This window comes from Electrophorus electricus, chromosome 9, assembly GCF_041902795.1.
Source record: "Electrophorus electricus isolate QZ-2024a chromosome 9, ASM4190279v1, whole genome shotgun sequence".
Classification (NCBI taxonomy): Eukaryota; Metazoa; Chordata; class Actinopteri; order Gymnotiformes; family Gymnotidae; genus Electrophorus; species Electrophorus electricus.
Window position 1 is genome coordinate 27,076,625 of NC_137505.1, and position 576,716 is coordinate 27,653,340.

Here is a 576,716-nt window from a genome sequence, read left to right on the forward strand (position 1 = left end):
AGCTCCTGCAGAAACAGCAGGAGGAGGAGGAGCATAACAGGTCCATCAAGAGTAAGTACTATGGAAATGCAATAATACTAACATAACTAATAATGAATGCTAGCCTTTAGGCTCCAATAAAAGTGATACTAATATATGTATAGTACTATATATATTATATTTTATATATTCAGTAGTAATTATGTAGTATATACAATCTATGTTATATCCAGCAGTAATGATACTTGCTCTGGCAGATATGAAAATGGCCTGTGAACAGGAGAAGAAATCTCTGGAGGAAGAACTTGAGAAGCTCAGACTGTCACTGCAGGTAGAGATCCCTTATAGTGTCAGTACACATCCACCAGTACCTCCACCTTTCACTTATAACGTCAGTACACATTCAGTACACATTCCCACCTTTCCATTGTACTGGCTGTAGTGATGATTCGTATGTGTGGGTTATACCAGCCCATAGAGGAGGACATTATGAGTCTGAAAGTGGCGCTGGAGATGAAGAACCAGGAGATCAAAGATCAGCACGATCTTTTGGTCAAACTATATACTCTGTATGTATACTATATACTCTGTATGTAGTACCTGGTTTAACACTATATCCTCTTTATATATACTATATACTGTTTATGTAGCTCCTGGTTTAACACTATACCCTCAGCTTACTCTAGTCTGCAGATGTGAAGAAATTAAACAGAATGTGTATCTGTGTATATGTGCGCACCTGTATGTGTCTGGTTGTAGTATTATTTAAAGGGTCAAACTCCGTAAAGTGTGCCCAGGCCCAGAGCTACTTTGATGGGCATGATTCTGTGACCTCTTGGGCCTTGAAATGTGGTGCTTTGAATGATTTAAAGAGTGAAACGGTCTGAAGTGTGCCCACGTTTAAAGCAACCTTGCTGGGCATGACTGTGTGACCTCTTGGGCCAGGAAGTCTGTTTCTAGTTTTATTTAAACGGTCAAACTGCGTGAAGTGTGCCCAGGCCCAGAGCTACTTTGCTGGGCATGACTGTGTGACCTCTTGGGCCTGGAAGTCTGGTTGTAGTATGATTTTAAAGGGTCAAATGGTCTCCATTGTGTGTCCAGGTTTAAGGCTACTTTGCTGGGCATGTGATTTGGACCCATCGGGTACGGAAGCCTTTCCGTCACGTGCTCGTTTTCCACGCCTTCAGCGCAGGTAGCCTGCGAATTTAAAACCGACGTGCATTTTATTCTTTTCCCCTTTTATCCTTTCATATCTCTCCGCTACCTTGGAGAAGAGAGACGCACGCGGGTAAATAAAATGTAAATGTCTCTAAATATCTGTATAATATGTAAATAAAAGGAAGATGTGGTTGTGTAGTGTAGTCGTTTCATTATAAATAATCTCATAATAATTTTATCCACAAATTCTTATACATTTATACATGTTTATCTCTCTCTTTGTGTGTGTGTGTGTGTGTGTGTGTGGTTCTGTGTCACTAGTGGGGCCTGTGGCCCGATTGGAGTGTTTGCGGTGTGAGAAGGAGGAGTTGGAGAACAGTTTGTTGGAGCAGCTGAAGGAGTTGAGGTTGCAGAAGCAGAAGGAGCTGCAGGTTCTTCAGGAGATGCTGAAACACAAGCAGCAGGAGGAGACAGAGCTCCTGCAGAAACAGCAGGAGGAGGAGGAGCATAACAGGTCCATCAAGAGTAAGTACTATGGAAATGCAATAATACTAACATAACTAATAATGAATGTTAGCCTTTAGGCTCCAATAAAAGTGACACTAATATATGTATAGTACTATATATATTATATTTTATATATTCAGCAGTAATTATGTAGTATATACAATCTGTGTTATATCCAGCAGTAATGATACTTGCTCTGGCAGATATGAAAATGGCCTGTGAACAGGAGAAGAAATCTCTGGAGGAAGAACTTGAGAAGCTCAGACTGTCACTGCAGGTAGAGATCCCTTATAGTGTCAGTACACATCCACATGTACCACCACCTCTCACTTATAACGTCAGTACACATTCAGTACACATTCCCACCTTTCCATTGTACTGGCTGTAGTGATGATTCGTGTCTGTGTTATACCAGCCCATAGAGGAGGACATTATGAGTCTGAAAGTGGCGCTGGAGATGAAGAACCAGGAGATCAAAGATCAGCACGATCTTTTGGTCAAACTATATACTCTGTATGTATACTATATCGAACCCACGGTTTTCACGCTACGATTTTTTTAAATGTGGTGAGCTGCGGAGAAAAGACGCGGTCCGGACGTATTTGTGGCTTAATATCTCTTGTCTCCTTGGGAGTAGGAAGTCTGTTCATGGCTCTTTGGAAAGGGCTGCATCTCCCCTCTAATCGACTTCGAGCTTCAAGCGGATTGGACCCACGGTTATCACGCTACGATTTTTTAAAGCCGCCAGGGACGGGCCGAAAGCGTGGCAGGTGGCGTTCGTTAGGGACAGTCATGGAGGTGATGCGCACCGAGTTGCACGCCATTTGGACTTGGCCAGACCTAGATGTGAGCGTTCAAAGTCAGCGCGTTTGTTTAAACTTTCTCCTCCAATTCGTTGCAACTGCTCAAGCGTTTCTCGCTCATCCGACTGGAGCGTAACGCTTTATATGTTAATATCTCTTGTCTCCTTGGGAGTAGGAAGTCTGTTCATGGCTCTTTGGAAAGGGATGCATCTCCCCTGTAATCGCCTTCGAGCGGCACGCGGATCGAACCCACGTTTTTCACGCTACGATTTTTTTTAAATGTGTTGCGCGGCGGAGAAAAGACGCGCGCCGGACGTAATTTCGGCTTAATATCTCTTGTCTCCTTGGGAGTAGAAAGTCTTTTCATGGCTCATTGGAAAGGGCTGCATCTCCGCTGTAATCGCCTTCGAGCGGCACGCGGATCGAACCCACGGTTTTCACGCTATGATTTATTTAAATGTGGTGCGCGGCGGAGAAAATGCGCGCGTCGGACGTCATTTCGGCTTAATATCTCTTGTCTCCTTGGGAGTAGAAAGTCTTTTCATGGCTCTTTGGAAAGGTTTGCATCTCCCCTGTAATCGCCTTTAAGAGGCACGCGGATCGGACCCACCGTTCTTACGCTACGATTTTTTAAATGTGGTGCGCGGCGTAGAAAAGACGCGCGTAGGACGTATTTGCGGCTTAATATCTTTGGGCTCCTTGGGAGTAGGAAGTCTGTTCATGGCTCTTTGGAATGGGCTGCATCTCCCCTGTAATCGCCTTCGAGCGGCACGCGGATCGAACCCACGGTTTTCACGCTATGATTTTTTTAAATGTGCTGCGCAGCGGAGAAAATGCGCGCGTCGGACGTCATTGCGGCTTAATATCTCTTGTCTCCTTGGGAATAGAAAGTCTGTTCATGGCTCTTAGGAAAGGGCTGCATCTCCACTGTAATCGCCTTCGAGCGGCACGCGGATCGGAACCATCGTTATCACGCTACGATTTTTTAATGCCTCTAGGGACGGGCCGAAAGCGTGGCAGGTGGCGTTCGTTAGGGACAGTCATGGAGGTGATGCGCACCGAGTTGCAGGCCATTTGGACCTGGCCCGGCCTAGATGTGAGCGTTCAAATTCAGCGCGTTTGTTTAAACTTTTTCCTCCAATTCGTTGCAATTGTACAAGCGTTTCTCGCTCATCCGACTGGAGCGTAACGCTTTATATGTTAATATTTCTGGTCTCCTTGGGAGTAGAAAGTCTGTTCATGGCTCTTTGGAAAGGGCTGCATCTCCCCTGTAATCGCCTTCGAGCGGCACGCGGATCGAACCCACGGTTTTCACGCTATGATTTTTTTAAATGTGGTGCGCGGCGGAGAAAATGCGCGCGTCGGACGTCATTGCGGCTTAATATCTCTTGTCTCATTGGGAGTAGAAAGTCTGTTCATGGCTCTTTGGAAAGGGCTGCATCTCCCCTGTAATCGCCTTCGAGCGGCACGCGGATGGAACCCACGGTTTTCACGCTATGATTTTTTTAAATGTGGTGCGCGGCGGACGAAAATGCGCGCGTCGGACGTCATTGCGGCTTAATATCTATTGTCTCCTTGGGAGTAGAAAGTCTTTTCATGGCTCTTTGGAAAGGGCTGCATCTCCCCTGTAATCGCCTTTAAGCGGCACGCGGATCGAACCCACGGTTTTCACGCTACGATTTTTTTTAAATGTATTGCGCGCGGAGAATAGACGCGCGCCGGACGTATTTGCGGCTTAATATCTCTTGTCTCATTGGGAGTAGAAAGTCTTTTCATGGCTCTTTGGAAAGGGCTGCATCTCCCCTGTAATCGCCTTTAAGCGGCACGCGGATCGGACCCACCATTCTCACGCTACGATTTTTTAAATGTGGTGCGCGGCGCAATAAATGCGCGCGTCGGACGTCATTGCGGCTTAATATCTCTTGTCTCGTTGGGAGTAGGAAGTCTGTTCATGGCTCTTTGGAAAGGGCTGCATCTCCCCTGTAATCGCCTTCGAGCGGCACGCGGATCGAACCCACGGTTTTCACGCTATGATTTTTTAAAATGTGTTGCGCGGCGGAGAAAATGCGCGCGTCGGACGTCATTTCGGCTTAATATCTCTTGTCTCCTTGGGAGTAGAAAGTCTTTTCATGGCTCTTTGGAAAGGGCTGCATTTCCCTTGTAATCGCCTTTAAGCGGCACGCGGATCGGACCCACCGTTCTCAAGCTAAGATTTTTTAAATGTGGTGCGCGGCGTAAAAAAGACGCGCGTAGGACGTATTTGCGGCTTAATATCTTTGGGCTCCTTGGGAGTAGAAAGTCTGTTCATGGCTCTTTGGAAAGGGCTGCATCTCCCCTGTAATCGCCTTCGCGCGGCACGCGGATCGGAACCATCGTTATCACGCTACGATTTTTTAATGCCGACAGGGACGGGCCGAAAGCTTGGCAGGTGGCGTTCGTTAGGAAAAGTCATGGACGTGATGCGAACCGAGTTGCAGGCCATTTGGACCTGGCCCGGCCTAGATGTGAGCCTTCAAAGTCAGCGCGTTTGTTTAAACTTTCTCCTCCAATTCGTTGCAATTGTACAAGCGTTTCTCGCTCATCCGACTGGAGCGTAACGCTTTATCTGTTAATATCTCTGTTCTCCTTGGGAGTAGAAAGTCTGTTCATGGCTCTTTGGAAAGGGATGCATCTCCCCTGTAATCGCCTTTAAGCGGCACGCGGATCGGACCCACCGTTCTCACGCTACGATTTTTTAAACGTGGTGCGCGTCGGAGAAAATGCGCGTAATATCTCTTGTCTCCTTGGGAGTAGAAAGTCTGTTCATGGCTCTTTGGAAAGGGCTGTATCTCCCCTGTAATCGCCTTCGAGCGGCACGCGCATCGGAACCATCGTTATCACGCTACGATTTTTTAATGCCGCCAGGGATAGGCCGAAAGCGTGGCAGGTGGCGTTCGTTAGGGACAGTCATGGAGGTGATGCGCACCGAGTTGCACGCCATTTGGAGTTGGCCCGGCCTAGATGTGAGCGTTCAAAGTCAGCGCGTTTGTTTAAACTTTCTCCTCCAATTCGTTGCAATTGTACAACCGTTTCTCGTTCATCCGACTGGAGCGTAACGCTTTATATGTTAATATTTCTGGTCTCCTTGGGAGTAGAAAGTCTGTTCATGGCTCTTTTGAAAGGGATGCATCTCCCCTGTAATCGCCTTCGAGCGGCACGCGGATCGAACCCACGTTTTTCACGCTACGATTTTTTTTAAATGTGTTGCGCGGCTGAGAAAAGACGCGCGCCGGACGTATTTGCGGCTTAATATCTCTTGTCTCATTGGGTGTAGAAAGTCTGTTCATGGCTCTTTGGAAAGGGCTGCATCTCCCCTGTAATCGCCTTCGAGCGGCACGCGGATCGAACCCACGGTTTTCACGCTATGATTTTTTTAAATGTGGTGCGCGGCGGAGGAAATGCGCGCGTCGGACGTCATTTCGGCTTAATATCTCTTGTCTCCTTGGGAGTAGAAAGTCTTTTCATGGCTCTTTGGAAAGGGCTGCATCTCCGCTGTAATCGACTTCGAGCGGCACGCGGATCGAACCCACGGTTTTCACGCTATGATTTTTTTAAATGTGGTGCGCGGCGGAGAAAATGCGCGCGTCGGACGTCATTTCGGCTTAATATCTATTGTCTCCTTGGGAGTAGAAAGTCTTTTCATGGCTCTTTGGAAAGGTTTGCATCTCCCTTGTAATCGCCTTTAAGCGGCACGCGGATTGGACCCACCATTATTCCGATACGATTTTTTAAATGTGGTGCGCGGCGTAGAAAAGACGCGCGTAGGACGTATTTGCGGCTTAATATCTTTGGGCTCCTTGGGAGTAGGAAGTCTGTTCATGCCTCTTTGGAAAGGGCTGCATCTCCCCTGTAATCGCCTTCGAGCGGCACGCGGATCGAACCCACGGTTTTCACGCTATGATTTTTTTAAATGTGGTGCGCGGCGGAGGAAATGCGCGCGTCGGACGTCATTTCGGCTTAATATCTCTTGTCTCCTTGGGAGTAGAAAGTCTTTTCATGGCTCTTTGGAAAGGGCTGCATCTCCCCTGTAATCGCCTTTAAGCGGCACGCGGATCGAACCCACGGTTTTCACGCTACGATTTTTTTTAAATGTGTTGCGCGGCGGAGAATAGACGCGCGCCGGACGTATTTGCGGCTTGATATCTCTTGTCTCATTGGGAGTAGAAAGTCTGTTCATGGCTCTTTGGAAAGGGCTGCATCTCCCCTGTAATCGCCTTCGAGCGGCACGCGGATCGCACCCACGGTTTTCACGCTATGATTTTTTTAAATGTGGTGCGTGGCGGAGAATAGACGCGCGCCGGACGTATTTGCGGCTTGATATCTCTTGTCTCATTGGGAGTAGAAAGTCTGTTCATGGCTCTTTGGAAAGGGCTGCATCTCCCCTGTAATCGCCTTTAAGCGGCACGCGGATCGGACCCACCGTTCTTACGCTACGATTTTTTAAATGTGGTGCGAGGCGTAGAAAAGACGCGCGTAGGACTTATTTGCGGCTTAATATCTTTGGGCTCCGTGGGAGTAGAAAGTCTGTTCATGGCTCTTTGGAAAGGGCTGCATCTCCCCTGTAATCGCCTTCGCGCGGCACGCGGATCGGAACCATCGTTATCACGCTACGATTTTTTAATGCCGACAGGGACGGGCCGAAAGCTTGGCAGGTGGCGTTCGTTAGGAAAAGTCATGGACGTGATGCGGACCGAGTTGTAGGCCATTTGGACCTGGCCCGGCCTAGATGTGAGCCTTCAAAGTCAGCGCGTTTGTTTAAACTTTCTCCTCCAATTCGTTGCAATTGTACAAGCGTTTCTCGCTCATCCGACTGGAGCGTAACGCTTTATCTGTTAATATCTCTGGTCTCCTTGGGAGTAGAAAGTCTGTTCATGGCTCTTTGGAAAGGGCTGCATCTCCCCTGTAATCGCCTTTAAGCGGCACGCGGATCGGACCCACCGTTCTCACGCTACGATTTTTTAAACGTGGTGCGTGTCGGAGAAAATGCGCGTAATATCTCTTGTCTCCTTGGGAGTAGAAAGTCTGTTCATAGCTCTTTGGAAAGGGCTGCATCTCTCCTGTAATCGCCTTCGAGCGGCACGCGGATCGAACCCACGGTTTTCACGCTATGATTTTTTTAAATGTGGTGCGCGGCGTAGGAAATGCGCGCGTCGGACGTCATTTCGGCTTAATATCTCTTGTCTCCTTGGGAGTAGAAAGTCTTTTCATGGCTCTTTGGAAAGGGCTGCATCTCCGCTGTAATCGCCTTCGAGCGGCACGCGGATCGAACCCACGGTTTTCACGCTATGTTTTTTTTAAATGTTGTGCGCGTCGGAGAAAAGGCGCGCGTCGGACGTCATTTCGGCTTAATATCTATTGTCTCCTTGGGAGTAGAAAGTCTTTTCATGGCTCTTTGGAAAGGTTTGCATCTTCCTTGTAATCGCCTTTAAGCGGCACGCGGATTGGACCCACCGTTCTTCCAATACGATTTTTTAAATGTGGTGCGCGGCGTAGAAAAGACGCGCGTAGGACGTATTTGCGGCTTAATATCTTTGGGCTCCTTTGGAGTAGGAAGTCTGTTCATGCCTCTTTGGAAAGGGCTGCATCTCCCCTGTAATCGCCTTCGAGCGGCACGTGGATCGAACCCACGGTTTTCACGCTATGATTATTTTAAATGTGCTGCGCGGCGTAGAAAATGCGCGCGTCGGACGTCATTGCGGCTTAATATCTCTTGTCTCCTTGGGAGTAGAAAGTCTTTTCATGGTTCTTTGGAAAGGGTTGCATCTCCCCTGTAATCGCCTTTAAGCGGCACGCGGATCGGACCCACCGTTCTTACGCTACGATTTTTTAAATGTGGTGCGAGGCGTAGAAAAGACGCGCGTAGGACTTATTTGTGGCTTAATATCTTTGGGCTCCTTGGGAGTAGAAAGTCTGTTCATGGCTCTTTGGAAAGGGCTGCATCTCCCCTGTAATCGCCTTCGCGCGGCACGCGGCTCGGAACCATCGTTATCACGCTACGATTTTTTAATGCCGACAGGGACGGGCCGAAAGCTTGGCAGGTGGCGTTCGTTAGGAAAAGTCATGGACGTGATGCGGACCGAGTTGCAGGCCATTTGGACCTGGCCCGGCCTAGATGTGAGCCTTCAAAGTCAGCGCGTTTGTTTAAACTTTCTCCTCCAATTCGTTGCAATTGTACAAGCGTTTCTCGCTCATCCGACTGGAGCGTAACGCTTTATCTGTTAATATCTCTGGTCTCCTTGGGAGTAGAAAGTCTGTTCATGGCTCTTTGGAAAGGGATGCATCTTCCCTGTAATCGACTTTAAGCGGCACGCGGATCGGACCCACCGTTCTCACGCTACGATTTTTTAAACGTGGTGCGCGTCGGAGAAAATGCGCGTAATATCTCTTGTCTCCTTGGGAGTAGAAAGTCTTTTCATGGCTCTTTGGAAAGGTTTGCATCTCCCTTGTAATCGCCTTTAAGCGGCACGCGGATTGGACCCACCGTTCTTCCGATACGATTTTTTAAATGTGGTGCGCGGCGTAGAAAAGACGCGCGTCGGACGTCATTTCGGCTTAATATCTCTTGTCTCCTTGGGAGTAGAAAGTCTTTTCATGGCTCTTTGGAAAGGGCTGCATCTCCCCTGTAATCGCCTTTAAGCGGCACGCGGATCGAACCCACGGTTTTCACGCTACGATTTTTTTTAAATGTGTTGCGCGCGGAGAATAGACGCGCGCCGGACATATTTGCGGCTTAATATCTCTTGTCTCATTGGGAGTAGAAAGTCTTTTCATGGCTCTTTGGAAAGGGCTGCATCTCCCCTGTAATCACCTTTAAGCGGCACGCGGATCGGACCCACCGTTCTCACGCTACGATTTTTTAAATGTGGTGCGCGGCGCAATAAATGCGCGCGTCGGACGTCATTGCGGCTTAATATCTCTTGTCTCGTTGGGAGTAGGAAGTCTGTTCATGGCTCTTTGGAAAGGGCTGCATCTTCCCTGTAATCGCCTTCGAGCGGCACGCGGATCGAACCCACGGTTTTCACGCTATGATTTTTTAAAATGTGTTGCGCGGCGGAGAAAATGCGCGCGTCGCACGTCATTTCGGCTTAATATCTCTTGTCTCCTTGGGAGTAGAAAGTCTTTTCATGGCTCTTTGGAAAGGGCTGCATTTCCCTTGTAATCGCCTTTAAGCGGCACGCGGATCGGACCCACCGTTCTCACGCTAAGATTTTTTAAATGTGGTGCGCGGCGTAGAAAAGACGCGCGTAGGACGTATTTGCGGCTTAATATCTTTGGGCTCCTTGGGAGTAGAAAGTCTGTTCATGGCTCTTTGGAAAGGGCTGCATCTCCCCTGTAATCGCCTTCGCGCGGCACGCGGATCGGAACCATCGTTATCACGCTACGATTTTTTAATGCCGACAGGGACGGGCCGAAAGCTTGGCAGGTGGCGTTCGTTAGGAAAAGTCATGGACGTGATGCGAACCGAGTTGCAGGCCATTTGGACCTGGCCCGGCCTAGATGTGAGCCTTCAAAGTCAGCGCGTTTGTTTAAACTTTCTCCTCCAATTCGTTGCAATTGTACAAGCGTTTCTCGCTCATCCGACTGGAGCGTAACGCTTTATCTGTTAATATCTCTGGTCTCCTTGGGAGTAGAAAGTCTGTTCATGGCTCTTTGGAAAGGGATGCATCTCCCCTGTAATCGCCTTTAAGCGGCACGCGGATCGGACCCACCGTTCTCACGCTACGATTTTTTAAACGTGGTGCGCGTCGGAGAAAATGCGCGTAATATCTCTTGTCTCCTTGGGAGTAGAAAGTCTGTTCATGGCTCTTTGGAAAGGGCTGTATCTCCCCTGTAATCGCCTTCGAGCGGCACGCGCATCGGAACCATCGTTATCACGCTACGATTTTTTAATGCCGCCAGGGATAGGCCGAAAGCGTGGCAGGTGGCGTTCGTTAGGGACAGTCATGGAGGTGATGCGCACCGAGTTGCACGCCATTTGGAGTTGGCCCGGCCTAGATGTGAGCGTTCAAAGTCAGCGCGTTTGTTTAAACTTTCTCCTCCAATTCGTTGCAATTGTACAAGCGTTTCTCGTTCATCCGACTGGAGCGTAACGCTTTATATGTTAATATTTCTGGTCTCCTTGGGAGTAGAAAGTCTGTTCATGGCTCTTTTGAAAGGGATGCATCTCCCCTGTAATCGCCTTCGAGCGGCACGCGGATCGAACCCACGTTTTTCACGCTACGATTTTTTTTAAATGTGTTGCGCGGCGGAGAAAAGACGCGCGCCGGACGTATTTGCGGCTTAATATCTCTTGTCTCATTGGGTGTAGAAAGTCTGTTCATGGCTCTTTGGAAAGGGCTGCATCTCCCCTGTAATCGCCTTCGAGCGGCACGCGGATCGGACCCACCGTTCTTACGCTACGATTTTTTAAATGTGGTGCGAGGCGTAGAAAAGACGCGCGTAGGACTTATTTGTGGCTTAATATCTTTGGGCTCCTTGGGAGTAGAAAGTCTGTTCATGGCTCTTTGGAAAGGGCTGCATCTCCCCTGTAATCGCCTTCGCGCGGCACGCGGCTCGGAACCATCGTTATCACGCTACGATTTTTTAATGCCGACAGGGACGGGCCGAAAGCTTGGCAGGTGGCGTTCGTTAGGAAAAGTCATGGACGTGATGCGGACCGAGTTGCAGGCCATTTGGACCTGGCCCGGCCTAGATGTGAGCCTTCAAAGTCAGCGCGTTTGTTTAAACTTTCTCCTCCAATTCGTTGCAATTGTACAAGCGTTTCTCGCTCATCCGACTGGAGCGTAACGCTTTATCTGTTAATATCTCTGGTCTCCTTGGGAGTAGAAAGTCTGTTCATGGCTCTTTGGAAAGGGATGCATCTCCCCTGTAATCGACTTTAAGCGGCACGCGGATCGGACCCACCGTTCTCACGCTACGATTTTTTAAACGTGGTGCGCGTCGGAGAAAATGCGCGTAATATCTCTTGTCTCCTTGGGAGTAGAAAGTCTTTTCATGGCTCTTTGGAAAGGTTTGCATCTCCCTTGTAATCGCCTTTAAGCGGCACGCGGATTGGACCCACCGTTCTTCCGATACGATTTTTTAAATGTGGTGCGCGGCGTAGAAAAGACGCGCGTCGGACGTCATTTCGGCTTAATATCTCTTGTCTCCTTGGGAGTAGAAAGTCTTTTCATGGCTCTTTGGAAAGGGCTGCATCTCCCCTGTAATCGCCTTTAAGCGGCACGCGGATCGAACCCACGGTTTTCACGCTACGATTTTTTTTAAATGTGTTGCGCGCGGAGAATAGACGCGCGCCGGACATATTTGCGGCTTAATATCTCTTGTCTCATTGGGAGTAGAAAGTCTTTTCATGGCTCTTTGGAAAGGGCTGCATCTCCCCTGTAATCACCTTTAAGCGGCACGCGGATCGGACCCACCGTTCTCACGCTACGATTTTTTAAATGTGGTGCGCGGCGCAATAAATGCGCGCGTCGGACGTCATTGCGGCTTAATATCTCTTGTCTCGTTGGGAGTAGGAAGTCTGTTCATGGCTCTTTGGAAAGGGCTGCATCTTCCCTGTAATCGCCTTCGAGCGGCACGCGGATCGAACCCACGGTTTTCACGCTATGATTTTTTAAAATGTGTTGCGCGGCGGAGAAAATGCGCGCGTCGGACGTCATTTCGGCTTAATATCTCTTGTCTCCTTGGGAGTAGAAAGTCTTTTCATGGCTCTTTGGAAAGGGCTGCATTTCCCTTGTAATCGCCTTTAAGCGGCACGCGGATCGGACCCACCGTTCTCACGCTAAGATTTTTTAAATGTGGTGCGCGGCGTAGAAAAGACGCGCGTAGGACGTATTTGCGGCTTAATATCTTTGGGCTCCTTGGGAGTAGAAAGTCTGTTCATGGCTCTTTGGAAAGGGCTGCATCTCCCCTGTAATCGCCTTCGCGCGGCACGCGGATCGGAACCATCGTTATCACGCTACGATTTTTTAATGCCGACAGGGACGGGCCGAAAGCTTGGCAGGTGGCGTTCGTTAGGAAAAGTCATGGACGTGATGCGAACCGAGTTGCAGGCCATTTGGACCTGGCCCGGCCTAGATGTGAGCCTTCAAAGTCAGCGCGTTTGTTTAAACTTTCTCCTCCAATTCGTTGCAATTGTACAAGCGTTTCTCGCTCATCCGACTGGAGCGTAACGCTTTATCTGTTAATATCTCTGGTCTCCTTGGGAGTAGAAAGTCTGTTCATGGCTCTTTGGAAAGGGATGCATCTCCCCTGTAATCGCCTTTAAGCGGCACGCGGATCGGACCCACCGTTCTCACGCTATGATTTTTTAAACGTGGTGCGCGTCGGAGAAAATGCGCGTAATATCTCTTGTCTCCTTGGGAGTAGAAAGTCTGTTCATGGCTCTTTGGAAAGGGCTGTATCTCCCCTGTAATCGCCTTCGAGCGGCACGCGCATCGGAACCATCGTTATCACGCTACGATTTTTTAATGCCGCCAGGGATAGGCCGAAAGCGTGGCAGGTGGCGTTCGTTAGGGACAGTCATGGAGGTGATGCGCACCGAGTTGCACGCCATTTGGAGTTGGCCCGGCCTAGATGTGAGCGTTCAAAGTCAGCGCGTTTGTTTAAACTTTCTCCTCCAATTCGTTGCAATTGTACAAGCGTTTCTCGTTCATCCGACTGGAGCGTAACGCTTTATATGTTAATATTTCTGGTCTCCTTGGGAGTAGAAAGTCTGTTCATGGCTCTTTTGAAAGGGATGCATCTCCCCTGTAATCGCCTTCGAGCGGCACGCGGATCGAACCCACGTTTTTCACGCTACGATTTTTTTTAAATGTGTTGCGCGACGGAGAAAAGACGCGCGCCGGACGTATTTGCGGCTTAATATCTCTTGTCTCATTGGGTGTAGAAAGTCTGTTCATGGCTCTTTGGAAAGGGCTGCATCTCCCCTGTAATCGCCTTCGAGCGGCACGCGGATCGAACCCACGGTTTTCACGCTATGATTTTTTTAAATGTGGTGCGCGGCGGAGGAAATGCGCGCGTCGGACGTCATTTCGGCTTAATATCTCTTGTCTCCTTGGGAGTAGAAAGTCTTTTCATGGCTCTTTGGAAAGGGCTGCATCTCCGCTGTAATCGCCTTCGAGCGGCACGCGGATCGAACCCACGGTTTTCACGCTATGATTTTTTTAAATGTGGTGCGCGGCGGAGAAAATGCGCGCGTCGGACGTCATTTCGGCTTAATATCTATTGTCTCCTTGGGAGTAGAAAGTCTTTTCATGGCTCTTTGGAAAGGTTTGCATCTCCCTTGTAATCGCCTTTAAGCGGCACGCGGATTGGACCCACCATTCTTCCGATACGATTTTTTAAATGTGGTGCCCGGCGTAGAAAAGACGCGCGTAGGACGTATTTGCGGCTTAATATCTTTGGGCTCCTTGGGAGTAGGAAGTCTGTTCATGCCTCTTTGGAAAGGGCTGCATCTCCCCTGTAATCGCCTTCGAGCGGCACGCGGATCGAACCCACGGTTTTCACGCTATGATTTTTTTAAATGTGGTGCGCGGCGGAGGAAATGCGCGCGTCGGACGTCATTTCGGCTTAATATCTCTTGTCTCCTTGGGAGTAGAAAGTCTTTTCATGGCTCTTTGGAAAGGGCTGCATCTCCCCTGTAATCGCCTTTAAGCGGCACGCGGATCGAACCCACGGTTTTCACGCTACGATTTTTTTTAAATGTATTGCGCGCGGAGAATAGACGCGCGCCGGACGTATTTGCGGCTTAATATCTCTTGTCTCATTGGGAGTAGAAAGTCTTTTCATGGCTCTTTGGAAAGGGCTGCATCTCCCCTGTAATCGCCTTTAAGCGGCACGCGGATCGGACCCACCGTTCTCACGCTACGATTTTTTAAATGTGGTGCGCGGCGCAATAAATGCGCGCGTCGGACGTCATTGCGGCTTAATATCTCTTGTCTCATTGGGAGTAGAAAGTCTTTTCATGGCTCTTTGGAAAGGTTTGCATCTCCCTTGTAATCGCCTTTAAGCGGCACGCGGATTGGACCCACCGTTCTTCCGATACGATTTTTTAAATGTGGTGCGCGGCGTAGAAAAGACGCGCGTCGGACGTCATTTCGGCTTAATATCTCTTGTCTCCTTGGGAGTAGAAAGTCTTTTCATGGCTCTTTGGAAAGGGCTGCATCTCCCCTGTAATCGCCTTTAAGCGGCACGCGGATCGAACCCACGGTTTTCACGCTACGATTTTTTTTAAATGTGTTGCGCGCGGAGAATAGACGCGCGCCGGACATATTTGCGGCTTAATATCTCTTGTCTCATTGGGAGTAGAAAGTCTTTTCATGGCTCTTTGGAAAGGGCTGCATCTCCCCTGTAATCACCTTTAAGCGGCACGCGGATCGGACCCACCGTTCTCACGCTACGATTTTTTAAATGTGGTGCGCGGCGCAATAAATGCGCGCGTCGGACGTCATTGCGGCTTAATATCTCTTGTCTCGTTGGGAGTAGGAAGTCTGTTCATGGCTCTTTGGAAAGGGCTGCATCTTCCCTGTAATCGCCTTCGAGCGGCACGCGGATCGAACCCACGGTTTTCACGCTATGATTTTTTAAAATGTGTTGCGCGGCGGAGAAAATGCGCGCGTCGGACGTCATTTCGGCTTAATATCTCTTGTCTCCTTGGGAGTAGAAAGTCTTTTCATGGCTCTTTGGAAAGGGCTGCATTTCCCTTGTAATCGCCTTTAAGCGGCACGCGGATCGGACCCACCGTTCTCACACTAAGATTTTTTAAATGTGGTGCGCGGCGTAGAAAAGACGCGCGTAGGACGTATTTGCGGCTTAATATCTTTGGGCTCCTTGGGAGTAGAAAGTCTGTTCATGGCTCTTTGGAAAGGGCTGCATCTCCCCTGTAATCGCCTTCGCGCGGCACGCGGATCGGAACCATCGTTATCACGCTACGATTTTTTAATGCCGACAGGGACGGGCCGAAAGCTTGGCAGGTGGCGTTCGTTAGGAAAAGTCATGGACGTGATGCGAACCGAGTTGCAGGCCATTTGGACCTGGCCCGGCCTAGATGTGAGCCTTCAAAGTCAGCGCGTTTGTTTAAACTTTCTCCTCCAATTCGTTGCAATTGTACAAGCGTTTCTCGCTCATCCGACTGGAGCGTAACGCTTTATCTGTTAATATCTCTGGTCTCCTTGGGAGTAGAAAGTCTGTTCATGGCTCTTTGGAAAGGGATGCATCTCCCCTGTAATCGCCTTTAAGCGGCACGCGGATCGGACCCACCGTTCTCACGCTACGATTTTTTAAACGTGGTGCGCGTCGGAGAAAATGCGCGTAATATCTCTTGTCTCCTTGGGAGTAGAAAGTCTGTTCATGGCTCTTTGGAAAGGGCTGTATCTCCCCTGTAATCGCCTTCGAGCGGCACGCGCATCGGAACCATCGTTATCACGCTACGATTTTTTAATGCCGCCAGGGATAGGCCGAAAGCGTGGCAGGTGGCGTTCGTTAGGGACAGTCATGGAGGTGATGCGCACCGAGTTGCACGCCATTTGGAGTTGGCCCGGCCTAGATGTGAGCGTTCAAAGTCAGCGCGTTTGTTTAAACTTTCTCCTCCAATTCGTTGCAATTGTACAAGCGTTTCTCGTTCATCCGACTGGAGCGTAACGCTTTATATGTTAATATTTCTGGTCTCCTTGGGAGTAGAAAGTCTGTTCATGGCTCTTTTGAAAGGGATGCATCTCCCCTGTAATCGCCTTCGAGCGGCACGCGGATCGAACCCACGTTTTTCACGCTACGATTTTTTTTAAATGTGTTGCGCGGCGGAGAAAAGACGCGCGCCGGACGTATTTGCGGCTTAATATCTCTTGTCTCATTGGGTGTAGAAAGTCTGTTCATGGCTCTTTGGAAAGGGCTGCATCTCCCCTGTAATCGCCTTCGAGCGGCACGCGGATCGAACCCACGGTTTTCACGCTATGATTTTTTTAAATGTGGTGCGCGGCGGAGGAAATGCGCGCGTCGGACGTCATTTCGGCTTAATATCTCTTGTCTCCTTGGAAGTAGAAAGTCTTTTCATGGCTCTTTGGAAAGGGCTGCATCTCCGCTGTAATCGCCTTCGAGCGGCACGCGGATCGAACCCACGGTTTTCACGCTATGATTTTTTTAAATGTGGTGCGCGGCGGAGAAAATGCGCGCGTCGGACGTCATTTCGGCTTAATATCTATTGTCTCCTTGGGAGTAGAAAGTTATTTCATGGCTCTTTGGAAAGGGCTGCATTTCCCTTGTAATCGCCTTTAAGCGGCACGCGGATCGGACCCACCGTTCTCACGCTAAGATTTTTTAAATGTGGTGCGCGGCGTAGAAAAGACGCGCGTAGGACGTATTTGCGGCTTAATATCTTTGGGCTCCTTGGGAGTAGAAAGTCTGTTCATGGCTCTTTGGAAAGGGCTGCATCTCCCCTGTAATCGCCTTCGCGCGGCACGCGGATCGGAACCATCGTTATCACGCTACGATTTTTTAATGCCGACAGGGACGGGCCGAAAGCTTGGCAGGTGGCGTTCGTTAGGAAAAGTCATGGACGTGATGCGGACCGAGTTGCAGGCCATTTGGACCTGGCCCGGCCTAGATGTGAGCCTTCAAAGTCAGCGCGTTTGTTTAAACTTTCTCCTCCAATTCGTTGCAATTGTACAAGCGTTTCTCGCTCATCCGACTGGAGCGTAACGCTTTATCTGTTAATATCTCTGGTCTCCTTGGGAGTAGAAAGTCTGTTCATGGCTCTTTGGAAAGGGATGCATCTCCCCTGTAATCGCCTTTAAGCGGCACGCGGATCGGACCCACCGTTCTCACGCTACGATTTTTTAAACGTGGTGCGCGTCGGAGAAAATGCGCATAATATCTCTTGTCTCCTTGGGAGTAGAAAGTCTGTTCATGGCTCTTTGGAAAGGGCTGTATCTCCCCTGTAATCGCCTTCGAGCGGCACGCGCATCGGAACCATCGTTATCACGCTACGATTTTTAATGCCGCCAGGGATAGGCCGAAAGCGTGGCAGGTGGCGTTCGTTAGGGACAGTCATGGAGGTGATGCGCACCGAGTTGCACGCCATTTGGAGTTGGCCCGGCCTAGATGTGAGCGTTCAAAGTCAGCGCGTTTGTTTAAACTTTCTCCTCCAATTCGTTGCAATTGTACAAGCGTTTCTCGTTCATCCGACTGGAGCGTAACGCTTTATATGTTAATATTTCTGGTCTCCTTGGGAGTAGAAAGTCTGTTCATGGCTCTTTTGAAAGGGATGCATCTCCCCTGTAATCGCCTTCGAGCGGCACGCGGATCGAACCCACGTTTTTCACGCTACGATTTTTTTTAAATGTGTTGCGCGACGGAGAAAAGACGCGCGCCGGACGTATTTGCGGCTTAATATCTCTTGTCTCATTGGGTGTAGAAAGTCTGTTCATGGCTCTTTGGAAAGGGATGCATCTCCCCTGTAATCGCCTTTAAGCGGCACGCGGATCGGACCCACCGTTCTCACGCTATGATTTTTTAAACGTGGTGCGCGTCGGAGAAAATGCGCGTAATATCTCTTGTCTCCTTGGGAGTAGAAAGTCTGTTCATGGCTCTTTGGAAAGGGCTGTATCTCCCCTGTAATCGCCTTCGAGCGGCACGCGCATCGGAACCATCGTTATCACGCTACGATTTTTTAATGCCGCCAGGGATAGGCCGAAAGCGTGGCAGGTGGCGTTCGTTAGGGACAGTCATGGAGGTGATGCGCACCGAGTTGCACGCCATTTGGAGTTGGCCCGGCCTAGATGTGAGCGTTCAAAGTCAGCGCGTTTGTTTAAACTTTCTCCTCCAATTCGTTGCAATTGTACAAGCGTTTCTCGTTCATCCGACTGGAGCGTAACGCTTTATATGTTAATATTTCTGGTCTCCTTGGGAGTAGAAAGTCTGTTCATGGCTCTTTTGAAAGGGATGCATCTCCCCTGTAATCGCCTTCGAGCGGCACGCGGATCGAACCCACGTTTTTCACGCTACGATTTTTTTTAAATGTGTTGCGCGGCGGAGAAAAGACGCGCGCCGGACGTATTTGCGGCTTAATATCTCTTGTCTCATTGGGTGTAGAAAGTCTGTTCATGGCTCTTTGGAAAGGGCTGCATCTCCCCTGTAATCGCCTTCGAGCGGCACGCGGATCGAACCCACGGTTTTCACGCTATGATTTTTTTAAATGTGGTGCGCGGCGGAGGAAATGCGCGCGTCGGACGTCATTTCGGCTTAATATCTCTTGTCTCCTTGGAAGTAGAAAGTCTTTTCATGGCTCTTTGGAAAGGGCTGCATCTCCCCTGTAATCGCCTTTAAGCGGCACGCGGATCGAACCCACGGTTTTCACGCTACGATTTTTTTTAAATGTGTTGCGCGCGGAGAATAGACGCGCGCCGGACGTATTTGCGGCTTAATATCTCTTGTCTCATTGGGAGTAGAAAGTCTTTTCATGGCTCTTTGGAAAGGGCTGCATCTCCCCTGTAATCGCCTTTAAGCGGCACGCGGATCGGACCCACCGTTCTCACGCTACGATTTTTTAAATGTGGTGCGCGGCGCAATAAATGCGCGCGTCGGACGTCATTGCGGCTTAATATCTCTTGTCTCGTTGGGAGTAGGAAGTCTGTTCATGGCTCTTTGGAAAGGGCTGCATCTCCCCTGTAATTGCCTTCGAGCGGCACGCGGATCGAACCCACGGTTTTCACGCTATGATTTTTTAAAATGTGTTGCGCGGCGGAGAAAATGCGCGTGTCGGACGTCATTTCGGCTTAATATCTCTTGTCTCCTTGGGAGTAGAAAGTTATTTCATGGCTCTTTGGAAAGGGCTGCATTTCCATTGTAATCGCCTTTAAGCGGCACGCGGATCGGACCCACCGTTCTCACGCTAAGATTTTTTAAATGTGGTGCGCGGCGTAGAAAAGACGCGCGTAGGACGTATTTGCGGCTTAATATCTTTGGGCTCCTTGGGAGTAGAAAGTCTGTTCATGGCTCTTTGGAAAGGGCTGCATCTCCCCTGTAATCGCCTTCGCGCGGCACGCGGATCGGAACCATCGTTATCACGGTACGATTTTTTAATGCCGACAGGGACGGGCCGAAAGCTTGGCAGGTGGCGTTCGTTAGAAAAAGTCATGGACGTGATGCGGACCGAGTTGCAGGCCATTTGGACCTGGCCCGGCCTAGATGTGAGCCTTCAAAGTCAGCGCGTTTGTTTAAACTTTCTCCTCCAATTCGTTGCAATTGTACAAGCGTTTCTCGCTCATCCGACTGGAGCGTAACGCTTTATCTGTTAATATCTCTGGTCTCCTTGGGAGTAGAAAGTCTGTTCATGGCTCTTTGGAAAGGGATGCATCTCCCCTGTAATCGCCTTTAAGCGGCACGCGGATCGGACCCACCGTTCTCACGCTACGATTTTTTAAACGTGGTGCGCGTCGGAGAAAATGCGCATAATATCTCTTGTCTCCTTGGGAGTAGAAAGTCTGTTCATGGCTCTTTGGAAAGGGCTGTATCTCCCCTGTAATCGCCTTCGAGCGGCACGCGCATCGGAACCATCGTTATCACGCTACGATTTTTAATGCCGCCAGGGATAGGCCGAAAGCGTGGCAGGTGGCGTTCGTTAGGGACAGTCATGGAGGTGATGCGCACCGAGTTGCACGCCATTTGGAGTTGGCCCGGCCTAGATGTGAGCGTTCAAAGTCAGCGCGTTTGTTTAAACTTTCTCCTCCAATTCGTTGCAATTGTACAAGCGTTTCTCGTTCATCCGACTGGAGCGTAACGCTTTATATGTTAATATTTCTGGTCTCCTTGGGAGTAGAAAGTCTGTTCATGGCTCTTTTGAAAGGGATGCATCTCCCCTGTAATCGCCTTCGAGCGGCACGCGGATCGAACCCACGTTTTTCACGCTACGATTTTTTTTAAATGTGTTGCGCGACGGAGAAAAGACGCGCGCCGGACGTATTTGCGGCTTAATATCTCTTGTCTCATTGGGTGTAGAAAGTCTGTTCATGGCTCTTTGGAAAGGGCTGCATCTCCCCTGTAATCGCCTTCGAGCGGCACGCGGATCGAACCCACGGTTTTCACGCTATGATTTTTTTAAATGTGGTGCGCGGCGGAGGAAATGCGCGCGTCGGACGTCATTTCGGCTTAATATCTCTTGTCTCCTTGGGAGTAGAAAGTCTTTTCATGGCTCTTTGGAAAGGGCTGCATCTCCGCTGTAATCGCCTTCGAGCGGCACGCGGATCGAACCCACGGTTTTCACGCTATGATTTTTTTAAATGTGGTGCGCGGCGGAGAAAATGCGCGCGTCGGACGTCATTTCGGCTTAATATCTATTGTCTCCTTGGGAGTAGAAAGTCTTTTCATGGCTCTTTGGAAAGGTTTGCATCTCCCTTGTAATCGCCTTTAAGCGGCACGCGGATTGGACCCACCATTCTTCCGATACGATTTTTTAAATGTGGTGCCCGGCGTAGAAAAGACGCGCGTAGGACGTATTTGCGGCTTAATATCTTTGGGCTCCTTGGGAGTAGGAAGTCTGTTCATGCCTCTTTGGAAAGGGCTGCATCTCCCCTGTAATCGCCTTCGAGCGGCACGCGGATCGAACCCACGGTTTTCACGCTATGATTTTTTTAAATGTGGTGCGCGGCGGAGGAAATGCGCGCGTCGGACGTCATTTCGGCTTAATATCTCTTGTCTCCTTGGGAGTAGAAAGTCTTTTCATGGCTCTTTGGAAAGGGCTGCATCTCCCCTGTAATCGCCTTTAAGCGGCTCGCGGATCGAACCCACGGTTTTCACGCTACGATTTTTTTTAAATGTATTGCGCGCGGAGAATAGACGCGCGCCGGACGTATTTGCGGCTTAATATCTCTTGTCTCATTGGGAGTAGAAAGTCTTTTCATGGCTCTTTGGAAAGGGCTGCATCTCCCCTGTAATCGCCTTTAAGCGGCACGCGGATCGGACCCACCGTTCTCACGCTACGATTTTTTAAATGTGGTGCGCGGCGCAATAAATGCGCGCGTCGGACGTCATTGCGGCTTAATATCTCTTGTCTCCTTGGGAGTAGAAAGTCTTTTCATGGCTCTTTGGAAAGGTTTGCATCTCCCTTGTAATCGCCTTTAAGCGGCACGCGGATTGGACCCACCGTTCTTCCGATACGATTTTTTAAATGTGGTGCGCGGCGTAGAAAAGACGCGCGTCGGACGTCATTTCGGCTTAATATCTCTTGTCTCCTTGGGAGTAGAAAGTCTTTTCATGGCTCTTTGGAAAGGGCTGCATCTCCCCTGTAATCGCCTTTAAGCGGCACGCGGATCGAACCCACGGTTTTCACGCTACGATTTTTTTTAAATGTGTTGCGCGCGGAGAATAGACGCGCGCCGGACATATTTGCGGCTTAATATCTCTTGTCTCATTGGGAGTAGAAAGTCTTTTCATGGCTCTTTGGAAAGGGCTGCATCTCCCCTGTAATCACCTTTAAGCGGCACGCGGATCGGACCCACCGTTCTCACGCTACGATTTTTTAAATGTGGTGCGCGGCGCAATAAATGCGCGCGTCGGACGTCATTGCGGCTTAATATCTCTTGTCTCGTTGGGAGTAGGAAGTCTGTTCATGGCTCTTTGGAAAGGGCTGCATCTTCCCTGTAATCGCCTTCGAGCGGCACGCGGATCGAACCCACGGTTTTCACGCTATGATTTTTTAAAATGTGTTGCGCGGCGGAGAAAATGCGCGCGTCGGACGTCATTTCGGCTTAATATCTCTTGTCTCCTTGGGAGTAGAAAGTCTTTTCATGGCTCTTTGGAAAGGGCTGCATTTCCCTTGTAATCGCCTTTAAGCGGCACGCGGATCGGACCCACCGTTCTCACACTAAGATTTTTTAAATGTGGTGCGCGGCGTAGAAAAGACGCGCGTAGGACGTATTTGCGGCTTAATATCTTTGGGCTCCTTGGGAGTAGAAAGTCTGTTCATGGCTCTTTGGAAAGGGCTGCATCTCCCCTGTAATCGCCTTCGCGCGGCACGCGGATCGGAACCATCGTTATCACGCTACGATTTTTTAATGCCGACAGGGACGGGCCGAAAGCTTGGCAGGTGGCGTTCGTTAGGAAAAGTCATGGACGTGATGCGAACCGAGTTGCAGGCCATTTGGACCTGGCCCGGCCTAGATGTGAGCCTTCAAAGTCAGCGCGTTTGTTTAAACTTTCTCCTCCAATTCGTTGCAATTGTACAAGCGTTTCTCGCTCATCCGACTGGAGCGTAACGCTTTATCTGTTAATATCTCTGGTCTCCTTGGGAGTAGAAAGTCTGTTCATGGCTCTTTGGAAAGGGATGCATCTCCCCTGTAATCGCCTTTAAGCGGCACGCGGATCGGACCCACCGTTCTCACGCTACGATTTTTTAAACGTGGTGCGCGTCGGAGAAAATGCGCGTAATATCTCTTGTCTCCTTGGGAGTAGAAAGTCTGTTCATGGCTCTTTGGAAAGGGCTGTATCTCCCCTGTAATCGCCTTCGAGCGGCACGCGCATCGGAACCATCGTTATCACGCTACGATTTTTTAATGCCGCCAGGGATAGGCCGAAAGCGTGGCAGGTGGCGTTCGTTAGGGACAGTCATGGAGGTGATGCGCACCGAGTTGCACGCCATTTGGAGTTGGCCCGGCCTAGATGTGAGCGTTCAAAGTCAGCGCGTTTGTTTAAACTTTCTCCTCCAATTCGTTGCAATTGTACAAGCGTTTCTCGTTCATCCGACTGGAGCGTAACGCTTTATATGTTAATATTTCTGGTCTCCTTGGGAGTAGAAAGTCTGTTCATGGCTCTTTTGAAAGGGATGCATCTCCCCTGTAATCGCCTTCGAGCGGCACGCGGATCGAACCCACGTTTTTCACGCTACGATTTTTTTTAAATGTGTTGCGCGGCGGAGAAAAGACGCGCGCCGGACGTATTTGCGGCTTAATATCTCTTGTCTCATTGGGTGTAGAAAGTCTGTTCATGGCTCTTTGGAAAGGGCTGCATCTCCCCTGTAATCGCCTTCGAGCGGCACGCGGATCGAACCCACGGTTTTCACGCTATGATTTTTTTAAATGTGGTGCGCGGCGGAGGAAATGCGCGCGTCGGACGTCATTTCGGCTTAATATCTCTTGTCTCCTTGGAAGTAGAAAGTCTTTTCATGGCTCTTTGGAAAGGGCTGCATCTCCGCTGTAATCGCCTTCGAGCGGCACGCGGATCGAACCCACGGTTTTCACGCTATGATTTTTTTAAATGTGGTGCGCGGCGGAGAAAATGCGCGCGTCGGACGTCATTTCGGCTTAATATCTATTGTCTCCTTGGGAGTAGAAAGTTATTTCATGGCTCTTTGGAAAGGGCTGCATTTCCCTTGTAATCGCCTTTAAGCGGCACGCGGATCGGACCCACCGTTCTCACGCTAAGATTTTTTAAATGTGGTGCGCGGCGTAGAAAAGACGCGCGTAGGACGTATTTGCGGCTTAATATCTTTGGGCTCCTTGGGAGTAGAAAGTCTGTTCATGGCTCTTTGGAAAGGGCTGCATCTCCCCTGTAATCGCCTTCGCGCGGCACGCGGATCGGAACCATCGTTATCACGCTACGATTTTTTAATGCCGACAGGGACGGGCCGAAAGCTTGGCAGGTGGCGTTCGTTAGGAAAAGTCATGGACGTGATGCGGACCGAGTTGCAGGCCATTTGGACCTGGCCCGGCCTAGATGTGAGCCTTCAAAGTCAGCGCGTTTGTTTAAACTTTCTCCTCCAATTCGTTGCAATTGTACAAGCGTTTCTCGCTCATCCGACTGGAGCGTAACGCTTTATCTGTTAATATCTCTGGTCTCCTTGGGAGTAGAAAGTCTGTTCATGGCTCTTTGGAAAGGGATGCATCTCCCCTGTAATCGCCTTTAAGCGGCACGCGGATCGGACCCACCGTTCTCACGCTACGATTTTTTAAACGTGGTGCGCGTCGGAGAAAATGCGCATAATATCTCTTGTCTCCTTGGGAGTAGAAAGTCTGTTCATGGCTCTTTGGAAAGGGCTGTATCTCCCCTGTAATCGCCTTCGAGCGGCACGCGCATCGGAACCATCGTTATCACGCTACGATTTTTAATGCCGCCAGGGATAGGCCGAAAGCGTGGCAGGTGGCGTTCGTTAGGGACAGTCATGGAGGTGATGCGCACCGAGTTGCACGCCATTTGGAGTTGGCCCGGCCTAGATGTGAGCGTTCAAAGTCAGCGCGTTTGTTTAAACTTTCTCCTCCAATTCGTTGCAATTGTACAAGCGTTTCTCGTTCATCCGACTGGAGCGTAACGCTTTATATGTTAATATTTCTGGTCTCCTTGGGAGTAGAAAGTCTGTTCATGGCTCTTTTGAAAGGGATGCATCTCCCCTGTAATCGCCTTCGAGCGGCACGCGGATCGAACCCACGTTTTTCACGCTACGATTTTTTTTAAATGTGTTGCGCGACGGAGAAAAGACGCGCGCCGGACGTATTTGCGGCTTAATATCTCTTGTCTCATTGGGTGTAGAAAGTCTGTTCATGGCTCTTTGGAAAGGGCTGCATCTCCCCTGTAATCGCCTTCGAGCGGCACGCGGATCGAACCCACGGTTTTCACGCTATGATTTTTTTAAATGTGGTGCGCGGCGGAGGAAATGCGCGCGTCGGACGTCATTTCGGCTTAATATCTCTTGTCTCCTTGGGAGTAGAAAGTCTTTTCATGGCTCTTTGGAAAGGGCTGCATCTCCGCTGTAATCGCCTTCGAGCGGCACGCGGATCGAACCCACGGTTTTCACGCTATGATTTTTTTAAATGTGGTGCGCGGCGGAGAAAATGCGCGCGTCGGACGTCATTTCGGCTTAATATCTATTGTCTCCTTGGGAGTAGAAAGTCTTTTCATGTCTCTTTGGAAAGGTTTGCATCTCCCTTGTAATCGCCTTTAAGCGGCACGCGGATTGGACCCACCATTCTTCCGATACGATTTTTTAAATGTGGTGCCCGGCGTAGAAAAGACGCGCGTAGGACGTATTTGCGGCTTAATATCTTTGGGCTCCTTGGGAGTAGGAAGTCTGTTCATGCCTCTTTGGAAAGGGCTGCATCTCCCCTGTAATCGCCTTCGAGCGGCACGCGGATCGAACCCACGGTTTTCACGCTATGATTTTTTTAAATGTGGTGCGCGGCGGAGGAAATGCGCGCGTCGGACGTCATTTCGGCTTAATATCTCTTGTCTCCTTGGGAGTAGAAAGTCTTTTCATGGCTCTTTGGAAAGGGCTGCATCTCCCCTGTAATCGCCTTTAAGCGGCACGCGGATCGAACCCACGGTTTTCACGCTACGATTTTTTTTAAATGTATTGCGCGCGGAGAATAGACGCGCGCCTGACGTATTTGCGGCTTAATATCTCTTGTCTCATTGGGAGTAGAAAGTCTTTTCATGGCTCTTTGGAAAGGGCTGCATCTCCCCTGTAATCGCCTTTAAGCGGCACGCGGATCGGACCCACCGTTCTCACGCTACGATTTTTTAAATGTGGTGCGCGGCGCAATAAATGCGCGCGTCGGACGTCATTGCGGCTTAATATCTCTTGTCTCGTTGGGAGTAGGAAGTCTGTTCATGGCTCTTTGGAAAGGGCTGCATCTCCCCTGTAATCGCCTTCGAGCGGCACGCGGATCGAACCCACGGTTTTCACGCTATGATTTTTTAAAATGTGTTGCGCGGCGGAGAAAATGCGCGCGTCGGACGTCATTTCGGCTTAATATCTCTTGTCTCCTTGGGAGTAGAAAGTCTTTTCATGGCTCTTTGGAAAGGGCTGCATTTCCCTTGTAATCGCCTTTAAGCGGCACGCGGATCGGACCCACCGTTCTCACGCTAAGATTTTTTAAATGTGGTGCGCGGCGTAAAAAAGACGCGCGTAGGACGTATTTGCGGCTTAATATCTTTGGGCTCCTTGGGAGTAGAAAGTCTGTTCATGGCTCTTTGGAAAGGGCTGCATCTCCCCTGTAATCGCCTTCGCGCGGCACGCGGATCGGAACCATCGTTATCACGCTACGATTTTTTTATGCCGACAGGGACGGGCCGAAAGCTTGGCAGGTGGCGTTCGTTAGGAAAAGTCATGGACGTGATGCGAACCGAGTTGCAGGCCATTTGGACCTGGCCCGGCCTAGATGTGAGCCTTCAAAGTCAGCGCGTTTGTTTAAACTTTCTCCTCCAATTCGTTGCAATTGTACAAGCGTTTCTCGCTCATCCGACTGGAGCGTAACGCTTTATCTGTTAATATCTCTGTTCTCCTTGGGAGTAGAAAGTCTGTTCATGGCTCTTTGGAAAGGGATGCATCTCCCCTGTAATCGGCTTTAAGCGGCACGCGGATCGGACCCACCGTTCTCACGCTACGATTTTTTAAACGTGGTGCGCGTCGGAGAAAATGCGCGTAATATCTCTTGTCTCCTTGGGAGTAGAAAGTCTGTTCATGGCTCTTTGGAAAGGGCTGCATCTCCCCTCTAATCGCCTTCGAGCGGCACGCGGATCGAACCCACGGTTTTCACGCTATGATTTTTTTAAATGTGCTGCGCGGCAGAGAAAATGCGCGCGTCGGACGTCATTGCGGCTTAATATCTCTTGTCTCCTTGGGAGTAGAAAGTCTTTTCATGGTTCTTTGGAAAGGGTTGCATCTCCCCTGTAATCGCCTTTAAGCGGCACGCGGATCGGACCCATCGTTCTCACGCTACGATTTTTTAAACGTGGTGCGCGTCGGAGAAAATGCGCGTAATATCTCTTGTCTCCTTGGGAGTAGAAAGTCTTTTCATGGCTCTTTGGAAAGGGCTGCATCTCCGCTGTAATCGCCTTCGAGCGGCACGCGGATCGAACCCACGGTTTTCACGCTATGATTTTTTTAAATGTGGTGCGCGTCGGAGAAAAAACGCGCGTCGGACGTCATTTCGGCTTAATATCTATTGTCTCCTTGGGAGTAGGAAGTCTGTTCATGCCTCTTTGGAAAGGGCTGCATCTCCCTTGTAATCGCCTTTAAGCGGCACGCGGATTGGACCCACCGTTCTTCCAATACGATTTTTTAAATGTGGTGCGCGGCGTAGAAAAGACGCGCGTAGGACGTATTTGCGGCTTAATATCTTTGGGCTCCTTTGGAGTAGGAAGTCTGTTCATGCCTCTTTGGAAAGGGCTGCATCTCCCCTGTAATCGCCTTCGAGCGGCACGTGGATCGAACCCACGGTTTTCACGCTATGATTTTTTTAAATGTGTTGCGCGGCGGAGAATAGACGCGCGCCGGACGTCATTGCGGCTTAATATCTCTTGTCTCCTTGGGAGTAGAAAGTCTTTTCATGGTTCTTTGGAAAGGGTTGCATCTCCCCTGTAATCGCCTTTAAGCGGCACGCGGATCGGACCCACCGTTCTTACGCTACGATTTTTTAAATGTGGTGCGAGGCGTAGAAAAGACGCGCGTAGGACTTATTTGTGGCTTAATATCTTTGGGCTCCTTGGGAGTAGAAAGTCTGTTCATGGCTCTTTGGAAAGGGCTGCATCTCCCCCGTAATCGCCTTCGCGCGGCACGCGGCTCGGAACCATCGTTATCACGCTACGATTTTTTAATGCCGACAGGGACGGGCCGAAAGCTTGGCAGGTGGCGTTCGTTAGGAAAAGTCATGGACGTGATGCGGACCGAGTTGCAGGACATTTGGACCTGGCCCGGCCTAGATGTGAGCCTTCAAAGTCAGTGCGTTTGTTTAAACTTTCTCCTCCAATTCGTTGCAATTGTACAAGCGTTTCTCGCTCATCCGACTGGAGCGTAACGCTTTATCTGTTAATATCTCTGGTCTCCTTGGGAGTAGAAAGTCTGTTCATGGCTCTTTGGAAAGGGATGCATCTCCCCTGTAATCGCCTTTAAGCGGCACGCGGATCGGACCCACCGTTCTCACGCTACGATTTTTTAAACGTGGTGCGCGTCGGAGAAAATGCGCGTAATATCTCTTGTCTCCTTGGGAGTAGAAAGTCTTTTCATGGCTCTTTGGAAAGGTTTGCATCTCCCTTGTAATCGCCTTTAAGCGGCACGCGGATTGGACCCACCGTTCTTCCGATACGATTTTTTAAATGTGGTGCGCGGCATAGAAAAGACGCGCGTAGGACGTATTTGCGGCTTAATATCTTTGGGCTCCTTGGGAGTAGGAAGTCTGTTCATGCCTCTTTGGAAAGGGCTGCATCTCCCCTGTAATCGCCTTCGAGCGGCACGCGGATCGAACCCACGGTTTTCACGCTATGATTTTTTTAAATGTGCTGCGCGGTGGAGAAAATGCGCGCGTCGGATGTCATTGCAGCTTAATATCTCGTTTCCTTGGGAGTAGAAAGTCTTTTCATGGTTCTTTGGAAAGGGTTGCATCTCCCCTGTAATCGCCTTTATGCGGCACGCGGATCGGACCCATCATTCTCACGCTACGATTTTTTAAAATCCGCCAAGGACGGAACGAACGCTTGGCAGGTGGCGTTCGTGACGGACAGTCAAGCAGTTAATGCTCACCGAGCTGCAGGCCATTTGGACCTGGCCCAGCCTAGATGTGAGTATTCAAAGTCAGCACGTTTGTTTCAAAGTTCTCCACCAATTCGTTGTAATTGCGTGTGTGCGCGTGAACACCAGGTTTGTGGAGGAGTTCGTCCTTGGACTGTACAAGGGGAGACAGTGTGTGGCCTGGCTGCGTGAGGTTGCAGTTTGCTGGGCATGAGAGATTGGCATGTGGTGCCCTGGAGGTGTGGTTGTTCCAGGACGGGCAAGGTGGGGTAGTGTGGCTGGGTGACGGTGCGCTTCACTGGGGATGTGGTTGTGAGTTGCAGGCCCATTCCTTTGAATGACAGAAAGGATCTGATTTGTTTCCAGGTTTAAACGTACTTTGCTGGGTATGACTGTGACCTCTTGGGCCAGGAAGTCTGTTTCTAGTTTTATTTAAACGGTCAAACTGCGTGAAGTGTGCCCAGGCCCAGAGCTACTTTGCTGGGCATGGCTGTGTGACCTCTTGGGCCTGGAAGTCTGGTTGTAGTATGATTTTAAAGGGTCAAATGCTCTCCATTGCGTGTCCAGGTTTAAGGCTACTTTGCTGGGCATGTGATTTGGACCCATCGGGTACGGAAGCCTTTCCGTCACGTGCTCGTTTTCCACGCCTTCAGCGCAGGTAGCCTGCGAATTTAAAACCGACGTGCATTTTATTCTTTTCCCCTTTTATCCTTTCATATCTCTCCGCTACCTTGGAGAAGAGAGACGCACGCGGGTAAATAAAATGTAAATATCTCTAAATATCTGTATAATATGTAAATAAAAGGAAGATCTGGTTGTGTAGTGTAGTCGTTTGATTATAAATAATCTCATAATAATTTTATCCACAAATTCTTATACATTTATACATGTTTATCTCTCTCTTTGTGTGTGTGTGTGTGTGTGTGTGTGGTTCTGTGTCACTAGTGGGGCCTGTGGCCCGATTGGAGTGTTTGCGGTGTGAGAAGGAGGAGTTGGAGAACAGTTTGTTGGAGCAGCTGAAGGAGTTGAGGTTGCAGAAGCAGAAGGAGCTGCAGGTTCTTCAGGAGATGCTGAAACACAAGCAGCAGGAGGAGACAGAGCTCCTGCAGAAACAGCAGGAGGAGGAGGAGCATAACAGGTCCATCAAGAGTAAGTACTATGGAAATGCAATAATACTAACATAACTAATAATGAATGCTAGCCTTTAGGCTCCAATAAAAGTGACACTAATATATGTATAGTACTATATATATTATATTTTATATATTCAGCAGTAATTATGTAGTATATACAATCTGTGTTATATCCAGCAGTAATGATACTTGCTCTGGCAGATATGAAAATGGCCTGTGAACAGGAGAAGAAATCTCTGGAGGAAGAACTTGAGAAGCTCAAACTGTCACTGCAGGTAGAGATCCATTATAGTGTCAGTACACATCCACCAGTACCACCACCTCTCACTTATAACGTCAGTACACATTCAGTACACATTCCCACCTTTCCATTGTACTGGCTGTAGTGATGATTCGTGTGTGTGTTATACCAGCCCATAGAGGAGGACATTATGAGTCTGAAAGTGGCGCTGGAGATGAAGAACCAGGAGATCAAAGATCAGCACGATCTTTTGGTCAAACTATATACTCTGTATGTATACTATATCGAACCCACGGTTTTCACGCTACGATTTTTTTAAATGTGGTGAGCTGCGGAGAAAAGACGCGGTCCGGACGTATTTGTGGCTTAATATCTCTTGTCTCCTTGGGAGTAGGAAGTCTGTTCATGGCTCTTTGGAAAGGGCTGCATCTCCCCTCTAATCGCCTTCGAGCGGCACGCGGATCGAACCCACGGTTTTCACGCTATGATTTTTTTAAATGTGCTGCGCGGCAGAGAAAATGCGCGCGTCGGACGTCATTGCGGCTTAATATCTCTTGTCTCCTTGGGAGTAGAAAGTCTTTTCATGGTTCTTTGGAAAGGGTTGCATCTCCCCTGTAATCGCCTTTAAGCGGCACGCGGATCGGACCCATCGTTCTCACGCTACGATTTTTTAAACGTGGTGCGCGTCGGAGAAAATGCGCGTAATATCTCTTGTCTCCTTGGGAGTAGAAAGTCTGTTCATGGCTCTTTGGAAAGGGCTGTATCTCCCCTGTAATCGCCTTCGAGCGGCACGCGCATCGGAACCATCGTTATCACGCTACGATTTTTTAATGCCGCCAGGGATAGGCCGAAAGCGTGGCAGGTGGCGTTCGTTAGGGACAGTCATGGAGGTGATGCACACCGAGTTGCACGCCATTTGGAGTTGGCCCGGCCTAGATGTGAGCGTTCAAAGTCAGCGCGTTTGTTTAAACTTTCTCCTCCAATTCGTTGCAATTGTACAAGCGTTTCTCGTTCATCCGACTGGAGCGTAACGCTTTATAAGTTAATATTTCTGGTCTCCTTGGGAGTAGAAAGTCTGTTCATGGCTCTTTGGAAAGGGCTGCATCTCCCCTGTAATCGCCTTCGAGCGGCAAGCGGATCGAACCCACGGTTTTCACGCTATGATTTTTTTTAAATGTGGTGCGCGGCGGAGGAAATGCGCGCGTCGGACGTCATTTCGGCTTAATATCTCTTGTCTCCTTGGGAGTAGAAAGTCTTTTCATGGCTCTTTGGAAAGGGCTGCATCTCCGCTGTAATCGCCTTCGAGCGGCACGCGGATCGAACCCACGGTTTTCACGCTATGATTTTTTTAAATGTGGTGCGCGTCGGAGAAAATGCGCGCGTCGGACGTCATTTCGGCTTAATATCTATTGTTTCCTTGGGAGTAGAAAGTCTTTTCATGGCTCTTTGGAAAGGTTTGCATCTCCCTTGTAATCGCCTTTAAGCGGCACGCGGATTGGACCCACCGTTCTTCCGATACGATTTTTTAAATGTGGTGCGCGGCGTAGAAAAGACGCGCGTAGGACGTATTTGCGGCTTAATATCTTTGGGCTCCTTGGGAGTAGGAAGTCTGTTCATGCCTCTTTGGAAAGGGCTGCATCTCCCCTGTAATCGCCTTCGAGCGGCACGCGGATCGAACCCACGGTTTTCACGCTATGATTTTTTTAAATGTGCTGCGCGGCGGAGAAAATGCGCGCGTCGGACGTCATTGCGGCTTAATATCTCGTTTCCTTGGGAGTAGAAAGTCTTTTCATGGTTCTTTGGAAAGGGATGCATCTCCCCTGTAATCGCCTTCGAGCGGCACGCGGATCGAACCCACGTTTTTCACGCTACGATTTTTTTTAAATGTGTTGCGCGGCGGAGAAAAGACGCGCGCCGGACGTATTTGCGGCTTAATATCTCTTGTCTCATTGGGTGTAGAAAGTCTGTTCATGGCTCTTTGGAAAGGGCTGCATCTCCCCTGTAATCGCCTTCGAGCGGCACGCGGATCGAACCCACGGTTTTCACGCTATGATTTTTTTAAATGTGTTGCGCGTCGGAGAAAATGCGCGCGTCGGACGTCATTGCGGCTTAATATCTCTTGTCTCCTTGGGAGTAGAAAGTCTTTTCATGGCTCTTTGGAAAGGTTTGCATCTCCCCTGTAATCGCCTTTAAGCGGCACGCGGATCGGACCCACCGTTCTTACGCTACGATTTTTTAAATGTGGTGCGCGGCGTAGAAAAGACGCGCGTAGGACGTATTTGCGGCTTAATATCTTTGGGCTCCTTGGGAGTAGGAAGTCTGTTCATGCCTCTTTGGAAAGGGCTCCATCTCCCCTGTAATCGCCTTCGAGCGGCACGCGGATCGAACCCACGGTTTTCACGCTATGATTTTTTTAAATGTGCTGCGCGGCGGAGAAAATGCGCGCGTCGGACGTCATTGCGGCTTAATATCTCTTGTCTCCTTGGGAGTAGGAAGTCTGTTCATGCCTCTTTGGAAAGGGTTGCATCTCCCCTGTAATCGCCTTTAAGCGGCACGCGGATCGGACCCACCGTTCTCACGCTACGATTTTTTAAACGTGGTGCGCGTCGGAGAAAATGCGCGTAATATCTCTTGTCTCCTTGGGAGTAGAAAGTCTGTTCATGGCTCTTTGGAAAGGGCTGTATCTCCCCTGTAATCGCCTTCGAGCGGCACGCGCATCGGAACCATCGTTATCACGCTACGATTTTTTAATGCCGCCAGGGATAGGCCGAAAGCGTGGCAGGTGGCGTTCGTTAGGGACAGTCATGGAGGTGATGCACACCGAGTTGCACGCCATTTGGAGTTGGCCCGGCCTAGATGTGAGCGTTCAAAGTCAGCGTGTTTGTTTAAACTTTCTCCTCCAATTCGTTGCAATTGTACAAGCGTTTCTCGTTCTTCCGACTGGAGCGTAACGCTTTATAAGTTAATATTTCTGGTCTCCTTGGGAGTAGAAAGTCTGTTCATGGCTCTTTGGAAAGGGCTGCATCTCCCCTGTAATCGCCTTCGAGCGGCACGCGGATCGAACCCACGGTTTTCACGCTATGATTTTTTTAAATGTGGTGCGCGGCGGAGGAAATGCGCGCGTCGGACGTCATTTCGGCTTAATATCTCTTGTCTCCTTGGGAGTAGAAAGTCTTTTCATGGCTCTTTGGAAAGGGCTGCATCTCCGCTGTAATCGCCTTCGAGCGGCACGCGGATCGAACCCACGGTTTTCACGCTATGATTTTTTTAAATGTGGTGCGCGTCGGAGAAAAAACGCGCGTCGGACGTCATTTCGGCTTAATATCTATTGTCTCCTTGGGAGTAGAAAGTTTTTTCATGGCTCTTTGGAAAGGTTTGCATCTCCCTTGTAATCGCCTTTAAGCGGCACGCGGATTGGACCCACCGTTCTTCCAATACGATTTTTTAAATGTGGTGCGCGGCGTAGAAAAGACGCGCGTAGGACGTATTTGCGGCTTAATATCTTTGGGCTCCTTTGGAGTAGGAAGTCTGTTCATGCCTCTTTGGAAAGGGCTGCATCTCCCCTGTAATCGCCTTCGAGCGGCACGTGGATCGAACCCACGGTTTTCACGCTATGATTTTTTTAAATGTGCTGCGCGGCGGAGAAAATGCGCGCGTCGGACGTCATTGCGGCTTAATATCTCTTGTCTCCTTGGGAGTAGAAAGTCTTTTCATGGTTCTTTGGAAAGGGTTGCATCTCCCCTGTAATCGCCTTTAAGCGGCACGCGGATCGGACCCACCGTTCTTACGCTACGATTTTTTAAATGTGGTGCGAGGCGTAGAAAAGACGCGCGTAGGACTTATTTGTGGCTTAATATCTTTGGGCTCCTTGGGAGTAGAAAGTCTGTTCATGGCTCTTTGGAAAGGGCTGCATCTCCCCCGTAATCGCCTTCGCGCGGCACGCGGCTCGGAACCATCGTTATCACGCTACGATTTTTTAATGCCGACAGGGACGGGCCGAAAGCTTGGCAGGTGGCGTTCGTTAGGAAAAGTCATGGACGTGATGCGGACCGAGTTGCAGGACATTTGGACCTGGCCCGGCCTAGATGTGAGCCTTCAAAGTCAGTGCGTTTGTTTAAACTTTCTCCTCCAATTCGTTGCAATTGTACAAGCGTTTCTCGCTCATCCGACTGGAGCGTAACGCTTTATCTGTTAATATCTCTGGTCTCCTTGGGAGTAGAAAGTCTGTTCATGGCTCTTTGGAAAGGGATGCATCTCCCCTGTAATCGCCTTTAAGCGGCACGCGGATCGGACCCACCGTTCTCACGCTACGATTTTTTAAACGTGGTGCGCGTCGGAGAAAATGCGCGTAATATCTCTTGTCTCCTTGGGAGTAGAAAGTCTTTTCATGGCTCTTTGGAAAGGTTTGCATCTCCCTTGTAATCGCCTTTAAGCGGCACGCGGATTGGACCCACCGTTCTTCCGATACGATTTTTTAAATGTGGTGCGCGGCGTAGAAAAGACGCGCGTAGGACGTATTTGCGGCTTAATATCTTTGGGCTCCTTGGGAGTAGGAAGTCTGTTCATGCCTCTTTGGAAAGGGCTGCATCTCCCCTGTAATCGCCTTCGAGCGGCACGCGGATCGAACCCACGGTTTTCACGCTATGATTTTTTTAAATGTGCTGCGCGGCGGAGAAAATGCGCGCGTCGGATGTCATTGCAGCTTAATATCTCGTTTCCTTGGGAGTAGAAAGTCTTTTCATGGTTCTTTGGAAAGGGTTGCATCTCCCCTGTAATCGCCTTTATGCGGCACGCGGATCGGACCCATCATTCTCACGCTACGATTTTTTAAAATCCGCCAAGGACGGAACGAACGCTTGGCAGGTGGCGTTCGTGACGGACAGTCAAGCAGTTAATGCTCACCGAGCTGCAGGCCATTTGGACCTGGCCCAGCCTAGATGTGAGTATTCAAAGTCAGCACGTTTGTTTCAAAGTTCTCCACCAATTCGTTGTAATTGCGTGTGTGCGCGTGAACACCAGGTTTGTGGAGGAGTTCGTCCTTGGACTGTACAAGGGGAGACAGTGTGTGGCCTGGCTGCGTGAGGTTGCAGTTTGCTGGGCATGAGAGATTGGCATGTGGTGCCCTGGAGGTGTGGTTGTTCCAGGACGGGCAAGGTGGGGTAGTGTGGCTGGGTGACGGTGCGCTTCACTGGGGATGTGGTTGTGAGTTGCAGGCCCATTCCTTTGAATGACAGAAAGGATCTGATTTGTTTCCAGGTTTAAACGTACTTTGCTGGGTATGACTGTGACCTCTTGGGCCAGGAAGTCTGTTTCTAGTTTTATTTAAACGGTCAAACTGCGTGAAGTGTGCCCAGGCCCAGAGCTACTTTGCTGGGCATGGCTGTGTGACCTCTTGGGCCTGGAAGTCTGGTTGTAGTATGATTTTAAAGGGTCAAATGCTCTCCATTGCGTGTCCAGGTTTAAGGCTACTTTGCTGGGCATGTGATTTGGACCCATCGGGTACGGAAGCCTTTCCGTCACGTGCTCGTTTTCCACGCCTTCAGCGCAGGTAGCCTGCGAATTTAAAACCGACGTGCATTTTATTCTTTTCCCCTTTTATCCTTTCATATCTCTCCGCTACCTTGGAGAAGAGAGACGCACGCGGGTAAATAAAATGTAAATATCTCTAAATATCTGTATAATATGTAAATAAAAGGAAGATGTGGTTGTGTAGTGTAGTCGTTTGATTATAAATAATCTCATAATAATTTTATCCACAAATTCTTATACATTTATACATGTTTATCTCTCTCTTTGTGTGTGTGTGTGTGTGTGTGTGTGTGGTTCTGTGTCACTAGTGGGGCCTGTGGCCCGATTGGAGTGTTTGCGGTGTGAGAAGGAGGAGTTGGAGAACAGTTTGTTGGAGCAGCTGAAGGAGTTGAGGTTGCAGAAGCAGAAGGAGCTGCAGGTTCTTCAGGAGATGCTGAAACACAAGCAGCAGGAGGAGACAGAGCTCCTGCAGAAACAGCAGGAGGAGGAGGAGCATAACAGGTCCATCAAGAGTAAGTACTATGGAAATGCAATAATACTAACATAACTAATAATGAATGCTAGCCTTTAGGCTCCAATAAAAGTGACACTAATATATGTATAGTACTATATATATTATATTTTATATATTCAGCAGTAATTATGTAGTATATACAATCTGTGTTATATCCAGCAGTAATGATACTTGCTCTGGCAGATATGAAAATGGCCTGTGAACAGGAGAAGAAATCTCTGGAGGAAGAACTTGAGAAGCTCAAACTGTCACTGCAGGTAGAGATCCATTATAGTGTCAGTACACATCCACCAGTACCACCACCTCTCACTTATAACGTCAGTACACATTCAGTACACATTCCCACCTTTCCATTGTACTGGCTGTAGTGATGATTCGTGTGTGTGTTATACCAGCCCATAGAGGAGGACATTATGAGTCTGAAAGTGGCGCTGGAGATGAAGAACCAGGAGATCAAAGATCAGCACGATCTTTTGGTCAAACTATATACTCTGTATGTATACTATATCGAACCCACGGTTTTCACGCTACGATTTTTTTAAATGTGGTGAGCTGCGGAGAAAAGACGCGGTCCGGACGTATTTGTGGCTTAATATCTCTTGTCTCCTTGGGAGTAGGAAGTCTGTTCATGGCTCTTTGGAAAGGGCTGCATCTCCCCTCTAATCGCCTTCGAGCGGCACGCGGATCGAACCCACGGTTTTCACGCTATGATTTTTTTAAATGTGCTGCGCGGCAGAGAAAATGCGCGCGTCGGACGTCATTGCGGCTTAATATCTCTTGTCTCCTTGGGAGTAGAAAGTCTTTTCATGGTTCTTTGGAAAGGGTTGCATCTCCCCTGTAATCGCCTTTAAGCGGCACGCGGATCGGACCCATCGTTCTCACGCTACGATTTTTTAAACGTGGTGCGCGTCGGAGAAAATGCGCGTAATATCTCTTGTCTCCTTGGGAGTAGAAAGTCTGTTCATGGCTCTTTGGAAAGGGCTGTATCTCCCCTGTAATCGCCTTCGAGCGGCACGCGCATCGGAACCATCGTTATCACGCTACGATTTTTTAATGCCGCCAGGGATAGGCCGAAAGCGTGGCAGGTGGCGTTCGTTAGGGACAGTCATGGAGGTGATGCTCACCGAGTTGCACGCCATTTGGAGTTGGCCCGGCCTAGATGTGAGCGTTCAAAGTCAGCGCGTTTGTTTAAACTTTCTCCTCCAATTCGTTGCAATTGTACAAGCGTTTCTCCTTCATCCGACTGGAGCGTAACGCTTTATAAGTTAATATTTCTGGTCTCCTTGGGAGTAGAAAGTCTGTTCATGGCTCTTTGGAAAGGGCTGCATCTCCCCTGTAATCGCCTTCGAGCGGCAAGCGGATCGAACCCACGGTTTTCACGCTATGATTTTTTTTAAATGTGGTGCGCGGCGGAGGAAATGCGCGCGTCGGACGTCATTTCGGCTTAATATCTCTTGTCTCCTTGGGAGTAGAAAGTCTTTTCATGGCTCTTTGGAAAGGGCTGCATCTCCGCTGTAATCGCCTTCGAGCGGCACGCGGATCGAACCCACGGTTTTCACGCTATGATTTTTTTAAATGTGGTGCGCGTCGGAGAAAATGCGCGCGTCGGACGTCATTTCGGCTTAATATCTATTGTTTCCTTGGGAGTAGAAAGTCTTTTCATGGCTCTTTGGAAAGGTTTGCATCTCCCTTGTAATCGCCTTTAAGCGGCACGCGGATTGGACCCACCGTTCTTCCGATACGATTTTTTAAATGTGGTGCGCGGCGTAGAAAAGACGCGCGTAGGACGTATTTGCGGCTTAATATCTTTGGGCTCCTTGGGAGTAGGAAGTCTGTTCATGCCTCTTTGGAAAGGGCTGCATCTCCCCTGTAATCGCCTTCGAGCGGCACGCGGATCGAACCCACGGTTTTCACGCTATGATTTTTTTAAATGTGCTGCGCGGCGGAGAAAATGCGCGCGTCGGACGTCATTGCGGCTTAATATCTCGTTTCCTTGGGAGTAGAAAGTCTTTTCATGGTTCTTTGGAAAGGGATGCGTCTCCCCTGTAATCGCCTTCGAGCGGCACGCGGATCGAACCCACGTTTTTCACGCTACGATTTTTTTTAAATGTGTTGCGCGGCGGAGAAAAGACGCGCGCCGGACGTATTTGCGGCTTAATATCTCTTGTCTCATTGGGTGTAGAAAGTCTGTTCATGGGTCTTTGGAAAGGGCTGCATCTCCCCTGTAATCGCCTTCGAGCGGCACGCGGATCGAACCCACGGTTTTCACGCTATGATTTTTTTAAATGTGTTGCGCGTCGGAGAAAATGCGCGCGTCGGACGTCATTGCGGCTTAATATCTCTTGTCTCCTTGGGAGTAGAAAGTCTTTTCATGGCTCTTTGGAAAGGTTTGCATCTCCCCTGTAATCGCCTTTAAGCGGCACGCGGATCGGACCCACCGTTCTTACGCTACGATTTTTTAAATGTGGTGCGCGGCGTAGAAAAGACGCGCGTAGGACGTATTTGCGGCTTAATATCTTTGGGCTCCTTGGGAGTAGGAAGTCTGTTCATGCCTCTTTGGAAAGGGCTCCATCTCCCCTGTAATCGCCTTCGAGCGGCACGCGGATCGAACCCACGGTTTTCACGCTATGATTTTTTTAAATGTGCTGCGCGGCGGAGAAAATGCGCGCGTCGGACGTCATTGCGGCTTAATATCTCTTGTCTCCTTGGGAGTAGGAAGTCTGTTCATGCCTCTTTGGAAAGGGTTGCATCTCCCCTGTAATCGCCTTTAAGCGGCACGCGGATCGGACCCACCGTTCTCACGCTACGATTTTTTAAACGTGGTGCGCGTCGGAGAAAATGCGCGTAATATCTCTTGTCTCCTTGGGAGTAGAAAGTCTGTTCATGGCTCTTTGGAAAGGGCTGTATCTCCCCTGTAATCGCCTTCGAGCGGCACGCGCATCGGAACCATCGTTATCACGCTACGATTTTTTAATGCCGCCAGGGATAGGCCGAAAGCGTGGCAGGTGGCGTTCGTTAGGGACAGTCATGGAGGTGATGCACACCGAGTTGCACGCCATTTGGAGTTGGCCCGGCCTAGATGTGAGCGTTCAAAGTCAGCGTGTTTGTTTAAACTTTCTCCTCCAATTCGTTGCAATTGTACAAGCGTTTCTCGTTCTTCCGACTGGAGCGTAACGCTTTATAAGTTAATATTTCTGGTCTCCTTGGGAGTAGAAAGTCTGTTCATGGCTCTTTGGAAAGGGCTGCATCTCCCCTGTAATCGCCTTCGAGCGGCACGCGGATCGAACCCACGGTTTTCACGCTATGATTTTTTTAAATGTGGTGCGCGGCGGAGGAAATGCGCGCGTCGGACGTCATTTCGGCTTAATATCTCTTGTCTCCTTGGGAGTAGAAAGTCTTTTCATGGCTCTTTGGAAAGGGCTGCATCTCCGCTGTAATCGCCTTCGAGCGGCACGCGGATCGAACCCACGGTTTTCACGCTATGATTTTTTTAAATGTGGTGCGCGTCGGAGAAAAAACGCGCGTCGGACGTCATTTCGGCTTAATATCTATTGTCTCCTTGGGAGTAGAAAGTTTTTTCATGGCTCTTTGGAAAGGTTTGCATCTCCCTTGTAATCGCCTTTAAGCGGCACGCGGATTGGACCCACCGTTCTTCCAATACGATTTTTTAAATGTGGTGCGCGGCGTAGAAAAGACGCGCGTAGGACGTATTTGCGGCTTAATATCTTTGGGCTCCTTTGGAGTAGGAAGTCTGTTCATGCCTCTTTGGAAAGGGCTGCATCTCCCCTGTAATCGCCTTCGAGCGGCACGTGGATCGAACCCACGGTTTTCACGCTATGATTTTTTTAAATGTGCTGCGCGGCGGAGAAAATGCGCGCGTCGGACGTCATTGCGGCTTAATATCTCTTGTCTCCTTGGGAGTAGAAAGTCTTTTCATGGTTCTTTGGAAAGGGTTGCATCTCCCCTGTAATCGCCTTTAAGCGGCACGCGGATCGGACCCACCGTTCTTACGCTACGATTTTTTAAATGTGGTGCGAGGCGTAGAAAAGACGCGCGTAGGACTTATTTGTGGCTTAATATCTTTGGGCTCCTTGGGAGTAGAAAGTCTGTTCATGGCTCTTTGGAAAGGGCTGCATCTCCCCTGTAATCGCCTTCGCGCGGCACGCGGCTCGGAACCATCGTTATCACGCTACGATTTTTTAATGCCGACAGGGACGGGCCGAAAGCTTGGCAGGTGGCGTTCGTTAGGAAAAGTCATGGACGTGATGCGGACCGAGTTGCAGGCCATTTGGACCTGGCCCGGCCTAGATGTGAGCCTTCAAAGTCAGCGCGTTTGTTTAAACTTTCTCCTCCAATTCGTTGCAATTGTACAAGCGTTTCTCGCTCATCCGACTGGAGCGTAACGCTTTATCTGTTAATATCTCTGGTCTCCTTGGGAGTAGAAAGTCTGTTCATGGCTCTTTGGAAAGGGATGCATCTCCCCTGTAATCGCCTTTAAGCGGCACGCGGATCGGACCCACCGTTCTCACGCTACGATTTTTTAAACGTGGTGCGCGTCGGAGAAAATGCGCGTAATATCTCTTGTCTCCTTGGGAGTAGAAAGTCTTTTCATGGCTCTTTGGAAAGGTTTGCATCTCCCTTGTAATCGCCTTTAAGCGGCACGCGGATTGGACCCACCGTTCTTCCGATACGATTTTTTAAATGTGGTGCGCGGCGTAGAAAAGACGCGCGTAGGACGTATTTGCGGCTTAATATCTTTGGGCTCCTTGGGAGTAGGAAGTCTGTTCATGCCTCTTTGGAAAGGGCTGCATCTCCCCTGTAATCGCCTTCGAGCGGCACGCGGATCGAACCCACGGTTTTCACGCTATGATTTTTTTAAATGTGCTGCGCGGCGGAGAAAATGCGCGCGTCGGATGTCATTGCAGCTTAATATCTCGTTTCCTTGGGAGTAGAAAGTCTTTTCATGGTTCTTTGGAAAGGGTTGCATCTCCCCTGTAATCGCCTTTATGCGGCACGCGGATCGGACCCATCATTCTCACGCTACGATTTTTTAAAATCCGCCAAGGACGGAACGAACGCTTGGCAGGTGGCGTTCATGACGGACAGTCAAGCAGTTAATGCTCACCGAGCTGCAGGCCATTTGGACCTGGCCCAGCCTAGATGTGAGTATTCAAAGTCAGCACGTTTGTTTCAAAGTTCTCCACCAATTCGTTGTAATTGCGTGTGTGCGCGTGAACACCAGGTTTGTGGAGGAGTTCGTCCTTGGACTGTACAAGGGGAGACAGTGTGTGGCCTGGCTGCGTGAGGTTGCAGTTTGCTGGGCATGAGAGATTGGCATGTGGTGCCCTGGAGGTGTGGTTGTTCCAGGACGGGCAAGGTGGGGTAGTGTGGCTGGGTGACGGTGCGCTTCACTGGGGATGTGGTTGTGAGTTGCAGGCCCATTCCTTTGAATGACAGAAAGGATCTGATTTGTTTCCAGGTTTAAACGTACTTTGCTGGGTATGACTGTGACCTCTTGGGCCAGGAAGTCTGTTTCTAGTTTTATTTAAACGGTCAAACTGCGTGAAGTGTGCCCAGGCCCAGAGCTACTTTGCTGGGCATGGCTGTGTGACCTCTTGGGCCTGGAAGTCTGGTTGTAGTATGATTTTAAAGGGTCAAATGCTCTCCATTGCGTGTCCAGGTTTAAGGCTACTTTGCTGGGCATGTGATTTGGACCCATCGGGTACGGAAGCCTTTCCGTCACGTGCTCGTTTTCCACGCCTTCAGCGCAGGTAGCCTGCGAATTTAAAACCGACGTGCATTTTATTCTTTTCCCCTTTTATCCTTTCATATCTCTCCGCTACCTTGGAGAAGAGAGACGCACGCGGGTAAATAAAATGTAAATATCTCTAAATATCTGTATAATATGTAAATAAAAGGAAGATGTGGTTGTGTAGTGTAGTCGTTTGATTATAAATAATCTCATAATAATTTTATCCACAAATTCTTATACATTTATACATGTTTATCTCTCTCTTTGTGTGTGTGTGTGTGTGTGTGTGTGTGGTTCTGTGTCACTAGTGGGGCCTGTGGCCCGATTGGAGTGTTTGCGGTGTGAGAAGGAGGAGTTGGAGAACAGTTTGTTGGAGCAGCTGAAGGAGTTGAGGTTGCAGAAGCAGAAGGAGCTGCAGGTTCTTCAGGAGATGCTGAAACACAAGCAGCAGGAGGAGACAGAGCTCCTGCAGAAACAGCAGGAGGAGGAGGAGCATAACAGGTCCATCAAGAGTAAGTACTATGGAAATGCAATAATACTAACATAACTAATAATGAATGCTAGCCTTTAGGCTCCAATAAAAGTGACACTAATATATGTATAGTACTATATATATTATATTTTATATATTCAGCAGTAATTATGTAGTATATACAATCTGTGTTATATCCAGCAGTAATGATACTTGCTCTGGCAGATATGAAAATGGCCTGTGAACAGGAGAAGAAATCTCTGGAGGAAGAACTTGAGAAGCTCAAACTGTCACTGCAGGTAGAGATCCATTATAGTGTCAGTACACATCCACCAGTACCACCACCTCTCACTTATAACGTCAGTACACATTCAGTACACATTCCCACCTTTCCATTGTACTGGCTGTAGTGATGATTCGTGTGTGTGTTATACCAGCCCATAGAGGAGGACATTATGAGTCTGAAAGTGGCGCTGGAGATGAAGAACCAGGAGATCAAAGATCAGCACGATCTTTTGGTCAAACTATATACTCTGTATGTATACTATATCGAACCCACGGTTTTCACGCTACGATTTTTTTAAATGTGGTGAGCTGCGGAGAAAAGACGCGGTCCGGACGTATTTGTGGCTTAATATCTCTTGTCTCCTTGGGAGTAGGAAGTCTGTTCATGGCTCTTTGGAAAGGGCTGCATCTCCCCTCTAATCGCCTTTGAGCGGCACGCGGATCGAACCCACGGTTTTCACGCTATGATTTTTTTAAATGTGCTGCGCGGCAGAGAAAATGCGCGCGTCGGACGTCATTGCGGCTTAATATCTCTTGTCTCCTTGGGAGTAGAAAGTCTTTTCATGGTTCTTTGGAAAGGGTTGCATCTCCCCTGTAATCGCCTTTAAGCGGCACGCGGATCGGACCCATCGTTCTCACGCTACGATTTTTTAAACGTGGTGCGCGTCGGAGAAAATGCGCGTAATATCTCTTGTCTCCTTGGGAGTAGAAAGTCTGTTCATGGCTCTTTGGAAAGGGCTGTATCTCCCCTGTAATCGCCTTCGAGCGGCACGCGCATCGGAACCATCGTTATCACGCTACGATTTTTTAATGCCGCCAGGGATAGGCCGAAAGCGTGGCAGGTGGCGTTCGTTAGGGACAGTCATGGAGGTGATGCACACCGAGTTGCACGCCATTTGGAGTTGGCCCGGCCTAGATGTGAGCGTTCAAAGTCAGCGCGTTTGTTTAAACTTTCTCCTCCAATTCGTTGCAATTGTACAAGCGTTTCTCGTTCATCCGACTGGAGCGTAACGCTTTATAAGTTAATATTTCTGGTCTCCTTGGGAGTAGAAAGTCTGTTCATGGCTCTTTGGAAAGGGCTGCATCTCCCCTGTAATCGCCTTCGAGCGGCAAGCGGATCGAACCCACGGTTTTCACGCTATGATTTTTTTTAAATGTGGTGCGCGGCGGAGGAAATGCGCGCGTCGGACGTCATTTCGGCTTAATATCTCTTGTCTCCTTGGGAGTAGAAAGTCTTTTCATGGCTCTTTGGAAAGGGCTGCATCTCCGCTGTAATCGCCTTCGAGCGGCACGCGGATCGAACCCACGGTTTTCACGCTATGATTTTTTTAAATGTGGTGCGCGTCGGAGAAAATGCGCGCGTCGGACGTCATTTCGGCTTAATATCTATTGTTTCCTTGGGAGTAGAAAGTCTTTTCATGGCTCTTTGGAAAGGTTTGCATCTCCCTTGTAATCGCCTTTAAGCGGCACGCGGATTGGACCCACCGTTCTTCCGATACGATTTTTTAAATGTGGTGCGCGGCGTAGAAAAGACGCGCGTAGGACGTATTTGCGGCTTAATATCTTTGGGCTCCTTGGGAGTAGGAAGTCTGTTCATGCCTCTTTGGAAAGGGCTGCATCTCCCCTGTAATCGCCTTCGAGCGGCACGCGGATCGAACCCACGGTTTTCACGCTATGATTTTTTTAAATGTGCTGCGCGGCGGAGAAAATGCGCGCGTCGGACGTCATTGCGGCTTAATATCTCGTTTCCTTGGGAGTAGAAAGTCTTTTCATGGTTCTTTGGAAAGGGATGCATCTCCCCTGTAATCGCCTTCGAGCGGCACGCGGATCGAACCCACGTTTTTCACGCTACGATTTTTTTTAAATGTGTTGCGCGGCGGAGAAAAGACGCGCGCCGGACGTATTTGCGGCTTAATATCTCTTGTCTCATTGGGTGTAGAAAGTCTGTTCATGGCTCTTTGGAAAGGGCTGCATCTCCCCTGTAATCGCCTTCGAGCGGCACGCGGATCGAACCCACGGTTTTCACGCTATGATTTTTTTAAATGTGTTGCGCGTCGGAGAAAATGCGCGCGTCGGACGTCATTGCGGCTTAATATCTCTTGTCTCCTTGGGAGTAGAAAGTCTTTTCATGGCTCTTTGGAAAGGTTTGCATCTCCCCTGTAATCGCCTTTAAGCGGCACGCGGATCGGACCCACCGTTCTTACGCTACGATTTTTTAAATGTGGTGCGCGGCGTAGAAAAGACGCGCGTAGGACGTATTTGCGGCTTAATATCTTTGGGCTCCTTGGGAGTAGGAAGTCTGTTCATGCCTCTTTGGAAAGGGCTCCATCTCCCCTGTAATCGCCTTCGAGCGGCACGCGGATCGAACCCACGGTTTTCACGCTGTGATTTTTTTAAATATGTTGCGCGGCGGAGAAAATGCGCGCGTCGGACGTCATTGCGGCTTAATATCTCTTGTCTCCTTGGGAGTAGAAAGTCTTTTCATGGTTCTTTGGAAAGGGTTGCATCTCCCCTGTAATCGCCTTTAAGCGGCACGCGGATCGGACCCACCGTTCTTACGCTACGATTTTTTATATGTGGTGCGAGGCGTAGAAAAGACGCGCGTAGGACTTATTTGCGGCTTAATATCTTTGGGCTCCTTGGGAGTAGAAAGTCTGTTCATGGCTCTTTGGAAAGGGCTGCATCTCCCCTGTAATCGCCTTCGCGCGGCACGCGGATCGGAACCATCGTTATCACGCTACGATTTTTTAATGCCGACAGGGACGGGCCGAAAGCTTGGCAGGTGGCGTTCGTTAGGAAAAGTCATGGACGTGTTCCGGACCGAGTTGCAGGCCATTTGGACATGGCCCGGCCTAGATGTGAGCCTTCAAAGTCAGCGCGTTTGTTTAAACTTTCTCCTCCAATTCGTTGCAATTGTACAAGCGTTTCTCGCTCATCCGACTGGAGCGTAACGCTTTATCTGTTAATATCTCTGGTCTCCTTGGGAGTAGAAAGTCTGTTCATGGCTCTTTGGAAAGGGATGCATCTCCCTTGTAATCGCCTTTAAGCGGCACGCGGATCGGACCCACCGTTCTCACGCTACGATTTTTTAAACGTGGTGCGCGTCGGAGAAAATGCGCGTAATATCTCTTGTCTCCTTGGGAGTAGAAAGTCTGTTCATGGCTCTTTGGAAAGGGCTGTATCTCCCCTGTAATCGCCTTCGAGCGGCACGCGCATCGGAACCATCGTTATCACGCTACGATTTTTTAATGCCGCCAGGGATAGGCCGAAAGCGTGGCAGGTGGCGTTCGTTAGGGACAGTCATGGAGGTGATGCGCACCGAGTTGCACGCCATTTGGAGTTGGCCCGGCCTAGATGTGAGCGTTCAAAGTCAGCGCGTTTGTTTAAACTTTCTCCTCCAATTCGTTGCAATTGTACAAGCGTTTCTCGTTCATCCGACTGGAGCGTAACGCTTTATATGTTAATATTTCTGGTCTCCTTGGGAGTAGAAAGTCTGTTCATGGCTCTTTTGAAAGGGATGCATCTCCCCTGTAATCGCCTTCGAGCGGCACGCGGATCGAACCCACGTTTTTCACGCTACGATTTTTTAAATGTGGTGCGCGGCGCAATAAATGCGCGCGTCGGACGTCATTGCGGCTTAATATCTCTTGTCTCCTTGGGAGTAGAAAGTCTTTTCATGGCTCTTTGGAAAGGTTTGCATCTCCCCTGTAATCGCCTTTAAGCGGCACGCGGATCGGACCCACCGTTCTTACGCTACGATTTTTTAAATGTGGTGCGCGGCGTAGAAAAGACGCGCGTAGGACGTATTTGCGGCTTAATATCTTTGGGCTCCTTGGGAGTAGGAAGTCTGTTCATGCCTCTTTGGAAAGGGCTCCATCTCCCCTGTAATCGCCTTCGAGCGGCACGCGGATCGAACCCACGGTTTTCACGCTATGATTTTTTTAAATGTGTTGCGCGGCGGAGAAAATGCGCGCGTCGGACGTCATTGCGGCTTAATATCTCTTGTCTCCTTGGGAGTAGAAAGTCTTTTCATGGCTCTTTGGAAAGGTTTGCATCTCCCCTGTAATCGCCTTTAAGCGGCACGCGGATCGGACCCACCGTTCTTACGCTACGATTTTTTAAATGTGGTGCGCGGCGTAGAAAAGACGCGCGTAGGACGTATTTGCGGCTTAATATCTTTGGGCTCCTTGGGAGTAGGAAGTCTGTTCATGCCTCTTTGGAAAGGGCTCCATCTCCCCTGTAATCGCCTTCGAGCGGCACGCGGATCGAACCCACGGTTTTCACGCTGTGATTTTTTTAAATATGTTGCGCGGCGGAGAAAATGCGCGCGTCGGACGTCATTGCGGCTTAATATCTCTTGTCTCCTTGGGAGTAGAAAGTCTTTTCATGGTTCTTTGGAAAGGGTTGCATCTCCCCTGTAATCGCCTTTAAGCGGCACGCGGATCGGACCCACCGTTCTTACGCTACGATTTTTTATATGTGGTGCGAGGCGTAGAAAAGACGCGCGTAGGACTTATTTGCGGCTTAATATCTTTGGGCTCCTTGGGAGTAGAAAGTCTGTTCATGGCTCTTTGGAAAGGGCTGCATCTCCCCTGTAATCGCCTTCGCGCGGCACGCGGATCGGAACCATCGTTATCACGCTACGATTTTTTAATGCCGACAGGGACGGGCCGAAAGCTTGGCAGGTGGCGTTCGTTAGGAAAAGTCATGGACGTGTTCCGGACCGAGTTGCAGGCCATTTGGACATGGCCCGGCCTAGATGTGAGCCTTCAAAGTCAGCGCGTTTGTTTAAACTTTCTCCTCCAATTCGTTGCAATTGTACAAGCGTTTCTCGCTCATCCGACTGGAGCGTAACGCTTTATCTGTTAATATCTCTGGTCTCCTTGGGAGTAGAAAGTCTGTTCATGGCTCTTTGGAAAGGGATGCATCTCCCTTGTAATCGCCTTTAAGCGGCACGCGGATCGGACCCACCGTTCTCACGCTACGATTTTTTAAACGTGGTGCGCGTCGGAGAAAATGCGCGTAATATCTCTTGTCTCCTTGGGAGTAGAAAGTCTGTTCATGGCTCTTTGGAAAGGGCTGTATCTCCCCTGTAATCGCCTTCGAGCGGCACGCGCATCGGAACCATCGTTATCACGCTACGATTTTTTAATGCCGCCAGGGATAGGCCGAAAGCGTGGCAGGTGGCGTTCGTTAGGGACAGTCATGGAGGTGATGCGCACCGAGTTGCACGCCATTTGGAGTTGGCCCGGCCTAGATGTGAGCGTTCAAAGTCAGCGCGTTTGTTTAAACTTTCTCCTCCAATTCGTTGCAATTGTACAAGCGTTTCTCGTTCATCCGACTGGAGCGTAACGCTTTATATGTTAATATTTCTGGTCTCCTTGGGAGTAGAAAGTCTGTTCATGGCTCTTTTGAAAGGGATGCATCTCCCCTGTAATCGCCTTCGAGCGGCACGCGGATCGAACCCACGTTTTTCACGCTACGATTTTTTAAATGTGGTGCGCGGCGCAATAAATGCGCGCGTCGGACGTCATTGCGGCTTAATATCTCTTGTCTCCTTGGGAGTAGAAAGTCTTTTCATGGCTCTTTGGAAAGGTTTGCATCTCCCCTGTAATCGCCTTTAAGCGGCACGCGGATCGGACCCACCCTTCTTACGCTACGATTTTTTAAATGTGGTGCGCGGCGTAGAAAAGACGCGCGTAGGACGTATTTGCGGCTTAATATCTTTGGGCTCCTTGGGAGTAGGAAGTCTGTTCATGCCTCTTTGGAAAGGGCTCCATCTCCCCTGTAATCGCCTTCGAGCGGCACGCGGATCGAACCCACGGTTTTCACGCTATGATTTTTTTAAATGTGTTGCGCGGCGGAGAAAATGCGCGCGTCGGACGTCATTGCGGCTTAATATCTCTTGTCTCCTTGGGAGTAGAAAGTCTTTTCATGGCTCTTTGGAAAGGTTTGCATCTCCCCTGTAATCGCCTTTAAGCGGCACGCGGATCGGACCCACCGTTCTTACGCTACGATTTTTTAAATGTGGTGCGCGGCGTAGAAAAGACGCGCGTAGGACGTATTTGCGGCTTAATATCTTTGGGCTCCTTGGGAGTAGGAAGTCTGTTCATGGCTCTTTGGAAAGGGCTGCATCTCCCCTGTAATCGCCTTTAAGCGGCACGCGGATCGGACCCACCGTTCTTACGCTACGATTTTTTAAATGTGGTGCGAGGCGTAGAAAAGACGCGCGTAGGACTTATTTGCGGCTTAATATCTTTGGGCTCCGTGGGAGTAGAAAGTCTGTTCATGGCTCTTTGGAAAGGGCTGCATCTCCCCTGTAATCGCCTTCGCGCGGCACGCGGATCGGAACCATCGTTATCACGCTACGATTTTTTAATGCCGACAGGGACGGGCCGAAAGCTTGGCAGGTGGCGTTCGTTAGGAAAAGTCATGGACGTGATGCGGACCGAGTTGTAGGCCATTTGGACCTGGCCCGGCCTAGATGTGAGCCTTCAAAGTCAGCGCGTTTGTTTAAACTTTCTCCTCCAATTCGTTGCAATTGTACAAGCGTTTCTCGCTCATCCGACTGGAGCGTAACGCTTTATCTGTTAATATCTCTGGTCTCCTTGGGAGTAGAAAGTCTGTTCATGGCTCTTTGGAAAGGGCTGCATCTCCCCTGTAATCGCCTTTAAGCGGCACGCGGATCGGACCCACCGTTCTCACGCTACGATTTTTTAAACGTGGTGCGTGTCGGAGAAAATGCGCGTAATATCTCTTGTCTCCTTGGGAGTAGAAAGTCTGTTCATAGCTCTTTGGAAAGGGCTGCATCTCTCCTGTAATCGCCTTCGAGCGGCACGCGGATCGAACCCACGGTTTTCACGCTATGATTTTTTTAAATGTGGTGCGCGGCGGAGGAAATGCGCGCGTCGGACGTCATTTCGGCTTAATATCTCTTGTCTCCTTGGGAGTAGAAAGTCTTTTCATGGCTCTTTGGAAAGGGCTGCATCTCCGCTGTAATCGCCTTCGAGCGGCACGCGGATCGAACCCACGGTTTTCACGCTATGATTTTTTTAAATGTTGTGCGCGTCGGAGAAAAGGCGCGCGTCGGACGTCATTTCGGCTTAATATCTATTGTCTCCTTGGGAGTAGAAAGTCTTTTCATGGCTCTTTGGAAAGGTTTGCATCTCCCTTGTAATCGCCTTTAAGCGGCACGCGGATTGGACCCACCGTTCTTCCAATACGATTTTTTAAATGTGGTGCGCGGCGTAGAAAAGACGCGAGTAGGACGTATTTGCGGCTTAATATCTTTGGGCTCCTTTGGAGTAGGAAGTCTGTTCATGCCTCTTTGGAAAGGGCTGCATCTCCCCTGTAATCGCCTTCGAGCGGCACGTGGACCGAACCCACGGTTTTCACGCTATGATTTTTTTAAATGTGCTGCGCGGCGGAGAAAATGCGCGCGTCGGACGTCATTGCGGCTTAATATCTCTTGTCTCCTTGGGAGTAGAAAGTCTTTTCATGGTTCTTTGGAAAGGGTTGCATCTCCCCTGTAATCGCCTTTAAGCGGCACGCGGATCGGACCCACCGTTCTTACGCTACGATTTTTTAAATGTGGTGCGAGGCGTAGAAAAGACGCGCGTAGGACTTATTTGTGGCTTAATATCTTTGGGCTCCTTGGGAGTAGAAAGTCTGTTCATGGCTCTTTGGAAAGGGCTGCATCTCCCCTGTAATCGCCTTCGCGCGGCACGCGGCTCGGAACCATCGTTATCACGCTACGATTTTTTAATGCCGACAGGGACGGGCCGAAAGCTTGGCAGGTGGCGTTCGTTAGGAAAAGTCATGGACGTGATGCGGACCGAGTTGCAGGCCATTTGGACCTGGCCCGGCCTAGATGTGAGCCTTCAAAGTCAGCGCGTTTGTTTAAACTTTCTCCTCCAATTCGTTGCAATTGTACAAGCGTTTCTCGCTCATCCGACTGGAGCGTAACGCTTTATCTGTTAATATCTCTGGTCTCCTTGGGAGTAGAAAGTCTGTTCATGGCTCTTTGGAAAGGGATGCATCTCCCCTGTAATCGACTTTAAGCGGCACGCGGATCGGACCCACCGTTCTCACGCTACGATTTTTTAAACGTGGTGCGCGTCGGAGAAAATGCGCGTAATATCTCTTGTCTCCTTGGGAGTAGAAAGTCTTTTCATGGCTCTTTGGAAAGGTTTGCATCTCCCTTGTAATCGCCTTTAAGCGGCACGCGGATTGGACCCACCGTTCTTCCGATACGATTTTTTAAATGTGGTGCGCGGCGTAGAAAAGACGCGCGTAGGACTTATTTGCGGCTTAATATCTTCGGGCTCCGTGGGAGTAGAAAGTCTGTTCATGGCTCTTTGGAAAGGGCTGCATCTCCCCTGTAATCGCCTTCGCGCGGCACGCGGATCGGAACCATCGTTATCACGCTACGATTTTTTAATGCCGACAGGGACGGGCCGAAAGCTTGGCAGGTGGCGTTCGTTAGGAAAAGTCATGGACGTGATGCGGACCGAGTTGTAGGCCATTTGGACCTGGCCCGGCCTAGATGTGAGCCTTCAAAGTCAGCGCGTTTGTTTAAACTTTCTCCTCCAATTCGTTGCAATTGTACAAGCGTTTCTCGCTCATCCGACTGGAGCGTAACGCTTTATCTGTTAATATCTCTGGTCTCCTTGGGAGTAGAAAGTCTGTTCATGGCTCTTTGGAAAGGGCTGCATCTCCCCTGTAATCGCCTTTAAGCGGCACTCGGATCGGACCCACCGTTCTCACGCTACGATTTTTTAAACGTGGTGCGTGTCGGAGAAAATGCGCGTAATATCTCTTGTCTCCTTGGGAGTAGAAAGTCTGTTCATAGCTCTTTGGAAAGGGCTGCATCTCTCCTGTAATCGCCTTCGAGCGGCACGCGGATCGAACCCACGGTTTTCACGCTATGATTTTTTTAAATGTGGTGCGCGGCGGAGGAAATGCGCGCGTCGGACGTCATTTCGGCTTAATATCTCTTGTCTCCTTGGGAGTAGAAAGTCTTTTCATGGCTCTTTGGAAAGGGCTGCATCTCCGCTGTAATCGCCTTCGAGCGGCACGCGGATCGAACCCACGGTTTTCACGCTATGATTTTTTTAAATGTTGTGCGCGTCGGAGAAAAGGCGCGCGTCGGACGTCATTTCGGCTTAATATCTATTGTCTCCTTGGGAGTAGAAAGTCTTTTCATGGCTCTTTGGAAAGGTTTGCATCTCCCTTGTAATCGCCTTCGAGCGGCACGCGCATCGGAACCATCGTTATCACGCTACGATTTTTTAATGCCGCCAGGGATAGGCCGAAAGCGTGGCAGGTGGCGTTCGTTAGGGACATTCATGGAGGTGATGCGCACCGAGTTGCACGCCATTTGGAGTTGGCCCGGCCTAGATGTGAGCGTTCAAAGTCAGCGCGTTTGTTTAAACTTTCTCCTCCAATTCATTGCAATTGTACATGCGTTTCTCGTTCATCCGACTGGAGCGTAACGCTTTATATGTTAATATTTCTGGTCTCCTTGGGAGTAGAAAGTCCGTTCATGGCTCTTTTGAAAGGGATGCATATCCCCTGTAATCGCCTTTAAGCGGCACGCGGATCGGACCCACCGTTCTCACGCTACGATTTTTTAAACGTGGTGCGCGTCGGAGAAAATGCGCGTAATATCTCTTGTCTCCTTGGGAGTAGAAAGTGTGTTCATGGCTCTTTGGAAAGGGCTGCATCTCCCCTGTAATCGCCTTTAAGCGGCACGCGGATCGGACCCACCGTTCTCACGCTACGATTTTTTTTATATGTGTTGCGCGGCGGAGAAAAGACGCTCGCCGGACGTATTTGCGGCTTAATATCTCTTGTCTCATTGGGTGTAGAAAGTCTGTTCATGGCTCTTTGGAAAGGGCTGCATCTCCCCTGTAATCGCCTTCGAGCGGCACGCGGATCGAACCCACGGTTTTCACGCTATGATTTTTTTAAATGTGGTGCGAGGCGGAGGAAATGCGCGCGTCGGACGTCATTTCGGCTTAATATCTCTTGTCTCCTTGGGAGTAGAAAGTCTTTTCATGGCTCTTTGGAAAGGGCTGCATCTCCCCTGTAATCGCCTTTAAGCGGCACGCGGATCGAACCCACGGTTTTCACGCTACGATTTTTTTTAAATGTGTTGCGCGGCGGAGAATAGACGCGCGCCGGACGTATTTGCGGCTTGATATCTCTTGTCTCATTGGGAGTAGAAAGTCTGTTCATGGCTCTTTGGAAAGGTTTGCATCTCCCCTGTAATCGCCTTTAAGCGGCACGCGGATCGGACCCACCGTTCTTACGCTACGATTTTTTAAATGTGGTGCGCGGCGTAGAAAAGACGCGCGTAGGACGTATTTGCGGCTTAATATCTTTGGGCTCTTTGGGAGTAGGAAGTCTGTTCATGCCTCTTTGGAAAGGGCTGCATCTCCCCTGTAATCGCCTTCGAGCGGCACGCGGATCGAACCCACGGTTTTCACGCTATGATTTTTTTAAATGTGCTGCGCGGCGGAGAAAATGCGCGCGTCGGACGTCATTGCGGCTTAATATCTCTTGTCTCCTTGGGAGTAGAAAGTCTTTTCATGGTTCTTTGGAAAGGGTTGCATCTCCCCTGTAATCGCCTTTAAGCGGCACGCGGATCGGACCCACCGTTCTTACGCTACGATTTTTTAAATGTGGTGCGAGGCGTAGAAAAGACGCGCGTAGGACTTATTTGCGGCTTAATATCTTTGGGCTCCTTGGGAGTAGAAAGTCTGTTCATGGCTCTTTGGAAAGGGCTGCATCTCCCCTGTAATCAACTTCGAGCGGCACGCGGATCGAACCCACGTTTTTCACGCTACGATTTTTTTTAAATGTGTTGCGCGGCGGAGAAAAGACGCGCGCCGGACGTATTTGCGGCTTAATATCTCTTGTCTCATTGGGTGTAGAAAGTCTGTTCATGGCTCTTTGGAAAGGGCTGCATCTCCCCTGTAATCGCCTTCGAGCGGCACGCGGATCGAACCCACGGTTTTCACGCTATGATTTTTTTAAATGTGTTGCGCGTCGGAGAAAATGCGCGCGTCGGACGTCATTGCGGCTTAATATCTCTTGTCTCCTTGGGAGTAGAAAGTCTTTTCATGGCTCTTTGGAAAGGTTTGCATCTCCCCTGTAATCGCCTTTAAGCGGCACGCGGATCGGACCCACCGTTCTTACGCTACGATTTTTTAAATGTGGTGCGCGGCGTAGAAAAGACGCGCGTAGGACGTATTTGCGGCTTAATATCTTTGGGCTCCTTGGGAGTAGGAAGTCTGTTCATGCCTCTTTGGAAAGGGCTCCATCTCCCCTGTAATCGCCTTCGAGCGGCACGCGGATCGAACCCACGGTTTTCACGCTATGATTTTTTTAAATGTGCTGCGCGGCGGAGAAAATGCGCGCGTCGGACGTCATTGCGGCTTAATATCTCTTGTCTCCTTGGGAGTAGGAAGTCTGTTCATGCCTCTTTGGAAAGGGTTGCATCTCCCCTGTAATCGCCTTTAAGCGGCACGCGGATCGGACCCACCGTTCTCACGCTACGATTTTTTAAACGTGGTGCGCGTCGGAGAAAATGCGCGTAATATCTCTTGTCTCCTTGGGAGTAGAAAGTCTGTTCATGGCTCTTTGGAAAGGGCTGTATCTCCCCTGTAATCGCCTTCGAGCGGCACGCGCATCGGAACCATCGTTATCACGCTACGATTTTTTGATGCCGCCAGGGATAGGCCGAAAGCGTGGCAGGTGGCGTTCGTTAGGGACAGTCATGGAGGTGATGCACACCGAGTTGCACGCCATTTGGAGTTGGCCCGGCCTAGATGTGAGCGTTCAAAGTCAGCGCGTTTGTTTAAACTTTCTCCTCCAATTCGTTGCAATTGTACAAGCGTTTCTCTTTCTTCCGACTGGAGCGTAACGCTTTATAAGTTAATATTTCTGGTCTCCTTGGGAGTAGAAAGTCTGTTCATGGCTCTTTGGAAAGGGCTGCATCTCCCCTGTAATCGCCTTCGAGCGGCACGCGGATCGAACCCACGGTTTTCACGCTATGATTTTTTTAAATGTGCTGCGCGGCGGAGAAAATGCGCGCGTCGGACGTCATTGCGGCTTAATATCTCTTGTCTCCTTGGGAGTAGGAAGTCTGTTCATGCCTCTTTGGAAAGGGCTGCATCTCCCCTGTAATCGCCTTTAAGCGGCACGCGGATCGAACCCACGGTTTTCACGCTACGATTTTTTTTAAATGTGTTGCGCGGCGGAGAATAGACGCGCGCCGGACGTATTTGCGGCTTGATATCTCTTGTCTCATTGGGAGTAGAAAGTCTGTTCATGGCTCTTTGGAAAGGTTTGCATCTCCCCTGTAATCGCCTTTAAGCGGCACGCGGATCGGACCCACCGTTCTTACGCTACGATTTTTTAAATGTGGTGCGCGGCGTAGAAAAGACGCGCGTAGGACGTATTTGCGGCTTAATATCTTTGGGCTCTTTGGGAGTAGGAAGTCTGTTCATGCCTCTTTGGAAAGGGCTGCATCTCCCCTGTAATCGCCTTCGAGCGGCACGCGGATCGAACCCACGGTTTTCACGCTATGATTTTTTTAAATGTGCTGCGCGGCGGAGAAAATGCGCGCGTCGGACGTCATTGCGGCTTAATATCTCTTGTCTCCTTGGGAGTAGAAAGTCTTTTCATGGTTCTTTGGAAAGGGTTGCATCTCCCCTGTAATCGCCTTTAAGCGGCACGCGGATCGGACCCACCGTTCTTACGCTACGATTTTTTAAATGTGGTGCGAGGCGTAGAAAAGACGCGCGTAGGACTTATTTGCGGCTTAATATCTTTGGGCTCCTTGGGAGTAGAAAGTCTGTTCATGGCTCTTTGGAAAGGGCTGCATCTCCCCTGTAATCACCTTCGAGCGGCACGCGGATCGAACCCACGTTTTTCACGCTACGATTTTTTTTAAATGTGTTGCACGGCGGAGAAAAGACGCGCGCCGGACGTATTTGCGGCTTAATATCTCTTGTCTCATTGGGTGTAGAAAGTCTGTTCATGGCTCTTTGGAAAGGGCTGCATCTCCCCTGTAATCGCCTTTAAGCGGCACGCGGATCGGACCCATCATTCTCACGCTACGATTTTTTAAAATCCGCCAAGGACGGAACGAACGCTTGGCAGGTGGCGTTCGTGACGGACAGTCAAGCAGTTAATGCGCACCGAGCTGCAGGCCATTTGGACCTGGCCCAGCCTAGATGTGAGTATTCAAAGTCAGCACGTTTGTTTCAAAGTTCTCCACCAATTCGTTGTAATTGCGTGTGTGCGCGTGAACACCAGGTTTGTGGAGGAGTTCGTCCTTGGACTGTACAAGGGGAGACAGTGTGTGGCCTGGCTGCGTGAGGTTGCAGTTTGCTGGGCATGAGAGATTGGCATGTGGTGCCCTGGAGGTGTGGTTGTTCCAGGACGGGCAAGGTGGGGTAGTGTGGCTGGGTGACGGTGCGCTTCACTGGGGATGTGGTTGTGAGTTGCAGGCCCATTCCTTTGAATGACAGAAAGGATCTGATTTGTTTCCAGGTTTAAACGTACTTTGCTGGGTATGACTGTGACCTCTTGGGCCAGGAAGTCTGTTTCTAGTTTTATTTAAACGGTCAAACTGCGTGAAGTGTGCCCAGGCCCAGAGCTACTTTGCTGGGCATGGCTGTGTGACCTCTTGGGCCTGGAAGTCTGGTTGTAGTATGATTTTAAAGGGTCAAATGCTCTCCATTGCGTGTCCAGGTTTAAGGCTACTTTGCTGGGCATGTGATTTGGACCCATCGGGTACGGAAGCCTTTCCGTCACGTGCTCGTTTTCCACGCCTTCAGCGCAGGTAGCCTGCGAATTTAAAACCGACGTGCATTTTATTCTTTTCCCCTTTTATCCTTTCATATCTCTCCGCTACCTTGGAGAAGAGAGACGCACGCGGGTAAATAAAATGTAAATATCTCTAAATATCTGTATAATATGTAAATAAAAGGAAGATGTGGTTGTGTAGTGTAGTCGTTTGATTATAAAAAATCTCATAATAATTTTATCCACAAATTCTTATACATTTATACATGTTTATCTCTCTCTTTGTGTGTGTGTGTGTGTGTGTGTGTGGTTCTGTGTCACTAGTGGGGCCTGTGGCCCGATTGGAGTGTTTGCGGTGTGAGAAGGAGGAGTTGGAGAACAGTTTGTTGGAGCAGCTGAAGGAGTTGAGGTTGCAGAAGCAGAAGGAGCTGCAGGTTCTTCAGGAGATGCTGAAACACAAGCAGCAGGAGGAGACAGAGCTCCTGCAGAAACAGCAGGAGGAGGAGGAGCATAACAGGTCCATCAAGAGTAAGTACTATGGAACTGCAATAATACTAACATAACTAATAATGAATGCTAGCCTTTAGGCTCCAATAAAAGTGACACTAATATATGTATAGTACTATATATATTATATTTTATATATTCAGCAGTAATTATGTAGTATATACAATCTGTGTTATATCCAGCAGTAATGATACTTGCTCTGGCAGATATGAAAATGGCCTGTGAACAGGAGAAGAAATCTCTGGAGGAAGAACTTGAGAAGCTCAAACTGTCACTGCAGGTAGAGATCCCTTATAGTGTCAGTACACATCCACCAGTACCACCACCTCTCACTTATAACGTCAGTACACATTCAGTACACATTCCCACCTTTCCATTGTACTGGCTGTAGTGATGATTCGTGTGTGTGTTATACCAGCCCATAGAGGAGGACATTATGAGTCTGAAAGTGGCGCTGGAGATGAAGAACCAGGAGATCAAAGATCAGCACGATCTTTTGGTCAAACTATATACTCTGTATGTATACTATATCGAACCCACGGTTTTCACGCTACGATTTTTTTAAATGTGGTGAGCTGCGGAGAAAAGACGCGGTCCGGACGTATTTGTGGCTTAATATCTCTTGTCTCCTTGGGAGTAGGAAGTCTGTTCATGGCTCTTTGGAAAGGGCTGCATCTCCCCTCTAATCGCCTTCGAGCTTCAAGCGGATTGGACCCACGGTTATCACGCTACGATTTTTTAAAGCCGCCAGGGACGGGCCGAAAGCGTGGCAGGTGGCGTTCGTTAGGGACAGTCATGGAGGTGATGCGCACCGAGTTGCACGCCATTTGGACTTGGCCAGACCTAGATGTGAGCGTTCAAAGTCAGCGCGTTTGTTTAAACTTTCTCCTCCAATTCGTTGCAACTGCTCAAGCGTTTCTCGCTCATCCGACTGGAGCGTAACGCTTTATATGTTAATATCTCTTTTCTCCTTGGGAGTAGGAAGTCTGTTCATGGATCTTTGGAAAGGGCTGCATCTCCCCTGTAATCGCCTTCGAGCGGCACGCGGATCGAACCCACGGTTTTCACGCTATGATTTTTTTAAATGTGTTGCGCGTCGGAGAAAATGCGCGCGTCGGACGTCATTGCGGCTTAATATCTCTTGTCTCCTTGGGAGTAGAAAGTCTTTTCATGGCTCTTTGGAAAGGTTTGCATCTCCCCTGTAATCGCCTTTAAGCGGCACGCGGATCGGACCCACCGTTCTTACGCTACGATTTTTTAAATGTGGTGCGCGGCGTAGAAAAGACGCGCGTAGGACGTATTTGCGGCTTAATATCTCTTGTCTCATTGGGAGTAGAAAGTCTGTTCATGGCTCTTTGGAAAGGTTTGCATCTCCCCTGTAATCGCCTTTAAGCGGCACGCGGATCGGACCCACCGTTCTTACGCTACGATTTTTTAAATGTGGTGCGCGGCGTAGAAAAGACGCGCGTAGGACTTATTTGCGGCTTAATATCTTTGGGCTCCTTGGGAGTAGAAAGTTTGTTCATGGCTCTTTGGAAAGGGCTGCATCTCCCCTGTAATCGCCTTTAAGCGGCACGCGGATCGAACCCACGGTTTTCACGCTACGATTTTTTTAAATGTGTTGCGCGGCGGAGAATAGACGCGCGCCGGACGTATTTGCGGCTTGATATCTCTTGTCTCATTGGGAGTAGAAAGTCTGTTCATGGCTCTTTGGAAAGGGCTGCATCTCCCCTGTAATCGCCTTCGAGCGGCACGCGGATCGAACCCACGGTTTTCACGCTATGATTTTTTTAAATGTGTTGCGCGTCGGAGAAAATGCGCGCGTCGGACGTCACTGCGGCTTAATATCTCTTGTCTCCTTGGGAGTAGAAAGTCTTTTCATCGCTCTTTGGAAAGGTTTGCATCTCCCCTGTAATCGCCTTTAAGCGGCACGCGGATCGGACCCACCGTTCTTACGCTACGATTTTTTAAATGTGGTGCGCGGCGTAGAAAAGACGCGCGTAGGACGTATTTGCGGCTTAATATCTTTGGGCTCCTTGGGAGTAGGAAGTCTGTTCATGCCTCTTTGGAAAGGGCTCCATCTCCCCTGTAATCGCCTTCGAGCGGCACGCGGATCGAACCCACGGTTTTCACGCTATGATTTTTTTAAATGTGCTGCGCGGCGGAGAAAATGCGCGCGTCGGACGTCATTGCGGCTTAATATCTCTTGTCTCCTTGGGAGTAGAAAGTCTTTTCATGGTTCTTTGGAAAGGGTTGCATCTCCCCTGTAATCGCCTTTAAGCGGCACGCGGATCGGACCCATCGTTCTCACGCTACGATTTTTTAAACGTGGTGCGCGTCGGAGAAAATGCGCGTAATATCTCTTGTCTCCTTGGGAGTAGAAAGTCTGTTCATGGCTCTTTGGAAAGGGCTGTATCTCCCCTGTAATCGCCTTCGAGCGGCACGCGCATCGGAACCATCGTTATCACGCTACGATTTTTTAATGCCGCCAGGGATAGGCCGAAAGCGTGGCAGGTGGCGTTCGTTAGGGACAGTCATGGAGGTGATGCACACCGAGTTGCACGCCATTTGGAGTTGGCCCGGCCTAGATGTGAGCGTTCAAAGTCAGCGCGTTTGTTTAAAGTTTCTCCTCCAATTCGTTGCAATTGTACAAGCGTTTCTCGTTCATCCGACTGGAGCGTAACGCTTTATATGTTAATATTTCTGGTCTCCTTGGGAGTAGAAAGTCTGTTCATGGCTCTTTTGAAAGGGATGCATCTCCCCTGTAATCGCCTTCGAGCGGCACGCGGATCGAACCCACGTTTTTCACGCTACGATTTTTTTTAAATGTGTTGCGCGGCGGAGAAAAGACGCGCGCCGGACGTATTTGCGGCTTAATATCTCTTGTCTCATTGGGTGTAGAAAGTCTGTTCATGGCTCTTTGGAAAGGGCTGCATCTCCCCTGTAATCGCCTTTGAGCGGCACGCGGATCGAACCCACGGTTTTCACGCTATGATTTTTTTAAATGTGGTGCGCGGCGGAGGAAATGCGCGCGTCGGACGTCATTTCGGCTTAATATCTATTGTCTCCTTGGGAGTAGAAAGTCTTTTCATGGCTCTTTGGAAAGGTTTGCATCTCCCTTGTAATCGCCTTTAAGCGGCACGCGGATTGGACCCACCGTTCTTCCGATACGATTTTTTAAATGTGGTGCGCGGCGTAGAAAAGACGCGCGTAGGACGTATTTGCGGCTTAATATCTTTGGGCTCTTTGGGAGTAGGAAGTCTGTTCATGCCTCTTTGGAAAGGGCTGCATCTCCCCTGTAATCGCCTTCGAGCGGCACGCGGATCGAACCCACGGTTTTCACGCTATGATTTTTTTAAATGTGCTGCGCGGCGGAGAAAATGCGCGCGTCGGACGTCATTGCGGCTTAATATCTCTTGTCTCCTTGGGAGTAGAAAGTCTTTTCATGGTTCTTTGGAAAGGGTTGCATCTCCCCTGTAATCGCCTTTAAGCGGCACGCGGATCGGACCCACCGTTCTCACGCTACGATTTTTTAAACGTGGTGCGCGTCGGAGAAAATGCGCGTAATATCTCTTGTCTCCTTGGGAGTAGAAAGTCTGTTCATGGCTCTTTGGAAAGGGCTGTATCTCCCCTGTAATCGCCTTCGAGCGGCACGCGCATCGGAACCATCGTTATCACGCTACGATTTTTTGATGCCGCCAGGGATAGGCCGAAAGCGTGGCAGGTGGCGTTCGTTAGGGACAGTCATGGAGGTGATGCACACCGAGTTGCACGCCATTTGGAGTTGGCCCGGCCTAGATGTGAGCGTTCAAAGTCAGCGCGTTTGTTTAAACTTTCTCCTCCAATTCGTTGCAATTGTACAAGCGTTTCTCTTTCTTCCGACTGGAGCGTAACGCTTTATAAGTTAATATTTCTGGTCTCCTTGGGAGTAGAAAGTCTGTTCATGGCTCTTTGGAAAGGGCTGCATCTCCCCTGTAATCGCCTTCGAGCGGCACGCGGATCGAACCCACGGTTTTCACGCTATGATTTTTTTAAATGTGCTGCGCGGCGGAGAAAATGCGCGCGTCGGACGTCATTGCGGCTTAATATCTCTTGTCTCCTTGGGAGTAGGAAGTCTGTTCATGCCTCTTTGGAAAGGGCTGCATCTCCCCTGTAATCGCCTTTAAGCGGCACGCGGATCGAACCCACGGTTTTCACGCTACGATTTTTTTTAAATGTGTTGCGCGGCGGAGAATAGACGCGCGCCGGACGTATTTGCGGCTTGATATCTCTTGTCTCATTGGGAGTAGAAAGTCTGTTCATGGCTCTTTGGAAAGGTTTGCATCTCCCCTGTAATCGCCTTTAAGCGGCACGCGGATCGGACCCACCGTTCTTACGCTACGATTTTTTAAATGTGGTGCGCGGCGTAGAAAAGACGCGCGTAGGACGTATTTGCGGCTTAATATCTTTGGGCTCTTTGGGAGTAGGAAGTCTGTTCATGCCTCTTTGGAAAGGGCTGCATCTCCCCTGTAATCGCCTTCGAGCGGCACGCGGATCGAACCCACGGTTTTCACGCTATGATTTTTTTAAATGTGCTGCGCGGCGGAGAAAATGCGCGCGTCGGACGTCATTGCGGCTTAATATCTCTTGTCTCCTTGGGAGTAGAAAGTCTTTTCATGGTTCTTTGGAAAGGGTTGCATCTCCCCTGTAATCGCCTTTAAGCGGCACGCGGATCGGACCCACCGTTCTTACGCTACGATTTTTTAAATGTGGTGCGAGGCGTAGAAAAGACGCGCGTAGGACTTATTTGCGGCTTAATATCTTTGGGCTCCTTGGGAGTAGAAAGTCTGTTCATGGCTCTTTGGAAAGGGCTGCATCTCCCCTGTAATCACCTTCGAGCGGCACGCGGATCGAACCCACGTTTTTCACGCTACGATTTTTTTTAAATGTGTTGCACGGCGGAGAAAAGACGCGCGCCGGACGTATTTGCGGCTTAATATCTCTTGTCTCATTGGGTGTAGAAAGTCTGTTCATGGCTCTTTGGAAAGGGCTGCATCTCCCCTGTAATCGCCTTTAAGCGGCACGCGGATCGGACCCATCATTCTCACGCTACGATTTTTTAAAATCCGCCAAGGACGGAACGAACGCTTGGCAGGTGGCGTTCGTGACGGACAGTCAAGCAGTTAATGCGCACCGAGCTGCAGGCCATTTGGACCTGGCCCAGCCTAGATGTGAGTATTCAAAGTCAGCACGTTTGTTTCAAAGTTCTCCACCAATTCGTTGTAATTGCGTGTGTGCGCGTGAACACCAGGTTTGTGGAGGAGTTCGTCCTTGGACTGTACAAGGGGAGACAGTGTGTGGCCTGGCTGCGTGAGGTTGCAGTTTGCTGGGCATGAGAGATTGGCATGTGGTGCCCTGGAGGTGTGGTTGTTCCAGGACGGGCAAGGTGGGGTAGTGTGGCTGGGTGACGGTGCGCTTCACTGGGGATGTGGTTGTGAGTTGCAGGCCCATTCCTTTGAATGACAGAAAGGATCTGATTTGTTTCCAGGTTTAAACGTACTTTGCTGGGTATGACTGTGACCTCTTGGGCCAGGAAGTCTGTTTCTAGTTTTATTTAAACGGTCAAACTGCGTGAAGTGTGCCCAGGCCCAGAGCTACTTTGCTGGGCATGGCTGTGTGACCTCTTGGGCCTGGAAGTCTGGTTGTAGTATGATTTTAAAGGGTCAAATGCTCTCCATTGCGTGTCCAGGTTTAAGGCTACTTTGCTGGGCATGTGATTTGGACCCATCGGGTACGGAAGCCTTTCCGTCACGTGCTCGTTTTCCACGCCTTCAGCGCAGGTAGCCTGCGAATTTAAAACCGACGTGCATTTTATTCTTTTCCCCTTTTATCCTTTCATATCTCTCCGCTACCTTGGAGAAGAGAGACGCACGCGGGTAAATAAAATGTAAATATCTCTAAATATCTGTATAATATGTAAATAAAAGGAAGATGTGGTTGTGTAGTGTAGTCGTTTGATTATAAAAAATCTCATAATAATTTTATCCACAAATTCTTATACATTTATACATGTTTATCTCTCTCTTTGTGTGTGTGTGTGTGTGTGTGTGTGTGGTTCTGTGTCACTAGTGGGGCCTGTGGCCCGATTGGAGTGTTTGCGGTGTGAGAAGGAGGAGTTGGAGAACAGTTTGTTGGAGCAGCTGAAGGAGTTGAGGTTGCAGAAGCAGAAGGAGCTGCAGGTTCTTCAGGAGATGCTGAAACACAAGCAGCAGGAGGAGACAGAGCTCCTGCAGAAACAGCAGGAGGAGGAGGAGCATAACAGGTCCATCAAGAGTAAGTACTATGGAACTGCAATAATACTAACATAACTAATAATGAATGCTAGCCTTTAGGCTCCAATAAAAGTGACACTAATATATGTATAGTACTATATATATTATATTTTATATATTCAGCAGTAATTATGTAGTATATACAATCTGTGTTATATCCAGCAGTAATGATACTTGCTCTGGCAGATATGAAAATGGCCTGTGAACAGGAGAAGAAATCTCTGGAGGAAGAACTTGAGAAGCTCAAACTGTCACTGCAGGTAGAGATCCCTTATAGTGTCAGTACACATCCACCAGTACCACCACCTCTCACTTATAACGTCAGTACACATTCAGTACACATTCCCACCTTTCCATTGTACTGGCTGTAGTGATGATTCGTGTGTGTGTTATACCAGCCCATAGAGGAGGACATTATGAGTCTGAAAGTGGCGCTGGAGATGAAGAACCAGGAGATCAAAGATCAGCACGATCTTTTGGTCAAACTATATACTCTGTATGTATACTATATCGAACCCACGGTTTTCACGCTACGATTTTTTTAAATGTGGTGAGCTGCGGAGAAAAGACGCGGTCCGGACGTATTTGTGGCTTAATATCTCTTGTCTCCTTGGGAGTAGGAAGTCTGTTCATGGCTCTTTGGAAAGGGCTGCATCTCCCCTCTAATCGCCTTCGAGCTTCAAGCGGATTGGACCCACGGTTATCACGCTACGATTTTTTAAAGCCGCCAGGGACGGGCCGAAAGCGTGGCAGGTGGCGTTCGTTAGGGACAGTCATGGAGGTGATGCGCACCGAGTTGCAAGCCATTTGGACTTGGCCAGACCTAGATGTGAGCGTTCAAAGTCAGCGCGTTTGTTTAAACTTTCTCCTCCAATTCGTTGCAACTGCTCAAGCGTTTCTCGCTCATCCGACTGGAGCGTAACGCTTTATATGTTAATATCTCTTTACTCCTTGGGAGTAGGAAGTCTGTTCATGGATCTTTGGAAAGGGCTGCATCTCCCCTGTAATCGCCTTCGAGCGGCACGCGGATCGAACCCACGGTTTTCACGCTATGATTTTTTTAAATGTGTTGCGCGTCGGAGAAAATGCGCGCGTCGGACGTCATTGCGGCTTAATATCTCTTGTCTCCTTGGGAGTAGAAAGTCTTTTCATGGCTCTTTGGAAAGGTTTGCATCTCCCCTGTAATCGCCTTTAAGCGGCACGCGGATCGGACCCACCGTTCTTACGCTACGATTTTTTAAATGTGGTGCGCGGCGTAGAAAAGACGCGCGTAGGACGTATTTGCGGCTTAATATCTCTTGTCTCATTGGGAGTAGAAAGTCTGTTCATGGCTCTTTGGAAAGGTTTGCATCTCCCCTGTAATCGCCTTTAAGCGGCACGCGGATCGGACCCACCGTTCTTACGCTACGATTTTTTAAATGTGGTGCGCGGCGTAGAAAAGACGCGCGTAGGACGTATTTGCGGCTTAATATCTTTGGGCTCCTTGGGAGTAGGAAGTCTGTTCATGCCTCTTTGGAAAGGGCTCCATCTCCCCTGTAATCGCCTTCGAGCGGCACGCGGATCGAACCCACGGTTTTCACGCTATGATTTTTTTAAATGTGCTGCGCGGCGGAGAAAATGCGCGCGTCGGACGTCATTGCGGCTTAATATCTCTTGTCTCCTTGGGAGTAGGAAGTCTGTTCATGCCTCTTTGGAAAGGGTTGCATCTCCCCTGTAATCGCCTTTAAGCGGCACGCGGATCGGACCCACCGTTCTCACGCTACGATTTTTTAAACGTGGTGCGCGTCGGAGAAAATGCGCGTAATATCTCTTGTCTCCTTGGGAGTAGAAAGTCTGTTCATGGCTCTTTGGAAAGGGCTGTATCTCCCCTGTAATCGCCTTCGAGCGGCACGCGCATCGGAACCATCGTTATCACGCTACGATTTTTTGATGCCGCCAGGGATAGGCCGAAAGCGTGGCAGGTGGCGTTCGTTAGGGACAGTCATGGAGGTGATGCACACCGAGTTGCACGCCATTTGGAGTTGGCCCGGCCTAGATGTGAGCGTTCAAAGTCAGCGCGTTTGTTTAAACTTTCTCCTCCAATTCGTTGCAATTGTACAAGCGTTTCTCTTTCTTCCGACTGGAGCGTAACGCTTTATAAGTTAATATTTCTGGTCTCCTTGGGAGTAGAAAGTCTGTTCATGGCTCTTTGGAAAGGGCTGCATCTCCCCTGTAATCGCCTTCGAGCGGCACGCGGATCGAACCCACGGTTTTCACGCTATGATTTTTTTAAATGTGCTGCGCGGCGGAGAAAATGCGCGCGTCGGACGTCATTGCGGCTTAATATCTCTTGTCTCCTTGGGAGTAGGAAGTCTGTTCATGCCTCTTTGGAAAGGGCTGCATCTCCCCTGTAATCGCCTTTAAGCGGCACGCGGATCGAACCCACGGTTTTCACGCTACGATTTTTTTTAAATGTGTTGCGCGGCGGAGAATAGACGCGCGCCGGACGTATTTGCGGCTTGATATCTCTTGTCTCATTGGGAGTAGAAAGTCTGTTCATGGCTCTTTGGAAAGGTTTGCATCTCCCCTGTAATCGCCTTTAAGCGGCACGCGGATCGGACCCACCGTTCTTACGCTACGATTTTTTAAATGTGGTGCGCGGCGTAGAAAAGACGCGCGTAGGACGTATTTGCGGCTTAATATCTTTGGGCTCTTTGGGAGTAGGAAGTCTGTTCATGCCTCTTTGGAAAGGGCTGCATCTCCCCTGTAATCGCCTTCGAGCGGCACGCGGATCGAACCCACGGTTTTCACGCTATGATTTTTTTAAATGTGCTGCGCGGCGGAGAAAATGCGCGCGTCGGACGTCATTGCGGCTTAATATCTCTTGTCTCCTTGGGAGTAGAAAGTCTTTTCATGGTTCTTTGGAAAGGGTTGCATCTCCCCTGTAATCGCCTTTAAGCGGCACGCGGATCGGACCCACCGTTCTTACGCTACGATTTTTTAAATGTGGTGCGAGGCGTAGAAAAGACGCGCGTAGGACTTATTTGCGGCTTAATATCTTTGGGCTCCTTGGGAGTAGAAAGTCTGTTCATGGCTCTTTGGAAAGGGCTGCATCTCCCCTGTAATCACCTTCGAGCGGCACGCGGATCGAACCCACGTTTTTCACGCTACGATTTTTTTTAAATGTGTTGCACGGCGGAGAAAAGACGCGCGCCGGACGTATTTGCGGCTTAATATCTCTTGTCTCATTGGGTGTAGAAAGTCTGTTCATGGCTCTTTGGAAAGGGCTGCATCTCCCCTGTAATCGCCTTTAAGCGGCACGCGGATCGGACCCATCATTCTCACGCTACGATTTTTTAAAATCCGCCAAGGACGGAACGAACGCTTGGCAGGTGGCGTTCGTGACGGACAGTCAAGCAGTTAATGCGCACCGAGCTGCAGGCCATTTGGACCTGGCCCAGCCTAGATGTGAGTATTCAAAGTCAGCACGTTTGTTTCAAAGTTCTCCACCAATTCGTTGTAATTGCGTGTGTGCGCGTGAACACCAGGTTTGTGGAGGAGTTCGTCCTTGGACTGTACAAGGGGAGACAGTGTGTGGCCTGGCTGCGTGAGGTTGCAGTTTGCTGGGCATGAGAGATTGGCATGTGGTGCCCTGGAGGTGTGGTTGTTCCAGGACGGGCAAGGTGGGGTAGTGTGGCTGGGTGACGGTGCGCTTCACTGGGGATGTGGTTGTGAGTTGCAGGCCCATTCCTTTGAATGACAGAAAGGATCTGATTTGTTTCCAGGTTTAAACGTACTTTGCTGGGTATGACTGTGACCTCTTGGGCCAGGAAGTCTGTTTCTAGTTTTATTTAAACGGTCAAACTGCGTGAAGTGTGCCCAGGCCCAGAGCTACTTTGCTGGGCATGGCTGTGTGACCTCTTGGGCCTGGAAGTCTGGTTGTAGTATGATTTTAAAGGGTCAAATGCTCTCCATTGCGTGTCCAGGTTTAAGGCTACTTTGCTGGGCATGTGATTTGGACCCATCGGGTACGGAAGCCTTTCCGTCACGTGCTCGTTTTCCACGCCTTCAGCGCAGGTAGCCTGCGAATTTAAAACCGACGTGCATTTTATTCTTTTCCCCTTTTATCCTTTCATATCTCTCCGCTACCTTGGAGAAGAGAGACGCACGCGGGTAAATAAAATGTAAATATCTCTAAATATCTGTATAATATGTAAATAAAAGGAAGATGTGGTTGTGTAGTGTAGTCGTTTGATTATAAAAAATCTCATAATAATTTTATCCACAAATTCTTATACATTTATACATGTTTATCTCTCTCTTTGTGTGTGTGTGTGTGTGTGTGTGTGTGGTTCTGTGTCACTAGTGGGGCCTGTGGCCCGATTGGAGTGTTTGCGGTGTGAGAAGGAGGAGTTGGAGAACAGTTTGTTGGAGCAGCTGAAGGAGTTGAGGTTGCAGAAGCAGAAGGAGCTGCAGGTTCTTCAGGAGATGCTGAAACACAAGCAGCAGGAGGAGACAGAGCTCCTGCAGAAACAGCAGGAGGAGGAGGAGCATAACAGGTCCATCAAGAGTAAGTACTATGGAACTGCAATAATACTAACATAACTAATAATGAATGCTAGCCTTTAGGCTCCAATAAAAGTGACACTAATATATGTATAGTACTATATATATTATATTTTATATATTCAGCAGTAATTATGTAGTATATACAATCTGTGTTATATCCAGCAGTAATGATACTTGCTCTGGCAGATATGAAAATGGCCTGTGAACAGGAGAAGAAATCTCTGGAGGAAGAACTTGAGAAGCTCAAACTGTCACTGCAGGTAGAGATCCCTTATAGTGTCAGTACACATCCACCAGTACCACCACCTCTCACTTATAACGTCAGTACACATTCAGTACACATTCCCACCTTTCCATTGTACTGGCTGTAGTGATGATTCGTGTGTGTGTTATACCAGCCCATAGAGGAGGACATTATGAGTCTGAAAGTGGCGCTGGAGATGAAGAACCAGGAGATCAAAGATCAGCACGATCTTTTGGTCAAACTATATACTCTGTATGTATACTATATCGAACCCACGGTTTTCACGCTACGATTTTTTTAAATGTGGTGAGCTGCGGAGAAAAGACGCGGTCCGGACGTATTTGTGGCTTAATATCTCTTGTCTCCTTGGGAGTAGGAAGTCTGTTCATGGCTCTTTGGAAAGGGCTGCATCTCCCCTCTAATCGCCTTCGAGCTTCAAGCGGATTGGACCCACGGTTATCACGCTACGATTTTTTAAAGCCGCCAGGGACGGGCCGAAAGCGTGGCAGGTGGCGTTCGTTAGGGACAGTCATGGAGGTGATGCGCACCGAGTTGCAAGCCATTTGGACTTGGCCAGACCTAGATGTGAGCGTTCAAAGTCAGCGCGTTTGTTTAAACTTTCTCCTCCAATTCGTTGCAACTGCTCAAGCGTTTCTCGCTCATCCGACTGGAGCGTAACGCTTTATATGTTAATATCTCTTTACTCCTTGGGAGTAGGAAGTCTGTTCATGGATCTTTGGAAAGGGCTGCATCTCCCCTGTAATCGCCTTCGAGCGGCACGCGGATCGAACCCACGGTTTTCACGCTATGATTTTTTTAAATGTGTTGCGCGTCGGAGAAAATGCGCGCGTCGGACGTCATTGCGGCTTAATATCTCTTGTCTCCTTGGGAGTAGAAAGTCTTTTCATGGCTCTTTGGAAAGGTTTGCATCTCCCCTGTAATCGCCTTTAAGCGGCACGCGGATCGGACCCACCGTTCTTACGCTACGATTTTTTAAATGTGGTGCGCGGCGTAGAAAAGACGCGCGTAGGACGTATTTGCGGCTTAATATCTCTTGTCTCATTGGGAGTAGAAAGTCTGTTCATGGCTCTTTGGAAAGGTTTGCATCTCCCCTGTAATCGCCTTTAAGCGGCACGCGGATCGGACCCACCGTTCTTACGCTACGATTTTTTAAATGTGGTGCGCGGCGTAGAAAAGACGCGCGTAGGACGTATTTGCGGCTTAATATCTTTGGGCTCCTTGGGAGTAGGAAGTCTGTTCATGCCTCTTTGGAAAGGGCTCCATCTCCCCTGTAATCGCCTTCGAGCGGCACGCGGATCGAACCCACGGTTTTCACGCTATGATTTTTTTAAATGTGCTGCGCGGCGGAGAAAATGCGCGCGTCGGACGTCATTGCGGCTTAATATCTCTTGTCTCCTTGGGAGTAGGAAGTCTGTTCATGCCTCTTTGGAAAGGGTTGCATCTCCCCTGTAATCGCCTTTAAGCGGCACGCGGATCGGACCCACCGTTCTCACGCTACGATTTTTTAAACGTGGTGCGCGTCGGAGAAAATGCGCGTAATATCTCTTGTCTCCTTGGGAGTAGAAAGTCTGTTCATGGCTCTTTGGAAAGGGCTGTATCTCCCCTGTAATCGCCTTCGAGCGGCACGCGCATCGGAACCATCGTTATCACGCTACGATTTTTTGATGCCGCCAGGGATAGGCCGAAAGCGTGGCAGGTGGCGTTCGTTAGGGACAGTCATGGAGGTGATGCACACCGAGTTGCACGCCATTTGGAGTTGGCCCGGCCTAGATGTGAGCGTTCAAAGTCAGCGCGTTTGTTTAAACTTTCTCCTCCAATTCGTTGCAATTGTACAAGCGTTTCTCTTTCTTCCGACTGGAGCGTAACGCTTTATAAGTTAATATTTCTGGTCTCCTTGGGAGTAGAAAGTCTGTTCATGGCTCTTTGGAAAGGGCTGCATCTCCCCTGTAATCGCCTTCGAGCGGCACGCGGATCGAACCCACGGTTTTCACGCTATGATTTTTTTAAATGTGCTGCGCGGCGGAGAAAATGCGCGCGTCGGACGTCATTGCGGCTTAATATCTCTTGTCTCCTTGGGAGTAGGAAGTCTGTTCATGCCTCTTTGGAAAGGGCTGCATCTCCCCTGTAATCGCCTTTAAGCGGCACGCGGATCGAACCCACGGTTTTCACGCTACGATTTTTTTTAAATGTGTTGCGCGGCGGAGAATAGACGCGCGCCGGACGTATTTGCGGCTTGATATCTCTTGTCTCATTGGGAGTAGAAAGTCTGTTCATGGCTCTTTGGAAAGGTTTGCATCTCCCCTGTAATCGCCTTTAAGCGGCACGCGGATCGGACCCACCGTTCTTACGCTACGATTTTTTAAATGTGGTGCGCGGCGTAGAAAAGACGCGCGTAGGACGTATTTGCGGCTTAATATCTTTGGGCTCTTTGGGAGTAGGAAGTCTGTTCATGCCTCTTTGGAAAGGGCTGCATCTCCCCTGTAATCGCCTTCGAGCGGCACGCGGATCGAACCCACGGTTTTCACGCTATGATTTTTTTAAATGTGCTGCGCGGCGGAGAAAATGCGCGCGTCGGACGTCATTGCGGCTTAATATCTCTTGTCTCCTTGGGAGTAGAAAGTCTTTTCATGGTTCTTTGGAAAGGGTTGCATCTCCCCTGTAATCGCCTTTAAGCGGCACGCGGATCGGACCCACCGTTCTTACGCTACGATTTTTTAAATGTGGTGCGAGGCGTAGAAAAGACGCGCGTAGGACTTATTTGCGGCTTAATATCTTTGGGCTCCTTGGGAGTAGAAAGTCTGTTCATGGCTCTTTGGAAAGGGCTGCATCTCCCCTGTAATCACCTTCGAGCGGCACGCGGATCGAACCCACGTTTTTCACGCTACGATTTTTTTTAAATGTGTTGCACGGCGGAGAAAAGACGCGCGCCGGACGTATTTGCGGCTTAATATCTCTTGTCTCATTGGGTGTAGAAAGTCTGTTCATGGCTCTTTGGAAAGGGCTGCATCTCCCCTGTAATCGCCTTTAAGCGGCACGCGGATCGGACCCATCATTCTCACGCTACGATTTTTTAAAATCCGCCAAGGACGGAACGAACGCTTGGCAGGTGGCGTTCGTGACGGACAGTCAAGCAGTTAATGCGCACCGAGCTGCAGGCCATTTGGACCTGGCCCAGCCTAGATGTGAGTATTCAAAGTCAGCACGTTTGTTTCAAAGTTCTCCACCAATTCGTTGTAATTGCGTGTGTGCGCGTGAACACCAGGTTTGTGGAGGAGTTCGTCCTTGGACTGTACAAGGGGAGACAGTGTGTGGCCTGGCTGCGTGAGGTTGCAGTTTGCTGGGCATGAGAGATTGGCATGTGGTGCCCTGGAGGTGTGGTTGTTCCAGGACGGGCAAGGTGGGGTAGTGTGGCTGGGTGACGGTGCGCTTCACTGGGGATGTGGTTGTGAGTTGCAGGCCCATTCCTTTGAATGACAGAAAGGATCTGATTTGTTTCCAGGTTTAAACGTACTTTGCTGGGTATGACTGTGACCTCTTGGGCCAGGAAGTCTGTTTCTAGTTTTATTTAAACGGTCAAACTGCGTGAAGTGTGCCCAGGCCCAGAGCTACTTTGCTGGGCATGGCTGTGTGACCTCTTGGGCCTGGAAGTCTGGTTGTAGTATGATTTTAAAGGGTCAAATGCTCTCCATTGCGTGTCCAGGTTTAAGGCTACTTTGCTGGGCATGTGATTTGGACCCATCGGGTACGGAAGCCTTTCCGTCACGTGCTCGTTTTCCACGCCTTCAGCGCAGGTAGCCTGCGAATTTAAAACCGACGTGCATTTTATTCTTTTCCCCTTTTATCCTTTCATATCTCTCCGCTACCTTGGAGAAGAGAGACGCACGCGGGTAAATAAAATGTAAATATCTCTAAATATCTGTATAATATGTAAATAAAAGGAAGATGTGGTTGTGTAGTGTAGTCGTTTGATTATAAAAAATCTCATAATAATTTTATCCACAAATTCTTATACATTTATACATGTTTATCTCTCTCTTTGTGTGTGTGTGTGTGTGTGTGTGTGTGGTTCTGTGTCACTAGTGGGGCCTGTGGCCCGATTGGAGTGTTTGCGGTGTGAGAAGGAGGAGTTGGAGAACAGTTTGTTGGAGCAGCTGAAGGAGTTGAGGTTGCAGAAGCAGAAGGAGCTGCAGGTTCTTCAGGAGATGCTGAAACACAAGCAGCAGGAGGAGACAGAGCTCCTGCAGAAACAGCAGGAGGAGGAGGAGCATAACAGGTCCATCAAGAGTAAGTACTATGGAACTGCAATAATACTAACATAACTAATAATGAATGCTAGCCTTTAGGCTCCAATAAAAGTGACACTAATATATGTATAGTACTATATATATTATATTTTATATATTCAGCAGTAATTATGTAGTATATACAATCTGTGTTATATCCAGCAGTAATGATACTTGCTCTGGCAGATATGAAAATGGCCTGTGAACAGGAGAAGAAATCTCTGGAGGAAGAACTTGAGAAGCTCAAACTGTCACTGCAGGTAGAGATCCCTTATAGTGTCAGTACACATCCACCAGTACCACCACCTCTCACTTATAACGTCAGTACACATTCAGTACACATTCCCACCTTTCCATTGTACTGGCTGTAGTGATGATTCGTGTGTGTGTTATACCAGCCCATAGAGGAGGACATTATGAGTCTGAAAGTGGCGCTGGAGATGAAGAACCAGGAGATCAAAGATCAGCACGATCTTTTGGTCAAACTATATACTCTGTATGTATACTATATCGAACCCACGGTTTTCACGCTACGATTTTTTTAAATGTGGTGAGCTGCGGAGAAAAGACGCGGTCCGGACGTATTTGTGGCTTAATATCTCTTGTCTCCTTGGGAGTAGGAAGTCTGTTCATGGCTCTTTGGAAAGGGCTGCATCTCCCCTCTAATCGCCTTCGAGCTTCAAGCGGATTGGACCCACGGTTATCACGCTACGATTTTTTAAAGCCGCCAGGGACGGGCCGAAAGCGTGGCAGGTGGCGTTCGTTAGGGACAGTCATGGAGGTGATGCGCACCGAGTTGCACGCCATTTGGACTTGGCCAGACCTAGATGTGAGCGTTCAAAGTCAGCGCGTTTGTTTAAACTTTCTCCTCCAATTCGTTGCAACTGCTCAAGCGTTTCTCGCTCATCCGACTGGAGCGTAACGCTTTATATGTTAATATCTCTTTTCTCCTTGGGAGTAGGAAGTCTGTTCATGGATCTTTGGAAAGGGCTGCATCTCCCCTGTAATCGCCTTCGAGCGGCACGCGGATCGAACCCACGGTTTTCACGCTATGATTTTTTTAAATGTGTTGCGCGTCGGAGAAAATGCGCGCGTCGGACGTCATTGCGGCTTAATATCTCTTGTCTCCTTGGGAGTAGAAAGTCTTTTCATGGCTCTTTGGAAAGGTTTGCATCTCCCCTGTAATCGCCTTTAAGCGGCACGCGGATCGGACCCACCGTTCTTACGCTACGATTTTTTAAATGTGGTGCGCGGCGTAGAAAAGACGCGCGTAGGACGTATTTGCGGCTTAATATCTCTTGTCTCATTGGGAGTAGAAAGTCTGTTCATGGCTCTTTGGAAAGGTTTGCATCTCCCCTGTAATCGCCTTTAAGCGGCACGCGGATCGGACCCACCGTTCTTACGCTACGATTTTTTAAATGTGGTGCGCGGCGTAGAAAAGACGCGCGTAGGACTTATTTGCGGCTTAATATCTTTGGGCTCCTTGGGAGTAGAAAGTTTGTTCATGGCTCTTTGGAAAGGGCTGCATCTCCCCTGTAATCGCCTTTAAGCGGCACGCGGATCGAACCCACGGTTTTCACGCTACGATTTTTTTAAATGTGTTGCGCGGCGGAGAATAGACGCGCGCCGGACGTATTTGCGGCTTGATATCTCTTGTCTCATTGGGAGTAGAAAGTCTGTTCATGGCTCTTTGGAAAGGGCTGCATCTCCCCTGTAATCGCCTTCGAGCGGCACGCGGATCGAACCCACGGTTTTCACGCTATGATTTTTTTAAATGTGTTGCGCGTCGGAGAAAATGCGCGCGTCGGACGTCATTGCGGCTTAATATCTCTTGTCTCCTTGGGAGTAGAAAGTCTTTTCATCGCTCTTTGGAAAGGTTTGCATCTCCCCTGTAATCGCCTTTAAGCGGCACGCGGATCGGACCCACCGTTCTTACGCTACGATTTTTTAAATGTGGTGCGCGGCGTAGAAAAGACGCGCGTAGGACGTATTTGCGGCTTAATATCTTTGGGCTCCTTGGGAGTAGGAAGTCTGTTCATGCCTCTTTGGAAAGGGCTCCATCTCCCCTGTAATCGCCTTCGAGCGGCACGCGGATCGAACCCACGGTTTTCACGCTATGATTTTTTTAAATGTGCTGCGCGGCGGAGAAAATGCGCGCGTCGGACGTCATTGCGGCTTAATATCTCTTGTCTCCTTGGGAGTAGAAAGTCTTTTCATGGTTCTTTGGAAAGGGTTGCATCTCCCCTGTAATCGCCTTTAAGCGGCACGCGGATCGGACCCATCGTTCTCACGCTACGATTTTTTAAACGTGGTGCGCGTCGGAGAAAATGCGCGTAATATCTCTTGTCTCCTTGGGAGTAGAAAGTCTGTTCATGGCTCTTTGGAAAGGGCTGTATCTCCCCTGTAATCGCCTTCGAGCGGCACGCGCATCGGAACCATCGTTATCACGCTACGATTTTTTAATGCCGCCAGGGATAGGCCGAAAGCGTGGCAGGTGGCGTTCGTTAGGGACAGTCATGGAGGTGATGCACACCGAGTTGCACGCCATTTGGAGTTGGCCCGGCCTAGATGTGAGCGTTCAAAGTCAGCGCGTTTGTTTAAAGTTTCTCCTCCAATTCGTTGCAATTGTACAAGCGTTTCTCGTTCATCCGACTGGAGCGTAACGCTTTATATGTTAATATTTCTGGTCTCCTTGGGAGTAGAAAGTCTGTTCATGGCTCTTTTGAAAGGGATGCATCTCCCCTGTAATCGCCTTCGAGCGGCACGCGGATCGAACCCACGTTTTTCACGCTACGATTTTTTTTAAATGTGTTGCGCGGCGGAGAAAAGACGCGCGCCGGACGTATTTGCGGCTTAATATCTCTTGTCTCATTGGGTGTAGAAAGTCTGTTCATGGCTCTTTGGAAAGGGCTGCATCTCCCCTGTAATCGCCTTTGAGCGGCACGCGGATCGAACCCACGGTTTTCACGCTATGATTTTTTTAAATGTGGTGCGCGGCGGAGGAAATGCGCGCGTCGGACGTCATTTCGGCTTAATATCTATTGTCTCCTTGGGAGTAGAAAGTCTTTTCATGGCTCTTTGGAAAGGTTTGCATCTCCCTTGTAATCGCCTTTAAGCGGCACGCGGATTGGACCCACCGTTCTTCCGATACGATTTTTTAAATGTGGTGCGCGGCGTAGAAAAGACGCGCGTAGGACGTATTTGCAGCTTAATATCTTTGGGCTCTTTGGGAGTAGGAAGTCTGTTCATGCCTCTTTGGAAAGGGCTGCATCTCCCCTGTAATCGCCTTCGAGCGGCACGCGGATCGAACCCACGGTTTTCACGCTATGATTTTTTTAAATGTGCTGCGCGGCGGAGAAAATGCGCGCGTCGGACGTCATTGCGGCTTAATATCTCTTGTCTCCTTGGGAGTAGAAAGTCTTTTCATGGTTCTTTGGAAAGGGTTGCATCTCCCCTGTAATCGCCTTTAAGCGGCACGCGGATCGGACCCACCGTTCTTACGCTACGATTTTTTAAATGTGGTGCGAGGCGTAGAAAAGACGCGCGTAGGACTTATTTGCGGCTTAATATCTTTGGGCTCCTTGGGAGTAGAAAGTCTGTTCATGGCTCTTTGGAAAGGGCTGCATCTCCCCTGTAATCAACTTCGAGCGGCACGCGGATCGAACCCACGTTTTTCACGCTACGATTTTTTTTAAATGTGTTGCGCGGCGGAGAAAAGACGCGCGCCGGACGTATTTGCGGCTTAATATCTCTTGTCTCATTGGGTGTAGAAAGTCTGTTCATGGCTCTTTGGAAAGGGCTGCATCTCCCCTGTAATCGCCTTCGAGCGGCACGCGGATCGAACCCACGGTTTTCACGCTATGATTTTTTTAAATGTGTTGCGCGTCGGAGAAAATGCGCGCGTCGGACGTCATTGCGGCTTAATATCTCTTGTCTCCTTGGGAGTAGAAAGTCTTTTCATGGCTCTTTGGAAAGGTTTGCATCTCCCCTGTAATCGCCTTTAAGCGGCACGCGGATCGGACCCACCGTTCTTACGCTACGATTTTTTAAATGTGGTGCGCGGCGTAGAAAAGACGCGCGTAGGACGTATTTGCGGCTTAATATCTTTGGGCTCCTTGGGAGTAGGAAGTCTGTTCATGCCTCTTTGGAAAGGGCTCCATCTCCCCTGTAATCGCCTTCGAGCGGCACGCGGATCGAACCCACGGTTTTCACGCTATGATTTTTTTAAATGTGCTGCGCGGCGGAGAAAATGCGCGCGTCGGACGTCATTGCGGCTTAATATCTCTTGTCTCCTTGGGAGTAGGAAGTCTGTTCATGCCTCTTTGGAAAGGGTTGCATCTCCCCTGTAATCGCCTTTAAGCGGCACGCGGATCGGACCCACCGTTCTCACGCTACGATTTTTTAAACGTGGTGCGCGTCGGAGAAAATGCGCGTAATATCTCTTGTCTCCTTGGGAGTAGAAAGTCTGTTCATGGCTCTTTGGAAAGGGCTGTATCTCCCCTGTAATCGCCTTCGAGCGGCACGCGCATCGGAACCATCGTTATCACGCTACGATTTTTTGATGCCGCCAGGGATAGGCCGAAAGCGTGGCAGGTGGCGTTCGTTAGGGACAGTCATGGAGGTGATGCACACCGAGTTGCACGCCATTTGGAGTTGGCCCGGCCTAGATGTGAGCGTTCAAAGTCAGCGCGTTTGTTTAAACTTTCTCCTCCAATTCGTTGCAATTGTACAAGCGTTTCTCTTTCTTCCGACTGGAGCGTAACGCTTTATAAGTTAATATTTCTGGTCTCCTTGGGAGTAGAAAGTCTGTTCATGGCTCTTTGGAAAGGGCTGCATCTCCCCTGTAATCGCCTTCGAGCGGCACGCGGATCGAACCCACGGTTTTCACGCTATGATTTTTTTAAATGTGCTGCGCGGCGGAGAAAATGCGCGCGTCGGACGTCATTGCGGCTTAATATCTCTTGTCTCCTTGGGAGTAGGAAGTCTGTTCATGCCTCTTTGGAAAGGGCTGCATCTCCCCTGTAATCGCCTTTAAGCGGCACGCGGATCGAACCCACGGTTTTCACGCTACGATTTTTTTTAAATGTGTTGCGCGGCGGAGAATAGACGCGCGCCGGACGTATTTGCGGCTTGATATCTCTTGTCTCATTGGGAGTAGAAAGTCTGTTCATGGCTCTTTGGAAAGGTTTGCATCTCCCCTGTAATCGCCTTTAAGCGGCACGCGGATCGGACCCACCGTTCTTACGCTACGATTTTTTAAATGTGGTGCGCGGCGTAGAAAAGACGCGCGTAGGACGTATTTGCGGCTTAATATCTTTGGGCTCTTTGGGAGTAGGAAGTCTGTTCATGCCTCTTTGGAAAGGGCTGCATCTCCCCTGTAATCGCCTTCGAGCGGCACGCGGATCGAACCCACGGTTTTCACGCTATGATTTTTTTAAATGTGCTGCGCGGCGGAGAAAATGCGCGCGTCGGACGTCATTGCGGCTTAATATCTCTTGTCTCCTTGGGAGTAGAAAGTCTTTTCATGGTTCTTTGGAAAGGGTTGCATCTCCCCTGTAATCGCCTTTAAGCGGCACGCGGATCGGACCCACCGTTCTTACGCTACGATTTTTTAAATGTGGTGCGAGGCGTAGAAAAGACGCGCGTAGGACTTATTTGCGGCTTAATATCTTTGGGCTCCTTGGGAGTAGAAAGTCTGTTCATGGCTCTTTGGAAAGGGCTGCATCTCCCCTGTAATCACCTTCGAGCGGCACGCGGATCGAACCCACGTTTTTCACGCTACGATTTTTTTTAAATGTGTTGCACGGCGGAGAAAAGACGCGCGCCGGACGTATTTGCGGCTTAATATCTCTTGTCTCATTGGGTGTAGAAAGTCTGTTCATGGCTCTTTGGAAAGGGCTGCATCTCCCCTGTAATCGCCTTTAAGCGGCACGCGGATCGGACCCATCATTCTCACGCTACGATTTTTTAAAATCCGCCAAGGACGGAACGAACGCTTGGCAGGTGGCGTTCGTGACGGACAGTCAAGCAGTTAATGCGCACCGAGCTGCAGGCCATTTGGACCTGGCCCAGCCTAGATGTGAGTATTCAAAGTCAGCACGTTTGTTTCAAAGTTCTCCACCAATTCGTTGTAATTGCGTGTGTGCGCGTGAACACCAGGTTTGTGGAGGAGTTCGTCCTTGGACTGTACAAGGGGAGACAGTGTGTGGCCTGGCTGCGTGAGGTTGCAGTTTGCTGGGCATGAGAGATTGGCATGTGGTGCCCTGGAGGTGTGGTTGTTCCAGGACGGGCAAGGTGGGGTAGTGTGGCTGGGTGACGGTGCGCTTCACTGGGGATGTGGTTGTGAGTTGCAGGCCCATTCCTTTGAATGACAGAAAGGATCTGATTTGTTTCCAGGTTTAAACGTACTTTGCTGGGTATGACTGTGACCTCTTGGGCCAGGAAGTCTGTCTCTAGTTTTATTTAAACGGTCAAACTGCGTGAAGTGTGCCCAGGCCCAGAGCTACTTTGCTGGGCATGGCTGTGTGACCTCTTGGGCCTGGAAGTCTGGTTGTAGTATGATTTTAAAGGGTCAAATGCTCTCCATTGCGTGTCCAGGTTTAAGGCTACTTTGCTGGGCATGTGATTTGGACCCATCGGGTACGGAAGCCTTTCCGTCACGTGCTCGTTTTCCACGCCTTCAGCGCAGGTAGCCTGCGAATTTAAAACCGACGTGCATTTTATTCTTTTCCCCTTTTATCCTTTCATATCTCTCCGCTACCTTGGAGAAGAGAGACGCACGCGGGTAAATAAAATGTAAATATCTCTAAATATCTGTATAATATGTAAATAAAAGGAAGATGTGGTTGTGTAGTGTAGTCGTTTGATTATAAAAAATCTCATAATAATTTTATCCACAAATTCTTATACATTTATACATGTTTATCTCTCTCTTTGTGTGTGTGTGTGTGTGTGTGTGTGGTTCTGTGTCACTAGTGGGGCCTGTGGCCCGATTGGAGTGTTTGCGGTGTGAGAAGGAGGAGTTGGAGAACAGTTTGTTGGAGCAGCTGAAGGAGTTGAGGTTGCAGAAGCAGAAGGAGCTGCAGGTTCTTCAGGAGATGCTGAAACACAAGCAGCAGGAGGAGACAGAGCTCCTGCAGAAACAGCAGGAGGAGGAGGAGCATAACAGGTCCATCAAGAGTAAGTACTATGGAACTGCAATAATACTAACATAACTAATAATGAATGCTAGCCTTTAGGCTCCAATAAAAGTGACACTAATATATGTATAGTACTATATATATTATATTTTATATATTCAGCAGTAATTATGTAGTATATACAATCTGTGTTATATCCAGCAGTAATGATACTTGCTCTGGCAGATATGAAAATGGCCTGTGAACAGGAGAAGAAATCTCTGGAGGAAGAACTTGAGAAGCTCAAACTGTCACTGCAGGTAGAGATCCCTTATAGTGTCAGTACACATCCACCAGTACCACCACCTCTCACTTATAACGTCAGTACACATTCAGTACACATTCCCACCTTTCCATTGTACTGGCTGTAGTGATGATTCGTGTGTGTGTTATACCAGCCCATAGAGGAGGACATTATGAGTCTGAAAGTGGCGCTGGAGATGAAGAACCAGGAGATCAAAGATCAGCACGATCTTTTGGTCAAACTATATACTCTGTATGTATACTATATCGAACCCACGGTTTTCACGCTACGATTTTTTTAAATGTGGTGAGCTGCGGAGAAAAGACGCGGTCCGGACGTATTTGTGGCTTAATATCTCTTGTCTCCTTGGGAGTAGGAAGTCTGTTCATGGCTCTTTGGAAAGGGCTGCATCTCCCCTCTAATCGCCTTCGAGCTTCAAGCGGATTGGACCCACGGTTATCACGCTACGATTTTTTAAAGCCGCCAGGGACGGGCCGAAAGCGTGGCAGGTGGCGTTCGTTAGGGACAGTCATGGAGGTGATGCGCACCGAGTTGCACGCCATTTGGACTTGGCCAGACCTAGATGTGAGCGTTCAAAGTCAGCGCGTTTGTTTAAACTTTCTCCTCCAATTCGTTGCAACTGCTCAAGCGTTTCTCGCTCATCCGACTGGAGCGTAACGCTTTATATGTTAATATCTCTTTTCTCCTTGGGAGTAGGAAGTCTGTTCATGGATCTTTGGAAAGGGCTGCATCTCCCCTGTAATCGCCTTCGAGCGGCACGCGGATCGAACCCACGGTTTTCACGCTATGATTTTTTTAAATGTGTTGCGCGTCGGAGAAAATGCGCGCGTCGGACGTCATTGCGGCTTAATATCTCTTGTCTCCTTGGGAGTAGAAAGTCTTTTCATGGCTCTTTGGAAAGGTTTGCATCTCCCCTGTAATCGCCTTTAAGCGGCACGCGGATCGGACCCACCGTTCTTACGCTACGATTTTTTAAATGTGGTGCGCGGCGTAGAAAAGACGCGCGTAGGACGTATTTGCGGCTTAATATCTCTTGTCTCATTGGGAGTAGAAAGTCTGTTCATGGCTCTTTGGAAAGGTTTGCATCTCCCCTGTAATCGCCTTTAAGCGGCACGCGGATCGGACCCACCGTTCTTACGCTACGATTTTTTAAATGTGGTGCGCGGCGTAGAAAAGACGCGCGTAGGACTTATTTGCGGCTTAATATCTTTGGGCTCCTTGGGAGTAGAAAGTTTGTTCATGGCTCTTTGGAAAGGGCTGCATCTCCCCTGTAATCGCCTTTAAGCGGCACGCGGATCGAACCCACGGTTTTCACGCTACGATTTTTTTAAATGTGTTGCGCGGCGGAGAATAGACGCGCGCCGGACGTATTTGCGGCTTGATATCTCTTGTCTCATTGGGAGTAGAAAGTCTGTTCATGGCTCTTTGGAAAGGGCTGCATCTCCCCTGTAATCGCCTTCGAGCGGCACGCGGATCGAACCCACGGTTTTCACGCTATGATTTTTTTAAATGTGTTGCGCGTCGGAGAAAATGCGCGCGTCGGACGTCATTGCGGCTTAATATCTCTTGTCTCCTTGGGAGTAGAAAGTCTTTTCATCGCTCTTTGGAAAGGTTTGCATCTCCCCTGTAATCGCCTTTAAGCGGCACGCGGATCGGACCCACCGTTCTTACGCTACGATTTTTTAAATGTGGTGCGCGGCGTAGAAAAGACGCGCGTAGGACGTATTTGCGGCTTAATATCTTTGGGCTCCTTGGGAGTAGGAAGTCTGTTCATGCCTCTTTGGAAAGGGCTCCATCTCCCCTGTAATCGCCTTCGAGCGGCACGCGGATCGAACCCACGGTTTTCACGCTATGATTTTTTTAAATGTGCTGCGCGGCGGAGAAAATGCGCGCGTCGGACGTCATTGCGGCTTAATATCTCTTGTCTCCTTGGGAGTAGAAAGTCTTTTCATGGTTCTTTGGAAAGGGTTGCATCTCCCCTGTAATCGCCTTTAAGCGGCACGCGGATCGGACCCATCGTTCTCACGCTACGATTTTTTAAACGTGGTGCGCGTCGGAGAAAATGCGCGTAATATCTCTTGTCTCCTTGGGAGTAGAAAGTCTGTTCATGGCTCTTTGGAAAGGGCTGCATCTCCCCTGTAATCGCCTTCGAGCGGCACGCGCATCGGAACCATCGTTATCACGCTACGATTTTTTAATGCCGCCAGGGATAGGCCGAAAGCGTGGCAGGTGGCGTTCGTTAGGGACAGTCATGGAGGTGATGCACACCGAGTTGCACGCCATTTGGAGTTGGCCCGGCCTAGATGTGAGCGTTCAAAGTCAGCGCGTTTGTTTAAAGTTTCTCCTCCAATTCGTTGCAATTGTACAAGCGTTTCTCGTTCATCCGACTGGAGCGTAACGCTTTATATGTTAATATTTCTGGTCTCCTTGGGAGTAGAAAGTCTGTTCATGGCTCTTTTGAAAGGGATGCATCTCCCCTGTAATCGCCTTCGAGCGGCACGCGGATCGAACCCACGTTTTTCACGCTACGATTTTTTTTAAATGTGTTGCGCGGCGGAGAAAAGACGCGCGCCGGACGTATTTGCGGCTTAATATCTCTTGTCTCATTGGGTGTAGAAAGTCTGTTCATGGCTCTTTGGAAAGGGCTGCATCTCCCCTGTAATCGCCTTTGAGCGGCACGCGGATCGAACCCACGGTTTTCACGCTATGATTTTTTTAAATGTGGTGCGCGGCGGAGGAAATGCGCGCGTCGGACGTCATTTCGGCTTAATATCTATTGTCTCCTTGGGAGTAGAAAGTCTTTTCATGGCTCTTTGGAAAGGTTTGCATCTCCCTTGTAATCGCCTTTAAGCGGCACGCGGATTGGACCCACCGTTCTTCCGATACGATTTTTTAAATGTGGTGCGCGGCGTAGAAAAGACGCGCGTAGGACGTATTTGCGGCTTAATATCTTTGGGCTCCTTGGGAGTAGGAAGTCTGTTCATGCCTCTTTGGAAAGGGCTGCATCTCCCCTGTAATCGCCTTCGAGCGACACGCGGATCGAACCCACGGTTTTCACGCTATGATTTTTTTAAATGTGGTGCGCGGCGGAGGAAATGCGCGCGTCGGACGTCATTTCGGCTTAATATCTCTTGTCTCCTTGGGAGTAGAAAGTCTTTTCATGGCTCTTTGGAAAGGGCTGCATCTCCCCTGTAATCGCCTTTAAGCGGCACGCGGATCGAACCCACGGTTTTCACGCTACGATTTTTTTAAATGTGTTGCGCGGCGGAGAATAGACGCGCGCCGGACGTATTTGCGGCTTGATATCTCTTGTCTCATTGGGAGTAGAAAGTCTGTTCATGGCTCTTTGGAAAGGGCTGCATCTCCCCTGTAATCGCCTTCGAGCGGCACGCGGATCGAACCCACGGTTTTCACGCTATGATTTTTTTAAATGTGTTGCGCGTCGGAGAAAATGCGCGCGTCGGACGTCATTGCGGCTTAATATCTCTTGTCTCCTTGGGAGTAGAAAGTCTTTTCATGGCTCTTTGGAAAGGTTTGCATCTCCCCTGTAATCGCCTTTAAGCGGCACGCGGATCGGACCCACCGTTCTTACGCTACGATTTTTTAAATGTGGTGCGCGGCGTAGAAAAGACGCGCGTAGGACGTATTTGCGGCTTAATATCTTTGGGCTCCTTGGGAGTAGGAAGTCTGTTCATGGCTCTTTGGAAAGGGCTGCATCTCCCCTGTAATCGCCTTCGCGCGGCACGCGGATCGGAACCATCGTTATCACGCTACGATTTTTTAATGCCGACAGGGACGGGCCGAAAGCTTGGCAGGTGGCGTTCGTTAGGAAAAGTCATGGACGTGTTCCGGACCGAGTTGCAGGCCATTTGGACATGGCCCGGCCTAGATGTGAGCCTTCAAAGTCAGCGCGTTTGTTTAAACTTTCTCCTCCAATTCGTTGCAATTGTACAAGCGTTTCTCGTTCATCCGACTGGAGCGTAACGCTTTATATGTTAATATTTCTGGTCTCCTTGGGAGTAGAAAGTCTGTTCATGGCTCTTTTGAAAGGGATGCATCTCCCCTGTAATCGCCTTCGAGCGGCACGCGGATCGAACCCACGTTTTTCACGCTACGATTTTTTAAATGTGGTGCGCGGCGCAATAAATGCGCGCGTCGGACGTCATTGCGGCTTAATATCTCTTGTCTCCTTGGGAGTAGAAAGTCTTTTCATGGCTCTTTGGAAAGGTTTGCATCTCCCCTGTAATCGCCTTTAAGCGGCACGCGGATCGGACCCACCGTTCTTACGCTACGATTTTTTAAATGTGGTGCGCGGCGTAGAAAAGACGCGCGTAGGACGTATTTGCGGCTTAATATCTTTGGGCTCCTTGGGAGTAGGAAGTCTGTTCATGCCTCTTTGGAAAGGGCTCCATCTCCCCTGTAATCGCCTTCGAGCGGCACGCGGATCGAACCCACGGTTTTCACGCTATGATTTTTTTAAATGTGTTGCGCGGCGGAGAAAATGCGCGCGTCGGACGTCATTTCGGCTTAATATCTCTTGTCTCCTTGGGAGTAGAAAGTCTTTTCATGGCTCTTTGGAAAGGGCTGCATCTCCGCTGTAATCGCCTTCGAGCGGCACGCGGATCGAACCCACGGTTTTCACGCTATGATTTTTTTAAATGTGGTGCGCGTCGGAGAAAATGCGCGCGTCGGACGTCATTTCGGCTTAATATCTATTGTCTCCTTGGGAGTAGAAAGTCTTTTCATGGCTCTTTGGAAAGGTTTGCATCTCCCTTGTAATCGCCTTTAAGCGGCACGCGGATTGGACCCACCGTTCTTCCGATACGATTTTTTAAATGTGGTGCGCGGCGTAGAAAAGACGCACGTAGGACGTATTTGCGGCTTAATATCTTTGGGCTCCTTGGGAGTAGGAAGTCTGTTCATGCCTCTTTGGAAAGGGCTGCATCTCCCCTGTAATCGCCTTCGAGCGGCACGCGGATCGAACCCACGGTTTTCACGCTATGATTTTTTTAAATGTGGTGCGCGGCGGAGGAAATGCGCGCGTCGGACGTCATTTCGGCTTAATATCTCTTGTCTCCTTGGGAGTAGAAAGTCTTTTCATGGCTCTTTGGAAAGGGCTGCATCTCCCCTGTAATCGCCTTTAAGCGGCACGCGGATCGAACCCACGGTTTTCACGCTACGATTTTTTTAAATGTGTTGCGCGGCGGAGAATAGACGCGCGCCGGACGTATTTGCGGCTTGATATCTCTTGTCTCATTGGGAGTAGAAAGTCTGTTCATGGCTCTTTGGAAAGGGCTGCATCTCCCCTGTAATCGCCTTTGAGCGGCACGCGGATCGAACCCACGGTTTTCACGCTATGAGTTTTTTAAATGTGGTGCGCGGCGGAGGAAATGCGCGCGTCGGACGTCATTTCGGCTTAATATCTCTTGTCTCCTTGGGAGTAGAAAGTCTTTTCATGGCTCTTTGGAAAGGGCTGCATCTCCGCTGTAATCGCCTTCGAGCGGCACGCGGATCGAACCCACGGTTTTCACGCTATGATTTTTTTAAATGTGGTGCGCGGCGGAGAAAATGCGCGCGTCGGACGTCATTTCGGCTTAATATCTATTGTCTCCTTGGGAGTAGAAAGTCTTTTCATGGCTCTTTGGAAAGGTTTGCATCTCCCTTGTAATCGCCTTTAAGCGGCACGCGGATTGGACCCACCGTTCTTCCGATACGATTTTTTAAATGTGGTGCGCGGCGTAGAAAAGACGCGCGTAGGACGTATTTGCGGCTTAATATCTTTGGGCTCCTTGGGAGTAGGAAGTCTGTTCATGCCTCTTTGGAAAGGGCTGCATCTCCCCTGTAATCGCCTTCGAGCGGCACGCGGATCGAACCCACGGTTTTCACGCTACGATTTTTTTAAATGTGTTTCGCGGCGGAGAATAGACGCGCGCCGGACGTATTTGCGGCTTGATATCTCTTGTCTCATTGGGAGTAGAAAGTCTGTTCATGGCTCTTTGGAAAGGGCTGCATCTCCCCTGTAATCGCCTTCGAGCGGCACGCGGATCGAACCCACGGTTTTCACGCTATGATTTTTTTAAATGTGTTGCGCGTCGGAGAAAATGCGCGCGTCGGACGTCATTGCGGCTTAATATCTCTTGTCTCCTTGGGAGTAGAAAGTCTTTTCATGGCTCTTTGGAAAGGTTTGCATGTCCCCTGTAATCGCCTTTAAGCGGCACGCGGATCGGACCCACCGTTCTTACGCTACGATTTTTTAAATGTGGTGCGCGGCGTAGAAAAGACGCGCGTAGGACGTATTTGCGGCTTAATATCTTTGGGCTCCTTGGGAGTAGGAAGTCTGTTCATGCCTCTTTGGAAAGGGCTCCATCTCCCCTGTAATCGGCTTCGAGCGGCACGCGGATCGAACCCACGGTTTTCACGCTATGATTTTTTTAAATGTGCTGCGCGGCGGAGAAAATGCGCGCGTCGGACGTCATTGCGGCTTAATATCTCTTGTCTCCTTGGGAGTAGGAAGTCTGTTCATGCCTCTTTGGAAAGGGTTGCATTTCCCCTGTAATCGCCTTTAAGCGGCACGCGGATCGGACCCACCGTTCTCACGCTACGATTTTTTAAACGTGGTGCGCGTCGGAGAAAATGCGCGTAATATCTCTTGTCTCCTTGGGAGTAGAAAGTCTGTTCATGGCTCTTTGGAAAGGGCTGTATCTCCCCTGTAATCGCCTTCGAGCGGCACGCGCATCGGAACCATCGTTATCACGCTACGATTTTTTAATGCCGCCAGGGATAGGCCGAAAGCGTGGCAGGTGGCGTTCGTTAGGGACAGTCATGGAGGTGATGCACACCGAGTTGCACGCCATTTGGAGTTGGCCCGGCCTAGATGTGAGCGTTCAAAGTCAGCGCGTTTGTTTAAACTTTCTCCTCCAATTCGTTGCAATTGTACAAGCGTTTCTCGTTCATCCGACTGGAGCGTAACGCTTTATAAGTTAATATTTCTGGTCTCCTTGGGAGTAGAAAGTCTGTTCATGGCTCTTTGGAAAGGGCTGCATCTCCCCTGTAATCGGCTTCGAGCGGCACGCGGATCGAACCCACGGTTTTCACGCTATGATTTTTTTAAATGTGGTGCGCGGCGGAGGAAATGCGCGCGTCGGACGTCATTTCGGCTTAATATCTCTTGTCTCCTTGGGAGTAGAAAGTCTTTTCATGGCTCTTTGGAAAGGGCTGCATCTCCGCTGTAATCGCCTTCGAGCGGCACGCGGATCGAACCCACGGTTTTCACGCTATGATTTTTTTAAATGTGGTGCGCGTCGGAGAAAATGCGCGCGTCGGACGTCATTTCGGCTTAATATCTATTGTCTCCTTGGGAGTAGAAAGTCTTTTCATGGCTCTTTGGAAAGGTTTGCATCTCCCTTGTAATCGCCTTTAAGCGGCACGCGGATTGGACCCACCGTTCTTCCGATACGATTTTTTAAATGTGGTGCGCGGCGTAGAAAAGACGCACGTAGGACGTATTTGCGGCTTAATATCTTTGGGCTCCTTGGGAGTAGGAAGTCTGTTCATGCCTCTTTGGAAAGGGCTGCATCTCCCCTGTAATCGCCTTCGAGCGGCACGCGGATCGAACCCACGGTTTTCACGCTATGATTTTTTTAAATGTGGTGCGCGGCGGAGGAAATGCGCGCGTCGGACGTCATTTCGGCTTAATATCTCTTGTCTCCTTGGGAGTAGAAAGTCTTTTCATGGCTCTTTGGAAAGGGCTGCATCTCCCCTGTAATCGCCTTTAAGCGGCACGCGGATCGAACCCACGGTTTTCACGCTACGATTTTTTTAAATGTGTTGCGCGGCGGAGAATAGACGCGCGCCGGACGTATTTGCGGCTTGATATCTCTTGTCTCATTGGGAGTAGAAAGTCTGTTCATGGCTCTTTGGAAAGGGCTGCATCTCCCCTGTAATCGCCTTTGAGCGGCACGCGGATCGAACCCACGGTTTTCACGCTATGAGTTTTTTAAATGTGGTGCGCGGCGGAGGAAATGCGCGCGTCGGACGTCATTGCGGCTTAATATCTCTTGTCTCCTTGGGAGTAGAAAGTCTTTTCATGGTTCTTTGGAAAGGGTTGCATCTCCCCTGTAATCGCCTTTAAGCGGCACGCGGATCGGACCCATCGTTCTCACGCTACGATTTTTTAAACGTGGTGCGCGTCGGAGAAAATGCGCGTAATATCTCTTGTCTCCTTGGGAGTAGAAAGTCTGTTCATGGCTCTTTGGAAAGGGCTGTATCTCCCCTGTAATCGCCTTCGAGCGGCACGCGCATCGGAACCATCGTTATCACGCTACGATTTTTTAATGCCGCCAGGGATAGGCCGAAAGCGTGGCAGGTGGCGTTCGTTAGGGACAGTCATGGAGGTGATGCACACCGAGTTGCACGCCATTTGGAGTTGGCCCGGCCTAGATGTGAGCGTTCAAAGTCAGCGCGTTTGTTTAAAGTTTCTCCTCCAATTCGTTGCAATTGTACAAGCGTTTCTCGTTCATCCGACTGGAGCGTAACGCTTTATATGTTAATATTTCTGGTCTCCTTGGGAGTAGAAAGTCTGTTCATGGCTCTTTTGAAAGGGATGCATCTCCCCTGTAATCGCCTTCGAGCGGCACGCGGATCGAACCCACGTTTTTCACGCTACGATTTTTTTTAAATGTGTTGCGCGGCGGAGAAAAGACGCGCGCCGGACGTATTTGCGGCTTAATATCTCTTGTCTCATTGGGTGTAGAAAGTCTGTTCATGGCTCTTTGGAAAGGGCTGCATCTCCCCTGTAATCGCCTTTGAGCGGCACGCGGATCGAACCCACGGTTTTCACGCTATGATTTTTTTAAATGTGGTGCGCGGCGGAGGAAATGCGCGCGTCGGACGTCATTTCGGCTTAATATCTATTGTCTCCTTGGGAGTAGAAAGTCTTTTCATGGCTCTTTGGAAAGGTTTGCATCTCCCTTGTAATCGCCTTTAAGCGGCACGCGGATTGGACCCACCGTTCTTCCGATACGATTTTTTAAATGTGGTGCGCGGCGTAGAAAAGACGCGCGTAGGACGTATTTGCGGCTTAATATCTTTGGGCTCTTTGGGAGTAGGAAGTCTGTTCATGCCTCTTTGGAAAGGGCTGCATCTCCCCTGTAATCGCCTTCGAGCGGCACGCGGATCGAACCCACGGTTTTCACGCTATGATTTTTTTAAATGTGCTGCGCGGCGGAGAAAATGCGCGCGTCGGACGTCATTGCGGCTTAATATCTCTTGTCTCCTTGGGAGTAGAAAGTCTTTTCATGGTTCTTTGGAAAGGGTTGCATCTCCCCTGTAATCGCCTTTAAGCGGCACGCGGATCGGACCCACCGTTCTTACGCTACGATTTTTTAAATGTGGTGCGAGGCGTAGAAAAGACGCGCGTAGGACTTATTTGCGGCTTAATATCTTTGGGCTCCTTGGGAGTAGAAAGTCTGTTCATGGCTCTTTGGAAAGGGCTGCATCTCCCCTGTAATCAACTTCGAGCGGCACGCGGATCGAACCCACGTTTTTCACGCTACGATTTTTTTTAAATGTGTTGCGCGGCGGAGAAAAGACGCGCGCCGGACGTATTTGCGGCTTAATATCTCTTGTCTCATTGGGTGTAGAAAGTCTGTTCATGGCTCTTTGGAAAGGGCTGCATCTCCCCTGTAATCGCCTTCGAGCGGCACGCGGATCGAACCCACGGTTTTCACGCTATGATTTTTTTAAATGTGTTGCGCGTCGGAGAAAATGCGCGCGTCGGACGTCATTGCGGCTTAATATCTCTTGTCTCCTTGGGAGTAGAAAGTCTTTTCATGGCTCTTTGGAAAGGTTTGCATCTCCCCTGTAATCGCCTTTAAGCGGCACGCGGATCGGACCCACCGTTCTCACGCTACGATTTTTTAAACGTGGTGCGCGTCGGAGAAAATGCGCGTAATATCTCTTGTCTCCTTGGGAGTAGAAAGTCTGTTCATGGCTCTTTGGAAAGGGCTGTATCTCCCCTGTAATCGCCTTCGAGCGGCACGCGCATCGGAACCATCGTTATCACGCTACGATTTTTTGATGCCGCCAGGGATAGGCCGAAAGCGTGGCAGGTGGCGTTCGTTAGGGACAGTCATGGAGGTGATGCACACCGAGTTGCACGCCATTTGGAGTTGGCCCGGCCTAGATGTGAGCGTTCAAAGTCAGCGCGTTTGTTTAAACTTTCTCCTCCAATTCGTTGCAATTGTACAAGCGTTTCTCTTTCTTCCGACTGGAGCGTAACGCTTTATAAGTTAATATTTCTGGTCTCCTTGGGAGTAGAAAGTCTGTTCATGGCTCTTTGGAAAGGGCTGCATCTCCCCTGTAATCGCCTTCGAGCGGCACGCGGATCGAACCCACGGTTTTCACGCTATGATTTTTTTAAATGTGCTGCGCGGCGGAGAAAATGCGCGCGTCGGACGTCATTGCGGCTTAATATCTCTTGTCTCCTTGGGAGTAGGAAGTCTGTTCATGCCTCTTTGGAAAGGGCTGCATCTCCCCTGTAATCGCCTTTAAGCGGCACGCGGATCGAACCCACGGTTTTCACGCTACGATTTTTTTTAAATGTGTTGCGCGGCGGAGAATAGACGCGCGCCGGACGTATTTGCGGCTTGATATCTCTTGTCTCATTGGGAGTAGAAAGTCTGTTCATGGCTCTTTGGAAAGGTTTGCATCTCCCCTGTAATCGCCTTTAAGCGGCACGCGGATCGGACCCACCGTTCTTACGCTACGATTTTTTAAATGTGGTGCGCGGCGTAGAAAAGACGCGCGTAGGACGTATTTGCGGCTTAATATCTTTGGGCTCTTTGGGAGTAGGAAGTCTGTTCATGCCTCTTTGGAAAGGGCTGCATCTCCCCTGTAATCGCCTTCGAGCGGCACGCGGATCGAACCCACGGTTTTCACGCTATGATTTTTTTAAATTTGCTGCGCGGCGGAGAAAATGCGCGCGTCGGACGTCATTGCGGCTTAATATCTCTTGTCTCCTTGGGAGTAGAAAGTCTTTTCATGGTTCTTTGGAAAGGGTTGCATCTCCCCTGTAATCGCCTTTAAGCGGCACGCGGATCGGACCCACCGTTCTTACGCTACGATTTTTTAAATGTGGTGCGAGGCGTAGAAAAGACGCGCGTAGGACTTATTTGCGGCTTAATATCTTTGGGCTCCTTGGGAGTAGAAAGTCTGTTCATGGCTCTTTGGAAAGGGCTGCATCTCCCCTGTAATCACCTTCGAGCGGCACGCGGATCGAACCCACGTTTTTCACGCTACGATTTTTTTTAAATGTGTTGCACGGCGGAGAAAAGACGCGCGCCGGACGTATTTGCGGCTTAATATCTCTTGTCTCATTGGGTGTAGAAAGTCTGTTCATGGCTCTTTGGAAAGGGCTGCATCTCCCCTCTAATCGCCTTCGAGCTTCAAGCGGATTGGACCCACGGTTATCACGCTACGATTTTTTAAAGCCGCCAGGGACGGGCCGAAAGCGTGGCAGGTGGCGTTCGTTAGGGACAGTCATGGAGGTGATGCGCACCGAGTTGCACGCCATTTGGACTTGGCCAGACCTAGATGTGAGCGTTCAAAGTCAGCGCGTTTGTTTAAACTTTCTCCTCCAATTCGTTGCAACTGCTCAAGCGTTTCTCGCTCATCCGACTGGAGCGTAACGCTTTATATGTTAATATCTCTTTTCTCCTTGGGAGTAGGAAGTCTGTTCATGGATCTTTGGAAAGGGCTGCATCTCCCCTGTAATCGCCTTCGAGCGGCACGCGGATCGAACCCACGGTTTTCACGCTATGATTTTTTTAAATGTGTTGCGCGTCGGAGAAAATGCGCGCGTCGGACGTCATTGCGGCTTAATATCTCTTGTCTCCTTGGGAGTAGAAAGTCTTTTCATGGCTCTTTGGAAAGGTTTGCATCTCCCCTGTAATCGCCTTTAAGCGGCACGCGGATCGGACCCACCGTTCTTACGCTACGATTTTTTAAATGTGGTGCGCGGCGTAGAAAAGACGCGCGTAGGACGTATTTGCGGCTTAATATCTCTTGTCTCATTGGGAGTAGAAAGTCTGTTCATGGCTCTTTGGAAAGGTTTGCATCTCCCCTGTAATCGCCTTTAAGCGGCACGCGGATCGGACCCACCGTTCTTACGCTACGATTTTTTAAATGTGGTGCGCGGCGTAGAAAAGACGCGCGTAGGACTTATTTGCGGCTTAATATCTTTGGGCTCCTTGGGAGTAGAAAGTTTGTTCATGGCTCTTTGGAAAGGGCTGCATCTCCCCTGTAATCGCCTTTAAGCGGCACGCGGATTGAACCCACGGTTTTCACGCTACGATTTTTTTAAATGTGTTGCGCGGCGGAGAATAGACGCGCGCCGGACGTATTTGCGGCTTGATATCTCTTGTCTCATTGGGAGTAGAAAGTCTGTTCATGGCTCTTTGGAAAGGGCTGCATCTCCCCTGTAATCGCCTTCGAGCGGCACGCGGATCGAACCCACGGTTTTCACGCTATGATTTTTTTAAATGTGTTGCGCGTCGGAGAAAATGCGCGCGTCGGACGTCATTGCGGCTTAATATCTCTTGTCTCCTTGGGAGTAGAAAGTCTTTTCATCGCTCTTTGGAAAGGTTTGCATCTCCCCTGTAATCGCCTTTAAGCGGCACGCGGATCGGACCCACCGTTCTTACGCTACGATTTTTTAAATGTGGTGCGCGGCGTAGAAAAGACGCGCGTAGGACGTATTTGCGGCTTAATATCTTTGGGCTCCTTGGGAGTAGGAAGTCTGTTCATGCCTCTTTGGAAAGGGCTCCATCTCCCCTGTAATCGCCTTCGAGCGGCACGCGGATCGAACCCACGGTTTTCACGCTATGATTTTTTTAAATGTGCTGCGCGGCGGAGAAAATGCGCGCGTCGGACGTCATTGCGGCTTAATATCTCTTGTCTCCTTGGGAGTAGAAAGTCTTTTCATGGTTCTTTGGAAAGGGTTGCATCTCCCCTGTAATCGCCTTTAAGCGGCACGCGGATCGGACCCATCGTTCTCACGCTACGATTTTTTAAACGTGGTGCGCGTCGGAGAAAATGCGCGTAATATCTCTTGTCTCCTTGGGAGTAGAAAGTCTGTTCATGGCTCTTTGGAAAGGGCTGTATCTCCCCTGTAATCGCCTTCGAGCGGCACGCGCATCGGAACCATCGTTATCACGCTACGATTTTTTAATGCCGCCAGGGATAGGCCGAAAGCGTGGCAGGTGGCGTTCGTTAGGGACAGTCATGGAGGTGATGCACACCGAGTTGCACGCCATTTGGAGTTGGCCCGGCCTAGATGTGAGCGTTCAAAGTCAGCGCGTTTGTTTAAAGTTTCTCCTCCAATTCGTTGCAATTGTACAAGCGTTTCTCGTTCATCCGACTGGAGCGTAACGCTTTATATGTTAATATTTCTGGTCTCCTTGGGAGTAGAAAGTCTGTTCATGGCTCTTTTGAAAGGGATGCATCTCCCCTGTAATCGCCTTCGAGCGGCACGCGGATCGAACCCACGTTTTTCACGCTACGATTTTTTTTAAATGTGTTGCGCGGCGGAGAAAAGACGCGCGCCGGACGTATTTGCGGCTTAATATCTCTTGTCTCATTGGGTGTAGAAAGTCTGTTCATGGCTCTTTGGAAAGGGCTGCATCTCCCCTGTAATCGCCTTTGAGCGGCACGCGGATCGAACCCACGGTTTTCACGCTATGATTTTTTTAAATGTGGTGCGCGGCGGAGGAAATGCGCGCGTCGGACGTCATTTCGGCTTAATATCTATTGTCTCCTTGGGAGTAGAAAGTCTTTTCATGGCTCTTTGGAAAGGTTTGCATCTCCCTTGTAATCGCCTTTAAGCGGCACGCGGATTGGACCCACCGTTCTTCCGATACGATTTTTTAAATGTGGTGCGCGGCGTAGAAAAGACGCGCGTAGGACGTATTTGCGGCTTAATATCTTTGGGCTCCTTGGGAGTAGGAAGTCTGTTCATGCCTCTTTGGAAAGGGCTGCATCTCCCCTGTAATCGCCTTCGAGCGGCACGCGGATCGAACCCACGGTTTTCACGCTATGATTTTTTTAAATGTGGTGCGCGGCGGAGGAAATGCGCGCGTCGGACGTCATTTCGGCTTAATATCTCTTGTCTCCTTGGGAGTAGAAAGTCTTTTCATGGCTCTTTGGAAAGGGCTGCATCTCCCCTGTAATCGCCTTTAAGCGGCACGCGGATCGAACCCACGGTTTTCACGCTACGATTTTTTTAAATGTGTTGCGCGGCGGAGAATAGACGCGCGCCGGACGTATTTGCGGCTTGATATCTCTTGTCTCATTGGGAGTAGAAAGTCTGTTCATGGCTCTTTGGAAAGGGCTGCATCTCCCCTGTAATCGCCTTCGAGCGGCACGCGGATCGAACCCACGGTTTTCACGCTATGATTTTTTTAAATGTGTTGCGCGTCGGAGAAAATGCGCGCGTCGGACGTCATTGCGGCTTAATATCTCTTGTCTCCTTGGGAGTAGAAAGTCTTTTCATGGCTCTTTGGAAAGGTTTGCATCTCCCCTGTAATCGCCTTTAAGCGGCACGCGGATCGGACCCACCGTTCTTACGCTACGATTTTTTAAATGTGGTGCGCGGCGTAGAAAAGACGCGCGTAGGACGTATTTGCGGCTTAATATCTTTGGGCTCCTTGGGAGTAGGAAGTCTGTTCATGGCTCTTTGGAAAGGGCTGCATCTCCCCTGTAATCGCCTTCGCGCGGCACGCGGATCGGAACCATCGTTATCACGCTACGATTTTTTAATGCCGACAGGGACGGGCCGAAAGCTTGGCAGGTGGCGTTCGTTAGGAAAAGTCATGGACGTGTTCCGGACCGAGTTGCAGGCCATTTGGACATGGCCCGGCCTAGATGTGAGCCTTCAAAGTCAGCGCGTTTGTTTAAACTTTCTCCTCCAATTCGTTGCAATTGTACAAGCGTTTCTCGTTCATCCGACTGGAGCGTAACGCTTTATATGTTAATATTTCTGGTCTCCTTGGGAGTAGAAAGTCTGTTCATGGCTCTTTTGAAAGGGATGCATCTCCCCTGTAATCGCCTTCGAGCGGCACGCGGATCGAACCCACGTTTTTCACGCTACGATTTTTTAAATGTGGTGCGCGGCGCAATAAATGCGCGCGTCGGACGTCATTGCGGCTTAATATCTCTTGTCTCCTTGGGAGTAGAAAGTCTTTTCATGGCTCTTTGGAAAGGTTTGCATCTCCCCTGTAATCGCCTTTAAGCGGCACGCGGATCGGACCCACCGTTCTTACGCTACGATTTTTTAAATGTGGTGCGCGGCGTAGAAAAGACGCGCGTAGGACGTATTTGCGGCTTAATATCTTTGGGCTCCTTGGGAGTAGGAAGTCTGTTCATGCCTCTTTGGAAAGGGCTCCATCTCCCCTGTAATCGCCTTCGAGCGGCACGCGGATCGAACCCACGGTTTTCACGCTATGATTTTTTTAAATGTGTTGCGCGGCGGAGAAAATGCGCGCGTCGGACGTCATTTCGGCTTAATATCTCTTGTCTCCTTGGGAGTAGAAAGTCTTTTCATGGCTCTTTGGAAAGGGCTGCATCTCCGCTGTAATCGCCTTCGAGCGGCACGCGGATCGAACCCACGGTTTTCACGCTATGATTTTTTTAAATGTGGTGCGCGTCGGAGAAAATGCGCGCGTCGGACGTCATTTCGGCTTAATATCTATTGTCTCCTTGGGAGTAGAAAGTCTTTTCATGGCTCTTTGGAAAGGTTTGCATCTCCCTTGTAATCGCCTTTAAGCGGCACGCGGATTGGACCCACCGTTCTTCCGATACGATTTTTTAAATGTGGTGCGCGGCGTAGAAAAGACGCACGTAGGACGTATTTGCGGCTTAATATCTTTGGGCTCCTTGGGAGTAGGAAGTCTGTTCATGCCTCTTTGGAAAGGGCTGCATCTCCCCTGTAATCGCCTTCGAGCGGCACGCGGATCGAACCCACGGTTTTCACGCTATGATTTTTTTAAATGTGGTGCGCGGCGGAGGAAATGCGCGCGTCGGACGTCATTTCGGCTTAATATCTCTTGTCTCCTTGGGAGTAGAAAGTCTTTTCATGGCTCTTTGGAAAGGGCTGCATCTCCCCTGTGATCGCCTTTAAGCGGCACGCGGATCGAACCCACGGTTTTCACGCTACGATTTTTTTAAATGTGTTGCGCGGCGGAGAATAGACGCGCGCCGGACGTATTTGCGGCTTGATATCTCTTGTCTCATTGGGAGTAGAAAGTCTGTTCATGGCTCTTTGGAAAGGGCTGCATCTCCCCTGTAATCGCCTTTGAGCGGCACGCGGATCGAACCCACGGTTTTCACGCTATGAGTTTTTTAAATGTGGTGCGCGGCGGAGGAAATGCGCGCGTCGGACGTCATTTCGGCTTAATATCTCTTGTCTCCTTGGGAGTAGAAAGTCTTTTCATGGCTCTTTGGAAAGGGCTGCATCTCCGCTGTAATCGCCTTCGAGCGGCACGCGGATCGAACCCACGGTTTTCACGCTATGATTTTTTTAAATGTGGTGCGCGGCGGAGAAAATGCGCGCGTCGGACGTCATTTCGGCTTAATATCTATTGTCTCCTTGGGAGTAGAAAGTCTTTTCATGGCTCTTTGGAAAGGTTTGCATCTCCCTTGTAATCGCCTTTAAGCGGCACGCGGATTGGACCCACCGTTCTTCCGATACGATTTTTTAAATGTGGTGCGCGGCGTAGAAAAGACGCGCGTAGGACGTATTTGCGGCTTAATATCTTTGGGCTCCTTGGGAGTAGGAAGTCTGTTCATGCCTCTTTGGAAAGGGCTGCATCTCCCCTGTAATCGCCTTCGAGCGGCACGCGGATCGAACCCACGGTTTTCACGCTACGATTTTTTTAAATGTGTTTCGCGGCGGAGAATAGACGCGCGCCGGACGTATTTGCGGCTTGATATCTCTTGTCTCATTGGGAGTAGAAAGTCTGTTCATGCCTCTTTGGAAAGGGCTCCATCTCCCCTGTAATCGGCTTCGAGCGGCACGCGGATCGAACCCACGGTTTTCACGCTATGATTTTTTTAAATGTGCTGCGCGGCGGAGAAAATGCGCGCGTCGGACGTCATTGCGGCTTAATAGCTCTTGTCTCCTTGGGAGTAGGAAGTCTGTTCATGCCTCTTTGGAAAGGGTTGCATTTCCCCTGTAATCGCCTTTAAGCGGCACGCGGATCGGACCCACCGTTCTCACGCTACGATTTTTTAAACGTGGTGCGCGTCGGAGAAAATGCGCGTAATATCTCTTGTCTCCTTGGGAGTAGAAAGTCTGTTCATGGCTCTTTGGAAAGGGCTGTATCTCCCCTGTAATCGCCTTCGAGCGGCACGCGCATCGGAACCATCGTTATCACGCTACGATTTTTTAATGCCGCCAGGGATAGGCCGAAAGCGTGGCAGGTGGCGTTCGTTAGGGACAGTCATGGAGGTGATGCACACCGAGTTGCACGCCATTTGGAGTTGGCCCGGCCTAGATGTGAGCGTTCAAAGTCAGCGCGTTTGTTTAAACTTTCTCCTCCAATTCGTTGCAATTGTACAAGCGTTTCTCGTTCATCCGACTGGAGCGTAACGCTTTATAAGTTAATATTTCTGGTCTCCTTGGGAGTAGAAAGTCTGTTCATGGCTCTTTGGAAAGGGCTGCATCTCCCCTGTAATCGCCTTCGAGCGGCACGCGGATCGAACCCACGGTTTTCACGCTATGATTTTTTTAAATGTGGTGCGCGGCGGAGGAAATGCGCGCGTCGGACGTCATTTCGGCTTAATATCTCTTGTCTCCTTGGGAGTAGAAAGTCTTTTCATGGCTCTTTGGAAAGGGCTGCATCTCCGCTGTAATCGCCTTCGAGCGGCACGCGGATCGAACCCACGGTTTTCACGCTATGATTTTTTTAAATGTGGTGCGCGTCGGAGAAAATGCGCGCGTCGGACGTCATTTCGGCTTAATATCTATTGTCTCCTTGGGAGTAGAAAGTCTTTTCATGGCTCTTTGGAAAGGTTTGCATCTCCCTTGTAATCGCCTTTAAGCGGCACGCGGATTGGACCCACCGTTCTTCCGATACGATTTTTTAAATGTGGTGCGCGGCGTAGAAAAGACGCACGTAGGACGTATTTGCGGCTTAATATCTTTGGGCTCCTTGGGAGTAGGAAGTCTGTTCATGCCTCTTTGGAAAGGGCTGCATCTCCCCTGTAATCGCCTTCGAGCGGCACGCGGATCGAACCCACGGTTTTCACGCTATGATTTTTTTAAATGTGGTGCGCGGCGGAGGAAATGCGCGCGTCGGACGTCATTTCGGCTTAATATCTCTTGTCTCCTTGGGAGTAGAAAGTCTTTTCATGGCTCTTTGGAAAGGGCTGCATCTCCCCTGTAATCGCCTTTAAGCGGCACGCGGATCGAACCCACGGTTTTCACGCTACGATTTTTTTAAATGTGTTGCGCGGCGGAGAATAGACGCGCGCCGGACGTATTTGCGGCTTGATATCTCTTGTCTCATTGGGAGTAGAAAGTCTGTTCATGGCTCTTTGGAAAGGGCTGCATCTCCCCTGTAATCGCCTTTGAGCGGCACGCGGATCGAACCCACGGTTTTCACGCTATGAGTTTTTTAAATGTGGTGCGCGGCGGAGGAAATGCGCGCGTCGGACGTCATTTCGGCTTAATATCTCTTGTCTCCTTGGGAGTAGAAAGTCTTTTCATGGCTCTTTGGAAAGGGCTGCATCTCCGCTGTAATCGCCTTCGAGCGGCACGCGGATCGAACCCACGGTTTTCACGCTATGATTTTTTTAAATGTGGTGCGCGGCGGAGAAAATGCGCGCGTCGGACGTCATTTCGGCTTAATATCTATTGTCTCCTTGGGAGTAGAAAGTCTTTTCATGGCTCTTTGGAAAGGTTTGCATCTCCCTTGTAATCGCCTTTAAGCGGCACGCGGATTGGACCCACCGTTCTTCCGATACGATTTTTTAAATGTGGTGCGCGGTGTAGAAAAGACGCGCGTAGGACGTATTTGCGGCTTAATATCTTTGGGCTCCTTGGGAGTAGGAAGTCTGTTCATGCCTCTTTGGAAAGGGCTGCATCTCCCCTGTAATCGCCTTCGAGCGGCACGCGGATCGAACCCACGGTTTTCACGCTATGATTTTTTTAAATGTGGTGCGCGGCGGAGGAAATGCGCGCGTCGGACGTCATTTCGGCTTAATATCTCTTGTCTCCTTGGGAGTAGAAAGTCTTTTCATGGCTCTTTGGAAAGGGCTGCATCTCCCCTGTAATCGCCTTTAAGCGGCACGCGGATCGAACCCACGGTTTTCACGCTACGATTTTTTTAAATGTGTTTCGCGGCGGAGAATAGACGCGCGCCGGACGTATTTGCGGCTTGATATCTCTTGTCTCATTGGGAGTAGAAAGTCTGTTCATGGCTCTTTGGAAAGGGCTGCATCTCCCCTGTAATCGCCTTCGAGCGGCACGCGGATCGAACCCACGGTTTTCACGCTATGATTTTTTTAAATGTGTTGCGCGTCGGAGAAAATGCGCGCGTCGGACGTCATTGCGGCTTAATATCTCTTGTCTCCTTGGGAGTAGAAAGTCTTTTCATGGCTCTTTGGAAAGGTTTGCATGTCCCCTGTAATCGCCTTTAAGCGGCACGCGGATCGGACCCACCGTTCTTACGCTACGATTTTTTAAATGTGGTGCGCGGCGTAGAAAAGACGCGCGTAGGACGTATTTGCGGCTTAATATCTTTGGGCTCCTTGGGAGTAGGAAGTCTGTTCATGGCTCTTTGGAAAGGGCTGTATCTCCCCTGTAATCGCCTTCGAGCGGCACGCGCATCGGAACCATCGTTATCACGCTACGATTTTTTAATGCCGCCAGGGATAGGCCGAAAGCGTGGCAGGTGGCGTTCGTTAGGGACAGTCATGGAGGTGATGCACACCGAGTTGCACGCCATTTGGAGTTGGCCCGGCCTAGATGTGAGCGTTCAAAGTCAGCGCGTTTGTTTAAACTTTCTCCTCCAATTCTTTGCAATTGTACAAGCGTTTCTCGTTCATCCGACTGGAGCGTAACGCTTTATAAGTTAATATTTCTGGTCTCCTTGGGAGTAGAAAGTCTGTTCATGGCTCTTTGGAAAGGGCTGCATCTCCCCTGTAATCGCCTTCGAGCGGCACGCGGATCGAACCCACGGTTTTCACGCTATGATTTTTTTAAATGTGGTGCGCGGCGGAGGAAATGCGCGCGTCGGACGTCATTTCGGCTTAATATCTCTTGTCTCCTTGGGAGTAGAAAGTCTTTTCATGGCTCTTTGGAAAGGGCTGCATCTCCGCTGTAATCGCCTTCGAGCGGCACGCGGATCGAACCCACGGTTTTCACGCTATGATTTTTTTAAATGTGGTGCGCGTCGGAGAAAATGCGCGCGTCGGACGTCATTTCGGCTTAATATCTATTGTCTCCTTGGGAGTAGAAAGTCTGTTCATGGCTCTTTGGAAAGGGCTGCATCTCCCCTGTAATCGCCTTCGAGCGGCACGCGGATCGAACCCACGGTTTTCACGCTATGATTTTTTTAAATGTGGTGCGCGGCGGAGGAAATGCGCGCGTCGGACGTCATTTCGGCTTAATATCTCTTGTCTCCTTGGGAGTAGAAAGTCTTTTCATGGCTCTTTGGAAAGGGCTGCATCTCCGCTGTAATCGCCTTCGAGCGGCACGCGGATCGAACCCACGGTTTTCACGCTATGATTTTTTTAAATGTGGTGCGCGTCGGAGAAAATGCGCGCGTCGGACGTCATTTCGGCTTAATATCTATTGTCTCCTTGGGAGTAGAAAGTCTTTTCATGGCTCTTTGGAAAGGTTTGCATCTCCCTTGTAATCGCCTTTAAGCGGCACGCGGATTGGACCCACCGTTCTTCCGATACGATTTTTTAAATGTGGTGCGCGGCGTAGAAAAGACGCACGTAGGACGTATTTGCGGCTTAATATCTTTGGGCTCCTTGGGAGTAGGAAGTCTGTTCATGCCTCTTTGGAAAGGGCTGCATCTCCCCTGTAATCGCCTTCGAGCGGCACGCGGATCGAACCCACGGTTTTCACGCTATGATTTTTTTAAATGTGGTGCGCGGCCGAGGAAATGCGCGCGTCGGACGTCATTTCGGCTTAATATCTCTTGTCTCCTTGGGAGTAGAAAGTCTTTTCATGGCTCTTTGGAAAGGGCTGCATCTCCCCTGTAATCGCCTTTAAGCGGCACGCGGATCGAACCCACGGTTTTCACGCTACGATTTTTTTAAATGTGTTGCGCGGCGGAGAATAGACGCGCGCCGGACGTATTTGCGGCTTGATATCTCTTGTCTCATTGGGAGTAGAAAGTCTGTTCATGGCTCTTTGGAAAGGGCTGCATCTCCCCTGTAATCGCCTTTGAGCGGCACGCGGATCGAACCCACGGTTTTCACGCTATGAGTTTTTTAAATGTGGTGCGCGGCGGAGGAAATGCGCGCGTCGGACGTCATTTCGGCTTAATATCTCTTGTCTCCTTGGGAGTAGAAAGTCTTTTCATGGCTCTTTGGAAAGGGCTGCATCTCCGCTGTAATCGCCTTCGAGCGGCACGCGGATCGAACCCACGGTTTTCACGCTATGATTTTTTTAAATGTGGTGCGCGGCGGAGAAAATGCGCGCGTCGGACGTCATTTCGGCTTAATATCTATTGTCTCCTTGGGAGTAGAAAGTCTTTTCATGGCTCTTTGGAAAGGTTTGCATCTCCCTTGTAATCGCCTTTAAGCGGCACGCGGATTGGACCCACCGTTCTTCCGATACGATTTTTTAAATGTGGTGCGCGGCGTAGAAAAGACGCGCGTAGGACGTATTTGCGGCTTAATATCTTTGGGCTCCTTGGGAGTAGGAAGTCTGTTCATGCCTCTTTGGAAAGGGCTGCATCTCCCCTGTAATCGCCTTCGAGCGGCACGCGGATCGAACCCACGGTTTTCACGCTATGATTTTTTTAAATGTGGTGCGCGGCGGAGGAAATGCGCGCGTCGGACGTCATTTCGGCTTAATATCTCTTGTCTCCTTGGGAGTAGAAAGTCTTTTCATGGCTCTTTGGAAAGGGCTGCATCTCCCCTGTAATCGCCTTTAAGCGGCACGCGTATCGAACCCACGGTTTTCACGCTACGATTTTTTTAAATGTGTTTCGCGGCGGAGAATAGACGCGCGCCGGACGTATTTGCGGCTTGATATCTCTTGTCTCATTGGGAGTAGAAAGTCTGTTCATGGCTCTTTGGAAAGGGCTGCATCTCCCCTGTAATCGCCTTCGAGCGGCACGCGGATCGAACCCACGGTTTTCACGCTATGATTTTTTTAAATGTGGTGCGCGGCGGAGAAAATGCGCGCGTCGGACGTCATTTCGGCTTAATATCTATTGTCTCCTTGGGAGTAGAAAGTCTTTTCATGGCTCTTTGGAAAGGTTTGCATCTCCCTTGTAATCGCCTTTAAGCGGCACGCGGATTGGACCCACCGTTCTTCCGATACGATTTTTTAAATGTGGTGCGCGGCGTAGAAAAGACGCGCGTAGGACGTATTTGCGGCTTAATATCTTTGGGCTCCTTGGGAGTAGGAAGTCTGTTCATGCCTCTTTGGAAAGGGCTGCATCTCCCCTGTAATCGCCTTCGAGCGGCACGCGGATCGAACCCACGGTTTTCACGCTATGATTTTTTTAAATGTGGTGCGCGGCGGAGGAAATGCGCGCGTCGGACGTCATTTCGGCTTAATATCTCTTGTCTCCTTGGGAGTAGAAAGTCTTTTCATGGCTCTTTGGAAAGGGCTGCATCTCCCCTGTAATCGCCTTTAAGCGGCACGCGTATCGAACCCACGGTTTTCACGCTACGATTTTTTTAAATGTGTTTCGCGGCGGAGAATAGACGCGCGCCGGACGTATTTGCGGCTTGATATCTCTTGTCTCATTGGGAGTAGAAAGTCTGTTCATGGCTCTTTGGAAAGGGCTGCATCTCCCCTGTAATCGCCTTCGAGCGGCACGCGGATCGAACCCACGGTTTTCACGCTATGATTTTTTTAAATGTGTTGCGCGTCGGAGAAAATGCGCGCGTCGGACGTCATTGCGGCTTAATATCTCTTGTCTCCTTGGGAGTAGAAAGTCTTTTCATGGCTCTTTGGAAAGGTTTGCATGTCCCCTGTAATCGCCTTTAAGCGGCACGCGGATCGGACCCACCGTTCTTACGCTACGATTTTTTAAATGTGGTGCGCGGCGTAGAAAAGACGCGCGTAGGACGTATTTGCGGCTTAATATCTTTGGGCTCCTTGGGAGTAGGAAGTCTGTTCATGCCTCTTTGGAAAGGGCTCCATCTCCCCTGTAATCGCCTTCGAGCGGCACGCGGATCGAACCCACGGTTTTCACGCTATGATTTTTTTAAATGTGCTGCGCGGCGGAGAAAATGCGCGCGTCGGACGTCATTGCGGCTTAATATCTCTTGTCTCCTTGGGAGTAGGAAGTCTGTTCATGCCTCTTTGGAAAGGGTTGCATCTCCCCTGTAATCGCCTTTAAGCGGCACGCGGATCGGACCCACCGTTCTCACGCTACGATTTCTTAAACGTGGTGCGCGTCGGAGAAAATGCGCGTAATATCTCTTGTCTCCTTGGGAGTAGAAAGTCTGTTCATGGCTCTTTGGAAAGGGCTGTATCTCCCCTGTAATCGCCTTCGAGCGGCACGCGCATCGGAACCATCGTTATCACGCTACGATTTTTTAATGCCGCCAGGGATAGGCCGAAAGCGTGGCAGGTGGCGTTCGTTAGGGACAGTCATGGAGGTGATGCACACCGAGTTGCACGCCATTTGGAGTTGGCCCGGCCTAGATGTGAGCGTTCAAAGTCAGCGCGTTTGTTTAAACTTTCTCCTCCAATTCGTTGCAATTGTACAAGCGTTTCTCGTTCATCCGACTGGAGCGTAACGCTTTATAAGTTAATATTTCTGGTCTCCTTGGGAGTAGAAAGTCTGTTCATGGCTCTTTGGAAAGGGCTGCATCTCCCCTCTAATCGCCTTCGAGCGGCACGCGGATCGAACCCACGGTTTTCACGCTATGATTTTTTTAAATGTGGTGCGCGGCGGAGTAAATGCGCGCGTCGGACGTCATTTCGGCTTAATATCTCTTGTCTCCTTGGGAGTAGAAAGTCTTTTCATGGCTCTTTGGAAAGGGCTGCATCTCCGCTGTAATCGCCTTCGAGCGGCACGCGGATCGAACCCACGGTTTTCACGCTATGATTTTTTTAAATGTGGTGCGCGGCGGAGAAAATGCGCGCGTCGGACGTCATTTCGGCTTAATATCTATTGTCTCCTTGGGAGTAGAAAGTCTTTTCATGGCTCTTTGGAAAGGTTTGCATCTCCCTTGTAATCGCCTTTAAGCGGCACGCGGATTGGACCCACCGTTCTTCCGATACGATTTTTTAAATGTGGTGCGCGGCGTAGAAAAGACGCGCGTAGGACGTATTTGCGGCTTAATATCTTTGGGCTCCTTGGGAGTAGGAAGTCTGTTCATGCCTCTTTGGAAAGGGCTGCATCTCCCCTGTAATCGCCTTCGAGCGGCACGCGGATCGAACCCACGGTTTTCACGCTATGATTTTTTTAAATGTGGTGCGCGGCGGAGGAAATGCGCGCGTCGGACGTCATTTCGGCTTAATATCTCTTGTCTCCTTGGGAGTAGAAAGTCTTTTCATGGCTCTTTGGAAAGGGCTGCATCTCCCCTGTAATCGCCTTTAAGCGGCACGCGTATCGAACCCACGGTTTTCACGCTACGATTTTTTTAAATGTGTTTCGCGGCGGAGAATAGACGCGCGCCGGACGTATTTGCGGCTTGATATCTCTTGTCTCATTGGGAGTAGAAAGTCTGTTCATGGCTCTTTGGAAAGGGCTGCATCTCCCCTGTAATCGCCTTCGAGCGGCACGCGGATCGAACCCACGGTTTTCACGCTATGATTTTTTTAAATGTGGTGCGCGGCGGAGAAAATGCGCGCGTCGGACGTCATTTCGGCTTAATATCTATTGTCTCCTTGGGAGTAGAAAGTCTTTTCATGGCTCTTTGGAAAGGTTTGCATCTCCCTTGTAATCGCCTTTAAGCGGCACGCGGATTGGACCCACCGTTCTTCCGATACGATTTTTTAAATGTGGTGCGCGGCGTAGAAAAGACGCGCGTAGGACGTATTTGCGGCTTAATATCTTTGGGCTCCTTGGGAGTAGGAAGTCTGTTCATGCCTCTGTGGAAAGGGCTGCATCTCCCCTGTAATCGCCTTCGAGCGGCACGCGGATCGAACCCACGGTTTTCACGCTATGATTTTTTTAAATGTGGTGCGCGGCGGAGGAAATGCGCGCGTCGGACGTCATTTCGGCTTAATATCTCTTGTCTCCTTGGGAGTAGAAAGTCTTTTCATGGCTCTTTGGAAAGGGCTGCATCTCCCCTGTAATCGCCTTTAAGCGGCACGCGTATCGAACCCACGGTTTTCACGCTACGATTTTTTTAAATGTGTTTCGCGGCGGAGAATAGACGCGCGCCGGACGTATTTGCGGCTTGATATCTCTTGTCTCATTGGGAGTAGAAAGTCTGTTCATGGCTCTTTGGAAAGGGCTGCATCTCCCCTGTAATCGCCTTCGAGCGGCACGCGGATCGAACCCACGGTTTTCACGCTATGATTTTTTTAAATGTGTTGCGCGTCGGAGAAAATGCGCGCGTCGGACGTCATTGCGGCTTAATATCTCTTGTCTCCTTGGGAGTAGAAAGTCTTTTCATGGCTCTTTGGAAAGGTTTGCATGTCCCCTGTAATCGCCTTTAAGCGGCACGCGGATCGGACCCACCGTTCTTACGCTACGATTTTTTAAATGTGGTGCGCGGCGTAGAAAAGACGCGCGTAGGACGTATTTGCGGCTTAATATCTTTGGGCTCCTTGGGAGTAGGAAGTCTGTTCATGCCTCTTTGGAAAGGGCTCCATCTCCCCTGTAATCGCCTTCGAGCGGCACGCGGATCGAACCCACGGTTTTCACGCTATGATTTTTTTAAATGTGCTGCGCGGCGGAGAAAATGCGCGCGTCGGACGTCATTGCGGCTTAATATCTCTTGTCTCCTTGGGAGTAGGAAGTCTGTTCATGCCTCTTTGGAAAGGGTTGCATCTCCCCTGTAATCGCCTTTAAGCGGCACGCGGATCGGACCCACCGTTCTCACGCTACGATTTCTTAAACGTGGTGCGCGTCGGAGAAAATGCGCGTAATATCTCTTGTCTCCTTGGGAGTAGAAAGTCTGTTCATGGCTCTTTGGAAAGGGCTGTATCTCCCCTGTAATCGCCTTCGAGCGGCACGCGCATCGGAACCATCGTTATCACGCTACGATTTTTTAATGCCGCCAGGGATAGGCCGAAAGCGTGGCAGGTGGCGTTCGTTAGGGACAGTCATGGAGGTGATGCACACCGAGTTGCACGCCATTTGGAGTTGGCCCGGCCTAGATGTGAGCGTTCAAAGTCAGCGCGTTTGTTTAAACTTTCTCCTCCAATTCGTTGCAATTGTACAAGCGTTTCTCGTTCATCCGACTGGAGCGTAACGCTTTATAAGTTAATATTTCTGGTCTCCTTGGGAGTAGAAAGTCTGTTCATGGCTCTTTGGAAAGGGCTGCATCTCCCCTCTAATCGCCTTCGAGCGGCACGCGGATCGAACCCACGGTTTTCACGCTATGATTTTTTTAAATGTGGTGCGCGGCGGAGTAAATGCGCGCGTCGGACGTCATTTCGGCTTAATATCTCTTGTCTCCTTGGGAGTAGAAAGTCTTTTCATGGCTCTTTGGAAAGGGCTGCATCTCCGCTGTAATCGCCTTCGAGCGGCACGCGGATCGAACCCACGGTTTTCACGCTATGATTTTTTTAAATGTGGTGCGCGTCGGAGAAAATGCGCGCGTCGGACGTCATTTCGGCTTAATATCTATTGTCTCCTTGGGAGTAGAAAGTCTTTTCATGGCTCTTTGGAAAGGTTTGCATCTCCCTTGTAATCGCCTTTAAGCGGCACGCGGATTGGACCCACCGTTCTTCCGATACGATTTTTTAAATGTGGTGCGCGGCGTAGAAAAGACGCGCGTAGGACGTATTTGCGGCTTAATATCTTTGGGCTCCTTGGGAGTAGGAAGTCTGTTCATGCCTCTTTGGAAAGGGCTGCATCTCCCCTGTAATCGCCTTCGAGCGGCACGCGGATCGAACCCACGGTTTTCACGCTATGATTTTTTTAAATGTGGTGCGCGGCGGAGGAAATGCGCGCGTCGGACGTCATTTCGGCTTAATATCTCTTGTCTCCTTGGGAGTAGAAAGTCTTTTCATGGCTCTTTGGAAAGGGCTGCATCTCCCCTGTAATCGGCTTTAAGCGGCACGCGGATCGAACCCACGGTTTTCACGCTACGATTTTTTTAAATGTGTTGCGCGGCGGAGAATAGACGCGCGCCGGACGTATTTGCGGCTTGATATCTCTTGTCTCATTGGGAGTAGAAAGTCTGTTCATGGCTCTTTGGAAAGGGCTGCATCTCCCCTGTAATCGCCTTCGAGCGGCACGCGGATCGAACCCACGGTTTTCACGCTATGATTTTTTTTAAATGTGTTGCGCGTCGGAGAAAATGCGCGCGTCGGACGTCATTGCGGCTTAATATCTCTTGTCTCCTTGGGAGTAGAAAGTCTTTTCATGGCTCTTTGGAAAGGTTTGCATCTCCCCTGTAATCGCCTTTAAGCGGCACGCGGATCGGACCCACCGTTCTTACGCTACGATTTTTTAAATGTGTTGCGCGGCGTAGAAAAGACGCGCGTAGGATGTATTTGCGGCTTAATATCTTTGGGCTCCTTGGGAGTAGGAAGTCTGTTCATGCCTCTTTGGAAAGGGCTGCATCTCCCCTCTAATCGCCTTCGAGCGGCACGCGGATCGAACCCACGGTTTTCACGCTATGATTTTTTTAAATGTGCTGCGCGGCAGAGAAAATGCGCGCGTCGGACGTCATTGCGGCTTAATATCTCTTGTCTCCTTGGGAGTAGAAAGTCTTTTCATGGTTCTTTGGAAAGGGTTGCATCTCCCCTGTAATCGCCTTTAAGCGGCACGCGGATCGGACCCATCGTTCTCACGCTACGATTTTTTAAACGTGGTGCGCGTCGGAGAAAATGCGCGTAATATCTCTTGTCTCCTTGGGAGTAGAAAGTCTGTTCATGGCTCTTTGGAAAGGGCTGTATCTCCCCTGTAATCGCCTTCGAGCGGCACGCGCATCGGAACCATCGTTATCACGCTACGATTTTTTAATGCCGCCAGGGATAGGCCGAAAGCGTGGCAGGTGGCGTTCGTTAGGGACAGTCATGGAGGTCATGCACACCGAGTTGCACGCCATTTGGAGTTGGCCCGGCCTAGATGTGAGCGTTCAAAGTCAGCGCGTTTGTTTAAACTTTCTCCTCCAATTCGTTGCAATTGTACAAGCGTTTCTCGTTCATCCGACTGGAGCGTAACGCTTTATATGTTAATATTTCTGGTCTCCTTGGGAGTAGAAAGTCTGTTCATGGCTCTTTTGAAAGGGATGCATCTCCCCTGTAATCGCCTTCGAGCGGCACGTGGATCGAACCCACGTTTTTCACGCTACGATTTTTTTTAAATGTGTTGCGCGGCGGAGAAAAGACGCGCGCCGGACGTATTTGCGGCTTAATATCTCTTGTCTCATTGGGTGTAGAAAGTCTGTTCATGGCTCTTTGGAAAGGGCTGCATCTCCCCTGTAATCGCCTTTGAGCGGCACGCGGATCGAACCCACGGTTTTCACGCTATGATTTTTTTAAATGTGGTGCGCGGCGGAGGAAATGCGCGCGTCGGACGTCATTTCGGCTTAATATCTCTTGTCTCCTTGGGAGTAGAAAGTCTTTTCATGGCTCTTTGGAAAGGGCTGCATCTCCGCTGTAATCGCCTTCGAGCGGCACGCGGATCGAACCCACGGTTTTCACGCTATGATTTTTTTAAATGTGGTGCGCGTCGGAGAAAATGCGCGCGTCGGACGTCATTTCGGCTTAATATCTATTGTCTCCTTGGGAGTAGAAAGTCTTTTCATGGCTCTTTGGAAAGGTTTGCATCTCCCTTGTAATCGCCTTTAAGCGGCACGCGGATTGGACCCACCGTTCTTCCGATACGATTTTTTAAATGTGGTGCGCGGCGTAGAAAAGACGCGCGTAGGACGTATTTGCGGCTTAATATCTTTGGGCTCCTTGGGAGTAGGAAGTCTGTTCATGCCTCTTTGGAAAGGGCTGCATCTCCCCTGTAATCGCCTTCGAGCGGCACGCGGATCGAACCCACGGTTTTCACGCTATGATTTTTTTAAATGTGGTGCGCGGCGGAGGAAATGCTCGCGTCGGACGTCATTTCGGCTTAATATCTCTTGTCTCCTTGGGAGTAGAAAGTCTTTTCATGGCTCTTTGGAAAGGGCTGCATCTCCCCTGTAATCGCCTTTAAGCGGCACGCGGATCGAACCCACGGTTTTCACGCTACGATTTTTTTAAATGTGTTGCGCGGCGGAGAATAGACGCGCGCCGGACGTATTTGCGGCTTGATATCTCTTGTCTCATTGGGAGTAGAAAGTCTGTTCATGGCTCTTTGGAAAGGGCTGCATCTCCCCTGTAATCGCCTTCGAGCGGCACGCGGATCGAACCCACGGTTTTCACGCTATGATTTTTTTAAATGTGTTGCGCGGCGGAGGAAATGCGCGCGTCGGACGTCATTTCGGCTTAATATCTCTTGTCTCCTTGGGAGTAGAAAGTCTTTTCATGGCTCTTTGGAAAGGGCTGCATCTCCCCTGTAATCGCCTTTAAGCGGCACGCGGATCGAACCCACGGTTTTCACGCTATGATTTTTTTAAATGTGGTGCGCGGCGGAGGAAATGCGCGCGTCGGACGTCATTTCGGCTTAATATCTCTTGTCTCCTTGGGAGTAGAAAGTCTTTTCATGGCTCTTTGGAAAGGGCTGCATCTCCGCTGTAATCGCCTTCGAGCGGCACGCGGATCGAACCCACGGTTTTCACGCTATGATTTTTTTAAATGTGGTGCGCGTCGGAGAAAATGCGCGCGTCGGACGTCATTTCGGCTTAATATCTATTGTCTCCTTGGGAGTAGAAAGTCTGTTCATGGCTCTTTGGAAAGGGATGCATCTCCCCTGTAATCGCCTTTAAGCGGCACGCGGATCGGACCCACCGTTCTCACGCTACGATTTTTTAAACGTGGTGCGCGTCGGAGAAAATGCGCGTAATATCTCTTGTCTCCTTGGGAGTAGAAAGTCTGTTCATGGCTCTTTGGAAAGGGCTGTATCTCCCCTGTAATCGCCTTCGAGCGGCACGCGCATCGGAACCATCGTTATCACGCTACGATTTTTTAATGCCGCCAGGGATAGGCCGAAAGCGTGGCAGGTGGCGTTCGTTAGGGACAGTCATGGAGGTGATGCGCACCGAGTTGCACGCCATTTGGAGTTGGCCCGGCCTAGATGTGAGCGTTCAAAGTCAGCGCGTTTGTTTAAACTTTCTCCTCCAATTCGTTGCAATTGTACAAGCGTTTCTCGTTCATCCGACTGGAGCGTAACGCTTTATATGTTAATATTTCTGGTCTTCTTGGGAATAGAAAGTCTGTTCATGGCTCTTTTGAAAGGGATGCATCTCCCCTGTAATCGCCTTCGAGCGGCACGCGGATGGAACCCACGTTTTTCACGCTACGATTTTTTAAATGTGGTGCGCGGCGCAATAAATGCGCGCGTCGGACGTCATTGCGGCTTAATATCTCTTGTCTCCTTGGGAGTAGAAAGTCTTTTCATGGCTCTTTGGAAAGGTTTGCATCTCCCCTGTAATCGCCTTTAAGCGGCACGCGGATCGGACCCACCGTTCTTACGCTACGATTTTTTAAATGTGGTGCGCGGCGTAGAAAAGACGCGCGTAGGACGTATTTGCGGCTTAATATCTTTGGGCTCCTTGGGAGTAGGAAGTCTGTTCATGCCTCTTTGGAAAGGGCTCCATCTCCCCTGTAATCGCCTTCGAGCGGCACGCGGATCGAACCCACGGTTTTCACGCTATGATTTTTTTAAATGTGTTGCGCGGCGGAGAAAATGCGCGCGTCGGACGTCATTGCGGCTTAATATCTCTTGTCTCCTTGGGAGTAGAAAGTCTTTTCATGGCTCTTTGGAAAGGTTTGCATCTCCCCTGTAATCGCCTTTAAGCGGCACGCGGATCGGACCCACCGTTCTTACGCTACGATTTTTTAAATGTGGTGCGCGGCGTAGAAAAGACGCGCGTAGGACGTATTTGCGGCTTAATATCTTTGGGCTCCTTGGGAGTAGGAAGTCTGTTCATGCCTCTTTGGAAAGGGCTCCATCTCCCCTGTAATCGCCTTCGAGCGGCACGCGGATCGAACCCACGGTTTTCACGCTGTGATTTTTTTAAATATGTTGCGCGGCGGAGAAAATGCGCGCGTCGGACGTCATTGCGGCTTAATATCTCTTGTCTCCTTGGGAGTAGAAAGTCTTTTCATGGTTCTTTGGAAAGGGTTGCATCTCCCCTGTAATCGCCTTTAAGCGGCACGCGGATCAGACCCACCGTTCTTACGCTACGATTTTTTATATGTGGTGCGAGGCGTAGAAAAGACGCGCGTAGGACTTATTTGCGGCTTAATATCTTTGGGCTCCGTGGGAGTAGAAAGTCTGTTCATGGCTCTTTGGAAAGGGCTGCATTTCCCCTGTAATCGCCTTCGCGCGGGACGCGGATCGGAACCATCGTTATCACGCTACGATTTTTTAATGCCGACAGGGACGGGCCGAAAGCTTGGCAGGTGGCGTTCGTTAGGAAAAGTCATGGACGTGATGCGGACCGAGTTGCAGGCCATTTGGACCTGGCCCGGCCTAGATGTGAGCCTTCAAAGTCAGCGCGTTTGTTTAAACTTTCTCCTCCAATTCGTTGCAATTGTACAAGCGTTTCTCGCTCATCCGATTGGAGCGTAACGCTTTATCTGTTAATATCTCTGGTCTCTTTGGGAGTAGAAAGTCTGTTCATGGCTCTTTGGAAAGGGATGCATCTCCCCTGTAATCGCCTTTAAGCGGCACGCGGATCGGACCCACCGTTCTCACGCTACGATTTTTTAAACGTGGTGCGCGTCGGAGAAAATGCGCGTAATATCTCTTGTCTCCTTGGGAGTAGAAAGTCTGTTCATGGCTCTTTGGAAAGGGCTGTATCTCCCCTGTAATCGCCTTCGAGCGGCACGCGCATCGGAACCATCGTTATCACGCTACGATTTTTTAATGCCGCCAGGGATAGGCCGAAAGCGTGGCAGGTGGCGTTCGTTAGGGACAGTCATGGAGGTAATGCGCACCGAGTTGCACGCCATTTGGAGTTGGCCCGGCCTAGATGTGAGCGTTCAAAGTCAGCGCGTATGTTTAAACTTTCTCCTCCAATTCGTTGCAATTGTACAAGCGTTTCTCGTTCATCCGACTGGAGCGTAACGCTTTATATGTTAATATTTCTGGTCTCCTTGGGAGTAGAAAGTCTGTTCATGGCTCTTTTGAAAGGGATGCATCTCCCCTGTAATCGCCTTCGAGCGGCACGCGGATCGAACCCACGTTTTTCACGCTACGATTTTTTTTAAATGTGTTGCGCGGCGGAGAAAAGACGCGCGCCGGATGTATTTGCGGCTTAATATCTCTTGTCTCATTGGGTGTAGAAAGTCTGTTCATGGCTCTTTGGAAAGGGCTGCATCTCCCCTGTAATCGCCTTCGAGCGGCACGCGGATCGAACCCACGGTTTTCACGCTATGATTTTTTTAAATGTGGTGCGCGGCGGAGGAAATGCGCGCGTCGGACGTCATTTCGGCTTAATATCTCTTGTCTCCTTGGGAGTAGAAAGTCTTTTCATGGCTCTTTGGAAAGGTTTGCATCTCCCCTGTAATCGCCTTTAAGCGGCACGCGGATCGGACCCACCGTTCTTACGCTACGATTTTTTAAATGTGGTGCGCGGCGTAGAAAAGACGCGCGTAGGACGTATTTGCGGCTTAATATCTTTGGGCTCCTTGGGAGTAGGAAGTCTGTTCATGCCTCTTTGGAAAGGGCTCCATCTCCCCTGTAATCGCCTTCGAGCGGCACGCGGATCGAACCCACGGTTTTCACGCTGTGATTTTTTTAAATATGTTGCGCGGCGGAGAAAATGCGCGCGTCGGACGTCATTGCGGCTTAATATCTCTTGTCTCCTTGGGAGTAGAAAGTCTTTTCATGGTTCTTTGGAAAGGGTTGCATCTCCCCTGTAATCGCCTTTAAGCGGCACGCGGATCAGACCCACCGTTCTTACGCTACGATTTTTTATATGTGGTGCGAGGCGTAGAAAAGACGCGCGTAGGACTTATTTGCGGCTTAATATCTTTGGGCTCCGTGGGAGTAGAAAGTCTGTTCATGGCTCTTTGGAAAGGGCTGCATTTCCCCTGTAATCGCCTTCGCGCGGGACGCGGATCGGAACCATCGTTATCACGCTACGATTTTTTAATGCCGACAGGGACGGGCCGAAAGCTTGGCAGGTGGCGTTCGTTAGGAAAAGTCATGGACGTGATGCGGACCGAGTTGCAGGCCATTTGGACCTGGCCCGGCCTAGATGTGAGCCTTCAAAGTCAGCGCGTTTGTTTAAACTTTCTCCTCCAATTCGTTGCAATTGTACAAGCGTTTCTCGCTCATCCGATTGGAGCGTAACGCTTTATCTGTTAATATCTCTGGTCTCTTTGGGAGTAGAAAGTCTGTTCATGGCTCTTTGGAAAGGGATGCATCTCCCCTGTAATCGCCTTTAAGCGGCACGCGGATCGGACCCACCGTTCTCACGCTACGATTTTTTAAACGTGGTGCGCGTCGGAGAAAATGCGCGTAATATCTCTTGTCTCCTTGGGAGTAGAAAGTCTGTTCATGGCTCTTTGGAAAGGGCTGTATCTCCCCTGTAATCGCCTTCGAGCGGCACGCGCATCGGAACCATCGTTATCACGCTACGATTTTTTAATGCCGCCAGGGATAGGCCGAAAGCGTGGCAGGTGGCGTTCGTTAGGGACAGTCATGGAGGTAATGCGCACCGAGTTGCACGCCATTTGGAGTTGGCCCGGCCTAGATGTGAGCGTTCAAAGTCAGCGCGTATGTTTAAACTTTCTCCTCCAATTCGTTGCAATTGTACAAGCGTTTCTCGTTCATCCGACTGGAGCGTAACGCTTTATATGTTAATATTTCTGGTCTCCTTGGGAGTAGAAAGTCTGTTCATGGCTCTTTTGAAAGGGATGCATCTCCCCTGTAATCGCCTTCGAGCGGCACGCGGATCGAACCCACGTTTTTCACGCTACGATTTTTTTTAAATGTGTTGCGCGGCGGAGAAAAGACGCGCGCCGGATGTATTTGCGGCTTAATATCTCTTGTCTCATTGGGTGTAGAAAGTCTGTTCATGGCTCTTTGGAAAGGGCTGCATCTCCCCTGTAATCGCCTTCGAGCGGCACGCGGATCGAACCCACGGTTTTCACGCTATGATTTTTTTAAATGTGGTGCGCGGCGGAGGAAATGCGCGCGTCGGACGTCATTTCGGCTTAATATCTCTTGTCTCCTTGGGAGTAGAAAGTCTTTTCATGGCTCTTTGGAAAGGGCTGCATCTCCCCTGTAATCGCCTTTAAGCGGCACGCGGATCGAACCCACGGTTTTCACGCTACGATTTTTTTTAAATGTGTTGCGCGCGTAGAATAGACGCGCGCCGGACGTATTTGCGGCTTGATATCTCTTGTCTCATTGGGAGTAGAAAGTCTGTTCATGGCTCTTTGGAAAGGGCTGCATCTCCCCTGTAATCGCCTTCGAGCGGCACGCGGATCGAACCCACGGTTTTCACGCTATGATTTTTTTAAATGTGGTGCGCGGCGGAGAAAATGCGCGCGTCGGACGTCATTGCGGCTTAATATCTCTTGTCTCATTGGGAGTAGAAAGTCTGTTCATGGCTCTTTGGAAAGGGCTGCATCTCCCCTGTAATCGCCTTCGAGCGGCACGCGGATGGAACCCACGGTTTTCACGCTATGATTTTTTTAAATGTGGTGCGCGGCGGAGAAAATGCGCGCGTCGGACGTCATTGCGGCTTAATATCTCTTGTCTCCTTGGGAGTAGAAAGTCTGTTCATGGCTCTTTGGAAAGGGCTGCATCTCCCCTGTAATCGCCTTTAAGCGGCACGCGGATCGGACCTACCGTTCTCACGCTACGATTTTTTAAATGTGGGGCTCGGCGCAATAAATGCGCGCGTCGGACGTCATTGCGGCTTAATATCTCTTGTCTCGTTGGGAGTAGGAAGTCTGTTCATGGCTCTTTGGAAAGGGCTGCATCTCCCCTGTAATCGCCTTCGAGCGGCACGCGGATCGAACCCACGGTTTTCACGCTATGATTTTTTAAAATGTGTTGCGCGGCGGAGAAAATGCGCGCGTCGGACGTCATTTCGGATTAATATCTCTTGTCTCCTTGGGAGTAGAAAGTCTTTTCATGGCTCTTTGGAAAGGGCTGCATTTCCCTTGTAATCGCCTTTAAGCGGCACGCGGATCGGACCCACCGTTCTCACGCTAAGATTTTTTAAATGTGGTGCGCGGCGTAGAAAAGACGCGCGTAGGACGTATTTGCGGCTTAATATCTTTGGGCTCCTTGGGAGTAGAAAGTCTGTTCATGGCTCTTTGGAAAGGGCTGCATCTCCCCTGTAATCGCCTTCGCGCGGCACGCGGATCGGAACCATCGTTATCACGCTACGATTTTTTAATGCCGACAGGGACGGGCCGAAAGCTTGGCAGGTGGCGTTCGTTAGGAAAAGTCATGGACGTGTTCCGGACCGAGTTGCAGGCCATTTGGACATGGCCCGGCCTAGATGTGAGCCTTCAAAGTCAGCGCGTTTGTTTAAACTTTCTCCTCCAATTCGTTGCAATTGTACAAGCGTTTCTCGCTCATCCGACTGGAGCGTAACGCTTTATCTGTTAATATCTCTGGTCTCCTTGGGAGTAGAAAGTCTGTTCATGGCTCTTTGCAAAGGGATGCATCTCCCCTGTAATCGCCTTTAAGCGGCACGCGGATCGGACCCACCGTTCTCACGCTACGATTTTTTAAACGTGGTGCGCGTCGGAGAAAATGCGCGTAATATCTCTTGTCTCCTTGGGAGTAGAAAGTCTGTTCATGGCTCTTTGGAAAGGGCTGTATCTCCCCTGTAATCGCCTTCGAGCGGCACGCGCATCGGAACCATCGTTATCACGCTACGATTTTTTAATGCCGCCAGGGATAGGCCGAAAGCGTGGCAGGTGGCGTTCGTTAGGGACAGTCATGGAGGTGATGCGCACCGAGTTGCACGCCATTTGGAGTTGGCCCGGCCTAGATGTGAGCGTTCAAAGTCAGCGCGTTTGTTTAAACTTTCTCCTCCAATTCGTTGCAATTGTACAAGCGTTTCTCGTTCATCCGACTGGAGCGTAACGCTTTATATGTTAATATTTCTGGTCTCCTTGGGAGTAGAAAGTCTGTTCATGGCTCTTTGGAAAGGGCTGCATCTCCGCTGTAATCGCCTTCGAGCGGCACGCGGATCGAACCCACGGTTTTCACGCTATGATTTTTTTAAATGTGGTGCGCGGCGGAGGAAATGCGCATCGGACGTCATTTCGGCTCAATATCTCTTGTCTCCTTGGGAGTAGAAAGTCTTTTCATGGCTCTTTGGAAAGGGCTGCATCTCCGCTGTAATCGCCTTCGAGCGGCACGCGGATCGAACCCACGGTTTTCACGCTATGATTTTTTTAAATGTGGTGCGCGGCGGAGGAAATGCGCATCGGACGTCATTTCGGCTCAATATCTCTTGTCTCCTTGGGAGTAGAAAGTCTTTTCATGGCTCTTTGGAAAGGGCTGCATCTCCGCTGTAATCGCCTTCGAGCGGCACGCGGATCGAACACACGGTTTTCACGCTATGATTTTTTTAAATGTGGTGCGCGTCGGAGAAAATGCGCGCGTCGGACGTCATTTCGGCTTAATATCTATTGTCTCCTTGGGAGTAGAAAGTCTTTTCATGGCTCTTTGGAAAGGTTTGCATCTCCCTTGTAATCGCCTTTAAGCGGCACGCGGATTGGACCCACCGTTCTTCCGATACGATTTTTTAAATGTGGTGCGCGGCGTAGAAAAGACGCACGTAGGACGTATTTGCGGCTTAATATCTTTGGGCTCCTTGGGAGTAGGAAGTCTGTTCATGCCTCTTTGGAAAGGGCTGCATCTCCCCTGTAATCGCCTTCGAGCGGCACGCGGATCGAACCCACGGTTTTCACGCTATGATTTTTTTAAATGTGGTGCGCGGCGGAGGAAATGCGCGCGTCGGACGTCATTTCGGCTTAATATCTCTTGTCTCCTTGGGAGTAGAAAGTCTTTTCATGGCTCTTTGGAAAGGGCTGCATCTCCCCTGTAATCGCCTTTAAGCGGCACGCGGATCGAACCCACGGTTTTCACGCTACGATTTTTTTAAATGTGTTGCGCGGCGGAGAATAGACGCGCGCCGGACGTATTTGCGGCTTGATATCTCTTGTCTCATTGGGAGTAGAAAGTCTGTTCATGGCTCTTTGGAAAGGGCTGCATCTCCCCTGTAATCGCCTTCGAGCGGCACGCGGATCGAACCCACGGTTTTCACGCTATGATTTTTTTAAATGTGGTGCGCGGCGGAGAAAATGCGCGCGTCGGACGTCATTGCGGCTTAATATCTCTTGTCTCATTGGGAGTAGAAAGTCTGTTCATGGCTCTTTGGAAAGGGCTGCATCTCCCCTGTAATCGCCTTCGAGCGGCACGCGGATGGAACCCACGGTTTTCACGCTATGATTTTTTTAAATGTGGTGCGCGGCGGAGAAAATGCGCGCGTCGGACGTCATTGCGGCTTAATATCTCTTGTCTCCTTGGGAGTAGAAAGTCTGTTCATGGCTCTTTGGAAAGGGCTGCATCTCCCCTGTAATCGCCTTTAAGCGGCACGCGGATCGGACCCACCGTTCTCACGCTACGATTTTTTAAATGTGGGGCGCGGCGCAATAAATGCGCGCGTCGGACGTCATTGCGGCTTAATATCTCTTGTCTCGTTGGGAGTAGGAAGTCTGTTCATGGCTCTTTGGAAAGGGCTGCATTTCCCCTGTAATCGCCTTCGCGCGGGACGCGGATCGGAACCATCGTTATCACGCTACGATTTTTTAATGCCGACAGGGACTGGCCGAAAGCTTGGCAGGTGGCGTTCGTTAGGAAAAGTCATGGACGTGATGCGGACCGAGTTGCAGGCCATTTGGACCTGGCCCGGCCTAGATGTGAGCCTTCAAAGTCAGCGCGTTTGTTTAAACTTTCTCCTCCAATTCGTTGCAATTGTACAAGCGTTTCTCGCTCATCCGACTGGAGCGTAACGCTTTATCTGTTAATATCTCTGGTCTCCTTGGGAGTAGAAAGTCTGTTCATGGCTCTTTGGAAAGGGATGCATCTCCCCTGTAATCGCCTTTAAGCGGCACGCGGATCGGACCCACGGTTTTCACGCTATGATTTTTTTAAATGTGTTGCGCGTCGGAGAAAATGCGCGCGTCGGACGTCATTGCGGCTTAATATCTCTTGTCTCCTTGGGAGTAGAAAGTCTTTTCATGGCTCTTTGGAAAGGTTTGCATCTCCCCTGTAATCGCCTTTAAGCGGCACGCGGATCGGACCCACCGTTCTCACGCTACGATTTTTTAAACGTGGTGCGCGTCGGAGAAAATGCGCGTAATATCTCTTGTCTCCTTGGGAGTAGAAAGTCTGTTCATGGCTCTTTGGAAAGGGCTGTATCTCCCCTGTAATCGCCTTCGAGCGGCACGCGCATCGGAACCATCGTTATCACGCTACGATTTTTTAATGCCGCCAGGGATAGGCCGAAAGCGTGGCAGGTGGCGTTCGTTAGGGACAGTCATGGAGGTGATGCACACCGAGTTGCACGCCATTTGGAGTTGGCCCGGCCTAGATGTGAGCGTTCAAAGTCAGCGCGTTTGTTTAAACTTTCTCCTCCAATTCGTTGCAATTGTACAAGCGTTTCTCGTTCATCCGACTGGAGCGTAACGCTTTATAAGTTAATATTTCTGGTCTCCTTGGGAGTAGAAAGTCTGTTCATGGCTCTTTGGAAAGGGCTGCATCTCCCCTGTAATCCCCTTCGAGCGGCACGCGGATCGAACCCACGGTTTTCACGCTATGATTTTTTTAAATGTGGTGCGCGGCGGAGGAAATGCGCGCGTCGGACGTCATTTCGGCTTAATATCTCTTGTCTCCTTGGGAGTAGAAAGTCTTTTCATGGCTCTTTGGAAAGGGCTGCATCTCCGCTGTAATCGCCTTCGAGCGGCACGCGGATCGAACCCACGGTTTTCACGCTATGATTTTTTTAAATGTGGTGCGCGTCGGAGAAAATGCGCGCGTCGGACGTCATTTCGGCTTAATATCTATTGTCTCCTTGGGAGTAGAAAGTCTGTTCATGGCTCTTTGGAAAGGGCTGCATCTCCCCTGTAATCGCCTTCGAGCGGCACGCGGATCGAACCCACGGTTTTCACGCTATGATTTTTTTAAATGTGGTGCGCGGCGGAGGAAATGCGCGCGTCGGACGTCATTTCGGCTTAATATCTCTTGTCTCCTTGGGAGTAGAAAGTCTTTTCATGGCTCTTTGGAAAGGGCTGCATCTCCGCTGTAATCGCCTTCGAGCGGCACGCGGATCGAACCCACGGTTTTCACGCTATGATTTTTTTAAATGTGGTGCGCGTCGGAGAAAATGCGCGCGTCGGACGTCATTTCGGCTTAATATCTATTGTCTCCTTGGGAGTAGAAAGTCTTTTCATGGCTCTTTGGAAAGGTTTGCATCTCCCTTGTAATCGCCTTTAAGCGGCACGCGGATTGGACCCACCGTTCTTCCGATACGATTTTTTAAATGTGGTGCGCGGCGTAGAAAAGACGCACGTAGGACGTATTTGCGGCTTAATATCTTTGGGCTCCTTGGGAGTAGGAAGTCTGTTCATGCCTCTTTGGAAAGGGCTGCATCTCCCCTGTAATCGCCTTCGAGCGGCACGCGGATCGAACCCACGGTTTTCACGCTATGATTTTTTTAAATGTGGTGCGCGGCGGAGGAAATGCGCGCGTCGGACGTCATTTCGGCTTAATATCTCTTGTCTCCTTGGGAGTAGAAAGTCTTTTCATGGCTCTTTGGAAAGGGCTGCATCTCCCCTGTAATCGCCTTTAAGCGGCACGCGGATCGAACCCACGGTTTTCACGCTACGATTTTTTTAAATGTGTTGCGCGGCGGAGAATAGACGCGCGCCGGACGTATTTGCGGCTTAATATCTCTTGTCTCCTTGGGAGTAGAAAGTCTGTTCATGGCTCTTTGGAAAGGGCTGCATCTCCCCTGTAATCGCCTTTGAGCGGCACGCGGATCGAACCCACGGTTTTCACGCTATGAGTTTTTTAAATGTGGTGCGCGGCGGAGGAAATGCGCGCGTCGGACGTCATTTCGGCTTAATATCTCTTGTCTCCTTGGGAGTAGAAAGTCTTTTCATGGCTCTTTGGAAAGGGCTGCATCTCCGCTGTAATCGCCTTCGAGCGGCACGCGGATCGAACCCACGGTTTTCACGCTATGATTTTTTTAAATGTGGTGCGCGGCGGAGAAAATGCGCGCGTCGGACGTCATTTCGGCTTAATATCTATTGTCTCCTTGGGAGTAGAAAGTCTTTTCATGGCTCTTTGGAAAGGTTTGCATCTCCCTTGTAATCGCCTTTAAGCGGCACGCGGATTGGACCCACCGTTCTTCCGATACGATTTTTTAAATGTGGTGCGCGGCGTAGAAAAGACGCGCGTAGGACGTATTTGCGGCTTAATATCTTTGGGCTCCTTGGGAGTAGGAAGTCTGTTCATGCCTCTTTGGAAAGGGCTGCATCTCCCCTGTAATCGCCTTCGAGCGGCACGCGGATCGAACCCACGGTTTTCACGCTATGATTTTTTTAAATGTGGTGCGCGGCGGAGGAAATGCGCGCGTCGGACGTCATTTCGGCTTAATATCTCTTGTCTCCTTGGGAGTAGAAAGTCTTTTCATGGCTCTTTGGAAAGGGCTGCATCTCCCCTGTAATCGCCTTTAAGCGGCACGCGGATCGAACCCACGGTTTTCACGCTATGATTTTTTTAAATGTGTTGCGCGTCGGAGAAAATGCGCGCCTCGGACGTCATTGCGGCTTAATATCTCTTGTCTCCTTGGGAGTAGAAAGTCTTTTCATGGCTCTTTGGAAAGGTTTGCATGTCCCCTGTAATCGTCTTTAAGCGGCACGCGGATCGGACCCACCGTTCTTACGCTACGATTTTTTAAATGTGGTGCGCGGCGTAGAAAAGACGCGCGTAGGACGTATTTGCGGCTTAATATCTTTGGGCTCCTTGGGAGTAGGAAGTCTGTTCATGCCTCTTTGGAAAGGGCTCCATCTCCCCTGTAATCGCCTTCGAGCGGCACGCGGATCGAACCCACGGTTTTCACGCTATGATTTTTTTAAATGTGGTGCGCGGCGGAGAAAATGCGCGCGTCGGACGTCATTTCGGCTTAATATCTCTTGTCTCCTTGGGAGTAGAAAGTCTTTTCATGGCTCTTTGGAAAGGGCTGCATTTCCCTTGTAATCGCCTTTAAGCGGCACGCGGATCGGACCCACCGTTCTCACGCTAAGATTTTTTAAATGTGGTGCGCGGCGTAGAAAAGACGCGCGTAGGACGTATTTGCGGCTTAATATCTTTGGGCTCCTTGGGAGTAGAAAGTCTGTTCATGGCTCTTTGGAAAGGGCTGCATCTCCCCTGTAATCGCCTTCGCGCGGCACGCGGATCGGAACCATCGTTATCACGCTACGATTTTTTAATGCCGACAGGGACGGGCCGAAAGCTTGGCAGGTGGCGTTCGTTAGGAAAAGTCATGGACGTGTTCCGGACCGAGTTGCAGGCCATTTGGACATGGCCCGGCCTAGATGTGAGCCTTCAAAGTCAGCGCGTTTGTTTAAACTTTCTCCTCCAATTCGTTGCAATTGTACAAGCGTTTCTCGCTCATCCGACTGGAGCGTAACGCTTTATCTGTTAATATCTCTGGTCTCCTTGGGAGTAGAAAGTCTGTTCATGGCTCTTTGGAAAGGGATGCATCTCCCCTGTAATCGCCTTTAAGCGGCACGCGGATCGGACCCACCGTTCTCACGCTACGATTTTTTAAACGTGGTGCGCGTCGGAGAAAATGCGCGTAATATCTCTTGTCTCCTTGGGAGTAGAAAGTCTGTTCATGGCTCTTTGGAAAGGGCTGTATCTCCCCTGTAATCGCCTTCGAGCGGCACGCGCATCGGAACCATCGTTATCACGCTACGATTTTTTAATGCCGCCAGGGATAGGCCGAAAGCGTGGCAGGTGGCGTTCGTTAGGGACAGTCATGGAGGTGATGCACACCGAGTTGCACGCCATTTGGAGTTGGCCCGGCCTAGATGTGAGCGTTCAAAGTCAGCGCGTTTGTTTAAACTTTCTCCTCCAATTCGTTGCAATTGTACAAGCGTTTCTCGTTCATCCGACTGGAGCGTAACGCTTTATAAGTTAATATTTCTGGTCTCCTTGGGAGTAGAAAGTCTGTTCATGGCTCTTTGGAAAGGGCTGCATCTCCCCTGTAATCGCCTTCGAGCGGCACGCGGATCGACCCCACGGTTTTCACGCTATGATTTTTTTAAATGTGGTGCGCGGCGGAGGAAATGCGCGCGTCGGACGTCATTTCGGCTTAATATCTCTTGTCTCCTTGGGAGTAGAAAGTCTTTTCATGGCTCTTTGGAAAGGGCTGCATCTCCGCTGTAATAGCCTTCGAGCGGCACGCGGATCGAACCCACGGTTTTCACGCTATGATTTTTTTAAATGTGGTGCGCGTCGGAGAAAATGCGCGCGTCGGACGTCATTTCGGCTTAATATCTATTGTCTCCTTGGGAGTAGAAAGTCTGTTCATGGCTCTTTGGAAAGGGCTGCATCTCCCCTGTAATCGCCTTCGAGCGGCACGCGGATCGAACCCACGGTTTTCACGCTATGATTTTTTTAAATGTGGTGCGCGGCGGAGGAAATGCGCATCGGACGTCATTTCGGCTTAATATCTCTTGTCTCCTTGGGAGTAGAAAGTCTTTTCATGGCTCTTTGGAAAGGGCTGCATCTCCGCTGTAATCGCCTTCGAGCGGCACGCGGATCGAACCCACGGTTTTCACGCTATGATTTTTTTAAATGTGGTGCGCGTCGGAGAAAATGCGCGCGTCGGACGTCATTTCGGCTTAATATCTATTGTCTCCTTGGGAGTAGAAAGTCTTTTCATGGCTCTTTGGAAAGGTTTGCATCTCCCTTGTAATCGCCTTTAAGCGGCACGCGGATTGGACCCACCGTTCTTCCGATACGATTTTTTAAATGTGGTGCGCGGCGTAGAAAAGACGCACGTAGGACGTATTTGCGGCTTAATATCTTTGGGCTCCTTGGGAGTAGGAAGTCTGTTCATGCCTGTTTGGAAAGGGCTGCATCTCCCCTGTAATCGCCTTCGAGCGGCACGCGGATCGAACCCACGGTTTTCACGCTATGATTTTTTTAAATGTGGTGCGCGGCGGAGGAAATGCGCGCGTCGGACGTCATTTCGGCTTAATATCTCTTGTCTCCTTGGGAGTAGAAAGTCTTTTCATGGCTCTTTGGAAAGGGCTGCATCTCCCCTGTAATCGCCTTTAAGCGGCACGCGGATCGAACCCACGGTTTTCACGCTACGATTTTTTTAAATGTGTTGCGCGGCGGAGAATAGACGCGCGCCGGACGTATTTGCGGCTTGATATCTCTTGTCTCATTGGGAGTAGAAAGTCTGTTCATGGCTCTTTGGAAAGGGCTGCATCTCCCCTGTAATCGCCTTTGAGCGGCACGCGGATCGAACCCACGGTTTTCACGCTATGAGTTTTTTAAATGTGGTGCGCGGCGGAGGAAATGCGCGCGTCGGACGTCATTTCGGCTTAATATCTCTTGTCTCCTTAGGAGTAGAAAGTCTTTTCATGGCTCTTTGGAAAGGGCTGCATCTCCGCTGTAATCGCCTTCGAGCGGCACGCGGATCGAACCCACGGTTTTCACGCTATGATTTTTTTAAATGTGGTGCGCGGCGGAGAAAATGCGCGCGTCGGACGTCATTTCGGCTTAATATCTATTGTCTCCTTGGGAGTAGAAAGTCTTTTCATGGCTCTTTGGAAAGGTTTGCATCTCCCTTGTAATCGCCTTTAAGCGGCACGCGGATTGGACCCACCGTTCTTCCGATACGATTTTTTAAATGTGGTGCGCGGTGTAGAAAAGACGCGCGTAGGACGTGTTTGCGGCTTAATATCTTTGGGCTCCTTGGGAGTAGGAAGTCTGTTCATGCCTCTTTGGAAAGGGCTGCATCTCCCCTGTAATCGCCTTCGAGCGGCACGCGGATCGAACCCACAGTTTTCACGCTATGATTTTTTTAAATGTGGTGCGCGGCGGAGGAAATGCGCGCGTCGGACGTCATTTCGGCTTAATATCTCTTGTCTCCTACGATTTTTTTAAATGTGTTTCGCGGCGGAGAATAGACGCGCGCCGGACGTATTTGCGGCTTGATATTTCTTGTCTCATTGGGAGTAGAAAGTCTGTTCATGGCTCTTTGGAAAGGGCTGCATCTCCCCTGTAATCGCCTTCGAGCGATTCGTTGCAATTGTACAAGCGTTTCTCGTTCATCCGACTGGAGCGTAACGCTTTATAAGTTAATATTTCTGGTCTCCTTGGGAGTAGAAAGTCTGTTCATGGCTCTTTGGAAAGGGCTGCATCTCCCCTGTAATCGCCTTCGAGCGGCACGCGGATCGAACCCACGGTTTTCACGCTATGATTTTTTTAAATGTGGTGCGCGGCGGAGGAAATGCGCGCGTCGGACGTCATTTCGGCTTAATATCTCTTGTCTCCTTGGGAGTAGAAAGTCTTTTCATGGCTCTTTGGAAAGGGCTGCATCTCCGCTGTAATCGCCTTCGAGCGGCACGCGGATCGAACCCACGGTTTTCACGCTATGATTTTTTTAAATGTGGTGCGCGTCGGAGAAAATGCGCGCGTCGGACGTCATTTCGGCTTAATATCTATTGTCTCCTTGGGAGTAGAAAGTCTGTTCATGGCTCTTTGGAAAGGGCTGCATCTCCCCTGTAATCGCCTTCGAGCGGCACGCGGATCGAACCCACGGTTTTCACGCTATGATTTTTTTAAATGTGGTGCGCGGCGGAGGAAATGCGCATCGGACGTCATTTCGGCTTAATATCTCTTGTCTCCTTGGGAGTAGAAAGTCTTTTCATGGCTCTTTGGAAAGGGCTGCATCTCCGCTGTAATCGCCTTCGAGCGGCACGCGGATCGAACCCACGGTTTTCACGCTATGATTTTTTTAAATGTGGTGCGCGTCGGAGAAAATGCGCGCGTCGGACGTCATTTCGGCTTAATATCTATTGTCTCCTTGGGAGTAGAAAGTCTTTTCATGGCTCTTTGGAAAGGTTTGCATCTCCCTTGTAATCGCCTTTAAGCGGCACGCGGATTGGACCCACCGTTCTTCCGATACGATTTTTTAAATGTGGTGCGCGGCGTAGAAAAGACGCACGTAGGACGTATTTGCGGCTTAATATCTTTGGGCTCCTTGGGAGTAGGAAGTCTGTTCATGCCTCTTTGGAAAGGGCTGCATCTCCCCTGTAATCGCCTTCGAGCGGCACGCGGATCGAACCCACGGTTTTCACGCTATGATTTTTTTAAATGTGGTGCGCGGCGGAGGAAATGCGCGCGTCGGACGTCATTTCGGCTTAATATCTCTTGTCTCCTTGGGAGTAGAAAGTCTTTTCATGGCTCTTTGGAAAGGGCTGCATCTCCCCTGTAATCGCCTTTAAGCGGCACGCGGATCGAACCCACGGTTTTCACGCTACGATTTTTTTAAATGTGTTGCGCGGCGGAGAATAGACGCGCGCCGGACGTATTTGCGGCTTGATATCTCTTGTCTCATTGGGAGTAGAAAGTCTGTTCATGGCTCTTTGGAAAGGGCTGCATCTCCCCTGTAATCGCCTTTGAGCGGCACGCGGATCGAACCCACGGTTTTCACGCTATGAGTTTTTTAAATGTGGTGCGCGGCGGAGGAAATGCGCGCGTCGGACGTCATTTCGGCTTAATATCTCTTGTCTCCTTAGGAGTAGAAAGTCTTTTCATGGCTCTTTGGAAAGGGCTGCATCTCCGCTGTAATCGCCTTCGAGCGGCACGCGGATCGAACCCACGGTTTTCACGCTATGATTTTTTTAAATGTGGTGCGCGGCGGAGAAAATGCGCGCGTCGGACGTCATTTCGGCTTAATATCTATTGTCTCCTTGGGAGTAGAAAGTCTTTTCATGGCTCTTTGGAAAGGTTTGCATCTCCCTTGTAATCGCCTTTAAGCGGCACGCGGATTGGACCCACCGTTCTTCCGATACGATTTTTTAAATGTGGTGCGCGGTGTAGAAAAGACGCGCGTAGGACGTATTTGCGGCTTAATATCTTTGGGCTCCTTGGGAGTAGGAAGTCTGTTCATGCCTCTTTGGAAAGGGCTGCATCTCCCCTGTAATCGCCTTCGAGCGGCACGCGGATCGAACCCACAGTTTTCACGCTATGATTTTTTTAAATGTGGTGCGCGGCGGAGGAAATGCGCGCGTCGGACGTCATTTCGGCTTAATATCTCTTGTCTCCTTGGGAGTAGAAAGTCTTTTCATGGCTCTTTGGAAAGGGCTGCATCTCCCCTGTAATCGCCTTTAAGCGGCACGCGGATCGAACCCACGGTTTTCACGCTACGATTTTTTTAAATGTGTTTCGCGGCGGAGAATAGACGCGCGCCGGACGTATTTGCGGCTTGATATCTCTTGTCTCATTGGGAGTAGAAAGTCTGTTCATGGCTCTTTGGAAAGGGCTGCATCTCCCCTGTAATCGCCTTCGAGCGGCACGCGGATCGAACCCACGGTTTTCACGCTATGATTTTTTTAAATGTGTTGCGCGTCGGAGAAAATGCGCGCGTCGGACGTCATTGCGGCTTAATATCTCTTGTCTCCTTGGGAGTAGAAAGTCTTTTCATGGCTCTTTGGAAAGGTTTGCATGTCCCCTGTAATCGCCTTTAAGCGGCACGCGGATCGGACCCACCGTTCTTACGCTACGATTTTTTAAATGTGGTGCGCGGCGTAGAAAAGACGCGCGTAGGACGTATTTGCGGCTTAATATCTTTGGGCTCCTTGGGAGTAGGAAGTCTGTTCATGCCTCTTTGGAAAGGGCTCCATCTCCCCTGTAATGGCCTTTAAGCGGCACGCGGATCGGACCCACCGTTCTCACGCTACGATTTTTTAAACGTGGTGCGCGTCGGAGAAAATGCGCGTAATATCTCTTGTCTCCTTGGGAGTAGAAAGTCTGTTCATGGCTCTTTGGAAAGGGCTGTATCTCCCCTGTAATCGCCTTCGAGCGGCACGCGCATCGGAACCATCGTTATCACGCTACGATTTTTTAATGCCGCCAGGGATAGGCCGAAAGCGTGGCAGGTGGCGTTCGTTAGGGACAGTCATGGAGGTGATGCACACCGAGTTGCACGCCATTTGGAGTTGGCCCGGCCTAGATGTGAGCGTTCAAAGTCAGCGCGTTTGTTTAAACTTTCTCCTCCAATTCGTTGCAATTGTACAAGCGTTTCTCGTTCATCCGACTGGAGCGTAACGCTTTATAAGTTAATATTTCTGGTCTCCTTGGGAGTAGAAAGTCTGTTCATGGCTCTTTGGAAAGGGCTGCATCTCCCCTGTAATCGCCTTCGAGCGGCACGCGGATCGAACCCACGGTTTTCACGCTATGATTTTTTTAAATGTGGTGCGCGGCGGAGGAAATGCGCGCGTCGGACGTCATTTCGGCTTAATATCTCTTGTCTCCTTGGGAGTAGAAAGTCTTTTCATGGCTCTTTGGAAAGGGCTGCATCTCCGCTGTAATCGCCTTCGAGCGGCACGCGGATCGAACCCACGGTTTTCACGCTATGATTTTTTTAAATGTGGTGCGCGTCGGAGAAAATGCGCGCGTCGGACGTCATTTCGGCTTAATATCTATTGTCTCCTTGGGAGTAGAAAGTCTGTTCATGGCTCTTTGGAAAGGGCTGCATCTCCCCTGTAATCGCCTTCGAGCGGCACGCGGATCGAACCCACGGTTTTCACGCTATGATTTTTTTAAATGTGGTGCGCGGCGGAGGAAATGCGCATCGGACGTCATTTCGGCTTAATATCTCTTGTCTCCTTGGGAGTAGAAAGTCTTTTCATGGCTCTTTGGAAAGGGCTGCATCTCCGCTGTAATCGCCTTCGAGCGGCACGCGGATCGAACCCACGGTTTTCACGCTATGATTTTTTTAAATGTGGTGCGCGGCGGAGAAAATGCGCGCGTCGGACGTCATTTCGGCTTAATATCTATTGTCTCCTTGGGAGTAGAAAGTCTTTTCATGGCTCTTTGGAAAGGTTTGCATCTCCCTTGTAATCGCCTTTAAGCGGCACGCGGATTGGACCCACCGTTCTTCCGATACGATTTTTTAAATGTGGTGCGCGGCGTAGAAAAGACGCACGTAGGACGTATTTGCGGCTTAATATCTTTGGGCTCCTTGGGAGTAGGAAGTCTGTTCATGCCTCTTTGGAAAGGGCTGCATCTCCCCTGTAATCGCCTTCGAGCGGCACGCGGATCGAACCCACGGTTTTCACGCTATGATTTTTTTAAATGTGGTGCGCGGCGGAGGAAATGCGCGCGTCGGACGTCATTTCGGCTTAATATCTCTTGTCTCCTTGGGAGTAGAAAGTCTTTTCATGGCTCTTTGGAAAGGGCTGCATCTCCCCTGTAATCGCCTTTAAGCGGCACGCGGATCGAACCCACGGTTTTCACGCTACGATTTTTTTAAATGTGTTGCGCGGCGGAGAATAGACGCGCGCCGGACGTATTTGCGGCTTGATATCTCTTGTCTCATTGGGAGTAGAAAGTCTGTTCATGGCTCTTTGGAAAGGGCTGCATCTCCCCTGTAATCGCCTTTGAGCGGCACGCGGATCGAACCCACGGTTTTCACGCTATGAGTTTTTTAAATGTGGTGCGCGGCGGAGGAAATGCGCGCGTCGGACGTCATTTCGGCTTAATATCTCTTGTCTCCTTAGGAGTAGAAAGTCTTTTCATGGCTCTTTGGAAAGGGCTGCATCTCCGCTGTAATCGCCTTCGAGCGGCACGCGGATCGAACCCACGGTTTTCACGCTATGATTTTTTTAAATGTGGTGCGCGGCGGAGAAAATGCGCGCGTCGGACGTCATTTCGGCTTAATATCTATTGTCTCCTTGGGAGTAGAAAGTCTTTTCATGGCTCTTTGGAAAGGTTTGCATCTCCCTTGTAATCGCCTTTAAGCGGCACGCGGATTGGACCCACCGTTCTTCCGATACGATTTTTTAAATGTGGTGCGCGGTGTAGAAAAGACGCGCGTAGGACGTATTTGCGGCTTAATATCTTTGGGCTCCTTGGGAGTAGGAAGTCTGTTCATGCCTCTTTGGAAAGGGCTGCATCTCCCCTGTAATCGCCTTCGAGCGGCACGCGGATCGAACCCACAGTTTTCACGCTATGATTTTTTTAAATGTGGTGCGCGGCGGAGGAAATGCGCGCGTCGGACGTCATTTCGGCTTAATATCTCTTGTCTCCTTGGGAGTAGAAAGTCTTTTCATGGCTCTTTGGAAAGGGCTGCATCTCCCCTGTAATCGCCTTTAAGCGGCACGCGGATCGAACCCACGGTTTTCACGCTACGATTTTTTTAAATGTGTTTCGCGGCGGAGAATAGACGCGCGCCGGACGTATTTGCGGCTTGATATCTCTTGTCTCATTGGGAGTAGAAAGTCTGTTCATGGCTCTTTGGAAAGGGCTGCATCTCCCCTGTAATCGCCTTCGAGCGGCACGCGGATCGAACCCACGGTTTTCACGCTATGATTTTTTTAAATGTGTTGCGCGTCGGAGAAAATGCGCGCGTCGGACGTCATTGCGGCTTAATATCTCTTGTCTCCTTGGGAGTAGAAAGTCTTTTCATGGCTCTTTGGAAAGGTTTGCATGTCCCCTGTAATCGCCTTTAAGCGGCACGCGGATCGGACCCACCGTTCTTACGCTACGATTTTTTAAATGTGGTGCGCGGCGTAGAAAAGACGCGCGTAGGACGTATTTGCGGCTTAATATCTTTGGGCTCCTTGGGAGTAGGAAGTCTGTTCATGCCTCTTTGGAAAGGGCTCCATCTCCCCTGTAATGGCCTTTAAGCGGCACGCGGATCGGACCCACCGTTCTCACGCTACGATTTTTTAAACGTGGTGCGCGTCGGAGAAAATGCGCGTAATATCTCTTGTCTCCTTGGGAGTAGAAAGTCTGTTCATGGCTCTTTGGAAAGGGCTGTATCTCCCCTGTAATCGCCTTCGAGCGGCACGCGCATCGGAACCATCGTTATCACGCTACGATTTTTTAATGCCGCCAGGGATAGGCCGAAAGCGTGGCAGGTGGCGTTCGTTAGGGACAGTCATGGAGGTGATGCACACCGAGTTGCACGCCATTTGGAGTTGGCCCGGCCTAGATGTGAGCGTTCAAAGTCAGCGCGTTTGTTTAAACTTTCTCCTCCAATTCGTTGCAATTGTACAAGCGTTTCTCGTTCATCCGACTGGAGCGTAACGCTTTATAAGTTAATATTTCTGGTCTCCTTGGGAGTAGAAAGTCTGTTCATGGCTCTTTGGAAAGGGCTGCATCTCCCCTGTAATCGCCTTCGAGCGGCACGCGGATCGAACCCACGGTTTTCACGCTATGATTTTTTTAAATGTGGTGCGCGGCGGAGGAAATGCGCGCGTCGGACGTCATTTCGGCTTAATATCTCTTGTCTCCTTGGGAGTAGAAAGTCTTTTCATGGCTCTTTGGAAAGGGCTGCATCTCCGCTGTAATCGCCTTCGAGCGGCACGCGGATCGAACCCACGGTTTTCACGCTATGATTTTTTTAAATGTGGTGCGCGTCGGAGAAAATGCGCGCGTCGGACGTCATTTCGGCTTAATATCTATTGTCTCCTTGGGAGTAGAAAGTCTGTTCATGGCTCTTTGGAAAGGGCTGCATCTCCCCTGTAATCGCCTTCGAGCGGCACGCGGATCGAACCCACGGTTTTCACGCTATGATTTTTTTAAATGTGGTGCGCGGCGGAGGAAATGCGCGCGTCGGACGTCATTTCGGCTTAATATCTCTTGTCTCCTTGGGAGTAGAAAGTCTTTTCATGGCTCTTTGGAAAGGGCTGCATCTTCGCTGTAATCGCCTTCGAGCGGCACGCGGATCGAACCCACGGTTTTCACGCTATGATTTTTTTAAATGTGGTGCGCGTCGGAGAAAATGCGCGCGTCGGACGTCATTTCGGCTTAATATCTATTGTCTCCTTGGGAGTAGAAAGTCTTTTCATGGCTCTTTGGAAAGGTTTGCATCTCCCTTGTAATCGCCTTTAAGCGGCACGCGGATTGGACCCACCGTTCTTCCGATACGATTTTTTAAATGTGGTGCGCGGCGTAGAAAAGACGCACGTAGGACGTATTTGCGGCTTAATATCTTTGGGCTCCTTGGGAGTAGGAAGTCTGTTCATGCCTCTTTGGAAAGGGCTGCATCTCCCCTGTAATCGCCTTCGAGCGGCACGCGGATCGAACCCACGGTTTTCACGCTATGATTTTTTTAAATGTGGTGCGCGGCGGAGGAAATGCGCGCGTCGGACGTAATTTCGGCTTAATATCTCTTGTCTCCTTGGGAGTAGAAAGTCTTTTCATGGCTCTTTGGAAAGGGCTGCATCTCCCCTGTAATCGCCTTTAAGCGGCACGCGGATCGAACCCACGGTTTTCACGCTACGATTTTTTTAAATGTGTTGCGCGGCGGAGAATAGACGCGCGCCGGACGTATTTGCGGCTTGATATCTCTTGTCTCATTGGGAGTAGAAAGTCTGTTCATGGCTCTTTGGAAAGGGCTGCATCTCCCCTGTAATCGCCTTTGAGCGGCACGCGGATCGAACCCACGGTTTTCACGCTATGAGTTTTTTAAATGTGGTGCGCGGCGGAGGAAATGCGCGCGTCGGACGTCATTTCGGCTTAATATCTCTTGTCTCCTTGGGAGTAGAAAGTCTTTTCATGGCTCTTTGGAAAGGGCTGCATCTCCGCTGTAATCGCCTTCGAGCGGCACGCGGATCGAACCCACGGTTTTCACGCTATGATTTTTTTAAATGTGGTGCGCGGCGGAGAAAATGCGCGCGTCGGACGTCATTTCGGCTTAATATCTATTGTCTCCTTGGGAGTAGAAAGTCTTTTCATGGCTCTTTGGAAAGGTTTGCATCTCCCTTGTAATCGCCTTTAAGCGGCACGCGGATTGGACCCACCGTTCTTCCGATACGATTTTTTAAATGTGGTGCGCGGCGTAGAAAAGACGCGCGTAGGACGTATTTGCGGCTTAATATCTTTGGGCTCCTTGGGAGTAGGAAGTCTGTTCATGCCTCTTTGGAAAGGGCTGCATCTCCCCTGTAATCGCCTTCGAGCGGCACGCGGATCGAACCCACGGTTTTCACGCTATGATTTTTTTAAATGTGGTGCGCGGCGGAGGAAATGCGCGCGTCGGACGTCATTTCGGCTTAATATCTCTTGTCTCCTTGGGAGTAGAAAGTCTTTTCATGGCTCTTTGGAAAGGGCTGCATCTCCCCTGTAATCGACTTTAAGCGGCACGCGGATCGAACCCACGGTTTTCACGCTACGATTTTTTTAAATGTGTTTCGCGGCGGAGAATAGACGCGCGCCGGACGTATTTGCGGCTTGATATCTCTTGTCTCATTGGGAGTAGAAAGTCTGTTCATGGCTCTTTGGAAAGGGCTGCATCTCCCCTGTAATCGCCTTCGAGCGGCACGCGGATCGAACCCACGGTTTTCACGCTATGATTTTTTTAAATGTGTTGCGCGTCGGAGAAAATGCGCGCCTCGGACGTCATTGCGGCTTAATATCTCTTGTCTCCTTGGGAGTAGAAAGTCTTTTCATGGCTCTTTGGAAAGGTTTGCATGTCCCCTGTAATCGCCTTTAAGCGGCACGCGGATCGGACCCACCGTTCTTACGCTACGATTTTTTAAATGTGGTGCGCGGCGTAGAAAAGACGCGCGTAGGACGTATTTGCGGCTTAATATCTTTGGGCTCCTTGGGAGTAGGAAGTCTGTTCATGCCTCTTTGGAAAGGGCTCCATCTCCCCTGTAATCGACTTCGAGCGGCACGCGGATCGAACCCACGGTTTTCACGCTATGATTTTTTTAAATGTGGTGCGCGGCGGAGAAAATGCGCGCGTCGGACGTCATTTCGGCTTAATATCTCTTGTCTCCTTGGGAGTAGAAAGTCTTTTCATGGCTCTTTGGAAAGGGCTGCATTTCCCTTGTAATCGCCTTTAAGCGGCACGCGGATCGGACCCACCGTTCTCACGCTAAGATTTTTTAAATGTGGTGCGCGGCGTAGAAAAGACGCGCGTAGGACGTATTTGCGGCTTAATATCTTTGGGCTCCTTGGGAGTAGAAAGTCTGTTCATGGCTCTTTGGAAAGGGCTGCATCTCCCCTGTAATCGCCTTCGCGCGGCACGCGGATCGGAACCATCGTTATCACGCTACGATTTTTTAATGCCGACAGGGACGGGCCGAAAGCTTGGCAGGTGGCGTTCGTTAGGAAAAGTCATGGACGTGTTCCGGACCGAGTTGCAGGCCATTTGGACATGGCCCGGCCTAGATGTGAGCCTTCAAAGTCAGCGCGTTTGTTTAAACTTTCTCCTCCAATTCGTTGCAATTGTACAAGCGTTTCTCGCTCATCCGACTGGAGCGTAACGCTTTATCTGTTAATATCTCTGGTCTCCTTGGGAGTAGAAAGTCTGTTCATGGCTCTTTGGAAAGGGATGCATCTCCCCTGTAATCGCCTTTAAGCGGCACGCGGATCGGACCCACCGTTCTCACGCTACGATTTTTTAAACGTGGTGCGCGTCGGAGAAAATGCGCGTAATATCTCTTGTCTCCTTGGGAGTAGAAAGTCTGTTCATGGCTCTTTGGAAAGGGCTGTATCTCCCCTGTAATCGCCTTCGAGCGGCACGCGCATCGGAACCATCGTTATCACGCTACGATTTTTTAATGCCGCCAGGGATAGGCCGAAAGCGTGGCAGGTGGCGTTCGTTAGGGACAGTCATGGAGGTGATGCGCACCGAGTTGCACGCCATTTGGAGTTGGCCCGGCCTAGATGTGAGCGTTCAAAGTCAGCGCGTTTGTTTAAACTTTCTCCTCCAATTCGTTGCAATTGTACAAGCGTTTCTCGTTCATCCGACTGGAGCGTAACGCTTTATATGTTAATATTTCTGGTCTCCTTGGGAGTAGAAAGTCTGTTCATGGCTCTTTGGAAAGGTTTGCATCTCCCCTGTAATCGCCTTTAAGCGGCACGCGGATCGGACCCACCGTTCTTACGCTACGATTTTTTAAATGTGGTGCGCGGCGTAGAAAAGACGCGCGTAGGACGTATTTGCGGCTTAATATCTTTGGGCTCCTTGGGAGTAGGAAGTCTGTTCATGCCTCTTTGGAAAGGGCTCCATCTCCCCTGTAATCGCCTTCGAGCGGCACGCGGATCGAACCCACGGTTTTCACGCTATGATTTTTTTAAATGTGTTGCGCGGCGGAGAAAATGCGCGCGTCGGACGTCATTGCGGCTTAATATCTCTTGTCTCCTTGGGAGTAGAAAGTCTTTTCATGGCTCTTTGGAAAGGTTTGCATCTCCCCTGTAATCGCCTTTAAGCGGCACGCGGATCGGACCCACCGTTCTTACGCTACGATTTTTTAAATGTGATGCGCGGCGTAGAAAAGACGCGCGTAGGACGTATTTGCGGCTTAATATCTTTGGGCTCCTTGGGAGTAGGAAGTCTGTTCATGCCTCTTTGGAAAGGGCTCCATCTCCCCTGTAATCGCCTTCGAGCGGCACGCGGATCGAACCCACGGTTTTCACGCTGTGATTTTTTTAAATGTGTTGCGCGGCGGAGAAAATGCGCGCGTCGGACGTCATTGCGGCTTAATATCTCTTGTCTCCTTGGGAGTAGAAAGTCTTTTCATGGTTCTTTGGAAAGGGTTGCATCTCCCCTGTAATCGCCTTTAAGCGGCACGCGGATCGGACCCACCGTTCTTACGCTACGATTTTTTATATGTGGTGCGAGGCGTAGAAAAGACGCGCGTAGGACTTATTTGCGGCTTAATATCTTTGGGCTCCTTGGGAGTAGAAAGTCTGTTCATGGCTCTTTGGAAAGGGCTGCATTTCCCCTGTAATCGCCTTCGCGCGGGACGCGGATCGGAACCATCGTTATCACGCTACGATTTTTTAATGCCGACAGGGACGGGCCGAAAGCTTGGCAGGTGGCGTTCGTTAGGAAAAGTCATGGACGTGATGCGGACCGAGTTGCAGGCCATTTGGACCTGGCCCGGCCTAGATGTGAGCCTTCAAAGTCAGCGCGTTTGTTTAAACTTTCTCCTCCAATTCGTTGCAATTGTACAAGCGTTTCTCGCTCATCCGACTGGAGCGTAACGCTTTATCTGTTAATATCTCTGGTCTCTTTGGGAGTAGAAAGTCTGTTCATGGCTCTTTGGAAAGGGATGCATCTCCCCTGTAATCGCCTTTAAGCGGCACGCGGATCGAACCCACGGTTTTCACGCTATGATTTTTTTAAATGTGTTGCGCGTCGGAGAAAATGCGCGCGTCGGACGTCATTGCGGCTTAATATCTCTTGTCTCCTTGGGAGTAGAAAGTCTTTTCATGGCTCTTTGGAAAGGTTTGCATCTCCCCTGTAATCGCCTTTAAGCGGCACGCGGATCGGACCCACCGTTCTCACGCTACGATTTTTTAAACGTGGTGCGCGTCGGAGAAAATGCGCGTAATATCTCTTGTCTCCTTGGGAGTAGAAAGTCTGTTCATGGCTCTTTGGAAAGGGCTGTATCTCCCCTGTAATCGCCTTCGAGCGGCACGCGCATCGGAACCATCGTTATCACGCTACGATTTTTTAATGCCGCCAGGGATAGGCCGAAAGCGTGGCAGGTGGCGTTCGTTAGGGACAGTCATGGAGGTGATGCACACCGAGTTGCACGCCATTTGGAGTTGGCCCGGCCTAGATGTGAGCGTTCAAAGTCAGCGCGTTTGTTTAAACTTTCTCCTCCAATTCGTTGCAATTGTACAAGCGTTTCTCGTTCATCCGACTGGAGCGTAACGCTTTATAAGTTAATATTTCTGGTCTCCTTGGGAGTAGAAAGTCTGTTCATGGCTCTTTGGAAAGGGCTGCATCTCCCCTGTAATCGCCTTCGAGCGGCACGCGGATCGAACCCACGGTTTTCACGCTATGATTTTTTTAAATGTGGTGCGCGGCGGAGGAAATGCGCGCGTCGGACGTCATTTCGGCTTAATATCTCTTGTCTCCTTGGGAGTAGAAAGTCTTTTCATGGCTCTTTGGAAAGGGCTGCATCTCCGCTGTAATCGCCTTCGAGCGGCACGCGGATCGAACCCACGGTTTTCACGCTATGATTTTTTTAAATGTGGTGCGCGTCGGAGAAAATGCGCGCGTCGGACGTCATTTCGGCTTAATATCTATTGTCTCCTTGGGAGTAGAAAGTCTGTTCATGGCTCTTTGGAAAGGGCTGCATCTCCCCTGTAATCGCCTTCGAGCGGCACGCGGATCGAACCCACGGTTTTCACGCTATGATTTTTTTAAATGTGGTGCGCGGCGGAGGAAATGCGCATCGGACGTCATTTCGGCTTAATATCTCTTGTCTCCTTGGGAGTAGAAAGTCTTTTCATGGCTCTTTGGAAAGGGCTGCATCTCCGCTGTAATCGCCTTCGAGCGGCACGCGGATCGAACCCACGGTTTTCACGCTATGATTTTTTTAAATGTGGTGCGCGTCGGAGAAAATGCGCGCGTCGGACGTCATTTCGGCTTAATATCTATTGTCTCCTTGGGAGTAGAAAGTCTTTTCATGGCTCTTTGGAAAGGTTTGCATCTCCCTTGTAATCGCCTTTAAGCGGCACGCGGATTGGACCCACCGTTCTTCCGATACGATTTTTTAAATGTGGTGCGCGGCGTAGAAAAGACGCACGTAGGACGTATTTGCGGCTTAATATCTTTGGGCTCCTTGGGAGTAGGAAGTCTGTTCATGCCTCTTTGGAAAGGGCTGCATCTCCCCTGTAATCGCCTTCGAGCGGCACGCGGATCGAACCCACGGTTTTCACGCTATGATTTTTTTAAATGTGGTGCGCGGCGGAGGAAATGTGCGCGTCGGACGTCATTTCGGCTTAATATCTCTTGTCTCCTTGGGAGTAGAAAGTCTTTTCATGGCTCTTTGGAAAGGGCTGCATCTCCCCTGTAATCGCCTTTAAGCGGCACGCGGATCGAACCCACGGTTTTCACGCTACGATTTTTTTAAATGTGTTGCGCGGCGGAGAATAGACGCGCGCCGGACGTATTTGCGGCTTGATATCTCTTGTCTCATTGGGAGTAGAAAGTCTGTTCATGGCTCTTTGGAAAGGGCTGCATCTCCCCTGTAATCGCCTTTGAGCGGCACGCGGATCGAACCCACGGTTTTCACGCTATGAGTTTTTTAAATGTGGTGCGCGGCGGAGGAAATGCGCGCGTCGGACGTCATTTCGGCTTAATATCTCTTGTCTCCTTGGGAGTAGAAAGTCTTTTCATGGCTCTTTGGAAAGGGCTGCATCTCCGCTGTAATCGCCTTCGAGCGGCACGCGGATCGAACCCACGGTTTTCACGCTATGATTTTTTTAAATGTGGTGCGCGGCGGAGAAAATGCGCGCGTCGGACGTCATTTCGGCTTAATATCTATTGTCTCCTTGGGAGTAGAAAGTCTTTTCATGGCTCTTTGGAAAGGTTTGCATCTCCCTTGTAATCGCCTTTAAGCGGCACGCGGATTGGACCCACCGTTCTTCCGATACGATTTTTTAAATGTGGTGCGCGGTGTAGAAAAGACGCGCGTAGGACGTATTTGCGGCTTAATATCTTTGGGCTCCTTGGGAGTAGGAAGTCTGTTCATGCCTCTTTGGAAAGGGCTGCATCTCCCCTGTAATCGCCTTCGAGCGGCACGCGGATCGAACCCACGGTTTTCACGCTATGATTTTTTTAAATGTGGTGCGCGGCGGAGGAAATGCGCGCGTCGGACGTCATTTCGGCTTAATATCTCTTGTCTCCTTGGGAGTAGAAAGTCTTTTCATGGCTCTTTGGAAAGGGCTGCATCTCCCCTGTAATCGCCTTTAAGCGGCACGCGGATCGAACCCACGGTTTTCACGCTACGATTTTTTTAAATGTGTTTCGCGGCGGAGAATAGACGCGCGCCGGACGTATTTGCGGCTTGATATCTCTTGTCTCATTGGGAGTAGAAAGTCTGTTCATGGCTCTTTGGAAAGGGCTGCATCTCCCCTGTAATCGCCTTCGAGCGGCACGCGGATCGAACCCACGGTTTTCACGCTATGATTTTTTTAAATGTGTTGCGCGTCGGAGAAAATGCGCGCGTCGGACATCATTGCGGCTTAATATCTCTTGTCTCCTTGGGAGTAGAAAGTCTTTTCATGGCTCTTTGGAAAGGTTTGCATGTCCCCTGTAATCGCCTTTAAGCGGCACGCGGATCGGACCCACCGTTCTTACGCTACGATTTTTTAAATGTGGTGCGCGGCGTAGAAAAGACGCGCGTAGGACGTATTTGCGGCTTAATATCTTTGGGCTCCTTGGGAGTAGGAAGTCTGTTCATGCCTCTTTGGAAAGGGCTCCATCTCCCCTGTAATCGCCTTCGAGCGGCACGCGGATCGAACCCACGGTTTTCACGCTATGATTTTTTTAAATGTGCTGCGCGGCGGAGAAAATGCGCGCGTCGGACGTCATTGCGGCTTAATATCTCTTGTCTCCTTGGGAGTAGGAAGTCTGTTCATGCCTCTTTGGAAAGGGTTGCATCTCCCCTGTAATCGCCTTTAAGCGGCACGCGGATCGGACCCACCGTTCTCACGCTACGATTTTTTAAACGTGGTGCGCGTCGGAGAAAATGCGCGTAATATCTCTTGTCTCCTTGGGAGTAGAAAGTCTGTTCATGGCTCTTTGGAAAGGGCTGTATCTCCCCTGTAATCGCCTTCGAGCGGCACGCGCATCGGAACCATCGTTATCACGCTACGATTTTTTAATGCCGCCAGGGATAGGCCGAAAGCGTGGCAGGTGGCGTTCGTTAGGGACAGTCATGGAGGTGATGCACACCGAGTTGCACGCCATTTGGAGTTGGCCCGGCCTAGATGTGAGCGTTCAAAGTCAGCGCGTTTGTTTAAACTTTCTCCTCCAATTCGTTGCAATTGTACAAGCGTTTCTCGTTCATCCGACTGGAGCGTAACGCTTTATAAGTTAATATTTCTGGTCTCCTTGGGAGTAGAAAGTCTGTTCATGGCTCTTTGGAAAGGGCTGCATCTCCCCTGTTATCGCCTTCGAGCGGCACGCGGATCGAACCCACGGTTTTCACGCTATGATTTTTTTAAATGTGGTGCGCGGCGGAGGAAATGCGCGCGTCGGACGTCATTTCGGCTTAATATCTCTTGTCTCCTTGGGAGTAGAAAGTCTTTTCATGGCTCTTTGGAAAGGGCTGCATCTCCGCTGTAATCGCCTTCGAGCGGCACGCGGATCGAACCCACGGTTTTCACGCTATGATTTTTTTAAATGTGGTGCGCGTCGGAGAAAATGCGCGCGTCGGACGTCATTTCGGCTTAATATCTATTGTCTCCTTGGGAGTAGAAAGTCTTTTCATGGCTCTTTGGAAAGGTTTGCATCTCCCTTGTAATCGCCTTTAAGCGGCACGCGGATTGGACCCACCGTTCTTCCGATACGATTTTTTAAATGTGGTGCGCGGCGTAGAAAAGACGCACGTAGGACGTATTTGCGGCTTAATATCTTTGGGCTCCTTGGGAGTAGGAAGTCTGTTCATGCCTCTTTGGAAAGGGCTGCATCTCCCCTGTAATCGCCTTCGAGCGGCACGCGGATCGAACCCACGGTTTTCACGCTATGATTTTTTTAAATGTGGTGCGCGGCGGAGGAAATGCGCGCGTCGGACGTCATTTCGGCTTAATATCTCTTGTCTCCTTGGGAGTAGAAAGTCTTTTCATGGCTCTTTGGAAAGGGCTGCATCTCCCCTGTAATCGCCTTTAAGCGGCACGCGGATCGAACCCACGGTTTTCACGCTACGATTTTTTTAAATGTGTTGCGCGGCGGAGAATAGACGCGCGCCGGACGTATTTGCGGCTTGATATCTCTTGTCTCATTGGGAGTAGAAAGTCTGTTCATGGCTCTTTGGAAAGGGCTGCATCTCCCCTGTAATCGCCTTCGAGCGGCACGCGGATCGAACCCACGGTTTTCACGCTATGATTTTTTTAAATGTGTTGCGCGTCGGAGAAAATGCGCGCCTCGGACGTCATTGCGGCTTAATATCTCTTGTCTCCTTGGGAGTAGAAAGTCTTTTCATGGCTCTTTGGAAAGGTTTGCATGTCCCCTGTAATCGCCTTTAAGCGGCACGCGGATCGGACCCACCGTTCTTACGCTACGATTTTTTAAATGTGGTGCGCGGCGTAGAAAAGACGCGCGTAGGACGTATTTGCGGCTTAATATCTTTGGGCTCCTTGGGAGTAGAAAGTCTGTTCATGCCTCTTTGGAAAGGGCTCCATCTCCCCTGTAATCGCCTTCGAGCGGCACGCGGATCGAACCCACGGTTTTCACGCTATGATTTTTTTAAATGTGCTGCGCGGCGGAGAAAATGCGCGCGTCGGACGTCATTGCGGCTTAATATCTCTTGTCTCCTTGGGAGTAGGAAGTCTGTTCATGCCTCTTTGGAAAGGGTTGCATCTCCCCTGTAATCGCCTTTAAGCGGCACGCGGATCGGACCCACCGTTCTCACGCTACGATTTTTTAAACGTGGTGCGCGTCGGAGAAAATGCGCGTAATATCTCTTGTCTCCTTGGGAGTAGAAAGTCTGTTCATGGCTCTTTGGAAAGGGCTGTATCTCCCCTGTAATCGCCTTCGAGCGGCACGCGCATCGGAACCATCGTTATCACGCTACGATTTTTTAATGCCGCCAGGGATAGGCCGAAAGCGTGGCAGGTGGCGTTCGTTAGGGACAGTCATGGAGGTGATGCACACCGAGTTGCACGCCATTTGGAGTTGGCCCGGCCTAGATGTGAGCGTTCAAAGTCAGCGCGTTTGTTTAAACTTTCTCCTCCAATTCGTTGCAATTGTACAAGCGTTTCTCGTTCATCCGACTGGAGCGTAACGCTTTATAAGTTAATATTTCTGGTCTCCTTGGGAGTAGAAAGTCTGTTCATGGCTCTTTGGAAAGGGCTGCATCTCCCCTGTAATCGCCTTCGAGCGGCACGCGGATCGAACCCACGGTTTTCACGCTATGATTTTTTTAAATGTGGTGCGCGGCGGAGGAAATGCGCGCGTCGGACGTCATTTCGGCTTAATATCTCTTGTCTCCTTGGGAGTAGAAAGTCTTTTCATGCCTCTTTGGAAAGGGCTCCATCTCCCCTGTAATCGCCTTTAAGCGGCACGCGGATCGAACCCACGGTTTTCACGCTACGATTTTTTTAAATGTGTTTCGCGGCGGAGAATAGACGCGCGCCGGACGTATTTGCGGCTTGATATCTCTTGTCTCATTGGGAGTAGAAAGTCTGTTCATGGCTCTTTGGAAAGGGCTGCATCTCCCCTGTAATCGCCTTCGAGCGGCACGCGGATCGAACCCACGGTTTTCACGCTATGATTTTTTTAAATGTGTTGCGCGTCGGAGAAAATGCGCGCCTCGGACGTCATTGCGGCTTAATATCTCTTGTCTCCTTGGGAGTAGAAAGTCTTTTCATGGCTCTTTGGAAAGGTTTGCATGTCCCCTGTAATCGCCTTTAAGCGGCACGCGGATCGGACCCACCGTTCTTACGCTACGATTTTTTAAATGTGGTGCGCGGCGTAGAAAAGACGCGCGTAGGACGTATTTGCGGCTTAATATCTTTGGGCTCCTTGGGAGTAGGAAGTCTGTTCATGCCTCTTTGGAAAGGGCTCCATCTCCCCTGTAATCGACTTCGAGCGGCACGCGGATCGAACCCACGGTTTTCACGCTATGATTTTTTTAAATGTGGTGCGGGGCGGAGAAAATGCGCGCGTCGGACGTCATTTCGGCTTAATATCTCTTGTCTCCTTGGGAGTAGAAAGTCTTTTCATGGCTCTTTGGAAAGGGCTGCATTTCCCTTGTAATCGCCTTTAAGCGGCACGCGGATCGGACCCACCGTTCTCACGCTAAGATTTTTTAAATGTGGTGCGCGGCGTAGAAAAGACGCGCGTAGGACGTATTTGCGGCTTAATATCTTTGGGCTCCTTGGGAGTAGAAAGTCTGTTCATGGCTCTTTGGAAAGGGCTGCATCTCCCCTGTAATCGCCTTCGCGCGGCACGCGGATCGGAACCATCGTTATCACGCTACGATTTTTTAATGCCGACAGGGACGGGCCGAAAGCTTGGCAGGTGGCGTTCGTTAGGAAAAGTCATGGACGTGTTCCGGACCGAGTTGCAGGCCATTTGGACATGGCCCGGCCTAGATGTGAGCCTTCAAAGTCAGCGCGTTTGTTTAAACTTTCTCCTCCAATTCGTTGCAATTGTACAAGCGTTTCTCGCTCATCCGACTGGAGCGTAACGCTTTATCTGTTAATATCTCTGGTCTCCTTGGGAGTAGAAAGTCTGTTCATGGCTCTTTGGAAAGGGATGCATCTCCCCTGTAATCGCCTTTAAGCGGCACGCGGATCGGACCCACCGTTCTCACGCTACGATTTTTTAAACGTGGTGCGCGTCGGAGAAAATGCGCGTAATATCTCTTGTCTCCTTGGGAGTAGAAAGTCTGTTCATGGCTCTTTGGAAAGGGCTGTATCTCCCCTGTAATCGCCTTCGAGCGGCACGCGCATCGGAACCATCGTTATCACGCTACGATTTTTTAATGCCGCCAGGGATAGGCCGAAAGCGTGGCAGGTGGCGTTCGTTAGGGACAGTCATGGAGGTGATGCGCACCGAGTTGCACGCCATTTGGAGTTGGCCCGGCCTAGATGTGAGCGTTCAAAGTCAGCGCGTTTGTTTAAACTTTCTCCTCCAATTCGTTGCAATTGTACAAGCGTTTCTCGTTCATCCGACTGGAGCGTAACGCTTTATATGTTAATATTTCTGGTCTCCTTGGGAGTAGAAAGTCTGTTCATGGCTCTTTGGAAAGGTTTGCATCTCCCCTGTAATCGCCTTTAAGCGGCACGCGGATCGGACCCACCGTTCTTACGCTACGATTTTTTAAATGTGGTGCGCGGCGTAGAAAAGACGCGCGTAGGACGTATTTGCGGCTTAATATCTTTGGGCTCCTTGGGAGTAGGAAGTCTGTTCATGCCTCTTTGGAAAGGGCTCCATCTCCCCTGTAATCGCCTTCGAGCGGCACGCGGATCGAACCCACGGTTTTCACGCTATGATTTTTTTAAATGTGTTGCGCGGCGGAGAAAATGCGCGCGTCGGACGTCATTGCGGCTTAATATCTCTTGTCTCCTTGGGAGTAGAAAGTCTTTTCATGGCTCTTTGGAAAGGTTTGCATCTCCCCTGTAATCGCCTTTAAGCGGCACGCGGATCGGACCCACCGTTCTTACGCTACGATTTTTTAAATGTGATGCGCGGCGTAGAAAAGACGCGCGTAGGACGTATTTGCGGCTTAATATCTTTGGGCTCCTTGGGAGTAGGAAGTCTGTTCATGCCTCTTTGGAAAGGGCTCCATCTCCCCTGTAATCGCCTTCGAGCGGCACGCGGATCGAACCCACGGTTTTCACGCTGTGATTTTTTTAAATGTGTTGCGCGGCGGAGAAAATGCGCGCGTCGGACGTCATTGCGGCTTAATATCTCTTGTCTCCTTGGGAGTAGAAAGTCTTTTCATGGTTCTTTGGAAAGGGTTGCATCTCCCCTGTAATCGCCTTTAAGCGGCACGCGGATCGGACCCACCGTTCTTACGCTACGATTTTTTATATGTGGTGCGAGGCGTAGAAAAGACGCGCGTAGGACTTATTTGCGGCTTAATATCTTTGGGCTCCTTGGGAGTAGAAAGTCTGTTCATGGCTCTTTGGAAAGGGCTGCATTTCCCCTGTAATCGCCTTCGCGCGGGACGCGGATCGGAACCATCGTTATCACGCTACGATTTTTTAATGCCGACAGGGACGGGCCGAAAGCTTGGCAGGTGGCGTTCGTTAGGAAAAGTCATGGACGTGATGCGGACCGAGTTGCAGGCCATTTGGACCTGGCCCGGCCTAGATGTGAGCCTTCAAAGTCAGCGCGTTTGTTTAAACTTTCTCCTCCAATTCGTTGCAATTGTACAAGCGTTTCTCGCTCATCCGACTGGAGCGTAACGCTTTATCTGTTAATATCTCTGGTCTCTTTGGGAGTAGAAAGTCTGTTCATGGCTCTTTGGAAAGGGATGCATCTCCCCTGTAATCGCCTTTAAGCGGCACGCGGATCGAACCCACGGTTTTCACGCTATGATTTTTTTAAATGTGTTGCGCGTCGGAGAAAATGCGCGCGTCGGACGTCATTGCGGCTTAATATCTCTTGTCTCCTTGGGAGTAGAAAGTCTTTTCATGGCTCTTTGGAAAGGTTTGCATCTCCCCTGTAATCGCCTTTAAGCGGCACGCGGATCGGACCCACCGTTCTCACGCTACGATTTTTTAAACGTGGTGCGCGTCGGAGAAAATGCGCGTAATATCTCTTGTCTCCTTGGGAGTAGAAAGTCTGTTCATGGCTCTTTGGAAAGGGCTGTATCTCCCCTGTAATCGCCTTCGAGCGGCACGCGCATCGGAACCATCGTTATCACGCTACGATTTTTTAATGCCGCCAGGGATAGGCCGAAAGCGTGGCAGGTGGCGTTCGTTAGGGACAGTCATGGAGGTGATGCACACCGAGTTGCACGCCATTTGGAGTTGGCCCGGCCTAGATGTGAGCGTTCAAAGTCAGCGCGTTTGTTTAAACTTTCTCCTCCAATTCGTTGCAATTGTACAAGCGTTTCTCGTTCATCCGACTGGAGCGTAACGCTTTATAAGTTAATATTTCTGGTCTCCTTGGGAGTAGAAAGTCTGTTCATGGCTCTTTGGAAAGGGCTGCATCTCCCCTGTAATCGCCTTCGAGCGGCACGCGGATCGAACCCACGGTTTTCACGCTATGATTTTTTTAAATGTGGTGCGCGGCGGAGGAAATGCGCGCGTCGGACGTCATTTCGGCTTAATATCTCTTGTCTCCTTGGGAGTAGAAAGTCTTTTCATGGCTCTTTGGAAAGGGCTGCATCTCCGCTGTAATCGCCTTCGAGCGGCACGCGGATCAAACCCACGGTTTTCACGCTATGATTTTTTTAAATGTGGTGCGCGTCGGAGAAAATGCGCGCGTCGGACGTCATTTCGGCTTAATATCTATTGTCTCCTTGGGAGTAGAAAGTCTGTTCATGGCTCTTTGGAAAGGGCTGCATCTCCCCTGTAATCGCCTTCGAGCGGCACGCGGATCGAACCCACGGTTTTCACGCTATGATTTTTTTAAATGTGGTGCGCGGCGGAGGAAATGCGCATCGGACGTCATTTCGGCTTAATATCTCTTGTCTCCTTGGGAGTAGAAAGTCTTTTCATGGCTCTTTGGAAAGGGCTGCATCTCCGCTGTAATCGCCTTCGAGCGGCACGCGGATCGAACCCACGGTTTTCACGCTATGATTTTTTTAAATGTGGTGCGCGTCGGAGAAAATGCGCGCGTCGGACGTCATTTCGGCTTAATATCTATTGTCTCCTTGGGAGTAGAAAGTCTTTTCATGGCTCTTTGGAAAGGTTTGCATCTCCCTTGTAATCGCCTTTAAGCGGCACGCGGATTGGACCCACCGTTCTTCCGATACGATTTTTTAAATGTGGTGCGCGGCGTAGAAAAGACGCACGTAGGACGTATTTGCGGCTTAATATCTTTGGGCTCCTTGGGAGTAGGAAGTCTGTTCATGCCTCTTTGGAAAGGGCTGCATCTCCCCTGTAATCGCCTTCGAGCGGCACGCGGATCGAACCCACGGTTTTCACGCTATGATTTTTTTAAATGTGGTGCGCGGCGGAGGAAATGCGCGCGTCGGACGTCATTTCGGCTTAATATCTCTTGTCTCCTTGGGAGTAGAAAGTCTTTTCATGGCTCTTTGGAAAGGGCTGCATCTCCCCTGTAATCGCCTTTAAGCGGCACGCGGATCGAACCCACGGTTTTCACGCTACGATTTTTTTAAATGTGTTGCGCGGCGGAGAATAGACGCGCGCCGGACGTATTTGCGGCTTGATATCTCTTGTCTCATTGGGAGTAGAAAGTCTGTTCATGGCTCTTTGGAAAGGGCTGCATCTCCCCTGTAATCGCCTTTGAGCGGCACGCGGATCGAACCCACGGTTTTCACGCTATGAGTTTTTTAAATGTGGTGCGCGGCGGAGGAAATGCGCGCGTCGGACGTCATTTCGGCTTAATATCTCTTGTCTCCTTGGGAGTAGAAAGTCTTTTCATGGCTCTTTGGAAAGGGCTGCATCTCCGCTGTAATCGCCTTCGAGCGGCACGCGGATCGAACCCACGGTTTTCACGCTATGATTTTTTTAAATGTGGTGCGCGGCGGAGAAAATGCGCGCGTCGGACGTCATTTCGGCTTAATATCTATTGTCTCCTTGGGAGTAGAAAGTCTTTTCATGGCTCTTTGGAAAGGTTTGCATCTCCCTTGTAATCGCCTTTAAGCGGCACGCGGATTGGACCCACCGTTCTTCCGATACGATTTTTTAAATGTGGTGCGCGGTGTAGAAAAGACGCGCGTAGGACGTATTTGCGGCTTAATATCTTTGGGCTCCTTGGGAGTAGGAAGTCTGTTCATGCCTCTTTGGAAAGGGCTGCATCTCCCCTGTAATCGCCTTCGAGCGGCACGCGGATCGAACCCACGGTTTTCACGCTATGATTTTTTTAAATGTGGTGCGCGGCGGAGGAAATGCGCGCGTCGGACGTCATTTCGGCTTAATATCTCTTGTCTCCTTGGGAGTAGAAAGTCTTTTCATGGCTCTTTGGAAAGGGCTGCATCTCCCCTGTAATCGCCTTTAAGCGGCACGCGGATCGAACCCACGGTTTTCACGCTACGATTTTTTTAAATGTGTTTCGCGGCGGAGAATAGACGCGCGCCGGACGTATTTGCGGCTTGATATCTCTTGTCTCATTGGGAGTAGAAAGTCTGTTCATGGCTCTTTGGAAAGGGCTGCATCTCCCCTGTAATCGCCTTCGAGCGGCACGCGGATCGAACCCACGGTTTTCACGCTATGATTTTTTTAAATGTGTTGCGCGTCGGAGAAAATGCGCGCGTCGGACATCATTGCGGCTTAATATCTCTTGTCTCCTTGGGAGTAGAAAGTCTTTTCATGGCTCTTTGGAAAGGTTTGCATGTCCCCTGTAATCGCCTTTAAGCGGCACGCGGATCGGACCCACCGTTCTTACGCTACGATTTTTTAAATGTGGTGCGCGGCGTAGAAAAGACGCGCGTAGGACGTATTTGCGGCTTAATATCTTTGGGCTCCTTGGGAGTAGGAAGTCTGTTCATGCCTCTTTGGAAAGGGCTCCATCTCCCCTGTAATCGCCTTCGAGCGGCACGCGGATCGAACCCACGGTTTTCACGCTATGATTTTTTTAAATGTGCTGCGCGGCGGAGAAAATGCGCGCGTCGGACGTCATTGCGGCTTAATATCTCTTGTCTCCTTGGGAGTAGGAAGTCTGTTCATGCCTCTTTGGAAAGGGTTGCATCTCCCCTGTAATCGCCTTTAAGCGGCACGCGGATCGGACCCACCGTTCTCACGCTACGATTTTTTAAACGTGGTGCGCGTCGGAGAAAATGCGCGTAATATCTCTTGTCTCCTTGGGAGTAGAAAGTCTGTTCATGGCTCTTTGGAAAGGGCTGTATCTCCCCTGTAATCGCCTTCGAGCGGCACGCGCATCGGAACCATCGTTATCACGCTACGATTTTTTAATGCCGCCAGGGATAGGCCGAAAGCGTGGCAGGTGGCGTTCGTTAGGGACAGTCATGGAGGTGATGCACACCGAGTTGCACGCCATTTGGAGTTGGCCCGGCCTAGATGTGAGCGTTCAAAGTCAGCGCGTTTGTTTAAACTTTCTCCTCCAATTCGTTGCAATTGTACAAGCGTTTCTCGTTCATCCGACTGGAGCGTAACGCTTTATAAGTTAATATTTCTGGTCTCCTTGGGAGTAGAAAGTCTGTTCATGGCTCTTTGGAAAGGGCTGCATCTCCCCTGTAATCGCCTTCGAGCGGCACGCGGATCGAACCCACGGTTTTCACGCTATGATTTTTTTAAATTTGGTGCGCGGCGGAGGAAATGCGCGCGTCGGACGTCATTTCGGCTTAATATCTCTTGTCTCCTTGGGAGTAGAAAGTCTTTTCATGGCTCTTTGGAAAGGGCTGCATCTCCGCTGTAATCGCCTTCGAGCGGCACGCGGATCGAACCCACGGTTTTCACGCTATGATTTTTTTAAATGTGGTGCGCTTCGGAGAAAATGCGCGCGTCGGACGTCATTTCGGCTTAATATCTATTGTCTCCTTGGGAGTAGAAAGTCTTTTCATGGCTCTTTGGAAAGGTTTGCATCTCCCTTGTAATCGCCTTTAAGCGGCACGCGGATTGGACCCACCGTTCTTCCGATACGATTTTTTAAATGTGGTGCGCGGCGTAGAAAAGACGCACGTAGGACGTATTTGCGGCTTAATATCTTTGGGCTCCTTGGGAGTAGGAAGTCTGTTCATGCCTCTTTGGAAAGGGCTGCATCTCCCCTGTAATCGCCTTCGAGCGGCACGCGGATCGAACCCACGGTTTTCACGCTATGATTTTTTTAAATGTGGTGCGCGGCGGAGGAAATGCGCGCGTCGGACGTCATTTCGGCTTAATATCTCTTGTCTCCTTGGGAGTAGAAAGTCTTTTCATGGCTCTTTGGAAAGGGCTGCATCTCCCCTGTAATCGCCTTTAAGCGGCACGCGGATCGAACCCACGGTTTTCACGCTACGATTTTTTTAAATGTGTTGCGCGGCGGAGAATAGACGCGCGCCGGACGTATTTGCGGCTTGATATCTCTTGTCTCATTGGGAGTAGAAAGTCTGTTCATGGCTCTTTGGAAAGGGCTGCATCTCCCCTGTAATCGCCTTCGAGCGGCACGCGGATCGAACCCACGGTTTTCACGCTATGATTTTTTTAAATGTGTTGCGCGTCGGAGAAAATGCGCGCCTCGGACGTCATTGCGGCTTAATATCTCTTGTCTCCTTGGGAGTAGAAAGTCTTTTCATGGCTCTTTGGAAAGGTTTGCATGTCCCCTGTAATCGCCTTTAAGCGGCACGCGGATCGGACCCACCGTTCTTACGCTACGATTTTTTAAATGTGGTGCGCGGCGTAGAAAAGACGCGCGTAGGACGTATTTGCGGCTTAATATCTTTGGGCTCCTTGGGAGTAGGAAGTCTGTTCATGCCTCTTTGGAAAGGGCTCCATCTCCCCTGTAATCGCCTTCGAGCGGCACGCGGATCGAACCCACGGTTTTCACGCTATGATTTTTTTAAATGTGCTGCGCGGCGGAGAAAATGCGCGCGTCGGACGTCATTGCGGCTTAATATCTCTTGTCTCCTTGGGAGTAGGAAGTCTGTTCATGCCTCTTTGGAAAGGGTTGCATCTCCCCTGTAATCGCCTTTAAGCGGCACGCGGATCGGACCCACCGTTCTCACGCTACGATTTTTTAAACGTGGTGCGCGTCGGAGAAAATGCGCGTAATATCTCTTGTCTCCTTGGGAGTAGAAAGTCTGTTCATGGCTCTTTGGAAAGGGCTGTATCTCCCCTGTAATCGCCTTCGAGCGGCACGCGCATCGGAACCATCGTTATCACGCTACGATTTTTTAATGCCGCCAGGGATAGGCCGAAAGCGTGGCAGGTGGCGTTCGTTAGGGACAGTCATGGAGGTGATGCACACCGAGTTGCACGCCATTTGGAGTTGGCCCGGCCTAGATGTGAGCGTTCAAAGTCAGCGCGTTTGTTTAAACTTTCTCCTCCAATTCGTTGCAATTGTACAAGCGTTTCTCGTTCATCCGACTGGAGCGTAACGCTTTATAAGTTAATATTTCTGGTCTCCTTGGGAGTAGAAAGTCTGTTCATGGCTCTTTGGAAAGGGCTGCATCTCCCCTGTAATCGCCTTCGAGCGGCACGCGGATCGAACCCACGGTTTTCACGCTATGATTTTTTTAAATGTGGTGCGCGGCGGAGGAAATGCGCGCGTCGGACGTCATTTCGGCTTAATATCTCTTGTCTCCTTGGGAGTAGAAAGTCTTTTCATGGCTCTTTGGAAAGGGCTGCATCTCCGCTGTAATCGCCTTCGAGCGGCACGCGGATCGAACCCACGGTTTTCACGCTATGATTTTTTTAAATGTGGTGCGCGTCGGAGAAAATGCGCGCGTCGGACGTCATTTCGGCTTAATATCTATTGTCTCCTTGGGAGTAGAAAGTCTTTTCATGGCTCTTTGGAAAGGTTTGCATCTCCCTTGTAATCGCCTTTAAGCGGCACGCGGATTGGACCCACCGTTCTTCCGATACGATTTTTTAAATGTGGTGCGCGGCGTAGAAAAGACGCACGTAGGACGTATTTGCGGCTTAATATCTTTGGGCTACTTGGGAGTAGGAAGTCTGTTCATGCCTCTTTGGAAAGGGCTGCATCTCCCCTGTAATCGCCTTTGAGCGGCACGTGGATCGAACCCACGGTTTTCACGCTACGATTTTTTTAAATGTGTTGCGCGGCGGAGAATAGACGCGCGCCGGACGTATTTGCGGCTTGATATCTCTTGTCTCATTGGGAGTAGAAAGTCTTTTCATGGCTCTTTGGAAAGGTTTGCATCTCCCCTGTAATCGCCTTTGAGCGGCACGCGGATCGAACCCACGGTTTTCACGCTATGAGTTTTTTAAATGTGGTGCGCGGCGGAGGAAATGCGCGCGTCGGACGTCATTTCGGCTTAATATCTCTTGTCTCCTTGGGAGTAGAAAGTCTTTTCATGGCTCTTTGGAAAGGGCTGCATCTCCGCTATAATCGCCTTCGAGCGGCACGCGGATCGAACCCACGGTTTTCACGCTATGATTTTTTTAAATGTGGTGCGCGGCGGAGAAAATGCGCGCGTCGGACGTCATTTCGGCTTAATATCTATTGTCTCCTTGGGAGTAGAAAGTCTTTTCATGGCTCTTTGGAAAGGTTTGCATCTCCCTTGTAATCGCCTTTAAGCGGCACGCGGATTGGACCCACCGTTCTTCCGATACGATTTTTTAAATGTGGTGCGCGGCGTAGAAAAGACGCGCGTAGGACGTATTTGCGGCTTAATATCTTTGGGCTCCTTGGGAGTAGGAAGTCTGTTCATGCCTCTTTGGAAAGAGCTGCATCTCCCCTGTAATCGCCTTCGAGCGGCACGCGGATCGAACCCACGGTTTTCACGCTATGATTTTTTTAAATGTGGTGCGCGGCGGAGGAAATGCGCGCGTCGGACGTCATTTCGGCTTAATATCTCTTGTCTCCTTGGGAGTAGAAAGTCTTTTCATGGCTCTTTGGAAAGGGCTGCATCTCCCCTGTAATCGCCTTTAAGCGGCACGCGGATCGAACCCACGGTTTTCACGCTACGATTTTTTTAAATGTGTTTCGCGGCGGAGAATAGACGCGCGCCGGACGTATTTGCGGCTTGATATCTCTTGTCTCATTGGGAGTAGAAAGTCTGTTCATGGCTCTTTGGAAAGGGCTGCATCTCCCCTGTAATCGCCTTCAAGCGGCACGCGGATCGAACCCACGGTTTTTACGCTATGATTTTTTTAAATGTGTTGCGCGTCGGAGAAAATGCGCGCGTCGGACGTCATTGCGGCTTAATATCTCTTGTCTCCTTGGGAGTAGAAAGTCTTTTCATGGCTCTTTGGAAAGGGTTGCATGTCCCCTGTAATCGCCTTTAAGCGGCACGCGGATCGGACCCACCGTTCTTACGCTACGATTTTTTAAATGTGGTGCGCGGCGTAGAAAAGACGCGCGTAGGACGTATTTGCGGCTTAATATCTTTGGGCTCCTTGGGAGTAGGAAGTCTGTTCATGCCTCTTTGGAAAGGGCTCCATCTCCCCTGTAATCGCCTTCGAGCGGCACGCGGATCGAACCCACGGTTTTCACGCTATGATTTTTTTAAATGTGCTGCGCGGCGGAGAAAATGCGCGCGTCGGACGTCATTGCGGCTTAATATCTCTTGTCTCCTTGGGAGTAGGAAGTCTGTTCATGCCTCTTTGGAAAGGGTTGCATCTCCCCTGTAATCGCCTTTAAGCGGCACGCGGATCGGACCCACCGTTCTCACGCTACGATTTTTTAAACGTGGTGCGCGTCGGAGAAAATGCGCGTAATATCTCTTGTCTCCTTGGGAGTAGAAAGTCTGTTCATGGCTCTTTGGAAAGGGCTGTATCTCCCCTGTAATCGCCTTCGAGCGGCACGCGCATCGGAACCATCGTTATCACGCTACGATTTTTTAATGCCGCCAGGGATAGGCCGAAAGCGTGGCAGGTGGCGTTCGTTAGGGACAGTCATGGAGGTGATGCACACCGAGTTGCACGCCATTTGGAGTTGGCCCGGCCTAGATGTGAGCGTTCAAAGTCAGCGCGTTTGTTTAAACTTTCTCCTCCAATTCGTTGCAATTGTACAAGCGTTTCTCGTTCATCCGACTGGAGCGTAACGCTTTATAAGTTAATATTTCTGGTCTCCTTGGGAGTAGAAAGTCTGTTCATGGCTCTTTGGAAAGGGCTGCATCTCCCCTGTAATCGCCTTCGAGCGGCACGCGGATCGAACCCACGGTTTTCACGCTATGATTTTTTTAAATGTGGTGCGCGGCGGAGGAAATGCGCGCGTCGGACGTCATTTCGGCTTAATATCTCTTGTCTCCTTGGGAGTAGAAAGTCTTTTCATGGCTCTTTGGAAAGGGCTGCATCTCCGCTGTAATCGCCTTCGAGCGGCACGCGGATCGAACCCACGGTTTTCACGCTATGATTTTTTTAAATGTGGTGCGCGTCGGAGAAAATGCGCGCGTCGGACGTCATTTCGGCTTAATATCTATTGTCTCCTTGGGAGTAGAAAGTCTTTTCATGGCTCTTTGGAAAGGTTTGCATCTCCCTTGTAATCGCCTTTAAGCGGCACGCGGATTGGACCCACCGTTCTTCCGATACGATTTTTTAAATGTGGTGCGCGGCGTAGAAAAGACGCACGTAGGACGTATTTGCGGCTTAATATCTTTGGGCTACTTGGGAGTAGGAAGTCTGTTCATGCCTCTTTGGAAAGGGCTGCATCTCCCCTGTAATCGCCTTTGAGCGGCACGCGGATCGAACCCACGGTTTTCACGCTACGATTTTTTTAAATGTGTTGCGCGGCGGAGAATAGACGCGCGCCGGACGTATTTGCGGCTTGATATCTCTTGTCTCATTGGGAGTAGAAAGTCTTTTCATGGCTCTTTGGAAAGGTTTGCATCTCCCCTGTAATCGCCTTTGAGCGGCACGCGGATCGAACCCACGGTTTTCACGCTATGAGTTTTTTAAATGTGGTGCGCGGCGGAGGAAATGCGCGCGTCGGACGTCATTTCGGCTTAATATCTCTTGTCTCCTTGGGAGTAGAAAGTCTTTTCATGGCTCTTTGGAAAGGGCTGCATCTCCGCTATAATCGCCTTCGAGCGGCACGCGGATCGAACCCACGGTTTTCACGCTATGATTTTTTTAAATGTGGTGCGCGGCGGAGAAAATGCGCGCGTCGGACGTCATTTCGGCTTAATATCTATTGTCTCCTTGGGAGTAGAAAGTCTTTTCATGGCTCTTTGGAAAGGTTTGCATCTCCCTTGTAATCGCCTTTAAGCGGCACGCGGATTGGACCCACCGTTCTTCCGATACGATTTTTTAAATGTGGTGCGCGGCGTAGAAAAGACGCGCGTAGGACGTATTTGCGGCTTAATATCTTTGGGCTCCTTGGGAGTAGGAAGTCTGTTCATGCCTCTTTGGAAAGAGCTGCATCTCCCCTGTAATCGCCTTCGAGCGGCACGCGGATCGAACCCACGGTTTTCACGCTATGATTTTTTTAAATGTGGTGCGCGGCGGAGGAAATGCGCGCGTCGGACGTCATTTCGGCTTAATATCTCTTGTCTCCTTGGGAGTAGAAAGTCTTTTCATGGCTCTTTGGAAAGGGCTGCATCTCCCCTGTAATCGCCTTTAAGCGGCACGCGGATCGAACCCACGGTTTTCACGCTACGATTTTTTTAAATGTGTTTCGCGGCGGAGAATAGACGCGCGCCGGACGTATTTGCGGCTTGATATCTCTTGTCTCATTGGGAGTAGAAAGTCTGTTCATGGCTCTTTGGAAAGGGCTGCATCTCCCCTGTAATCGCCTTCGAGCGGCACGCGGATCGAACCCACGGTTTTTACGCTATGATTTTTTTAAATGTGTTGCGCATCGGAGAAAATGCGCGCGTCGGACGTCATTGCGGCTTAATATCTCTTGTCTCCTTGGGAGTAGAAAGTCTTTTCATGGCTCTTTGGAAAGGTTTGCATGTCCCCTGTAATCGCCTTTAAGCGGCACGCGGATCGGACCCACCGTTCTTACGCTACGATTTTTTAAATGTGGTGCGCGGCGTAGAAAAGACGCGCGTAGGACGTATTTGCGGCTTAATATCTTTGGGCTCCTTGGGAGTAGGAAGTCTGTTCATGCCTCTTTGGAAAGGGCTCCATCTCCCCTGTAATCGCCTTCGAGCGGCACGCGGATCGAACCCACGGTTTTCACGCTATGATTTTTTTAAATGTGCTGCGCGGCGGAGAAAATGCGCGCGTCGGACGTCATTGCGGCTTAATATCTCTTGTCTCCTTGGGAGTAGGAAGTCTGTTCATGCCTCTTTGGAAAGGGTTGCATCTCCCCTGTAATCGCCTTTAAGCGGCACGCGGATCGGACCCACCGTTCTCACGCTACGATTTTTTAAACGTGGTGCGCGTCGGAGAAAATGCGCGTAATATCTCTTGTCTCCTTGGGAGTAGAAAGTCTGTTCATGGCTATTTGGAAAGGGCTGTATCTCCCCTGTAATCGCCTTCGAGCGGCACGCGCATCGGAACCATCGTTATCACGCTACGATTTTTTAATGCCGCCAGGGATAGGCCGAAAGCGTGGCAGGTGGCGTTCGTTAGGGACAGTCATGGAGGTGATGCACACCGAGTTGCACGCCATTTGGAGTTGGCCCGGCCTAGATGTGAGCGTTCAAAGTCAGCACGTTTGTTTAAACTTTCTCCTCCAATTCGTTGCAATTGTACAAGCGTTTCTCGTTCATCCGACTGGAGCGTAACGCTTTATAAGTTAATATTTCTGGTCTCCTTGGGAGTAGAAAGTCTTTTCATGGCTCTTTGGAAAGGGCTGCATCTCCCCTGTAATCGCCTTCGAGCGGCACGCGGATCGAACCCACGGTTTTCACGCTATGATTTTTTTAAATGTGGTGCGCGGCGGAGGAAATGCGCGCGTCGGACGTCATTTCGGCTTAATATCTCTTGTCTCCTTGGGAGTAGAAAGTCTTTTCATGGCTCTTTGGAAAGGGCTGCATCTCCGCTGTAATCGCCTTCAAGCGGCACGCGGATCGAACCCACGGTTTTCACGCTATGATTTTTTTAAATGTGGTGCGCGTCGGAGAAAATGCGCGCGTCGGACGTCATTTCGGCTTAATATCTATTGTCTCCTTGGGAGTAGAAAGTCTTTTCATGGCTCTTTGGAAAGGTTTGCATCTCCCTTGTAATCGCCTTTAAGCGGCACGCGGATTGGACCCACCGTTCTTCCGATACGATTTTTTAAATGTGGTGCGCGGCGTAGAAAAGACGCACGTAGGACGTATTTGCGGCTTAATATCTTTGGGCTACTTGGGAGTAGGAAGTCTGTTCATGCCTCTTTGGAAAGGGCTGCATCTCCCCTGTAATCGCCTTTGAGCGGCACGCGGATCGAACCCACGGTTTTCACGCTACGATTTTTTTAAATGTGTTGCGCGGCGTAGAATAGACGCGCGCCGGACGTATTTGCGGCTTGATATCTCTTGTCTCATTGGGAGTAGAAAGTCTGTTCATGGCTCTTTGGAAAGGGCTGCATCTCCCCTGTAATCGCCTTTAAGCGGCACGCGGATCGAACCCACGGTTTTCACGCTATGAGTTTTTTAAATGTGGTGCGCGGCGGAGGAAATGCGCGCGTCGGACGTCATTTCGGCTTAATATCTCTTGTCTCCTTGGGAGTAGAAAGTCTTTTCATGGCTCTTTGGAAAGGGCTGCATCTCCGCTATAATCGCCTTCGAGCGGCACGCGGATCGAACCCACGGTTTTCACGCTATGATTTTTTTAAATGTGGTGCGCGGCGGAGAAAATGCGCGCGTCGGACGTCATTTCGGCTTAATATCTATTGTCTCCTTGGGAGTAGAAAGTCTTTTCATGGCTCTTTGGAAAGGTTTGCATCTCCCTTGTAATCGCCTTTAAGCGGCACGCGGATTGGACCCACCGTTCTTCCGATACGATTTTTTAAATGTGGTGCGCGGCGTAGAAAAGACGCGCGTAGGACGTATTTGCGGCTTAATATCTTTGGGCTCCTTGGGAGTAGGAAGTCTGTTCATGCCTCTTTGGAAAGAGCTGCATCTCCCCTGTAATCGCCTTCGAGCGGCACGCGGATCGAACCCACGGTTTTCACGCTATGATTTTTTTAAATGTGGTGCGCGGCGGAGGAAATGCGCGCGTCGGACGTCATTTCGGCTTAATATCTCTTGTCTCCTTGGGAGTAGAAAGTCTTTTCATGGCTCTTTGGAAAGGGCTGCATCTCCCCTGTAATCGCCTTTAAGCGGCACGCGGATCGAACCCACGGTTTTCACGCTACGATTTTTTTAAATGTGTTTCGCGGCGGAGAATAGACGCGCGCCGGACGTATTTGCGGCTTAATATCTTTGGGCTCCTTGGGAGTAGGAAGTCTGTTCATGCCTCTTTGGAAAGGGCTCCATCTCCCCTGTAATCGCCTTCGAGCGGCACGCGGATCGAACCCACGGTTTTCACGCTATGATTTTTTTAAATGTGCTGCGCGGCGGAGAAAATGCGCGCGTCGGACGTCATTGCGGCTTAATATCTCTTGTCTCCTTGGGAGTAGGAAGTCTGTTCATGCCTCTTTGGAAAGGGTTGCATCTCCCCTGTAATCGCCTTTAAGCGGCACGCGGATCGGACCCACCGTTCTCACGCTACGATTTTTTAAACGTGGTGCGCGTCGGAGAAAATGCGCGTAATATCTCTTGTCTCCTTGGGAGTAGAAAGTCTGTTCATGGCTATTTGGAAAGGGCTGTATCTCCCCTGTAATCGCCTTCGAGCGGCACGCGCATCGGAACCATCGTTATCACGCTACGATTTTTTAATGCCGCCAGGGATAGGCCGAAAGCGTGGCAGGTGGCGTTCGTTAGGGACAGTCATGGAGGTGATGCACACCGAGTTGCACGCCATTTGGAGTTGGCCCGGCCTAGATGTGAGCGTTCAAAGTCAGCACGTTTGTTTAAACTTTCTCCTCCAATTCGTTGCAATTGTACAAGCGTTTCTCGTTCATCCGACTGGAGCGTAACGCTTTATAAGTTAATATTTCTGGTCTCCTTGGGAGTAGAAAGTCTTTTCATGGCTCTTTGGAAAGGGCTGCATCTCCCCTGTAATCGCCTTCGAGCGGCACGCGGATCGAACCCACGGTTTTCACGCTATGATTTTTTTAAATGTGGTGCGCGGCGGAGGAAATGCGCGCGTCGGACGTCATTTCGGCTTAATATCTCTTGTCTCCTTGGGAGTAGAAAGTCTTTTCATGGCTCTTTGGAAAGGGCTGCATCTCCGCTGTAATCGCCTTCGAGCGGCACGCGGATCGAACCCACGGTTTTCACGCTATGATTTTTTTAAATGTGGTGCGCGTCGGAGAAAATGCGCGCGTCGGACGTCATTTCGGCTTAATATCTATTGTCTCCTTGGGAGTAGAAAGTCTTTTCATGGCTCTTTGGAAAGGTTTGCATCTCCCTTGTAATCGCCTTTAAGCGGCACGCGGATTGGACCCACCGTTCTTCCGATACGATTTTTTAAATGTGGTGCGCGGCGTAGAAAAGACGCACGTAGGACGTATTTGCGGCTTAATATCTTTGGGCTACTTGGGAGTAGGAAGTCTGTTCATGCCTCTTTGGAAAGGGCTGCATCTCCCCTGTAATCGCCTTTGAGCGGCACGCGGATCGAACCCACGGTTTTCACGCTACGATTTTTTTAAATGTGTTGCGCGGCGTAGAATAGACGCGCGCCGGACGTATTTGCGGCTTGATATCTCTTGTCTCATTGGGAGTAGAAAGTCTGTTCATGGCTCTTTGGAAAGGGCTGCATCTCCCCTGTAATCGCCTTTAAGCGGCACGCGGATCGAACCCACGGTTTTCACGCTATGAGTTTTTTAAATGTGGTGCGCGGCGGAGGAAATGCGCGCGTCGGACGTCATTTCGGCTTAATATCTCTTGTCTCCTTGGGAGTAGAAAGTCTTTTCATGGCTCTTTGGAAAGGGCTGCATCTCCGCTATAATCGCCTTCGAGCGGCACGCGGATCGAACCCACGGTTTTCACGCTATGATTTTTTTAAATGTGGTGCGCGGCGGAGAAAATGCGCGCGTCGGACGTCATTTCGGCTTAATATCTATTGTCTCCTTGGGAGTAGAAAGTCTTTTCATGGCTCTTTGGAAAGGTTTGCATCTCCCTTGTAATCGCCTTTAAGCGGCACGCGGATTGGACCCACCGTTCTTCCGATACGATTTTTTAAATGTGGTGCGCGGCGTAGAAAAGACGCGCGTAGGACGTATTTGCGGCTTAATATCTTTGGGCTCCTTGGGAGTAGGAAGTCTGTTCATGCCTCTTTGGAAAGAGCTGCATCTCCCCTGTAATCGCCTTCGAGCGGCACGCGGATCGAACCCACGGTTTTCACGCTATGATTTTTTTAAATGTGGTGCGCGGCGGAGGAAATGCGCGCGTCGGACGTCATTTCGGCTTAATATCTCTTGTCTCCTTGGGAGTAGAAAGTCTTTTCATGGCTCTTTGGAAAGGGCTGCATCTCCCCTGTAATCGCCTTTAAGCGGCACGCGGATCGAACCCACGGTTTTCACGCTACGATTTTTTTAAATGTGTTTCGCGGCGGAGAATAGACGCGCGCCGGACGTATTTGCGGCTTGATATCTCTTGTCTCATTGGGAGTAGAAAGTCTGTTCATGGCTCTTTGGAAAGGGCTGCATCTCCCCTGTAATCGCCTTCAAGCGGCACGCGGATCGAACCCACGGTTTTCACGCTATGATTTTTTTAAATGTGTTGCGCGTCGGAGAAAATGCGCGCGTCGGACGTCATTGCGGCTTAATATCTCTTGTCTCCTTGGGAGTAGAAAGTCTTTTCATGGCTCTTTGGAAAGGTTTGCATGTCCCCTGTAATCGCCTTTAAGCGGCACGCGGATCGGATCCACCGTTCTTACGCTACGATTTTTTAAATGTGGTGCGCGGCGTAGAAAAGACGCGCGTAGGACGTATTTGCGGCTTAATATCTTTGGGCTCCTTGGGAGTAGGAAGTCTGTTCATGCCTCTTTGGAAAGGGCTCCATCTCCCCTGTAATCGCCTTCGAGCGGCACGCGGATCGAACCCACGGTTTTCACGCTGATTTTTTTAAATGTGCTGCGCGGCGGAGAAAATGCGCGCGTCGGACGTCATTGCGGCTTAATATCTCTTGTCTCCTTGGGAGTAGGAAGTCTGTTCATGCCTCTTTGGAAAGGGTTGCATCTCCCCTGTAATCGCCTTTAAGCGGCACGCGGATCGGACCCACCGTTCTCACGCTACGATTTTTTAAACGTGGTGCGCGTCGGAGAAAATGCGCGTAATATCTCTTGTCTCCTTGGGAGTAGAAAGTCTGTTCATGGCTCTTTGGAAAGGGCTGTATCTCCCCTGTAATCGCCTTCGAGCGGCACGCGCATCGGAACCATCGTTATCACGCTACGATTTTTTAATGCCGCCAGGGATAGGCCGAAAGCGTGGCAGGTGGCGTTCGTTAGGGACAGTCATGGAGGTGATGCACACCGAGTTGCACGCCATTTGGAGTTGGCCCGGCCTAGATGTGAGCGTTCAAAGTCAGCGCGTTTGTTTAAACTTTCTCCTCCAATTCGTTGCAATTGTACAAGCGTTTCTCGTTCATCCGACTGGAGCGTAACGCTTTATAAGTTAATATTTCTGGTCTCCTTGGGAGTAGAAAGTCTGTTCATGGCTCTTTGGAAAGGGCTGCATCTCCGCTGTAATCGCCTTCGAGCGGCACGCGGATCGAACCCACGGTTTTCACGCTATGATTTTTTTAAATGTGGTGCGCGGCGGAGGAAATGCGCGCGTCGGACGTCATTTCGGCTTAATATCTCTTGTCTCCTTGGGAGTAGAAAGTCTTTTCATGGCTCTTTGGAAAGGGCTGCATCTCCGCTGTAATCGCCTTCGAGCGGCACGCGGATCGAACCCACGGTTTTCACGCTATGATTTTTTTAAATGTGGTGCGCGTCGGAGAAAATGCGCGCGTCGGACGTCATTTCGGCTTAATATCTATTGTCTCCTTGGGAGTAGAAAGTCTTTTCATGGCTCTTTGGAAAGGTTTGCATCTCCCTTGTAATCGCCTTTAAGCGGCACGTGGATTGGACCCACCGTTCTTCCGATACGATTTTTTAAATGTGGTGCGCGGCGTAGAAAAGACGCACGTAGGACGTATTTGCGGCTTAATATCTTTGGGCTCCTTGGGAGTAGGAAGTCTGTTCATGCCTCTTTGGAAAGGGCTGCATCTCCCCTGTAATCGCCTTTGAGCGGCACGCGGATCGAACCCACGGTTTTCACGCTATGATTTTTTTAAATGTGTTGCGCGGCGGAGAATAGACGCGCGCCGGACGTATTTGCGGCTTGATATCTCTTGTCTCATTGGGAGTAGAAAGTCTGTTCATGGCTCTTTGGAAAGGGCTGCATCTCCCCTGTAATCGCCTTTGAGCGGCACGCGGATCGAACCCACGGTTTTCACGCTATGAGTTTTTTAAATGTGGTGCGCGGCGGAGGAAATGCGCGCGTCGGACGTCATTTCGGCTTAATATCTCTTGTCTCCTTGGGAGTAGAAAGTCTTTTCATGGCTCTTTGGAAAGGGCTGTATCTCCCCTGTAATCGCCTTCGAGCGGCACGCGCATCGGAACCATCGTTATCACGCTACGATTTTTTAATGCCACCAGGGATAGGCCGAAAGCGTGGCAGGTGGCGTTCGTTAGGGACAGTCATGGAGGTGATGCACACCGAGTTGCACGCCATTTGGAGTTGGCCCGGCCTAGATGTGAGCGTTCAAAGTCAGCGCGTTTGTTTAAACTTTCTCCTCCAATTCGTTGCAATTGTACAAGCGTTTCTCGTTCATCCGACTGGAGCGTAACGCTTTATAAGTTAATATTTCTGGTCTCCTTGGGAGTAGAAAGTCTGTTCATGGCTCTTTGGAAAGGGCTGCATCTCCCCTGTAATCGCCTTCGAGCGGCACGCGGATCGAACCCACGTTTTTCACGCTACGATTTTTTTAAATGTGTTGCGCGGCGGAGAAAAGACGCGCGCCGGACGTATTTGCGGCTTAATATCTCTTGTCTCATTGGGTGTAGAAAGTCTGTTCATGGCTCTTTGGAAAGGGCTGCATCTCCCCTGTAATCGCCTTTGAGCGGCACGCGGATCGAACCCACGGTTTTCACGCTATGATTTTTTTAAATGTGGTGTGCGGCGGAGGAAATGCGCGCGTCGGACGTCATTTCGGCTTAATATCTCTTGTCTCCTTGGGAGTAGAAAGTCTGTTCATGGCTCTTTGGAAAGGGCTGCATCTCCCCTGTAATCGCCTTCGAGCGGCACGCGGATCGAACCCACGGTTTTCACGCTATGATTTTTTTAAATGTGCTGCGCGGCAGAGAAAATGCGCGCATCGGACGTCATTGCGGCTTAATATCTCTTGTCTCCTTGGGACTAGAAAGTCTTTTCATGGTTCTTTGGAAAGGGTTGCATCTCCCCTGTAATCACCTTTAAGCGGCACGCGGATCGGACCCATCGTTCTCACGCTACGATTTTTTAAACGTGGTGCGCGTCGGAGAAAATGCGCGTAATATCTCTTGTCTCCTTGGGAGTAGAAAGTCTGTTCATGGCTCTTTGGAAAGGGCTGTATCTCCCCTGTAATCGCCTTCGAGCGGCACGCGCATCGGAACCATCGTTATCACGCTACGATTTTTTAATGCCGCCAGGGATAGGCCGAAAGCGTGGCAGGTGGCGTTCGTTAGGGACAGTCATGGAGGTGATGCACACCGAGTTGCACGCCATTTGGAGTTGGCCCGGCCTAGATGTGAGCGTTCAAAGTCAGCGCGTTTGTTTAAACTTTCTCCTCCAATTCGTTGCAATTGTACAAGCGTTTCTCGTTCATCCGACTGGAGCGTAACGCTTTATAAGTTAATATTTCTGGTCTCCTTGGGAGTAGAAAGTCTGTTCATGGCTCTTTGGAAAGGGCTGCATCTCCGCTGTAATCGCCTTCGAGCGGCACGCGGATCGAACCCACGGTTTTCACGCTATGATTTTTTTAAATGTGGTGCGCGGCGGAGGAAATGCGCGCGTCGGACGTCATTTCGGCTTAATATCTCTTGTCTCCTTGGGAGTAGAAAGTCTTTTCATGGCTCTTTGGAAAGGGCTGCATCTCCGCTGTAATCGCCTTCGAGCGGCACGCGGATCGAACCCACGGTTTTCACGCTATGATTTTTTTAAATGTGGTGCGCGTCGGAGAAAATGCGCGCGTCGGACGTCATTTCGGCTTAATATCTATTGTCTCCTTGGGAGTAGAAAGTCTTTTCATGGCTCTTTGGAAAGGTTTGCATCTCCCTTGTAATCGCCTTTAAGCGGCACGTGGATTGGACCCACCGTTCTTCCGATACGATTTTTTAAATGTGGTGCGCGGCGTAGAAAAGACGCACGTAGGACGTATTTGCGGCTTAATATCTTTGGGCTCCTTGGGAGTAGGAAGTCTGTTCATGCCTCTTTGGAAAGGGCTGCATCTCCCCTGTAATCGCCTTTGAGCGGCACGCGGATCGAACCCACGGTTTTCACGCTACGATTTTTTTAAATGTGTTGCGCGGCGGAGAATAGACGCGCGCCGGACGTATTTGCGGCTTGATATCTCTTGTCTCATTGGGAGTAGAAAGTCTGTTCATGGCTCTTTGGAAAGGGCTGCATCTCCCCTGTAATCGCCTTTGAGCGGCACGCGGATCGAACCCACGGTTTTCACGCTATGAGTTTTTTAAATGTGGTGCGCGGCGGAGGAAATGCGCGCGTCGGACGTCATTTCGGCTTAATATCTCTTGTCTCCTTGGGAGTAGAAAGTCTTTTCATGGCTCTTTGGAAAGGGCTGCATCTCCGCTGTAATCGCCTTCGAGCGGCACGCGGATCGAACCCACGGTTTTCACGCTATGATTTTTTTAAATGTGGTGCGCGGCGGAGAAAATGCGCGCGTCGGACGTCATTTCGGCTTAATATCTATTGTCTCCTTGGGAGTAGAAAGTCTTTTCATGGCTCTTTGGAAAGGTTTGCATCTCCCTTGTAATCGCCTTTAAGCGGCATGCGGATTGGACCCACCGTTCTTCCGATACGATTTTTTAAATGTGGTGCGCGGCGTAGAAAAGACGCGCGTAGGACGTATTTGCGGCTTAATATCTTTGGGCTCCTTGGGAGTAGGAAGTCTGTTCATGCCTCTTTGGAAAGAGCTGCATCTCCCCTGTAATCGCCTTCGAGCGGCACGCGGATCGAACCCACGGTTTTCACGCTATGATTTTTTTAAATGTGGTGCGCGGCGGAGGAAATGCGCGCGTCGGACGTCATTTCGGCTTAATATCTCTTGTCTCCTTGGGAGTAGAAAGTCTTTTCATGGCTCTTTGGAAAGGGCTGCATCTCCCCTGTAATCGCCTTTAAGCGGCACGCGGATCGAACCCACGGTTTTCACGCTACGATTTTTTTAAATGTGTTTCGCGGCGGAGAATAGACGCGCGCCGGACGTATTTGCGGCTTGATATCTCTTGTCTCATTGGGAGTAGAAAGTCTGTTCATGGCTCTTTGGAAAGGGCTGCATCTCCCCTGTAATCGCCTTCAAGCGGCACGCGGATCGAACCCACGGTTTTCACGCTATGATTTTTTTAAATGTGTTGCGCGTCAGAGAAAATGCGCGCGTCGGACGTCATTGCGGCTTAATATCTCTTGTCTCCTTGGGAGTAGAAAGTCTTTTCATGGCTCTTTGGAAAGGTTTGCATGTCCCCTGTAATCGCCTTTAAGCGGCACGCGGATCGGACCCACCGTTCTTACGCTACGATTTTTTAAATGTGGTGCGCGGCGTAGAAAAGACGCGCGTAGGACGTATTTGCGGCTTAATATCTTTGGGCTCCTTGGGAGTAGGAAGTCTGTTCATGCCTCTTTGGAAAGGGCTCCATCTCCCCTGTAATCGCCTTCGAGCGGCACGCGGATCGAACCCACGGTTTTCACGCTATGATTTTTTTAAATGTGCTGCGCGGCGGAGAAAATGCGCGCGTCGGACGTCATTGCGGCTTAATATCTCTTGTCTCCTTGGGAGTAGGAAGTCTGTTCATGCCTCTTTGGAAAGGGTTGCATCTCCCCTGTAATCGCCTTTAAGCGGCACGCGGATCGGACCCACCGTTCTCACGCTACGATTTTTTAAACGTGGTGCGCGTCGGAGAAAATGCGCGTAATATCTCTTGTCTCCTTGGGAGTAGAAAGTCTGTTCATGGCTCTTTGGAAAGGGCTGTATCTCCCCTGTAATCGCCTTCGAGCGGCACGCGCATCGGAACCATCGTTATCACGCTACGATTTTTTAATGCCGCCAGGGATAGGCCGAAAGCGTGGCAGGTGGCGTTCGTTAGGGACAGTCATGGAGGTGATGCACACCGAGTTGCACGCCATTTGGAGTTGGCCCGGCCTAGATGTGAGCGTTCAAAGTCAGCGCGTTTGTTTAAACTTTCTCCTCCAATTCGTTGCAATTGTACAAGCGTTTCTCGTTCATCCGACTGGAGCGTAACGCTTTATAAGTTAATATTTCTGGTCTCCTTGGGAGTAGAAAGTCTGTTCATGGCTCTTTGGAAAGGGCTGCATCTCCCCTGTAATCGCCTTCGAGCGGCACGCGGATCGAACCCACGTTTTTCACGCTACGATTTTTTTAAATGTGTTGCGCGGCGGAGAAAAGACGCGCGCCGGACGTATTTGCGGCTTAATATCTCTTGTCTCATTGGGTGTAGAAAGTCTGTTCATGGCTCTTTGGAAAGGGCTGCATCTCCCCTGTAATCGCCTTTGAGCGGCACGCGGATCGAACCCACGGTTTTCACGCTATGATTTTTTTAAATGTGGTGTGCGGCGGAGGAAATGCGCGCGTCGGACGTCATTTCGGCTTAATATCTCTTGTCTCCTTGGGAGTAGAAAGTCTGTTCATGGCTCTTTGGAAAGGGCTGCATCTCCCCTGTAATCGCCTTCGAGCGGCACGCGGATCGAACCCACGGTTTTCACGCTATGATTTTTTTAAATGTGCTGCGCGGCAGAGAAAATGCGCGCGTCGGACGTCATTGCGGCTTAATATCTCTTGTCTCCTTGGGACTAGAAAGTCTTTTCATGGTTCTTTGGAAAGGGTTGCATCTCCCCTGTAATCACCTTTAAGCGGCACGCGGATCGGACCCATCGTTCTCACGCTACGATTTTTTAAACGTGGTGCGCGTCGGAGAAAATGCGCGTAATATCTCTTGTCTCCTTGGGAGTAGAAAGTCTGTTCATGGCTCTTTGGAAAGGGCTGTATCTCCCCTGTAATCGCCTTCGAGCGGCACGCGCATCGGAACCATTGTTATCACGCTACGATTTTTTAATGCCGCCAGGGATAGGCCGAAAGCGTGGCAGGTGGCGTTCGTTAGGGACAGTCATGGAGGTGATGCACACCGAGTTGCACGCCATTTGGAGTTGGCCCGGCCTAGATGTGAGCGTTCAAAGTCAGCGCGTTTGTTTAAAGTTTCTCCTCCAATTCGTTGCAATTGTACAAGCGTTTCTCGTTCATCCGACTGGAGCGTAACGCTTTATATGTTAATATTTCTGGTCTCCTTGGGAGTAGAAAGTCTGTTCATGGCTCTTTTGAAAGGGATGCATCTCCCCTGTAATCGCCTTCAAGCGGCACGCGGATCGAACCCACGTTTTTCACGCTACGATTTTTTTTAAATGTGTTGCGCGGCGGAGAAAAGACGCGCGCCGGACGTATTTGCGGCTTAATATCTCTTGTCTCATTGGGTGTAGAAAGTCTGTTCATGGCTCTTTGGAAAGGGCTGCATCTCCCCTGTAATCGCCTTTGAGCGGCACGCGGATCGAACCCACGGTTTTCACGCTATGATTTTTTTAAATGTGGTGCGCGGCGGAGGAAATGCGCGCGTCGGACGTCATTTCGGCTTAATATCTCTTGTCTCCTTGGGAGTAGAAAGTCTTTTCATGGCTCTTTGGAAAGGGCTGCATCTCCGCTGTAATCGCCTTCGAGCGGCACGCGGATCGAACCCACGGTTTTCACGCTATGATTTTTTTAAATGTGGTGCGCGTCGGAGAAAATGCGCGCGTCGGACGTCATTTCGGCTTAATATCTATTGTCTCCTTGGGAGTAGAAAGTCTTTTCATGGCTCTTTGGAAAGGTTTGCATCTCCCTTGTAATCGCCTTTAAGCGGCACGCGGATTGGACCCACCGTTCTTCCGATACGATTTTTTAAATGTGGTGCGCGGCGTAGAAAAGACGCGCGTAGGACGTATTTGCGGCTTAATATCTTTGGGCTCCTTGGGAGTAGGAAGTCTGTTCATGCCTCTTTGGAAAGGGCTGCATCTCCCCTGTAATCGCCTTCGAGCGGCACGCGGATCGAACCCACGGTTTTCACGCTATGATTTTTTTAAATGTGGTGCGCGGCGGAGGAAATGCGCGCGTCGGACGTCATTTCGGCTTAATATCTCTTGTCTCCTTGGGAGTAGAAAGTCTTTTCATGGCTCTTTGGAAAGGGCTGCATCTCTGCTGTAATCGCCTTCGAGCGGCACGCGGATCGAACCCACGGTTTTCACGCTATGATTTTTTTAAATGTGGTGCGCGTTGGAGAAAATGAGCGCGTCGGACGTCATTTCGGCTTAATATCTATTGTCTCCTTGGGAGTAGAAAGTCTTTTCATGGCTCTTTGGAAAGGTTTGCATCTCCCTTGTAATCGCCTTTAAGCGGCACGCGGATCGAACCCACGGTTTTCACGCTATGATTTTTTTAAATGTGGTGCGCGGCGGAGGAAATGCGCGCGTCGGACGTCATTTCGGCTTAATATCTCTTGTCTCCTTGGGAGTAGAAAGTCTTTTCATGGCTCTTTGGAAAGGGCTGCATCTCCCCTGTAATCGCCTTTAAGCGGCACGCGGATCGAACCCACGGTTTTCACGCTACGATTTTTTTTAAATGTGTTGCGCGCGGAGAATAGACGCGCGCCGGACGTATTTGCGGCTTGATATCTCTTGTCTCATTGGGAGTAGAAAGTCTGTTCATGGCTCTTTGGAAAGGGCTGCATCTCCCCTGTAATCGCCTTCGAGCGGCACGCGGATCGAACCCACGGTTTTCACGCTATGATTTTTTTAAATGTGGTGCGCGGCGGAGAAAATGCGCGCGTCGGACGTCATTGCGGCTTAATATCTCTTGTCTCATTGGGAGTAGAAAGTCTGTTCATGGCTCTTTGGAAAGGGCTGCATCTCCCCTGTAATCGCCTTCGAGCGGCACGCGGATCGAACCCACGGTTTTCACGCTATGATTTTTTTAAATGTGGTGCGCGGCGGAGAAAATGCGCGCGTCGGACGTCATTGCGGCTTAATATCTCTTGTCTCCTTGGGAGTAGAAAGTCTGTTCATGGCTCTTTGGAAAGGGCTGCATCTCCCCTGTAATCGCCTTTAAGCGGCACGCGGATCGGACCCACCGTTCTCACGCTACGATTTTTTAAATGTGGTGCGCGGCGCAATAAATGCGCGCGTCGGACGTCATTGCGGCTTAATATCTCTTGTCTCGTTGGGAGTAGGAAGTCTGTTCATGGCTCTTTGGAAAGGGCTGCATCTCCCCTGTAATCGTCTTCGAGCGGCACGCGGATCGAACCCACGGTTTTCACGCTATGATTTTTTAAAATGTGTTGCGCGGCGGAGAAAATGCGCGCGTCGGACGTCATTTCGGCTTAATATCTCTTGTCTCCTTGGGAGTAGAAAGTCTTTTCATGGCTCTTTGGAAAGGGCTGCATCTCCCCTGTAATCGCCTTTAAGCGGCACGCGGATCGAACCCACGGTTTTCACGCTACGATTTTTTTAAATGTGTTTCGCGGCGGAGAATAGACGCGCGCCGGACGTATTTGCGGCTTGATATCTCTTGTCTCATTGGGAGTAGAAAGTCTGTTCATGGCTCTTTGGAAAGGGCTGCATCTCCCCTGTAATCGCCTTCAAGCGGCACGCGGATCGAACCCACGGTTTTCACGCTATGATTTTTTTAAATGTGTTGCGCGTCAGAGAAAATGCGCGCGTCGGACGTCATTGCGGCTTAATATCTCTTGTCTCCTTGGGAGTAGAAAGTCTTTTCATGGCTCTTTGGAAAGGTTTGCATGTCCCCTGTAATCGCCTTTAAGCGGCACGCGGATCGGACCCACCGTTCTTACGCTACGATTTTTTAAATGTGGTGCGCGGCGTAGAAAAGACGCGCGTAGGACGTATTTGCGGCTTAATATCTTTGGGCTCCTTGGGAGTAGGAAGTCTGTTCATGCCTCTTTGGAAAGGGCTCCATCTCCCCTGTAATCGCCTTCGAGCGGCACGCGGATCGAACCCACGGTTTTCACGCTATGATTTTTTTAAATGTGCTGCGCGGCGGAGAAAATGCGCGCGTCGGACGTCATTGCGGCTTAATATCTCTTGTCTCCTTGGGAGTAGGAAGTCTGTTCATGCCTCTTTGGAAAGGGTTGCATCTCCCCTGTAATCGCCTTTAAGCGGCACGCGGATCGGACCCATCGTTCTCACGCTACGATTTTTTAAACGTGGTGCGCGTCGGAGAAAATGCGCGTAATATCTCTTGTCTCCTTGGGAGTAGAAAGTCTGTTCATGGCTCTTTGGAAAGGGCTGTATCTCCCCTGTAATCGCCTTCGAGCGGCACGCGCATCGGAACCATTGTTATCACGCTACGATTTTTTAATGCCGCCAGGGATAGGCCGAAAGCGTGGCAGGTGGCGTTCGTTAGGGACAGTCATGGAGGTGATGCACACCGAGTTGCACGCCATTTGGAGTTGGCCCGGCCTAGATGTGAGCGTTCAAAGTCAGCGCGTTTGTTTAAAGTTTCTCCTCCAATTCGTTGCAATTGTACAAGCGTTTCTCGTTCATCCGACTGGAGCGTAACGCTTTATATGTTAATATTTCTGGTCTCCTTGGGAGTAGAAAGTCTGTTCATGGCTCTTTTGAAAGGGATGCATCTCCCCTGTAATCGCCTTCGAGCGGCACGCGGATCGAACCCACGTTTTTCACGCTACGATTTTTTTTAAATGTGTTGCGCGGCGGAGAAAAGACGCGCGCCGGACGTATTTGCGGCTTAATATCTCTTGTCTCATTGGGTGTAGAAAATCTGTTCATGGCTCTTTGGAAAGGGCTGCATCTCCGCTGTAATCGCCTTCGAGCGGCACGCGGATCGAACCCACGGTTTTCACGCTATGATTTTTTTAAATGTGGTGCGCGTCGGAGAAAATGCGCGCGTCGGACGTCATTTCGGCTTAATATCTATTGTCTCCTTGGGAGTAGAAAGTCTTTTCATGGCTCTTTGGAAAGGTTTGCATCTCCCTTGTAATCGCCTTTAAGCGGCACGTGGATTGGACCCACCGTTCTTCCGATACGATTTTTTAAATGTGGTGCGCGGCGTAGAAAAGACGCGCGTAGGACGTATTTGCGGCTTAATATCTTTGGGCTCCTTGGGAGTAGGAAGTCTGTTCATGCCTCTTTGGAAAGGGCTGCATCTCCCCTGTAATCGCCTTCGAGCGGCACGCGGATCGAACCCACGGTTTTCACGCTATGATTTTTTTAAATGTGGTGCGCGGCGGAGGAAATGCGCGCGTCGGACGTCATTTCGGCTTAATATCTCTTGTCTCCTTGGGAGTAGAAAGTCTTTTCATGGCTCTTTGGAAAGGGCTGCATCTCTGCTGTAATCGCCTTCGAGCGGCACGCGGATCGAACCCACGGTTTTCACGCTATGATTTTTTTAAATGTGGTGCGCGTTGGAGAAAATGAGCGCGTCGGACGTCATTTCGGCTTAATATCTATTGTCTCCTTGGGAGTAGAAAGTCTTTTCATGGCTCTTTGGAAAGGTTTGCATCTCCCTTGTAATCGCCTTTAAGCGGCACGCGGATCGAACCCACGGTTTTCACGCTATGATTTTTTTAAATGTGGTGCGCGGCGGAGGAAATGCGCGCGTCGGACGTCATTTCGGCTTAATATCTCTTGTCTCCTTTGGAGTAGAAAGTCTTTTCATGGCTCTTTGGAAAGGGCTGCATCTCCCCTGTAATCGCCTTTAAGCGGCACGCGGATCGAACCCACGGTTTTCACGCTACGATTTTTTTTAAATGTGTTGCGCGCGGAGAATAGACGCGCGCCGGACGTATTTGCGGCTTGATATCTCTTGTCTCATTGGGAGTAGAAAGTCTGTTCATGGCTCTTTGGAAAGGGCTGCATCTCCCCTGTAATCGCCTTCGAGCGGCACGCGGATCGAACCCACGGTTTTCACGCTATGATTTTTTTAAATGTGGTGCGCGGCGGAGAAAATGCGCGCGTCGGACGTCATTGCGGCTTAATATCTCTTGTCTCATTGGGAGTAGAAAGTCTGTTCATGGCTCTTTGGAAAGGGCTGCATCTCCCCTGTAATCGCCTTCGAGCGGCACGCGGATCGAACCCACGGTTTTCACGCTATGATTTTTTTAAATGTGGTGCGCGGCGGAGAAAATGCGCGCGTCGGACGTCATTGCGGCTTAATATCTCTTGTCTCCTTGGGAGTAGAAAGTCTGTTCATGGCTCTTTGGAAAGGGCTGCATCTCCCCTGTAATCGCCTTTAAGCGGCACGCGGATCGGACCCACCGTTCTCACGCTACGATTTTTTAAATGTGGTGCGCAGCGCAATAAATGCGCGCGTCGGACGTCATTGCGGCTTAATATCTCTTGTCTCGTTGGGAGTAGGAAGTCTGTTCATGGCTCTTTGGAAAGGGCTGCATCTCCCCTGTAATCGTCTTCGAGCGGCACGCGGATCGAACCCACGGTTTTCACGCTATGATTTTTTAAAATGTGTTGCGCGGCGGAGAAAATGCGCGCGTCGGACGTCATTTCGGCTTAATATCTCTTGTCTCCTTGGGAGTAGAAAGTCTTTTCATGGCTCTTTGGAAAGGGCTGCATTTCCCTTGTAATCGCCTTTAAGCGGCACGCGGATCGGACCCACCGTTCTCACGCTAAGATTTTTTAAATGTGGTGCGCGGCGTAGAAAAGACGCGCGTAGGACGTATTTGCGGCTTAATATCTTTGGGCTCCTTGGGAGTAGAAAGTCTGTTCATGGCTCTTTGGAAAGGGCTGCATCTCCCCTGTAATCGCCTTCGCGCGGCACGCGGATCGGAACCATCGTTATCACGCTACGATTTTTTAATGCCGACAGGGACGGGCCGAAAGCTTGGCAGGTGGCGTTCGTTAGGAAAAGTCATGGACGTGTTCCGGACCGAGTTGCAGGCCATTTGGACATGGCCCGGCCTAGATGTGAGCCTTCAAAGTCAGCGCGTTTGTTTAAACTTTCTCCTCCAATTCGTTGCAATTGTACAAGCGTTTCTCGCTCATCCGACTGGAGCGTAACGCTTTATCTGTTAATATCTCTGGTCTCCTTGGGAGTAGAAAGTCTGTTCATGGCTCTTTGGAAAGGGATGCATCTCCCCTGTAATCGCCTTTAAGCGGCACGCGGATCGGACCCACCGTTCTCACGCTACGATTTTTTAAACGTGGTGCGCGTCGGAGAAAATGCGCGTAATATCTCTTGTCTCCTTGGGAGTAGAAAGTCTGTTCATGGCTCTTTGGAAAGGGCTGTATCTCCCCTGTAATCGCCTTCGAGCGGCACGCGCATCGGAACCATCGTTATCACGCTACGATTTTTTAATGCCGCCAGGGATAGGCCGAAAGCGTGGCAGGTGGCGTTCGTTAGGGACAGTCATGGAGGTGATGCGCACCGAGTTGCACGCCATTTGGAGTTGGCCCGGCCTAGATGTGAGCGTTCAAAGTCAGCGCGTTTGTTTAAACTTTCTCCTCCAATTCGTTGCAATTGTACAAGCGTTTCTCGTTCATCCGACTGGAGCGTAACGCTTTATATGTTAATATTTCTGGTCTCCTTGGGAGTAGAAAGTCTGTTCATGGCTCTTTGGAAAGGTTTGCATCTCCCCTGTAATCGCCTTTAAGCGGCACGCGGATCGGACCCACCGTTCTTACGCTACGATTTTTTAAATGTGGTGCGCGGCGTAGAAAAGACGCGCGTAGGACGTATTTGCGGCTTAATATCTTTGGGCTCCTTGGGAGTAGGAAGTCTGTTCATGCCTCTTTGGAAAGGGCTCCATCTCCCCTGTAATCGCCTTCGAGCGGCACGCGGATCGAACCCACGGTTTTCACGCTATGATTTTTTTAAATGTGTTGCGCGTCAGAGAAAATGCGCGCGTCGGACGTCATTGCGGCTTAATATCTCTTGTCTCCTTGGGAGTAGAAAGTCTTTTCATGGCTCTTTGGAAAGGTTTGCATGTCCCCTGTAATCGCCTTTAAGCGGCACGCGGATCGGACCCACCGTTCTTACGCTACGATTTTTTAAATGTGGTGCGCGGCGTAGAAAAGACGCGCGTAGGACGTATTTGCGGCTTAATATCTTTGGGCTCCTTGGGAGTAGGAAGTCTGTTCATGCCTCTTTGGAAAGGGCTCCATCTCCCCTGTAATCGCCTTCGAGCGGCACGCGGATCGAACCCACGGTTTTCACGCTATGATTTTTTTAAATGTGCTGCGCGGCGGAGAAAATGCGCGCGTCGGACGTCATTGCGGCTTAATATCTCTTGTCTCCTTGGGAGTAGGAAGTCTGTTCATGCCTCTTTGGAAAGGGTTGCATCTCCCCTGTAATCGCCTTTAAGCGGCACGCGGATCGGACCCATCGTTCTCACGCTACGATTTTTTAAACGTGGTGCGCGTCGGAGAAAATGCGCGTAATATCTCTTGTCTCCTTGGGAGTAGAAAGTCTGTTCATGGCTCTTTGGAAAGGGCTGTATCTCCCCTGTAATCGCCTTCGAGCGGCACGCGCATCGGAACCATTGTTATCACGCTACGATTTTTTAATGCCGCCAGGGATAGGCCGAAAGCGTGGCAGGTGGCGTTCGTTAGGGACAGTCATGGAGGTGATGCACACCGAGTTGCACGCCATTTGGAGTTGGCCCGGCCTAGATGTGAGCGTTCAAAGTCAGCGCGTTTGTTTAAAGTTTCTCCTCCAATTCGTTGCAATTGTACAAGCGTTTCTCGTTCATCCGACTGGAGCGTAACGCTTTATATGTTAATATTTCTGGTCTCCTTGGGAGTAGAAAGTCTGTTCATGGCTCTTTTGAAAGGGATGCATCTCCCCTGTAATCGCCTTCGAGCGGCACGCGGATCGAACCCACGTTTTTCACGCTACGATTTTTTTTAAATGTGTTGCGCGGCGGAGAAAAGACGCGCGCCGGACGTATTTGCGGCTTAATATCTCTTGTCTCATTGGGTGTAGAAAGTCTGTTCATGGCTCTTTGGAAAGGGCTGCATCTCCCCTGTAATCGCCTTTGAGCGGCACGCGGATCGAACCCACGGTTTTCACGCTATGATTTTTTTAAATGTGGTGCGCGGCGGAGGAAATGCGCGCGTCGGACGTCATTTCGGCTTAATATCTCTTGTCTCCTTGGGAGTAGAAAGTCTTTTCATGGCTCTTTGGAAAGGGCTGCATCTCCGCTGTAATCGCCTTCGAGCGGCACGCGGATCGAACCCACGGTTTTCACGCTATGATTTTTTTAAATGTGGTGCGCGTCGGAGAAAATGCGCGCGTCGGACGTCATTTCGGCTTAATATCTATTGTCTCCTTGGGAGTAGAAAGTCTTTTCATGGCTCTTTGGAAAGGTTTGCATCTCCCTTGTAATCGCCTTTAAGCGGCACGCGGATTGGACCCACCGTTCTTCCGATACGATTTTTTAAATGTGGTGCGCGGCGTAGAAAAGACGCGCGTAGGACGTATTTGCGGCTTAATATCTTTGGGCTCCTTGGGAGTAGGAAGTCTGTTCATGCCTCTTTGGAAAGGGCTGCATCTCCCCTGTAATCGCCTTCGAGCGGCACGCGGATCGAACCCACGGTTTTCACGCTATGATTTTTTTAAATGTGGTGCGCGGCGGAGGAAATGCGCGCGTCGGACGTCATTTCGGCTTAATATCTCTTGTCTCCTTGGGAGTAGAAAGTCTTTTCATGGCTCTTTGGAAAGGGCTGCATCTCTGCTGTAATCGCCTTCGAGCGGCACGCGGATCGAACCCACGGTTTTCACGCTATGATTTTTTTAAATGTGGTGCGCGTTGGAGAAAATGAGCGCGTCGGACGTCATTTCGGCTTAATATCTATTGTCTCCTTGGGAGTAGAAAGTCTTTTCATGGCTCTTTGGAAAGGTTTGCATCTCCCTTGTAATCGCCTTTAAGCGGCACGCGGATCGAACCCACGGTTTTCACGCTATGATTTTTTTAAATGTGGTGCGCGGCGGAGGAAATGCGCGCGTCGGACGTCATTTCGGCTTAATATCTCTTGTCTCCTTTGGAGTAGAAAGTCTTTTCATGGCTCTTTGGAAAGGGCTGCATCTCCCCTGTAATCGCCTTTAAGCGGCACGCGGATCGAACCCACGGTTTTCACGCTACGATTTTTTTTAAATGTGTTGCGCGCGGAGAATAGACGCGCGCCGGACGTATTTGCGGCTTGATATCTCTTGTCTCATTGGGAGTAGAAAGTCTGTTCATGGCTCTTTGGAAAGGGCTGCATCTCCCCTGTAATCGCCTTCGAGCGGCACGCGGATCGAACCCACGGTTTTCACGCTATGATTTTTTTAAATGTGGTGCGCGGCGGAGAAAATGCGCGCGTCGGACGTCATTGCGGCTTAATATCTCTTGTCTCATTGGGAGTAGAAAGTCTGTTCATGGCTCTTTGGAAAGGGCTGCATCTCCCCTGTAATCGCCTTCGAGCGGCACGCGGATCGAACCCACGGTTTTCACGCTATGATTTTTTTAAATGTGGTGCGCGGCGGAGAAAATGCGCGCGTCGGACGTCATTGCGGCTTAATATCTCTTGTCTCCTTGGGAGTAGAAAGTCTGTTCATGGCTCTTTGGAAAGGGCTGCATCTCCCCTGTAATCGCCTTTAAGCGGCACGCGGATCGGACCCACCGTTCTCACGCTACGATTTTTTAAATGTGGTGCGCAGCGCAATAAATGCGCGCGTCGGACGTCATTGCGGCTTAATATCTCTTGTCTCGTTGGGAGTAGGAAGTCTGTTCATGGCTCTTTGGAAAGGGCTGCATCTCCCCTGTAATCGTCTTCGAGCGGCACGCGGATCGAACCCACGGTTTTCACGCTATGATTTTTTAAAATGTGTTGCGCGGCGGAGAAAATGCGCGCGTCGGACGTCATTTCGGCTTAATATCTCTTGTCTCCTTGGGAGTAGAAAGTCTTTTCATGGCTCTTTGGAAAGGGCTGCATTTCCCTTGTAATCGCCTTTAAGCGGCACGCGGATCGGACCCACCGTTCTCACGCTAAGATTTTTTAAATGTGGTGCGCGGCGTAGAAAAGACGCGCGTAGGACGTATTTGCGGCTTAATATCTTTGGGCTCCTTGGGAGTAGAAAGTCTGTTCATGGCTCTTTGGAAAGGGCTGCATCTCCCCTGTAATCGCCTTCGCGCGGCACGCGGATCGGAACCATCGTTATCACGCTACGATTTTTTAATGCCGACAGGGACGGGCCGAAAGCTTGGCAGGTGGCGTTCGTTAGGAAAAGTCATGGACGTGTTCCGGACCGAGTTGCAGGCCATTTGGACATGGCCCGGCCTAGATGTGAGCCTTCAAAGTCAGCGCGTTTGTTTAAACTTTCTCCTCCAATTCGTTGCAATTGTACAAGCGTTTCTCGCTCATCCGACTGGAGCGTAACGCTTTATCTGTTAATATCTCTGGTCTCCTTGGGAGTAGAAAGTCTGTTCATGGCTCTTTGGAAAGGGATGCATCTCCCCTGTAATCGCCTTTAAGCGGCACGCGGATCGGACCCACCGTTCTCACGCTACGATTTTTTAAACGTGGTGCGCGTCGGAGAAAATGCGCGTAATATCTCTTGTCTCCTTGGGAGTAGAAAGTCTGTTCATGGCTCTTTGGAAAGGGCTGTATCTCCCCTGTAATCGCCTTCGAGCGGCACGCGCATCGGAACCATCGTTATCACGCTACGATTTTTTAATGCCGCCAGGGATAGGCCGAAAGCGTGGCAGGTGGCGTTCGTTAGGGACAGTCATGGAGGTGATGCGCACCGAGTTGCACGCCATTTGGAGTTGGCCCGGCCTAGATGTGAGCGTTCAAAGTCAGCGCGTTTGTTTAAACTTTCTCCTCCAATTCGTTGCAATTGTACAAGCGTTTCTCGTTCATCCGACTGGAGCGTAACGCTTTATATGTTAATATTTCTGGTCTCCTTGGGAGTAGAAAGTCTGTTCATGGCTCTTTGGAAAGGTTTGCATCTCCCCTGTAATCGCCTTTAAGCGGCACGCGGATCGGACCCACCGTTCTTACGCTACGATTTTTTAAATGTGGTGCGCGGCGTAGAAAAGACGCGCGTAGGACGTATTTGCGGCTTAATATCTTTGGGCTCCTTGGGAGTAGGAAGTCTGTTCATGCCTCTTTGGAAAGGGCTCCATCTCCCCTGTAATCGCCTTCGAGCGGCACGCGGATCGAACCCACGGTTTTCACGCTGTGATTTTTTTAAATATGTTGCGCGGCGGAGAAAATGCGCGCGTCGGACGTCATTGCGGCTTAATATCTATTGTCTCCTTGGGAGTAGAAAGTCTTTTCATGGCTCTTTGGAAAGGTTTGCATCTCCCTTGTAATCGCCTTTAAGCGGCACGCGGATTGGACCCACCGTTCTTCCGATACGATTTTTTAAATGTGGTGCGCGGCGTAGAAAAGACGCACGTAGGACGTATTTGCGGCTTAATATCTTTGGGCTCCTTGGGAGTAGGAAGTCTGTTCATGCCTCTTTGGAAAGGGCTGCATCTCCCCTGTAATCGCCTTCGAGCGGCACGCGGATCGAACCCACGGTTTTCACGCTATGATTTTTTTAAATGTGGTGCGCGGCGGAGGAAATGCGCACGTCGGACGTCATTTCGGCTTAATATCTCTTGTCTCCTTGGGAGTAGAAAGTCTTTTCATGGCTCTTTGGAAAGGGCTGCATCTCCCCTGTAATCGCCTTTAAGCGGCACGCGGATCGAACCCACGGTTTTCACGCTACGATTTTTTTAAATGTGTTGCGCGGCGGAGAATAGACGCGCGCCGGACGTATTTGCGGCTTGATATCTCTTGTCTCATTGGGAGTAGAAAGTCTGTTCATGGCTCTTTGGAAAGGTTTGCATCTCCCTTGTAATCGCCTTTAAGCGGCACGCGGATTGGACCCACCGTTCTTCCGATACGATTTTTTAAATGTGGTGCGCGGCATAGAAAAGACGCGCGTAGGACGTATTTGCGGCTTAATATCTTTGGGCTCCTTGGGAGTAGGAAGTCTGTTCATGCCTCTTTGGAAAGGGCTGCATCTCCCCTGTAATCGCCTTCGAGCGGCACGCGGATCGAACCCACGGTTTTCACGCTGTGATTTTTTTAAATATGTTGCGCGGCGGAGAAAATGCGCGCGTCGGACGTCATTGCGGCTTAATATCTCTTGTCTCCTTGGGAGTAGAAAGTCTTTTCATGGTTCTTTGGAAAGGGTTGCATCTCCCCTGTAATCGCCTTTAAGCGGCACGCGGATCGGACCCACCGTTCTTACGCTACGATTTTTTATATGTGGTGCGAGGCGTAGAAAAGACGCGCGTAGGACTTATTTGCGGCTTAATATCTTTGGGCTCCTTGGGAGTAGAAAGTCTGTTCATGGCTCTTTGGAAAGGGCTGCATTTCCCCTGTAATCGCCTTCGCGCGGGACGCGCATCGGAACCATCGTTATCACGCTACGATTTTTTAATGCCGACAGGGACGGGCCGAAAGCTTGGCAGGTGGCGTTCGTTAGGAAAAGTCATGGACGTGATGCGGACCGAGTTGCAGGCCATTTGGACCTGGCCCGGCCTAGATGTGAGCCTTCAAAGTCAGCGCGTTTGTTTAAACTTTCTCCTCCAATTCGTTGCAATTGTACAAGCGTTTCTCGTTCATCCGACTGGAGCGTAACGCTTTATATGTTAATATTTCTGGTCTCCTTGGGAGTAGAAAGTCTGTTCATGGCTCTTTTGAAAGGGATGCATCTCCCCTGTAATCGCCTTCGAGCGGCACGCGGATCGAACCCACGTTTTTCACGCGACGATTTTTTTTAAATGTGGTGCGCGGCGGAGAAAAGACGCGCGCCGGATGTATTTGTGGCTTAATATCTCTTGTCTCATTGGGTGTAGAAAGTCTGTTCATGGCTCTTTGGAAAGGGCTGCATCTCCCCTGTAATCGCCTTCGAGCGGCACGCGGATCGAACCCACGGTTTTCACGCTATGATTTTTTTAAATGTGGTGCGCGGCGGAGGAAATGCGCGCGTCGGACGTCATTTCGGCTTAATATCTCTTGTCTCCTTGGGAGTAGAAAGTCTTTTCATGGCTCTTTGGAAAGGGCTGCATCTCCCCTGTAATCGCCTTTAAGCGGCACGCGGATCGAACCCACGGTTTTCACGCTATGATTTTTTTAAATGTGTTGCGCGGCGGAGAATAGACGCGCGCCGGACGTATTTGCGGCTTGATATCTCTTGTCTCATTGGGAGTAGAAAGTCTGTTCATGGCTCTTTGGAAAGGGCTGCATCTCCCCTGTAATCGCCTTTGAGCGGCACGCGGATCGAACCCACGGTTTTCACGCTATGATTTTTTTAAATGTGGTGCGCGGCGGAGGAAATGCGCGCGTCGGACGTCATTTCGGCTTAATATCTCTTGTCTCCTTAGGAGTAGAAAGTCTTTTCATGGCTCTTTGGAAAGGGCTGCATCTCCGCTGTAATCGCCTTCGAGCGGCACGCGGATCGAACCCACGGTTTTCACGCTATGATTTTTTTAAATGTGGTGCGCGGCGGAGGAAATGCGCGCGTCGGACGTCATTTCGGCTTAATATCTCTTGTCTCCTTGGGAGTAGAAAGTCTTTTCATGGCTCTTTGGAAAGGGCTGCATCTCCGCTGTAATCGCCTTCGAGCGGCACGCGGATCGAACCCACGGTTTTCACGCTATGATTTTTTTAAATGTGGTGCGCGTTGGAGAAAATGCGCGCGTCGGACGTCATTTCGGCTTAATATCTATTGTCTCCTTGGGAGTAGAAAGTCTTTTCATGGCTCTTTGGAAAGGTTTGCATCTCCCTTGTAATCGCCTTTAAGCGGCACGCGGATCGAACCCACGGTTTTCACGCTATGATTTTTTTAAATGTGGTGCGCGGCGGAGGAAATGCGCGCGTCGGACGTCATTTCGGCTTAATATCTCTTGTCTCCTTTGGAGTAGAAAGTCTTTTCATGGCTCTTTGGAAAGGGCTGCATCTCCCCTGTAATCGCCTTTAAGCGGCACGCGGATCGAACCCACGGTTTTCACGCTACGATTTTTTTTAAATGTGTTGCGCGCGGAGAATAGACGCGCGCCGGACGTATTTGCGGCTTGATATCTCTTGTCTCATTGGGAGTAGAAAGTCTGTTCATGGCTCTTTGGAAAGGGCTGCATCTCCCCTGTAATCGCCTTCGAGCGGCACGCGGATCGAACCCACGGTTTTCACGCTATGATTTTTTTAAATGTGGTGCGCGGCGGAGAAAATGCGCGCGTCGGACGTCATTGCGGCTTAATATCTCTTGTCTCATTGGGAGTAGAAAGTCTGTTCATGGCTCTTTGGAAAGGGCTGCATCTCCCCTGTAATCGCCTTCGAGCGGCACGCGGATGGAACCCACGGTTTTCACGCTATGATTTTTTTAAATGTGGTGCGCGGCGGAGAAAATGCGCGCGTCGGACGTCATTGCGGCTTAATATCTCTTGTCTCCTTGGGAGTAGAAAGTCTGTTCATGGCTCTTTAGAAAGGGCTGCATCTCCCCTGTAATCGCCTTTAAGCGGCACGCGGATCGGACCCACCGTTCTCACGCTACGATTTTTTAAATGTGGTGCGCGGCGCAATAAATGCGCGCGTCGGACGTCATTGCGGCTTAATATCTCTTGTCTCGTTGGGAGTAGGAAGTCTGTTCATGGCTCTTTGGAAAGGGCTGCATCTCCCCTGTAATCGCCTTCGAGCGGCACGCGGATCGAACCCACGGTTTTCACGCTATGATTTTTTAAAATGTGTTGCGCGGCGGAGAAAATGCGCGCGTCGGACGTCATTTCGGCTTAATATCTCTTGTCTCCTTGGGAGTAGAAAGTCTTTTCATGGCTCTTTGGAAAGGGCTGCATTTCCCTTGTAATCGCCTTTAAGCGGCACGCGGATCGGACCCACCGTTCTCACGCTAAGATTTTTTAAATGTGGTGCGCGGCGTAGAAAAGACGCGCGTAGGACGTATTTGCGGCTTAATATCTTTGGGCTCCTTGGGAGTAGAAAGTCTGTTCATGGCTCTTTGGAAAGGGCTGCATCTCCCCTGTAATCGCCTTCGCGCGGCACGCGGATCGGAACCATCGTTATCACGCTACGATTTTTTAATGCCGACAGGGACGGGCCGAAAGCTTGGCAGGTGGCGTTCGTTAGGAAAAGTCATGGACGTGTTCCGGACCGAGTTGCAGGCCATTTGGACATGGCCCGGCCTAGATGTGAGCCTTCAAAGTCAGCGCGTTTGTTTAAACTTTCTCCTCCAATTCGTTGCAATTGTACAAGCGTTTCTCGCTCATCCGACTGGAGCGTAACGCTTTATCTGTTAATATCTCTGGTCTCCTTGGGAGTAGAAAGTCTGTTCATGGCTCTTTGGAAAGGGATGCATCTCCCCTGTAATCGCCTTTAAGCGGCACGCGGATCGGACCCACCGTTCTCACGCTACGATTTTTTAAACGTGGTGCGCGTCGGAGAAAATGCGCGTAATATCTCTTGTCTCCTTGGGAGTAGAAAGTCTGTTCATGGCTCTTTGGAAAGGGCTGTATCTCCCCTGTAATCGCCTTCGAGCGGCACGCGCATCGGAACCATCGTTATCACGCTACGATTTTTTAATGCCGCCAGGGATAGGCCGAAAGCGTGGCAGGTGGCGTTCGTTAGGGACAGTCATGGAGGTGATGCGCACCGAGTTGCACGCCATTTGGAGTTGGCCCGGCCTAGATGTGAGCGTTCAAAGTCAGCGCGTTTGTTTAAACTTTCTCCTCCAATTCGTTGCAATTGTACAAGCGTTTCTCGTTCATCCGACTGGAGCGTAACGCTTTATATGTTAATATTTCTGGTCTCCTTGGGAGTAGAAAGTCTGTTCATGGCTCTTTGGAAAGGTTTGCATCTCCCCTGTAATCGCCTTTAAGCGGCACGCGGATCGGACCCACCGTTCTTACGCTACGATTTTTTAAATGTGGTGCGCGGCGTAGAAAAGACGCGCGTAGGACGTATTTGCGGCTTAATATCTTTGGGCTCCTTGGGAGTAGGAAGTCTGTTCATGCCTCTTTGGAAAGGGCTCCATCTCCCCTGTAATCGCCTTCGAGCGGCACGCGGATCGAACCCACGGTTTTCACGCTGTGATTTTTTTAAATATGTTGCGCGGCGGAGAAAATGCGCGCGTCGGACGTCATTGCGGCTTAATATCTATTGTCTCCTTGGGAGTAGAAAGTCTTTTCATGGCTCTTTGGAAAGGTTTGCATCTCCCTTGTAATCGCCTTTAAGCGGCACGCGGATTGGACCCACCGTTCTTCCGATACGATTTTTTAAATGTGGTGCGCGGCGTAGAAAAGACGCACGTAGGACGTATTTGCGGCTTAATATCTTTGGGCTCCTTGGGAGTAGGAAGTCTGTTCATGCCTCTTTGGAAAGGGCTGCATCTCCCCTGTAATCGCCTTCGAGCGGCACGCGGATCGAACCCACGGTTTTCACGCTATGATTTTTTTAAATGTGGTGCGCGGCGGAGGAAATGCGCACGTCGGACGTCATTTCGGCTTAATATCTCTTGTCTCCTTGGGAGTAGAAAGTCTTTTCATGGCTCTTTGGAAAGGGCTGCATCTCCCCTGTAATCGCCTTTAAGCGGCACGCGGATCGAACCCACGGTTTTCACGCTACGATTTTTTTAAATGTGTTGCGCGGCGGAGAATAGACGCGCGCCGGACGTATTTGCGGCTTGATATCTCTTGTCTCATTGGGAGTAGAAAGTCTGTTCATGGCTCTTTGGAAAGGTTTGCATCTCCCTTGTAATCGCCTTTAAGCGGCACGCGGATTGGACCCACCGTTCTTCCGATACGATTTTTTAAATGTGGTGCGCGGCATAGAAAAGACGCGCGTAGGACGTATTTGCGGCTTAATATCTTTGGGCTCCTTGGGAGTAGGAAGTCTGTTCATGCCTCTTTGGAAAGGGCTGCATCTCCCCTGTAATCGCCTTCGAGCGGCACGCGGATCGAACCCACGGTTTTCACGCTGTGATTTTTTTAAATATGTTGCGCGGCGGAGAAAATGCGCGCGTCGGACGTCATTGCGGCTTAATATCTCTTGTCTCCTTGGGAGTAGAAAGTCTTTTCATGGTTCTTTGGAAAGGGTTGCATCTCCCCTGTAATCGCCTTTAAGCGGCACGCGGATCGGACCCACCGTTCTTACGCTACGATTTTTTATATGTGGTGCGAGGCGTAGAAAAGACGCGCGTAGGACTTATTTGCGGCTTAATATCTTTGGGCTCCTTGGGAGTAGAAAGTCTGTTCATGGCTCTTTGGAAAGGGCTGCATTTCCCCTGTAATCGCCTTCGCGCGGGACGCGCATCGGAACCATCGTTATCACGCTACGATTTTTTAATGCCGACAGGGACGGGCCGAAAGCTTGGCAGGTGGCGTTCGTTAGGAAAAGTCATGGACGTGATGCGGACCGAGTTGCAGGCCATTTGGACCTGGCCCGGCCTAGATGTGAGCCTTCAAAGTCAGCGCGTTTGTTTAAACTTTCTCCTCCAATTCGTTGCAATTGTACAAGCGTTTCTCGTTCATCCGACTGGAGCGTAACGCTTTATATGTTAATATTTCTGGTCTCCTTGGGAGTAGAAAGTCTGTTCATGGCTCTTTTGAAAGGGATGCATCTCCCCTGTAATCGCCTTCGAGCGGCACGCGGATCGAACCCACGTTTTTCACGCGACGATTTTTTTTAAATGTGGTGCGCGGCGGAGAAAAGACGCGCGCCGGATGTATTTGTGGCTTAATATCTCTTGTCTCATTGGGTGTAGAAAGTCTGTTCATGGCTCTTTGGAAAGGGCTGCATCTCCCCTGTAATCGCCTTCGAGCGGCACGCGGATCGAACCCACGGTTTTCACGCTATGATTTTTTTAAATGTGGTGCGCGGCGGAGGAAATGCGCGCGTCGGACGTCATTTCGGCTTAATATCTCTTGTCTCCTTGGGAGTAGAAAGTCTTTTCATGGCTCTTTGGAAAGGGCTGCATCTCCCCTGTAATCGCCTTTAAGCGGCACGCGGATCGAACCCACGGTTTTCACGCTATGATTTTTTTAAATGTGTTGCGCGGCGGAGAATAGACGCGCGCCGGACGTATTTGCGGCTTGATATCTCTTGTCTCATTGGGAGTAGAAAGTCTGTTCATGGCTCTTTGGAAAGGGCTGCATCTCCCCTGTAATCGCCTTTGAGCGGCACGCGGATCGAACCCACGGTTTTCACGCTATGATTTTTTTAAATGTGGTGCGCGGCGGAGGAAATGCGCGCGTCGGACGTCATTTCGGCTTAATATCTCTTGTCTCCTTAGGAGTAGAAAGTCTTTTCATGGCTCTTTGGAAAGGGCTGCATCTCCGCTGTAATCGCCTTCGAGCGGCACGCGGATCGAACCCACGGTTTTCACGCTATGATTTTTTTAAATGTGGTGCGCGGCGGAGGAAATGCGCGCGTCGGACGTCATTTCGGCTTAATATCTCTTGTCTCCTTGGGAGTAGAAAGTCTTTTCATGGCTCTTTGGAAAGGGCTGCATCTCCGCTGTAATCGCCTTCGAGCGGCACGCGGATCGAACCCACGGTTTTCACGCTATGATTTTTTTAAATGTGGTGCGCGTTGGAGAAAATGCGCGCGTCGGACGTCATTTCGGCTTAATATCTATTGTCTCCTTGGGAGTAGAAAGTCTTTTCATGGCTCTTTGGAAAGGTTTGCATCTCCCTTGTAATCGCCTTTAAGCGGCACGCGGATCGAACCCACGGTTTTCACGCTATGATTTTTTTAAATGTGGTGCGCGGCGGAGGAAATGCGCGCGTCGGACGTCATTTCGGCTTAATATCTCTTGTCTCCTTTGGAGTAGAAAGTCTTTTCATGGCTCTTTGGAAAGGGCTGCATCTCCCCTGTAATCGCCTTTAAGCGGCACGCGGATCGAACCCACGGTTTTCACGCTACGATTTTTTTTAAATGTGTTGCGCGCGGAGAATAGACGCGCGCCGGACGTATTTGCGGCTTGATATCTCTTGTCTCATTGGGAGTAGAAAGTCTGTTCATGGCTCTTTGGAAAGGGCTGCATCTCCCCTGTAATCGCCTTCGAGCGGCACGCGGATCGAACCCACGGTTTTCACGCTATGATTTTTTTAAATGTGGTGCGCGGCGGAGAAAATGCGCGCGTCGGACGTCATTGCGGCTTAATATCTCTTGTCTCATTGGGAGTAGAAAGTCTGTTCATGGCTCTTTGGAAAGGGCTGCATCTCCCCTGTAATCGCCTTCGAGCGGCACGCGGATGGAACCCACGGTTTTCACGCTATGATTTTTTTAAATGTGGTGCGCGGCGGAGAAAATGCGCGCGTCGGACGTCATTGCGGCTTAATATCTCTTGTCTCCTTGGGAGTAGAAAGTCTGTTCATGGCTCTTTAGAAAGGGCTGCATCTCCCCTGTAATCGCCTTTAAGCGGCACGCGGATCGGACCCACCGTTCTCACGCTACGATTTTTTAAATGTGGTGCGCGGCGCAATAAATGCGCGCGTCGGACGTCATTGCGGCTTAATATCTCTTGTCTCGTTGGGAGTAGGAAGTCTGTTCATGGCTCTTTGGAAAGGGCTGCATCTCCCCTGTAATCGCCTTCGAGCGGCACGCGGATCGAACCCACGGTTTTCACGCTATGATTTTTTAAAATGTGTTGCGCGGCGGAGAAAATGCGCGCGTCGGACGTCATTTCGGCTTAATATCTCTTGTCTCCTTGGGAGTAGAAAGTCTTTTCATGGCTCTTTGGAAAGGGCTGCATTTCCCTTGTAATCGCCTTTAAGCGGCACGCGGATCGGACCCACCGTTCTCACGCTAAGATTTTTTAAATGTGGTGCGCGGCGTAGAAAAGACGCGCGTAGGACGTATTTGCGGCTTAATATCTTTGGGCTCCTTGGGAGTAGAAAGTCTGTTCATGGCTCTTTGGAAAGGGCTGCATCTCCCCTGTAATCGCCTTCGCGCGGCACGCGGATCGGAACCATCGTTATCACGCTACGATTTTTTAATGCCGACAGGGACGGGCCGAAAGCTTGGCAGGTGGCGTTCGTTAGGAAAAGTCATGGACGTGTTCCGGACCGAGTTGCAGGCCATTTGGACATGGCCCGGCCTAGATGTGAGCCTTCAAAGTCAGCGCGTTTGTTTAAACTTTCTCCTCCAATTCGTTGCAATTGTACAAGCGTTTCTCGCTCATCCGACTGGAGCGTAACGCTTTATCTGTTAATATCTCTGGTCTCCTTGGGAGTAGAAAGTCTGTTCATGGCTCTTTGGAAAGGGATGCATCTCCCCTGTAATCGCCTTTAAGCGGCACGCGGATCGGACCCACCGTTCTCACGCTACGATTTTTTAAACGTGGTGCGCGTCGGAGAAAATGCGCGTAATATCTCTTGTCTCCTTGGGAGTAGAAAGTCTGTTCATGGCTCTTTGGAAAGGGCTGTATCTCCCCTGTAATCGCCTTCGAGCGGCACGCGCATCGGAACCATCGTTATCACGCTACGATTTTTTAATGCCGCCAGGGATAGGCCGAAAGCGTGGCAGGTGGCGTTCGTTAGGGACAGTCATGGAGGTGATGCGCACCGAGTTGCACGCCATTTGGAGTTGGCCCGGCCTAGATGTGAGCGTTCAAAGTCAGCGCGTTTGTTTAAACTTTCTCCTCCAATTCGTTGCAATTGTACAAGCGTTTCTCGTTCATCCGACTGGAGCGTAACGCTTTATATGTTAATATTTCTGGTCTCCTTGGGAGTAGAAAGTCTGTTCATGGCTCTTTTGAAAGGGATGCATCTCCCCTGTAATCGCCTTCGAGCGGCACGCGGATCGAACCCACGTTTTTCACGCTACGATTTTTTAAATGTGGTGCGCGGCGCAATAAATGCGCGCGTCGGACGTCATTGCGGCTTAATATCTCTTGTCTCCTTGGGAGTAGAAAGTCTTTTCATGGCTCTTTGGAAAGGTTTGCATCTCCCCTGTAATCGCCTTTAAGCGGCACGCGGATCGGACCCACCGTTCTTACGCTACGATTTTTTAAATGTGGTGCGCGGCGTAGAAAAGACGCGCGTAGGACGTATTTGCGGCTTAATATCTTTGGGCTCCTTGGGAGTAGGAAGTCTGTTCATGCCTCTTTGGAAAGGGCTCCATCTCCCCTGTAATCGCCTTCGAGCGGCACGCGGATCGAACCCACGGTTTTCACGCTATGATTTTTTTAAATGTGTTGCGCGGCGGAGAAAATGCGCGCGTCGGACGTCATTGCGGCTTAATATCTCTTGTCTCCTTGGGAGTAGAAAGTCTTTTCATGGCTCTTTGGAAAGGTTTGCATCTCCCCTGTAATCGCCTTTAAGCGGCACGCGGATCGGACCCACCGTTCTTACGCTACGATTTTTTAAATGTGGTGCGCGGCGTAGAAAAGACGCGCGTAGGACGTATTTGCGGCTTAATATCTTTGGGCTCCGTGGGAGTAGGAAGTCTGTTCATGCCTCTTTGGAAAGGGCTCCATCTCCCCTGTAATCGCCTTCGAGCGGCACGCGGATCGAACCCACGGTTTTCACGCTGTGATTTTTTTAAATATGTTGCGCGGCGGAGAAAATGAGCGCGTCGGACGTCATTTCGGCTTAATATCTATTGTCTCCTTGGGAGTAGAAAGTCTTTTCATGGCTCTTTGGAAAGGTTTGCATCTCCCTTGTAATCGCCTTTAAGCGGCACGCGGATCGAACCCACGGTTTTCACGCTATGATTTTTTTAAATGTGGTGCGCGTTGGAGAAAATGAGCGCGTCGGACGTCATTTCGGCTTAATATCTATTGTCTCCTTGGGAGTAGAAAGTCTTTTCATGGCTCTTTGGAAAGGTTTGCATCTCCCTTGTAATCGCCTTTAAGCGGCACGCGGATCGAACCCACGGTTTTCACGCTATGATTTTTTTAAATGTGGTGCGCGGCGGAGGAAATGCGCGCGTCGGACGTCATTTCGGCTTAATATCTCTTGTCTCCTTTGGAGTAGAAAGTCTTTTCATGGCTCTTTGGAAAGGGCTGCATCTCCCCTGTAATCGCCTTTAAGCGGCACGCGGATCGAACCCACGGTTTTCACGCTACGATTTTTTTTAAATGTGTTGCGCGCGGAGAATAGACGCGCGCCGGACGTATTTGCGGCTTGATATCTCTTGTCTCATTGGGAGTAGAAAGTCTGTTCATGGCTCTTTGGAAAGGGCTGCATCTCCCCTGTAATCGCCTTCGAGCGGCACGCGGATCGAACCCACGGTTTTCACGCTATGATTTTTTTAAATGTGGTGCGCGGCGGAGAAAATGCGCGCGTCGGACGTCATTGCGGCTTAATATCTCTTGTCTCATTGGGAGTAGAAAGTCTGTTCATGGCTCTTTGGAAAGGGCTGCATCTCCCCTGTAATCGCCTTCGAGCGGCACGCGGATCGAACCCACGGTTTTCACGCTATGATTTTTTTAAATGTGGTGCGCGGCGGAGAAAATGCGCGCGTCGGACGTCATTGCGGCTTAATATCTCTTGTCTCCTTGGGAGTAGAAAGTCTGTTCATGGCTCTTTGGAAAGGGCTGCATCTCCCCTGTAATCGCCTTTAAGCGGCACGCGGATCGGACCCACCGTTCTCACGCTACGATTTTTTAAATGTGGTGCGCAGCGCAATAAATGCGCGCGTCGGACGTCATTGCGGCTTAATATCTCTTGTCTCGTTGGGAGTAGGAAGTCTGTTCATGGCTCTTTGGAAAGGGCTGCATCTCCCCTGTAATCGTCTTCGAGCGGCACGCGGATCGAACCCACGGTTTTCACGCTATGATTTTTTAAAATGTGTTGCGCGGCGGAGAAAATGCGCGCGTCGGACGTCATTTCGGCTTAATATCTCTTGTCTCCTTGGGAGTAGAAAGTCTTTTCATGGCTCTTTGGAAAGGGCTGCATTTCCCTTGTAATCGCCTTTAAGCGGCACGCGGATCGGACCCACCGTTCTCACGCTAAGATTTTTTAAATGTGGTGCGCGGCGTAGAAAAGACGCGCGTAGGACGTATTTGCGGCTTAATATCTTTGGGCTCCTTGGGAGTAGAAAGTCTGTTCATGGCTCTTTGGAAAGGGCTGCATCTCCCCTGTAATCGCCTTCGCGCGGCACGCGGATCGGAACCATCGTTATCACGCTACGATTTTTTAATGCCGACAGGGACGGGCCGAAAGCTTGGCAGGTGGCGTTCGTTAGGAAAAGTCATGGACGTGTTCCGGACCGAGTTGCAGGCCATTTGGACATGGCCCGGCCTAGATGTGAGCCTTCAAAGTCAGCGCGTTTGTTTAAACTTTCTCCTCCAATTCGTTGCAATTGTACAAGCGTTTCTCGCTCATCCGACTGGAGCGTAACGCTTTATCTGTTAATATCTCTGGTCTCCTTGGGAGTAGAAAGTCTGTTCATGGCTCTTTGGAAAGGGATGCATCTCCCCTGTAATCGCCTTTAAGCGGCACGCGGATCGGACCCACCGTTCTCACGCTACGATTTTTTAAACGTGGTGCGCGTCGGAGAAAATGCGCGTAATATCTCTTGTCTCCTTGGGAGTAGAAAGTCTGTTCATGGCTCTTTGGAAAGGGCTGTATCTCCCCTGTAATCGCCTTCGAGCGGCACGCGCATCGGAACCATCGTTATCACGCTACGATTTTTTAATGCCGCCAGGGATAGGCCGAAAGCGTGGCAGGTGGCGTTCGTTAGGGACAGTCATGGAGGTGATGCGCAACGAGTTGCACGCCATTTGGAGTTGGCCCGGCCTAGATGTGAGCGTTCAAAGTCAGCGCGTTTGTTTAAACTTTCTCCTCCAATTCGTTGCAATTGTACAAGCGTTTCTCGTTCATCCGACTGGAGCGTAACGCTTTATATGTTAATATTTCTGGTCTCCTTGGGAGTAGAAAGTCTGTTCATGGCTCTTTGGAAAGGTTTGCATCTCCCCTGTAATCGCCTTTAAGCGGCACGCGGATCGGACCCACCGTTCTTACGCTACGATTTTTTAAATGTGGTGCGCGGCGTAGAAAAGACGCGCGTAGGACGTATTTGCGGCTTAATATCTTTGGGCTCCTTGGGAGTAGGAAGTCTGTTCATGCCTCTTTGGAAAGGGCTCCATCTCCCCTGTAATCGCCTTCGAGCGGCACGCGGATCGAACCCACGGTTTTCACGCTGTGATTTTTTTAAATATGTTGCGCGGCGGAGAAAATGCGCGCGTCGGACGTCATTGCGGCTTAATATCTATTGTCTCCTTGGGAGTAGAAAGTCTTTTCATGGCTCTTTGGAAAGGTTTGCATCTCCCTTGTAATCGCCTTTAAGCGGCACGCGGATTGGACCCACCGTTCTTCCGATACGATTTTTTAAATGTGGTGCGCGGCGTAGAAAAGACGCACGTAGGACGTATTTGCGGCTTAATATCTTTGGGCTCCTTGGGAGTAGGAAGTCTGTTCATGCCTCTTTGGAAAGGGCTGCATCTCCCCTGTAATCGCCTTCGAGCGGCACGCGGATCGAACCCACGGTTTTCACGCTATGATTTTTTTAAATGTGGTGCGCGGCGGAGGAAATGCGCACGTCGGACGTCATTTCGGCTTAATATCTCTTGTCTCCTTGGGAGTAGAAAGTCTTTTCATGGCTCTTTGGAAAGGGCTGCATCTCCCCTGTAATCGCCTTTAAGCGGCACGCGGATCGAACCCACGGTTTTCACGCTACGATTTTTTTAAATGTGTTGCGCGGCGGAGAATAGACGCGCGCCGGACGTATTTGCGGCTTGATATCTCTTGTCTCATTGGGAGTAGAAAGTCTGTTCATGGCTCTTTGGAAAGGTTTGCATCTCCCTTGTAATCGCCTTTAAGCGGCACGCGGATTGGACCCACCGTTCTTCCGATACGATTTTTTAAATGTGGTGCGCGGCATAGAAAAGACGCGCGTAGGACGTATTTGCGGCTTAATATCTTTGGGCTCCTTGGGAGTAGGAAGTCTGTTCATGCCTCTTTGGAAAGGGCTGCATCTCCCCTGTAATCGCCTTCGAGCGGCACGCGGATCGAACCCACGGTTTTCACGCTGTGATTTTTTTAAATATGTTGCGCGGCGGAGAAAATGCGCGCGTCGGACGTCATTGCGGCTTAATATCTCTTGTCTCCTTGGGAGTAGAAAGTCTTTTCATGGTTCTTTGGAAAGGGTTGCATCTCCCCTGTAATCGCCTTTAAGCGGCACGCGGATCGGACCCACCGTTCTTACGCTACGATTTTTTATATGTGGTGCGAGGCGTAGAAAAGACGCGCGTAGGACTTATTTGCGGCTTAATATCTTTGGGCTCCTTGGGAGTAGAAAGTCTGTTCATGGCTCTTTGGAAAGGGCTGCATTTCCCCTGTAATCGCCTTCGCGCGGGACGCGCATCGGAACCATCGTTATCACGCTACGATTTTTTAATGCCGACAGGGACGGGCCGAAAGCTTGGCAGGTGGCGTTCGTTAGGAAAAGTCATGGACGTGATGCGGACCGAGTTGCAGGCCATTTGGACCTGGCCCGGCCTAGATGTGAGCCTTCAAAGTCAGCGCGTTTGTTTAAACTTTCTCCTCCAATTCGTTGCAATTGTACAAGCGTTTCTCGTTCATCCGACTGGAGCGTAACGCTTTATATGTTAATATTTCTGGTCTCCTTGGGAGTAGAAAGTCTGTTCATGGCTCTTTTGAAAGGGATGCATCTCCCCTGTAATCGCCTTCGAGCGGCACGCGGATCGAACCCACGTTTTTCACGCGACGATTTTTTTTAAATGTGGTGCGCGGCGGAGAAAAGACGCGCGCCGGATGTATTTGTGGCTTAATATCTCTTGTCTCATTGGGTGTAGAAAGTCTGTTCATGGCTCTTTGGAAAGGGCTGCATCTCCCCTGTAATCGCCTTCGAGCGGCACGCGGATCGAACCCACGGTTTTCACGCTATGATTTTTTTAAATGTGGTGCGCGGCGGAGGAAATGCGCGCGTCGGACGTCATTTCGGCTTAATATCTCTTGTCTCCTTGGGAGTAGAAAGTCTTTTCATGGCTCTTTGGAAAGGGCTGCATCTCCCCTGTAATCGCCTTTAAGCGGCACGCGGATCGAACCCACGGTTTTCACGCTATGATTTTTTTAAATGTGTTGCGCGGCGGAGAATAGACGCGCGCCGGACGTATTTGCGGCTTGATATCTCTTGTCTCATTGGGAGTAGAAAGTCTGTTCATGGCTCTTTGGAAAGGGCTGCATCTCCCCTGTAATCGCCTTTGAGCGGCACGCGGATCGAACCCACGGTTTTCACGCTATGATTTTTTTAAATGTGGTGCGCGGCGGAGGAAATGCGCGCGTCGGACGTCATTTCGGCTTAATATCTCTTGTCTCCTTAGGAGTAGAAAGTCTTTTCATGGCTCTTTGGAAAGGGCTGCATCTCCGCTGTAATCGCCTTCGAGCGGCACGCGGATCGAACCCACGGTTTTCACGCTATGATTTTTTTAAATGTGGTGCGCGGCGGAGGAAATGCGCGCGTCGGACGTCATTTCGGCTTAATATCTCTTGTCTCCTTGGGAGTAGAAAGTCTTTTCATGGCTCTTTGGAAAGGGCTGCATCTCCGCTGTAATCGCCTTCGAGCGGCACGCGGATCGAACCCACGGTTTTCACGCTATGATTTTTTTAAATGTGGTGCGCGTTGGAGAAAATGCGCGCGTCGGACGTCATTTCGGCTTAATATCTATTGTCTCCTTGGGAGTAGAAAGTCTTTTCATGGCTCTTTGGAAAGGTTTGCATCTCCCTTGTAATCGCCTTTAAGCGGCACGCGGATCGAACCCACGGTTTTCACGCTATGATTTTTTTAAATGTGGTGCGCGGCGGAGGAAATGCGCGCGTCGGACGTCATTTCGGCTTAATATCTCTTGTCTCCTTGGGAGTAGAAAGTCTTTTCATGGCTCTTTGGAAAGGGCTGCATCTCCCCTGTAATCGCCTTTAAGCGGCACGCGGATCGAACCCACGGTTTTCACGCTACGATTTTTTTTAAATGTGTTGCGCGCGGAGAATAGACGCGCGCCGGACGTATTTGCGGCTTGATATCTCTTGTCTCATTGGGAGTAGAAAGTCTGTTCATGGCTCTTTGGAAAGGGCTGCATCTCCCCTGTAATCGCCTTCGAGCGGCACGCGGATCGAACCCACGGTTTTCACGCTATGATTTTTTTAAATGTGGTGCGCGGCGGAGAAAATGCGCGCGTCGGACGTCATTGCGGCTTAATATCTCTTGTCTCATTGGGAGTAGAAAGTCTGTTCATGGCTCTTTGGAAAGGGCTGCATCTCCCCTGTAATCGCCTTCGAGCGGCACGCGGATGGAACCCACGGTTTTCACGCTATGATTTTTTTAAATGTGGTGCGCGGCGGAGAAAATGCGCGCGTCGGACGTCATTGCGGCTTAATATCTCTTGTCTCCTTGGGAGTAGAAAGTCTGTTCATGGCTCTTTAGAAAGGGCTGCATCTCCCCTGTAATCGCCTTTAAGCGGCACGCGGATCGGACCCACCGTTCTCACGCTACGATTTTTTAAATGTGGTGCGCGGCGCAATAAATGCGCGCGTCGGACGTCATTGCGGCTTAATATCTCTTGTCTCGTTGGGAGTAGGAAGTCTGTTCATGGCTCTTTGGAAAGGGCTGCATCTCCCCTGTAATCGCCTTCGAGCGGCACGCGGATCGAACCCACGGTTTTCACGCTATGATTTTTTAAAATGTGTTGCGCGGCGGAGAAAATGCGCGCGTCGGACGTCATTTCGGCTTAATATCTCTTGTCTCCTTGGGAGTAGAAAGTCTTTTCATGGCTCTTTGGAAAGGGCTGCATTTCCCTTGTAATCGCCTTTAAGCGGCACGCGGATCGGACCCACCGTTCTCACGCTAAGATTTTTTAAATGTGGTGCGCGGCGTAGAAAAGACGCGCGTAGGACGTATTTGCGGCTTAATATCTTTGGGCTCCTTGGGAGTAGAAAGTCTGTTCATGGCTCTTTGGAAAGGGCTGCATCTCCCCTGTAATCGCCTTCGCGCGGCACGCGGATCGGAACCATCGTTATCACGCTACGATTTTTTAATGCCGACAGGGACGGGCCGAAAGCTTGGCAGGTGGCGTTCGTTAGGAAAAGTCATGGACGTGTTCCGGACCGAGTTGCAGGCCATTTGGACATGGCCCGGCCTAGATGTGAGCCTTCAAAGTCAGCGCGTTTGTTTAAACTTTCTCCTCCAATTCGTTGCAATTGTACAAGCGTTTCTCGCTCATCCGACTGGAGCGTAACGCTTTATCTGTTAATATCTCTGGTCTCCTTGGGAGTAGAAAGTCTGTTCATGGCTCTTTGGAAAGGGATGCATCTCCCCTGTAATCGCCTTTAAGCGGCACGCGGATCGGACCCACCGTTCTCACGCTACGATTTTTTAAACGTGGTGCGCGTCGGAGAAAATGCGCGTAATATCTCTTGTCTCCTTGGGAGTAGAAAGTCTGTTCATGGCTCTTTGGAAAGGGCTGTATCTCCCCTGTAATCGCCTTCGAGCGGCACGCGCATCGGAACCATCGTTATCACGCTACGATTTTTTAATGCCGCCAGGGATAGGCCGAAAGCGTGGCAGGTGGCGTTCGTTAGGGACAGTCATGGAGGTGATGCGCACCGAGTTGCACGCCATTTGGAGTTGGCCCGGCCTAGATGTGAGCGTTCAAAGTCAGCGCGTTTGTTTAAACTTTCTCCTCCAATTCGTTGCAATTGTACAAGCGTTTCTCGTTCATCCGACTGGAGCGTAACGCTTTATATGTTAATATTTCTGGTCTCCTTGGGAGTAGAAAGTCTGTTCATGGCTCTTTTGAAAGGGATGCATCTCCCCTGTAATCGCCTTCGAGCGGCACGCGGATCGAACCCACGTTTTTCACGCTACGATTTTTTAAATGTGGTGCGCGGCGCAATAAATGCGCGCGTCGGACGTCATTGCGGCTTAATATCTCTTGTCTCCTTGGGAGTAGAAAGTCTTTTCATGGCTCTTTGGAAAGGTTTGCATCTCCCCTGTAATCGCCTTTAAGCGGCACGCGGATCGGACCCACCGTTCTTACGCTACGATTTTTTAAATGTGGTGCGCGGCGTAGAAAAGACGCGCGTAGGACGTATTTGCGGCTTAATATCTTTGGGCTCCTTGGGAGTAGGAAGTCTGTTCATGCCTCTTTGGAAAGGGCTCCATCTCCCCTGTAATCGCCTTCGAGCGGCACGCGGATCGAACCCACGGTTTTCACGCTATGATTTTTTTAAATGTGTTGCGCGGCGGAGAAAATGCGCGCGTCGGACGTCATTGCGGCTTAATATCTCTTGTCTCCTTGGGAGTAGAAAGTCTTTTCATGGCTCTTTGGAAAGGTTTGCATCTCCCCTGTAATCGCCTTTAAGCGGCACGCGGATCGGACCCACCGTTCTTACGCTACGATTTTTTAAATGTGGTGCGCGGCGTAGAAAAGACGCGCGTAGGACGTATTTGCGGCTTAATATCTTTGGGCTCCGTGGGAGTAGGAAGTCTGTTCATGCCTCTTTGGAAAGGGCTCCATCTCCCCTGTAATCGCCTTCGAGCGGCACGCGGATCGAACCCACGGTTTTCACGCTGTGATTTTTTTAAATATGTTGCGCGGCGGAGAAAATGTGCGCGTCGGACGTCATTGCGGCTTAATATCTATTGTCTCCTTGGGAGTAGAAAGTCTTTTCATGGCTCTTTGGAAAGGTTTGCATCTCCCTTGTAATCGCCTTTAAGCGGCACGCGGATTGGACCCACCGTTCTTCCGATACGATTTTTTAAATGTGGTGCGCGGCGTAGAAAAGACGCACGTAGGACGTATTTGCGGCTTAATATCTTTGGGCTCCTTGGGAGTAGGAAGTCTGTTCATGCCTCTTTGGAAAGGGCTGCATCTCCCCTGTAATCGCCTTCGAGCGGCACGCGGATCGAACCCACGGTTTTCACGCTATGATTTTTTTAAATGTGGTGCGCGGCGGAGGAAATGCGCGCGTCGGACGTCATTTCGGCTTAATATCTCTTGTCTCCTTGGGAGTAGAAAGTCTTTTCATGGTTCTTTGGAAAGGGCTGCATCTCCCCTGTAATCGCCTTTAAGCGGCACGCGGATCGAACCCACGGTTTTCACGCTACGATTTTTTTAAATGTGTTGCGCGGCGGAGAATAGACGCGCGCCGGACGTATTTGCGGCTTGATATCTCTTGTCTCATTGGGAGTAGAAAGTCTGTTCATGGCTCTTTGGAAAGGGCTGCATCTCCCCTGTAATCGCCTTTGAGCGGCACGCGGATCGAACCCACGGTTTTCACGCTATGATTTTTTTAAATGTGGTGCGCGGCGGAGGAAATGCGCGCGTCGGACGTCATTTCGGCTTAATATCTCTTGTCTCCTTGGGAGTAGAAAGTCTTTTCATGGCTCTTTGGAAAGGGCTGCATCTCCGCTGTAATCGCCTTCGAGCGGCACGCGGATCGAACCCACGGTTTTCACGCTATGATTTTTTTAAATGTGGTGCGCGGCAGAGAAAATGCGCGCGTCGGACGTCATTTCGGCTTAATATCTATTGTCTCCTTGGGAGTAGAAAGTCTTTTCATGGCTCTTTGGAAAGGTTTGCATCTCCCTTGTAATCGCCTTTAAGCGGCACGCGGATTGGACCCACCGTTCTTCCGATACGATTTTTTAAATGTGGTGCGCGTCGTAGAAAAGACGCGCGTAGGACGTATTTGCGGCTTAATATCTTTGGGCTCCTTGGGAGTAGGAAGTCTGTTCATGCCTCTTTGGAAAGGGATGCATCTCCCCTGTAATCGCCTTCGAGCGGCACGCGGATCGAACCCACGGTTTTCACGCTGTGATTTTTTTAAATATGTTGCGCGGCGGAGAAAATGCGCGCGTCGGACGTCATTGCGGCTTAATATCTCTTGTCTCCTTGGGAGTAGAAAGTCTTTTCATGGTTCTTTGGAAAGGGTTGCATCTCCCCTGTAATCGCCTTTAAGCGGCACGCGGATTGGACCCACCGTTCTTCCGATACGATTTTTTAAATGTGGTGCGCGGCGTAGAAAAGACGCGCGTAGGACGTATTTGCGGCTTAATATCTTTGGGCTCCTTGGGAGTAGGAAGTCTGTTCATGGCTCTTTGGAAAGGGATGCATCTCCCCTGTAATCGCCTTTAAGCGGCACGCGGATCGGACCCACCGTTCTCACGCTACGATTTTTTAAACGTGGTGCGCGTCGGAGAAAATGCGCGTAATATCTCTTGTCTCCTTGGGAGTAGAAAGTCTGTTCATGGCTCTTTGGAAAGGGCTGTATCTCCCCTGTAATCGCCTTCGAGCGGCACGCGCATCGGAACCATCGTTATCACGCTACGATTTTTTAATGCCGCCAGGGATAGGCCGAAAGCGTGGCAGGTGGCGTTCGTTAGGGACAGTCATGGAGGTGATTCGCACCGAGTTGCACGCCATTTGGAGTTGGCCCGGCCTAGATGTGAGCGTTCAAAGTCAGCGCGTTTGTTTAAACTTTCTCCTCCAATTCGTTGCAATTGTACAAGCGTTTCTCGTTCATCCGACTGGAGCGTAACGCTTTATATGTTAATATTTCTGGTCTCCTTGGGAGTAGAAAGTCTGTTCATGGCTCTTTTGAAAGGGATGCATCTCCCCTGTAATCGCCTTCGAGCGGCACGCGGATCGAACCCACGTTTTTCACGCTACGATTTTTTAAATGTGGTGCGCGGCGCAATAAATGCGCGCGTCGGACGTCATTGCGGCTTAATATCTCTTGTCTCCTTGGGAGTAGAAAGTCTTTTCATGGCTCTTTGGAAAGGTTTGCATCTCCCCTGTAATCGCCTTTAAGCGGCACGCGGATCGGACCCACCGTTCTTACGCTACGATTTTTTAAATGTGGTGCGCGGCGTAGAAAAGACGCGCGTAGGACGTATTTGCGGCTTAATATATTTGGGCTCCTTGGGAGTAGGAAGTCTGTTCATGCCTCTTTGGAAAGGGCTCCATCTCCCCTGTAATCGCCTTCGAGCGGCACGCGGATCGAACCCACGGTTTTCACGCTATGATTTTTTTAAATGTGTTGCGCGGCGGAGAAAATGCGCGCGTCGGAGGTCATTGCGGCTTAATATCTCTTGTCTCCTTGGGAGTAGAAAGTCTTTTCATGGCTCTTTGGAAAGGTTTGCATCTCCCCTGTAATCGCCTTTAAGCGGCACGCGGATCGGACCCACCGTTCTTACGCTACGATTTTTTAAATGTGGTGCGCGGCGTAGAAAAGACGCGCGTAGGACGTATTTGCGGCTTAATATCTTTGGGCTCCGTGGGAGTAGGAAGTCTGTTCATGCCTCTTTGGAAAGGGCTCCATCTCCCCTGTAATCGCCTTCGAGCGGCACGCGGATCGAACCCACGGTTTTCACGCTGTGATTTTTTTAAATATGTTGCGCGGCGGAGAAAATGTGCGCGTCGGACGTCATTGCGGCTTAATATCTATTGTCTCCTTGGGAGTAGAAAGTCTTTTCATGGCTCTTTGGAAAGGTTTGCATCTCCCTTGTAATCGCCTTTAAGCGGCACGCGGATTGGACCCACCGTTCTTCCGATACGATTTTTTAAATGTGGTGCGCGGCGTAGAAAAGACGCACGTAGGACGTATTTGCGGCTTAATATCTTTGGGCTCCTTGGGAGTAGGAAGTCTGTTCATGCCTCTTTGGAAAGGGCTGCATCTCCCCTGTAATCGCTTTCGAGCGGCACGCGGATCGAACCCACGGTTTTCACGCTATGATTTTTTTAAATGTGGTGCGCGGCGGAGGAAATGCGCGCGTCGGACGTCATTTCGGCTTAATATCTCTTGTCTCCTTGGGAGTAGAAAGTCTTTTCATGGTTCTTTGGAAAGGGCTGCATCTCCCCTGTAATCGCCTTTAAGCGGCACGCGGATCGAACCCACGGTTTTCACGCTACGATTTTTTTAAATGTGTTGCGCGGCGGAGAATAGACGCGCGCCGGACGTATTTGCGGCTTGATATCTCTTGTCTCATTGGGAGTAGAAAGTCTGTTCATGGCTCTTTGGAAAGGGCTGCATCTCCCCTGTAATCGCCTTTGAGCGGCACGCGGATCGAACCCACGGTTTTCACGCTATGATTTTTTTAAATGTGGTGCGCGGCGGAGGAAATGCGCGCGTCGGACGTCATTTCGGCTTAATATCTCTTGTCTCCTTGGGAGTAGAAAGTCTTTTCATGGCTCTTTGGAAAGGGCTGCATCTCCGCTGTAATCGCCTTCGAGCGGCACGCGGATCGAACCCACGGTTTTCACGCTATGATTTTTTTAAATGTGGTGCGCGGCAGAGAAAATGCGCGCGTCGGACGTCATTTCGGCTTAATATCTATTGTCTCCTTGGGAGTAGAAAGTCTTTTCATGGCTCTTTGGAAAGGTTTGCATCTCCCTTGTAATCGCCTTTAAGCGGCACGCGGATTGGACCCACCGTTCTTCCGATACGATTTTTTAAATGTGGTGCGCGTCGTAGAAAAGACGCGCGTAGGACGTATTTGCGGCTTAATATCTTTGGGCTCCTTGGGAGTAGGAAGTCTGTTCATGCCTCTTTGGAAAGGGATGCATCTCCCCTGTAATCGCCTTCGAGCGGCACGCGGATCGAACCCACGGTTTTCACGCTGTGATTTTTTTAAATATGTTGCGCGGCGGAGAAAATGCGCGCGTCGGACGTCATTGCGGCTTAATATCTCTTGTCTCCTTGGGAGTAGAAAGTCTTTTCATGGTTCTTTGGAAAGGGTTGCATCTCCCCTGTAATCGCCTTTAAGCGGCACGCGGATTGGACCCACCGTTCTTCCGATACGATTTTTTAAATGTGGTGCGCGGCGTAGAAAAGACGCGCGTAGGACGTATTTGCGGCTTAATATCTTTGGGCTCCTTGGGAGTAGGAAGTCTGTTCATGCCTCTTTGGAAAGGGCTGCATCTCCCCTGTAATCGCCTTCGAGCGGCACGCGGATCGGAACCATCGTTATCACGCTACGATTTTTTAATGCCGACAGGGACGGGCCGAAAGCTTGGCAGGTGGCGTTCGTTAGGAAAAGTCATGGACGTGATGCGGACCGAGTTGCAGGCCATTTGGACCTGGCCCGGCCTAGATGTGAGCCTTCAAAGTCAGCGCGTTTGTTTAAACTTTCTCCTCCAATTCGTTGCAATTGTACAAGCGTTTCTCGTTCATCCGACTGGAGCGTAACGCTTTATATGTTAATATTTCTGGTCTCCTTGGGAGTAGAAAGTCTGTTCATGGCTCTTTTGAAAGGGATGCATCTCCCCTGTAATCGCCTTCGAGCGGCACGCGGATCGAACCCACGTTTTTCACGCTACGATTTTTTTTAAATGTGGTGCGCGGCGGAGAAAAGACGCGCGCCGGATGTATTTGCGGCTTAATATCTCTTGTCTCATTGGGTGTAGAAAGTCTGTTCATGGCTCTTTGGAAAGGGCTGCATCTCCCCTGTAATCGCCTTCGAGCGGCACGCGGATCGAACCCACGGTTTTCACGCTATGATTTTTTTAAATGTGGTGCGCGGCGGAGGAAATGCGCGCGTCGGACGTCATTTCGGCTTAATATCTCTTGTCTCCTTGGGAGTAGAAAGTCTTTTCATGGCTCTTTGGAAAGGGCTGCATCTCCCCTGTAATCGCCTTTAAGCGGCACGCGGATCGAACCCACGGTTTTCACGCTACGATTTTTTTAATGTGTTGCGCGGCGGAGAATAGACGCGCGCCGGACGTATTTGCGGCTTGATATCTCTTGTCTCATTGGGAGTAGAAAGTCTGTTCATGGCTCTTTGGAAAGGGCTGCATCTCCCCTGTAATCGCCTTTGAGCGGCACGCGGATCGAACCCACGGTTTTCACGCTATGATTTTTTTAAATGTGGTGCGCGGCGGAGGAAATGCGCGCGTCGGACGTCATTTCGGCTTAATATCTCTTGTCTCCTTGGGAGTAGAAAGTCTTTTCATGGCTCTTTGGAAAGGGCTGCATCTCCGCTGTAATCGCCTTCGAGCGGCACGCGGATCGAACCCACGGTTTTCACGCTATGATTTTTTTAAATGTGGTGCGCGGCGGAGAAAATGCGCGCGTCGGACGTCATTTCGGCTTAATATCTATTGTCTCCTTGGGAGTAGAAAGTCTTTTCATGGCTCTTTGGAAAGGTTTGCATCTCCCTTGTAATCGCCTTTAAGCGGCACGCGGATTGGACCCACCGTTCTTCCGATACGATTTTTTAAATGTGGTGCGCGGCGTAGAAAAGACGCGCGTAGGACGTCATTTCGGCTTAATATCTCTTGTCTCCTTGGGAGTAGAAAGTCTTTTCATGGCTCTTTGGAAAGGGCTGCATCTCCCCTGTAATCGCCTTCGAGCGGCACGCGGATCGAACCCACGGTTTTCACGCTATGATTTTTTTAAATGTGTTGCGCGTCGGAGAAAATGCGTGCGTCGGACGTCATTGCGGCTTAATATCTCTTGTCTCCTTGGGAGTAGAAAGTCTTTTCATGGCTCTTTGGAAAGGTTTGCATCTCCCCTGTAATCGCCTTTAAGCGGCACGCGGATCGGACCCACCGTTCTTACGCTACGATTTTTTAAATGTGGTGCGCGGCGTAGAAAAGACGCGCGTAGGACGTATTTGCGGCTTAATATCTTTGGGCTCCTTGGGAGTAGGAAGTCTGTTCATGGCTCTTTGGAAAGGGCTCCATCTCCCCTGTAATCGCCTTCGAGCGGCACGCGGATCGAACCCACGGTTTTCATGCTATGATTTTTTTAAATGTGCTGCGCGGCGGAGAAAATGCGCGCGTCGGACGTCATTGCGGCTTAATATCTCTTGTCTCCTTGGGAGTAGAAAGTCTTTTCATGGTTCTTTGGAAAGGGTTGCATCTCCCCTGTAATCGCCTTTAAGCGGCACGCGGATCGGACCCACCGTTCTCACGCTACGATTTTTTAAACGTGGTGCGCGTCGGAGAAAATGCGCGTAATATCTCTTGTCTCCTTGGGAGTAGAAAGTCTGTTCATGGCTCTTTGGAAAGGGCTGTATCTCCCCTGTAATCGCCTTCGAGCGGCACGCGCATCGGAACCATCGTTATCACGCTACGATTTTTTAATGCCGCCAGGGATAGGCCGAAAGCGTGGCAGGTGGCGTTCGTTAGGGACAGTCATGGAGGTGATGCACACCGAGTTGCACGCCATTTGGAGTTGGCCCGGCCTAGATGTGAGCGTTCAAAGTCAGCGCGTTTGTTTAAACTTTCTCCTCCAATTCGTTGCAATTGTACAAGCGTTTCTCCTTCATCCGACTGGAGCGTAACGCTTTATAAGTTAATATTTCTGGTCTCCTTGGGAGTAGAAAGTCTGTTCATGGCTCTTTGGAAAGGGCTGCATCTCCCCTGTAATCGCCTTCGAGCGGCACGCGGATCGAACCCACGGTTTTCACGCTATGATTTTTTTAAATGTGGTGCGAGGCGGAGGAAATGCGCGCGTCGGACGTCATTTCGGCTTAATATCTCTTATCTCCTTGGGAGTAGAAAGTCTGTTCATGGCTCTTTTGAAAGGGATGCATCTCCCCTGTAATCGCCTTCGAGCGGCACGCGGATCGAACCCACGTTTTTCACGCTTCGATTTTTTTTAAATGTGTTGCGCGGCGGAGAAAAGACGCGCGCCGGACGTATTTGCGGCTTAATATCTCTTGTCTCCTTGGGAGTAGAAAGTCTTTTCATGGCTCTTTGGAAAGGGCTGCATCTCCGCTGTAATCGCCTTCGAGCGGCACGCAGATGGAACCCACGGTTTTCACGCTATGATTTTTTTAAATGTGGTGCGCGTCGGAGAAAATGCGCGCGTCGGACGTCATTTCGGCTTAATATCTATTGTCTCCTTGGGAGTAGAAAGTCTTTTCATGGCTCTTTGGAAAGGTTTGCATCTCCCTTGTAATCGCCTTTAAGCGGCACGCGGATCGGACCCACCGTTCTCACGCTACGATTTTTTAAACGTGGTGCGCGTCGGAGAAAATGCGCGTAATATCTCTTGTCTCCTTGGGAGTAGAAAGTCTTTTCATGGCTCTTTGGAAAGGTTTGCATCTCCCTTGTAATCGCCTTTAAGCGGCACGCGGATTGGACCCACCGTTCTTCCGATACGATTTTTTAAATGTGGTGCGCGGCGTAGAAAAGACGCGCGTAGGACGTATTTGCGGCTTATTATCTTTGGGCTCCTTGGGAGTAGGAAGTCTGTTCATGCCTCTTTGGAAAGGGCTCCATCTCCCCTGTAATCGCCTTCGAGCGGCACGCGGATCGAACCCACTGTTTTCACGCTACGATTTTTTATATGTGGTGCGCGGCGGAGAAAATGCGCGCGTCGGACGTCATTGCGGCTTAATATCTCTTGTGTCCTTGGGAGTAGAAAGTATGTTCATGGCTCTTTGGAGAGGGTTGCATCTCCCCTGTAATCGCCTTCGAGCGGCACGCGGATCGGAACCATCGTTATCACGCTACGATTTTTTAATGCCGCCAGGGACGGGCCGAAAGCGTGGCAGGTGGCGTTCGTTAGGGACAGTCATGGAGGTGATGGGCACCGAGCTGCAGGCCGTTTGGACCTGGCCCAGCCTAGATGTGAGTATTCAAAGTCAGCACGTTTGTTTCAAAGTTCTCCACCAATTCGTTGTAATTGCGTGTGTGTGCGTGAACACCAGGTTTGTGGAGGAGTTCGTCCCTGGACGGTACAAGGGGAGACAGTGTGTGGCCTGGCTGCGTGAGGTTGCAGTTTGCTGGGCATGAGAGATTGGCATGTGGTGCCCTGGAGGTGTGGTTGTTCCAGGACGGGCAAGGTGGCGTAGTGTGGCTGGGTGACGGTGCGCTTCACTGGGGATGTGATTGTGAGTTGCAGGCCCATTCCTTTGAATGACAGAAAGGATCTGATTTGTTTCCAGGTTTAAACGTACTTTGCTGGGTATGACTGTGACCTCTTGGGCCAGGAAGTCTGTTTCTAGTTTTATTTAAACGGTCAAACTGCGTGAAGTGTGCCCAGGCCCAGAGCTACTTTGCTGGGCATGACTGTGTGACCTCTTGGGCCTGGAAGTCTGGTTGTAGTATGATTTTAAAGGGTCAAATGGTCTCCATTGTGTGTCCAGGTTTAAGGCTACTTTGCTGGGCATGTGATTTGGACCCATCGGGTACGGAAGCCTTTCCGTCACGTGCTCATTTTCCACGCCTTCAGCGCAGGTAGCCTGCGAATTTAAAACCGACGTGCATTTTATTCTTTTCCCCTTTTATCCTTTCATATCTCTCCGCTACCTTGGAGAAGAGAGACGCACGCGGGTAAATAAAATGTAAATATCTGTACATATCTGTATAATATCTAAATAAAAGGAAGAAGTGGTTGTATAGTGTAGTCGTTTGATTATAAATAATCTCATAATAATTTTATCCTCAAATTCTTATACATTTATACATGTTTATCTCTCTCTGTGTGTGTGTGTGTGTGTGTGTGTGTGTGTGTGTGTGTGTGTGTGTGTGGTTCTGTGTCACTAGTGGGGCCTGTGGCCCGATTGGAGTGTTTGCGGTGTGAGAAGGAGGAGTTGGAGAACAGTTTGTTGGAGCAGCTGAAGGAGTTGAGGTTGCAGAAGCAGAAGGAGCTGCAGGTTCTTCAGGAGATGCTGAAACACAAGCAGCAGGAGGAGACAGAGCTCCTGCAGAAACAGCAGGAGGAGGAGGAGCATAACAGGTCCATCAAGAGTAAGTACTATGGAAATGCAATAATACTAACATAACTAATAATGAATGTTAGCCTTTAGGCTCCAATAAAAGTGACACTAATATATGTATAGTACTATATATATTATATTTTATATATTCAGTAGTAATTATTTAGTATATACAATCTGTGTTATATCCAGCAGTAATGATACTTGCTCTGGCAGATATGAAAATGGCCTGTGAACAGGAGAAGAAATCTCTGGAGGAAGAACTTGAGAAGCTCAGACTGTCACTGCAGGTAGAGATCCCTTATAGTGTCAGTACACATCCACCAGTACCTCCACCTTTCACTTATAACGTCAGTACACATTCAGTACACATTCCCACCTTTCCATTGTACTGGCTGTAGTGATGATTCGTGTGTGTGTTATACCAGCCCATAGAGGAGGACATTATGAGTCTGAAAGTGGCGCTGGAGATGAAGATCCAGGAGATCAAAGATCAGCACGATCTTTTGGTCAAACTATATACTCTGTATGTAGTACCTGGTTTAACATTATATCCTCTGTATATATACTATATACTGTTTATGTAGTACCTGGTTTAACACTATACCCTCAGCTTACTCTAGTCTGCAGATGTGAAGAAATTAAACAGAATGTGTATCTGTGTATATGTGCGCACCTGTATGCGTCTGGTTGTAGTATTATTTAAAGGGTCAAACTGCGTGAAGTGTGCCCAGGCCCAGAGCTACTTTGATGGGCATGATTCTGTGACCTCTTGGGCCTTGAAATGTGCTGCTTTGAATGATTTAAAGAGTGAAACGGTCTGAAGTGTGCCCACGTTTAAAGTAACCTTGCTGGGCATGACTGTGTGACCTCTTGTGCCTGGAAGTCTGGTTGTAGTATTATTTAAACGGTCAAACTGCGGGAAGTGTGCCCAGGCCCAGAGCTACTTTGCTGGGCATGACTGTGTGACCTCTTGGGCCTGGAAGTCTGGTTGTAGTATGATTTTAAAGGGTCAAATGGTCTCCATTGTGTGTCCAGGTTTAAGGCTACTTTGCTGGGCATGTGATTTGGACCCATCGGGTACGGAAGCCTTTCCGTCACGTGCTCGTTTTCCACGCCTTCAGCGCAGGTAGCCTGCGAATTTAAAACCGACGTGCATTTTATTCTTTTCCCCTTTTATCCCTTCATATCTCTCCGCTACCTTGGAGAAGAGAGACGCACGCGGGTAAATAAAATGTAAATATCTGTATAATATGTATATAAAAGGAAGAAGTGGTTGTGTAGTGTAGTCGTTTGATTATAAATAGTCTCATAATAATTTTATCCACAAATTCTTATACATTTATACATGTTTATCTTTCTCTGTGTGTGTGTGTGTGTGTGTGTGTGTGTGTGTGTGTGTGTGTGTGTGTGTGTGTGTGGTTCTGTGTCACTAGTGGGGCCTGTGGTCCGATTGGAGTGTTTGCGGTGTGAGAAGGAGGAGTTGGAGAACAGTTTGTTGGAGCAGCTGAAGGAGTTGAGGTTGCAGAAGCAGAAGGAGCTGCAGGTTCTTCAGGAGATGCTGAAACACAAGCAGCAGGAGGAGATAGAGCTCCTGCAGAAACAGCAGGAGGAGGAGGAGCATAACAGGTCCATCAAGAGTAAGTACTATGGAAATGCAATAATACTAACATAACTAATAATGAATGTTAGCCTTTAGGCTCCAATAAAAGTGATACTAATATATGTATAGTACTATATATATTATATTTTATATATTCAGTAGTAATTATGTAGTATATACAATCTGTGTTATATCCAGCAGTAATGATACTTGCTCTGGCAGATATGAAAATGGCCTGTGAACAGGAGAAGAAATCTCTGGAGGAAGAACTTGAGAAGCTCAGACTGTCACTGCAGGTAGAGATCCCTTATAGTGTCAGTACACATCCACCAGTACCTCCACCTTTCACTTATAACGTCAGTACACATGCAGTACACATTCCCACCTTTCCATTGTACTGGCTGTAGTGATGATTCGTGTGTGTGTTATACCAGCCCATAGAGGAGGACATTATGAGTCTGAAAGTGGCGCTGGAGATGAAGAACCAGGAGATCAAAGATCAGCACGATCTTTTGGTCAAACTATATACTCTGTATGTATACTATATACTCTGTATGTAGTACCTGGTTTAACACTATATCCTCTGTATATATACTATATACTGTTTATGTAGTACCTGGTTTAACACTATACCCTCAGCTTACTCTAGTCTGCAGATGTGAAGAAATTAAACAGAATGTGTATCTGTGTATATGTGCGCACCTGTATGCGTCTGGTTGTAGTATTATTTAAAGGGTCAAACTGCGTGAAGTGTGCCCAGGCCCAGAGCTACTTTGATGGGCATGATTCTGTGACCTCTTGGGCCTTGAAATGTGGTGCTTTGAATGATTTAAAGAGTGAAACGGTCTGAAGTGTGCCCACGTTTAAAGTAACCTTGCTGGGCATGACTGTGTGACCTCTTGTGCCTGGAAGTCTGGTTGTAGTATTATTTAAACGGTCAAACTGCGTGAAGTGTGCCCAGGCCCAGAGCTACTTTGCTGGGCATGACTGTGTGACCTCTTGGGCCTGGAAGTCTGGTTGTAGAATGATTTTAAAGGGTCAAATGGTCTCCATTGTGTGTCCAGGTTTAAGGCTACTTTGCTGGGCATGTGATTTGGACCCATCGGGTACGGAAGCCTTTCCGTCATGTGCTCGTTTTCCACGCCTTCAGCGCAGGTAGCCTGCGAATTTAAAACCGACGTGCATTTTATTCTTTTCCCCTTTTATCCCTTCATATCTCTCCGCTACCTTGGAGAAGAGAGACGCACGCGGGTAAATAAAATGTAAATATCTGTATAATATGTAAATAAAAGGAAGAAGTGGTTGTGTAGTGTAGTCGTTTGATTATAAATAATCTCATAATAATTTTATCCACAAATACTTATACATTTATACAAGTTTATCTCTCTGTGTGTGTGTGTGTGTGTGTGTGTGTGTGTGTGTGTGTGTGTGTGTGGTTCTGTGTCACTAGTGGGGCCTGTGGCCCGATTGGATTGTTTGCGGTGTGAGAAGGAGGAGTTGGAGAACAATTTGTTGGAGCAGCTGAAGGAGTTGAGGTTGCAGAAGCAGAAGGAGCTGCAGGTTCTTCAGGAGATGCTGAAACACAAGCAGCAGGAGGAGACAGAGCTCCTGCAGAAACAGCAGGAGGAGGAGGAGCATAACAGGTCCATCAAGAGTAAGTACTATGGAAATGCAATAATACTAACATAATAATGAATGTTAGCCTTTAGGCTCCAATAAAAGTGATACTAATATATGTATAGTACTCTATTTATATTATATTTTATATATTCAGTAGTAATTATGTAGTATATACAATCTGTGTTATATCCAGCAGTAATGATACTTGTTCTGGCAGATATGAAAATGGCCTGTGAACAGGAGAAGAAATCTCTGGAGGAAGAACTTGAGAAGCTCAGACTGTCACTGCAGGTAGAGATCCCTTATAGTGTCAGTACACATCCACCAGTACCTCCACCTTTCACTTATAACGTCAGTACACATTCAGTACACATTCCCACCTTTCCATTGTACTGGCTGTAGTGATGATTCGTGTGCGTGGGTTATACCAGCCCATAGAGGAGGACATTATGAGTCTGAAAGTGGCGCTGGAGATGAAGAACCAGGAGATCAAAGATCAGCACGATCTTTTGGTCAAACTATATACTCTGTATGTATACTATATACTCTGTATGTAGTACCTGGTTTAACACTATATCCTCTGTATATATACTATATACTGTTTATGTAGTACCTGGTTTAACACTATACCCTCAGCTTACTCTAGTCTGCAGATGTGAAGAAATTAAACAGAATGTGTATCTGTGTATATGTGCGCACCTGTATGTGTCTGGTTGTAGTATTATTTAAAGGGTCAAACTGCGTGAAGTGTGCCCAGGCCCAGAGCTACTTTGATGGGCATGATTCTGTGACCTCTTGGGCCTTGAAATGTGGTGCTTTGAATGATTTAAAGAGTGAAACGGTCTGAAGTGTGCCCACGTTTAAAGCAACCTTGCTGGGCATGACTGTGTGACCTCTTGGGCCAGGAAGTCTGTTTCTAGTTTTATTTAAACGGTCAAACTGCGTAAAGTGTGCCCAGGCCCAGAGCTACTTTGCTGGGCATGGCTGTGTGACCTCTTGGGCCTGGAAGTCTGCTTGTAGTATGATTTTAAAGGGTCAAATGGTCTCCATTGTGTATCCAGGTTTAAGTCTACTTTGCTGGGCATGTGATTTGGACCCATCGGGTACGGAAGCCTTTCCGTCACGTGCTCGTTTTCCACGCCTTCAGCGCAGGTAGCCTGCGAATTTAAAACCGACGTGCATTTTATTCTTTTCCCCTTTTATCCTTTCATATCTCTCCGCTACCTTGGAGAAGAGAGACGCACGCGGGTAAATAAAATGTAAATATCTCTAAATATCTGTATAATATGTAAATAAAAGGAAGATGTGGTTGTGTAGTGTAGTCGTTTGATTATAAATAATCTCATAATAATTTTATCCACAAATTCTTATACATTTATACATGTTTATCTCTCTCTGTGTGTGTGTGTGTGTGTGTGTGTGTGTGTGTGTGTCTGTGTCTGTGTGTGTGTGTGGTTCTGTGTCACTAGTGGGGCCTGTGGCCCGATTGGAGTGTTTGCGGTGTGAGAAGGAGGAGTTGGAGAACAGTTTGTTGGAGCAGCTGAAGGAGTTGAGGTTGCAGAAGCAGAAGGAGCTGCAGGTTCTTCAGGAGATGCTGAAACACAAGCAGCAGGAGGAGACAGAGCTCCTGCAGAAACAGCAGGAGGAGGAGGAGCATAACAGGTCCATCAAGAGTAAGTACTATGGAAATGCAATAATACTAACATAACTAATAATGAATGCTAGCCTTTAGGCTCCAATAAAAGTGAAACTAATATATGTATAGTACTATATATATTATATTTTATATATTCAGTAGTAATTATGTAGTATATACAATCTATGTTATATCCAGCAGTAATGATACTTGCTCTGGCAGATATGAAAATGGCCTGTGAACAGGAGAAGAAATCTCTGGAGGAAGAACTTGAGAAGCTCAGACTGTCACTGCAGGTAGAGATCCCTTATAGTGTCAGTACACATCCACCAGTACCTCCACCTTTCACTTATAACGTCAGTACACATTCAGTACACATTCCCACCTTTCCATTGTACTGGCTGTAGTGATGATTCGTGTGTGTGGGTTATACCAGCCCATAGAGGAGGACATTATGAGTCTGAAAGTGGCGCTGGAGATGAAGAACCAGGAGATCAAAGATCAGCACGATCTTTTGGTCAAACTATATACTCTGTATGTATACTATATCGAACCCACGGTTTTCACGCTACGATTTTTTTAAATGTGGTGAGCTGCGGAGAAAAGACGCGGTCCGGACGTATTTGTGGCTTAATATCTCTTGTCTCCTTGGGAGTAGGAAGTCTGTTCATGGCTCTTTGGAAAGGGCTGCATCTCCCCTCTAATCGCCTTCGAGCTTCAAGCGGATTGGACCCACGGTTATCACGCTACGATTTTTTAAAGCCGCCAGGGACGGGCCGAAAGCGTGGCAGGTGGCGTTCGTTAGGGACAGTCATGGAGGTGATGCGCACCGAGTTGCACGCCATTTGGACTTGGCCAGACCTAGATGTGAGCGTTCAAAGTCAGCGCGTTTGTTTAAACTTTCTCCTCCAATTCGTTGCAACTGCTCAAGCGTTTCTCGCTCATCCGACTGGAGCGTAACGCTTTATATGTTAATATCTCTTGTCTCCTTGGGAGTAGGAAGTCTGTTCATGCCTCTTTGGAAAGGGCTCCATCTCCCCTGTAATCGCCTTCGAGCGGCACGCGGATCGAACCCACGGTTTTCACGCTATGATTTTTTTAAATGTGCTGCGCGGCGGAGAAAATGCGCGCGTCGGACGTCATTGCGGCTTAATATCTCTTGTCTCCTTGGGAGTAGGAAGTCTGTTCATGCCTCTTTGGAAAGGGTTGCATCTCCCCTGTAATCGCCTTTAAGCGGCACGCGGATCGGACCCACTGTTCTCACGCTACGATTTTTTAAACGTGGTGCGCGTCGGAGAAAATGCGCGTAATATCTCTTGTCTCCTTGGGAGTAGAAAGTCTGTTCATGGCTCTTTGGAAAGGGCTGTATCTCCCCTGTAATCGCCTTCGAGCGGCACGCGCATCGGAACCATCGTTATCACGCTACGATTTTTTAATGCCGCCAGGGATAGGCCGAAAGCGTGGCAGGTGGCGTTCGTTAGGGACAGTCATGGAGGTGATGCACACCGAGTTGCACGCCATTTGGAGTTGGCCCGGCCTAGATGTGAGCGTTCAAAGTCAGCGCGTTTGTTTAAACTTTCTCCTCCAATTCGTTGCAATTGTACAAGCGTTTCTCGTTCATCCGACTGGAGCGTAACGCTTTATATGTTAATATTTCTGGTCTCCTTGGGAGTAGAAAGTCTGTTCATGGCTCTTTTGAAAGGGATGCATCTCCCCTGTAATCGCCTTCGAGCGGCACGCGGATCGAACCCACGTTTTTCACGCTACGATTTTTTAAATGTGGTGCGCGGCGCAATAAATGCGCGCGTCGGACGTCATTGCGGCTTAATATCTCTTGTCTCCTTGGGAGTAGAAAGTCTTTTCATGGCTCTTTGGAAAGGTTTGCATCTCCCCTGTAATCGCCTTTAAGCGGCACGCGGATCGGACCCACCGTTCTTACGCTACGATTTTTTAAATGTGGTGCGCGGCGTAGAAAAGACGCGCGTAGGACGTATTTGCGGCTTAATATCTTTGGGCTCCTTGGGAGTAGGAAGTCTGTTCATGCCTCTTTGGAAAGGGCTCCATCTCCCCTGTAATCGCCTTCGAGCGGCACGCGGATCGAACCCACGGTTTTCACGCTATGATTTTTTTAAATGTGTTGCGCGGCGGAGAAAATGCGCGCGTCGGACGTCATTGCGGCTTAATATCTCTTGTCTCCTTGGGAGTAGAAAGTCTTTTCATGGCTCTTTGGAAAGGTTTGCATCTCCCCTGTAATCGCCTTTAAGCGGCACGCGGATCGGACCCACCGTTCTTACGCTACGATTTTTTAAATGTGGTGCGCGGCGTAGAAAAGACGCGCGTAGGACGTATTTGCGGCTTAATATCTTTGGGCTCCGTGGGAGTAGGAAGTCTGTTCATGCCTCTTTGGAAAGGGCTCCATCTCCCCTGTAATCGCCTTCGAGCGGCACGCGGATCGAACCCACGGTTTTCACGCTGTGATTTTTTTAAATATGTTGCGCGGCGGAGAAAATGTGCGCGTCGGACGTCATTGCGGCTTAATATCTATTGTCTCCTTGGGAGTAGAAAGTCTTTTCATGGCTCTTTGGAAAGGTTTGCATCTCCCTTGTAATCGCCTTTAAGCGGCACGCGGATTGGACCCACCGTTCTTCCGATACGATTTTTTAAATGTGGTGCGCGGCGTAGAAAAGACGCACGTAGGACGTATTTGCGGCTTAATATCTTTGGGCTCCTTGGGAGTAGGAAGTCTGTTCATGCCTCTTTGGAAAGGGCTGCATCTCCCCTGTAATCGCCTTCGAGCGGCACGCGGATCGAACCCACGGTTTTCACGCTATGATTTTTTTAAATGTGGTGCGCGGCGGAGGAAATGCGCGCGTCGGACGTCATTTCGGCTTAATATCTCTTGTCTCCTTGGGAGTAGAAAGTCTTTTCATGGTTCTTTGGAAAGGGCTGCATCTCCCCTGTAATCGCCTTTAAGCGGCACGCGGATCGAACCCACGGTTTTCACGCTACGATTTTTTTAAATGTGTTGCGCGGCGGAGAATAGACGCGCGCCGGACGTATTTGCGGCTTGATATCTCTTGTCTCATTGGGAGTAGAAAGTCTGTTCATGGCTCTTTGGAAAGGGCTGCATCTCCCCTGTAATCGCCTTTGAGCGGCACGCGGATCGAACCCACGGTTTTCACGCTATGATTTTTTTAAATGTGGTGCGCGGCGGAGGAAATGCGCGCGTCGGACGTCATTTCGGCTTAATATCTCTTGTCTCCTTGGGAGTAGAAAGTCTTTTCATGGCTCTTTGGAAAGGGCTGCATCTCCGCTGTAATCGCCTTCGAGCGGCACGCGGATCGAACCCACGGTTTTCACGCTATGATTTTTTTAAATGTGGTGCGCGGCGGAGAAAATGCGCGCGTCGGACGTCATTTCGGCTTAATATCTATTGTCTCCTTGGGAGTAGAAAGTCTTTTCATGGCTCTTTGGAAAGGTTTGCATCTCCCTTGTAATCGCCTTTAAGCGGCACGCGGATTGGACCCACCGTTCTTCCGATACGATTTTTTAAATGTGGTGCGCGTCGTAGAAAAGACGCGCGTAGGACGTATTTGCGGCTTAATATCTTTGGGCTCCTTGGGAGTAGGAAGTCTGTTCATGCCTCTTTGGAAAGGGATGCATCTCCCCTGTAATCGCCTTCGAGCGGCACGCGGATCGAACCCACGGTTTTCACGCTGTGATTTTTTTAAATATGTTGCGCGGCGGAGAAAATGCGCGCGTCGGACGTCATTGCGGCTTAATATCTCTTGTCTCCTTGGGAGTAGAAAGTCTTTTCATGGTTCTTTGGAAAGGGTTGCATCTCCCCTGTAATCGCCTTTAAGCGGCACGCGGATTGGACCCACCGTTCTTCCGATACGATTTTTTAAATGTGGTGCGCGGCGTAGAAAAGACGCGCGTAGGACGTATTTGCGGCTTAATATCTTTGGGCTCCTTGGGAGTAGGAAGTCTGTTCATGCCTCTTTGGAAAGGGCTGCATCTCCCCTGTAATCGCCTTCGAGCGGCACGCGGATCGGAACCATCGTTATCACGCTACGATTTTTTAATGCCGACAGGGACGGGCCGAAAGCTTGGCAGGTGGCGTTCGTTAGGAAAAGTCATGGACGTGATGCGGACCGAGTTGCAGGCCATTTGGACCTGGCCCGGCCTAGATGTGAGCCTTCAAAGTCAGCGCGTTTGTTTAAACTTTCTCCTCCAATTCGTTGCAATTGTACAAGCGTTTCTCGTTCATCCGACTGGAGCGTAACGCTTTATATGTTAATATTTCTGGTCTCCTTGGGAGTAGAAAGTCTGTTCATGGCTCTTTTGAAAGGGATGCATCTCCCCTGTAATCGCCTTCGAGCGGCACGCGGATCGAACCCACGTTTTTCACGCTACGATTTTTTTTAAATGTGGTGCGCGGCGGAGAAAAGACGCGCGCCGGATGTATTTGCGGCTTAATATCTCTTGTCTCATTGGGTGTAGAAAGTCTGTTCATGGCTCTTTGGAAAGGGCTGCATCTCCCCTGTAATCGCCTTCGAGCTGCACGCGGATCGAACCCACGGTTTTCACGCTATGATTTTTTTAAATGTGGTGCGCGGCGGAGGAAATGCGCGCGTCGGACGTCATTTCGGCTTAATATCTCTTGTCTCCTTGGGAGTAGAAAGTCTTTTCATGGCTCTTTGGAAAGGGCTGCATCTCCCCTGTAATCGCCTTTAAGCGGCACGCGGATCGAACCCACGGTTTTCACGCTACGATTTTTTTAAATGTGTTGCGCGGCGGAGAATAGACGCGCGCCGGACGTATTTGCGGCTTGATATCTCTTGTCTCATTGGGAGTAGAAAGTCTGTTCATGGCTCTTTGGAAAGGGCTGCATCTCCCCTGTAATCGCCTTTGAGCGGCACGCGGATCGAACCCAAGGTTTTCACGCTATGATTTTTTTAAATGTGGTGCGCGGCGGAGAAAATGCGCGCGTCGGACGTCATTTCGGCTTAATATCTATTGTCTCCTTGGGAGTAGAAAGTCTTTTCATGGCTCTTTGGAAAGGTTTGCATCTCCCTTGTAATCGCCTTTAAGCGGCACGCGGATTGGACCCACCGTTCTTCCGATACGATTTTTTAAATGTGGTGCGCGTCGTAGGCTTAATATCTTTGGGCTCCTTGGGAGTAGGAAGTCTGTTCATGCCTCTTTGGAAAGGGATGCATCTCCCCTGTAATCGCCTTCGAGCGGCACGCGGATCGAACCCACGGTTTTCACGCTGTGATTTTTTTAAATATGTTGCGCGGCGGAGAAAATGCGCGCGTCGGACGTCATTGCGGCTTAATATCTCTTGTCTCCTTGGGAGTAGAAAGTCTTTTCATGGTTCTTTGGAAAGGGTTGCATCTCCCCTGTAATCGCCTTTAAGCGGCACGCGGATTGGACCCACCGTTCTTCCGATACGATTTTTTAAATGTGGTGCGCGGCGTAGAAAAGACGCGCGTAGGACGTATTTGCGGCTTAATATCTTTGGGCTCCTTGGGAGTAGGAAGTCTGTTCATGCCTCTTTGGAAAGGGCTGCATCTCCCCTGTAATCGCCTTCGAGCGGCACGCGGATCGGAACCATCGTTATCACGCTACGATTTTTTAATGCCGACAGGGACGGGCCGAAAGCTTGGCAGGTGGCGTTCGTTAGGAAAAGTCATGGACGTGATGCGGACCGAGTTGCAGGCCATTTGGACCTGGCCCGGCCTAGATGTGAGCCTTCAAAGTCAGCGCGTTTGTTTAAACTTTCTCCTCCAATTCGTTGCAATTGTACAAGCGTTTCTCGTTCATCCGACTGGAGCGTAACGCTTTATATGTTAATATTTCTGGTCTCCTTGGGAGTAGAAAGTCTGTTCATGGCTCTTTTGAAAGGGATGCATCTCCCCTGTAATCGCCTTCGAGCGGCACGCGGATCGAACCCACGTTTTTCACGCTACGATTTTTTTTAAATGTGGTGCGCGGCGGAGAAAAGACGCGCGCCGGATGTATTTGCGGCTTAATATCTCTTGTCTCATTGGGTGTAGAAAGTCTGTTCATGGCTCTTTGGAAAGGGCTGCATCTCCCCTGTAATCGCCTTTAAGCGGCACGCGGATCGAACCCACGGTTTTCACGCTACGATTTTTTTAAATGTGTTGCGCGGCGGAGAATAGACGCGCGCCGGACGTATTTGCGGCTTGATATCTCTTGTCTCATTGGGAGTAGAAAGTCTGTTCATGGCTCTTTGGAAAGGGCTGCATCTCCCCTGTAATCGCCTTTGAGCGGCACGCGGATCGAACCCACGGTTTTCACGCTATGATTTTTTTAAATGTGGTGCGCGGCGGAGGAAATGCGCGCGTCGGACGTCATTTCGGCTTAATATCTCTTGTCTCCTTGGGAGTAGAAAGTCTTTTCATGGCTCTTTGGAAAGGGCTGCATCTCCGCTGTAATCGCCTTCGAGCGGCACGCGGATCGAACCCACGGTTTTCACGCTATGATTTTTTTAAATGTGGTGCGCGGCGGAGAAAATGCGCGCGTCGGACGTCATTTCGGCTTAATATCTATTGTCTCCTTGGGAGTAGAAAGTCTTTTCATGGCTCTTTGGAAAGGTTTGCATCTCCCTTGTAATCGCCTTTAAGCGGCACGCGGATTGGACCCACCGTTCTTCCGATACGATTTTTTAAATGTGGTGCGCGGCGTAGAAAAGACGCGCGTAGGACGTATTTGCGGCTTAATATCTTTGGGCTCCTTGGGAGTAGGAAGTCTGTTCATGCCTCTTTGGAAAGGGCTGCATCTCCCCTGTAATCGCCTTCGAGCGGCACGCGGATCGAACCCACGGTTTTCACGCTATGATTTTTTTAAATGTGGTGCGCGGCGGAGGAAATGCGCGCGTCGGACGTCATTTCGGCTTAATATCTCTTGTCTCCTTGGGAGTAGAAAGTCTTTTCATGGCTCTTTGGAAAGGGCTGCATCTCCCCTGTAATCGCCTTTAAGCGGCACGCGGATCGAACCCACGGTTTTCACGCTACGATTTTTTTAAATGTGTTTCGCGGCGGAGAATAGACGCACGCCGGACGTATTTGCGGCTTGATATCTCTTGTCTCATTGGGAGTAGAAAGTCTGTTCATGGCTCTTTGGAAAGGGCTGCATCTCCCCTGTAATCGCCTTTAAGCGGCACGCGGATCGGACCCACCGTTCTCACGCTACGATTTTTTAAATGTGGTGCGCGGCGCAATAAATGCGCGCGTCGGACGTCATTGCGGCTTAATATCTCTTGTCTCGTTGGGAGTAGGAAGTCTGTTCATGGCTCTTTGGAAAGGGCTGCATCTCCCCTGTAATCGCCTTCGAGCGGCACGCGGATCGAACCCACGGTTTTCACGCTATGATTTTTTAAAATGTGTTGCGCGGCGGAGAAAATGCGCGCGTCGGACGTCATTTCGGCTTAATATCTCTTGTCTCCTTGGGAGTAGAAAGTCTTTTCATGGCTCTTTGGAAAGGGCTGCATTTCCCTTGTAATCGCCTTTAAGCGGCACGCGGATCGGACCCACCGTTCTCACGCTAAGATTTTTTAAATGTGGTGCGCGGCGTAGAAAAGACGCGCGTAGGACGTATTTGCGGCTTAATATCTTTGGGCTCCTTGGGAGTAGAAAGTCTGTTCATGGCTCTTTGGAAAGGGCTGCATCTCCCCTGTAATCACCTTCGCGCGGCACGCGTATCGGAACCATCGTTATCACGCTACGATTTTTTAATGCCGACAGGGACGGGCCGAAAGCTTGGCAGGTGGCGTTCGTTAGGAAAAGTCATGGACGTGATGCGGACCGAGTTGCAGGCCATTTGGACCTGGCCCGGCCTAGATGTGAGCCTTCAAAGTCAGCGCGTTTGTTTAAACTTTCTCCTCCAATTCGTTGCAATTGTACAAGCGTTTCTCGCTCATCCGACTGGAGCGTAACGCTTTATCTGTTAATATCTCTGGTCTCCTTGGGAGTAGAAAGTCTTTTCATGGCTCTTTGGAAAGGTTTGCATCTCCCTTGTAATCGCCTTTAAGCGGCACGCGGATTGGACCCACCGTTCTTCCGATACGATTTTTTAAATGTGGTGCGCGGCGTAGAAAAGACGCGCGTAGGACGTATTTGCGGCTTATTATCTTTGGGCTCCTTGGGAGTAGGAAGTCTGTTCATGCCTCTTTGGAAAGGGCTCCATCTCCCCTGTAATCGCCTTCGAGCGGCACGCGGATCGAACCCACTGTTTTCACGCTACGATTTTTTATATGTGGTGCGCGGCGGAGAAAATGCGCGCGTCGGACGTCATTGCGGCTTAATATCTCTTGTGTCCTTGGGAGTAGAAAGTATGTTCATGGCTCTTTGGAGAGGGTTGCATCTCCCCTGTAATCGCCTTCGAGCGGCACGCGGATCGGAACCATCGTTATCACGCTACGATTTTTTAATGCCGCCAGGGACGGGCCGAAAGCGTGGCAGGTGGCGTTCGTTAGGGACAGTCATGGAGGTGATGGGCACCGAGCTGCAGGCCGTTTGGACCTGGCCCAGCCTAGATGTGAGTATTCAAAGTCAGCACGTTTGTTTCAAAGTTCTCCACCAATTCGTTGTAATTGCGTGTGTGTGCGTGAACACCAGGTTTGTGGAGGAGTTCGTCCCTGGACGGTACAAGGGGAGACAGTGTGTGGCCTGGCTGCGTGAGGTTGCAGTTTGCTGGGCATGAGAGATTGGCATGTGGTGCCCTGGAGGTGTGGTTGTTCCAGGACGGGCAAGGTGGCGTAGTGTGGCTGGGTGACGGTGCGCTTCACTGGGGATGTGGTTGTGAGTTGCAGGCCCATTCCTTTGAATGACAGAAAGGATCTGATTTGTTTCCAGGTTTAAACGTACTTTGCTGGGTATGACTGTGACCTCTTGGGCCAGGAAGTCTGTTTCTAGTTTTATTTAAACGGTCAAACTGCGTGAAGTGTGCCCAGGCCCAGAGCTACTTTGCTGGGCATGACTGTGTGACCTCTTGGGCCTGGAAGTCTGGTTGTAGTATGATTTTAAAGGGTCAAATGGTCTCCATTGTGTGTCCAGGTTTAAGGCTACTTTGCTGGGCATGTGATTTGGACCCATCGGGTACGGAAGCCTTTCCGTCACGTGCTCATTTTCCACGCCTTCAGCGCAGGTAGCCTGCGAATTTAAAACCGACGTGCATTTTATTCTTTTCCCCTTTTATCCTTTCATATCTCTCCGCTACCTTGGAGAAGAGAGACGCACGCGGGTAAATAAAATGTAAATATCTGTACATATCTGTATAATATCTAAATAAAAGGAAGAAGTGGTTGTATAGTGTAGTCGTTTGATTATAAATAATCTCATAATAATTTTATCCTCAAATTCTTATACATTTATACATGTTTATCTCTCTCTGTGTGTGTGTGTGTGTGTGTGTGTGTGTGTGTGTGTGTGTGTGTGTGTGTGGTTCTGTGTCACTAGTGGGGCCTGTGGCCCGATTGGAGTGTTTGCGGTGTGAGAAGGAGGAGTTGGAGAACAGTTTGTTGGAGCAGCTGAAGGAGTTGAGGTTGCAGAAGCAGAAGGAGCTGCAGGTTCTTCAGGAGATGCTGAAACACAAGCAGCAGGAGGAGACAGAGCTCCTGCAGAAACAGCAGGAGGAGGAGGAGCATAACAGGTCCATCAAGAGTAAGTACTATGGAAATGCAATAATACTAACATAACTAATAATGAATGTTAGCCTTTAGGCTCCAATAAAAGTGACACTAATATATGTATAGTACTATATATATTATATTTTATATATTCAGTAGTAATTATTTAGTATATACAATCTGTGTTATATCCAGCAGTAATGATACTTGCTCTGGCAGATATGAAAATGGCCTGTGAACAGGAGAAGAAATCTCTGGAGGAAGAACTTGAGAAGCTCAGACTGTCACTGCAGGTAGAGATCCCTTATAGTGTCAGTACACATCCACCAGTACCTCCACCTTTCACTTATAACGTCAGTACACATTCAGTACACATTCCCACCTTTCCATTGTACTGGCTGTAGTGATGATTCGTGTGTGTGTTATACCAGCCCATAGAGGAGGACATTATGAGTCTGAAAGTGGTGCTGGAGATGAAGATCCAGGAGATCAAAGATCAGCACGATCTTTTGGTCAAACTATATACTCTGTATGTAGTACCTGGTTTAACATTATATCCTCTGTATATATACTATATACTGTTTATGTAGTACCTGGTTTAACACTATACCCTCAGCTTACTCTAGTCTGCAGATGTGAAGAAATTAAACAGAATGTGTATCTGTGTATATGTGCGCACCTGTATGCGTCTGGTTGTAGTATTATTTAAAGGGTCAAACTGCGTGAAGTGTGCCCAGGCCCAGAGCTACTTTGATGGGCATGATTCTGTGACCTCTTGGGCCTTGAAATGTGCTGCTTTGAATGATTTAAAGAGTGAAACGGTCTGAAGTGTGCCCACGTTTAAAGTAACCTTGCTGGGCATGACTGTGTGACCTCTTGTGCCTGGAAGTCTGGTTGTAGTATTATTTAAACGGTCAAACTGCGGGAAGTGTGCCCAGGCCCAGAGCTACTTTGCTGGGCATGACTGTGTGACCTCTTGGGCCTGGAAGTCTGGTTGTAGTATGATTTTAAAGGGTCAAATGGTCTCCATTGTGTGTCCAGGTTTAAGGCTACTTTGCTGGGCATGTGATTTGGACCCATCGGGTACGGAAGCCTTTCCGTCACGTGCTCGTTTTCCACGCCTTCAGCGCAGGTAGCCTGCGAATTTAAAACCGACGTGCATTTTATTCTTTTCCCCTTTTATCCCTTCATATCTCTCCGCTACCTTGGAGAAGAGAGACGCACGCGGGTAAATAAAATGTAAATATCTGTATAATATGTATATAAAAGGAAGAAGTGGTTGTGTAGTGTAGTCGTTTGATTATAAATAGTCTCATAATAATTTTATCCACAAATTCTTATACATTTATACATGTTTATCTTTCTCTGTGTGTGTGTGTGTGTGTGTGTGTGTGTGTGTGTGTGTGTGTGTGTGTGTGTGTGTGTGTGTGGTTCTGTGTCACTAGTGGGGCCTGTGGTCCGATTGGAGTGTTTGCGGTGTGAGAAGGAGGAGTTGGAGAACAGTTTGTTGGAGCAGCTGAAGGAGTTGAGGTTGCAGAAGCAGAAGGAGCTGCAGGTTCTTCAGGAGATGCTGAAACACAAGCAGCAGGAGGAGATAGAGCTCCTGCAGAAACAGCAGGAGGAGGAGGAGCATAACAGGTCCATCAAGAGTAAGTACTATGGAAATGCAATAATACTAACATAACTAATAATGAATGTTAGCCTTTAGGCTCCAATAAAAGTGATACTAATATATGTATAGTACTATATATATTATATTTTATATATTCAGTAGTAATTATGTAGTATATACAATCTGTGTTATATCCAGCAGTAATGATACTTGCTCTGGCAGATATGAAAATGGCCTGTGAACAGGAGAAGAAATCTCTGGAGGAAGAACTTGAGAAGCTCAGACTGTCACTGCAGGTAGAGATCCCTTATAGTGTCAGTACACATCCACCAGTACCTCCACCTTTCACTTATAACGTCAGTACACATGCAGTACACATTCCCACCTTTCCATTGTACTGGCTGTAGTGATGATTCGTGTGTGTGTTATACCAGCCCATAGAGGAGGACATTATGAGTCTGAAAGTGGCGCTGGAGATGAAGAACCAGGAGATCAAAGATCAGCACGATCTTTTGGTCAAACTATATACTCTGTATGTATACTATATACTCTGTATGTAGTACCTGGTTTAACACTATATCCTCTGTATATATACTATATACTGTTTATGTAGTACCTGGTTTAACACTATACCCTCAGCTTACTCTAGTCTGCAGATGTGAAGAAATTAAACAGAATGTGTATCTGTGTATATGTGCGCACCTGTATGCGTCTGGTTGTAGTATTATTTAAAGGGTCAAACTGCGTGAAGTGTGCCCAGGCCCAGAGCTACTTTGATGGGCATGATTCTGTGACCTCTTGGGCCTTGAAATGTGGTGCTTTGAATGATTTAAAGAGTGAAACGGTCTGAAGTGTGCCCACGTTTAAAGTAACCTTGCTGGGCATGACTGTGTGACCTCTTGTGCCTGGAAGTCTGGTTGTAGTATTATTTAAACGGTCAAACTGCGTGAAGTGTGCCCAGGCCCAGAGCTACTTTGCTGGGCATGACTGTGTGACCTCTTGGGCCTGGAAGTCTGGTTGTAGAATGATTTTAAAGGGTCAAATGGTCTCCATTGTGTGTCCAGGTTTAAGGCTACTTTGCTGGGCATGTGATTTGGACCCATCGGGTACGGAAGCCTTTCCGTCATGTGCTCGTTTTCCACGCCTTCAGCGCAGGTAGCCTGCGAATTTAAAACCGACGTGCATTTTATTCTTTTCCCCTTTTATCCCTTCATATCTCTCCGCTACCTTGGAGAAGAGAGACGCACGCGGGTAAATAAAATGTAAATATCTGTATAATATGTAAATAAAAGGAAGAAGTGGTTGTGTAGTGTAGTCGTTTGATTATAAATAATCTCATAATAATTTTATCCACAAATACTTATACATTTATACAAGTTTATCTCTCTGTGTGTGTGTGTGTGTGTGTGTGTGTGTGTGTGTGTGTGTGTGTGTGTGTGTGTGGTTCTGTGTCACTAGTGGGGCCTGTGGCCCGATTGGATTGTTTGCGGTGTGAGAAGGAGGAGTTGGAGAACAATTTGTTGGAGCAGCTGAAGGAGTTGAGGTTGCAGAAGCAGAAGGAGCTGCAGGTTCTTCAGGAGATGCTGAAACACAAGCAGCAGGAGGAGACAGAGCTCCTGCAGAAACAGCAGGAGGAGGAGGAGCATAACAGGTCCATCAAGAGTAAGTACTATGGAAATGCAATAATACTAACATAATAATGAATGTTAGCCTTTAGGCTCCAATAAAAGTGATACTAATATATGTATAGTACTCTATTTATATTATATTTTATATATTCAGTAGTAATTATGTAGTATATACAATCTGTGTTATATCCAGCAGTAATGATACTTGTTCTGGCAGATATGAAAATGGCCTGTGAACAGGAGAAGAAATCTCTGGAGGAAGAACTTGAGAAGCTCAGACTGTCACTGCAGGTAGAGATCCCTTATAGTGTCAGTACACATCCACCAGTACCTCCACCTTTCACTTATAACGTCAGTACACATTCAGTACACATTCCCACCTTTCCATTGTACTGGCTGTAGTGATGATTCGTGTGCGTGGGTTATACCAGCCCATAGAGGAGGACATTATGAGTCTGAAAGTGGCGCTGGAGATGAAGAACCAGGAGATCAAAGATCAGCACGATCTTTTGGTCAAACTATATACTCTGTATGTATACTATATACTCTGTATGTAGTACCTGGTTTAACACTATATCCTCTGTATATATACTATATACTGTTTATGTAGTACCTGGTTTAACACTATACCCTCAGCTTACTCTAGTCTGCAGATGTGAAGAAATTAAACAGAATGTGTATCTGTGTATATGTGCGCACCTGTATGTGTCTGGTTGTAGTATTATTTAAAGGGTCAAACTGCGTGAAGTGTGCCCAGGCCCAGAGCTACTTTGATGGGCATGATTCTGTGACCTCTTGGGCCTTGAAATGTGGTGCTTTGAGTGATTTAAAGAGTGAAACGGTCTGAAGTGTGCCCACGTTTAAAGCAACCTTGCTGGGCATGACTGTGTGACCTCTTGGGCCAGGAAGTCTGTTTCTAGTTTTATTTAAACGGTCAAACTGCGTAAAGTGTGCCCAGGCCCAGAGCTACTTTGCTGGGCATGGCTGTGTGACCTCTTGGGCCTGGAAGTCTGCTTGTAGTATGATTTTAAAGGGTCAAATGGTCTCCATTGTGTATCCAGGTTTAAGTCTACTTTGCTGGGCATGTGATTTGGACCCATCGGGTACGGAAGCCTTTCCGTCACGTGCTCGTTTTCCACGCCTTCAGCGCAGGTAGCCTGCGAATTTAAAACCGACGTGCATTTTATTCTTTTCCCCTTTTATCCTTTCATATCTCTCCGCTACCTTGGAGAAGAGAGACGCACGCGGGTAAATAAAATGTAAATATCTCTAAATATCTGTATAATATGTAAATAAAAGGAAGATGTGGTTGTGTAGTGTAGTCGTTTGATTATAAATAATCTCATAATAATTTTATCCACAAATTCTTATACATTTATACATGTTTATCTCTCTCTGTGTGTGTGTGTGTGTGTGTGTGTGTGTGTGTGTGTCTGTGTCTGTGTGTGTGTGTGGTTCTGTGTCACTAGTGGGGCCTGTGGCCCGATTGGAGTGTTTGCGGTGTGAGAAGGAGGAGTTGGAGAACAGTTTGTTGGAGCAGCTGAAGGAGTTGAGGTTGCAGAAGCAGAAGGAGCTGCAGGTTCTTCAGGAGATGCTGAAACACAAGCAGCAGGAGGAGACAGAGCTCCTGCAGAAACAGCAGGAGGAGGAGGAGCATAACAGGTCCATCAAGAGTAAGTACTATGGAAATGCAATAATACTAACATAACTAATAATGAATGCTAGCCTTTAGGCTCCAATAAAAGTGAAACTAATATATGTATAGTACTATATATATTATATTTTATATATTCAGTAGTAATTATGTAGTATATACAATCTATGTTATATCCAGCAGTAATGATACTTGCTCTGGCAGATATGAAAATGGCCTGTGAACAGGAGAAGAAATCTCTGGAGGAAGAACTTGAGAAGCTCAGACTGTCACTGCAGGTAGAGATCCCTTATAGTGTCAGTACACATCCACCAGTACCTCCACCTTTCACTTATAACGTCAGTACACATTCAGTACACATTCCCACCTTTCCATTGTACTGGCTGTAGTGATGATTCGTGTGTGTGGGTTATACCAGCCCATAGAGGAGGACATTATGAGTCTGAAAGTGGCACTGGAGATGAAGAACCAGGAGATCAAAGATCAGCACGATCTTTTGGTCAAACTATATACTCTGTATGTATACTATATCGAACCCACGGTTTTCACGCTACGATTTTTTTAAATGTGGTGAGCTGCGGAGAAAAGACGCGGTCCGGACGTATTTGTGGCTTAATATCTCTTGTCTCCTTGGGAGTAGGAAGTCTGTTCATGGCTCTTTGGAAAGGGCTGCATCTCCCCTCTAATCGCCTTCGAGCTTCAAGCGGATTGGACCCACGGTTATCACGCTACGATTTTTTAAAGCCGCCAGGGACGGGCCGAAAGCGTGGCAGGTGGCGTTCGTTAGGGACAGTCATGGAGGTGATGCGCACCGAGTTGCACGCCATTTGGACTTGGCCAGACCTAGATGTGAGCGTTCAAAGTCAGCGCGTTTGTTTAAACTTTCTCCTCCAATTCGTTGCAACTGCTCAAGCGTTTCTCGCTCATCCGACTGGAGCGTAACGCTTTATATGTTAATATCTCTTGTCTCCTTGGGAGTAGGAAGTCTGTTCATGCCTCTTTGGAAAGGGCTCCATCTCCCCTGTAATCGCCTTCGAGCGGCACGCGGATCGAACCCACGGTTTTCACGCTATGATTTTTTTAAATGTGGTGCGCGGCGGAGGAAATGCGCGCGTCGGACGTCATTTCGGCTTAATATCTCTTGTCTCCTTGGGAGTAGAAAGTCTTTTCATGGCTCTTTGGAAAGGGCTGCATCTCCGCTGTAATCGCCTTCGAGCGGCACGCGGATCGAACCCACGGTTTTCACGCTATGATTTTTTTAAATGTGGTGCGCGTCGGAGAAAATGCGCGCGTCGGACGTCATTTCGGCTTAATATCTATTGTCTCCTTGGGAGTAGAAAGTCTGTTCATGGCTCTTTGGAAAGGGCTGCATCTCCCCTGTAATCGCCTTCGAGCGGCACGCGGATCGAACCCACGGTTCTCACGCTATGATTTTTTTAAATGTGGTGCGCGGCGGAGGAAATGCGCATCGGACGTCATTTCGGCTTAATATCTCTTGTCTCCTTGGGAGTAGAAAGTCTTTTCATGGCTCTTTGGAAAGGGCTGCATCTCCGCTGTAATCGCCTTCGAGCGGCACGCGGATCGAACCCACGGTTTTCACGCTATGATTTTTTTAAATGTGGTGCGCGTCGGAGAAAATGCGCGCGTCGGACGTCATTTCGGCTTAATATCTATTGTCTCCTTGGGAGTAGAAAGTCTTTTCATGGCTCTTTGGAAAGGTTTGCATCTCCCTTGTAATCGCCTTTAAGCGGCACGCGGATTGGACCCACCGTTCTTCCGATACGATTTTTTAAATGTGGTGCGCGGCGTAGAAAAGACGCACGTAGGACGTATTTGCGGCTTAATATCTTTGGGCTCCTTGGGAGTAGGAAGTCTGTTCATGCCTCTTTGGAAAGGGCTGCATCTCCCCTGTAATCGCCTTCGAGCGGCACGCGGATCGAACCCACGGTTTTCACGCTATGATTTTTTTAAATGTGGTGCGCGGCAGAGGAAATGCGCGCGTCGGACGTCATTTCGGCTTAATATCTCTTGTCTCCTTGGGAGTAGAAAGTCTTTTCATGGCTCTTTGGAAAGGGCTGCATCTCCCCTGTAATCGCCTTTAAGCGGCACGCGGATCGAACCCACGGTTTTCACGCTACGATTTTTTTAAATGTGTTGCGCGGCGGAGAATAGACGCGCGCCGGACGTATTTGCGGCTTGATATCTCTTGTCTCATTGGGAGTAGAAAGTCTGTTCATGGCTCTTTGGAAAGGGCTGCATCTCCCCTGTAATCGCCTTCGAGCGGCACGCGGATCGAACCCACGGTTTTCACGCTATGATTTTTTTAAATGTGGTGCGCGGCGGAGAAAATGCGCGCGTCGGACGTCATTGCGGCTTAATATCTCTTGTCTCATTGGGAGTAGAAAGTCTGTTCATGGCTCTTTGGAAAGGGCTGCATCTCCCCTGTAATCGCCTTCGAGCGGCACGCGGATGGAACCCACGGTTTTCACGCTATGATTTTTTTAAATGTGGTGCGCGGCGGAGAAAATGCGCGCGTCGGACGTCATTGCGGCTTAATATCTCTTGTCTCCTTGGGAGTAGAAAGTCTGTTCATGGCTCTTTGGAAAGGGCTGCATCTCCCCTGTAATCGCCTTTAAGCGGCACGCGGATCGGACCCACCGTTCTCACGCTACGATTTTTTAAATGTGGGGCGCGGCGCAATAAATGCGCGCGTCGGACGTCATTGCGGCTTAATATCTCTTGTCTCGTTGGGAGTAGGAAGTCTGTTCATGGCTCTTTGGAAAGGGCTGCATCTCCCCTGTAATCGCCTTCGAGCGGCACGCGGATCGAACCCACGGTTTTCACGCTATGATTTTTTAAAATGTGTTGCGCGGCGGAGAAAATGCGCGCGTCGGACGTCATTTCGGCTTAATATCTCTTGTCTCCTTGGGAGTAGAAAGTCTTTTCATGGCTCTTTGGAAAGGGCTGCATTTCCCTTGTAATCGCCTTTAAGCGGTACGCGGATCGGACCCACCGTTCTCACGCTAAGACTTTTTAAATGTGGTGCGCGGCGTAGAAAAGACGCGCGTAGGACGTATTTGCGGCTTAATATCTTTGGGCTCCTTGGGAGTAGAAAGTCTGTTCATGGCTCTTTGGAAAGGGCTGCATCTCCCCTGTAATCGCCTTCGCGCGGCACGCGGATCGGAACCATCGTTATCCCGCTACGATTTTTTAATGCCGACAGGGACGGGCCGAAAGCTTGGCAGGTGGCGTTCGTTAGGAAAAGTCATGGACGTGTTCCGGACCGAGTTGCAGGCCATTTGGACATGGCCCGGCCTAGATGTGAGCCTTCAAAGTCAGCGCGTTTGTTTAAACTTTCTCCTCCAATTCGTTGCAATTGTACAAGCGTTTCTCGCTCATCCGACTGGAGCGTAACGCTTTATCTGTTAATATCTCTGGTCTCCTTGGGAGTAGAAAGTCTGTTCATGGCTCTTTGGAAAGGGATGCATCTCCCCTGTAATCGCCTTTAAGCGGCACGCGGATCGGACCCACCGTTCTCACGCTACGATTTTTTAAACGTGGTGCGCGTCGGAGAAAATGCGCGTAATATCTCTTGTCTCCTTGGGAGTAGAAAGTCTGTTCATGGCTCTTTGGAAAGGGCTGTATCTCCCCTGTAATCGCCTTCGAGCGGCACGCGCATCGGAACCATCGTTATCACGCTACGATTTTTTAATGCCGCCAGGGATAGGCCGAAAGCGTGGCAGGTGGCGTTCGTTAGGGACAGTCATGGAGGTGATGCGCACCGAGTTGCACGCCATTTGGAGTTGGCCCGGCCTAGATGTGAGCGTTCAAAGTCAGCGCGTTTGTTTAAACTTTCTCCTCCAATTCGTTGCAATTGTACAAGCGTTTCTCGTTCATCCGACTGGAGCGTAACGCTTTATATGTTAATATTTCTGGTCTCCTTGGGAGTAGAAAGTCTGTTCATGGCTCTTTGGAAAGGTTTGCATCTCCCCTGTAATCGCCTTTAAGCGGCACGCGGATCGGACCCACCGTTCTTACGCTACGATTTTTTAAATGTGGTGCGCGGCGTAGAAAAGACGCGCGTAGGACGTATTTGCGGCTTAATATCTTTGGGCTCCTTGGGAGTAGGAAGTCTGTTCATGCCTCTTTGGAAAGGGCTCCATCTCCCCTGTAATCGCCTTCGAGCGGCACGCGGATCGAACCCACGGTTTTCACGCTATGATTTTTTTAAATGTGTTGCGCGGCGGATAAAATGCGCGCGTCGGACGTCATTGCGGCTTAATATCTCTTGTCTCCTTGGGAGTAGAAAGTCTTTTCATGGTTCTTTGGAAAGGGTTGCATCTCCCCTGTAATCGCCTTTAAGCGGCACGCGGATCGGACCCACCGTTCTTACGCTACGATTTTTTATATGTGGTGCGAGGCGTAGAAAAGACGCGCGTAGGACTTATTTGCGGCTTAATATCTTTGGGCTCCTTGGGAGTAGAAAGTCTGTTCATGGCTCTTTGGAAAGGGCTGCATTTCCCCTGTAATCGCCTTCGCGCGGGACGCGGATCGGAACCATCGTTATCACGCTACGATTTTTTAATGCCGACAGGGACGGGCCGAAAGCTTGGCAGGTGGCGTTCGTTAGGAAAAGTCATGGACGTGATGCGGACCGAGTTGCAGGCCATTTGGACCTGGCCCGGCCTAGATGTGAGCCTTCAAAGTCAGCGCGTTTGTTTAAACTTTCTCCTCCAATTCGTTGCAATTGTACAAGCGTTTCTCGCTCATCCGACTGGAGCGTAACGCTTTATCTGTTAATATCTCTGGTCTCTTTGGGAGTAGAAAGTCTGTTCATGGCTCTTTGGAAAGGGATGCATCTCCCCTGTAATCGCCTTTAAGCGGCACGCGGATCGAACCCACGGTTTTCACGCTATGATTTTTTTAAATGTGTTGCGCGTCGGAGAAAATGCGCGCGTCGGACGTCATTGCGGCTTAATATCTCTTGTCTCCTTGGGAGTAGAAAGTCTTTTCATGGCTCTTTGGAAAGGTTTGCATCTCCCCTGTAATCGCCTTTAAGCGGCACGCGGATCGGACCCACCGTTCTCACGCTACGATTTTTTAAACGTGGTGCGCGTCGGAGAAAATGCGCGTAATATCTCTTGTCTCCTTGGGAGTAGAAAGTCTGTTCATGGCTCTTTGGAAAGGGCTGTATCTCCCCTGTAATCGCCTTCGAGCGGCACGCGCATCGGAACCATCGTTATCACGCTACGATTTTTTAATGCCGCCAGGGATAGGCCGAAAGCGTGGCAGGTGGCGTTCGTTAGGGACAGTCATGGAGGTGATGCACACCGAGTTGCACGCCATTTGGAGTTGGCCCGGCCTAGATGTGAGCGTTCAAAGTCAGCGCGTTTGTTTAAACTTTCTCCTCCAATTCGTTGCAATTGTACAAGCGTTTCTCGTTCATCCGACTGGAGCGTAACGCTTTATAAGTTAATATTTCTGGTCTCCTTGGGAGTAGAAAGTCTGTTCATGGCTCTTTGGAAAGGGCTCCATCTCCCCTGTAATCGCCTTCGAGCGGCACGCGGATCGAACCCACGGTTTTCACGCTATGATTTTTTTAAATGTGGTGCGCGGCGGAGGAAATGCGCGCGTCGGACGTCATTTCGGCTTAATATCTCTTGTCTCCTTGGGAGTAGAAAGTCTTTTCATGGCTCTTTGGAAAGGGCTGCATCTCCGCTGTAATCGCCTTCGAGCGGCACGCGGATCGAACCCACGGTTTTCACGCTATGATTTTTTTAAATGTGGTGCGCGGCGGAGAAAATGCGCGCGTCGGACGTCATTGCGGCTTAATATCTCTTGTCTCCTTGGGAGTAGAAAGTCTGTTCATGGCTCTTTGGAAAGGGCTGCATCTCCCCTGTAATCGCCTTTAAGCGGCACGCGGATCGGACCCACCGTTCTCACGCTACGATTTTTTAAATGTGGGGCGCGGCGCAATAAATGCGCGCGTCGGACGTCATTGCGGCTTAATATCTCTTGTCTCGTTGGGAGTAGGAAGTCTGTTCATGGCTCTTTGGAAAGGGCTGCATCTCCCCTGTAATCGCCTTCGAGCGGCACGCGGATCGAACCCACGGTTTTCACGCTATGATTTTTTAAAATGTGTTGCGCGGCGGAGAAAATGCGCGCGTCGGACGTCATTTCGGCTTAATATCTCTTGTCTCCTTGGGAGTAGAAAGTCTTTTCATGGCTCTTTGGAAAGGGCTGCATTTCCCTTGTAATCGCCTTTAAGCGGTACGCGGATCGGACCCACCGTTCTCACGCTAAGACTTTTTAAATGTGGTGCGCGGCGTAGAAAAGACGCGCGTAGGACGTATTTGCGGCTTAATATCTTTGGGCTCCTTGGGAGTAGAAAGTCTGTTCATGGCTCTTTGGAAAGGGCTGCATCTCCCCTGTAATCGCCTTCGCGCGGCACGCGGATCGGAACCATCGTTATCCCGCTACGATTTTTTAATGCCGACAGGGACGGGCCGAAAGCTTGGCAGGTGGCGTTCGTTAGGAAAAGTCATGGACGTGTTCCGGACCGAGTTGCAGGCCATTTGGACATGGCCCGGCCTAGATGTGAGCCTTCAAAGTCAGCGCGTTTGTTTAAACTTTCTCCTCCAATTCGTTGCAATTGTACAAGCGTTTCTCGCTCATCCGACTGGAGCGTAACGCTTTATCTGTTAATATCTCTGGTCTCCTTGGGAGTAGAAAGTCTGTTCATGGCTCTTTGGAAAGGGATGCATCTCCCCTGTAATCGCCTTTAAGCGGCACGCGGATCGGACCCACCGTTCTCACGCTACGATTTTTTAAACGTGGTGCGCGTCGGAGAAAATGCGCGTAATATCTCTTGTCTCCTTGGGAGTAGAAAGTCTGTTCATGGCTCTTTGGAAAGGGCTGTATCTCCCCTGTAATCGCCTTCGAGCGGCACGCGCATCGGAACCATCGTTATCACGCTACGATTTTTTAATGCCGCCAGGGATAGGCCGAAAGCGTGGCAGGTGGCGTTCGTTAGGGACAGTCATGGAGGTGATGCGCACCGAGTTGCACGCCATTTGGAGTTGGCCCGGCCTAGATGTGAGCGTTCAAAGTCAGCGCGTTTGTTTAAACTTTCTCCTCCAATTCGTTGCAATTGTACAAGCGTTTCTCGTTCATCCGACTGGAGCGTAACGCTTTATATGTTAATATTTCTGGTCTCCTTGGGAGTAGAAAGTCTGTTCATGGCTCTTTGGAAAGGTTTGCATCTCCCCTGTAATCGCCTTTAAGCGGCACGCGGATCGGACCCACCGTTCTTACGCTACGATTTTTTAAATGTGGTGCGCGGCGTAGAAAAGACGCGCGTAGGACGTATTTGCGGCTTAATATCTTTGGGCTCCTTGGGAGTAGGAAGTCTGTTCATGCCTCTTTGGAAAGGGCTCCATCTCCCCTGTAATCGCCTTCGAGCGGCACGCGGATCGAACCCACGGTTTTCACGCTATGATTTTTTTAAATGTGTTGCGCGGCGGATAAAATGCGCGCGTCGGACGTCATTGCGGCTTAATATCTCTTGTCTCCTTGGGAGTAGAAAGTCTTTTCATGGTTCTTTGGAAAGGGTTGCATCTCCCCTGTAATCGCCTTTAAGCGGCACGCGGATCGGACCCACCGTTCTTACGCTACGATTTTTTATATGTGGTGCGAGGCGTAGAAAAGACGCGCGTAGGACTTATTTGCGGCTTAATATCTTTGGGCTCCTTGGGAGTAGAAAGTCTGTTCATGGCTCTTTGGAAAGGGCTGCATTTCCCCTGTAATCGCCTTCGCGCGGGACGCGGATCGGAACCATCGTTATCACGCTACGATTTTTTAATGCCGACAGGGACGGGCCGAAAGCTTGGCAGGTGGCGTTCGTTAGGAAAAGTCATGGACGTGATGCGGACCGAGTTGCAGGCCATTTGGACCTGGCCCGGCCTAGATGTGAGCCTTCAAAGTCAGCGCGTTTGTTTAAACTTTCTCCTCCAATTCGTTGCAATTGTACAAGCGTTTCTCGCTCATCCGACTGGAGCGTAACGCTTTATCTGTTAATATCTCTGGTCTCTTTGGGAGTAGAAAGTCTGTTCATGGCTCTTTGGAAAGGGATGCATCTCCCCTGTAATCGCCTTTAAGCGGCACGCGGATCGAACCCACGGTTTTCACGCTATGATTTTTTTAAATGTGTTGCGCGTCGGAGAAAATGCGCGCGTCGGACGTCATTGCGGCTTAATATCTCTTGTCTCCTTGGGAGTAGAAAGTCTTTTCATGGCTCTTTGGAAAGGTTTGCATCTCCCCTGTAATCGCCTTTAAGCGGCACGCGGATCGGACCCACCGTTCTCACGCTACGATTTTTTAAACGTGGTGCGCGTCGGAGAAAATGCGCGTAATATCTCTTGTCTCCTTGGGAGTAGAAAGTCTGTTCATGGCTCTTTGGAAAGGGCTGTATCTCCCCTGTAATCGCCTTCGAGCGGCACGCGCATCGGAACCATCGTTATCACGCTACGATTTTTTAATGCCGCCAGGGATAGGCCGAAAGCGTGGCAGGTGGCGTTCGTTAGGGACAGTCATGGAGGTGATGCACACCGAGTTGCACGCCATTTGGAGTTGGCCCGGCCTAGATGTGAGCGTTCAAAGTCAGCGCGTTTGTTTAAACTTTCTCCTCCAATTCGTTGCAATTGTACAAGCGTTTCTCGTTCATCCGACTGGAGCGTAACGCTTTATAAGTTAATATTTCTGGTCTCCTTGGGAGTAGAAAGTCTGTTCATGGCTCTTTGGAAAGGGCTGCATCTCCCCTGTAATCGCCTTCGAGCGGCACGCGGATCGAACCCACGGTTTTCACGCTATGATTTTTTTAAATGTGGTGCGCGGCGGAGGAAATGCGCGCGTCGGACGTCATTTCGGCTTAATATCTCTTGTCTCCTTGGGAGTAGAAAGTCTTTTCATGGCTCTTTGGAAAGGGCTGCATCTCCGCTGTAATCGCCTTCGAGCGGCACGCGGATCGAACCCACGGTTTTCACGCTATGATTTTTTTAAATGTGGTGCGCGTCGGAGAAAATGCGCGCGTCGGACGTCATTTCGGCTTAATATCTATTGTCTCCTTGGGAGTAGAAAGTCTGTTCATGGCTCTTTGGAAAGGGCTGCATCTCCCCTGTAATCGCCTTCGAGCGGCACGCGGATCGAACCCACGGTTTTCACGCTATGATTTTTTTAAATGTGGTGCGCGGCGGAGGAAATGCGCATCGGACGTCATTTCGGCTTAATATCTCTTGTCTCCTTGGGAGTAGAAAGTCTTTTCATGGCTCTTTGGAAAGGGCTGCATCTCCGCTGTAATCGCCTTCGAGCGGCACGCGGATCGAACCCACGGTTTTCACGCTATGATTTTTTTAAATGTGGTGCGCGTCGGAGAAAATGCGCGCGTCGGACGTCATTTCGGCTTAATATCTATTGTCTCCTTGGGAGTAGAAAGTCTTTTCATGGCTCTTTGGAAAGGTTTGCATCTCCCTTGTAATCGCCTTTAAGCGGCACGCGGATTGGACCCACCGTTCTTCCGATACGATTTTTTAAATGTGGTGCGCGGCGGAGGAAATGCGCGCGTCGGACGTCATTTCGGCTTAATATCTCTTGTCTCCTTGGGAGTAGAAAGTCTTTTCATGGCTCTTTGGAAAGGGCTGCATCTCCCCTGTAATCGCCTTCGAGCGGCACGCGGATCGAACCCACGGTTTTCACGCTATGATTTTTTTAAATGTGCTGCGCGGCAGAGAAAATGCGCGCGTCGGACGTCATTGCGGCTTAATATCTCTTGTCTCCTTGGGACTAGAAAGTCTTTTCATGGTTCTTTGGAAAGGGTTGCATCTCCCCTGTAATCGCCTTTAAGCGGCACGCGGATCGGACCCATCGTTCTCACGCTATGATTTTTTTAAATGTGGTGCGCGGCGTAGAAAAGACGCGCGTAGGACTTATTTGCGGCTTAATATCTTTGGGCTCCTTGAGAGTAGAAAGTATGTTCATGGCTCTTTGGAAAGGGCTGTATCTCCCCTGTAATCGCCTTCGAGCGGCACGCGCATCGGAACCATCGTTATCACGCTACGATTTTTTAATGCCGCCAGGGATAGGCCGAAAGCGTGGCAGGTGGCGTTCGTTAGGGACAGTCATGGAGGTGATGCACACCGAGTTGCACGCCATTTGGAGTTGGCCCGGCCTAGATGTGAGCGTTCAAAGTCAGCGCGTTTGTTTAAAGTTTCTCCTCCAATTCGTTGCAATTGTACAAGCGTTTCTCGTTCATCCGACTGGAGCGTAACGCTTTATATGTTAATATTTCTGGTCTCCTTGGGAGTAGAAAGTCTGTTCATGGCTCTTTTGAAAGGGATGCATCTCCCCTGTAATCGCCTTCGAGCGGCACGCGGATCGAACCCACGTTTTTCACGCTACGATTTTTTTTAAATGTGTTGCGCGGCGGAGAAAAGACGCGCGCAGGACGTATTTGCGGCTTAATATCTCTTGTCTCATTGGGTGTAGAAAGTCTGTTCATGGCTCTTTGGAAAGGGCTGCATCTCCCCTGTAATCGCCTTTGAGCGGCACGCGGATCGAACCCACGGTTTTCACGCTATGATTTTTTTAAATGTGGTGCGCGGCGGAGGAAATGCGCGCGTCGGACGTCATTTCGGCTTAATATCTCTTGTCTCCTTGGGAGTAGAAAGTCTTTTCATGGCTCTTTGGAAAGGGCTGCATCTCCGCTGTAATCGCCTTCGAGCGGCACGCGGATCGAACCCACGGTTTTCACGCTATGATTTTTTTAAATGTGGTGCGCGTCGGAGAAAATGCGCGCGTCGGACGTCATTTCGGCTTAATATCTATTGTCTCCTTGGGAGTAGAAAGTCTTTTCATGGCTCTTTGGAAAGGTTTGCATCTCCCTTGTAATCGCCTTTAAGCGGCACGCGGATTGGACCCACCGTTCTTCCGATACGATTTTTTAAATGTGGTGCGCGGCGTAGAAAAGACGCGCGTAGGACGTATTTGCGGCTTAATATCTTTGGGCTCCTTGGGAGTAGGAAGTCTGTTCATGCCTCTTTGGAAAGGGCTGCATCTCCCCTGTAATCGCCTTCGAGCGGCACGCGGATCGAACCCACGGTTTTCACGCTATGATTTTTTTAAATGTGGTGCGCGGCGGAGGAAATGCGCGCGTCGGACGTCATTTCGGCTTAATATCTCTTGTCTCCTTGGGAGTAGAAAGTCTTTTCATGGCTCTTTGGAAAGGGCTGCATCTCCCCTGTAATCGCCTTTAAGCGGCACGCGGATCGAACCCACGGTTTTCACGCTACGATTTTTTTAAATGTGTTTCGCGGCGGAGAATAGACGCGCGCCGGACGTATTTGCGGCTTGATATCTCTTGTCTCATTGGGAGTAGAAAGTCTGTTCATGGCTCTTTGGAAAGGGCTGCATCTCCCCTGTAATCGCCTTCGAGCGGCACGCGGATCGAACCCACGGTTTTCACGCTATGATTTTTTTAAATGTGCTGCGCGGCAGAGAAAATGCGCGCGTCGGACGTCATTGCGGCTTAATATCTCTTGTCTCCTTGGGACTAGAAAGTCTTTTCATGGTTCTTTGGAAAGGGTTGCATCTCCCCTGTAATCGCCTTTAAGCGGCACGCGGATCGGACTCATCGTTCTCACGCTACGATTTTTTAAACGTGGTGCGCGTCGGAGAAAATGCGCGTAATATCTCTTGTCTCCTTGGGAGTAGAAAGTCTGTTCATGGCTCTTTGGAAAGGGCTGTATCTCCCCTGTAATCGCCTTCGAGCGGCACGCGCATCGGAACCATCGTTATCACGCTACGATTTTTTAATGCCGCCAGGGATAGGCCGAAAGCGTGGCAGGTGGCGTTCGTTAGGGACAGTCATGGAGGTGATGCACACCGAGTTGCACGCCATTTGGAGTTGGCCCGGCCTAGATGTGAGCGTTCAAAGTCAGCGCGTTTGTTTAAAGTTTCTCCTCCAATTCGTTGCAATTGTACAAGCGTTTCTCGTTCATCCGACTGGAGCGTAACGCTTTATATGTTAATATTTCTGGTCTCCTTGGGAGTAGAAAGTCTGTTCATGGCTCTTTTGAAAGGGATGCATCTCCCCTGTAATCGCCTTCGAGCGGCACGCGGATCGAACCCACGTTTTTCACGCTACGATTTTTTTTAAATGTGTTGCGCGGCGGAGAAAAGACGCGCGCCGGACGTATTTGCGGCTTAATATCTCTTGTCTCATTGGGTGTAGAAAGTCTGTTCATGGCTCTTTGGAAAGGGCTGCATCTCCCCTGTAATCGCCTTTGAGCGGCACGCGGATCGAACCCACGGTTTTCACGCTATGATTTTTTTAAATGTGGTGCGCGGCGGAGGAAATGCGCGCGTCGGACGTCATTTCGGCTTAATATCTCTTGTCTCCTTGGGAGTAGAAAGTCTTTTCATGGCTCTTTGGAAAGGGCTGCATCTCCGCTGTAATCGCCTTCGAGCGGCACGCGGATCGAACCCACGGTTTTCACGCTATGATTTTTTTAAATGTGGTGCGCGTCGGAGAAAATGCGCGCGTCGGACGTCATTTCGGCTTAATATCTATTGTCTCCTTGGGAGTAGAAAGTCTTTTCATGGCTCTTTGGAAAGGTTTGCATCTCCCTTGTAATCGCCTTTAAGCGGCACGCGGATTGGACCCACCGTTCTTCCGATACGATTTTTTAAATGTGGTGCGCGGCGTAGAAAAGACGCGCGTAGGACGTATTTGCGGCTTAATATCTTTGGGCTCCTTGGGAGTAGGAAGTCTGTTCATGCCTCTTTGGAAAGGGCTGCATCTCCCCTGTAATCGCCTTTAAGCGGCACGCGGATCGAACCCACGGTTTTCACGCTACGATTTTTTTAAATGTGTTGCGCGGCGGAGAATAGACGCGCGCCGGACGTATTTGCGGCTTGATATCTCTTGTCTCATTGGGAGTAGAAAGTCTGTTCATGGCTCTTTGGAAAGGGCTGCATCTCCCCTGTAATCGCCTTCGAGCGGCACGCGGATCGAACCCACGGTTTTCACGCTATGATTTTTTTAAATGTGTTGCGCGTCGGAGAAAAGACGCGCGTAGGACGTATTTGCGGCTTAATATCTTTGGGCTCCTTGGGAGTAGGAAGTCTGTTCATGCCTCTTTGGAAAGGGTTGCATCTCCCCTGTAATCGCCTTTAAGCGGCACGCGGATCGGACCCACCGTTCTCACGCTACGATTTTTTAAACGTGGTGCGCGTCGGAGAAAATGCGCGTAATATCTCTTGTCTCCTTGGGAGTAGAAAGTCTGTTCATGGCTCTTTGGAAAGGGCTGTATCTCCCCTGTAATCGCCTTCGAGCGGCACGCGCATCGGAACCATCGTTATCACGCTACGATTTTTTAATGCCGCCAGGGATAGGCCGAAAGCGTGGCAGGTGGCGTTCGTTAGGGACAGTCATGGAGGTGATGCACACCGAGTTGCACGCCATTTGGAGTTGGCCCGGCCTAGATGTGAGCGTTCAAAGTCAGCGCGTTTGTTTAAACTTTCTCCTCCAATTCGTTGCAATTGTACAAGCGTTTCTCGTTCATCCGACTGGAGCGTAACGCTTTATAAGTTAATATTTCTGGTCTCCTTGGGAGTAGAAAGTCTGTTCATGGCTCTTTGGAAAGGGCTGCATCTCCCCTGTAATCGCCTTCGAGCGGCACGCGGATCGAACCCACGTTTTTCACGCTACGATTTTTTTAAATGTGTTGCGCGGCGGAGAAAAGACGCGCGCCGGACGTATTTGCGGCTTAATATCTCTTGTCTCATTGGGTGTAGAAAGTCTGTTCATGGCTCTTTGGAAAGGGCTGCATCTCCCCTGTAATCGCCTTTGAGCGGCACGCGGATCGAACCCACGGTTTTCACGCTATGATTTTTTTAAATGTGGTGTGCGGCGGAGGAAATGCGCGCGTCGGACGTCATTTCGGCTTAATATCTCTTGTCTCCTTGGGAGTAGAAAGTCTGTTCATGGCTCTTTGGAAAGGGCTGCATCTCCCCTGTAATCGCCTTCGAGCGGCACGCGGATCGAACCCACGGTTTTCACGCTATGATTTTTTTAAATGTGCTGCGCGGCAGAGAAAATGCGCGCGTCGGACGTCATTGCGGCTTAATATCTCTTGTCTCCTTGGGACTAGAAAGTCTTTTCATGGTTCTTTGGAAAGGGTTGCATCTCCCCTGTAATCGCCTTTAAGCGGCACGCGGATCGGACCCATCGTTCTCACGCTATGATTTTTTTAAATGTGGTGCGCGGCGTAGAAAAGAGGCGCGTAGGACTTATTTGCGGCTTAATATCTTTGGGCTCCTTGAGAGTAGAAAGTATGTTCATGGCTCTTTGGAAAGGGCTGTATCTCCCCTGTAATCGCCTTCGAGCGGCACGCGCATCGGAACCATCGTTATCACGCTACGATTTTTTAATGCCGCCAGGGATAGGCCGAAAGCGTGGCAGGTGGCGTTCGTTAGGGACAGTCATGGAGGTGATGCACACCGAGTTGCACGCCATTTGGAGTTGGCCCGGCCTAGATGTGAGCGTTCAAAGTCAGCGCGTTTGTTTAAAGTTTCTCCTCCAATTCGTTGCAATTGTACAAGCGTTTCTCGTTCATCCGACTGGAGCGTAACGCTTTATATGTTAATATTTCTGGTCTCCTTGGGAGTAGAAAGTCTGTTCATGGCTCTTTTGAAAGGGATGCATCTCCCCTGTAATCGCCTTCGAGCGGCACGCGGATCGAACCCACGTTTTTCACGCTACGATTTTTTTTAAATGTGTTGCGCGGCGGAGAAAAGACGCGCGCAGGACGTATTTGCGGCTTAATATCTCTTGTCTCATTGGGTGTAGAAAGTCTGTTCATGGCTCTTTGGAAAGGGCTGCATCTCCCCTGTAATCGCCTTTGAGCGGCACGCGGATCGAACCCACGGTTTTCACGCTATGATTTTTTTAAATGTGGTGCGCGGCGGAGGAAATGCGCGCGTCGGACGTCATTTCGGCTTAATATCTCTTGTCTCCTTGGGAGTAGAAAGTCTTTTCATGGCTCTTTGGAAAGGGCTGCATCTCCGCTGTAATCGCCTTCGAGCGGCACGCGGATCGAACCCACGGTTTTCACGCTATGATTTTTTTAAATGTGGTGCGCGTCGGAGAAAATGCGCGCGTCGGACGTCATTTCGGCTTAATATCTATTGTCTCCTTGGGAGTAGAAAGTCTTTTCATGGCTCTTTGGAAAGGTTTGCATCTCCCTTGTAATCGCCTTTAAGCGGCACGCGGATTGGACCCACCGTTCTTCCGATACGATTTTTTAAATGTGGTGCGCGGCGTAGAAAAGACGCGCGTAGGACGTATTTGCGGCTTAATATCTTTGGGCTCCTTGGGAGTAGGAAGTCTGTTCATGCCTCTTTGGAAAGGGCTGCATCTCCCCTGTAATCGCCTTCGAGCGGCACGCGGATCGAACCCACGGTTTTCACGCTATGATTTTTTTAAATGTGGTGCGCGGCGGAGGAAATGCGCGCGTCGGACGTCATTTCGGCTTAATATCTCTTGTCTCCTTGGGAGTAGAAAGTCTTTTCATGGCTCTTTGGAAAGGGCTGCATCTCCCCTGTAATCGCCTTTAAGCGGCACGCGGATCGAACCCACGGTTTTCACGCTACGATTTTTTTAAATGTGTTGCGCGGCGGAGAATAGACGCGCGCCGGACGTATTTGCGGCTTGATATCTCTTGTCTCATTGGGAGTAGAAAGTCTGTTCATGGCTCTTTGGAAAGGGCTGCATCTCCCCTGTAATCGCCTTCGAGCGGCACGCGGATCGAACCCACGGTTTTCACGCTATGATTTTTTTAAATGTGTTGCGCGTCGTAGAAAAGACGCGCGTAGGACGTATTTGCGGCTTAATATCTTTGGGCTCCTTGGGAGTAGGAAGTCTGTTCATGCCTCTTTGGAAAGGGCTGCATCTCCCCTGTAATCGCCTTTAAGCGGCACGCGGATCGGACCCACCGTTCTCACGCTACGATTTTTTAAACGTGGTGCGCGTCGGAGAAAATGCGCGTAATATCTCTTGTCTCCTTGGGAGTAGAAAGTCTGTTCATGGCTCTTTGGAAAGGGCTGTATCTCCCCTGTAATCGCCTTCGAGCGGCACGCGCATCGGAACCATCGTTATCACGCTACGATTTTTTAATGCCGCCAGGGATAGGCCGAAAGCGTGGCAGGTGGCGTTCGTTAGGGACAGTCATGGAGGTGATGCACACCGAGTTGCACGCCATTTGGAGTTGGCCCGGCCTAGATGTGAGCGTTCAAAGTCAGCGCGTTTGTTTAAACTTTCTCCTCCAATTCGTTGCAATTGTACAAGCGTTTCTCGTTCATCCGACTGGAGCGTAACGCTTTATAAGTTAATATTTCTGGTCTCCTTGGGAGTAGAAAGTCTGTTCATGGCTCTTTGGAAAGGGCTGCATCTCCCCTGTAATCGCCTTCGAGCGGCACGCGGATCGAACCCACGGTTTTCACGCTATGATTTTTTTAAATGTGGTGCGCGGCGGAGGAAATGCGCGCGTCGGACGTCATTTCGGCTTAATATCTCTTGTCTCCTTGGGAGTAGAAAGTCTTTTCATGGCTCTTTGGAAAGGGCTGCATCTCTGCTGTAATCGCCTTCGAGCGGCACGCGGATCGAACCCACGGTTTTCACGCTATGATTTTTTTAAATGTGGTGCGCGTTGGAGAAAATGCGCGCGTCGGACGTCATTTCGGCTTAATATCTATTGTCTCCTTGGGAGTAGAAAGTCTTTTCATGGCTCTTTGGAAAGGTTTGCATCTCCCTTGTAATCGCCTTTAAGCGGCACGCGGATCGAACCCACGGTTTTCACGCTATGATTTTTTTAAATGTGGTGCGCGGCGGAGGAAATGCGCGCGTCGGACGTCATTTCGGCGTAATATCTCTTGTCTCCTTTGGAGTAGAAAGTCTTTTCATGGCTCTTTGGAAAGGGCTGCATCTCCCCTGTAATCGCCTTTAAGCGGCACGCGGATCGAACCCACGGTTTTCACGCTACGATTTTTTTTAAATGTGTTGCGCGCGGAGAATAGACGCGCGCCGGACGTATTTGCGGCTTGATATCTCTTGTCTCATTGGGAGTAGAAAGTCTGTTCATGGCTCTTTGGAAAGGGCTGCATCTCCCCTGTAATCGCCTTCGAGCGGCACGCGGATCGAACCCACGGTTTTCACGCTATGATTTTTTTAAATGTGGTGCGCGGCGGAGAAAATGCGCGCGTCGGACGTCATTGCGGCTTAATATCTCTTGTCTCATTGGGAGTAGAAAGTCTGTTCATGGCTCTTTGGAAAGGGCTGCATCTCCCCTGTAATCGCCTTCGAGCGGCACGCGGATGGAACCCACGGTTTTCACGCTATGATTTTTTTAAATGTGGTGCGCGGCGGAGAAAATGCGCGCGTCGGACGTCATTGCGGCTTAATATCTCTTGTCTCCTTGGGAGTAGAAAGTCTGTTCATGGCTCTTTGGAAAGGGCTGCATCTCCCCTGTAATCGCCTTTAAGCGGCACGCGGATCGGACCCACCGTTCTCACGCTACGATTTTTTAAATGTGGTGCGCGGCGCAATAAATGCGCGCGTCGGACGTCATTGCGGCTTAATATCTCTTGTCTCGTTGGGAGTAGGAAGTCTGTTCATGGCTCTTTGGAAAGGGCTGCATCTCCCCTGTAATCGCCTTCGAGCGGCACGCGGATCGAACCCACGGTTTTCACGCTATGATTTTTTAAAATGTGTTGCGCGGCGGAGAAAATGCGCGCGTCGGACGTCATTTCGGCTTAATATCTCTTGTCTCCTTGGGAGTAGAAAGTCTTTTCATGGCTCTTTGGAAAGGGCTGCATTTCCCTTGTAATCGCCTTTAAGCGGCACGCGGATCGGACCCACCGTTCTCACGCTAAGATTTTTTAAATGTGGTGCGCGGCGTAGAAAAGACGTGCGTAGGACGTATTTGCGGCTTAATATCTTTGGGCTCCTTGGGAGTAGAAAGTCTGTTCATGGCTCTTTGGAAAGGGCTGCATCTCCCCTGTAATCGCCTTCGCGCGGCACGCGGATCGGAACCATCGTTATCACGCTACGATTTTTTAATGCCGACAGGGACGGGCCGAAAGCTTGGCAGGTGGCGTTCGTTAGGAAAAGTCATGGACGTGTTCCGGACCGAGTTGCAGGCCATTTGGACATGGCCCGGCCTAGATGTGAGCCTTCAAAGTCAGCGCGTTTGTTTAAACTTTCTCCTCCAATTCGTTGCAATTGTACAAGCGTTTCTCGCTCATCCGACTGGAGCGTAACGCTTTATCTGTTAATATCTCTGGTCTCCTTGGGAGTAGAAAGTCTGTTCATGGCTCTTTGGAAAGGGATGCATCTCCCCTGTAATCGCCTTTAAGCGGCACGCGGATCGGACCCACCGTTCTCACGCTACGATTTTTTAAACGTGGTGCGCGTCGGAGAAAATGCGCGTAATATCTCTTGTCTCCTTGGGAGTAGAAAGTCTGTTCATGGCTGTTTGGAAAGGGCTGTATCTCCCCTCTAATCGCCTTCGAGCGGCACGCGCATCGGAACCATCGTTATCACGCTACGATTTTTTAATGCCGCCAGGGATAGGCCGAAAGCGTGGCAGGTGGCGTTCGTTAGGGACAGTCATGGAGGTGATGCGCACCGAGTTGCACGCCATTTGGAGTTGGCCCGGCCAAGATGTGAGCGTTCAAAGTCAGCGCGTTTGTTTAAACTTTCTCCTCCAATTCGTTGCAATTGTACAAGCGTTTCTCGTTCATCCGACTGGAGCGTAACGCTTTATATGTTAATATTTCTGGTCTCCTTGGGAGTAGAAAGTCTGTTCATGGCTCTTTGGAAAGGTTTGCATCTCCCCTGTAATCGCCTTTAAGCGGCACGCGGATCGGACCCACCGTTCTTACGCTACGATTTTTTAAATGTGGTGCGCGGCGTAGAAAAGACGCGCGTAGGACGTATTTGCGGCTTAATATCTTTGGGCTCCTTGGGAGTAGGAAGTCTGTTCATGCCTCTTTGGAAAGGGCTCCATCTCCCCTGTAATCGCCTTCGAGCGGCACGCGGATCGAACCCACGGTTTTCACGCTGTGATTTTTTTAAATATGTTGCGCGGCGGAGAAAATGCGCGCGTCGGACGTCATTGCGGCTTAATATCTATTGTCTCCTTGGGAGTAGAAAGTCTTTTCATGGCTCTTTGGAAAGGTTTGCATCTCCCTTGTAATCGCCTTTAAGCGGCACGCGGATTGGACCCACCGTTCTTCCGATACGATTTTTTAAATGTGGTGCGCGGCGTAGAAAAGACGCACGTAGGACGTATTTGCGGCTTAATATCTTTGGGCTCCTTGGGAGTAGGAAGTCTGTTCATGCCTCTTTGGAAAGGGCTGCATCTCCCCTGTAATCGCCTTCGAGCGGCACGCGGATCGAACCCACGGTTTTCACGCTATGATTTTTTTAAATGTGGTGCGCGGCGGAGGAAATGCGCACGTCGGACGTCATTTCGGCTTAATATCTCTTGTCTCCTTGGGAGTAGAAAGTCTTTTCATGGCTCTTTGGAAAGGGCTGCATCTCCCCTGTAATCGCCTTTAAGCGGCACGCGGATCGAACCCACGGTTTTCACGCTACGATTTTTTTAAATGTGTTGCGCGGCGGAGAATAGACGCGCGCCGGACGTATTTGCGGCTTGATATCTCTTGTCTCATTGGGAGTAGAAAGTCTGTTCATGGCTCTTTGGAAAGGTTTGCATCTCCCTTGTAATCGCCTTTAAGCGGCACGCGGATTGGACCCACCGTTCTTCCGATACGATTTTTTAAATGTGGTGCGCGGCATAGAAAAGACGCGCGTAGGACGTATTTGCGGCTTAATATCTTTGGGCTCCTTGGGAGTAGGAAGTCTGTTCATGCCTCTTTGGAAAGGGCTGCATCTCCCCTGTAATCGCCTTCGAGCGGCACGCGGATCGAACCCACGGTTTTCACGCTGTGATTTTTTTAAATATGTTGCGCGGCGGAGAAAATGCGCGCGTCGGACGTCATTGCGGCTTAATATCTCTTGTCTCCTTGGGAGTAGAAAGTCTTTTCATGGTTCTTTGGAAAGGGTTGCATCTCCCCTGTAATCGCCTTTAAGCGGCACGCGGATCGGACCCACCGTTCTTACGCTACGATTTTTTATATGTGGTGCGAGGCGTAGAAAAGACGCGCGTAGGACTTATTTGCGGCTTAATATCTTTGGGCTCCTTGGGAGTAGAAAGTCTGTTCATGGCTCTTTGGAAAGGGCTGCATTTCCCCTGTAATCGCCTTCGCGCGGGACGCGGATCGGAACCATCGTTATCACGCTACGATTTTTTAATGCCGACAGGGACGGGCCGAAAGCTTGGCAGGTGGCGTTCGTTAGGAAAAGTCATGGACGTGATGCGGACCGAGTTGCAGGCCATTTGGACCTGGCCCGGCCTAGATGTGAGCCTTCAAAGTCAGCGCGTTTGTTTAAACTTTCTCCTCCAATTCGTTGCAATTGTACAAGCGTTTCTCGTTCATCCGACTGGAGCGTAACGCTTTATATGTTAATATTTCTGGTCTCCTTGGGAGTAGAAAGTCTGTTCATGGCTCTTTTGAAAGGGATGCATCTCCCCTGTAATCGCCTTCGAGCGGCACGCGGATCGAACCCACGTTTTTCACGCGACGATTTTTTTTAAATGTGGTGCGCGGCGGAGAAAAGACGCGCGCCGGATGTATTTGCGGCTTAATATCTCTTGTCTCATTGGGTGTAGAAAGTCTGTTCATGGCTCTTTGGAAAGGGCTGCATCTCCCCTGTAATCGCCTTCGAGCGGCACGCGGATCGAACCCACGGTTTTCACGCTATGATTTTTTTAAATGTGGTGCGCGGCGGAGGAAATGCGCGCGTCGGACGTCATTTCGGCTTAATATCTCTTGTCTCCTTGGGAGTAGAAAGTCTTTTCATGGCTCTTTGGAAAGGGCTGCATCTCCCCTGTAATCGCCTTTAAGCGGCACGCGGATCGAACCCACGGTTTTCACGCTACGATTTTTTTAAATGTGTTGCGCGGCGGAGAATAGACGCGCGCCGGACGTATTTGCGGCTTGATATCTCTTGTCTCATTGGGAGTAGAAAGTCTGTTCATGGCTCTTTGGAAAGGGCTGCATCTCCCCTGTAATCGCCTTTGAGCGGCACGCGGATCGAACCCACGGTTTTCACGCTATGATTTTTTTAAATGTGGTGCGCGGCGGAGGAAATGCGCGCGTCGGACGTCATTTCGGCTTAATATCTCTTGTCTCCTTAGGAGTAGAAAGTCTTTTCATGGCTCTTTGGAAAGGGCTGCATCTCCGCTGTAATCGCCTTCGAGCGGCACGCGGATCGAACCCACGGTTTTCACGCTATGATTTTTTTAAATGTGGTGCGCGGCGGAGGAAATGCGCGCGTCGGACGTCATTTCGGCTTAATATCTCTTGTCTCCTTGGGAGTAGAAAGTCTTTTCATGGCTCTTTGGAAAGGGCTGCATCTCCGCTGTAATCGCCTTCGAGCGGCACGCGGATCGAACCCACGGTTTTCACGCTATGATTTTTTTAAATGTGGTGCGCGTTGGAGAAAATGCGCGCGTCGGACGTCATTTCGGCTTAATATCTATTGTCTCCTTGGGAGTAGAAAGTCTTTTCATGGCTCTTTGGAAAGGTTTGCATCTCCCTTGTAATCGCCTTTAAGCGGCACGCGGATCGAACCCACGGTTTTCACGCTATGATTTTTTTAAATGTGGTGCGCGGCGGAGAAAATGCGCGCGTCGGACGTCATTGCGGCTTAATATCTCTTGTCTCATTGGGAGTAGAAAGTCTGTTCATGGCTCTTTGGAAAGGGCTGCATCTCCCCTGTAATCGCCTTCGAGCGGCACGCGGATGGAACCCACGGTTTTCACGCTATGATTTTTTTAAATGTGGTGCGCGGCGGAGAAAATGCGCGCGTCGGACGTCATTGCGGCTTAATATCTCTTGTCTCCTTGGGAGTAGAAAGTCTGTTCATGGCTCTTTGGAAAGGGCTGCATCTCCCCTGTAATCGCCTTTAAGCGGCACGCGGATCGGTCCCACCGTTCTCACGCTACGATTTTTTAAATGTGGTGCGCGGCGCAATAAATGCGCGCGTCGGACGTCATTGCGGCTTAATATCTCTTGTCTCGTTGGGAGTAGGAAGTCTGTTCATGGCTCTTTGGAAAGGGCTGCATCTCCCCTGTAATCGCCTTCGAGCGGCACGCGGATCGAACCCACGGTTTTCACGCTATGATTTTTTAAAATGTGTTGCGCGGCGGAGAAAATGCGCGCGTCGGACGTCATTTCGGCTTAATATCTCTTGTCTCCTTGGGAGTAGAAAGTCTTTTCATGGCTCTTTGGAAAGGGCTGCATTTCCCTTGTAATCGCCTTTAAGCGGCACGCGGATCGGACCCACCGTTCTCACGCTAAGATTTTTTAAATGTGGTGCGCGGCGTAGAAAAGACGCGCGTAGGACGTATTTGCGGCTTAATATCTTTGGGCTCCTTGGGAGTAGAAAGTCTGTTCATGGCTCTTTGGAAAGGGCTGCATCTCCCCTGTAATCGCCTTCGCGCGGCACGCGGATCGGAACCATCGTTATCACGCTACGATTTTTTAATGCCGACAGGGACGGGCCGAAAGCTTGGCAGGTGGCGTTCGTTAGGAAAAGTCATGGACGTGTTCCGGACCGAGTTGCAGGCCATTTGGACATGGCCCGGCCTAGATGTGAGCCTTCAAAGTCAGCGCGTTTGTTTAAACTTTCTCCTCCAATTCGTTGCAATTGTACAAGCGTTTCTCGCTCATCCGACTGGAGCGTAACGCTTTATCTGTTAATATCTCTGGTCTCCTTGGGAGTAGAAAGTCTGTTCATGCCTCTTTGGAAAGAGCTGCATCTCCCCTGTAATCGCCTTCGAGCGGCACGCGGATCGAACCCACGGTTTTCACGCTATGATTTTTTTAAATGTGGTGCGCGGCGGAGGAAATGCGCGCGTCGGACGTCATTTCGGCTTAATATCTCTTGTCTCCTTGGGAGTAGAAAGTCTTTTCATGGCTCTTTGGAAAGGGCTGCATTTCCCCTGTAATCGCCTTTAAGCGGCACGCGGATCGAACCCACGGTTTTCACGCTACGATTTTTTTAAATGTGTTTCGCGGCGGAGAATAGACGCGCGCCGGACGTATTTGCGGCTTGATATCTCTTGTCTCATTGGGAGTAGAAAGTCTGTTCATGGCTCTTTGGAAAGGGCTGCATCTCCCCTGTAATCGCCTTCAAGCGGCACGCGGATCGAACCCACGGTTTTCACGCTATGATTTTTTTAAATGTGTTGCGCGTCGGAGAAAATGCGCTCGTCGGACGTCATTGCGGCTTAATATCTCTTGTCTCCTTGGGAGTAGAAAGTCTTTTCATGGCTCTTTGGAAAGGTTTGCATGTCCCCTGTAATCGCCTTTAAGCGGCACGCGGATCGGACCCACCGTTCTTACGCTACGATTTTTTAAATGTGGTGCGCGGCGTAGAAAAGACGCGCGTAGGACGTATTTGCGGCTTAATATCTTTGGGCTCCTTGGGAGTAGGAAGTCTGTTCATGCCTCTTTGGAAAGGGCTCCATCTCCCCTGTAATCGCCTTCGAGCGGCACGCGGATCGAACCCACGGTTTTCACGCTATGATTTTTTTAAATGTGCTGCGCGGCGGAGAAAATGCGCGCGTCGGACGTCATTGCGGCTTAATATCTCTTGTCTCCTTGGGAGTAGAAAGTCTTTTCATGGCTCTTTGGAAAGGGTTGCATCTCCCCTGTAATCGCCTTTAAGCGGCACGCGGATCGGACCCACCGTTCTCACGCTACGATTTTTTAAACGTGGTGCGCGTCGGAGAAAATGCGCGTAATATCTCTTGTCTCCTTGGGAGTAGAAAGTCTGTTCATGGCTCTTTGGAAAGGGCTGTATCTCCCCTGTAATCGCCTTCGAGCGGCACGCGCATCGGAACCATCGTTATCACGCTACGATTTTTTAATGCCGCCAGGGATAGGCCGAAAGCGTGGCAGGTGGCGTTCGTTAGGGACAGTCATGGAGGTGATGCACACCGAGTTGCACGCCATTTGGAGTTGGCCCGGCCTAGATGTGAGCGTTCAAAGTCAGCGCGTTTGTTTAAACTTTCTCCTCCAATTCGTTGCAATTGTACAAGCGTTTCTCGTTCATCCGACTGGAGCGTAACGCTTTATAAGTTAATATTTCTGGTCTCCTTGGGAGTAGAAAGTCTGTTCATGGCTCTTTGGAAAGGGCTGCATCTCCCCTGTAATCGCCTTCGAGCGGCACGCGGATCGAACCCACGTTTTTCACGCTACGATTTTTTTAAATGTGTTGCGCGGCGGAGAAAAGACGCGCGCCGGACGTATTTGCGGCTTAATATCTCTTGTCTCATTGGGTGTAGAAAGTCTGTTCATGGCTCTTTGGAAAGGGCTGCATCTCCCCTGTAATCGCCTTTGAGCGGCACGCGGATCGAACCCACGGTTTTCACGCTATGATTTTTTTAAATGTGGTGTGCGGCGGAGGAAATGCGCGCGTCGGACGTCATTTCGGCTTAATATCTCTTGTCTCCTTGGGAGTAGAAAGTCTGTTCATGGCTCTTTGGAAAGGGCTGCATCTCCCCTGTAATCGCCTTCGAGCGGCACGCGGATCGAACCCACGGTTTTCACGCTATGATTTTTTTAAATGTGCTGCGCGGCAGAGAAAATGCGCGCGTCGGACGTCATTGCGGCTTAATATCTCTTGTCTCCTTGGGACTAGAAAGTCTTTTCATGGTTCTTTGGAAAGGGTTGCATCTCCCCTGTAATCGCCTTTAAGCGGCACGCGGATCGGACCCATCGTTCTCACGCTACGATTTTTTAAACGTGGTGCGCGTCGGAGAAAATGCGCGTAATATCTCTTGTCTCCTTGGGAGTAGAAAGTCTGTTCATGGCTCTTTGGAAAGGGCTGTATCTCCCCTGTAATCGCCTTCGAGCGGCACGCGCATCGGAGCCATCGTTATCACGCTACGATTTTTTAATGCCGCCAGGGATAGGCCGAAAGCGTGGCAGGTGGCGTTCGTTAGGGACAGTCATGGAGGTGATGCACACCGAGTTGCACGCCATTTGGAGTTGGCCCGGCCTAGATGTGAGCGTTCAAAGTCAGCGCGTTTGTTTAAAGTTTCTCCTCCAATTCGTTGCAATTGTACAACCGTTTCTCGTTCATCCGACTGGAGCGTAACGCTTTATATGTTAATATTTCTGGTCTCCTTGGGAGTAGAAAGTCTGTTCATGGCTCTTTTGAAAGGGATGCATCTCCCCTGTAATCGCCTTCGAGCGGCACGCGGATCGAACCCACGTTTTTCACGCTACGATTTTTTTTAAATGTGTTGCGCGGCGGAGAAAAGACGCGCGCCGGACGTATTTGCGGCTTAATATCTCTTGTCTCATTGGGTGTAGAAAGTCTGTTCATGGCTCTTTGGAAAGGGCTGCATCTCCCCTGTAATCGCCTTTGAGCGGCACGCGGATCGAACCCACGGTTTTCACGCTATGATTTTTTTAAATGTGGTGCGCGGCGGAGGAAATGCGCGCGTCGGACGTAATTTCGGCTTAATATCTCTTGTCTCCTTGGGAGTAGAAAGTCTTTTCATGGCTCTTTGGAAAGGGCTGCATCTCCGCTGTAATCGCCTTCGAGCGGCACGCGGATCGAACCCACGGTTTTCACGCTATGATTTTTTTAAATGTGGTGCGCGTCGGAGAAAATGCGCGCGTCGGACGTCATTTCGGCTTAATATCTATTGTCTCCTTGGGAGTAGAAAGTCTTTTCATGGCTCTTTGGAAAGGTTTGCATCTCCCTTGTAATCGCCTTTAAGCGGCACGCGGATTGGACCCACCGTTCTTCCGATACGATTTTTTAAATGTGGTGCGCGGCGTAGAAAAGACGCGCGTAGGACGTATTTGCGGCTTAATATCTTTGGGCTCCTTGGGATTAGGAAGTCTGTTCATGCCTCTTTGGAAAGGGCTGCATCTCCCCTGTAATCGCCTTCGAGCGGCACGCGGATCGAACCCACGGTTTTCACGCTATGATTTTTTTAAATGTGGTGCGCGGCGGAGGAAATGCGCGCGTCGGACGTCATTTCGGCTTAATATCTCTTGTCTCCTTTGGAGTAGAAAGTCTTTTCATGGCTCTTTGGAAAGGGCTGCATCTCCCCTGTAATCGCCTTTAAGCGGCACGCGGATCGAACCCACGGTTTTCACGCTACGATTTTTTTTAAATGTGTTGCGCGCGGAGAATAGACGCGCGCCGGACGTATTTGCGGCTTGATATCTCTTGTCTCATTGGGAGTAGAAAGTCTGTTCATGGCTCTTTGGAAAGGGCTGCATCTCCCCTGTAATCGCCTTCGAGCGGCACGCGGATCGAACCCACGGTTTTCACGCTATGATTTTTTTAAATGTGGTGCGCGGCGGAGAAAATGCGCGCGTCGGACGTCATTGCGGATTAATATCTCTTGTCTCATTGGGAGTAGAAAGTCTGTTCATGGCTCTTTGGAAAGGGCTGCATCTCCCCTGTAATCGCCTTCGAGCGGCACGCGGATGGAACCCACGGTTTTCACGCTATGATTTTTTTAAATGTGGTGCGCGGCGGAGAAAATGCGCGCGTCGGACGTCATTGCGGCTTAATATCTCTTGTCTCCTTGGGAGTAGAAAGTCTGTTCATGGCTCTTTGGAAAGGGCTGCATCTCCCCTGTAATCGCCTTTAAGCGGCACGCGGATCGGACCCACCGTTCTCACGCTACGATTTTTTAAATGTGGTGCGCGGCGCAATAAATGCGCGCGTCGGACGTCATTGCGGCTTAATATCTCTTGTCTCGTTGGGAGTAGGAAGTCTGTTCATGGCTCTTTGGAAAGGGCTGCATCTCCCCTGTAATCGCCTTCGAGCGGCACGCGGATCGAACCCACGGTTTTCACGCTATGATTTTTTAAAATGTGTTGCGGGGCGGAGAAAATGCGCGCGTCGGACGTCATTTCGGCTTAATATCTCTTGTCTCCTTGGGAGTAGAAAGTCTTTTCATGGCTCTTTGGAAAGGGCTGCATTTCCCTTGTAATCGCCTTTAAGCGGCACGCGGATCGGAACCATCGTTATCACGCTACGATTTTTTAATGCCGACAGGGACGGGCCGAAAGCTTGGCAGGTGGCGTTCGTTAGGAAAAAACATGGACGTGTTCCGGACCGAGTTGCAGGCCATTTGGACATGGCCCGGCCTAGATGTGAGCCTTCAAAGTCAGCGCGTTTGTTTAAACTTTCTCCTCCAATTCGTTGCAATTGTACAAGCGTTTCTCGCTCATCCGACTGGAGCGTAACGCTTTATCTGTTAATATCTCTGGTCTCCTTGGGAGTAGAAAGTCTGTTCATGGCTCTTTGGAAAGGGATGCATCTCCCCTGTAATCGCCTTTAAGCGGCACGCGGATCGGACCCACCGTTCTCACGCTACGATTTTTTAAACGTGGTGCGCGTCGGAGAAAATGCGCGTAATATCTCTTGTCTCCTTGGGAGTAGAAAGTCTGTTCATGGCTCTTTGGAAAGGGCTGTATCTCCCCTGTAATCGCCTTCGAGCGGCACGCGCATCGGAACCATCGTTATCACGCTACGATTTTTTAATGCCGCCAGGGATAGGCCGAAAGCGTGGCAGGTGGCGTTCGTTAGGGACAGTCATGGAGGTGATGCGCACCGAGTTGCACGCCATTTGGAGTTGGCCCGGCCTAGATGTGAGCGTTCAAAGTCAGCGCGTTTGTTTAAACTTTCTCCTCCAATTCGTTGCAATTGTACAAGCGTTTCTCGTTCATCCGACTGGAGCGTAACGCTTTATATGTTAATATTTCTGGTCTCCTTGGGAGTAGAAAGTCTGTTCATGGCTCTTTGGAAAGGTTTGCATCTCCCCTGTAATCGCCTTTAAGCGGCACGCGGATCGGACCCACCGTTCTTACGCTACGATTTTTTAAATGTGGTGCGCGGCGTAGAAAAGACGCGCGTAGGACGTATTTGCGGCTTAATATCTTTGGGCTCCTTGGGAGTAGGAAGTCTGTTCATGCCTCTTTGGAAAGGGCTCCATCTCCCCTGTAATCGCCTTCGAGCGGCACGCGGATCGAACCCACGGTTTTCACGCTGTGATTTTTTTAAATATGTTGCGCGGCGGAGAAAATGCGCGCGTCGGACGTCATTGCGGCTTAATATCTATTGTCTCCTTGGGAGTAGAAAGTCTTTTCATGGCTCTTTGGAAAGGTTTGCATCTCCCTTGTAATCGCCTTTAAGCGGCACGCGGATTGGACCCACCGTTCTTCCGATACGATTTTTTAAATGTGGTGCGCGGCGTAGAAAAGACGCACGTAGGACGTATTTGCGGCTTAATATCTTTGGGCTCCTTGGGAGTAGGAAGTCTGTTCATGCCTCTTTGGAAAGGGCTGCATCTCCCCTGTAATCGCCTTCGAGCGGCACGCGGATCGAACCCACGGTTTTCACGCTATGATTTTTTTAAATGTGGTGCGCGGCGGAGGAAATGCGCACGTCGGACGTCATTTCGGCTTAATATCTCTTGTCTCCTTGGGAGTAGAAAGTCTTTTCATGGCTCTTTGGAAAGGGCTGCATCTCCCCTGTAATCGCCTTTAAGCGGCACGCGGATCGAACCCACGGTTTTCACGCTACGATTTTTTTAAATGTGTTGCGCGGCGGAGAATAGACGCGCGCCGGACGTATTTGCGGCTTGATATCTCTTGTCTCATTGGGAGTAGAAAGTCTGTTCATGGCTCTTTGGAAAGGTTTGCATCTCCCTTGTAATCGCCTTTAAGCGGCACGCGGATTGGACCCACCGTTCTTCCGATACGATTTTTTAAATGTGGTGCGCGGCATAGAAAAGACGCGCGTAGGACGTATTTGCGGCTTAATATCTTTGGGCTCCTTGGGAGTAGGAAGTCTGTTCATGCCTCTTTGGAAAGGGCTGCATCTCCCCTGTAATCGCCTTCGAGCGGCACGCGGATCGAACCCACGGTTTTCACGCTGTGATTTTTTTAAATATGTTGCGCGGCGGAGAAAATGCGCGCGTCGGACGTCATTGCGGCTTAATATCTCTTGTCTCCTTGGGAGTAGAAAGTCTTTTCATGGTTCTTTGGAAAGGGTTGCATCTCCCCTGTAATCGCCTTTAAGCGGCACGCGGATCGGACCCACCGTTCTTACGCTACGATTTTTTATATGTGGTGCGAGGCGTAGAAAAGACGCGCGTAGGACTTATTTGCGGCTTAATATCTTTGGGCTCCTTGGGAGTAGAAAGTCTGTTCATGGCTCTTTGGAAAGGGCTGCATTTCCCCTGTAATCGCCTTCGCGCGGGACGCGGATCGGAACCATCGTTATCACGCTACGATTTTTTAATGCCGACAGGGACGGGCCGAAAGCTTGGCAGGTGGCGTTCGTTAGGAAAAGTCATGGACGTGATGCGGACCGAGTTGCAGGCCATTTGGACCTGGCCCGGCCTAGATGTGAGCCTTCAAAGTCAGCGCGTTTGTTTAAACTTTCTCCTCCAATTCGGTGCAATTGTACAAGCGTTTCTCGTTCATCCGACTGGAGCGTAACGCTTTATATGTTAATATTTCTGGTCTCCTTGGGAGTAGAAAGTCTGTTCATGGCTCTTTTGAAAGGGATGCATCTCCCCTGTAATCGCCTTCGAGCGGCACGCGGATCGAACCCACGTTTTTCACGCGACGATTTTTTTTAAATGTGGTGCGCGGCGGAGAAAAGACGCGCGCCGGATGTATTTGCGGCTTAATATCTCTTGTCTCATTGGGTGTAGAAAGTCTGTTCATGGCTCTTTGGAAAGGGCTGCATCTCCCCTGTAATCGCCTTCGAGCGGCACGCGGATCGAACCCACGGTTTTCACGCTATGATTTTTTTAAATGTGGTGCGCGGCGGAGGAAATGCGCGCGTCGGACGTCATTTCGGCTTAATATCTCTTGTCTCCTTGGGAGTAGAAAGTCTTTTCATGGCTCTTTGGAAAGGGCTGCATCTCCCCTGTAATCGCCTTTAAGCGGCACGCGGATCGAACCCACGGTTTTCACGCTACGATTTTTTTAAATGTGTTGCGCGGCGGAGAATAGACGCGCGCCGGACGTATTTGCGGCTTGATATCTCTTGTCTCATTGGGAGTAGAAAGTCTGTTCATGGCTCTTTGGAAAGGGCTGCATCTCCCCTGTAATCGCCTTTGAGCGGCACGCGGATCGAACCCACGGTTTTCACGCTATGATTTTTTTAAATGTGGTGCGCGGCGGAGGAAATGCGCGCGTCGGACGTCATTTCGGCTTAATATCTCTTGTCTCCTTAGGAGTAGAAAGTCTTTTCATGGCTCTTTGGAAAGGGCTGCATCTCCGCTGTAATCGCCTTCGAGCGGCACGCGGATCGAACCCACGGTTTTCACGCTATGATTTTTTTAAATGTGGTGCGCGGCGGAGGAAATGCGCGCGTCGGACGTCATTTCGGCTTAATATCTCTTGTCTCCTTGGGAGTAGAAAGTCTTTTCATGGCTCTTTGGAAAGGGCTGCATCTCCGCTGTAATCGCCTTCGAGCGGCACGCGGATCGAACCCACGGTTTTCACGCTATGATTTTTTTAAATGTGGTGCGCGTTGGAGAAAATGCGCGCGTCGGACGTCATTTCGGCTTAATATCTATTGTCTCCTTGGGAGTAGAAAGTCTTTTCATGGCTCTTTGGAAAGGTTTGCATCTCCCTTGTAATCGCCTTTAAGCGGCACGCGGATCGAACCCACGGTTTTCACGCTATGATTTTTTTAAATATGGTGCGCGGTGGAGGAAATGCGCGCGTCGGACGTCATTTCGGCTTAATATCTCTTGTCTCCTTTGGAGTAGAAAGTCTTTTCATGGCTCTTTGGAAAGGGCTGCATCTCCCCTGTAATCGCCTTTAAGCGGCACGCGGATCGAACCCACGGTTTTCACGCTACGATTTTTTTTAAATGTGTTGCGCGCGGAGAATAGACGCGCGCCGGACGTATTTGCGGCTTGATATCTCTTGTCTCATTGGGAGTAGAAAGTCTGTTCATGGCTCTTTGGAAAGGGCTGCATCTCCCCTGTAATCGCCTTCGAGCGGCACGCGGATCGAACCCACGGTTTTCACGCTATGATTTTTTTAAATGTGGTGCGCGGCGGAGAAAATGCGCGCGTCGGACGTCATTGCGGCTTAATATCTCTTGTCTCCTTGGGAGTAGAAAGTCTGTTCATGGCTCTTTGGAAAGGGCTGCATCTCCCCTGTAATCGCCTTTAAGCGGCACGCGGATCGGACCCACCGTTCTCACGCTACGATTTTTTAAATGTGGTGCGCGGCGCAATAAATGCGCGCGTCGGACGTCATTGCGGCTTAATATCTCTTGTCTCGTTGGGAGTAGGAAGTCTGTTCATGGCTCTTTGGAAAGGGCTGCATCTCCCCTGTAATCGCCTTCGTGCGGCACGCGGATCGGAACCATCGTTATCACGCTACGATTTTTTAATGCCGACAGGGACGGGCCGAAAGCTTGGCAGGTGGCGTTCGTTAGGAAAAGTCATGGACGTGTTCCGGACCGAGTTGCAGGCCATTTGGACATGGCCCGGCCTAGATGTGAGCCTTCAAAGTCAGCGCGTTTGTTTAAACTTTCTCCTCCAATTCGTTGCAATTGTACAAGCGTTTCTCGCTCATCCGACTGGAGCGTAACGCTTTATCTGTTAATATCTCTGGTCTCCTTGGGAGTAGAAAGTCTGTTCATGGCTCTTTGGAAAGGGATGCATCTCCCCTGTAATCGCCTTTAAGCGGCACGCGGATCGGACCCACCGTTCTCACGCTACGATTTTTTAAACGTGGTGCGCGTCGGAGAAAATGCGCGTAATATCTCTTGTCTCCTTGGGAGTAGAAAGTCTGTTCATGGCTCTTTGGAAAGGGCTGTATCTCCCCTGTAATCGCCTTCGAGCGGCACGCGCATCGGAACCATCGTTATCACGCTACGATTTTTTAATGCCGCCAGGGATAGGCCGAAAGCGTGGCAGGTGGCGTTCGTTAGGGACAGTCATGGAGGTGATGCGCACCGAGTTGCACGCCATTTGGAGTTGGCCCGGCCTAGATGTGAGCGTTCAAAGTCAGCGCGTTTGTTTAAACTTTCTCCTCCAATTCGTTGCAATTGTACAAGCGTTTCTCGTTCATCCGACTGGAGCGTAACGCTTTATATGTTAATATTTCTGGTCTCCTTGGGAGTAGAAAGTCTGTTCATGGCTCTTTTGAAAGGGATGCATCTCCCCTGTAATCGCCTTCGAGCGGCACGCGGATCGAACCCACGTTTTTCACGCTACGATTTTTTAAATGTGGTGCGCGGCGCAATAAATGCGCGCGTCGGACGTCATTGCGGCTTAATATCTCTTGTCTCCTTGGGAGTAGAAAGTCTTTTCATGGCTCTTTGGAAAGGTTTGCATCTCCCCTGTAATCGCCTTTAAGCGGCACGCGGATCGGACCCACCGTTCTTACGCTACGATTTTTTAAATGTGGTGCGCGGCGTAGAAAAGACGCGCGTAGGACGTATTTGCGGCTTAATATCTTTGGGCTCCTTGGGAGTAGGAAGTCTGTTCATGCCTCTTTGGAAAGGGCTCCATCTCCCCTGTAATCGCCTTCGAGCGGCACGCGGATCGAACCCACGGTTTTCACGCTATGATTTTTTTAAATGTGTTGCGCGGCGGAGAAAATGCGCGCGTCGGACGTCATTGCGGCTTAATATCTCTTGTCTCCTTGGGAGTAGAAAGTCTTTTCATGGCTCTTTGGAAAGGTTTGCATCTCCCCTGTAATCGCCTTTAAGCGGCACGCGGATCGGACCCACCGTTCTTACGCTACGATTTTTTAAATGTGGTGCGCGGCGTAGAAAAGACGCGCGTAGGACGTATTTGCGGCTTAATATCTTTGGGCTCTTTGGGAGTAGGAAGTCTGTTCATGCCTCTTTGGAAAGGGCTGCATCTCCCCTGTAATCGCCTTCGAGCGGCACGCGGATCGAACCCACGGTTTTCACGCTATGATTTTTTTAAATGTGCTGCGCGGCGGAGAAAATGCGCGCGTCGGACGTCATTGCGGCTTAATATCTCTTGTCTCCTTGGGAGTAGAAAGTCTTTTCATGGTTCTTTGGAAAGGGTTGCATCTCCCCTGTAATCGCCTTTAAGCGGCACGCGGATCGGACCCACCGTTCTTACGCTACGATTTTTTAAATGTGGTGCGAGGCGTAGAAAAGACGCGCGTAGGACTTATTTGCGGCTTAATATCTTTGGGCTCCTTGGGAGTAGAAAGTCTGTTCATGGCTCTTTGGAAAGGGCTGCATCTCCCCTGTAATCACCTTCGAGCGGCACGCGGATCGAACCCACGTTTTTCACGCTACGATTTTTTTTAAATGTGTTGCGCGGCGGAGAAAAGACGCGCGCCGGACGTATTTGCGGCTTAATATCTCTTGTCTCATTGGGTGTAGAAAGTCTGTTCATGGCTCGTTGGAAAGGGCTGCATCTCCCCTGTAATCGCCTTCGAGCGGCACGCGGATCGAACCCACGGTTTTCACGCTATGATTTTTTTAAATGTGGTGCGCGGCGGAGGAAATGCGCGCGTCGGACGTCATTTCGGCTTAATATCTCTTGTCTCCTTGGGAGTAGAAAGTCTTTTCATGGCTCTTTGGAAAGGGCTGCATCTCCGCTGTAATCGCCTTCGAGCGGCACGCGGATCGAACCCACGGTTTTCACGCTATGATTTTTTTAAATGTGCTGCGCGGCGGAGAAAATGCGCGCGTAGGACTTATTTGCGGCTTAATATCTTTGGGCTCCTTGGGAGTAGAAAGTCTGTTCATGGCTCTTTGGAAAGGGCTGCATCTCCCCTGTAATCGCCTTCACGCGGCACGCGGATCGGAACCATCGTTATCACGCTACGATTTTTTAATGCCGACAGGGACGGGCCGAAAGCTTGGCAGGTGGCGTTCGTTAGGAAAAGTCATGGACGTGATGCGGACCGAGTTGCAGGCCATTTGGACCTGGCCCGGCCTAGATGTGAGCCTTCAAAGTCAGCGCGTTTGTTTAAACTTTCTCCTCCAATTCGTTGCAATTGTACAAGCGTTTCTCGCTCATCCGACTGGAGCGTAACGCTTTATCTGTTAATATCTCTGGTCTCCTTGGGAGTAGAAAGTCTGTTCATGGCTCTTTGGAAAGGGATGCATCTCCCCTGTAATCGCCTTTAAGCGGCACGCGGATCGGACCCACCGTTCTCACGCTACGATTTTTTAAACGTGGTGCGCGTCGGAGAAAATGCGCGTAATATCTCTTGTCTCCTTGGGAGTAGAAAGTCTTTTCATGGCTCTTTGGAAAGGTTTGCATCTCCCTTGTAATCGCCTTTAAGCGGCACGCGGATTGGACCCACCGTTCTTCCGATACGATTTTTTAAATGTGGTGCGCGGCGTAGAAAAGACGCGCGTAGGACATATTTGCGGCTTAATATCTTTGGGCTCCTTGGGAGTAGGAAGTCTGTTCATGCCTCTTTGGAAAGGGCTGCATCTCCCCTGTAATCGCCTTCGAGCGGCACGCGGATCGAACCCACGGTTTTCACGCTATGATTTTTTTAAATGTGCTGCGCGGCGAAGAAAATGCGCGCGTCGGATGTCATTGCAGCTTAATATCTCGTTTCCTTGGGAGTAGAAAGTCTTTTCATGGTTCTTTGGAAAGGGTTGCATCTCCCCTGTAATCGCCTTTAAGCGGCACGCGGATCGGACCCATCGTTCTCACGCTACGATTTTTTAAAATCCGCCAGGGACGGAACGAACGCTTGGCAGGTGGCGTTCGTGACGGACAGTCAAGCAGTTAATGCGCACCGAGCTGCAGGCCATTTGGACCTGGCCCAGCCTAGATGTGAGTATTCAAAGTCAGCACGTTTGTTTCAAAGTTCTCCACCAATTCGTTGTAATTGCGTGTGTGCGCGTGAACACCAGGTTTGTGGAGGAGTTCGTCCTTGGACTGTACAAGGGGAGACAGTGTGTGGCCTGGCTGCGTGAGGTTGCAGTTTGCTGGGCATGAGAGATTGGCATGTGGTGCCCTGGAGGTGTGGTTGTTCCAGGACGGGCAAGGTGGGGTAGTGTGGCTGGGTGACGGTGCGCTTCACTGGGGATGTGGTTGTGAGTTGCAGGCCCATTCCTTTGAATGACAGAAAGGATCTGATTTGTTTCCAGGTTTAAACGTACTTTGCTGGGTATGACTGTGACCTCTTGGGCCAGGAAGTCTGTTTCTAGTTTTATTTAAACGGTCAAACTGCGTGAAGTGTGCCCAGGCCCAGAGCTACTTTGCTGGGCATGGCTGTGTGACCTCTTGGGCCTGGAAGTCTGGTTGTAGTATGATTTTAAAGGGTCAAATGCTCTCCATTGCGTGTCCAGGTTTAAGGCTACTTTGCTGGGCATGTGATTTGGACCCATCGGGTACGGAAGCCTTTCCGTCACGTGCTCGTTTTCCACGCCTTCAGCGCAGGTAGCCTGCGAATTTAAAACCCACGTGCATTTTATTCTTTTCCCCTTTTATCCTTTCATATCTCTCCGCTACCTTGGAGAAGAGAGACGCACGCGGGTAAATAAAATGTAAATATCTCTAAATATCTGTATAATATGTAAATAAAAGGAAGATGTGGTTGTGTAGTGTAGTCGTTTGATTATAAATAATCTCATAATAATTTTATCCACAAATTCTTATACATTTATACATGTTTATCTCTCTCTTTGTGTGTGTGTGTGTGTGTGTGGTTCTGTGTCACTAGTGGGGCCTGTGGCCCGATTGGAGTGTTTGCGGTGTGAGAAGGAGGAGTTGGAGAACAGTTTGTTGGAGCAGCTGAAGGAGTTGAGGTTGCAGAAGCAGAAGGAGCTACAGGTTCTTCAGGAGATGCTGAAACACAAGCAGCAGGAGGAGACAGAGCTCCTGCAGAAACAGCAGGAGGAGGAGGAGCATAACAGGTCCATCAAGAGTAAGTACTATGGAAATGCAATAATACTAACATAACTAATAATGAATGCTAGCCTTTAGGCTCCAATAAAAGTGACACTAATATATGTATAGTACTATATATATTATATTTTATATATTCAGCAGTAATTATGTAGTGTCTCCCTTGTAATCGCCTTTAAGCGGCACGCGGATCGAACCCACGGTTTTCACGCTATGATTTTTTTAAATATGGTGCGCGGCGGAGGAAATGCGCGCGTCGGACGTCATTTCGGCTTAATATCTCTTGTCTCCTTTGGAGTAGAAAGTCTTTTCATGGCTCTTTGGAAAGGGCTGCATCTCCCCTGTTATCGCCTTTAAGCGGCACGCGGATCGAACCCACGGTTTTCACGCTACGATTTTTTTTAAATGTGTTGCGCGCGGAGAATAGACGCGCGCCGGACGTATTTGCGGCTTGATATCTCTTGTCTCATTGGGAGTAGAAAGTCTGTTCATGGCTCTTTGGAAAGGGCTGCATCTCCCCTGTAATCGCCTTCGAGCGGCACGCGGATCGAACCCACGGTTTTCACGCTATGATTTTTTTAAATGTGGTGCGCGGCGGAGAAAATGCGCGCGTCGGACGTCATTGCGGCTTAATATCTCTTGTCTCCTTGGGAGTAGAAAGTCTGTTCATGGCTCTTTGGAAAGGGCTGCATCTCCCCTGTAATCGCCTTTAAGCGGCACGCGGATCGGACCCACCGTTCTCACGCTACGATTTTTTAAATGTGGTGCGCGGCGCAATAAATGCGCGCGTCGGACGTCATTGCGGCTTAATATCTCTTGTCTCGTTGGGAGTAGGAAGTCTGTTCATGGCTCTTTGGAAAGGGCTGCATCTCCCCTGTAATCGCCTTCGCGCGGCACGCGGATCGGAACCATCGTTATCACGCTACGATTTTTTAATGCCGACAGGGACGGGCCGAAAGCTTGGCAGGTGGCGTTCGTTAGGAAAAGTCATGGACGTGTTCCGGACCGAGTTGCAGGCCATTTGGACATGGCCCGGCCTAGATGTGAGCCTTCAAAGTCAGCGCGTTTGTTTAAACTTTCTCCTCCAATTCGTTGCAATTGTACAAGCGTTTCTCGCTCATCCGACTGGAGCGTAACGCTTTATCTGTTAATATCTCTGGTCTCCTTGGGAGTAGAAAGTCTGTTCATGGCTCTTTGGAAAGGGATGCATCTCCCCTGTAATCGCCTTTAAGCGGCACGCGGATCGGACCCACCGTTCTCACGCTACGATTTTTTAAACGTGGTGCGCGTCGGAGAAAATGCGCGTAATATCTCTTGTCTCCTTGGGAGTAGAAAGTCTGTTCATGGCTCTTTGGAAAGGGCTGTATCTCCCCTGTAATCGCCTTCGAGCGGCACGCGCATCGGAACCATCGTTATCACGCTACGATTTTTTAATGCCGCCAGGGATAGGCCGAAAGCGTGGCAGGTGGCGTTCGTTAGGGACAGTCATGGAGGTGATGCGCACCGAGTTGCACGCCATTTGGAGTTGGCCCGGCCTAGATGTGAGCGTTCAAAGTCAGCGCGTTTGTTTAAACTTTCTCCTCCAATTCGTTGCAATTGTACAAGCGTTTCTCGTTCATCCGACTGGAGCGTAACGCTTTATATGTTAATATTTCTGGTCTCCTTGGGAGTAGAAAGTCTGTTCATGGCTCTTTTGAAAGGGATGCATCTCCCCTGTAATCGCCTTCGAGCGGCACGCGGATCGAACCCACGTTTTTCACGCTACGATTTTTTAAATGTGGTGCGCGGCGCAATAAATGCGCGCGTCGGACGTCATTGCGGCTTAATATCTCTTGTCTCCTTGGGAGTAGAAAGTCTTTTCATGGCTCTTTGGAAAGGTTTGCATCTCCCCTGTAATCGCCTTTAAGCGGCACGCGGATCGGACCCACCGTTCTTACGCTACGATTTTTTAAATGTGGTGCGCGGCGTAGAAAAGACGCGCGTAGGACGTATTTGCGGCTTAATATCTTTGGGCTCCTTGGGAGTAGGAAGTCTGTTCATGCCTCTTTGGAAAGGGCTCCATCTCCCCTGTAATCGCCTTCGAGCGGCACGCGGATCGAACCCACGGTTTTCACGCTATGATTTTTTTAAATGTGTTGCGCGGCGGAGAAAATGCGCGCGTCGGACGTCATTGCGGCTTAATATCTCTTGTCTCCTTGGGAGTAGAAAGTCTTTTCATGGCTCTTTGGAAAGGTTTGCATCTCCCCTGTAATCGCCTTTAAGCGGCACGCGGATCGGACCCACCGTTCTTACGCTACGATTTTTTAAATGTGGTGCGCGGCGTAGAAAAGACGCGCGTAGGACGTATTTGCGGCTTAATATCTTTGGGCTCTTTGGGAGTAGGAAGTCTGTTCATGCCTCTTTGGAAAGGGCTGCATCTCCCCTGTAATCGCCTTCGAGCGGCACGCGGATCGAACCCACGGTTTTCACGCTATGATTTTTTTAAATGTGCTGCGCGGCGGAGAAAATGCGCGCGTAGGACTTATTTGCGGCTTAATATCTTTGGGCTCCTTGGGAGTAGAAAGTCTGTTCATGGCTCTTTGGAAAGGGCTGCATCTCCCCTGTAATCGCCTTCACGCGGCACGCGGATCGGAACCATCGTTATCACGCTACGATTTTTTAATGCCGACAGGGACGGGCCGAAAGCTTGGCAGGTGGCGTTCGTTAGGAAAAGTCATGGACGTGATGCGGACCGAGTTGCAGGCCATTTGGACCTGGCCCGGCCTAGATGTGAGCCTTCAAAGTCAGCGCGTTTGTTTAAACTTTCTCCTCCAATTCGTTGCAATTGTACAAGCGTTTCTCGCTCATCCGACTGGAGCGTAACGCTTTATCTGTTAATATCTCTGGTCTCCTTGGGAGTAGAAAGTCTGTTCATGGCTCTTTGGAAAGGGATGCATCTCCCCTGTAATCGCCTTTAAGCGGCACGCGGATCGGACCCACCGTTCTCACGCTACGATTTTTTAAACGTGGTGCGCGTCGGAGAAAATGCGCGTAATATCTCTTGTCTCCTTGGGAGTAGAAAGTCTTTTCATGGCTCTTTGCAAAGGTTTGCATCTCCCTTGTAATCGCCTTTAAGCGGCACGCGGATTGGACCCACCGTTCTTCCGATACGATTTTTTAAATGTGGTGCGCGGCGTAGAAAAGACGCGCGTAGGACATATTTGCGGCTTAATATCTTTGGGCTCCTTGGGAGTAGGAAGTCTGTTCATGCCTCTTTGGAAAGGGCTGCATCTCCCCTGTAATCGCCTTCGAGCGGCACGCGGATCGAACCCACGGTTTTCACGCTATGATTTTTTTAAATGTGCTGCGCGGCGAAGAAAATGCGCGCGTCGGATGTCATTGCAGCTTAATATCTCGTTTCCTTGGGAGTAGAAAGTCTTTTCATGGTTCTTTGGAAAGGGTTGCATCTCCCCTGTAATCGCCTTTAAGCGGCACGCGGATCGGACCCATCGTTCTCACGCTACGATTTTTTAAAATCCGCCAGGGACGGAACGAACGCTTGGCAGGTGGCGTTCGTGACGGACAGTCAAGCAGTTAATGCGCACCGAGCTGCAGGCCATTTGGACCTGGCCCAGCCTAGATGTGAGTATTCAAAGTCAGCACGTTTGTTTCAAAGTTCTCCACCAATTCGTTGTAATTGCGTGTGTGCGCGTGAACACCAGGTTTGTGGAGGAGTTCGTCCTTGGACTGTACAAGGGGAGACAGTGTGTGGCCTGGCTGCGTGAGGTTGCAGTTTGCTGGGCATGAGAGATTGGCATGTGGTGCCCTGGAGGTGTGGTTGTTCCAGGACGGGCAAGGTGGGGTAGTGTGGCTGGGTGACGGTGCGCTTCACTGGGGATGTGGTTGTGAGTTGCAGGCCCATTCCTTTGAATGACAGAAAGGATCTGATTTGTTTCCAGGTTTAAACGTACTTTGCTGGGTATGACTGTGACCTCTTGGGCCAGGAAGTCTGTTTCTAGTTTTATTTAAACGGTCAAACTGCGTGAAGTGTGCCCAGGCCCAGAGCTACTTTGCTGGGCATGGCTGTGTGACCTCTTGGGCCTGGAAGTCTGGTTGTAGTATGATTTTAAAGGGTCAAATGCTCTCCATTGCGTGTCCAGGTTTAAGGCTACTTTGCTGGGCATGTGATTTGGACCCATCGGGTACGGAAGCCTTTCCGTCACGTGCTCGTTTTCCACGCCTTCAGCGCAGGTAGCCTGCGAATTTAAAACCCACGTGCATTTTATTCTTTTCCCCTTTTATCCTTTCATATCTCTCCGCTACCTTGGAGAAGAGAGACGCACGCGGGTAAATAAAATGTAAATATCTCTAAATATCTGTATAATATGTAAATAAAAGGAAGATGTGGTTGTGTAGTGTAGTCGTTTGATTATAAATAATCTCATAATAATTTTATCCACAAATTCTTATACATTTATACATGTTTATCTCTCTCTTTGTGTGTGTGTGTGTGTGTGTGGTTCTGTGTCACTAGTGGGGCCTGTGGCCCGATTGGAGTGTTTGCGGTGTGAGAAGGAGGAGTTGGAGAACAGTTTGTTGGAGCAGCTGAAGGAGTTGAGGTTGCAGAAGCAGAAGGAGCTACAGGTTCTTCAGGAGATGCTGAAACACAAGCAGCAGGAGGAGACAGAGCTCCTGCAGAAACAGCAGGAGGAGGAGGAGCATAACAGGTCCATCAAGAGTAAGTACTATGGAAATGCAATAATACTAACATAACTAATAATGAATGCTAGCCTTTAGGCTCCAATAAAAGTGACACTAATATATGTATAGTACTATATATATTATATTTTATATATTCAGCAGTAATTATGTAGTGTCTCCCTTGTAATCGCCTTTAAGCGGCACGCGGATCGAACCCACGGTTTTCACGCTATGATTTTTTTAAATATGGTGCGCGGCGGAGGAAATGCGCGCGTCGGACGTCATTTCGGCTTAATATCTCTTGTCTCCTTTGGAGTAGAAAGTCTTTTCATGGCTCTTTGGAAAGGGCTGCATCTCCCCTGTAATCGCCTTTAAGCGGCACGCGGATCGAACCCACGGTTTTCACGCTACGATTTTTTTTAAATGTGTTGCGCGCGGAGAATAGACGCGCGCCGGACGTATTTGCGGCTTGATATCTCTTGTCTCATTGGGAGTAGAAAGTCTGTTCATGGCTCTTTGGAAAGGGCTGCATCTCCCCTGTAATCGCCTTCGAGCGGCACGCGGATCGAACCCACGGTTTTCACGCTATGATTTTTTTAAATGTGGTGCGCGGCGGAGAAAATGCGCGCGTCGGACGTCATTGCGGCTTAATATCTCTTGTCTCCTTGGGAGTAGAAAGTCTGTTCATGGCTCTTTGGAAAGGGCTGCATCTCCCCTGTAATCGCCTTTAAGCGGCACGCGGATCGGACCCACCGTTCTCACGCTACGATTTTTTAAATGTGGTGCGCGGCGCAATAAATGCGCGCGTCGGACGTCATTGCGGCTTAATATCTCTTGTCTCGTTGGGAGTAGGAAGTCTGTTCATGGCTCTTTGGAAAGGGCTGCATCTCCCCTGTAATCGCCTTCGCGCGGCACGCGGATCGGAACCATCGTTATCACGCTACGATTTTTTAATGCCGACAGGGACGGGCCGAAAGCTTGGCAGGTGGCGTTCGTTAGGAAAAGTCATGGACGTGTTCCGGACCGAGTTGCAGGCCATTTGGACATGGCCCGGCCTAGATGTGAGCCTTCAAAGTCAGCGCGTTTGTTTAAACTTTCTCCTCCAATTCGTTGCAATTGTACAAGCGTTTCTCGCTCATCCGACTGGAGCGTAACGCTTTATCTGTTAATATCTCTGGTCTCCTTGGGAGTAGAAAGTCTGTTCATGGCTCTTTGGAAAGGGATGCATCTCCCCTGTAATCGCCTTTAAGCGGCACGCGGATCGGACCCACCGTTCTCACGCTACGATTTTTTAAACGTGGTGCGCGTCGGAGAAAATGCGCGTAATATCTCTTGTCTCCTTGGGAGTAGAAAGTCTGTTCATGGCTCTTTGGAAAGGGCTGTATCTCCCCTGTAATCGCCTTCGAGCGGCACGCGCATCGGAACCATCGTTATCACGCTACGATTTTTTAATGCCGCCAGGGATAGGCCGAAAGCGTGGCAGGTGGCGTTCGTTAGGGACAGTCATGGAGGTGATGCGCACCGAGTTGCACGCCATTTGGAGTTGGCCCGGCCTAGATGTGAGCGTTCAAAGTCAGCGCGTTTGTTTAAACTTTCTCCTCCAATTCGTTGCAATTGTACAAGCGTTTCTCGTTCATCCGACTGGAGCGTAACGCTTTATATGTTAATATTTCTGGTCTCCTTGGGAGTAGAAAGTCTGTTCATGGCTCTTTTGAAAGGGATGCATCTCCCCTGTAATCGCCTTCGAGCGGCACGCGGATCGAACCCACGTTTTTCACGCTACGATTTTTTAAATGTGGTGCGCGGCGCAATAAATGCGCGCGTCGGACGTCATTGCGGCTTAATATCTCTTGTCTCCTTGGGAGTAGAAAGTCTTTTCATGGCTCTTTGGAAAGGTTTGCATCTCCCCTGTAATCGCCTTTAAGCGGCACGCGGATCGGACCCACCGTTCTTACGCTACGATTTTTTAAATGTGGTGCGCGGCGTAGAAAAGACGCGCGTAGGACGTATTTGCGGCTTAATATCTTTGGGCTCCTTGGGAGTAGGAAGTCTGTTCATGCCTCTTTGGAAAGGGCTCCATCTCCCCTGTAATCGCCTTCGAGCGGCACGCGGATCGAACCCACGGTTTTCACGCTATGATTTTTTTAAATGTGTTGCGCGGCGGAGAAAATGCGCGCGTCGGACGTCATTGCGGCTTAATATCTCTTGTCTCCTTGGGAGTAGAAAGTCTTTTCATGGCTCTTTGGAAAGGTTTGCATCTCCCCTGTAATCGCCTTTAAGCGGCACGCGGATCGGACCCACCGTTCTTACGCTACGATTTTTTAAATGTGGTGCGCGGCGTAGAAAAGACGCGCGTAGGACGTATTTGCGGCTTAATATCTTTGGGCTCTTTGGGAGTAGGAAGTCTGTTCATGCCTCTTTGGAAAGGGCTGCATCTCCCCTGTAATCGCCTTCGAGCGGCACGCGGATCGAACCCACGGTTTTCACGCTATGATTTTTTTAAATGTGCTGCGCGGCGGAGAAAATGCGCGCGTAGGACTTATTTGCGGCTTAATATCTTTGGGCTCCTTGGGAGTAGAAAGTCTGTTCATGGCTCTTTGGAAAGGGCTGCATCTCCCCTGTAATCGCCTTCACGCGGCACGCGGATCGGAACCATCGTTATCACGCTACGATTTTTTAATGCCGACAGGGACGGGCCGAAAGCTTGGCAGGTGGCGTTCGTTAGGAAAAGTCATGGACGTGATGCGGACCGAGTTGCAGGCCATTTGGACCTGGCCCGGCCTAGATGTGAGCCTTCAAAGTCAGCGCGTTTGTTTAAACTTTCTCCTCCAATTCGTTGCAATTGTACAAGCGTTTCTCGCTCATCCGACTGGAGCGTAACGCTTTATCTGTTAATATCTCTGGTCTCCTTGGGAGTAGAAAGTCTGTTCATGGCTCTTTGGAAAGGGATGCATCTCCCCTGTAATCGCCTTTAAGCGGCACGCGGATCGGACCCACCGTTCTCACGCTACGATTTTTTAAACGTGGTGCGCGTCGGAGAAAATGCGCGTAATATCTCTTGTCTCCTTGGGAGTAGAAAGTCTTTTCATGGCTCTTTGCAAAGGTTTGCATCTCCCTTGTAATCGCCTTTAAGCGGCACGCGGATTGGACCCACCGTTCTTCCGATACGATTTTTTAAATGTGGTGCGCGGCGTAGAAAAGACGCGCGTAGGACATATTTGCGGCTTAATATCTTTGGGCTCCTTGGGAGTAGGAAGTCTGTTCATGCCTCTTTGGAAAGGGCTGCATCTCCCCTGTAATCGCCTTCGAGCGGCACGCGGATCGAACCCACGGTTTTCACGCTATGATTTTTTTAAATGTGCTGCGCGGCGAAGAAAATGCGCGCGTCGGATGTCATTGCAGCTTAATATCTCGTTTCCTTGGGAGTAGAAAGTCTTTTCATGGTTCTTTGGAAAGGGTTGCATCTCCCCTGTAATCGCCTTTAAGCGGCACGCGGATCGGACCCATCGTTCTCACGCTACGATTTTTTAAAATCCGCCAGGGACGGAACGAACGCTTGGCAGGTGGCGTTCGTGACGGACAGTCAAGCAGTTAATGCGCACCGAGCTGCAGGCCATTTGGACCTGGCCCAGCCTAGATGTGAGTATTCAAAGTCAGCACGTTTGTTTCAAAGTTCTCCACCAATTCGTTGTAATTGCGTGTGTGCGCGTGAACACCAGGTTTGTGGAGGAGTTCGTCCTTGGACTGTACAAGGGGAGACAGTGTGTGGCCTGGCTGCGTGAGGTTGCAGTTTGCTGGGCATGAGAGATTGGCATGTGGTGCCCTGGAGGTGTGGTTGTTCCAGGACGGGCAAGGTGGGGTAGTGTGGCTGGGTGACGGTGCGCTTCACTGGGGATGTGGTTGTGAGTTGCAGGCCCATTCCTTTGAATGACAGAAAGGATCTGATTTGTTTCCAGGTTTAAACGTACTTTGCTGGGTATGACTGTGACCTCTTGGGCCAGGAAGTCTGTTTCTAGTTTTATTTAAACGGTCAAACTGCGTGAAGTGTGCCCAGGCCCAGAGCTACTTTGCTGGGCATGGCTGTGTGACCTCTTGGGCCTGGAAGTCTGGTTGTAGTATGATTTTAAAGGGTCAAATGCTCTCCATTGCGTGTCCAGGTTTAAGGCTACTTTGCTGGGCATGTGATTTGGACCCATCGGGTACGGAAGCCTTTCCGTCACGTGCTCGTTTTCCACGCCTTCAGCGCAGGTAGCCTGCGAATTTAAAACCCACGTGCATTTTATTCTTTTCCCCTTTTATCCTTTCATATCTCTCCGCTACCTTGGAGAAGAGAGACGCACGCGGGTAAATAAAATGTAAATATCTCTAAATATCTGTATAATATGTAAATAAAAGGAAGATGTGGTTGTGTAGTGTAGTCGTTTGATTATAAATAATCTCATAATAATTTTATCCACAAATTCTTATACATTTATACATGTTTATCTCTCTCTTTGTGTGTGTGTGTGTGTGTGTGGTTCTGTGTCACTAGTGGGGCCTGTGGCCCGATTGGAGTGTTTGCGGTGTGAGAAGGAGGAGTTGGAGAACAGTTTGTTGGAGCAGCTGAAGGAGTTGAGGTTGCAGAAGCAGAAGGAGCTACAGGTTCTTCAGGAGATGCTGAAACACAAGCAGCAGGAGGAGACAGAGCTCCTGCAGAAACAGCAGGAGGAGGAGGAGCATAACAGGTCCATCAAGAGTAAGTACTATGGAAATGCAATAATACTAACATAACTAATAATGAATGCTAGCCTTTAGGCTCCAATAAAAGTGACACTAATATATGTATAGTACTATATATATTATATTTTATATATTCAGCAGTAATTATGTAGTATATACAATCTGTGTTATATCCAGCAGTAATGATACTTGCTCTGGCAGATATGAAAATGGCCTGTGAACAGGAGAAGAAATCTCTGGAGGAAGAACTTGAGAAGCTCAAACTGTCACTGCAGGTAGAGATCCCTTATAGTGTCAGTACACATCCACCAGTACCACCACCTCTCACTTATAACGTCAGTACACATTCAGTACACATTCCCACCTTTCCATTGTACTGGCTGTAGTGATGATTCGTGTCTGTGTTATACCAGCCCATAGAGGAGGACATTATGAGTCTGAAAGTGGCGCTGGAGATGAAGAACCAGGAGATCAAAGATCAGCACGATCTTTTGGTCAAACTATATACTCTGTATGTATACTATATCGAACCCACGGTTTTCACGCTACGATTTTTTTAAATGTGTTGCGCGGCGGAGAAAAGACGCGGTCCGGACGTATTTGTGGCTTAATATCTCTTGTCTCCTTGGGAGTAGGAAGTCTGTTCATGGCTCTTTGGAAAGGGCTGCATCTCCCCTGTAATCGCCTTCGAGCGGCACGCGGATCGAACCCACGGTTTTCACGCTATGATTTTTTTAAATGTGTTGCGCGTCGGAGAAAATGCGCGCGTCGGACGTCATTGCGGCTTAATATCTCTTGTCTCCTTGGGAGTAGAAAGTCTTTTCATGGCTCTTTGGAAAGGTTTGCATCTCCCCTGTAATCGCCTTTAAGCGGCACGCGGATCGGACCCACCGTTCTTACGCTACGATTTTTTAAATGTGGTGCGCGGCGTAGAAAAGACGCGCGTAGGACGTATTTGCGGCTTAATATCTTTGGGCTCCTTGGGAGTAGGAAGTCTGTTCATGCCTCTTTGGAAAGGGCTCCATCTCCCCTGTAATCGCCTTCGAGCGGCACGCGGATCGAACCCACGGTTTTCACGCTATGATTTTTTTAAATGTGCTGCGCGGCGGAGAAAATGCGCGCGTCGGACGTCATTGCGGCTTAATATCTCTTGTCTCCTTGGGAGTAGGAAGTCTGTTCATGCCTCTTTGGAAAGGGTTGCATCTCCCCTGTAATCGCCTTTAAGCGGCACGCGGATCGGACCCACCGTTCTCACGCTACGATTTTTTAAACGTGGTGCGCGTCGGAGAAAATGCGCGTAATATCTCTTGTCTCCTTGGGAGTAGAAAGTCTGTTCATGGCTCTTTGGAAAGGGCTGTATCTCCCCTGTAATCGCCTTCGAGCGGCACGCGCATCGGAACCATCGTTATCACGCTACGATTTTTTAATGCCGCCAGGGATAGGCCGAAAGCGTGGCAGGTGGCGTTCGTTAGGGACAGTCATGGAGGTGATGCACACCGAGTTGCACGCCATTTGGAGTTGGCCCGGCCTAGATGTGAGCGTTCAAAGTCAGCGCGTTTGTTTAAACTTTCTCCTCCAATTCGTTGCAATTGTACAAGCGTTTCTCGTTCATCCGACTGGAGCGTAACGCTTTATAAGTTAATATTTCTGGTCTCCTTGGGAGTAGAAAGTCTGTTCATGGCTCTTTGGAAAGGGCTGCATCTCCCCTGTAATCGCCTTCGAGCGGCACGCGGATCGAACCCACGGTTTTCACGCTATGATTTTTTTAAATGTGGTGCGCGGCGGAGGAAATGCGCGCGTCGGACGTCATTTCGGCTTAATATCTCTTGTCTCCTTGGGAGTAGAAAGTCTTTTCATGGCTCTTTGGAAAGGGCTGCATCTCCGCTGTAATCGCCTTCGAGCGGCACGCGGATCGAACCCACGGTTTTCACGCTATGATTTTTTTAAATGTGGTGCGCGTCGGAGAAAATGCGCGCGTCGGACGTCATTTCGGCTTAATATCTATTGTCTCCTTGGGAGTAGAAAGTCTTTTCATGGCTCTTTGGAAAGGTTTGCATCTCCCTTGTAATCGCCTTTAAGCGGCACGCGGATTGGACCCACCGTTCTTCCGATACGATTTTTTAAATGTGGTGCGCGGCGTAGAAAAGACGCGCGTAGGACGTATTTGCGGCTTAATATCTTTGGGCTCCTTGGGAGTAGGAAGTCTGTTCATGCCTCTTTGGAAAGGGCTGCATCTCCCCTGTAATCGCCTTCGAGCGGCACGCGGATCGAACCCACGGTTTTCACGCTATGATTTTTTTAAATGTGGTGCGCGGCGGAGGAAATGCGCGCGTCGGACGTCATTTCGGCTTAATATCTCTTGTCTCCTTGGGAGTAGAAAGTCTTTTCATGGCTCTTTGGAAAGGGCTGCATCTCCCCTGTAATCGCCTTTAAGCGGCACGCGGATCGAACCCACGGTTTTCACGCTACGATTTTTTTAAATGTGTTGCGCGGCGGAGAATAGACGCGCGCCGGACGTATTTGCGGCTTGATATCTCTTGTCTCATTGGGAGTAGAAAGTCTGTTCATGGCTCTTTGGAAAGGGCTGCATCTCCCCTGTAATCGCCTTCGAGCGGCACGCGGATCGAACCCACGGTTTTCACGCTATGATTTTTTTAAATGTGTTGCGCGTCGGAGAAAATGCGCGCGTCGGACGTCATTGCGGCTTAATATCTCTTGTCTCCTTGGGAGTAGAAAGTCTTTTCATGGCTCTTTGGAAAGGTTTGCATCTCCCCTGTAATCGCCTTTAAGCGGCACGCGGATCGGACCCACCGTTCTTACGCTACGATTTTTTAAATGTGGTGCGCGGCGGAGAAAAGACGCGCGTAGGACGTATTTGCGGCTTAATATCTTTGGGCTCCTTGGGAGTAGGAAGTCTGTTCATGCCTCTTTGGAAAGGGCTCCATCTCCCCTGTAATCGCCTTCGAGCGGCACGCGGATCGAACCCACGGTTTTCACGCTATGATTTTTTTAAATGTGCTGCGCGGCGGAGAAAATGCGCGCGTCGGACGTCATTGCGGCTTAATATCTCTTGTCTCCTTGGGAGTAGGAAGTCTGTTCATGCCTCTTTGGAAAGGGTTGCATCTCCCCTGTAATCGCCTTTAAGCGGCACGCGGATCGGACCCACCGTTCTCACGCTACGATTTTTTAAACGTGGTGCGCGTCGGAGAAAATGCGCGTAATATCTCTTGTCTCCTTGGGAGTAGAAAGTCTGTTCATGGCTCTTTGGAAAGGGCTGTATCTCCCCTGTAATCGCCTTCGAGCGGCACGCGCATCGGAACCATCGTTATCACGCTACGATTTTTTAATGCCGCCAGGGACGGGCCGAAAGCGTGGCAGGTGGCGTTCGTTAGGGACAGTCATGGAGGTGATGCACACCGAGTTGCACGCCATTTGGAGTTGGCCCGGCCTAGATGTGAGCGTTCAAAGTCAGCGCGTTTGTTTAAACTTTCTCCTCCAATTCGTTGCAATTGTACAAGCGTTTCTCGTTCATCCGATTGGAGCGTAACGCTTTATAAGTTAATATTTCTGGTCTCCTTGGGAGTAGAAAGTCTGTTCATGGCTCTTTGGAAAGGGCTGCATCTCCCCTGTAATCGCCTTCGAGCGGCACGCGGATCGAACCCACGGTTTTCACGCTATGATTTTTTCAAATGTGGTGCGCGGCGGAGGAAATGCGCGCGTCGGACGTCATTTCGGCTTAATATCTCTTGTCTCCTTGGGAGTAGAAAGTCTTTTCATGGCTCTTTGGAAAGGGCTGCATCTCCGCTGTAATCGCCTTCGAGCGGCACGCGGATCGAACCCACGGTTTTCACGCTATGATTTTTTTAAATGTGGTGCGCGTCGGAGAAAATGCGCGCGTCGGACGTCATTTCGGCTTAATATCTATTGTCTCCTTGGGAATAGGAAGTCTGTTCATGCATCTTTGGAAAGGGCTGCATCTCCCCTGTAATCGCCTTCGAGCGGCACGCGGATCGAACCCACGGTTTTCACGCTATGATTTTTTTAAATGTGCTGCGCGGCGGAGAAAATGCGCGCGTCGGATGTCATTGCGGCTTAATATCTCGTTTCCTTGGGAGTAGAAAGTCTTTTCATGGTTCTTTGGAAAGGGTTGCATCTCCCCTGTAATCGCCTTTAAGCGGCACGCGGATCGGACCCATCGTTCTCACGCTACGATTTTTTAAAATCCGCCAGGGACGGAACGAACGCTTGGCAGGTGGCGTTCGTGACGGACAGTCAAGCAGTTAATGCGCACCGAGCTGCAGGCCATTTGGACCTGGCCCAGCCTAGATGTGAGTATTCAACGTCAGCACGTTTGTTTCAAAGTTCTCCACCAATTCGTTGTAATTGCGTGTGTGCGCCTGAACACCAGGTTTGTGGAGGAGTTCGTCCTTGGACTGTACAAGGGGAGACAGTGTGTGGCCTGGCTGCGTGAGGTTGCAGTTTGCTGGGCATGAGAGATTGGCATGTGGTGCCCTGGAGGTGTGGTTGTTCCAGGACGGGCAAGGTGGGGTAGTGTGGCTGGGTGACGGTGCGCTTCACTGGGGATGTGGTTGTGAGTTGCAGGCCCATTCCTTTGAATGACAGAAAGGATCTGATTTGTTTCCAGGTTTAAACGTACTTTGCTGGGTATGACTGTGACCTCTTGGGCCAGGAAGTCTGTTTCTAGTTTTATTTAAACGGTCAAACTGCGTGAAGTGTGCCCAGGCCCAGAGCTACTTTGCTGGGCATGGCTGTGTGACCTCTTGGGCCTGGAAGTCTGGTTGTAGTATGATTTTAAAGGGTCAAATGCTCTCCATTGCGTGTCCAGGTTTAAGGCTACTTTGCTGGGCATGTGATTTGGACCCATCGGGTACGGAAGCCTTTCCGTCACGTGCTCGTTTTCCACGCCTTCAGCGCAGGTAGCCTGCGAATTTAAAACCCACGTGCATTTTATTCTTTTCCCCTTTTATCCTTTCATATCTCTCCGCTACCTTGGAGAAGAGAGACGCACGCGGGTAAATAAAATGTAAATATCTCTAAATATCTGTATAATATGTAAATAAAAGGAAGATGTGGTTGTGTAGTGTAGTCGTTTGATTATAAATAATCTCATAATAATTTTATCCACAAATTCTTATACATTTATACATGTTTATCTCTCTCTTTGTGTGTGTGTGTGTGTGTGTGGTTCTGTGTCACTAGTGGGGCCTGTGGCCCGATTGGAGTGTTTGCGGTGTGAGAAGGAGGAGTTGGAGAACAGTTTGTTGGAGCAGCTGAAGGAGTTGAGGTTGCAGAAGCAGAAGGAGCTACAGGTTCTTCAGGAGATGCTGAAACACAAGCAGCAGGAGGAGACAGAGCTCCTGCAGAAACAGCAGGAGGAGGAGGAGCATAACAGGTCCATCAAGAGTAAGTACTATGGAAATGCAATAATACTAACATAACTAATAATGAATGCTAGCCTTTAGGCTCCAATAAAAGTGACACTAATATATGTATAGTACTATATATATTATATTTTATATATTCAGCAGTAATTATGTAGTATATACAATCTGTGTTATATCCAGCAGTAATGATACTTGCTCTGGCAGATATGAAAATGGCCTGTGAACAGGAGAAGAAATCTCTGGAGGAAGAACTTGAGAAGCTCAAACTGTCACTGCAGGTAGAGATCCCTTATAGTGTCAGTACACATCCACCAGTACCACCACCTCTCACTTATAACGTCAGTACACATTCAGTACACATTCCCACCTTTCCATTGTACTGGCTGTAGTGATGATTCGTGTCTGTGTTATACCAGCCCATAGAGGAGGACATTATGAGTCTGAAAGTGGCGCTGGAGATGAAGAACCAGGAGATCAAAGATCAGCACGATCTTTTGGTCAAACTATATACTCTGTATGTATACTATATCGAACCCACGGTTTTCACGCTACGATTTTTTTTAAATGTGTTGCGCGGCGGAGAAAAGACGCGGTCCGGACGTATTTGTGGCTTAATATCTCTTGTCTCCTTGGGAGTAGGAAGTCTGTTCATGGCTCTTTGGAAAGGGCTGCATCTCCCCTGTAATCGCCTTCGAGCGGCACGCGGATCGAACCCACGGTTTTCACGCTATGATTTTTTTAAATGTGTTGCGCGTCGGAGAAAATGCGCGCGTCGGACGTCATTGCGGCTTAATATCTCTTGTCTCCTTGGGAGTAGAAAGTCTTTTCATGGCTCTTTGGAAAGGTTTGCATCTCCCCTGTAATCGCCTTTAAGCGGCACGCGGATCGGACCCACTGTTCTTACGCTACGATTTTTTAAATGTGGTGCGCGGCGTAGAAAAGACGCGCGTAGGACGTATTTGCGGCTTAATATCTTTGGGCTCCTTGGGAGTAGGAAGTCTGTTCATGCCTCTTTGGAAAGGGCTCCATCTCCCCTGTAATCGCCTTCGAGCGGCACGCGGATCGAACCCACGGTTTTCACGCTATGATTTTTTTAAATGTGCTGCGCGGCGGAGAAACTGCGCGCGTCGGACGTCATTGCGGCTTAATATCTCTTGTCTCCTTGGGAGTAGGAAGTCTGTTCATGCCTCTTTGGAAAGGGTTGCATCTCCCCTGTAATCGCCTTTAAGCGGCACGCGGATCGGACCCACCGTTCTCACGCTACGATTTTTTAAACGTGGTGCGCGTCGGAGAAAATGCGCGTAATATCTCTTGTCTCCTTGGGAGTAGAAAGTCTGTTCATGGCTCTTTGGAAAGGGCTGTATCTCCCCTGTAATCGCCTTCGAGCGGCACGCGCATCGGAACCATCGTTATCACGCTACGATTTTTTAATGCCGCCAGGGATAGGCCGAAAGCGTGGCAGGTGGCGTTCGTTAGGGACAGTCATGGAGGTGATGCACACCGAGTTGCACGCCATTTGGAGTTGGCCCGGCCTAGATGTGAGCGTTCAAAGTCAGCGCGTTTGTTTAAACTTTCTCCTCCAATTCGTTGCAATTGTACAAGCGTTTCTCGTTCATCCGACTGGAGCGTAACGCTTTATAAGTTAATATTTCTGGTCTCCTTGGGAGTAGAAAGTCTGTTCATGGCTCTTTGGAAAGGGCTGCATCTCCCCTGTAATCGCCTTCGAGCGGCACGCGGATCGAACCCACGGTTTTCACGCTATGATTTTTTTAAATGTGGTGCGCGGCGGAGGAAATGCGCGCGTCGGACGTCATTTCGGCTTAATATCTCTTGTCTCCTTGGGAGTAGAAAGTCTTTTCATGGCTCTTTGGAAAGGGCTGCATCTCCGCTGTAATCGCCTTCGAGCGGCACGCGGATCGAACCCACGGTTTTCACGCTATGATTTTTTTAAATGTGGTGCGCGTCGGAGAAAATGCGCGCGTCGGACGTCATTTCGGCTTAATATCTATTGTCTCCTTGGGAGTAGAAAGTCTTTTCATGGCTCTTTGGAAAGGTTTGCATCTCCCTTGTAATCGCCTTTAAGCGGCACGCGGATTGGACCCACCGTTCTTCCGATACGATTTTTTAAATGTGGTGCGCGGCGTAGAAAAGACGCGCGTAGGACGTATTTGCGGCTTAATATCTTTGGGCTCCTTGGGAGTAGGAAGTCTGTTCATGCCTCTTTGGAAAGGGCTGCATCTCCCCTGTAATCGCCTTCGAGCGGCACGCGGATCGAACCCACGGTTTTCACGCTATGATTTTTTTAAATGTGGTGCGCGGCGGAGGAAATGCGCGCGTCGGACGTCATTTCGGCTTAATATCGCTTGTCTCCTTGGGAGTAGAAAGTCTTTTCATGGCTCTTTGGAAAGGGCTGCATCTCCCCTGTAATCGCCTTTAAGCGGCACGCGGATCGAACCCACGGTTTTCACGCTACGATTTTTTTAAATGTGTTGCGCGGCGGAGAATAGACGCGCGCCGGACGTATTTGCGGCTTGATATCTCTTGTCTCATTGGGAGTAGAAAGTCTGTTCATGGCTCTTTGGAAAGGGCTGCATCTCCCCTGTAATCGCCTTCGAGCGGCACGCGGATCGAACCCACGGTTTTCACGCTATGATTTTTTTAAATGTGTTGCGCGTCGGAGAAAATGCGCGCGTCGGACGTCATTGCGGCTTAATATCTCTTGTCTCCTTGGGAGTAGAAAGTCTTTTCATGGCTCTTTGGAAAGGTTTGCATCTCCCCTGTAATCGCCTTTAAGCGGCACGCGGATCGGACCCACCGTTCTTACGCTACGATTTTTTAAATGTGGTGCGCGGCGTAGAAAAGACGCGCGTAGGACGTATTTGCGGCTTAATATCTTTGGGCTCCTTGGGAGTAGGAAGTCTGTTCATGCCTCTTTGGAAAGGGCTCCATCTCCCCTGTAATCGCCTTCGAGCGGCACGCGGATCGAACCCACGGTTTTCACGCTATGATTTTTTTAAATGTGCTGCGCGGCAGAGAAAATGCGCGCGTCGGACGTCATTGCGGCTTAATATCTCTTGTCTCCTTGGGAGTAGAAAGTCTTTTCATGGTTCTTTGGAAAGGGTTGCATCTCCCCTGTAATCGCCTTTAAGCGGCACGCGGATCGGACCCATCGTTCTCACGCTACGATTTTTTAAACGTGGTGCGCGTCGGAGAAAATGCGCGTAATATCTCTTGTCTCCTTGGGAGTAGAAAGTCTGTTCATGGCTCTTTGGAAAGGGCTGTATCTCCCCTGTAATCGCCTTCGAGCGGCACGCGCATCGGAACCATCGTTATCACGCTACGATTTTTTAATGCCGCCAGGGATAGGCCGAAAGCGTGGCAGGTGGCGTTCGTTAGGGACAGTCATGGAGGTGATGCACACCGAGTTGCACGCCATTTGGAGTTGGCCCGGCCTAGATGTGAGCGTTCAAAGTCAGCGCGTTTGTTTAAAGTTTCTCCTCCAATTCGTTGCAATTGTACAAGCGTTTCTCGTTCATCCGACTGGAGCGTAACGCTTTATATGTTAATATTTCTGGTCTCCTTGGGAGTAGAAAGTCTGTTCATGGCTCTTTTGAAAGGGATGCATCTCCCCTGTAATCGCCTTCGAGCGGCACGCGGATCGAACCCACGTTTTTCACGCTACGATTTTTTTTAAATGTGTTGCGCGGCGGAGAAAAGACGCGCGCCGGACGTATTTGCGGCTTAATATCTCTTGTCTCATTGGGTGTAGAAAGTCTGTTCATGGCTCTTTGGAAAGGGCTGCATCTCCCCTGTAATCGCCTTTGAGCGGCACGCGGATCGAACCCACGGTTTTCACGCTATGATTTTTTTAAATGTGGTGCGCGGCGGAGGAAATGCGCGCGTCGGACGTCATTTCGGCTTAATATCTCTTGTCTCCTTGGGAGTAGAAAGTCTTTTCATGGCTCTTTGGAAAGGGCTGCATCTCCGCTGTAATCGCCTTCGAGCGGCACGCGGATCGAACCCACGGTTTTCACGCTATGATTTTTTTAAATGTGGTGCGCGGCGGAGAAAATGCGCGCGTCGGACGTCATTTCGGCTTAATATCTATTGTCTCCTTGGGAGTAGAAAGTCTTTTCATGGCTCTTTGGAAAGGTTTGCATCTCCCTTGTAATCGCCTTTAAGCGGCACGCGGATTGGAGCCACCGTTCTTCCGATACGATTTTTTAAATGTGGTGCGCGGCGTAGAAAAGACGCGCGTAGGACGTATTTGCGGCTTAATATCTTTGGGCTCCTTGGGAGTAGGAAGTCTGTTCATGCCTCTTTGGAAAGGGCTGCATCTCCCCTGTAATCGCCTTCGAGCGGCACGTGGATCGAACCCACGGTTTTCACGCTATGATTTTTTTAAATGTGCTGCGCGGCGGAGAAAATGCGCGCGTCGGACGTCATTGCGGCTTAATATCTCTTGTCTCCTTGGGAGTAGAAAGTCTTTTCATGGTTCTTTGGAAAGGGTTGCATCTCCCCTGTAATCGCCTTTAAGCGGCACGCGGATCGGACCCACTGTTCTTACGCTACGATTTTTTAAATGTGGTGCGAGGCGTAGAAAAGACGCGCGTAGGACTTATTTGCTGCTTAATATCTTTGGGCTCCTTGGGAGTAGAAAGTCTGTTCATGGCTCTTTGGAAAGGGATGCATCTCCCCTGTAATCGCCTTTAAGCGGCACGCGGATCGGACCCACCGTTCTCACGCTACGATTTTTTAAACGTGGTGCGCGTCGGAGAAAATGCGCGTAATATCTCTTGTCTCCTTGGGAGTAAAAAGTCTGTTCATGGCTCTTTGGAAAGGGCTGTATCTACCCTGTAATCGCCTTCGAGCGGCACGCGCATCGGAACCATCGTTATCACGCTACGATTTTTTAATGCCGCCAGGGACGAGCCGAAAGCGTGGCAGGTGGCGTTCGTTAGGGACAGTCATGGAGGTGATGCGCACCGAGTTGCACGCCATTTGGAGTTGGCCCGGCCTAGATGTGAGCGTTCAAAGTCAGCGCGTTTGTTTAAACTTTCTCCTCCAATTCGTTGCAATTGTACAAGCGTTTCTCGTTCATCCGACTGGAGCGTAACGCTTTATATGTTAATATTTCTGGTCTCCTTGGGAGTAGAAAGTCTGTTCATGGCTCTTTTGAAAGGGCTGCATCTCCCCTGTAATCGCTTTCGAGCGGCACGCGGATCGAACCCACGGTTTTCACGCTATGATTTTTTTAAATGTGGTGCGCGGCGGAGGAAATGCGCGCGTCGGACGTCATTTCGGCTTAATATCTCCTGTCTCCTTGGGAGTAGAAAGTCTTTTCATGGCTCTTTGGAAAGGGCTGCATCTCCGCTGTAATCGCCTTCGAGCGGCACGCGGATCGAACCCACGGTTTTCACGCTATGATTTTTTTAAATGTGGTGCGCGTCGGAGAAAATGCGCGCGTCGGATGTCATTTCGGCTTAATATCTATTGTCTCCTTGGGAGTAGAAAGTCTTTTCATGGCTCTTTGGAAAGGTTTGCATCTCCCTTGTAATCGCCTTTAAGCGGCACGCGGATTGGACCCACCGTTCTTCCGATACGATTTTTTAAATGTGGTGCGCGGCGTAGAAAAGACGCGCGTAGGACGTATTTGCGGCTTAATATCTTTGGGCTCCTTGGGAGTAGGAAGTCTGTTCATGGCTCTTTGGAAAGGGCTGCATCTCCCCTGTAATCACCTTCGAGCGGCACGCGGATCGAACCCACGTTTTTCACGCTACGATTTTTTTTAAATGTGTTGCGCGGCGGAGAAAAGACGCGCGCCGGACGTATTTGCGGCTTAATATCTCTTGTCTCATTGGGTGTAGAAAGTCTGTTCATGGCTCTTTGGAAAGGGCTGCATCTCCCCTGTAATCGCCTTCGAGCGGCACGCGGATCGAACCCACGGTTTTCACGCTATGATTTTTTTAAATGAGGTGCGCGGCGGAGGAAATGCGCGCGTCGGACGTCATTTCGGCTTAATATCTCTTGTCTCCTTGGGAGTAGAAAGTCTTTTCATGGCTCTTTGGAAAGGGCTGCATCTCCGCTGTAATCGCCTTCGAGCGGCACGCGGATCGAACCCACGGTTTTCACGCTATGATTTTTTTAAATGTGGTGCGCGGCGGAGAAAATGCGCGCGTCGGACGTCATTTCGGCTTAATATCTATTGTCTCCTTGGGAGTAGAAAGTCTTTTCATGGCTCTTTGGAAAGGTTTGCATCTCCCTTGTAATCGCCTTTAAGCGACACGCGGATTGGACCCACCGTTCTTCCGATACGATTTTTTAAATGTGGTGCGCGGAGTAGAAAAGACGCGCGTAGGACGTATTTGCGGCTTAATATCTTTGGGCTCCTTGGGAGTAGGAAGTCTGTTCATGCCTCTTTGGAAAGGGCTGCATCTCCCCTGTAATCGCCTTCGAGCGGCACGCGGATCGAACCCACGGTTTTCACGCTATGATTTTTTTAAATGTGGTGCGCGGCGGAGGAAATGCGCGCGTCGGACGTCATTTCGGCTTAATATCTCCTGTCTCCTTGGGAGTAGAAAGTCTTTTCATGTCTCTTTGGAAAGGGCTGCATCTCCCCTGTAATCGCCTTCGAGCGGCACGCGGATCGAACCCACGGTTTTCACGCTATGATTTTTTTAAATGTGGTGCGCGGCGGAGGAAATGCGCGCGTCGGATGTCATTGCGGCTTAATATCTCGTTTCCTTGGGAGTAGAAAGTCTTTTCATGGTTCTTTGGAAAGGGTTGCATTTCCCCTGTAATCGCCTTGAGCGGCACGCGGATCGGACCCATCGTTCTCACGCTACGATTTTTTAAAATCCGCCAGGGACGGAACGAACGCTTGGCAGGTGGCGTTCGTGACGGACAGTCAAGCAGTTAATGCGCACCGAGCTGCAGGCCATTTGGACCTGGCCCAGCCTAGATGTGAGTATTCAAAGTCAGCACGTTTGTTTCAAAGTTCTCCACCAATTCGTTGTAATTGCGTGTGTGCGCGTGAACACCAGGTTTGTGGAGGAGTTCGTCCTTGGACTGTACAAGGGGAGACAGTGTGTGGCCTGGCTGCGTGAGGTTGCAGTTTGCTGGGCATGAGAGATTGGCATGTGGTGCCCTGGAGGTGTGGTTGTTCCAGGACGGGCAAGGTGGGGTAGTGTGGCTGGGTGACGGTGCGCTTCACTGGGGATGTGGTTGTGAGTTGCAGGCCCATTCCTTTGAATGACAGAAAGGATCTGATTTGTTTCCAGGTTTAAACGTACTTTGCTGGGTATGACTGTGACCTCTTGGGCCAGGAAGTCTGTTTCTAGTTTTATTTAAACGGTCAAACTGCATGAAGTGTGCCCAGGCCCAGAGCTACTTTGCTGGGCATGGCTGTGTGACCTCTTGGGCCTGGAAGTCTGGTTGTAGTATGATTTTAAAGGGTCAAATGCTCTCCATTGTGTGTCCAGGTTTAAGGCTACTTTGCTGGGCATGTGATTTGGACCCATCGGGTACGGAAGCCTTTCCGTCACGTGCTCCTTTTCCACGCCTTCAGCGCAGGTAGCCTGCGAATTTAAAACCGACGTGCATTTTATTCTTTTCCCCTTTTATCCTTTCATATCTCTCCGCTACCTTGGAGAAGAGAGACGCACGCGGGTAAATAAAATGTAAATATCTCTAAATATCTGTATAATATGTAAATAAAAGGAAGATGTGGTTGTGTAGTGTAGTCGTTTGATTATAAATAATCTCATAATAATTTTATCCACAAATTCTTATACATTTATACATGTTTATCTCTCTCTTTGTGTGTGTGTGTGTGTGTGTGTGTGTGTGTGTGTGTGTGGTTCTGTGTCACTAGTGGGGCCTGTGGCCCGATTGGAGTGTTTGCGGTGTGAGAATGAGGAATGAGGAGTTGGAGAACAGTTTGTTGGAGCAGCTGAAGGAGTTGAGGTTGCAGAAGCAGAAGGAGCTACAGGTTCTTCAGGAGATGCTGAAACACAAGCAGCAGGAGGAGACAGAGCTCCTGCAGAAACAGCAGGAGGAGGAGGAGCATAACAGGTCCATCAAGAGTAAGTACTATGGAAATGCAATAATACTAACATAACTAATAATGAATGCTAGCCTTTAGGCTCCAATAAAAGTGACACTAATATATGTATAGTACTATATATATTATATTTTATATATTCAGCAGTAATTATGTAGTATATACAATCTGTGTTATATCCAGCAGTAATGATACTTGCTCTGGCAGATATGAAAATGGCCTGTGAACAGGAGAAGAAATCTCTGGAGGAAGAACTTGAGAAGCTCAAACTGTCACTGCAGGTAGAGATCCCTTATAGTGTCAGTACACATCCACCAGTACCACCACCTCTCACTTATAACGTCAGTACACATTCAGTACACATTCCCACCTTTCCATTGTACTGGCTGTAGTGATGATTCGTGTCTGTGTTATACCAGCCCATAGAGGAGGACATTATGAGTCTGAAAGTGGCGCTGGAGATGAAGAACCAGGAGATCAAAGATCAGCACGATCTTTTGGTCAAACTATATACTCTGTATGTATACTATATACTCTGTATGTAGTACCTGGTTTAACACTATATCCTCTGTATATATACTATATACTGTTTATGTAGTACCTGGTTTAACACTATACCCTCAGCTTACTCTAGTCTGTAGATGTGAAGAAATTAAACAGAATGTGTATCTGTGTATATGTGCGCACCTGTATGTGTCTGGTTGTAGTATTATTTAAAGGGTCAAACTGCGTGAAGTGTGCCCAGGCCCAGAGCTACTTTGATGGGCATGATTCTGTGACCTCTTGGGCCTTGAAATGTGGTGCTTTGAATGATTTAAAGAGTGAAACGGTCTGAAGTGTGCCCACGTTTAAAGCAACCTTGCTGGGCATGACTGTGTGACCTCTTGGGCCAGGAAGTCTGTTTCTAGTTTTATTTAAACGGTCAAACTGCGTAAAGTGTGCCCAGGCCCAGAGCTACTTTGCTGGGCATGGCTGTGTGACCTCTTGGGCCTGGAAGTCTGCTTGTAGTATGATTTTAAAGGGTCAAATCGTCTCCATTGTGTATCCAGGTTTAAGTCTACTTTGCTGGGCATGTGATTTGGACCCATCGGGTACGGAAGCCTTTCCGTCACGTGCTCGTTTTCCACGCCTTCAGCGCAGGTAGCCTGCGAATTTAAAACCGACGTGCATTTTATTCTTTTCCCCTTTTATCCTTTCATATCTCTCCGCTACCTTGGAGAAGAGAGACGCACGCGGGTAAATAAAATGTAAATATCTCTAAATATCTGTATAATATGTAAATAAAAGGAAGATGTGGTTGTGTAGTGTAGTCGTTTGATTATAAATAATCTCATAATAATTTTATCCACAAATTCTTATACATTTATACATGTTTATCTCTCTCTGTGTGTGTGTGTGTGTGTGTGTGTGTGTGTGTGTCTGTGTCTGTGTGTGTGTGTGGTTCTGTGTCACTAGTGGGGCCTGTGGCCCGATTGGAGTGTTTGCGGTGTGAGAAGGAGGAGTTGGAGAACAGTTTGTTGGAGCAGCTGAAGGAGTTGAGGTTGCAGAAGCAGAAGGAGCTGCAGGTTCTTCAGGAGATGCTGAAACACAAGCAGCAGGAGGAGACAGAGCTCCTGCAGAAACAGCAGGAGGAGGAGGAGCATAACAGGTCCATCAAGAGTAAGTACTATGGAAATGCAATAATTCTAACATAACTAATAATGAATGCTAGCCTTTAGGCTCCAATAAAAGTGAAACTAATATATGTATAGTACTATATATATTATATTTTATATATTCAGTAGTAATTATGTAGTATATACAATCTATGTTATATCCAGCAGTAATGATACTTGCTCTGGCAGATATGAAAATGGCCTGTGAACAGGAGAAGAAATCTCTGGAGGAAGAACTTGAGAAGCTCAGACTGTCACTGCAGGTAGAGATCCCTTATAGTGTCAGTACACATCCACCAGTACCTCCACCTTTCACTTATAACGTCAGTACACATTCAGTACACATTCCCACCTTTCCATTGTACTGGCTGTAGTGATGATTCGTGTGTGTGGGTTATACCAGCCCATAGAGGAGGACATTATGAGTCTGAAAGTGGCGCTGGAGATGAAGAACCAGGAGATCAAAGATCAGCACGATCTTTTGGTCAAACTATATACTCTGTATGTATACTATATCGAACCCACGGTTTTCACGCTACGATTTTTTTAAATGTGGTGAGCTGCGGAGAAAAGACGCGGTCCGGACGTATTTGTGGCTTAATATCTCTTGTCTCCTTGGGAGTAGGAAGTCTGTTCATGGCTCTTTGGAAAGGGCTGCATCTCCCCTCTAATCGCCTTCGAGCTTCAAGCGGATTGGACCCACGGTTATCACGCTACGATTTTTTAAAGCCGCCAGGGACGGGCCGAAAGCGTGGCAGGTGGCGTTCGTTAGGGACAGTCATGGAGGTGATGCGCACCGAGTTGCACGCCATTTGGACTTGGCCAGACCTAGATGTGAGCGTTCAAAGTCAGCGCGTTTGTTTAAACTTTCTCCTCCAATTCGTTGCAACTGCTCAAGCGTTTCTCGCTCATCCGACTGGAGCGTAACGCTTTATATGTTAATATCTCTTGTCTCCTTGGGAGTAGGAAGTCTGTTCATGGATCTTTGGAAAGGGTTGCATCTCCCCTGTAATCGCCTTCGAGCGGCACGCGGATCGAACCCACGGTTTTCATGCTATGATTTTTTTAAATGTGTTGCGCGTCGGAGAAAATGCGCGCGTCGGACGTCATTTCGGCTTAAATCTCTTGTCTCCTTGGGAGTAGAAAGTCTTTTCATGGCTCTTTGGAAAGGGTTGCATCTCCCCTGTAATCTCCTTTAAGCGGCACGCGGATCGGACCCACCGTTCTTACGCTACGATTTTTTAAATGTGGTGCGCGGCGTAGAAAAGACGCGCGTAGGACTTATTTGCGGCTTAATATCTTTGGGCTCCTTGGGAGTAGAAAGTCTGTTCATGGCTCTTGGGAAAGGGCTGCATCTCCCCTGTAATCGCCTTCGCGCGGCACGCGGATCGGAACCATCGTTATCACGCTACGATTTTTTAATGCCGACAGGGACGGGCCGAAAGCTTGGCAGGTGGCGTTCGTTAGGAAAAGTCATGGACGTGATGCGGACCGAGTTGCAGGCCATTTGGACCTGGCCCGGCCTAGATGTGAGCCTTCAAAGTCAGCGCGTTTGTTTAAACTTTCTCCTCCAATTCGTTGGAATTGTACAAGCGTTTCTCGCTCATCCGACTGGAGCGTAACGCTTTATCTGTTAATATCTCTGGTGTCCTTGGGAGTAGAAAGTCTGTTCATGGCTCTTTGGAAAGGGATGCATCTCCCCTGTAATCGCCTTTAAGCGGCACGCGGATCGGACCCACCGTTCTCACGCTACGATTTTTTAAACGTGGTGCGCGGCGTAGAAAAGACGCGCGTAGGACGTATTTGCGGCTTAATATCTTTGGGCTCCTTGGGAGTAGGAAGTCTGTTCATGCCTCTTTGGAAAGGGCTCCATCTCCCCTGTAATCGCCTTCGAGCGGCACGCGGATCGAACCCACGGTTTTCACGCTATGATTTTTTTAAATGTGCTGCGCGGCGGAGAAAATGCGCGCGTCGGACGTCATTGCGGCTTAATATCTCTTGTCTCCTTGGGAGTAGGAAGTCTGTTCATGCCTCTTTGGAAAGGGTTGCATCTCCCCTGTAATCGCCTTTAAGCGGCACGCGGATCGGACCCACCGTTCTCACGCTACGATTTTTTAAACGTGGTGCGCGTCGGAGAAAATGCGCGTAATATCTCTTGTCTCCTTGGGAGTAGAAAGTCTGTTCATGGCTCTTTGGAAAGGGCTGTATCTCCCCTGTAATCGCCTTCGCGCGGCACGCGGATCGGAACCATCGTTATCACGCTACGATTTTTTAATGCCGACAGGGACGGGCCGAAAGCTTGGCAGGTGGCGTTCGTTAGGAAAAGTCATGGACGTGATGCGGACCGAGTTGCAGGCCATTTGGACCTGGCCCGGCCTAGATGTGAGCCTTCAAAGTCAGCGCGTTTGTTTAAACTTTCTCCTCCAATTCGTTGCAATTGTACAAGCGTTTCTCGCTCATCCGACTGGAGCGTAACGCTTTATCTGTTAATATCTCTGGTCTCCTTGGGAGTAGAAAGTCTGTTCATGGCTCTTTGGAAAGGGATGCATCTCCCCTGTAATCGCCTTTAAGCGGCACGCGGATCGGACCCACCGTTCTCACGCTACGATTTTTTAAACGTGGTGCGCGTCGGAGAAAATGCGCGTAATATCTCTTGTTTCCTTGGGAGTAGAAAGTCTTTTCATGGCTCTTTGGAAAGGTTTGCATCTCCCTTGTAATCGCCTTTAAGCGGCACGCGGATTGGACCCACCGTTCTTCCGATACGATTTTTTAAATGTGGTGCGCGGCGTAGAAAAGACGCGCGTAGGACGTATTTGCGGCTTAATATCTTTGGGCTCCTTGGGAGTAGGAAGTCTGTTCATGCCTCTTTGGAAAGGGCTGCATCTCCCCTGTAATCGCCTTCGAGCGGCACGCGGATCGAACCCACGGTTTTCACGCTATGATTTTTTTAAATGTGCTGCGCGGCGGAGAAAATGCGCGCGTCGGATGTCATTGTAGCTTAATATCTCGTTTCCTTGGGAGTAGAAAGTCTTTTCATGGTTCTTTGGAAAGGGTTGCATCTCCCCTGTAATCGCCTTTAAGCGGCACGCGGATCGGACCCATCGTTCTCACGCTACGATTTTTTAAAATCCGCCAGGGACGGAACGAACGCTTGGCAGGTGGCGTTCGTGACGGACACTCAAGCAGTTAATGCGCACCGAGCTGCAGGCCATTTGGACCTGGCCCAGCCTAGATGTGAGTATTCAAAGTCAGCACGTTTGTTTCAAAGTTCTCCACCAATTCGTTGTAATTGCGTGTGTGCGCGTGAACACCAGGTTTGTGGAGGAGTTCGTCCTTGGACTGTACAAGGGGAGACAGTGTGTGGCCTGGCTGCGTGAGGTTGCAGTTTGCTGGGCATGAGAGATTGGCATGTGGTGCCCTGGAGGTGTGGTTGTTCCAGGACGGGCAAGGTGGGGTAGTGTGGCTGGGTGACGGTGCGCTTCACTGGGGATGTGGTTGTGAGTTGCAGGCCCATTCCTTTGAATGACAGAAAGGATCTGATTTGTTTCCAGGTTTAAACGTACTTTGCTGGGTATGACTGTGACCTCTTGGGCCAGGAAGTCTGTTTCTAGTTTTATTTAAACGGTCAAACTGCGTGAAGTGTGCCCAGGCCCAGAGCTACTTTGCTGGGCATGGCTGTGTGACCTCTTGGGCCTGGAAGTCTGGTTGTAGTATGATTTTAAAGGGTCAAATGCTCTCCATTGCGTGTCCAGGTTTAAGGCTACTTTGCTGGGCATGTGATTTGGACCCATCGGGTACGGAAGCCTTTCCGTCACGTGCTCGTTTTCCACGCCTTCAGCGCAGGTAGCCTGCGAATTTAAAACCGACGTGCATTTTATTCTTTTCCCCTTTTATCCTTTCATATCTCTCCGCTACCTTGGAGAAGAGAGACGCACGCGGGTAAATAAAATGTAAATATCTCTAAATATCTGTATAATATGTAAATAAAAGGAAGATGTGGTTGTGTAGTGTAGTCGTTTGATTATAAATAATCTCATAATAATTTTATCCACAAATTCTTATACATTTATACATGTTTATCTCTCTCTTTGTGTGTGTGTGTGTGTGTGTGGTTCTGTGTCACTAGTGGGGCCTGTGGCCCGATTGGAGTGTTTGCGGTGTGAGAAGGAGGAGTTGGAGAACAGTTTGTTGGAGCAGCTGAAGGTTGCAGAAGCAGAAGGAGCTACAGGTTCTTCAGGAGATGCTGAAACACAAGCAGCAGGAGGAGACAGAGCTCCTGCAGAAACAGCAGGAGGAGGAGGAGCATAACAGGTCCATCAAGAGTAAGTACTATGGAAATGCAATAATACTAACATAACTAATAATGAATGCTAGCCTTTAGGCTCCAATAAAAGTGACACTAATATATGTATAGTACTATATATATTATATTTTATATATTCAGCAGTAATTATGTAGTATATACAATCTGTGTTATATCCAGCAGTAATGATACTTGCTCTGGCAGATATGAAAATGGCCTGTGAACAGGAGAAGAAATCTCTGGAGGAAGAACTTGAGAAGCTCAAACTGTCACTGCAGGTAGAGATCCCTTATAGTGTCAGTACACATCCACCAGTACCACCACCTCTCACTTATAACGTCAGTACACATTCAGTACACATTCCCACCTTTCCATTGTACTGGCTGTAGTGATGATTCGTGTCTGTGTTATACCAGCCCATAGAGGAGGACATTATGAGTCTGAAAGTGGCGCTGGAGATGAAGAACCAGGAGATCAAAGATCAGCACGATCTTTTGGTCAAACTATATACTCTGTATGTATACTATATCGAACCCACGGTTTTCACGCTACGATTTTTTTAAATGTGTTGCGCGGCGGAGAAAAGACGCGGTCCGGACGTATTTGTGGCTTAATATCTCTTGTCTCCTTGGGAGTAGGAAGTCTGTTCATGGCTCTTTGGAAAGGGCTGCATCTCCCCTGTAATCGCCTTCGAGCGGCACGCGGATCGAACCCACGGTTTTCACGCTATGATTTTTTTAAATGTGTTGCGCGTCGGAGAAAATGCGCGCGTCGGACGTCATTGCGGCTTAATATCTCTTGTCTCCTTGGGAGTAGAAAGTCTTTTCATGGCTCTTTGGAAAGGTTTGCATCTCCCCTGTAATCGCCTTTAAGCGGCACGCGGATCGGACCAACTGTTCTTACGCTACGATTTTTTAAATGTGGTGCGCGGCGTAGAAAAGACGCGCGTAGGACGTATTTGCGGCTTAATATCTTTGGGCTCCTTGGGAGTAGGAAGTCTGTTCATGCCTCTTTGGAAAGGGCTCCATCTCCCCTGTAATCGCCTTCGAGCGGCACGCGGATCGAACCCACGGTTTTCACGCTATGATTTTTTTAAATGTGCTGCGCGGCGGAGAAAATGCGCGCGTCGGACGTCATTGCGGCTTAATATCTCTTGTCTCCTTGGGAGTAGGAAGTCTGTTCATGCCTCTTTGGAAAGGGTTGCATCTCCCCTGTAATCGCCTTTAAGCGGCACGCGGATCGGACCCACCGTTCTCACGCTACGATTTTTTAAACGTGGTGCGCGTCGGAGAAAATGCGCGTAATATCTCTTGTCTCCTTGGGAGTAGAAAGTCTGTTCATGGCTCTTTGGAAAGGGCTGTATCTCCCCTGTAATCGCCTTCGAGCGGCACGCGCATCGGAACCATCGTTATCACGCTACGATTTTTTAATGCCGCCAGGGATAGGCCGAAAGCGTGGCAGGTGGCGTTCGTTAGGGACAGTCATGGAGGTGATGCACACCGAGTTGCACGCCATTTGGAGTTGGCCCGGCCTAGATGTGAGCGTTCAAAGTCAGCGCGTTTGTTTAAACTTTCTCCTCCAATTCGTTGCAATTGTACAAGCGTTTCTCGTTCATCCGACTGGAGCGTAACGCTTTATAAGTTAATATTTCTGGTCTCCTTGGGAGTAGAAAGTCTGTTCATGGCTCTTTGGAAAGGGCTGCATCTCCCCTGTAATCGCCTTCGAGCGGCACGCGGATCGAACCCACGGTTTTCACGCTATGATTTTTTTAAATGTGGTGCGCGGCGGAGGAAATGCGCGCGTCGGACGTCATTTCGGCTTAATATCTCTTGTCTCCTTGGGAGTAGAAAGTCTTTTCATGGCTCTTTGGAAAGGGCTGCATCTCCGCTGTAATCGCCTTCGAGCGGCACGCGGATCGAACCCACGGTTTTCACGCTATGATTTTTTTAAATGTGGTGCGCGTCGGAGAAAATGCGCGCGTCGGACGTCATTTCGGCTTAATATCTATTGTCTCCTTGGGAGTAGAAAGTCTTTTCATGGCTCTTTGGAAAGGTTTGCATCTCCCTTGTAATCGCCTTTAAGCGGCACGCGGATTGGACCCACCGTTCTTCCGATACGATTTTTTAAATGTGGTGCGCGGCGTAGAAAAGACGCGCGTAGGACGTATTTGCGGCTTAATATCTTTGGGCTCCTTGGGAGTAGGAAGTCTGTTCATGCCTCTTTGGAAAGGGCTGCATCTCCCCTGTAATCGCCTTCGAGCGGCACGCGGATCGAACCCACGGTTTTCACGCTATGATTTTTTTAAATGTGGTGCGCGGCGGAGGAAATGCGCGCGTCGGACGTCATTTCGGCTTAATATCTCTTGTCTCCTTGGGAGTAGAAAGTCTTTTCATGGCTCTTTGGAAAGGGCTGCATCTCCCCTGTAATCGCCTTTAAGCGGCACGCGGATCGAACCCACGGTTTTCACGCTACGATTTTTTTAAATGTGTTGCGCGGCGGAGAATAGACGCGCGCCGGACGTATTTGCGGCTTGATATCTCTTGTCTCATTGGGAGTAGAAAGTCTGTTCATGGCTCTTTGGAAAGGGCTGCATCTCCCCTGTAATCGCCTTCGAGCGGCACGCGGATCGAACCCACGGTTTTCACGCTATGATTTTTTTAAATGTGTTGCGCGTCGGAGAAAATGCGCGCGTCGGACGTCATTGCGGCTTAATATCTCTTGTCTCCTTGGGAGTAGAAAGTCTTTTCATGGCTCTTTGGAAAGGTTTGCATCTCCCCTGTAATCGCCTTTAAGCGGCACGCGGATCGGACCCACCGTTCTTACGCTACGATTTTTTAAATGTGGTGCGCGGCGTAGAAAAGACGCGCGTAGGACGTATTTGCGGCTTAATATCTTTGGGCTCCTTGGGAGTAGGAAGTCTGTTCATGCCTCTTTGGAAAGGGCTCCATCTCCCCTGTAATCGCCTTCGAGCGGCACGCGGATCGAACCCACGGTTTTCACGCTATGATTTTTTTAAATGTGGTGCGCGGCGGAGGAAATGCGCGCGTCGGACGTCATTTCGGCTTAATATCTCTTGTCTCCTTGGGAGTAGAAAGTCTTTTCATGGCTCTTTGGAAAGGGCTGCATCTCCGCTGTAATCGCCTTCGAGCGGCACGCGGATCGAACCCACGGTTTTCACGCTATGATTTTTTTAAATGTGGTGCGCGTCGGAGAAAATGCGCGCGTCGGACGTCATTTCGGCTTAATATCTATTGTCTCCTTGGGAGTAGAAAGTCTTTTCATGGCTCTTTGGAAAGGTTTGCATCTCCCTTGTAATCGCCTTTAAGCGGCACGCGGATTGGACCCACCGTTCTTCCGATACGATTTTTTAAATGTGGTGCGCGGCGTAGAAAAGACGCGCGTAGGACGTATTTGCGGCTTAATATCTTTGGGCTCCTTGGGAGTAGGAAGTCTGTTCATGCCTCTTTGGAAAGGGCTGCATCTCCCCTGTAATCGCCTTCGAGCGGCACGCGGATCGAACCCACGGTTTTCACGCTATGATTTTTTTAAATGTGGTGCGCGGCGGAGGAAATGCGCGCGTCGGACGTCATTTCGGCTTAATATCTCTTGTCTCCTTGGGAGTAGAAAGTCTTTTCATGGCTCTTTGGAAAGGGCTGCATCTCCCCTGTAATCGCCTTTAAGCGGCACGCGGATCGAACCCACGGTTTTCACGCTACGATTTTTTTAAATGTGTTGCGCGGCGGAGAATAGACGCGCGCCGGACGTATTTGCGGCTTGATATCTCTTGTCTCATTGGGAGTAGAAAGTCTGTTCATGGCTCTTTGGAAAGGGCTGCATCTCCCCTGTAATCGCCTTCGAGCGGCACGCGGATCGAACCCACGGTTTTCACGCTATGATTTTTTTAAATGTGTTGCGCGTCGGAGAAAATGCGCGCGTCGGACGTCATTGCGGCTTAATATCTCTTGTCTCCTTGGGAGTAGAAAGTCTTTTCATGGCTCTTTGGAAAGGTTTGCATCTCCCCTGTAATCGCCTTTAAGCGGCACGCGGATCGGACCCACCGTTCTTACGCTACGATTTTTTAAATGTGGTGCGCGGCGTAGAAAAGACGCGCGTAGGACGTATTTGCGGCTTAATATCTTTGGGCTCCTTGGGAGTAGGAAGTCTGTTCATGCCTCTTTGGAAAGGGCTCCATCTCCCCTGTAATCGCCTTCGAGCGGCACGCGGATCGAACCCACGGTTTTCACGCTATGATTTTTTTAAATGTGCTGCGCGGCAGAGAAAATGCGCGCGTCGGACGTCATTGCGGCTTAATATCTCTTGTCTCCTTGGGAGTAGAAAGTCTTTTCATGGTTCTTTGGAAAGGGTTGCATCTCCCCTGTAATCGCCTTTAAGCGGCACGCGGATCGGACCCATCGTTCTCACGCTACGATTTTTTAAACGTGGTGCGCGTCGGAGAAAATGCGCGTAATATCTCTTGTCTCCTTGGGAGTAGAAAGTCTGTTCATGGCTCTTTGGAAAGGGCTGTATCTCCCCTGTAATCGCCTTCGAGCGGCACGCGCATCGGAACCATCGTTATCACGCTACGATTTTTTAATGCCGCCAGGGATAGGCCGAAAGCGTGGCAGGTGGCGTTCGTTAGGGACAGTCATGGAGGTGATGCACACCGAGTTGCACGCCATTTGGAGTTGGCCCGGCCTAGATGTGAGCGTTCAAAGTCAGCGCGTTTGTTTAAAGTTTCTCCTCCAATTCGTTGCAATTGTACAAGCGTTTCTCGTTCATCCGACTGGAGCGTAACGCTTTATATGTTAATATTTCTGGTCTCCTTGGGAGTAGAAAGTCTGTTCATGGCTCTTTGGAAAGGGCTGCATCTCCCCTGTAATCGCCTTCGAGCGGCACGCGGATCGAACGCACGGTTTTCACGCTACGATTTTTTTTAAATGTGTTGCGCGGCGGAGAAAAGACGCGCACCGGACGTATTTGCGGCTTAATATCTCTTGTCTCATTGGGTGTAGAAAGTCTGTTCATGGCTCTTTGGAAAGGGCTGCATCTCCCCTGTAATCGCCTTCGAGCGGCACGCGGATCGAACCCACGGTTTTCACGCTATGATTTTTTTAAATGTGGTGCGCGGCGGAGGAAATGCGCGCGTCGGACGTCATTTCGGCTTAATATCTCCTGTCTCCTTGGGAGTAGAAAGTCTTTTCATGTCTCTTTGGAAAGGGCTGCATCTCCCCTGTAATCGCCTTCGAGCGGCACGCGGATCGAACCCACGGTTTTCACGCTATGATTTTTTTAAATGTGGTGCGCGGCGGAGGAAATGCGCGCGTCGGATGTCATTGCGGCTTAATATCTCGTTTCCTTGGGAGTAGAAAGTCTTTTCATGGTTCTTTGGAAAGGGTTGCATCTCCCCTGTAATCGCCTTTAAGCGGCACGCGGATCGGACCCATCGTTCTCACGCTACGATTTTTTAAAATCCGCCAGGGACGGAACGAACGCTTGGCAGGTGGCGTTCGTGACGGACAGTCAAGCAGTTAATGCGCACCGAGCTGCAGGCCATTTGGACCTGGCCCAGCCTAGATGTGAGTATTCAAAGTCAGCACGTTTGTTTCAAAGTTCTCCACCAATTCGTTGTAATTGCGTGTGTGCGCGTGAACACCAGGTTTGTGGAGGAGTTCGTCCTTGGACTGTACAAGGGGAGACAGTGTGTGGCCTGGCTGCGTGAGGTTGCAGTTTGCTGGGCATGAGAGATTGGCATGTGGTGCCCTGGAGGTGTGGTTGTTCCAGGACGGGCAAGGTGGGGTAGTGTGGCTGGGTGACGGTGCGCTTCACTGGGGATGTGGTTGTGAGTTGCAGGCCCATTCCTTTGAATGACAGAAAGGATCTGATTTGTTTCCAGGTTTAAACGTACTTTGCTGGGTATGACTGTGACCTCTTGGGCCAGGAAGTCTGTTTCTAGTTTTATTTAAACGGTCAAACTGCGTGAAGTGTGCCCAGGCCCAGAGCTACTTTGCTGGGCATGGCTGTGTGACCTCTTGGGCCTGGAAGTCTGGTTGTAGTATGATTTTAAAGGGTCAAATGCTCTCCATTGTGTGTCCAGGTTTAAGGCTACTTTGCTGGGCATGTGATTTGGACCCATCGGGTACGGAAGCCTTTCCGTCACGTGCTCGTTTTCCACGCCTTCAGCGCAGGTAGCCTGCGAATTTAAAACCGACGTGCATTTTATTCTTTTCCCCTTTTATCCTTTCATATCTCTCCGCTACCTTGGAGAAGAGAGACGCACGCGGGTAAATAAAATGTAAATATCTCTAAATATCTGTATAATATGTAAATAAAAGGAAGATGTGGTTGTGTAGTGTAGTCGTTTGATTATAAATAATCTCATAATAATTTTATCCACAAATTCTTATACATTTATACATGTTTATCTCTCTCTTTGTGTGTGTGTGTGTGTGTGTGTGTGTGTGTGTGGTTCTGTGTCACTAGTGGGGCCTGTGGCCCGATTGGAGTGTTTGCGGTGTGAGAATGAGGAATGAGGAGTTGGAGAACAGTTTGTTGGAGCAGCTGAAGGAGTTGAGGTTGCAGAAGCAGAAGGAGCTACAGGTTCTTCAGGAGATGCTGAAACACAAGCAGCAGGAGGAGACAGAGCTCCTGCAGAAACAGCAGGAGGAGGAGGAGCATAACAGGTCCATCAAGAGTAAGTACTATGGAAATGCAATAATACTAACATAACTAATAATGAATGCTAGCCTTTAGGCTCCAATAAAAGTGACACTAATATATGTATAGTACTATATATATTATATTTTATATATTCAGCAGTAATTATGTAGTATATACAATCTGTGTTATATCCAGCAGTAATGATACTTGCTCTGGCAGATATGAAAATGGCCTGTGAACAGGAGAAGAAATCTCTGGAGGAAGAACTTGAGAAGCTCAAACTGTCACTGCAGGTAGAGATCCCTTATAGTGTCAGTACACATCCACCAGTACCACCACCTCTCACTTATAACGTCAGTACACATTCCCACCTTTCCATTGTACTGGCTGTAGTGATGATTCGTGTCTGTGTTATACCAGCCCATAGAGGAGGACATTATGAGTCTGAAAGTGGCGCTGGAGATGAAGAACCAGGAGATCAAAGATCAGCACGATCTTTTGGTCAAACTATATACTCTGTATGTATACTATATCGAACCCACGGTTTTCACGCTACGATTTTTTTAAATGTGTTGCGCGGCGGAGAAAAGACGCGGTCCGGACGTATTTGTGGCTTAATATCTCTTGTCTCCTTGGGAGTAGGAAGTCTGTTCATGGCTCTTTGGAAAGGGCTGCATCTCCCCTGTAATCGCCTTCGAGCGGCACGCGGATCGAACCCACGGTTTTCACGCTATGATTTTTTTAAATGTGTTGCGCGTCGGAGAAAATGCGCGCGTCGGACGTCATTGCGGCTTAATATCTCTTGTCTCCTTGGGAGTAGAAAGTCTTTTCATGGCTCTTTGGAAAGGTTTGCATCTCCCCTGTAATCGCCTTTAAGCGGCACGCGGATCGGACCCACTGTTCTTACGCTACGATTTTTTAAATGTGGTGCGCGGCGTAGAAAAGACGCGCGTAGGACGTATTTGCGGCTTAATATCTTTGGGCTCCTTGGGAGTAGGAAGTCTGTTCATGCCTCTTTGGAAAGGGCTCCATCTCCCCTGTAATCGCCTTCGAGCGGCACGCGGATCGAACCCACGGTTTTCACGCTATGATTTTTTTAAATGTGCTGCGCGGCGGAGAAAATGCGCGCGTCGGACGTCATTGCGGCTTAATATCTCTTGTCTCCTTGGGAGTAGGAAGTCTGTTCATGCCTCTTTGGAAAGGGTTGCATCTCCCCTGTAATCGCCTTTAAGCGGCACGCGGATCGGACCCACCGTTCTCACGCTACGATTTTTTAAACGTGGTGCGCGTCGGAGAAAATGCGCGTAATATCTCTTGTCTCCTTGGGAGTAGAAAGTCTGTTCATGGCTCTTTGGAAAGGGCTGTATCTCCCCTGTAATCGCCTTCGAGCGGCACGCGCATCGGAACCATCGTTATCACGCTACGATTTTTTAATGCCGCCAGGGATAGGCCGAAAGCGTGGCAGGTGGCGTTCGTTAGGGACAGTCATGGAGGTGATGCACACCGAGTTGCACGCCATTTGGAGTTGGCCCGGCCTAGATGTGAGCGTTCAAAGTCAGCGCGTTTGTTTAAACTTTCTCCTCCAATTCGTTGCAATTGTACAAGCGTTTCTCGTTCATCCGACTGGAGCGTAACGCTTTATAAGTTAATATTTCTGGTCTCCTTGGGAGTAGAAAGTCTGTTCATGGCTCTTTGGAAAGGGCTGCATCTCCCCTGTAATCGCCTTCGAGCGGCACGCGGATCGAACCCACGGTTTTCACGCTATGATTTTTTTAAATGTGGTGCGCGGCGGAGGAAATGCGCGCGTCGGACGTCATTTCGGCTTAATATCTCTTGTCTCCTTGGGAGTAGAAAGTCTTTTCATGGCTCTTTGGAAAGGGCTGCATCTCCGCTGTAATCGCCTTCGAGCGGCACGCGGATCGAACCCACGGTTTTCACGCTATGATTTTTTTAAATGTGGTGCGCGTCGGAGAAAATGCGCGCGTCGGACGTCATTTCGGCTTAATATCTATTGTCTCCTTGGGAGTAGAAAGTCTTTTCATGGCTCTTTGGAAAGGTTTGCATCTCCCTTGTAATCGCCTTTAAGCGGCACGCGGATTGGACCCACCGTTCTTCCGATACGATTTTTTAAATGTGGTGCGCGGCGTAGAAAAGACGCGCGTAGGACGTATTTGCGGCTTAATATCTTTGGGCTCCTTGGGAGTAGGAAGTCTGTTCATGCCTCTTTGGAAAGGGCTGCATCTCCCCTGTAATCGCCTTCGAGCGGCACGCGGATCGAACCCACGGTTTTCACGCTATGATTTTTTTAAATGTGGTGCGCGGCGGAGGAAATGCGCGCGTCGGACGTCATTTCGGCTTAATATCTCTTGTCTCCTTGGGAGTAGAAAGTCTTTTCATGGCTCTTTGGAAAGGGCTGCATCTCCGCTGTAATCGCCTTCGAGCGGCACGCGGATCGAACCCACGGTTTTCACGCTATGATTTTTTTAAATGTGGTGCGCGTCGGAGAAAATGCGCGCGTCGGACGTCATTTCGGCTTAATATCTATTGTCTCCTTGGGAGTAGAAAGTCTTTTCATGGCTCTTTGGAAAGGTTTGCATCTCCCTTGTAATCGCCTTTAAGCGGCACGCGGATTGGACCCACCGTTCTTCCGATACGATTTTTTAAATGTGGTGCGCGGCGTAGAAAAGACGCGCGTAGGACGTATTTGCGGCTTAATATCTTTGGGCTCCTTGGGAGTAGGAAGTCTGTTCATGCCTCTTTGGAAAGGGCTGCATCTCCCCTGTAATCGCCTTCGAGCGGCACGCGGATCGAACCCACGGTTTTCACGCTATGATTTTTTTAAATGTGGTGCGCGGCGGAGGAAATGCGCGCGTCGGACGTCATTTCGGCTTAATATCTCTTGTCTCCTTGGGAGTAGAAAGTCTTTTCATGGCTCTTTGGAAAGGGCTGCATCTCCCCTGTAATCGCCTTTAAGCGGCACGCGGATCGAACCCACGGTTTTCACGCTACGATTTTTTTAAATGTGTTGCGCGGCGGAGAATAGACGCGCGCCGGACGTATTTGCGGCTTGATATCTCTTGTCTCATTGGGAGTAGAAAGTCTGTTCATGGCTCTTTGGAAAGGGCTGCATCTCCCCTGTAATCGCCTTCGAGCGGCACGCGGATCGAACCCACGGTTTTCACGCTATGATTTTTTTAAATGTGTTGCGCGTCGGAGAAAATGCGCGCGTCGGACGTCATTGCGGCTTAATATCTCTTGTCTCCTTGGGAGTAGAAAGTCTTTTCATGGCTCTTTGGAAAGGTTTGCATCTCCCCTGTAATCGCCTTTAAGCGGCACGCGGATCGGACCCACCGTTCTTACGCTACGATTTTTTAAATGTGGTGCGCGGCGTAGAAAAGACGCGCGTAGGACGTATTTGCGGCTTAATATCTTTGGGCTCCTTTGGAGTAGGAAGTCTGTTCATGCCTCTTTGGAAAGGGCTCCATCTCCCCTGTAATCGCCTTCGAGCGGCACGCGGATCGAACCCACGGTTTTCACGCTATGATTTTTTTAAATGTGCTGCGCGGCAGAGAAAATGCGCGCGTCGGACGTCATTGCGGCTTAATATCTCTTGTCTCCTTGGGAGTAGAAAGTCTTTTCATGGTTCTTTGGAAAGGGTTGCATCTCCCCTGTAATCGCCTTTAAGCGGCACGCGGATCGGACCCATCGTTCTCACGCTACGATTTTTTAAACGTGGTGCGCGTCGGAGAAAATGCGCGTAATATCTCTTGTCTCCTTGGGAGTAGAAAGTCTGTTCATGGCTCTTTGGAAAGGGCTGTATCTCCCCTGTAATCGCCTTCGAGCGGCACGCGCATCGGAACCATCGTTATCACGCTACGATTTTTTAATGCCGCCAGGGATATGCCGAAAGCGTGGCAGGTGGCGTTCGTTAGGGACAGTCATGGAGGTGATGCACACCGAGTTGCACGCCATTTGGAGTTGGCCCGGCCTAGATGTGAGCGTTCAAAGTCAGCGCGTTTGTTTAAAGTTTCTCCTCCAATTCGTTGCAATTGTACAAGCGTTTCTCGTTCATCCGACTGGAGCGTAACGCTTTATATGTTAATATTTCTGGTCTCCTTGGGAGTAGAAAGTCTGTTCATGGCTCTTTTGAAAGGGATGCATCTCCCCTGTAATCGCCTTCGAGCGGCACGCGGATCGAACCCACGTTTTTCACGCTACGATTTTTTTTAAATGTGTTGCGCGGCGGAGAAAAGACGCGCGCCGGACGTATTTGCGGCTTAATATCTCTTGTCTCATTGGGTGTAGAAAGTCTGTTCATGGCTCTTTGGAAAGGGCTGCATCTCCCCTGTAATCGCCTTCGAGCGGCACGCGGATCGAACCCACGGTTTTCACGCTATGATTTTTTTAAATGTGGTGCGCGGCGGAGGAAATGCGCGCGTCGGACGTCATTTCGGCTTAATATCTCCTGTCTCCTTGGGAGTAGAAAGTCTTTTCATGGCTCTTTGGAAAGGTTTGCATCTCCCTTGTAATCGCCTTTAAGCGGCACGCGGATTGGACCCACCGTTCTTCCGATACGATTTTTTAAATGTGGTGCGCGGCGTAGAAAAGACGCGCGTAGGACGTATTTGCGGCTTAATATCTTTGGGCTCCTTGGGAGTAGGAAGTCTGTTCATGCCTCTTTGGAAAGGGCTGCATCTCCCCTGTAATCGCCTTCGAGCGGCACGCGGATCGAACCCACGGTTTTGACGCTATGATTTTTTTAAATGTGCTGCGCGGCGGAGAAAATGCGCGCGTCGGACGTCATTGCGGCTTAATATCTTTGGGCTCCTTGGGAGTAGAAAGTCTGTTCATGGCTCTTTGGAAAGGGCTGCATCTCCCCTGTAATCACCTTCGAGCGGCACGCGGATCGAACCCACGTTTTTCACGCTACGATTTTTTTTAAATGTGTTGCGCGGCGGAGAAAAGACGCGCGCCGGACGTATTTGCGGCTTAATATCTCTTGTCTCATTGGGTGTAGAAAGTCTGTTCATGGCTCTTTGGAAAGGGCTGCATCTCCCCTGTAATCGCCTTCGAGCGGCACGCGGATCGAACCCACGGTTTTCACGCTATGATTTTTTTAAATGTGGTGCGCGGCGGAGGAAATGCGCGCGTCGGACGTCATTTCGGCTTAATATCTCTTGTCTCCTTGGGAGTAGAAAGTCTTTTCATGGCTCTTTGGAAAGGGCTGCATCTCCGCTGTAATCGCCTTCGAGCGGCACGCGGATCGAACCCACGGTTTTCACGCTATGATTTTTTTAAATGTGGTGCGCGGCGGAGAAAATGCGCGCGTCGGACGTCATTTCGGCTTAATATCTATTGTCTCCTTGGGAGTAGAAAGTCTTTTCATGGCTCTTTGGAAAGGTTTGCATCTCCCTTGTAATCGCCTTTAAGCGGCACGCGGATTGGACCCACCGTTCTTCCGATACGATTTTTTAAATGTGGTTCGCGGCGTAGAAAAGACGCGCGTAGGACGTATTTGCGGCTTAATATCTTTGGGCTCCTTGGGAGTAGGAAGTCTGTTCATGCCTCTTTGGAAAGGGCTGCATCTCCCCTGTAATCGCCTTCGAGCGGCACGCGGATCGAACCCACGGTTTTCACGCTATGATTTTTTTAAATGTGGTGCGCGGCGGAGGAAATGCGCGCGTCGGACGTCATTTCGGCTTAATATCTCCTGTCTCCTTGGGAGTAGAAAGTCTTTTCATGTCTCTTTGGAAAGGGCTGCATCTCCCCTGTAATCGCCTTCGAGCGGCACGCGGATCGAACCCACGGTTTTCACGCTATGATTTTTTTAAATGTGGTGCGCGGCGGAGGAAATGCGCGCGTCGGATGTCATTGCGGCTTAATATCTCGTTTCCTTGGGAGTAGAAAGTCTTTTCATGGTTCTTTGGAAAGGGTTGCATCTCCCCTGTAATCGCCTTTAAGCGGCACGCGGATCGGACCCATCGTTCTCACGCTACGATTTTTTAAAATCCGCCAGGGACGGAACGAACGCTTGGCAGGTGGCGTTCGTGACGGACAGTCAAGCAGTTAATGCGCACCGAGCTGCAGGCCATTTGGACCTGGCCCAGCCTAGATGTGAGTATTCAAAGTCAGCACGTTTGTTTCAAAGTTCTCCACCAATTCGTTGTAATTGCGTGTGTGCGCGTGAACACCAGGTTTGTGGAGGAGTTCGTCCTTGGACTGTACAAGGGGAGACAGTGTGTGGCCTGGCTGCGTGAGGTTGCAGTTTGCTGGGCATGAGAGATTGGCATGTGGTGCCCTGGAGGTGTGGTTGTTCCAGGACGGGCAAGGTGGGGTAGTGTGGCTGGGTGACGGTGCGCTTCACTGGGGATGTGGTTGTGAGTTGCAGGCCCATTCCTTTGAATGACAGAAAGGATCTGATTTGTTTCCAGGTTTAAACGTACTTTGCTGGGTATGACTGTGACCTCTTGGGCCAGGAAGTCTGTTTCTAGTTTTATTTAAACGGTCAAACTGCGTGAAGTGTGCCCAGGCCCAGAGCTACTTTGCTGGGCATGGCTGTGTGACCTCTTGGGCCTGGAAGTCTGGTTGTAGTATGATTTTAAAGGGTCAAATGCTCTCCATTGTGTGTCCAGGTTTAAGGCTACTTTGCTGGGCATGTGATTTGGACCCATCGGGTACGGAAGCCTTTCCGTCACGTGCTCGTTTTCCACGCCTTCAGCGCAGGTAGCCTGCGAATTTAAAATCGACGTGCATTTTATTCTTTTCCCCTTTTATCCTTTCATATCTCTCCGCTACCTTGGAGAAGAGAGACGCACGCGGGTAAATAAAATGTAAATATCTCTAAATATCTGTATAATATGTAAATAAAAGGAAGATGTGGTTGTGTAGTGTAGTCGTTTGATTATAAATAATCTCATAATAATTTTATCCACAAATTCTTATACATTTATACATGTTTATCTCTCTCTTTGTGTGTGTGTGTGTGTGTGTGTGTGTGTGTGTGTGTGTGTGGTTCTGTGTCACTAGTGGGGCCTGTGGCCCGATTGGAGTGTTTGCGGTGTGAGAATGAGGAATGAGGAGTTGGAGAACAGTTTGTTGGAGCAGCTGAAGGAGTTGAGGTTGCAGAAGCAGAAGGAGCTGCAGGTTCTTCAGGAGATGCTGAAACACAAGCAGCAGGAGGAGACAGAGCTCCTGCAGAAACAGCAGGAGGAGGAGGAGCATAACAGGTCCATCAAGAGTAAGTACTATGGAAATGCAATAATACTAACATAACTAATAATGAATGTTAGCCTTTAGGCTCCAATAAAAGTGATACTAATATATGTATAGTACTATATATATTATATTTTATATATTCAGTAGTAATTATGTAGTATATACAATCTGTGTTATATCCAGCAGTAATGATACTTGCTCTGGCAGATATGAAAATGGCCTGTGAACAGGAGAAGAAATCTCTGGAGGAAGAACTTGAGAAGCTCAGACTGTCACTGCAGGTAGAGATCCCTTATAGTGTCAGTACACATCCACCAGTACCTCCACCTCTCACTTATAACGTCAGTACACATTCAGTACACATTCCCACCTTTCCATTGTACTGGCTGTAGTGATGATTCGTGTGTGTGTTATACCAGCCCATAGAGGAGGACTTTATGAGTCTGAAAGTGGCGCTGGAGATGAAGAACCAGGAGATCAAAGATCAGCACGATCTTTTGGTCAAACTATATACTCTGTATGTATACTATATACTCTGTATGTAGTACTTGGTTTAACACTATATCCTCTGTATATATACTATATACTGTTTATGTAGTACCTGGTTTAACACTATACCCTCAGCTTACTCTAGTCTTCAGATGTGAAGAAATTTAAACAGAATGTGTATCTGTGTATATGTGCGCACCTGTATGTGTCTGGTTGTAGTATTATTTAAAGGGTCAAACTGCGTGAAGTGTGCCCAGGCCCAGAGCTACATTGATGGGCATGATTCTGTGACCTCTTGGGCCTTGAAATGTGGTGCTTTGAATGATTTAAAGAGTGAAACGGTCTGAAGTGTGCCCACGTTTAAAGCAACCTTGCTGGGCATGACTGTGTGACCTCTTGGGCCAGGAAGTCTGTTTCTAGTTTTATTTAAACGGTCAAACTGCGTGAAGTGTGCCCAGGCCCAGAGGTACTTTGCTGGGCATGACTGTGTGACCTCTTGGGCCTGGAAGTCTGCTTGTAGTATGATTTTAAAGGGTCAAATGGTCTCCATTGTGTGTCCAGGTTTAAGGCTACTTTGCTGGGCATGTGATTTGGACCCATCGGGTACGGAAGCCTTTCCGTCACGTGCTCGTTTTCCACGCCTTCAGCGCAGGTAGCCTGCGAATTTAAAACCGACGTGCATTTTATTCTTTTCCCCTTTTATCCCTTCATATCTCTCCGCTACCTTGGAGAAGAGAGACGCACGCGGGTAAATAAAATGTAAATATCTGTATAATATGTAAATAAAAGGAAGAAGTGGTTGTGTAGTGTAGTCGTTTGATTATAAATAATCTCATAATAATTTTATCCACAAATTCTTATACATTTATACATGTTTATCTCTCTCTTTGTGTGTGTGTGTGTGTGTGTGTGTGTGTGTGTGTGTTTGTGTGTGTGTGTGTGTGTGGTTCTGTGTCACTAGTGGGGCCTGTGGCCCGATTGGAGTGTTTGCGGTGTGAGAAGGAGGAGTTGGAGAACAGTTTGTTGGAGCAGCTGAAGGAGTTGAGGTTGCAGAAGCAGAAGGAGCTGCAGGTTCTTCAGGAGATGCTGAAACACAAGTAGCAGGAGGAGACAGAGCTCCTGCAGAAACAGCAGGAGGAGGAGGAGCATAACAGGTCCATCAAGAGTAAGTACTATGGAAATGCAATAATACTAACATAACTAATAATGAATGCTAGCCTTTAGGCTCCAATAAAAGTGATACTAATATATGTATAGTACTATATATATTATATTTTATATATTCAGTAGTAATTATGTAGTATATACAATCTATGTTATATCCAGCAGTAATGATACTTGCTCTGGCAGATATGAAAATGGCCTGTGAACAGGAGAAGAAATCTCTGGAGGAAGAACTTGAGAAGCTCAGACTGTCACTGCAGGTAGACATCCCTTATAGTGTCAGTACACATCCACCAGTACCTCCACCTTTCACTTATAACGTCAGTACACATTCAGTACACATTCCCACCTTTCCATTGTACTGGCTGTAGTGATGATTCGTGTGTGTGGGTTATACCAGCCCATAGAGGAGGACATTATGAGTCTGAAAGTGGCGCTGGAGATGAAGAACCAGGAGATCAAAGATCAGCACGAGCTTTTGGTCAAACTATATACTCTGTATGTATACTATATACTCTGTATGTAGTACCTGGTTTAACACTATATCCTCTGTATATATACTATATACTGTTTATGTAGTTCCTGGTTTAACACTATACCCTCAGCTTACTCTAGTCTGCAGATGTGAAGAAATTTAAACAGAATGTGTATCTGTGTATATGTGCGCACCTGTATGTGTCTGGTTGTAGTATTATTTAAAGGGTCAAATGGTCTCCTTTGTGTGTCCAGGTTTAAGGCTACTTTGCTGGGCATGTGATTTGGACCCATCGGGTACGGAAGCCTTTCCGTCACGTGCTCGTTTTCCACGCCTTCAGCGCAGGTAGCCTGCGAATTTAAAACCGACGTGCATTTTATTCTTTTCCCCTTTTATCCTTTCATATCTCTCCGCTACCTTGGAGAAGAGAGACGCACGCTGGGAAATAAAATGTAAATATCTGTAAATATCTGTATAATATGTAAATAAAAGGAAGAAGTGGTTGTGTAGTGTAGTCGTTTCATTATAAATAATCTCATAATAATTTTATCCACAAATTCTTATACATTTATACATGTTTATCTCTCTCTTTGTGTGTGTGTGTGTGTGTGTGTGTGTCTGTGTGTGCGTGTGTGTGGTTCTGTGTCACTAGTGGGGCCTGTGGCCCGATTGGAGTGTTTGCGGTGTGAGAAGGAGGAGTTGGAGAACAGTTTGTTGGAGCAGCTGAAGGAGTTGAGGTTGCAGAAGCAGAAGGAGCTGCAGGTTCTTCAGGAGATGCTGAAACACAAGCAGCAGGAGGAGACAGAGCTCCTGCAGAAACAGCAGGAGGAGGAGGAGCATAACAGGTCCCTCAAGGGTAAGTACTATGGAAATGCAATAATACTAACATAACTAATAATGAATGTTAGCCTTTAGGCTCCAATAAAAGTGATACTAATATATGTATAGTACTATATATATTATATTTTATATATTCAGTAGTAATTATGTAGTATATACAATCTGTGTTATATCCAGCAGTAATGATACTTGCTCTGGCAGATATGAAAATGGCCTGTGAACAGGAGAAGAAATCTCTGGAGGAAGAACTTGAGAAGCTCAGACTGTCACGGCAGGTAGAGATCCCTTATAGTGTCAGTACACATCCACCAGTAGCTCCACCTTTCACTTATAACGTCAGTACACATTCAGTACACATTCCCACCTTTCCATTGTACTGGCTGTAGTGATGATTCGAGTGTGTGTTATACCAGCCCATAGAGGAGGACATTATGAGTCTGAAAGTGGCGCTGGAGATGAAGAACCAGGAGATCAAAGATCAGCACGATCTTTTGGTCAAACTATATAGTCTGTATGTAGTACCTGGTTTAACATTATATCCTCTGTATATATACTATATACTGTTTATGTAGTACCTGGTTTAACACTATACCCTCAGCTTACTCTAGTCTGCAGATGTGAAGAAATTAAACAGAATGTGTATCTGTGTATATGTGCGCACCTGTATGTGTCTGGTTGTAGTATTATTTAAAGGGTCAAACTGCATGAAGTGTGCCCAGGCCCAGAGCTACTTTGATGGGCATGATTCTGTGACCTCTTGGGCCTTGAAATGTGGTGCTTTGAATGATTTAAAGAGTGAAACGGTCTGAAGTGTGCCCACGTTTAAAGCATCCTTGCTGGGCATGACTGTGTGACCTCTTGGGCCAGGAAGTCTGTTTCTACTTTTATTTAAACGGTCAAACTGCGTGAAGTGTGCCCATGCCCAGAGCTACTTTGCTGGGCATGACTGTGTGACCTCTTGGGCCTGGAAGTCTGGTTGTAGTATGATTTTAAAGGGTCAAATGGTCTCCATTGTGTGTCCAGGTTTAAGGCTACTTTGCTGGGCATGACTGTGTGACCTCTTGGGCCAGGAAGTCTGTTTCTAGTTTTATTTAAACGGTCAAACTGCGTGAAGTGTGTATAGGCCCAGAGTTACTTTTCTGGGCATGACTGTGTGACCTCTTGGGCCTGGAGGTCTGGTGTTTCCATTATATAAAAGGTGAAATGGCCTGAAGTGTACACAGGCCCAGAGCTACTTTGATGGGCATGATTCTGTGACCTCCTGGGCTTTGAGTTCTGTTTCTAGTTTTGGTTAAAGGGTCAAATTGCATGGTCTGCCCAGGCCCATAGCGACTTTGCTGGGCATGACTCTGTGACCTCTTTGGCTTGGAAGTCTGGTTGTAGTATTATTTAAAGGCACAAAGTACATGAAGTGTGCCCTGGCCCAGCACTACTTTGCTGTGCATGACTGTGTGACCTCTTGTGCCTGGAAGTCTGGTTGTAGTATTATTTAAAGGGTCAAACTGCATGAAGTGTGCCCATGCCCAGAGCTACTTTGCTGGGCATGACTGTGTGACCTCTTGTGCCTGGAAGTCTGGTTGTAGTATTATTTAAAGGGTCAAACTGCATGAAGTGTGCCCAGGCCCAGAGCTACTTTGCTGGGCATGATTCTGTGACCTCTTGGGCCTTGAAATCTGGTGCTTTGAACGATTTAAAGAGTGAAACGGTCTGAAGTGTGCCCACGTTTAAAGCAACCTTGCTGGGCATGACTGTGTGACCTCTTGTGCCTGGAAGTCTGGTTGTAGTATTATTTAAAGGGTCAAACTGTGCCCTGTAAACCGCACTGTGCCCTTCTGCGAAGAGCAAAGATGGTAAGGAAATCTCACAATTAATATCGTGATATGTCATCAGCTTGGCAAACGTCACATCCGGGTCAACCCAACACCATCTCAGCCTGCAGATGGCGTAAGTTTACACGACGGATTCTTTTATTCTCTTCAACGACAAAACTCAGGTCTATACACCAAAAATATGGCTGATTAAAATGCACATAAATTAAATTTTGAGTCAATAAAATGCATATGAATTGACGTTTTGACTGATAAGTAGTTTTATTTGACTCAAGTTTAATCAACTTATCTTTCAACTTTATCCATTTTTATTACTTGCCTTATTTATCGTTTATTTGAAGTTTGCGGGCGCAACGTTCTGATTGACATTTTTGCCTCGAGAGGCGGAAGTAACGAAAATTGCTTGGGTTAAACCATGGATTGATTAATTAATGAATGTTATTGGATAAACAAGGCAACTAAAACAGTTACTAATGTTAAGTGATAAAAGAGTCCGGTAACACAAACGGCTTGAGTTAAACGTTAAATGACGTGACACAAAGTTATTCCAATTATTTAATTATATACCACTGTAGTATTTAGTTCACATGCATTTGTTGTTTACACCCTCATAGAAACTCCCTTGGTCATGAATGATCAAACTTGATATTTGATTTTTAAAAATATATCAAATCAAGACTGTTTTAATCCTATCACTTACATTTTCAATTCACAAGCATTTTTTCATGACCAGTTTATATTTTCATGGATTTTTATCAGCTTCGATTTCATCATTTAGAATTTGCTAGTTCCTCCACTCATGTGCCTGAAATGTTACTAAATTAGTAGATTCATTCCTGTTTGAGGAATTCTGGCTTGTGTTTATTGTCTGTGGGCAGAAAGGCTTTCCTAGATGCCAACTGGCAAAATGTTCCAAGATTTCTAAGAAATTATTAAACTTCCCTGAAAAAAACACACACACAAAAAAACCAAATAAGTAAGCTGAGAGAACTAAAACGAAAGCTATAAATACAACTTGACAGTTTTCAGCAGCAGGCGAATTTGTACGGTTACTGAGCTGCTAGCTAGCTAGCGAGCTACCGGCTGCAAGGTTAACAGTGCAAAGTCAGTAGCTAGCTAGCTAGCTACAGTAGCTACTACTAGCTAGCTACTGACTTTGCACTGTTAAAAGTGCTTCCGGTAGCTAGCTAGCTACAGTAGCTACTACTAGCTAGCTACTGACTTTGCACTGTTAAAAGTGCTTCCGGTAGCTAGCTAGCTAGCTAGGTAGCTTGGTAATGGCTTTGCACTGTTAACCGTGCAGCCGGTAACTAGCGGTATCTAGTGGTTTAAATGCTTGCGGTTTAAATGCTTGGTGGACATTTGATTGTATGGTTTACTGAGCTGATAGCTAGCTAGCTAGCTACGGTTACTGAGCTGAAAGCTAGCTAGCTACTTTACTGGGTATGATTCTGTGAGCTCCTGGGCTTGCAGGTCTGTTTCTAGTTTTGGTTAAAGGGTCAAACTGCGTGAAGTGTGCCCAGTCCCAGAGCTACTTTGCTGGGCATGACTGTGTGACCTCTTGGGCCTGGAAGTCTGGTTGTAGTATGATTTTAAAGGGTCAAATGGTCTCCATTGTGTGTCCAGGTTTAAGGCTACTTTGCTGGGCATGTGATTTGGACCCATCGGGTACGGAAGCCTGTCCGTTACGTGCTCGTTTTCCACGCCTTCAGCGCAGGTAGCCTGCGAATTTAAAACCGACGTGCATTTTATTCTTTTCCCCTTTTATCCTTTCATATCTCTCCGCTACCTTGGAGAAGAGAGACGCACACGGGTAAATATCTGTAAATATCTGTATAATATGTAAATAAAAGGAAGAAGTGGTTGTGTAGTGTAGTCGTTTGATTATAAATAATCTCATAATAATTTTATCCACAAATTCTTATACATTTATACATGTTTATCTCTCTGTGTGTGTGTGTGGGGTTCTGTGTCACTAGTGGGGCCTGTGGCCCGATTGGAGTGTTTGCGGTGTGAGAAGGAGGAGTTGGAGAACAATTTGTTGGAGCAGCTGAAGGAGTTGAGGTTGCAGAAGCAGAAGGAGCTGCAGGTTCTTCAGGAGATGCTGAAACACAAGCAGCAGGAGGAGATTGAGCTCCTGCAGAAACAGCAGGAGGAGGAGGAGCATAACAGGTCCATCAAGAGTAAGTACTATGGAAATGCAATAATACTAACATAACTAATAATGAATGTTAGCCTTTAGGCTCCAATAAAAGTGATACTAATATATGTATAGTACTATATATATTATATTTTGTATATTCAGTAGTAATTATGTAGTATATACAATCTGTGTTATATCCAGCAGTAATGATACTTGCTCTGGCAGATATGAAAATGGCCTGTGAACAGGAGAAGAAATCTCTGGAGGAAGAACTTGAGAAGCTCAGACTGTCACTGCAGGTAGAGATCCCTTATAGTGTCAGTACACATCCACCAGTAGCTCCACCTTTCACTTATAACGTCAGTACACATTCAGTACACATTCCCACCTTTCCATTGTACTGGCTGTAGTGATGATTTTTGTGTGTGTTATACCAGCCCATAGAGGAGGACATTGAGTCTGAAAGTGGCGCTGGAGATGAAGAACCAGGAGATCAAAGATCAGCACGATCTTTTGGTCAAACTATATACTCTGTATGTATACTATATACTCTGTATGTAGTACCTGGTTTAACACTATATCCTCTGTATATATACTATATACTGTTTATGTAGTACCTGGTTTAACACTATACCCTCAGCTTACTCTAGTCTGCAGATGTGAAGAAATTAAACAGAATGTGTATCTGTGTATATGTGCCCACCTGTATGTGTCTGGTTGTAGTATTATTTAAAGGGTCAAACTGCGTGAAGTGTGCCCAGGCCCAGAGCTACTTTGCTGGGAATGACTATGTGACCTCTTGGGCCTGGAAGTCTGGTTGTAGTATGATTTTAAAGGGTCAAATGGTCTCCATTGTGTGTCCAGGTTTAAGGCTACTTTGCTGGGCATGTGATTTGGACCCATCGGGTACGGAAGCCTTTCCGTCACGTGCTGGTTTTCCACGCCTTCAGCGCAGGTAGCCTGCGAATTTAAAACCGACGTGCATTTTATTCTTTTCCCCTTTTATCCTTTCATATCTCTCTGCTACCTTGGAGAAGAGAGACGCACGCGGGTAAATAAAATGTAAATATCTCTAAATGTCTGTATAATATGTAAATAAAAGGAAGATGTGGTTGTATAGTGTAGTCGTTTGATTATAAATAATCTCATAGTAATTTTATCCACAAATTCTTATACATTTATACATGTTTATCTCTCTCTCTGTGTGTGTGTGTGTGTCTGTGTGTGTGTGTGTGTGGTTCTGTGTCACTAGTGGGGCCTGTGGCCCGATTGGAGTGTTTGCAGTGTGAGAAGGAGGAGTTGGAGAACAATTTGTTGGAGCAGCTGAAGGAGTTGAGGTTGCAGAAGCAGAAAGAGCTGCAGGTTCTTCAGGAGATGCTGAAACACAAGCAGCAAGAGGAGACAGAGCTCCTGCAGAAACAGCAGGAGGAGGAGGAGCATAACAGGTCCATCAAGAGTAAGTACTATGGAAATGCAATAATACTAACATAACTAATAATGAATGTTAGCCTTTAGGCTCCAATAAAAGTGATACTAATATATGTATAGTACTATATATATTATATTTTATATATTCAGTAGTAATTATGTAGTATATACAATCTGTGTTATATCCAGCAGTAATGATACTTGCTCTGGCAGATATGAAAATGGCCTGTGAACAGGAGAAGAAATCTCTGGAGGAAGAACTTGAGAAGCTCAGACTGTCACTGCAGGTAGAGATCCCTTATAGTGTCAGTACACATCCACCAGTACCTCCACCTTTCACTTATAACGTCAGTACACATTCAGTACACATTCCCACCTTTCCATTGTACTGGCTGTAGTGATGATTCGTGTGTGTGTTATACCAGCCCATAGAGGAGGACATTATGAGTCTGAAAGTAGCGCTGGAGATGAAGAACCAGGAGATCAAAGATCAGCACGATCTTTTGGTCAAACTATATACTCTGTATGTATACTATATACTCTGTATGTAGTACCTGGTTTAACACTATATCCTCTGTATATATACTATATACTGTTTATGTAGTACCTGGTTTAACACTATACCCTCAGCTTACTCTAGTCTGCAGATGTGAAGAAATTAAACAGAATGTGTATCTGTGTATATGTGCGCACCTGTATGTGTCTGGTTTAGTTTTATTTAAACGGTCAAACTGCGTCATGTGTGCCCAGGCCCAGAGCTACTTTGCTGGGCATGACTGTGTGACCTCTTGGGCCTGGAAGTCTGGTTGTAGTATGATTTTAAAGGGTCAAATGGTCTCCATTGTGTGTCCAGGTTTAAGGCTACTTTGCTGGGCATGTGATTTGGACCCATCGGGTACGGAAGCCTTTCCGTCACGTGCTCGTTTTCCACGCCTTCAGCGCAGGTAGCCTGCGAATTTAAAACCGACGTGCATTTTATTCTTTTCCCCTTTTATCCTTTCATATCTCTCCGCTACCTTGGAGAAGAGAGACGCACGCGGGTAAATAAAATGTAAATATCTGTACATATCTGTATAATATCTAAATAAAAGGAAGAAGTGGTTGTATAGTGTAGTCGTTTGATTATAAATAATCTCATAATAATTTTATCCTCAAATTCTTATACATTTATACATGTTTATCTCTCTCTGTGTGTGTGCGTGTGTGTCTGTGTGTGTGTGTGTGTGGTTCTGTGTCACTAGTGGGGCCTGTGGCCCGATTGGAGTGTTTGCAGTGTGAGAAGGAGGAGTTGGAGAACAATTTGTTGGAGCAGCTGAAGGAGTTGAGGTTGCAGAAGCAGAAAGAGCTGCAGGTTCTTCAGGAGATGCTGAAACACAAGCAGCAAGAGGAGACAGAGCTCCTGCAGAAACAGCAGGAGGAGGAGGAGCATAACAGGTCCATCAAGAGTAAGTACTATGGAAATGCAATAATACTAACATAACTAATAATGAATGTTAGCCTTTAGGCTCCAATAAAAGTGATACTAATATATGTATAGTACTATATATATTATATTTTATATATTCAGTAGTAATTATGTAGTATATACAATCTGTGTTATATCCAGCAGTAATGATACTTGCTCTGGCAGATATGAAAATGGCCTGTGAACAGGAGAAGAAATCTCTGGAGGAAGAACTTGAGAAGCTCAGACTGTCACTGCAGGTAGAGATCCCTTATAGTGTCAGTACACATCCACCAGTACCTCCACCTTTCACTTATAACGTCAGTACACATTCAGTACACATTCCCACCTTTCCATTGTACTGGCTGTAGTGATGATTCGTGTGTGTGTTATACCAGCCCATAGAGGAGGACATTATGAGTCTGAAAGTAGCGCTGGAGATGAAGAACCAGGAGATCAAAGATCAGCACGATCTTTTGGTCAAACTATATACTCTGTATGTATACTATATACTCTGTATGTAGTACCTGGTTTAACACTATATCCTCTGTATATATACTATATACTGTTTATGTAGTACCTGGTTTAACACTATACCCTCAGCTTACTCTAGTCTGCAGATGTGAAGAAATTAAACAGAATGTGTATCTGTGTATATGTGCGCACCTGTATGTGTCTGGTTTAGTTTTATTTAAACGGTCAAACTGCGTCATGTGTGCCCAGGCCCAGAGCTACTTTGCTGTGCATGACTGTGTGACCTCTAGGCCCTGGAAGTCTGGTGGTAGTAGTAGTATGATTTAAAGGCACAAAGTGATTGAAGTGTGCCCAGGCCCAGAGCTACTTTGCTGGGCATGATTCTGTGACCTCTTGGGCCTTGAAATGTGGTGCTTTGAATGATTTAAAGAGTGAAACGGTCTGAAGTGTGCCCACGTTTAAAGCAACCTTGCTGGGCATGACTGTGTGACCTCTTGGGCCAGGAAGTCTGTTTCTAGTTTTATTTAAACGGTCAAACTGCGTGAAGTGTGCCCAGGCCCAGAGCTACTTTGCTGGGCATGACTGTGTGACCTCTTGGGCCTGGAAGTCTGGTTGTAGTATGATTTTAAAGGGTCAAATGGTCTCCATTGTGTGTCCAGGTTTAAGGCTACTTTGCTGGGCATGTGATTTGGACCCATCGGGTACGGAAGCCTTTCCGTCACGTGCTCGTTTTCCACGCCTTCAGCGCAGGTAGCCTGCGAATTTAAAACCGACGTGCATTTTATTCTTTTCCCCTTTTATCCTTTCATATCTCTCCGCTACCTTGGAGAAGAGAGACGCACGCGGGTAAATAAAATGTAAATATCTGTAAATATCTGTATAATATGTAAATAAAAGGAAGATGTGGTTGTGTAGTGTAGTCGTTTGATTATAAATAATCTCATAATAATTTTATCCACAAATTCTTATACATTTATACATGTTTATCTCTCTCTTTGTGTGTGTGTGTGTGTGTGTGTGTGTGTGTGTGTGTGTGTGTGTGTGGTTCTGTGTCACTAGTGGGGCCTGTGGCCCGATTGGAGTGTTTGCGGTGTGAGAATGAGGAATGAGGAGTTGGAGAACAGTTTGTTGGAGCAGCTGAAGGAGTTGAGGTTGCAGAAGCAGAAGGAGCTGCAGGTTCTTCAGGAGATGCTGAAACACAAGCAGCAGGAGGAGACAGAGCTCCTGCAGAAACAGCAGGAGGAGGAGGAGCATAACAGGTCCATCAAGAGTAAGTACTATGGAAATGCAATAATACTAACATAACTAATAATGAATGTTAGCCTTTAGGCTCCAATAAAAGTGATACTAATATATGTATAGTACTATATATATTATATTTTATATATTCAGTAGTAATTATGTAGTATATACAATCTGTGTTATATCCAGCAGTAATGATACTTGCTCTGGCAGATATGAAAATGGCCTGTGAACAGGAGAAGAAATCTCTGAATGAAGAACTTGAGAAGCTCAGACTGTCACTGCAGGTAGAGATCCCTTATAGTGTCAGTACACATCCACCAGTACCTCCACCTTTCACTTATAACGTCAGTACACATTCAGTACACATTCCCACCTTTCCATTGTACTGGCTGTAGTGATGATTCGTGTGTGTGTTATACCAGCCCATAGAGGAGGACATTATGAGTCTGAAAGTGGCGCTGGAGATGAAGAACCAGGAGATCAAAGATCAGCACGATCTTTTGGTCAAACTATATACTCTGTATGTATACTATATACTCTGTATGTAGTACCTGGTTTAACACTATATCCTCTGTATATATACTATATACTGTTTATGTAGTACCTGGTTTAACACTATACCCTCAGCTTACTCTAGTCTGCAGATGTGAAGAAATTAAACAGAATGTGTATCTGTGTATATGTGCGCACCTGTATGCGTCTGGTTGTAGTATTATTTAAAGGGTCAAACTGCGTGAAGTGTGCCCAGGCCCAGAGCTACTTTGATGGGCATGATTCTGTGACCTCTTGGGCCTTGAAATGTGGTGCTTTGAATGATTTAAAGAGTGAAACGGTCTGAAGTGTGCCCACGTTTAAAGTAACCTTGCTGGGCATGACTGTGTGACCTCTTGTGCCTGGAAGTCTGGTTGTAGTATTATTTAAACGGTCAAACTGCGTGAAGTGTGCCCAGGCCCAGAGCTACTTTGCTGGGCATGACTGTGTGACCTCTTGGGCCTGGAAGTCTGGTTGTAGAATGATTTTAAAGGGTCAAATGGTCTCCATTGTGTGTCCAGGTTTAAGGCTACTTTGCTGGGCATGTGATTTGGACCCATCGGGTACGGAAGCCTTTCCGTCACGTGCTCGTTTTCCACGCCTTCAGCGCAGGTAGCCTGCGAATTTAAAACCGACGTGCATTTTATTCTTTTCCCCTTTTATCCCTTCATATCTCTCCGCTACCTTGGAGAAGAGAGACGCACGCGGGTAAATAAAATGTAAATATCTGTATAATATGTAAATAAAAGGAAGAAGTGGTTGTGTAGTGTAGTCGTTTGATTATAAATAATCTCATAATAATTTTATCCACAAATTCTTATACATTTATACATGTTTATCTCTCTCTTTGTGTGTGTGTGTGTGTGTGTGTGTGGTTCTGTGTCACTAGTGGGGCCTGTGGCCCGATTGGAGTGTTTGCGGTGTGAGAAGGAGGAGTTGGAGAACAGTTTGTTTGAGCAGCTGAAGGAGTTGAGGTTGCAGAAGCAGAAGGAGCTGCAGGTTCTTCAGGAGATGCTGAAACACAAGCAGCAGGAGGAGACAGAGCTCCTGCAGAAACAGCAGGAGGAGGAGGAGCATAACAGGTCCATCAAGAGTAAGTACTATGGAAATGCAATAATACTAACATAACTAATAATGAATGTTAGCCTTTAGGCTCCAATAAAAGTGACACTAATATATGTATAGTACTATATATATTATATTTTATATATTCAGCAGTAATTATGTAGTATATACAATCTGTGTTATATCCAGCAGTAATGATACTTGCTCTGGCAGATATGAAAATGGCCTGTGAACAGGAGAAGAAATCTCTGGAGGAAGAACTTGAGAAGCTCAAACTGTCACTGCAGGTAGAGATCCCTTATAGTGTCAGTACACATCCACCAGTACCACCACCTCTCACTTATAACGTCAGTACACATTCAGTACACATTCCCACCTTTCCATTGTACTGGCTGTAGTGATGATTCGTGTCTGTGTTATACCAGCCCATAGAGGAGGACATTATGAGTCTGAAAGTGGCGCTGGAGATGAAGAACCAGGAGATCAAAGATCAGCACGATCTTTTGGTCAAACTATATACTCTGTATGTATACTATATCGAACCCACGGTTTTCACGCTACGATTTTTTTAAATGTGGTGAGCTGCGGAGAAAAGACGCGGTCCGGACGTATTTGTGGCTTAATATCTCTTGTCTCCTTGGGAGTAGGAAGTCTGTTCATGGCTCTTTGGAAAGGGCTGCATCTCCCCTCTAATCGCCTTCGAGCTTCAAGCGGATTGGACCCACGGTTATCACGCTACGATTTTTTAAAGCCGCCAGGGACGGGCCGAAAGCTTGGCAGGTGGCGTTCGTTAGGGACAGTCATGGAGGTGATGCGCACCGAGTTGCACGCCATTTGGACATGGCCAGACCTAGATGTGAGCGTTCAAAGTCAGCGCGTTTGTTTAAACTTTCTCCTCCAATTCGTTGCAACTGCTCAAGCGTTTCTCGCTCATCCGACTGGAGCGTAACGCTTTATATGTTAATATCTCTTGTCTCCTTGGGAGTAGGAAGTCTGTTCATGGCTCTTTGGAAAGGGCTGCATCTCCCCTGTAATCGCCTTCGAGCGGCACGCGGATCGAACCCACGGTTTTCACGCTATGATTTTTTTAAATGTGCTGCGCGGCGGAGAAAATGCGCGCGTCGGACGTCATTTCGGCTTAATATCTATTGTCTCCTTGGGAGTAGAAAGTCTTTTCATGGCTCTTTGGAAAGGGCTGCATCTCCCCTGTAATCGCCTTTAAGCGGCACGCGGATCGAACCCACGGTTTTCACGCTACGATTTTTTTTAAATGTGTTGCGCGGCGGAGAATAGACGCGCGCCGGACGTATTTGCGGCTTGATATCTCTTGTCTCATTGGGAGTAGAAAGTCTGTTCATGGCTCTTTGGAAAGGTTTGCATCTTCCCTGTAATCGCCTTTAAGCGGCACGCGGATCGGACCCACCGTTCTTACGCTACGATTTTTTAAATGTGGTGCGCGGCGGAGGAAATGCGCGCGTCGGACGTCATTTCGGCTTAATATCTCTTGTCTCCTTGGGAGTAGAAAGTCTTTTCATGGCTCTTTGGAAAGGGCTGCATCTCCCCTGTAATCGCCTTCGCGCGGCATGCGGATTGGAACCATCGTTATCACGCTACGATTTTTTAATGCCGACAGGGACGGGCCGAAAGCTTGGCAGGTGGCGTTCGTTAGGAAAAGTCATGGACGTGATGCAGACCGAGTTGCAGGCCATTTGGACCTGGCCCAGCCTAGATGTGAGTATTCAAAGTCAGCACGTTTGTTTCAAAGTTCTCCACCAATTCGTTGTAATTGCGTGTGTGCGCGTGAACACCAGGTTTGTGGAGGAGTTCGTCCTTGGACTGTACAAGGGGAGACAGTGTGTGGCCTGGCTGCGTGAGGTTGCAGTTTGCTGGGCATGAGAGATTGGCATGTGGTGCCCTGGAGGTGTGGTTGTTCCAGGACGGGCAAGGTGGGGTAGTGTGGCTGGGTGACGGTGCGCTTCACTGGGGATGTGGTTGTGAGTTGCAGGCCCATTCCTTTGAATGACAGAAAGGATCTGATTTGTTTCCAGGTTTAAACGTACTTTGCTGGGTATGACTGTTACCTCTTGGGCCAGGAAGTCTGTTTCTAGTTTTATTTAAACGGTCAAACTGCGTGAAGTGTGCCCAGGCCCAGAGCTACTTTGCTGGGCATGGCTGTGTGACCTCTTGGGCCTGGAAGTCTGGTTGTAGTATGATTTTAAAGGGTCAAATGCTCTCCATTGTGTGTCCAGGTTTAAGGCTACTTTGCTGGGCATGTGATTTGGACCCATCGGGTACGGAAGCCTTTCCGTCACGTGCTCGTTTTCCACGCCTTCAGCGCAGGTAGCCTGCGAATTTAAAACCGACGTGCATTTTATTCTTTTCCCCTTTTATCCCTTCATATCTCTCCGCTACCTTGGAGAAGAGAGACGCACGCGGGTAAATAAAATGTAAATATCTCTAAATATCTGTATAATATGTAAATAAAAGGAAGATGTGGTTGTGTAGTGTAGTCGTTTGATTATAAATAATCTCATAATAATTTTATCCACAAATTCTTATACATTTATACATGTTTATCTCTCTCTGTGTGTGTGTGTGTGTGTGTGTTTGTCTGTGTGTGTGTGTGTGTGGTTCTGTGTCACTAGTGGGGCCTGTGGCCCGATTGGAGTGTTTGCGGTGTGAGAAGGAGGAGTTGGAGAACAGTTTGTTTGAGCAGCTGAAGGAGTTGAGGTTGCAGAAGCAGAAGGAGCTGCAGGTTCTTCAGGAGATGCTGAAACACAAGCAGCAGGAGGAGACAGAGCTCCTGCAGAAACAGCAGGAGGAGGAGGAGCATAACAGGTCCATCAAGAGTAAGTACTATGGAAATGCAATAATACTAACATAACTAATAATGAATGTTAGCCTTTAGGCTCCAATAAAAGTGACACTAATATATGTATAGTACTATATATATTATATTTTATATATTCAGCAGTAATTATGTAGTATATACAATCTGTGTTATATCCAGCAGTAATGATACTTGCTCTGGCAGATATGAAAATGGCCTGTGAACAGGAGAAGAAATCTCTGGAGGAAGAACTTGAGAAGCTCAAACTGTCACTGCAGGTAGAGATCCCTTATAGTGTCAGTACACATCCACCAGTACCACCACCTCTCACTTATAACGTCAGTACACATTCAGTACACATTCCCACCTTTCCATTGTACTGGCTGTAGTGATGATTCGTGTCTGTGTTATACCAGCCCATAGAGGAGGACATTATGAGTCTGAAAGTGGCGCTGGAGATGAAGAACCAGGAGATCAAAGATCAGCACGATCTTTTGGTCAAACTATATACTCTGTATGTATACTATATCGAACCCACGGTTTTCACGCTACGATTTTTTTAAATGTGGTGAGCTGCGGAGAAAAGACGCGGTCCGGACGTATTTGTGGCTTAATATCTCTTGTCTCCTTGGGAGTAGGAAGTCTGTTCATGGCTCTTTGGAAAGGGCTGCATCTCCCCTCTAATCGCCTTCGAGCTTCAAGCGGATTGGACCCACGGTTATCACGCTACGATTTTTTAAAGCCGCCAGGGACGGGCCGAAAGCTTGGCAGGTGGCGTTCGTTAGGGACAGTCATGGAGGTGATGCGCACCGAGTTGCACGCCATTTGGACATGGCCAGACCTAGATGTGAGCGTTCAAAGTCAGCGCGTTTGTTTAAACTTTCTCCTCCAATTCGTTGCAACTGCTCAAGCGTTTCTCGCTCATCCGACTGGAGCGTAACGCTTTATATGTTAATATCTCTTGTCTCCTTGGGAGTAGGAAGTCTGTTCATGGCTCTTTGGAAAGGGCTGCATCTCCCCTGTAATCGCCTTCGAGCGGCACGCGGATCGAACCCACGGTTTTCACGCTATGATTTTTTTAAATGTGCTGCGCGGCGGAGAAAATGCGCGCGTCGGACGTCATTTCGGCTTAATATCTATTGTCTCCTTGGGAGTAGAAAGTCTTTTCATGGCTCTTTGGAAAGGGCTGCATCTCCCCTGTAATCGCCTTTAAGCGGCACGCGGATCGAACCCACGGTTTTCACGCTACGATTTTTTTTAAATGTGTTGCGCGGCGGAGAATAGACGCGCGCCGGACGTATTTGCGGCTTGATATCTCTTGTCTCATTGGGAGTAGAAAGTCTGTTCATGGCTCTTTGGAAAGGTTTGCATCTCCCCTGTAATCGCCTTTAAGCGGCACGCGGATCGGACCCACCGTTCTTACGCTACGATTTTTTAAATGTGGTGCGCGGCGGAGGAAATGCGCGCGTCGGACGTCATTTCGGCTTAATATCTCTTGTCTCCTTGGGAGTAGAAAGTCTTTTCATGGCTCTTTGGAAAGGGCTGCATCTCCCCTGTAATCGCCTTCGCGCGGCATGCGGATTGGAACCATCGTTATCACGCTACGATTTTTTAATGCCGACAGGGACGGGCCGAAAGCTTGGCAGGTGGCGTTCGTTAGGAAAAGTCATGGACGTGATGCAGACCGAGTTGCAGGCCATTTGGACCTGGCCCAGCCTAGATGTGAGTATTCAAAGTCAGCACGTTTGTTTCAAAGTTCTCCACCAATTCGTTGTAATTGCGTGTGTGCGCGTGAACACCAGGTTTGTGGAGGAGTTCGTCCTTGGACTGTACAAGGGGAGACAGTGTGTGGCCTGGCTGCGTGAGGTTGCAGTTTGCTGGGCATGAGAGATTGGCATGTGGTGCCCTGGAGGTGTGGTTGTTCCAGGACGGGCAAGGTGGGGTAGTGTGGCTGGGTGACGGTGCGCTTCACTGGGGATGTGGTTGTGAGTTGCAGGCCCATTCCTTTGAATGACAGAAAGGATCTGATTTGTTTCCAGGTTTAAACGTACTTTGCTGGGTATGACTGTTACCTCTTGGGCCAGGAAGTCTGTTTCTAGTTTTATTTAAACGGTCAAACTGCGTGAAGTGTGCCCAGGCCCAGAGCTACTTTGCTGGGCATGGCTGTGTGACCTCTTGGGCCTGGAAGTCTGGTTGTAGTATGATTTTAAAGGGTCAAATGCTCTCCATTGTGTGTCCAGGTTTAAGGCTACTTTGCTGGGCATGTGATTTGGACCCATCGGGTACGGAAGCCTTTCCGTCACGTGCTCGTTTTCCACGCCTTCAGCGCAGGTAGCCTGCGAATTTAAAACCGACGTGCATTTTATTCTTTTCCCCTTTTATCCTTTCATATCTCTCCGCTACCTTGGAGAAGAGAGACGCACGCGGGTAAATAAAATGTAAATATCTCTAAATATCTGTATAATATGTAAATAAAAGGAAGATGTGGTTGTGTAGTGTAGTCGTTTGATTATAAATAATCTCATAATAATTTTATCCACAAATTATTATACATTTATACATGTTTATCTCTCTCTTTGTGTGTGTGTGTGTGTGTGTGTGGTTCTGTGTCACTAGTGGGGCCTGTGGCCCGATTGGAGTGTTTGCGGTGTGAGAAGGAGGAGTTGGAGAACAGTTTGTTGGAGCAGCTGAAGGAGTTGAGGTTGCAGAAGCAGAAGGAGCTGCAGGTTCTTCAGGAGATGCTGAAACACAAGCAGCAGGAGGAGACAGAGCTCCTGCAGAAACAGCAGGAGGAGGAGGAGCATAACAGGACCATCAAGAGTAAGTACTATGGAAATGCAATAATACTAACATAACTAATAATGAATGTTAGCCTTTAGGCTCCAATAAAAGTGATACTAATATATGTATAGTACTATATATATTATATTTTATATATTCAGTAGTAATTATGTAGTATATACAATCTATGTTATATCCAGCAGTAATGATACTTGCTCTGGCAGATATGAAAATGGCCTGTGAACAGGAGAAGAAATCTCTGGAGGAAGAACTTGAGAAGCTCAGACTGTCACTGCAGGTAGAGATCCCTTATAGTGTCAGTACACATCCACCAGTAGCTCCACCTTTCACTTATAACGTCAGTACACATTCAGTACACATTCCCACCTTTCCATTGTACTGGCTGTAGTGATGATTCGTGTGTGTGTTATACCAGCCCATAGAGGAGGACATTATGAGTCTGAAAGTGGCGCTGGAGATGAAGATCCAGGAGATCAAAGATCAGCACGATCTTTTGGTCAAACTATATACTCTGTATGTATACTATATACTCTGTATGTAGTACCTGGTTTAACACTATATCCTCTGTATCTATACTATATACTGTTTATGTAGTACCTGGTTTAACACTATACCCTCAGCTTACTCTAGTCTGCAGATGTGAAGAAATTAAACAGAATGTGTATCTGTGTATATGTGCGCACCTGTATGTGTCTGGTTGTAGTATTATTTAAAGGGTCAAACTGCGTGAAGTGTGCCCAGGCCCAGAGCTACTTTGATGGGCATGATTCTGTGACCTCTTGGGCCTTGAAATGTGGTGCTTTGAATGATTTAAAGAGTGAAACGGTCTGAAGTGTGCCCACATTTAAAGCAACCTTGCTGGGCATGACTGTGTGACCTCTTGGGCCAGGAAGTCTGTTTCTAGTTTTATTTAAACGGTCAAACTGCGTGAAGTGTGCCCAGGCCCAGAGCTACTTTGCTGGGCATGACTGTGTGACCTCTTGGGCCTGGAAGTCTGGTTGTAGTATGATTTTAAAGGGTCAAATGGTCTCCATTGTGTGTCCAGGTTTAAGGCTACTTTGCTGGGCATGTGATTTGGACCCATCGGGTACGGAAGCCTTTCCGTCACGTGCTCGTTTTCCACGCCTTCAGCGCAGGTAGCCTGCGAATTTAAAACCGACGTGCATTTTATTCTTTTCCCCTTTTATCCCTTCATATCTCTCCGCTACCTTGGAGAAGAGAGACGCACGCGGGTAAATAAAATGTAAATATCTCTAAATATCTGTATAATATGTAAATAAAAGGAAGATGTGGTTGTGTAGTGTAGTCGTTTGATTATAAATAATCTCATAATAATTTTATCCACAAATTCTTATACATTTATACATGTTTATCTCTCTCTGTGTGTGTGTGTGTGTGTGTTTGTCTGTGTGTGTGTGTGTGTGGTTCTGTGTCACTAGTGGGGCCTGTGGCCCGATTGGAGTGTTTGCGGTGTGAGAAGGAGGAGTTGGAGAACAGTTTGTTTGAGCAGCTGAAGGAGTTGAGGTTGCAGAAGCAGAAGGAGCTGCAGGTTCTTCAGGAGATGCTGAAACACAAGCAGCAGGAGGAGACAGAGCTCCTGCAGAAACAGCAGGAGGAGGAGGAGCATAACAGGTCCATCAAGAGTAAGTACTATGGAAATGCAATAATACTAACATAACTAATAATGAATGTTATCCTTTAGGCTCCAATAAAAGTGACACTAATATATGTATAGTACTATATATATTATATTTTATATATTCAGCAGTAATTATGTAGTATATACAATCTGTGTTATATCCAGCAGTAATGATACTTGCTCTGGCAGATATGAAAATGGCCTGTGAACAGGAGAAGAAATCTCTGGAGGAAGAACTTGAGAAGCTCAGACTGTCACTGCAGGTAGAGATCCCTTATAGTGTCAGTACACATCCACCAGTACCACCACCTCTCACTTATAACGTCAGTACACATTCAGTACACATTCCCACCTTTCCATTGTACTGGCTGTAGTGATGATTCGTGTCTGTGTTATACCAGCCCATAGAGGAGGACATTATGAGTCTGAAAGTGGTGCTGGAGATGAAGAACCAGGAGATCAAAGATCAGCACGATCTTTTGGTCAAACTATATACTCTGTATGTATACTATATCGAACCCACGGTTTTCACGCTACGATTTTTTTAAATGTGGTGAGCTGCGGAGAAAAGACGCGGTCCGGACGTATTTGTGGCTTAATATCTCTTGTCTCCTTGGGAGTAGGAAGTCTGTTCATGGCTCTTTGGAAAGGGCTGCATCTCCCCTCTAATCGCCTTCGAGCTTCAAGCGGATCGGACCCACGGTTATCACGCTACGATTTTTTAAACGTGGTGCGCGTCGGAGAAAATGCGCGTAATATCTCTTGTCTCCTTGGGAGTAGAAAGTCTTTTCATGGCTCTTTGGAAAGGGCTGTATCTCCCCTGTAATCGCCTTCGAGCGGCACGCGCATCGGAACCATCGTTATCACGCTACGATTTTTTAATGCCGCCAGGGATAGGCCGAAAGCGTGGCAGGTGGCGTTCGTTAGGGACAGTCATGGAGGTGATGCTCACCGAGTTGCACGCCATTTGGAGTTGGCCCGGCCTAGATGTGAGCGTTCAAAGTCAGCGCGTTTGTTTAAACTTTCTCCTCCAATTCGTTGCAATTGTACAAGCGTTTCTCGTTCATCCGACTGGAGCGTAACGCTTTATATGTTAATATTTCTGGTCTCCTTGGGAGTAGAAAGTCTGTTCATGGCTCTTTTGAAAGGGATGCATCTCTCCTGTAATCGCCTTCGAGCGGCACGCGGATCGAACCCACGTTTTTCACGCTACGATTTTTTTTAAATGTGTTGCGCGGCGTAGAAAAGACGCGCGTAGGATTTATTTGCGGCTTAATATCTTTGGGCTCCTTGGGAGTAGAAAGTCTGTTCATGGCTCTTTGGAAAGGGCTGCATCTCCCCTGTAATCGCCTTCGCGCGGCACGCGGATCGGAACCATCGTTATCACGCTACGATTTTTTAATGCCGACAGGGACGGGCCGAAAGCTTGGCAGGTGGCGTTCGTTAGGAAAAGTCATGGACGTGATGCGGACCGAGTTGCAGGCCATTTGGACCTGGCCCGGCCTAGATGTGAGCCTTCAAAGTCAGCGCGTTTGTTTAAACTTTCTCCTCCAATTCGTTGCAATTGTACAAGCGTTTCTCGCTCATCCGACTGGAGCGTAACGCTTTATCTGTTAATATCTCTGGTCTCCTTGGGAGTAGAAAGTCTGTTCATGGCTCTTTGGAAAGGGATGCATCTCCCCTGTAATCGCCTTTAAGCGGCACGCGGATCGGACCCACCGTTCTCACGCTACGATTTTTTAAACGTGGTGCGCGTCGGAGAAAATGCGCGTAATATCTCTTGTCTCCTTGGGAGTAGAAAGTCTGTTCATGGCTCTTTGGAAAGGGATGCATCTCCCCTGTAATCGCCTTCGAGCGGCACGCGGATCGAACCCACGTTTTTCACGCTACGATTTTTTTTAAATGTGTTGCGCGGCGGAGAAAAGACGCGCGCCGGACGTATTTGCGGCTTAATATCTCTTGTCTCATTGGGTGTAGAAAGTCTGTTCATGGCTCTTTGGAAAGGGCTGCATCTCCCCTGTAATCGTCTTCGAGCGGCACGCGGATCGAACCCACGGTTTTCAAGCTATGATTTTTTTAAATGTGGTGCGCGGCGGAGGAAATGCGCGCGTCGGACGTCATTTCGGCTTAATATCTCTTGTCTCCTTGGGAGTAGAAAGTCTTTTCATGGCTCTTTGGAAAGGTTTGCATCTCCCTTGTAATCGCCTTTAAGCGGCACGCGGATTGGACCCACCGTTCTTCCGATACGATTTTTTAAATGTGGTGCGCGGCGTAGAAAAGACGCGCGTAGGACGTATTTGCGGCTTAATATCTTTGGGCTCCTTGGGAGTAGGAAGTCTGTTCATGCCTCTTTGGAAAGGGCTGCATCTCCCCTGTAATCGCCTTCGAGCGGCACGCGGATCGAACCCACGGTTTTCACGCTATGATTTTTTTAAATGTGGTGCGCGGCGGAGGAAATGCGCGCGTCGGACGTCATTTCGGCTTAATATCTCTTGTCTCCTTGGGAGTAGAAAGTCTTTTCATGGCTCTTTGGAAAGGGCTGCATCTCCCCTGTAATCGCCTTTAAGCGGCACGCGGATCGAACCCACGGTTTTCACGCTACGATTTTTTTTTAAATGTGTTGCGCGGCGGAGAATAGACGCGCGCCGGACGTATTTGCGGCTTGATATCTCTTGTCTCATTGGGAGTAGAAAGTCTGTTCATGGCTCTTTGGAAAGGGCTGCATCTCCCCTGTAATCGCCTTCGAGCGGCACGCGGATCGAACGCACGGTTTTCACGCTACGATTTTTTTTAAATGTGTTGCGCGGCGGAGAAAAGACGCGCACCGGACGTATTTGCGGCTTAATATCTCTTGTCTCATTGGGTGTAGAAAGTCTGTTCATGGCTCTTTGGAAAGGGCTGCATCTCCCCTGTAATCGCCTTCGAGCGGCACGCGGATCGAACCCACGGTTTTCACGCTATGATTTTTTTAAATGTGGTGCGCGGCGGAGGAAATGCGCGCGTCGGACGTCATTTCGGCTTAATATCTCTTGTCTCCTTGGGAGTAGAAAGTCTTTTCATGGCTCTTAGGAAAGGGCTGCATCTCCGCTGTAATCGCCTTCGAGCGGCACGCGGATCGAACCCACGGTTTTCACGCTATGATTTTTTTAAATGTGGTGCGCGGCGGAGAAAATGCGCGCGTCGGACGTCATTTCGGCTTAATATCTCTTGTCTCCTTGGGAGTAGAAAGTCTTTTCATGGTTCTTTGGAAAGGGCTGCATCTCCCCTGTAATCGCCTTCGCGCGGCACGCGGATCGGAACCATCGTTATCACGCTACGATTTTTTAATGCCGACAGGGACGGGCCGAAAGCTTGGCAGGTGGCGTTCGTTAGGAAAAGTCATGGACGTGATGTGGACCGAGTTGCAGGCCATTTGGACCTGGCCCGGCCTAGATGTGAGCCTTCAAAGTCAGCGCGTTTGTTTAAACTTTCTCCTCCAATTCGTTGCAATTGTACAAGCGTTTCTCGCTCATCCGACTGGAGCGTAACGCTTTATCTGTTAATATCTCTGGTCTCCTTGGGAGTAGAAAGTCTGTTCATGGCTCTTTTGAAAGGGATGCATCTCCCCTGTAATCGCCTTCGAGCGGCACGCGGATCGAACCCACGGTTTTCACGCTATGATTTTTTTAAATGTGGTGCGCGGCGGAGGAAATGCGCGCGTCGGACGTCATTTCGGCTTAATATCTCTTGTCTCCTTGGGAGTAGAAAGTCTTTTCATGGCTCTTTGGAAAGGGCTGCATCTCCCCTGTAATCGCCTTTAAGCGGCACGCGGATCGGACCCACCGTTCTCACGCTAAGATTTTTTAAATGTGGTGCGCGGCGGAGAAAATGCGCGTGTCGGACATCATTGCTGCTTAATATCTATTGTCTCCTTGGGAGTAGAAAGTCTTTTCATGGCTCTTTGGAAAGGTTTGCATCTCCCTTGTAATCGCCTTTAAGCGGCACGCGGATTGGACCCACCGTTCTTCCGATACGATTTTTTAAATGTGGTGCGCGGCGTAGAAAAGACGCGCGTAGGACGTATTTGCGGCTTAATATCTTTGGGCTCCTTGGGAGTAGGAAGTCTGTTCATGCCTCTTTGGAAAGGGCTGCATCTCCCCTGTAATCGCCTTTAAGCGGTACGTGGATCGAACCCACGGTTTTCACGCTATGATTTTTTTAAATGTGCTGCGCGGCGGAGAAAATGCGCGCGTCGGACGTCATTGCGGCTTAATATCTCTTGTCTCCTTGGGAGTAGAAAGTCTTTTCATGGTTCTTTGGAAAGGGTTGCATCTCCCCTGTAATCGCCTTTAAGCGGCACGCGGATCGGACCCACCGTTCTCACGCTACGATTTTTTAAACGTGGTGCGCGTCGGAGAAAATGCGCGTAATATCTCTTGTCTCCTTGGGAGTAGAAAGTCTGTTCATGGCTCTTTGGAAAGGGCTGTATCTCCCCTGTAATCGCCTTCGAGCGGCACGCGCATCGGAACCATCGTTATCACGCTACGATTTTTTAAAGCCGCCAGGGACGGGCCGAAAGCGTGGCAGGTGGCGTTCGTTAGGGACAGTCATGGAGGTGATGCGCACCGAGTTGCACGCCATTTGGAGTTGGCCCGGCCTAGATGTGAGCGTTCAAAGTCAGCGCGTTTGTTTAAACTTTCTCCTCCAATTCGTTGCAATTGTACAAGCGTTTCTCGTTCATCCGACTGGAGCGTAACGCTTTATATGTTAATATTTCTGGTCTCCTTGCGAGTAGAAAGTCTGTTCATGGCTCTTTTGAAAGGGATGCATCTCCCCTGTAATCGCCTTCGAGCGGCACGCGGATCGAACCCACGTTTTTCACGCTACGATTTTTTTTAAATGTGTTGCGCGGCGGAGAAAAGACGCGCGCCGGACGTATTTGCGGCTTAATATCTCTTGTCTCATTGGGTGTAGAAAGTCTGTTCATGGCTCTTTGGAAAGGGCTGCATCTCCCCTGTAATCGCCTTCGAGCGGCACGCGGATCGAACCCACGGTTTTCAAGCTATGATTTTTTTAAATGTGGTGCGCGGCGGAGGAAATGCGCGCGTCGGACGTCATTTCGGCTTAATATCTCTTGTCTCCTTGGGAGTAGAAAGTCTTTTCATGGCTCTTTGGAAAGGGCTGCATCTCCGCTGTAATCGCCTTCGAGCGGCACGCGGATCGAACCCACGGTTTTCACGCTATGATTTTTTTAAATGTGGTGCGCGGCGGAGAAAATGCGCGCGTCGGACGTCATTTCGGCTTAATATCTATTGTCTCCTTGGGAGTAGAAAGTCTTTTCATGGCTCTTTGGAAAGGTTTGCATCTCCCTTGTAATCGCCTTTAAGCGGCACGCGGATTGGACCCACCGTTCTTCCGATACGATTTTTTAAATGTGGTGCGCGGCGTAGAAAAGACGCGCGTCGGACGTCATTTCGGCTTAATATCTCTTGTCTCCTTGGGAGTAGAAAGTCTTTTCATGGCTCTTTGGAAAGGGCTGCATCTCCCCTGTAATCGCCTTTAAGCGGCACGCGGATCGAACCCACGGTTTTCACGCTACGATTTTTTTTAAATGTGTTGCGCGGCGGAGAATAGACGCGCGCCGGACGTATTTGCGGCTTGATATCTCTTGTCTCCTTGGGAGTAGAAAGTCTTTTCATGGCTCTTTGGAAAGGTTTGCATCTCCCTTGTAATCGCCTTTAAGCGGCACGCGGATTGGACCCACCGTTCTTCCGATACGATTTTTTAAATGTGGTGCGCGGCGTAGAAAAGACGCGCGTAGGACGTATTTGCGGCTTAATATCTTTGGGCTCCTTGGGAGTAGGAAGTCTGTTCATGCCTCTTTGGAAAGGGCTGCATCTCCCCTGTAATCGCCTTTAAGCGGCACGTGGATCGAACCCACGGTTTTCACGCTATGATTTTTTTAAATGTGCTGCGCGGCGGAGAAAATGCGCGCGTCGGACGTCATTGCGGCTTAATATCGCTTGTCTCCTTGGGAGTAGAAAGTCTTTTCATGGTTCTTTGGAAAGGGCTGCATCTCCCCTGTAATCGCCTTCGCGCGGCACGCGGATCGGAACCATCCTTATCACGCTACGATTTTTTAATGCCGACAGGGACGGGCCGAAAGCTTGGCAGGTGGCGTTCGTTAGGAAAAGTCATGGACGTGATGCGGACCGAGTTGCAGTCCATTTGGACCTGGCCCGGCCTAGATGTGAGCCTTCAAAGTCAGCGCGTTTGTTTAAACTTTCTCCTCCAATTCGTTGCAATTGTACAAGCGTTTCTCGCTCATCCGACTGGAGCGTAACGCTTTATCTGTTAATATCTCTGGTCTACTTGGGAGTAGAAAGTCTGTTCATGGCTCTTTGGAAAGGGATGCATCTCCCCTGTAATCGCCTTTAAGCGGCACGCGGATCGGACCCACCGTTCTCACGCTACGATTTTTTAAACGTGGTGCGCGTCGGAGAAAATGCGCGTAATATCTCTTGTCTCCTTGGGAGTAGAAAGTCTGTTCATGGCTCTTTGGAAAGGGCTGTATCTCCCCTGTAATCGCCTTCGAGCGGCACGCGCATCGGAACCATCGTTATCACGCTACGATTTTTTAATGCCGCCAGGGACGGGCCGAAAGCGTGGCAGGTGGCGTTCGTTAGGGACAGTCATGGAGGTGATGCGCACCGAGTTGCACGCCATTTGGAGTTGGCCCGGCCTAGATGTGAGCGTTCAAAGTCAGCGCGTTTGTTTAAATTTTCTCCTCCAATTCGTTGCAATTGTACAAGCGTTTCTCGTTCATCCGACTGGAGCGTAACGCTTTATATGTTAATATTTCTGGTCTCCTTGGGAGTAGAAAGTCTGTTCATGGCTCTTTTGAAAGGGATGCATCTCCCCTGTAATCGCCTTCGAGCGGCACGCGGATCGAACCCACGGTTTTCACGCTATGATTTTTTTAAATGTGGTGCGCGGCGGAGGAAATGCGCGCGTCGGACGTCATTTCGGCTTAATATCTCTTGTCTCCTTGGGAGTAGAAAGTCTTTTCATGGCTCTTTGGAAAGGGCTGCATCTCCCCTGTAATCGCCTTTAAGCGGCACGCGGATCGGACCCACCGTTCTCACGCTAAGATTTTTTAAATGTGGTGCGCGGCGGAGAAAATGCGCGTGTCGGACATCATTGCTGCTTAATATCTATTGTCTCCTTGGGAGTAGAAAGTCTTTTCATGGCTCTTTGGAAAGGTTTGCATCTCCCTTGTAATCGCCTTTAAGCGGCACGCGGATTGGACCCACCGTTCTTCCGATACGATTTTTTAAATGTGGTGCGCGGCGTAGAAAAGACGCGCGTAGGACGTATTTGCGGCTTAATATCTTTGGGCTCCTTGGGAGTAGGAAGTCTGTTCATGCCTCTTTGGAAAGGGCTCCATCTCCCCTGTAATCGCCTTCGAGCGGCACGCGGATCGAACCCACGGTTTTCACGCTATGATTTTTTTAAATGTGCTGCGCGGCGGAGAAAATGCGCGCGTCGGACGTCATTGCGGCTTAATATCTCTTGTCTCCTTGGGAGTAGAAAGTCTTTTCATGGTTCTTTGGAAAGGGCTGCATCTCCCCTGTAATCGCCTTCGAGCGGCACGCGGATCGAACCCACGGTTTTCACGCTATGATTTTTTTAAATGTGGTGCGCGGCGGAGGAAATGCGCGCGTCGGACGTCATTTCGGCTTAATATCTCTTGTCTCCTTGGGAGTAGAAAGTCTTTTCATGGCTCTTTGGAAAGGGCTGCATCTCCGCTGTAATCGCCTTCGAGCGGCACGCGGATCGAACCCACGGTTTTCACGCTATGATTTTTTTAAATGTGGTGCGCGGCGGAGAAAATGCGCGCGTCGGACGTCATTTCGGCTTAATATCTATTGTCTCCTTGGGAGTAGAAAGTCTTTTCATGGTTCTTTGGAAAGGGTTGCATCTCCGCTGTAATCGCCTTTAAGCGGCACGCGGATCGGAGCCACCGTTCTTACGCTACGATTTTTTAAATGTGGTGCGAGGCGTAGAAAAGACGCGCGTAGGACTTATTTGCGGCTTAATATCTTTGGGCTCCTTGGGAGTAGAAAGTCTGTTCATGGCTCTTTGGAAAGGGCTGCATCTCCCCTGTAATCACCTTCGAGCGGCACGCGGATCGAACCCACGGTTTTCAAGCTATGATTTTTTTAAATGTGGTGCGCGGCGGAGGAAATGCGCGCGTCGGACGTCATTTCGGCTTAATATCTCTTGTCTCCTTGGGAGTAGAAAGTCTTTTCATGGCTCTTTGGAAAGGGCTGCATCTCCGCTGTAATCGCCTTCGAGCGGCACGCGGATCGAACCCACGGTTTTCACGCTATGATTTTTTTAAATGTGGTGCGCGGCGGAGAAAATGCGCGCGTCGGACGTCATTTCGGCTTAATATCTATTGTCTCCTTGGGAGTAGAAAGTCTTTTCATGGCTCTTTGGAAAGGTTTGCATCTCCCTTGTAATCGCCTTTAAGCGGCACGCGGATTGGACCCACCGTTCTTCCGATACGATTTTTTAAATGTGGTGCGCGGCGTAGAAAAGACGCGCGTAGGACGTATTTGCGGCTTAATATCTTTGGGCTCCTTGGGAGTAGGAAGTCTGTTCATGCCTCTTTGGAAAGGGCTGCATCTCCCCTGTAATCGCCTTCGAGCGACACGTGGATCGAACCCATGGTTTTCACGCTATGATTTTTTTAAATGTGCTGCGCAGCGGAGAAAATACGCGCGTCGGACGTCATTGCGGCTTAATATCTCTTGTCTCCTTGGGAGTAGAAAGTCTTTTCATGGTTCTTTGGAAAGGGCTGCATCTCCCCTGTAATCGCCTTCGCGCGGCACGCGGATCGGAACCATCGTTATCACGCTACGATTTTTTAATGCCGACAGGGACGGGCCGAAAGCTTGGCAGGTGGCGTTCGTTAGGAAAAGTCATGGACGTGATGCGGACCGAGTTGCAGGCCATTTGGACCTGGCCCGGCCTAGATGTGAGCCTTCAAAGTCAGCGCGTTTGTTTAAACTTTCTCCTCCAATTCGTTGCAATTGTACAAGCGTTTCTCGCTCATCCGACTGGAGCGTAACGCTTTATCTGTTAATATCTCTGGTCTCCTTGGGAGTAGAAAGTCTGTTCATGGCTCTTTGGAAAGGGCTGTATCTCCCCTGTAATCGCCTTCGAGCGGCACGCGCATCGGAACCATCGTTATCACGCTACGATTTTTTAATGCCGCCAGGGACGGGCCGAAAGCGTGGCAGGTGGCGTTCGTTAGGGACAGTCATGGAGGTGATGCGCACCGAGTTGCACGCCATTTGGAGTTGGCCCGGCCTAGATGTGAGCGTTCAAAGTCAGCGCGTTTGTTTAAATTTTCTCCTCCAATTCGTTGCAATTGTACAAGCGTTTCTCGTTCATCCGACTGGAGCGTAACGCTTTATATGTTAATATTTCTGGTCTCCTTGGGAGTAGAAAGTCTGTTCATGGCTCTTTTGAAAGGGATGCATCTCCCCTGTAATCGCCTTCGAGCGGCACGCGGATCGAACCCACGGTTTTCACGCTATGATTTTTTTAAATGTGGTGCGCGGCGGAGGAAATGCGCGCGTCGGACGTCATTTCGGCTTAATATCTCTTGTCTCCTTGGGAGTAGAAAGTCTTTTCATGGCTCTTTGGAAAGGGCTGCATCTCCCCTGTAATCGCCTTTAAGCGGCACGCGGATCGGACCCACCGTTCTCACGCTAAGATTTTTTAAATGTGGTGCGCGGCGGAGAAAATGCGCGTGTCGGACATCATTGCTGCTTAATATCTATTGTCTCCTTGGGAGTAGAAAGTCTTTTCATGGCTCTTTGGAAAGGTTTGCATCTCCCTTGTAATCGCCTTTAAGCGGCACGCGGATTGGACCCACCGTTCTTCCGATACGATTTTTTAAATGTGGTGCGCGGCGTAGAAAAGACGCGCGTAGGACGTATTTGCGGCTTAATATCTTTGGGCTCCTTGGGAGTAGGAAGTCTGTTCATGCCTCTTTGGAAAGGGCTCCATCTCCCCTGTAATCGCCTTCGAGCGGCACGCGGATCGAACCCACGGTTTTCACGCTATGATTTTTTTAAATGTGCTGCGCGGCGGAGAAAATGCGCGCGTCGGACGTCATTGCGGCTTAATATCTCTTGTCTCCTTGGGAGTAGAAAGTCTTTTCATGGTTCTTTGGAAAGGGTTGCATCTCCCCTGTAATCGCCTTTAAGCGGCACGCGGATCGGACCCACCGTTCTCACGCTACGATTTTTTAAACGTGGTGCGCGTCGGAGAAAATGCGCGTAATATCTCTTGTCTCCTTGGGAGTAGAAAGTCTGTTCATGGCTCTTTGGAAAGGGCTGTATCTCCCCTGTAATCGCCTTCGAGCGGCACGCGCATCGGAACCATCGTTATCACGCTACGATTTTTTAAAGCCGCCAGGGACGGGCCGAAAGCGTGGCAGGTGGCGTTCGTTAGGGACAGTCATGGAGGTGATGCGCACCGAGTTGCACGCCATTTGGAGTTGGCCCGGCCTAGATGTGAGCGTTCAAAGTCAGCGCGTTTGTTTAAACTTTCTCCTCCAATTCGTTGCAATTGTACAAGCGTTTCTCGTTCATCCTACTGGAGCGTAACGCTTTATATGTTAATATTTCTGGTCTCCTTGCGAGTAGAAAGTCTGTTCATGGCTCTTTTGAAAGGGATGCATCTCCCCTGTAATCGCCTTCGAGCGGCACGCGGATCGAACCCACGTTTTTCACGCTACGATTTTTTTTAAATGTGTTGCGCGGCGGAGAAAAGACGCGCGCCGGACGTATTTGCGGCTTAATATCTCTTGTCTCATTGGGTGTAGAAAGTCTGTTCATGGCTCTTTGGAAAGGGCTGCATCTCCCCTGTAATCGCCTTCGAGCGGCACGCGGATCGAACCCACGGTTTTCAAGCTATGATTTTTTTAAATGTGGTGCGCGGCGGAGGAAATGCGCGCGTCGGACGTCATTTCGGCTTAATATCTCTTGTCTCCTTGGGAGTAGAAAGTCTTTTCATGGCTCTTTGGAAAGGGCTGCATCTCCGCTGTAATCGCCTTCGAGCGGCACGCGGATCGAACCCACGGTTTTCACGCTATGATTTTTTTAAATGTGGTGCGCGGCGGAGAAAATGCGCGCGTCGGACGTCATTTCGGCTTAATATCTATTGTCTCCTTGGGAGTAGAAAGTCTTTTCATGGTTCTTTGGAAAGGGTTGCATCTCCCCTGTAATCGCCTTTAAGCGGCACGCGGATCGGAGCCACCGTTCTTACGCTACGATTTTTTAAATGTGGTGCGAGGCGTAGAAAAGACGCGCGTAGGACTTATTTGCGGCTTAATATCTTTGGGCTCCTTGGGAGTAGAAAGTCTGTTCATGGCTCTTTGGAAAGGGCTGCATCTCCCCTGTAATCACCTTCGAGCGGCACGCGGATCGAACCCACGGTTTTCAAGCTATGATTTTTTTAAATGTGGTGCGCGGCGGAGGAAATGCGCGCGTCGGACGTCATTTCGGCTTAATATCTCTTGTCTCCTTGGGAGTAGAAAGTCTTTTCATGGCTCTTTGGAAAGGGCTGCATCTCCGCTGTAATCGCCTTCGAGCGGCACGCGGATCGAACCCACGGTTTTCACGCTATGATTTTTTTAAATGTGGTGCGCGGCGGAGAAAATGCGCGCGTCGGACGTCATTTCGGCTTAATATCTATTGTCTCCTTGGGAGTAGAAAGTCTTTTCATGGCTCTTTGGAAAGGTTTGCATCTCCCTTGTAATCGCCTTTAAGCGGCACGCGGATTGGACCCACCGTTCTTCCGATACGATTTTTTAAATGTGGTGCGCGGCGTAGAAAAGACGCGCGTCGGACGTCATTTCGGCTTAATATCTCTTGTCTCCTTGGGAGTAGAAAGTCTTTTCATGGCTCTTTGGAAAGGGCTGCATCTCCCCTGTAATCGCCTTTAAGCGGCACGCGGATCGAACCCACGGTTTTCACGCTACGATTTTTTTTAAATGTGTTGCGCGGCGGAGAATAGACGCGCGCCGGACGTATTTGCGGCTTGATATCTCTTGTCTCCTTGGGAGTAGAAAGTCTTTTCATGGCTCTTTGGAAAGGTTTGCATCTCCCTTGTAATCGCCTTTAAGCGGCACGCGGATTGGACCCACCGTTCTTCCGATACGATTTTTTAAATGTGGTGCGCGGCGTAGAAAAGACGCGCGTAGGACGTATTTGCGGCTTAATATCTTTGGGCTCCTTGGGAGTAGGAAGTCTGTTCATGCCTCTTTGGAAAGGGCTGCATCTCCCCTGTAATCGCCTTCGCGCGGCACGCGCATCGGAACCATCGTTATCACGCTACGATTTTTTAATGCCGCCAGGGATAGGCCGAAAGCGTGGCAGGTGGCGTTCGTTAGGGACAGTCATGGAGGTGATGCGCACCGAGTTGCACGCCATTTGGAGTTGGCCCGGCCTAGATGTGAGCGTTCAAAGTCAGCGCGTTTGTTTAAACTTTCTCCTCCAATTCGTTGCAATTGTACAAGCGTTTCTCGTTCATCCGACTGGAGCGTAACGCTTTATATGTTAATATTTCTGGTCTCCTTGGGAGTAGAAAGTCTGTTCATGGCTCTTTTGAAAGGGATGCATCTCCCCTGTAATCGCCTTCGAGCGGCACGCGGATCGAACCCACGTTTTTCACGCTACGATTTTTTTTAAATGTGTTGCGCGGCGGAGAAAAGACGCGCGCCGGACGTATTTGCGGCTTAATATCTCTTGTCTCATTGGGTGTAGAAAGTCTGTTCATGGCTCTTTGGAAAGGGCTGCATCTCCCCTGTAATCGCCTTCGAGCGGCACGCGGATCGAACCCACGGTTTTCAAGCTATGATTTTTTTAAATGTGGTGCGCGGCGGAGGAAATGCGCGCGTCGGACGTCATTTCGGCTTAATATCTCTTGTCTCCTTGGGAGTAGAAAGTCTTTCCATGGCTCTTTGGAAAGGGCTGCATCTCCGCTGTAATCGCCTTTAAGCGGCATGCGGATCGAACCCACGGTTTTCACGCTATGATTTTTTTAAATGTGCTTCGCGGCGGAGAAAATGCGCGCGTCGGATGTCATTGCGGCTTAATATCTCGTTTCCTTGGGAGTAGAAAGTCTTTTCATGGTTCTTTGGAAAGGGTTGCATCTCCCCTGTAATCGCCTTTAAGCGGCACGCGGATCGGACCCATCGTTCTCACGCTACGATTTTTTAAAATCCGCCAGGGACGGAACGAACGCTTGGCAGGTGGCGTTCGTGACGGACAGTCAAGCAGTTAATGCGCACCGAGCTGCAGGCCATTTGGACCTGGCCCAGCCTAGATGTGAGTATTCAAAGTCAGCACGTTTGTTTCAAAGTTCTCCACCAATTCGTTGTAATTGCGTGTGTGCGCGTGAACACCAGGTTTGTGGAGGAGTTCGTCCTTGGACTGTACAAGGGGAGACAGTGTGTGGCCTGGCTGCGTGAGGTTGCAGTTTGCTGGGCATGAGAGATTGGCATGTGGTGCCCTGGAGGTGTGGTTGTTCCAGGACGGGCAAGGTGGGGTAGTGTGGCTGGGTGACGGTGCGCTTCACTGGGGATGTGGTTGTGAGTTGCAGGCCCATTCCTTTGAATGACAGAAAGGATCTGATTTGTTTCCAGGTTTAAACGTACTTTGCTGGGTATGACTGTGACCTCTTGGGCCAGGAAGTCTGTTTCTAGTTTTATTTAAACGGTCAAACTGCGTGAAGTGTGCCCAGGCCCAGAGCTACTTTGCTGGGCATGGCTGTGTGACCTCTTGGGCCTGGAAGTCTGGTTGTAGTATGATTTTAAAGGGTCAAATGGTCTCCATTGTGTGTCCAGGTTTAAGGCTACTTTGCTGGGCATGTGATTTGGACCCATCGGGTACGGAAGCCTTTCCGTCACGTGCTCGTTTTCCACGCCTTCAGCGCAGGTAGCCTGCGAATTTAAAACCGACGTGCATTTTATTCTTTTCCCCTTTTATCCTTTCATATCTCTCCGCTACCTTGGAGAAGAGAGACGCACGCGGGTAAATAAAATGTAAATATCTCTAAATGTCTGTATAATATGTAAATAAAAGGAAGATGTGGTTGTATAGTGTAGTCGTTTGATTATAAATAATCTCATAGTAATTTTATCCACAAATTCTTATACATTTATACATGTTTATCTCTCTCTCTGTGTGTGTGTGTGTCTGTGTGTGTGTGTGTGTGTGGTTCTGTGTCACTAGTGGGGCCTGTGGCCCGATTGGAGTGTTTGCGGTGTGAGAAGGAGGAGTTGGAGAACAGTTTGTTGGAGCAGCTGAAGGAGTTGAGGTTGCAGAAGCAGAAGGAGCTGCAGGTTCTTCAGGAGATGCTGAAACACAAGCAGCAGGAGGAGACAGAGCTCCTGCAGAAACAGCAGGAGGAGGAGGAGCATAACAGGTCCATCAAGAGTAAGTACTATGGAAATGCAATAATACTAACATAACTAATAATGAATGTTAGCCTTTAGGCTCCAATAAAAGTGACACTAATATATGTATAGTACTATATATATTATATTTTATATATTCAGTAGTAATTATTTAGTGTATACAATCTGTGTTATATCCAGCAGTAATGATACTTGCTCTGGCAGATATGAAAATGGCCTGTGAACAGGAGAAGAAATCTCTGGAGGAAGAACTTGAGAAGCTCAGACTGTCACTGCAGGTAGAGATCCCTTATAGTGTCAGTACACATCCACCAGTACCTCCACCTTTCACTTATAACGTCAGTACACATTCAGTACACATTCCCACCTTTCCATTGTACTGGCTGTAGTGATGATTCGTGTGTGTGGGTTATACCAGCCCATAGAGGAGGACATTATGAGTCTGAAAGTGGCGCTGGAGATGAAGAACCAGGAGATCAAAGATCAGCACGATCTTTTGGTCAAACTATATACTCTGTATGTAGTACCTGGTTTAAGACTATATCCTCTGTATATATACTATATACTGTTTATGTAGTTCCTGGTTTAACACTATACCCTCAGCTTACTCTAGTCTGCAGATGTGAAGAAATTTAAACAGAATGTGTATCTGTGTATATGTGCGCACCTGTATGTGTCTGGTTGTAGTATTATTTAAAGGGTCAAATGGTCTCCATTGTGTGTCCAGGTTTAAGGCTACTTTGCTGGGCATGTGATTTGGACCCATCGGGTACGGAAGCCTTTCCGTCACGTGCTCGTTTTCCACGCCTTCAGCGCAGGTAGCCTGCGAATTTAAAACCGACGTGCATTTTATTCTTTTCCCCTTTTATCCTTTCATATCTCTCCGCTACCTTGGAGAAGAGAGACGCACCCGGGTAAATAAAATGTAAATATCTCTAAATATCTGTATAATATGTAAATAAAAGGAAGATGTGGTTGTGTAGTGTAGTCGTTTGATTATAAATAATCTCATAATAATTTTATCCACAAATTCTTATACATTTATACATGTTTATCTCTCTCTTTGTGTTTGTGTGTGTGTGTGTGTGTGTGTGGTTCTGTGTCACTAGTGGGGCCTGTGGCCCGATTGGAGTGTTTGCGGTGTGAGAAGGAGGAGTTGGAGAACAGTTTGTTGGAGCAGCTGAAGGAGTTGAGGTTGCAGAAGCAGAAGGAGCTGCAGGTTCTTCAGGAGATGCTGAAACACAAGCAGCAGGAGGAGACAGAGCTCCTGCAGAAACAGCAGGAGGAGGAGGAGCATAACAGGTCCATCAAGAGTAAGTACTATGGAAATGCAATAATACTAACATAACTAATAATGAATGTTAGCCTTTTGGCTCCAATAAAAGTGATACTAATATATTTATAGTACTATATATATTATATTTTATATATTCAGTAGTAATTATGTAGTATATACAATCTGTGTTATATCCAGCAGTAATGATACTTGCTCTGGCAGATATGAAAATGGCCTGTGAACAGGAGAAGAAATCTCTGGAGGAAGAACTTGAGAAGCTCAGACTGTCACTGCAGGTAGAGATCCCTTATAGTGTCAGTACACATCCACCAGTACCTCCACCTCTCACTTATAACGTCAGTACACATTCAGTACACATTCCCACCTTTCCATTGTACTGGCTGTAGTGATGATTCGTGTGTGTGTTATACCAGCCCATAGAGGAGGACTTTATGAGTCTGAAAGTGGCGCTGGAGATGAAGAACCAGGAGATCAAAGATCAGCACGATCTTTTGGTCAAACTATATACTCTGTATGTATACTATATACTCTGTATGTAGTACCTGGTTTAACACTATATCCTCTGTATATATACTATATACTGTTTATGTAGTACCTGGTTTAACACTATACCCTCAGCTTACTCTAGTCTTCAGATGTGAAGAAATTTAAACAGAATGTGTATCTGTGTATATGTGCGCACCTGTATGTGTCTGGTTGTAGTATTATTTAAAGGGTCAAACTGCGTGAAGTGTGCCCAGGCCCAGAGCTACTTTGATGGGCATAATTCTGTGACCTCTTGGGCCTTGAAATGTGGTGCTTTGAATGATTTAAAGAGTGAAACGGTCTGAAGTGTGCCCACGTTTAAAGCAACCTTGCTGGGCATGACTGTGTGACCTCTTGGGCCAGGAAGTCTGTTTCTAGTTTTATTTAAACGGTCAAACTGCGTGAAGTGTGCCCAGGCCCAGAGGTACTTTGCTGGGCATGACTGTGTGACCTCTTGGGCCTGGAAGTCTGGTTGTAGTATGATTTTAAAGGGTCAAATGGTCTCCATTGTGTGTCCAGGTTTAAGGCTACTTTGCTGGGCATGTGATTTGGACCCATCGGGTACGGAAGCCTTTCCGTCACGTGCTCGTTTTCCACGCCTTCAGCGCAGGTAGCCTGCGAATTTAAAACCGACGTGCATTTTATTCTTTTCCCCTTTTATCCTTTCATATCTCTCCGCTACCTTGGAGAAGAGAGACGCACGCGGGTAAATAAAATGTAAATATCTGTAAATATCTGTATAATATGTAAATAAAAGGAAGAAGTGGTTGTGTAGTGTAGTCGTTTGATTATAAATAATCTCATAATAATTTTATCCACAAATTATTATACATTTATACATGTTTATCTCTCTGTGTGTGTGTGTGTGTGTGTGTGTGTGTATGTGTCTGTGTCTGTGTCTGTGTCTGTGTCTGTGTCTGTGTGTGTGTGTGGTTCTGTGTCACTAGTGGGGCCTGTGGCCCGATTGGAGTGTTTGCAGTGTGAGAAGGAGGAGTTGGATAACAGTTTCTTGGAGCAGCTGAAGGAGTTGAGGTTGCAGAAGCAGAAGGAGCTGCAGGTTCTTCAGGAGATGCTGAAACACAAGCAGCAGGAGGAGACAGAGCTCCTGCAGAAACAGCAGGAGGAGGAGGAGCATAACAGGTCCATCAAGAGTAAGTACTATGGAAATGCAATAATACTAACATAACTAATAATGAATGTTAGCCTTTAGGCTCCAATAAAAGTGATACTAATATATGTATAGTACTATATATATTATATTTTATATATTCAGTAGTAATTATGTAGTATATACAATCTGTGTTATATCCAGCAGTAATGATACATGCTCTGGCAGATATGAAAATGGCCTGTGAACAGGAGAAGAAATCTCTGGAGGAAGAACTTGAGAAGCTCAGACTGTCACTGCAGGTAGAGATCCCTTATAGTGTCAGTACACATCCACCAGTAGCTCCACCTTTCACTTATAACGTCAGTACACATTCAGTACACATTCCCACCTTTCCATTGTACTGGCTGTAGTGATGATTCGTGTGTGTGTTATAGCAGCCCATAGAGGAGGACATTATGAGTCTGAAAGTGGCGCTGGAGATGAAGAACCAGGAGATCAAAGATCAGCACGATCTTTTGGTCAAACTATATACTCTGTATGTAGTACCTGGTTTAACATTATATCCTCTGTATATATACTATATACTGTTTATGTAGTACCTGGTTTAACACTATACCCTCAGCTTACTCTAGTCTGCAGATGTGAAGAAATTAAACAGAATGTGTATCTGTGTATATGTGCGCACCTGTATGTGTCTGGTTGTAGTATTATTTAAAGGGTCAAACTGCGTGAAGTGTGCCCAGGCCCAGAGCTACTTTGATGGGCATGACTGTGTGACCTCTTGGGCCAGGAAGTCTGTTTCTAGTTTTATTTAAACGGTCAAACTGCGTGAAGTGTGCCCAGGCCCAGAGCTACTTTGCTGGGCATGACTGTGTGACCTCTTGGGCCTGGAAGTCTGGTTGTAGTATGATTTTAAAGGGTCAAATGGTCTCCATTGTGTGTCCAGGTTTAAGGCTACTTTGCTGGGCATGACTGTGTGACCTCTTGGGCCAGGAAGTCTGTTTCTAGTTTTATTTAAACGGTCAAACTGCGTGAAGTGTGTATAGGCCCAGAGTTACTTTTCTGGGCATGACTGTGTGACCTCTTGGGCCTGGAGGTCTGGTGTTTCCATTATATAAAAGGTGAAATGGCCTGAAGTGTACACAGGCCCAGAGCTACTTTGATGGGCATGATTCTGTGACCTCCTGGGCTTTGAGTTCTGTTTCTAGTTTTGGTTAAAGGGTCAAATTGCATGGTCTGCCCAGGCCCATAGCGACTTTGCTGGGCATGACTCTGTGACCTCTTCGGCTTGGAAGTCTGGTTGTAGTATTATTTAAAGGCACAAAGTACATGAAGTGTGCCCTGGCCCAGCACTACTTTGCTGTGCATGACTGTGTGACCTCTTGTGCCTGGAAGTCTGGTTGTAGTATTATTTAAAGGGTCAAACTGCATGAAGTGTGCCCAGGCCCAGAGCTACTTTGCTGGGCATGACTGTGTGACCTCTTGTGCCTGGAAGTCTGGTTGTAGTATTATTTAAAGGGTCAAACTGCATGAAGTGTGCCCAGGCCCAGAGCTACTTTGCTGGGCATGATTCTGTGACCTCTTGGGCCTTGAAATCTGGTGCTTTGAACGATTTAAAGAGTGAAACGGTCTGAAGTGTGCCCACGTTTAAAGCAACCTTGCTGGGCATGACTGTGTGACCTCTTGTGCCTGGAAGTCTGGTTGTAGTATTATTTAAAGGGTCAAACTGTGCCCTGTAAACCGCACTGTGCCCTTCTGCAAAGAGCAAAGATGGTAAGGAAATCTCACAATTAATATCGTGATATGTCATCAGCTTGGCAAACGTCACATCCGGGTCAACCCAACACCATCTCAGCCTGCAGATGGCGTAAGTTTACACGACGGATTCTTTTATTCTCTTCAACGACAAAACTCAGGTCTATACACCAAAAATATGGCTGATTAAAATGCACGTAAATTAAATTTTGAGTCAATAAAATGCATATGAATTGACGTTTTGACTGATAAGTAGTTTTATTTGACTCAAGTTTAATCAACTTATCTTTCAACTTTATCCATTTTTATTACTTGCCTTATTTATCGTTTATTTGAAGTTTGCGGGCGCAACGTTCTGATTGACATTTTTGCCTCGAGAGGCGGAAGTAACGAAAATTGCTTGGGTTAAACCATGGATTGATTAATTAATGAATGTTATTGGATAAACAAGGCAACTAAAACAGTTACTAATGTTAAGTGATAAAAGAGTCCGGTAACACAAACGGCTTGAGTTAAACGTTAAATGACGTGACACAAAGTTATTCCAATTATTTAATTATATACCACTGTAGTATTTAGTTCACATGCATTTGTTGTTTACACCCTCATAGAAACTCCCTTGGTCATGAATGATCAAACTTGATATTTGATTTTTAAAAATATATCAAATCAAGACTGTTTTAATCCTATCACTTACATTTTCAATTCACAAGCATTTTTTCATGACCAGTTTATATTTTCATGGATTTTTATCAGCTTCGATTTCATCATTTAGAATTTGCTAGTTCCTCCACTCATGTGCCTGAAATGTTACTAAATTAGTAGATTCATTCCTGTTTGAGGAATTCTGGCTTGTGTTTATTGTCTGTGGGCAGAAAGGCTTTCCTAGATGCCAACTGGCAAAATGTTCCAAGATTTCTAAGAAATTATTAAACTTCCCTGAAAAAAACACACACACAAAAAAACCAAATAAGTAAGCTGAGAGAACTAAAACGAAAGCTATAAATACAACTTGACAGTTTTCAGCAGCAGGCGAATTTGTACGGTTACTGAGCTGCTAGCTAGCTAGCGAGCTACCGGCTGCAAGGTTAACAGTGCAAAGTCAGTAGCTAGCTAGCTAGCTAGCTACAGTAGCTACTACTAGCTAGCTAATGACTTTGCACTGTTAAAAGTGCTTCCGGTAGCTAGCTAGCTACAGTAGCTACTACTAGCTAGCTACTGACTTTGCACTGTTAAAAGTGCTCACGGTAGCTAGCTAGCTAGCTAGGTAGCTTGGTAATGGCTTTGCACTGTTAACCGTGCAGCCGGTAACTAGCGGTATCTAGTGGTTTAAATGCTTGCGGTTTAAATGCTTGGTGGACATTTGATTGTATGGTTTACTGAGCTGATAGCTAGCTAGCTAGCTACGGTTACTGAGCTGAAAGCTAGCTAGCTACTTTACTGGGTATGATTCTGTGAGCTCCTGGGCTTGCACGTCTGTTTCTAGTTTTGGTTAAAGGGTCAAACTGCGTGAAGTGTGCCCAGGCCCAGAGCTACTTTGCTGGGCACGACTGTGTGACCTCTTGGGCCTGGAAGTCTGGTTGTAGTATGATTTTAAAGGGTCAAATGCTCTCCATTGTGTGTCCAGGTTTAAGGCTACTTTGCTGGGCATGTGATTTGGACCCATCGGGTACGGAAGCCTTTCCGTCACGTGCTCGTTTTCCACGCCTTCAGCGCAGGTAGCCTGCGAATTTAAAACCGACGTGCATTTTATTCTTTTCCCCTTTTATCCTTTCATATCTCTCCGCTACCTTGGAGAAGAGAGACGCACGCGGGTAAATAAAATGTAAATATCTCTAAATGTCTGTATAATATGTAAATAAAAGGAAGATGTGGTTGTATAGTGTAGTCGTTTGATTATAAATAATCTCATAGTAATTTTATCCACAAATTCTTATACATTTATACATGTTTATCTCTCTCTCTGTGTGTGTGTGTGTGTCTGTGTGTGTGTGTGTGTGTGTGGTTCTGTGTCACTAGTGGGGCCTGTGGCCCGATTGGAGTGTTTGCGGTGTGAGAAGGAGGAGTTGGAGAACAGTTTGTTGGAGCAGCTGAAGGAGTTGAGGTTGCAGAAGCAGAAGGAGCTGCAGGTTCTTCAGGAGATGCTGAAACACAAGCAGCAGGAGGAGACAGAGCTCCTGCAGAAACAGCAGGAGGAGGAGGAGCATAACAGGTCCATCAAGAGTAAGTACTATGGAAATGCAATAATACTAACATAACTAATAATGAATGTTAGCCTTTAGGCTCCAATAAAAGTGATACTAATATATGTATAGTACTATATATATTATATTTTATATATTCAGTAGTAATTATGTAGTATATACAATCTGTGTTATATCCAGCAGTAATGATACTTGCTCTGGCAGATATGAAAATGGCCTGTGAACAGGAGAAGAAATCTCTGGAGGAAGAACTTGAGAAGCTCAGACTGTCACTGCAGGTAGAGATCCCTTATAGTGTCAGTACACATCCACCAGTACCTCCACCTCTCACTTATAACGTCAGTACACATTCAGTACACATTCCCACCTTTCCATTGTACTGGCTGTAGTGATGATTCGTGTGTGTGTTATACCAGCCCATAGAGGAGGACTTTATGAGTCTGAAAGTGGCGCTGGAGATGAAGAACCAGGAGATCAAAGATCAGCACGATCTTTTGGTCAAACTATATACTCTGTATGTATACTATATACTCTGTATGTAGTACCTGGTTTAACACTATATCCTCTGTATATATACTATATACTGTTTATGTAGTACCTGGTTTAACACTATACCCTCAGCTTACTCTAGTCTGCAGATGTGAAGAAATTAAACAGAATGTGTATCTGTGTATATGTGCGCACCTGTATGTGTCTGGTTTAGTTTTATTTAAATGGTCAAACTGCGTGAAGTGTGCCCAGGCCCAGAGCTACTTTGCTGGGCATGACTGTGTGACCTCTTGGGCCTGGAAGTCTGGTTGTAGTATGATTTTAAAGGGTCAAATGGTCTCCATTGTGTGTCCAGGTTTAAGGCTACTTTGCTGGGCATGTGATTTGGACCCATCGGGTACGGAAGCCTTTCCGTCACGTGCTCGTTTTCCACGCCTTCAGCGCAGGTAGCCTGCGAATTTAAAACCGACGTGCATTTTATTCTTTTCCCCTTTTATCCTTTCATATCTCTCCGCTACCTTGGAGAAGAGAGACGCACGCGGGTAAATAAAATGTAAATATCTGTACATATCTGTATAATATCTAAATAAAAGGAAGAAGTGGTTGTATAGTGTAGTCGTTTGATTATAAATAATCTCATAATAATTTTATCCTCAAATTCTTATACATTTATACATGTTTATCTCTCTCTCTGTGTGTGTGTGTGTGTGTGTGTGTGTGTGTGTGTGTGTGTGTGGTTCTGTGTCACTAGTGGGGCCTGTGGCCCGATTGGAGTGTTTGCGGTGTGAGAAGGAGGAGTTGGAGAACAGTTTGTTGGAGCAGCTGAAGGAGTTGAGGTTGCAGAAGCAGAAGGAGCTGCAGGTTCTTCAGGAGATGCTGAAACACAAGCAGCAGGAGGAGACAGAGCTCCTGCAGAAACAGCAGGAGGAGGAGGAGCATAACAGGTCCATCAAGAGTAAGTACTATGGAAATGCAATAATACTAACATAACTAATAATGAATGTTAGCCTTTAGGCTCCAATAAAAGTGACACTAATATATGTATAGTACTATATATATTATATTTTATATATTCAGTAGTAATTATGTAGTATATACAATCTGTGTTATATCCAGCAGTAATGATACTTGCTCTGGCAGATATGAAAATGGCCTGTGAACAGGAGAAGAAATCTCTGGAGGAAGAACTTGAGAAGCTCAGACTGTCACTGCAGGTAGAGATCCCTTATAGTGTCAGTACACATCCACCAGTACCTCCACCTCTCACTTATAACGTCAGTACACATTCAGTACACATTCCCACCTTTCCATTGTACTGGCTGTAGTGATGATTCGTGTGTGTGTTATACCAGCCCATAGAGGAGGACTTTATGAGTCTGAAAGTGGCGCTGGAGATGAAGAACCAGGAGATCAAAGATCAGCACGATCTTTTGGTCAAACTATATACTCTGTATGTATACTATATACTCTGTATGTAGTACCTGGTTTAACACTATATCCTCTGTATATATACTATATACTGTTTATGTAGTACCTGGTTTAACACTATACCCTCAGCTTACTCTAGTCTGCAGATGTGAAGAAATTAAACAGAATGTGTATCTGTGTATATGTGCGCACCTGTATGTGTCTGGTTTAGTTTTATTTAAACGGTCAAACTGCGTGAAGTGTGCCCAGGCCCAGAGCTACTTTGCTGGGCATGACTGTGTGACCTCTTGGGCCTGGAAGTCTGGTTGTAGTATGATTTTAAAGGGTCAAATGGTCTCCATTGTGTGTCCAGGTTTAAGGCTACTTTGCTGGGCATGTGATTTGGACCCATCGGGTACGGAAGCCTTTCCGTCACGTGCTCGGTTTCCACGCCTTCAGCGCAGGTAGCCTGCGAATTTAAAACCGACGTGCATTTTATTCTTTTCCCCTTTTATCCTTTCATATCTCTCCGCTACCTTGGAGAAGAGAGACGCACGCGGGTAAATAAAATGTAAATATCTGTACATATCTGTATAATATCCAAATAAAAGGAAGAAGTGGTTGTATAGTGTAGTCGTTTGATTATAAATAATCTCATAATAATTTTATCCTCAAATTCTTATACATTTATACATGTTTATCTCTCTCTCTGTGTGTGTGTGTGTGTGTGTGTGTGTGTGGTTCTGTGTCACTAGTGGGGCCTGTGGCCCGATTGGAGTGTTTGCGGTGTGAGAAGGAGGAGTTGGAGAACAGTTTGTTGGAGCAGCTGAAGGAGTTGAGGTTGCAGAAGCAGAAGGAGCTGCAGGTTCTTCAGGAGATGCTGAAACACAAGCAGCAGGAGGAGACAGAGCTCCTGCAGAAACAGCAGGAGGAGGAGGAGCATAACAGGTCCATCAAGAGTAAGTACTATGGAAATGCAATAATACTAACATAACTAATAATGAATGTTAGCCTTTAGGCTCCAATAAAAGTGACACTAATATATGTATAGTACTATATATATTATATTTTATATATTCAGTAGTAATTATGTAGTATATACAATCTGTGTTATATCCAGCAGTAATGATACTTGCTCTGGCAGATATGAAAATGGCCTGTGAACAGGAGAAGAAATCTCTGGAGGAAGAACTTGAGAAGCTCAGACTGTCACTGCAGGTAGAGATCCCTTATAGTGTCAGTACACATCCACCAGTAGCTCCACCTTTCACTTATAACGTCAGTACACATTCAGTACACATTCCCACCTTTCCATTGTATTGGCTGTAGTGATGATTCGTGTGTGTTTTATACCAGCCCATAGAGGAGGACATTATGAGTCTGAAAGTAGCGCTGGAGATGAAGAACCAGGAGATCAAAGATCAGCACGATCTTTTGGTCAAACTTTATACTCTGTATGTATACTATATCGAACCCACGGTTTTCACGCTTCGATTTTTTTAAATGTGGTGAGCTGCGGAGAAATGACGCGCGTCGGACGTCATTGCGGCTTAATATCTCTTGTCTCCTTGGGAGTAGGAAGTCTGTTCATGGCTCTTTGGAAAGGGCTGCATCTCCCCTGTAATCGCCTTCGAGCGGCACGCGGATCGGAACCATCGTTATCACGCTACGATTTTTTAATGCCGCCAGGGACGGGCCGAAAGCGTGGCAGGTGGCGTTCGTTAGGGACAGTCATGGAGGTGATGGGCACCGAGCTGCAGGCCGTTTGGACCTGGCCCAGCCTAGATGTGAGTATTCAAAGTCAGCACGTTTGTTTCAAAGTTCTCCACCAATTCGTTGTAATTGCGTGTGTGTGCGTGAACACCAGGTTTGTGGAGGAGTTCGTCCCTGGACGGTACAAGGGGAGACAGTGTGTGGCCTGGCTGCGTGAGGTTGCAGTTTGCTGGGCATGAGAGATTGGCATGTGGTGCCCTGGAGGTGTGGTTGTTCCAGGACGGGCAAGGTGGCGTAGTGTGGCTGGGTGACGGTGCGCTTCACTGGGGATGTGGTTGTGAGTTGCAGGCCCATTCCTTTGAATGACAGAAAGGATCTGATTTGTTTCCAGGTTTAAACGTACTTTGCTGGGTATGACTGTGACCTCTTGGGCCAGGAAGTCTGTTTCTAGTTTTATTTAAACGGTCAAACTGCGTGAAGTGTGCCCAGGCCCAGAGCTACTTTGCTGGGCATGACTGTGTGACCTCTTGGGCCTGGAAGTCTGGTTGTAGTATGATTTTAAAGGGTCAAATGGTCTCCATTGTGTGTCCAGGTTTAAGGCTACTTTGCTGGGCATGTGATTTGGACCCATCGGGTACGGAAGCCTTTCCGTCACGTGCTCGTTTTCCACGCCTTCAGCGCAGGTAGCCTGCGAATTTAAAACCGACGTGCATTTTATTCTTTTCCCCTTTTATCCTTTCATATCTCTCCGCTACCTTGGAGAAGAGAGACGCACGCGGGTAAATAAAATGTAAATATCTGTACATATCTGTATAATATCTAAATAAAAGGAAGAAGTGGTTGTATAGTGTAGTCGTTTGATTATAAATAATCTCATAATAATTTTATCCACAAATTCTTATACATTTATACATGTTTATCTCTCTCTTTGTGTGTGTGTGTGTGTGTGTGTGGTTCTGTGTCACTAGTGGGGCCTGTGGCCCGATTGGAGTGTTTGCGGTGTGAGAAGGAGGAGTTGGAGAACAGTTTGTTGGAGCAGCTGAAGGAGTTGAGGTTGCAGAAGCAGAAGGAGCTGCAGGTTCTTCAGGAGATGATGAAACACAAGCAGCAGGAGGAGACAGAGCTCCTGCAGAAACAGCAGGAGGAGGAGGAGCATAACAGGTCCCTCAAGGGTAAGTACTATGGAAATGCAATAATACTAACATAACTAATAATGAATGTTAATCTTTAGGCTCCAATAAAAGTGACACTAATATATGTATAGTACTATATATATTATATTTTATATATTCAGTAGTAATTATGTAGTATATACAATCTGTGTTATATCCAGCAGTAATGATACTTGCTCTGGCAGATATGAAAATGGCCTGTGAACAGGAGAAGAAATCTCTGGAGGAAGAACTTGAGAAGCTCAGACTGTCACTGCAGGTAGAGATCCCTTATAGTGTCAGTACACATCCACCAGTAGCTCCACCTTTCACTTATAACATCAGTACACATTCAGTACACATTCCCACCTTTCCATTGTACTGGCTGTAGTGATGATTCGTGTGTGTGTTATACCAGCCCATAGAGGAGGACATTATGAGTCTGAAAGTGGCGCTGGAGATGAAGAACCAGGAGATCAAAGATCAGCACGATCTTTTGTTCAAACTATATACTCTGTATGTATACTATATACTCTGTATGTAGTACCTGGTTTAACACTATATCCTCTGTATATATACTATATACTGTTTATGTAGCACCTGGTTTAACACTATACCCTCAGCTTACTCTAGTCTGCAGATGTGAAGAAATTAAACAGAATGTGTATCTGTGTATATGTGCGCACCTGTATGTGTCTGGTTGTAGTATTATTTAAAGGGTCAAACTCCGTAAAGTGTGCCCAGGCCCAGAGCTACTTTGATGGGCATGATTCTGTGACCTCTTGGGCCTTGAAATGTGGTGCATTGAATGATTTAAAGAGTGAAACGGTCTGAAGTGTGCCCACGTTTAAAGCAACCTTGCTGGGCATGACTGTGTGACCTCTTGGGCCAGGAAGTCTGTTTCTAGTTTTATTTAAACGGTCAAACTGCGTGAAGTGTGCCCAGGCCCAGAGCTACTTTGCTGGGCATGACTGTGTGACCTCTTGGGCCTGGAAGTCTGGTTGTAGTATGATTTTAAAGGGTCAAATGGTCTCCATTGTGTGTCCAGGTTTAAGGCTACTTTGCTGGGCATGTGATTTGGACCCATCGGGTACGGAAGCCTTTACGTCACGTGCTCGTTTTCCACGCCTTCAGCGCAGGTAGCCTGCGAATTTAAAACCGACGTGCATTTTATTCTTTTCCCCTTTTATCCTTTCATATCTCTCCGCTACCTTGGAGAAGAGAGACGCACGCGGGTAAATAAAATGTAAATATCTGTACATATCTGTATAATATCTAAATAAAAGGAAGAAGTGGTTGTATAGTGTAGTCGTTTGATTATAAATAATCTCATAATAATTTTATCCTCAAATTCTTATACATTTATACATGTTTATCTCTGTCTCTGTGTGTGTGTGTGTGTGTGTGTGTGTGTGTGTGTGTGTGTGTGTGTGTGTGTGTGTGTGTGTGTGTGTGTGTGTGTGTGGTTCTGTGTCACTAGTGGGGCCTGTGGCCCGATTGGAGTGTTTGCGGTGTGAGAAGGAGGAGTTGGAGAACAGTTTGTTGGAGCAGCTGAAGGAGTTGAGGTTGCAGAAGCAGAAGGAGCTGCAGGTTCTTCAGGAGATGCTGAAACACAAGCAGCAGGAGGAGACAGAGCTCCTGCAGAAACAGCAGGAGGAGGAGGAGCATAACAGGTCCATCAAGAGTAAGTACTATGGAAATGCAATAATACTAACATAACTAATAATGAATGTTAGCCTTTAGGCTCCAATAAAAGTGACACTAATATATGTATAGTACTATATATATTATATTTTATATATTCAGCAGTAATTATGTAGTATATACAATCTGTGTTATATCCAGCAGTAATGATACTTGCTCTGGCAGATATGAAAATGGCCTGTGAACAGGAGAAGAAATCTCTGGAGGAAGAACTTGAGAAGCTCAAACTGTCACTGCAGGTAGAGATCCCTTATAGTGTCAGTACACATCCACCAGTACCACCACCTCTCACTTATAACGTCAGTACACATTCAGTACACATTCCCACCTTTCCATTGTACTGGCTGTAGTGATGATTCGTGTCTGTGTTATACCAGCCCATAGAGGAGGACATTATGAGTCTGAAAGTGGCGCTGGAGATGAAGAACCAGGAGATCAAAGATCAGCACGATCTTTTGGTCAAACTATATACTCTGTATGTATACTATATCGAACCCACGGTTTTCACGCTACGATTTTTTTAAATGTGGTGAGCTGCGGAGAAAAGACGCGGTCCAGACGTATTTGTGGCTTAATATCTCTTGTCTCCTTGGGAGTAGGAAGTCTGTTCATGGCTCTTTGGAAAGGGCTGCATCTCCCCTCTAATCGCCTTCGAGCTTCAAGCGGATTGGACCCACAGTTATCACGCTACGATTTTTTAAAGCCGCCAGGGACGGGCCGAAAGAGTGGCAGGTGGCGTTCGTTAGGGACAGTCATGGAGGTGATGCGCACCGAGTTGCACGCCATTTGGACTTGGCCAGACCTAGATGTGAGCGTTCAAAGTCAGCGCGTTTGTTTAAACTTTCTCCTCCAATTCGTTGCAACTCCTCAAGCGTTTCTCGCTCATCCGACTGGAGCGTAACGCTTTATATGTTAATATCTCTTGTCTCCTTGGGAGTAGAAAATCTTTTCATGGCTCTTTGGAAAGGGTTGCATCTCCCCTGTAATCGCCTATAAGCGGCACGCGGATCGGACCCACCGTTCTTACGCTACGATTTTTTAAATGTGGTGCGCGGCGTAGAAAAGACGCGCGTAGGACATATTTGCGGCTTAATATCTTTGGGCTCCTTGGGAGTAGAAAGTCTGTTCATGGCTCTTTGGAAAGGGCTGCATCTCCCCTGTAATCGCCTTCGAGCGGCACGCGGATCGGAACCATCGTTATCACGCTTCGATTTTTTAATGCCGCCAGGGACGGGCCGAAAGCGTGGCAGGTGGCGTTCGTTAGGGACAGTCATGGAGGTGATGCGCGCAGAGTTGCAGGCCATTTAGACCTGGCCCGGCCTAGATGTGAGCGTTCAAAGTCAGCGCGTTTGTTTAAACTTTCTCCTCCAATTCGTTGCAATTGTACAAGCGTTTCTCGCTCATCCGCCTGGAGCGTAACGCTTTATCTGTTAATATCTCTGGTCTCCTTGGGAGTAGAAAGTCTGTTCATGGCTCTTTGGAAAGGGATGCATCTCCCCTGTAATCGGCACGCGGATCGGACCCACCGTTCTCACTCTACGATTTTTTAAACGTGGTGCGTGTCGGAGAAAATGCGCGCGTCGGACGTCATTGTGGCTTAATATCTCTTGTCTCCTTGGGAGTAGAAAGTCTGTTCATGGCTCCTTTGAAAGGGATGCATCTCCCCTGTAATCGCCTTCGAGCGGCACGCGGATCGAACCCACGGTTTTCACGCTACGATTTTTTTTAAATGTGTTGCGCGGCGGAGAAAAGACGCGCGCCGGACGTATTTGCGGCTTAATATCTCTTGTCTCATTGGGAGTAGAAAGTCTGTTCATGGCTCTTTGGAAAGGGCTGCATCTCCCCTGTAATCGCCTTCGAGCGGCACGCGGATCGAACCCACGGTTTTCACGCTATGATTTTTTTAAATGTGGTGCGCGGCGGAGAAAATGCGCGCGTCGGACGTCATTGCGGCTTAATATCTCTTGTCTCCTTGGGAGTAGAAAGTCTGTTCATGGCTCTTTGGAAAGGGCTGCATCTCCCCTGTAATCGCCTTTAAGCGGCACGCGGATCGGACCCACCGTTCTCACGCTACGATTTTTTAAACGTGGTGCGTGTCGGAGAAAATGCGCGCGTCGGACGTCATTGTGGCTTAATATCTCTTGTCTCCTTGGGAGTAGAAAGTCTTTTCATGGCTCTTTGGAAAGGGCTGCATCTCCCCTGTAATCGCCTTCGAGCGGCACGCGGATCGAACCCACGGTTTTCACGCTATGATTTTTTTAAATGTGGTGCGCGGCGTAGAAAAGACGCGCGTAGGACTTATTTGCGGCTTAATATCTTTGGGCTCCTTGAGAGTAGAAAGTATGTTCATGGCTCTTTGGAAAGGGCTGCATCTCCCCTGTAATCGCCTTCGCGCGGCACGCGGATCGGAACCATCGTTATCACGCTACGATTTTTTAATGCCGACAGGGACGGGCCGAAAGCGTGGCAGGTGGCGTTCGTTAGGGACAGTCATGGAGGTGATGCGCACCGAGGTGCAGGCCATTTGGAGTTGGCCCGGCCTAGATGTGAGCGTTCAAAGTCAGTGCGTTTGTTTAAACTTTCTCCTCCAATTCGTTGCAATTGTACAAGCGTTTCTCGTTCATCCGACTGGAGCGTAACGCTTTATATGTTAATATTTCTGGTCTCCTTGGGAGTAGAAAGTCTGTTCATGGCTCTTTTGAAAGGGATGCATCTCCCCTGTAATCGCCTTCGAGCGGCACGAGGATCGAACCCACGTTTTTCACGCTACGATTTTTTTTAAATGTGTTGCGCGGCGGAGAAAAGACGCGCGCCGGACGTATTTGCGGCTTAATATCTCTTGTCTCATTGGGTGTAGAAAGTCTGTTCATGGCTCTTTGGAAAGGGCTGCATCTCCCCTGTAATCGCCTTCGAGCGGCACGCGGATCGAACCCACGGTTTTCACGCTATGATTTTTTTAAATGTGGTGCGCGGCGGAGGAAATGCGCGCGTCGGACGTCATTTCGGCTTAATATCTATTGTCTCCTTGGGAGTAGAAAGTCTGTTCATGGCTCTTTGGAAAGGGCTGCATCTCCCCTGTAATCGCCTTTAAGCGGCACGCGGATCGGACCCACCGTTCTCACGCTACGATTTTTTAAATGTGGTGCGCGGCGCAATAAATGCGCGCGTCGGACGTCATTGCGGCTTAATATCTCTTGTCTCGTTGGGAGTAGGAAGTCTGTTCATGGCTCTTTGGAAAGGGCTGCATCTCCCCTGTAATCGCCTTCGAGCGGCACGCGGATCGAACCCACGGTTTTCACGCTATGATTTTTTAAAATGTGGTGCGCGGCGGAGAAAATGCGCGCGTCGGACGTCATTTCGGCTTAATATCTCTTGTCTCCTTGGGAGTAGAAAGTCTTTTCATGGCTCTTTGGAAAGGGCTGCATCTCCCCTGTAATCGCCTTTAAGCGGCACGCGGATTGGACCCACCGTTCTTCCGATACGATTTTTTAAATGTGGTGCGCGGCGTAGAAAAGACGCGCGTAGGACGTATTTGCGGCTTAATATCTTTGGGCTCCTTGGGAGTAGGAAGTCTGTTCATGCCTCTTTGGAAAGGGCTGCATCTCCCCTGTAATCGCCTTCGAGCGGCACGCGGATCGAACCCACGGTTTTCACGCTATGATTTTTTTAAATGTGGTGCGCGGCGGAGAAAATGCGCGCGTCGGACGTCATTGCGGCTTAATATCTCGTTTCCTTGGGAGTAGAAAGTCTTTTCATGGTTCTTTGGAAAGGGTTGCATCTCCCCTGTAATCGCCTTTAAGCGGCACGCGGATCGGACCCATCGTTCTCACGCTACGATTTTTTTTAAATCCGCCAGGGACGGAACGAACGCTTGGCAGGTGGCGTTCGTGACGGACAGTCAAGCAGTTAATGCGCACCGAGCTGCAGGCCATTTGGACCTGGCCCAGCCTAGATGTGAGTATTCAAAGTCAGCAAGTTTGTTTCAAAGTTCTCCAACAATTCGTTGTAATTGCGTGTGTGCGCGTGAACACCAGGTTTGTGGAGGAGTTCGTCCTTGGACGGTACAAGGGGAGACAGTGTGTGGCCTGGCTGCGTGAGGTTGCAGTTTGCTGGGCATGAGAGATTGGCATGTGGTGCCCTGGAGGTGTGGTTGTTCCAGGACGGGCAAGGTGGGGTAGTGTGGCTGGGTGACGGTGCGCTTCACTGGGGATGTGGTTGTGAGTTGCAGGCCCATTCCTTTGAATGACAGAAAGGATCTGATTTGTTTCCAGGTTTAAACGTACTTTGCTGGGTATGACTGTGACCTCTTGGGCCAGGAAGTCTGTTTCTAGTTTTATTTAAACGGTCAAACTGCGTGAAGTGTGCCCAGGCCCAGAGCTACTTTGCTGGGCATGGCTGTGTGACCTCTTGGGCCTGGAAGTCTGGTTGTAGTATGATTTTAAAGGGTCAAATGCTCTCCATTGTGTGTCCAGGTTTAAGGCTACTTTGCTGGGCATGTGATTTGGACCCATCGGGTACGGAAGCCTTTCCGTCACGTGCTCGTTTTCCACGCCTTCAGCGCAGGTAGCCTGCGAATTTAAAACCGACGTGCATTTTATTCTTTTCCCCTTTTATCCTTTCATATCTCTCCGCTACCTTGGAGAAGAGAGACGCACGCGGGTAAATAAAATGTAAATATCTGTACATATCTGTATAATATCTAAATAAAAGGAAGAAGTGGTTGTATAGTGTAGTCGTTTGATTATAAATAATCTCATAATAATTTTATCCACAAATTCTTATACATTTATACATGTTTATCTCTCTCTTTGTGTGTGTGTGTGTGTGTGTGTGTGGTTCTGTGTCACTAGTGGGGCCTGTGGCCCGATTGGAGTGTTTGCGGTGTGAGAAGGAGGAGTTGGAGAACAGTTTGTTGGAGCAGCTGAAGGAGTTGAGGTTGCAGAAGCAGAAGGAGCTGCAGGTTCTTCAGGAGATGCTGAAACACAAGCAGCAGGAGGAGACAGAGCTCCTGCAGAAACAGCAGGAGGAGGAGGAGCATAACAGGTCCCTCAAGGGTAAGTACTATGGAAATGCAATAATACTAACATAACTAATAATGAATGTTAGCCTTTAGGCTCCAATAAAAGTGATACTAATATATGTATAGTACTATATATATTATATTTTATATATTCAGTAGTAATTATGTAGTATATACAATCTGTGTTATATCCAGCAGTAATGATACTTGCTCTGGCAGATATGAAAATGGCCTGTGAACAGGAGACGAAATCTCTGGTGGAAGAACTTGAGAAGCTCAGACTGTCACTGCAGGTAGAGATCCCTTATAGTGTCAGTACACATCCACCAGTAGCTCCACCTTTCACTTATAACGTCAGTACACATTCAGTACACATTCCCACCTTTCCATTGTACTGGCTGTAGTGATGATTCGTGTGTGTGTTATACCAGCCCATAGAGGTGGACATTATGAGTCTGAAAGTGGCGCTGGAGATGAAGAACCAGGAGATCAAAGATCAGCACGATCTTTTGGTCAAACTATATACTCTGTATGTATACTATATACTCTGTATGTAGTACCTGGTTTAACACTATATCCTCTGTATATATACTATATACTGTTTATGTAGTACCTGGTTTAACACTATACCCTCAGCTTACTCTAGTCTGCAGATGTGAAGAAATTTAAACAGAATGTGTATCTGTGTATATGTGCGCACCTGTATGTGTCTGGTTGTAGTATTATTTAAAGGGTCAAACTGCGTGAAGTGTGCCCAGGCCCAGAGCTACTTTGATGGGCATGATTCTGTGACCTCTTGGGCCTTGAAATGTGGTGCTTTGAATGATTTAAAGAGTGAAACGGTCTGAAGTGTGCCCACGTTTAAAGCATCCTTGCTGGGCATGACTGTGTGACCTCTTGGGCCAGGAAGTCTGTTTCTACTTTTATTTAAACGGTCAAACTGCGTGAAGTGTGCCCATGCCCAGAGCTACTTTGCTGGGCATGACTGTGTGACCTCTTGGGCCTGGAAGTCTGGTTGTAGTATGATTTTAAAGGGTCAAATGGTCTCCATTGTGTGTCCAGGTTTAAGGCTACTTTGCTTGGCATGTGATTTGGACCCATCGGGTACGGAAGCCTTTCCGTCACGTGCTCGTTTTCCACGCCTTCAGCGCAGGTAGCCTGCGAATTTAAAACCGACGTGCATTTTATTCTTTTCCCCTTTTATCCTTTCATATCTCTCCGCTACCTTGGAGAAGAGAGACGCACGCGGGTAAATAAAATGTAAATATCTCTAAATATCTGTATAATATGTAAATAAAAGGAAGAAGTGGTTGTGTAGTGTAGTCGTTTCATTATAAATAATCTCATAATAATTTTATCCACAAATTCTTATACATTTATACATGTTTATCTCTCTCTTTGTCTGTGTGTGTGTGTGTGTGTGTGTGTGTGTGTGTGGTTCTGTGTCACTAGTGGGGCCTGTGGCCCGATTGGAGTGTTTGCGGTGTGAGAAGGAGGAGTTGGAGAACAGTTTGTTGGAGCAGCTGAAGGAGTTGAGGTTGCAGAAGCAGAAGGAGCTGCAGGTTCTTCAGGAGATGCTGAAACACAAGCAGCAGGAGGAGACAGAGCTCCTGCAGAAACAGCAGGAGGAGGAGGAGCATAACAGGTCCCTCAAGGGTAAGTACTATGGAAATGCAATAATACTAACATAACTAATAATGAATGTTAGCCTTTAGGCTCCAATAAAAGTGATACTAATATATGTATAGTACTATATATATTATATTTTATATATTCAGTAGTAATTATGTAGTATATACAATCTGTGTTATATCCAGCAGTAATGATACTTGCTCTGGCAGATATGAAAATGGCCTGTGAACAGGAGAAGAAATCTCTGGAGGAAGAACTTGAGAAGCTCAGACTGTCACTGCAGGTAGAGATCCCTTATAATGTCAGTACACATCCACCAGTAGCTCCACCTTTCACTTATAACGTCAGTACACATTCAGTACACATTCCCACCTTTCCATTGTACTGGCTGTAGTGATGATTCGTGTGTGTGTTATACCAGCCCATAGAGGAGGACATTATGAGTCTGAAAGTGGCGCTGGAGATGAAGAACCAGGAGATCAAAGATCAGCACGATCTTTTGGTCAAACTATATACTCTGTATGTATACTATATACTCTGTATGTAGTACCTGGTTTAACACTATATCCTCTGTATATATACTATATACTGTTTATGTAGTTCCTGGTTTAACACTATACCCTCAGCTTACTCTAGTCTGCAGATGTGAAGAAATTTAAACAGAATGTGTATCTGTGTATATGTGCGCACCTGTATGTGTCTGGTTGTAGTATTATTTAATGGGTCAAATGGTCTCCATTGTGTGTCCAGGTTTAAGGCTACTTTGCTGGGCATGTGATTTGGACCCATCGGGTACGGAAGCCTTTCCGTCACGTGCTCGTTTTCCACGCCTTCAGCGCAGGTAGCCTGCGAATTTAAAACCGACGTGCATTTTATTCTTTTCCCCTTTTATCCTTTCATATCTTTCCGCTACCTTGGAGAAGAGAGACGCACGCGGGTAAATAAAATGTAAATATCTGTAAATATCTGTATAATATGTAAATAAAAGGAAGAAGTGGTTGTGTAGTGTAGTCGTTTCATTATAAATAATCTCATAATAATTTTATCCACAAATTCTTATACATTTATACATGTTTATCTCTCTCTTTGTGTGTGTGTGTGTGTGTGTGTGTGTGTGTGTGTCTGTGTGTGTGTGTGTGTGGTTCTGTGTCACTAGTGGGGCCTGTGGCCCGATTGGAGTGTTTGCGGTGTGAGAAGGAGGAGTTGGATAACAGTTTGTTAGAGCAGCTGAAGGAGTTGAGGTTGCAGAAGCAGAAGGAGCTGCAGGTTCTTCAGGAGATGCTGAAACACAAGCAGCAGGAGGAGACAGAGCTCCTGCAGAAACAGCAGGAGGAGGAGGAGCATAACAGGTCCCTCAAGGGTAAGTACTATGGAAATGCAATAATACTAACATAACTAATAATGAATGTTAGCCTTTAGGCTCCAATAAAAGTGATACTAATATATGTATAGTACTATATATATTATATTTTATATATTCAGTAGTAATTATGTAGTATATACAATCTGTGTTATATCCAGCAGTAATGATACTTGCTCTGGCAGATATGAAAATGGCCTGTGAACAGGAGAAGAAATCTCTGGAGGAAGGACTTGAGAAGCTCAGACTGTCACTGCAGGTAGAGATCCCTTATAGTGTCAGTACACATCCACCAGTAGCTCCACCTTTCACTTATAACGTCAGTACACATTCAGTACACATTCCCACCTTTCCATTGTACTGGCTGTAGTGATGATTCGTGTGTGTGTTATACCAGCCCATAGAGGAGGACATTATGAGTCTGAAAGTGGCGCTGGAGATGAAGAACCAGGAGATCAAAGATCAGCACGATCTTTTGGTCAAACTATATACTCTGTATGTAGTACCTGGTTTAACATTATATCCTCTGTATATATACTATATACTGTTTATGTAGTACCTGGTTTAACACTATACCCTCAGCTTACTCTAGTCTGCAGATGTGAAGAAATTTAAACAGAATGTGTATCTGTGTATATGTGCGCACCTGTATGTGTCTGGTTGTAGTATTATTTAAAGGGTCAAACTGCATGAAGTGTGCCCAGGCCCAGAGCTACTTTGATGGGCATGATTCTGTGACCTCTTGGGCCTTGAAATGTGGTGCTTTGAATGATTTAAAGAGTGAAACGGTCTGAAGTGTGCCCACGTTTAAAGCATCCTTGCTGGGCATGACTGTGTGACCTCTTGGGCCAGGAAGTCTGTTTCTACTTTTATTTAAACGGTCAAACTGTGTGAAGTGTGCCCATGCCCAGAGCTACTTTGCTGGGCATGACTGTGTGACCTCTTGGGCCTGGAAGTCTGGTTGTAGTATGATTTTAAAGGGTCAAATGGTCTCCATTGTGTGTCCAGGTTTAAGGCTACTTTGCTTGGCATGTGATTTGGACCCATCGGGTACGGAAGCCTTTCCGTCACGTGCTCGTTTTCCACGCCTTCAGCGCAGGTAGCCTGCGAATTTAAAACCGACGTGCATTTTATTCTTTTCCCCTTTTATCCTTTCATATCTCTCCGCTACCTTGGAGAAGAGAGACGCACGCGGGTAAATAAAATGTAAATATCTCTAAATGTCTGTATAATATGTAAATAAAAGGAAGATGTGGTTGTATAGTTTAGTCGTTTGATTATAAATAATCTCATAGTAATTTTATCCACAAATTCTTATACATTTATACATGTTTATCTCTCTCTCTGTGTGTGTGTGTGTGTGTCTGTGTGTGTGTGTGTGTGGTTCTGTGTCACTAGTGGGGCCTGTGGCCCGATTGGAGTGTTTGCGGTGTGAGAAGGAGGAGTTGGAGAACAATTTGTTGGAGCAGCTGAAGGAGTTGAGGTTGCAGAAGCAGAAAGAGCTGCAGGTTCTTCAGGAGATGCTGAAACACAAGCAGCAAGAGGAGACAGAGCTCCTGCAGAAACAGCAGGAGGAGGAGGAGCATAACAGGTCCATCAAGAGTAAGTACTATGGAAATGCAATAATACTAACATAACTAATAATGAATGTTAGCCTTTAGGCTCCAATAAAAGTGATACTAATATATGTATAGTACTATATATATTATATTTTATATATTCAGTAGTAATTATGTAGTATATACAATCTGTGTTATATCCAGCAGTAATGATACTTGCTCTGGTAGATATGAAAATGGCCTGTGAACAGGAGAAGAAATCTCTGGAGGAAGAACTTGAGAAGCTCAGACTGTCACTGCAGGTAGAGATCCCTTATAGTGTCAGTACACATCCACCAGTAGCTCCACCTTTCACTTATAACGTCAGTACACATTCAGTACACATTCCCACCTTTCCATTGTACTGGCTGTAGTGATGATTCGTGTGTGTGTTATACCAGCCCATAGAGGAGGACATTATGAGTCTGAAAGTGGCGCTGGAGATGAAGAACCAGGAGATCAAAGATCAGCACGATCTTTTGGTCAAACTATATACTCTGTATGTATACTATATCGAACCCACGGTTTTCACGCTACGATTTTTTTAAATGTGGTGAGCTGCGGAGAAAAGACGCGGTCCGGACGTATTTGTGGCGTAATATCTCTTGTCTCCTTGGGAGTAGGAAGTCTGTTCATGGCTCTTTGGAAAGGGCTGCATCTCCCCTCTAATCGCCTTCGAGCTTCAAGCGGATTGGACCCACGGTTATCACGCTACGATTTTTTAAAGCCGCCAGGGACGGGCCGAAAGCGTGGCAGGTGGCGTTCGTTAGGGACAGTCATGGAGGTGATGCACGCGTCGGACGTCATTTCGGCTTAATATCTATTGTCTCCTTGGGAGTAGAAAGTCTTTTCATGGCTCTTTGGAAAGGTTTGCATCTCCCTTGTAATCGCCTTTAAGCGGCACGCGGATTGGACCCACCGTTCTTCCGATACGATTTTTTAAATGTGGTGCGCGGCGTAGAAAAGACGCGCGTAGGACGTATTTGCGGCTTAATATCTTTGGGCTCCTTGGGAGTAGGAAGTCTGTTCATGCCTCTTTGGAAAGGGCTGCATCTCCCCTGTAATCGCCTTCGAGCGGCACGCGGATCGAACCCACGGTTTTCACGCTATGATTTTTTTAAATGTGGTGCGCGGCGGAGGAAATGCGCGCGTCGGACGTCATTTCGGCTTAATATCTCTTGTCTCCTTGGGAGTAGAAAGTCTTTTCATGGCTCTTTGGAAAGGGCGGCATCTCCCCTGTAATCGCCTTTAAGCGGCACGCGGATCGAACCCACGGTTTTCACGTTACGATTTTTTTTAAATGTGTTGCGCGTCGGAGAATAGACGCGCGCCGGACGTATTTGCGGCTTGATATCTCTTGTCTCATTGGGAGTAGAAAGTCTGTTCATGGCTCTTTGGAAAGGGCTGCATCTCCCCTGTAATCGCCTTCGAGCGGCACGCGGATCGAACCCACGGTTTTCACGCTATGATTTTTTTAAATTTGTTGCGCGGCGGAGAAAATGCGCTCGTCGGACGTCATTGCGGCTTAATATCTCTTGTCTCCTTGGGAGTAGAAAGTCTTTTCATGGCTCTTTGGAAAGGTTTGCATCTCCCCTGTAATCGCCTTTAAGCGGCACGCGGATCGGACCCACCGTTCTTACGCTACGATTTTTTAAATGTGGTGCGCGGCGTAGAAAAGACGCGCGTAGGACGTATTTGCGGCTTAATATCTTTGGGCTCCTTGGGAGTAGGAAGTCTGTTCATGCCTCTTTGGAAAGGGCTGCATCGCCCCTGTAATCGCCTTCGAGTGGCACGCGGATCGAACCCACGGTTTTCACGCTATGATTTTTTTAAATGTGGTGCGCGGCGGAGGAAATGCGCGCGTCGGACGTCATTTCGGCTTAATATCTCTTGTCTCCTTGGGAGTAGAAAGTCTTTTCATGGCTCTTTGGAAAGGGCTGCATCTCCCCTGTAATCGCCTTTAAGCGGCACGCGGATCGAACCCACGGTTTTCACGCTACGATTTTTTTTAAATGTGTTGCGCGGCGGAGAATAGACGCGCGCCGGACGTATTTGCGGCTTGATATCTCTTGTCTCATTGGGAGTAGAAAGTCTGTTCATGGCTCTTTGGAAAGGGCTGCATCTCCCCTGTAATCGCCTTCGAGCGGCACGCGGATCGAACCCACGGTTTTCACGCTACGATTTTTTTTAAATGTGTTGCGCGGCGGAGAAAAGACGCGCGCCGGACGTATTTGCGGCTTAATATCTCTTGTCTCATTGGGTGTAGAAAGTCTGTTCATGGCTCTTTGGAAAGGGCTGCATCTCCCCTGTAATCGCCTTCGAGCGGCACGCGGATCGAACCCACGGTTTTCACGCTATGATTTTTTTAAATGTGGTGCGCGGCGGAGGAAATGCGCGCGTCGGACGTCATTTCGGCTTAATATCTCTTGTCTCCTTGGGAGTAGAAAGTCTTTTCATGGCTCTTTGGAAAGGGCTGCATCTCCCCTGTAATCGCCTTTAAGCGGCACGCGGATCGAACCCACGGTTTTCACGTTACGATTTTTTTTAAATGTGTTGCGCGGCGGAGAATAGACGCGCGCCGGACGTATTTGCGGCTTGATATCTCTTGTCTCATTGGGAGTAGAAAGTCTGTTCATGGCTCTTTGGAAAGGGCTGCATCTCCCCTGTAATCGCCTTCGAGCGGCACGCGGATCGAACCCACGGTTTTCACGCTATGATTTTTTTAAATGTGTTGCGCGTCGGAGAAAATGCGCGCGTCGGACGTCATTGCGGCTTAATATCTCTTGTCTCCTTGGGAGTAGAAAGTCTTTTCATGGCTCTTTGGAAAGGTTTGCATCTCCCCTGTAATCGCCTTTAAGCGGCACGCGGATCGGACCCACCGTTCTTACGCTACGATTTTTTAAATGTGGTGCGCGGCGTAGAAAAGACGCGCGTAGGACGTATTTGCGGCTTAATATCTTTGGGCTCCTTGGGAGTAGGAAGTCTGTTCATGCCTCTTTGGAAAGGGATGCATCTCCCCTGTAATCGCCTTCGAGCGGCACGCGGATCGGACCCACCGTTCTCACGCTACGATTTTTTAAACGTGGTGCGCGTCGGAGAAAATGCGCGTAATATCTCTTGTCTCCTTGGGAGTAGAAAGTGTGTTCATGGCTCTTTGGAAAGGGCTGTATCTCCCCTGTAATCGCCTTCGAGCGGCACGCGGATCGAACCCACGTTTTTCACGCTACGATTTTTTTTAAATGTGTTGCGCGGCGGAGAAAAGACGCGCGCCGGACGTATTTGCGGCTTAATATCTCTTGTCTCATTGGGTGTAGAAAGTCTGTTCATGGCTCTTTGGAAAGGTTTGCATCTCCGTTGTAATCGCCTTTAAGCGGCACGCGGATTGGACCCACCGTTCTTCCGATACGATTTTTTAAATGTGGTGCGCGGCGTAGAAAAGACGCGCGTAGGACGTCATTTCGGCTTAATATCTCTTGTCTCCTTGGGAGTAGAAAGTCTTTTCATGGCTCTTTGGAAAGGGCTGCATCTCCCCTGTAATCGCCTTTAAGCGGCACGCGGATCAAACCCACGGTTTTCACGTTACGATTTTTTTTAAATGTGTTGCGCGGCGGAGAATAGACGCGCGCCGGACGTATTTGCGGCTTGATATCTCTTGTCTCATTGGGAGTAGAAAGTCTGTTCATGGCTCTTTGGAAAGGGCTGCATCTCCCCTGTAATCGCCTTCGAGCGGCACGCGGATCGAACCCACGGTTTTCACGCTATGATTTTTTTAAATGTGTTGCGCGTCGGAGAAAATGCGCGCGTCGGACGTCATTGCGGCTTAATATCTCTTGTCTCCTTGGGAGTAGAAAGTCTTTTCATGGCTCTTTGGAAAGGTTTGCATCTCCCCTGTAATCGCCTTTAAGCGGCACGCGGATCGGACCCACCGTTCTTACGCTACGATTTTTTAAATGTGGTGCGCGGCGTAGAAAAGATGCGCGTAGGACGTATTTACGGCTTAATATCTTTGGGCTCCTTGGGAGTAGGAAGTCTGTTCATGCCTCTTTGGAAAGGGATGCATCTCCCCTGTAATCGCCTTCGAGCGGCACGCGGATCGGACCCACCGTTCTCACGCTACGATTTTTTAAACGTGGTGCGCGTCGGAGAAAATGCGCGTAATATCTCTTGTCTCCTTGGGAGTAGAAAGTCTGTTCATGGCTCTTTGGAAAGGGCTGTATCTCCCCTGTAATCGCCTTCGAGCGGCACGCGGATCGGACCCACCGTTCTCACGCTACGATTTTTTAAACGTGGTGCGCGTCGGAGAAAATGCGCGTAATATCTCTTGTCTCCTTGGGAGTAGAAAGTGTGTTCATGGCTCTTTGGAAAGGGCTGTATCTCCCCTGTAATCGCCTTCGAGCGGCACGCGGATCGAACCCACGTTTTTCACGCTACGATTTTTTTTAAATGTGTTGCGCGGCGGAGAAAAGACGCGCGCCGGACGTATTTGCGGCTTAATATCTCTTGTCTCATTGGGTGTAGAAAGTCTGTTCATGGCTCTTTGGAAAGGTTTGCATCTCCGTTGTAATCGCCTTTAAGCGGCACGCGGATTGGACCCACCGTTCTTCCGATACGATTTTTTAAATGTGGTGCGCGGCGTAGAAAAGACGCGCGTAGGACGTCATTTCGGCTTAATATCTCTTGTCTCCTTGGGAGTAGAAAGTCTTTTCATGGCTCTTTGGAAAGGGCTGCATCTCCCCTGTAATCGCCTTTAAGCGGCACGCGGATCGAACCCACGGTTTTCACGTTACGATTTTTTTTAAATGTGTTGCGCGGCGGAGAATAGACGCGCGCCGGACGTATTTGCGGCTTGATATCTCTTGTCTCATTGGGAGTAGAAAGTCTGTTCATGGCTCTTTGGAAAGGGCTGCATCTCCCCTGTAATCGCCTTCGAGCGGCACGCGGATCGAACCCACGGTTTTCACGCTATGATTTTTTTAAATGTGTTGCGCGTCGGAGAAAATGCGCGCGTCGGACGTCATTGCGGCTTAATATCTCTTGTCTCCTTGGGAGTAGAAAGTCTTTTCATGGCTCTTTGGAAAGGTTTGCATCTCCCCTGTAATCGCCTTTAAGCGGCACGCGGATCGGACCCACCGTTCTTACGCTACGATTTTTTAAATGTGGTGCGCGGCGTAGAAAAGATGTGCGTAGGACGTATTTACGGCTTAATATCTTTGGGCTCCTTGGGAGTAGGAAGTCTGTTCATGCCTCTTTGGAAAGGGCTCCATCTCCCCTGTAATCGCCTTCGAGCGGCACGCGGATCGAACCCACGGTTTTCACGCTATGATTTTTTTAAATGTGCTGCGCGGCGGAGAAAATGCGCGCGTCGGACGTCATTGCGGCTTAATATCTCTTGTCTCCTTGGGAGTAGAAAGTCTTTTCATGGTTCTTTGGAAAGGGATGCATCTCCCCTGTAATCGCCTTTAAGCGGCACGCGGATCGGACCCACCGTTCTCACGCTACGATTTTTTAAACGTGGTGCGCGTCGGAGAAAATGCGCGTAATATCTCTTGTCTCCTTGGGAGTAGAAAGTCTGTTCATGGCTCTTTGGAAAGGGCTGTATCTCCCCTGTAATCGCCTTCGAGCGGCACGCGCATCGGAACCATCGTTATCACGCTACGATTTTTTAATGCCGCCAGGGACGGGCCGAAAGCGTGGCAGGTGGCGTTCGTTAGGGACAGTCATGGAGGTGATGCGCACCGAGTTGCACGCCATTTGGAGTTGGCCCGGCCTAGATGTGAGCGTTCAAAGTCAGCGCGTTTGTTTAAACTTTCTCCTCCAATTCGTTGCAATTGTACAAGCGTTTCTCGTTCATCCGACTGGAGCGTAACGCTTTATATGTTAATATTTCTGGTCTCCTTGGGAGTAGAAAGTCTGTTCATGGCTCTTTTGAAAGGGATGCATCTCCCCTGTAATCGCCTTCGAGCGGCACGCGGATCGAACCCACGTTTTTCACGCTACGATTTTTTTTAAATGTGTTGCGCGGCGGAGAAAAGACGCGTGCCGGACGTATTTGCGGCTTAATATCTCTTGTCTCATTGGGTGTAGAAAGTCTGTTCATGGCTCTTTGGAAAGGGCTGCATCTCCCCTGTAATCGCCTTCGAGCGGCACGCGGATCGAACCCACGGTTTTCACGCTATGATTTTTTTAAATGTGGTGCGCGGCGGAGGAAATGCGCGCGTCGGACGTCATTTCGGCTTAATATCTCTTGTCTCCTTGGGAGTAGAAAGTCTTTTCATGGCTCTTTGGAAAGGGCTGCATCTCCCCTGTAATCGCCTTTAAGCGGCACGCGGATCGAACCCACGGTTTTCACGTTACGATTTTTTTTAAATGTGTTGCGCGGCCGAGAATAGACGCGCGCCGGACGTATTTGCGGCTTGATATCTCTTGTCTCATTGGGAGTAGAAAGTCTGTTCATGGCTCTTTGGAAAGGGCTGCATCTCCCCTGTAATCGCCTTCGAGCGGCACGCGGATCGAACCCACGGTTTTCACGCTATGATTTTTTTAAATGTGTTGCGCGTCGGAGAAAATGCGCGCGTCGGACGTCATTGCGGCTTAATATCTCTTGTCTCCTTGGGAGTAGAAAGTCTTTTCATGGCTCTTTGGAAAGGTTTGCATCTCCCCTGTAATCGCCTTTAAGCGGCACGCGGATCGGACCCACCGTTCTTACGCTACGATTTTTTAAATGTGGTGCGCGGCGTAGAAAAGACGCGCGTAGGACGTATTTGCGGCTTAATATCTTTGGGCTCCTTGGGAGTAGGAAGTCTGTTCATGCCTCTTTGGAAAGGGATGCATCTCCCCTGTAATCGCCTTCGAGCGGCACGCGGATCGGACCCACCGTTCTCACGCTACGATTTTTTAAACGTGGTGCGCGTCGGAGAAAATGCGCGTAATATCTCTTGTCTCCTTGGGAGTAGAAAGTGTGTTCATGGCTCTTTGGAAAGGGCTGTATCTCCCCTGTAATCGCCTTCGAGCGGCACGCGGATCGAACCCACGTTTTTCACGCTACGATTTTTTTTAAATGTGTTGCGCTGCGGAGAAAAGACGCGCGCCGGACGTATTTGCGGCTTAATATCTCTTGTCTCATTGGGTGTAGAAAGTCTGTTCATGGCTCTTTGGAAAGGTTTGCATCTCCGTTGTAATCGCCTTTAAGCGGCACGCGGATTGGACCCACCGTTCTTCCGATACGATTTTTTAAATGTGGTGCGCGGCGTAGAAAAGACGCGCGTAGGACGTCATTTCGGCTTAATATCTCTTGTCTCCTTGGGAGTAGAAAGTCTTTTCATGGCTCTTTGGAAAGGGCTGCATCTCCCCTGTAATCGCCTTTAAGCGGCACGCGGATCGAACCCACGGTTTTCACGTTACGATTTTTTTTAAATGTGTTGCGCGGCGGAGAATAGACGCGCGCCGGACGTATTTGCGGCTTGATATCTCTTGTCTCATTGGGAGTAGAAAGTCTGTTCATGGCTCTTTGGAAAGGGCTGCATCTCCCCTGTAATCGCCTTCGAGCGGCACGCGGATCGAACCCACGGTTTTCACGCTATGATTTTTTTAAATGTGTTGCGCGTCGGAGAAAATGCGCGCGTCGGACGTCATTGCGGCTTAATATCTCTTGTCTCCTTGGGAGTAGAAAGTCTTTTCATGGCTCTTTGGAAAGGTTTGCATCTCCCCTGTAATCGCCTTTAAGCGGCACGCGGATCGGACCCACCGTTCTTACGCTACGATTTTTTAAATGTGGTGCGCGGCGTAGAAAAGACGCCCGTAGGACGTATTTGCGGCTTAATATCTTTGGGCTCCTTGGGAGTAGGAAGTCTGTTCATGCCTCTTTGGAAAGGGCTCCATCTCCCCTGTAATCGCCTTCGAGCGGCACGCGGATCGAACCCACGGTTTTCACGCTATGATTTTTTTAAATGTGCTGCGCGGCGGAGAAAATGCGCGCGTCGGACGTCATTGCGGCTTAATATCTCTTGTCTCCTTGGGAGTAGAAAGTCTTTTCATGGTTCTTTGGAAAGGGATGCATCTCCCCTGTAATCGCCTTTAAGCGGCACGCGGATCGGACCCACCGTTCTCACGCTACGATTTTTTAAACGTGGTGCGCGTCGGAGAAAATGCGCGTAATATCTCTTGTCTCCTTGGGAGTAGAAAGTCTGTTCATGGCTCTTTGGAAAGGGCTGTATCTCCCCTGTAATCGCCTTCGAGCGGCACGCGCATCGGAACCGTCGTTATCACGCTACGATTTTTTAATGCCGCCAGGGACGGGCCGAAAGCGTGGCAGGTGGCGTTCGTTAGGGACAGTCATGGAGGTGATGCGCACCGAGTTGCACGCCATTTGGAGTTGGCCCGGCCTAGATGTGAGCGTTCAAAGTCAGCGCGTTTGTTTAAACTTTCTCCTCCAATTCGTTGCAATTGTACAAGCGTTTCTCGTTCATCCGACTGGAGCGTAACGCTTTATATGTTAATATTTCTGGTCTCCTTGGGAGTAGAAAGTCTGTTCATGGCTCTTTTGAAAGGGATGCATCTCCCCTGTAATCGCCTTCGAGCGGCACGCGGATCGAACCCACGTTTTTCACGCTACGATTTTTTTGAAATGTGTTGCGCGGCGGAGAAAAGACGCGCGCCGGACGTATTTGCGGCTTAATATCTCTTGTCTCATTGGGTGTAGAAAGTCTGTTCATGGCTCTTTGGAAAGGGCTGCATCTCCCCTGTAATCGCCTTCGAGCGGCACGCGGATCGAACCCACGGTTTTCACGCTATGATTTTTTTAAATGTGGTGCGCGGCGGAGGAAATGCGCGCGTCGGACGTCATTTCGGCTTAATATCTCTTGTCTCCTTGGGAGTAGAAAGTCTTTTCATGGCTCTTTGGAAAGGGCTGCATCTCCCCTGTAATCGCCTTTAAGCGGCACGCGGATCGAACCCACGGTTTTCACGTTACGATTTTTTTTAAATGTGTTGCGCGGCGGAGAATAGACGCGCGCCGGACGTATTTGCGGCTTGATATCTCTTGTCTCATTGGGAGTAGAAAGTCTGTTCATGGCTCTTTGGAAAGGTTTGCATCTCCCCTGTAATCGCCTTTAAGCGGCACGCGGATCGGACCCACCGTTCTTACGCTACGATTTTTTAAATGTGGTGCGCGGCGTAGAAAAGACGCGCGTAGGACGTATTTGCGGCTTAATATCTTTGGGCTCCTTGGGAGTAGGAAGTCTGTTCATGCCTCTTTGGAAAGGGCTGCATCTCCCCTGTAATCGCCTTCGAGCGGCACGCGGATCGAACCCACGGTTTTCACGCTATGATTTTTTTAAATGTGGTGCGCGGCGGAGGAAATGCGCGCGTCGGACGTCATTGCGGCTTAATATCTCTTGTCTCCTTGGGAGTAGAAAGTCTTTTCATGGCTCTTTGGAAAGGTTTGCATCTCCCCTGTAATCGCCTTTAAGCGGCACGCGGATTGGACCCACCGTTCTTCCGATACGATTTTTTAAATGTGGTGCGCGGCGTAGAAAAGACGCGCGTAGGACGTCATTTCGGCTTAATATCTCTTGTCTCCTTGGGAGTAGAAAGTCTTTTCATGGCTCTTTGGAAAGGGCTGCATCTCCCCTGTAATCGCCTTTAAGAGGCACGCGGATCGAACCCACGGTTTTCACGTTACGATTTTTTTTAAATGTGTTGCGCGGCGGAGAATAGACGCGCGCCAGACGTATTTGCGGCTTGATATCTCTTGTCTCATTGGGAGTAGAAAGTCTGTTCATGGCTCTTTGGAAAGGGCTGCATCTCCCCTGTAATCGCCTTCGAGCGGCACGCGGATCGAACCCACGGTTTTCACGCTATGATTTTTTTAAATGTGTTGCGCGTCGGAGAAAATGCGCGCGTCGGACGTCATTTCGGCTTAATATCTCTTGTCTCCTTGGGAGTAGAAAGTCTTTTCATGGCTCTTTGGAAAGGTTTGCATCTCCCCTGTAATCGCCTTTAAGCGGCACGCGGATCGAACCCACGGTTTTCACGCTATGATTTTTTTAAATGTGGTGCGCGGCGGAGAAAATGCGCGCGTCGGACGTCATTTCGGCTTAATATCTATTGTCTCCTTGGGAGTAGAAAGTCTTTTCATGGCTCTTTGGAAAGGTTTGCATCTCCCTTGTAATCGCCTTTAAGCGGCACGCGGATTGGACCCACCGTTCTTCCGATACGATTTTTTAAATGTGGTGCGCGGCATAGAAAAGACGCGCGTAGGACGTATTTGCGGCTTAATATCTTTGGGCTCCTTGGGAGTAGGAAGTCTGTTCATGCCTCTTTGGAAAGGGCTGCATCTCCCCTGTAATCGCCTTCGAGCGGCACGCGGATCGAACCCACGGTTTTCACGCTATGATTTTTTTAAATGTGGTGCGCGGCGGAGGAAATGCGCGCGTCGGACGTCATTGCGGCTTAATATCTCTTGTCTCCTTGGGAGTAGAAAGTCTTTTCATGGCTCTTTGGAAAGGTTTGCATCTCCCCTGTAATCGCCTTTAAGCGGCACGCGGATTGGACCCACCGTTCTTCCGATACGATTTTTTAAATGTGGTGCGCGGCGTAGAAAAGACGCGCGTAGGACGTCATTTCGGCTTAATATCTCTTGTCTCCTTGGGAGTAGAAAGTCTTTTCATGGCTCTTTGGAAAGGGCTGCATCTCCCCTGTAATCGCCTTTAAGAGGCACGCGGATCGAACCCACGGTTTTCACGTTACGATTTTTTTTAAATGTGTTGCGCGGCGGAGAATAGACGCGCGCCAGACGTATTTGCGGCTTGATATCTCTTGTCTCATTGGGAGTAGAAAGTCTGTTCATGGCTCTTTGGAAAGGGCTGCATCTCCCCTGTAATCGCCTTCGAGCGGCACGCGGATCGAACCCACGGTTTTCACGCTATGATTTTTTTAAATGTGTTGCGCGTCGGAGAAAATGCGCGCGTCGGACGTCATTTCGGCTTAATATCTCTTGTCTCCTTGGGAGTAGAAAGTCTTTTCATGGCTCTTTGGAAAGGGCTGCATCTCCGCTGTAATCGCCTTCGAGCGGCACGCGGATCGAACCCACGGTTTTCACGCTATGATTTTTTTAAATGTGGTGCGCGGCGGAGAAAATGCGCGCGTCGGACGTCATTTCGGCTTAATATCTATTGTCTCCTTGGGAGTAGAAAGTCTTTTCATGGCTCTTTGGAAAGGTTTGCATCTCCCTTGTAATCGCCTTTAAGCGGCACGCGGATTGGACCCACCGTTCTTCCGATACGATTTTTTAAATGTGGTGCGCGGCATAGAAAAGACGCGCGTAGGACGTATTTGCGGCTTAATATCTTTGGGCTCCTTGGGAGTAGGAAGTCTGTTCATGCCTCTTTGGAAAGGGCTGCATCTCCCCTGTAATCGCCTTCGAGCGGCACGCGGATCGAACCCACGGTTTTCACGCTATGATTTTTTTAAATGTGGTGCGCGGCGGAGGAAATGCGCGCGTCGGACGTCATTTCGGCTTAATATCTCTTGTCTCCTTGGGAGTAGAAAGTCTTTTCATGGCTCTTTGGAAAGGGCGGCATCTCCCCTGTAATCGCCTTTAAGCGGCACGCGGATCGAACCCACGGTTTTCACGTTACGATTTTTTTTAAATGTGTTGCGCGGCGGAGAATAGACGCGCGCCGGACGTATTTGCGGCTTGATATCTCTTGTCTCATTGGGAGTAGAAAGTCTGTTCATGGCTCTTTGGAAAGGGCTGCATCTCCCCTGTAATCGCCTTCGAGCGGCACGCGGATCGAACCCACGGTTTTCACGCTATGATTTTTTTAAATGTGTTGCGCGTCGGAGAAAATGCGCGCGTCGGACGTCATTGCGGCTTAATATCTCTTGTCTCCTTGGGAGTAGAAAGTCTTTTCATGGCTCTTTGGAAAGGTTTGCATCTCCCCTGTAATCGCCTTTAAGCGGCACGCGGATCGGACCCACCGTTCTTACGCTACGATTTTTTAAATGTGGTGCGCGGCGTAGAAAAGACGCGCGTAGGACGTATTTGCGGCTTAATATCTTTGGGCTCCTTGGGAGTAGGAAGTCTGTTCATGCCTCTTTGGAAAGGGCTGCATCTCCCCTGTAATCGCCTTCGAGCGGCACGCGGATCGAACCCACGGTTTTCACGCTATGATTTTTTTAAATGTGGTGCGCGGCGGAGGAAATGCGCGCGTCGGACGTCATTTCGGCTTAATATCTCTTGTCTCCTTGGGAGTAGAAAGTCTTTTCATGGCTCTTTGGAAAGGGCTGCATCTCCCCTGTAATCGCCTTTAAGCGGCACGCGGATCGAACCCACGGTTTTCACGCTACGATTTTTTTTAAATGTGTTGCGCGGCGGAGAATAGACGCGCGCCGGACGTATTTGCGGCTTGATATCTCTTGTCTCATTGGGAGTAGAAAGTCTGTTCATGGCTCTTTGGAAAGGGCTGCATCTCCCCTGTAATCGCCTTCGAGCGGCACGCGGATCGAACCCACGGTTTTCACGCTACGATTTTTTTTAAATGTGTTGCGCGGCGGAGAAAAGACGCGCGCCGGACGTATTTGCGGCTTAATATCTCTTGTCTCATTGGGTGTAGAAAGTCTGTTCATGGCTCTTTGGAAAGGGCTGCATCTCCCCTGTAATCGCCTTCGAGCGGCACGCGGATCGAACCCACGGTTTTCACGCTATGATTTTTTTAAATGTGGTGCGCGGCGGAGGAAATGCGCGCGTCGGACGTCATTTCGGCTTAATATCTCTTGTCTCCTTGGGAGTAGAAAGTCTTTTCATGGCTCTTTGGAAAGGGCTGCATCTCCCCTGTAATCGCCTTTAAGAGGCACGCGGATCGAACCCACGGTTTTCACGTTACGATTTTTTTTAAATGTGTTGCGCGGCGGAGAATAGACGCGCGCCAGACGTATTTGCGGCTTGATATCTCTTGTCTCATTGGGAGTAGAAAGTCTGTTCATGGCTCTTTGGAAAGGGCTGCATCTCCCCTGTAATCTCCTTCGAGCGGCACGCGGATCGAACCCACGGTTTTCACGCTATGATTTTTTTAAATGTGTTGCGCGTCGGAGAAAATGCGCGCGTCGGACGTCATTTCGGCTTAATATCTCTTGTCTCCTTGGGAGTAGAAAGTCTTTTCATGGCTCTTTGGAAAGGTTTGCATCTCCCCTGTAATCGCCTTTAAGCGGCACGCGGATCGGACCCACCGTTCTTACGCTACGATTTTTTAAATGTGGTGCGCGGCGTAGAAAAGACGCGCGTAGGACGTATTTGCGGCTTAATATCTTTGGGCTCCTTGGGAGTAGGAAGTCTGTTCATGCCTCTTTGGAAAGGGCTGCATCTCCCCTGTAATCGCCTTCGAGCGGCACGCGGATCGAACCCACGGTTTTCACGCTATGATTTTTTTAAATGTGGTGCGCGGCGGAGGAAATGCGCGCGTCGGACGTCATTGCGGCTTAATATCTCTTGTCTCCTTGGGAGTAGAAAGTCTTTTCATGGCTCTTTGGAAAGGTTTGCATCTCCCCTGTAATCGCCTTTAAGCGGCACGCGGATTGGACCCACCGTTCTTCCGATACGATTTTTTAAATGTGGTGCGCGGCGTAGAAAAGACGCGCGTAGGACGTCATTTCGGCTTAATATCTCTTGTCTCCTTGGGAGTAGAAAGTCTTTTCATGGCTCTTTGGAAAGGGCTGCATCTCCCCTGTAATCGCCTTCGAGCGGCACGCGGATCGAACCCACGGTTTTCACGCTACGATTTTTTTTAAATGTGTTGCGCGGCGGAGAAAAGACGCGCGCCGGACGTATTTGCGGCTTAATATCTCTTGTCTCATTGGGTGTAGAAAGTCTGTTCATGGCTCTTTGGAAAGGGCTGCATCTCCCCTGTAATCGCCTTCGAGCGGCACGCGGATCGAACCCACGGTTTTCACGCTATGATTTTTTTAAATGTGGTGCGCGGCGGAGGAAATGCGCGCGTCGGACGTCATTTCGGCTTAATATCTCTTGTCTCCTTGGGAGTAGAAAGTCTTTTCATGGCTCTTTGGAAAGGGCTGCATCTCCGCTGTAATCGCCTTCGAGCGGCACGCGGATCGAACCCACGGTTTTCACGCTATGATTTTTTTAAATGTGGTGCGCGGCGGAGAAAATGCGCGCGTCGGACGTCATTTCCGCTTAATATCTATCGTCTCCTTGGGAGTAGAAAGTCTTTTCATGGCTCTTTGGAAAGGTTTGCATCTCCCTTGTAATCGCCTTTAAGCGGCACGCGGATTGGACCCACCGTTCTTCCGATACGATTTTTTAAATGTGGTGCGCGGCGTAGAAAAGACGCGCGTAGGACGTATTTGCGGCTTAATATCTTTGGGCTCCTTGGGAGTAGGAAGTCTGTTCATGCCTCTTTGGAAAGGGCTGCATCTCCCCTGTAATCGCCTTCGAGCGGCACGCGGATCGAACCCACGGTTTTCACGCTATGATTTTTTTAAATGTGGTGCGCGGCGGAGGAAATGCGCGCGTCGGACGTCATTTCGGCTTAATATCTCTTGTCTCCTTGGGAGTAGAAAGTATTTTAATGGCTCTTTGGAAAGGGCTGCATCTCCCCTGTAATCGCCTTTAAGCGGCACGCGGATCGAACCCACGGTTTTCACGTTACGATTTTTTTTAAATGTGTTGCGCGGCGGAGAATAGACGCGCGCCGGACGTATTTGCGGCTTGATATCTCTTGTCTCATTGGGAGTAGAAAGTCTGTTCATGGCTCTTTGGAAAGGGCTGCATCTCCCCTGTAATCGCCTTCGAGCGGCACGCGGATCGAACCCACGGTTTTCACGCTATGATTTTTTTAAATGTGTTGCGCGTCGGAGAAAATGCGCGCGTCGGACGTCATTGCGGCTTAATATCTCTTGTCTCCTTGGGAGTAGAAAGTCTTTTCATGGCTCTTTGGAAAGGTTTGCATCTCCCCTGTAATCGCCTTCGAGCGGCACGCGGATCGAACCCACGGTTTTCACGCTATGATTTTTTTAAATGTGGTGCGCGGCGGAGGAAATGCGCGCGTCGGACGTCATTTCGGCTTAATATCTCTTGTCTCCTTGGGAGTAGAAAGTCTTTTCATGGCTCTTTGGAAAGGGCTGCATCTCCGCTGTAATCGCCTTCGAGCGGCACGCGGATCGAACCCACGGTTTTCACGCTATGATTTTTTTAAATGTGGTGCGCGTCGGAGAAAATGCGCGCGTCGGACGTCATTGCGGCTTAATATCTCTTGTCTCCTTGGGAGTAGAAAGTCTTTTCATGGCTCTTTGGAAAGGTTTGCATCTCCCCTGTAATCGCCTTCGAGCGGCACGCGGATCGAACCCACGGTTTTCACGCTATGATTTTTTTAAATGTGGTGCGCGGCGGAGGAAATGCGCGCGTCGGACGTCATTTCGGCTTAATATCTCTTGTCTCCTTGGGAGTAGAAAGTCTTTTCATGGCTCTTTGGAAAGGGCTGCATCTCCGCTGTAATCGCCTTCGAGCGGCACGCGGATCGAACCCACGGTTTTCACGCTATGATTTTTTTAAATGTGGTGCGCGGCGGAGAAAATGCGCGCGTCGGACGTCATTTCCGCTTAATATCTATCGTCTCCTTGGGAGTAGAAAGTCTTTTCATGGCTCTTTGGAAAGGTTTGCATCTCCCTTGTAATCGCCTTTAAGCGGCACGCGGATTGGACCCACCGTTCTTCCGATACGATTTTTTAAATGTGGTGCGCGGCGTAGAAAAGACGCGCGTAGGACGTATTTGCGGCTTAATATCTTTGGGCTCCTTGGGAGTAGGAAGTCTGTTCATGCCTCTTTGGAAAGGGCTGCATCTCCCCTGTAATCGCCTTCGAGCGGCACGCGGATCGAACCCACGGTTTTCACGCTATGATTTTTTTAAATGTGGTGCGCGGCGGAGGAAATGCGCGCGTCGGACGTCATTTCGGCTTAATATCTCTTGTCTCCTTGGGAGTAGAAAGTATTTTAATGGCTCTTTGGAAAGGGCTGCATCTCCCCTGTAATCGCCTTTAAGCGGCACGCGGATCGAACCCACGGTTTTCACGTTACGATTTTTTTTAAATGTGTTGCGCTGCGGAGAATAGACGCGCGCCGGACGTATTTGCGGCTTGATATCTCTTGTCTCATTGGGAGCAGAAAGTCTGTTCATGGCTCTTTGGAAAGGGCTGCATCTCCCCTGTAATCACCTTCGAGCGGCACGCGGATCGAACCCACGGTTTTCACGCTATGATTTTTTTAAATGTGTTGCGCGTCGGAGAAAATGCGCGCGTCGGACGTCATTGCGGCTTAATATCTCTTGTCTCCTTGGGAGTAGAAAGTCTTTTCATGGCTCTTTGGAAAGGTTTGCATCTCCCCTGTAATCGCCTTTAAGCGGCACGCGGATCGGACCCACCGTTCTTACGCTACGATTTTTTAAATGTGGTGCGCGGCGTAGAAAAGACGCGCGTAGGACGTATTTGCGGCTTAATATCTTTGGGCTCCTTGGGAGTAGGAAGTCTGTTCATGCTTCTTTGGAAAGGGCTGCATCTCCCCTGTAATCGCCTTCGAGCGGCACGCGGATCGAACCCACGGTTTTCACGCTATGATTTTTTTAAATGTGGTGCGCGGCGGAGGAAATGCGCGCGTCGGACGTCATTTCGGCTTAATATCTCTTGTCTCCTTGGGTGTAGAAAGTCTTTTCATGGCTCTTTGGAAAGGGCTGCATCTCCCCTGTAATCGCCTTTAAGCGGCACGCGGATCGAACCCACGGTTTTCACGCTACGATTTTTTTTAAATGTGTTGCGCGGCGGAGAATAGACGCGCGCCGGACGTATTTGCGGCTTGATATCTCTTGTCTCATTGGGAGTAGAAAGTCTTTTCATGGTTCTTTGGAAAGGGTTGCATCTCCCCTGTAATCGCCTTTAAGCGGCACGCGGATCGGACCCACCGTTCTCACGCTACGATTTTTTAAACGTGGTGCGCGTCGGAGAAAATGCGCGTAATATCTCTTGTCTCCTTGGGAGTAGAAAGTCTGTTCATGGCTCTTTGGAAAGGGCTGTATCTCCCCTGTAATCGCCTTCGAGCGGCACGCGCATCGGAACCATCGTTATCACGCTACGATTTTTTAATGCCGCCAGGGATAGGCCGAAAGCGTGGCAGGTGGCGTTCGTTAGGGACAGTCATGGAGGTGATGCACACCGAGTTGCACGCCATTTGGAGTTGGCCCGGCCTAGATGTGAGCGTTCAAAGTCAGCGCGTTTGTTTAAACTTTCTCCTCCAATTCGTTGCAATTGTACAAGCGTTTCTCGTTCATCCGACTGGAGCGTAACGCTTTATATGTTAATATTTCTGGTCTCCTTGGGAGTAGAAAGTCTGTTCATGGCTCTTTTGAAAGGGATGCATCTCCCCTGTAATCGCCTTCGAGCGGCACGCGGATCGAACCCACGTTTTTCACGCTACGATTTTTTTTAAATGTGTTGCGCGGCGGAGGAAATGCGCGCGTCGGACGTCATTTCGGCTTAATATCTCTTGTCTCCTTGGGAGTAGAAAGTCTTTTCATGGCTCTTTGGAAAGGGCTGCATCTCCGCTGTAATCGCCTTCGAGCGGCACGCGGATCGAACCCACGGTTTTCACGCTATGATTTTTTTAAATGTGGTGCGCGGCGGAGAAAATGCGCGCGTCGGACGTCATTTCGGCTTAATATCTATTGTCTCCTTGGGAGTAGAAAGTCTTTTCATGGCTCTTTGGAAAGGTTTGCATCTCCCTTGTAATCGCCTTTAAGCGGCACGCGGATTGGACCCACCGTTCTTCCGATACGATTTTTTAAATGTGGTGCGCGGCGTAGAAAAGACGCGCGTAGGACGTATTTGCGGCTTAATATCTTTGGGCTCCTTGGGAGTAGGAAGTCTGTTCATGCCTCTTTGGAAAGGGCTGCATCTCCCCTGTAATCGCCTTCGAGCGGCACGCGGATCGAACCCACGGTTTTCACGCTATGATTTTTTTAAATGTGCTGCGCGGCGGAGAAAATGCGCTCGTCGGATGTCATTGCGGCTTAATATCTCGTTTCCTTGGGAGTAGAAAGTCTTTTCATGGTTCTTTGGAAAGGGTTGCATCTCCCCTGTAATCGCCTTTAAGCGGCACGCGGATCGGACCCATCGTTCTCACGCTACGATTTTTTAAAATCCGCCAGGGACGGAACGGACGCTTGGCAGGTGGCGTTCGTGACGTACAGTCAAGCAGTTAATGCGCACCGAGCTGCAGGCCATTTGGACCTGGCCCAGCCTAGATGTGAGTATTCAAAGTCAGCACGTTTGTTTCAAAGTTCTCCACCAATTCGTTGTAATTGCGTGTGTGCGCGTGAACACCAGGTTTGTGGAGGAGTTCGTCCTTGGACTGTACAAGGGGAGACAGTGTGTGGCCTGGCTGCGTGAGGTTGCAGTTTGCTGGGCATGAGAGATTGGCATGTGGTGCCCTGGAGGTGTGGTTGTTCCAGGACGGGCAAGGTGGGGTAGTGTGGCTGGGTGACGGTGCGCTTCACTGGGGATGTGGTTGTGAGTTGCAGGCCCATTCCTTTGAATGACAGAAAGGATCTGATTTGTTTCCAGGTTTAAACGTACTTTGCTGGGTATGACTGTGACCTCTTGGGCCAGGAAGTCTGTTTCTAGTTTTATTTAAACGGTCAAACTGCGTGAAGTGTGCCCAGGCCCAGAGCTACTTTGCTGGGCATGGCTGTGTGACCTCTTGGGCCTGGAAGTCTGGTTGTAGTATGATTTTAAAGGGTCAAATGCTCTCCATTGTGTGTCCAGGTTTAAGGCTACTTTGCTGGGCATGTGATTTGGACCCATCGGGTACGGAAGCCTTTCCGTCACGTGCTCGTTTTCCACGCCTTCAGCGCAGGTAGCCTGCGAATTTAAAACCGACGTGCATTTTATTCTTTTCCCCTTTTATCCTTTCATATCTCTCCGCTACCTTGGAGAAGAGAGACGCACGCGGGTAAATAAAATGTAAATATCTCTAAATATCTGTATAATATGTAAATAAAAGGAAGATGTGGTTGTGTAGTGTAGTCGTTTGATTATAAATAATCTCATAATAATTTTATCCACAAATTCTTATACATTTATACATGTTTATCTCTCTCTTTGTGTGTGTGTGTGTGTGTGTGTGGTTCTGTGTCACTAGTGGGGCCTGTGGCCCGATTGGAGTGTTTGCGGTGTGAGAAGGAGGAGTTGGAGAACAGTTTGTTGGAGCAGCTGAAGGAGTTGAGGTTGCAGAAGAAGAAGGAGCTGCAGGTTCCTCAGGAGATGCTGAAACACAAGCAGCAGGAGGAGACAGAGCTCCTGCAGAAACAGCAGGAGGAGGAGGAGCATAACAGGTCCATCAAGAGTAAGTACTATGGAAATGCAATAATACTAACATAACTAATAATGAATGTTAGCCTTTAGGCTCCAATAAAAGTGATACTAATATATGTATAGTACTATATATATTATATTTTATATATTCAGTAGTAATTATGTAGTATATACAATCTATGTTATATCCAGCAGTAATGATACTTGCTCTGGCAGATATGAAAATGGCCTGTGAACAGGAGAAGAAATCTCTGGAGGAAGAACTTGAGAAGCTCAGACTGTCACTGCAGGTAGAGATCCCTTATAGTGTCAGTACACATCCACCAGTAGCTCCACCTTTCACTTATAACGTCAGTACACATTCAGTACACATTCCCACCTTTCCATTGTACTGGCTGTAGTGATGATTCGTGTGTGTGTTATACCAGCCCATAGAGGAGGACATTATGAGTCTGAAAGTGGCGCTGGAGATGAAGAACCAGGAGATCAAAGATCAGCACGATCTTTTGGTCAAACTATATACTCTGTATGTATACTATATACTCTGTATGTAGTACCTGGTTTAACACTATATCCTCTGTATATATACTATATACTGTTTATGTAGTACCTGGTTTAACACTATACCCTCAGCTTACTCTAGTCTGCAGATGTGAAGAAATTAAACAGAATGTGTATCTGTGTATATGTGCGCACCTGTATGTGTCTGGTTGTAGTATTATTTAAAGGGTCAAACTGCGTGAAGTGTGCCCAGGCCCAGAGCTACTTTGATGGGCATGATTCTGTGACATCTTGGGCCTTGAAATGTGGTGCTTTGAATGTTTTAAAGAGTGAAACGGTCTGAAGTGTGCCCACGTTTAAAGCAACCTTGCTGGGCATGACTGTGTGACCTCTTGGGCCAGGAAGTCTGTTTCTAGTTTTATTTAAACGGTCAAACTGCGTGAAGTGTGCCCAGGCCCAGAGCTACTTTGCTGGGCATGACTGTGTGACCTCTTGGGCCTGGAAGTCTGGTTGTAGTATGATTTTAAAGGGTCAAATGGTCTCCATTGTGTGTCCAGGTTTAAGGCTACTTTTCTGGGCATGTGATTTGGACCCATCGTGTACGGAAGCCTTTCCGTCACGTGCTCGTTTTCCACGCCTTCAGCGCAGGTAGCCTGCGAATTTAAAACCGACGTGCATTTTATTCTTTTCCCCTTTTATCCCTTCATATCTCTCCGCTACCTTGGAGAAGAGAGACGCACGCGGGTAAATAAAATGTAAATATCTCTAAATATCTGTATAATATGTAAATAAAAGGAAGAAGTGGTTGTGTAGTGTAGTCGTTTCATTATAAATAATCTCATAATAATTTTATCCACAAATTCTTATACATTTATACAAGTTTATCTCTCTCTGTGTGTGTGTGTGTGTGTGGTTCTGTGTCACTAGTGGGGCCTGTGGCCCGATTGGAGTGTTTGCGGTGTGAGAAGGAGGAGTTGGAGAACAGTTTGTTGGAGCAGCTGAAGGAGTTGAGGTTGCAGAAGCAGAAGGAGCTGCAGGTTCTTCAGGAGATGCTGAAACACAAGCAGCAGGAGGAGACAGAGCTCCTGCAGAAACAGCAGGAGGAGGAGGAGCATAACAGGTCCATCAAGAGTAAGTACTATGGAAATGCAATAATACTAACATAACTAATAATGAATGTTAGCCTTTAGGCTCCAATAAAAGTGACACTAATATATGTATAGTACTATATATATTATATTTTATATATTCAGCAGTAATTATGTAGTATATACAATCTGTGTTATATCCAGCAGTAATGATACTTGCTCTGGCAGATATGAAAATGGCCTGTGAACAGGAGAAGAAATCTCTGGAGGAAGAACTTGAGAAGCTCAAACTGTCACTGCAGGTAGAGATCCCTTATAGTGTCAGTACACATCCACCAGTACCACCACCTCTCACTTATAACGTCAGTACACATTCAGTACACATTCCCACCTTTCCATTGTACTGGCTGTAGTGATGATTCGTGTCTGTGTTATACCAGCCCATAGAGGAGGACATTATGAGTCTGAAAGTGGCGCTGGAGATGAAGAACCAGGAGATCAAAGATCAGCACGATCTTTTGGTCAAACTATATACTCTGTATGTATACTATATCGAACCCACGGTTTTCACGCTACGATTTTTTTAAATGTGGTGAGCTGCGGAGAAAAGACGCGGTCCGGACGTATTTGTGGCTTAATATCTCTTGTCTCCTTGGGAGTAGGAAGTCTGTTCATGGCTCTTTGGAAAGGGCTGCATCTCCCCTCTAATCGCCTTCGAGCTTCAAGCGGATTGGACCCACGGTTATCACGCTACGATTTTTTAAAGCCGCCAGGGACGGGCCGAAAGCGTGGCAGGTGGCGTTCGTTAGGGACAGTCATGGAGGTGATGCGCACCGAGTTGCACGCCATTTGGACTTGGCCAGACCTAGATGTGAGCGTTCAAATTCAGCGCGTTTGTTTAAACTTTCTCCTCCAATTCGTTGCAACTGCTCAAGCGTTTCTCGCTCATCCGACTGGAGCGTAACGCTTTATATGTTAATATCTCTTGTCTCCTTGGGAGTAGGAAGTCTGTTCATGGATCTTTGGAAAGGGCTGCATCTCCCCTGTAATCGCCTTCGAGCGGCACGCGGATCGAACCCACGGTTTTCACGCTATGATTTTTTTAAATGTGGTGCGCGGCGGAGAAAATGCGCGCGTCGGACGTCATTTCGGCTTAATATCTCTTGTCTCCTTGGGAGTAGAAAGTCTTTTCATGGCTCTTTGGAAAGGGCTGCATCTCCCCTGTAATCGCCTTTAAGCGGCACGCGGATCGGACCCACCGTTCTCACGCTAAGATTTTTTAAATGTGGTGCGCGGCGGAGAAAATGCGCGTGTCGGACATCATTGCTGCTTAATATCTCTTGTCTCCTTGGGAGTAGGAAGTCTGTTCATGGCTCTTTGGAAAGGGCTGCATCTCCCCTGTAATCGCCTTCGCGCGGCACGCGCATCGGAACCATCGTTATCACGCTACGATTTTTTAATGCCGCCAGGGACGGGCCGAAATCGTGGCAGGTGGCGTTCGTTAGGGACCGTCATGGAGGTGATGCGCACCAAGTTGCAGGCCATTTGGACCTGGCCCGGCCTAGATGTGAGCGTTCAAAGTCAGCGCGTTTGTTTAAACTTTCTCCTCCAATTCGTTGCAATTGTACAAGCGTTTCTCGCTCATCCGACTGGAGCGTAACGCTTTATCTGTTAATATCTCTGGTCTCCTTGGGAGTAGAAAGTCTGTTCATGGCTCTTTGGAAAGGGCTGCATCTCGCCTTCGAGCGGCACGCGGATCGAACCCACGGTTTTCACGCTATGATTTTTTTAAATGTGTTGCGCGTCGGAGAAAAGACGCGCGCCGGACGTATTTGCGGCTTAATATCTCTTGTCTCATTGGGTGTAGAAAGTCTGTTCATGGCTCTTTGGAAAGGGCTGCATCTCCTCTGTAATCTCCTTCGAGCGGTACGCGGATCGAACCCACGGTTTTCACGCTATGATTTTTTTAAATGTGGTGCGCGGCGGAGGAAATGCGCACGTCGGACGTCATTTCGGCTTAATATCTCTTGTCTCCTTGGGAGTAGAAAGTCTTTTCATGGCTCTTTGGAAAGGGCTGCATCTCCGCTGTAATCGCCTTCGAGCGGCACGCGGATCGAACCCACGGTTTTCACGCTATGATTTTTTTAAATGTGGTGCGCGTCGGAGAAAATGCGCGCGTCGGACTTCATTTCGGCTTAATATCTATTGTCTCCTTGGGAGTAGAAAGTCTTTTCATGGCTCTTTTGAAAGGTTTGCATCTCCCTTGTAATCGCCTTTAAGCGGCACGCGGATTGGACCCACCGTTCTTCCGATACGATTTTTTAAATGTGTTGCGCGGCGTGGAAAAGACGCGCGTAGGACGTATTTGCGGCTTAATATCTTTGGGCTCCTTGGGAGTAGGAAGTCTGTTCATGGCTCTTTGGAAAGGGCTGCATCTCCCCTGTAATCGCCTTCGAGCGGCACGTGGATCGAACCCACGGTTTTCACACTATGATTTTTTTAAATGTGCTGCGCGGCGGAGAAAATGCGCGCGTCGGACGTCATTGCGGCTTAATATCTCTTGTCTCCTTGGGAGTAGAAAGTCTTTTCATGGTTCTTTGGAAAGGGCTGCATCTCCCCTGTAATCGCCTTCGCGCGGCACGCGGATCGGAACCATCGTTATCACGCTACGATTTTTTAATGCCGACAGGGACGGGCCGAAAGCTTGGCAGGTGGCGTTCGTTAGGAAAAGTCATGGACGTGATGCGGACCGAGTTGCAGGCCATTTGGACCTGGCCCGGCCTAGATGTGAGCCTTCAAAGTCAGCGCGTTTGTTTAAACTTTCTCCTCCAATTCGTTGCAATTGTACAAGCGTTTCTCGCTCATCCGACTGGAGCGTAACGCTTTATCTGTTAATATCTCTGGTCTCCTTGGGAGTAGAAAGTCTGTTCATGGCTCTTTTGAAAGGGATGCATCTCCCCTGTAATCGCCTTTAAGCGGCACGCGGATCGGACCCACCGTTCTCACGCTACGATTTTTTAAACGTGGTGCGCGTCGGAGAAAATGCGCGTAATATCTCTTGTCTCCTTGGGAGTAGAAAGTCTGTTCATGGCTCTTTGGAAAGGGCTGCATCTCCCCTGTAATCGCCTTCGAGCGGCACGCGGATCGAACCCACGGTTTTCACGCTATGATTTTTTTAAATGTGGTGCGCGGCGGAGGAAATGCGCGCGTCGGACATCATTTCGGCTTAATATCTCTTGTCTCCTTGGGAGTAGAAAGTCTTTTCATGGCTCTTTGGAAAGGGCTGCATCTCCCCTGTAATCGCCTTTAAGCGGCACGCGGATCGAACCCACGGTTTTCACGCTACGATTTTTTTTAAATGTGTTGCGCGGCGGAGAATAGACGCGCGCCGGACGTATTTGCGGCTTGATATCTCTTGTCTCATTGGGAGTAGAAAGTCTGTTCATGGCTCTTTGGAAAGGGCTGCATCTCCCCTGTAATCGCCTTCGAGCGGCACGCGGATCGAACCCACGGTTTTCACGCTACGATTTTTTTTAAATGTGTTGCGCGGCGGAGAAAAGACGCGCGCCGGACGTATTTGCGGCTTAATATCTCTTGTCTCATTGGGTGTAGAAAGTCTGTTCATGGCTCTTTGGAAAGGGCTGCATCTCCCCTGTAATCGCCTTCGAGCGGCACGCGGATCGAACCCACGGTTTTCACGCTATGATTTTTTTAAATGTGGTGCGCGGCGGAGGAAATGCGCGCGTCGGACGTCATTTCGGCTTAATATCTCTTGTCTCCTTGGGAGTAGAAAGTCTTTTCATGGCTCTTTGGAAAGGGCTGCATCTCCCCTGTAATCGCCTTTAAGCGGCACGCGGATCGAACCCACGGTTTTCACGTTACGATTTTTTTTAAATGTGTTGCGCGGCGGAGAATAGACGCGCGCCGGACGTATTTGCGGCTTGATATCTCTTGTCTCATTGGGAGTAGAAAGTCTGTTCATGGCTCTTTGGAAAGGGCTGCATCTCCCCTGTAATCGCCTTCGAGCGGCACGCGGATCGAACCCACGGTTTTCACGCTATGATTTTTTTAAATGTGTTGCGCGTCGGAGAAAATGCGCGCGTCGGACGTCATTGCGGCTTAATATCTCTTGTCTCCTTGGGAGTAGAAAGTCTTTTCATGGCTCTTTGGAAAGGTTTGCATCTCCCCTGTAATCGCCTTTAAGCGGCACGCGGATCGGACCCACCGTTCTTACGCTACGATTTTTTAAATGTGGTGCGCGGCGTAGAAAAGACGCGCGTAGGACGTATTTGCGGCTTAATATCTTTGGGCTCCTTGGGAGTAGGAAGTCTGTTCATGCGTCTTTGGAAAGGGATGCATCTCCCCTGTAATCGCCTTCGAGCGGCACGCGGATCGGACCCACCGTTCTCACGCTACGATTTTTTAAACGTGGTGCGCGTCGGAGAAAATGCGCGTAATATCTCTTGTCTCCTTGGGAGTAGAAAGTCTTTTCATGGTTCTTTGGAAAGGGATGCATCTCCCCTGTAATCGCCTTTAAGCGGCACGCGGATCGGACCCACCGTTCTCACGCTACGATTTTTTAAACGTGGTGCGCGTCGGAGAAAATGCGCGTAATATCTCTTGTCTCCTTGGGAGTAGAAAGTCTGTTCATGGCTCTTTGGAAAGGGCTGTATCTCCCCTGTAATCGCCTTCGAGCGGCACGCGCATCGGAACCATCACGCTACGATTTTTTAAACGTGGTGCGCGTCGGAGAAAATGCGCGTAATATCTCTTGTCTCCTTGGGAGTAGAAAGTCTGTTCATGGCTCTTTGGAAAGGGCTGTATCTCCCCTGTAATCGCCTTCGAGCGGCACGCGCATCGGAACCATCACGCTACGATTTTTTAATGCCGCCAGGGATAGGCCGAAAGCGTGGCAGGTGGCGTTCGTTAGGGACAGTCATGGAGGTGATGCACACCGAGTTGCACGCCATTTGGAGTTGGCCCGGCCTAGATGTGAGCGTTCAAAGTCAGCGCGTTTGTTTAAACTTTCTCCTCCAATTCGTTGCAATTGTACAAGCGTTTCTCGTTCATCCGACTGGAGCGTAACGCTTTATATGTTAATATTTCTGGTCTCCTTGGGAGTAGAAAGTCTGTTCATGGCTCTTTTGAAAGGGATGCATCTCCCCTGTAATCGCCTTCGAGCGGCACGCGGATCGAACCCACGTTTTTCACGCTACGATTTTTTTTAAATGTGTTGCGCGGCGGAGGAAATGCGCGCGTCGGACGTCATTTCGGCTTAATATCTCTTGTCTCCTTGGGAGTAGAAAGTCTTTTCATGGCTCTTTGGAAAGGGCTGCATCTCCGCTGTAATCGCCTTCGAGCGGCACGCGGATCGAACCCACGGTTTTCACGCTATGATTTTTTTAAATGTGGTGCGCGGCGGAGAAAATGCGCGCGTCGGACGTCATTTCGGCTTAATATCTATTGTCTCCTTGGGAGTAGAAAGTCTTTTCATGGCTCTTTGGAAAGGTTTGCATCTCCCTTGTAATCGCCTTTAAGCGGCACGCGGATTGGACCCACCGTTCTTCCGATACGATTTTTTAAATGTGGTGCGCGGCGTAGAAAAGACGCGCGTAGGACGTATTTGCGGCTTAATATCTTTGGGCTCCTTGGGAGTAGGAAGTCTGTTCATGCCTCTTTGGAAAGGGCTGCATCTCCCCTGTAATCGCCTTCGAGCGGCACGCGGATCGAACCCACGGTTTTCACGCTATGATTTTTTTAAATGTGCTGCGCGGCGGAGAAAATGCGCTCGTCGGATGTCATTGCGGCTTAATATCTCGTTTCCTTGGGAGTAGAAAGTCTTTTCATGGTTCTTTGGAAAGGGTTGCATCTCCCCTGTAATCGCCTTTAAGCGGCACGCGGATCGGACCCATCGTTCTCACGCTACGATTTTTTAAAATCCGCCAGGGACGGAACGAACGCTTGGCAGGTGGCGTTCGTGACGTACAGTCAAGCAGTTAATGCGCACCGAGCTGCAGGCCATTTGGACCTGGCCCAGCCTAGATGTGAGTATTCAAAGTCAGCACGTTTGTTTCAAAGTTCTCCACCAATTCGTTGTAATTGCGTGTGTGCGCGTGAACACCAGGTTTGTGGAGGAGTTCGTCCTTGGACTGTACAAGGGGAGACAGTGTGTGGCCTGGCTGCGTGAGGTTGCAGTTTGCTGGGCATGAGAGATTGGCATGTGGTGCCCTGGAGGTGTGGTTGTTCCAGGACGGGCAAGGTGGGGTAGTGTGGCTGGGTGACGGTGCGCTTCACTGGGGATGTGGTTGTGAGTTGCAGGCCCATTCCTTTGAATGACAGAAAGGATCTGATTTGTTTCCAGGTTTAAACGTACTTTGCTGGGTATGACTGTGACCTCTTGGGCCAGGAAGTCTGTTTCTAGTTTTATTTAAACGGTCAAACTGCGTGAAGTGTGCCCAGGCCCAGAGCTACTTTGCTGGGCATGGCTGTGTGACCTCTTGGGCCTGGAAGTCTGGTTGTAGTATGATTTTAAAGGGTCAAATGCTCTCCATTGTGTGTCCAGGTTTAAGGCTACTTTGCTGGGCATGTGATTTGGACCCATCGGGTACGGAAGCCTTTCCGTCACGTGCTCGTTTTCCACGCCTTCAGCGCAGGTAGCCTGCGAATTTAAAACCGACGTGCATTTTATTCTTTTCCCCTTTTATCCTTTCATATCTCTCCGCTACCTTGGAGAAGAGAGACGCACGCGGGTAAATAAAATGTAAATATCTCTAAATATCTGTATAATATGTAAATAAAAGGAAGATGTGGTTGTGTAGTGTAGTCGTTTGATTATAAATAATCTCATAATAATTTTATCCACAAATTCTTATACATTTATACATGTTTATCTCTCTCTTTGTGTGTGTGTGTGTGTGTGTGTGGTTCTGTGTCACTAGTGGGGCCTGTGGCCCGATTGGAGTGTTTGCGGTGTGAGAAGGAGGAGTTGGAGAACAGTTTGTTGGAGCAGCTGAAGGAGTTGAGGTTGCAGAAGAAGAAGGAGCTGCAGGTTCCTCAGGAGATGCTGAAACACAAGCAGCAGGAGGAGACAGAGCTCCTGCAGAAACAGCAGGAGGAGGAGGAGCATAACAGGTCCATCAAGAGTAAGTACTATGGAAATGCAATAATACTAACATAACTAATAATGAATGTTAGCCTTTAGGCTCCAATAAAAGTGATACTAATATATGTATAGTACTATATATATTATATTTTATATATTCAGTAGTAATTATGTAGTATATACAATCTATGTTATATCCAGCAGTAATGATACTTGCTCTGGCAGATATGAAAATGGCCTGTGAACAGGAGAAGAAATCTCTGGAGGAAGAACTTGAGAAGCTCAGACTGTCACTGCAGGTAGAGATCCCTTATAGTGTCAGTACACATCCACCAGTAGCTCCACCTTTCACTTATAACGTCAGTACACATTCAGTACACATTCCCACCTTTCCATTGTACTGGCTGTAGTGATGATTCGTGTGTGTGTTATACCAGCCCATAGAGGAGGACATTATGAGTCTGAAAGTGGCGCTGGAGATGAAGAACCAGGAGATCAAAGATCAGCACGATCTTTTGGTCAAACTATATACTCTGTATGTATACTATATACTCTGTATGTAGTACCTGGTTTAACACTATATCCTCTGTATATATACTATATACTGTTTATGTAGTACCTGGTTTAACACTATACCCTCAGCTTACTCTAGTCTGCAGATGTGAAGAAATTAAACAGAATGTGTATCTGTGTATATGTGCGCACCTGTATGTGTCTGGTTGTAGTATTATTTAAAGGGTCAAACTGCGTGAAGTGTGCCCAGGCCCAGAGCTACTTTGATGGGCATGATTCTGTGACATCTTGGGCCTTGAAATGTGGTGCTTTGAATGTTTTAAAGAGTGAAACGGTCTGAAGTGTGCCCACGTTTAAAGCAACCTTGCTGGGCATGACTGTGTGACCTCTTGGGCCAGGAAGTCTGTTTCTAGTTTTATTTAAACGGTCAAACTGCGTGAAGTGTGCCCAGGCCCAGAGCTACTTTGCTGGGCATGACTGTGTGACCTCTTGGGCCTGGAAGTCTGGTTGTAGTATGATTTTAAAGGGTCAAATGGTCTCCATTGTGTGTCCAGGTTTAAGGCTACTTTTCTGGGCATGTGATTTGGACCCATCGTGTACGGAAGCCTTTCCGTCACGTGCTCGTTTTCCACGCCTTCAGCGCAGGTAGCCTGCGAATTTAAAACCGACGTGCATTTTATTCTTTTCCCCTTTTATCCCTTCATATCTCTCCGCTACCTTGGAGAAGAGAGACGCACGCGGGTAAATAAAATGTAAATATCTCTAAATATCTGTATAATATGTAAATAAAAGGAAGAAGTGGTTGTGTAGTGTAGTCGTTTCATTATAAATAATCTCATAATAATTTTATCCACAAATTCTTATACATTTATACATGTTTATCTCTCTCTGTGTGTGTGTGTGTGTGTGGTTCTGTGTCACTAGTGGGGCCTGTGGCCCGATTGGAGTGTTTGCGGTGTGAGAAGGAGGAGTTGGAGAACAGTTTGTTGGAGCAGCTGAAGGAGTTGAGGTTGCAGAAGCAGAAGGAGCTGCAGGTTCTTCAGGAGATGCTGAAACACAAGCAGCAGGAGGAGACAGAGCTCCTGCAGAAACAGCAGGAGGAGGAGGAGCATAACAGGTCCATCAAGAGTAAGTACTATGGAAATGCAATAATACTAACATAACTAATAATGAATGTTAGCCTTTAGGCTCCAATAAAAGTGACACTAATATATGTATAGTACTATATATATTATATTTTATATATTCAGCAGTAATTATGTAGTATATACAATCTGTGTTATATCCAGCAGTAATGATACTTGCTCTGGCAGATATGAAAATGGCCTGTGAACAGGAGAAGAAATCTCTGGAGGAAGAACTTGAGAAGCTCAAACTGTCACTGCAGGTAGAGATCCCTTATAGTGTCAGTACACATCCACCAGTACCACCACCTCTCACTTATAACGTCAGTACACATTCAGTACACATTCCCACCTTTCCATTGTACTGGCTGTAGTGATGATTCGTGTCTGTGTTATACCAGCCCATAGAGGAGGACATTATGAGTCTGAAAGTGGCGCTGGAGATGAAGAACCAGGAGATCAAAGATCAGCACGATCTTTTGGTCAAACTATATACTCTGTATGTATACTATATCGAACCCACGGTTTTCACGCTACGATTTTTTTAAATGTGGTGAGCTGCGGAGAAAAGACGCGGTCCGGACGTATTTGTGGCTTAATATCTCTTGTCTCCTTGGGAGTAGGAAGTCTGTTCATGGCTCTTTGGAAAGGGCTGCATCTCCCCTCTAATCGCCTTCGAGCTTCAAGCGGATTGGACCCACGGTTATCACGCTACGATTTTTTAAAGCCGCCAGGGACGGGCCGAAAGCGTGGCAGGTGGCGTTCGTTAGGGACAGTCATGGAGGTGATGCGCACCGAGTTGCACGCCATTTGGACTTGGCCAGACCTAGATGTGAGCGTTCAAATTCAGCGCGTTTGTTTAAACTTTCTCCTCCAATTCGTTGCAACTGCTCAAGCGTTTCTCGCTCATCCGACTGGAGCGTAACGCTTTATATGTTAATATCTCTTGTCTCCTTGGGAGTAGGAAGTCTGTTCATGGATCTTTGGAAAGGGCTGCATCTCCCCTGTAATCGCCTTCGAGCGGCACGCGGATCGAACCCACGGTTTTCACGCTATGATTTTTTTAAATGTGGTGCGCGGCGGAGAAAATGCGCGCGTCGGACGTCATTTCGGCTTAATATCTCTTGTCTCCTTGGGAGTAGAAAGTCTTTTCATGGCTCTTTGGAAAGGGCTGCATCTCCCCTGTAATCGCCTTTAAGCGGCACGCGGATCGGACCCACCGTTCTCACGCTAAGATTTTTTAAATGTGGTGCGCGGCGGAGAAAATGCGCGTGTCGGACATCATTGCTGCTTAATATCTCTTGTCTCCTTGGGAGTAGGAAGTCTGTTCATGGCTCTTTGGAAAGGGCTGCATCTCCCCTGTAATCGCCTTCGCGCGGCACGCGCATCGGAACCATCGTTATCACGCTACGATTTTTTAATGCCGCCAGGGACGGGCCGAAATCGTGGCAGGTGGCGTTCGTTAGGGACCGTCATGGAGGTGATGCGCACCAAGTTGCAGGCCATTTGGACCTGGCCCGGCCTAGATGTGAGCGTTCAAAGTCAGCGCGTTTGTTTAAACTTTCTCCTCCAATTCGTTGCAATTGTACAAGCGTTTCTCGCTCATCCGACTGGAGCGTAACGCTTTATCTGTTAATATCTCTGGTCTCCTTGGGAGTAGAAAGTCTGTTCATGGCTCTTTGGAAAGGGCTGCATCTCGCCTTCGAGCGGCACGCGGATCGAACCCACGGTTTTCACGCTATGATTTTTTTAAATGTGTTGCGCGTCGGAGAAAAGACGCGCGCCGGACGTATTTGCGGCTTAATATCTCTTGTCTCATTGGGTGTAGAAAGTCTGTTCATGGCTCTTTGGAAAGGGCTGCATCTCCTCTGTAATCTCCTTCGAGCGGCACGCGGATCGAACCCACGGTTTTCACGCTATGATTTTTTTAAATGTGGTGCGCGGCGGAGGAAATGCGCACGTCGGACGTCATTTCGGCTTAATATCTCTTGTCTCCTTGGGAGTAGAAAGTCTTTTCATGGCTCTTTGGAAAGGGCTGCATCTCCGCTGTAATCGCCTTCGAGCGGCACGCGGATCGAACCCACGGTTTTCACGCTATGATTTTTTTAAATGTGGTGCGCGTCGGAGAAAATGCGCGCGTCGGACTTCATTTCGGCTTAATATCTATTGTCTCCTTGGGAGTAGAAAGTCTTTTCATGGCTCTTTGGAAAGGTTTGCATCTCCCTTGTAATCGCCTTTAAGCGGCACGCGGATTGGACCCACCGTTCTTCCGATACGATTTTTTAAATGTGGTGCGCGGCGTGGAAAAGACGCGCGTAGGACGTATTTGCGGCTTAATATCTTTGGGCTCCTTGGGAGTAGGAAGTCTGTTCATGGCTCTTTGGAAAGGGCTGCATCTCCCCTGTAATCGCCTTCGAGCGGCACGTGGATCGAACCCACGGTTTTCACACTATGATTTTTTTAAATGTGCTGCGCGGCGGAGAAAATGCGCGCGTCGGACGTCATTGCGGCTTAATATCTCTTGTCTCCTTGGGAGTAGAAAGTCTTTTCATGGTTCTTTGGAAAGGGCTGCATCTCCCCTGTAATCGCCTTCGCGCGGCACGCGGATCGGAACCATCGTTATCACGCTACGATTTTTTAATGCCGACAGGGACGGGCCGAAAGCTTGGCAGGTGGCGTTCGTTAGGAAAAGTCATGGACGTGATGCGGACCGAGTTGCAGGCCATTTGGACCTGGCCCGGCCTAGATGTGAGCCTTCAAAGTCAGCGCGTTTGTTTAAACTTTCTCCTCCAATTCGTTGCAATTGTACAAGCGTTTCTCGCTCATCCGACTGGAGCGTAACGCTTTATCTGTTAATATCTCTGGTCTCCTTGGGAGTAGAAAGTCTGTTCATGGCTCTTTGGAAAGGGATGCATCTCCCCTGTAATCGCCTTTAAGCGGCACGCGGATCGGACCCACCGTTCTCACGCTACGATTTTTTAAACGTGGTGCGCGTCGGAGAAAATGCGCGTAATATCTCTTGTCTCCTTGGGAGTAGAAAGTCTTTTCATGGTTCTTTGGAAAGGGATGCATCTCCCCTGTAATCGCCTTTAAGCGGCACGCGGATCGGACCCACCGTTCTCACGCTACGATTTTTTAAACGTGGTGCGCGTCGGAGAAAATGCGCGTAATATCTCTTGTCTCCTTGGGAGTAGAAAGTCTGTTCATGGCTCTTTGGAAAGGGCTGTATCTCCCCTGTAATCGCCTTCGAGCGGCACGCGCATCGGAACCATCGTTATCACGCTACGATTTTTTAATGCCACCAGGGATGGGCCGAAAGCGTGGCAGGTGGCGTTCGTTAGGGACAGTCATGGAGGTGATGCGCACCGAGTTGCACGCCATTTGGAGTTGGCCCGGCCTAGATGTGAGCGTTCAAAGTCAGCGCGTTTGTTTAAACTTTCTCCTCCAATTCGTTGCAATTGTACAAGCGTTTCTCGTTCATCCGACTGGAGCGTAACGCTTTATATGTTAATATTTCTGGTCTCCTTGGGAGTAGAAAGTCTGTTCATGGCTCTTTTGAAAGGGATGCATCTCCCCTGTAATCGCCTTCGAGCGGCACGCGGATCGAACCCACGTTTTTCACGCTACGATTTTTTTTAAATGTGTTGCGCGGCGGAGAAAAGACGCGCGCCGGACGTATTTGCGGCTTAATATCTCTTGTCTCATTGGGTGTAGAAAGTCTGTTCATGGCTCTTTGGAAAGGTTTGCATCTCCGTTGTAATCGCCTTTAAGCGGCACGTGGATTGGACCCACCGTTCTTCCGATACGATTTTTTAAATGTGGTGCGCGGCGTAGAAAAGACGCGCGTAGGACGTCATTTCGGCTTAATATCTCTTGTCTCCTTGGGAGTAGAAAGTCTTTTCATGGCTCTTTGGAAAGGGCTGCATCTCCCCTGTAATCGCCTTTAAGCGGCACGCGGATCGAACCCACGGTTTTCACGTTACGATTTTTTTTAAATGTGTTGCGCGGCGGAGAATAGACGCGCGCCGGACGTATTTGCGGCTTGATATCTCTTGTCTCATTGGGAGTAGAAAGTCTGTTCATGGCTCTTTGGAAAGGGCTGCATCTCCCCTGTAATCGCCTTCGAGCGGCACGCGGATCGAACCCACGGTTTTCACGCTATGATTTTTTTAAATGTGTTGCGCGTCGGAGAAAATGCGCGCGTCGGACGTCATTGCGGCTTAATATCTCTTGTCTCCTTGGGAGTAGAAAGTCTTTTCATGGCTCTTTGGAAAGGTTTGCATCTCCCCTGTAATCGCCTTTAAGCGGCACGCGGATCGGACCCACTGTTCTTACGCTACGATTTTTTAAATGTGGTGCGCGGCGTAGAAAAGACGCGCGTAGGACGTATTTGCGGCTTAATATCTTTGGGCTCCTTGGGAGTAGGAAGTCTGTTCATGCCTCTTTGGAAAGGGCTCCATCTCCCCTGTAATCGCCTTCGAGCGGCACGCGGATCGAACCCACGGTTTTCACGCTATGATTTTTTTAAATGTGCTGCGCGGCGGAGAAAATGCGCGCGTCGGACGTCATTGCGGCTTAATATCTCTTGTCTCCTTGGGAGTAGAAAGTCTTTTCATGGTTCTTTGGAAAGGGCTGTATCTCCCCTGTAATCGCCTTCGAGCGGCACGCGCATCGGAACCATCACGCTACGATTTTTTAAACGTGGTGCGCGTCGGAGAAAATGCGCGTAATATCTCTTGTCTCCTTGGGAGTAGAAAGTCTGTTCATGGCTCTTTGGAAAGGGCTGTATCTCCCCTGTAATCGCCTTCGAGCGGCACGCGCATCGGAACCATCACGCTACGATTTTTTAATGCCGCCAGGGATAGGCCGAAAGCGTGGCAGGTGGCGTTCGTTAGGGACAGTCATGGAGGTGATGCACACCGAGTTGCACGCCATTTGGAGTTGGCCCGGCCTAGATGTGAGCGTTCAAAGTCAGCGCGTTTGTTTAAACTTTCTCCTCCAATTCGTTGCAGTTGTACAAGCGTTTCTCGTTCATCCGACTGGAGCGTAACGCTTTATATGTTAATATTTCTGGTCTCCTTGGGAGTAGAAAGTCTGTTCATGGCTCTTTTGAAAGGGATGCATCTCACCTGTAATCGCCTTCGAGCGGCACGCGGATCGAACCCACGTTTTTCACGCTACGATTTTTTTTAAATGTGTTGCGCGGCGGAGAAAAGACGCGCGCCGGACGTATTTGCGGCTTAATATCTCTTGTCTCATTGGGTGTAGAAAGTCTGTTCATGGCTCTTTGGAAAGGGCTGCATCTCCCCTGTAATCGCCTTCGAGCGGCACGCGGATCGAACCCACGGTTTTCACGCTATGATTTTTTAAAATGTGGTGCGCGGCGGAGGAAATGCGCACGTCGGACGTCATTTCGGCTTAATATCTCTTGTCTCCTTGGGAGTAGAAAGTCTTTTCATGGCTCTTTGGAAAGGGCTGCATCTCCGCTGTAATCGCCTTCGAGCGGCACGCGGATCGAACCCACGGTTTTCACGCTATGATTTTTTTAAATGTGGTGCGCGACGGAGAAAATGCGCGCGTCGGAATTCATTTCGGCTTAATATCTATTGTCTCCTTGGGAGTAGAAAGTCTTTTCATGGCTCTTTGGAAAGGTTTGCATCTCCCTTGTAATCGCCTTTAAGCGGCACGCGGATTGGACCCACCGTTCTTCCGATACGATTTTTTAAATGTGGTGCGCGGCGTGGAAAAGACGCGCGTAGGACGTATTTGCGGCTTAATATCTTTGGGCTCCTTGGGAGTAGGAAGTCTGTTCATGGCTCTTTGGAAAGGGCTGCATCTCCCCTGTAATCGCCTTCGAGCGGCACGTGGATCGAACCCACGGTTTTCACACTATGATTTTTTTAAATGTGCTGCGCGGCGGAGAAAATGCGCGCGTCGGACGTCATTGCGGCTTGATATCTCTTGTCTCCTTGGGAGTAGAAAGTCTTTTCATGGTTCTTTGGAAAGGGCTGCATCTCCCCTGTAATCGCCTTCGCGCGGCACGCGGATCGGAACCATCGTTATCACGCTACGATTTTTTAATGCCGACAGGGACGGGCCGAAAGCTTGGCAGGTGGCGTTCGTTAGGAAAAGTCATGGACGTGATGCGGACCGAGTTGCAGGCCATTTGGACCTGGCCCGGCCTAGATGTGAGCCTTCAAAGTCAGCGCGTTTGTTTAAACTTTCTCCTCCAATTCGTTGCAATTGTACAAGCGTTTCTCGCTCATCCGACTGGAGCGTAACGCTTTATCTGTTAATATCTCTGGTCTCCTTGGGAGTAGAAAGTCTGTTCATGGCTCTTTGGAAAGGGATGCATCTCCCCTGTAATCGCCTTTAAGCGGCACGCGGATCGGACCCACCGTTCTCACGCTACGATTTTTTAAACGTGGTGCGCGTCGGAGAAAATGCGCGTAATATCTCTTGTCTCCTTGGGAGTAGAAAGTCTGTTCATGGCTCTTTGGAAAGGGCTGTATCTCCCCTGTAATCGCCTTCGAGCGGCACGCGCATCGGAACCATCGTTATCACGCTACGATTTTTTAATGCCGCCAGGGACGGGCCGAAAGCGTGGCAGGTGGCGTTCGTTAGGGACAGTCATGGAGGTGATGCGCACCGAGTTGCACGCCATTTGGAGTTGGCCCGGCCTAGATGTGAGCGTTCAAAGTCAGCGCGTTTGTTTAAACTTTCTCCTCCAATTCGTTGCAATTGTACAAGCGTTTCTCGTTCATCCGACTGGAGCGTAACGCTTTATATGTTAATATTTCTGGTCTCCTTGGGAGTAGAAAGTCTGTTCATGGCTCTTTTGAAAGGGATGCATCTCCCCTGTAATCGCCTTCGAGCGGCACGCGGATCGAACCCACGTTTTTCACGCTACGATTTTTTTTAAATGTGTTGCGCGGCGGAGAAAAGACGCGCGCCGGACGTATTTGCGGCTTAATATCTCTTGTCTCATTGGGTGTAGAAAGTCTGTTCATGGCTCTTTTGAAAGGGCTGCATCTCCCCTGTAATCGCCTTCGAGCGGCACGCGGATCGAACCCACGGTTTTCACGCGATGATTTTTTTAAATGTGGTGCGCGGCGGAGGAAATGCGCGCGTCGGACGTCATTTCGGCTTAATATCTCTTGTCTCCTTGGGAGTAGAAAGTCTTTTCATGGCTCTTTGGAAAGGGCTGCATCTCCGCTGTAATCGCCTTCGAGCGGCACGCGGATCGAACCCACGGTTTTCACGCTATGATTTTTTTAAATGTGGTGCGCGGCGGAGAAAATGCGCGCGTCGGACGTCATTTCGGCTTAATATCTATTGTCTCCTTGGGAGTAGAAAGTCTTTTCATGGCTCTTTGGAAAGGTTTGCATCTCCCTTGTAATCGCCTTTAAGCGGCACGCGGATTGGACCCACCGTTCTTCCGATACGATTTTTTAAATGTGGTGCGCGGCGTAGAAAAGACGCGCGTAGGACGTATTTGCGGCTTAATATCTTTGGGCTCCTTGGGAGTAGGAAGTCTGTTCATGCCTCTTTGGAAAGGGCTGCATCTCCCCTGTAATCGCCTTCGAGCGGCACGCGGATCGAACCCACGGTTTTCACGCTATGATTTTTTTAAATGTGGTGCGCGGCGGAGGAAATGCGCGCGTCGGACGTCCTTTCGGCTTAATATCTCTTGTCTCCTTGGGAGTAGAAAGTCTTTTCATGGTTCTTTGGAAAGGGCTGTATCTCCCCTGTAATCGCCTTCGAGCGGCACGCGCATCGGAACCATCACGCTACGATTTTTTAAACGTGGTGCGCGTCGGAGAAAATGCGCGTAATATCTCTTGTCTCCTTGGAAGTAGAAAGTCTGTTCATGGCTCTTTGGAAAGGGCTGTATCTCCCCTGTAATCGCCTTCGAGCGGCACGCGCATCGGAACCATCACGCTACGATTTTTTAATGCCGCCAGGGATAGGCCGAAAGCGTGGCAGGTGGCGTTCGTTAGGGACAGTCATGGAGGTGATGCACACCGAGTTGCACGCCATTTGGAGTTGGCCCGGCCTAGATGTGAGCGTTCAAAGTCAGCGCGTTTGTTTAAACTTTCTCCTCCAATTCGTTGCAGTTGTACAAGCGTTTCTCGTTCATCCGACTGGAGCGTAACGCTTTATATGTTAATATTTCTGGTCTCCTTGGGAGTAGAAAGTCTGTTCATGGCTCTTTTGAAAGGGATGCATCTCCCCTGTAATCGCCTTCGAGCGGCACGCGGATCGAACCCACGTTTTTCACGCTACGATTTTTTTTAAATGTGTTGCGCGGCGGAGAAAAGACGCGCGCCGGACGTATTTGCGGCTTAATATCTCTTGTCTCATTGGGTGTAGAAAGTCTGTTCATGGCTCTTTGGAAAGGGCTGCATCTCCCCTGTAATCGCCTTCGAGCGGCACGCGGATCGAACCCACGGTTTTCACGCTATGATTTTTTAAAATGTGGTGCGCGGCGGAGGAAATGCGCACGTCGGACGTCATTTCGGCTTAATATCTCTTGTCTCCTTGGGAGTAGAAAGTCTTTTCATGGCTCTTTGGAAAGGGCTGCATCTCCGCTGTAATCGCCTTCGAGCGGCACGCGGATCGAACCCACGGTTTTCACGCTATGATTTTTTTAAATGTGGTGCGCGACGGAGAAAATGCGCGCGTCGGAATTCATTTCGGCTTAATATCTATTGTCTCCTTGGGAGTAGAAAGTCTTTTCATGGCTCTTTGGAAAGGTTTGCATCTCCCTTGTAATCGCCTTTAAGCGGCACGCGGATTGGACCCACCGTTCTTCCGATACGATTTTTTAAATGTGGTGCGCGGCGTGGAAAAGACGCGCGTAGGACGTATTTGCGGCTTAATATCTTTGGGCTCCTTGGGAGTAGGAAGTCTGTTCATGGCTCTTTGGAAAGGGCTGCATCTCCCCTGTAATCGCCTTCGAGCGGCACGTGGATCGAACCCACGGTTTTCACACTATGATTTTTTTAAATGTGGTGCGCGGCGGAGGAAATGCGCACGTCGGACGTCATTTCGGCTTAATATCTCTTGTCTCCTTGGGAGTAGAAAGTCTTTTCATGGCTCTTTGGAAAGGGCTGCATCTCCGCTGTAATCGCCTTCGAGCGGCACGCGGATCGAACCCACGGTTTTCACGCTATGATTTTTTTAAATGTGGTGCGCGACGGAGAAAATGCGCGCGTCGGAATTCATTTCGGCTTAATATCTATTGTCTCCTTGGGAGTAGAAAGTCTTTTCATGGCTCTTTGGAAAGGTTTGCATCTCCCTTGTAATCGCCTTTAAGCGGCACGCGGATTGGACCCACCGTTCTTCCGATACGATTTTTTAAATGTGGTGCGCGGCGTGGAAAAGACGCGCGTAGGACGTATTTGCGGCTTAATATCTTTGGGCTCCTTGGGAGTAGGAAGTCTGTTCATGGCTCTTTGGAAAGGGCTGCATCTCCCCTGTAATCGCCTTCGAGCGGCACGTGGATCGAACCCACGGTTTTCACACTATGATTTTTTTAAATGTGCTGCGCGGCGGAGAAAATGCGCGCGTCGGACGTCATTGCGGCTTGATATCTCTTGTCTCCTTGGGAGTAGAAAGTCTTTTCATGGTTCTTTGGAAAGGGCTGCATCTCCCCTGTAATCGCCTTCGCGCGGCACGCGGATCGGAACCATCGTTATCACGCTACGATTTTTTAATGCCGACAGGGACGGGCCGAAAGCTTGGCAGGTGGCGTTCGTTAGGAAAAGTCATGGACGTGATGCGGACCGAGTTGCAGGCCATTTGGACCTGGCCCGGCCTAGATGTGAGCCTTCAAAGTCAGCGCGTTTGTTTAAACTTTCTCCTCCAATTCGTTGCAATTGTACAAGCGTTTCTCGCTCATCCGACTGGAGCGTAACGCTTTATCTGTTAATATCTCTGGTCTCCTTGGGAGTAGAAAGTCTGTTCATGGCTCTTTGGAAAGGGATGCATCTCCCCTGTAATCGCCTTTAAGCGGCACGCGGATCGGACCCACCGTTCTCACGCTACGATTTTTTAAACGTGGTGCGCGTCGGAGAAAATGCGCGTAATATCTCTTGTCTCCTTGGGAGTAGAAAGTCTGTTCATGGCTCTTTGGAAAGGGCTGTATCTCCCCTGTAATCGCCTTCGAGCGGCACGCGCATCGGAACCATCGTTATCACGCTACGATTTTTTAATGCCGCCAGGGACGGGCCGAAAGCGTGGCAGGTGGCGTTCGTTAGGGACAGTCATGGAGGTGATGCGCACCGAGTTGCACGCCATTTGGAGTTGGCCCGGCCTAGATGTGAGCGTTCAAAGTCAGCGCGTTTGTTTAAACTTTCTCCTCCAATTCGTTGCAATTGTACAAGCGTTTCTCGTTCATCCGACTGGAGCGTAACGCTTTATATGTTAATATTTCTGGTCTCCTTGGGAGTAGAAAGTCTGTTCATGGCTCTTTTGAAAGGGATGCATCTCCCCTGTAATCGCCTTCGAGCGGCACGCGGATCGAACCCACGTTTTTCACGCTACGATTTTTTTTAAATGTGTTGCGCGGCGGAGAAAAGACGCGCGCCGGACGTATTTGCGGCTTAATATCTCTTGTCTCATTGGGTGTAGAAAGTCTGTTCATGGCTCTTTTGAAAGGGCTGCATCTCCCCTGTAATCGGCTTCGAGCGGCACGCGGATCGAACCCACGGTTTTCACGCGATGATTTTTTTAAATGTGGTGCGCGGCGGAGGAAATGCGCGCGTCGGACGTCATTTCGGCTTAATATCTCTTGTCTCCTTGGGAGTAGAAAGTCTTTTCATGGCTCTTTGGAAAGGGCTGCATCTCCGCTGTAATCGCCTTCGAGCGGAACGCGGATCGAACCCACGGTTTTCACGCTATGATTTTTTTAAATGTGGTGCGCGGCGGAGGAAATGCGCGCGTCGGACGTCCTTTCGGCTTAATATCTCTTGTCTCCTTGGGAGTAGAAAGTCTTTTCATGGCTCTTTGGAAAGGGCTGCATCTCCCCTGTAATCGCCTTTAAGCGGCACGCGGATGGAACCCACGGTTTTCACGCTACGATTTTTTTTAAATGTGTTGCGCGGCGGAGAATAGACGCGCGCCGGACGTATTTGCGGCTTGATATCTCTTGTCTCATTGGGAGTAGAAAGTCTGTTCATGGCTCTTTGGAAAGGGCTGCATCTCCCCTGTAATCGTCTTCGAGCGGCACGCGGATCGAACCCACGGTTTTCACGCTACGATTTTTTTTAAATGTGTTGCGCGGCGGAGAAAAGACGCGCGCCGGACGTATTTGCGGCTTAATATCTCTTGTCTCATTGGGTGTAGAAAGTCTGTTCATGGCTCTTTGGAAAGGGCTGCATCTCCCCTGTAATGGCCTTCGAGCGGCACGCGGATCGAACCCACGGTTTTCACGCTATGATTTTTTTAAATGTGGTGCGCGGCGGAGGAAATGCGCGCGTCGGACGTCATTTCGGCTTAATATCTCTTGTCTCCTTGGGAGTAGAAAGTCTTTTCATGGCTCTTTGGAAAGGGCTGCATCTCCGCTGTAATCGCCTTCGAGCGGCACGCGGATCGAACCCACGGTTTTCACGCTATGATTTTTTTAAATGTGGTGCGCGGCGGAGAAAATGCGCGCGTCGGACGTCATTTCGGCTTAATATCTATTGTCTCCTTGGGAGTAGAAAGTCTTTTCATGGCTCTTTGGAAAGGTTTGCATCTCCCTTGTAATCGCCTTTAAGCGGCACGCGGATCGGACCCACCGTTCTTCCGATACGATTTTTTAAATGTGGTGCGCGGCGTAGAAAAGACGCGCGTAGGACGTATTTGCGGCTTAATATCTTTGGGCTCCTTGGGAGTAGGAAGTCTGTTCATGCCTCTTTGGAAAGGGCTGCATCTCCCCTGTAATCGCCTTCGAGCGGCACGCGGATCGAACCCACGGTTTTCACGCTATGATTTTTTTAAATGTGGTGCGCGGCGGAGGAAATGCGCGCGTCGGACGTCATTTCGGCTTAATATCTCTTGTCTCCTTGGGAGTAGAAAGTCTTTTCATGGCTCTTTGGAAAGGGCTGCATCTCCCCTGTAATCGCCTTTAAGCGGCACGCGGATCGAACCCACGGTTTTCACGCTACGATTTTTTTTAAATGTGTTGCGCGGCGGAGAATAGACGCGCGCCGGACGTATTTGCGGCTTGATATCTCTTGTCTCATTGGGAGTAGAAAGTCTGTTCATGGCTCTTTGGAAAGGGCTGCATCTCCCCTGTAATCGCCTTCGAGCGGCACGCGGATCGAACCCACGGTTTTCACGCTACGACTTTTTTTAAATGTGTTGTGCGGCGGAGAAAAGACGCGCGCCGGACGTATTTGCGGCTTAATATCTCTTGTCTCATTGGGTGTAGAAAGTCTGTTCGTGGCTCTTTGGAAAGGGCTGCATCTCCCCTGTAATCGCCTTCGAGCGGCACGCGGATCGAACCCACGGTTTTCACGCTATGATTTTTTTAAATGTGGTGCGCGGCGGAGGAAATGCGCGCGTCGGACGTCATTTCGGCTTAATATCTCTTGTCTCCTTGGGAGTAGAAAGTCTTTTCATGGCTCTTTGGAAAGGGCTGCATCTCCGCTGTAATCGCCTTCGAGCGGCACGCGGATCGAACCCACGGTTTTCACGCTATGATTTTTTTAAATGTGGTGCGCGGCGGAGAAAATGCGCGCGTCGGACGTCATTTCCGCTTAATATCTATCGTCTCCTTGGGAGTAGAAAGTCTTTTCATGGCTCTTTGGAAAGGTTTGCATCTCCCTTGTAATCGGCTTTAAGCGGCACGCGGATTGGACCCACCGTTCTTCCGATACGATTTTTTAAATGTGGTGCGCGGCGTAGAAAAGACGCGCGTAGGACGTATTTGCGGCTTAATATCTTTGGGCTCCTTGGGAGTAGGAAGTCTGTTCATGCCTCTTTGGAAAGGGCTGCATCTCCCCTGTAATCGCCTTCGAGCGGCACGCGGATCGAACCCACGGTTTTCACGCTATGATTTTTTTAAATGTGGTGCGCGGCGGAGGAAATGCGCGCGTCGGACGTCATTTCGGCTTAATATCTCTTGTCTCCTTGGGAGTAGAAAGTATTTTAATGGCTCTTTGGAAAGGGCTGCATCTCCCCTGTAATCGCCTTTAAGCGGCACGCGGATCGAACCCACGGTTTTCACGTTACGATTTTTTTTAAATGTGTTGCGCGGCGGAGAATATACGCGCGCCGGACGTATTTGCGGCTTGATATCTCTTGTCTCATTGGGAGTAGAAAGTCTGTTCATGGCTCTTTGGAAAGGGCTGCATCTCCCCTGTAATCGCCTTCGAGCGGCACGCGGATCGAACCTACGGTTTTCACGCTATGATTTTTTTAAATGTGTTGCGCGTCGGACAAAATGCGCGCGTCGGACGTCATTGCGGCTTAATATCTCTTGTCTCCTTGGGAGTAGAAAGTCTTTTCATGGCTCTTTGGAAAGGTTTGCATCTCCCCTGTAATCGCCTTTAAGCGGCACGCGGATCGGACCCACCGTTCTTACGCTACGATTTTTTAAATGTGGTGCGCGGCGTAGAAAAGACGCGCGTAGGACGTATTTGCGGCTTAATATCTTTGGGCTCCTTGGGAGTAGGAAGTCTGTTCATGCCTCTTTGGAAAGGGCTCCATCTCCCCTGTAATCGCCTTCGAGCGGCACGCGGATCGAACCCACGGTTTTCACGCTATGATTTTTTTAAATGTGCTGCGCGGCGGAGAAAATGCGCGCGTCGGACGTCATTGCGGCTTAATATCTCTTGTCTCCTTGGGAGTAGAAAGTCTTTTCATGGTTCTTTGGAAAGGGTTGCATCTCCCCTGTAATCGCCTTTAAGCGGCACGCGGATCGGACCCACCGTTCTCACGCTACGATTTTTTAAACGTGGTGCGCGTCGGAGAAAATGCGCGTAATATCTCTTGTCTCCTTGGGAGTAGAAAGTCTTTTCATGGCTCTTTGGAAAGGGCTGCATCTCCGCTGTAATCGCCTTTGAGCGGCACGCGCATCGGAACCATCGTTATCACGCTACGATTTTTTAATGCCGCCAGGGATAGGCCGAAAGCGTGGCAGGTGGCGTTCGTTAGGGACAGTCATGGAGGTGATGCACACCGAGTTGCACGCCATGTGGAGTTGGCCCGGCCTAGATGTGAGCGTTCAAAGTCAGCGCGTTTGTTTAAACTTTCTCCTCCAATTCGTTGCAATTGTACAAGCGTTTCTCGTTCATCCGACTGGAGCGTAACGCTTTATAAGTTAATATTTCTGGTCTCCTTGGGAGTAGAAAGTCTGTTCATGGCTCTTTGGAAAGGGCTGCATCTCCCCTGTAATCGCCTTCGAGCGGCACGCGGATCGAACCCACGGTTTTCACGCTATGATTTTTTTAAATGTGGTGCGCGGCGGAGGAAATGCGCGCGTCGGACGTCATTTCGGCTTAATATCTCTTGTCTCCTTGGGAGTAGAAAGTCTTTTCATGGCTCTTTGGAAAGGGCTGCATCTCCCCTGTAATCGCCTTTAAGCGGCACGCGGATCGAACCCACGGTTTTCACGCTACGATTTTTTTTAAATGTGTTGCGCGGCGGAGAATAGACGCGCGCCGGACGTATTTGCGGCTTGATATCTCTTGTCTCATTGGGAGTAGAAAGTCTGTTCATGGCTCTTTGGAAAGGGCTGCAGCTCCCCTGTAATCGCCTTCGAGCGGCACGCGGATCGAACCCACGGTTTTCACGCTACGATTTTTTTTAAATGTGTTGCGCGGCGGAGAAAAGACGCGCGCCGGACGTATTTGCGGCTTAATATCTCTTGTCTCATTGGGTGTAGAAAGTCTGTTCATGGCTCTTTTGAAAGGGCTGTATCTCCCCTGTAATCGCCTTCGAGCGGCACGCGGATCTAACCCACGTTTTTCACGCTACGACTTTTTTTAAATGTGTTGCGCGGCGGAGAAAAGACGCGCGCCGGACGTATTTGCGGCTTAATATCTCTTGTCTCATTGGGTGTAGAAAGTCTGTTCATGGCTCTTTGGAAAGGTTTGCATCTCCGTTGTAATCGCCTTTAAGCGGCACGCGGATTGGACCCACCGTTCTTCCGATACGATTTTTTAAATGTGGTGCGCGGCGTAGAAAAGACGCGCGTAGGACGTCATTTCGGCTTAATATCTCTTGTCTCCTTGGGAGTAGAAAGTCTTTTCATGGCTCTTTGGAAAGGGCTGCATCTCCCCTGTAATCGCCTTTAAGCGGCACGCGGATCGAACCCACGGTTTTCACGTTACGATTTTTTTTAAATGTGTTGCGCGGCGGAGAATAGACGCGCGCCGGACGTATTTGCGGCTTGATATCTCTTGTCTCATTGGGAGTAGAAAGTCTGTTCATGGCTCTTTGGAAAGGGCTGCATCTCCCCTGTAATCGCCTTCGAGCGGCACGCGGATCGAACCCACGGTTTTCACGCTATGATTTTTTTAAATGTGTTGCGCGTCGGAGAAAATGCGCGCGTCGGACGTCATTGCGGCTTAATATCTCTTGTCTCCTTGGGAGTAGAAAGTCTTTTCATGGCTCTTTGGAAAGGTTTGCATCTCCCCTGTAATCGCCTTTAAGCGGCACGCGGATCGGACCCACCGTTCTTACGCTACGATTTTTTAAATGTGGTGCGCGGCGTAGAAAAGACGCGCGTAGGACGTATTTGCGGCTTAATATCTTTGGGCTCCTTGGGAGTAGGAAGTCTGTTCATGCCTCTTTGGAAAGGGCTCCATCTCCCCTGTAATCGCCTTCGAGCGGCACGCGGATCGAACCCACGGTTTTCACGCTATGATTTTTTTAAATGTGCTGCGCGGCGGAGAAAATGCGCGCGTCGGACGTCATTGCGGCTTAATATCTCTTGTCTCCTTGGGAGTAGAAAGTCTTTTCATGGTTCTTTGGAAAGGGATGCATCTCCCCTGTAATCGCCTTTAAGCGGCACGCGGATCGGACCCACCGTTCTCACGCTACGATTTTTTAAACGTGGTGCGCGTCGGAGAAAATGCGCGTAATATCTCTTGTCTCCTTGGGAGTAGAAAGTCTGTTCATGGCTCTTTGGAAAGGGCTGTATCTCCCCTGTAATCGCCTTCGAGCGGCACGCGCATCGGAACCATCGTTATCACGCTACGATTTTTTAATGCCGCCAGGGACGGGCCGAAAGCGTGGCAGGTGGCGTTCGTTAGGGACAGTCATGGAGGTGATGCGCACCGAGTTGCACGCCATTTGGAGTTGGCCCGGCCTAGATGTGAGCGTTCAAAGTCAGCGCGTTTGTTTAAACTTTCTCCTCCAATTCGTTGCAGTTGTACAAGCGTTTCTCGTTCATCCGACTGGAGCGTAACGCTTTATATGTTAATATTTCTGGTCTCCTTGGGAGTAGAAAGTCTGTTCATGGCTCTTTTGAAAGGGATGCATCTCCCCTGTAATCGCCTTCGAGCGGCACGCGGATCGAACCCACGTTTTTCACGCTACGATTTTTTTTAAATGTGTTGCGCGGCGGAGAAAAGACGCGCGCCGGACGTATTTGCGGCTTAATATCTCTTGTCTCATTGGGTGTAGAAAGTCTGTTCATGGCTCTTTGGAAAGGGCTGCATCTCCCCTGTAATCGCCTTCGAGCGGCACGCGGATCGAACCCACGGTTTTCACGCTATGATTTTTTAAAATGTGGTGCGCGGCGGAGGAAATGCGCACGTCGGACGTCATTTCGGCTTAATATCTCTTGTCTCCTTGGGAGTAGAAAGTCTTTTCATGGCTCTTTGGAAAGGGCTGCATCTCCGCTGTAATCGCCTTCGAGCGGCACGCGGATCGAACCCACGGTTTTCACGCTATGATTTTTTTAAATGTGGTGCGCGACGGAGAAAATGCGCGCGTCGGAATTCATTTCGGCTTAATATCTATTGTCTCCTTGGGAGTAGAAAGTCTTTTCATGGCTCTTTGGAAAGGTTTGCATCTCCCTTGTAATCGCCTTTAAGCGGCACGCGGATTGGACCCACCGTTCTTCCGATACGATTTTTTAAATGTGGTGCGCGGCGTGGAAAAGACGCGCGTAGGACGTATTTGCGGCTTAATATCTTTGGGCTCCTTGGGAGTAGGAAGTCTGTTCATGGCTCTTTGGAAAGGGCAGCATCTCCCCTGTAATCGCCTTCGAGCGGCACGTGGATCGAACCCACGGTTTTCACACTATGATTTTTTTAAATGTGCTGCGCGGCGGAGAAAATGCGCGCGTCGGACGTCATTGCGGCTTGATATCTCTTGTCTCCTTGGGAGTAGAAAGTCTTTTCATGGTTCTTTGGAAAGGGCTGCATCTCCCCTGTAATCGCCTTCGCGCGGCACGCGGATCGGAACCATCGTTATCACGCTACGATTTTTTAATGCCGACAGGGACGGGCCGAAAGCTTGGCAGGTGGCGTTCGTTAGGAAAAGTCATGGACGTGATGCGGACCGAGTTGCAGGCCATTTGGACCTGGCCCGGCCTAGATGTGAGCCTTCAAAGTCAGCGCGTTTGTTTAAACTTTCTCCTCCAATTCGTTGCAATTGTACAAGCGTTTCTCGCTCATCCGACTGGAGCGTAACGCTTTATCTGTTAATATCTCTGGTCTCCTTGGGAGTAGAAAGTCTGTTCATGGCTCTTTGGAAAGGGATGCATCTCCCCTGTAATCGCCTTTAAGCGGCACGCGGATCGGACCCACCGTTCTCACGCTACGATTTTTTAAACGTGGTGCGCGTCGGAGAAAATGCGCGTAATATCTCTTGTCTCCTTGGGAGTAGAAAGTCTGTTCATGGCTCTTTGGAAAGGGCTGTATCTCCCCTGTAATCGCCTTCGAGCGGCACGCGCATCGGAACCATCGTTATCACGCTACGATTTTTTAATGCCGCCAGGGACGGGCCGAAAGCGTGGCAGGTGGCGTTCGTTAGGGACAGTCATGGAGGTGATGCGCACCGAGTTGCACGCCATTTGGAGTTGGCCCGGCCTAGATGTGAGCGTTCAAAGTCAGCGCGTTTGTTTAAACTTTCTCCTCCAATTCGTTGCAATTGTACAAGCGTTTCTCGTTCATCCGACTGGAGCGTAACGCTTTATATGTTAATATTTCTGGTCTCCTTGGGAGTAGAAAGTCTGTTCATGGCTCTTTTGAAAGGGATGCATCTCCCCTGTAATCGCCTTCGAGCGGCACGCGGATCGAACCCACGTTTTTCACGCTACGATTTTTTTTAAATGTGTTGCGCGGCGGAGAAAAGACGCGCGCCGGACGTATTTGCGGCTTAATATCTCTTGTCTCATTGGGTGTAGAAAGTCTGTTCATGGCTCTTTTGAAAGGGCTGCATCTCCCCTGTAATCGCCTTCGAGCGGCACGCGGATCGAACCCACGGTTTTCACGCGATGATTTTTTTAAATGTGGTGCGCGGCGGAGGAAATGCGCGCGTCGGACGTCATTTCGGCTTAATATCTCTTGTCTCCTTGGGAGTAGAAAGTCTTTTCATGGCTCTTTGGAAAGGGCTGCATCTCCGCTGTAATCGCCTTCGAGCGGCACGCGGATCGAACCCACGGTTTTCACGCTATGATTTTTTTAAATGTGGTGCGCGGCGGAGAAAATGCGCGCGTCGGACGTCATTTCGGCTTAATATCTATTGTCTCCTTGGGAGTAGAAAGTCTTTTCATGGCTCTTTGGAAAGGTTTGCATCTCCCTTGTAATCGCCTTTAAGCGGCACGCGGATTGGACCCACCGTTCTTCCGATACGATTTTTTAAATGTGGTGCGCGGCGTAGAAAAGACGCGCGTAGGACGTATTTGCGGCTTAATATCTTTGGGCTCCTTGGGAGTAGGAAGTCTGTTCATGCCTCTTTGGAAAGGGCTGCATCTCCCCTGTAATCGCCTTCGAGCGGCACGCGGATCGAACCCACGGTTTTCACGCTATGATTTTTTTAAATGTGGTGCGCGGCGGAGGAAATGCGCGCGTCGGACGTCCTTTCGGCTTAATATCTCTTGTCTCCTTGGGAGTAGAAAGTCTTTTCATGGCTCTTTGGAAAGGGCTGCATCTCCCCTGTAATCGCCTTTAAGCGGCACGCGGATGGAACCCACGGTTTTCACGCTACGATTTTTTTTAAATGTGTTGCGCGGCGGAGAATAGACGCGCGCCGGACGTATTTGCGGCTTGATATCTCTTGTCTCATTGGGAGTAGAAAGTCTGTTCATGGCTCTTTGGAAAGGGCTGCATCTCCCCTGTAATCGTCTTCGAGCGGCACGCGGATCGAACCCACGGTTTTCACGCTACGATTTTTTTTAAATGTGTTGCGCGGCGGAGAAAAGACGCGCGCCGGACGTATTTGCGGCTTAATATCTCTTGTCTCATTGGGTGTAGAAAGTCTGTTCATGGCTCTTTGGAAAGGGCTGCATCTCCCCTGTAATCGCCTTCGAGCGGCACGCGGATCGAACCCACGGTTTTCACGCTATGATTTTTTTAAATGTGGTGCGCGGCGGAGGAAATGCGCGCGTCGGACGTCATTTCGGCTTAATATCTCTTGTCTCCTTGGGAGTAGAAAGTCTTTTCATGGCTCTTTGGAAAGGGCTGCATCTCCCCTGTAATCGCCTTCGAGCGGCACGCGGATCGAACCCACGGTTTTCACGCTATGATTTTTTTAAATGTGGTGCGCGGCGGAGGAAATGCGCGCGTCGGACGTCATTTCGGCTTAATATCTCTTGTCTCCTTGGGAGTAGAAAGTCTTTTCATGGCTCTTTGGAAAGGGCTGCATCTCCGCTGTAATCGCCTTCGAGCGGCACGCGGATCGAACCCACGGTTTTCACGCTATGATTTTTTTAAATGTGGTGCGCGGCGGAGAAAATGCGCGCGTCGGACGTCATTTCGGCTTAATATCTATTGTCTCCTTGGGAGTAGAAAGTCTTTTCATGGCTCTTTGGAAAGGTTTGCATCTCCCTTGTAATCGCCTTTAAGCGGCACGCGGATCGGACCCACCGTTCTTCCGATACGATTTTTTAAATGTGGTGCGCGGCGTAGAAAAGACGCGCGTAGGACGTATTTGCGGCTTAATATCTTTGGGCTCCTTGGGAGTAGGAAGTCTGTTCATGCCTCTTTGGAAAGGGCTGCATCTCCCCTGTAATCGCCTTCGAGCGGCACGCGGATCGAACCCACGGTTTTCACGCTATGATTTTTTTAAATGTGGTGCGCGGCGGAGGAAATGCGCGCGTCGGACGTCATTTCGGCTTAATATCTCTTGTCTCCTTGGGAGTAGAAAGTCTTTTCATGGCTCTTTGGAAAGGGCTGCATCTCCCCTGTAATCGCCTTTAAGCGGCACGCGGATCGAACCCACGGTTTTCACGCTACGATTTTTTTTAAATGTGTTGCGCGGCGGAGAATAGACGCGCGCCGGACGTATTTGCGGCTTGATATCTCTTGTCTCATTGGGAGTAGAAAGTCTGTTCATGGCTCTTTGGAAAGGGCTGCATCTCCCCTGTAATCGCCTTCGAGCGGCACGCGGATCGAACCCACGGTTTTCACGCTACGACTTTTTTTAAATGTGTTGCGCGGCGGAGAAAAGACGCGCGCCGGACGTATTTGCGGCTTAATATCTCTTGTCTCATTGGGTGTAGAAAGTCTGTTCATGGCTCTTTGGAAAGGGCTGCATCTCCCCTGTAATCGCCTTCGAGCGGCACGCGGATCGAACCCACGGTTTTCACGCTATGATTTTTTTAAATGTGGTGCGCGGCGGAGGAAATGCGCGCGTCGGACGTCATTTCGGCTTAATATCTCTTGTCTCCTTGGGAGTAGAAAGTCTTTTCATGGCTCTTTGGAAAGGGCTGCATCTCCGCTGTAATCGCCTTCGAGCGGCACGCGGATCGAACCCACGGTTTTCACGCTATGATTTTTTTAAATGTGGTGCGCGGCGGAGAAAATGCGCGCGTCGGACGTCATTTCCGCTTAATATCTATCGTCTCCTTGGGAGTAGAAAGTCTTTTCATGGCTCTTTGGAAAGGTTTGCATCTCCCTTGTAATCGGCTTTAAGCGGCACGCGGATTGGACCCACCGTTCTTCCGATACGATTTTTTAAATGTGGTGCGCGGCGTAGAAAAGACGCGCGTAGGACGTATTTGCGGCTTAATATCTTTGGGCTCCTTGGGAGTAGGAAGTCTGTTCATGCCTCTTTGGAAAGGGCTGCATCTCCCCTGTAATCGCCTTTGAGCGGCACGCGGATCGAACCCACGGTTTTCACGCTATGATTTTTTTAAATGTGGTGCGCGGCGGAGGAAATGCGCGCGTCGGACGTCATTTCGGCTTAATATCTCTTGTCTCCTTGGGAGTAGAAAGTATTTTAATGGCTCTTTGGAAAGGGCTGCATCTCCCCTGTAATCGCCTTTAAGCGGCACGCGGATCGAACCCACGGTTTTCACGTTACGATTTTTTTTAAATGTGTTGCGCGGCGGAGAATAGACGCGCGCCGGACGTATTTGCGGCTTGATATCTCTTGTCTCATTGGGAGTAGAAAGTCTGTTCATGGCTCTTTGGAAAGGGCTGCATCTCCCCTGTAATCGCCTTCGAGCGGCACGCGGATCGAACCCACGGTTTTCACGCTATGATTTTTTTAAATGTGTTGCGCGTCGGACAAAATGCGCGCGTCGGACGTCATTGCGGCTTAATATCTCTTGTCTCCTTGGGAGTAGAAAGTCTTTTCATGGTTCTTTGGAAAGGGTTGCATCTCCCCTGTAATCGCCTTTAAGCGGCACGCGGATCGGACCCACCGTTCTCACGCTACGATTTTTTAAACGTGGTGCGCGTCGGAGAAAATGCGCGTAATATCTCTTGTCTCCTTGGGAGTAGAAAGTCTTTTCATGGCTCTTTGGAAAGGGCTGCATCTCCGCTGTAATCGCCTTCGAGCGGCACGCGCATCGGAACCATCTTTATCACGCTACGATTTTTTAATGCCGCCAGGGATAGGCCGAAAGCGTGGCAGGTGGCGTTCGTTAGGGACAGTCATGGAGGTGATGCACACCGAGTTGCACGCCATTTGGAGTTGGCCCGGCCTAGATGTGAGCGTTCAAAGTCAGCGCGTTTGTTTAAACTTTCTCCTCCAATTCGTTGCAATTGTACAAGCGTTTCTCGTTCATCCGACTGGAGCGTAACGCTTTATAAGTTAATATTTCTGGTCTCCTTGGGAGTAGAAAGTCTGTTCATGGCTCTTTGGAAAGGGCTGCATCTCCCCTGTAATCGCCTTCGAGCGGCACGCGGATCGAACCCACGGTTTTCACGCTATGATTTTTTTAAATGTGGTGCGCGGCGGAGGAAATGCGCGCGTCGGACGTCATTTCGGCTTAATATCTCTTGTCTCCTTGGGAGTAGAAAGTCTTTTCATGGCTCTTTGGAAAGGGCTGCATCTCCCCTGTAATCGCCTTTAAGCGGCACGCGGATCGAACCCACGGTTTTCACGCTACGATTTTTTTTAAATGTGTTGCGCGGCGGAGAATAGACGCGCGCCGGACGTATTTGCGGCTTGATATCTCTTGTCTCATTGGGAGTAGAAAGTCTGTTCATGGCTCTTTGGAAAGGGCTGCATCTCCCCTGTAATCGCCTTCGAGCGGCACGCGGATCGAACCCACGGTTTTCACGCTACGATTTTTTTTAAATGTGTTGCGCGGCGGAGAAAAGACGCGCGCCGGACGTATTTGCGGCTTAATATCTCTTGTCTCATTGGGTGTAGAAAGTCTGTTCATGGCTCTTTGGAAAGGGCTGCATCTCCCCTGTAATCGCCTTCGAGCGGCACGCGGATCGAACCCACGGTTTTCACGCTATGATTTTTTTAAATGTGGTGCGCGGCGGAGGAAATGCGCGTGTCGGACGTCATTTCGGCTTAATATCTCTTGTCTCCTTGGGAGTAGAAAGTCTTTTCATGGCTCTTTGGAAAGGGCTGCATCTCCCCTGTAATCGCCTTTAAGCGGCACGCGGATCGGACCCACCGTTCTTACGCTACGATTTTTTAAATGTGGTGCGCGGCGTAGAAAAGACGCACGTAGGACGTATTTGCGGCTTAATATCTTTGGGCTCCTTGGGAGTAGGAAGTCTGTTCATGCCTCTTTGGAAAGGGATGCATCTCCCCTGTAATCGCCTTCGAGCGGCACGCGGATCGGACCCACCGTTCTCACGCTACGATTTTTTAAACGTGGTGCGCGTCGGAGAAAATGCGCGTAATATCTCTTGTCTCCTTGGGAGTAGAAAGTGTGTTCATGGCTCTTTGGAAAGGGCTGTATCTCCCCTGTAATCGCCTTCGAGCGGCACGCGGATCGAACCCACGTTTTTCACGCTACGATTTTTTTTAAATGTGTTGCGCGGCGGAGAAAAGACGCGCGCCGGACGTATTTGCGGCTTAATATCTCTTGTCTCATTGGGTGTAGAAAGTCTGTTCATGGCTCTTTGGAAAGGTTTGCATCTCCGTTGTAATCGCCTTTAAGCGGCACGCGGATTGGACCCACCGTTCTTCCGATACGATTTTTTAAATGTGGTGCGCGGCGTAGAAAAGACGCGCGTAGGACGTCATTTCGGCTTAATATCTCTTGTCTCCTTGGGAGTAGAAAGTCTTTTCATGGCTCTTTGGAAAGGGCTGCATCTCCCCTGTAATCGCCTTTAAGCGGCACGCGGATCGAACCCACGGTTTTCACGTTACGATTTTTTTTAAATGTGTTGCGCGGCGGAGAATAGACGCGCGCCGGACGTATTTGCGGCTTGATATCTCTTGTCTCATTGGGAGTAGAAAGTCTGTTCATGGCTCTTTGGAAAGGGCTGCATTTCCCCTGTAATCGCCTTCGAGCGGCACGCGGATCGAACCCACGGTTTTCACGCTATGATTTTTTTAAATGTGTTGCGCGTCGGAGAAAATGCGCGCGTCGGACGTCATGGCGGCTTAATATCTCTTGTCTCCTTGGGAGTAGAAAGTCTTTTCATGGCTCTTTGGAAAGGTTTGCATCTCCCCTGTAATCGCCTTTAAGCGGCACGCGGATCGGACCCACCGTTCTTACGCTACGATTTTTTAAATGTGGTGCGCGGCGTAGAAATACGCGCGTAGGACGTATTTGCGGCTTAATATCTTTGGGCTCCTTGGGAGTAGGAAGTCTGTTCATGCCTCTTTGGAAAGGGCTCCATCTCCCCTGTAATCGCCTTCGAGCGGCACGCGGATCGAACCCACGGTTTTCACGCTATGATTTTTTTAAATGTGCTGCGCGGCGGAGAAAATGCGCGCGTCGGACGTCATTGCGGCTTAATATCTCTTGTCTCCTTGGGAGTAGAAAGTCTTTTCATGGTTCTTTGGAAAGGGATGCATCTCCCCTGTAATCGCCTTTAAGCGGCACGCGGATCGGACCCACCGTTCTCACGCTACGATTTTTTAAACGTGGTGCGCGTCGGAGAAAATGCGCGTAATATCTCTTGTCTCCTTGGGAGTAGAAAGTCTGTTCATGGCTCTTTGGAAAAGGCTGTATCTCCCCTGTAATCGCCTTCGAGCGGCACGCGCATCGGAACCATCGTTATCACGCTACGATTTTTTAATGCCGCCAGGGACGGGCCGAAAGCGTGGCAGGTGGCGTTCGTTAGGGACAGTCATGGAGGTGATGCGCACCGAGTTGCACGCCATTTGGAGTTGGCCCGGCCTAGATGTGAGCGTTCAAAGTCAGCGCGTTTGTTTAAACTTTCTCCTCCAATTCGTTGCAATTGTACAAGCGTTTCTCGTTCATCCGACTGGAGCGTAACGCTTTATATGTTAATATTTCTGGTCTCCTTGGGAGTAGAAAGTCTGTTCATGGCTCTTTTGAAAGGGATGCATCTCCGTTGTAATCGCCTTTAAGCGGCACGCGGATTGGACCCACCGTTCTTCCGATACGATTTTTTAAATGTGGTGCGCGGCGTAGAAAAGACGCGCGTAGGACGTCATTTCGGCTTAATATCTCTTGTCTCCTTGGGAGTAGAAAGTCTTTTCATGGCTCTTTGGAAAGGGCTGCATCTCCCCTGTAATCGCCTTTAAGCGGCACGCGGATCGAACCCACGGTTTTCACGTTACGATTTTTTTTAAATGTGTTGCGCGGCGGAGAATAGACGCGCGCCGGACGTATTTGCGGCTTGATATCTCTTGTCTCATTGGGAGTAGAAAGTCTGTTCATGGCTCTTTGGAAAGGGCTGCATCTCCCCTGTAATCGCCTTCGAGCGGCACGCGGATCGAACCCACGGTTTTCACGCTATGATTTTTTTAAATGTGTTGCGCGTCGGAGAAAATGCGCGCGTCGGACGTCATTTCGGCTTAATATCTCTTGTCTCCTTGGGAGTAGAAAGTCTTTTCATGGCTCTTTGGAAAGGTTTGCATCTCCCCTGTAATCGCCTTTAAGCGGCACGCGGATCGGACCCACCGTTCTTACGCTACGATTTTTTAAATGTGGTGCGCGGCGTAGAAAAGACGCGCGTAGGACGTATTTGCGGCTTAATATCTTTGGGCTCCTTGGGAGTAGGAAGTCTGTTCATGCCTCTTTGGAAAGGGCTCCATCTCCCCTGTAATCGCCTTCGAGCGGCACGCGGATCGAACCCACGGTTTTCACGCTATGATTTTTTTAAATGTGGTGCGCGGCGGAGGAAATGCGCGCGTCGGACGTCATTTCGGCTTAATATCTCTTGTCTCCTTGGGAGTAGAAAGTCTTTTCATGGCTCTTTGGAAAGGGCTGCATCTCCCCTGTAATCGCCTTTAAGCGGCACGCGGATCGAACCCACGGTTTTCACGTTACGATTTTTTTTAAATGTGTTGCGCGGCGGAGAATAGACTCGCGCCGGACGTATTTGCGGCTTGATATCTCTTGTCTCATTGGGAGTAGAAAGTCTGTTCATGGCTCTTTGGAAAGGGCTGCATCTCCCCTGTAATCGCCTTCGAGCGGCACGCGGATCGAACCCACGGTTTTCACGCTATGATTTTTTTAAATGTGTTGCGCGTCGGAGAAAATGCGCGCGTCGGACGTCATTGCGGCTTAATATCTCTTGTCTCCTTGGGAGTAGAAAGTCTTTTCATGGCTCTTTGGAAAGGTTTGCATCTCCCCTGTAATCGCCTTTAAGCGGCACGCGGATCGGACCCACCGTTCTTACGCTACGATTTTTTAAATGTGGTGCGCGGCGTAGAAAAGACGCGCGTAGGACGTATTTGCGGCTTAATATCTTTGGGCTCCTTGGGAGTAGGAAGTCTGTTCATGCCTCTTTGGAAAGGGATGCATCTCCCCTGTAATCGCCTTCGAGCGGCACGCGGATCGGACCCACCGTTCTCACGCTACGATTTTTTAAACGTGGTGCGCGTCGGAGAAAATGCGCGTAATATCTCTTGTCTCCTTGGGAGTAGAAAGTGTGTTCATGGCTCTTTGGAAAGGGCTGTATCTCCCCTGTAATCGCCTTCGAGCGGCACGCGGATTGGACCCACCGTTCTTCCGATACGATTTTTTAAATGTGGTGCGCGGCGTAGAAAAGACGCGCGTAGGACGTCATTTCGGCTTAATATCTCTTGTCTCCTTGGGAGTAGAAAGTCTTTTCATGGCTCTTTGGAAAGGGCTGCATCTCCCCTGTAATCGCCTTTAAGCGGCACGCGGATCGAACCCACGGTTTTCACGTTACGATTTTTTTTAAATGTGTTGCGCGGCGGAGAATAGACGCGCGCCGGACGTATTTGCGGCTTGATATCTCTTGTCTCATTGGGAGTAGAAAGTCTGTTCATGGCTCTTTGGAAAGGGCTGCATCTCCCCTGTAATCGCCTTCGAGCGGCACGCGGATCGAACCCACGGTTTTCACGCTATGATTTTTTTAAATGTGTTGCGCGTCGGAGAAAATGCGCGCGTCGGACGTCATTGCGGCTTAATATCTCTTGTCTCCTTGGGAGTAGAAAGTCTTTTCATGGCTCTTTGGAAAGGTTTGCATCTCCCCTGTAATCGCCTTTAAGCGGCACGCGGATCGGACCCACCGTTCTTACGCTACGATTTTTTAAATGTGGTGCGCGGCGTAGAAAAGACGCGCGTAGGACGTATTTGCGGCTTAATATCTTTGGGCTCCTTGGGAGTAGGAAGTCTGTTCATGCCTCTTTGGAAAGGGCTCCATCTCCCCTGTAATCGCCTTCGAGCGGCACGCGGATCGAACCCACGGTTTTCACGCTATGATTTTTTTAAATGTGCTGCGCGGCGGAGAAAATGCGCGCGTCGGACGTCATTGCGGCTTAATATCTCTTGTCTCCTTGGGAGTAGAAAGTCTTTTCATGGTTCTTTGGAAAGGGATGCATCTCCCCTGTAATCGCCTTTAAGCGGCACGCGCATCGGAACCATCGTTATCACGCTACGATTTTTTAATGCCGCCAGGGACGGGCCGAAAGCGTGGCAGGTGGCGTTCGTTAGGGACAGTCATGGAGGTGATGCGCACCGAGTTGCACGCCATTTGGAGTTGGCCCGGCCTAGATGTGAGCGTTCAAAGTCAGCGCGTTTGTTTAAACTTTCTCCTCCAATTCGTTGCAATTGTACAAGCGTTTCTCGTTCATCCGACTGGAGAGTAACGCTTTATATGTTAATATTTCTGGTCTCCTTGGGAGTAGAAAGTCTGTTCATGGCTCTTTTGAAAGGGATGCATCTCCCCTGTAATCGCCTTCGAGCGGCACGCGGATCGAACCCACGTTTTTCACGCTACGATTTTTTTTAAATGTGTTGCGCGGCGGAGAAAAGACGCGCGCCGGACGTATTTGCGGCTTAATATCTCTTGTCTCATTGGGTGTAGAAAGTCTGTTCATGGCTCTTTTGAAAGGGCTGCATCTCCCCTGTAATCGCCTTCGAGCGGCACGCGGATCGAACCCACGGTTTTCACGCGATGATTTTTTTAAATGTGGTGCGCGGCGGAGGAAATGCGCGCGTCGGACGTCATTTCGGCTTAATATCTCTTGTCTCCTTGGGAGTAGAAAGTCTTTTCATGGCTCTTTGGAAAGGGCTGCATCTCCGCTGTAATCGCCTTCGAGCGGCACGCGGATCGAACCCACGGTTTTCACGCTATGATTTTTTTAAATGTGGTGCGCGGCGGAGAAAATGCGCGCGTCGGACGTCATTTCGGCTTAATATCTATTGTCTCCTTGGGAGTAGAAAGTCTTTTCATGGCTCTTTGGAAAGGTTTGCATCTCCCTTGTAATCGCCTTTAAGCGGCACGCGGATTGGACCCACCGTTCTTCCGATACGATTTTTTAAATGTGGTGCGCGGCGTAGAAAAGACGCGCGTAGGACGTATTTGCGGCTTAATATCTTTGGGCTCCTTGGGAGTAGGAAGTCTGTTCATGCCTCTTTGGAAAGGGCTGCATCTCCCCTGTAATCGCCTTCGAGCGGCACGCGGATCGAACCCACGGTTTTCACGCTATGATTTTTTTAAATGTGGTGCGCGGCGGAGGAAATGCGCGCGTCGGACGTCCTTTCGGCTTAATATCTCTTGTCTCCTTGGGAGTAGAAAGTCTTTTCATGGTTCTTTGGAAAGGGCTGTATCTCCCCTGTAATCGCCTTCGAGCGGCACGCGCATCGGAACCATCACGCTACGATTTTTTAAACGTGGTGCGCGTCGGAGAAAATGCGCGTAATATCTCTTGTCTCCTTGGGAGTAGAAAGTCTGTTCATGGCTCTTTGGAAAGGGCTGTATCTCCCCTGTAATCGCCTTCGAGCGGCACGCGCATCGGAACCATCACGCTACGATTTTTTAATGCCGCCAGGGATAGGCCGAAAGCGTGGCAGGTGGCGTTCGTTAGGGACAGTCATGGAGGTGATGCACACCGAGTTGCACGCCATTTGGAGTTGGCCCGGCCTAGATGTGAGCGTTCAAAGTCAGCGCGTTTGTTTAAACTTTCTCCTCCAATTCGTTGCAGTTGTACAAGCGTTTCTCGTTCATCCGACTGGAGCGTAACGCTTTATATGTTAATATTTCTGGTCTCCTTGGGAGTAGAAAGTCTGTTCATGGCTCTTTTGAAAGGGATGCATCTCCCCTGTAATCGCCTTCGAGCGGCACGCGGATCGAACCCACGTTTTTCACGCTACGATTTTTTTTAAATGTGTTGCGCGGCGGAGAAAAGACGCGCGCCGGACGTATTTGCGGCTTAATATCTCTTGTCTCATTGGGTGTAGAAAGTCTGTTCATGGCTCTTTGGAAAGGGCTGCATCTCCCCTGTAATCGCCTTCGAGCGGCACGCGGATCGAACCCACGGTTTTCACGCTATGATTTTTTAAAATGTGGTGCGCGGCGGAGGAAATGCGCACGTCGGACGTCATTTCGGCTTAATATCTCTTGTCTCCTTGGGAGTAGAAAGTCTTTTCATGGCTCTTTGGAAAGGGCTGCATCTCCGCTGTAATCGCCTTCGAGCGGCACGCGGATCGAACCCACGGTTTTCACGCTATGATTTTTTTAAATGTGGTGCGCGACGGAGAAAATGCGCGCGTCGGAATTCATTTCGGCTTAATATCTATTGTCTCCTTGGGAGTAGAAAGTCTTTTCATGGCTCTTTGGAAAGGTTTGCATCTCCCTTGTAATCGCCTTTAAGCGGCACGCGGATTGGACCCACCGTTCTTCCGATACGATTTTTTAAATGTGGTGCGCGGCGTGGAAAAGACGCGCGTAGGACGTATTTGCGGCTTAATATCTTTGGGCTCCTTGGGAGTAGGAAGTCTGTTCATGGCTCTTTGGAAAGGGCTGCATCTCCCCTGTAATCGCCTTCGAGCGGCACGTGGATCGAACCCACGGTTTTCACACTATGATTTTTTTAAATGTGCTGCGCGGCGGAGAAAATGCGCGCGTCGGACGTCATTGCGGCTTGATATCTCTTGTCTCCTTGGGAGTAGAAAGTCTTTTCATGGTTCTTTGGAAAGGGCTGCATCTCCCCTGTAATCGCCTTCGCGCGGCACGCGGATCGGAACCATCGTTATCACGCTACGATTTTTTAATGCCGACAGGGACGGGCCGAAAGCTTGGCAGGTGGCGTTCGTTAGGAAAAGTCATGGACGTGATGCGGACCGAGTTGCAGGCCATTTGGACCTGGCCCGGCCTAGATGTGAGCCTTCAAAGTCAGCGCGTTTGTTTAAACTTTCTCCTCCAATTCGTTGCAATTGTACAAGCGTTTCTCGCTCATCCGACTGGAGCGTAACGCTTTATCTGTTAATATCTCTGGTCTCCTTGGGAGTAGAAAGTCTGTTCATGGCTCTTTGGAAAGGGATGCATCTCCCCTGTAATCGCCTTTAAGCGGCACGCGGATCGGACCCACCGTTCTCACGCTACGATTTTTTAAACGTGGTGCGCGTCGGAGAAAATGCGCGTAATATCTCTTGTCTCCTTGGGAGTAGAAAGTCTGTTCATGGCTCTTTGGAAAGGGCTGTATCTCCCCTGTAATCGCCTTCGAGCGGCACGCGGATCGAACCCACGGTTTTCACGCTATGATTTTTTTAAATGTGGTGCGCGGCGGAGAAAATGCGCGCGTCGGACGTCATTTCGGCTTAATATCTATTGTCTCCTTGGGAGTAGAAAGTCTTTTCATGGCTCTTTGGAAAGGTTTGCATCTCCCTTGTAATCGCCTTTAAGCGGCACGCGGATTGGACCCACCGTTCTTCCGATACGATTTTTTAAATGTGGTGCGCGGCGTAGAAAAGACGCGCGTAGGACGTATTTGCGGCTTAATATCTTTGGGCTCCTTGGGAGTAGGAAGTCTGTTCATGCCTCTTTGGAAAGGGCTGCATCTCCCCTGTAATCGCCTTCGAGCGGCACGCGGATCGAACCCACGGTTTTCACGCTATGATTTTTTTAAATGTGGTGCGCGGCGGAGGAAATGCGCGCGTCGGACGTCCTTTCGGCTTAATATCTCTTGTCTCCTTGGGAGTAGAAAGTCTTTTCATGGCTCTTTGGAAAGGGCTGCATCTCCCCTGTAATCGCCTTTAAGCGGCACGCGGATGGAACCCACGGTTTTCACGCTACGATTTTTTTTAAATGTGTTGCGCGGCGGAGAATAGACGCGCGCCGGACGTATTTGCGGCTTGATATCTCTTGTCTCATTGGGAGTAGAAAGTCTGTTCATGGCTCTTTGGAAAGGGCTGCATCTCCCCTGTAATCGTCTTCGAGCGGCACGCGGATCGAACCCACGGTTTTCACGCTACGATTTTTTTTAAATGTGTTGCGCGGCGGAGAAAAGACGCGCGCCGGACGTATTTGCGGCTTAATATCTCTTGTCTCATTGGGTGTAGAAAGTCTGTTCATGGCTCTTTGGAAAGGGCTGCATCTCCCCTGTAATCGCCTTCGAGCGGCACGCGGATCGAACCCACGGTTTTCACGCTATGATTTTTTTAAATGTGGTGCGCGGCGGAGGAAATGCGCGCGTCGGACGTCATTTCGGCTTAATATCTCTTGTCTCCTTGGGAGTAGAAAGTCTTTTCATGGCTCTTTGGAAAGGGCTGCATCTCCCCTGTAATCGCCTTCGAGCGGCACGCGGATCGAACCCACGGTTTTCACGCTATGATTTTTTTAAATGTGGTGCGCGGCGGAGGAAATGCGCGCGTCGGACGTCATTTCGGCTTAATATCTCTTGTCTCCTTGGGAGTAGAAAGTCTTTTCATGGCTCTTTGGAAAGGGCTGCATCTCCGCTGTAATCGCCTTCGAGCGGCACGCGGATCGAACCCACGGTTTTCACGCTATGATTTTTTTAAATGTGGTGCGCGGCGGAGAAAATGCGCGCGTCGGACGTCATTTCGGCTTAATATCTATTGTCTCCTTGGGAGTAGAAAGTCTTTTCATGGCTCTTTGGAAAGGTTTGCATCTCCCTTGTAATCGCCTTTAAGCGGCACGCGGATCGGACCCACCGTTCTTCCGATACGATTTTTTAAATGTGGTGCGCGGCGTAGAAAAGACGCGCGTAGGACGTATTTGCGGCTTAATATCTTTGGGCTCCTTGGGAGTAGGAAGTCTGTTCATGCCTCTTTGGAAAGGGCTGCATCTCCCCTGTAATCGCCTTCGAGCGGCACGCGGATCGAACCCACGGTTTTCACGCTATGATTTTTTTAAATGTGGTGCGCGGCGGAGGAAATGCGCGCGTCGGACGTCATTTCGGCTTAATATCTCTTGTCTCCTTGGGAGTAGAAAGTCTTTTCATGGCTCTTTGGAAAGGGCTGCATCTCCCCTGTAATCGCCTTTAAGCGGCACGCGGATCGAACCCACGGTTTTCACGCTACGATTTTTTTTAAATGTGTTGCGCGGCGGAGAATAGACGCGCGCCGGACGTATTTGCGGCTTGATATCTCTTGTCTCATTGGGAGTAGAAAGTCTGTTCATGGCTCTTTGGAAAGGGCTGCATCTCCCCTGTAATCGCCTTCGAGCGGCACGCGGATCGAACCCACGGTTTTCACGCTACGACTTTTTTTAAATGTGTTGCGCGGCGGAGAAAAGACGCGCGCCGGACGTATTTGCGGCTTAATATCTCTTGTCTCATTGGGTGTAGAAAGTCTGTTCATGGCTCTTTGGAAAGGGCTGCATCTCCCCTGTAATCGCCTTCGAGCGGCACGCGGATCGAACCCACGGTTTTCACGCTATGATTTTTTTAAATGTGGTGCGCGGCGGAGGAAATGCGCGCGTCGGACGTCATTTCGGCTTAATATCTCTTGTCTCCTTGGGAGTAGAAAGTCTTTTCATGGCTCTTTGGAAAGGGCTGCATCTCCGCTGTAATCGCCTTCGAGCGGCACGCGGATCGAACCCACGGTTTTCACGCTATGATTTTTTTAAATGTGGTGCGCGGCGGAGAAAATGCGCGCGTCGGACGTCATTTCCGCTTAATATCTATCGTCTCCTTGGGAGTAGAAAGTCTTTTCATGGCTCTTTGGAAAGGTTTGCATCTCCCTTGTAATCGGCTTTAAGCGGCACGCGGATTGGACCCACCGTTCTTCCGATACGATTTTTTAAATGTGGTGCGCGGCGTAGAAAAGACGCGCGTAGGACGTATTTGCGGCTTAATATCTTTGGGCTCCTTGGGAGTAGGAAGTCTGTTCATGCCTCTTTGGAAAGGGCTGCATCTCCCCTGTAATCGCCTTCGAGCGGCACGCGGATCGAACCCACGGTTTTCACGCTATGATTTTTTTAAATGTGGTGCGCGGCGGAGGAAATGCGCGCGTCGGACGTCATTTCGGCTTAATATCTCTTGTCTCCTTGGGAGTAGAAAGTATTTTAATGGCTCTTTGGAAAGGGCTGCATCTCCCCTGTAATCGCCTTTAAGCGGCACGCGGATCGAACCCACGGTTTTCACGTTACGATTTTTTTTAAATGTGTTGCGCGGCGGAGAATAGACGCGCGCCGGACGTATTTGCGGCTTGATATCTCTTGTCTCATTGGGAGTAGAAAGTCTGTTCATGGCTCTTTGGAAAGGGCTGCATCTCCCCTGTAATCGCCTTCGAGCGGCACGCGGATCGAACCCACGGTTTTCACGCTATGATTTTTTTAAATGTGTTGCGCGTCGGACAAAATGCGCGCGTCGGACGTCATTGCGGCTTAATATCTCTTGTCTCCTTGGGAGTAGAAAGTCTTTTCATGGTTCTTTGGAAAGGGTTGCATCTCCCCTGTAATCGCCTTTAAGCGGCACGCGGATCGGACCCACCGTTCTCACGCTACGATTTTTTAAACGTGGTGCGCGTCGGAGAAAATGCGCGTAATATCTCTTGTCTCCTTGGGAGTAGAAAGTCTTTTCATGGCTCTTTGGAAAGGGCTGCATCTCCGCTGTAATCGCCTTCGAGCGGCACGCGCATCGGAACCATCTTTATCACGCTACGATTTTTTAATGCCGCCAGGGATAGGCCGAAAGCGTGGCAGGTGGCGTTCGTTAGGGACAGTCATGGAGGTGATGCACACCGAGTTGCACGCCATTTGGAGTTGGCCCGGCCTAGATGTGAGCGTTCAAAGTCAGCGCGTTTGTTTAAACTTTCTCCTCCAATTCGTTGCAATTGTACAAGCGTTTCTCGTTCATCCGACTGGAGCGTAACGCTTTATAAGTTAATATTTCTGGTCTCCTTGGGAGTAGAAAGTCTGTTCATGGCTCTTTGGAAAGGGCTGCATCTCCCCTGTAATCGCCTTCGAGCGGCACGCGGATCGAACCCACGGTTTTCACGCTATGATTTTTTTAAATGTGGTGCGCGGCGGAGGAAATGCGCGCGTCGGACGTCATTTCGGCTTAATATCTCTTGTCTCCTTGGGAGTAGAAAGTCTTTTCATGGCTCTTTGGAAAGGGCTGCATCTCCCCTGTAATCGCCTTTAAGCGGCACGCGGATCGAACCCACGGTTTTCACGCTACGATTTTTTTTAAATGTGTTGCGCGGCGGAGAATAGACGCGCGCCGGACGTATTTGCGGCTTGATATCTCTTGTCTCATTGGGAGTAGAAAGTCTGTTCATGGCTCTTTGGAAAGGGCTGCATCTCCCCTGTAATCGCCTTCGAGCGGCACGCGGATCGAACCCACGGTTTTCACGCTACGATTTTTTTTAAATGTGTTGCGCGGCGGAGAAAAGACGCGCGCCGGACGTATTTGCGGCTTAATATCTCTTGTCTCATTGGGTGTAGAAAGTCTGTTCATGGCTCTTTGGAAAGGGCTGCATCTCCCCTGTAATCGCCTTCGAGCGGCACGCGGATCGAACCCACGGTTTTCACGCTATGATTTTTTTAAATGTGGTGCGCGGCGGAGGAAATGCGCGTGTCGGACGTCATTTCGGCTTAATATCTCTTGTCTCCTTGGGAGTAGAAAGTCTTTTCATGGCTCTTTGGAAAGGGCTGCATCTCCCCTGTAATCGCCTTTAAGCGGCACGCGGATCGGACCCACCGTTCTTACGCTACGATTTTTTAAATGTGGTGCGCGGCGTAGAAAAGACGCACGTAGGACGTATTTGCGGCTTAATATCTTTGGGCTCCTTGGGAGTAGGAAGTCTGTTCATGCCTCTTTGGAAAGGGATGCATCTCCCCTGTAATCGCCTTCGAGCGGCACGCGGATCGGACCCACCGTTCTCACGCTACGATTTTTTAAACGTGGTGCGCGTCGGAGAAAATGCGCGTAATATCTCTTGTCTCCTTGGGAGTAGAAAGTGTGTTCATGGCTCTTTGGAAAGGGCTGTATCTCCCCTGTAATCGCCTTCGAGCGGCACGCGGATCGAACCCACGTTTTTCACGCTACGATTTTTTTTAAATGTGTTGCGCGGCGGAGAAAAGACGCGCGCCGGACGTATTTGCGGCTTAATATCTCTTGTCTCATTGGGTGTAGAAAGTCTGTTCATGGCTCTTTGGAAAGGTTTGCATCTCCGTTGTAATCGCCTTTAAGCGGCACGCGGATTGGACCCACCGTTCTTCCGATACGATTTTTTAAATGTGGTGCGCGGCGTAGAAAAGACGCGCGTAGGACGTCATTTCGGCTTAATATCTCTTGTCTCCTTGGGAGTAGAAAGTCTTTTCATGGCTCTTTGGAAAGGGCTGCATCTCCCCTGTAATCGCCTTTAAGCGGCACGCGGATCGAACCCACGGTTTTCACGTTACGATTTTTTTTAAATGTGTTGCGCGGCGGAGAATAGACGCGCGCCGGACGTATTTGCGGCTTGATATCTCTTGTCTCATTGGGAGTAGAAAGTCTGTTCATGGCTCTTTGGAAAGGGCTGCATCTCCCCTGTAATCGCCTTCGAGCGGCACGCGGATCGAACCCACGGTTTTCACGCTATGATTTTTTTAAATGTGTTGCGCGTCGGAGAAAATGCGCGCGTCGGACGTCATGGCGGCTTAATATCTCTTGTCTCCTTGGGAGTAGAAAGTCTTTTCATGGCTCTTTGGAAAGGTTTGCATCTCCCCTGTAATCGCCTTTAAGCGGCACGCGGATCGGACCCACCGTTCTTACGCTACGATTTTTTAAATGTGGTGCGCGGCGTAGAAATACGCGCGTAGGACGTATTTGCGGCTTAATATCTTTGGGCTCCTTGGGAGTAGGAAGTCTGTTCATGCCTCTTTGGAAAGGGCTCCATCTCCCCTGTAATCGCCTTCGAGCGGCACGCGGATCGAACCCACGGTTTTCACGCTATGATTTTTTTAAATGTGCTGCGCGGCGGAGAAAATGCGCGCGTCGGACGTCATTGCGGCTTAATATCTCTTGTCTCCTTGGGAGTAGAAAGTCTTTTCATGGTTCTTTGGAAAGGGATGCATCTCCCCTGTAATCGCCTTTAAGCGGCACGCGGATCGGACCCACCGTTCTCACGCTACGATTTTTTAAACGTGGTGCGCGTCGGAGAAAATGCGCGTAATATCTCTTGTCTCCTTGGGAGTAGAAAGTCTGTTCATGGCTCTTTGGAAAAGGCTGTATCTCCCCTGTAATCGCCTTCGAGCGGCACGCGCATCGGAACCATCGTTATCACGCTACGATTTTTTAATGCCGCCAGGGACGGGCCGAAAGCGTGGCAGGTGGCGTTCGTTAGGGACAGTCATGGAGGTGATGCGCACCGAGTTGCACGCCATTTGGAGTTGGCCCGGCCTAGATGTGAGCGTTCAAAGTCAGCGCGTTTGTTTAAACTTTCTCCTCCAATTCGTTGCAATTGTACAAGCGTTTCTCGTTCATCCGACTGGAGCGTAACGCTTTATATGTTAATATTTCTGGTCTCCTTGGGAGTAGAAAGTCTGTTCATGGCTCTTTTGAAAGGGATGCATCTCCGTTGTAATCGCCTTTAAGCGGCACGCGGATTGGACCCACCGTTCTTCCGATACGATTTTTTAAATGTGGTGCGCGGCGTAGAAAAGACGCGCGTAGGACGTCATTTCGGCTTAATATCTCTTGTCTCCTTGGGAGTAGAAAGTCTTTTCATGGCTCTTTGGAAAGGGCTGCATCTCCCCTGTAATCGCCTTTAAGCGGCACGCGGATCGAACCCACGGTTTTCACGTTACGATTTTTTTTAAATGTGTTGCGCGGCGGAGAATAGACGCGCGCCGGACGTATTTGCGGCTTGATATCTCTTGTCTCATTGGGAGTAGAAAGTCTGTTCATGGCTCTTTGGAAAGGGCTGCATCTCCCCTGTAATCGCCTTCGAGCGGCACGCGGATCGAACCCACGGTTTTCACGCTATGATTTTTTTAAATGTGTTGCGCGTCGGAGAAAATGCGCGCGTCGGACGTCATTGCGGCTTAATATCTCTTGTCTCCTTGGGAGTAGAAAGTCTTTTCATGGCTCTTTGGAAAGGTTTGCATCTCCCCTGTAATCGCCTTTAAGCGGCACGCGGATCGGACCCACCGTTCTTACGCTACGATTTTTTAAATGTGGTGCGCGGCGTAGAAAAGACGCGCGTAGGACGTATTTGCGGCTTAATATCTTTGGGCTCCTTGGGAGTAGGAAGTCTGTTCATGCCTCTTTGGAAAGGGCTCCATCTCCCCTGTAATCGCCTTCGAGCGGCACGCGGATCGAACCCACGGTTTTCACGCTATGATTTTTTTAAATGTGGTGCGCGGCGGAGGAAATGCGCGCGTCGGACGTCATTTCGGCTTAATATCTCTTGTCTCCTTGGGAGTAGAAAGTCTTTTCATGGCTCTTTGGAAAGGGCTGCATCTCCCCTGTAATCGCCTTTAAGCGGCACGCGGATCGAACCCACGGTTTTCACGTTACGATTTTTTTTAAATGTGTTGCGCGGCGGAGAATAGACGCGCGCCGGACGTATTTGCGGCTTGATATCTCTTGTCTCATTGGGAGTAGAAAGTCTGTTCATGGCTCTTTGGAAAGGGCTGCATCTCCCCTGTAATCGCCTTCGAGCGGCACGCGGATCGAACCCACGGTTTTCACGCTATGATTTTTTTAAATGTGTTGCGCGTCGGAGAAAATGCGCGCGTCGGACGTCATTGCGGCTTAATATCTCTTGTCTCCTTGGGAGTAGAAAGTCTTTTCATGGCTCTTTGGAAAGGTTTGCATCTCCCCTGTAATCGCCTTTAAGCGGCACGCGGATCGGACCCACCGTTCTTACGCTACGATTTTTTAAATGTGGTGCGCGGCGTAGAAAAGACGCGCGTAGGACGTATTTGCGGCTTAATATCTTTGGGCTCCTTGGGAGTAGGAAGTCTGTTCATGCCTCTTTGGAAAGGGCTCCATCTCCCCTGTAATCGCCTTCGAGCGGCACGCGGATCGAACCCACGGTTTTCACGCTATGATTTTTTTAAATGTGCTGCGCGGCGGAGAAAATGCGCGCGTCGGACGTCATTGCGGCTTAATATCTCTTGTCTCCTTGGGAGTAGAAAGTCTTTTCATGGTTCTTTGGAAAGGGATGCATCTCCCCTGTAATCGCCTTTAAGCGGCACGCGGATCGGACCCACCGTTCTCACGCTACGATTTTTTAAACGTGGTGCGCGTCGGAGAAAATGCGCGTAATATCTCTTGTCTCCTTGGGAGTAGAAAGTCTGTTCATGGCTCTTTGGAAAGGGCTGTATCTCCCCTGTAATCGCCTTCGAGCGGCACGCGCATCGGAACCATCGTTATCACGCTACGATTTTTTAATGCCGCCAGGGACGGGCCGAAAGCGTGGCAGGTGGCGTTCGTTAGGGACAGTCATGGAGGTGATGCGCACCGAGTTGCACGCCATTTGGAGTTGGCCCGGCCTAGATGTGAGCGTTCAAAGTCAGCGCGTTTGTTTAAACTTTCTCCTCCAATTCGTTGCAATTGTACAAGCGTTTCTCGTTCATCCGACTGGAGCGTAACGCTTTATATGTTAATATTTCTGGTCTCCTTGGGAGTAGAAAGTCTGTTCATGGCTCTTTTGAAAGGGATGCATCTCCCCTGTAATCGCCTTCGAGCGGCACGCGGATCGAACCCACGTTTTTCACGCTACGATTTTTTTTAAATGTGTTGCGCGGCGGAGAAAAGACGCGCGCCGGACGTATTTGCGGCTTAATATCTCTTGTCTCATTGGGTGTAGAAAGTCTGTTCATGGCTCTTTGGAAAGGGCTGCATCTCCCCTGTAATCGCCTTCGAGCGGCACGCGGATCGAACCCACGGTTTTCACGCTATGATTTTTTTAAATGTGGTGCGCGGCGGAGGAAATGCGCGCGTCGGACGTCATTTCGGCTTAATATCTCTTGTCTCCTTGGGAGTAGAAAGTCTTTTCATGGCTCTTTGGAAAGGGCTGCATCTCCCCTGTAATCGCCTTTAAGCGGCACGCGGATCGAACCCACGGTTTTCACGTTACGATTTTTTTTAAATGTGTTGCGCGGCGGAGAATAGACTCGCGCCGGACGTATTTGCGGCTTGATGTCTCTTGTCTCATTGGGAGTAGAAAGTCTGTTCATGGCTCTTTGGAAAGGGCTGCATCTCCCCTGTAATCGCCTTCGAGCGGCACGCGGATCGAACCCACGGTTTTCACGCTATGATTTTTTTAAATGTGTTGCGCGTCGGAGAAAATGCGCGCGTCGGACGTCATTGCGGCTTAATATCTCTTGTCTCCTTGGGAGTAGAAAGTCTTTTCATGGCTCTTTGGAAAGGTTTGCATCTCCCCTGTAATCGCCTTTAAGCGGCACGCGGATCGGACCCACCGTTCTTACGCTACGATTTTTTAAATGTGGTGCGCGGCGTAGAAAAGACGCGCGTAGGACGTATTTGCGGCTTAATATCTTTGGGCTCCTTGGGAGTAGGAAGTCTGTTCATGCCTCTTTGGAAAGGGATGCATCTCCCCTGTAATCGCCTTCGAGCGGCACGCGGATCGGACCCACCGTTCTCACGCTACGATTTTTTAAACGTGGTGCGCGTCGGAGAAAATGCGCGTAATATCTCTTGTCTCCTTGGGAGTAGAAAGTGTGTTCATGGCTCTTTGGAAAGGGCTGTATCTCCCCTGTAATCGCCTTCGAGCGGCACGCGGATCGAACCCACGTTTTTCACGCTACGATTTTTTTTAAATGTGTTGCGCGGCGGAGAAAAGACGCGCGCCGGACGTATTTGCGGCTTAATATCTCTTGTCTCATTGGGTGTAGAAAGTCTGTTCATGGCTCTTTGGAAAGGTTTGCATCTCCGTTGTAATCGCCTTTAAGCGGCACGCGGATTGGACCCACCGTTCTTCCGATACGATTTTTTAAATGTGGTGCGCGGCGTAGAAAAGACGCGCGTAGGACGTCATTTCGGCTTAATATCTCTTGTCTCCTTGGGAGTAGAAAGTCTTTTCATGGCTCTTTGGAAAGGGCTGCATCTCCCCTGTAATCGCCTTTAAGCGGCACGCGGATTGAACCCACGGTTTTCACGTTACGATTTTTTTTAAATGTGTTGCGCGGCGGAGAATAGACGCGCGCCGGACGTATTTGTGGCTTGATATCTCTTGTCTCATTGTGAGTAGAAAGTCTGTTCATGGCTCTTTGGAAAGGGCTGCATCTCCCCTGTAATCGCCTTCGAGCGGCACGCGGATCGAACCCACGGTTTTCACGCTATGATTTTTTTAAATGTGGTGCGCGGCGGAGGAAATGCGCGCGTCGGACGTCATTTCGGCTTAATATCTCTTGTCTCCTTGGGAGTAGAAAGTCTTTTCATGGCTCTTTGGAAAGGGCTGCATCTCCGCTGTAATCGCCTTCGAGCGGCACGCGGATCGAACCCACGGTTTTCACGCTATGATTTTTTTAAATGTGGTGCGCGGCGGAGAAAATGCGCGCGTCGGACGTCATTTCGGCTTAATATCTATTGTCTCCTTGGGAGTAGAAAGTCTTTTCATGGCTCTTTGGAAAGGGTTGCATCTCCCTTGTAATCGCCTTTAAGCGGCACGCGGATTGGACCCACCATTCTTCCGATACGATTTTTTAAATGTGGTGCGCGGCGTAGAAAAGACGCGCGTAGGACGTATTTGCGGCTTAATATCTTTGGGCTCCTTGGGAGTAGGAAGTCTGTTCATGCCTCTTTGGAAAGGGCTGCATCTCCCCTGTAATCGCCTTCGAGCGGCACGCGGATCGAACCCACGGTTTTCACGCTATGATTTTTTTAAATGTGGTGCGCGGCGGAGGAAATGCGCGCGTCGGACGTCATTTCGGCTTAATATCTCTTGTCTCCTTGGGAGTAGAAAGTCTTTTCATGGCTCTTTGGAAAGGGCTGCATCTCCCCTGTAATCGCCTTTAAGCGGCACGCGGATCGAACCCACGGTTTTCACGCTACGATTTTTTTTAAATGTGTTGCGCGGCGGAGAATAGACGCGCGCCGGACGTATTTGCGGCTTGATATCTCTTGTCTCATTGGGAGTAGAAAGTCTGTTCATGGCTCTTTGGAAAGGGCTGCATCTCCCCTGTAATCGCCTTCGAGCGGCACGCGGATCGAACCCACGGTTTTCACGCTACGACTTTTTTTAAATGTGTTGCGCGGCGGAGAAAAGACGCGCGCCGGACGTATTTGCGGCTTAATATCTCTTGTCTCATTGGGTGTAGAAAGTCTGTTCATGGCTCTTTGGAAAGGGCTGCATCTCCCCTGTAATCGCCTTCGAGCGGCACGCGGATCGAACCCACGGTTTTCACGCTATGATTTTTTTAAATGTGGTGCGCGGCGGAGGAAATGCGCGCGTCGGACGTCATTTCGGCTTAATATCTCTTGTCTCCTTGGGAGTAGAAAGTCTTTTCATGGCTCTTTGGAAAGGGCTGCATCTCCGCTGTAATCGCCTTCGAGCGGCACGCGGATCGAACCCACGGTTTTCACGCTATGATTTTTTTAAATGTGGTGCGCGGCGGAGAAAATGCGCGCGTCGGACGTCATTTCCGCTTAATATCTATCGTCTCCTTGGGAGTAGAAAGTCTTTTCATGGCTCTTTGGAAAGGTTTGCATCTCCCTTGTAATCGGCTTTAAGCGGCACGCGGATTGGACCCACCGTTCTTCCGATACGATTTTTTAAATGTGGTGCGCGGCGTAGAAAAGACGCGCGTAGGACGTATTTGCGGCTTAATATCTTTGGGCTCCTTGGGAGTAGGAAGTCTGTTCATGCCTCTTTGGAAAGGGCTGCATCTCCCCTGTAATCGCCTTCGAGCGGCACGCGGATCGAACCCACGGTTTTCACGCTATGATTTTTTTAAATGTGGTGCGCGGCGGAGGAAATGCGCGCGTCGGACGTCATTTCGGCTTAATATCTCTTGTCTCCTTGGGAGTAGAAAGTATTTTAATGGCTCTTTGGAAAGGGCTGCATCTCCCCTGTAATCGCCTTTAAGCGGCACGCGGATCGAACCCACGGTTTTCACGTTACGATTTTTTTAAAATGTGTTGCGCGGCGGAGAATAGACGCGCGCCGGACGTATTTGCGGCTTGATATCTCTTGTCTCATTGGGAGTAGAAAGTCTGTTCATGGCTCTTTGGAAAGGGCTGCATCTCCCCTGTAATCGCCTTCGAGCGGCACGCGGATCGAACCCACGGTTTTCACGCTATGATTTTTTTAAATGTGTTGCGCGTCGGACAAAATGCGCGCGTCGGACGTCATTGCGGCTTAATATCTCTTGTCTCCTTGGGAGTAGAAAGTCTTTTCATGGCTCTTTGGAAAGGTTTGCATCTCCCCTGTAATCGCCTTTAAGCGGCACGCGGATCGGACCCACCGTTCTTACGCTACGATTTTTTAAATGTGGTGCGCGGCGTAGAAAAGACGCGCGTAGGACGTATTTGCGGCTTAATATCTTTGGGCTCCTTGGGAGTAGGAAGTCTGTTCATGCCTCTTTGGAAAGGGCTCCATCTCCCCTGTAATCGCCTTCGAGCGGCACGCGGATCGAACCCACGGTTTTCACGCTATGATTTTTTTAAATGTGCTGCGCGGCGGAGAAAATGCGCGCGTCGGACGTCATTGCGGCTTAATATCTCTTGTCTCCTTGGGAGTAGAAAGTCTTTTCATGGTTCTTTGGAAAGGGTTGCATCTCCCCTGTAATCGCCTTTAAGCGGCACGCGGATCGGACCCACCGTTCTCACGCTACGATTTTTTAAACGTGGTGCGCGTCGGAGAAAATGCGCGTAATATCTCTTGTCTCCTTGGGAGTAGAAAGTCTTTTCATGGCTCTTTGGAAAGGGCTGCATCTCCGCTGTAATCGCCTTCGAGCGGCACGCCCATCGGAACCATCGTTATCACGCTACGATTTTTTAATGCCGCCAGGGATAGGCCGAAAGCGTGGCAGGTGGCGTTCGTTAGGGACAGTCATGGAGGTGATGCACACCGAGTTGCACGCCATTTGGAGTTGGCCCGGCCTAGATGTGAGCGTTCAAAGTCAGCGCGTTTGTTTAAACTTTCTCCTCCAATTCGTTGCAATTGTACAAGCGTTTCTCGTTCATCCGACTGGAGCGTAACGCTTTATAAGTTAATATTTCTGGTCTCCTTGGGAGTAGAAAGTCTGTTCATGGCTCTTTGGAAAGGGCTGCATCTCCCCTGTAATCGCCTTCGAGCGGCACGCGGATCGAACCCACGGTTTTCACGCTATGATTTTTTTAAATGTGGTGCGCGGCGGAGGAAATGCGCGCGTCGGACGTCATTTCGGCTTAATATCTCTTGTCTCCTTGGGAGTAGAAAGTCTTTTCATGGCTCTTTGGAAAGGGCTGCATCTCCCCTGTAATCGCCTTTAAGCGGCACGCGGATCGAACCCACGGTTTTCACGCTACGATTTTTTTTAAATGTGTTGCGCGGCGGAGAATAGACGCGCGCCGGACGTATTTGCGGCTTGATATCTCTTGTCTCATTGGGAGTAGAAAGTCTGTTCATGGCTCTTTGGAAAGGGCTGCATCTCCCCTGTAATCGCCTTCGAGCGGCACGCGGATCGAACCCACGGTTTTCACGCTACGATTTTTTTTAAATGTGTTGCGCGGCGGAGAAAAGACGCGCGCCGGACTTATTTGCGGCTTAATATCTCTTGTCTCATTGGGTGTAGAAAGTCTGTTCATGGCTCTTTGGAAAGGGCTGCATCTCCCCTGTAATCGCCTTCGAGCGGCACGCGGATGGAACCCACGGTTTTCACGCTATGATTTTTTTAAATGTGGTGCGCGGCGGAGGAAATGCGCGCGTCGGACGTCATTTCGGCTTAATATCTCTTGTCTCCTTGGGAGTAGAAAGTCTTTTCATGGCTCTTTGGAAAGGGCTGCATCTCCCCTGTAATCGCCTTTAAGCGGCACGCGGATCGAACCCACGGTTTTCACGTTACGATTTTTTTTAAATGTGTTGCGCGGCGGAGAATAGACGCGCGCCGGACGTATTTGCGGCTTGATATCTCTTGTCTCATTGGGAGTAGAAAGTCTGTTCATGGCTCTTTGGAAAGGGCTGCATCTCCCCTGTAATCGCCTTCGAGCGGCACGCGGATCGAACCCACGGTTTTCACGCTATGATTTTTTTAAATGTGTTGCGCGTCGGAGAAAATGCGCGCGTCGGACGTCATTGCGGCTTAATATCTCTTGTCTCCTTGGGAGTAGAAAGTCTTTTCATGGCTCTTTGGAAAGGTTTGCATCTCCTCTGTAATCGCCTTTAAGCGGCACGCGGATCGGACCCACCGTTCTTACGCTACGATTTTTTAAATGTGGTGCGCGGTGTAGAAAAGACGCGCGTAGGACGTATTTGCGGCTTAATATCTTTGGGCTCCTTGGGAGTAGGAAGTCTGTTCATGCCTCTTTGGAAAGGGATGCATCTCCCCTGTAATCGCCTTCGAGCGGCACGCGGATCGGACCCACCGTTCTCACGCTACGATTTTTTAAACGTGGTGCGCGTCGGAGAAAATGCGCGTAATATCTCTTGTCTCCTTGGGAGTAGAAAGTGTGTTCATGGCTCTTTGGAAAGGGCTGTATCTACCCTGTAATCGCCTTCGAGCGGCACGCGGATCGAACCCACGTTTTTCACGCTACGATTTTTTTTAAATGTGTTGCGCGGCGGAGAAAAGACGCGCGCCGGACGTATTTGCGGCTTAATATCTCTTGTCTCATTGGGTGTAGAAAGTCTGTTCATGGCTCTTTGGAAAGGTTTGCATCTCCGTTGTAATCGTCTTTAAGCGGCACGCGGATTGGACCCACCGTTCTTCCGATACGATTTTTTAAATGTGGTGCGCGGCGTAGAAAAGACGCGCGTAGGACGTCATTTCGGCTTAATATCTCTTGTCTCCTTGGGACTAGAAAGTCTTTTCATGGCTCTTTGGAAAGGGCTGCATCTCCCCTGTAATCGCCTTTAAGCGGCACGCGGATCGAACCCACGGTTTTCACGTTACGATTTTTTTTAAATGTGTTGCGCGGCGGAGAATAGACGCGCGCCGGACGTATTTGCGGCTTGATATCTCTTGTCTCATTGGGAGTAGAAAGTCTGTTCATGGCTCTTTGGAAAGGGCTGCATCTCCCCTGTAATCGCCTTCGAGCGGCACGCGGATCGAACCCACGGTTTTCACGCTATGATTTTTTTAAATGTGTTGCGCGTCGGAGAAAATGCGCGCGTCGGACGTCATGGCGGCTTAATATCTCTTGTCTCCTTGGGAGTAGAAAGTCTTTTCATGGCTCTTTGGAAAGGTTTGCATCTCCCCTGTAATCGCCTTTAAGCGGCACGCGGATCGGACCCACCGTTCTTACGCTACGATTTTTTAAATGTGGTGCGCGGCGTAGAAATACGCGCGTAGGACGTATTTGCGGCTTAATATCTTTGGGCTCCTTGGGAGTAGGAAGTCTGTTCATGCCTCTTTGGAAAGGGCTCCATCTCCCCTGTAATCGCCTTCGAGCGGCACGCGGATCGAACCCACGGTTTTCACGCTATGATTTTTTTAAATGTGCTGCGCGGCGGAGAAAATGCGCGCGTCGGACGTCATTGCGGCTTAATATCTCTTGTCTCCTTGGGAGTAGAAAGTCTTTTCATGGTTCTTTGGAAAGGGATGCATCTCCCCTGTAATCGCCTTTAAGCGGCACGCGGATCGGACCCACCGTTCTCACGCTACGATTTTTTAAACGTGGTGCGCGTCGGAGAAAATGCGCGTAATATCTCTTGTCTCCTTGGGAGTAGAAAGTCTGTTCATGGCTCTTTGGAAAAGGCTGTATCTCCCCTGTAATCGCCTTCGAGCGGCACGCGCATCAGAACCATCGTTATCACGCTACGATTTTTTAATGCCGCCAGGGACGGGCCGAAAGCGTGGCAGGTGGCGTTCGTTAGGGACAGTCATGGAGGTGATGCGCACCGAGTTGCACGCCATTTGGAGTTGGCCCGGCCTAGATGTGAGCGTTCAAAGTCAGCGCGTTTGTTTAAACTTTCTCCTCCAATTCGTTGCAATTGTACAAGCGTTTCTCGTTCATCCGACTGGAGCGTAACGCTTTATATGTTAATATTTCTGGTCTCCTTGGGAGTAGAAAGTCTGTTCATGGCTCTTTTGAAAGGGATGCATCTCCGTTGTAATCGCCTTTAAGCGGCACGCGGATTGGACCCACCGTTCTTCCGATACGATTTTTTAAATGTGGTGCGCGGCGTAGAAAAGACGCGCGTAGGACGTCATTTCGGCTTAATATCTCTTGTCTCCTTGGGAGTAGAAAGTCTTTTCATGGCTCTTTGGAAAGGGCTGCATCTCCCCTGTAATCGCCTTTAAGCGGCACGCGGATCGAACCCACGGTTTTCACGTTACGATTTTTTTTAAATGTGTTGCGCGGCGGAGAATAGACGCGCGCCGGACGTATTTGCGGCTTGATATCTCTTGTCTCATTGGGAGTAGAAAGTCTGTTCATGGCTCTTTGGAAAGGGCTGCATCTCCCCTGTAATCGCCTTCGAGCGGCACGCGGATCGAACCCACGGTTTTCACGCTATGATTTTTTTAAATGTGTTGCGCGTCGGAGAAAATGCGCGCGTCGGACGTCATGGCGGCTTAATATCTCTTGTCTCCTTGGGAGTAGAAAGTCTTTTCATGGCTCTTTGGAAAGGTTTGCATCTCCCCTGTAATCGCCTTTAAGCGGCACGCGGATCGGACCCACCGTTCTTACGCTACGATTTTTTAAATGTGGTGCGCGGCGTAGAAATACGCGCGTAGGACGTATTTGCGGCTTAATATCTTTGGGCTCCTTGGGAGTAGGAAGTCTGTTCATGCCTCTTTGGAAAGGGCTCCATCTCCCCTGTAATCGCCTTCGAGCGGCACGCGGATCGAACCCACGGTTTTCACGCTATGATTTTTTTAAATGTGCTGCGCGGCGGAGAAAATGCGCGCGTCGGACGTCATTGCGGCTTAATATCTCTTGTCTCCTTGGGAGTAGAAAGTCTTTTCATGGTTCTTTGGAAAGGGATGCATCTCCCCTGTAATCGCCTTTAAGCGGCACGCGGATCGGACCCACCGTTCTCACGCTACGATTTTTTAAACGTGGTGCGCGTCGGAGAAAATGCGCGTAATATCTCTTGTCTCCTTGGGAGTAGAAAGTCTGTTCATGGCTCTTTGGAAAAGGCTGTATCTCCCCTGTAATCGCCTTCGAGCGGCACGCGCATCGGAACCATCGTTATCACGCTACGATTTTTTAATGCCGCCAGGGACGGGCCGAAAGCGTGGCAGGTGGCGTTCGTTAGGGACAGTCATGGAGGTGATGCGCACCGAGTTGCACGCCATTTGGAGTTGGCCCGGCCTAGATGTGAGCGTTCAAAGTCAGCGCGTTTGTTTAAACTTTCTCCTCCAATTCGTTGCAATTGTACAAGCGTTTCTCGTTCATCCGACTGGAGCGTAACGCTTTATATGTTAATATTTCTGGTCTCCTTGGGAGTAGAAAGTCTGTTCATGGCTCTTTTGAAAGGGATGCATCTCCGTTGTAATCGCCTTTAAGCGGCACGCGGATTGGACCCACCGTTCTTCCGATACGATTTTTTAAATGTGGTGCGCGGCGTAGAAAAGACGCGCGTAGGACGTCATTTCGGCTTAATATCTCTTGTCTCCTTGGGAGTAGAAAGTCTTTTCATGGCTCTTTGGAAAGGGCTGCATCTCCCCTGTAATCGCCTTTAAGCGGCACGCGGATCGAACCCACGGTTTTCACGTTACGATTTTTTTTAAATGTGTTGCGCGGCGGAGAATAGACGCGCGCCGGACGTATTTGCGGCTTGATATCTCTTGTCTCATTGGGAGTAGAAAGTCTGTTCATGGCTCTTTGGAAAGGGCTGCATCTCCCCTGTAATCGCCTTCGAGCGGCACGCGGATCGAACCCACGGTTTTCACGCTATGATTTTTTTAAATGTGTTGCGCGTCGGAGAAAATGCGCGCGTCGGACGTCATTGCGGCTTAATATCTCTTGTCTCCTTGGGAGTAGAAAGTCTTTTCATGGCTCTTTGGAAAGGTTTGCATCTCCCCTGTAATCGCCTTTAAGCGGCACGCGGATCGGACCCACCGTTCTTACGCTACGATTTTTTAAATGTGGTGCGCGGCGTAGAAAAGACGCGCGTAGGACGTATTTGCGGCTTAATATCTTTGGGCTCCTTGGGAGTAGGAAGTCTGTTCATGCCTCTTTGGAAAGGGCTCCATCTCCCCTGTAATCGCCTTCGAGCGGCACGCGGATCGAACCCACGGTTTTCACGCTATGATTTTTTTAAATGTGGTGCGCGGCGGAGGAAATGCGCGCGTCGGACGTCATTTCGGCTTAATATCTCTTGTCTCCTTGGGAGTAGAAAGTCTTTTCATGGCTCTTTGGAAAGGGCTGCATCTCCCCTGTAATCGCCTTTAAGCGGCACGCGGATCGAACCCACGGTTTTCACGTTACGATTTTTTTTAAATGTGTTGCGCGGCGGAGAATAGACTCGCGCCGGACGTATTTGCGGCTTGATATCTCTTGTCTCATTGGGAGTAGAAAGTCTGTTCATGGCTCTTTGGAAAGGGCTGCATCTCCCCTGTAATCGCCTTCGAGCGGCACGCGGATCGAACCCACGGTTTTCACGCTATGATTTTTTTAAATGTGTTGCGCGTCGGAGAAAATGCGCGCGTCGGACGTCATTGCGGCTTAATATCTCTTGTCTCCTTGGGAGTAGAAAGTCTTTTCATGGCTCTTTGGAAAGGTTTGCATCTCCCCTGTAATCGCCTTTAAGCGGCACGCGGATCGGACCCACCGTTCTTACGCTACGATTTTTTAAATGTGGTGCGCGGCGTAGAAAAGACGCGCGTAGGACGTATTTGCGGCTTAATATCTTTGGGCTCCTTGGGAGTAGGAAGTCTGTTCATGCCTCTTTGGAAAGGGATGCATCTCCCCTGTAATCGCCTTCGAGCGGCACGCGGATCGGACCCACCGTTCTCACGCTACGATTTTTTAAACGTGGTGCGCGTCGGAGAAAATGCGCGTAATATCTCTTGTCTCCTTGGGAGTAGAAAGTGTGTTCATGGCTCTTTGGAAAGGGCTGTATCTCCCCTGTAATCGCCTTCGAGCGGCACGCGGATCGAACCCACGTTTTTCACGCTACGATTTTTTTTAAATGTGTTGCGCGGCGGAGAAAAGACGCGCGCCGGACGTATTTGCGGCTTAATATCTCTTGTCTCATTGGGTGTAGAAAGTCTGTTCATGGCTCTTTGGAAAGGTTTGCATCTCCGTTGTAATCGCCTTTAAGCGGCACGCGGATTGGACCCACCGTTCTTCCGATACGATTTTTTAAATGTGGTGCGCGGCGTAGAAAAGACGCGCGTAGGACGTCATTTCGGCTTAATATCTCTTGTCTCCTTGGGAGTAGAAAGTCTTTTCATGGCTCTTTGGAAAGGGCTGCATCTCCCCTGTAATCGCCTTTAAGCGGCACGCGGATCGAACCCACGGTTTTCACGTTACGATTTTTTTTAAATGTGTTGCGCGGCGGAGAATAGACGCGCGCCGGACGTATTTGCGGCTTGATATCTCTTGTCTCATTGGGAGTAGAAAGTCTGTTCATGGCTCTTTGGAAAGGGCTGCATCTCCCCTGTAATCGCCTTCGAGCGGCACGCGGATCGAACCCACGGTTTTCACGCTATGATTTTTTTAAATGTGTTGCGCGTCGGAGAAAATGCGCGCGTCGGACGTCATTGCGGCTTAATATCTCTTGTCTCCTTGGGAGTAGAAAGTCTTTTCATGGCTCTTTGGAAAGGTTTGCATCTCCCCTGTAATCGCCTTTAAGCGGCACGCGGATCGGACCCACCGTTCTTACGCTACGATTTTTTAAATGTGGTGCGCGGCGTAGAAAAGACGCGCGTAGGACGTATTTGCGGCTTAATATCTTTGGGCTCCTTGGGAGTAGGAAGTCTGTTCATGCCTCTTTGGAAAGGGCTCCATCTCCCCTGTAATCGCCTTCGAGCGGCACGCGGATCGAACCCACGGTTTTCACGCTATGATTTTTTTAAATGTGCTGCGCGGCGGAGAAAATGCGCGCGTCGGACGTCATTGCGGCTTAATATCTCTTGTCTCCTTGGGAGTAGAAAGTCTTTTCATGGTTCTTTGGAAAGGGATGCATCTCCCCTGTAATCGCCTTTAAGCGGCACGCGGATCGGACCCACCGTTCTCACGCTACGATTTTTTAAACGTGGTGCGCGTCGGAGAAAATGCGCGTAATATCTCTTGTCTCCTTGGGAGTAGAAAGTCTGTTCATGGCTCTTTGGAAAGGGCTGTATCTCCCCTGTAATCGCCTTCGAGCGGCACGCGCATCGGAACCATCGTTATCACGCTACGATTTTTTAATGCCGCCAGGGACGGGCCGAAAGCGTGGCAGGTGGCGTTCGTTAGGGACAGTCATGGAGGTGATGCGCACCGAGTTGCACGCCATTTGGAGTTGGCCCGGCCTAGATGTGAGCGTTCAAAGTCAGCGCGTTTGTTTAAACTTTCTCCTCCAATTCGTTGCAATTGTACAAGCGTTTCTCGTTCATCCGACTGGAGCGTAACGCTTTATATGTTAATATTTCTGGTCTCCTTGGGAGTAGAAAGTCTGTTCATGGCTCTTTTGAAAGGGATGCATCTCCCCTGTAATCGCCTTCGAGCGGCACGCGGATCGAACCCACGTTTTTCACGCTACGATTTTTTTTAAATGTGTTGCGCGGCGGAGAAAAGACGCGCGCCGGACGTATTTGCGGCTTAATATCTCTTGTCTCATTGGGTGTAGAAAGTCTGTTCATGGCTCTTTGGAAAGGGCTGCATCTCCCCTGTAATCGCCTTCGAGCGGCACGCGGATCGAACCCACGGTTTTCACGCTATGATTTTTTTAAATGTGGTGCGCGGCGGAGGAAATGCGCGCGTCGGACGTCATTTCGGCTTAATATCTCTTGTCTCCTTGGGAGTAGAAAGTCTTTTCATGGCTCTTTGGAAAGGGCTGCATCTCCGCTGTAATCGCCTTCGAGCGGCACGCGGATCGAACCCACGGTTTTCACGCTATGATTTTTTTAAATGTGGTGCGCGGCGGAGAAAATGCGCGCGTCGGACGTCATTTCGGCTTAATATCTCTTGTCTCCTTGGGAGTAGAAAGTCTTTTCATGGCTCTTTGGAAAGGTTTGCATCTCCCTTGTAATCGCCTTTAAGCGGCACGCGGATTGGACCCACCGTTCTTCCGATACGATTTTTTAAATGTGGTGCGCGGCGTAGAAAAGACGCGCGTAGGACGTATTTGCGGCTTAATATCTTTGGGCTCCTTGGGAGTAGGAAGTCTGTTCATGCCTCTTTGGAAAGGGCTGCATCTCCCCTGTAATCGCCTTCGAGCGGCACGCGGATCGAACCCACGGTTTTCACGCTATGATTTTTTTAAATGTGGTGCGCGGCGGAGGAAATGCGCGCGTCGGACGTCCTTTCGGCTTAATATCTCTTGTCTCCTTGGGAGTAGAAAGTCTTTTCATGGCTCTTTGGAAAGGGCTGCATCTCCCCTGTAATCGCCTTTAAGCGGCACGCGGATGGAACCCACGGTTTTCACGCTACGATTTTTTTTAAATGTGTTGCGCGGCGGAGAATAGACGCGCGCCGGACGTATTTGCGGCTTGATATCTCTTGTCTCATTGGGAGTAGAAAGTCTGTTCATGGCTCTTTGGAAAGGGCTGCATCTCCCCTGTAATCGTCTTCGAGCGGCACGCGGATCGAACCCACGGTTTTCACGCTACGATTTTTTTTAAATGTGTTGCGCGGCGGAGAAAAGACGCGCGCCGGACGTATTTGCGGCTTAATATCTCTTGTCTCATTGGGTGTAGAAAGTCTGTTCATGGCTCTTTGGAAAGGGCTGCATCTCCCCTGTAATCGCCTTCGAGCGGCACGCGGATCGAACCCACGGTTTTCACGCTATGATTTTTTTAAATGTGGTGCGCGGCGGAGGAAATGCGCGCGTCGGACGTCATTTCGGCTTAATATCTCTTGTCTCCTTGGGAGTAGAAAGTCTTTTCATGGCTCTTTGGAAAGGTTTGCATCTCCCCTGTAATCGCCTTTAAGCGGCACGCGGATCGGACCCACCGTTCTTACGCTACGATTTTTTAAATGTGGTGCGCGGCGTAGAAAAGACGCGCGTAGGACGTATTTGCGGCTTAATATCTTTGGGCTCCTTGGGAGTAGGAAGTCTGTTCATGCCTCTTTGGAAAGGGCTGCATCTCCCCTGTAATCGCCTTCGAGCGGCACGCGGATCGAACCCACGGTTTTCACGCTATGATTTTTTTAAATGTGGTGCGCGGCGGAGGAAATGCGCGCGTCGGACGTCCTTTCGGCTTAATATCTCTTGTCTCCTTGGGAGTAGAAAGTCTTTTCATGGCTCTTTGGAAAGGGCTGCATCTCCCCTGTAATCGCCTTTAAGCGGCACGCGGATGGAACCCACGGTTTTCACGCTACGATTTTTTTTAAATGTGTTGCGCGGCGGAGAATAGACGCGCGCCGGACGTATTTGCTGCTTGATATCTCTTGTCTCATTGGGAGTAGAAAGTCTGTTCATGGCTCTTTGGAAAGGGCTGCATCTCCCCTGTAATCGTCTTCGAGCGGCTCGCGGATCGAACCCACGGTTTTCACGCTACGATTTTTTTTAAATGTGTTGCGCGGCGGAGAAAAGACGCGCGCCGGACGTATTTGCGGCTTAATATCTCTTGTCTCATTGGGTGTAGAAAGTCTGTTCATGGCTCTTTGGAAAGGGCTGCATCTCCCCTGTAATCGCCTTCGAGCGGCACGCGGATCGAACCCACGGTTTTCACGCTATGATTTTTTTAAATGTGGTGCGCGGCGGAGGAAATGCGCGCGTCGGACGTCATTTCGGCTTAATATCTCTTGTCTCCTTGGGAGTAGAAAGTCTTTTCATGGCTCTTTGGAAAGGGCTGCATCTCCCCTGTAATCGCCTTCGAGCGGCACGCGGATCGAACCCACGGTTTTCACGCTATGATTTTTTTAAATGTGGTGCGCGGCGGAGGAAATGCGCGCGTCGGACGTCATTTCGGCTTAATATCTCTTGTCTCCTTGGGAGTAGAAAGTCTTTTCATGGCTCTTTGGAAAGGGCTGCATCTCCGCTGTAATCGCCTTCGAGCGGCACGCGGATCGAACCCACGGTTTTCACGCTATGATTTTTTTAAATGTGGTGCGCGGCGGAGAAAATGCGCGCGTCGGACGTCATTTCCGCTTAATATCTATCGTCTCCTTGGGAGTAGAAAGTCTTTTCATGGCTCTTTGGAAAGGTTTGCATCTCCCTTGTAATCGGCTTTAAGCGGCACGCGGATTGGACCCACCGTTCTTCCGATACGATTTTTTAAATGTGGTGCGCGGCGTAGAAAAGACGCGCGTAGGACGTATTTGCGGCTTAATATCTTTGGGCTCCTTGGGAGTAGGAAGTCTGTTCATGCCTCTTTGGAAAGGGCTGCATCTCCCCTGTAATCGCCTTCGAGCGGCACGCGGATCGAACCCACGGTTTTCACGCTATGATTTTTTTAAATGTGGTGCGCGGCGGAGGAAATGCGCGCGTCGGACGTCATTTCGGCTTAATATCTCTTGTCTCCTTGGGAGTAGAAAGTATTTTAATGGCTCTTTGGAAAGGGCTGCATCTCCCCTGTAATCGCCTTTAAGCGGCACGCGGATCGAACCCACGGTTTTCACGTTACGATTTTTTTTAAATGTGTTGCGCGGCGGAGAATAGACGCGCGCCGGACGTATTTGCGGCTTGATATCTCTTGTCTCATTGGGAGTAGAAAGTCTGTTCATGGCTCTTTGGAAAGGGCTGCATCTCCCCTGTAATCGCCTTCGAGCGGCACGCGGATCGAACCCACGGTTTTCACGCTATGATTTTTTTAAATGTGTTGCGCGTCGGACAAAATGCGCGCGTCGGACGTCATTGCGGCTTAATATCTCTTGTCTCCTTGGGAGTAGAAAGTCTTTTCATGGCTCTTTGGAAAGGTTTGCATCTCCCCTGTAATCGCCTTTAAGCGGCACGCGGATCGGACCCACCGTTCTTACGCTACGATTTTTTAAATGTGGTGCGCGGCGTAGAAAAGACGCGCGTAGGACGTATTTGCGGCTTAATATCTTTGGGCTCCTTGGGAGTAGGAAGTCTGTTCATGCCTCTTTGGAAAGGGCTCCATCTCCCCTGTAATCGCCTTCGAGCGGCACGCGGATCGAACCCATGGTTTTCACGCTATGATTTTTTTAAATGTGCTGCGCGGCGGAGAAAATGCGCGCGTCGGACGTCATTGCGGCTTAATATCTCTTGTCTCCTTGGGAGTAGAAAGTCTTTTCATGGTTCTTTGGAAAGGGTTGCATCTCCCCTGTAATCGCCTTTAAGCGGCACGCGGATCGGACCCACCGTTCTCACGCTACGATTTTTTAAACGTGGTGCGCGTCGGAGAAAATGCGCGTAATATCTCTTGTCTCCTTGGGAGTAGAAAGTCTTTTCATGGCTCTTTGGAAAGGGCTGCATCTCCGCTGTAATCGCCTTCGAGCGGCACGCGCATCGGAACCATCGTTATCACGCTACGATTTTTTAATGCCGCCAGGGATAGGCCGAAAGCGTGGCAGGTGGCGTTCGTTAGGGACAGTCATGGAGGTGATGCACACCGAGTTGCACGCCATTTGGAGTTGGCCCGGCCTAGATGTGAGCGTTCAAAGTCAGCGCGTTTGTTTAAACTTTCTCCTCCAATTCGTTGCAATTGTACAAGCGTTTCTCGTTCATCCGACTGGAGCGTAACGCTTTATAAGTTAATATTTCTGGTCTCCTTGGGAGTAGAAAGTCTGTTCATGGCTCTTTGGAAAGGGCTGCATCTCCCCTGTAATCGCCTTCGAGCGGCACGCGGATCGAACCCACGGTTTTCACGCTATGATTTTTTTAAATGTGGTGCGCGGCGGAGGAAATGCGCGCGTCGGACGTCATTTCGGCTTAATATCTCTTGTCTCCTTGGGAGTAGAAAGTCTTTTCATGGCTCTTTGGAAAGGGCTGCATCTCCCCTGTAATCGCCTTTAAGCGGCACGCGGATCGAACCCACGGTTTTCACGCTACGATTTTTTTTAAATGTGTTGCGCGGCGGAGAATAGACGCGCGCCGGACGTATTTGCGGCTTGATATCTCTTGTCTCATTGGGAGTAGAAAGTCTGTTCATGGCTCTTTGGAAAGGGCTGCATCTCCCCTGTAATCGCCTTCGAGCGGCACGCGGATCGAACCCACGGTTTTCACGCTACGATTTTTTTTAAATGTGTTGCGCGGCGGAGAAAAGACGCGCGCCGGACTTATTTGCGGCTTAATATCTCTTGTCTCATTGGGTGTAGAAAGTCTGTTCATGGCTCTTTGGAAAGGGCTGCATCTCCCCTGTAATCGCCTTCGAGCGGCACGCGGATGGAACCCACGGTTTTCACGCTATGATTTTTTTAAATGTGGTGCGCGGCGGAGGAAATGCGCGCGTCGGACGTCATTTCGGCTTAATATCTCTTGTCTCCTTGGGAGTAGAAAGTCTTTTCATGGCTCTTTGGAAAGGGCTGCATCTCCCCTGTAATCGCCTTTAAGCGGCACGCGGATCGAACCCACGGTTTTCACGTTACGATTTTTTTTAAATGTGTTGCGCGGCGGAGAATAGACGCGCGCCGGACGTATTTGCGGCTTGATATCTCTTGTCTCATTGGGAGTAGAAAGTCTGTTCATGGCTCTTTGGAAAGGGCTGCATCTCCCCTGTAATCGCCTTCGAGCGGCACGCGGATCGAACCCACGGTTTTCACGCTATGATTTTTTTAAATGTGTTGCGCGTCGGAGAAAATGCGCGCGTCGGACGTCATTGCGGCTTAATATCTCTTGTCTCCTTGGGAGTAGAAAGTCTTTTCATGGCTCTTTGGAAAGGTTTGCATCTCCTCTGTAATCGCCTTTAAGCGGCACGCGGATCGGACCCACCGTTCTTACGCTACGATTTTTTAAATGTGGTGCGCGGTGTAGAAAAGACGCGCGTAGGACGTATTTGCGGCTTAATATCTTTGGGCTCCTTGGGAGTAGGAAGTCTGTTCATGCCTCTTTGGAAAGGGATGCATCTCCCCTGTAATCGCCTTCGAGCGGCACGCGGATCGGACCCACCGTTCTCACGCTACGATTTTTTAAACGTGGTGCGCGTCGGAGAAAATGCGCGTAATATCTCTTGTCTCCTTGGGAGTAGAAAGTGTGTTCATGGCTCTTTGGAAAGGGCTGTATCTACCCTGTAATCGCCTTCGAGCGGCACGCGGATCGAACCCACGTTTTTCACGCTACGATTTTTTTTAAATGTGTTGCGCGGCGGAGAAAAGACGCGCGCCGGACGTATTTGCGGCTTAATATCTCTTGTCTCATTGGGTGTAGAAAGTCTGTTCATGGCTCTTTGGAAAGGTTTGCATCTCCGTTGTAATCGTCTTTAAGCGGCACGCGGATTGGACCCACCGTTCTTCCGATACGATTTTTTAAATGTGGTGCGCGGCGTAGAAAAGACGCGCGTAGGACGTCATTTCGGCTTAATATCTCTTGTCTCCTTGGGACTAGAAAGTCTTTTCATGGCTCTTTGGAAAGGGCTGCATCTCCCCTGTAATCGCCTTTAAGCGGCACGCGGATCGAACCCACGGTTTTCACGTTACGATTTTTTTTAAATGTGTTGCGCGGCGGAGAATAGACGCGCGCCGGACGTATTTGCGGCTTGATATCTCTTGTCTCATTGGGAGTAGAAAGTCTGTTCATGGCTCTTTGGAAAGGGCTGCATCTCCCCTGTAATCGCCTTCGAGCGGCACGCGGATCGAACCCACGGTTTTCACGCTATGATTTTTTTAAATGTGTTGCGCGTCGGAGAAAATGCGCGCGTCGGACGTCATGGCGGCTTAATATCTCTTGTCTCCTTGGGAGTAGAAAGTCTTTTCATGGCTCTTTGGAAAGGTTTGCATCTCCCCTGTAATCGCCTTTAAGCGGCACGCGGATCGGACCCACCGTTCTTACGCTACGATTTTTTAAATGTGGTGCGCGGCGTAGAAATACGCGCGTAGGACGTATTTGCGGCTTAATATCTTTGGGCTCCTTGGGAGTAGGAAGTCTGTTCATGCCTCTTTGGAAAGGGCTCCATCTCCCCTGTAATCGCCTTCGAGCGGCACGCGGATCGAACCCACGGTTTTCACGCTATGATTTTTTTAAATGTGCTGCGCGGCGGAGAAAATGCGCGCGTCGGACGTCATTGCGGCTTAATATCTCTTGTCTCCTTGGGAGTAGAAAGTCTTTTCATGGTTCTTTGGAAAGGGATGCATCTCCCCTGTAATCGCCTTTAAGCGGCACGCGGATCGGACCCACCGTTCTCACGCTACGATTTTTTAAACGTGGTGCGCGTCGGAGAAAATGCGCGTAATATCTCTTGTCTCCTTGGGAGTAGAAAGTCTGTTCATGGCTCTTTGGAAAAGGCTGTATCTCCCCTGTAATCGCCTTCGAGCGGCACGCGCATCAGAACCATCGTTATCACGCTACGATTTTTTAATGCCGCCAGGGACGGGCCGAAAGCGTGGCAGGTGGCGTTCGTTAGGGACAGTCATGGAGGTGATGCGCACCGAGTTGCACGCCATTTGGAGTTGGCCCGGCCTAGATGTGAGCGTTCAAAGTCAGCGCGTTTGTTTAAACTTTCTCCTCCAATTCGTTGCAATTGTACAAGCGTTTCTCGTTCATCCGACTGGAGCGTAACGCTTTATATGTTAATATTTCTGGTCTCCTTGGGAGTAGAAAGTCTGTTCATGGCTCTTTTGAAAGGGATGCATCTCCGTTGTAATCGCCTTTAAGCGGCACGCGGATTGGACCCACCGTTCTTCCGATACGATTTTTTAAATGTGGTGCGCGGCGTAGAAAAGACGCGCGTAGGACGTCATTTCGGCTTAATATCTCTTGTCTCCTTGGGAGTAGAAAGTCTTTTCATGGCTCTTTGGAAAGGGCTGCATCTCCCCTGTAATCGCCTTTAAGCGGCACGCGGATCGAACCCACGGTTTTCACGTTACGATTTTTTTTAAATGTGTTGCGCGGCGGAGAATAGACGCGCGCCGGACGTATTTGCGGCTTGATATCTCTTGTCTCATTGGGAGTAGAAAGTCTGTTCATGGCTCTTTGGAAAGGGCTGCATCTCCCCTGTAATCGCCTTCGAGCGGCACGCGGATCGAACCCACGGTTTTCACGCTATGATTTTTTTAAATGTGTTGCGCGTCGGAGAAAATGCGCGCGTCGGACGTCATGGCGGCTTAATATCTCTTGTCTCCTTGGGAGTAGAAAGTCTTTTCATGGCTCTTTGGAAAGGTTTGCATCTCCCCTGTAATCGCCTTTAAGCGGCACGCGGATCGGACCCACCGTTCTTACGCTACGATTTTTTAAATGTGGTGCGCGGCGTAGAAATACGCGCGTAGGACGTATTTGCGGCTTAATATCTTTGGGCTCCTTGGGAGTAGGAAGTCTGTTCATGCCTCTTTGGAAAGGGCTCCATCTCCCCTGTAATCGCCTTCGAGCGGCACGCGGATCGAACCCACGGTTTTCACGCTATGATTTTTTTAAATGTGCTGCGCGGCGGAGAAAATGCGCGCGTCGGACGTCATTGCGGCTTAATATCTCTTGTCTCCTTGGGAGTAGAAAGTCTTTTCATGGTTCTTTGGAAAGGGATGCATCTCCCCTGTAATCGCCTTTAAGCGGCACGCGGATCGGACCCACCGTTCTCACGCTACGATTTTTTAAACGTGGTGCGCGTCGGAGAAAATGCGCGTAATATCTCTTGTCTCCTTGGGAGTAGAAAGTCTGTTCATGGCTCTTTGGAAAAGGCTGTATCTCCCCTGTAATCGCCTTCGAGCGGCACGCGCATCGGAACCATCGTTATCACGCTACGATTTTTTAATGCCGCCAGGGACGGGCCGAAAGCGTGGCAGGTGGCGTTCGTTAGGGACAGTCATGGAGGTGATGCGCACCGAGTTGCACGCCATTTGGAGTTGGCCCGGCCTAGATGTGAGCGTTCAAAGTCAGCGCGTTTGTTTAAACTTTCTCCTCCAATTCGTTGCAATTGTACAAGCGTTTCTCGTTCATCCGACTGGAGCGTAACGCTTTATATGTTAATATTTCTGGTCTCCTTGGGAGTAGAAAGTCTGTTCATGGCTCTTTTGAAAGGGATGCATCTCCCTTGTAATCGCCTTTAAGCGGCACGCGGATTGGACCCACCGTTCTTCCGATACGATTTTTTAAATGTGGTGCGCGGCGTAGAAAAGACGCGCGTAGGACGTCATTTCGGCTTAATATCTCTTGTCTCCTTGGGAGTAGAAAGTCTTTTCATGGCTCTTTGGAAAGGGCTGCATCTCCCCTGTAATCGCCTTTAAGCGGCACGCGGATCGAACCCACGGTTTTCACGTTACGATTTTTTTTAAATGTGTTGCGCGGCGGAGAATAGACGCGCGCCGGACGTATTTGCGGCTTGATATCTCTTGTCTCATTGGGAGTAGAAAGTCTGTTCATGGCTCTTTGGAAAGGGCTGCATCTCCCCTGTAATCGCCTTCGAGCGGCACGCGGATCGAACCCACGGTTTTCACGCTATGATTTTTTTAAATGTGTTGCGCGTCGGAGAAAATGCGCGCGTCGGACGTCATTGCGGCTTAATATCTCTTGTCTCCTTGGGAGTAGAAAGTCTTTTCATGGCTCTTTGGAAAGGTTTGCATCTCCCCTGTAATCGCCTTTAAGCGGCACGCGGATCGGACCCACCGTTCTTACGCTACGATTTTTTAAATGTGGTGCGCGGCGTAGAAAAGACGCGCGTAGGACGTATTTGCGGCTTAATATCTTTGGGCTCCTTGGGAGTAGGAAGTCTGTTCATGCCTCTTTGGAAAGGGCTCCATCTCCCCTGTAATCGCCTTCGAGCGGCACGCGGATCGAACCCACGGTTTTCACGCTATGATTTTTTTAAATGTGGTGCGCGGCGGAGGAAATGCGCGCGTCGGACGTCATTTCGGCTTAATATCTCTTGTCTCCTTGGGAGTAGAAAGTCTTTTCATGGCTCTTTGGAAAGGGCTGCATCTCCCCTGTAATCGCCTTTAAGCGGCACGCGGATCGAACCCACGGTTTTCACGTTACGATTTTTTTTAAATGTGTTGCGCGGCGGAGAATAGACTCGCGCCGGACGTATTTGCGGCTTGATATCTCTTGTCTCATTGGGAGTAGAAAGTCTGTTCATGGCTCTTTGGAAAGGGCTGCATCTCCCCTGTAATCGCCTTCGAGCGGCACGCGGATCGAACCCACGGTTTTCACGCTATGATTTTTTTAAATGTGTTGCGCGTCGGAGAAAATGCGCGCGTCGGACGTCATTGCGGCTTAATATCTCTTGTCTCCTTGGGAGTAGAAAGTCTTTTCATGGCTCTTTGGAAAGGTTTGCATCTCCCCTGTAATCGCCTTTAAGCGGCACGCGGATCGGACCCACCGTTCTTACGCTACGATTTTTTAAATGTGGTGCGCGGCGTAGAAAAGACGCGCGTAGGACGTATTTGCGGCTTAATATCTTTGGGCTCCTTGGGAGTAGGAAGTCTGTTCATGCCTCTTTGGAAAGGGATGCATCTCCCCTGTAATCGCCTTCGAGCGGCACGCGGATCGGACCCACCGTTCTCACGCTACGATTTTTTAAACGTGGTGCGCGTCGGAGAAAATGCGCGTAATATCTCTTGTCTCCTTGGGAGTAGAAAGTGTGTTCATGGCTCTTTGGAAAGGGCTGTATCTCCCCTGTAATCGCCTTCGAGCGGCACGCGGATCGAACCCACGTTTTTCACGCTACGATTTTTTTTAAATGTGTTGCGCGGCGGAGAAAAGACGCGCGCCGGACGTATTTGCGGCTTAATATCTCTTGTCTCATTGGGTGTAGAAAGTCTGTTCATGGCTCTTTGGAAAGGTTTGCATCTCCGTTGTAATCGCCTTTAAGCGGCACGCGGATTGGACCCACCGTTCTTCCGATACGATTTTTTAAATGTGGTGCGCGGCGTAGAAAAGACGCGCGTAGGACGTCATTTCGGCTTAATATCTCTTGTCTCATTGGGAGTAGAAAGTCTTTTCATGGCTCTTTGGAAAGGGCTGCATCTCCCCTGTAATCGCCTTTAAGCGGCACGCGGATCGAACCCACGGTTTTCACGTTACGATTTTTTTTAAATGTGTTGCGCGGCGGAGAATAGACGCGCGCCGGACGTATTTGCGGCTTGATATCTCTTGTCTCATTGGGAGTAGAAAGTCTGTTCATGGCTCTTTGGAAAGGGCTGCATCTCCCCTGTAATCGCCTTCGAGCGGCACGCGGATCGAACCCACGGTTTTCACGCTATGATTTTTTTAAATGTGTTGCGCGTCGGAGAAAATGCGCGCGTCGGACGTCATTGCGGCTTAATATCTCTTGTCTCCTTGGGAGTAGAAAGTCTTTTCATGGCTCTTTGGAAAGGTTTGCATCTCCCCTGTAATCGCCTTTAAGCGGCACGCGGATCGGACCCACCGTTCTTACGCTACGATTTTTTAAATGTGGTGCGCGGCGTAGAAAAGACGCGCGTAGGACGTATTTGCGGCTTAATATCTTTGGGCTCCTTGGGAGTAGGAAGTCTGTTCATGCCTCTTTGGAAAGGGCTCCATCTCCCCTGTAATCGCCTTCGAGCGGCACGCGGATCGAACCCACGGTTTTCACGCTATGATTTTTTTAAATGTGCTGCGCGGCGGAGAAAATGCGCGCGTCGGACGTCATTGCGGCTTAATATCTCTTGTCTCCTTGGGAGTAGAAAGTCTTTTCATGGTTCTTTGGAAAGGGATGCATCTCCCCTGTAATCGCCTTTAAGCGGCACGCGGATCGGACCCACCGTTCTCACGCTACGATTTTTTAAACGTGGTGCGCGTCGGAGAAAATGCGCGTAATATCTCTTGTCTCCTTGGGAGTAGAAAGTCTGTTCATGGCTCTTTGGAAAGGGCTGTATCTCCCCTGTAATCGCCTTCGAGCGGCACGCGCATCGGAACCATCGTTATCACGCTACGATTTTTTAATGCCGCCAGGGACGGGCCGAAAGCGTGGCAGGTGGCGTTCGTTAGGGACAGTCATGGAGGTGATGCGCACCGAGTTGCACGCCATTTGGAGTTGGCCCGGCCTAGATGTGAGCGTTCAAAGTCAGCGCGTTTGTTTAAACTTTCTCCTCCAATTCGTTGCAATTGTACAAGCGTTTCTCGTTCATCCGACTGGAGCGTAACGCTTTATATGTTAATATTTCTGGTCTCCTTGGGAGTAGAAAGTCTGTTCATGGCTCTTTTGAAAGGGATGCATCTCCCCTGTAATCGCCTTCGAGCGGCACGCGGATCGAACCCACGTTTTTCACGCTACGATTTTTTTTAAATGTGTTGCGCGGCGGAGAAAAGACGCGCGCCGGACGTATTTGCGGCTTAATATCTCTTGTCTCATTGGGTGTAGAAAGTCTGTTCATGGCTCTTTGGAAAGGGCTGCATCTCCCCTGTAATCGCCTTCGAGCGGCACGCGGATCGAACCCACGGTTTTCACGCTATGATTTTTTTAAATGTGGTGCGCGGCGGAGGAAATGCGCGCGTCGGACGTCATTTCGGCTTAATATCTCTTGTCTCCTTGGGAGTAGAAAGTCTTTTCATGGCTCTTTGGAAAGGGCTGCATCTCCGCTGTAATCGCCTTCGAGCGGCACGCGGATCGAACCCACGGTTTTCACGCTATGATTTTTTTAAATGTGGTGCGCGGCGGAGAAAATGCGCGCGTCGGACGTCATTTCGGCTTAATATCTATTGTCTCCTTGGGAGTAGAAAGTCTTTTCATGGCTCTTTGGAAAGGGCTGCATCTCCCCTGTAATCGTCTTCGAGCGGCACGCGGATCGAACCCACGGTTTTCACGCTACGATTTTTTTTAAATGTGTTGCGCGGCGGAGAAAAGACGCGCGCCGGACGTATTTGCGGCTTAATATCTCTTGTCTCATTGGGTGTAGAAAGTCTGTTCATGGCTCTTTGGAAAGGGCTGCATCTCCCCTGTAATCGCCTTCGAGCGGCACGCGGATCGAACCCACGGTTTTCACGCTATGATTTTTTTAAATGTGGTGCGCGGCGGAGGAAATGCGCGCGTCGGACGTCATTTCGGCTTAATATCTCTTGTCTCCTTGGGAGTAGAAAGTCTTTTCATGGCTCTTTGGAAAGGTTTGCATCTCCCCTGTAATCGCCTTTAAGCGGCACGCGGATCGGACCCACCGTTCTTACGCTACGATTTTTTAAATGTGGTGCGCGGCGTAGAAAAGACGCGCGTAGGACGTATTTGCGGCTTAATATCTTTGGGCTCCTTGGGAGTAGGAAGTCTGTTCATGCCTCTTTGGAAAGGGCTGCATCTCCCCTGTAATCGCCTTCGAGCGGCACGCGGATCGAACCCACGGTTTTCACGCTATGATTTTTTTAAATGTGGTGCGCGGCGGAGGAAATGCGCGCGTCGGACGTCATTTCGGCTTAATATCTCTTGTCTCCTTGGGAGTAGAAAGTCTTTTCATGGCTCTTTGGAAAGGGCTGCATCTCCCCTGTAATCGCCTTTAAGCGGCACGCGGATCGAACCCACGGTTTTCACGCTACGATTTTTTTTAAATGTGTTGCGCGGCGGAGAATAGACGCGCGCCGGACGTATTTGCGGCTTGATATCTCTTGTCTCATTGGGAGTAGAAATTCTGTTCATGGCTCTTTGGAAAGGGCTGCATCTCCCCTGTAATCGCCTTCGAGGGGCACGCGGATCGAACCCACGGTTTTCATGCTATGATTTTTTTAAATGTGGTGCGCGGCGGAGGAAATGCGCGCGTCGGACGTCATTTCGGCTTAATATCTCTTGTCTCCTTGGGAGTAGAAAGTCTTTTCATGGCTCTTTGGAAAGGGCTGCATCTCCGCTGTAATCGCCTTCGAGCGGCACGCGGATCGAACCCACGGTTTTCACGCTATGATTTTTTTAAATGTGGTGCGCGACGGAGAAAATGCGCGCGTCGGACGTCATTTCCGCTTAATATCTATCGTCTCCTTGGGAGTAGAAAGTCTTTTCATGGCTCTTTGGAAAGGTTTGCATCTCCCTTGTAATCGGCTTTAAGCGGCACGCGGATTGGACCCACCGTTCTTCCGATACGATTTTTTAAATGTGGTGCGCGGCGTAGAAAAGACGCGCGTAGGACGTATTTGCGGCTTAATATCTTTGGGCTCCTTGGGAGTAGGAAGTCTGTTCATGCCTCTTTGGAAAGGGCTGCATCTCCCCTGTAATCGCCTTCGAGCGGCACGCGGATCGAACCCACGGTTTTCACGCTATGATTTTTTTAAATGTGGTGCGCGGCGGAGGAAATGCGCGCGTCGGACGTCCTTTCGGCTTAATATCTCTTGTCTCCTTGGGAGTAGAAAGTCTTTTCATGGCTCTTTGGAAAGGGCTGCATCTCCCCTGTAATCGCCTTTAAGCGGCACGCGGATGGAACCCACGGTTTTCACGCTACGATTTTTTTTAAATGTGTTGCGCGGCGGAGAATAGACGCGCGCCGGACGTATTTGCTGCTTGATATCTCTTGTCTCATTGGGAGTAGAAAGTCTGTTCATGGCTCTTTGCAAAGGGCTGCATCTCCCCTGTAATCGTCTTCGAGCGGCTCGCGGATCGAACCCACGGTTTTCACGCTACGATTTTTTTTAAATGTGTTGCGCGGCGGAGAAAAGACGCGCGCCGGACGTATTTGCGGCTTAATATCTCTTGTCTCATTGGGTGTAGAAAGTCTGTTCATGGCTCTTTGGAAAGGGCTGCATCTCCCCTGTAATCGCCTTCGAGCGGCACGCGGATCGAACCCACGGTTTTCACGCTATGATTTTTTTAAATGTGGTGCGCGGCGGAGGAAATGCGCGCGTCGGACGTCATTTCGGCTTAATATCTCTTGTCTCCTTGGGAGTAGAAAGTCTTTTCATGGCTCTTTGGAAAGGGCTGCATCTCCCCTGTAATCGCCTTCGAGCGGCACGCGGATCGAACCCACGGTTTTCACGCTATGATTTTTTTAAATGTGGTGCGCGGCGGAGGAAATGCGCGCGTCGGACGTCATTTCGGCTTAATATCTCTTGTCTCCTTGGGAGTAGAAAGTCTTTTCATGGCTCTTTGGAAAGGGCTGCATCTCCGCTGTAATCGCCTTCGAGCGGCACGCGGATCGAACCCACGGTTTTCACGCTATGATTTTTTTTAAATGTGGTGCGCGGCGGAGAAAATGCGCGCGTCGGACGTCATTTCGGCTTAATATCTATTGTCTCCTTGGGAGTAGAAAGTCTTTTCATGGCTCTTTGGAAAGGTTTGCATCTCCCTTGTAATCGCCTTTAAGCGGCACGCGGATTGGACCCACCGTTCTTCCGATACGATTTTTTAAATGTGGTGCGCGGCGTAGAAAAGACGCGCGTAGGACGTATTTGCGGCTTAATATCTTTGGGCTCCTTGGGAGTAGGAAGTCTGTTCATGCCTCTTTGGAAAGGGCTGCATCTCCCCTGTAATCGCCTTCGAGCGGCACGCGGATCGAACCCACGGTTTTCACGCTATGATTTTTTTAAATGTGGTGCGCGGCGGAGGAAATGCGCGCGTCGGACGTCATTTCGGCTTAATATCTCTTGTCTCCTTGGGAGTAGAAAGTCTTTTCATGGCTCTTTGGAAAGGGCGGCATCTCCCATGTAATCGCCTTTAAGCGGCACGCGGATCGAACCCACGGTTTTCACGTTACGATTTTTTTTAAATGTGTTGCGCGGCGGAGAATAGACGCGCGCCGGACGTATTTGTGGCTTGATATCTCTTGTCTCATTGGGAGTAGAAAGTCTGTTCATGGCTCTTTGGAAAGGGCTGCATCTCCCCTGTAATCGCCTTCGAGCGGCACGCGGATCGAACCCACGGTTTTCACGCTATGATTTTTTTAAATGTGTTGCGCGGCGGAGAAAATGCGCGCGGCGGACGTCATTGCGGCTTAATATCTCTTGTCTCCTTGGGAGTAGAAAGTCTTTTCATGGCTCTTTGGAAAGGTTTGCATCTCCCCTGTAATCGCCTTTAAGCGGCACGCGGATCGGACCCACCGTTCTTACGCTACGATTTTTTAAATGTGGTGCGCGGCGTAGAAAAGACGCGCGTAGGACGTATTTGCGGCTTAATATCTTTGGGCTCCTTGGGAGTAGGAAGTCTGTTCATGCCTCTTTGGAAAGGGCTGCATCTCCCCTGTAATCGCCTTCGAGCGGCACGCGGATCGAACCCACGGTTTTCACGCTATGATTTTTTTAAATGTGGTGCGCGGCGGAGGAAATGCGCGCGTAGGACGTCATTTCGGCTTAATATCTCTTGTCTCCTTGGGAGTAGAAAGTCTTTTCATGGCTCTTTGGAAAGGGCGGCATCTCCCCTGTAATCGCCTTTAAGCGGCACGCGGATCGAACCCACGGTTTTCACGTTACGATTTTTTTTAAATGTGTTGCGCGGCGGAGAATAGACGCGCGCCGGACGTATTTGTGGCTTGATATCTCTTGTCTCATTGGGAGTAGAAAGTCTGTTCATGGCTCTTTGGAAAGGGCTGCATCTCCCCTGTAATCGCCTTCGAGCGGCACGCGGATCGAACCCACGGTTTTCACGCTATGATTTTTTTAAATGTGTTGCGCGTCGGAGAAAATGCGCGCGTCGGACGTCATTGCGGCTTAATATCTCTTGTCTCCTTGGGAGTAGAAAGTCTTTTCATGGCTCTTTGGAAAGGTTTGCATCTCCCCTGTAATCGCCTTTAAGCGGCACGCGGATCGGACCCACCGTTCTTACGCTACGATTTTTTAAATGTGGTGCGCGGCGTAGAAAAGACGCGCGTAGGACGTATTTGCGGCTTAATATCTTTGGGCTCCTTGGGAGTAGGAAGTCTGTTCATGCCTCTTTGGAAAGGGCTGCATCTCCCCTGTAATCGCCTTCGAGCGGCACGCGGATCGAACCCACGGTTTTCACGCTATGATTTTTTTAAATGTGGTGCGCGGCGGAGGAAATGCGCGCGTCGGACGTCATTTCGGCTTAATATCTCTTGTCTCCTTGGGAGTAGAAAGTCTTTTCATGGCTCTTTGGAAAGGGCTGCATCTCCCCTGTAATCGCCTTTAAGCGGCACGCGGATCGAACCCACGGTTTTCACGCTACGATTTTTTTTAAATGTGTTGCGCGGCGGAGAATAGACGCGCGCCGGACGTATTTGCGGCTTGATATCTCTTGTCTCATTGGGAGTAGAAATTCTGTTCATGGCTCTTTGGAAAGGGCTGCATCTCCCCTGTAATCGCCTTCGAGGGGCACGCGGATCGAACCCACGGTTTTCATGCTATGATTTTTTTAAATGTGGTGCGCGGCGGAGGAAATGCGCGCGTCGGACGTCATTTCGGCTTAATATCTCTTGTCTCCTTGGGAGTAGAAAGTCTTTTCATGGCTCTTTGGAAAGGGCTGCATCTCCGCTGTAATCGCCTTCGAGCGGCACGCGGATCGAACCCACGGTTTTCACGCTATGATTTTTTTAAATGTGGTGCGCGGCGGAGAAAATGCGCGCGTCGGACGTCATTTCCGCTTAATATCTATCGTCTCCTTGGGAGTAGAAAGTCTTTTCATGGCTCTTTGGAAAGGTTTGCATCTCCCTTGTAATCGGCTTTAAGCGGCACGCGGATTGGACCCACCGTTCTTCCGATACGATTTTTTAAATGTGGTGCGCGGCGTAGAAAAGACGCGCGTAGGACGTATTTGCGGCTTAATATCTTTGGGCTCCTTGGGAGTAGGAAGTCTGTTCATGCCTCTTTGGAAAGGGCTGCATCTCCCCTGTAATCGCCTTCGAGCGGCACGCGGATCGAACCCACGGTTTTCACGCTATGATTTTTTTAAATGTGGTGCGCGGCGGAGGAAATGCGCGCGTCGGACGTCATTTCGGCTTAATATCTCTTGTCTCCTTGGGAGTAGAAAGTATTTTAATGGCTCTTTGGAAAGGGCTGCATCTCCCCTGTAATCGCCTTTAAGCGGCACGCGGATCGAACCCACGGTTTTCACGTTACGATTTTTTTTAAATGTGTTGCGCGGCGGAGAATAGACGCGCGCCGGACGTATTTGCGGCTTGATATCTCTTGTCTCATTGGGAGTAGAAAGTCTGTTCATGGCTCTTTGGAAAGGGCTGCATCTCCCCTGTAATCGCCTTCGAGCGGCACGCGGATCGAACCCACGGTTTTCACGCTATGATTTTTTTAAATGTGTTGCGCGTCGGACAAAATGCGCGCGTCGGACGTCATGGCGGCTTAATATCTCTTGTCTCCTTGGGAGTAGAAAGTCTTTTCATGGCTCTTTGGAAAGGTTTGCATCTCCCCTGTAATCGCCTTTAAGCGGCACGCGGATCGGACCCACCGTTCTTACGCTACGATTTTTTAAATGTGGTGCGCGGCGTAGAAAAGACGCGCGTAGGACGTATTTGCGGCTTAATATCTTTGGGCTCCTTGGGAGTAGGAAGTCTGTTCATGCCTCTTTGGAAAGGGCTCCATCTCCCCTGTAATCGCCTTCGAGCGGCACGCGGATCGAACCCACGGTTTTCACGCTATGATTTTTTTAAATGTGCTGCGCGGCGGAGAAAATGCGCGCGTCGGACGTCATTGCGGCTTAATATCTCTTGTCTCCTTGGGAGTAGAAAGTCTTTTCATGGTTCTTTGGAAAGGGTTGCATCTCCCCTGTAATCGCCTTTAAGCGGCACGCGGATCGGACCCACCGTTCTCACGCTACGATTTTTTAAACGTGGTGCGCGTCGGAGAAAATGCGCGTAATATCTCTTGTCTCCTTGGGAGTAGAAAGTCTGTTCATGGCTCTTTGGAAAGGGCTGTATCTCCCCTGTAATCGCCTTCGAGCGGCACGCGCATCGGAACCATCGTTATCACGCTACGATTTTTTAATGCCGACAGGGACGGGCCGAAAGCTTGGCAGGTGGCGTTCGTTAGGAAAAGTCATGGACGTGATGCGGACCGAGTTGCAGGCCATTTGGACCTGGCCCGGCCTAGATGTGAGCCTTCAAAGTCAGCGCGTTTGTTTAAACTTTCTCCTCCAATTCGTTGCAATTGTACAAGCGTTTCTCGCTCATCCGACTGGAGCGTAACGCTTTATCTGTTAATATCTCTGGTCTCCTTGGGAGTAGAAAGTCTGTTCATGGCTCTTTGGAAAGGGATGCATCTCCCCTGTAATCGCCTTTAAGCGGCACGCGGATCGGACCCACCGTTCTCACGCTACGATTTTTTAAACGTGGTGCGCGTCGGAGAAAATGCGCGTAATATCTCTTGTCTCCTTGGGAGTAGAAAGTCTGTTCATGGCTCTTTGGAAAGGGCTGCATCTCCCCTGTAATCGCCTTCGAGCGGCACGCGGATCGAACCCACGGTTTTCACGCTATGATTTTTTTAAATGTGGTGCGCGGCGGAGGAAATGCGCGCGTCGGACGTCATTTCGGCTTAATATCTCTTGTCTCCTTGGGAGTAGAAAGTCTTTTCATGGCTCTTTGGAAAGGTTTGCATCTCCGTTGTAATCGCCTTTAAGCGGCACGCGGATTGGACCCACCGTTCTTCCGATACGATTTTTTAAATGTGGTGCGCGGCGTAGAAAAGACGCGCGTAGGACGTCATTTCGGCTTAATATCTCTTGTCTCCTTGGGAGTAGAAAGTCTTTTCATGGCTCTTTGGAAAGGGCTGCATCTCCCCTGTAATCGCCTTTAAGCGGCACGCGGATCGAACCCACGGTTTTCACGTTACGATTTTTTTTAAATGTGTTGCGCGTCGGAGAATAGACGCGCGCCGGACGTATTTGCGGCTTGATATCTCTTGTCTCATTGGGAGTAGAAAGTCTTTTCATGGCTCTTTGGAAAGGTTTGCATCTCCCCTGTAATCGCCTTTAAGCGGCACGCGGATCGGACCCACCGTTCTTACGCTACGATTTTTTAAATGTGGTGCGCGGCGTAGAAAAGACGCGCGTAGGACGTATTTGCGGCTTAATATCTTTGGGCTCCTTGGGAGTAGGAAGTCTGTTCATGCCTCTTTGGAAAGGGCTCCATCTCCCCTGTAATCGCCTTCGAGCGGCACGCGGATCGAACCCACGGTTTTCACGCTATGATTTTTTTAAATGTGCTGCGCGGCGGAGAAAATGCGCGCGTCGGACGTCATTGCGGCTTAATATCTCTTGTCTCCTTGGGAGTAGAAAGTCTTTTCATGGTTCTTTGGAAAGGGCTGTATCTCCCCTGTAATCGCCTTCGAGCGGCACGCGCATCGGAACCATCACGCTACGATTTTTTAAACGTGGTGCGCGTCGGAGAAAATGCGCGTAATATCTCTTGTCTCCTTGGGAGTAGAAAGTCTGTTCATGGCTCTTTGGAAAGGGCTGTATCTCCCCTGTAATCGCCTTCGAGCGGCACGCGCATCGGAACCATCGTTATCACGCTACGATTTTTTAATGCCGCCAGGGACGGGCCGAAAGCGTGGCAGGTGGCGTTCGTTAGGGACAGTCATGGAGGTGATGCGCACCGAGTTGCACGCCATTTGGAGTTGGCCCGGCCTAGATGTGAGCGTTCAAAGTCAGCGCGTTTGTTTAAACTTTCTCCTCCAATTCGTTGCAATTGTACAAGCGTTTCTCGTTCATCCGACTGGAGCGTAACGCTTTATATGTTAATATTTCTGGTCTCCTTGGGAGTAGAAAGTCTGTTCATGGCTCTTTTGAAAGGGATGCATCTCCCCTGTAATCGCCTTCGAGCGGCACGCGGATCGAACCCACGTTTTTCACGCTACGATTTTTTTTAAATGTGTTGCGCGGCGGAGAAAAGACGCGCGCCGGACGTATTTGCGGCTTAATATCTCTTGTCTCATTGGGTGTAGAAAGTCTGTTTATGGCTCTTTTGAAAGGGCTGCATCTCCCCTGTAATCGCCTTCGAGCGGCACGCGGATCGAACCCACGGTTTTCACGCTATGATTTTTTTAAATGTGGTGCGCGGCGGAGGAAATGCGCGCGTCGGACGTCATTTCGGCTTAATATCTCTTGTCTCCTTGGGAGTAGGAAGTCTGTTCATGGCTCTTTGGAAAGGGCTGCATCTCCGCTGTAATCGCCTTCGAGCGGCACGCGGATCGAACCCACGGTTCTCACGCTATGATTTTTTTAAATGTGGTGCGCGGCGGAGAAAATGCGCGCGTCGGACGTCATTTCGGCTTAATATCTATTGTCTCCTTGGGAGTAGAAAGTCTTTTCATGGCTCTTTGGAAAGGTTTGCATCTCCCTTGTAATCGCCTTTAAGCGGCACGCGGATTGGACCCACCGTTCTTCCGATACGATTTTTTAAATGTGGTGCGCGGCGTAGAAAAGACGCGCGTAGGACGTATTTGCGGCTTAATATCTTTGGGCTCCTTGGGAGTAGGAAGTCTGTTCATGCCTCTTTGGAAAGGGCTGCATCTCCCCTGTAATCGCCTTCGAGCGGCACGCGGATCGAACCCACGGTTTTCACGCTATGATTTTTTTAAATGTGGTGCGCGGCGGAGGAAATGCGCGCGTCGGACGTCCTTTCGGCTTAATATCTCTTGTCTCCTTGGGAGTAGAAAGTCTTTTCATGGCTCTTTGGAAAGGGCTGCATCTCCCCTGTAATCGCCTTTAAACGGCACGCGGATCGAACCCACGGTTTTCACGCTACGATTTTTTTTAAATGTGTTGCGCGGCGGAGAATAGACGCGCGCCGGACGTATTTGCGGCTTGATATCTCTTGTCTCATTGGGAGTAGAAAGTCTGTTCATGGCTCTTTGGAAAGGGCTGCATCTCCCCTGTAATCGTCTTCGAGCGGCACGCGGATCGAACCCACGGTTTTCACGCTACGATTTTTTTTAAATGTGTTGCGCGGCGGAGAAAAGACGCGCGCCGGACGTATTTGCGGCTTAATATCTCTTGTCTCATTGGGTGTAGAAAGTCTGTTCATGGCTCTTTGGAAAGGGCTGCATCTCCCCTGTAATCGCCTTCGAGCGGCACGCGGATCGAACCCACGGTTTTCACGCTATGATTTTTTTAAATGTGGTGCGCGGCGGAGGAAATGCGCGCGTCGGACGTCATTTCGGCTTAATATCTCTTGTCTCCTTGGGAGTAGAAAGTCTTTTCATGGCTCTTTGGAAAGGGCTGCATCTCCCCTGTAATCGCCTTCGAGCGGCACGCGGATCGAACCCACGGTTTTCACGCTATGATTTTTTTAAATGTGGTGCGCGGCGGAGGAAATGCGCGCGTCGGACGTCATTTCGGCTTAATATCTCTTGTCTCCTTGGGAGTAGAAAGTCTTTTCATGGCTCTTTGGAAAGGGCTGCATCTCCGCTGTAATCGCCTTCGAGCGGCACGCGGATCGAACCCACGGTTTTCACGCTATGATTTTTTTAAATGTGGTGCGCGGCGGAGAAAATGCGCGCGTCGGACGTCATTTCGGCTTAATATCTATTGTCTCCTTGGGAGTAGAAAGTCTTTTCATGGCTCTTTGGAAAGGTTTGCATCTCCCTTGTAGTCGCCTTTAAGCGGCACGCGGATTGGACCCACCGTTCTTCCGATACGATTTTTTAAATGTGGTGCGCGGCGTAGAAAAGACGCGCGTAGGACGTATTTGCGGCTTAATATCTTTGGGCTCCTTGGGAGTAGGAAGTCTGTTCATGCCTCTTTGGAAAGGGCTGCATCTCCCCTGTAATCGCCTTCGAGCGGCACGCGGATCGAACCCACGGTTTTCACGCTATGATTTTTTTAAATGTGGTGCGCGGCGGAGGAAATGCGCGCGTAGGACGTCATTTCGGCTTAATATCTCTTGTCTCCTTGGGAGTAGAAAGTCTTTTCATGGCTCTTTGGAAAGGGCTGCATCTCCCCTGTAATCGCCTTCGAGCGGCACGCGGATCGAACCCACGGTTTTCACGCTATGATTTTTTTAAATGTGCTGCGCGGCGGAGAAAATGCGCGCGTCGGACGTCATTGCGGCTTAATATCTCGTTTCCTTGGGAGTAGAAAGTCTTTTCATGGTTCTTTGGAAAGGGTTGCATCTCCCCTGTAATCGCCTTTAAGCGGCACGCGGATCGGACCCATCGTTCTCACGCTACGATTTTTTAAAATCCGCCAGGGACGGAACGAACGCTTGGCAGGTGGCGTTCGTGACGGACAGTCAAGCAGTTAATGCGCACCGAGCTGCAGGCCATTTGGACCTGGCCCAGCCTAGATGTGAGTATTCAAAGTCAGCACGTTTGTTTCAAAGTTCTCCACCAATTCGTTGTAATTGCGTGTGTGCGCGTGAACACCAGGTTTGTGGAGGAGTTCGTCCTTGGACGGTACAAGGGGAGACAGTGTGTGGCCTGGCTGCGTGAGGTTGCAGTTTGCTGGGCATGAGAGATTGGCATGTGGTGCCCTGGAGGTGTGGTTGTTCCAGGACGGGCAAGGTGGGGTAGTGTGGCTGGGTGACGGTGCGCTTCACTGGGGATGTGGTTGTGAGTTGCAGGCCCATTCCTTTGAATGACAGAAAGGATCTGATTTGTTTCCAGGTTTAAACGTACTTTGCTGGGTATGACTGTGACCTCTTGGGCCAGGAAGTCTGTTTCTAGTTTTATTTAAACGGTCAAACTGCGTGAAGTGTGCCCAGGCCCAGAGCTACTTTGCTGGGCATGGCTGTGTGACCTCTTGGGCCTGGAAGTCTGGTTGTAGTATGATTTTAAAGGGTCAAATGCTCTCCATTGTGTGTCCAGGTTTAAGGCTACTTTGCTGGGCATGTGATTTGGACCCATCGGGTACGGAAGCCTTTCCGTCACGTGCTCGTTTTCCACGCCTTCAGCGCAGGTAGCCTGCGAATTTAAAACCGACGTGCATTTTATTCTTTTCCCCTTTTATCCTTTCATATCTCTCCGCTACCTTGGAGAAGAGAGACGCACGCGGGTAAATAAAATGTAAATATCTCTAAATATCTGTATAATATGTAAATAAAAGGAAGATGTGGTTGTGTAGTGTAGTCGTTTGATTATAAATAATCTCATAATAATTTTATCCACAAATTCTTATACATTTATACATGTTTATCTCTCTCTGTGTGTGTGTGTGTGTGTGTGTCTGTCTGTGTGTGTGTGTGTGTGGTTCTGTGTCACTAGTGGGGCCTGTGGCCCGATTGGAGTGTTTGCGGTGTGAGAAGGAGGAGTTGGATAACAGTTTGTTGGAGCAGCTGAAGGAGTTGAGGTTGCAGAAGCAGAAGGAGCTGCAGGTTCTTCAGGAGATGCTGAAACACAAGCAGCAGGAGGAGACAGAGCTCCTGCAGAAACAGCAGGAGGAGGAGGAGCATAACAGGTCCATCAAGAGTAAGTACTATGGAAATGCAATAATACTAACATAACTAATAATGAATGCTAGCCTTTAGGCTCCAATAAAAGTGATACTAATATATGTATAGTACTATATATATTATATTTTATATATTCAGTAGTAATTATGTAGTATATACAATCTATGTTATATCCAGCAGTAATGATACTTGCTCTGGCAGATATGAAAATGGCCTGTGAACAGGAGAAGAAATCTCTGGAGGAAGAACTTGAGAAGCTCAGACTGTCACTGCAGGTAGAGATCCCTTATAGTGTCAGTACACATCCACCAGTACCTCCACCTTTCACTTATAACGTCAGTACACATTCAGTACACATTCCCACCTTTCCATTGTACTGGCTGTAGTGATGATTCGTGTGTGTGGGTTATACCAGCCCATAGAGGAGGACATTATGAGTCTGAAAGTGGCGCTGGAGATGAAGAACCAGGAGATCAAAGATCAGAACGATCTTTTGGTCAAACTATATACTCTGTATGTATACTATATACTCTGTATGTAGTACCTGGTTTAACACTATATCCTCTGTATATATACTATATACTGTTTATGTAGTACCTGGTTTAACACTATACCCTCAGCTTACTCTAGTCTGCAGATGTGAAGAAATTAAACAGAATGTGTATCTGTGTATATGTGCGCACCTGTATGTGTCTGGTTGTAGTATTATTTAAAGGGTCAAACTGCGTGAAGTGTGCCCAGGCCCAGAGCTACTTTGATGGGCATGTTTCTGTGACCTCTTGGGCCTTGAAATGTGGTGCTTTGAATGATTTAAAGAGTGAAACGGTATGAAGTGTGCCCACGTTTAAAGCAACCTTGCTGGGCATGACTGTGTGACCTCTTGGGCCAGGAAGTCTGTTTCTAGTTTTATTTAAACGGTCAAACTGCGTGAAGTGTGCCCAGGCCCAGAGCTACTTTGCTGGGCATGACTGTGTGACCTCTTGGGCCTGGAAGTCTGGTTGTAGTATGATTTTAAAGGGTCAAATGGTCTCCATTGTGTGTCCAGGTTTAAGGCTACTTTGCTTGGCATGTGATTTGGACCCATCGGGTACGGAAGCCTTTCCGTCACGTGCTCGTTTTCCACGCCTTCAGCGCAGTTAGCCTGCGAATTTAAAACCGACGTGCATTTTATTCTTTTCCCCTTTTATCCCTTCATATCTCTCCGCTACCTTGGAGAAGAGAGACGCACGCGGGTAAATAAAATGTAAATATCTCTAAATATCTGTATAATATGTAAATAAAAGGAAGAAGTGGTTGTGTAGTGTAGTCGTTTCATTATAAATAATCTCATAATAATTTTATCCACAAATTCTTATACATTTATATATGTTTATCTCTCTCTTTGTCTGTGTGTGTGTGTGTGTGTGTGTGTGTGTGTGTGTGTGTGTGTGGTTCTGTGTCACTAGTGGGGCCTGTGGCCCGATTGGAGTGTTTGCGGTGTGAGAAGGAGGAGTTGGATAACAGTTTCTTGGAGCAGCTGAAGGAGTTGAGGTTGCAGAAGCAGAAGGAGCTGCAGGTTCTTCAGGAGATGCTGAAACACAAGCAGCAGGAGGAGACAGAGCTCCAGCAGAAACAGCAGGAGGAGGAGGAGCATAACAGGTCCATCAAGAGTAAGTACTATGGAAATGCAATAATACTAACATAACTAATAATGAATGTTAGCCTTTAGGCTCCAATAAAAGTGATACTAATATATGTATAGTACTATATATATTATATTTTATATATTCAGTAGTAATTATGTAGTATATACAATCTGTGTTATATCCAGCAGTAATGATACTTGCTCTGGCAGATATGAAAATGGCCTGTGAACAGGAGAAGAAATCTCTGGAGGAAGAACTTGAGAAGCTCAGACTGTCACTGCAGGTAGAGATCCCTTATAGTGTCAGTACACATCCACCAGTACCTCCACCTTTCACTTATAACGTCAGTACACATTCAGTACACATTCCCACCTTTCCATTGTACTGGCTGTAGATATGATTCGTGTGTGTGTTATACCAGCCCATAGAGGAGGACTTTATGAGTCTGAAATTGGCGCTGGAGATGAAGAACCAGGAGATCAAATATCAGCACGATCTTTTGGTCAAACTATATACTCTGTATGTATACTATATACTCTGTATGTAGTACCTGGTTTAACACTATATCCTCTGTATATATACTATATACTGTTTATGTAGTACCTGGTTTAACACTATACCCTCAGCTTACTCTAGTCTGCAGATGTGAAGAAATTTAAACAGAATGTGTATCTGTGTATATGTGCGCACCTGTATGTGTCTGGTTGTAGTATTATTTAAAGGGTCAAACTGCGTGAAGTGTGCCCAGGCCCAGAGCTACTTTGATGGGCATGATTCTGTGACCTCTTGGGCCTTGAAATGTGGTGCTTTGAATGATTTAAAGAGTGAAACGGTCTGAAGTGTGCCCACGTTTAAAGCAACCTTGTTGGGCATGACTGTGTGACCTCTTGGGCCAGGAAGTCTGTTTCTAGTTTTATTTAAACGGTCAAACTGCGTGAAGTGTGCCCAGGCCCAGAGGTACTTTGCTGGGCATGACTGTGTGACCTCTTGGGCCTGGAAGTCTGCTTGTAGTATGATTTTAAAGGGTCAAATGGTCTCCATTGTGTGTCCAGGTTTAAGGCTACTTTGCTGGGCATGTGATTTGGACCCATCGGGTACGGAAGCCTTTCCGTCACGTGCTCGTTTTCCACGCCTTCAGCGCAGGTAGCCTGCGAATTTAAAACCGACGTGCATTTTATTCTTTTCCCCTTTTATCCTTTCATATCTCTCCGCTACCTTGGAGAAGAGAGACACATGCGGGTAAATAAAATGTAAATATCTGTATAATATGTAAATAAAAGGAAGAAGTGGTTGTGTAGTGTAGTCGTTTGATTATAAATAATCTCATAATAATTTTATCCACAAATTCTTATACATTTATACATGTTTATCTCTCTCTGTGTGTGTGTGTGTGTGTGTGTGTGTGTGTGTGTGTGTGTGTGTGTGTGTGTGTGTGTGGTTCTGTGTCACTAGTGGGGCCTGTGGCCCGATTGGAGTGTTTGCGGTGTGAGAAGGAGGAGTTGGATAACAGTTTGTTGGAGCAGCTGAAGGAGTTGAGGTTGCAGAAGCAGAAGGAGCTGCAGGTTCTTCAGGAGATGCTGAAACACAAGCAGCAGGAGGAGACAGAGCTCCTACAGAAACAGCAGGAGGAGGAGGAGCATAACAGGTCCATCAAGAGTAAGTACTATGGAAATGCAATAATACTAACATAACTAATAATGAATGCTAGCCTTTAGGCTCCAATAAAAGTGATACTAATATATGTATAGTACTATATATATTATATTTTATATATTCAGTAGTAATTATGTAGTATATACAATCTATGTTATATCCAGCAGTAATGATACTTGCTCTGGCAGATATGAAAATGGCCTGTGAACAGGAGAAGAAATCTCTGGAGGAAGAACTTGAGAAGCTCAGACTGTCACTGCAGGTAGAGATCCCTTATAGTGTCAGTACACATCCACCAGTACCTCCACCTTTCACTTATAACGTCAGTACACATTCAGTACACATTCCCACCTTTCCATTGTACTGGCTGTAGTGATGATTCGTATGTGTGGGTTATACCAGCCCATAGAGGAGGACATTATGAGTCTGAAAGTGGCGCTGGAGATGAAGAACCAGGAGATCAAAGATTAGCACGATCTTTTGGTCAAACTATATACTCTGTATGTATACTATATACTCTGTATGTAGTACCTGGTTTAACACTATATCCTCTGTATATATACTATATACTGTTTATGTAGCACCTGGTTTAACACTATACCCTCAGCTTACTCTAGTCTGCAGATGTGAAGAAATTAAACAGAATGTGTATCTGTGTATATGTGTGCACCTGTATGTGTCTGGTTGTAGTATTATTTAAAGGGTCAAACTCCGTAAATTGTGCCCAGGCCCAGAGCTACTTTGATGGGCATGATTCTGTGACCTCTTGGGCCTTGAAATGTGGTGCTTTGAATGATTTAAAGAGTGAAACGGTCTGAAGTGTGCCCACGTTTAAAGCAACCTTGCTGGGCATGACTGTGTGACCTCTTGGGCCAGGAAGTCTGTTTCTAGTTTTATTTAAACGGTCAAACTGCGTGAAGTGTGCCCAGGCCCAGAGCTACTTTGCTGGGCATGACTGTGTGACCTCTTGGGCCTGGAAGTCTGGTTGTAGTATGATTTTAAAGGGTCAAATGCTCTCCATTGTGTGTCCAGGTTTAAGGCTACTTTGCTGGGCATGTGATTTGGACCCATCGGGTACGGAAGCCTTTCCGTCACGTGCTCGTTTTACACGCCTTCAGCGCAGGTAGCCTGCGAATTTAAAACCGACGTGCATTTTATTCTTTTCCCCTTTTATCCTTTCATATCTCTCCGCTACATTGGAGAAGAGAGACGCACGCGGGTAAATAAAATGTAAATATCTGTATAATATGTAAATAAAAGGAAGAAGTGGTTGTGTAGTGTAGTCGTTTGATTATAAATAATCTCATAATAATTTTATCCACAAATTCTCTATTTTATCGTTTTTTCCTGATCAATAATAGAAGAAAAGAAAAAAAAAGATGAACAGCACCCTCTAGCGATGAACCTCAATTATTTCAAGATATCTGTAAAACATGGCTAGGTTAAGTCGGCGTTAGAACAAAAAATGCTCAGATTAACTTGTGTCTCATGGCACGCAGCTGAGTTTAAAATTAAACACAATGAAATCAAATTAAATTGACCCAGCTGCAACAGGCTCAGCAACCACATTTAATTTCACTGATTGGTCAGTTAGCCAGGCTATACAAAACAGGCTATTGTTAGAAATTCTGCACATGTGCTTCGCTTAGCTTCACATCTCACACTGCTTATAATTATAAGATAACGTATCCACGTTCGTAATAACGTGGTGAAATCTGCCAAAAATGGTGAGACTGAGCATAATAAGTAATAAGACAATCTGAGCACTTAGTCCACATATTTCTAAATGAGAAGAAAAAGTTCCTCCAAACAATATAAGGCACACAATTATATATGGGAAAACAGTTACAGTTGTCATTAAGAGAAGCACTACTCATTACACAGATGTCAATAACCGTCCTAATATTAATAGTTCAACAGTCTTCCTCTGTCTATTATACGCACTGTACACATGTTAAATATCTGCCTTGAAATGACAATGAAATGACTTCAGGGCGCACTGAAAATTGTTATATACACACAGACACCCCCATACCAACATAAGCATAGTGCAACTCTTTGTTTACGCACCAGAGATTGAGTGGGCAAGTGCGTGTATATGCGAGTTTAAATTATTATACACAAATGTAAGTAGTAGGCTATTTATGTGAAAATGTTTCATATGTATGTACAAGTAGTGTTTCCCTGATTTCTCCCTAAATGGCCCCTCATAGTTCAGCAGTAATGAGGCTAGTTAGATTTTGCTCAGAATTAAGTACACTTTGGGATGTTATACGTATCACAGTCTCCGGTGAGCCGTACATGGTTGATCAATCCAGGTTGAGGTAGAGTCACTGCATTAATGACACGTCTGTTTGCATTGCCAGTTGTTGCTATGGCAGCAATGAAATTAGGAAATTCAAAGAAAAACAACTCATCTACGCTCTTGGAACTTTAGAACCCCATATGTCCTGTGGCCCGATGTCACACGTGAGGGGAATCCCATGAACACCTTTACAGATCAGTCTGTGGAAAGACACTGAAGAGGACAGAGGAAAAATGAGGCGTTTCTGGAGCTGGTGTGCTGGACGCATCGAGGACGAATACACAGACACAAAGGATGTGGAGGGTAAATGTAAATATAATGCCACTCACACCTGCGGTTGCTGGTGCTGGCACTCATACCTGTGGTTAAAATACCTTTTTTGTCTTTAGCGCTGCATTGTCGCCTCTATCTCCCAATAATTCATACTCGAGGCTTTAGAAATCTAAGTTTTTGGGGGGTATATGCCATTTCCTGTTATTTGTGCAGAATACACACGCTTTCACTTTGGAATCCACAAAGTTTTATAAATGAGGTCCCTGAATAACATCTATCTATTTCTACACTATATGGCTTGCTAATTTGTGTGTGTGTGTGTGTGTGTGTGTGTGTGTGTGTTATACCAGCCCATAGAGGAGGACATGAGTCTGAAAGTGGTGCTGGAGATGAAGAACCAGGAGATCAAAGATCAGCACGATCTTTTGGTCAAACTATATACTCTGTATGTAGTACCTGGTTTAACATTATATCCTCTGTATATATATTATATACTGTTTATGTAGTACCTGGTTTAACACTATACCCTCAGCTTACTCTAGTCTGCAGATGTGAAGAAATTAAACAGAATGTGTATCTGTGTATATGTGCGCACCTGTATGTGTCTGGTTGTAGTTTTATTTAAAGGGTCAAACTGCGTGAAGTGTGCCCAGACCCAGGCATGACTCTGTGACCTCTTGGGCCAGGAAGTCTGTTTCTAGTTTTATTTAAACGGTCAAACTGCGTGAAGTGTGCCCAGGCCCAGAGCTACTTTGCTGGGCATGACTGTGTGACCTCTTGGGCCTGGAAGTCTGGTTTTAGTATGATTTTAAAGGGTCAAATGGTCTCCATTGTGTGTCCAGGTTTAAGGCTAGTTTGCTGGGCATGTGATTTGGACCCATCGGGTACGGAAGCCTTTCCCTCAAGTGCTCGTTTTATTCGCCTTCAGCGCAGGTAGCCTGCGAATTTAAAACCGACGTGCATTTTATTCTTTTCCCCTTTTATCCTTTCATATCTCTCCGCTACCTTGGAGAAGAGAGACGCACGCGGGTAAATAAAATGTAAATATCTGTAAATATCTGTATAATATGTAAATAAAAGGAAGAAGTGGTTGTGTAGTGTAGTCGTTTGATTATAAATAATCTCATAATAATTTTATCCACAAATTCTTATACATTTATACATGTTTATCTCTCTCTCTGTGTGTGTGTGTGTGTGTCTGTGTGTGTGTGTGGTTCTGTGTCACTAGTTGTGCCTGTGGCCCGATTGGAGTGTTTGCGGTGTGAGAAGGAGGAGTTGGAGAACAGTTTGTTGGAGCAGCTGAAGGATGTGAGGTTGCAGAAGCAGAAGGAGCTGCAGGTTCTTCAGGAGATGCTGAAACACAAGCAGCAAAAGGAGACAGAGCTCCTGCAGAAACAGCAGGAGGAGGAGGAGCATAACAGGTCCATCAAGAGTAAGTACTATGGAAATGCAATAATACTAACATAACTAATAATGAATGTTAGCCTTTAGGCTCCAATAAAAGTGATACTAATATATGTATAGTACTATATATATTATATTTTATATATTCAGTAGTAATTACGTAGTATATACAATCTGTGTGATGTCCAGCAGTAATGATACTTGCTCTGGCAGATATGAAAATGGCCTGTGAACAGGAGAAGAAATCTCTGGAGGAAGAACTTGAGAAGCTCAGACTGTCACTGCAGGTAGAGATCCCTTATAGTGTCAGTACACATCCACCAGTACCTCCACCTCTCACTTATAACGTCAGTACACATTCAGTACACATTCCCACCTTTCCATTGTACTGGCTGTAGTGATGATTCGTGTGTGTGTTATACCAGCCCATAGAGGAGGACTTTATGAGTCTGAAAGTGGCGCTGGAGATGAAGAACGAGGAGATCAAAGATCAGCACGATCTTTTGGTCAAACTATATACTCTGTATGTATACTATATACTCTGTATGTAGTACCTGGTTTAACACTATATCCTCTGTATATATACTATATACTGTTTATGTAGTACCTGGTTTAACACTATACCCTCAGCTTACTCTAGTCTTCAGATGTGAAGAAATTTAAACAGAATGTGTATCTGTGTATATGTGCGCACCTGTATGTGTCTGGTTGTAGTATTATTTAAAGGGTCAAACTGCGTGAAGTGTGCCCAGGCCCAGAGCTACTTTGATGGGCATGATTCTGTGACCTCTTGGGCCTTGAAATGTGGTGCTTTGAATGATTTAAAGAGTGAAACGGTCTGAAGTGTGCCCACGTTTAAAGCAACCTTGCTGGGCATGACTGTGTGACCTCTTGGGCCAGGAAGTCTGTTTCTAGTTTTATTTAAACGGTCAAACTGCGTGAAGTGTGCCCAGGCCCAGAGGTACTTTGCTGGGCATGACTGTGTGACCTCTTGGGCCTGGAAGTCTGCTTGTAGTATGATTTTAAAGGGTCAAATGGTCTCCATTGTGTGTCCAGGTTTAAGGCTACTTTGCTGGGCATGTGATTTGGACCCATCGGGTACGGAAGCCTTTCCGTCACGTGCTCGTTTTCCACGCCTTCAGCGCAGGTAGCCTGCGAATTTAAAACCGACGTGCATTTTATTCTTTTCCCCTTTTATCCTTTCATATCTCTCCGCTACCTTGGAGAAGAGAGACGCACGCGGGTAAATAAAATGTAAATATCTGTAAATAACTGTATAATATGTAAATAAAAGGAAGAAGTGGTTGTGTAGTGTAGTCGTTTGATTATAAATAATCTCATAATAATTTTATCCACAAATTATTATACATTTATACATGTTTATCTCTCTGTGTGTGTGTGTGTGTGTGTGTCTGTGTCTGTGTGTGTGTGTGGTTCTGTGTCACTAGTGGGGCCTGTGGCCCGATTGGAGTGTTTGCGGTGTGAGAAGGAGGAGTTGGAGAACAGTTTGTTGGAGCAGCTGAAGGAGTTGAGGTTGCAGAAGCAGAAGGAGCTGCAGGTTCTTCAGGAGATGCTGAAACACAAGCAGCAGGAGGAGACAGAGCTCCTGCAGAAACAGCAGGAGGAAGAGGAGCATAACAGGTCCATCAAGAGTAAGTACTATGGAAATGCAATAATACTAACATAACTAATAATGAATGTTAGCCTTTAGGCTCCAATAAAAGTGACACTAATATATGTATAGTACTATATATATTATATTTTATATATTCAGTAGTAATTATGTAGTATATACAATCTGTGTTATATCCAGCAGTAATGATACTTGCTCTGGCAGATATTAAAATGTCCTGTGAACAGGAGAAGAAATCTCTGGAGGAAGAACTTGAGAAGCTCAAACTGTCACTGCAGGTAGAGATCCCTTATATTGTCAGTACACATCCACCAGTACCACCACCTCTCACTTATAACGTCAGTACACATTCAGTACACATTCCCACCTTTCCATTGTACTGGCTGTAGTGATGATTCGTGTCTGTGTTATACCAGCCCATAGAGGAGGACATTATGAGTCTGAAAGTGGCGCTGGAGATGAAGAACCAGGAGATCAAAGATCAGCACGATCTTTTGGTCAAACTATATACTCTGTATGTAGTACCTGGTTTAACATTATATCCTCTGTATATATACTATATACTGTTTATGTAGTACCTGGTTTAACACTATACCCTCAGCTTACTCTAGTCTGCAGATGTGAAGAAATTAAACAGAATGTGTATCTGTGTATATGTGCGCACCTGTATGTGTCTGGTTGTAGTATTATTTAAAGGGTCAAACTGCGTGAAGTGTGCCCAGGCGCAGAGCTACTTTGATGGGCATGATTCTGTGACCTCTTGGGTCTTGAAATGTGGTGCTTTGAATGATTTAAAGAGTGAAACGGTCTGAAGTGTGCCCACGTTTAAAGCATCCTTGCTGGGCATGACTGTGTGACCTCTTGGGCCTGGAAGTCTGGTTGTAGTATGATTTTAAAGGGTCAAATGGTCTCCATTGTGTGTCCAGGTTTAAGGCTACTTTGCTGGGCATGTGATTTGGACCCATCGGGTACGGAAGCCTTTCCGTCACGTGCTCATTTTCCACGCCTTCAGTGCAGGTAGCCTGCGAATTTAAAACCGACGTGCATTTTATTCTTTTCCCCTTTTATCCTTTCATATCTCTCCGCTACCTTGGAGAAGAGAGACGCATGCGGGTAAATAAAATGTAAATATCTGTAAATATCTGTATAATATGTAAATAAAAGGAAGAAGTGGTTGTGTAGTGTAGTCGTTTGATTATGAATAATCTCATAATAATTTTATCCACAAATTCTTATACATTTATACATGTTTATCTCTCTCTTTGTGTGTGTGTGTGTTTGTGTGTGTGTGTGTGGTTCTGTGTCACTAGTGGGGCCTGTGGCCCGATTGGAGTGTTTGCGGTGTGAGAAGGAGGAGTTGGAGAACAGTTTGTTGGAGCAGCTGAAGGAGTTGAGGTTGCAGAAGCAGAAGGAGCTGCAGGTTCTTCAGGAGATGCTGAAACACAAGCAGCAGGAGGAGACAGAGCTCCTGCAGAAACAGCAGGAGGAGGAGGAGCATAACAGGTCCATCAAGAGTAAGTACTATGGAAATGCAATAATACTAACATAACTAATAATGAATGTTAGCCTTTAGGCTCCAATAAAAGTGATACTAATATATGTATAGTACTATATATATTATATTTTATATATTCAGTAGTAATTATGTAGTATATACAATCTGTGTTATATCCAGCAGTAATGATACTTGCTCTGGCAGATATGAAAATGGCCTGTGAACAGGAGAAGAAATCTCTGGAGGAAGAACTTGAGAAGCTCAGACTGTCACTGCAGGTAGAGATCCCTTATAGTGTCAGTACACATCCACCAGTACCTCCACCTTTCACTTATAACGTCAGTACACATTCAGTACACATTCCCACCTTTCCATTGTACTGGCTGTAGTGATGATTCGTGTGTGTGGGTTATACCAGCCCATAGAGGAGGACATTATGAGTCTGAAAGTGGCGCTGGAGATGAAGAACCAGGAGATCAAAGATCAGCACGATCTTTTGGTCAAACTATATACTCTGTATGTATACTATATACTCTGTATGTAGTACCTGGTTTAACACTATATCCTCTGTATATATACTATATACTGTTTATGTAGTACCTGGTTGAACACTATACCCTCAGCTTACTCTAGTCTGCAGATGTGAAGAAATTTAAACAGAATGTGTATCTGTGTATATGTGCGCACCTGTATGTGTCTGGTTGTAGTATTATTTAAAGGGTCAAACTGCGTGAAGTGTGCCCAGGCCCAGAGCTACTTTGATGGGCATGATTCTGTGACCTCTTGGGCCTTGAAATGTGGTGCTTTGAATGATTTAAAGAGTGAAACGGTCTGAAGTGTGCCCACGTTTAAAGCAACCTTGCTGGGCATGACTGTGTGACCTCTTGGGCCAGGAAGTCTGTTTCTAGTTTTATTTAAACGGTCAAACTGCGTGAAGTGTGCCCAGGCCCAGAGGTACTTTGCTGGGCATGACTGTGTGACCTCTTGGGCCTGGAAGTCTGCTTGTAGTATGATTTTAAAGGGTCAAATGGTCTCCATTGTGTGTCCAGGTTTAAGGCTACTTTGCTGGGCATGTGATTTGGACCCATCGGGTACGGAAGCCTTTCCGTCACGTGCTCGTTTTCCACGCCTTCAGCGCAGGTAGCCTGCGAATTTAAAACCGACGTGCATTTTATTCTTTTCCCCTTTTATCCTTTCATATCTCTCCGCTACCTTGGAGAAGAGAGACGCACGCGGGTAAATAAAATGTAAATATCTGTAAATGTCTGTATAATATGTAAATAAAAGGAAGAAGTGGTTGTGTAGTGTAGTCGTTTGATTATAAATAATCTCATAATAATTTTATCCACAAATTATTATACATTTATACATGTTTATCTCTCTGTGTGTGTGTGTGTGTGTGTGTGTGTGTGTGTCTGTGTCTGTGTGTGTGTGTGGTTCTGTGTCACTAGTGGGGCAAGTGGCCCGATTGGAGTGTTTGCGGTGTGAGAAGGAGGAGTTGGAGAACAGTTTGTTGGAGCAGCTGAAGGAGTTGAGGTTGCAGAAGCAGAAGGAGCTGCAGGTTCTTCAGGAGATGCTGAAACACAAGCAGCAGGAGGAGACAGAGCTCCTGCAGAAACAGCAGGAGGAGGAGGAGCATAACAGGTCCATCAAGAGTAAGTACTATGGAAATGCAATAATACTAACATAACTAATAATGAATGTTAGCCTTTAGGCTCCAATAAAAGTGACACTAATATATGTATAGTACTATATATATTATATTTTATATATTCAGTAGTAATTATGTAGTATATACAATCTGTGTTATATCCAGCAGTAATGATACTTGCTCTGGCAGATATTAAAATGTCCTGTGAACAGGAGAAGAAATCTCTGGAGGAAGAACTTGAGAAGCTCAAACTGTCACTGCAGGTAGAGATCCCTTATAGTGTCAGTACACATCCACCAGTACCACCACCTCTCACTTATAACGTCAGTACACATTCAGTACACATTCCCACCTTTCCATTGTACTGGCTGTAGTGATGATTCGTGTCTGTGTTATACCAGCCCATAGAGGAGGACATTATGAGTCTGAAAGTGGCGCTGGAGATGAAGAACCAGGAGATCAAAGATCAGCACGATCTTTTGGTCAAACTATATACTCTGTATGTATACTATATACTCTGTATGTAGTACCTGGTTTAACACTATATCCTCTGTATATATACTATATACTGTTTATGTAGTACCTGGTTTAACACTATACCCTCAGCTTACTCTAGTCTGCAGATGTGAAGAAATTAAACAGAATGTGTATCTGTGTATATGTGCGCACCTGTATGTGTCTGGTTGTAGTATTATTTAAAGGGTCAAACTGCGTGAAGTGTGCCCAGGCCCAGAGCTACTTTGATGGGCATGATTCTGTGACCTCTTGGGCCTTGAAATGTGGTGCTTTGAATGATTTAAAGAGTGAAACGGTCTGAAGTGTGCCCACGTTTAAAGCAACCTTGCTGGGCATGACTGTGTGACCTCTTGGGCCAGGAAGTCTGTTTCTAGTTTTATTTAAACGGTCAAACTGCGTGAAGTGTGCCCAGGCCCAGAGCTACTTTGCTGGGCATGACTGTGTGACCTCTTGGGCCTGGAAGTCTGGTTGTAGTATGATTTTAAAGGGTCAAATGGTCTCCATTGTGTGTCCAGGTTTAAGGCTACTTTGCTGGGCATGTGATTTGGACCCATCGGGTACGGAAGCCTTTCCGTCACGTGCTCGTTTTCCACGCCTTCAGCGCAGGTAGCCTGCGAATTTAAAACCGACGTGCATTTTATTCTTTTCCCCTTTTATCCCTTCATATCTCTCCGCTACCTTGGAGAAGAGAGACGCACGCGGGTAAATAAAATGTAAATATCTCTAAATATCTGTATAATATGTAAATAAAAGGAAGAAGTGGTTGTGTAGTGTAGTCGTTTCATTATAAATAATCTCATAATAATTTTATCCACAAATTCTTATACATTTATACATGTTTATCTCTCTCTTTGTCTGTGTGTGTGTGTGTGTGTGTGTGTGTGTGTGTGTGTGTGTGTGGTTCTGTGTCACTAGTGGGGCCTGTGGCCCGATTGGAGTGTTTGCGGTGTGAGAAGGAGGAGTTGGATAACAGTTTGTTGGAGCAGCTGAAGGAGTTGAGGTTGCAGAAGCAGAAGGAGCTGCAGGTTCTTCAGGAGATGCTGAAACACAAGCAGCAGGAGGAGACAGAGCTCCTGCAGAAACAGCAGGAGGAGGAGGAGCATAACAGGTCCATCAAGAGTAAGTACTATGGAAATGTAATAATACTAACATAACTAATAATGAATGTTAGCCTTTAGGCTCCAATAAAAGTGATACTAATATATGTATAGTACTATATATATTATATTTTATATATTCAGTAGTAATTATGTAGTATATACAATCTGTGTTATATCCAGCAGTAATGATACTTGCTCTGGCAGATATGAAAATGGCCTGTGAACAGGAGAAGAAATCTCTGGAGGAAGAACTTGAGAAGCTCAGACTGTCACTGCAGGTAGAGATCCCTTATAGTGTCAGTACACATCCACCAGTACCTCCATCTTTCACTTATAACATCAGTACACATTCAGTACACATTCCCACCTTTCCATTGTACTGGCTGTAGATATGATTCGTGTGTGTGTTATACCAGCCCATAGAGGAGGACATTATGAGTCTGAAAGTGGCGCTGGAGATGAAGAACCAGGAGATCAAAGATCAGCACGATCTTTTGGTCAAACTATATACTCTGTATGTATACTATATACTCTGTATGTAGTACCTGGTTTAACACTATATCCTCTGTATATATATTATATACTGTTTATGTAGTTCCTGGTTTAACACTATACCCTCAGCTTACTCTAGTCTGCAGATGTGAAGAAATTTAAACAGAATGTGTATCTGTGTATATGTGCGCACCTGTATGTGTCTGGTTGTAGTATTATTTAAAGGGTCAAATGGTCTCCATTGTGTGTCCAGGTTTAAGGCTACTTTGCTGGGCATGTGATTTGGACCCATCGGGTACGGAAGCCTTTCCGTCACGTGCTCGTTTTCCACGCCTTCAGCGCAGGTAGCCTGCGAATTTAAAACCGACGTGCATTTTATTCTTTTCCCCTTTTATCCTTTCATATCTCTCCGCTACCTTGGAGAAGAGAGACGCACGCGGGTAAATAAAATGTAAATATCTGTAAATATCTGTATAATATGTAAATAAAAGGAAGAAGTGGTTGTGTAGTGTAGTCGTTTCATTATAAATAATCTCATAATAATTTTATCCACAAATTCTTATACATTTATACATGTTTATCTCTCTCTTTGTGTGTGTGTGTGTGTGTGTGTGTGTGTTTGTGTGTGTGTGTGTCTGTGTGTGTGTGTGTGTGGTTCTGTGTCACTAGTGGGGCCTGTGGCCCGATTGGAGTGTTTGCGGTGTGAGAAGGAGGAGTTGGAGAACAGTTTGTTGGAGCAGCTGAAGGAGTTGAGGTTGCAGAAGCAGAAGGAGCTGCAGGTTCTTCAGGAGATGCTGAAACACAAGCAGCAGGAGGAGACAGAGCTCCTGCAGAAACAGCAGGAGGAGGAGGAGCATAACAGGTCCCTCAAGGGTAAGTACTATGGAAATGCAATAATACTAACATAACTAATAATGAATGTTAGCCTTTAGGCTCCAATAAAAGTGATACTAATATATGTATATTATATATATATTATATTTTATATATTCAGTAGTAATTATGTAGTATATACAATCTATGTTATATCCAGCAGTAATGATACTTGCTCTGGCAGATATGAAAATGGCCTGTGAACAGGAGAAGAAATCTCTGGAGGAAGAACTTGAGAAGCTCAGACTGTCACTGCAGGTAGAGATCCCTTATAGTGTCAGTACACATCCACCAGTAGCTCCACCTTTCACTTATAACGTCAGTACACATTCAGTACACATTCCCACCTTTCCATTGTACTGGCTGTAGTGATGATTCGTGTGTGTGTTATACCAGCCCATAGAGGTGGACATTATGAGTCTGAAAGTGGCGCTGGAGATGAAGAACCAGGAGATCAAAGATCAGCACGATCTTTTGGTCAAACTATATACTCTGTATGTATACTATATACTCTGTATGTAGTACCTGGTTTAACACTATATCCTCTGTATATATACTATATACTGTTTATGTAGTACCTGGTTTAACACTATACCCTCAGCTTACTCTAGTCTGCAGATGTGAAGAAATTTAAACAGAATGTGTATCTGTGTATATGTGCGCACCTGTATGTGTCTGGTTGTAGTATTATTTAAAGGGTCAAACTGCGTGAAGTGTGCCCAGGCCCAGAGCTACTTTGATGGGCATGATTCTGTGACCTCTTGGGCCTTGAAATGTGGTGCTTTGAATGATTTAAAGAGTGAAACGGTCTGAAGTGTGCCCACGTTTAAATCATCCTTGCTGGGCATGACTGTGTGACCTCTTGGGCCAGGAAGTCTGTTTCTACTTTTATTTAAACGGTCAAACTGCGTGAAGTGTGCCCAGGCCCAGAGCTACTTTGCTGGGCATGACTGTGTGACCTCTTGGGCCTGGAAGTCTGGTTGTAGTATGATTTTAAAGGGTCAAATGGTCTCCATTGTGTGTCCAGGTTTAAGGCTACTTTGCTGGGCATGTGATTTGGACCCATCGGGTACGGAAGCCTTTCCGTCACGTGCTCGTTTTCCACGCCTTCAGCGCAAGTAGCCTGCGAATTTAAAACCGACGTGCATTTTATTCTTTTCACCTTTTATCCTTTCATATCTCTCCGCTACCTTGGAGAAGAGAGACGCACGCGGGTAAATAAAATGTAAATATCTGTAAATATCTGTATAATATGTAAATAAAAGGAAGAAGTGGTTGTGTAGTGTAGTCGTTTCATTATAAATAATCTCATAATAATTTTATCCACAAATTCTTATACATTTATACATGTTTATCTCTCTCTTTGTGTGTGTGTGTGTGTGTGTGTGTGTGTGTGTGTGTGTGTGTGTGTGTGTGGTTCTGTGTCACTAGTGGGGCCTGTGGCCCGATTGGAGTGTTTGCGGTGTGAGAAGGAGGAGTTGGAGAACAGTTTGTTGGAGCAGCTGAAGGAGTTGAGGTTGCAGAAGCAGAAGGAGCTGCAGGTTCTTCAGGAGATGCTGAAACACAAGCAGCAGGAGGAGACAGAGCTCCTGCAGAAACAGCAGGAGGAGGAGGAGCATAACAGGTCCATCAAGAGTAAGTACTATGGAAATGCAATAATACTAACATAACTAATAATGAATGTTAGCCTTTAGGCTCCAATAAAAGTGATACTAATATATGTATAGTACTATATCTATTATATTTTATATATTCAGTAGTAATTATGTAGTGTATATACAATCTGTGTTATATCCAGCAGTAATGATACTTGCTCTGGCAGATATGAAAATGGCCTGTGAACAGGAGAAGAAATCTCTGGAGGAAGAACTTGAGAAGCTCAGACTGTCACTGCAGGTAGAGATCCCTTATAGTGTCAGTACACATCCACCAGTACCTCCACCTTTCACTTATAACGTCAGTACACATTCAGTACACATTCCCACCTTTCCATTGTACTGGCTGTAGTGATGATTCGTGTGTGTGTTATACCAGCCCATAGAGGAGGACATTATGAGTCTGAAAGTGGCGCTGGAGATGAAGAACCAGGAGATCAAAGATCAGCACGATCTTTTGGTCAAACTATATACTCTGTATGTAGTACCTGGTTTAACATTATATCCTCTGTATATATACTATATACTGTTTATGTAGTACCTGGTTTAACACTATACCCTCAGCTTACTCTAGTCTGCAGATGTGAATAAATTAAACAGAATGTGTATCTGTGTATATGTGCGCACCTGTATGTGTCTGGTTGTAGTATTATTTAAAGGGTCAAACTGCATGAAGTGTGCCCAGGCCCAGAGCTACTTTGATGGGCATGATTCTGTGACCTCTTGGGCCTTGAAATGTGGTGCTTTGAATGATTTAAAGAGTGAAACGGTCTGAAGTGTGCCCACGTTTAAAGCATCCTTGCTGGGCATGACTGTGTGACCTCTTGGGCCAGGAAGTCTGTTTCTACTTTTATTTAAACGGTCAAACTGCGTGAAGTGTGCCCAGGCCCAGAGCTACTTTGCTGGGCATGACTGTGTGACCTCTTGGGCCTGGAAGTCTGGTTGTAGTATGATTTTAAAGGGTCAAATGGTCTCCATTGTGTGTCCAGGTTTAAGGCTACTTTGCTTGGCATGTGATTTGGACCCATCGGGTACGGAAGCCTTTCCGTCACGTGCTCGTTTTCCACGCCTTCAGCGCAGGTAGCCTGCGAATTTAAAACGGACGTGCATTTTATTCTTTTCCCCTTTTATCCTTTCATATCTCTCCGCTACCTTGGAGAAGAGAGACGCACGCGGGTAAATAAAATGTAAATATCTCTAAATATCTGTATAATATGTAAATAAAAGGAAGAAGTGGTTGTGTAGTGTAGTCGTTTCATTATAAATAATCTCATAATAATTTTATCCACAAATTCTTATACATTTATACATGTTTATCTCTCTCTGTGTGTGTGTGTGTGTGGTTCTGTGTCACTAGTGGGGCCTGTGGCCCGATTGGAGTGTTTGCGGTGTGAGAAGGAGGAGTTGGAGAACAATTTGTTGGAGCAGCTGAAGGAGTTGAGGTTGCAGAAGCAGAAGGAGCTGCAGGTTCTTCAGGAGATGCTGAAACACAAGCAGCAGGAGGAGACAGAGCTCCTGCAGAAACAGCAGGAGGAGGAGGAGCATAACAGGTCCATCAAGAGTAAGTACTATGGAAATGCAATAATACTAACATAACTAATAATGAATGTTAGCCTTTAGGCTCCAATAAAAGTGATACTAATATATGTATAGTACTATATATATTATATTTTATATATTCAGTAGTAATTATGTAGTATATACAATCTGTGTTATATCCAGCAGTAATGATACTTGCTCTGGCAGATATGAAAATGGCCTGTGAACAGGAGAAGAAATCTCTGGAGGAAGAACTTGAGAAGCTCAGACTGTCACTGCAGGTAGAGATCCCTTATAGTGTCAGTACACATCCACCAGTACCTCCACTTTTCACTTATAACGTCAGTACACATTCAGTACACATTCCCACCTTTCCATTGTACTGGCTGTAGTGATGATTCGTGTGTGTGTTATACCAGCCCATAGAGGAGGACATTATGAGTCTGAAAGTGGCGCTGGAGATGAAGAACCAGGAGATCAAAGATCAGCACGATCTTTTGGTCAAACTATATACTCTGTATGTAGTACCTGGTTTAACATTATATCCTCTGTATATATACTATATACTGTTTATGTAGTACCTGGTTTAACACTATACCCTCAGCTTACTCTAGTCTGCAGATGTGAATAAATTAAACAGAATGTGTATCTGTGTATATGTGCGCACCTGTATGTGTCTGGTTGTAGTATTATTTAAAGGGTCAAACTGCATGAAGTGTGCCCAGGCCCAGAGCTACTTTGATGGGCATGATTCTGTGACCTCTTGGGCCTTGAAATGTGGTGCTTTGAATGATTTAAAGAGTGAAACAGTCTGAAGTGTGCCCACGTTTAAAGCATCCTTGCTGGGCATGACTGTGTGACCTCTTGGGCCAGGAAGTCTGTTTCTACTTTTATTTAAACGGTCAAACTGCGTGAAGTGTGCCCAGGCCCAGAGCTACTTTGCTGGGCATGACTGTGTGACCTCTTGGGCCTGGAAGTCTGGTTGTAGTATGATTTTAAAGGGTCAAATGGTCTCCATTGTGTGTCCAGGTTTAAGGCTACTTTGCTTGGCATGTGATTTGGACCCATCGGGTACGGAAGCCTTTCCGTCACGTGCTCGTTTTCCACGCCTTCAGCGCAGGTAGCCTGCGAATTTAAAACCGACGTGCATTTTATTCTTTTCCCCTTTTATCCTTTCATATCTCTCCGCTACCTTGGAGAAGAGAGACGCACGCGGGTAAATAAAATGTAAATATCTCTAAATATCTGTATAATATGTAAATAAAAGGAAGAAGTGGTTGTGTAGTGTAGTCGTTTCATTATAAATAATCTCATAATAATTTTATCCACAAATTCTTATACATTTATACATGTTTATCTCTCTCTGTGTGTGTGTGTGTGTGGTTCTGTGTCACTAGTGGGGCCTGTGGCCCGATTGGAGTGTTTGCGGTGTGAGAAGGAGGAGTTGGAGAACAGTTTGTTGGAGCAGCTGAAGGAGTTGAGGTTGCAGAAGCAGAAGGAGCTGCAGGTTCTTCAGGAGATGCTGAAACACAAGCAGCAGGAGGAGACAGAGCTCCTGCAGAAACAGCAGGAGGAGGAAGAGCATAACAGGTCCATCAAGAGTAAGTACTATGGAAATGCAATAATACTAACATAACTAATAATGAATGTTAGCCTTTAGGCTCCAATAAAAGTGATACTAATATATGTATAGTACTATATATATTATATTTTATATATTCAGTAGTAATTATGTAGTATATACAATCTGTGTTATATCCAGCAGTAATGATACTTGCTCTGGCAGATATGAAAATGGCCTGTGAACAGGAGAAGAAATCTCTGGAGGAAGAACTTGAGAAGCTCAGACTGTCACTGCAGGTAGAGATCCCTTATAGTGTCAGTACACATCCACCAGTAGCTCCACCTTTCACTTATAACGTCAGTACACATTCAGTACACATTCCCACCTTTCCATTGTACTGGCTGTAGTGATGATTCGTGTGTGTGTTATACCAGCCCATAGAGGAGGACATTATGAGTCTGAAAGTGGCACTGGAGATGAAGAACCAGGAGATCAAATATCAGCACGATCTTTTGGTCAAACTATATACTCTCTATATAGTACCTGGTTTAACACTATATCCTCTGTATAAATACTATATACTGTTTATGTAGTACCTGGTTTAACACTATACCCTCAGCTTACTCTAGTCTGCAGATGTGAAGAAATTAAACAGAATGTGTATCTGTGTATATGTGTGCACCTGTATGTGTCTGGTTGTAGTATTATTTAAAGGGTCAAACTGCGTGAAGTGTGCCCAGGCGCAGAGCTACTTTGATGGGCATGATTCTGTGACCTCTTGGGCCTTGAAATGTGGTGCTTTGAATGATTTAAAGAGTGAAACGGTCTGAAGTGTGCCCACGTTTAAAGCATCCTTGCTGGGCATGACTGTGTGACCTCTTGGGCCAGGAAGTCTGTTTCTACTTTTATTTAAACGGTCAAACTGCGTGAAGTGTGCCCAGGCCCAGAGCTACTTTGCTGTGCATGACTGTGTGACCTCTTGGGCCTGGAAGTCTGGTTGTAATATGATTTTAAAGGGTCAAATGGTCTCCATTGTGTGTCCAGGTTTAAGGCTACTTTGCTGGGCATGTGATTTGGACCCATCGGGTACGGAAGCCTTTCCGTCACGTGCTCGTTTTCCATGCCTTCAGCGCAGGTAGCCTGCGAAATTAAAACCGACGTGCATTTTATTCTTTTCCCCTTTTATCCTTTCATATCTCTCCGCTACCTTGGAGAAGAGAGACGCACGCGGGTAAATAAAATGTAAATATCTGTAAATATCTGTATAACATGTAAATAAAAGGAAGAAGTGGTTGTGTAGTGTAGTCGTTTGATTATGAATAATCTCATAATAATTTTATCCACAAATTCTTATACATTTATACATGTTTATCTCTCTCTTTGTGTGTGTGTGTGTGTGTGTGTCTGTGTGTGTGTCTGTGTGTGTGTGTGTGTGGTTCTGTGTCACTAGTGGGGCCTGTGGCCCGATTGGAGTGTTTGCGGTGTGAGAAGGAGTTTGAGAACAGTTTGTTGGAGCAGCTGAAGGAGTTGAGGTTGCAGAAGCAGAAGGAGCTGCAGGTTCTTCAGGAGATGCTGAAACACAAGCAGCAGGAGGAGACAGAGCTCTTGCAGAAACAGCAGGAGGAGTAGGAGCATAACAGGTCCATCAAGAGTAAGTACTATGGAAATGCAATAATACTAACATAACTAATAATGAATGTTAGCCTTTAGGCTCCAATAAAAGTGATACTAATATATGTATAGTACTATATATATTATATTTTATATATTCAGTAGTAATTATGTAGTATATACAATCTGTGTTATATCCAGCAGTAATGATACTTGCTCTGGCAGATATGAAAATGGCCTGTGAACAGGAGAAGAAATCTCTGGAGGAAGAACTTGAGAAGCTCAGACTGTCACTGCAGGTAGAGATCCCTTATAGTGTCAGTACACATCCACCAGTACCTCCACCTTTCACTTATAACGTCAATACACATTCAGTACACATTCCCACCTTTCCATTGTACTGGCTTTAGTGATGATTCGTGTGTGTGGGTTATACCAGCCCATAGAGGAGGACATTATGAGTCTGAAAGTGGCGCTGGAGATGAAGAACCAGGAGATCAAAGATCAGCACGATCTTTTGGTCAAACTATATACTCTGTATGTATACTATATACTCTGTATGTAGTACCTGGTTTAACACTATATCCTCTGTATATATACTATATACTGTTTATGTAGTACCTGGTTTAACACTATACCCTCAGCTTTCTCTAGTCTGCAGATGTGAAGAAATTAAACAGAATGTGTATCTGTGTATATGTGCGCACCTGTATGTGTCTGGTTGTAGTATTATTTAAAGGGTCAAACTGCGTGAAGTGTGCCCAGACCCAGGCATGACTGTGTGACCTCTTGGGCCAGGAAGTCTGTTTCTAGTTTTATTTAAACGGTCAAACTGCGTGAAGTGTGCCCAGGCCCAGAGCTACTTTGCTGGGCATGACTGTGTGACCTCTTGGGCCTGGAAGTCTGGTTGTAGTATGATTTTAAAGGGTCAAATGGTCTCCATTGTGTGTCCAGGTTTAAGGCTACTTTGCTGGGCATGTGATTTGGACCCATCGGGTACGGAAGCCTTTCCGTCACGTGCTCGTTTTCCACGCCTTCAGCGCAGGTAGCCTGCGAATTTAAAACCGACGTGCATTTTATTCTTTTCCCCTTTTATCCTTTCATATCTCTCCGCTACCTTGGAGAAGAGAGACGCACGCGGGTAAATAAAATGTAAATATCTCTAAATATCTGTATAATATGTAAATAAAAGGAAGATGTGGTTGTGTAGTGTAGTCGTTTGATTATAAATAATCTCATAATAATTTTATCCACAAATTCTTATACATTTATACATGTTTATCTCTCTCTCTGTGTGTGTGTGTGTGGTTCTGTGTCACTAGTGGGGCCTGTGGCCCGATTGGAGTGTTTGCGGTGTGAGAAGGAGGAGTTGGAGAACAATTTGTTGGAGCAGCTGAAGGAGTTGAGGTTGCAGAAGCAGAAGGAGCTGCAGGTTCTTCAGGAGATGCTGAAACACAAGCAGCAGGAGGAGACAGAGCTCCTGCAGAAACAGCAGGAGGAGGAGGAGCATAACAGGTCCATCAAGAGTAAGTACTATGGAAATGCAATAATACTAACATAACTAATAATGAATGTTAGCCTTTAGGCTCCAATAAAAGTGATACTAATATATTTATAGTACTATATATATTATATTTTATATATTCAGTAGTAATTATGTAGTATATACAATCTGTGTTATATCCAGCAGTAATGATACTTGCTCTGGCAGATATGAAAATGGCCTGTGAACAGGAGAAGAAATCTCTGGAGGAAGAACTTGAGAAGCTCAGACTGTCACTGCAGGTAGAGATCCCTTATAGTGTCAGTACACATCCACCAGTACCTCCACCTTTCACTTATAACGTCAGTACACATTCAGTACACATTCCCACCTTTCCATTGTACTGGCTGTAGTGATGATTCGTGTGTGTGGGTTATACCAGCCCAAAGAGGAGGACATTATGAGTCTGAAAGTGGCGCTGGAGATGAAGAACCAGGAGATCAAAGATCAGCACGATCTTTTGGTCAAACTATATACTCTGTATGTAGTACCTGGTTTAACACTATATCCTCTGTATATATACTATATACTGTTTATGTAGTACCTGGTTTAACACTATACCCTCAGCTTACTCTAGTCTGCAGATGTGAAGAAATTAAACAGAATGTGTATCTGTGTATATGTGCGCACCTGTATGTGTCTGGTTGTAGTATTATTTAAAGGGTCAAACTGCGTGAAGTGTGCCCAGGCGCAGAGCTACTTTGATGGGCATGATTCTGTGACCTCTTGGGCCTTGAAATGTGGTGCTTTGAATGATTTAAAGAGTGAAACGGTCTGAAGTGTGCCCACGTTTAAAGCATCCTTGCTGGGCATGACTGTGTGACCTCTTGGGCCAGGAAGTCTGTTTCTACTTTTATTTAAACGGTCAAACTGCGTGAAGTGTGCCCAGGCCCAGAGCTACTTTGCTGTGCATGACTGTGTGACCTCTTGGGCCTAGAAGTCTGGTTGTAGTATGATTTTAAAGGGTCAAATGGTCTCCATTGTGTGTCCAGGTTTAAGGCTACTTTGCTGGGCATGTGATTTGGACCCATCGGGTACGGAAGCCTTTCCGTCACGTGCTCGTTTTCCACGCCTTCAGCGCAGGTAGCCTGCGAAATTAAAACCGACGTGCATTTTATTCTTTTCCCCTTTTATCCTTTCATATCTCTCCGCTACCTTGGAGAAGAGAGACGCACGCGGGTAAATAAAATGTAAATATCTGTAAATATCTGTATAACATGTAAATAAAAGGAAGAAGTGGTTGTGTAGTGTAGTCGTTTGATTATGAATAATCTCATAATAATTTTATCCACAAATTCTTATACATTTATACATGTTTATCTCTCTCTTTGTGTGTGTCTGTGTGTGTGTCTGTGTGTGTGTCTGTGTGTGTGTGTGTGGTTCTGTGTCACTAGTGGGGCCTGTGGCCCGATTGGAGTGTTTGCGGTGTGAGAAGGAGGAGTTGGAGAACAGTTTGTTGGAGCAGCTGAAGGAGTTGAGGTTGCAGAAGCAGAAGGAGCTGCAGGTTCTTCAGGAGATGCTGAAACACAAGCAGCAGGAGGAGACAGAGCTCCTGCAGAAACAGCAGGAGGAGGAGGAGCATAACAGGTCCCTCAAGGGTAAGTACTATGGAAATGCAATAATACTAACATAACTAATAATGAATGTTAGCCTTTAGGCTCCAATAAAAGTGATACTAATATATGTATAGTACTATTTATATTATATTTTATATATTCAGTAGTAATTATGTAGTATATACAATCTGTGTTATATCCAGCAGTAATGATACTTGCTCTGGCAGATATGAAAATGGCCTGTGAACAGGAGAAGAAATCTCTGGAGGAAGAACTTGAGAAGCTCAGACTGTCACTGCAGGTAGAGATCCCTTATAGTGTCAGTACACATCCACCAGTAGCTCCACCTTTCACTTATAACGTCAGTACACATTCAGTACACATTCCCACCTTTCCATTGTACTGGCTGTAGTGATGATTCGTGTGTGTGTTATACCAGCCCATAGAGGAGGACATTATGAGTCTGAAAGTGGCGCTGGAGATGAAGAACCAGGAGATCAAAGATCAGCACGATCTTTTGGTCAAACTATATACTCTGTATGTAGTACCTGGTTTAACACTATATCCTCTGTATATATACTATATACTGTTTATGTAGTACCTGGTTTAACACTATACCCTCAGCTTACTCTAGTCTGCAGATGTGAAGAAATTAAACAGAATGTGTATCTGTGTATATGTGCGCACCTGTATGTGTCTGGTTGTAGTATTATTTAAAGGGTCAAACTGCGTGAAGTGTGCCCAGGCGCAGAGCTACTTTGATGGGCATGATTCTGTGACCTCTTGGGCCTTGAAATGTGGTGCTTTGAATGATTTAAAGAGTGAAACGGTCTGAAGTGTGCCCACGTTTAAAGCATCCTTGCTGGGCATGACTGTGTGACCTCTTGGGCCAGGAAGTCTGTTTCTACTTTTATTTAAACGGTCAAACTGCGTGAAGTGTGCCCAGGCCCAGAGCTACTTTGCTGGGCATGACTGTGTGACCTCTTGGGCCTGGAAGTCTGGTTGTAGTATGATTTTAAAGGGTCAAATGGTCTCCATTGTGTGTCCAGGTTTAAGGCTACTTTGCTGGGCATGTGATTTGGACCCATCGGGTACGGAAGCCTTTCCGTCACGTGCTCGTTTTCCACGCCTTCAGCGCAGGTAGCCTGCGAAATTAAAACCGACGTGCATTTTATTCTTTTCCCCTTTTATCCTTTCATATCTCTCCGCTACCTTGGAGAAGAGAGACGCACGCGGGTAAATAAAATGTAAATATCTGTAAATATCTGTATAACATGTAAATAAAAGGAAGAAGTGGTTGTGTAGTGTAGTCGTTTGATTATGAATAATCTCATAATAATTTTATCCACAAATTCTTATACATTTATACATGTTTATCTCTCTCTTTGTGTGTGTCTGTGTGTGTGTCTGTGTGTGTGTCTGTGTGTGTGTGTGTGGTTCTGTGTCACTAGTGGGGCCTGTGGCCCGATTGGAGTGTTTGCGGTGTGAGAAGGAGGAGTTGGAGAACAGTTTGTTGGAGCAGCTGAAGGAGTTGAGGTTGCAGAAGCAGAAGGAGCTGCAGGTTCTTCAGGAGATGCTGAAACACAAGCAGCAGGAGGAGACAGAGCTCCTGCAGAAACAGCAGGAGGAGGAGGAGCATAACAGGTCCCTCAAGGGTAAGTACTATGGAAATGCAATAATACTAACATAACTAATAATGAATGTTAGCCTTTAGGCTCCAATAAAAGTGATACTAATATATGTATAGTACTATTTATATTATATTTTATATATTCAGTAGTAATTATGTAGTATATACAATCTGTGTTATATCCAGCAGTAATGATACTTGCTCTGGCAGATATGAAAATGGCCTGTGAACAGGAGAAGAAATCTCTGGAGGAAGAACTTGAGAAGCTCAGACTGTCACTGCAGGTAGAGATCCCTTATAGTGTCAGTACACATCCACCAGTAGCTCCACCTTTCACTTATAACGTCAGTACACATTCAGTACACATTCCCACCTTTCCATTGTACTGGCTGTAGTGATGATTCGTGTGTGTGTTATACCAGCCCATAGAGGAGGACATTATGAGTCTGAAAGTGGCGCTGGAGATGAAGAACCAGGAGATCAAAGATCAGCACGATCTTTTGGTCAAACTATATACTCTGTATGTATACTATATACTCTGTATGTAGTACCTGGTTTAACACTATATCCTCTGTATATATACTATATACTGTTTATGTAGTACCTGGTTTAACACTATACCCTCAGCTTACTCTAGTCTGCAGATGTGAAGAAATTAAACAGAATGTGTATCTGTGTATATGTGCGCACCTGTATGTGTCTGGTTGTAGTATTATTTAAAGGGTCAAACTGCGTGAAGTGTGCCCAGGCGCAGAGCTACTTTGATGGGCATGATTCTGTGACCTCTTGGGCCTTGAAATGTGGTGCTTTGAATGATTTAAAGAGTGAAACGGTCTGAAGTGTGCCCACGTTTAAAGCATCCTTGCTGGGCATGACTGTGTGACCTCTTGGGCCAGGAAGTCTGTTTCTACTTTTATTTAAACGGTCAAACTGCGTGAAGTGTGCCCAGGCCCAGAGCTACTTTGCTGGGCATGACTGTGTGACCTCTTGGGCCTGGAAGTCTGGTTGTAGTATGATTTTAAAGGGTCAAATGGTCTCCATTGTGTGTCCAGGTTTAAGGCTACTTTGCTGGGCATGTGATTTGGACCCATCGGGTACGGAAGCCTTTCCGTCACGTGCTCGTTTTCCACGCCTTCAGCGCAGGTAGCCTGCGAAATTAAAACCGACGTGCATTTTATTCTTTTCCCCTTTTATCCTTTCATATCTCTCCGCTACCTTGGAGAAGAGAGACGCACGCGGGTAAATAAAATGTAAATATCTGTAAATATCTGTATAACATGTAAATAAAAGGAAGAAGTGGTTGTGTAGTGTAGTCGTTTGATTATGAATAATCTCATAATAATTTTATCCACAAATTCTTATACATTTATACATGTTTATCTCTCTCTTTGTGTGTGTCTGTGTGTGTGTCTGTGTGTGTGTCTGTGTGTGTGTGTGTGGTTCTGTGTCACTAGTGGGGCCTGTGGCCCGATTGGAGTGTTTGCGGTGTGAGAAGGAGGAGTTGGAGAACAGTTTGTTGGAGCAGCTGAAGGAGTTGAGGTTGCAGAAGCAGAAGGAGCTGCAGGTTCTTCAGGAGATGCTGAAACACAAGCAGCAGGAGGAGACAGAGCTCCTGCAGAAACAGCAGGAGGAGGAGGAGCATAACAGGTCCCTCAAGGGTAAGTACTATGGAAATGCAATAATACTAACATAACTAATAATGAATGTTAGCCTTTAGGCTCCAATAAAAGTGATACTAATATATGTATAGTACTATTTATATTATATTTTATATATTCAGTAGTAATTATGTAGTATATACAATCTGTGTTATATCCAGCAGTAATGATACTTGCTCTGGCAGATATGAAAATGGCCTGTGAACAGGAGAAGAAATCTCTGGAGGAAGAACTTGAGAAGCTCAGACTGTCACTGCAGGTAGAGATCCCTTATAGTGTCAGTACACATCCACCAGTAGCTCCACCTTTCACTTATAACGTCAGTACACATTCAGTACACATTCCCACCTTTCCATTGTACTGGCTGTAGTGATGATTCGTGTGTGTGTTATACCAGCCCATAGAGGAGGACATTATGAGTCTGAAAGTGGCGCTGGAGATGAAGAACCAGGAGATCAAAGATCAGCACGATCTTTTGGTCAAACTATATACTCTGTATGTATACTATATACTCTGTATGTAGTACCTGGTTTAACACTATATCCTCTGTATATATACTATATACTGTTTATGTAGTACCTGGTTTAACACTATACCCTCAGCTTACTCTAGTCTGCAGATGTGAAGAAATTTAAACAGAATGTGTATCTGTGTATATGTGCGCACCTGTATGTGTCTGGTTGTAGTATTATTTAAAGGGTCAAACTGCGTGAAGTGTGCCCAGGCCCAGAGCTACTTTGATGGGCATGATTCTGTGACCTCTTGGGCCTTGAAATGTGGTGCTTTGAATGATTTAAAGAGTGAAACGGTCTGAAGTGTGCCCACGTTTAAAGCAACCTTGCTGGGCATGACTGTGTGACCTCTTGGGCCAGGAAGTCTGTTTCTAGTTTTATTTAAACGGTCAAACTGCGTGAAGTGTGCCCAGGCCCAGAGCTACTTTGCTGTGCATGACTGTGTGACCTCTTGGGCCTGGAAGTCTGGTTGTAGTATGATTTTAAAGGGTCAAATGGTCTCCATTGTGTGTCCAGGTTTAAGGCTACTTTGCTGGGCATGTGATTTGGACCCATCGGGTACGGAAGCCTTTCCGTCACGTGCTCGTTTTCCACGCCTTCAGCGCAGGTAGCCTGCGAATTTAAAACCGACGTGCATTTTATTCTTTTCCCCTTTTATCCCTTCATATCTCTCCGCTACCTTGGAGAAGAGAGACGCACGCGGGTAAATAAAATGTAAATATCTCTAAATATCTGTATAATATGTAAATAAAAGGAAGAAGTGGTTGTGTAGTGTAGTCGTTTCATTATAAATAATCTCATAATAATTTTATCCACAAATTCTTATACATTTATACATGTTTATCTCTCTCTTTGTCTGTGTGTGTGTGTGTGTGTGTGTGTGTGTGTGTGTGTGTGTGTGTGTGTGTGTGTGTGTGTGTGTGTGTGTGTGGTTCTGTGTCACTAGTGGGGCCTGTGGCCCGATTGGAGTTTTTGCGGTGTGAGAAGGAGGAGTTGGAGAACAATTTGTTGGAGCAGCTGAAGGAGTTGAGGTTGCAGAAGCAGAAGGAGCTGCAGGTTCTTCAGGAGATGCTGAAACACAAGCAGCAGGAGGAGACAGAGCTCCTGCAGAAACAGCAGGAGGAGGAGGAGCATAACAGGTCCATCAAGAGTAAGTACTATGGAAATGCAATAATACTAACATAACTAATAATGAATGTTAGCCTTTAGGCTCCAATAAAAGTGATACTAATATATGTATAGTACTATATATATTATATTTTATATATTCAGTAGTAATTATGTAGTATATACAATCTGTTATATCCAGCAGTAATGATACTTGCTCTGGCAGATATGAAAATGGCCTGTGAACAGGAGAAGAAATCTCTGGAGGAAGAACTTGAGAAGCTCAGACTGTCACTGCAGGTAGAGATCCCTTATAGTGTCAGTACACATCCACCAGTACCTCCACCTTTCACTTATAACGTCAGTACACATGCAGTACACATTCCCACCTTTCCATTGTACTGGCTGTAGTGATGATTCATGTGTGTGTTATACCAGCCCATAGAGGAGGACATTATGAGTCTGAAAGTGGCGCTGGAGATGAAGAACCAGGAGATCAAAGATCAGCACGATCTTTTGGTCAAACTATATACTCTGTATGGATACTATATACTCTGTATGTAGTACCTGGTTTAACACTATATCCTCTGTATATATACTATATACTGTTTATGTAGTACCTGGTTTAACACTATAACCTCAGCTTACTCTAGTCTGCAGATGTGAAGAAATTAAACAGAATGTGTATCTGTGTATATGTGCGCACCTGTATGCGTCTGGTTGTAGTATTATTTAAAGGGTCAAACTGCGTGAAGTGTGCCCAGGCCCAGAGCTACTTTGATGGGCATGATTCTGTGACCTCTTGGGCCTTGAAATGTGGTGCTTTGAATGATTTAAAGAGTGAAACGGTCTGAAGTGTGCCCACGTTTAAAGTAACCTTGCTGGTCATGACTGTGTGACCTCTTGTGCCTGGAAGTCTGGTTGTAGTATTATTTAAACGGTCAAACTGCGTGAAGTGTGCCCAGGCCCAGAGCTACTTTGCTGGGCATGACTGTGTGACCTCTTGGGCCTGGAAGTCTGGTTGTAGAATGATTTTAAAGGGTCAAATGGTCTCCATTGTGTGTCCAGGTTTAAGGCTACTTTGCTGGGCATGTGATTTGGACCCATCGGGTACGGAAGCCTTTCCGTCATGTGCTCGTTTTCCACGCCTCCAGCGCAGGTAGCCTGCGAATTTAAAACCGACGTGCATTTTATTCTTTTCCCCTTTTATCCCTTCATATCTCTCCGCTACCTTGGAGAAGAGAGACGCACGCGGGTAAATAAAATGTAAATATCTGTATAATATGTAAATAAAAGGAAGAAGTGGTTGTGTAGTGTAGTCGTTTGATTATAAATAATCTCATAATAATTTTATCCACAAATTCTTATACATTTATACATGTTTATCTCTCTCTGTGTGTGTGTGTGTGTGTGTGTGTGTGTGTGTGTGTGTGGTTCTGTGTCACTAGTGGGGCCTGTGGCCCGATTGGAGTGTTTGCGGTGTGAGAAGGAGGAGTTGGAGAACAATTTGTTGGAGCAGCTGAAGGAGTTGAGGTTGCAGAAGCAGAAGGAGCTGCAGGTTCTTCAGGAGATGCTGAAACACAAGCAGCAGGAGGAGACAGAGCTCCTGCAGAAACAGCAGGAGGAGGAGGAGCATAACAGGTCCATCAAGAGTAAGTACTATGGAAATGCAATAATACTAACATAATTAATAATGAATGTTAGCCTTTAGGCTCCAATAAAAGTGATACTAATAGATGTATAGTACTATATATATTATATTTTATATATTCAGTAGTAATTATGTAGTATATACAATCTGTGTTATATCCAGCAGTAATGATACTTGCTCTGGCAGATATGAAAATGGCCTGTGAACAGGAGAAGAAATCTCTGGAGGAAGAACTTGAGAAGCTCAGACTGTCACTGCAGGTAGAGATCCCTTATAGTGTCAATAGACATCCACCAGTACCTCCACCTTTCACTTATAACGTCAGTACACATTCAGTACTCATTCCCACCTTTCCATTGTACTGGCTGTAGTGATGATTCGTGTGTGTGTTATACCAGCCCATAGAGGAGGACATTATGAGTCTGAAAGTGGCGCTGGAGATGAAGAACCAGGAGATCAAAGATCAGCACGATCTTTTGGTCAAACTATATACTCTGTATGTAGTACCTGGTTTAACACTATATCCTCTGTATATATACTATATACTGTTTATGTAGTACCTGGTTTAACACTATACCCTCAGCTTACTCTAGTCTGCAGATGTGAAGAAATTAAACAGAATGTGTATCTGTGTATATGTGCGCACCTGTATGTGTCTGGTTGTAGTATTATTTAAAGGGTCAAACTGCGTGAAGTGTGCCCAGGCGCAGAGCTACTTTGATGGGCATGATTCTGTGACCTCTTGGGCCTTGAAATGTGGTGCTTTGAATGATTTAAAGAGTGAAACGGTCTGAAGTGTGCCCACGTTTAAAGCATCCTTGCTGGGCATGACTGTGTGACCTCTTGGGCCAGGAAGTCTGTTTCTACTTTTATTTAAACGGTCAAACTGCGTGAAGTGTGCCCAGGCCCAGAGCTACTTTGCTGTGCATGACTGTGTGACCTCTTGGGCCTGGAAGTCTGGTTGTAGTATGATTTTAAAGGGTCAAATGGTCTCCATTGTGTGTCCAGGTTTAAGGCTACTTTGCTGGGCATGTGATTTGGACCCATCGGGTACGGAAGCCTTTCCGTCACGTGCTCGTTTTCCACGCCTTCAGCGCAGGTAGCCTGCGAAATTAAAACCGACGTGCATTTTATTCTTTTCCCCTTTTATCCTTTCATATCTCTCCGCTACCTTGGAGAAGAGAGACGCACGCGGGTAAATAAAATGTAAATATCTGTAAATATCTGTATAACATGTAAATAAAAGGAAGAAGTGGTTGTGTAGTGTAGTCGTTTGATTATGAATAATCTCATAATAATTTTATCCACAAATTCTTATACATTTATACATGTTTATCTCTCTCTTTGTGTGTGTCTGTGTGTGTGTCTGTGTGTGTGTCTGTGTGTGTGTGTGTGGTTCTGTGTCACTAGTGGGGCCTGTGGCCCGATTGGAGTGTTTGCGGTGTGAGAAGGAGGAGTTGGAGAACAGTTTGTTGGAGCAGCTGAAGGAGTTGAGGTTGCAGAAGCAGAAGGAGCTGCAGGTTCTTCAGGAGATGCTGAAACACAAGCAGCAGGAGGAGACAGAGCTCCTGCAGAAACAGCAGGAGGAGGAGGAGCATAACAGGTCCCTCAAGGGTAAGTACTATGGAAATGCAATAATACTAACATAACTAATAATGAATGTTAGCCTTTAGGCTCCAATAAAAGTGATACTAATATATGTATAGTACTATATATATTATATTTTATATATTCAGTAGTAATTATGTAGTATATACAATCTGTTATATCCAGCAGTAATGATACTTGCTCTGGCAGATATGAAAATGGCCTGTGAACAGGAGAAGAAATCTCTGGAGGAAGAACTTGAGAAGCTCAGACTGTCACTGCAGGTAGAGATCCCTTATAGTGTCAGTACACATCCACCAGTAGCTCCACCTTTCACTTATAACGTCAGTACACATTCAGTACACATTCCCACCTTTCCATTGTACTGGCTGTAGTGATGATTCGTGTGTGTGTTATACCAGCCCATAGAGGAGGACATTATGAGTCTGAAAGTGGCGCTGGAGATGAAGAACCAGGAGATCAAAGATCAGCACGATCTTTTGGTCAAACTATATACTCTGTATGTATACTATATACTCTGTATGTAGTACCTGGTTTAACACTATATCCTCTGTATATATACTATATACTGTTTATGTAGTACCTGGTTTAACACTATAACCTCAGCTTACTCTAGTCTGCAGATGTGAAGAAATTAAACAGAATGTGTATCTGTGTATATGTGCGCACCTGTATGCGTCTGGTTGTAGTATTATTTAAAGGGTCAAACTGCGTGAAGTGTGCCCAGGCCCAGAGCTACTTTGATGGGCATGATTCTGTGACCTCTTGGGCCTTGAAATGTGGTGCTTTGAATGATTTAAAGAGTGAAACGGTCTGAAGTGTGCCCACGTTTAAAGTAACCTTGCTGGGCATGACTGTGTGACCTCTTGTGCCTGGAAGTCTGGTTGTAGTATTATTTAAACGGTCAAACTGCGTGAAGTGTGCCCAGGCCCAGAGCTACTTTGCTGGGCATGACTGTGTGACCTCTTGGGCCTGGAAGTCTGGTTGTAGAATGATTTTAAAGGGTCAAATGGTCTCCATTGTGTGTCCAGGTTTAAGGCTACTTTGCTGGGCATGTGATTTGGACCCATCGGGAACGGAAGCCTTTCCGTCATGTGCTCGTTTTCCACGCCTTCAGCGCAGGTAGCCTGCGAATTTAAAACCGACGTGCATTTTATTCTTTTCCCCTTTTATCCCTTCATATCTCTCCGCTACCTTGGAGAAGAGAGACGCACGCGGGTAAATAAAATGTAAATATCTGTATAATATGTAAATAAAAGGAAGAAGTGGTTGTGTAGTGTAGTCGTTTGATTATAAATAATCTCATAATAATTTTATCCACAAATTCTTATACATTTATACATGTTTATCTCTCTCTGTGTGTGTGTGTGTGTGTGTGTGTGTGTGTGTGTGGTTCTGTGTCACTAGTGGGGCCTGTGGCCCGATTGGATTGTTTGCGGTGTGAGAAGGAGGAGTTGGAGAACAATTTGTTGGAGCAGCTGAAGGAGTTGAGGTTGCAGAAGCAGAAGGAGCTGCAGGTTCTTCAGGAGATGCTGAAACACAAGCAGCAGGAGGAGACAGAGCTCCTGCAGAAACAGCAGGAGGAGGAGGAGCATAACAGGTTCATCAAGAGTAAGTACTATGGAAATGCAATAATACTAACATAATTAATAATGAATGTTAGCCTTTAGGCTCCAATAAAAGTGATACTAATAGATGTATAGTACTATATATATTATATTTTATATATTCAGTAGTAATTATGTAGTATATACAATCTGTGTTATATCCAGCAGTAATGATACTTGCTCTGGCAGATATGAAAATGGCCTGTGAACAGGAGAAGAAATCTCTGGAGGAAGAACTTGAGAAGCTCAGACTGTCACTGCAGGTAGAGATCCCTTATAGTGTCAATAGACATCCACCAGTACCTCCACCTTTCACTTATAACGTCAGTACACATTCAGTACTCATTCCCACCTTTCCATTGTACTGGCTGTAGTGATGATTCGTGTGTGTGTTATACCAGCCCATAGAGGAGGACATTATGAGTCTGAAAGTGGCGCTGGAGATGAAGAACCAGGAGATCAAAGATCAGCACGATCTTTTGGTCAAACTATATACTCTGTATGTAGTACCTGGTTTAACACTATATCCTCTGTATATATACTATATACTGTTTATGTAGTACCTGGTTTAACACTATACCCTCAGCTTACTCTAGTCTGCAGATGTGAAGAAATTAAACAGAATGTGTATCTGTGTATATGTGCGCACCTGTATGTGTCTGGTTGTAGTATTATTTAAAGGGTCAAACTGCGTGAAGTGTGCCCAGGCGCAGAGCTACTTTGATGGGCATGATTCTGTGACCTCTTGGGCCTTGAAATGTGGTGCTTTGAATGATTTAAAGAGTGAAACGGTCTGAAGTGTGCCCACGTTTAAAGCATCCTTGCTGGGCATGACTGTGTGACCTCTTGGGCCAGGAAGTCTGTTTCTACTTTTATTTAAACGGTCAAACTGCGTGAAGTGTGCCCAGGCCCAGAGCTACTTTGCTGTGCATGACTGTGTGACCTCTTGGGCCTGGAAGTCTGGTTGTAGTATGATTTTAAAGGGTCAAATGGTCTCCATTGTGTGTCCAGGTTTAAGGCTACTTTGCTGGGCATGTGATTTGGACCCATCGGGTACGGAAGCCTTTCCGTCACGTGCTCGTTTTCCACGCCTTCAGCGCAGGTAGCCTGCGAAATTAAAACCGACGTGCATTTTATTCTTTTCCCCTTTTATCCTTTCATATCTCTCCGCTACCTTGGAGAAGAGAGACGCACGCGGGTAAATAAAATGTAAATATCTGTAAATATCTGTATAACATGTAAATAAAAGGAAGAAGTGGTTGTGTAGTGTAGTCGTTTGATTATGAATAATCTCATAATAATTTTATCCACAAATTCTTATACATTTATACATGTTTATCTCTCTCTTTGTGTGTGTCTGTGTGTGTGTCTGTGTGTGTGTCTGTGTGTGTGTGTGTGGTTCTGTGTCACTAGTGGGGCCTGTGGCCCGATTGGAGTGTTTGCGGTGTGAGAAGGAGGAGTTGGAGAACAGTTTGTTGGAGCAGCTGAAGGAGTTGAGGTTGCAGAAGCAGAAGGAGCTGCAGGTTCTTCAGGAGATGCTGAAACACAAGCAGCAGGAGGAGACAGAGCTCCTGCAGAAACAGCAGGAGGAGGAGGAGCATAACAGGTCCCTCAAGGGTAAGTACTATGGAAATGCAATAATACTAACATAACTAATAATGAATGTTAGCCTTTAGGCTCCAATAAAAGTGATACTAATATATGTATAGTACTATATATATTATATTTTATATATTCAGTAGTAATTATGTAGTATATACAATCTGTTATATCCAGCAGTAATGATACTTGCTCTGGCAGATATGAAAATGGCCTGTGAACAGGAGAAGAAATCTCTGGAGGAAGAACTTGAGAAGCTCAGACTGTCACTGCAGGTAGAGATCCCTTATAGTGTCAGTACACATCCACCAGTACCTCCACCTTTCACTTATAACGTCAGTACACATGCAGTACACATTCCCACCTTTCCATTGTACTGGCTGTCGTGATGATTCGTGTGTGTGTTATACCAGCCCATAGAGGAGGACATTATGAGTCTGAAAGTGGCGCTGGAGATGAAGAACCAGGAGATCAAAGATCAGCACGATCTTTTGGTCAAACTATATACTCTGTATGTATACTATATACTCTGTATGTAGTACCTGGTTTAACACTATATCCTCTGTATATATACTATATACTGTTTATGTAGTACCTGGTTTAACACTATAACCTCAGCTTACTCTAGTCTGCAGATGTGAAGAAATTAAACAGAATGTGTATCTGTGTATATGTGCGCACCTGTATGCGTCTGGTTGTAGTATTATTTAAAGGGTCAAACTGCGTGAAGTGTGCCCAGGCCCAGAGCTACTTTGATGGGCATGATTCTGTGACCTCTTGGGCCTTGAAATGTGGTGCTTTGAATGATTTAAAGAGTGAAACGGTCTGAAGTGTGCCCACGTTTAAAGTAACCTTGCTGGGCATGACTGTGTGACCTCTTGTGCCTGGAAGTCTGGTTGTAGTATTATTTAAACGGTCAAACTGCGTGAAGTGTGCCCAGGCCCAGAGCTACTTTGCTGGGCATGACTGTGTGACCTCTTGGGCCTGGAAGTCTGGTTGTAGAATGATTTTAAAGGGTCAAATGGTCTCCATTGTGTGTCCAGGTTTAAGGCTACTTTGCTGGGCATGTGATTTGGACCCATCGGGAACGGAAGCCTTTCCGTCATGTGCTCGTTTTCCACGCCTTCAGCGCAGGTAGCCTGCGAATTTAAAACCGACGTGCATTTTATTCTTTTCCCCTTTTATCCCTTCATATCTCTCCGCTACCTTGGAGAAGAGAGACGCACGCGGGTAAATAAAATGTAAATATCTGTATAATATGTAAATAAAAGGAAGAAGTGGTTGTGTAGTGTAGTCGTTTGATTATAAATAATCTCATAATAATTTTATCCACAAATTCTTATACATTTATACATGTTTATCTCTCTCTGTGTGTGTGTGTGTGTGTGTGTGTGTGTGTGTGTGGTTCTGTGTCACTAGTGGGGCCTGTGGCCCGATTGGATTGTTTGCGGTGTGAGAAGGAGGAGTTGGAGAACAATTTGTTGGAGCAGCTGAAGGAGTTGAGGTTGCAGAAGCAGAAGGAGCTGCAGGTTCTTCAGGAGATGCTGAAACACAAGCAGCAGGAGGAGACAGAGCTCCTGCAGAAACAGCAGGAGGAGGAGGAGCATAACAGGTCCATCAAGAGTAAGTACTATGGAAATGCAATAATACTAACATAATAATGAATGTTAGCCTTTAGGCTCCAATAAAAGTGATACTAATATATGTATAGTACTCTATTTATATTATATTTTATATATTCAGTAGTAATTATGTAGTATATACAATCTGTGTTATATCCAGCAGTAATGATACTTGTTCTGGCAGATATGAAAATGGCCTGTGAACAGGAGAAGAAATCTCTGGAGGAAGAACTTGAGAAGCTCAGACTGTCACTGCAGGTAGAGATCCCTTATAGTGTCAGTACACATCCACCAGTACCTCCACCTTTCACTTATAACGTCAGTACACATTCAGTACACATTCCCACCTTTCCATTGTACTGGCTGTAGTGATGATTCGTGTGCGTGGGTTATACCAGCCCATAGAGGAGGACATTATGAGTCTGAAAGTGGCGCTGGAGATGAAGAACCAGGAGATCAAAGATCAGCACGATCTTTTGGTCAAACTATATACTCTGTATGTATACTATATACTCTGTATGTAGTACCTGGTTTAACACTATATCCTCTGTATATATACTATATACTGTTTATGTAGTACCTGGTTTAACACTATACCCTCAGCTTACTCTAGTCTGCAGATGTGAAGAAATTAAACAGAATGTGTATCTGTGTATATGTGCGCACCTGTATGTGTCTGGTTGTAGTATTATTTAAAGGGTCAAACTGCGTGAAGTGTGCCCAGGCCCAGAGCTACTTTGATGGGCATGATTCTGTGACCTCTTGGGCCTTGAAATGTGGTGCTTTGAATGATTTAAAGAGTGAAACGGTCTGAAGTGTGCCCACGTTTAAAGCAACCTTGCTGGGCATGACTGTGTGACCTCTTGGGCCAGGAAGTCTGTTTCTAGTTTTATTTAAACGGTCAAACTGCGTAAAGTGTGCCCAGGCCCAGAGCTACTTTGCTGGGCATGGCTGTGTGACCTCTTGGGCCTGGAAGTCTGCTTGTAGTATGATTTTAAAGGGTCAAATGGTCTCCATTGTGTATCCAGGTTTAAGTCTACTTTGCTGGGCATGTGATTTGGACCCATCGGGTACGGAAGCCTTTCCGTCACGTGCTCGTTTTCCACGCCTTCAGCGCAGGTAGCCTGCGAATTTAAAACCGACGTGCATTTTATTCTTTTCCCCTTTTATCCTTTCATATCTCTCCGCTACCTTGGAGAAGAGAGACGCACGCGGGTAAATAAAATGTAAATATCTCTAAATATCTGTATAATATGTAAATAAAAGGAAGATGTGGTTGTGTAGTGTAGTCGTTTGATTATAAATAATCTCATAATAATTTTATCCACAAATTCTTATACATTTATACATGTTTATCTCTCTCTGTGTGTGTGTGTGTGTGTGTGTGTGTGTGTGTGTGTGTGTCTGTGTCTGTGTGTGTGTGTGTGGTTCTGTGTCACTAGTGGGGCCTGTGGCCCGATTGGAGTGTTTGCGGTGTGAGAAGGAGGAGTTGGAGAACAGTTTGTTGGAGCAGCTGAAGGAGTTGAGGTTGCAGAAGCAGAAGGAGCTGCAGGTTCTTCAGGAGATGCTGAAACACAAGCAGCAGGAGGAGACAGAGCTCCTGCAGAAACAGCAGGAGGAGGAGGAGCATAACAGGTCCATCAAGAGTAAGTACTATGGAAATGCAATAATACTAACATAACTAATAATGAATGCTAGCCTTTAGGCTCCAATAAAAGTGATACTAACATATGTATAGTACTATATATATTATATTTTATATATTCAGTAGTAATTATGTAGTATATACGATCTATGTTATATCCAGCAGTAATGATACTTGCTCTGGCAGATATGAAAATGGCCTGTGAACAGGAGAAGAAATCTCTGGAGGAAGAACTTGAGAAGCTCAGACTGTCACTGCAGGTAGAGATCCCTTATAGTGTCAGTACACATCCACCAGTACCTCCACCTTTCACTTATAACGTCAGTACACATTCAGTACACATTCCCACCTTTCCATTGTACTGGCTGTAGTGATGATTCGTGTGTTTGGGTTATACCAGCCCATAGAGGAGGACATTATGTGTCTGAAAGTGGCGCTGGAGATGAAGAACCAGGAGATCAAAGATCAGCACGATCTTTTGGTCAAACTATATACTCTGTATGTATACTATATACTCTGTATGTAGTACCTGGTTTAACACTATATCCTCTGTATATATACTATATACTGTTTATGTAGTACCTGGTTTAACACTATACCCTCAGCTTACTCTAGTCTGCAGATGTGAAGAAATTAAACAGAATGTGTATCTGTGTATATGTGTGCACCTGTATGTGTCTGGTTGTAGTATTATTTAAAGGGTCAAACTGCATGATGTGTGCCCAGGCCCAGAGCTACTTTGCTGTGCATGACTGTGTGACCTCTTGGCCCTGGAAGTCTGGTGGTAGTAGTAGTATGATTTAAAGGCACAAAGTGATTGAAGTGTGCCCAGGCCCAGAGCTACTTTGCTGGGCATGACTGTGTGACCTCTTGGGCCAGGAAGTCTGTTTCTAGTTTTATTTAAACGGTCAAACTGTGTGAAGTGTGCCCAGGCCCAGAGCTACTTTGCTGGGCATGACTGTGTGACCTCTTGGGCCTGGAAGTCTGGTTGTAGTATAATTTTAAAGGGTCAAATGGTCTCCATTGTGTGTCCAGGTTTAAGGCTACTTTGATGGGCATGTGATTTGGACCCATCGGGTACGGAAGCCTTTCGGTCACGTGCTCGTTTTCCACGCCTTCAGCGCAGGTAGCCTGGGAATTTAAAACCGACGTGCATTTTATTCTTTTCCCCTTTTATCCTTTCATATCTCTCCGCTACCTTGGAGAAGAGAGACGCACGCGGGTAAATAAAATGTAAATATCTGTAAATATCTGTATAATATGTAAATAAAAGGAAGAAGTGGTTGTGTAGTGTAGTCGTTTGATTATAAATAATCTCATAATAATTTTATCCACAAATTCTCTATTTTATCGTTTTTTCCTGATCAATAATAGAAAAAAAAGAAAAAAAAAGATGAACAGCACCCTCTAGCGATGAACCTCAATTATTTCAAGATAACTGTAAAACATGGCTAGGTTAAGTCGGCGTTAGAACAAAAAATGCTCAGATTAACTTGTGTCTCATGGCACGCAGCTGAGTTTAAAATTAAACACAATGAAATCAAATTAAATTGACCCAGCTGCAACAGGCTCATCAACCACATTTAATTTCACTGATTGGTCAGTTAGCCAGGCTATACAAAACAGGCTATTGTTAGAAATTCTGCACATGTGCTTCGCTTAGCTTCACATCTCACACTGCTTATAATTATAAGATAACGTATCCACGTTCGTAATAACGTGGTGAAATCTGCCAAAAATGGTGAGACTGAGCATAATAAGTAATAAGACAATCTGAGCACTTAGTCCACATATTTCTAAATGAGAAGAAAAAGTTCCTCCAAACAATATAAGGCACACAATTCTATATGGGAAAACAGTTACAGTTGTCATTAAGAGAAGCACTACTCATTACACAGATGTCAATAACCGTCCTAATATTAATAGTTAAACAGTCTTCCTCTGTCTATTATACGCACTGTACACATGTTAAATATCTGCCTTGAAATGACAATGAAATGACTTCCGGGCGCACTGAAAATTGTTATATACACACAGACACCCCCATACCAACATAAGCATAGTGCAACTCTTTGTTTACGCACCAGAGATTGAGTGGGCAAGTGCGTGTATATGCGAGTTTAAATTATTATACACACATGTAAGTAGTAGGCTATTTATGTGAAAATGTTTCATATGTATGTACAAGTAGTGTTTCCCTGATTTCTCCCTAAATGGCCCCTCATAGTTCAGCAGTAATGAGGCTAGTTAGATTTTGCTCAGAATTAAGTACACTTTGGGATGTTATACGTATCACAGTCTCCGGTGAGCCGTACATGGTTGATCAATCCAGGTTGAGGTAGAGTCACTGCATTAATGACACGTCTGTTTGCATTGCCAGTTGTTGCTATGGCAGCAATGAAATTAGGAAATTCAAAGAAAAACAACTCATCTACGCTCTTGGAACTTTAGAACCCCATATGTCCTGTGGCCCGATGTCACATGTGAGGGGAATCCCATGAACACCTTTACAGATCAGTCTGTGGAAAGACACTGAAGAAGACAGAGGAAAAATGAGGCGTTTCTGGAGATGGTGTGCTGGACGCATCGAGGACGAATACACAGACACAAAGGATGTGGAGGGTAAATGTAAATATAATGCCACTCACACCTGCGGTTGCTGGTGCTGCCACTCATACCTGTGGTTAAAATTCCTTTTTTGTCTTTAGCGCTGCATTGTCGCCTCTATCTCCCAATAATTCATACTCGAGGCTTTAGAAATCTAAGTTTTTGGGGGGTATATGCCATTTCCTGTTATTTGTGCAGAATACACACACTTTCACTTTGGAATCCACAAAGTTTTATAAATGAGGTCCCTGAATAACATCAATCTATTTCTACACTATATGGCTTGCTAATTTCATATGTCTGTGTGTCTTTCTGTTTGTCTCTGTGTGTGTGTGTGTGTGTGTGTGTGTGTGTGTGTGTGTGTGTGTGTGTGTGTGTGTGTGTTATACCAGCCCATAGAGGAGGACATGAGTCTGAAAGTGGCTGGAGATAAAGAACCAGGAGATCAAAGATCAGCACGATCTTTTGGTAAAACTATATACTGTTTACATAGTACCTGGTTTAACATTATACCCTCAGCTTACTCTAGTCTGCAGATGTGAAGAAATTAAACAGAATGTGTATCTGTGTATATGTGCGCACCTGTATGTGTCTGGTTGTAGTATTATTTAAAGGGTCAAACTGCGTGAAGTGTGCCCAGGCCCAGAGCTACTTTGATGGGCATGACTGTGTGACCTCTTGGGCCAGGAAGTCTGTTTCTAGTTTTATTTAAACGGTCAAACTGCGTGAAGTGTGCCCAGGCCCAGAGCTACTTTGCTGGGCATGACTGTGTGACCTCTTGGGCCTGGAAGTCTGGTTGTAGTATGATTTTAAAGGGTCAAATGGTCTCCATTGTGTGTCCAGGTTTAAGGCTACTTTGCTGGGCATGACTGTGTGACCTCTTGGGCCAGGAAGTCTGTTTCTAGTTTTATTTAAACGGTCAAACTGCGTGAAGTGTGTATAGGCCCAGAGTTACTTTTCTGGGCATGACTGTGTGACCTCTTGGGCCTGGAGGTCTGGTGTTTCCATTATATAAAAGGTGAAATGGCCTGAAGTGTACACAGGCCCAGAGCTACTTTGATGGGCATGATTCTGTGACCTCCTGGGCTTTGAGTTCTGTTTCTAGTTTTGGTTAAAGGGTCAAATTGCATGGTCTGCCCAGGCCCATAGCGACTTTGCTGGGCATGACTCTGTGACCTCTTCGGCTTGGAAGTCTGGTTGTAGTATTATTTAAAGGCACAAAGTACATGAAGTGTGCCCTGGCCCAGCACTACTTTGCTGTGCATGACTGTGTGACCTCTTGTGCCTGGAAGTCTGGTTGTAGTATTATTTAAAGGGTCAAACTGCATGAAGTGTGCCCAGGCCCAGAGCTACTTTGCTGGGCATGACTGTGTGACCTCTTGTGCCTGGAAGTCTGGTTGTAGTATTATTTAAAGGGTCAAACTGCATGAAGTGTGCCCAGGCCCAGAGCTACTTTGCTGGGCATGATTCTGTGACCTCTTGGGCCTTGAAATCTGGTGCTTTGAACGATTTAAAGAGTGAAACGGTCTGAAGTGTGCCCACGTTTAAAGCAACCTTGCTGGGCATGACTGTGTGACCTCTTGTGCCTGGAAGTCTGGTTGTAGTATTATTTAAAGGGTCAAACTGTGCCCTGTAAACCGCACTGTGCCCTTCTGCGAAGAGCAAAGATGGTAAGGAAATCTCACAATTAATATCGTGATATGTCATCAGCTTGGCCAACGTCACATCCGGGTCAACCCAACACCATCTCAGCCTGCAGATGGCGTAAGTTTACACGACGGATTCTTTTATTCTCTTCAACGACAAAACTCAGGTCTATACACCAAAAATATGGCTGATTAAAATGCACGTAAATTAAATTTTGAGTCAATAAAATGCATATGAATTGACGTTTTGACTGATAAGTAGTTTTATTTGACTCAAGTTTAATCAACTTATCTTTCAACTTTATCCATTTTTATTACTTGCCTTATTTATCGTTTATTTGAAGTTTGCGGGCGCAACGTTCTGATTGACATTTTTGCGTCGAGAGGCGGAAGTAACGAAAATTGCTTGGGTTAAACCATGGATTGATTAATTAATGAATGTTATTGGATAAACAAGGCAACTAAAACAGTTACTAATGTTAAGTGATAAAAGAGTCCGGTAACACAAACGGCTTGAGTTAAACGTTAAATGACGTGACACAAAGTTATTCCAATTATTTAATTATATACCACTGTAGTATTTAGTTCACATGCATTTGTTGTTTACACCCTCATAGAAACTCCCTTGGTCATGAATGATCAAACTTGATATTTGATTTTTAAAAATATATCAAATCAAGACTGTTTTAATCCTATCACTTACATTTTCAATTCACAAGCATTTTTTCATGACCAGTTTATATTTTCATGGATTTTTATCAGCTTCGATTTCATCATTTAGAATTTGCTAGTTCCTCCACTCATGTGCCTGAAATGTTACTAAATTAGTAGATTCATTCCTGTTTGAGGAATTCTGGCTTGTGTTTATTGTCTGTGGGCAGAAAGGCTTTCCTAGATGCCAACTGGCAAAATGTTCCAAGATTTCTAAGAAATTATTAAACTTCCCTGAAAAAAACACACACACAAAAAAACCAAATAAGTAAGCTGAGAGAACTAAAACGAAAGCTATAAATACAACTTGACAGTTTTCAGCAGCAGGCGAATTTGTACGGTTACTGAGCTGCTAGCTAGCTAGCGAGCTACCGGCTGCAAGGTTAACAGTGCAAAGTCAGTAGCTAGCTAGCTAGCTACAGTAGCTACTACTAGCTAGCTACTGACTTTGCACTGTTAAAAGTGCTTCCGGTAGCTAGCTAGCTACAGTAGCTACTACTAGCTAGCTACTGACTTTGCACTGTTAAAAGTGCTTCCGGTAGCTAGCTAGCTAGCTAGGTAGCTTGGTAATGGCTTTGCACTGTTAACCGTGCAGCCGGTAACTAGCGGTATCTAGTGGTTTAAATGCTTGCGGTTTAAATGCTTGGTGGACATTTGATTGTATGGTTTACTGAGCTGATAGCTAGCTAGCTAGCTACGGTTACTGAGCTGAAAGCTAGCTAGCTACTTTACTGGGTATGATTCTGTGAGCTCCGGGGCTTGCAGGTCTGTTTCTAGTTTTGGTTAAAGGGTCAAACTGCGTGAAGTGTGCCCAGGCCCAGAGCTACTTTGCTGGGCATGACTGTGTGACCTCTTGGGCCTCGAAATGTGGTGCTTTGAATGATTTAAAGAGTGAAACGGTCTGAAGTGTGCCCACGTTTAAAGTAACCTTGCTGGGCATGACTGTGTGACCTCTTGGGCCTGGAAGTCTGGTTGTAGAATGATTTTAAAGGGTCAAATGGTCTCCATTGTGTGTCCAGGTTTAAGGCTACTTTGCTGGGCATGTGATTTGGACCCATCGGGTACGGAAGCCTTTCCGTCATGTGCTCGTTTTCCACGCCTTCAGCGCAGGTAGCCTGCGAATTTAAAACCGACGCGCATTTTATTCTTTTCCCTTTTTATCCTTTCATATCTCTCCGCTACCTTGGAGAAGAGAGACCCACGCGGGTAAATAAAATGTAAATATCTCTAAATATCTGTATAATATGTAAATAAAAGGAAGGTGTGGTTGTGTAGTGTAGTCGTTTGATTATAAATAATCTCATAATAATTTTATCCACAAATTCTTATACATTTATACATGTTTATCTCTCTCTTTGTGTGTGTGTGTGTGGTTCTGTGTCACTCGTGGGGCCTGTGGCCCGATTGGAGTGTTTGCGGTGTGAGAAGGAGGAGTTGGAGAACAATTTGTTGGAGCAGCTGAAGGAGTTGAGGTTGCAGAAGCAGAAAGAGCTGCAGGTTCTTCAGGAGATGCTGAAACACAAGCAGCAAGAGGAGACAGAGCTCCTGCAGAAACAGCAGGAGGAGGAGGAGCATAACAGGTCCATCAAGAGTAAGTACTATGGAAATGCAATAATACTAACATAACTAATAATGAATGTTAGCCTTTAGGCTCCAATAAAAGTGATACTAATATATGTATAGTACTATATATATTATATTTTATATATTCAGTAGTAATTATGTAGTATATACAATCTGTGTTATATCCAGCAGTAATGATACTTGCTCTGGCAGATATGAAAATGGCCTGTGAACAGGAGAAGAAATCTCTGGAGGAAGAACTTGAGAAGCTCAGACTGTCACTGCAGGTAGAGATCCCTTATAGTGTCAGTACACATCCACCAGTAGCTCCACCTTTCACTTATAACGTCAGTACACATTCAGTACACATTCCCACCTTTCCATTGTACTGGCTGTAGTGATGATTCGTGTGTGTGTTATACCAGCCCATAGAGGAGGACATTATGAGTCTGAAAGTAGCGCTGGAGATGAAGAACCAGGAGATCAAAGATCAGCACGATCTTTTGGTCAAACTATATACTCTGTATGTATACTATATACTCTGTATGTAGTACCTGGTTTAACACTATATCCTCTGTATATATACTATATACTGTTTATGTAGTACCTGGTTTAACACTATACCCTCAGCTTACTCTAGTCTGCAGATGTGAAGAAATTAAACAGAATGTGTATCTGTGTATATGTGCGCACCTGTATGTGTCTGGTTGTAGTATTATTTAAAGGGTCAAACTGCGTCAAGTGTGCCCAGGCCCAGAGCTACTTTGATGGGCATGATTCTGTGACCTCTTGGGCCTCGAAATGTGGTGCTTTGAATGATTTAAAGAGTGAAACGGTCTGAAGTGTGCTCACGTTTAAAGTAACCTTGCTGGGCATGACTGTGTGACCTCTTGGGCCTGGAAGTCTGGTTGTAGAATGATTTTAAAGGGTCAAATGGTCTCCATTGTGTGTCCAGGTTTAAGGCTACTTTGCTGGGCATGTGATTTGGACCCATCGGGTACGGAAGCCTTTCCGTCACGTGCTCGTTTTCCACGCCTTCAGCGCAGGTAGCCTGCGAATTTAAAACCGACGTGCATTTTATTCTTTTCCCCTTTTATCCTTTCATATCTCTCCGCTACCTTGGAGAAGAGAGACGCACGCGGGTAAATAAAATGTAAATATCTGTAAATATCTGTATAATATGTAAATAAAAGGAAGAAGTGGTTGTGTAGTGTAGTCGTTTCATTATAAATAATCTCATAATAATTTTATCCACAAATTCTTATACATTTATACATGTTTATCTCTCTCTTTGTCTGTGTGTGTGTGTGTGTGTGTGTCTGTGTGTGTGTGTGTGTGTGGTTCTGTGTCACTAGTGGGGCCTGTGGCCCGATTGGAGTGTTTGCGGTGTGAGAAGGAGGAGTTGGAGAACAGTTTGTTGGAGCAGCTGAAGGAGTTGAGGTTGCAGAAGCAGAAGGAGCTGCAGGTTCTTCAGGAGATGCTGAAACACAAGCAGCAGGAGGAGACAGAGCTCCTGCAGAAACAGCAGGAGGAGGAGGAGCATAACAGGTCCCTCAAGGGTAAGTACTATGGAAATGCAATAATACTAACATAACTAATAATGAATGTTAGCCTTTAGGCTCCAATAAAAGTGATACTAATATATGTATAGTACTATATATATTATATTTTATATATTCAGTAGTAATTATGTAGTATATACAATCTGTTATATCCAGCAGTAATGATACTTGCTCTGGCAGATATGAAAATGGCCTGTGAACAGGAGAAGAAATCTCTGGAGGAAGAACTTGAGAAGCTCAGACTGTCACTGCAGGTAGAGATCCCTTATAGTGTCAGTACACATCCACCAGTACCTCCACCTTTCACTTATAACGTCAGTACACATTCAGTACACATTCCCACCTTTCCATTGTACTGGCTGTAGTGATGATTCGTGTGTGTGTTATACCAGCCCATAGAGGAGGACATTATGAGTCTGAAAGTGGCGCTGGAGATGAAGAACCAGGAGATCAAAGATCAGCACGATCTTTTGGTCAAACTATATACTCTGTATGTATACTATATACTCTGTATGTAGTACCTGGTTTAACACTATATCCTCTGTATATATACTATATACTGTTTATGTAGCACCTGGTTTAACACTATACCCTCAGCTTACTCTAGTCTGCAGATGTGAAGAAATTAAACAGAATGTGTATCTGTGTATATGTGCGCACCTGTATGTGTCTGGTTGTAGTATTATTTAAAGGGTCAAACTCCGTAAATTGTGCCCAGGCCCAGAGCTACTTTGATGGGCATGATTCTGTGACCTCTTGGGCCTTGAAATGTGGTGCTTTGAATGATTTAAACAGTGAAACGGTCTGAAGTGTGCCCACGTTTAAAGCAACCTTGCTGGGCATGACTGTGTGACCTCTTGGGCCAGGAAGTCTGTTTCTAGTTTTATTTAAACGGTCAAACTGCGTGAAGTGTGCCCAGGCCCAGAGCTACTTTGCTGGGCATGACTGTGTGACCTCTTGGGCCTGGAAGTCTGGTTGTAGTATGATTTTAAAGGATCAAATGGTCTCCATTGTGTGTCCAGGTTTAAGGCTACTTTGCTGGGCATGTGATTTGGACCCATCGGGTACGGAAGCCTTTCCGTCACGTGCTCGTTTTCCACGCCTTCAGCGCAGGTAGCCTGCGAATTTAAAACCGACGTGCATTTTATTCTTTTCCCCTTTTATCCTTTCATATCTCTCCGCTACCTTGGAGAAGAAAGACGCACGCAGGTAAATAAAATGTAAATATCTCTAAATATCTGTATAATATGTAAATAAAAGGAAGATGTGGTTGTGTAGTGTAGTCGTTTGATTATAAATAATCTCATAATAATTTTATCCACAAATTCTTATACATTTATACATGTTTATCTCTCTCTGTGTGTGTGTGTGTGTGTGGTTCTGTGTCACTAGTGGGGCCTGTGGCCCGATTGGAGTGTTTGCGGTGTGAGAAGGAGGAGTTGGAGAACAGTTTGTTGGAGCAGCTGAAGGAGTTGAGGTTGCAGAAGCAGAAGGAGCTGCAGGTTCTTCAGGAGATGCTGAAACACAAGCAGCAGGAGGAGACAGAGCTCCTGCAGAAGCAGCAGGAGGAGGAGGAGCATAACAGGTCCCTCAAGGGTAAGTACTATGGAAATGCAATAATACTAACATAACTAATAATGAATGTTAGCCTTTAGGCTCCAATAAAAGTGATACTAATATATGTATAGTACTATATATATTATATTTTATATATTCAGTAGTAATTATGTAGTATATACAATCTGTGTTATATCCAGCAGTAATGATACTTGCTCTGGCAGATATGAAAATGGCCTGTGAACAGGAGAAGAAATCTCTGGAGGAAGAACTTGAGAAGCTCAGACTGTCACTGCAGGTAGAGATCCCTTATAGTGTCAGTACACATCCACCAGTACCTCCACCTTTCACTTATAACGTCAGTACACATTCAGTACACATTCCCACCTTTCCATTGTACTGGCTGTAGTGATGATTCGTGTGTGTGTTATACCAGCCCATAGAGGAGGACATTATGAGTCTGAAAGTGGCGCTGGAGATGAAGAACCAGGAGATCAAAGATCAGCACGATCTTTTGGTCAAACTATATACTCTGTATGTAGTACCTGGTTTAACATTATATCCTCTGTATACATACTATATACTGTTTATGTAGTACCTGGTTTAACACTATACCCTCAGCTTACTCTAGTCTGCAGATGTGAATAAATTAAACAGAATGTGTATCTGTGTATATGTGCGCACCTGTATGTGTCTGGTTGTAGTATTATTTAAAGGGTCAAACTGCATGAAGTGTGCCCAGGCCCAGAGCTACTTTGATGGGCATGATTCTGTGACCTCTTGGGCCTTGAAATGTGGTGCTTTGAATGATTTAAAGAGTGAAACGGTCTGAAGTGTGCCCACGTTTAAAGCATCCTTGCTGGGCATGACTGTGTGACCTCTTGGGCCAGGAAGTCTGTTTCTACTTTTATTTAAACGGTCAAACTGCGTGAAGTGTGCCCATGCCCAGAGCTACTTTGCTGGGCATGACTGTGTGACCTCTTGGGCCTGGAAGTCTGGTTGTAGTATGATTTTAAAGGGTCAAATGGTCTCCATTGTGTGTCCAGGTTTAAGGCTACTTTGCTTGGCATGTGATTTGGACCCATCGGGTACGGAAGCCTTTCCGTCACGTGCTCGTTTTCCACGCCTTCAGCGCAGGTAGCCTGCGAATTTAAAACCGACGTGCATTTTATTCTTTTCCCCTTTTATCCTTTCATATCTCTCCGCTACCTTGGAGAAGAGAGACGCACGCAGGTAAATAAAATGTAAATATCTCTAAATATCTGTATAATATGTAAATAAAAGGAAGATGTGGTTGTGTAGTGTAGTCGTTTGATTATAAATAATCTCATAATAATTTTATCCACAAATTCTTATACATTTATACATGTTTATCTCTCTCTGTGTGTGTGTGTGTGTGGTTCTGTGTCACTAGTGGGGCCTGTGGCCCGATTGGAGTGTTTGCGGTGTGAGAAGGAGGAGTTGGAGAACAATTTGTTGGAGCAGCTGAAGGAGTTGAGGTTGCAGAAGCAGAAGGAGCTGCAGGTTCTTCAGGAGATGCTGAAACACAAGCAGCAGGAGGAGACAGAGCTCCTGCAGAAACAGCAGGAGGAGGAGGAGCATAACAGGTCCATCAAGAGTAAGTACTATGGAAATGCAATAATACTAACATAACTAATAATGAATGTTAGCCTTTAGGCTCCAATCAAAGTGATACTAATATATGTATAGTACTATATATATATATCATATTTTATATATTCAGTAGTAATTATGTAGTATATACAATCTGTGTTATATCCAGCAGTAATGATACTTGCTCTGGCAGATATGAAAATGGCCTGTGAACAGGAGAAGAAATCTCTGGAGGAAGAACTTGAGAAGCTCAGACTGTCACTGCAGGTAGACATCCCTTATAGTGTCAGTACACATCCACCAGTAGCTCCACCTTTCACTTATAACGTCAGTACACATTCAGTACACATTCCCACCTTTCCATTGTACTGGCTGTAGTGATGATTTGTGTGTGTGTTATACCAGCCCATAGAGGAGGACATTATGAGTCTGAAAGTGGCGCTGGAGATGAAGAACCAGGAGATCAAAGATCAGCACGATCTTTTGGTCAAACTATATACTCTGTATGTATACTATATACTCTGTATGTAGTACCTGGTTTAACACTATATCCTCTGTATATATACTATATACTGTTTATGTAGTACCTGGTTTAACACTATACCCTCAGCTTACTCTAGTCTGCAGATGTGAAGAAATTCAACAGAATGTGTATCTGTGTATATGTGCCCACCTGTATGTGTCTGGTTGTAGTATTATTTAAAGGGTCAAACTGCGTGAAGTGTGCCCAGGCCCAGAGCTACTTTGCTGGGAATGACTATGTGACCTCTTGGGCCTGGAAGTCTGGTTGTAGTATGATTTTAAAGGGTCAAATGGTCTCCATTGTGTGTCCAGGTTTAAGGCTACTTTGCTGGGCATGTGATTTGGACCCATCGGGTACGGAAGCCTTTCCGTCACGTGCTCGTTTTCCACGCCTTCAGCGCAGGTAGCCTGCGAATTTAAAACCGACGTGCATTTTATTCTTTTCCCCTTTTATCCTTTCATATCTCTCTGCTACCTTGGAGAAGAGAGACGCACGCGGGTAAATAAAATGTAAATATCTCTAAATGTCTGTATAATATGTAAATAAAAGGAAGATGTGGTTGTATAGTGTAGTCGTTTGATTATAAATAATCTCATAGTAATTTTATCCACAAATTCTTATACATTTATACATGTTTATCTCTCTCTCTGTGTGTGTGTGTGTGTCTGTGTGTGTGTGTGTGTGGTTCTGTGTCACTAGTGGGGCCTGTGGCCCGATTGGAGTGTTTGCGGTGTGAGAAGGAGGAGTTGGAGAACAATTTGTTGGAGCAGCTGAAGGAGTTGAGGTTGCAGAAGCAGAAGGAGCTGCAGGTTCTTCAGGAGATGCTGAAACACAAGCAGCAAGAGGAGACAGAGCTCCTGCAGAAACAGCAGGAGGAGGAGGAGCATAACAGGTCCATCAAGAGTAAGTACTATGGAAATGCAATAATACTAACATAACTAATAATGAATGTTAGCCTTTAGGCTCCAATAAAAGTGATACTAATATATGTATAGTACTATATATATTATATTTTATATATTCAGTAGTAATTATGTAGTATATACAATCTGTGTTATATCCAGCAGTAATGATACTTGCTCTGGCAGATATGAAAATGGCCTGTGAACAGGAGAAGAAATCTCTGGAGGAAGAACTTGAGAAGCTCAGACTGTCACTGCAGGTAGAGATCCCTTATAGTGTCAGTACACATCCACCAGTAGCTCCACCTTTCACTTATAACGTCAGTACACATTCAGTACACATTCCCACCTTTCCATTGTACTGGCTGTAGTGATGATTCGTGTGTGTGTTATACCAGCCCATAGAGGAGGACATTATGAGTCTGAAAGTAGCGCTGGAGATGAAGAACCAGGAGATCAAAGATCAGCACGATCTTTTGGTGAAACTATATACTCTGTATGTATACTATATACTCTGTATGTAGTACCTGGTTTAACACTATATCCTCTGTATATATACTATATACTGTTTATGTAGTACCTGGTTTAACACTATACCCTCAGCTTACTCTAGTCTGCAGATGTGAAGAAATTAAACAGAATGTGTATCTGTGTATATGTGCGCACCTGTATGTGTCTGGTTGTAGTATTATTTAAAGGGTCAAACTGCGTGAAGTGTGCCCAGGCCCAGAGCTACTTTGATGGGCATGATTCTGTGACCTCTTGGGCCTTGAAATGTGGTGCTTTGAATGATTTAAAGAGTGAAACGGTCTGAAGTGTGCCCACGTTTAAAGCAACCTTGCTGGGCATGACTGTGTGACCTCTTGGGCCAGGAAGTCTGTTTCTACTTTTATTTAAACGGTCAAACTGCGTGAAGTGTGCCCAGGCCCAGAGCTACTTTGCTGGGCATGACTGTGTGACCTCTTGGGCCTGGAAGTCTGGTTGTAGTATGATTTTAAAGGGTCAAATGGTCTCCATTGTGTGTCCAGGTTTAAGGCTACTTTGCTGGGCATGTGATTTGGACCCATCGGGTACGGAAGCCTTTCCGTCACGTGCTCGTTTTCCACGCCTTCAGCGCAGGTAGCCTGCAAATTTAAAACCGACGTGCATTTTATTCTTTTCCCCTTTTATCCTTTCATATCTCTCCGCTACCTTGGAGAAGAGAGACGCACGCGGGTAAATAAAATGTAAATATCTGTATAATATGTAAATAAAAGGAAGAAGTGGTTGTGTAGTGTAGTCGTTTCATTATAAATAATCTCATAATAATTTTATCCACAAATTCTTATACATTTATACATGTTTATCTCTCTCTTTGTCTGTGTGTATGTGTGTGTGTGTGTGTGTGTGTGTGTGTGTGTGGTTCTGTGTCACTAGTGGGGCCTGTGGCCCGATTGGAGTGTTTGCGGTGTGAGAAGGAGGAGTTGGAGAACAGTTTGTTGGAGCAGCTGAAGGAGTTGAGGTTGCAGAAGCAGAAGGAGCTGCAGGTTCTTCAGGAGATGCTGAAACACAAGCAGCATGAGGAGACAGAGCTCCTGCAGAAACAGCAGGAGGAGGAGGAGCATAACAGTTCCATCAAGAGTAAGTACTATGGAAATGCAATAATACTAACATAACTAATAATGAATGCTAGCCTTTAGGCTCCAATAAAAGTTATACTAATATATGTATAGTAGTATATATATTATATTTTATATATTCAGTAGTAATTATGTAGTATATACAATCTATGTTATATCCAGCAGTAATGATACTTGCTCTGGCAGATATGAAAATGGCCTGTGAACAGGAGAAGAAATCTCTGGAGGAAGAACTTGAGAAGCTCAGACTGTCACTGCAGGTAGAGATCCCTTATAGTGTCAGTACACATCCACCAGTACCTCCACCTTTCACTTATAACGTCAGTACACATTCAGTACACATTCCCACCTTTCCATTGTACTGGCTGTAGTGATGATTCGTGTGTGTGGGTTATACCAGCCCATAGAGGAGGACATTATGAGTCTGAAAGTGGCGCTGGAGATGAAGAACCAGGAGATCAAAGATCAGCACGATCTTTTGGTCAAACTATATACTCTGTATGTATACTATATACTCTGTATGTAGTACCTGGTTTAACACTATATCCTCTGTATATATACTATATACTGTTTATGTAGTACCTGGTTTAACACTATACCCTCAGCTTACTCTAGTCTGCAGATGTGAAGAAATTAAACAGAATGTGTATTTGTGTATATGTGCGCACCTGTATGTGTCTGGTTGTAGTATTATTTAAAGGGTCAAACTGCGTGAAGTGTGCCCAGGCCCAGAGCTACTTTGATGGGCATGATTCTGTGACCTCTTGGGCCTTGAAATGTGGTGCTTTGAATTATTTAAAGAGTGAAACGGTCTGAAGTGTGCCCACGTTTAAAGCAACCTTGCTGGGCATGACTGTGTGACCTCTTGGGCCAGGAAGTCTGTTTCTAGTTTTATTTAAACGGTCAAACTGCGTGAAGTGTGCCCAGGCCCAGAGCTACTTTGCTGGGCATGACTGTGTGACCTCTTGGGCCTGGAAGTCTGGTTGTAGTATGATTTTAAAGGTTCAAATGGTCTCCATTGTGTGTCCAGGTTTAAGGCTACTTTGCTGGGCATGTGATTTGGACCCATCGGGTACGGAAGCCTTTCCGTCACGTGCTCGTTTTCCACGCCTTCAGCGCAGGTAGCCTGCGAATTTAAAACCGACGTGCATTTTATTCTTTTCCCCTTTTATCCCTTCATATCTCTCCGCTACCTTGGAGAAGAGAGACGCACGCAGGTAAATAAAATGTAAATATCTCTAAATATCTGTATAATATGTAAATAAAAGGAAGAAGTGGTTGTGTAGTGTAGTCGTTTCATTATAAATAATCTCATAATAATTTTATCCACAAATTCTTATACATTTATACATGTTTATCTCTCTCTTTGTCTGTGTGTGTGTGTGTGTGTGTGTGTGTGTGTGTGTGTGTGTGGTTCTGTGTCACTAGTGGGGCCTGTGGACCGATTGGAGTGTTTGCGGTGTGAGAAGGAGGAGTTGGATAACAGTTTCTTGGAGCAGCTGAAGGAGTTGAGGTTGCAGAAGCAGAAGGAGCTGCAGGTTCTTCAGGAGATGCTGAAACACAAGCAGCAGGAGGAGACAGAGCTCCTGCAGAAACAGCAGGAGGAGGAGGAGCATAACAGGTCCATCAAGAGTAAGTACTATGGAAATGCAATAATACTAACATAACTAATAATGAATGTTAGCCTTTAGGCTCCAATAAAAGTGATACTAATATATGTATAGTACTATATATATTATATTTTATATATTCAGTAGTAATTATGTAGTATATACAATCTGTGTTCTATCCAGCAGTAATGATACTTGCTCTGGCAGATATGAAAATGGCCTGTGAACAGGAGAAGAAATCTCTGGAGGAAGAACTTGAGAAGCTCAGACTGTCACTGCAGGTAGAGATCCCTTATAGTGTCAGTACACATCCACCAGTACCTCCACCTTTCACTTATAACGTCAGTACACATTCAGTACACATTCCCACCTTTCCATTGTACTGGCTGTAGTGATGATTCGTGTGTGTGTTATACCAGCCCATAGAGGAGGACATTATGAGTCTGAAAGTGGCGCTGGAGATGAAGAACCAGGAGATCAGAGATCAGCACGATCTTTTGGTCAAACTATATACTCTGTATGTATACTATATACTCTGTATGTAGTACCTGGTTTATCACTATATCCTCTGTATATATACTATATACTGTTTATGTAGTACCTGGTTTAACACTATACCCTCAGCTTACTCTAGTCTGCAGATGTGAAGAAATTAAACAGAATGTGTATCTGTGTATATGTGCGCACCTGTATGTGTCTGGTTGTAGTATTATTTAAAGGGTCAAACTGCGTGAAGTGTGCCCAGGCCCAGAGCTACTTTGATGGGCATGATTCTGTGACCTCTTGGGCCTTGAAATGTGGTGCTTTGAATGATTTAAAGAGTGAAACGGTCTGAAGTGTGCCCACGTTTAAAGCAACCTTGCTGGGCATGACTGTGTGACCTCTTGGGCCAGGAAGTCTGTTTCTACTTTTATTTAAACGGTCAAACTGCGTGAAGTGTGCCCAGGCCCAGAGCTACTTTGCTGGGCATGACTGTGTGACCTCTTGGGCCTGGAAGTCTGGTTGTAGTATGATTTTAAAGGGTCAAATGGTCTCCATTGTGTGTCCAGGTTTAAGGCTACTTTGCTGGGCATGTGATTTGGACCCATCGGGTACGGAAGCCTTTCCGTCACGTGCTCGTTTTCCACGCCTTCAGCGCAGGTAGCCTGCAAATTTAAAACCGACGTGCATTTTATTCTTTTCCCCTTTTATCCTTTCATATCTCTCCGCTACCTTGGAGAAGAGAGACGCACGCGGGTAAATAAAATGTAAATATCTGTATAATATGTAAATAAAAGGAAGAAGTGGTTGTGTAGTGTAGTCGTTTCATTATAAATAATCTCATAATAATTTTATCCACAAATTCTTATACATTTATACATGTTTATCTCTCTCTTTGTCTGTGTGTATGTGTGTGTGTGTGTGTGTGTGTGTGTGTGTGTGGTTCTGTGTCACTAGTGGGGCCTGTGGCCCGATTGGAGTGTTTGCGGTGTGAGAAGGAGGAGTTGGAGAACAGTTTTTTGGAGCAGCTGAAGGAGTTGAGGTTGCAGAAGCAGAAGGAGCTGCAGGTTCTTCAGGAGATGCTGAAACACAAGCAGCATGAGGAGACAGAGCTCCTGCAGAAACAGCAGGAGGAGGAGGAGCATAACAGTTCCATCAAGAGTAAGTACTATGGAAATGCAATAATACTAACATAACTAATAATGAATGCTAGCCTTTAGGCTCCAATAAAAGTTATACTAATATATGTATAGTAGTATATATATTATATTTTATATATTCAGTAGTAATTATGTAGTATATACAATCTATGTTATATCCAGCAGTAATGATACTTGCTCTGGCAGATATGAAAATGGCCTGTGAACAGGAGAAGAAATCTCTGGAGGAAGAACTTGAGAAGCTCAGACTGTCACTGCAGGTAGAGATCCCTTATAGTGTCAGTACACATCCACCAGTACCTCCACCTTTCACTTATAACGTCAGTACACATTCAGTACACATTCCCACCTTTCCATTGTACTGGCTGTAGTGATGATTCGTGTGTGTGGGTTATACCAGCCCATAGAGGAGGACATTATGAGTCTGAAAGTGGCGCTGGAGATGAAGAACCAGGAGATCAAAGATCAGCACGATCTTTTGGTCAAACTATATACTCTGTATGTATACTATATACTCTGTATGTAGTACCTGGTTTAACACTATATCCTCTGTATATATACTATATACTGTTTATGTAGTACCTGGTTTAACACTATACCCTCAGCTTACTCTAGTCTGCAGATGTGAAGAAATTAAACAGAATGTGTATTTGTGTATATGTGCGCACCTGTATGTGTCTGGTTGTAGTATTATTTAAAGGGTCAAACTGCGTGAAGTGTGCCCAGGCCCAGAGCTACTTTGATGGGCATGATTCTGTGACCTCTTGGGCCTTGAAATGTGGTGCTTTGAATTATTTAAAGAGTGAAACGGTCTGAAGTGTGCCCACGTTTAAAGCAACCTTGCTGGGCATGACTGTGTGACCTCTTGGGCCAGGAAGTCTGTTTCTAGTTTTATTTAAACGGTCAAACTGCGTGAAGTGTGCCCAGGCCCAGAGCTACTTTGCTGGGCATGACTGTGTGACCTCTTGGGCCTGGAAGTCTGGTTGTAGTATGATTTTAAAGGTTCAAATGGTCTCCATTGTGTGTCCAGGTTTAAGGCTACTTTGCTGGGCATGTGATTTGGACCCATCGGGTACGGAAGCCTTTCCGTCACGTGCTCGTTTTCCACGCCTTCAGCGCAGGTAGCCTGCGAATTTAAAACCGACGTGCATTTTATTCTTTTCCCCTTTTATCCCTTCATATCTCTCCGCTACCTTGGAGAAGAGAGACGCACGCAGGTAAATAAAATGTAAATATCTCTAAATATCTGTATAATATGTAAATAAAAGGAAGAAGTGGTTGTGTAGTGTAGTCGTTTCATTATAAATAATCTCATAATAATTTTATCCACAAATTCTTATACATTTATACATGTTTATCTCTCTCTTTGTCTGTGTGTGTGTGTGTGTGTGTGTGTGTGTGTGTGTGTGTGTGGTTCTGTGTCACTAGTGGGGCCTGTGGACCGATTGGAGTGTTTGCGGTGTGAGAAGGAGGAGTTGGATAACAGTTTCTTGGAGCAGCTGAAGGAGTTGAGGTTGCAGAAGCAGAAGGAGCTGCAGGTTCTTCAGGAGATGCTGAAACACAAGCAGCAGGAGGAGACAGAGCTCCTGCAGAAACAGCAGGAGGAGGAGGAGCATAACAGGTCCATCAAGAGTAAGTACTATGGAAATGCAATAATACTAACATAACTAATAATGAATGTTAGCCTTTAGGCTCCAATAAAAGTGATACTAATATATGTATAGTACTATATATATTATATTTTATATATTCAGTAGTAATTATGTAGTATATACAATCTGTGTTCTATCCAGCAGTAATGATACTTGCTCTGGCAGATATGAAAATGGCCTGTGAACAGGAGAAGAAATCTCTGGAGGAAGAACTTGAGAAGCTCAGACTGTCACTGCAGGTAGAGATCCCTTATAGTGTCAGTACACATCCACCAGTACCTCCACCTTTCACTTATAACGTCAGTACACATTCAGTACACATTCCCACCTTTCCATTGTACTGGCTGTAGTGATGATTCGTGTGTGTGGGTTATACCAGCCCATAGAGGAGGACATTATGAGTCTGAAAGTGGCGCTGGAGATGAAGAACCAGGAGATCAGAGATCAGCACGATCTTTTGGTCAAACTATATACTCTGTATGTATACTATATACTCTGTATGTAGTACCTGGTTTATCACTATATCCTCTGTATATATACTATATACTGTTTATGTAGTACCTGGTTTAACACTATACCCTCAGCTTACTCTAGTCTGCAGATGTGAAGAAATTAAACAGAATGTGTATCTGTGTATATGTGCGCACCTGTATGTGTCTGGTTGTAGTATTATTTAAAGGGTCAAACTGCGTGAAGTGTGCCCAGGCCCAGAGCTACTTTGATGGGCATGATTCTGTGACCTCTTGGGCCTTGAAATGTGGTGCTTTGAATGATTTAAAGAGTGAAACGGTCTGAAGTGTGCCCACGTTTAAAGCAACCTTGCTGGGCATGACTGTGTGACCTCTTGGGCCAGGAAGTCTGTTTCTACTTTTATTTAAACGGTCAAACTGCGTGAAGTGTGCCCAGGCCCAGAGCTACTTTGCTGGGCATGACTGTGTGACCTCTTGGGCCTGGAAGTCTGGTTGTAGTATGATTTTAAAGGGTCAAATGGTCTCCATTGTGTGTCCAGGTTTAAGGCTACTTTGCTGGGCATGTGATTTGGACCCATCGGGTACGGAAGCCTTTCCGTCACGTGCTCGTTTTCCACGCCTTCAGCGCAGGTAGCCTGCAAATTTAAAACCGACGTGCATTTTATTCTTTTCCCCTTTTATCCTTTCATATCTCTCCGCTACCTTGGAGAAGAGAGACGCACGCGGGTAAATAAAATGTAAATATCTGTATAATATGTAAATAAAAGGAAGAAGTGGTTGTGTAGTGTAGTCGTTTCATTATAAATAATCTCATAATAATTTTATCCACAAATTCTTATACATTTATACATGTTTATCTCTCTCTTTGTCTGTGTGTATGTGTGTGTGTGTGTGTGTGTGTGTGTGTGTGTGGTTCTGTGTCACTAGTGGGGCCTGTGGCCCGATTGGAGTGTTTGCGGTGTGAGAAGGAGGAGTTGGAGAACAGTTTTTTGGAGCAGCTGAAGGAGTTGAGGTTGCAGAAGCAGAAGGAGCTGCAGGTTCTTCAGGAGATGCTGAAACACAAGCAGCATGAGGAGACAGAGCTCCTGCAGAAACAGCAGGAGGAGGAGGAGCATAACAGTTCCATCAAGAGTAAGTACTATGGAAATGCAATAATACTAACATAACTAATAATGAATGCTAGCCTTTAGGCTCCAATAAAAGTTATACTAATATATGTATAGTAGTATATATATTATATTTTATATATTCAGTAGTAATTATGTAGTATATACAATCTATGTTATATCCAGCAGTAATGATACTTGCTCTGGCAGATATGAAAATGGCCTGTGAACAGGAGAAGAAATCTCTGGAGGAAGAACTTGAGAAGCTCAGACTGTCACTGCAGGTAGAGATCCCTTATAGTGTCAGTACACATCCACCAGTACCTCCACCTTTCACTTATAACGTCAGTACACATTCAGTACACATTCCCACCTTTCCATTGTACTGGCTGTAGTGATGATTCGTGTGTGTGGGTTATACCAGCCCATAGAGGAGGACATTATGAGTCTGAAAGTGGCGCTGGAGATGAAGAACCAGGAGATCAAAGATCAGCACGATCTTTTGGTCAAACTATATACTCTGTATGTATACTATATACTCTGTATGTAGTACCTGGTTTAACACTATATCCTCTGTATATATACTATATACTGTTTATGTAGTACCTGGTTTAACACTATACCCTCAGCTTACTCTAGTCTGCAGATGTGAAGAAATTAAACAGAATGTGTATTTGTGTATATGTGCGCACCTGTATGTGTCTGGTTGTAGTATTATTTAAAGGGTCAAACTGCGTGAAGTGTGCCCAGGCCCAGAGCTACTTTGATGGGCATGATTCTGTGACCTCTTGGGCCTTGAAATGTGGTGCTTTGAATTATTTAAAGAGTGAAACGGTCTGAAGTGTGCCCACGTTTAAAGCAACCTTGCTGGGCATGACTGTGTGACCTCTTGGGCCAGGAAGTCTGTTTCTAGTTTTATTTAAACGGTCAAACTGCGTGAAGTGTGCCCAGGCCCAGAGCTACTTTGCTGGGCATGACTGTGTGACCTCTTGGGCCTGGAAGTCTGGTTGTAGTATGATTTTAAAGGTTCAAATGGTCTCCATTGTGTGTCCAGGTTTAAGGCTACTTTGCTGGGCATGTGATTTGGACCCATCGGGTACGGAAGCCTTTCCGTCACGTGCTCGTTTTCCACGCCTTCAGCGCAGGTAGCCTGCGAATTTAAAACCGACGTGCATTTTATTCTTTTCCCCTTTTATCCCTTCATATCTCTCCGCTACCTTGGAGAAGAGAGACGCACGCAGGTAAATAAAATGTAAATATCTCTAAATATCTGTATAATATGTAAATAAAAGGAAGAAGTGGTTGTGTAGTGTAGTCGTTTCATTATAAATAATCTCATAATAATTTTATCCACAAATTCTTATACATTTATACATGTTTATCTCTCTCTTTGTCTGTGTGTGTGTGTGTGTGTGTGTGTGTGTGTGTGTGTGTGTGGTTCTGTGTCACTAGTGGGGCCTGTGGACCGATTGGAGTGTTTGCGGTGTGAGAAGGAGGAGTTGGATAACAGTTTCTTGGAGCAGCTGAAGGAGTTGAGGTTGCAGAAGCAGAAGGAGCTGCAGGTTCTTCAGGAGATGCTGAAACACAAGCAGCAGGAGGAGACAGAGCTCCTGCAGAAACAGCAGGAGGAGGAGGAGCATAACAGGTCCATCAAGAGTAAGTACTATGGAAATGCAATAATACTAACATAACTAATAATGAATGTTAGCCTTTAGGCTCCAATAAAAGTGATACTAATATATGTATAGTACTATATATATTATATTTTATATATTCAGTAGTAATTATGTAGTATATACAATCTGTGTTCTATCCAGCAGTAATGATACTTGCTCTGGCAGATATGAAAATGGCCTGTGAACAGGAGAAGAAATCTCTGGAGGAAGAACTTGAGAAGCTCAGACTGTCACTGCAGGTAGAGATCCCTTATAGTGTCAGTACACATCCACCAGTACCTCCACCTTTCACTTATAACGTCAGTACACATTCAGTACACATTCCCACCTTTCCATTGTACTGGCTGTAGTGATGATTCGTGTGTGTGTTATACCAGCCCATAGAGGAGGACATTATGAGTCTGAAAGTGGCGCTGGAGATGAAGAACCAGGAGATCAGAGATCAGCACGATCTTTTGGTCAAACTATATACTCTGTATGTATACTATATACTCTGTATGTAGTACCTGGTTTATCACTATATCCTCTGTATATATACTATATACTGTTTATGTAGTACCTGGTTTAACACTATACCCTCAGCTTACTCTAGTCTGCAGATGTGAAGAAATTTAAACAGAATGTGTATCTGTGTATATGTGCGCACCTGTATGTGTCTGGTTGTAGTATTATTTAAAGGGTCAAACTGCGTGAAGTGTGCCCAGGCCCAGAGCTACTTTGATGGGCATGATTCTGTGACCTCTTGGGCCTTGAAATGTGGTGCTTTGAATGATTTAAAGAGTGAAACGGTCTGAAGTGTGCCCACGTTTAAAGCAACCTTGCTGGGCATGACTGTGTGACCTCTTGGGCCAGGAAGTCTGTTTCTAGTTTTATTTAAACGGTCAAACTGCGTGAAGTTTGCCCAGGCCCAGAGGTACTTTGCTGGTCATGACTGTGTGACCTCTTGGGCCTGGAAGTCTGCTTGTAGTATGATTTTAAAGGGTCAAATGGTCTCCATTGTGTGTCCAGGTTTAAGGCTACTTTGCTGGGCATGTGATTTGGACCCATCGGGTACGGAAGCCTTTCCGTCACGTGCTCGTTTTCCACGCCTTCAGCGCAGGTAGCCTGCGAATTTAAAACCGACGTGCATTTTATTCTTTTCCCCTTTTATCCTTTCATATCTCTCCGCTACCTTGGAGAAGAGAGACGCACGCGGGTAAATAAAATGTAAATATCTGTATAATATGTAAATAAAAGGAAGAAGTGGTTGTGTAGTGTAGTCGTTTCATTATAAATAATCTCATAATAATTTTATCCACAAATTCTTATACATTTATACATGTTTATCTCTCTCTTTGTCTGTGTGTGTGTGTGTGTGTGTGTGTGTGTGTGTGTGTGTGTGTGTGTGTGTGTGTGTGTGTGGTTCTGTGTCACTAGTGGGGCCTGTGGCCCGATTGGAGTGTTTGCGGTGTGAGAAGGAGGAGTTGGAGAACAGTTTGTTGGAGCAGCTGAAGGAGTTGAGGTTGCAGAAGCAGAAGGAGCTGCAGGTTCTTCAGGAGATGCTGAAACACAAGCAGCATGAGGAGACAGAGCTCCTGCAGAAACAGCAGGAGGAGGAGGAGTATAACAGTTCCATCAAGAGTAAGTACTATGGAAATGCAATAATACTAACATAACTAATAATGAATGCTAGCCTTTAGGCTCCAATAAAAGTGATACTAATATATGTATAGTAGTATATATATTATATTTTATATATTCAGTAGTAATTATGTAGTATATACAATCTATGTTATATCCAGCAGTAATGATACTTGCTCTGGCAGATATGAAAATGGCCTGTGAACAGGAGAAGAAATCTCTGGAGGAAGAACTTGAGAAGCTCAGACTGTCACTGCAGGTAGAGATCCCTTATAGTGTCAGTACACATCCACCAGTACCTCCACCTTTCACTTATAACGTCAGTACACATTCAGTACACATTCCCACCTTTCCATTGTACTGGCTGTAGTGATGATTCGTGTGTGTGGGTTATACCAGCCCATAGAGGAGGACATTATGAGTCTGAAAGTGGCGCTGGAGATGAAGAACCAGGAGATCAAAGATCAGCACGATCTTTTGGTCAAACTATATACTCTGTATGTATACTATATACTCTGTATGTAGTACCTGGTTTAACACTATATCCTCTGTATATATACTATATACTGTTTATGTAGTACCTGGTTTAACACTATACCCTCAGCTTACTCTAGTCTGCAGATGTGAAGAAATTAAACAGAATGTGTATCTGTGTATATGTGCGCACCTGTATGTGTCTGGTTGTAGTATTATTTAAAGGGTCAAACTGCGTGAAGTGTGCCCAGGCCCAGAGCTACTTTGATGGGCATGATTCTGTGACCTCTTGGGCCTTGAAATGTGGTGCTTTGAATGATTTAAAGAGTGAAACGGTCTGAAGTGTGCCCACGTTTAAAGCAACCTTGCTGGGCATGACTGTGTGACCTCTTGGGCCAGGAAGTCTGTTTCTAGTTTTATTTAAACGGTCAAACTGCGTGAAGTGTGCCCAGGCCCAGAGCTACTTTGCTGGGCATGACTGTGTGACCTCTTGGGCCTGGAAGTCTGGTCGTAGTATGATTTTAAAGGTTCAAATGGTCTCCATTGTGTGTCCAGGTTTAAGGCTACTTTGCTGGGCATGTGATTTGGACCCATCGGGTACGGAAGCCTTTCCGTCACGTGCTCGTTTTCCACGCCTTCAGCGCAGGTAGCCTGCGAATTTAAAACCGACGTGCATTTTATTCTTTTCCCCTTTTATCCCTTCATATCTCTCCGCTACCTTGGAGAAGAGAGACGCACGCGGGTAAATAAAATGTAAATATCTCTAAATATCTGTATAATATGTAAATAAAAGGAAGAAGTGGTTGTGTAGTGTAGTCGTTTCATTATAAATAATCTCATAATAATTTTATCCACAAATTCTTATACATTTATACATGTTTATCTCTCTCTTTGTCTGTGTGTGTGTGTGTGTGTGTGTGTGTGTGTGTGTGTGTGGTTCTGTGTCACTAGTGGGGCCTGTGGACCGATTGGAGTGTTTGCGGTGTGAGAAGGAGGAGTTGGATAACAGTTTCTTGGAGCAGCTGAAGGAGTTGAGGTTGCAGAAGCAGAAGGAGCTGCAGGTTCTTCAGGAGATGCTGAAACACAAGCAGCAGGAGGAGACAGAGCTCCTGCAGAAACAGCAGGAGGAGGAGGAGCATAACAGGTCCATCAAGAGTAAGTACTATGGAAATGCAATAATACTAACATAACTAATAATGAATGCTAGCCTTTAGGCTCCAATAAAAGTGATACTAATATATGTATTGTACTATATATATTATATTTTATATATTCAGTAGTAATTATGTAGTATATACAATCTATGTTATATCCAGCAGTAATGATACTTGCTCTGGCAGATATGAAAATGGCCTGTGAACAGGAGAAGAAATCTCTGGAGGAAGAACTTGAGAAGCTCAGACTGTCACTGCAGGTAGAGATCCCTTATAGTGTCAGTACACATCCACCAGTACCTCCACCTTTCACTTATAATGTCAGTACACATTCAGTACACATTCCCACCTTTCCATTGTACTGGCTGTAGTGATGATTCGTGTGTGTGGGTTATACCAGCCCATAGAGGAGGACATTATGAGTCTGAAAGTGGCGCTGGAGATGAAGAACCAGGAGATCAAAGATCAGCACGATCTTTTGGTCAAACTATATACTCTGTATGTAGTACCTGGTTTAACATTATATCCTCTGTATATATACTATATACTGTTTATGTAGTACCTGGTTTAACACTATACCCTCAGCTTACTCTAGTCTGCAGATGTGAAGAAATTAAACAGAATGTGTATCTGTGTATATGTGCGCACCTGTATGTGTCTGGTTGTAGTATTATTTAAAGGGTCAAACTGCATGAAGTGTGCCCAGGCCCAGAGCTACTTTGATGGGCATGATTCTGTGACCTCTTGGGCCTTGAAATGTGGTGCTTTGAATGATTTAAAGAGTGAAACGGTCTGAAGTGTGCCCACGTTTAAAGCAACCTTGCTGGGCATGACTGTGTGACCTCTTGGGCCAGGAAGTCTGTTTCTAGTTTTATTTAAACGGTCAAACTGCGTGAAGTGTGCCCAGGCCCAGAGCTACTTTGCTGGGCATGACTGTGTGACCTCTTGGGCCTGGAAGTCTGGTTTTAGTATGATTTTAAAGGGTCAAATGGTCTCCATTGTGTGTCCAGGTTTAAGGCTAGTTTGCTGGGCATGTGATTTGGACCCATCGGGTACGGAAGCCTTTCCCTCAAGTGCTCGTTTTATACGCCTTCAGCGCAGGTAGCCTGCGAATTTAAAACCGACGTGCATTTTATTCTTTTCCCCTTTTATCCTTTCATATCTCTCCGCTACCTTGGAGAAGAGAGACGCACACGGGTAAATATCTGTAAATATCTGTATAATATGTAAATAAAAGGAAGATGTGGTTGTATAGTGTAGTCGTTTGATTATAAATAATCTCATAGTAATTTTATCCACAAATTCTTATACATTTATACATGTTTATCTCTCTCTCTGTGTGTGTGTGTGTGTGTCTGTGTGTGTGTGTGTGTGGTTCTGTGTCACTAGTGGGGCCTGTGGCCCGATTGGAGTGTTTGCGGTGTGAGAAGGAGGAGTTGGAGAACAATTTGTTGGAGCAGCTGAAGGAGTTGAGATTGCAGAAGCAGAAGGAGCTGCAGGTTCTTCAGGAGATGCTGAAACACAAGCAGCAGGAGGAGACAGAGCTCCTGCAGAAACAGCAGGAGGAGGAGGAGCATAACAGGTCCATCAAGAGTAAGTACTATGGAAATGCTATAATACTAACATAACTAATAATGAATGTTAGCCTTTAGGCTCCAATAAAAGTGACACTAATATATGTATAGTACTATATATATTATATTTTATATATTCAGCAGTAATTATGTAGTATATACAATCTGTGTTATATCCAGCAGTAATGATACTTGCTCTGGCAGATATGAAAATGGCCTGTGAACAGGAGAAGAAATCTCTGGAGGAAGAACTTGAGAAGCTCAAACTGTCACTGCAGGTAGAGATCCCTTATAGTGTCAGTACACATCCACGAGTACCACCACCTCTCACTTATAACGTCAGTACACATTCAGTACACATTCCCACCTTTCCATTGTACTGGCTGTAGTGATGATTCGTGTCTGTGTTATACCAGCCCATAGAGGAGGACATTATGAGTCTGAAAGTGGCGCTGGAGATGAAGAACCAGGAGATCAAAGATCAGCACGATCTTTTGGTCAAACTATATACTCTGTATGTATACTATATCGAACCCACGGTTTTCACGCTACGATTTTTTTAAATGTGGTGAGCTGCGGAGAAAAGACGTGGTCCGGACGTATTTGTGGCTTAATATCTCTTGTCTCCTTGGGAGTAGGAAGTCTGTTCATGGCTCTTTGGAAAGGGCTGCATCTCCCCTCTAATCGCCTTCGAGCTTCAAGCGGATTGGACCCACGGTTATCACGCTACGATTTTTTAAAGCCGCCAGGGACGGGCCGAAAGCGTGGCAGGTGGCGTTCGTTAGGGACAGTCATGGAGGTGATGCGCACCGAGTTGCACGCCATTTGGACTTGGCCAGACCTAGATGTGAGCGTTCAAAGTCAGCGCGTTTGTTTAAACTTTCTCCTCCAATTCGTTGCAACTGCTCAAGCGTTTCTCGCTCATCCGACTGGAGCGTAACGCTTTATATGTTAATATCTCTTGTCTCCTTGGGAGTAGGAAGTCTGTTCATGGATCTTTGGAAAGGGCTGCATCTCCCCTGTAATCGCCTTCGAGCGGCACGCGGATCGAACCCACGGTTTTCACGCTATGATTTTTTTAAATGTGGTGCACGGCGGAGAAAATGCGCGCGTCGGACGTCATTTCGGCTTAATATCTCTTGTCTCCTTGGGAGTAGAAAGTCTTTTCATGGCTCTTTGGAAAGGGCTGCATCTCCCCTGTAATCGCCTTTAAGCGGCACGCGGATCGGACCCACCGTTCTCACGCTAAGATTTTTTAAATGTGGTGCGCGGCGGAGAAAATGCGCGTGTCGGACATCATTGCTGCTTAATATCTCTTGTCTCCTTGGGAGTAGGAAGTCTGTTCATGGCTCTTTGGAAAGGGCTGCATCTCCCCTGTAATCGCCTTCGAGCGGCACGCGGATCGAACCCACGGTTTTCACGCTATGATTTTTTTAAATGTGCTGCGCGGCGGAGAAAATGAGCGCGTCGGACGTCATTGCGGCTTAATATCTCTTGTCTCCTTGGGAGTAGAAAGTCTTTTCATGGTTCTTTGGAAAGGGTTGCATCTCCCCTGTAATCGCCTTTAAGCGGCACGCGGATCGGACCCACCGTTCTCACGCTACGATTTTTTAAACGTGGTGCGCGTCGGAGAAAATGCGCGTAATATCTCTTGTCTCCTTGGGAGTAGAAAGTCTGTTCATGGCTCTTTGGAAAGGGCTGTATCTACCCTGTAATCGCCTTCGAGCGGCACGCGCATCGGAACCATCGTTATCACGCTACGATTTTTTAATGCCGCCAGGGATAGGCCGAAAGCGTGGCAGGTGGCGTTCGTTAGGGACAGTCATGGAGGTGATGCACACCGAGTTGCACGCCATTTGGAGTTGGCCCGGCCTAGATGTGAGCGTTCAAAGTCAGCGCGTTTGTTTAAACTTTCTCCTCCAATTCGTTGCAATTGTACAAGCGTTTCTCGCTCATCCGACTGGAGCGTAACGCTTTATATGTTAATATTTCTGGTCTCCTTGGGAGTAGAAAGTCTGTTCATGGCTCTTTTGAAAGGGATGCATCTCCCCTGTAATCGCCTTCGAGCGGCACGCGGATCGAACCCACGGTTTTCACGCTATGATTTTTTTAAATGTGGTGCGCGGCGGAGAAAATGCGCGCGTCGGACGTCATTGCGGCTTAATATCTCTTGTCTCCTTGGGAGTAGAAAGTCTGTTCATGGCTCTTTGGAAAGGGCTGCATCTCCCCTGTAATCGCCTTCGAGAGGCACGCGGATGGAACCCACGGTTTTCACGCTATGATTTTTTTTAAATGTGGTGCGCGGCGGAGAAAATGCGCGCGTCGGACGTCATTGCGGCTTAATATCTCTTGTCTCCTTGGGAGTAGAAAGTCTGTTCATGGCTCTTTGGAAAGGGCTGCATCTCCCCTGTAATCGCCTTTAAGCGGCACGCGGATCGGACCCACCGTTCTCACGCTACGATTTTTTAAATGTGGTGCGCAGCGCAATAAATGCGCGCGTCGGACGTCATTGCGGCTTAATATCTCTTGTCTCGTTGGGAGTAGGAAGTCTGTTCATGGCTCTTTGGAAAGGGCTGCATCTCCCCTGTAATCGCCTTCGAGCGGCACGCGGATCGAACCCACGGTTTTCACGCTATGATTTTTTAAAATGTGTTGCGCGGCGGAGAAAATGCGCGCGTCGGACGTCATTTCGGCTTAATATCTCTTGTCTCCTTGGGAGTAGAAAGTCTTTTCATGGCTCTTTGGAAAGGGCTGCATTTCCCTTGTAATCGCCTTTAAGCGGCACGCGGATCGGACCCACCGTTCTCACGCTAAGATTTTTTAAATGTGGTGCGCGGCGTAGAAAAGACGCGCGTAGGACGTATTTGCGGCTTAATATCTTTGGGCTCCTTGGGAGTAGAAAGTCTGTTCATGGCTCTTTGGAAAGGGCTGCATCTCCCCTGTAATCGCCTTCGCGCGGCACGCGGATCGGAACCATCGTTATTACGCTACGATTTTTTAATGCCGACAGGGACGGGCCGAAAGCGTGGCAGGTGGCGTTCGTTAGGGACAGTCATGGAGGTGATGCGCGCCGAGTTGCAGGCCATTTGGACCTGGCCCGGCCTAGATGTGAGCGTTCAAAGTCAGCGCGTTTGTTTAAACTTTCTCCTCCAATTCGTTGCAATTGTACAAGCGTTTCTCGCTCATCCGACTGGAGCGTAACGATTTATATGTTAATATTTCTGGTCTCCTTGGGAGTAGAAAGTCTGTTCATGGCTCTTTGGAAAGGTTTGCATCTTCCCTGTAATCGCCTTTAAGCGGCACGCGGATCGGACCCACCGTTCTTACGCTACGATTTTTTAAATGTGGTGCGCGGCGTAGAAAAGACGCGCGTAGGACGTATTTGCGGCTTAATATCTTTGGGCTCCTTGGGAGTAGGAAGTCTGTTCATGCCTCTTTGGAAAGGGCTCCATCTCCTCTGTAATCGCCTTCGAGCGGCACGCGGATCGAACCCACGGTTTTCACGCTATGATTTTTTTAAATGTGCTGCGCGGCGGAGAAAATGCGCGCGTCGGACGTCATTGCGGCTTAATATCTCTTTTCTCCTTGGGAGTAGAAAGTCTTTTCATGGTTCTTTGGAAAGGGCTGCATCTCCCCTGTAATCGCCTTCGCGCGGCACGCGGATCGGAACCATCGTTATCACGCTACGATTTTTTAATGCCGACAGGGACGGGCCGAAAGCTTGGCAGGTGGCGTTCGTTAGGAAAAGTCATGGACGTGATGCGGACCGAGTTGCAGGCCATTTGGACCTGGCCTGGCCTAGATGTGAGCCTTCAAAGTCAGCGCGTTTGTTTAAACTTTCTCCTCCAATTCGTTGCAATTGTACAAGCGTTTCTCGCTCATCCGACTGGAGCGTAACGCTTTATCTGTTAATATCTCTGGTCTCCTTGGGAGTAGAAAGTTTGTTCATGGCTCTTTGGAAAGGGATGCATCTCCCCTGTAATCGCCTTTAAGCGGCACGCGGATCGGACCCACCGTTCTCACGCTACGATTTTTTAAACGTGGTGCGCGTCGGAGAAAATGCGCGTAATATCTCTTGTCTCCTTGGGAGTAGAAAGTCTGTTCATGGCTCTTTGGAAAGGGCTGTATCTCCCCTGTAATCGCCTTCGAGCGGCACGCGGATCGAACCCACGTTTTTCACGCTACGATTTTTTTTAAATGTGTTGCGCGGCGGAGAAAAGACGCGCGCCGGACGTATTTGCGGCTTAATATCTCTTGTCTCATTGGGTGTAGAAAGTCTGTTCATGGCTCTTTGGAAAGGTTTGCATCTCCCTTGTAATCGCCTTTAAGCGGCACGCGGATTGGACCCACCGTTCTTCCGATACGATTTTTTAAATGTGGTGCGCGGCGTAGAAAAGACGCGCGTAGGACGTCATTTCGGCTAAATATCTCTTGTCTCATTGGGTGTAGAAAGTCTTTTCATGGCTCTTTGGAAAGGGCTGCATCTCCCCTGTAATCGCCTTTAAGCGGCACGCGGATCGAACCCACGGTTTTCACGTTACGATTTTTTTTAAATGTGTTGCGCGGCGGAGAATAGACGCGCGCCGGACGTATTTGCGGCTTGATATCTCTTGTCTCATTGGGAGTAGAAAGTCTGTTCATGGCTCTTTGGAAAGGGCTGCATCTCCCCTGTAATCGCCTTCGAGCGGCACGCGGATCGAACCCACGGTTTTCACGCTATGATTTTTTTAAATGTGTTGCGCGTCGGAGAAAATGCGCGCGTCGGACGTCATTGCGGCTTAATAGCTCTTGTCTCCTTGGGAGTAGAAAGTCTTTTCATGGCTCTTTGGAAAGGTTTGCATCTCCGCTGTAATCGCCTTTAAGCGGCACGCGGATCGGACCCACCGTTCTTACGCTACGATTTTTTAAATGTGGTGCGCGGCGTAGAAAAGACGCGCGTAGGACGTATTTGCGGCTTAATATCTTTGGGCTCCTTGGGAGTAGGAAGTCTGTTCATGGCTCTTTTGAAAGGGATGCATCTCCCCTGTAATCGCCTTCGAGCGGCACGCGGATCGAACCCACGTTTTTCACGCTACGATTTTTTTTAAATGTGTTGCGCGGCGGAGAAAAGACGCGCGCCGGACGTATTTGCGGCTTAATATCTCTTGTCTCATTGGGTGTAGAAAGTCTGTTCATGGCTCTTTGGAAAGGGCTGCATCTCCCCTGTAATCGCCTTCGAGCGGCACGCGGATCGAACCCACGGTTTTCACGCTATGATTTTTTTAAATGTGGTGCGCGGCGGAGGAAATGCGCACGTCGGACGTCATTTCGGCTTAATATCTCTTGTCTCCTTGGGAGTAGAAAGTCTTTTCATGGCTCTTTGGAAAGGGCTGCATCTCCGCTGTAATCGCCTTCGAGCGGCACGCGGATCGAACCCACGGTTTTCACGCTATGATTTTTTTAAATGTGGTGCGCGTCGGAGAAAATGCGCGCGTCGGACGTCATTTCGGCTTAATATCTATTGTCTCCTTGGGAGTAGAAAGTCTTTTCATGGCTCTTTGGAAAGGTTTGCATCTCCCTTGTAATCGCCTTTAAGCGGCACGCGGATTGGACCCACCGTTCTTCCGATACGATTTTTTAAATGTGGTGCGCGGCGTGGAAAAGACGCGCGTAGGACGTATTTGCGGCTTAATATCTTTGGGCTCCTTGGGAGTAGGAAGTCTGTTCATGGCTCTTTGGAAAGGGCTGCATCTCCCCTGTAATCGCCTTCGAGCGGCACGTGGATCGAACCCACGGTTTTCACACTATGATTTTTTTAAATGTGCTGCGCGGCGGAGAAAATGCGCGCGTCGGACGTTATTGCGGCTTAATATCTCTTGTCTCCTTGGGAGTAGAAAGTCTTTTCATGGTTCTTTGGAAAGGGCTGCATCTCCCCTGTAATCGCCTTCGCGCGGCACGCGGATCGGAACCATCGTTATCACGCTACGATTTTTTAATGCCGACAGGGACGGGCCGAAAGCTTGGCAGGTGGCGTTCGTTAGGAAAAGTCATGGACGTGATGCGGACCGAGTTGCAGGCCATTTGGACCTGGCCCGGCCTAGATGTGAGCCTTCAAAGTCAGCGCGTTTGTTTAAACTTTCTCCTCCAATTCGTTGCAATTGTACAAGCGTTTCTCGCTCATCCGACTGGAGCGTAACGCTTTATCTGTTAATATCTCTGGTCTCCTTGGGAGTAGAAAGTCTGTTCATGGCTCTTTGGAAAGGGATGCATCTCCCCTGTAATCGCCTTTAAGCGGCACGCGGATCGAACCCACAGTTTTCACGCTACGATTTTTTTTAAATGTGTTGCGCGGCGGAGAATAGACGCGCGCCGGACGTATTTGCGGCTTGATATCTCTTGTCTCATTGGGAGTAGAAAGTCTGTTCATGGCTCTTTGGAAAGGGCTGCATCTCCCCTGTAATCGTCCTCGAGCGGCACGCGGATCGAACCCACGGTTTTCACGCTACGATTTTTTTTAAATGTGTTGCGCGGCGGAGAAAAGACTCGCGCCGGACGTATTTGCGGCTTAATATCTCTTGTCTCATTGGGTGTAGAAAGTCTGTTCATGGCTCTTTGGAAAGGGCTGCATCTCCCCTGTAATCGCCTTCGAGCGGCACGCGGATCGAACCCACGGTTTTCACGCTATGATTTTTTTAAATGTGGTGCGCGGCGGAGGAAATGCGCGCGTCGGACGTCATTTCGGCTTAATATCTCTTGTCTCCTTGGGAGTAGAAAGTCTTTTCATGGCTCTTTGGAAAGGGCTGCATCTCCGCTGTAATCGCCTTCGAGCGGCACGCGGATCGAACCCACCGTTCTTCCGATACGATTTTTTAAATGTGGTGCGCGGCGTAGAAAAGACGCGCGTAGGGCGTATTTGCGGCTTAATATCTTTGGGCTCCTTGGGAGTAGGAAGTCTGTTCATGCCTCTTTGGAAAGGGCTGCATCTCCCCTGTAATCGCCTTCGAGCGGCACGCGGATCGAACCCACGGTTTTCACGCTATGATTTTTTTAAATGTGTTGCGCGTCGGAGAAAATGCGCGCGTCGGACGTCATTGCGGCTTAATATCTCTTGTCTCCTTGGGAGTAGAAAGTCTTTTCATGGCTCTTTGGAAAGGTTTGCATCTCCCCTGTAATCGCCTTTAAGCGGCACGCGGATCGGACCCACCGTTCTCACGCTACGATTTTTTAAACGTGGTGCGCGTCGGAGAAAATGCGCGTAATATCTCTTGTCTCCTTGGGAGTAGAAAGTCTGTTCATGGCTCTTTGGAAAGGGCTGTATCTCCCCTGTAATCGCCTTCGAGCGGCACGCGCATCGGAACCATCGTTATCACGCTACGATTTTTTAATGCCGCCAGGGATAGGCCGAAAGCGTGGCAGGTGGCGTTCGTTAGGGACAGTCATGGAGGTGATGCACACCGAGTTGCACGCCATTTGGAGTTGGCCCGGCCTAGATGTGAGCGTTCAAAGTCAGCGCGTTTGTTTAAACTTTCTCCTCCAATTCGTTGCAGTTGTACAAGCGTTTCTCGTTCATCCGACTGGAGCGTAACGCTTTATATGTTAATATTTCTGGTCTCCTTGGGAGTAGAAAGTCTGTTCATGGCTCTTTTGAAAGGGATGCATCTCCCCTGTAATCGCCTTCGAGCGGCACGCGGATCGAACCCACGTTTTTCACGCTACGATTTTTTTTAAATGTGTTGCGCGGCGGAGAAAAGACGCGCGCCGGACGTATTTGCGGCTTAATATCTCTTGTCTCATTGGGTGTAGAAAGTCTGTTCATGGCTCTTTGGAAAGGGCTGCATCTCCCCTGTAATCGCCTTCGAGCGGCACGTGGATCGAACCCACGGTTTTCACACTATGATTTTTTTAAATGTGCTGCGCGGCGTAGAAAATGCGCGCGTCGGACGTCATTGCGGCTTAATATCTCTTGTCTCCTTGGGAGTAGAAAGTCTTTTCATGGTTCTTTGGAAAGGGCTGCATCTCCCCTGTAATCGCCTTAGCGCGGCACGCGGATCGGAACCATCGTTATCACGCTACGATTTTTTAATGCCGACAGGGACGGGCCGAAAGCTTGGCAGGTGGCGTTCGTTAGGAAAAGTCATGGACGTGATGCGGACCGAGTTGCAGGCCATTTGGACCTGGCCCGGCCTAGATGTGAGCCTTCAAAGTCAGCGCGTTTGTTTAAACTTTCTCCTCCAATTCGTTGCAATTGTACAAGCGTTTCTCGCTCATCCGACTGGAGCGTAACGCTTTATCTGTTAATATCTCTGGTCTCCTTGGGAGTAGAAAGTCTGTTCATGGCTCTTTGGAAAGGGATGCATCTCCCCTGTAATCGCCTTTAAGCGGCACGCGGATCGAACCCACAGTTTTCACGCTACGATTTTTTTTAAATGTGTTGCGCGGCGGAGAATAGACGCGCGCCGGACGTATTTGCGGCTTGATATCTCTTGTCTCATTGGGAGTAGAAAGTCTGTTCATGGCTCTTTGGAAAGGTTTGCATCTCCCTTGTAATCGCCTTTAAGCGGCACGCGGATTGGACCCACCGTTCTTCCGATACGATTTTTTAAATGTGGTGCGCGGCGTAGAAAAGACGCGCGTAGGACGTCATTTCGGCTTAATATCTCTTGTCTCATTGGGTGTAGAAAGTCTTTTCATGGCTCTTTGGAAAGGGCTGCATCTCCCCTGTAATCGCCTTTAAGCGGCACGCGGATCGAACCCACGGTTTTCACGTTACGATTTTTTTTAAATGTGTTGCGCGGCGGAGAATAGACGCGCGCCGGACGTATTTGCGGCTTAATATCTCTTGTCTCATTGGGTGTAGAAAGTCTGTTCATGGCTCTTTGGAAAGGGCTGCATCTCCCCTGTAATCGCCTTCGAGCGGCACGTGGATCGAACCCACGGTTTTCACACTATGATTTTTTTAAATGTGCTGCGCGGCGTAGAAAATGCGCGCGTCGGACGTCATTGCGGCTTAATATCTCTTGTCTCCTTGGGAGTAGAAAGTCTTTTCATGGTTCTTTGGAAAGGGCTGCATCTCCCCTGTAATCGCCTTCGCGCGGCACGCGGATCGGAACCATCGTTATCACGCTACGATTTTTTAATGCCGACAGGGACGGGCCGAAAGCTTGGCAGGTGGCGTTCGTTAGGAAAAGTCATGGACGTGATGCGGACCGAGTTGCAGGCCATTTGGACCTGGCCCGGCCTAGATGTGAGCCTTCAAAGTCAGCGCGTTTGTTTAAACTTTCTCCTCCAATTCGTTGCAATTGTACAAGCGTTTCTCGCTCATCCGACTGGAGCGTAACGCTTTATCTGTTAATATCTCTGGTCTCCTTGGGAGTAGAAAGTCTGTTCATGGCTCTTTGGAAAGGGATGCATCTCCCCTGTAATCGCCTTTAAGCGGCACGCGGATCGAACCCACAGTTTTCACGCTACGATTTTTTTTAAATGTGTTGCGCGGCGGAGAATAGACGCGCGCCGGACGTATTTGCGGCTTGATATCTCTTGTCTCATTGGGAGTAGAAAGTCTGTTCATGGCTCTTTGGAAAGGTTTGCATCTCCCTTGTAATCGCCTTTAAGCGGCACGCGGATTGGACCCACCGTTCTTCCGATACGATTTTTTAAATGTGGTGCGCGGCGTAGAAAAGACGCGCGTAGGACGTCATTTCGGCTTAATATCTCTTGTCTCATTGGGTGTAGAAAGTCTTTTCATGGCTCTTTGGAAAGGGCTGCATCTCCCCTGTAATCGCCTTTAAGCGGCACGCGGATCGAACCCACGGTTTTCACGTTACGATTTTTTTTAAATGTGTTGCGCGGCGGAGAATAGACGCGCGCCGGACGTATTTGCGGCTTAATATCTCTTGTCTCATTGGGTGTAGAAAGTCTGTTCATGGCTCTTTGGAAAGGGCTGCATCTCCCCTGTAATCGCCTTCGAGCGGCACGTGGATCGAACCCACGGTTTTCACACTATGATTTTTTTAAATGTGCTGCGCGGCGTAGAAAATGCGCGCGTCGGACGTCATTGCGGCTTAATATCTCTTGTCTCCTTGGGAGTAGAAAGTCTTTTCATGGTTCTTTGGAAAGGGCTGCATCTCCCCTGTAATCGCCTTCGCGCGGCACGCGGATCGGAACCATCGTTATCACGCTACGATTTTTTAATGCCGACAGGGACGGGCCGAAAGCTTGGCAGGTGGCGTTCGTTAGGAAAAGTCATGGACGTGATGCGGACCGAGTTGCAGGCCATTTGGACCTGGCCCGGCCTAGACGTGAGCCTTCAAAGTCAGCGCGTTTGTTTAAACTTTCTCCTCCAATTCGTTGCAATTGTACAAGCGTTTCTCGCTCATCCGACTGGAGCGTAACGCTTTATCTGTTAATATCTCTGGTCTCCTTGGGAGTAGAAAGTCTGTTCATGGCTCTTTGGAAAGGGATGCATCTCCCCTGTAATCGCCTTTAAGCGGCACGCGGATCGAACCCACAGTTTTCACGCTACGATTTTTTTTAAATGTGTTGCGCGGCGGAGAATAGACGCGCGCCGGACGTATTTGCGGCTTGATATCTCTTGTCTCATTGGGAGTAGAAAGTCTGTTCATGGCTCTTTGGAAAGGTTTGCATCTCCCTTGTAATCGCCTTTAAGCGGCACGCGGATTGGACCCACCGTTCTTCCGATACGATTTTTTAAATGTGGTGCGCGGCGTAGAAAAGTCGCGCGTAGGACGTCATTTCGGCTTAATATCTCTTGTCTCATTGGGTGTAGAAAGTCTTTTCATGGCTCTTTGGAAAGGGCTGCATCTCCCCTGTAATCGCCTTTAAGCGGCACGCGGATCGAACCCACGGTTTTCACGTTACGATTTTTTTTAAATGTGTTGCGCGGCGGAGAATAGACGCGCGCCGGACGTATTTGCGGCTTGATATCTCTTGTCTCATTGGGAGTAGAAAGTCTGTTCATGGCTCTTTGGAAAGGGCTGCATCTCCCCTGTAATCGCCTTCGAGCGGCACGCGGATCGAACCCACGGTTTTCACGCTATGATTTTTTTAAATGTGTTGCGCGTCGGAGAAAATGCGCGCGTCGGACGTCATTGCGGCTTAATAGCTCTTGTCTCCTTGGGAGTAGAAAGTCTTTTCATGGCTCTTTGGAAAGGTTTGCATCTCCGCTGTAATCGCCTTTAAGCGGCACGCGGATCGGACCCACCGTTCTTACGCTACGATTTTTTAAATGTGGTGCGCGGTGTAGAAAAGACGCGCGTAGGACGTATTTGCGGCTTAATATCTTTGGGCTCCTTGGGAGTAGGAAGTCTGTTCATGGCTCTTTTGAAAGGGATGCATCTCCCCTGTAATCGCCTTCGAGCGGCACGCGGATCGAACCCACGTTTTTCACGCTACGATTTTTTTTAAATGTGTTGCGCGGCGGAGAAAAGACGCGCCGGACGTATTTGCGGCTTAATATCTCTTGTCTCATTGGGTGTAGAAAGTCTGTTCATGGCTCTTTGGAAAGGGCTGCATCTCCCCTGTAATCGCCTTCGAGCGGCACGCGGATCGAACCCACGGTTTTCACGCTATGATTTTTTTAAATGTGGTGCGCGGCGGAGGAAATGCGCACGTCGGACGTCATTTCGGCTTAATATCTCTTGTCTCCTTGGGAGTAGAAAGTCTTTTCATGCCTCTTTGGAAAGGGCTGCATCTCCCCTGTAATCGCCTTCGAGCGGCACGCGGATCGAACCCACGGTTTTCACGCTATGATTTTTTTAAATGTGTTGCGCGTCGGAGAAAATGCGCGCGTCGGACGTCATTGCGGCTTAATATCTCTTGTCTCCTTGGGAGTAGAAAGTCTTTTCATGGCTCTTTGGAAAGGTTTGCATCTCCCCTGTAATCGCCTTTAAGCGGCACGCGGATCGGACCCACCGTTCTCACGCTACGATTTTTTAAACGTGGTGCGCGTCGGAGAAAATGCGCGTAATATCTCTTGTCTCCTTGGGAGTAGAAAGTCTGTTCATGGCTCTTTGGAAAGGGCTGTATCTCCCCTGTAATCGCCTTCGAGCGGCACGCGCATCGGAACCATCGTTATCACGCTACGATTTTTTAATGCCGCCAGGGATAGGCCGAAAGCGTGGCAGGTGGCGTTCGTTAGGGACAGTCATGGAGGTGATGCACACCGAGTTGCACGCCATTTGGAGTTGGCCCGGCCTAGATGTGAGCGTTCAAAGTCAGCGCGTTTGTTTAAACTTTCTCCTCCAATTCGTTGCAGTTGTACAAGCGTTTCTCGTTCATCCGACTGGAGCGTAACGCTTTATATGTTAATATTTCTGGTCTCCTTGGGAGTAGAAAGTCTGTTCATGGCTCTTTTGAAAGGGATGCATCTCCCCTGTAATCGCCTTCGAGCGGCACGCGGATCGAACCCACGTTTTTCACGCTACGATTTTTTTTAAATGTGTTGCGCGGCGGAGAAAAGACGCGCGCCGGACGTATTTGCGGCTTAATATCTCTTGTCTCATTGGGTGTAGAAAGTCTGTTCATGGCTCTTTGGAAAGGGCTGCATCTCCCCTGTAATCGCCTTCGAGCGGCACGTGGATCGAACCCACGGTTTTCACACTATGATTTTTTTAAATGTGCTGCGCGGCGTAGAAAATGCGCGCGTCGGACGTCATTGCGGCTTAATATCTCTTGTCTCCTTGGGAGTAGAAAGTCTTTTCATGGTTCTTTGGAAAGGGCTGCATCTCCCCTGTAATCGCCTTCGCGCGGCACGCGGATCGGAACCATCGTTATCACGCTACGATTTTTTAATGCCGATAGGGACGGGCCGAAAGCTTGGCAGGTGGCGTTCGTTAGGAAAAGTCATGGACGTGATGCGGACCGAGTTGCAGGCCATTTGGACCTGGCCCGGCCTAGATGTGAGCCTTCAAAGTCAACGCGTTTGTTTAAACTTTCTCCTCCAATTCGTTGCAATTGTACAAGCGTTTCTCGCTCATCCGACTGGAGCGTAACGCTTTATCTGTTAATATCTCTGGTCTCCTTGGGAGTAGAAAGTCTGTTCATGGCTCTTTGGAAAGGGATGCATCTCCCCTGTAATCGCCTTTAAGCGGCACGCGGATCGAACCCACAGTTTTCACGCTACGATTTTTTTTAAATGGGTTGCGCGGCGGAGAATAGACGCGCGCCGGACGTATTTGCGGCTTGATATCTCTTGTCTCATTGGGAGTAGAAAGTCTGTTCATGGCTCTTTGGAAAGGGCTGCATCTCCCCTGTAATCGTCTTCGAGCGGCACGCGGATCGAACCCACGGTTTTCACGCTACGATTTTTTTTAAATGTGTTGCGCGGCGGAGAAAAGACGCGCGCCGGACGTATTTGCGGCTTAATATCTCTTGTCTCATTGGGTGTAGAAAGTCTGTTCATGGCTCTTTGGAAAGGGCTGCATCTCCCCTGTAATCGCCTTCGAGCGGCACGCGGATCGAACCCACGGTTTTCACGCTATGATTTTTTTAAATGTGGTGCGCGGCGGAGGAAATGCGCGCGTCGGACGTCATTTCGGCTTAATATCTCTTGTCTCCTTGGGAGTAGAAAGTCTTTTCATGGCTCTTTGGAAAGGGCTGCATCTCCGCTGTAATCGCCTTCGAGCGGCACGCGGATCGAACCCACCGTTCTTCCGATACGATTTTTTAAATGTGGTGCGCGGCGTAGAAAAGACGCGCGTAGGGCGTATTTGCGGCTTAATATCTTTGGGCTCCTTGGGAGTAGGAAGTCTGTTCATGCCTCTTTGGAAAGGGCTGCATCTCCCCTGTAATCGCCTTCGAGCGGCACGCGGATCGAACCCACGGTTTTCACGCTATGATTTTTTTAAATGTGTTGCGCGTCGGAGAAAATGCGCGCGTCGGACGTCATTGCGGCTTAATATCTCTTGTCTCCTTGGGAGTAGAAAGTCTTTTCATGGCTCTTTGGAAAGGTTTGCATCTCCCCTGTAATCGCCTTTAAGCGACACGCGGATCGGACCCACCGTTCTTACGCTACGATTTTTTAAATGTGGTGCGCGGCGTAGAAAAGACGCGCGTAGGACGTATTTGCGGCTTAATATCTTTGGGCTCCTTGGGAGTAGGAAGTCTGTTCATGCCTCTTTGGAAAGGGATGCATCTCCCCTGTAATCGCCTTCGAGCGGCTCGCGGATCGGACCCACCGTTCTCACGCTACGATTTTTTAAACGTGGTGCGCGTCGGAGAAAATGCGCGTAATATCTCTTGTCTCCTTGGGAGTAGAAAGTCTGTTCATGGCTCTTTGGAAAGGGCTGTATCTCCCCTGTAATCGCCTTCGAACGGCACGCGCATCGGAACCATCGTTATCACGCTACGATTTTTTAATGCCGCCAGGGATAGGCCGAAAGCGTGGCAGGTGGCGTTCGTTAGGGACAGTCATGGAGGTGATGCACACCGAGTTGCACGCCATTTGGAGTTGGCCCGGCCTAGATGTGAGCGTTCAAAGTCAGCGCGTTTGTTTAAACTTTCTCCTCCAATTCGTTGCAGTTGTACAAGCGTTTCTCGTTCATCCGACTGGAGCGTAACGCTTTATATGTTAATATTTCTGGTCTCCTTGGGAGTAGAAAGTCTGTTCATGGCTTTTTTGAAAGGGATGCATCTCCCCTGTAATCGCCTTCGAGCGGCACGCGGATCGAACCCACGTTTTTCACGCTACGATTTTTTTTAAATGTGTTACGCGGCGGAGAAAAGACGCGCGCCGGACGTATTTGCGGCTTAATATCTCTTGTCTCATTGGGTGTAGAAAGTCTGTTCATGGCTCTTTGGAAAGGGCTGCATCTCCCCTGTAATCGCCTTCGAGCGGCACGTGGATCGAACCCACGGTTTTCACACTATGTTTTTTTTAAATGTGCTGCGCGGCCGAGAAAATGCGCGCGTCGGACGTCATTGCGGCTTAATATCTCTTGTCTCCTTGGGAGTAGAAAGTCTTTTCATGGTTCTTTGGAAAGGGCTGCATCTCCCCTGTAATCGCCTTCGCGCGGCACGCGGATCGGAACCATCGTTATCACGCTACGATTTTTTAATGCCGACAGGGACGGGCCGAAAGCTTGTCAGGTGGCGTTCGTTAGGAAAAGTCATGGACGTGATGCGGACCGAGTTGCAGGCCATTTGGACCTGGCCCGGCCTAGATGTGAGCCTTCAAAGTCAGCGCGTTTGTTTAAACTTTCTCCTCCAATTCGTTGCAATTGTACAAGCGTTTCTCGCTCATCCGACTGGAGCGTAACGCTTTATCTGTTAATATCTCTGGTCTCCTTGGGAGTAGAAAGTCTGTTCATGGCTCTTTGGAAAGGGATGCATCTCCCCTGTAATCGCCTTTAAGCGGCACGCGGATCGGACCCACCGTTCTCACGCTACGATTTTTTAAACGTGGTGCGCGTCGGAGAAAATGCGCGTAATATCTCTTGTCTCCTTGGGAGTAGAAAGTCTGTTCATGGCTCTTTGGAAAGGGCTGTATCTCCCCTGTAATCGCCTTCGAGCGGCACGCGCATCGGAACCATCGTTATCACGCTACGATTTTTTAATGCCGCCAGGGACGGGCCGAAAGCGTGGCAGGTGGCGTTCGTTAGGGACAGTCATGGAGGTGATGCGCACCGAGTTGCACGCCATTTGGAGTTGGCCCGGCCTAGATGTGAGCGTTCAAAGTCAGCGCGTTTGTTTAAACTTTCTCCTCCAATTCGTTGCAATTGTACAAGCGTTTCTCGTTCATCCGACTGGAGCGTAACGCTTTATATGTTAATATTTCTGGTCTCCTTGGGAGTAGAAAGTCTGTTCATGGCTCTTTTGAAAGGGATGCATCTCCCCTGTAATCGCCTTCGAGCGGCACGCGGATCGAACCCACGTTTTTCACGCTACGATTTTTTTTAAATGTGTTGCGCGGCGGAGAAAAGACGCGCGCCGGACGTATTTGCGGCTTAATATCTCTTGTCTCATTGGGTGTAGAAAGTCTGTTCATGGCTCTTTTGAAAGGGCTGCATCTCCCCTGTAATCGCCTTCGAGCGGCACGCGGATCGAACCCACGGTTTTCACGCTATGATTTTTTTAAATGTGGTGCGCGGCGGAGGAAATGCGCGCGTCGGACGTCATTTCGGCTTAATATCTCTTGTCTCCTTGGGAGTAGAAAGTCTTTTCATGGCTCTTTGGAAAGGGCTGCATCTCCGCTGTAATCGCCTTCGAGCGGCCCGCGGATCGAACCCACGGTTTTCACGCTATGATTTTTTTAAATGTGTTGCGCGTCGGAGAAAATGCGCGCGTCGGACGTCATTGCGGCTTAATATCTCTTGTCTCCTTGGGAGTAGAAAGTCTTTTCATGGCTCTTTGGAAAGGTTTGCATCTCCCCTGTAATCGCCTTTAAGCGGCACGCGGATCGGACCCACCGTTCTCACGCTACGATTTTTTAAACGTGGTGCGCGTCGGAGAAAATGCGCGTAATATCTCTTGTCTCCTTGGGAGTAGAAAGTCTGTTCATGGCTCTTTGGAAAGGGCTGTATCTCCCCTGTAATCGCCTTCGAGCGGCACGCGCATCGGAACCATCGTTATCACGCTACGATTTTTTAATGCCGCCAGGGATAGGCCGAAAGCGTGGCAGGTGGCGTTCGTTAGGGACAGTCATGGAGGTGATGCACACCGAGTTGCACGCCATTTGGAGTTGGCCCGGCCTAGATGTGAGCGTTCAAAGTCAGCGCGTTTGTTTAAACTTTCTCCTCCAATTCGTTGCAGTTGTACAAGCGTTTCTCGTTCATCCGACTGGAGCGTAACGCTTTATATGTTAATATTTCTGGTCTCCTTGGGAGTAGAAAGTCTGTTCATGGCTCTTTTGAAAGGGATGCATCTCCCCTGTAATCGCCTTCGAGCGGCACGCGGATCGAACCCACGTTTTTCACGCTACGATTTTTTTTAAATGTGTTGCGCGGCGGAGAAAAGACGCGCGCCGGACGTATTTGCGGCTTAATATCTCTTGTCTCATTGGGTGTAGAAAGTCTGTTCATGGCTCTTTGGAAAGGGCTGCATCTCCCCTGTAATCGCCTTCGAGCGGCACGTGGATCGAACCCACGGTTTTCACACTATGATTTTTTTAAATGTGCTGCGCGGCGTAGAAAATGCGCGCGTCGGACGTCATTGCGGCTTAATATCTCTTGTCTCCTTGGGAGTAGAAAGTCTTTTCATGGTTCTTTGGAAAGGGCTGCATCTCCCGTGTAATCGCCTTAGCGCGGCACGCGGATCGGAACCATCGTTATCACGCTACGATTTTTTAATGCCGACAGGGACGGGCCGAAAGCTTGGCAGGTGGCGTTCGTTAGGAAAAGTCATGGACGTGATGCGGACCGAGTTGCAGGCCATTTGGACCTGGCCCGGCCTAGATGTGAGCCTTCAAAGTCAGCGCGTTTGTTTAAACTTTCTCCTCCAATTCGTTGCAATTGTACAAGCGTTTCTCGCTCATCCGACTGGAGCGTAACGCTTTATCTGTTAATATCTCTGGTCTCCTTGGGAGTAGAAAGTCTGTTCATGGCTCTTTGGAAAGGGATGCATCTCCCCTGTAATCGCCTTTAAGCGGCACGCGGATCGAACCCACAGTTTTCACGCTACGATTTTTTTTAAATGTGTTGCGCGGCGGAGAATAGACGCGCGCCGGACGTATTTGCGGCTTGATATCTCTTGTCTCATTGGGAGTAGAAAGTCTGTTCATGGCTCTTTGGAAAGGTTTGCATCTCCCTTGTAATCGCCTTTAAGCGGCACGCGGATTGGACCCACCGTTCTTCCGATACGATTTTTTAAATGTGGTGCGCGGCGTAGAAAAGACGCGCGTAGGACGTCATTTCGGCTTAATATCTCTTGTCTCATTGGGTGTAGAAAGTCTTTTCATGGCTCTTTGGAAAGGGCTGCATCTCCCCTGTAATCGCCTTTAAGCGGCACGCGGATCGAACCCACGGTTTTCACGTTACGATTTTTTTTAAATGTGTTGCGCGGCGGAGAATAGACGCGCGCCGGACGTATTTGCGGCTTAATATCTCTTGTCTCATTGGGTGTAGAAAGTCTGTTCATGGCTCTTTGGAAAGGGCTGCATCTCCCCTGTAATCGCCTTCGAGCGGCACGTGGATCGAACCCACGGTTTTCACACTATGATTTTTTTAAATGTGCTGCGCGGCGTAGAAAATGCGCGCGTCGGACGTCATTGCGGCTTAATATCTCTTGTCTCCTTGGGAGTAGAAAGTCTTTTCATGGTTCTTTGGAAAGGGCTGCATCTCCCCTGTAATCGCCTTCACGCGGCACGCGGATCGGAACCATCGTTATCACGCTACGATTTTTTAATGCCGACAGGGACGGGCCGAAAGCTTGGCAGGTGGCGTTCGTTAGGAAAAGTCATGGACGTGATGCGGACCGAGTTGCAGGCCATTTGGACCTGGCCCGGCCTAGATGTGAGCCTTCAAAGTCAGCGCGTTTGTTTAAACTTTCTCCTCCAATTCGTTGCAATTGTACAAGCGTTTCTCGCTCATCCGACTGGAGCGTAACGCTTTATCTGTTAATATCTCTGGTCTCCTTGGGAGTAGAAAGTCTGTTCATGGCTCTTTGGAAAGGGATGCATCTCCCCTGTAATCGCCTTTAAGCGGCACGCGGATCGAACCCACAGTTTTCACGCTACGATTTTTTTTAAATGTGTTGCGCGGCGGAGAATAGACGCGCGCCGGACGTATTTGCGGCTTGATATCTCTTGTCTCATTGGGAGTAGAAAGTCTGTTCATGGCTCTTTGGAAAGGTTTGCATCTCCCTTGTAATCGCCTTTAAGCGGCACGCGGATTGGACCCACCGTTCTTCCGATACGATTTTTTAAATGTGGTGCGCGGCGTAGAAAAGACGCGCGTAGGACGTCATTTCGGCTTAATATCTCTTGTCTCATTGGGTGTAGAAAGTCTTTTCATGGCTCTTTGGAAAGGGCTGCATCTCCCCTGTAATCGCCTTTAAGCGGCACGCGGATCGAACCCACGGTTTTCACGTTACGATTTTTTTTAAATGTGTTGCGCGGCGGAGAATAGACGCGCGCCGGACGTATTTGCGGCTTAATATCTCTTGTCTCATTGGGTGTAGAAAGTCTGTTCATGGCTCTTTGGAAAGGGCTGCATCTCCCCTGTAATCGCCTTCGAGCGGCACGTGGATCGAACCCACGGTTTTCACACTATGATTTTTTTAAATGTGCTGCGCGGCGTAGAAAATGCGCGCGTCGGACGTCATTGCGGCTTAATATCTCTTGTCTCCTTGGGAGTAGAAAGTCTTTTCATGGTTCTTTGGAAAGGGCTGCATCTCCCCTGTAATCGCCTTCGCGCGGCACGCGGATCGGAACCATCGTTATCACGCTACGATTTTTTAATGCCGACAGGGACGGGCCGAAAGCTTGGCAGGTGGCGTTCGTTAGGAAAAGTCATGGACGTGATGCGGACCGAGTTGCAGGCCATTTGGACCTGGCCCGGCCTAGACGTGAGCCTTCAAAGTCAGCGCGTTTGTTTAAACTTTCTCCTCCAATTCGTTGCAATTGTACAAGCGTTTCTCGCTCATCCGACTGGAGCGTAACGCTTTATCTGTTAATATCTCTGGTCTCCTTGGGAGTAGAAAGTCTGTTCATGGCTCTTTGGAAAGGGATGCATCTCCCCTGTAATCGCCTTTAAGCGGCACGCGGATCGAACCCACAGTTTTCACGCTACGATTTTTTTTAAATGTGTTGCGCGGCGGAGAATAGACGCGCGCCGGACGTATTTGCGGCTTGATATCTCTTGTCTCATTGGGAGTAGAAAGTCTGTTCATGGCTCTTTGGAAAGGTTTGCATCTCCCTTGTAATCGCCTTTAAGCGGCACGCGGATTGGACCCACCGTTCTTCCGATACGATTTTTTAAATGTGGTGCGCGGCGTAGAAAAGTCGCGCGTAGGACGTCATTTCGGCTTAATATCTCTTGTCTCATTGGGTGTAGAAAGTCTTTTCATGGCTCTTTGGAAAGGGCTGCATCTCCCCTGTAATCGCCTTTAAGCGGCACGCGGATCGAACCCACGGTTTTCACGTTACGATTTTTTTTAAATGTGTTGCGCGGCGGAGAATAGACGCGCGCCGGACGTATTTGCGGCTTGATATCTCTTGTCTCATTGGGAGTAGAAAGTCTGTTCATGGCTCTTTGGAAAGGGCTGCATCTCCCCTGTAATCGCCTTCGAGCGGCACGCGGATCGAACCCACGGTTTTCACGCTATGATTTTTTTAAATGTGTTGCGCGTCGGAGAAAATGCGCGCGTCGGACGTCATTGCGGCTTAATAGCTCTTGTCTCCTTGGGAGTAGAAAGTCTTTTCATGGCTCTTTGGAAAGGTTTGCATCTCCGCTGTAATCGCCTTTAAGCGGCACGCGGATCGGACCCACCGTTCTTACGCTACGATTTTTTAAATGTGGTGCGCGGCGTAGAAAAGACGCGCGTAGGACGTATTTGCGGCTTAATATCTTTGGGCTCCTTGGGAGTAGGAAGTCTGTTCATGGCTCTTTTGAAAGGGATGCATCTCCCCTGTAATCGCCTTCGAGCGGCACGCGGATCGAACCCACGTTTTTCACGCTACGATTTTTTTTAAATGTGTTGCGCGGCGGAGAAAAGACACGCGCCGGACGTATTTGCGGCTTAATATCTCTTGTCTCATTGGGTGTAGAAAGTCTGTTCATGGCTCTTTGGAAAGGGCTGCATCTCCCCTGTAATCGCCTTCGAGCGGCACGCGGATCGAACCCACGGTTTTCACGCTATGATTTTTTTAAATGTGGTGCGCGGCGGAGGAAATGCGCACGTCGGACGTCATTTCGGCTTAATATCTCTTGTCTCCTTGGGAGTAGAAAGTCTTTTCATGCCTCTTTGGAAAGGGCTGCATCTCCCCTGTAATCGCCTTCGAGCGGCACGCGGATCGAACCCACGGTTTTCACGCTATGATTTTTTTAAATGTGTTGCGCGTCGGAGAAAATGCGCGCGTCGGACGTCATTGCGGCTTAATATCTCTTGTCTCCTTGGGAGTAGAAAGTCTTTTCATGGCTCTTTGGAAAGGTTTGCATCTCCCCTGTAATCGCCTTTAAGCGGCACGCGGATCGGACCCACCGTTCTCACGCTACGATTTTTTAAACGTGGTGCGCGTCGGAGAAAATGCGCGTAATATCTCTTGTCTCCTTGGGAGTAGAAAGTCTGTTCATGGCTCTTTGGAAAGGGCTGTATCTCCCCTGTAATCGCCTTCGAGCGGCACGCGCATCGGAACCATCGTTATCACGCTACGATTTTTTAATGCCGCCAGGGATAGGCCGAAAGCGTGGCAGGTGGCGTTCGTTAGGGACAGTCATGGAGGTGATGCACACCGAGTTGCACGCCATTTGGAGTTGGCCCGGCCTAGATGTGAGCGTTCAAAGTCAGCGCGTTTGTTTAAACTTTCTCCTCCAATTCGTTGCAGTTGTACAAGCGTTTCTCGTTCATCCGACTGGAGCGTAACGCTTTATATGTTAATATTTCTGGTCTCCTTGGGAGTAGAAAGTCTGTTCATGGCTCTTTTGAAAGGGATGCATCTCCCCTGTAATCGCCTTCGAGCGGCACGCGGATCGAACCCACGTTTTTCACGCTACGATTTTTTTTAAATGTGTTGCGCGGCGGAGAAAAGACGCGCGCCGGACGTATTTGCGGCTTAATATCTCTTGTCTCATTGGGTGTAGAAAGTCTGTTCATGGCTCTTTGGAAAGGGCTGCATCTCCCCTGTAATCGCCTTCGAGCGGCACGTGGATCGAACCCACGGTTTTCACACTATGATTTTTTTAAATGTGCTGCGCGGCGTAGAAAATGCGCGCGTCGGACGTCATTGCGGCTTAATATCTCTTGTCTCCTTGGGAGTAGAAAGTCTTTTCATGGTTCTTTGGAAAGGGCTGCATCTCCCCTGTAATCGCCTTCGCGCGGCACGCGGATCGGAACCATCGTTATCACGCTACGATTTTTTAATGCCGATAGGGACGGGCCGAAAGCTTGGCAGGTGGCGTTCGTTAGGAAAAGTCATGGACGTGATGCGGACCGAGTTGCAGGCCATTTGGACCTGGCCCGGCCTAGATGTGAGCCTTCAAAGTCAACGCGTTTGTTTAAACTTTCTCCTCCAATTCGTTGCAATTGTACAAGCGTTTCTCGCTCATCCGACTGGAGCGTAACGCTTTATCTGTTAATATCTCTGGTCTCCTTGGGAGTAGAAAGTCTGTTCATGGCTCTTTGGAAAGGGATGCATCTCCCCTGTAATCGCCTTTAAGCGGCACGCGGATCGAACCCACAGTTTTCACGCTACGATTTTTTTTAAATGTGTTGCGCGGCGGAGAATAGACGCGCGCCGGACGTATTTGCGGCTTGATATCTCTTGTCTCATTGGGAGTAGAAAGTCTGTTCATGGCTCTTTGGAAAGGGCTGCATCTCCCCTGTAATCGTCTTCGAGCGGCACGCGGATCGAACCCACGGTTTTCACGCTACGATTTTTTTTAAATGTGTTGCGCGGCGGAGAAAAGACGCGCGCCGGACGTATTTGCGGCTTAATATCTCTTGTCTCATTGGGTGTAGAAAGTCTGTTCATGGCTCTTTGGAAAGGGCTGCATCTCCCCTGTAATCGCCTTCGAGCGGCACGCGGATCGATCCACGGTTTTCACGCTATGATTTTTTTAAATGTGGTGCGCGGCGGAGGAAATGCGCGCGTCGGACGTCATTTCGGCTTAATATCTCTTGTCTCCTTGGGAGTAGAAAGTCTTTTCATGGCTCTTTGGAAAGGGCTGCATCTCCGCTGTAATCGCCTTCGAGCGGCACGCGGATCGAACCCACCGTTCTTCCGATACGATTTTTTAAATGTGGTGCGCGGCGTAGAAAAGACGCGCGTAGGGCGTATTTGCGGCTTAATATCTTTGGGCTCCTTGGGAGTAGGAAGTCTGTTCATGCCTCTTTGGAAAGGGCTGCATCTCCCCTGTAATCGCCTTCGAGCGGCACGCGGATCGAACCCACGGTTTTCACGCTATGATTTTTTTAAATGTGTTGCGCGTCGGAGAAAATGCGCGCGTCGGACGTCATTGCGGCTTAATATCTCTTGTCTCCTTGGGAGTAGAAAGTCTTTTCATGGCTCTTTGGAAAGGTTTGCATCTCCCCTGTAATCGCCTTTAAGCGACACGCGGATCGGACCCACCGTTCTTACGCTACGATTTTTTAAATGTGGTGCGCGGCGTAGAAAAGACGCGCGTAGGACGTATTTGCGGCTTAATATCTTTGGGCTCCTTGGGAGTAGGAAGTCTGTTCATGCCTCTTTGGAAAGGGATGCATCTCCCCTGTAATCGCCTTCGAGCGGCTCGCGGATCGGACCCACCGTTCTCACGCTACGATTTTTTAAACGTGGTGCGCGTCGGAGAAAATGCGCGTAATATCTCTTGTCTCCTTGGGAGTAGAAAGTCTGTTCATGGCTCTTTGGAAAGGGCTGTATCTCCCCTGTAATCGCCTTCGAACGGCACGCGCATCGGAACCATCGTTATCACGCTACGATTTTTTAATGCCGCCAGGGATAGGCCGAAAGCGTGGCAGGTGGCGTTCGTTAGGGACAGTCATGGAGGTGATGCACACCGAGTTGCACGCCATTTGGAGTTGGCCCGGCCTAGATGTGAGCGTTCAAAGTCAGCGCGTTTGTTTAAACTTTCTCCTCCAATTCGTTGCAGTTGTACAAGCGTTTCTCGTTCATCCGACTGGAGCGTAACGCTTTATATGTTAATATTTCTGGTCTCCTTGGGAGTAGAAAGTCTGTTCATGGCTTTTTTGAAAGGGATGCATCTCCCCTGTAATCGCCTTCGAGCGGCACGCGGATCGAACCCACGTTTTTCACGCTACGATTTTTTTTAAATGTGTTACGCGGCGGAGAAAAGACGCGCGCCGGACGTATTTGCGGCTTAATATCTCTTGTCTCATTGGGTGTAGAAAGTCTGTTCATGGCTCTTTGGAAAGGGCTGCATCTCCCCTGTAATCGCCTTCGAGCGGCACGTGGATCGAACCCACGGTTTTCACACTATGTTTTTTTTAAATGTGCTGCGCGGCCGAGAAAATGCGCGCGTCGGACGTCATTGCGGCTTAATATCTCTTGTCTCCTTGGGAGTAGAAAGTCTTTTCATGGTTCTTTGGAAAGGGCTGCATCTCCCCTGTAATCGCCTTCGCGCGGCACGCGGATCGGAACCATCGTTATCACGCTACGATTTTTTAATGCCGACAGGGACGGGCCGAAAGCTTGTCAGGTGGCGTTCGTTAGGAAAAGTCATGGACGTGATGCGGACCGAGTTGCAGGCCATTTGGACCTGGCCCGGCCTAGATGTGAGCCTTCAAAGTCAGCGCGTTTGTTTAAACTTTCTCCTCCAATTCGTTGCAATTGTACAAGCGTTTCTCGCTCATCCGACTGGAGCGTAACGCTTTATCTGTTAATATCTCTGGTCTCCTTGGGAGTAGAAAGTCTGTTCATGGCTCTTTGGAAAGGGATGCATCTCCCCTGTAATCGCCTTTAAGCGGCACGCGGATCGGACCCACCGTTCTCACGCTACGATTTTTTAAACGTGGTGCGCGTCGGAGAAAATGCGCGTAATATCTCTTGTCTCCTTGGGAGTAGAAAGTCTGTTCATGGCTCTTTGGAAAGGGCTGTATCTCCCCTGTAATCGCCTTCGAGCGGCACGCGCATCGGAACCATCGTTATCACGCTACGATTTTTTAATGCCGCCAGGGACGGGCCGAAAGCGTGGCAGGTGGCGTTCGTTAGGGACAGTCATGGAGGTGATGCGCACCGAGTTGCACGCCATTTGGAGTTGGCCCGGCCTAGATGTGAGCGTTCAAAGTCAGCGCGTTTGTTTAAACTTTCTCCTCCAATTCGTTGCAATTGTACAAGCGTTTCTCGTTCATCCGACTGGAGCGTAACGCTTTATATGTTAATATTTCTGGTCTCCTTGGGAGTAGAAAGTCTGTTCATGGCTCTTTTGAAAGGGATGCATCTCCCCTGTAATCGCCTTCGAGCGGCACGCGGATCGAACCCACGTTTTTCACGCTACGATTTTTTTTAAATGTGTTGCGCGGCGGAGAAAAGACGCGCGCCGGACGTATTTGCGGCTTAATATCTCTTGTCTCATTGGGTGTAGAAAGTCTGTTCATGGCTCTTTTGAAAGGGCTGCATCTCCCCTGTAATCGCCTTCGAGCGGCACGCGGATCGAACCCACGGTTTTCACGCTATGATTTTTTTAAATGTGGTGCGCGGCGGAGGAAATGCGCGCGTCGGACGTCATTTCGGCTTAATATCTCTTGTCTCCTTGGGAGTAGAAAGTCTTTTCATGGCTCTTTGGAAAGGGCTGCATCTCCGCTGTAATCGCCTTCGAGCGGCCCGCGGATCGAACCCACGGTTTTCACGCTATGATTTTTTTAAATGTGGTGCGTGGCGGAGAAAATGCGCGCGTCGGACGTCATTTCGGCTTAATATCTATTGTCTCCTTGGGAATAGAAAGTCTTTTCATGGCTCTTTGGAAAGGTTTGCATCTCCCTTGTAATCGCCTTTAAGCGGCACGCGGATTGGACCCACCGTTCTTCCGATACGATTTTTTAAATGTGGTGCGCGGCGTAGAAAAGACGCGCGTAGGACGTATTTGCGGCTTAATATCTTTGGGCTCCTTGGGAGTAGGAAGTCTGTTCATGCCTCTTTGGAAAGGGCTGCATCTCCCCTGTAATCGCCTTCGAGCGGCACGCGGATCGAACCCACGGTTTTCACGCTATGATTTTTTTAAATGTGGTGCGCGGCGGAGGAAATGCGCGCGACGGACGTCATTTCGGCTTAATATCTCTTGTCTCCTTGGGAGTAGAAAGTCTTTTCATGGCTCTTTGGAAAGGGCTGCATCTCCCCTGTAATCGCCTTTAAGCGGCACGCGGATCGAACCCACGGTTTTCACGCTACGATTTTTTTTAAATGTGTTGCGCGGCGGAGAATAGACGCGCGCCGGACGTATTTGCGGCTTGATATCTCTTGTCTCATTGGGAGTAGAAAGTCTGTTCATGGCTCTTTGGAAAGGGCTGCATCTCCCCTGTAATCGTCTTCGAGCGGCACGCGGATCGAACCCACGGTTTTCACGCTACGATTTTTTTTAAATGTGTTGCGCGGCGGAGAAAAGACGCGCGCCGGACGTATTTGCGGCTTAATATCTCTTGTCTCATTGGGAGTAGAAAGTCTGTTCATGGCTCTTTGGAAAGGGCTGCATCTCCCCTGTAATCGCCTTCGAGCGGCACGCGGATCGAACCCACGGTTTTCACGCTATGATTTTTTTAAATGTGGTGCGCGGCGGAGGAAATGCGCGCGACGGACGTCATTTCGGCTTAATATCTCTTGTCTCCTTGGGAGTAGAAAGTCTTTTCATGGCTCTTTGGAAAGGGCTGCATCTCCCCTGTAATCGCCTTTAAGCGGCACGCGGATCGGACCCATCGTTCTCACGCTACGATTTTTTAAAATCCGCCAGGGACGGAACGAACGCTTGGCAGGTGGCGTTCGTGACGGACAGTCAAGCAGTTAATGCGCACCGAGCTGCAGGCCATTTGGACCTGGCCCAGCCTAGATGTGAGTATTCAAAGTCAGCACGTTTGTTTCAAAGTTCTCCACCAATTCGTTGTAATTGCGTGTGTGCGCGTGAACACCAGGTTTGTGGAGGAGTTCGTCCTTGGACTGTACAAGGGGAGACAGTGTGTGGCCTGGCTGCGTGAGGTTGCAGTTTGCTGGGCATGAGAGATTGGCATGTGGTGCCCTGGAGGTGTGGTTGTTCCAGGACGGGCAAGGTGGGGTAGTGTGGCTGGGTGACGGTGCGCTTCACTGGGGATGTGGTTGTGAGTTGCAGGCCCATTCCTTTGAATGACAGAAAGGATCTGATTTGTTTCCAGGTTTAAACGTACTTTGCTGGGTATGACTGTGTGACCTCTTGGGCCAGGAAGTCTGTTTCTAGTTTTATTTAAACGGTCAAACTGCGTGAAGTGTGCCCAGGCCCAGAGGTACTTTGCTGGGCATGACTGTGTGACCTCTTGGGCCTGGAAGTCTGGTTGTAGTATGATTTTAAAGGGTCAAATGGTCTCCATTGTGTGTCCAGGTTTAAGGCTACTTTGCTGGGCATGTGATTTGGACCCATCGGGTACGGAAGCCTTTCCGTCACGTGCTCGTTTTCCACGCCTTCAGCGCAGGTAGCCTGCGAATTTAAAACCGACGTGCATTTTATTCTTTTCCCCTTTTATCCTTTCATATCTCTCCGCTACCTTGGAGAAGAGAGACGCACGCGGGTAAATAAAATGTAAATATCTGTAAATATCTGTATAATATGTAAATAAAAGGAAGAAGTGGTTGTGTAGTGTAGTCGTTTGATTATAAATAATCTCATAATAATTTTATCCACAAATTATTATACATTTATACATGTTTATCTCTGTGTGTGTGTGTGTGTGTGTGTGTGTGTGTGTGTGTGTGTGTGTGTGTCTGTGTCTGTGTGTGGTTCTGTGTCACTAGTGGGGCCTGTGGCCCGATTGGAGTGTTTGCGGTGTGAGAAGGAGGAGTTGGAGAACAGTTTGTTGGAGCAGCTGAAGGAGTTGAGGTTGCAGAAGCAGAAGGAGCTGCAGGTTCTTCAGGAGATGCTGAAACACAAGCAGCAGGAGGAGACAGAGCTCCTGCAGAAACAGCAGGAGGAGGAGGAGCATAACAGGTCCATCAAGAGTAAGTACTATGGAAATGCAATAATACTAACATAACTAATAATGAATGTTAGCCTTTAGGCTCCAATAAAAGTGATACTAATATATGTATAGTACTATATATTATATTTTATATATTCAGTAGTAATTATGTAGTATATACAATCTGTGTTATATCCAGCAGTAATGATACATGCTCTGGCAGATATGAAAATGGCCTGTGAACAGGAGAAGAAATCTCTGGAGGAAGAACTTGAGAAGCTCAGACTGTCACTGCAGGTAGAGATCCCTTATAGTGTCAGTACACATCCACCAGTAGCTCCACCTTTCACTTATAACGTCAGTACACATTCAGTACACATTCCCACCTTTCCATTGTACTGGCTGTAGTGATGATTCGTGTGTGTGTTATACCAGCCCATAGAGGAGGACATTATGAGTCTGAAAGTGGCGCTGGAGATGAAGAACCAGGAGATCAAAGATCAGCACGATCTTTTGGTCAAACTATATACTCTGTATGTAGTACCTGGTTTAACATTATATCCTCTGTATATATACTATATACTGTTTATGTAGTACCTGGTTTAACACTATACCCTCAGCTTACTCTAGTCTGCAGATGTGAAGAAATTAAACAGAATGGGTATCTGTGTATATGTGCGCACCTGTATGTGTCTGGTTGTAGTATTATTTAAAGGGTCAAACTGCATGAAGTGTGCCCAGGCCCAGAGCTACTTTGATAGGCATGATTCTGTGACCTCTTGGGCCTTGAAATGTGGTGCTTTGAATGATTTAAAGAGTGAAACGGTCTGAAGTGTGCCCACGTTTAAAGCATCCTTGCTGGGCATGACTGTGTGACCTCTTGGGCCAGGAAGTCTGTTTCTACTTTTATTTAAACGGTCAAACTGCGTGAAGTGTGCCCATGCCCAGAGCTACTTTGCTGGGCATGACTGTGTGACCTCTTGGGCCTGGAAGTCTGGTTGTAGTATGATTTTAAAGGGTCAAATGGTCTCCATTGTGTGTCCAGGTTTAAGGCTACTTTGCTGGGCATGTGATTTGGACCCATCGGGTACGGAAGCCTTTCCGTCACGTGCTCCTTTTCCACGCCTTCAGTGCAGGTAGCCTGCGAATTTAAAACCGACGTGCATTTTATTCTTTTCCCCTTTTATCCTTTCATATCTCTCCGCTACCTTGGAGAAGAGAGACGCATGCGGGTAAATAAAATGTAAATATCTGTAAATATCTGTATAATATGTAAATAAAAGGAAGAAGTGGTTGTGTAGTGTAGTCGTTTGATTATGAATAATCTCATAATAATTTTATCCACAAATTCTTATACATTTATACATGTTTATCTCTCTCTTTGTGTGTGTGTGTGTGTGTGTGTGTGTGTTTGTGTGTGTGTGTGTGTGGTTCTGTGTCACTAGTGGGGCCTGTGGCCCGATTGGAGTGTTTGCGGTGTGAGAAGGAGGAGTTGGAGAACAGTTTGTTGGAGCAGCTGAAGGAGTTGAGGTTGCAGAAGCAGAAGGAGCTGCAGGTTCTTCAGGAGATGCTGAAACACAAGCAGCAGGAGGAGACAGAGCTCCTGCAGAAACAGCAGGAGGAGGAGGAGCATAACAGGTCCATCAAGAGTAAGTACTATGGAAATGCAATAATACTAACATAACTAATAATGAATGCTAGCCTTTAGGCTCCAATAAAAGTGATACTAATATATGTATAGTACTATATATATTATATTTTATATATTCAGTAGTAATTATGTAGTATATACAATCTATGTTATATCCAGCAGTAATGATACTTGCTCTGGCAGATATGAAAATGGCCTGTGAACAGGAGAAGAAATCTCTGGAGGAACAACTTGAGAAGCTCAGACTGTCACTGCAGGTAGAGATCCCTTATAGTGTCAGTACACATCCACCAGTACCTCCACCTTTCACTTATAACGTCAGTACACATTCAGTACACATTCCCACCTTTCCATTGTACTGGCTGTAGTGATGATTCGTGTGTGTTTTATACCAGCCCATAGAGGAGGACATTATGAGTCTGAAAGTAGCGCTGGAGATGAAGAACCAGGAGATCAAAGATCAGCACGAACTTTTGGTCAAACTATATACTCTGTATGTAGTACCTGGTTTAACATTATATCCTCTGTATATATACTATATACTGTTTATGTAGTACCTGGTTTAACACTATACTCTCAGCTTACTCTAGTCTGCAGATGTGAAGAAATTAAACAGAATGTGTATCTATGTATATGTGCGCACCTGTATGTGTCTGGTTGTAGTATTATTTAAAGGGTCAAACTGCGTGAAGTGTGCCCAGGCCCAGAGCTACTTTGATGGGCATGATTCTGTGACCTCTTGGGCCTTGAAATGTGGTGCTTTGAATGATTTAAAGAGTGAAATGGTCTGAAGTGTGCCCACGTTTAAAGCAACCTTGCTGGGCATGACTGTGTGACCTCTTGGGCCAGGAAGTCTGTTTCTAGTTTTATTTAAACGGTCAAACTGCGTGAAGTGTGCCCAGGCCCAGAGCTACTTTGCTGGGCATGACTGTGTGACCTCTTGGGCCTGGAAGTCTGGTTGTAGTATGATTTTAAAGGGTCAAATGGTCTCCATTGTGTGTCCAGGTTTAAGGCTACTTTGCTGGGCATGTGATTTGGACCCATCGGGTACGGAAGCCTTTCCGTCACGTGCTCGTTTTCCACGCCTTCAGCGCAGGTAGCCTGCGAATTTAAAACCGACGTGCATTTTATTCTTTTCCCCTTTTATCCCGTCATATCTCTCCGCTACCTTGGAGAAGAGAGACGCACGCGGGTAAATAAAATGTAAATATCTCTAAATATCTGTATAATATGTAAATAAAAGGAAGAAGTGGTTGTGTAGTGTAGTCGTTTCATTATAAATAATCTCATAATAATTTTATCCACAAATTCTTATACATTTATACATGTTTATCTCTCTCTGTGTGTGTGTGTGTGTGTGTGTGTGTGTGTGTGTGTGTGTGTGCGTGTGTGTGTGTGTGTGTGGTTCTGTGTCACTAGTGGGGCCTGTGGCCCGATTGGAGTGTTTGCGGTGTGAGAAGGAGGAGTTGGAGAACAGTTTGTTGGAGCAGCTGAAGGAGTTGAGGTTGCAGAAGCAGAAGGAGCTGCAGGTTCTTCAGGAGATGCTGAAACACAAGCAGCATGAGGAGACAGAGCTCCTGCAGAAACAGCAGGAGGAGGAGGAGCATAACAGGTCCATCAAGAGTAAGTACTATGGAAATGCAATAATACTAACATAACTAATAATGAATGTTAGCCTTTAGGCTCCAATAAAAGTGATACTAATATATATATAGTACTATATATATTATATTTTATATATTCAGTAGTAATTATGTAGTATATACAATCTATGTTATATCCAGCAGTAATGATACTTGCTCTGGCAGATATGAAAATGGCCTGTGAACAGGAGAAGAAATCTCTGGAGGAAGAACTTGAGAAGCTCAGACTGTCACTGCAGGTAGAGATCCCTTATAGTGTCAGTACACATCCACCAGTACCTCCACCTTTCACTTATAACATCAGTACACATTCAGTACACATTCCCACCTTTCCATTGTACTGGCTGTAGTGATGATTCGTGTGTGTGGGTTATACCAGCCCATAGAGGAGGACATTATGAGTCTGAAAGTGGCGCTGGAGATGAAGAACCAGGAGATCAAAGATCAGCACGATCTTTTGGTCAAACTATATACTCTGTATGTATACTATATACTCTGTATGTAGTACCTGGTTTAACATTATATCCTCTGTATATATACTATATACTGTTTATGTAGTACCTGGTTTAACACTATACCCTCAGCTTACTCTAGTCTGCAGATGTGAAGAAATTAAACAGAATGTGTTTCTGTGTATATATGCGCACCTGTATGTGTCTGTTTCTAGTTTTATTTAAACGGTAAAACTGCGTGAAGTGTGCCCAGGCCCAGAGCTACTTTGCTGGGCATGACTGTGTGACCTCTTGGGCCTGGAAGTCTGGTTGTAGTATGATTTTAAAGGGTCAAATGGTCTCCATTGTGTGTCCAGGTTTAAGGCTACTTTGCTGGGCATGTGATTTGGACCCATCGGGTACGGAAGCCTTTCCGGCACGTGCTCCTTTTCCACGCCTTCAGTGCAGGTAGCCTGCGAATTTAAAACCGACGTGCATTTTATTCTTTTCCCCTTTTATCCTTTCATATCTCTCCGCTACCTTGGAGAAGAGAGACGCATGCGGGTAAATAAAATGTAAATATCTGTAAATATCTGTATAATATGTAAATAAAAGGAAGAAGTGGTTGTGTAGTGTAGTCGTTTGATTATGAATAATCTCATAATAATTTTATCCACAAATTCTTATACATTTATACATGTTTATCTCTCTCTTTGTGTGTGTGTGTGTGTGTGTGTGTGTGTGTGTGTGTGTGTGTGTGTGTGTGTGTGTGTGTGTGTGTGGTTCTGTGTCACTAGTGGGGCCTGTGGCCCGATTGGAGTGTTTGCGGTGTGAGAAGGAGGAGTTGGAGAACAGTTTGTTGGAGCAGCTGAAGGAGTTGAGGTTGCAGAAGCAGAAGGAGCTGCAGGTTCTTCAGGAGATGCTGAAACACAAGCAGCAGGAGGAGACAGAGCTCCTGCAGAAACAGCAGGAGGAGGAGGAGCATAACAGGTCCATCAAGAGTAAGTACTATGGAAATGCAATAATACTAACATAACTAATAATGAATGCTAGCCATTAGGCTCCAATAAAAGTGATACTAATATATGTATAGTACTATATATATTATATTTTATATATTCAGTAGTAATTATGTAGTATATACAATCTATGTTATATCCAGCAGTAATGATACTTGCTCTGGCAGATATGAAAATGGCCTGTGAACAGGAGAAGAAATCTCTGGAGGAAGAACTTGAGAAGCTCAGACTGTCACTGCAGGTAGAGATCCCTTATAGTGTCAGTACACATCCACCAGTACCTCCACCTTTCACTTATAACGTCAGTACACATTCAGTACACATTCCCACCTTTCCATTGTACTGGCTGTAGTGATGATTCGTGTGTGTGGGTTATACCAGCCCATAGAGGAGGACATTATGAGTCTGAAAGTGGCGCTGGAGATGAAGAACCAGGAGATCAAAGATCAGCACGATCTTTTGGTCAAACTATATACTCTGTATGTATACTATATACTATGTATGTAGTACCTGGTTTAACACTATATCCTCTGTATATATACTATATACTGTTTATGTAGTTCATGGTTTAACACTATACCCTCAGCTTACTCTAGTCTGCAGATGTGAAGAAATTTAAACAGAATGTGTATATGTGCGCACCTGTATGTGTCTGGTTGTAGTATTATTTAAAGGGTCAAACTGCGTGAAGTGTGCCCAGGCCCAGAGCTACTTTGATGGGCATGACTGTGTGACCTCTTGGGCCAGGAAGTCTGTTTCTAGTTTTATTTAAATGGTCAAACTGCGTGAAGTGTGCCCAGGCCCAGAGCTACTTTGCTGTGCATGACTGTGTGACCTCTTGGCCCTGGAAGTCTGGTAGTAGTAGTATGATTTAAAGGCACAAAGTGATTGAAGTGTGCCCAGGCCCAGAGCTACTTTGCTGTGCATGACTGTGTTTGACCTCTTGGGCCTGGAAGTCTGGTAGTAGTAGTAGTATGATTTAAAGGTACAAAGTGAATGAAGTGTGCCCAGGCCCAGAGCTACTTTGCTGTGCATGACTGTGTGACCTCTTGGGCCTGGAAGTCTGGTAGTAGTAGTAGTATGATTTAAAGGTACAAAGTGAATGAAGTGTGCCCAGGCCCAGAGCTACTTTGCTGTGCATGATTGTGTGACCTCTTGTGCCTGGAAGTCTGGTTGTAGTATTATTTAAAGGGTCAAACTGCGTGAAGTGTGCCCAGGCCCAGAGCTACTTTGCTGGGCATGACTGTGTGACCTCTTGGGCCTGGAAGTCTGGTTGTAGTATGATTTTAAAGGGTCAAATGGTCTCCATTGTGTGTGCAGGTTTAAGGCTACTTTGCTGGGCATGTGATTTGGACCCATCGGGTACGGAAGCCTTTCCGTCACGTGCTCGTTTTCCACGCCTTCAGCGCAGGTAGCCTGCGAATTTAAAACCGACGTGCATTTTATTCTTTTCCCCTTTTATCCTTTCATATCTCTCCGCTACCTTGGAGAAGAGAGACGCACGCGGGTAAATAAAATGTAAATATCTGTAAATATCTGTATAATATGTAAATAAAAGGAAGAAGTGGTTGTGTAGTGTAGTTGTTTGATTATAAATAATCTCATAATAATTTTATCCACAAATTCTTATACATTTATACATGTTTATCTCTCTCTGTGTGTGTGTGTGTGTGTGTGTGTGTCTGTGTGTGTGTGTGGTTCTGTGTCACTAGTGGTGCCTGTGGCCCGATTGGAGTGTTTGCGGTGTGAGAAGGAGGAGTTGGAGAACAGTTTGTTGGAGCAGCTGAAGGATGTGAGGTTGCAGAAGCAGAAGGAGCTGCAGGTTCTTCAGGAGATGCTGAAACACAAGCAGCAGAAGGAGACAGAGCTCCTGCAGAAACAGCAGGAGGAGGAGGAGCATAACAGGTCCATCAAGAGTAAGTACTATGGAAATGCAATAATACTAACATAACTAATAATGAATGTTAGCCTTTAGGCTCCAATAAAAGTGATACTAATATATGTATAGTACTATATATATTATATTTTATATATTCAGTAGTAATTATGTAGTATATACAATCTGTTTTATGTCCAGCAGTAATGATACTTGCTGTGGCAGATATGAAAATGGCCTGTGAACAGGAGAAGAAATCTCTGGAGGAAGAACTTGAGAAGCTCAGACTGTCACTGCAGGTAGAGATCCCTTATAGTGTCAGTACACATCCACCAGTACCTCCACCTTTCACTTATAACGTCAGTACACATTCAGTACACATTCCCACCTTTCCATTGTACTGGCTGTAGTGATGATTCGTATGTGTGGGTTATACCAGCCCATAGAGGAGGACATTATGAGTCTGAAAGTGGCGCTGGAGATGAAGAACCAGGAGATCAAAGATCAGCACGATCTTTTGGTCAAACTATATACTCTGTATGTATACTATATCGAACCCACGGTTTTCACGCTACGATTTTTTTAAATGTGGTGAGCTGCGGAGAAAAGACGCGGTCCGGACGTATTTGTGGCTTAATATCTCTTGTCTCCTTGGGAGTAGGAAGTCTGTTCATGGCTCTTTGGAAAGGGCTGCATCTCCCCTCTAATCGCCTTCGAGCTTCAAGCGGATTGGACCCACGGTTATCACGCTACGATTTTTTAAAGCCGCCAGGGACGGGCCGAAAGCGTGGCAGGTGGCGTTCGTTAGGGACAGTCATGGAGGTGATGCGCACCGAGTTGCACGCCATTTGGACTTGGCCAGACCTAGATGTGAGCGTTCAAAGTCAGCGCGTTTGTTTAAACTTTCTCCTCCAATTCGTTGCAACTGCTCAAGCGTTTCTCGCTCATCCGACTGGAGCGTAACGCTTTATATGTTAATATCTCTTGTCTCCTTGGGAGTAGGAAGTCTGTTCATGGATCTTTGGAAAGGGCTGCATCTCCCCTGTAATCGCCTTCGCGCGGCACGCGCATCGGAACCATCGTTATCACGCTACGATTTTTTAATGCCGCCAGGGACGGGCCGAAAGCGTGGCAGGTGGCGTTCGTTAGGGACCGTCATGGAGGTGATGCGCACCGAGTTGCAGGCCATTTGGACCTGGCCCGGCCTAGATGTGAGCGTTCAAAGTCAGCGCGTTTGTTTAAACTTTCTCCTCCAATTCGTTGCAATTGTACAAGCGTTTCTCGCTCATCCGACTGGAGCGTAACGCTTTATCTGTTAATATCTCTGGTCTCCTTGGGAGTAGAAAGTCTGTTCATGGCTCTTTGGAAAAGGCTGCATCTCCCCTGTAATCGCCTTCGAGCGGCACGCGGATCGAACCCACGGTTTTCACGCTATGATTTTTTTAAATGTGCTGCGCAGCGGAGAAAATGCGCGCGTCGGACGTCATTGCGGCTTAATATCTCTTGTCTCCTTGGGAGTAGAAAGTCTTTTCATGGCTCTTTGGAAAGGGCTGCATCTCCCCTGTAATCGCCTTTAAGCGGCACGCGGATCGAACCCACGGTTTTCACGCTATGATTTTTTTAAATGTGGTGCGCGGCGGAGAAAATGCGCGCGTCGGACGTAATTGCGGCTTAATATCTCTTGTCTCCTTGGGAGTAGAAAGTCTGTTCATGGCTCTTTGGAAAGGGCTGCATCTCCCCTGTAATCGCCTTTAAGCGGCACGCGGATCGGACCCACCGTTCTCACGCTACGATTTTTTAAATGTGGTGCGCGGCGCAATAAATGCGCGCGTCGGACGTCATTGCGGCTTAATATCTCTTGTCTCGTTGGGAGTAGGAAGTCTGTTCATGGCTCTTTGGAAAGGGCTGCATCTCCCCTGTAATCGCCTTCGAGCGGCACGCGGATCGAACCCACGGTTTTCACGCTATGATTTTTTAAAATGTGTTGCGCGGCGGAGAAAATGCGCGCGTCGGACGTCATTTCGGCTTAATATCTCTTGTCTCCTTGGGAGTAGAAAGTCTTTTCATGGCTCTTTGGAAAGGGCTGCATCTCCCCTGTAATCGCCTTCGCGCGGCACGCGGATCGGAACCATCGTTATCACGCTACGATTTTTTAATGTCGACAGGGACGGGCCGAAAGCGTGGCAGGTGGCGTTCGTTAGGGACAGTCATGGAGGTGATGCTCGCCGAGTTGCAGGCCATTTGGACCTGGCCCGGCCTAGATGTGAGCGTTCAAAGTCAGCGCGTTTGTTTAAACTTTCTCCTCCAATTCGTTGCAATTGTACAATCGTTTCTCGCTCATCCGACTGGAGCGTAACGCTTTATCTGTTAATATCTTTGGGCTCCTTGGGAGTAGGAAGTCTGTTCATGCCTCTTTGGAAAGGGCTGCATCTCCCCTGTAATCGCCTTCGAGCGGCACGCGGATCGAACCCACGGTTTTCACGCTATGATTTTTTTAAATGTGGTGCGCGGCGGAGGAAATGCGCGCGTCGGACGTCATTTCGGCTTAATATCTCTTGTCTCCTTGGGAGTAGAAAGTCTTTTCATGGCTCTTTGGAAAGGGCTGCATCTCCCCTGTAATCGCCTTTAAGCGGCACGCGGATCGAACCCACGGTTTTCACGCTACGATTTTTTTTAAATGTGTTGCGCGGCGGAGAATAGACGCGCGCCGGACGTATTTGCGGCTTAATATCTCTTGTCTCATTGGGAGTAGAAAGTCTGTTCATGGCTCTTTGGAAAGGGCTGTATCTCCCCTGTAATCGCCTTCGAGCGGCACGCGCATCGGAACCATCGTTATCACGCTACGATTTTTTAATGCCGCCAGGGATAGGCCGAAAGCGTGGCAGGTGGCGTTCGTTAGGGACAGTCATGGAGGTGATGCGCACCGAGTTGCACGCCATTTGGAGTTGGCCCGGCCTAGATGTGAGCGTTCAAAGTCAGCGCGTTTGTTTAAACTTTCTCCTCCAATTCGTTGCAATTGTACAAGCGTTTCTCGTTCATCCGACTGGAGCGTAACGCTTTATATGTTAATATTTCTGGTCTCCTTGGGAGTAGAAAGTCTGTTCATGGCTCTTTGGAAAGGGCTGCATCTCCCCTGTAATCGCCTTCGAGCGGCACGCGGATCGAACCCACGGTTTTCACGCTATGATTTTTTTAAATGTGGTGCGCGGCGGAGGAAATGCGCGCGTCGGACGTCATTTCGGCTTAATATCTCTTGTCTCCTTGGGAGTAGAAAGTCTTTTCATGGCTCTTTGGAAAGGGCTGCATCTCCGCTGTAATCGACTTCGAGCGGCACGCGGATCGAACCCACGGTTTTCACGCTATGATTTTTTTAAATGTGGTGCGCGGCGGAGAAAATGCGCGCGTCGGACGTCATTTCGACTTAATATCTATTGTCTCCTTGGGAGTAGAAAGTCTTTTCATGGCTCTTTGGAAAGGTTTGCATCTCCCTTGTAATCGCCTTTAAGCGGCACGCGGATTGGACCCACCGTTCTTCCGATACGATTTTTTAAATGTGGTGCGCGGCGTAGAAAAGACGCGCGTAGGACGTATTTGCGGCTTAATATCTTTGGGCTCCTTGGGAGTAGAAAGTCTGTTCATGGCTCTTTGGAAAGGGCTGCATCTCCCCTGTAATCGCCTTCGCGCGGCACGCGGATCGGAACCATCGTTATCACGCTACGATTTTTTAATGCCGACAGGGACGGGCCGAAAGCGTGGCAGGTGGCGTTCGTTAGGGACAGTCATGGAGGTGATGCGCGCCGAGTTGCAGGCCATTTGGACCTGGCCCGGCCTAGATGTGAGCGTTCAAAGTCAGCGCGTTTGTTTAAACTTTCTCCTCCAATTCGTTGCAATTGTACAAGCGTTTCTCGCTCATCCGACTGGAGCGTAACGCTTTATCTGTTAATATCTCTGGGCTCCTTGGGAGTAGATAGTCTGTTCATGGCTCTTTGGAAAGGGATGCATCTCCCCTGTAATCGCCTTTAAGCGGCACGCGGATCGGACCCACCGTTCTCACGCTATGATTTTTTTAAATGTGGTGCGCGGCGGAGGAAATGCGCGCGTCGGACGTCATTTCGGCTTAATATCTCTTGTCTCATTGGGAGTAGAAAGTCTGTTCATGGCTCTTTGGAAAGGGCTGCATCTCCCCTGTAATCGCCTTCGCGCGGCACGCGGATCGGAACCATCGTTATCACGCTACGATTTTTTAATGCCGACAGGGACGGGCCGAATGCTTGGCAGGTGGCGTTCGTTAGGAAAAGTCATGGACGTGATGCGGACCGAGTTGCAGGCCATTTGGACCTGGCCCGGCCTAGATGTGAGCCTTCAAAGTCAGCGCGTTTGTTTAAACTTTCTCCTCCAATTCGTTGCAATTGTACAAGCGTTTCTCGCTCATCCGACTGGAGCGTAACGCTTTATCTGTTAATATCTCTGGTCTCCTTGGGAGTAGAAAGTCTGTTCATGGCTCTTTGGAAAGGGATGCATCTCCCCTGTAATCGCCTTTAAGCGGCACGCGGATCGGACCCACCGTTCTCACGCTATGATTTTTTTAAACGTGGTGCTCGTCGGAGAAAATGCGCGCGTCGGACGTCATTGCGGCTTAATATCTCTTGTCTCCTTGGGAGTAGAAAGTCTGTTCATGGCTCTTTGGAAAGGGTTGCATCTCCCTTGTAATCGCCTTTAAGCGGCACGCGGATTGGACCCACCGTTCTTATGATACGATTTTTTAAATGTGGTGCGCGGCGTAGAAAAGACGCGCGTATGACGTATTTGCGGCTTAATATCTTTGGGCTCCTTGGGAGTAGGAAGTCTGTTCATGCCTCTTTGGAAAGGGCTGCATCTCCCCTGTAATCGCCTTCGAGCGGCACGCGGATCGAACCCACGGTTTTCACGCTATGATTTTTTTAAATGTGGTGCGCGGCGGAGGAAATGCGCGCGTCGGACGTCATTTCGGCTTAATATCTCTTGTCTCCTTGGGAGTAGAAAGTCTTTTCATGGCTCCTTGGAAAGGGCTGCAACTCCCCTGTAATCGCCTTTAAGCGGCACGCGGATCGAACCCACGGTTTTCACGCTACGATTTTTTTTAAATGTGTTGCGCGGCGGAGAATAGACGCGCGCCGGACGTATTTGCGGCTTGATATCTCTTGTCTCATTGGGAGTAGAAAGTCTGTTCATGGCTCTTTGGAAAGGGCTGCATCTCCCCTGTAATCGACTTCGAGCGGTACGCGGATCGAACCCACGGTTTTCACGCTATGATTTTTTTAAATGTATTGCGCGTCGGAGAAAATGCGCGCGTCGGACGTCATTGCGGCTTAATATCTCTTGTCTCCTTGGGAGTAGAAAGTCTTTTCATGGTTCTTTGGAAAGGGTTGCATCTCCCCTGTAATCGTCTTTAAGCGGCACGCGGATCGGACCCACCGTTCTTACGCTACGATTTTTTAAATGTGGTGCGCGGCGTAGAAAAGACGCGCGTAGGACTTATTTGCGGCTTAATATCTTTGGGCTCCTTGGGAGTAGAAAGTCTGTTCATGGCTCTTTGGAACGGGCTGCATCTCCCCTGTAATCGCCTTCGCGCGGCACGCGGATCGGAACCATCGTTATCACGCTACGATTTTTTAATGCCGACAGGGACGGGCCGAAAGCTTGGCAGGTGGCGTTCGTTAGGAAAAGTCATGGACGTGATGCGGACCGAGTTGCAGGCCATTTGGACCTGGCCCGGCCTAGATGTGAGCCTTCAAAGTCAGCGCGTTTGTTTAAACTTTCTCCTCCAATTCGTTACAATTGTACAAGCGTTTCTCGCTCATCCGACTGGAGCGTAACGCTTTATCTGTTAATATCTCTGGTCTCCTTGGGAGTAGAAAGTCTGTTCATGGCTCTTTGGAAAGGGATGCATCTCCCCTGTAATCGCCTTTAAGCGGCACGCGGATCGGACCCACCGTTCTCACGCTACGATTTTTTAAACGTGGTGCGCGTCGGTGAAAATGCGCGTAATATCTCTTGTCTCCTTGGGAGTAGAAAGTCTTTTCATGGTTCTTTGGAAAGGGTTGCATCTCCCCTGTAATCGCCTTTAAGCGGCACGCGGATCGGACCCACCGTTCTTCCGATACGATTTTTTAAATGTGGTGCGCGGCGTAGAAAAGACGCGCGTAGGACGTATTTGCGGCTTAATATCTTTGGGCTCCTTGGGAGTAGGAAGTCTGTTCATGCCTCGTTGGAAAGGGCTGCATCTCCCCTGTAATCGCCTTCGAGCGGCACGCGGATCGAACCCACGGTTTTCACGCTATGATTTTTTTAAATGAGCTGCGCGGCGGAGAAAATGCGCGCGTCGGACGTCATTGCGGCTTAATATCTCTTGTCTCCTTGGGAGTAGAAAGTCTTTTCATGGTTCTTTGGAAAGGGTTGCATCTCCCCTGTAATCGCCTTTAAGCGGCACGCGGATCGGACCCACCGTTCTCACGCTACGATTTTTTAAACGTGGTGCGCGTCGGAGAAAATGCGCGTAATATCTCTTGTCTCCTTGGGAGTAGAAAGTCTGTTCATGGCTCTTTGGAAAGGGCTGTATCTCCCCTGTAATCGCCTTCGAGCGGCACGCGCATCGGAACCATCGTTATCACGCTACGATTTTTTAATGCCGCCAGGGATAGGCCGAAAGCGTGGCAGGTGGCGTTCGTTAGGGACAGTCATGGAGGTGATGCACACCGAGTTGCACGCCATTTGGAGTTGGCCCGGCCTAGATGTGAGCGTTCAAAGTCAGCGCGTTTGTTTAAACTTTCTCCTCCAATTCGTTGCAGTTGTACAAGCGTTTCTCGCTCATCCGACTGGAGCGTAACGCTTTATCTGTTAATATCTCTGGGCTCCTTGGGAGTAGATAGTCTGTTCATGGCTCTTTGGAAAGGGATGCATCTCCCCTGTAATCGCCTTTAAGCGGCACGCGGATCGGACCCACCGTTCTCACGCTACGATTTTTTAAACGTGGTGCGCGTCGGAGAAAATGCGCGTAATATCTCTTGTCTCCTTGGGAGTAGAAAGTCTTTTCATGGCTCTTTGGAAAGGTTTGCATCTCCCTTGTAATCGCCTTTAAGCGGCACGCGGATTGGACCCACCGTTCTTCCGATACGATTTTTTAAATGTGGTGCGCGGCGTAGAAAAGACGCGCGTAGGACGTATTTGCGGCTTAATATCTTTGGGCTCCTTGGGAGTAGGAAGTCTGTTCATGCCTCTTTGGAAAGGACTGCATCTCCCCTGTAATCGCCTTCGAGCGGCACGTGGATCGAACCCACGGTTTTCACGCTATGATTTTTTTAAATGTGCTGCGCGGCGGAGAAAATGCGCGCGTCGGACGTCATTGCGGCTTAATATCTCTTGTCTCCTTGGGAGTAGAAAGTCTTTTCATGGTTCTTTGGAAAGGGTTGCATCTCCCCTGTAATCGCCTTTAAGCGGCACGCGGATCGGACCCACCGTTCTTACGCTACGATTTTTTAAATGTGGTGCGAGGCGTAGAAAAGACGCGCGTAGGACTTATTTGCGGCTTAATATCTTTGGGCTCCTTGGGAGTAGTAAGTCTGTTCATGGCTCTTTGGAAAGGGCTGCATCTCCCCTGTAATCGCCTTCGCGCGGCACGCGGATCGGAACCATCGTTATCACGCTACGATTTTTTAATGCCGCCAGGGATAGGCCGAAAGCGTGGCAGGTGGCGTTCGTTAGGGACAGTCATGGAGGTGATGCACACCGAGTTGCACGCCATTTGGAGTTGGCCCGGCCTAGATGTGAGCGTTCAAAGTCAGCGCGTTTGTTTAAACTTTCTCCTCCAATTCGTTGCAATTGTACAAGCGTTTCTCGTTCATCCGACTGGAGCGTAACGCTTTATAAGTTAATATTTCTGGTCTCCTTGGGAGTAGAAAGTCTGTTCATGGCTCTTTGGAAAGGGCTGCATCTCCCCTGTAATCGCCTTCGAGCGGCACGCGGATCGAACCCACGGTTTTCACGCTATGATTTTTTTAAATGTGGTGCGCGGCGGAGGAAATGCGCGCGTCGGACGTCATTTCGGCTTAATATCTCTTGTCTCCTTGGGAGTAGAAAGTCTTTTCATGGCTCTTTGGAAAGGGCTGCATCTCCGCTGTAATCGCCTTCGAGCGGCACGCGGATCGAACCCACGGTTTTCACGCTATGATTTTTTTAAATGTGGTGCGCGTCGGAGAAAATGCGCGCGTCGGACGTCATTTCGGCTTAATATCTATTGTCTCCTTGGGAGTAGAAAGTCTTTTCATGGCTCTTTGGAAAGGTTTGCATCTCCCTTGTAATCGCCTTTAAGCGGCACGCGGATTGGAGCCACCGTTCTTCCGATACGATTTTTTAAATGTGGTGCGCGGCGTAGAAAAGACGCGCGTACGACGTATTTGCGGCTTAATATCTTTGGGCTCCTTGGGAGTAGGAAGTCTGTTCATGCCTCTTTGGAAAGGGCTGCATCTCCCCTGTAATCGCCTTCGAGCGGCACGTGGATCGAACCCACGGTTTTCACGCTATGATTTTTTTAAATGTGCTGCGCGGCGGAGAAAATGCGCGCGTCGGACGTCATTGCGGCTTAATATCTCTTGTCTCCTTGGGAGTAGAAAGTCTTTTCATGGTTCTTTGGAAAGGGTTGCATCTCCCCTGTAATCGCCTTTAAGCGGCACGCGGATCGGACCCACCGTTCTTACGCTACGATTTTTTAAATGTGGTGCGAGGCGTAGAAAAGACGCGCGTAGGACTTATTTGCGGCTTAATATCTTTGGGCTCCTTGGGAGTAGAAAGTCTGTTCATGGCTCTTTGGAAAGGGCTGCATCTCCCCTGTAATCGCCTTCGCGCGGCACGCGCATCGGAACCATCGTTATCACGCTACGATTTTTTAATGCCGCCAGGGATAGGCCGAAAGCGTGGCAGGTGGCGTTCGTTAGGGACAGTCATGGAGGTGATGCACACCGAGTTGCACGCCATTTGGAGTTGGCCCGGCCTAGATGTGAGCGTTCAAAGTCAGCGCGTTTGTTTAAACTTTCTCCTCCAATTCGTTGCAATTGTACAAGCGTTTCTCGTTCATCCGACTGGAGCGTAACGCTTTATAAGTTAATATTTCTGGTCTCCTTGGGAGTAGAAAGTCTGTTCATGGCTCTTTGGAAAGGGCTGCATCTCCCCTGTAATCGCCTTCGAGCGGCACGCGGATCGAACCCACGGTTTTCACGCTATGATTTTTTTAAATGTGGTGCGCGGCGGAGGAAATGCGCGCGTCGGACGTCATTTCGGCTTAATATCTCTTGTCTCCTTGGGAGTAGAAAGTCTTTTCATGGCTCTTTGGAAAGGGCTGCATCTCCGCTGTAATCGCCTTCGAGCGGCACGCGGATCGAACCCACGGTTTTCACGCTATGATTTTTTTAAATGTGGTGCGCGTCGGAGAAAATGCGCGCGTCGGACGTCATTTCGGCTTAATATCTATTGTCTCCTTGGGAGTAGAAAGTCTTTTCATGGCTCTTTGGAAAGGTTTGCATCTCCCTTGTAATCGCCTTTAAGCGGCACGCGGATTGGACCCACCGTTCTTCCGATACGATTTTTTAAATGTGGTGCGCGGCGTAGAAAAGACGCGCGTAGGACGTATTTGCGGCTTAATATCTTTGGGCTCCTTGGGAGTAGGAAGTCTGTTCATGCCTCTTTGGAAAGGACTGCATCTCCCCTGTAATCGCCTTCGAGCGGCACGTGGATCGAACCCACGGTTTTCACGCTATGATTTTTTTAAATGTGCTGCGCGGCGGAGAAAATGCGCGCGTCGGACGTCATTGCGGCTTAATATCTCTTGTCTCCTTGGGAGTAGAAAGTCTTTTCATGGTTCTTTGGAAAGGGTTGCATCTCCCCTGTAATCGCCTTTAAGCGGCACGCGGATCGGACCCACCGTTCTTACGCTACGATTTTTTAAATGTGGTGCGAGGCGTAGAAAAGACGCGCGTAGGACTTATTTGCGGCTTAATATCTTTGGGCTCCTTGGGAGTAGTAAGTCTGTTCATGGCTCTTTGGAAAGGGCTGCATCTCCCCTGTAATCGCCTTCGCGCGGCACGCGGATCGGAACCATCGTTATCACGCTACGATTTTTTAATGCCGCCAGGGATAGGCCGAAAGCGTGGCAGGTGGCGTTCGTTAGGGACAGTCATGGAGGTGATGCACACCGAGTTGCACGCCATTTGGAGTTGGCCCGGCCTAGATGTGAGCGTTCAAAGTCAGCGCGTTTGTTTAAACTTTCTCCTCCAATTCGTTGCAATTGTACAAGCGTTTCTCGTTCATCCGACTGGAGCGTAACGCTTTATCTGTTAATATCTCTGGTCTCCTTGGGAGTAGAAAGTCTGTTCATGGCTCTTTGGAAAGGGATGC